A 576,716-nucleotide genomic window follows, 5' to 3' on the forward strand; every position below is an offset into this window, starting at 1 on the left:
ATTTTTTGAACAAACATTCCTTCAACAGGTCTGCGGTTCAAGCCACAAAACAATTAAAACGTGGTACAATTAAAAGTCTTTTGAATAGCGTCGCTCAGACCCGTGCGTAAATATTAGGATATGGATAATTATTGTTAAATAATGATCTGTTAACAAGGGCTTTGGCCACAGCGGTCTGTCAGTTTATTGTTTGCCGATTGAATTCATTATTGAAAAGAAACACTGCCGTAACTGCAAACGCAGCCAAACAAAACGACAGGCTTCTGTACGTTTATACAAATGAACCGCTGCCGAATAAAAGGGGAGAATACGGTGACTTTTTATGTTTGGTGGTGTTTGAATGAGCAAATATAAAATCCGAGAAAAAGAAAACCCGTCAGATCAAGGAGTTAGTCATTGTCGCAGTTAAAACAACCGCTAAAACTCAAGAAGAGTGAAAATACGAGAGGAATGTTTAATTGTTGTGAGAAAGATTTAAAAAAATAAAAATAAAAAATGACATACAAATTGTGTGTTTAAACAAAAACGGTTTAAAATATTTTTCTGTCAAAATTAAGAAAAATGTATCATTATGAATTAATAAATAACACCAATAATTTTATATAACACATACGCGTATATTATATCACCCAACAAAAGTATTATTAAATTATTATTATTATTATTATTAATAATAATAATAATCTAAGAATGTATTATTATTATTATGCTGTCTTGTTGAGTTGAATTGTATTATAATTACATATTATACTTTCATTTTACGCTCCACCCTTACTGGCGTAAAGAAATGAAGATGAAAATAAATGTAACCATCATTACCAAAAAATAAGAGTTAAACATGTCGGGATGAACAAAAAACTGGGTTAAAGGTGAGAAGGAACATGACACCAGGTGACGATAATCATGAAAGTGTGCAATTCTGTTAAGACTTTTTTTTCTTATTATGCTGATGAAGAAGCACGGGGATGGAGAGGAGAGGTGCAGTAGGATGACGAGGGTGACAGCGGGAGGGGGGTGGAGGGGGGCGTTCGAGTGGAGGTGGAGGTGGCTGCTGGGGGGGTTTGCGGTGCGGTGACGTCAACGCGAGGCGTGCAGAAGAGCATTGCCGATGAAAACCAAGGCTGCGGCGCAGAGACAACCAAAGCGCTGATTACCGCGGACGCAGCATTTACGCGCAGACGACGCTAAAGTGGATTTACTGAGCACCTGCATGGAGAAAGTGTGAGGCTTTATTCCCCCTTTTTCCTGTCATCTGCTGGGAAACAACCGGTGAGTAAAACACGCGTAGTGCGCCTTTATCTGTCCGAGCACTGGTTTGAAGGTCGACGGCATCTCGCTCTTGTCCGTTTTAAGCTTCCAAATTTGAAAATGACTACACGCATGACTCTGTGTCCACGAAGATAAAGGAGATTCAGTGTCGACAAGTGCTATTAATGTGGGTCAGAGAGGCTGGAGTGAACATGAGGAGGACGGAGACTGAGTGAATGGAGCTTTACGCACAGCATCGATTTGTGGAGTCAAACGGGAAAATATTACAAAGCAGAGTCATTGTTATTCAATGTGTCAGAGCATTAGTGTCAGCCAGATGTAGCGAGCATCCTGTTGTGGGCTACTGCCTCCGGTGTGCTCCAGCGAATGGCTCCAACTGATGCCTTAAATGAATATAAAGTGCAGACGCACACTGAAGCACGAAGGGACAGAAGGGTGCTGAGAGAAGATTTAGTGAGGACATAAAAGCAGCAAAGGGATTCCTGTAGATAAGAGGGTCCTTGTGTGTGTGTGTGTGTGTGTGTGTGTGTGTGTGTGTGTGTGTGTTTATGGCAAAGGTTAGTGTCTGGTATTTGAAGTTAGTCAAACATCCAAAAATCCACTTGAAAGAGTTTCATAACAGAACACAATAAATAACTAAAGACAAATGAAATAAATATAAATGATTGTTTTATTGTGTGTTTTCGTTTTGGTACCATTGTCTTTAATTTGCCCCCTCTTTTATTTTTTTATTTAAATAAAAAAGAAATCAGAGAAGAGCAGCTCCAGTATGACGTTTCTTTGTGGTCTAGGAAAGTTGCAGGATTATTAGTGTATAGTGTTTTCCAACCTGTATTCAGTGTATCATTTAAATCTAAACAAAACTAAACGTATTTGCCTTCGTTTTTAAGTCTATGATTTCGAAGAAATTATTTTCTAATCAATCTTTTCCCTCTGTGTCTTTCAGGTAACTGGAATGGAACTGAATCTGTCGAAGAATGTGATTTCTTGTGGGGACCCAGGTATGACCTGATCATTGATCTCTGCTCAATTAAACACTTCAATTGCCTCTGAGATAATTCATTTTATTTTTATATAATTACTATTATTTGAAGTATTCTAATGTGTTTAAATCAAAACTGTCATGGAAATCTTTGGAAAACTGAATGATGCTGCAGGATTATTTGAAGCACAGTCAGGACTTCTAGAGACGTGTGCACAGTCTGCGTCTGGTCTTGGTGCGTTTATGTAGTGGGCTGATATGAATCGTCAGATAATACCTTGCAAATAGGACAGAGAGAACATCAAATGAAAGCAAACTGAATCATTCACAGCGAAACCTGCAGCCATTGTGTCATTTACGCACAACAATCAGCTTTATCTTTTTTATAGCTGGTTTCTTATGATGATTTCTTGCCGAGTTGTTTTGGAATAAACCAAGCCAGATGGGCAGCAAGAAACAAACAGCTTTGATTTCTGTAATATTTGCCTTATGTTCAGGAAAAAAAAAAAAACGTTTTAGCTAAAATAAAAATATGATTTTCTGGATTTAATCAGAGACAGGCCCTTGCGTAAAAGAGACACGCGGATGTTTTTGGAAATATCCAGGGTTTTAGTCAACGCAGGAGAAGAACGCGAGACGGAGACTGATTGTGTGCATTTAGTTTAATTTCCGGAAATAATCATTTACAATAATGACCTAGATTCAGCTTAAAGGTCAGGTCCCTCAGGCGCCTAAAACATGCTCGGACAGCTCAGTAGTTTTCCATTTACAGTGTAAGAACATAACGTATAATTGTGACTATTTTTGGGGAGTCAGAAACACTCGTGTGTGTTTTTACGCGTTTCGTAAAACGGCAGAAAACAGCGGCTGCACTGACAAAACTCGATGGATGCAAAACTGGCTTCAGCTCAACGACGAATGAGTCGTTTGAATTAAATCCTACCAACACTGGCAAAACATTTCTCTTATGGACGTTTCTCTGTGATGGCCATTAGAGGTTGTTTTATTTACACCTGCATTCCCTCTGTCAGGTTGTTTGTTGGTTGTCAGATTCCAGGCCAAACAGTCCTTGGACCAAGCAGGGAAACCATCACCAAGGCAATAATCAGCTCTGTCCTTCTCCTGTTACTCGCCGTGTCCAGTTACATCTCCGCTGTTGTCCCTGCCTTTCAGTCCGCTCGCCAGCTTTAATTTTCTATACGCTTTGTTTTTCGGCCTTGTGGGTAGCTTTGCTGCTCCCGCTTGATAAAACACACCAAGACTGTATTTTTGTGTGTTTGGTGTGTGATTAATGGCGTCTGCCGAGTTTATTTTCACTTCTTGGAGGAAAAATATGAGTGTTTGCATTGTCACTGGCCTTTAACCTGTCCTGCCGGATGGAAAGGCTTTTTAACTCATCCATCACACGCAAGTGCCCTCCAGAGCAGAGGAGGGGCAGGGCGCGGGCAGAGATGGAGGGTGAGGAGGCTGGTTATTTAGATTAGCCCAATCTATCAGGGTGTTATAAGGGGACAGAGGAAGGTAAAACTCACAAGAAAAACCACCTTGGCTAACACGTGCTTTATCCTATAATTCTCATGGGCCTTTGGGTTCATTTTAATTTTATTGTAATATTTTGTGCTGCTTCTGATGAATATATCTTCATTCATTTTGCCTTATGAGGGTTTCCAAAGCGGCCTTTGCTAAACGTATAGCAGGACGGCTTCAGTTGTGAACTTTAAAGTTCACCATATAAGGCCCACTGACTCTCTTCACGGACACTAACCTCCCTATACGCTTCATTCATCCTTCACAGCCTGCATAGTAAATACCACCTGCTGATGCGCAGGTCTTTGAGGTCACCTATATTTATCTACTCTTCTTCCGTTTACTTACTCGAGTGTCTTGCGGGTCTGCCCCAGTTGTATTAAATTTGTTTTCTGTGTCAAGTATCCCCTCAAAACAGTTTTACGCACACGTAGCTCTGAAACTGAGGAAAGGGGTAGCGGTTTCATACCCAAAGGAGCTTCAGTAGGCAGAGGCGGCAAACCAGTGACAGGACTGAGGCTCCAACAGGTCAAGGTGACGCAGGTTTGAGCTCAGAAGCGCAATAATGACATATGTAGCTATGTCTACTATAAACGTTCAACCCGACTGATTTGGTTCGTTATATTTCATGTACTTATGCGTAAAAACTACAGGCCATCGGAGTAGCTCCTCTCTTCTTAAAACTCTGTGTGCAGAAGCTGAACAAATATATAGATGGGGAGGGGGGGAAAGGCAACTGATTGTTGAGAGCTTGCACAATTTACTCCTGAAAGGGCCTTCGGGGGAGCTTTCCGGTTGGACTGGGATCTTGTGTCAGAAGTCACTGTCATACAATGGCCCGAAATGCTCGAGACTGGCGCCGGGGACAGACCCGAGTCTCAGACGGCGAGGCCACGAGCTGGTACGCTTTTTACCTGACACACGTAACTCACAGGCCGAGACACAACAAGGTAGCAGGTCCGTCGGTCTCATATTGCGATTGTGAGTCCCCAAAATAAATTCAATAAACCCAGAAAATTTAAATTTTAAGTTTGCCGCATTTGTGGTTCGCAGACACCCGTTTTTCTGTTTGGGCGCGATTCCGCAGACACAAAAAGAAATGTATTTACATCACCGGCAATGTAGTCACTCACAGAGATTAATAATACAGGCGGGTTTTGGTCGTTATATTTTTGACAGAATATATTCATAATTCACAAAACAAATTATGATTGATGGTATGACTGATTTTCTTTAAAGAATAAGAACGCTTCTGTGCATGTCTAAAGAGAATGACTCACAATAGCGCACAGGCCTAATGCAGCCATGAAGGGAGTTTATGTCCACAATGTGTTTTAAAAAAACAAGATTAAAGATTTGAATTGCTGCTCGTGTGGGTTGCTACGTTATGTGATAGAATCGTCTAAAAATCGACTTATTCTTCGACTGCAAGGTGTGCTGCAGTTTTTTTTTTTTTTTTTTTTTTAACTCCAATTCCGCATACGCCGAGATCAGCACGTCAGCATCTGGACGAGGCTTTGCAGTTCTGCACACGGGCACATGGACGTTCTGAGGATCACAGTCCACCTATCTGAGGCATGGCAAGCAGTGCGTGTCTGGGCTGACAGATCCAAATCCTCCAAAGAAAGAAATATCTGATTTGATCTCACATGTTTCCCCCACCTTTATGAAAATGACACCACGGGAACTGATTTGGATTCGGTTCAAAAACTGTCCGATAACTTCGGTTTGGGCCAACTTCCTTGACGTTTGGCTGCCTGAGAGAGAGACAGAGAGAGAGCAGTGTAGCAGCCGTTTGTGCGTCAGTGCCAACAAAACAGAAGGAACTCAAATGTGTCACCAAACAGGAACTGTATTCAGGTGTAGCCAGGTGTAACATTAGCAGCACAGTCAAAAAAGAGTTTTTTTATTGAAAGGATTAATCCGGGTAATAGAACCAGAGTGCACGTTGGCGTTTGAATATCATTTTTTATTAAATGTCTGAATATTTGTCTGATTGTGCAAAGTGCCGCGCAGATCCGCTGCTGTCAACAGATTATTATTCTGAGTTATTTGGGAGAAACGATATGGCCCTGGTACATAAAGCACGGTGCATGTCCAAACCACATCTTGTGAAGTGATGAGAGAGTACTGCGATGTGCCTTTTTTTTTTTTTTTTTTAGTCCTGATTGTCTTTGTGCAAATGAATCAGTGAGCTGACAGAGCAACTCTCGGCAGTTTACATTTCTCGTCATTCATACCCACAATAAACTCGATATCAACGCGCACTTTTTACGCAGAGGAAACAGTAACTGGGCTGGTCAGTGTTAGATGGTAAATGTTTATTCAGCTCAGCACATATCCGAGATACTGTACATTGTGTGGGTGAGTGTGTGTATAAGCGCACCCAGCTGCGCGGTGCTGGACAAATTTCAAACATGCCTGCACGAATAAAAGGCCCATTTTACTCCATAGGAGAAAATAGTTGCACTGCGCGCTCCCGACTGCTAGAATAAAACGAACGCTGCAAAAAGTATCCATCCTTATCACCCATTCAGTCCGACACTGAGCATTAGAAGTGCTTAAAAAGGGACCAAACTGCAAATATGGTAAACATAACTGATCAGCGCATTTAGTTAAGTGCTCAATGTTAATATTTTTACTCTACACTTACGCTCGGAGACGCTTCCTTTTGTGCGCGAAATAAACGTCAAAGTAATTAACGTCTCTTTGTTTTACCCTGACGTCAGTCCATATCTTGTCTGGGCGGATATTTTCTTGCAGCGGGTACGTTGAGTGGGAGGGACTCCTCATTTAAGGAGGTTAAACCCAGCCGATGGGTGGGTCTCAAGTGTGTGTCGCAGAGTCGGAGCTTCCTCTCGGTCATAGAAGCTTTTCCCTGCTGCGGATAGAAGGAGAGCGCACTGGGCCGTCACTGCTGCACACGAGAGGAACGGGACTGTGTGATTTGTTTTAGACCGCTACCGGGCTCGCTTTTCTTGGAAGAACAAGACTCTCGTGGAAATTCTCCCTGCATGGTTCATCCTCTCATGTCGTGGTGTGTGTCTGACAGCGGGTGGATTTTTTGTAGCGAGGCTGCTGTGGAAAGCTTTGTGCGCCCCAGGATTCACCCCGTTTCCTCTTCTTACGCATCCTTCTCTTCAAGGTGGGATGAATTTGGACAGAATCGCAGAGGCAGCGAGAGCACCGCCGCCCCGCGACGTGGCCCCCGCGTTTCATTTACAGAGAACTTCAAACAGCAGTCGAGAAACTTTAGAGAACTCAAGCAGCGAGTCTTCAGACACAGAGTTGGCAGGTACAGAGTCAGAGTGCTTTTAGCAACTCGATTCCTCCTTCTGGGTACAATAACAGTTTATTTTAAGTCTCCATGAGCACGTTTACTGCTGGCTGTCAGGGAGGCACCCCGGCACTTTTAAGGAACAGAAAAGGGAGAATATTTAGGCTAACTTGTATTATGTCCCAGTGTTTGCTTGATTTATTTCCATATATTATAGAGGACCACGCACATGGACGAGATAGACAAATATATAGAAATGTGTAGTAAAGATAGTTTGGTATCTTTCTGTTTGTTAATTCGCAGAAATACCGAGCAAGGGAAAAAGCCCAGTTTTGGTGCAGTTACACCCCATTTTTTTGTTTATTGCGCTGGCTGAACCAAACACTTGGCAAGATCCCGAGGTCTGTCAGGGAAAAATGTGCAGAACAGCCTGGCCTGCAGTCAGTGAATGCATTAAAACAAACTATAAATACTGAACCCATCCACCAATCTAAACTAAAAGCCAGAAGGTCCGTATTAACAATTCCCGGAGACGCTTTGTTCTTCATCTTTGCCACGTTTTTTTTATGAAAACAAAAGGCCCTTTTCTTTTCTCCGCCTCAGTCCACATGAGGATGAAATAGCAAATATGTGTTAAGGTCATTTTCTCGGTGGATATTATTTATGGCTTCAAGATCAACATCATGCCGTGGCTTAACGTTTTAAGATGCTTTTTAGTTTGGGCAAACGTTCAAGACACTTTTCCGTGTTTGACCTTTGCACGTGTGGCCCCTTCAGTTTAATGAGGCAATCTTGTTAGGACACAAATACAAGATAGCAGTGGGGGGATAAGAGTGAGCAGGCGTCTCGGAGAGAATAAAGAGCTATCAAAGATGAAAACAGAGGGAAATGTGGGGTTTTTTGAAAGAATCGATGTACAGCATTAATATATAACTTCTCTGATGCATAATTTTATTAAAATCATTGTAAATAATTTAGTTACTGTTTAGCGTTTTACACCGTGAAATATATAACCTCTTGATTAGTTAATCGCCCAAATTATTGCTTTATTCTTTTGAAAAATATATGCCTTATTTGTATGCCATTCGAAGTACGTGCATTTATGCCAGAACGACTTATTATCTATAGAAAAGGAGAGGAGTGCTGAGCACCGGAGCGATGACGGGAACGCGGACGACCCCAAGAAGAAGAAACAGCGGCGGCAGCGGACTCACTTCACCAGTCAGCAGCTGCAGGAGCTGGAAGCCACCTTCCAGAGGAATCGCTACCCGGACATGAGTACCAGGGAGGAGATCGCCGTGTGGACCAACCTGACCGAGGCCAGAGTGCGGGTAAGAGGCCAAGCAGTGCGTAAAGTGTGCGTAATGCGTGCGTAAAGACGATTTGATAAATGGATCCTATTAAAATAAATACGCGAAATGTTAAGCTAAATACACCAATAGCAATATACAATAATAGTAACTTAATCAGAAATTTCTACAATATTAATTAAATAAAATGAATTCATTTAAAAACACACAAAAATGAGGAAATGATGGTGTAACATTAGTCACATCAGATACAAAGGCGCGCCAGTTTCTTTCAAACTGCATCCGCTGATATTTATTATATTTCTGGTAAACCTTTGCGGAGAGCGCAGACTCATAACCCACCATTTGTATTAAATATCAGGCCACGTTATATGGTACCGAGCTGTATTTTCCCCTGAACGACCGATGCTCTTACTGAAATACAAATCCAGCTTTTTAACAGCGTCCACGAAAAATATTTGGTGACTTAAGGGCTCAGTACAAGCAATAAACTAAATCTGGGGAATAATTCCGAGACACGCTTAAGAAAAATCTGATGACATAAAACTGGGACATTTACAAAAAAAAAGTGTGTGTAGTGTTAACAGATATTAAATGGAAGTCATCCCTGACTGACAGTTACGGTGCATCCAGAGACTAAATCCTTTAGCTTGTTTAACCACGTGTGTGATTCGCCTGGTTTCTGAACTGCCGGACTCATATGGCGCGTTTTAATTAGAGATTCATATTTTATGTTGGAAATTTAAATGAAATAAATGTTGCCTTCAACTTTTTTGGCATTGTTGGACAGGACGCATCCCTTTTTAAGGGTGTATCCGAGTTTTAATGGAGCCAATAGAGGATTTGTCTTTTGGTGACATCATCACCAGTCTGGATGCTCGTTTCCCCCCATGGAGGAGACAATTTATGTCACCAAATGTAACCGTTGCAGCCGTTTAATGAATATGAGCAGCTTGCGATTATATTCATCCAGAAAATACGTCCATTTGAATCACTTTAATTTTGGCGAAATTTCCAATTTTACTCAGGTATTCATTGCTGCTGTTCCGGAAAAAAATAACAAAAAAATAGAAAAATGTGGTTTGCAAAAAAACAAAACTATTGCAGTTGGTTTTCATTTACAGCAACTGGCGCCTGACGGACAAGCAGAACATATCGTCTTAAATTGCAGACACATGCATACAGCCGTGTAAAAGGCAAGAGCGTAAAAGATTTTTTTTTTTTTTTTTTTTTTTGATGTCCCAAAACACGTTGAGAGTGATGGGGTTTCTTAAACCACGGAAAGGTGGATTTCGCACAACGTAACCCTTTATTATGGCGGAGTAAAAAGAAAACAGTGTAAAGAGCGTGGATGAAAGGAGCAGCCTGAGTATTTAATGTTCAAGTCTGACCATTTTAAAGTTTGTGGAACCGTTTTAGGATCATCAGTGTTTACGTAAAAAAAAAAAAAATTGATTGCTAACCGTGGTCAGATTCGGGTTTATTTGCCATGTCCATGATTAAGAGACGGTTTCGGACCGGATTTTGTAAAGCGTCTCGATGTGGTTTGTATTGCTATTGACGCTATAGAAATAAAACTGAATAAAATTGAATTGAGTTAGCAGTGCTCAGAAGTAGCACAAACAAACAGTGCAACCTATGTAAAAGTAAAGTTTTTTAAAAAAGGAGCATATGAATCAGCTTTAGTGCACGCTTTGTCTTGTCACACTGGAATTAAAAAGCAAATATTAATTTTCCCCCAAACATAAAACCGAAGTCTGAGGCGAGCGGTGAAATGCAGCCTGCGCATTTCCTCCACAGCTCTCTGTCACATCGCTCAAGCCTTTGTGGACAATTTGTCGGCAGCACCCTGTTCTCTGCATGACTATAAATAGCCTCCGCGGGCTCCTCCGATGAGACCACTTGTAAACTGTTTCTACTATGAATTAAAAATGACTCGCAGAGTGCCGACTAACGGATATTTTGTCAGCTTTCGATAAGGCGTGAGGATATCCAGATGCACGTTTCTGATTCATTTACAGTCATCCCCCCGTGCTGCTCGATTCGTGTTGTAAACCTGTTGGTTTTATTTTAGCCAGTCCGTCCTGCACGCTGACATGTACTGTAAACACACACACACATAGAGGCGCTAACTTGACTCGCAGGAAACACGGAAATACGCAGTAAAATCTGCACTGGGGCACAGTTCGGGCTATAATTCAGGTCAAAACACATTTCTGTTGCTGTTACTGTTTAGGTTCTGCAATCTGTAAGCAGCGTTTGAAACTACTTCGTATTAAAAAGGGGAGATTTTAAATTCTGGGAATAGAAATATTTTAAGAAGCGAAACAAATAGCGGAAAATTGGGAACAAGAATTGGGAATTAAAATAAATTTGTCTCGTTTCAAGAGCTCATTTACACACTAATAAAATAAATGTCTTTTAGTAAAAAAATAAAATAAAAAATAAATTATATATGGCACTGCACCGTTTCACATTTGTCATGTTAAAGTGTATTATTCTGTGTGTTATTTTCATACACGAGGAAAATCCAGTTTATCGAGTTTACTGGACAAAAAAGCAATAACGGCTCAAATGCAAATTTACAGTCGGGACTCTGGAACTCAAAACTGAAGATACATTTCCCCCTGGAAGAAAATATATTCTATACGTTTTCAAGACCAATTTGTTTTTCCTGAAAAAAAAAATGTGTGTCATATTTTTGATGTCTGGCTGTATCAAAAGGCAAAAAGATTTTACTGCTAATTTTAAATCACTTTCTTCCTACAATTCTAACACGTAAAGTCTTTTGATATTTAACACTGAATGATGGGCTTTTCAAGGAGTTTGAGGCTAGAGCGTAAAATTAGGAAATTTGCTGCAGGAATGTGGACTGACTGTGCGCATAAAACATTTAACCCTGGATTTTAAAGAAATTACAGTACACGTTCACCAGCCTAATTCAGATCTAAAGGGACACGGATATCTGCATTTCCTTTTTATTTTCAACATTTCCGGGGGAACTAAAGCCGGCGTTTGATGTTTGCTGCCCAAAGGCAGAGAAAATGATCGGAGATGAATCAGCTCCCGTTCATGATATTTTAAGACAGTGCAGCGTGATTTATGCTTTCTGTGTGTGTATGCTGCTAAGCCACTGTGATGATGCCCCCGTGCAATTTCGCTGTATTACTTATACAATGACAATAAAGGTATATTCTATTCTGTATTCTAATGGGATCCTGGATCTTACAACTGAATAATGCACATTTAAGATAACCCGGAGATTCGGAGTTGAGGTGGACGTGGTTATTATGGTCAAAAACCTTTGAAAGTAAGGGGGAAAAAAATAGACAATTCGGGGTCTGTCTGAACTCATCGATCCTTACTAATGCGCGTGTCTCCTGCAGGTATGGTTCAAAAACCGCCGGGCTAAGTGGAGGAAGCGGGAGCGGAACCAGCAGATGGATCTGTGCAAGAACAGCTACCTGCCGCAGTTCAGCGGCCTCATGCAGCCTTACGACGACATGTACCCGGCGTACACCTACAACAACTGGACCAACAAGGGCCTCGCCCCGGCGCCGCTGTCCACCAAGAACTTCACCTTCTTCAACTCCATGAGTCCGCTCACCTCGCAGTCCATGTTCTCTGCGCCCAACTCCATCTCCTCCATGACCATGGCCTCCGGGATGGGTCACTCCGGGGTGCCGGGCATGCCCACCCCGGGCCTCAACAACATCAGCAACCTGAACGGGATCGGGACTTCCGGCATCAACTCGGCCATGTCGTCGTCCGCGTGTCCGTACGGGCCTCCCGGCTCCCCGTACAGCGTTTACCGGGACACTTGCAACTCCAGCCTGGCCACGCTCAGACTCAAATCCAAACAGCATCCGACATTCGGATACAGCGGCCTGCAGAGCCCCGGGTCCAGCCTGAACGCGTGTCAGTACAACAGCTGACGGGCCAAAACGAGAGGGGCCTAACTTTTACAAATATAAATATATATGTGATTAACGGACTCGGTGTGAGAGCTTATGGGCTATACCTGCGGATGCATGGGGGGAAAAAAATCAAAGACAACTAAACTGGATTAGTTGCAATCATTTTTCAAAACAAAAAAGAAAAAAATGGATGATGCGGGTTACATGTGTTTACCAGTGAACTTGCACAGCAATTTAAATGTCCAGGTTTTTTGGATTTCTTTTTTTTTCTTTTTTCTTTTTTATGATGAAGACGTGTTACATTGCTGCACTGTACATATCTACGTGTAAATATATACAGGTCTAACATATGAAACAGACGATGTGATTTTTTTTTTTTTTTTTTTTTTTGGCGCTTGCTTGCTTTTGAGGACTGACTGTGTGGGCGGGGGGAGGAGGGACGGGGCAACCAATAGGATAAAGAGCAAAATAAATAAAATAAAATAAAATAAAAGTCTAGCTTATAAATGAATCCAGACTCAATGAGGGCTACAAAAAAAGAGAAGAATTCTAGCCTATACTGTACATATTTTATACTGCTTCTGTGTGCTTTCTGTTTACCGCATATGCAGGCTGCCACCGGCCCGTTTGAGTCTTTGACGCCTCCTGTTTTTAAATGTTTTTTTTTTTCTTCTCCCCCCTCCTCAATTTTGTTTGCTGAAATAGAAAAAAACCCGCATGTTTAACTTGAGTGCAACGTGTTTTGTACGATAATGTAAGACTACAGAAGTACGTTCATTAGCCTAAGCTGTATACAAAAAAAGAAAAAAAAAGGTGATTCAAAGTCCTCATGTGTTTATGGTAACTTGCTTGTTTGAATAAACTCCAGGAAAAGAGAGGTTTATTTCAAGAGCTATATGTTTTAGAGGAGTCTTTGTGCGACGGGACGAGCCGCGGTGAAGCAGCGAAAATAAATACCTTAGACAAATATCTGCAGCGCCACTCGGCTCAACACAGAGACATGTGAAGATTTTTTTTATTTTTTGAGAAATATCAACACTAACTGGTAATAATCTGATTTTTTACTGCTACCATTTTATTTTCCTTTAGTTAATTCTGGGTCTTATCCTCATAAATATTCTTTCTTTATTGCAAAATCCATTTTCCGTGTGGAGGGAATGAAATCCAGCAGGGTTTAAACACATCTTGAAATCGTCCGGAGCTCATCATTTCTGGGATTTAAAAGGATCAGTGCTTAAAGTCTTCCTTCGTGTACCAGGGTATTGTTTTGGGATACGTTTTATTTGCTAATATATATATCGATTTTTATTTTACTTGACTTTGCCCCCATCGCAGCCCCTAATGACAGTACCGGGCTCATTCAGGCTGAGGTTTGGCACAGGCGCGCATCCGACTGACATTTTTTTATTTTTTATTTATTTTTATTATTATTTTTTTTTAAGTCACCAAACAAAAATGCGTGTTACTCAGCGTCATTTCTCTCGGATGTTTCTGCTTCATTACAGGATCGGCGTGGTTTCTCTGAGCTCATCCTAAGGCGTGTACTTACAAATACGCGCACCAAAAAGGCAAATTACGCCAGTTTGATGTGGAAAGTCTGGAGTGCAAACACATTTAAAGTCCAGCTGTTAAACTTATCAAGGAAAATGTTTGCATATTGGTTGCGGAATCATTTCTAAAGAGGCATTTAATTTAACCCTTTTATTGCCGGTTTATTCATACAGATTTATCACTCAAAGCAGATCACAATTATCTTTTTTTTTAAACGAATCTGGGCTATAACTTTCTTTTTCTTTTCTTTTTTTTTTTTTTTTTTTTTTTTTTTTACACTGATCTCGGGAAGATAACAGCAGGTAATGCGAGGTGAAGCCGTTCATTTACCCAGTTTATTTCAAGTGTGGAAACAGTCCTGCGCAGCCTGGACGAGTGCGCACAAAATGAGTTCAGTCAATACCGTATCTGGTTTTCTGACACCTGCAGAAATCCCCATATCTATATTACTCACCATTAGTCTGATATTAGTGCGCTGCGCAATGGCAGAGAGCTTAAACCGATAGTGATCCGTGTTTGAAGGATATCAAGATTAGAGGAAACTATTTAATAACAAATTAAATAGAAAACACTAAGATACTATTATGCAACCTGGAAGACGTTGTTAAACCCAGACTATAAATCGTTTAACAGCGTGTAAACAATATAGTGACTTTAAACAACCAGTGTCTTTTGTAATTCGCCATTTTTAGTTCATATTAGAGTTTACAGCTCTTCGCTTCGTTTCTCCTCTTTATTTTCCTCCACTAATAATCCCACTGAAAGCTAAACTGTGTTTATATTAACCCTCATGGCATCATATGTCCTTTAATGTTCCTAAATTAAATATTTTACCATAACCTGGAGCCTGTTTACGACGCTCAAAAGTGGGTTCAATTCTTTCAGAAGTGGGTTTATTTATTTCTTCTGGTCATGCATTATTCTCCTATAAAGCAAATCGTATGTTTTTGGGAAAATGTCGCAGGCGCATCGAAGCCTGAAGTGACCTCATCTCGACATTTATGCGCTTTTCTTACTAATTAAATCCCACAGTGTAATTACCGTCACATACTTTGGCATTTGAGTTTTAAAAGCTGTTTATCCATTTCTCATAAGGGCGAATATATTTATATTTCTAGATAAAGTGTGTACCATTTTTGCTTTTTTAGTTTAGGACTTTTTCTGTCATTACATTCCTAGAATATTTTGTATTAACATTCAGTGAGTCTGTGACACCTGAAAGTGAACATGTGTAGACTTTAGATGCATTTTGGTGGTTTTATTGCCAATTAATGACATGAACCGTTTCTATTTTAGTAACTGTCACAGAGTTTAGTCGAAGCTCTTTTGTCGTTGGTAGTTTTTTTTTTTTTTTACCATTTGCAACAAGTCACGACACCAGCAGCGCGCACCGCTCCAAATTCTTTCCTTGGGCGCGCCCGCGCGTGCACGCAGGGGCTGAGCGTTTACTCAGGGCGGGCATGCGCACTGGCTTCAATTGCAGCTATCCGCTTTGATTTGGAAATGTTTGACGGGAGGACAAAGCGCGCCAGAGGCTCAAGGTGATTTGCAACAAAAACAAAGCGCGCGCGCCGTCGTAAATGTTACCCATAAATCCCTGTTTCCAGTTATAAATAAGACGTGAACGCGCGTGAACCTGGAGGGCAAAGGTTCAACGTGTCGCTTTTAAATAGCCGGTAAATATTTGAACTAGAGTTTCTCTGGGGAGGAAATCCCCACTGCCCCTGAATTAATAGAACAGAATAGAATAGAACAGAATATAAGTTTGTGTAGAGTTGTGAGCCTAAATGTTTGAAATCAAAGGTGTTACATAAGCATGGCTTGCCCTAATTGAACACAATACCTTCTCTCCCAGTGTCCCTAAAGTGTTCAGCATTTATGGTGCATTCAGGGGCCTGCACGTAGCCTGTAGTACACAAGCTAAATGGAAAACATCAACACACACTAAGGCTGTTCTCAATCCAGCAAACTGATCCACAATTAATGGAAACTCAAGCCAACTCTTCTCATAGGAATTTATATTTTTTAAGCACTGTACCTTTTTAGCTTAGCAGATGTAGTTGCATGCTCTTCCTCCTCTCATATCGACTAGACTGACTACATTGCCTGGTAAATGCTTTTGTATTCATGCAACACCTTTAATGGTACTCAAAGCATTTTGCTGTCACACCGATCTAGTCATTCACACAAATGCTGTCTACGTAGTGGGCATCAAATCGCTAACCTTCTGAACTAGAGTATTATTATTGGAAATACCATACATCACATAACGACACCAGTTTGAGTATTGAGATGGACACGATGAAGTTCGGCTCTTCCTTTCATGCACGTTACATCAGTGATGAGCGTAACCTCGGGCAAAAGGTGAAGTTGGACAAGAATTTATTAACAAATCATTGAAGATTTGCCGCTTCTGTTTTTTTTTTAGTCAAAACATGAAACTTGTATTAAACCAAAAGTGGTATTATTCCATGACTTACTGATCAAAACAGGAATTATGCAGCTAACACTTTTAACAGTCTCTGTAAATAACATTAAATCGAGGCAGGATGAAGAAGAAATGATGAGGCCGTTAGAATGTCACCAGATATCATTTCTGATGAACTTTTACACATTACAAGTTCCATAACAGTCATATTTAAAATAAACTGTTGCACACGAGCCACCAAGAATCTGCTCCTCTCACGTCACCATCCATGTACGCACGTGTCTGGCAATGGAAACGCCTCCATTTCGAAAACCTTCTCAAAGCTAAAACATTTTTACGCTCTCATGAAGTGGTTTTTACAGATCAATATAAAAATTTATCGCAAAAGTGCAATGGAAACACTTGTTTCGCATTTTCCCGTCTCCACCGTCACTGGAAATGACGCAGGGGGTCATGTGACCAGTTAATTTGAAGTCCATCTTCCTCAAAGTGAAATCTCACGAGAATTTAAGAGCATTACAGCTCATTCGCAAAACACATTTCAAGTGAGATTTCAGAAATATGGCTTTTATTTTGCGAAAAACTGTCAAGGAAATGCAGCTATTGGTAATTTGATTTATTGCAAACTTGTTTGAAAAGTTTCACCATTCAAGTGCGACTTAATAAACTAATGTTGGTCATGTCTGGGCCCTAAATCTAGCCTCAAGACTTATAAAGAAATTTTTAGTTTCAATGCAATTTTAATTTACGCAAATTACTGTAAATTAACTGATTGTAAGTTACTATTCCACAGGAGCACTGATAGGTCTGCGTCCCCTGATCAAACAATGAGGCTGTCATAGGAGGGTTACATCTACACCTACACCATAATATCTTCCCAGAGGCCCTCTAAGAGGTCACTGCCCTCAGGGAAATTAGACTGTAGTGAGCTATTATGCAAATTATTTAAATAAACAAATGCAGACATGCTTAACTGTTGAGAGAGAGGAAACACTTTCATTCTCATTTCCAAACATTAACAATTAGGGTGGAGCAACAGCCGCAACTATGTGTTTTGCCAAAGTGTTTGACGGGCACAATTTACGGCCCCGTGACATGAGGAGAGGCCAAAACTTTGAACTTGTCGCAGGAATGTCATTGCACTCCTGTGACCGACATCTCAATGGCGTCAGCGACCCCGCCCTTCTGGTGTACCCTAATTAACAAAACAAGCTGCCTTCCCTCAGCTATGACTACAATGCTGCTCGACTTCTGTTCGTCTTCCGCCGCTGCCAGTACCAGCTTGGTGCAGCAGCAGCAGCAGCAGCGGCGGCTCACGTGATCCTGAAAACCTGCACTGCAGCTGCAAAACATCCGAGTCCCAGTGTGGATCCTGGGCTGTAGTCTATTCAGGAGCATAACCAAGACCCTCCGATCAAAAAACAGCTTTTATATCCAGATCTAAGACAACTGTTGTACCTTAAAAACAAAACCACTGTTCACACAAATAATGTCAGGAAATACCAGAAAGTTGACTGATAGGTTGATAGATGTCATTTTAAAACACATTCCTCAAGGAAGGTAGGATGCATGCATTCCCTTTGGTGTATTGAGGAAAATGGCTTACACAAAATGAACTGGTATCATCTTTGAACATACTCTACTTTTACAGTAAAGTGAACCAACAGGCTGATTTGTGAACTGCTACTACGCATTTGATTGCTTCTGGATTACTGTTGCCATAAAGCTCCATCACAAACAAGACGCTGCATGTCTTTGCACACTTAACTGCATCTCCCAAGACTGCATCTTTTTTTTTTTTCGTGCGGTCTTCAAAGCATGCAGAGTTTATGTCACTGTAAAGCTTTCTCTCCCGTGTCGTTGTTGTGCGCAGCTAACCGCAGCTCAGCCAAACTGTCACAGATAATAAACTTATGGCAGCTGTGACTGTCACTTCCACCGTCGCAGGCTCTAAGTTTGAAATGCAAGCTGCATGTAATTCACTTGTGTCAGGATCCATTTCTTTCCTAATGGAATTAGACAATGTCCTTCATGTGGGATTTTAAATGCTGCTCGCGGTGAAATCTGATCCGGTTTTCTTCCAGCGCCAACACGAGTCAACATCCGTGCTCCAGTGTAATTTCGCATGGTAAATACACTCATCAGTTCATTAGGTACACCATAGATAACAAACGGGTTGTAAATCTTCGCTTCATGAAGGCTGTGGTCAACAACCACTTAAAGCTGTTGATTGTGCTGTGGTTTGTAGTACTATCAAATCGTATTGTGTTTCTATTATTTTGACAACCTTATTTTAGTAAATAGGCTAGGGTAAATAATAGAAACACTTTTAATTCAAGACAGTTCAACAACACCTTATCACCTTTCTTACACTAAAATGGTCATTTTCAGTACTGTACCTAATGTTTTGGTAAGACAGTCTACACCGATCAGGCACAACATTATGACCACTGACATGAGAAGCGAATAACATTGACCATGTGCTGACAATTCAGTATTCTGTTACTTTTGGACCCATCGTTCATTCACGTGGATGTTACTTAGACATGTAGCACCCACATGAAGAACACAAGGTGTTGACCTGGCCTCCAAATTCACTAGAACCCAAACTAATCAAATGTCTGTGGGGTGATCCACTAACAACATCATGTTCCCAGACCCCACAGAAGTCCAATGTCCCTTCTCTGATGAGTCACAACAGTTTTGGAGGCTCAAGGGAGACCTACACAATATTGGAACGGTGGTCATAATGTTATGCCTGATTGGTGTATATTGAGAAGAAAATAGCTGAAAATACTGACTCTTGGCTCCAACTAACATTACATACATTCAATGACATCTGATGCAAATGGGAGCTTCCACTTTTATGAAGAGTACGGGAGAATACCTTGTGCACAGACCAAGACAATGAATGTGGGCCAGGTATTTCCACCCCTGCGCTAATGCTAATGGGGCTCAATATAAGCAAATGCCTGCAGTCTGATTTTAGCGGCACCGTAACGCCAGCGGCTTCAAAAGGAGTTATTCAACAATCAGTCATGTTCGAGTGTTTACATAATTTGTGCAATGTATGCAATGGCGATATCATGATAGTAGACAAAGCAGTCACTTGGCTGTGATAACATGAACTCACTTAATATCGAGCCTGCACTCTATTACGGTGATAGCATATTAGCCACCAGACTCTGGATGGATGGACCTTTAAAGCCACATTCTGTTTGTATCATGATCCTGACACACAGTTTAAAGAAGAAACACTTTTCTTGAGCACGTTTGACGTTCTCAAACATCTGCTATTAATGTCAGCGATGTGTACCAGGAAAAAATAAGAGTGTACCTTTTAAGCCGTAGCAGAAGGACTCAGCATTTCCACACCATTATCCTCGTGCCCCCTTGCGTCTCTTGTGCATGATCCATGTCTGCTTCAGACGTTTTCGCTATCCGACTCCTGTGGACAGAATATTTTAGTTGGAGGTAATGTCCCATCTAAAAGGATGTTACTGTAAAAGCAATTTACAATTCTCTGACCATTCTCACACAATAGCTCTTCATCAATTAAGTACATACTTATTGTTCAAGTCTATTGTATATATCTGCTTCTGCCCTTCATTTTTTCCTCTAAATGTTTATTCTGGAAGTCTAATTTGTGCTGTGCAGTTTTTCTAATTTTTTAAAAGTTTATTCAAATGCTTGTCTTGTACCATTGAGCACAGTGACTCTATGTGCACACATACTTGGCCAATAAAGCTGATTCGACTAATCACAGGCAGATACAGGGATGAAAGTAATTTAAAATAAAATCTGCTTTATTTTGGTCAAGGATGTACACCAATAATTCTTCAACAGGGGTTGCAGGTCACAAAATCTTTGGTTGATGAGACATTGTTCATATATATATATTTTATAAATTATTTTCCCCCGGCCTATTCTGTTCCCAGGTGAAATCCTATGTTTATGTCAAGTATGTTTAGGTTTACAGCAGTTGCATGGCCACCCTACTGTTGCACATGTATATTTGAACCTGTGCATTATTCAAATAGCTTGATATCGAATCCAAAATGATAATAATAATGTATATTTACCAATAGCACTAGGCTGAGTTTAATATAGAACATATAGTAGGTAGGGGGTCCCTACTTAACCTCTCCATCAGTTGGCCTTGGCTTGAAAAACACTGAAGACCCCTGATGTACACAGAAGATATGCATGTATGCACCAAGTCATTTACGCACACAATGAGTAGTGCGCACACTCGCAGAAGTGGGCAGCTGTGCAAGCAGAGCCCGTGGAGCAGTTCCTAAGTTAGGTGCCTTCCTCAAGAGCACTTCACTGCGGGATGTAGAGGGAATTCAATTCAGTGACCATGCAGTCCACTTCTCTAACCACAGCTCATGAAAACTCTCAATTATATTTCTCTAGTGGCTCAAGAGTAGCCTGGAAGCCAGCCCGACTCCCCTTCCTCACGAAATTTTGCAGCGGAAAAAGTTGGTGAGCGACCGCTCGTTTGGGAACAAACAATGCGTTGAATCTGTATTGGTTGAAACACGCCCCGTGGTGAAACGCAAACGTGTGAATGTGTCACCAGACTTCAGGCTGGCATAAGACTTGAGTGTGTTTATGGAACTCAAGCCAACATTTTTATATTCAACAGTTTTTGTATTAAAAAAATAATTATATATAGATTGATATGTATACACACACACACACACACACCATAGTTTATATTCTAGAGTTAACAGAACTGTGATTCTATCAGAAAAGAAAAACTAAACAAAGCATATTATATCAACATGCCATGAGGGCAAAACAGTCTCAGCCTCACATCAGCCACTTGAAACCTGCTTCGTGTAAAGATGAGTTTGCATAATCTGCTCATATCACATGATGTCACACTATATGCACAGGTTAGGCAGGTATAAGCATTGCTGAGGTGACAGAAAAAAAAGGAGGGAACCAGAGGCCTGCTAATTTTTAAATCCCACCACTCCAGCAGCTGCTCTCGATTAAAACATTTCAAGGTAGCAGGTTGAGGAAACCTGTGACTGTTTTACTGCAGACAAGCTGCCGTGGAGATTTCCCTCCATTTCACGGCGTTTAAATCGAGTGTGTGCTTTAGTGTTTGTGTGACAGAGGATTCATGAGTGAGCCGTTGTTGGAAGCTGCTGCAGAAAATCAGAGCAAAGCATGAAATAAATCATCAGCATCTGGATTAGATAGCAAGCTAACAGATATCCAGACACTGTCTTACCACTGACACCTCTTACCTCTTAATTCTGGGCCACTGGCAAAAGGACCTCACCACCTTCTCAAACCTTTTTTATACTTCCTGGTTGTACCATGTTGGAAGGGGCGGCAGGGGTGTGTGGTTTTTATGAAAGGTGTGTAATGTGGTGACTGTGGAGCTGTTTAGTTTTTTTTTTTTTTTTAAATTTTTATAAAGATATGTAATTAATAAATATCTGTGTGGCCAAAATCTATGTATGTTTTCATGCTTCGCTCCCCCGCTGGTGGTTTAGTCCACTCCAATTCCTTAGTTGAGCTGGTGGGAAATTAAAGATGTATGGAGCCCCTAAAGGGACATTGATGGGTTTAAAAAAAAAAAAAAGAACTTTCGCAAAAGTTTTACACTAATATCGCATTGAAAATAAAAGTCAATAAACTTCTCCCACTCCATTTTCATGCTTGTTTTGTTTTCGTTCTGAGCATGAATGACCTGAAAGAACATTGCTACTAGTGTAAACAGTTTTTTTTCATCCCCCCTTAGCGAGATCTCGCAGACGTTTTGCGAGATCTTGCAAAAGTTCGTCTTTCTTTTTTTTTACCGTACATAAAATAAGAATAAAAACTCACTTGCCAATTCATTCTACACTAGTAGAATCAAATGCATTCTAATATGATAGACCTTGCGACTTTATGAAGGTTAGAAACAAATAAAAGAGCTGTCGATTCAACGGGTTTTCACTGTGGAGGCTGTGGTTTGTTTATTACTCTAACTCTGTTTGTTTCTTACACATATCAGCATGAGCTTGGTGACCTTTATTATCAGGAATACTTGCACTGTACTTTATTTTGAGTCAGTGCCACAAACCTCATATCCTGCTTCCTTAAATACTCACCAGAGAATTAAATTAACAAGTTTGAGTAACTTTTACTTTTTTTTTTTTTACATTGTCCAGTCTTTTAGGAATTTATTTTGTGTTTCCTAAAAACTGAATCGTATATTTATGGACTGATAGCAGCACTTTTAGCTTGGACCTGAAAGCCACAGTCAAAGAAGGATGTTTTTGCACTTTAAAGGTATTACTTTACAGAGGAATGGTAACAGTCTTTGGCCTTTTTTAAACATAAAATGACCATAAATATTAATTATTTCAAATGTGAACGGCATGACGAGTGTGTTCAGAAGCTCCAGCATGAATGATTTGTGTAACTCCAATTGAGATTCCAACAAAATATCCTTGAACAAGATACCAGTTCTGCAAGAGCATCAGCCAAATGACTCCAACAGCCCAGCAGCTGCTTATTTTACTTACTTCCTCCTCCAATATTTCACTGCACTTCCCACTTTAACACCGTATATTAACACCGTATGTTCAACATGAAACCAAAGTTAATTGGTTTTCTTCATGAATGTACCATAACTCAATCAGCACACATCCAACGCAGTGACACTAAGATCAAGTGACAAACCAAGCCAACGTCTTTGCTTTGCTGCAAGTTCCACTTTGATTTATGGAGCTGCAGATGTATTACAAAACACTGGATCACGCATTCAAAAGAGCATTTGGCCAATAAGTGCATGCTGTTGCAAGCCCAAGTACAACAGCATGAATTACTATAATTACACATGTCCCAAGAAAATGATGCTATTACCCCCAAGACTCTGTCTCTGTACGGCAGTAATTTCAACAAAGCTGACACATGACAGTCATTTTGGGATTAGTGACGGTGCTGAGTTGAGCTGCAGAGACTTCTCTGCTTTCTTTTCGTGCGTCTGTGCATGAACCTCGCTGAAAAGAGCGGTGGGTGGCTGAGTAAAGACCGGGACAGAACGTATAAAGGATCTGACTAAACATCCTTTATTTATGTTGAAGGCAACCAATTATGTGACTTCTTAACTCATCTGACTCCCTAACAGCTGAGAGCGCACAGTTACTTCCAGGATATGAATCATTAAGATCCTGAACAAAGCTGTTGCTGTCTTCGAAACGCCCACTCGCCAGAGGTATCACAGCTTAAAGGAGACAGAAAGTGACTGTAAAACAAATGTGATACAACGTCTCCTGGAATGGACTGATACGCGTAGACGTTGCATCTGATGGATGTTAATCTGCTGCTATGCAAATTTACCATATTCTGTTTTTATGCAAGAGTTTGGACTCTTTTTGTAGTGTTAATGTTGTCGTCAGCTAATATGTATCTCCTACATTAGATTAGATTTAATTTTATAGAGGTATGCAGTGACGTCACCGTCGCTTGGGGCCACGCCCCCTGAGTGTCAAAAACATGGTGAAATATATTAGTAAATACCACATACAGTCAGTGGTAAACAGCCAGACCAGGAAAAATGTGGATTATCAGATCAAATTAAGGACAATTGAAGTCGACAATGATCCATACGAACTAGTGAGGTTATTAAAAGTGGATCAATTTCAGACAGTTTCAGTTAGTTTTAGGTAAATTCAGTTATGATAAATGTAGCTAAATAAAAGATACTAACGCTAAGAGCTTTACTGGGAAGTAACGTACAATACTGTAGCCTCTGACCGGACGTTAGAAGGATGACGAGGAGTAGTCGCAAATATTCAGTTAATTGTGTTATTAATTGTTGGAACTAAAATAGTTACTGTCGGCCGTAAATACGCTGAAACGTCCACAAATTTATCTGACAGCCCTCAGAACGCAACTTAGAGGAAGAAGAAAGTAACTTCAGACTTACTTAATAAAATATATGTATATATATAAAATACAGCATAAATTTATATTACCTGATATTACATGAGAACCACATGAGATTCCAGTTGTTTCTTCTAATGCAGCGAATTCGTCCTTTCTTTGGGAGTCGGAGATATTTGTAAAAATATATCTCATTTCAAATCTGTTGGTACAGTCAGTCGAATAACGGCTCTTCACTTTTTTTTTAAATTAATTTTACAATTTAGGCGCTAGAAATGATTGAAACTAATGTCGCTAATCTCCACGTTCAACTGTCACTTTCTGCTACTTTCATGCCGTAACCACGGAGACTTGCGGTGACGTCACATGTACACATGTTGCACAGGTACATACACAACAAAATGCAGTAAGGCATTTCAAATAGCAAGTGTAATGTTAATATTAATATATAGATACTATGCAGTATGGGCAATTAGCATACCAACACATGATGTACAGTATGTACATATGTTTTGGAACATTACAAATTATGTGCATACACATACATTACCAGTTAAAAGTTTTGACACACCTTCTCATTAAATTGACTGAGAAAGTTTGTCCAAAGTTTTGACTGGTAGTGTATGTGTGTGCATCTGCATTCACCTCTAGCATAGAACATATTATACATCACCGTGCTGTACTATGGAGAAATGTTAAGGAGAGTAATCTAGTTGTGTTCTTTTCTATGTGTTTTCACGTGTTTGGTCTCATCTATCATTATGCCCATTGCATTTCCTACATTTAGTTACCCTGCCATTACTTTGCTAAAGCGTTAGCCTCTGTGGCTTCTACACCCTGCCCGGCAGTGGTGTTCTCACAACTTACAGCTGTTGTTACCACTCAAACACCAAGCTGTGTACACAACTTACCATGATGTAACCACAAGCTCACAAGCTCCATTTCAAGGCAACACGACTGTCATGTTGAACGAGGCAAGTGTCAAAAAAAAACACATGTTGTGCTGTAGCATCGATGCACATGAATGTTGTTTCCTTGATATGAAAGATAACTGGTTCTAGTTAATGATATACAGCATGATTCAGTCCAGAATCCTCATCCGGAGTATTCTGGCTAGGACAGAATATGTGCATAGTGTGTACGATATAAGAGCAAAGACTGATATTTTGATGAAAGCAGATGGACTCCATGTTTTCAGTCCAAATATAATGAAAATGAGAACAAAAGGTTTTAAAAAAAGTTTTAAAAGGACATGGTTTCTTCAGGACAGTGACATTTGTAATGGATGTCTGGGAGCCCCTGCTGCCGATACTTAGCGTGATATCCATTACGGCAATCCCTCAGCTCCGAGGCAAAATATGTTTTCCTTACTGCAAAGAAAGTAGCTAGCTCTGACAGCTTATCGTTTAAATGGAAGAAGGCAGCACGGAGCTGCCATTTATCAGCCAAACAGACAACAATATGTTTCTGTTCACGCACATGAGAACAGTCAGTGGCTGTTCGGCTGTTGCTGCCGCGCCACATGGGAAACGTGCGAACGGGGGGCACTTGATCAAATCGCAAATGGCACACAAATGTCTTCGCGAATGTCTGTGATTACTATCAGAGGTCCTTGTGCAGAGTGGGTTGCCCCGGCAGACAACGTGCAACATGCTAAACGCTGGCCTGTGCACTCTCTCCCCGGAGGCTACAAAAGCAGACTTAAGTCGAGATTGACTTTCGATGACCTTGTTATCTTTATTTGCTGGTTTCAAATTACAACTACCAGTCAACCGCCCCTTCCACCTCCACCCACCTCCCTCCCTCCCACCCCACATGGCCGGAGAGTGAAACTGCAGTTCACACACTCGAGGAGAAATATGGGCCGCTACCACGGAGAACAGCTACTTGGACACGTCCCAGGAAGCCTCTCTCCCGCTTGAGGTTTCTTTTCTCACTCACTGATGAAAAGCCCACTCCATCTCTCTCTTTCTCCTTTTGACTCTCTCAGGGGCACGAGACATTTATGCTGGGGAGAGTTATTATTTTTCCATCTCAAGGTCTGCTCAAAAAAAAAAAAAAAAAAAAAGAATCAAGGCATCCCCCACCCGCCCCGTCCCACTCATCTATTCTCGACTCTCACTTTGCCTTTTACTCCCCTCCACCTCTGCAGTCTCTTCTTTCTCTCTCATTCCTTCTCCTTCTTTTTTGTCTGTCTGACCTCTTCTAGTGTGTGTGTGTGTGTGTGTCTGCGCTCAGGTTGGACTGCTGGCTGTGCAGAATTAGTAGGTGAAACTGAAAACGGATTAAGGAGCCAGAATCCAGGGAGTTCACTAATGGGAGGGCTGGCTTGGCTGCCTGCTGCTTCTGGCCATCAGCTGAGGCCAATTATCTGAACGGGCCACATCTGGCCTGGCCTGGCCTGGCCTGGCTTGGTGCTGCTTGGCCTTGCGCTGGTTAAAAAATTAGCTGCTACACAGTTACGGTTTTGGAAATTGTTTGTTTCATATGATGCGAGGATTGGGCTAGGATTCATTTTCTCGAGTTATTCATTTCTTGCTGTGTTTTCTTGCATTGAGTGTTAATTGGAGCAGAGGCTGGAGAATGTGTTGAGCTGAATATAATTGTTTTCACCACTACTCAGACATAGAACTACACTTCCCAGAGTGCACCAGTCAGTACGTTTACATGCACTTGAAAAAAAAAAACGGAATTATTGTCTTAATCCGACTTTAACTGGACAACTTAACTGCATGTAAACATGTTACTCCGACTAAGGCAACGTGATTAATGCGAAACTGATTTTCCCTAGCATGTTTACACTTAACTGGACTTTAACCGGACAACGTGTGCGCGCATGAGCCACAACCCCTGCGTTGACGTATGACCCCAGAACAAAATCATCAAAGAAAGCCGGTTGCAGAAGAAGAAGGTAAACAGAGCCGGTAGAAGAACCACCTGAGGGATAGCGCCATCTTACCTGCACCAGAGGTAGCGCACATATTACGTACGAGATTAAAAAAGCTGAACTATTATCCATGTGGTTGTTGTTTGAAATGCCGGTATGCTGCATGAATGACGTATTAGGTCAATTGGAAAGGGGGCCGTATTAACCCACAGACAAGACACATATCGCCACATAGTGTGGAGGAGGAGGACATGTTCCCATCAGTTATTCGATTTTCTCCGTTGAATGTAAACTGGGACAAACTTCATGAAGTCGATTTTCAAGCATAGCTCAATAAAGCTGTGCATGTAAACGCACTGAGTGTCGCAAACCAGCTGCTCATTTCCTGATCAGTCACTGTCACCGATTGGAGGCACTTGAGAAAGAATGGAGCTCCTCAATCATTCCAACAAACACAGTTCACATAGTAGAAGCTCCAAGTTCACTCATTGGTTCAGTTCAAAGACACCAGTGATTTTTTTTAATTTACTTTCTTGTTGTTTGAAGTGCTGCGCTCAAGTTTAACTGCTGTGTAGATCGGGTAAGGAACACGTGGCAACATTGACTTAATTGACTTGTGATGAATGAGTTTGCACTAAGTGATATTTCATTTTGAGTTTGACAATATAAAAGTATAAAACACAAAAAAGTTAAAATTCTGTGTATGTGGTTTAAACTCAAATACAAATGCTGAAAATTCATGAAATTAAATGTTTAACGTGGGTTGATCTTTAAACCTGTGGATCAGCTATTTTTCTTTAGATTCTTCTTTATTTCATTTAAGTGGTTAATTCATTTAAAAAGTTGAATTAATTAAGATCCATTTAAAATATTAACTTTAGTTTAGTCTGTCTTTAAAGGTTTAACCTAAGTTATCGTACTGACCAATCGACTGATGAAGCCGACCAATAACAGAACAAAAGGTGCAAGAAAAATAAAGTCGATTGAGTTGAAAGGGGAGGACTCGACAGAATGTGTGGATGCATGTAGCCTATGAAAGACAAAGCTCCCGGTGGATGTTTTTTTTTTTAAAGTGACAGTGACTGTCAGTACAGCTACACGCAACAGTTTGTCCAACTGAGCCAGTATAGTAGAGAACACAGAGAAGCAATGTGGTTCGCATCACCATCATTAAAAACACTTGAATTCACTGCTATCGTTTCCAGCCTTGCAGCTGACTTCCTGTATGAAAAGCAGTTTGAAGGGTGGCTGCGCGGGTCAATTCTGTACCATCTAACACGCAACAGATGCAGCAGTTGTCGTATTTTGGTCCGAGCTCGACTTAAGTACAGGAACGGGGTACGATGCATGACATTTGTTGGGGAATGTGTTTTAATCTGCACGTGTGTGGGCCTGAACGACCTTCATGTCTGGGCAATGTGAAGATTTTACAAATTATATAATCTGATACAAATGTATAGTCCCTGAGATTCAACGTAGAGTCTGTTTGCTGTCTGTCTACATCAATGCACCAAGAAGACATGAGGACACTACTGGACCACAGTTGTTTCATGGGATATAATGATGGAGGAATGTGAAGGGACTTTTATTTTATACCTTCACTCTTCGTGTGATGGTGGTTGAAGTTTGATGATTGCATGAATTCTTTTTATGCCTCAATGCGACCAGGAAATACTAAACAATCATAATTACTCCTTGTTTATGAACCCTAATTTCACTCTGAGAGGTTCAACTCACTACCTGGATGAACCTCGAGAGGAAGAAGAGCATTACACGTTTTCTTTCACTTTGCTGGCTCCACGTACAGAGAAAGGAAAAATGGCTTTTCCCTTCGCCGATCATCTCCTGAAGGCTACCCAGTCAGGAAAACACGGCAGCCCTATCTGACTCATCCCTTACCAAATCGTAAATCAAATTAATCCCCTTCCTACTGACTTTGACCCCTTCCACATTTTGCTTCACTCTCCAGAGCCAAAACGGGAACATGTGTTCTGGTGGAGGACTGACAGGGAAAAGTATCCTCTGGATCACTGGCAGGTACTGAAAAGAGTTGTGCAGAGCAATTAGAGAAGAAAACACAAAGCGACACAAACACACACACACACACAAACGAGTAAAATCTGCATCTTCAATCTGTCTTCAAGTTAGTAAATCAATTACAGACTACAACGTTTCCTGCATTCAAAGTTTTATTCGCACAGAAAACTTGTAAAAATAAAAAACAAACAAACAAACAAACCGCATCACCGCAGATCTTCAGATTTTATTTTAGGCAAAAACAGAGGCAGGATACGGTCACATTGAGGAATCATTTTTTCACAACAACAAAAAACATCCAGACTGAAGACGAAAACGTCACATGGAGAGGACGACTTGGTCGATGAACTTGGCCATTTTGATGTCCCGTTTCGAGAGCCCCCCGCAGTCGTGTGTCGTCAGTGTGATCTGGACCTGTGAAGGCAACAAGGCATGTTGTTGTAAATATCACACAGTTCCCATTAAAATAAGGGCTCATGTCGCCAATCATAATGCAGCTGTTAAATCCAGATGGGGAAGAATCATATCCGACCAAAATAAAAGTATCAACAGGATAAAAGAAGCAGGTCAATCAATCAATCAATCAATCAATATATAGGAGAAATTCTTTGGAACCCCTTTAAAGGTGCAGCGGCTTATACAAGATTTACACAAGGATATTGCAACTGCTTCTCCTCTTGTTTTTCCAATATAAAAATAATAATAAGCTTATTATTATTTTTAGCACAGAGGCGGACGCATAATTTGACTCCATATCAGCGGATTAACTGTGTCATAACTTTGTTTTTGGATTTCTAAGATAACGTAACAGTGCATGCAGCATCTGATACGATCTGTGAGCACAGATTCCTCTGATGACAAGACATCAGGAAGCAGCACACAGAGGCTGGCTTATACTTCTAGACCAGTAGTTCTCAACCTTTTTGGAGTCCCGGATCCAACTGCATATTTTTGGATCTACCTGGAGGACCCCACCATCCCTCAGGGTAGATCAAAAATTAGCTTAGCTTAATTTCAAGTGCTAACCTGAACATGCAAATTAATGTGCTTCCCTTTTATAGAATGGAATATAATGTCCTTTATTGTCATCATACAGTATGCGACGAGATTGGAGACCTTCTCCATTTTCAGCACAAAGAAAACACAAGTATCTGATCCACACATTGGGCTTTTCAACCAGCAGAACGAGCTCGGTGTCTGTGTGCTAATGCTACTGCTAATGCTGTTTATTTTGAACCTGAAATATATTTTTATTCCCAGTGGGAACAAGACGCCAGCTGGGTCCAAACATGTATCATGCCAACTCTGATTTGTAATGGGTATGAAATAAAAGTCACCTTTGTCAATATGGACATTTTTGCAGAAGTGCCACAGAAAAGCAGAACTTCCTGATGAGTTGACAAAAGGCAGAGTTATAGCCGAGACACAGCCGTCTACTGGACAGGAATGTGGACAAATGTGTGGATTCGGTAATCCCAGAACAAAACTGGGGAACAAAAGCCCTGACGGAGCGTTGGGATATTTTCCTGTGTAGCACAAACTATGATAAATTCGGTCAGTTGGTCTCCTGCAGGCTACGTACTTAAAAAATAAGAGGTGGTGGAAGATGTCTCCACCCATGGACGTTTAACTCAACCAATGAGGTTAATCTCTGGACAGTAGGCCCAGGAAAATAAATAAATAAAGTTTGTAAATTCACATCTTAACACTGACAGCCAACTAAACAGGAGAGAACACGATTGAATTTTGTAGAATATTAGCAGCAGCTCAGTACACAGCATTTATTTTGTAGGGGCTGAACCTCACTCACTGTGGGATTTATGTGTAAGCATCTGGTGGAAAGTGCTGCGGGGGCCCAGAGACCTGTAGCACCGTTCTACAGCCACTTTAATAAAGAGTGGATTAGGAGCAGCATTCCTCTCAGAGTAGCCCGCTCCACCACACAGTAACTCAGTGGCTACAGGCTAATGCTGAGAGATTTTCAGGGACTGGGTTTGTCATATCAACCACTACTTTATTCGTGAGGCAGAGAAAATGTGTGTGTGAGAGCGCGCTGGGGGTTTGCGGAGAGATATTTTCAGAGCTTTTCGCAAGAAAAACGATGGGATTATAGTGTGAAGCTATTGGCTTCTTTCTTTCTTTCTTTCTTTTTTTTTTTGTCGCTCCAACTAAACGAACATGTTTCTGGCTTTGAGCGGAGAGCTCTCTGCACAACCAGCGATGATTACTTGACATGAAAAAAATCTGACTTTATCCAGCGCCCATTGATCTCAGTGTGTCTGTAATCTGTTACAAACCAGCCGTAGCATTGTTAACATGGCAGGAACTCAAAGATGACACTGTTTGATTCCACCAGTTGTGATTTCTGTGGTGGATACTGAGCTAATGCAGCAGTGTAATTCGACTCCTCGGCCGCTGCTGCAGAGTGTGATTTGATAACGTTGGGAAAGCAATTACCTTATTATAAACATTGAACCATTCTGGGTGGTGGTTCATCTTCTCTGCCTGTAGAGCCACTCGTGACATGAAGCCAAACGCCTGTTGGAGAAGAAACAATAAAAAAAATAATATATATATATATATGAAAAAGTGGAACTATCTTTTAAGAAAGTTAAAAATACTTTTGACATTTTATAGGTATAAGTGTAACCTGCAAGGATTATGTTTACATTTCAAATAAAGTAAAATCATCACATGACAATTAAATGTGTTTGTAGTGTGTGTGTGTGAACAAAAAGCAAGTCCAACCAACTAAGGAACTAAGGCACAGGTCTTTAACAGGGGCCCCTGGGGGGTCCGCAGAGGTACTGCAGGGGGGGTAGCAAAATCTTTGGTGGAATAGACATTTTTTATATATATATTTTTTATTTTCCCTATTCAGCCTATTCAGTTCCCATGTGAAATTCCATGTATGTACGTTATGTTTATGTCAGGTGTGTTTACAGCAGTTGCACGGCCACCCTACTGTTGCACAAAATGATGACAATAACGTATATTTATAAATAGCATTAGGCCGACTTTAATATAGAACACATACTCTACGTCAGTCTGGGGGTTCGTGGCCTGAAAAACGTCGAAGACACTAAAACAGTCGACAGGAATCAAACAACAGTCCTCCGCCATCACTCCACAGACCCCAAGAAATAAGGACGAAGTTGATCTCGACACTCAGCAGCTTTCACAAGTTCAATTTAGACAAAATCTGAATATTACAACAACATTAACCCTTTATTTGCTGGCTGCATTCATTTAAGCTTGCAGCACATCCTTTCATATTTCCCCTAATTAACTTAATTCTCTTAAGTTCTGCATGACACCGACACAAACCACGCTCTGATTTGCACATTTGACACAAAAATGTAATTTTCCACAGATCTTTCTTTAAGTCTCTTCTTAAAACTTTTTTTTATATATTTTTTACATTGATGCGTTTATTTTTATTCTAATTGCCCACTTATTCGTACTTATTTTTATTGCATACATTGCTCTTTGTTCTGAACACTGGTACACTTTGAGCTGCTGCTGTAATAAAATAATTCTGATTCTAACATACTATGATGAGGTTGGAAGCAGTGAAAGGGCACTGACAAGGATTAATTAATGTTCAGCATTTGTCAGAAAAAAATCATAAAATATTTATTTTATCTCCAGTATTTCGTAGTGTTTATTATATATTATCACAATTCCATTAAATGTCATCGGCACTATTGTTAAACTAACTGAGAGGACAGTTTTAAAGGATGTGGACAACCAATTTCTGTCATTTCATTTGCAAGAGAAGAGAGAAAACACTCATCCACTGAAAGCAGTAGTGGAAATGTCTGAAACTGAGAGGGTTATAGTAAAAACAGAATTTAGGGAAAGAAGCCAAACAGTATCCATTCATAGATACATTTAAATATTCAGTTTCAGTCACAACAAATGCAACTCTACCCAAAAATGTGTAGCATAGCATCTACTTGGCGAATAAAGCAAATTCAGTGTTGAACCACAGGAGACTGAGACACAAGAAAACACGCACGTTTCAAAAGCGAAACCAAAGATTTAAAATGTTCCCCATTAGATTAGTATAAAAGTAAAAGATGTAGTCGCGGATGGACGTACACAGCATAAGGAGCAATGCTGCCATCTGAAGCTTGGAGAGGTATATGATGGCGCGTCGGTACATCGGGTCAAACACCCTCATGTGTGCATCATGGCTGCAGGCACACACCGCGTAACATACACACTCTTCATATTTCGGGTTCGGCATGTGGCTCTCTCCAATCACGGGCCATCCAGGGAGTGATTATGGTTATTCTAATTATCTACAAAGAGGAGAGTGAAATCCCTCGTCATGTTCACCGTGCAGAGAGGAAAAAAAAAAAAAAAAAAAAATCAGGTAGACCCATTTCAGTGCAATTTCCCACTGCAATCTCAATTAAGCCTCTAAATGCTTCCTCTCTGCCTAATTAAATCAACTGAAATGCCATTGTTTACAGACCGTGGCTGTGGCCCCATCCACCACCACCTGACATGACGAAGCAGAATTACTCTCGCAGGAAATTGCGTTTAGCCTCTTTAGTGTGTTGTAACCAATTTCTGGGACGGCCTGTCCCCGTGCAGCGCAATTCGTGTAACACGACCGGCAGCTTGATCAAATTGGTTATCAAGGAAACCGTCTCCTGATCAATTTAAGTAATTGCCATATTCCTGCAACTTGACCCCGCTGGCACCAATTTGGAGAGTGAGGCGGTCTGCTTTTTCTCAGTTTTCATTGGCTCTAATGGAGATGGTTAAGCAGCTTGTCATGTCAGGTGTTGTCCAAACATGTCTCCTCTCTCTCAGGGCCGAGCCGAGGCTAATCTGCTGCCGAGGAACATTGAGTGACAGCTAAAAGGATTCTGTGTGAACACTAAAGAGCTCCTGCACATTGTCCCGTTTCAAAACCCGCCGTCCTCTTCCTGAAGCTCGACTTGCATGCTGGACTCTGTTATGGAACAAAAAAATCCATCGCATGACACCCCCCGACTGGACCGACTGTGAGCTGTGAATATGCAGTTAAGTGTTCTTACGTAAGAATCAATCGTTTCAGTGTTTTTCACTTTTTCAGCTAGCTCACTTCTCTCCATGTGAAAATGTGACTTTGGTGCTTTGGCGTCAAAAACAACCTAACATCACGAAGGCCAGAGATCAATTCTGAGAATGTTTTTAATTACTATTGTGTGCTGAGGGTGTTCCAAGTCTTATTATTTCATCCTTGAGCGAGGCGGATATTATAAAGTAATTTCCTTCTTTTTAGATCCGTCAGATATGATACATATGGACCAATATAATGTGAAATGGCTCAAGTTTGACATCGAGGCATTTCAGCTTTCTACTGTGTGTCCTCAAGACTCATTTCTTTTTTGGCTACAGTCTTACGTTTCTGTAGGAAAAGGTCTAAAAACACCAGCGTACTGTACACAGAACGCTAACCACCAAAGTTAGCTAGTTAGCAAGCCAACAAGCCAGTGAACGTAACATTTATTTGAGCCTAAAACTAGAGGTAGAAGTGAGTGAAGAATGGATTCACATTTTCCAGACGGCCACTAATTAAACTTGGAATGAATGGCATTGTTGTTGTTCCATAGATGCGGGACTTTTACCATTTTTTGTTTTATTGCCATAAAAGTTGGTGTCAGTTTCGTCAAATTAGTTTTTTGTGAAGATTCTAATCTTCAGTCCTAATGTAAATGTATCATCGAAAGTTTAGAATTAGTTACAGACAAAACGTTTTCAGTCTCCTGGCCTTGACCTGCACTTGTAATGGCTGCATCTCCATCTTTGATGAAGGGGAGGATCCCGTTTAATGTTACACGTCGGCCAACTGGGTCACAATACTTTTAAGTTTTAATCCAAAATGAACATTTTTATTCCGGCTCCTGGTGTGATTAAGTTTGCCTAAAATTAAATGCCATATTATATGTGTGTATGTGCATTTTTAATTAATTTGCAGTGCAACAACCCCAGCCATTGGTAATACCTATTATCCCAACTTGCTGTATAACAAGCATGTAGTGTTATCGTGAGCATCATCACGCTTCCTGAGAATTTCCACGTCCCCGTTGAGTCCCTACTGATGTGCAAACGAACCACTGAGCCCAGTGTTATCTGGAGGACAGAATGTGAAACGTAAGATGACAGTTGTGCAACTTAAACCCTGAGAAAAGGCAGCATGTCTCGGAAGACAAAAAATGAGGCGAGAAAAAGCAAGGAGAGCAGTAATCTCTCAGTACAAATGGATTGGAGTTGAATGTCCGAGAAAACAGAAATCCTGAAAGGGTCCTGAAAAATCGGTGTCCTACATCGGGATTCTCTCACAGGTGGTGGTCCCTCGGGGGCAGTAAGCAGAGCAGCAGGACACAATGCAGGCAAAGTGGCAGTGCTACGCCTGTCTGTCACCCGTAGGTCATCTCAACACCTTCCACTTGGGCCAAACAGAAAATAAAACCAACCCTCCGCTCCCAGCTGAGGTCTCGTGTCAGCAGAGGTCAAGGGCTCTCCCTCTCAAAGTGCTTTGTTTATCCCATTTGTATTGTATGGGCCACACTTCTCGAGCCACCGGGGTCAGCCAGCCCGTCGGCTTTCCATCCTTTCAGCCAGCCCGCCGCTCTCTCCAACTGGCCCGGACGAGCCGTGGCTGTCAAAGTCGGATAATTTGACGTGACACTACGCAGACCTCCATCTCAAATAATCAGAAACACCCGACGGCAGACCCCCGCTTTGCCCCTTCCCCCCCCCCCCTCCCGACACGTACACCCCGCTTTTGAGGAGCCATTTTGGTGCTATTACAGCATGATTGTCATACAACACTGGATGAGACAATTTGACGTCGGACCGGAGCGGTGTTTTCTCTCTCTCATTGCGGCTGTGGGCTGGAATACAGGACTCAGTTTCAAACACATGTGTCTGTTATTTACAGATCGGCTTTCCACCACCGCGCGGTCCAAGGGCTTAGGAACGCCTGCTCTGCCTTGCCAGGACTAAGTGCATGCAGATTGCGCCCACCCTTACTAGCCTCCCGACAGACACACATTCACACTAATGCATGTACAAATGTGCACATGCGAGCCTCCTCGGCATGCACGCGAGTATTTTATTTTGCCGACACATGAAGACAAGCCGCTCTCCTGCTTTACACACCGCCATGACTGGCTGATGATTACCCCGTGAGCCCCATCATCACCCACGTCAGCGTTAGCCCCCTTGGAAAACCTTCGCTTCTCCGCAGGAAAAAAAGCTGCGATTTGAACGGTGGCGGTTGAGATGATGGTGATGATGATGATGATGGCGACCACACCTCTTATGTCTTATTTATTCCCCTTTCCCAAACAGCTCTTAGCAAGCTTCCAGCTGGCCAGGCGAGGCTGCCCGCTAAGTTGACATGTAACTTAAAGCTAAATATCAAATTATTACGTGGCAAAGCTGCCAGCGCTGATTCTCTTTCATGTAGCCCAGCGAGCTCTGCTGGGCATGTGTAACATCAGCGGCATTAATCTTCTCAAATTAACCTTCTCAAAAATGAGTAACACGGGGATAAGCTTCAATGACAAAGATGATACACCGTCTACCACGCAGCGAACGCTCGTTTCGAGACCGACACCGCGTGTGTGACAACTCGACGTGAACATCGGCTCCTATTTACGCGTGTCATGTAATGCCCGAGCTCGGCGTTAAGGCCAACTTACGCTAACCCCTCATTAACTGCAGGGTTACCAGCGACCGGCTTAAAAAGACACTGGGCTCGTCAAAAGGCAGCAGACGTCAGGGCCATCTTAGCTTACCCAAGGTCTGATAGCCAGATTATCTAACCACCTCCGCTTGGGCGCCACACCTCGCCGCTTCCCTCCAGCCATTTTCACAGGCCGAGATGAATGCGGGATGCCTCCAGTTCCCAGGGAAAGCTCCATTTTGGACAGAGAGGTGGGAACTGAACACCTCTGAGCCGATTAACCGTCGTCTCACTCTGAGTAAGGGATACAGTCAAGTACGTCTACACATGTCGCGTACAGATTGTATCTGGTTGACGGTTTTGCAAATTAGGAAACGTCTCAGGATCATTTTAAACAAGTTTTTTTTTCTCCTTCAAAACATTAGCAGCTCTTTTAAAACGTGTTGACTCACTACAACCACTGTGTAGTTTAGAGACAGTAGGATATCCCAACCCTAACCCTAACCCTAAGCACTAACCCTAACCCTGAAAACGTACGAGAAAATATTCACATACATGAAAATAATGATTAATTATGCAAATACACAACAAGACAGCTTTGTAAACTGTTTGCATGTCAGATGAGGATTTACTTGATAAGTATGAAGCTCAACAAGCTAAGAGCAATGAAGTATCAGCAAAAAATGACTCTTCAGCTGACTCTTGTGTATTTATTTAGTGTTGGGGAAGCGGGAGGCAGGAGGTTGACGGCTCTGAGGGAACGGTTTACTCAGAGGATGTTTTAGTCGTAGGACAACTTATTCAACACAAGCAGACTGAGCCCCATAACGAGAGGCAGAGGCTTGGAGGAGATGTGGAGGAGAAGGAGCCCCCCGACTGAATATAAAAAAGGGATCAGCCTCCGAGAAGGAAGAGGAAGGAACACGGGGGAGCTCCTCAGAAAATCACAGCAGCGGCGGCGGCGGCGGCTTTGCCCTCAAAATTGGACCTTAAGACCAGAAGCTTTTTCCTGTGCTAGTAATACGGTTATTGTCTGTGGTAAACCACAGCTTTGGCTTTGTTGTTTGTCTCCAGTTTGTGTCAGGTTCGTTTCTTGCACAAATATGGCCAAACGTTGAGAATTTTTAAAAGATGATGTTTGCAAAAAAAATCAACTTTCTAATAGGGCCAGTCTGTAAAGAAGCTTTGTGTTGTTTTAATGCTTCATGGCGTCAGAAAAGCCACACATAACACAATGTAGCCACAAATCCTCTATGTATCCTACCAAACCAAACAAGGATAAAACTAAAGAAAAAAAATAACACTTTCTAAAAATGAGACTTGACGGACATCATCATTTGCCTGTTTAGTTAAGTAAGAGCATGTTCACTTCACAAGACACCTTGTCCTTTTTCCATCCTAAATGCACCTTTTGAATTATTGGCCGAATATTTGGCGGGGGGAAAAGATGAATGCCACCGTTGTCAACCTCAGCTAAGACGACACAACAGTTGAGCATGCACAGCACACCTTCCCCCATGCAAGCTGCATCTTAAGGCTGCTCATTTCACTTGTGTCGCATGATAGTTTCCACTCCGTCCGTCCGAAATGTATAGCAGATGGTCATCTGTAAACATGCATAACATAAAGCTTGTTGCGTAAACAGTATCAGTGACAGCTACTTAAAAACATGCACGATTCCGATCTAAATTTACAGTCTTAAAGACACACACACAGATGTTTCCACATGTGATTGCAGGGATTCTCACTGACCAAAGTGACTCCAGACAGAGGATTTCATCTCTCAAACCTGATTAGATGCACTGGACTTGACAAGGAAAATAACTGACATTTACATCTCCAACTACTGCCACTAACATCGCACTGCAGACCCGCATGCCGCAGATAAATTGCCGAGCTGGCTACAATGGCATCACAACACTTTCCACTCGCCGTAATCAAAGAAAAATAAACTTAAAAAAGCAAGTCCAGCTGTCATGTTCCTTTTAAGTTCATTTGCAGCTCTGAGTAGCTGCGTGCCTCATGTGTATGGCCCCATCACTGGGGATTCATACAGCCATGTGTACAGCTCTACCGCCCCCTAGAGGAAAGGTTTATAAACGCAGAGAGGGAATTTGTTATTCTCATTATAAACTCTCGGGGATCTGATTTCCTCAAGCCCCATCACTCGCAGATAAGTGGCGAATGGAAATCAGCCAGCACGTCGCTCCTCATCTCCATTCCCCTCCAGTAAAAGCCCTTTAAGAACAGCCATGAAAAATGAGCTGGAGAGTTTGTGAAAACGCATCAGAGAGTTGCGGGGTGTCTGGAGACAGAATAAAAAGAGAGCGGACGAAAAGGAAGGCCAGAGCGACAGGCGGACAGACTGACAGAAAGAGTTGCCAGCATGTAAAATTGGAACAACATGAGCTCATTCCCCAACAACCCGGGGCACGAAAAGAAAGGCAGAAAGGCAGAGATGGAGAGAGGAGGGTGGCAACAGGCGAGAAGGAAGAGAAAGCAAAGCACGCCCACCAGAGGGAATCATGGGGTTGTTAGTGGTTTGTGAACCAGATGAAACATTTTAACCAATTTGATTGTTTGTGAAAGAAATCATTCTGATCAAAACCCCAATTGCTGCCAACTGGACGCCTGGCATGTCTCAGGGTAATGCAGCCTGATGTGTCGGGGTAAGAGGAGAGGCTTTAGAGCCGGGAGGAGCAGATGGGGGAGGTCAGCGCTCACCCTCCGACTTCAAACGCGGGGAAGTGTAAAAACAGACTATTTTAGGGGCTAAAACAACTAACGACAGGATTAGAGGAAGTCCGCTAAGTGGCCTTGAGATGTTGCAGTTTACTTTGCTCAAAACACAGCCGAGCTAAAGGAGCAGGCTGCTTTCCAGCTATGTGCCAAGAAACATTTACATTGAACTTTTGATGTTTATCCTACCCCATGAAGTGGGGTAGCCGGTATCTACTGCTACGTAGGACAGCGCACGCAGTCATCAACATTTTAATGTTGTTAACGCATCTCCTAAACAAGTGCGATCAATCACGTCAAAATGAACCACTTGATGTTGTTTGTAGTGATACTTGAAGTAGAGAGGGGGAGCTTGAAAACTCTCTTTACGACCAAGACAAACTACAAACACCCATCAGAGGACACAAATCTGCGATAGGCTACTCCGATACCAAGGTTCACTCGCTAGCTTATTTCTGGAGCTTTTGATCGTTAAACCACCTGCTATAATATGACCAAAATAAGTACAAGAGTCACTGGCACCTGACTAGTGTCCATTTACAGAGGAAGGTCTTGGCATACGGCCAAAAAGCGCTGGAACAATACAGTGAACAAATCTTGAGTATTGAGCCTTAGGATGGAAATACTGTATTTTTTGAATCTCACACAAGTTTGCAATAACTCAAATACTCATACATGCATAATATAAAATATAATCCAAGAACATAAAGCATTACGGTTTAACATTACATGAGCACTATTCTTAGGACCCTTCTAAAAAATAAATGTTGTCATCAATGATATACAAGTGATGCACATTAAACCTGTGTGTACTGTGTAATGGCACGAACCTCTGGAACTTACTGCTGATATAAAAACCATCCAGATGTGAGGGCAACTTGCAGATGTGCAAGTTAAAATGTGCAAATACAAAACAAGTTGTAACCTGGCATTCAGTGCGCGTTTTGACTTTTATTTAATTTAGTTACTTTTTGATTAAATATTCCCCTTTAAAAGCCTGCTACCTCATTTTAATAAAAATATAAACTTAAATGTTCCGTTTTATTCCACTGTGATATTTAACATGCAGCAACATGATTTATTCCTGCTTTAAATAGAATCATATTTTCCGGATTTTCATGTCCGTCTGCCCCATTTACATCCCACTGAGTAGGAAAGGCTTCACTCATGAAAAAAAAAAAAAAGCTTTCATTAAACAACCTGGAGGTAGAAACTAAAAATACAGAGTAGGAACGAAAGAAAAAGAGAAAAGATCCTGTCCCTTCGCTGCACCTGCAACAAATCAGCGTGAACACAGACTGATGTGTGTGTTTCTGACTTGGCTGCGCGTCTGGCAGTCAGCACCCTGATTCTAGTCAAACAAACCTCCAGCCAGAGTACAACAGCCCCCTGAAGACCCACGGATTTCCACTGCTACACAAACTTCAAAAAAATTGACAGCTTCATTGCAGCCTGGAATAACAACTCGGAAAGACAGAAGCAGATGTTAACTGCGAGTTCTATTATTTTTCGTCAAAAAAAAGTAGAGAAAACATAATTATTTTGTCCGATTTATCTGAAACAATGACCTCTTTGTATGCAATCGTACAGACAGTGTGGGGGAAATTGCAAATGAGCTGCCACGCAAGGCGCTGGCCGGCATTTAAGGAGCAACCTGGGGTTCTGTGTTTTGCATAAGGGTACTCTGGCCTGCGCGCAGTAGGTGCTGGCGGATTCAACCACAAACCCTGGAATATATGTGCACGCTATGAGGAACAAGGAGCGGTAAATTTACATACACCTTTATGTAATCTGTCACAAGTGTAGGCCAAAAAAATGACAATAATAAGAAAAATCAGGTTTAAACTAGTCAGCAATAAATACACGAACCTGATTAAAGGTTTTAAAGTGAAGTTCTTTGAAGATGGCATCACGGTCCTCCACCTCCAACCAACCAGTGGCCCTGAGCTCCATCACCAGCTGATCCCGGTCTGCAGGGGAGAGCCAGTGGGCGTCTGATGACTGGAGGCAATCACAAAGTTGATATCAGCATTATAGGTAAAAAATCACATTACTGTCTGTGGTTATCAGGGTTTGCATTTTAGATTTATTCTTGCCCTTTAATCCGAAGTATGAATTCGACCTTGGCTGCCAATTTGAAACCAAATTTTATTTAGTAAATTTGTAGGTGTTTGTTGTAGATATCTCTGAGTGCTATTCGTGCTTCGGCCGACAGATGGCAGTGGAGCACCAAACACATACAGATAATGTATTTATTATTTTTTTTACGTACAACTTTTTACTTATGTTTCGCAGAATAATAAATATTATTTAAAATTATTTAATGAGAAATAAAAATACACCAAATACCTATTTAAATTGTGTGTCTCTCTGCTTTGCTTCTTATTTGCAGACTCGCCCCCTTAAAGTAATAAATATAAATAAATATAAATATAAAAACCCTCGGCCGAGTTGTTAAAACCGACTTTCGCCACTTTAATAATCCACAGTTGATGCACATACCTTCGAGTTTAAAGTGTCGAAAAATATCCCAAATGTCGAAATATACTGTAACGTTAGCCATTACTACTATCATTAAACTGACAAATCTAAAAATTACAAAATCATAATTCATGCTATAATCAAACTATTTAAGCCGAATTAAAGAATAGCGCCATACCAACTTAAGTACCCCTTTCACATTTTGATTACGTGCGTGTATATTTATAAATAGAAATGAAGCCTTATATTGAGAGTTACTACAATAAAGTTCGGCGTAAGGGGTTTTCCTCGCCTCCACTTTCTGTTTCAGATCCTGCATAACTGCACAGCCCCTGGTTTGGGTTAGGATATTACGTACTCCGACACACTTTCAAGAAATACTGCACCTCCATGTGCAATACGCTTTTAAGAGGCTTATAAATGCTCATGCTGAAAGCCTGCCAATGAAACACTCACCATTTTAGACGAGCTGTTCCGGGAGAGCGGAGGCACCCTCGGGCTGCTCAGCCGGGACAGGCGGCTGCAGGGCCATGAGCTGCTGGCCCTCAGGGTAAACATTAACCCAGACATGACTGGCGTTTTTGTCAGCCGACCTACTTCAGCTCAAACTCCTCTTCTGTCCTCTGCTCCGCTGCCCTATCACACTGTACCTTAGCTGTTTAGTTCGCTGCCTGATTAAAAATTGCACTTTTTCCCAGGGGACTCTGGCGATGGGGAAAGTGTGAGAAACAAATTGCAAATGAGAACCTCGGCTCACTGATTTTGCAAAAATCAATACGAAACCAATTATGTTATAATATCTGTATTCTTTTTGACCCTGGAGTTTATTTGACAACCGACACTGATCAGCCACAACATTAAAACCACTGAGAGGAGAAGAAAATAACATCGACTGCTTTGTGACCATATAATGTTCTGCTGAGAAACTTTTGGACCGGTCTTTCGTGTGAATGTTACTTAGATATGTACATCCAACCCATAGCACCAGCACTCCTTGATGGTAGCAGTCATCCCCAGCAGGATGCAACCTGACACAAACATACACACATAAAAACACTTCAGGAGCAACCAAAACAAGCATGAAGGTGTTGACCTGGCCTGCAAATTCACTAGATCCCAAACTGATCAAGTATCTGTGGGATGATCCACAGATCCCCTTCCCCTCAACCCAAAGGCCCCCACTAACAGCATCTTCTTGCCAGACACCACAGGACACCCTCAGAAGGTCCATGTCCATTCTCTGATACATCACATCTGTGTTGGAGGCACAAGGGAGACCTACACAATATTAGGAAGGTGGTCATAATGTTATGCCGGTTTACATTAAAAAGAAAAGTCGATAAACGGTGAACGTTCCCTTAAAGTCAACAAATCATTATATTCTTTATTATAAATCACAATATTTAAAACGCTTTCAAACACATAAAACATGAGCAAATTAACCATTTTTTATTATTTTTTTATTTTATTAAACTAAACGGTTCAAGTAATTGTTTACATCCTCGTGAATGTTTAAGTCTGTGCATTTTCAGTCCTGATGCTCGTGCTCCTGCCCCGGTATGAGCCAGCGGATGCTGTCCGTCCGCAGGATGGCGTACGTAGTGAAGCCCGTGATGAAGAGGATGGAGAAGACCAGCAGCCAGTCGATGCTCTTCATGGGGACGCTGGGGAGGGGGCCGAGGAGGTCTGCGTCCGTCACGTTTCTGTCTGGGCCGGCTTCAAACCCTGGAATAAGACAGTTACTTAGCACATATGTTCCCATTAAAACAAATCATGTGTATATATTCTATGTATGTTGAGGACTCGTTCTAATATTACACTAAGGTATAATTAGTTGTTCTTAAAAGAAAGTCATTTTGGACATTTCTGCGTTCAGTTTATGTTTTAGTCTGAAACATATCAACTGCATTTGTACCTGTCTGGTTAGCGATGAAGGAGGTGAGAGTCTCCAGGGTCCTGTCCGTGTGGTTGAAGCGAGCCATAGGTTTGGCCCCCTGGAACAGCAGGATGTTGGGCACTGCCACCGTCCCAAACCTCGTGGAGAGACTGCTGGACCCCAGAGAATAACAAAATGACACCTTTAGATATTCTGATCTGATCTGAATATAAAGAAAAACCTGTCTAAACGGCAAAAGGAAAGGAAATTTTAATTTTAAGTAATGATGCTGTTCATTATTATTAATTTTTTACACACCTACACATACACCAGTAAATAGAACAAATACATATAAACACCACTATCACAGAATAAATTATCCATTGCTGAAGATTTAAGTTCTTCAAAGTCGGGATAACTCTGTTATTATGATAACTGTCTGAGGTAAAGTCTAAGACACTTCAAGCCAGAAGTGTCATAAATGTTTATGGTTAATGGTGAAATATGTACATCGATCAGGCATAACATTATGACCACCAAAATAAAATAACCTAATCAATGGACCCTTAATCTGATCTAATCTAATCTAATCTAATCTAATCTAATCTAATCAAATTTAACTAGTTTCTAACAAACCATTAACTTATATTTTTAATTCCAGGTGATTCCCTCAATTCCAGTATAAGCTGATTTACTTATTTATTTTTTTATAGCAGTGAGGTTATATGTGAAAAACATGGCTATCCACCTGCTGTGCTGTGAGGCATCCAGTGCCAGGAAATGCATGCCAGGAAAGACCCGGGGCAGGGCGTTGAAGTGAGGTGCCAGACTCGCCGAGAACTGACACCACGCCGTGAAGAACAGCACCACGGAGCACTCTGTGCTGTTAGCGTTGAGGAACTCCATCAAGTCCTGAAATAAGACGCAAACAAGTGAGGGCTGGGTTCAGTCCTCTGGAAATGACGTGAAGAGTAAAAACAGCTCTGATTAATGCGAAGAACGCTCTTTCAGGTGTTACTGTTTGGTGCCATCATATTCATTCATTGCACACGCAGTGTTACACGTACAGAAATGTGTAGAAACGCAGGAACACCGCAGTCCTCTGCATGATAAGTGTGAGACTTTGGGAGCGGCGTGAATACCTGTGAAGCGTTGAGGACCTGCACAGTGAAGTCATTAATTCCTGTGATGTTCCTCTTATCACAGTTCACCTTGTACGTCTTGGCAGTCTCTGTGGTGTTCTGCTCCTCAGTCGCCGTGACTTCAGCGCGCACGATGTCAAGAGTGATCTGGAGGTTAAACACACAAAGAGAAGTAAAACCTTTTCACTATTTCTGAGCCTGACTAAGAATTTCATCGACAAAATCATGGTGAAGAATCATTTCAGAATACAACATTTAAACTAAGGCTGCAAATAACCAGTTAGTATGGTTTACACTACTGCACAGAATAGTTACAAATAAAATAAAAATCCCAATTCTTTTGTTGGCCCCATAGATCCAACTAGCCCAGACAATGCTTAAAGTAATTGTCTGGCATGAATTTACCCTTTGACTTTCTATCTTTTTGGACGGTAATGGCTGTAACGATGAATATAACTTTGAGATTATGTAGAGACATCAAGACTATTTATTATATTGATATATATATATTATATATATATAGACTATTTAAAGACATATTCACCAGAAATATAACACAGCACTTTGTTGTAATTTACAACATTCCTTGTGAGTTACCTGCTGTGCTGATTCTGTGTCCTCCTGCTGCACTGACGCTTCATCTACAGCTAGATCAGGCGAACCACACTGGGCGCTGTTCTCATCACAAGGCGGGGAGAAGCCTGACTGGAAGTCTTTGACATTTTTGGGGAAGAGGGACTCGATGTCAGACGGGTCGATGGGGGTCTCGGTGCCCATCACAGCGTCTGCGATCTCGGCCGTCTTGAACTGCCTCTTCGGGAGAGACTCCAGGTCGTCGGACTCCACAAACTTGGGGCTGTTCTCCAAGTCGGACATCGCGTCTTCTGACAGCACGAGCTCCAGTGACTCATCATTCTCTGAAATAAATGGATTAAAACCAACACTGAGCTAAGAGCAGTCAACATTTCTGTCTTGACTTGCCTTTTGATAGGAAACGTAACTGTGCTGACATTTAACAGCCATAAACTTTGGTCAGGAAGTTCTTCGGTTAATGTGCAATTAAGAGGTAAGAATGAATGAGTCACATTATAAGGGTAGAATGGATCAAGCCAAAAGCTAATACAGTCTAAAGCAGCATAATTTTCATTTGAACAGCTCTCAAGTTGTGTTGACTTATCTGCAATATTTTATCCAACTGGTTTGCTTTAAGTTGGTTCACGTCAAATACTACAACTTTAGTAGAAGTAGGATTAGTTGCAGGAGTCCGTTTGTTTACCTGTTCTACATAACAGGATTTTACAACAGCTGCAGGTTATTTGAATATTTTTTTTTTAGCCAGTTTGAAGTAATGAACAAATGAATTAAAATGTTAAATCTCTCTCCGTTGGGAGGTCTCAATGGCACAAAGGATTATTTTCACACTGGAGAATAATCACTTTACACTGGAAAACCCCCTAAAGCTCCACAGTGTAAACAATGGGTAAATATGAAGATACAACTGCTTCGTATGCTTTATTAGTTAAATAACAGGGATGTTAGCACAGCACCAGAAACATGGGACATATTTTTTTACTCCTCTCTGGTATTTTTTCTTTTTTATTATTTTATTTATTTTATTCAGGTATTTGTTTTTTCTTTCTAAGAACTTCCATGCCTTGTGGTATTATTTATATTTTTCATTTACGTATAAAAGTCCTCCCTGTTAACATTCAGCAGCACTGTATGATTGTCATGCGCCAAGGGAATACTCCAATCCTTAACAATGCGACGATCCTTTACTTCTATGTTTTAAACGAGAATGGATGGATGGATGTGTGACTTTCTCTCTCGGTTCTAGAGTTGAGACTTTTTCCAAAAAAATGGGATTAATGGACTGCTTTAATCAAAACAATAGAGATAGACAACAATATTATAAACAGAGAAGCCCCGTGTTGTTGTTTTTTCTTCCTCGAGAGCTTGTTGTCAATTTGTTTTTCCTTAAATTGAAAAAATACATAAAAATATAAAATATATATATATAAAAAATGTTAAATTATACATCGTCCCATTGTCTGAGACAAAAACTGTTCTGATATAAGGTGTACGTATCCAGGTATTAACCAAAATGTTCACATAAGCGAAGTGCTAGCGCTGTTTGGCTAACGGCGGATCTCTCCTACCTTCTGCTGTCACAGACGAAAGCCTCAACACATCCGAGCAATTCAACATAAGTAATAAAACAAACGGGATGTGAAGTTTAACACCCGTCATGTTTCTTTTTCTTCTAAATTAACCAGCCAGACACAAATATGAAAGGTTATCATGACATGTTGAGATGCGAGGGGATGTTGTTCGACTCGTAGGAACCAGTGTTTGCTCTAAACACATGGCGGAAGAAAATAAGGGATACACGTCCACATTCTACTTCCGGGATTGCAAACAGGAAGTTGTGTAAAGTATCTTTAACCCTTTATAAGGCACTCGTTGAAACATTCGACCCTAGTTTTGTTATTGCAGGGTATTAGAAGACTTATTATTATTATTTTTAATTTCCATGGAGGAAAACAAGATTAATAAATTTCACATAGACTTTCATGACAACTGTACAATTTAAAAATTCTATATTACTTACTTATAACAACGAATAATATTATGGATAATTAACCCTGTATAGGGCACTCATTGAAATTTAAACCCTCGAGTGTTACTGTAGGGCATAAGAATACTTTTTTACATTTCATATTTTTATTGTAGAAAATCAAAGTCACTGAAATCAACATATGGTTCATTGGCAAGTGGTAAAAAACAAAACAAAACAAAAACATTTTAGACCATTACAACATAAGTGCTGATTCAGGCACTTCTCAACTTACACATTATCACTTTAGACACCATTAGGGGACTTCTCCGTGATATCTACTAAATCAGTAAAGATTTGCGTTCATACAGAGGTGGACCTTGTAGACCACATTACACTCTGATTTGACCTAAGAATCTTTCCTTAATCATCTCTGATTGGTTGAATGAAAACCACATGCTTCTAAACTTCACTGAGAGGCAAAAGGACACAGTTTAAAATGTGTTACCATATATGGTTCCTTGCCCCATAAAGGGTTAACGCAGTTTTTTCTTTTTTTAACAAAAAGAAAGAAAGAAAGAACGAAAATGAAATAAAACACTGGACGTTTTTCTGTACTAAAAGTGAACAGAAACCATAGAGTCCGTTCTACTCTATTGTCATTATTTATGTTTGTGTACACTGCTGTAAAACGTGTGGAAGCATTAAGGTGGTATGAAAAGTTTGAAAAATATTAATTCAATTCTTCAAATTCAATTTAAATTTTTGCATCTTGGGTACTGATGATGTGATATAAATGTTCACTAACCACACCTCAGTATACATAAAGAAGTTTATTTTGACCAGGTTAAGAGTAGGAAAGGAAAAGCCCTCTTTGAACTGGTAGAAACCTAGAGTAAGAAAAGAGAAAGATGAAGGAAGACGTAGATGCCGATGGGGGTCCTTTAACCAAGGGAGTGAAATTTAGAGTGAGATAGTAAAGGGATAGAAAGAAGAGAGAGGATTGGGGTGAAGGGGTTTGAGAACTGAGTCAAATGGGTGAGGAGAGGTTAGATGCACCCATATAGGTAGGTGTGGGTAATTGGATGTTTGAGGTGTGGACTTGTTCCTGAACATGAGATATATAACTTCACAAGTGTATAACAATAGTGGTGAGAACTGGGAAGAATTTCTAGAAGAGTTTCCAATGAAGACATTAAGGAAGAATTGTGCAATACTCCAAATTTAGACTGGATAGATGACTGTGAAACCACTCCTCTTCCTGGAATGAAGCTCACCATGCCCTTCACTCTTTCCTGTTTAGAGTCCATTCATTCTCTTCCTCGTCTGATTACGTAGCAGATCATATATGGGTATGGACATCATGTGATCAGGTGTAACCATCAGTGAATAAAAATCGAGGAAATGAGCGCAAGTTTTATGGAAACAGAAACTTAAGATTCTCCCATTAAGATGAGAAATGGCACAGGCGGTGGATCGAGAAAAAATTAGCTGTTCAATCTGTCTAGATCTTCTAAAGGAAGCGGTCACTATTCCCTGTGGACACAGCTACTGCATGGTTTGCATTAAAAACTACTGGGAAGATGAGATGAAAACACAGGTCTGTCCTCAGTGCAGGGAGAGCTTCACACCAAGGCCAGCGCTGGTTAAGAACACTATGTTGGCTGAGTTAGTGGAAGAACTGAAGAATTTTGGACTTCCAGCTGCTTTACCTGATCATTTCTATGCTGGACCTGGAGACGTGGCCTGTGACTTGTGCACTGGGAGAAAGCTGAAAGCCATCAAATCCTGCTTGGTGTGTATGGTCTCTTACTGCGAGCAGCACCTCCAGCCTCACTATGATGTGGCACCGTTGAAGAAACACAAGCTGATCGAAGCCACCGCAGGGCTTCAGGACAACATCTGCCCTCGGCACAATGAGGTGATGAAGATTTTCTGCTGTACTGATCAGCACTGTATCTGTTATGACTGCTTTTTAGAGGAACATAAAAGCCATGAGACGGTTGCAGCTAAAACAGAAAGGGAAGAGAGGCAGACGGAGCTCGGGTTGACACGACAAAAGATACAACAGAGGATCCAGGACAGAGAGAAAGATTTTAAAGCGCTTGAGGAGAAGGTGGAGGCAATAAATCTGGCTGCAGATGAAGTCGCAAAGAACAGCGAGAAGACCCTCAAAGACGTGCTGGAGAAAATAATCTCTGAAGTGAATCGAACGATCAGATCCCAGCAGAATATGATGGTGAGCAGAGTTGGAGAGTTTCAGGAGAAGATTCAACAGGAGATCACGGATCTGAGGACGAAAGACACTGACCTGGAGAAGCTCTCCTCAACAGAAGATCACATCTACTTTCTGAACAAATACCGCTCGCTGTCGTGTCTGACCGAGTCTACAAATGGTCCTGGGATCGATCTTCAACCTCAGACGCATTTTGAGGATGTGTCAGTGGCTGTGTCACAGATGAGCGACAAACTGCTGACAACTCTGACGGAACAATGGGGGAAGAAGAAGACAAAGGAAGAAGTCCAAGAGCCTTCAACCAGAGCTGAGTTTTTGAAGTACGCTTGTCAAATTAAACTGGACCCAGATACCGCTAATGGACTTTTGCGTCTGTCTATGAACAACAGAAAGGTTACACTAAGGCATGTGTTACAGTTGTATTCACTTCACCCAAAACGGTTCACAGGGTGGTGGCAGGTGCTGAGTTGCAATGGTCTGACTGGACAATGCTACTGGGAGGTGAAGTGGAGCGGTAGGGTTTTAATAGCAGTGGCTTATAAAGATATCAGCAGAACAGGGAACAAGAAAGAAAGTGGATTTGGAAATAATGAGAAATCGTGGGCATTAGAGTGTCAGGGTGGTCGCGTTACTTTCATACATAACAACGTTTCTACTGCCATCAGAGGCCCGGCGTCCTCCAGAATAGGAGTGTATCTGGATCACAAGGCAGGTGTTCTGTCTTTCTACAGCGTCACTACGACCATGAATCTCCTGCACAGAGTCAAGACCAAGTTCTCTCAGCCTCTCTATCCTGGAATCTGGCTTCCACAAACTGTAGGAGACACTGCTGAGTTTTGTGACATATAGTAGACGAGAAGGAGTCATCTGTGTGTTGAGGTGGGCAATGTTGTTCCTTGGGTTTTATGTAGTTTTTCAACAGGGGGTACGAAGATTTTCTGCCGCACTGATCAGCTAGGGGCTCCGTGGAGGTACTGCAAGGGTGTCGTAAAATTTTTGGTTGTTTAGCAATTTTTCATATACATTTTTTCGCAAATTTTCTTTAAATACACATTAATATGAATCCAACATTTTTAGTAAAGGGATATGGGATAGCTTGATACTTAATGCAAAATGATAATAGTAATGTATATTTATAAATAGCACTTTTTTAAAGTTATATATTACTGTATGGTTCATCGTTATAGTTTATTCATTTATTTGTAATAATCTGGTAATGTTTTTTTCAAAATCACATTATTCTTTCGTGTAAATTTAAGTGTCTGTACAAAATCTAGCAGTGAGGAAGTTAATAAAGGAGTCACAGTGAATTTAGCCATATAAATATATATATATATAACATGTCATCACTTTGATTATTTTTGAGTTCATTCATATATCTGTTCATTTAATTTAAGATTTCTGAAGGTTGACAACCCAAACTTAAACGTTAGATAGGAAAGCAAATGATCAGTTCAGTTCTGGGCGTGACGCATTTAAGTTTTGTTAATTCAATAGAATATATAAGGAAGTATGATAAATTAATTAGCGAGAAAATGTGTTACCATTTTCTTTGTTCACATTGTGCAAAATTCTCATTAAAAAATTCTGAATCTCACAATTCTTGGTGTCTTTGAGAACCATTTTCATGTCTGAACAATAGCAGAATTACTGAGGTGTGTGTAACAAATTCCTTGAGTGCGGCAATGCGGTTCAGGGGAAAATTTCTAGCCCAAGGATTTCCAGAGAACACTTTATCCGACAGTGTTACTTTCAGATTTATTACACAACTTTTGAACATTCCACAACAATCATGCAGGAATAAAGTGGGAATTATACAAAGCTTTACAGGCTTCGCTGGTCACTCTTCAGGAATAACTGGGCTTCACGTTGTCTCAGAAAAAAAGAGATGTGACATTTTTTTTAGGGGTGTTGATTGAATGTTGAAGATGGTGATACAAAAAAAATTGAAATAAAATAAATCACAAAAACAACTGTAATGAAAAGAACAACTTACAAACTTTGTGTCAGCACAGATTGCAAAACCTAAATATTACAGATATAAATACCAGGAATGTCTATAAACTGACTTGTTTTTATTGGAAGAAAAGAAAATCAGGAAAAGAAAGGTTATTAAGATACAAGTTCAAACACCTTGTCCTTCTGTTTAGTATTTTACATAAGCTACATAGTGAAACAGAATTAAGAAATGCAAGGTGGAGAAAGCCTAAATACTCCTGGCTGAGTTCTTACGTAAATCGCAACCACATCTAATATAGTTAATAGTTGACCACTTTCATCTCTAATCCAGGTTTTGCAACTTCAAGTCTGCATTTACTTTATGTTCCATTAACACCTGTAACTTAAAGGGGTGAAACATGTTGTTGGGAGTTTCTTTTTCCATATTCTAAGCTGAAAGAATTGACTACTACTACAACTACTACTACACTGGGTACGCCAGTTAGCATTTTTGTTAGCATTTAACAATACACATTTGAAACACCACTCTGTGTGTTGCTAATCGTGCTAATCTCAAAAGCAATTCGGAGGATCTGTAAACAAGGATATCTGTACGATATTTAGGAATAGTACACATTATTTTAGGATTAAATTTCCCAGTTTTAACCCAATTAATTCTATGCCCAAGCTAGAAAGCTAGCTTAGCTAGAATCAACTTCGCTAGCTAGCAGCTAGCAGCAAACTAGCACACTGTAAAGACTCATTTGAGCTGCTGAATGTTGAGCGGGTGTATTTTGTGGTACTTTAAGACAAGATAAAATACCCAGTTAGCCTGTGGAGAAACACGTGTCAGCTTTTCATTAAGAAATCCCCATCAAGTTGCAGATGGTAGCCGAAAAGACGAAGTAGCCATTTTTAATTTTCCAACAGAAAAGATGCAGGTGTCATTCAAATGTCCTAATAAGTCTGACAGCGAGCCATCGTTCATTTTCTTATTTACACTTTCACTACTACTGTGTCCTATCGAAATGTCTGCTGTGTAAAAAGGGCTATACAGCTAACAGCGCATCCTACGAGCATCATTATCCTGTTAAAACTCCAAACAAACAATCGGACCCAAACTTCATAACCATTCTAACACAAACACCGTGGAAAACAAAAGACAAACTTTAGAAAATGAGACAACCAGGCACCATTTCAGCCATAACCTCAACACAAAAATACCAGTTATAGTATCGGCTACATAAGAATCATATATAAAAAGGACAATACTTTTAAAGCAGAGTAACAGACAGATATAAAAACGATGTGTGTAAAGAAATTTACAATGGCTTTTTTTTTTTTTTTTTTCAGTTTTAGCCATGAAGCATACTTCTGCTAGGTTTGAGTACCAGATTTAAAGGTGTTAATCCATCAGTCATACTATGTTTAAGGGGATAGTGTTTTTTTTTCCATTTACATTTTACACAGTAACTTTCATGCTATGTTTATTTTGTGAGCTGTTCCCTAAATATCTATAGTTAGATAAGATCTATTCTTTGGTAAAGGAGGCTGGAAAAGGATGTTTGTATGTGACATTTCAGTTACCTCTGTTAACACTACGCATGTAAATAAAACAAGTGCTAGAAAGGCCTTGTACATGAGTTTAGAAATACAGCAATGATAAAAAGTGATAGTATCAAAGTTTACACAGTAACAATACATACACTGTTTTATTGCACCAAATTCAACTATTTCAAATTTTGTTGTAAGAGAACAACTCAGTGAAGATTTTCTATTTCTCTACTCTCTGGATTTGAATTTCCCCATATACTGTGTGTATAATAATAATAATAATAAAAAAAAAAATTATGCTCATAATAAAGTGAGTTATATGGTTCACTCCTAATACAAAAACTTAAAAGTCAAAAACACTTATTTTGGATCTAAATCATATTTAAACATGCTGTAAAATTGTGAATTTTTAACCAATTAAGCTAAAGCATTTCTTAGTTCCTTTCTAGTGTGTGTGCACTAAATAATTCATAAAAACACCAGCTTTCCCATTTTTATGTACATAAAAGAAAAGAAAAACACATAATCGAATGGCAATGTCAAAAAAAAAACATGATCACAGCTGGTTAAAAACAGGAAAAGACGGATAAAACATATAATTTTATTCCAAAATGAATTCTTTGTGTGATGACTGTAGGAAAAACTGTCTCATATTTGTGAATAGCAGCCTTAAGGGCTCCGTATGCTTCAACGGTTGAGGTCTTTAATGATTCTTCACACTTAAAACTCACTGAAAGACACTAATGTACTCGAATTTCTCTTTTTTCTTTGGAGGAACTGCCCCCGTCTCTCTGCAGCTTTCAAATGTGACCAACAGCCTTATCAGTGAGGGTCTTATTCATTTAAAATTCAGCATTTAAATGCACTGATCTGTGAGCACGACTCCCACAAAGATATTTGACCCTTTCGTCGGGCAAATGTCTGTCACACAAGTATCACATCAAGTTAAACGTTTTAAAAGATTATTAACTACAATGTAATGACAGATAAGCCTATATTCTGGACAGCAGTATGCACACTGTCCTGGGACAAAACGTAGCATTAAAGTAAATTATATAATTGTCTACAGTTAACACAGTAATGCGACTATGTGAGATCATTTAAAGTAAAGCAGTCGACTCGTTTCTAAAAAAGAAAACAAAAAAGAAACTTGGAATTTAGAAGAGGAATTACAGTCTATGAGAAAGCAATCAAAGAAGAGCAGAAACAGTATTTTTGTAATGACTCTCGCTGCCAGAAGGGGGAGACAAATGGTCTGCATTGTACTGAAAAGAAGACAAAATTAATTCTGTGTAAAGAAAACAGAAAAAAAAAAACATGCATTATAAAACGTTTAATTTTGGTATGTGTGCTAAAATTTGTACAAGTATCAAAAATGTTCCCAACAGTACACAAGCTGGCTAAATAAGAGAGCAGAGAAACGCAGAGTACGGGACTCCCAGCAATGGTTTGAAGTATAAAGTAGCCGAGATTAATTACCATAACTTATGAGTGATCCAGCATTAAGAAGGACGCACAGGAACTGTCCATCCAAATGAAGTTTGCAACAAGTTCTCCTTGGCAACTAAACATGGCAAACAAAGTCCGTATTAGGAAGTCAGCTGCTTATTTTTTCGAGTTAAGAAGAAGAAAAACAACATCGCTCGGATAACAACAATCCTTAGGGTTGCTCTGATGACATTTGCATGCAAATAATGTGCAGACATTTATTTGAAGTGACGTTTGGTGACACATTTCGGGACGAGTGGTGATTTTAAGTATTAATTCTGGAGCGGAACGTAATTGGATTTACTGCTGGCATGGAGAAACGTGTGTACGTCAGTTTTTTGACTCCTCTCTGACTCCCGTCACAAGCAGACGCTTCCTGTTGCAAACACATTTTAGTGTGATGAACATTCAAAGCACGTGATGTCCTGGTTTTGTTGTTTCCCCCACAACTGAGGCTGTCAACAATAATCTCCTTAGTTTCTTAATAGTTTTGCTTCTATCATTTGTTGGCGTTAAAATGCTACACGCAGCACACAGAAAATTAAACTAAACACTACACTTGTTTGATAAAAACTTCTCGCTCAGTGTGTAGCGAAACCTTTCACGCGCACTATAGATCTCCAGCCGCAGCACTGAAAAAACAAACAGCAATTATATCAGGTGGCAGGCACACAAATGACACCAACACGATTAATAGAAAATCTCGTCCTCTCAGCCTCGCAGCGGACTGGGAAAGATTACAGTCACCCTCGATATGTGGCAGGAAAAAAACTGTACGTATATACTGCATGTCTCTTATTCCAGTGATGAAGGGTGATGTAAAAATAGGGTGGAGCCTTTACTCATTGGTTGTCTTCTCTTTGCAGGAAGGTTCACAGAGGATGTCTTTGTGTGGCAGCGGGTAGGGGAAAGCCGCTCCGCTGCAGGTGCTACTATAAGGCAGTTTGTTGAGGCGGGAAAGACCTTTGATGCTGCCGGGAGGCCGCCCGGGGCTGACCTTGTACCCCGCCGCCCTGGTCGTGCCGAGCGGCCTCCCCGGGCTCGTCTTGAACCCGGCGGCCCTGGTGGTGCCGAGGGGCCGCCCCGTGCTGGTTCTGTACCCGGCTAGCTTGGTGGTTCCCAGGGGTCTCCCGCGCCTGCCCGTCTTCCCCGCGCCCTTGTTCTTCTTCTTGGCGTCGTCCGGCGCCTGGTCCGCGCCTTTCATGCCCGGGATCTTCCCGGGAGCGCGGGGGTCGCCCCCGAGAACCTCTTGTCTCTGGCACACCATGGGCTTGTGGCTCTGGGCGGGCAAGGCCATGGGAGCCAGCGTCATCTGGAGGGATGACGGCGGGGGGGGCGGGTAGAACTTGTTGGCCTGCGTGGTGCACAGGTCGAAGTGGGAGGCGGGGTGGTGGCCGTCGTCCGCCAGGCACGACGGTCTGCTGTTAATGCAGAAATCGCTGCTTGTCACCTGGCGCATCATCTTCTACTGGGGGGGGGTGGAAATAATGTTTCGTTATTACACAAAGGAAAAAGACTTACACCTGGAGTCTGTACGCTGCAAAAACGAAAGAAAGAAGCAAAATATTCAATCAAATCATCTTGTATTAAGAAAAGAAAATCTGCCCGTTGTTTTTGCTTGAAAATATAAGATGCATTTCTTTGATACAAGGATTTTTCGGGGTGTAATATTGTCTGGGGAGTGACAAAAATAAAAAGACGACATGCTGAAGCTCTGCTAAACATCTGGGGAATAAATGTTAAATATATCAGTATTATCACAAAGAAAGGAAACCTGGACACTATCTCGTAGGCGCGCCGTTTACAAGCCCTCCATGTTTTATCATCCAGTGTGTGGGAGACGTCGGCCCCCACGGATGAGCTCTGGAAAACATGGGATGTTCACAGACGCTCATTTTTTTTTTTCAAACTAACTACTTCATCACTGAAGTCATTTTATTTGTAAAGAATACAACTAAAAACATGGTGAATGAAGTAAGAAAAAATAAAGTAAGTCGGTCACATCGGGATTAGCCAGAAGGAAGCAATGTGACCGAGGATGTTTCCTCTGTGGTAAACCTTCTGAGAAACTCTTTGCATCATTTGTGAATCAGCTGCATCGGTCATTCGTGACTAAAAATCAGCTAAGATTAGTTGAAAGTGATATCCGACCACATTCTATGGTCTATTGTCGAAGTCTTTGCGTTCATATGTTAAAAAACAGCCATGTGTGGTCGGCCGTGGCTGCTGACGTAATCCGTTTAACTGTTGAATGGGGGCGCACCACCAGGACAGGCAAACCAAGCAGATGACAACCATTAACCCTATTAAGGTCCTACAGCGCATCGACAGCACCCCCTCCTCACTTAATCCCCCTTCTAGCATGTACGCGTTTACCATTTTTTATATTTTTTTAATTCTCCCACACAATTTTAAATTTCTGTAAATACATATTAACAAAAAAATCAACATATTTCAGTATGTTAGCTATGGTTAAAGTTAAAATGTAAAGAAAATAACTATATATACATATATGTATACATAAAATTGACAGATAAAGAAAATAATTGACTGTCTTAACTTCAAACTGTCATAAGGGGAACCTAAAGCCTGTAATATGTAGTGTTGTGATTGGCACAGAAGTGATGGGGGGCGGGGCCTACTGTGCAAAGGAGACTTTGATTGAAATAAAAAAAAATATTTGAACATGTGTGTCATTTGAATAACTTACTACTGAATGCAAAATTATAATAATACTGTATACTTAGAAATAGCACTAGTCCGAGTTTAATATAGAGTTAATCAGTTTGGGTCCTTGGCCTGAAAAACGTTGAAGACACCGGATGTAAACATTTTATTAGTTTTTCCCCTTATAACAGAAAAGACGTTCCCACATGAACCAAAACAGGACGTTATTTAAACTCACAATTAAACTTCAAAATGAATGTCCTGACTTTATGAGGCGAAATAGCACACATTTTTATATTGACTTTATTCTCCTCAGCTTCATTTCACTAAGTTTGTCTTAACCTCCTGAGACTCAAGCGTTTGGGTGGAATACATTTTAATTTCATTAAAATAAGATTAAGATCTTTAGGTGTATTAAATCACGGACAAACGGACTGAAAAACAGTTTCTTTCCAAGAGAAATCACCACCCTGAACTCTCACATGCAACAGAGACTTGAAACTATATTGATTCTTTAGCTGCTATCATGTTTTATCCGTCTGTTGTGAAAACCCTGTGTTGTTTACACGTCTACACTTTACCACTTCTGCAATGAAAACAATATATATTTTATGTTATAATTCTTTTTGCACTGAAAAGGAATAGCTCTCCAATCCCATGGTGCACTGTATAACAACAATAAAAAATCTATTCCATTCCATTTTGCCATTAGTAGGAGCTAAGAAGTATAAAAAATAAGCACCATCTTAAAACTGCAAGTAGTTTTTGAAATAAATGATGTGGACACGAGGATTATTTCGCTGTGTGTTACAATTTAAGTCACCAACGTGAACCAAAATGTAAAAAACGTTTATTTTAATGCAAAAGCACAATTGGAAGCGATGAAATCCCAACGTCCTCAAACGTGCACTTGTGAATATGCTAAATCTGCATGTTGTGTCAAACTACAAAAGTTAATAAGCGTGAACAAACAAGTTTATTGACCCTTCGCTACTGGTACATGGCAGACAAAGGTGTCCCCATATGAGGACAACAGGTTCAAATGAAGCAGAATAAGTGGCTGCCACAAACCTAAAACAGAACGACCACATATGAGGACGCCGGGTCTCAGGAGGTGAAAACAAACAAACAAACAAACAAACAAACCAAACAAACAAACAAACCAATTTTTTTTCCCCTATCAGTGTCAAAACTAAATCTAACTGGGGATCTTTTGTTCAGACTTTTCGCAAAGCCAGTGTGCAGGTGTTATTTTCCAGGTTTCCAATAACTGAATGAATGATTTAGGCTTCAAACTGGACGAAGACACTCCCTTCGCTTCGTTAAGGAGCACAAGGGCAAACCTCGCCGGAGTGGAGCCGGAGTGGCCGAGGCACAAACCCAATAACACCCGGTGATTACGGCGAGTTCACATTTAACTGTTTACATATGTTAATTCCACAAATAAGATGCTGCCGATTATATCCCCGCCTTGCCTCTCTCTGCAGAGGAAACACAAAGCGAGGAGGCGTGGGCTTCCCCTCCACATACTCTTGTCTGTAGTAATATTCATTCATAAAAATAAATAAATAAACATATGCACATGGATCCCCGCATCTTTTGCGTCCAGACGACAAAACCCTAATGTCACTTTCACCCCCGTGGAACATTAACGCGCTGCACAAATGGCTGAATTCAGCCTCCTTCCGGCCTGAATAGCGGGTTTGTTAGAATAAATATTTAACAACATGGCAGAAAAAGTGCGCAGACGTGTTACTTAAGTGTTTCTACGCGTAGATACGTCTTTTTTTTTAGCATATGCAATTAACACGAATACGCCAGCGTTAAGGTTACTGTACCTCGATTGTTCGCGGATGTCGGAGCAGAAAGGGTTAAGGAGAAAAATGATCTTTCATCCCTCAAAGCGTGAGTCGATCCATTTCCCCTCGAATATTTTCGCTCCACGGGACCGCAGCTCGGTAGCGAACAGTCGCCGAAAACGGGTTGAGCTCGTCGGCGCCGACAATGGAAACGCGCGCGTGTGTGTTTCGGCTACGCGAGCTTTTTTTTTTATTTCCCAGCTCCAGCGGTTTGGAGAAGAAACGCAGCCATTTTCCATTAAAAATTAATAAGACGGGAGCGCGTTCTGAGCATGCGCAGCGGAGGATGAGAAGAGGTCGTTCTCCTTCCCCTCCTTCATCCACTTTCACATCCAAGCGCTGTTTTTCGCTTTTTTAAAATCTAGAAAAAAAATCTCCAACATTTGCGTCAAACGAGCAGCTTTTAATGCCGCAAAAAAAAAAATATAAATAAATAACCTGTGTTATTTTTCGTGTTATTGTCCCGAAAACCGAACCCCCGGTCCAGTTTTAATATGCCAAACAACACTTCCCCGCTACTGATGAATAATATACAAACGAAAGGCTTGTGAATAATTAACAGTGGCAGTCCGTGCGAGCGCACAGCATCCCAACAGACATGTTAATCCACACACATCCACAGTTATTTCCTTAGCAACGCATTGTTTTATTAGGAGGAAAAGTAAAAGCATCTTTCATTTAAGCCCCTCTTCATAAAAGACAATGGCTGGTATGTTGCTTGTACATAACCCCCCCTCCAAAATAATAAACAACAACAAAACAACAACAACTTAACATTAAAGAAAAAGGGTCTTATATCTAAAGACATATTGCAGACAGCTCGTTGTAGATTTGTGCACGTCTGATGACTCCGGGGGTCTTGGAGGCCGTTTATTTATTTTTTTTTTTTGTGGTTTGCGGATTATAAAATCACCAGAAGGACAAATAAACGAAGGAGACAAAAAAAAAAATATAGCCTAAAATATGCTTGGGCCACTCCGTAAGTGAAAGCGCAGAGACGGCGTCTGTTGACGGATGGAAACCGCCTCCGGTGACGCCCGGCTGCTCCTCTACAACACCTTGTACCGGCCTTTGCTCGTCGGCTGGTATGAGTTTTGCTGCAGAGAGAGGAAAAAGTAAAGTGTTACGCGTTAGTGGTATTTGCTTAATAATCACCTGTGATGTATGCGAGAAAAAAAAACAAGAAACTCACTAATCTAATGAGCTCTTCCTTGATTAGCCGTGTAATCTCCGTTTTGGCTTTCTGCACAGCCAGTTCATTTGCACCTACGGAAAAAAAAAAAAAAAACAAAAAAAAAAACAAAAGCACAACATTAATATTCAGCTGTATTAAACCCTCAGAAAACAGGACACTTCATTAGGCATTACTTCATTTCCCTGAGGTGATTAAAAGAATGATAAAAGAAAGAGTGGAGTTGTATTTTGCAAAGCGTAACAAGAGGCACTTATTGCCTTACAGTATGTCCCGCCACAATCTCCGTGACATTTCTCCCTCATTAAAATATAATTTCCCCCACAGTTTTGAGACCAGCGCCATTCACTGCATAATTTAAAAAAAAAAAGGGGCTAAAAAAGAAGCATTTAATACGTTATCAAGCGGCTGAATTCCCAATAAAGCTGCTCTCATTCGTATACTTTTTCTAAGAGTCACTGAAACGACTCCAAGACTAAATGTTGACCAGGAGCCTGATCCTGCCACCGCCATGCCGTACGACAAAATACTCACAAGGACCCAAAACGTGCATATTCACTTGTAACGCGGTGGAAGTCAGAAGGCATGTCTTTATTTTTGTCGTCTGGCAGAGCTCTCAGGGCTGAGGCCATGCAAGGATCTTTCCAAATTAGAGAGCGTTAAGGTTTATTTTTAGTATAAATTTCATGACGCACAAAAAGTCTTACAGGCCGGGGCTCAATGTGAGCGTTGACCTCGCGAGGCTCAGAATGATTTCAAACTGTGGATTAAGTATTGAGCCATTTTGTGTTTATCTGGGCACAGTCGTCCTATGATTTTAGGTTACAGTTCATGCACTAGTCCTGCAACATGAACATTTTCGTAGCAGGCTGTGAAGTTCACGTCTCGTTTTTGACTCGCCATCCTGAAGAGGATGTGTCTACAGGGTCCAAACATGTCTGATAACAACTACACTAGTTCTGAATATATAAATTCCTAAATAAGAGGGAAAAAAAAAAAGAATTTCGCGGAGACATACTCTCAATAGCCAGATAGATCTTGCGCTCTCCTTCCTTTGGCTCTTTGCCAGGAGGGAAGTAGGTTCCTCGGATGGTGATGGCGGCTTCAGAGTATTCACCGATCCTCTGCAAAGCTTCTTTAGACGTCACCTTCCACCTGGCCGTCTGTGGAGGAGCAAAATATGGAACATCTTATAAGATTTTTTTTTTTTATTCTTGGTTTACATTTTCTACCAATGGATGAAGACAGTCGAAATTGTGCCCCCCAAAAAAATACATTTCAAAATTATGCTCAGTACAGAAGAAGAACCTGCTAAATATTCTAGCTCATAGGTCTGTGACCCCTAGGGCGTCTGTGGAGGTACTGCAGGCGAGTTGCAAAATTTTTGGTTGATTAGACATTTTTTATAAATATATTTTTAAAATTCTAACCCACAATTTAAATATCTTTAAATACACGTCAACTTAAATCCAACGTATTTTAGTGAAAGGGATAAATGGAGGCATAAGACGTCATCTTTCAGTTCGCACTTCACTCATTCAGCGATGCAGGAGCTCCTGCACACCTCCTTTACACTGTAGGACCTGCCCCCTATCCTGCTCTGCCAATCACAAGGACACATACTACACGCTAACTCTGTCAGGTTCCTCGCAATGGGCCGTCGGCCAACTACTGAGGCCCAAGTGGATTGCTTTTGTTTGCTAGAACAAAAAAGTCCACAAGCACAGGAGTGAAACCCTACACCTCACAAACCACAAAACAAAATGCCGGCGGCGAAGAACCACCTGCTGCTGATATAGTAGCTGATAAGCCAGGTAAGTGAAAACAAATAAAACAAATTATTATCTGAAGTTTGGATTCACTTTTAAGAAGACAGATAGCATTGAATATCTAATGTCACCGTCCCTACTAAATGTAGCTATGTTTAAAGCTGAAGCTTGATCTGTCAATTATATATACACAAACTTACTGTTGCACATGTTTGAAATAAAAAATATTACTTGAAAAGCTTAATACTGAATACAAAATGATGATAATAATAATGTATATTTACAAACAGGACTAGGCTGAGTTGAATATAGAACACATAAAGTGGGTAGGGGATCCTTGGCCTGAAAAACATTAAAGTCCTCTGTTCTAGTCGATATTATTGCTCCGCTAACCTGAGGAAAGTCATTGATCTCCAGCTCCTCTTCGTATCTCTTAACGGTCTCGGCCTGTTCCGCCGCCTGCCGCTCCTCCTCCAGCTTCTCCACGGGGGTGTAGTTCAGTTTGGCATTGATCTTCTCCGCCAGCTGCTCGGCGATGGTCTTGGCCGACACGGACGGCGTCATGATGGTGCCGCCGCGCAGGATGGCGTTGGTGGCCTGCTGCATCACGTCCTGCGCACGGAGGAAAGGGACAGTATTTTAAAAAAAACAAGTTAAAACACATGTGAAAAATAACTCTTTACGAACTGAACCAGATGATTTAATCTCCTCGGAGGGAAACAGATGTGTGCAAAACAGCTCGACGTACCTGTGCCTCAGCACCCAGGTTCTTCTGGGCGTTGATCTTGAGCGCCAGCCTTTTGGCCATCTCCAGCTTCTGGATGTTTCCAGCAGACGTAGGCCCGATGCCCGGCAGTCCTCCTGGGGCAGCTGCAGTAGAGGCAACAGTTCCAGCTTGACCCGCTGCCGCCCCGGGAGCAGAGAGATCCTTCACCCTCTTCTTGGAGTTGAACATGCTTTCGATTTGCTCCTCAATCTGAAGAGGGGTGGGGGAATGTTTGCACATCCAGAAATGACCAACAGTACCACTAATATGCCGACATAAATATCCGATAATCCAGTGTAATACGTATTTAAAAATATAAATATATATCTGTGTAATATAAAAAGTGAAATGAGAGGGTTACTCACGTCCAGGGCTCCATCCTCATCATCAGAGTCCTGCAGTCCCAGAGCAGCTTTCTGCAGCTTCTTCCTCTCGTTGGCCAGGGCGTGCTCGGTCTCGTCAAACTTGAAGCCTTTTCCTGAGAAGCCACTGCTGCTTTTAATGGTTTTACCTTCCTGTATGGAGAAAAAAAAGCAGATTTAATGAGCACAATACATGCAACTTTTGTTTCTTTCTCCGTGAGTCATTATTTGTAGGTAATGATGTGCAAAATATAACACCGGTGACTTCCTGTTCATTTCAGGATTGATTTTAAAGATTTTAATGTTTGTTTTTAAGATCTTAAACAGTCTGGGTCCTCGGTACGTAGCTGAATTAATCTGTATTCGCACTCCAACTAGAAAACGGAGGATTTCCACTGACGAGCTACTACTGAGAGTCCCAAAGTCCAGACTCAAGACTAAAAGAGGCCGAGCCTTTGCGGTGGTTGCTGTGAAATTATGGAACAGTTTTACCACAAAGCGTAAGATCCGCCCAGACCTTGGTGACCTTTAAGTCATTATTAAAAACACGTTTCTATTCTTGTGCTTTTAACTCATGTTGAGCGGTTTCATCTTATTTTTACAGGCGTATATGCATTGTATTCAGTTTCGAATGAATGAATGAATATACAAGGGCCCATATCCCACTGGAATCCCCCCCATGTGTGAGCACCACACCCACCTATAGCCTCCCTCCAATCCCAATAACCACCCTATAAAATAATAAATAAATTAAATGAAGAGAACAAATAAAAAAAATACTGATTGTTTTTTTTATCCTGTATTTTTTACCCTTTAATTTATTTTATTCTGTATTTTTTTCTGCTTATTTATTGCATTTGTGTAGATTTTTCTTTTATTTATTTTATTTGTGTAGTTCTGTGCCTTCTTCATTTTGCTCTTGCACTTATTCAGCACATTTGCCAACGTCTGATGTTTTAATTGCGCTACATAGATAAAAATAACCTCAGCATTATGTAAGAGTAATTTAATAACTAACTAACTGAAATAGTTTTAAACACAATAAATTAAGAAGATGATGATAAATCTGTTAAAAAGGCTGCAGCTTTATTTTACCGCTTTCTGTTGGTCTTTGAACGAAGCCCAAAGCTGCTCCAGTTCTGGTGGGACAGGCGAGCCGGACAGCTCCAGAGCCTTGATGATGTCGCCGGCGTATCGAACCTGATCCTCTGTGATGAAGGTGTAGGCGTAACCCTGAGGGGACGTCACAGAGAACAGCAGATGTCTCAAGGCTCTAACAGTGTTTCTAGTAATCACACAGGATTAAGAATAAGCACTAAAACACACACAACATAAATTCACTTCTGTGAATTTCTACTTTGCCTTTCTGTCTTTGAGCTTCCTTGTAAGTGACCCACCTTGTTGCCTGCTCTGCCCGTGCGTCCCGCCCTGTGGACGTAGTCCTCGTAGTGGTTGGGACAGTTGTAGTTGACCACCAGGATCAGCTGCTTGACGTCCAGGCCTCTGGCTGCCACAGACGTGGCCACCATCAGGCGACACGCTCCGTTCTTAAAATCGTTGATGATGCTGTCTCTGTCGTACTGATCGATCCCTAAGAGGACGACAGGACGGGAAGACGTGTAAGAACAGACAGGGGACAGATACAATACAGACAGATATTAGAAAGCCAGAACTGTTCCCTCTGAGGATCCACGTTAGTTTCCCTGTTTTCTACATTTTTTTTTTGCAGTACTACAATTGAGACAAGCTCATACAAGTTGGGTGTCCACAATTAAAAGGTGACCTGGTACCTCCGTGTAAAGACATGCAGGGGTACGAGGCTTTCATCAGGTCTTTGAGCAGCCCGTCCGCATGCTCCTGCTTGTCCACGAAAATGATAACAGATCCCTTCTCCTGGTAGTGACCCAAAATCTCCAGCAGCTTCAGGAACTTCTTGTCCTCATCGATGACGAGCTACAGAGAGAAAAATGCAAAAGGTGCAAAGCATGACTTTAGTAATCTACTGCTAGCAAGACAGAATCTTTTTTTTTTTTTAGTTAGAAAGACACAAATGATTTACCACATGCTGCTCCACGTCCGAGCAGACGACACTGCGACCTCCCACCTGGACCTCGATGGGTTTCGCCAGGATCCTACGAGCCAGAGCCTCCATGGCTCTGGGAAACGTGGCGGAGAACATGACCGTCTGGCGGTCGGGACGCACGTTGTCAACGATGCGCATCACCTTGGTGAGGAGGCAGAACGTCAGATTTTTGTCCCAAGATGAAAATCTTTGGGCTTTGGGTCCTATGGGTTGACGGGAGGGGACTCTGTGGATCATCCCAAAGATACTTTGCAATCTAGTGAATTTGGAGGCCTGGTCAACACCTTGCGCTGTTCTTCATGTCTTCTTTTTTTTGAGTTATTCCAAAACCATTTTTGTCATCATGTAGTGTCATTGCTATGGAGTGGGGGCGCCTGGTCTGCTCTGGTCTAGGTGGCTGCTACATGTCTAAGTCCACATGAATGAATGCCAGGTCCAAAAGTTTCCCAGCAGAACCTTAAATTGTCCCAAGATGGTCGATGATATTTACATCTCCTGTCACATTTACCACCGGTCATAATGTTGTGGCTGACTGGTGTATGACCCACACATTTGAATCTGTTTCCGCTTCTATTCTGAATCTGACAAACAAGTTGTCAAGAAACTGTGTGCATAATCATGTGATACGTTCTTGGGTAGCACGCACCTGTGGCTCGAAGCCCATGTCAAACATTCTGTCTGCTTCATCCAACACCACGTACGTTACTCTGCGCAGGTTCGTTACCCGACCTAAACACAGAGGAAGAGGAGCAAGAGGAAATCAGTTCACGTTCAGACCAAACCGAGCCTTAATACGCATCTTTAAAACACATGAAACTAATCTAACAAACACATAAAAGCTCATTTTAGTCACTTAACAAGGCAAAATTATTAAAGCATCCTAACTAGTGGCCAGGGTTTTATTATTATCATTATTATTATTATTATCTTAAGACTGTTTATTTCTTTGCTCGTCTCTGGTCTTGCGTACCATCTCAGGGGCATGAGGGACCTGTAAAAGTCAGAAAACAGCCTCAAGATACAATACAAGAGAGAGGGAGCCCCAGCAAGCATTATCTGGCCTTTTCACCTACAAGGGAAACATATTACAGATTACCTCGCATGTGTGGAAACAATAAAACCCTCCCACTAGACGTCACGTCTCAAGAAAAACGCATAAGCATCAGCAAAATACAACAGCCATTTTATAGACATGTTTATTCATAAGTCACAGCTCAGTAGAGGCTCAATCAGTTAGATTTATTCTACAAAACCTACAAATGAAGAGTAATTAATGTGATTAACACATCGTTAGGAAGGCATTATATGCGGAAGCTTTGAGCTTTGCCTGAAGAAGCAACAGTACAGATCCCTGGTTGAACAGGTATTCTTTAATGACAGATTCTAACCAACACACGTTACAGTTAATCAATCGCTGTGATCATTCCCGGCTTGGATGTCGAGGAACCGTGGAGGCAGCACCAGGTCCACCTACCTGCACTTGCCCCCGATCTTCAGGTAACACATCACTCACTGTCTGGTAGATATGACCGATCCCCGAGGTGGTCAAATAATGTCGACAGTTTAGTAAGTGGTACTGATTTGGTTCATGATGTACGTGATCATAGTGCAACAATAGGGCTGGGAGGTAGACGGGTTCACACTGAATACTGGTATTTTTTACCGTTACGACATGAATATTTAATATACCGTCAAAAAAAAAAGAAAAAAGGAGCCATGTCTTTTTCTTTTCGGGTGACCAGACGTCCATGATTTCTGGGGACAGCTCCCGTTTTGGATGACCTGTCCCCCCGACGTTAAAACGGTCCCTGAAAGTGTCCACAAGTTCAGCTTTTTATGAATGCGAAAAAAAAATGTTGCGCACAGACTATAATTATTACGGTAGCCGGTCACGCTGCTACTGACATTACAGACATAGCAGCTTAAATATGAATGAATATGTTAAAATGCATGAAACATATCTGTGCCTGTTTCATCATTACATCTTGAGAACGTTTATTTATTTACGTATTTTTTTTCATGTTTTTTAAATGTCCACGGATTCGCACATCAGCAGGCAGCGCTAACACGGGGCCATGCAAACCACTTTTACAACTAATGTGGGATTATTCTACAATATTTACACATCGTAACAATAAAATAGTCCATCCTTAGTCAATCTACTGCATTAATTCCTCTCTCAACCAGTAGAAAATTTTGTGAACATGTGATTATGCATGAAAAAAGAAAAAAAAAATACCGTAATATACTGTGATACCGCCAGAATTTAGAGAAATACCATAATATACATTTTGGTCATACCGCCCAACCCTACTGCAACATTTCATCCATGCAAAGTCATTGAAAAGGTGTCAAAAGCAGGGCTGAACGATTTGGGGAAAAAAAATATCTACTTTGCAATATACAAGTCAAACCTTAATTTCTTCAAATGTCTTTTTTTCCCCCTTCACGTACATCCCGTACTCAATTTGAGTTATTTTTTTTAAATGCATCCTTTGTGCCGTTCCAAAAGCGACCAGTCGTTCAGCCCCAACCGAAAAACCTCTCATCAATATTAATAAACCACTAGAATAAAGAAGAGAGGAGGTGTATGAACTCACCGCTGTTGGCCCCCAACATGTCAATCATTCTTCCCGGCGTGCACACGATGATCTCAGCTCCTCTCTTCAGCTCAGCGATCTACAACAGCAACAAACTTATCAATTATTATGTTCAATACCCATTTAATAATGTTTTTCCGCCATTTTTTTTTTTTAAAAAGTGTAAAAATAACTAGAAATTGTTAAATAATCAAAAGAAAAACAAACCAATGTATAGCACCTTTCATCACTAATTTATGAGGAACCCACATGAATAAATAAGTGTTATTTGTGCCATCTGTTATTGGTCATAATTTCATGGCTTATTAACGCATTCTTGTGCAATATTTATAGTTTGCTCTGCTACAACTCTCAATCAAACCTGTCAGGAATTGCAGTGATCAGGCAAAACGAATCCATGTTTACCTGCTCGCTGATACCCGTTCCTCCGTAAACACACACCACCCTGAGTCCCAGCGATTTAGAGAACTTCTTGCACTCCTTTGTGATCTGCAGAGCCAGCTCTCTGGTTGGAGTCATGATTACCGCTGTGACAACAAAGAATATTATTATCATCACCACCAAGTATTAGGCAAAACCACCTTCACTGATTCTCACAATGTCTTTTAAAGATCAAAGCTTGTGTGATGTGTAAACTGATTCCTTACATATGGGTCCCTCAGACTCCTCCAGGGGCCTCTGGTCCATGATGTGTCGGAACATGGGCAGAAGGAAAGCGATGGTTTTGCCGCTGCCGGTCTTAGCGATGCCGATTAGGTCCCGACCCGACATGATGGCGGGGATGGCCTGGGCCTGGATGGGCGTGGGCTTCTCGTAGCTATGCCTGAGTACATATAAAGAAAAGATTAACTGGGAGCAGGCCTTCATTGTCAATACAAATAATGGTGATCAAGGTCTGGTCAAATAAACATTGCTGATAATTACTAAACAGCCAAATATCACGCCATCAGTCAGACTCACTTCTTCATAGCGTTGAGGATCTTCATCGATACCCCGCACTGCACCCAGGTCTTGATGGGTTTGGGACAGCCCTTCCCCTTGACTATGATGCCTTCCAGCTCCAGCCTGTACGCATTCACTTCTGTGCTCATTAAACAAGACAAGAACATAAGATTTGTTAGATGGCGAAATTAGAATGACATTTAATCTGTTAGCAAACTCCTGCTTAACAATGAACTCTAATGAATGTAATGTGTTGGTAACAAGGGATAAAGTAAATAGATCTTGGTTTGGTAACTGTATCTTCTAAATAAAAATATCCAAAAGGAAAAATGTTTTCTCCGCTCTTATTTTTAGGGGTACTTGACATGTCTATGAGTACAAGCATTTTCCAGCTTCCAGCTGCATGCACTCTGTCGGTGGGGGAGGGGCAATGTATGGGCTGCACGGGACTGCAGCGTCTCAAGAAGCACGGGGCTGACTTTGGATGCGCCTGTCTGTAAATCTTGCCAGGGAAAGAAATATAGATATATATGTATATGTATCGGGTATCGGCTAATGTACCTATCCATCTCTAATTAATACATTCAAAATCGATATCGTATCGGGAGAAAAAATATCGCGATATATTGCCATATCGCAATATTTTTTCCCACCCCTCGCAGTTATTGTATTAAAAACTCTTAAACTGCGCCATGTTCACTGACCTTCTACCGTCATCCTGGCCAACTCAGGCACCTCCACATAGAAGTTTTTGCGGTACGGTTCGTACTGGATTTTCCCGTGGTCGACAGGCTCCAGGACCTTCCTCTGTTTGGTCTGGAAGCCCGTCAGAGCCGTCTGCAGATCCACCTCCTCCTCCTCTGACGAATACTGTAAAACACAACGGTCACATTTGAGCAGATGATCCCACGGGATCAAGGAGAAAGATAATGAACATGTTTCCTCCAGTATTAAAAACGTACCTCCATGGCGTCCTGGTCATTCTCCATCAGCTCACCCTTCTTCTTGTGAGTGTGAATTCCTTTTTTGGTTTTGACTACTGTCACCACTTTGGTTACTGTCATCGCTCCTTTCTGTTCAAGATGAAAAAAACATGAATATCACCGGGCAACATAAGACAAACAGTAGCCAAAATATTCATGAACCGAACAGAATTTGAAGTGATTCGCTCACCTTATCATTTCCTTTCATGGCTCCCATGTTGAATTTCTTCACCTCCTGTTTGACCTCCTCCATGTAAGCGTCCAGAGGATCCACGTCGTCTTCCTCGGCCTGCAGATCCATGGCAGCCTCCTTCTCCTCCTCCTCTTTCTTCTCTTCCTTCATATCTTTATCTTTCTTTTCCCCCTTTGCATCCCCATCTTCGTCATCGTCTCCCTCCATCAGGGCTGAACCCTCGTCGTCATCGTCTGAAATGAAGAGTCGCATATAGTTAAGGAGCGAAGGTAACATTTTTACTGCAAATAACTTGTGAGGAGAAATAATTATTGTGAGTTATTAAAGACAACAAGACGTATTTATCAAACAGTGCTTCCTCACCGTCATCATCCTCCAGACTCCATTTCTTGCCCTGCTTCATCTCCTCCAGTTCCTTCTTGATCTCGCCGATGTTTTCGATGGCTTTCTTCCTCTGCTCCTCCCTCCACTTCTCCACTCGCTCCTTCCTCTTCCTCATCTCTTCCTCCAGCTTGTTCTGGTCAAAATCTTGCTGCATTCACACAAAAGATCAAAGAAATACTGTTATCGTTCTGCCATGTGGTGAAATTCAAAACCAAGCAAAGGCAACTTCACAGTGAGATAATTTAAACCTCTTTTCAGAGGCACGGAAAGACAGAAGCGAACTTACGTCCTCAACCTTTTCATCTTCTTTCTCCTCTTTAACCTTTTTCTTCTCGGATAAAGCATCGAGAACGTCTTTCTCTTTGCTCTTTGGCCTGTAGGGAAGACAGAAAAAAATGACAAAAATGAAAGCGATCAGATCAAGTAAAGCAATAAAAGTGTTCATCTTGATTTTGATTAAATCTGCAAAGCTTTGTATTGAAACCTGCTTTTAACTATTGATCCGTTTGTACTTTTTAAAAATGAACTAAGCACCCATGCCTCTGTATAAACGTTACCCCAAGCTTGGGGAACAAAATACATTCCTGGGGTTTTTGATACCAGAGCTGTCAATTATGTACTAAAAAAATCTTACTTTTCATCTGTTTTCCTGCTCTTGCTGGGACTGGCCGATCGGGACCTCCGTGCTCGGGTTCTGCTGCCAGATCTCCTCCTGTCTCGACTTCTGGATCTCCTCCTCTCTCTGCTCCTGGTGCGCCTGTGCAGCAAAACGAACAAACCACATTTGAAGCGTAAACGGCGAGAGGGAGAAGCTCATCTCACCATCCCGACTGTAATCACATGACCAGAACCATGGATATGGCTTCTCCAATAGGTCCAGAATGCAGCAGCTCGTCTCTTAACCAGGACACATAAGAAAGAGCACGTAAACCGTGTTCTGGCCTCTCTCCACTTGCTGCCTGTGCACTTTAGGATCCATTTTAAGACTCTTTTATTTCACTTTAAATCTTTGAATGGTCTCGCCCCTCCTTACCTGTCAGAGCTTTTCCATCCCTACACTTCTGCTCGGTGTCTCAGGTCAGCTGATCAGCTGCTCCTGGAGGCACCGAGGTCCAAGCGGAAGCTCAGAGGGGACAGAGCATTTTGTGTTGCTGCTCCTAAACTGTGGAACAATCTACCACTGCACATCAGACAAGTCCCCTCACCGATGGTTCCTAAAACAAATTTTTATTCGTTGGCGTTCAATCCAGCATGAGAATCTGACCTTGTTTGGTGCTTTTAGCGCTTTTTATTATATTTTTTATTATTTTTATTGTTATATGTTTATGTTTTAATAGTTTGTTTTATGTCTTATGGTCTTATTGTACCCAAGTAGAGCATTTTGTCTCGTGGCTGTTTTGTAAAGTGATATATAAATAAAGTTTAGTTTAGTTGAGACTAAAACAACTAAAAAAACATGCAATTGCATTACTGTGATTTGCACTTTCAAGGTTGAGGGAACTGATCAGTTTGTTAAACTTAAAATTAAGGCTGAATCCACCTGAACTTAAGATAAAGCTTTAATCATCATACAGTTGGTAAAGGTAAACAGCATCCATTTAACTTTTTGCAAACACAAAACAACAACGAACACAAACCTGGCTCGCTTCCTGTCTCTGGACCGGGACCTGCGGCGGTCCCGGCTCCGTGATCTCTCTCTCCTGCTTCGGTCTCGGTCGTCTTTCTTGGATCGTTTGTCCGGGGACCGACTCTTTGATCGGCTGCCTGACCGCCCCCGAGACGCGGACCGTTTCCTGTAATGTCTGGGGGGAAAAAACGACAAAACAAGCTGACAAACCTCCCGCAGAAAAAGTTGAGTGACTGATTTTTAAAGGGTTTAAATTGTTCAATTCTTTCCCCACAACTGCACGAGCTCAACTTTTGGTTCACGCGCGTTGACATCCTCTGCAGCTAGCATGCTAACGTTAGCAATAGCAACGCAGAGAGTTTGTACATAAATGTAGCCAGTCACAGTGAAACGGCGGTAAAATAAACAACGTGGACATACCTCGACTCACGTCCCATTGTGATTTCACGACGTTAAGTTTAAATAAAAATGAAATTGGGTCACAGATTGCAACGAGTCTTGTGCGTCGTACGGTTGTTTGTGTCGTTGATCTCTGACGTAAACAACCTGCGACCGTTAAAGTCACCAACTTGTAGGCGGGGATAAGAGGCAGTGCGCCACCCCGCGGTGGGAGGTCAGAAGGGCGACTCCACAAAAAAAAAATAAGCTCAACAAAAAGGATCTTGAAGAGCGATGTTATGTACAAGAAGGGCCTGAGTACACTCATTAAAGCCTGTCTAAGTTTACTAAATCTATATTTACTTGTTACACAGCTCTCAGTTTTTTTAATGCGCTTTCATCATTTATTTATTAGCTTTTCATTTGCGAAGGTATGTGCTTCTATTCATGAAGCTATTACTATTCATCAATTATAAATAACAATAATAATACAAAAAAGGTGGGTCATAATAGTCAAAATCTATAAATTTGATATCAAACTGTTTAAAAATGTAAAATACTAATGCTAAATTATTGCAAATCCCATTCTGAGATTGTATTTCTTCCTCTTTCAAGAGATCCTTGTGGAGCCTAAGGCATACCAACACTAGAACCAGTCACCAATAAGTTATTAATGAGTAATAGTGTCAAATAATTTTTTTAGTATTTAATAAGTATGACCTGAAAATGATGTCACCAACCAACAGAGAGAAACAGAGATTTTTAACGTCACACAAGTAGTATTTATTTGGTATGATATTGTCCGATTATTCTTAGTTTGAAGCAGACATCATGTCAACACTTAATTTGTTACTGAAGTTCACGTATACAAGATACTGTAAGAGCCATTAAAAACAGTTTTTTCATTTTTACCTGTAAATGTATGTTTATCAAAAACAATCAAGTAGGTCAGACAAGTCTCGGGATAAATCACACCGATTCATGTACATGAGAACAAAAAAAAAAAAGGACATTCACATTAATAAATTAATTTGGATAACAATTAAATTATGAACCGCAGAAGAAATACAAGAAGTGTGTAGGAAGGAATGAGGCTCGAACGAAGTAAAGCGTCACCAGAATTACTCTACACAAGCGAACTCGCACACAATCTGCCTCACGAAAAAAAACGCTGCTTTCCAGAGAAAACCCAGAACATTCCCATCATGCACGAAGCTCACTGACATTTGAAGCGCTTGCAGAATGAACACACCTTCTGGTTTAAAAGTTTGTTCGTGTTGTAGGTGGACCCTTTAAAGCGCTGCTGCTGCTGCTGCTGCAAGAACACAAAACGATTCGAAAACAAGCCCGACTGTTGTTCTAGAAAGTTCGTCTGAAGGAAGCAAACGATCAGCATCTTCAAAAAGTGTTTCTCATCTTTATAATCTTAACGGAAGGCTGGAAGGCCCGAGTATGTAAACCACAGTTTACTGAAGCCCAAAAAAGAAGAAGAAGAAGAAGCTCGGTTTGAGGCAATCAATGTAAATGTGTCATTCGTCCACAGATGTGGACGCGGTGTCTGTGCAACCTTTTGTCGAAGATGTTGAGACAGTGTTCAAAGCTCTTCGTCACAGTTTTTTTTTTTTGTGTGTGTACATATTTAGCAGCCAGCATAACCACAATACTGTCCCCTTTACTATTAGACCATCAGTGGCCGACCACTCCCATAGTTACTTTCCTTCTCTCTCATCGCTCACAAAGTAATTAATAAAAGGATTTAAATCAGAAACGTGAAACCAAATGCTCCCGAGTGTTTTCAATGACGGTGACTATTTGTGGCATGGCGGCCAAGGTCCCTGTGTTGCAGTCAATCGGCGCGATGGGAGGAAAGGAAAACCACCTGTTTCTGTCACTTTCAACTCTGTGCGCTGCATAAAGTAGTCAAGCACCGTCAACCATAAGCCAACCATTTAGTAACTCATTTTAAGAAGGGTACTCTAAATGAAATGATTTCTGACGAGCAAGTTTCACCCTGAATGATCATCAGTGTTCTAATGTAAAGTTTAATTTCATGGCATGAACTGAGAATCCACCGGTCACAACACTGCTTAACACAGCCCAGGCCTGTCTAATTTTTCAGATTTGGTTTTAACAGCAGTTAAGACGGCTGCGGAGGAGCTCTGTCGTTTCTTTTTTTTTTTTTTTTACCCGTCGGCTGAGAATATGACTTTGGGCTGGGCGACGATTACTCTCATCAATGCATTTATCTTTCAGGAATTAATATCGCTTATGTCCATATGAATTATCGAGCTGGTCTGCAAACTGATTCACAACACGTAACATTTTTGATTCCACACAAACTCTGAAAATGTACATTTAAAAAAATGCGTAACAGAAGCTAAATATTTTTATTTATTTATTTATTTTGCTAACATTCCCCCTCGGGTATAGCTACAGGGGAGCAGAAATGTCTCAGAACCGCTGTATTTCAGTTAAAGAAGCCACATCGAAACATCTCCGTTTTGTTCGATCTGGCGACCCCTCTGGCGAGAAGAGGTAATTGCAGGGGTTGTTAAAACAGACGGTTGCTGTATTTTCTTCCAGAAAAATAAACTAATCAGGACGAAAACATCTCATGTAACCTCAAATTGGATCAGACATGTCTGAGAGGAGTGATGCAGTTTACATTCCTCATCTGTCCAACAGAAAAACACTCAGATCAGCCACAACATTAAAATCCCACTCGATCCCAAACTGATCTAGTATCTGTGGGATGGTGAACAGAGGCCCCTCCCCTCAACACATAGGACCCAAAGGCCCCCACTAATAACATCTTCTCATCATCTCAGAAGGCCCATGTCCGTTTTCTGATGAGTCACGACTGCTTTGCGTAACTGATCGGTGTATTAGTGACTAGCGGCCATGTAAACACTTGATCTAATTATTCGTCTCCGGGTGAAGTGAATCCATTATTTCCGCTCATGTTTGAGCAAACAGAAATATGGAAACACAACGAGGCCTTTAGAGAAGCTTTTAAAAGGATGAACGATGTCAGATGTGCTGAGAAAGTGTTTTAGTCTTCTTCTTCTTCTGTTGAAAGAAATCAATGTTGTCATTAGGGTTAAGGGGGGCGATCTTATTTTGAGAAGCGTCCGTCCGATTTGATTTAAATTTAAAGCCGAAATGTTTTAAGGCGCGTTAACACGTTTTACGTAAACAGTTAAATTAGAATCTCTTATCAAAAATGATTTCAGTCAGTCTAAAGTAATATTCACCAAGTAAACGTAGTCAGTGTTGCCTACACGCGGCATCACGTGGAACAAAAACAGTCGAGACCGTCAGTGTCTCATCACTAACAAGCGTCTCCACAGACACTCGGTCCCTTCATTCTGCCAAAGACAGAGACTTAACGGACGTTTGTTTAAAACAAAATCTTTCGAGACTGCTGCTCTCCCCCCCCCCCCCCATGAGACGTCTCAAACATGTCATGACACTGGAAGATTTACTTCCATTTGTAAAATCATGTCATTTAAAAGAAGCCATTTTGCGGGAGGAACCAAAGTCAGATGCCAGTTTCAGAGACGCCACCCGGCCCCTGAACAGACTCCAGTGTTAAATACGTCGAGAGCGACGATGACCTGGGCGCGATTAATGCCTGCACATTCGTCACACGCAAGAAAAGTAAGCATGAACCATCTTTCTGTTTGCCTGCTTCCCTTCGAAGACAACCTAGAGGCCTGCAACTACCACAGGACCGTGTGAAGCTTAGTGGGAATCCTGAGCTGCTGCATTGACGACGACGACTCGTCCGCGACCACGATCGTAAAAGGCGGCGGGGATTCGTTTTCCAGACAACAAACACGCACCGGAGGGCGCAAGAGAGCATGCCTTGTCGCTATGGGAGACAGGGGGAGGGGACATAAAGAAGAAGAAGAAGAAGGAGAAGAAGCAGGAGGAGGAGGAGGAGCCGCGCCCCCTCAGGGAGTCTCTGAGCCAACGAGCAGCAGGATCTCGTGCGACAGGATGAAGGTGAAGAAGTAGAGGCAGAGGTCGGCGAAGACGTCGCCCATCCTCCTGTAGGTGTCCATGGAGCGGTTGATGACCTCGGCGGGGATCCCGGAGAGCAGCAGGGCGGCCGTTAGCACAGTGGTCTTGGTCTTCTTCTCTACCTGGAGGCACATCACACCATCACTGGTTATAATGTTGTGGCTGATTGGGGACACACATCATTAATCATGGTCTCGTGCAACTCACCTTTGGAAAGTATTTGGACAATCCCATGTAGGCGAGCTCGAGGGTCAGAAATGGAGCGAATATTGACTAGGAAAAAAGAAAGAGAGAGTCACATCAGCTAGACATTAACACAATGTCCTGTAATTTATAGCGAGCACATGAATGACAGCAGCTCACCAGATATTTGCAGACAAAAACCCTGACAAAAACGGCGAGGAGGACGCTGCCGATGAGCCTGAAGATCCTGAAGGGGTCCAGCTCCTCCACGTCAGAGCCCCCGTCCTCGGCCGGCTTCTCGCTGGCCAGCTGGCCCCGGAGCTTCATGGCGTCGTCGAAGCGGGACAGGTACTTCTGGAGGCCTCGGCGCGGGGACCCGCCGATGTCGTCCGGCGCCCGCTCCCCGCGGGGCCTCTGCCGGAGCCCTACCCCGAGGTCGTCCTCCAGGGACGCCCCGTGGGGCTCGCTGCAGTCCGGCAGGGGCGAGCCCCTCCTCTCCGGGGTGGCGCTGTGGGAGCGGCTGCCGAGCCCAGAGGCCTCCGGCAGGAAGGGGGAGGGCCGCGGGGAGGACGCGGACGACGACCACGGCTCCGTCCTGTCGAGGTCGAGGTGGAAACGGGGTTCTGTGTTGCGGCGGGAGGCTCCTGTTGAGGAGAAGATCAGGGAAAATAGAAGTATTAGGTCATTTAAAAATGAAATCCCTTGTAGATTTTTTTTTTTAAAACTTCATTTATTCTGGATTTTGAATAAAGACACTGACTCATTCATTCATTGTGCAAAATCAGCTTGTATGGGTTGATGAAACAGGCAAACACACCAAAAAAAAGGCTTTAAGAACAACTAAAAAAACCTGAAATTCACTGGATCCCAAACTGATCAAGTGTCTGTAGGATGAGAGCCCCCTTAACCCATAATCCCCCCCACTAACTACATCCTGTTACCAGTCATCCTCAGAAGGCCCGGGTCCATTCTCTGATGAGTCACAACTGTTTTGGAGGCGCAAGGGGAAACCTGCACAACATCAGGAAGGTGGTCATAATATTATGGCTTAACAAGCGGGTGGGCTGCGCTGCATTTTTTTACCGTTATTTTCTGCGTCGGTTTTGGTGTAGCCCACGATCCTGTTCATGCGCTCCTCTGAATTCTGGAGCAGCTTTCTCCTCCGGATCTCGGCTCTCCTCTGCGCCGCCGACATGGAGCCCGTCCTCTCCTCGCCGGCCTCGTTTGACTCCATGCTGACAGAAGAAAAAAAACGCGTCTAACCGCGGCCCATAAAAAAAAAAAAAAAACTGCGATTCAACCGATTCACCGTCGACAGCACAAAGGATCCGGGCGGCTCAACTAAACTGTGTGCGTGCGTGTGTGTGTGTGTGTGTGTGGATGAGCCCTAAGAACAAACACGTTCGGCTCATGGTGATGACGTCACAGAAGGCGCTGAGGGCTTTTTCAGCCCTCGGCGTTGTCTGACAGGAAACAGCTTCAACCTGTTAGATGAGCTCACGCCTTAGATAATGAACACGTTAACCCGTTAACATTCTGCTGGGTCCTATGTGGGTCGGCAGTAGCTTTTTGAACCGATCAGAGCTCTGTACTATGCACGAGTTGTGTTTAAGTAAAAGCTGCATGTAATTATCTAATTTTCTTCTGATATCGTTAATAAAAGTCAGGATTCGACCAACACAGCTGACACAACCAACAAAACAAACAAAATTGTGTGCCAACTTTGATTAATCATAAGCAATACCACTTAGAATGAATCTGACTTTTATAATAGAATAAAATAAAATGGCCTTTATTGTCATTATACATTGCACAACGAAACTTTCAAGTACATACAATGGTGCGAAGATTCTATTATTTACAAAGATTTACAAGCCAAGGTTAAATACTAATACTCAAGAAATATTGAAAATAAACATAAAATGTGTATGGTTTTGTAGCAGCAGTGGTAAAAGTGTATTGCAGAAGTTGTTTTTCAAGAATAGCAGCATCAATATTGTTATTGCGTGTCCTATATCACGTTGATTGTTGCATGTGAGTTCAAACAAATAAAAATGAAATGCAAAAAAATGAACACTGAAAGGGAGGAGCCGTGAGCTGCTCCACACCAGCGCTGCCATCTTGGATCTTGTGATAGAAACTTAAGATTGGCCTTAAAAAGAGACTAAGACCATGCATGGGCTCCAAAATGTTCATAATCAGTTTATTGATCCTTCTAATGTCTTTTTTTGCTGGTACTACTCCACCAACAAACCACAGCAAAGTACAAGACACTCACTACAACAGACTGGTAGAAAGCATTGAAAGACCTGAGCTTCCAGAGAAAGTAGAGTCAACTCAGACCCTTCTTGTCCACAGCACCACTGTAGTCCCTCCAGTCCAGCCTGTTCTTGTTCATGTAGACTCCCAGGTACTCGTAGCGGTCCACTACTTCCACCTCCACGGTGACGATGGGCTCCACTGGTGTCCTGTTCCTCCTGAAGTCATCAAATTCTTTCACTTGTCCATTTTTTTCCAGCTTCAGCAGCTTCTGCCTCATACTTCTCCTCTCGGTGGTCATAATGTTATGGCTGTATTTTTTGTAGAGTGTGGGCTGCAAGTGTTTGATTGCAAAACTTTATGTTGTCTATAAAGTCGAATACACGTTTATATCCAACCCAAGAAAGTGATGTTATCAGGGCGTTGTCTTTTTTAATGACACATTTTCCTCTTTAGGCGAAACAAAAACTAAACTTCGCAAGTCAAAAGATTAAAATTAAGGTGTTAGATTTTTTGGGGGGATAATTTATTCCTTCTGGACCAGGAAGAAAAAAAAAATAGAAAACAAGACTATTTTTATTTTCAGGAGTTTTTTTTATGAAAGAATTTTGTGCATGAAGACCAAAACATATTCGTCTGTTCCTAAATACAATTTTTTCTTGCTTATATAATACATAGATTACAAACTGTATGAAATCAGACCAAATCAAAACAAATCTTGATTCAAACTCACTCGAGAGAAATCGTGACTGTGTTGGTCCATGTTGCGTCGAAGTCTTCGCTTTCCACACAATAAACACTGTTCACCCACCAACGCACAAACTACGTTTAAAAAGTCCCAACATTTTTATTTTCTTTCTTAGCGTCATTTCACCTTAAATGTTTCTACTAAAATCATCAGCACGTCTTAACCTTTATATAATGCAGTCTGTTCAATATACAAGTATCAATAAGCAAGATTAAAAGATCACAATGGCTTCGTTATGGTCTGTGTTAAAGAATTTCCCATATCCTATTATATTAAAATATTTCATATATATAGAGTCTGTATTTAAACAGAGGTTTAATAATAAAAGTGAGTTCCCATACAAGGCAATTATAGAATTTAATCAGATTGGGAGTCTCATAAATTAATCACGAGGAGAGAAAAAAAAAAGAAGAATGAAATGAATAGAGGTGTGTCCAGACAGAGAAAAGATGACACGAGGACAGATCCGACCAAAGAAACGACTTTTCCGCTGCCAAATCCACACATTCAAGACGGCGCGGGCGGCAAACCCGCCTCCACGCGCCGTTCAAATTCAACACAATCTACAGGTTTGTTCAACACACACTTATAATGACTGTCCAATAAAAAAAAAAAAAAAAAAAAAAAAAAAAAAAAGCACACGCTCTGTCCTTCAGTATGTTATATTATTAGAGTTGCTGTTAGAGCTCAGGTGTGTACAAATACTCCAAGTGACACCCATGAACGAACAGCCTGCGAGCGCCGACCCTTTCTCACAAACCTACAGACTCGTATTAGTAAAGACGACTGTGCTTCGTGAACGAAAAACACTTCACACACACGTATTTGCCTGTTGCGTATCTGAACGATACCCTCTCTTAGACAGCATTGTTCTATTAGAATAAACACTGATTTGTTCAATTATTGACATAATCATCGTGGATTTCTTGCCTTTCTTTTTTTTTATTATTTATTTTATTTATTTATTTTTTTTTTTCAGTTTAGTTGTTCCTTCCAGCGCGTGGCTTCAGCCGGGTAAAAAGTGCCAAATAACATCTTCGCTCTGTCCGTCACATAATTTGATTTGGCCGATGCCTCACGTCAGTTCAGCTCAGGTTTTTTCCTCGGAGATATGGTGGCGCACAGCTGGAGATGGAGCGAGAGGCGTCCTTGCTTTTTATCTCTCTCTCTCTGTCATATACTCATATACTCATACACACACACACACACACACACACACACACACGTCATATACATATATACGCACACACATACACCGATGCGCGTCCTCGCTTCGCTGCTCCGCCGTCTGAAGATTATTTAGAGATCTGCTGCTGGACGTGGAGAAGGAACTCGTAGTAGGACAGGGCCGACTCTGTTCGGTCCTCGATCATGTTCTGCATGAAGCTGGCTTTCAGCTGGCTCTCGTCCCTGAGTCACGACATGGAAAAAAAGGGAAGATTTGTTAAGTGGAGTTGCTTAAGACTTGGGTGGAAAGTCAAAAATAAGAATTTCCTTGTTCAGGGAAACACGTTTCTATAGAAGAGAGTAACCCTATGCTGCCACTACTGCTGTCACTTTGTGTACTTTTTGTACTGTACTTTTTGTTGCTTGTTGCCTGTTTAATGTTGTTTTCCTATTTAATTTCTTTAATTCTCTAATTTCTTTCTGGTCACTGTTGTGCTGCTGTAACATTTGAATTTCCCCAATGGGGACAAATAAAGTACAGTCTTATCTTATCTTATCTTATCTTATCTTATCTTATGTCACTGGCATGGCCACGCCCCCTTACCAATGAGGTCACCGGTAAGGCCACACCTCCTTATAAGTAGAAACAGCAGAAGATGACGCATTGTGTATTGTTCTTAGATAGTGATGTTCGATACCACTGATTTTCTTTCTGATTCGATACCAAGTTAAATTCAGGCCATTAAAATAAAAAAATTAAAAAAATAAATAAATAAAATGGGTGGACACAGATGGACAAAGCCGTGGGACTAAATTATGATGCTAACATTAGCTAAAGTCAGCTGTCAGAGTTGTTACTTATGACGTCAAAAATTCAAACTTCATGTTAAAAAGTCAAAGTAACAAATGTTGATACTGAACTCAAATGACAGCAGGTAATGACACAGAGGTACGTTCACAAAAGAGTTAACGTCGCAAAACTTCATGCTGTATTTATGTCAGGATTAATTAATTTAACCTTATGGAATGATTATGAATTGATGACAGATGTCATATATCACTCAGCTGTTAAGCTACATGGACATAAAGCCCCTGTTTTTCCAAGTTTTTCTATATAAGGTCACGATCATCGCTCAGCAACAACATTATTTACGTGTCTGCCTGACTAACAGAAGCCGCTTCACCCGTTTTCTGGCCGACAAATGCTACTAACACAAAATAAACACTGACTACTACTTTATATTTACTGCTAATGGTATGTTTTCACTCAAACGGATGGCGGTGGTGTCCCATTGTTTTTACATTTACACTCAATATATACAAAAAAATATGTCACTGGGCAACGCAGCTACTGAAAAAAATACTCTTATTGTTCTGTATCACAAACCACTCAAATGACTTGACAATGTTTGACAATGTAATACTGAAGAATTCATTGAGAATTAGCTGAATCATTTTTAAAGTTATTTTTAAGAACAGATGTGGAGTCAACATCAGTATTTACTTGCCAGTTCTTAAAGAATTAAAGGTTTTAGTAAAACTGACATTAAAGGTTGTTTTAGGTTCATAAATTTGTGTGATTGAATTTGTGCTCATTGGGATGAAGAGATTAAAGATTTAAAAACAGTTCAGTCATGTGTAAATAAGAAAAAGAAAAAAGAATCTGCAAACGGTAACTTTAAACATCTCCTCCTAAATAATATCACGCAACGCGTGAAAGGCTGAGATTCCTCAACTCCTGTAGCTCAGCTTCAAATAAGAGCTTCTCATCTGTTTGATTTCTGAAAGTGAATTAAGTGAAAATCCACCGGCTGGATCACACACGAGAACTTCCACGTTCTTCTGCAACACCCACCTGATGACATGCAGAGAGGGGAAGAAGGGCCTCTGATCCCTCAGCCAGCCGACGAACGCTCTGGTCCTCTGCGACTCTGCCGTGTCCAGTTCCGGGAGCAGATACTGTGAGAAGAGAGAAACGGTCGCGTTATTTTAGGATCAACAGCAACAACAACAACAACCACGGCAACGCAGCAGCAGCGATTTGTTTGCTGAGGTTTCCCACCAGGTTTTCAGGCACGGCAGCGTAGCTTGGAACTCCCAGGACTTGTGTGAGGAAGTTGGGGTGGCAGTTCCGTCCGATCCACAGATACATCACCTTTTTAGAGCAGAACATGAGTGTATTTTAAATCCGATCACAAAAACGCCCTCTTTACTGGGGAACATAAACGAAGCCTGCACTTGTGTTTTAAAGTCATGTGCCATCTGCACATTTAGGGTGTAACAGCAGGTCTGGACAAAATCAAACAAGTTCTCCCTTTATTGTGCTCTAATTACCACTGTTCAAATACAATCACCCAGAGCTGCACAGAGAATCTGTATCCGAAGCATCTTTAGGGTTTATAAATGTAGATATGACATGTCAGCTTCAAACATGGAGTTGTAATTTTAAAAACGTACGATCCCAGCGTCCATGAGGAAAGCTCCCTCCCTGCTGAGCTTCTCCACCGACAGCTGCAGCACTTTGGGCTGAGGGATAGTTCGCTCACTGATGTTCAAAGCGCCCTGGAGATGAAGCAAAGAAAAGATTCCTCAGTAACTATTTAAGTTCAAGAACATGCATTTGATCTAAAAAAATAGTCTTAAACATGCAAAAAAAATAAATAAATAAATAAACTTTCTTTTACAAAACAGTTGTTTTTTCAATAATGCGAAATACGATTAATCTTAAATCGTCCTCACCTCGTCGGTCAGATCGTCGAGACGGTACAGAGCAGGATGGATCATCAGCATGGCGTAGGAGAGCGGCTGGTACTTCAGCTGACACATGGCAAACACCCGGTCATCCAGCCTGGTGCTGGTGCCTGTCCGGAAAGCTTTCTGCAAAAACATGACACTGGATCAGTCGAGGCTAAGAGGCTTTTAATGAGTGAATCCGGAAGAAGGCTCCTTATTGGAGGCAGAAGCGGTGCGTTCCATTTGTACTCGGAAGTCAGAACTTTCTACTCGGAAGGTCGTCCTCACTGTCCCCGAGGTTGAGTTACCAAGATGGCCGCCGCTTGTGTAAACAGTAGCTAGAAGCTCCTGTAATATTCTGTTTATTAGCACTCCCGATTAGTTTTTACTGCATTAAATCAGCTGTACAAACAGGATGTTTCCACATACATTTGTTGAAATGCTGTTATAGTGTAATTTCAGTTTTTTATGTGTTATATGGGAACTACAAGCCCCTGTCACGCTAACAACGGCTAAAAATCAAAACATCATAGCAATAAATAACAACTGTGATTAATAGTGTTTTTTTTTTTTCCACAATTAAAACTTTTTAATATTTTTATGATTTTCTTCTGCATGTGGTCTTGTAGGTTTCATCTCTACAAATAATTCTAGTAAAAGACTCATAAGTTGGTTCAAGTTATCCCATCAGTTTACAATTTGTGGAACTTAAATAGCCTAAATTTAGTTCAACATTATAGCAATAATATTAGTCACTTTGCACAAAAAAAAAAAAACTGTAAATATTGAACACACCAAGTTATATTCAGACAAGTCAAGCGCTTGCAGCCATGAGCCATCGCTAAATGGGTCAGAGTGGCCTGGACTTAATGTTAAGAGACACACACTGGAAGACAGACAAAACTGTATTCATGTGCTTTGCTCATCTTTGTGGAGTGGAGACGGTGCTGTTCCCGAGGGGACAAGAAAGTCTAAAGTCTAACTCCCAGTCCCGACTTCCGACCTCTTTAAATTCATAAATTAACCACGCGAATTCACATTCAAACATTACCTGTTTGAGCAGGGCGAGGGTGTAGAGCGGGAAGAGTCTGAGGCAGGCCGGGGCCAGCAGGCCGGGCTGCTGGATGGTCAGAACAGACTGGCGGTAAGACGTCAGCGAGTCGATGGCGGCGTTGGTCATCGCGTCCCTGGCGTCGCTCAGACTGGCCGTCACCGAACGGTCCACAGCTGGAGAGAAGGAGCGGGAGGAGGGATGAGAATCAGAACGAATTCATGATTTTTATCTGACAGAATCCTAGTTTTAACTGAACGAAGATAAACGATTTACTATTATTATTAAATCTACTCATTACTACAAATTTATGTCCTTCTGTTGTATATGAGTTTGCTGAATCATGACTGGTATGACATTTAATCTGGTAACTTCTATAAAATATGTTTTAATTTGAAAGAATCCTTTGCAAACACTAGTTGGCTGTTTGTACATAGCGCAGACGGCGCCGAGGCTTAAACAGCTCTCCGGGCTGATGTTCACCACGAGATTAAAACGAACTCGTCCGTAATACATTTTGATGTCAGCGTCCATTCTCCGAGCCAGCACAGACCTCGCTGCTCAGTAAGCGACGGTTGCTCGGCAACCGCAGCTGTCGACACTCATCACCATCTGTCTGCGCTAAGGACAGCGGATGAAAACCCTCCCGAGGGTTTAGCATCGAGCCAAATAAAGAGACTATTAACTGTGGCTGCGAGGAATCGTTTCCGAGCTCTGTGCAAATTCATGTTAACTTTCACATCCCTGCTTAAAGCCGCCGCAAACGAGCCTGAAAATAAAATTTATATCATATATATTGTGCAGTTCGTACCCATGCAGGCCAGCAGTCCAGTGATAGCTTGAACATCAGCCCCGGCAAAGACGTCCGACAGAGAGTTGACCACAGGTAGACACAAAGTGTGCACACGGATCCTCCGCTCTCCTGGAAGAGAAAACTCATGTTATTTAAATAAAAACTGAAGACAGAGAGATTTTTAATATTCAAATAGAAAACAAATCAACCCTCTGTGTGTGTGTGTGTTGTGTGTGTTGTGTGTGTGTGTGTGTGTACCTTTGCTGGAGGTGTAAAGCAGCGCCGCCTGGAAAGAGACGACCTGCATGTCGTCCAGGTTTTCCTCGATGGACATCTGAACCGCGAAGCCGGCGTCCGGGTTGACGTTGGGGAGGGACAGCAGATCCGTGGAGCGCACAAAGAAGTTTCCGTGGAACGTGTGGATGGACAGACCTGCGGAGAGATGAAATGAGGGGAAAAAAGAAAAATCAATCCAACCGGAAATGCACCAAAGAGTAAAATGCAAAATAAAACTTTATTGTTCCCGGGCTTCAGAAATATTTTACGATGCTTCATAAAGACATCATTAACGTGTGCTGCACTGTCAAACAGCATTGCATGCAAATGATTAAAACAATAATTCCTGTGTAACAATTTGATGACACCTCGACAGGATATTTCAGCCTTTTTCACTTCCAGTTAATGCAGCTCTTGTAGTTCCATGATTCATGCTAACGTAGCTAACCTAGCTAACCTGTGCCATAGAAAATAAAACACCAAAACTTGAATATCCTTTAAAAGTACGGAAGCCCCAAGCGGCCATGCATTCATGCATATTGTTACCTCCATTTTCCTGTGATAACGAGTTAATTTCCTCAGTTTTCTAGAGATTTCTCGAGAGTTATTTATCTTGTTATCTCTGAAAAAACAAAGCTTAGTTTTCTTGGGATCTCCACAAAATTAATCGATATCCAGCAAATACTGAAGCACAAATCAAACAGCTCACCTTGAAGCAGACCCGTTACATTGGGATATTATTTTACTACATTATAGTGTATGCATCAGTCAGCATGACAGAATTCTCTCTCTATATATATATTATGATTTAGAGATAATTAACTCGTTGGCACAAAAAACAATATGTAAACGCATGGCCACTTAGTGTTTCCGTATTAAAGTCCAAACATCTCACTAATAAATGTTCCATCCAAAGTGAGACGCCGACACAATCCAATCCTAATGTTTATTCTTAGAACAACGCTGCAGAACTGAAATAAAGGCAAGAAGTGGAACAGTGAAAAGCCTCTGCGCTGAGACATGAGGGACTGAGTAAACCTCAGAATGCATATTTAACGTACAGCGTATTCTACACTCCACAGACCTTTGGTGCAGCGTATCCTCATGACGGCCTCAAAGCCAATCTTCCGAGTTAAGTATCTCTTCAGATCCTTCTGGAAGCGCTCCACCTGAGCCGGGTTGTGCTGGTGGTGGTAGGAGGGGTAGTAGTAAACGCTCCCTGCTGAGTATCTGGATATGCAGCCTGCAAGAGAGAAGTGACACAAGAAGATAAATAATGAAGCAAGTCAGGTAGATTGTCTCAGTTTATATATATACACATATAAACAAACTCTTTCTGTTTACCTGTGGTGTAATAAGGCTCTGTTATAAGCCTATAATAATTATCCTAATATGATTACACAGACTTAATGTTCTTTCTCATTTAATGCAACCTTAACATAATAACCAGAAATGAAATTATAAGGTAAGTTACATCAGGGGAAAACTTCCTCTATCGTGCACTAAATGTGTAAGTTCACATTTTCAACTTATTGTCCGTCTCTTGTCTCCGGTTCATTCAGTTGGAGACTCACCCAGCGAAGCCAAGTCACAGTACTGGGCGCTGAGCAGGAACAGGTCGACGGCCACCTGCTGGCCGGAGCAGTCCAGAGCCAGCTTCTTGTAGAAGTCGGTCGCTGGGGATAAGTGCTGGATGTCCTGAAAGAGAAACCACAAACCATAGGACAATGAGTACATAAATCAGAACGTAAAGCAGAGAATCATCAACGTGTACGAATGACTGCTAACGATGCAAAATGTGAATAAAACCCTGGTGGTTTAATTTCTTTTAGCTGCTCATGTAATAGTCAGTGTGTTGCATCTTAATTATAAAAAAAAAACACAAGTTCCTAATCTTTTGTAATAAACTTATAATAATAAAACAGTAAAGAAAAGCAGCATATCATCAGTAGAAAAAACAATGTTCTGTTGTATTTTCTGTAAATATTTTAAGTGGTATCTGTTGCTGCAGGATGTGCAGGATTCTCATCGACTCCCTGGAGAAACCTCATCGTCACCGGGGCTCTAACCTTGGCAGACGCCCGCTGGTTGGGGTCTTCTCTGGACTGAAGCGCCCCCACGCCGAGGTTAGGCAGCTGGGTCTGAAAGACGGACATGCGCCCCCCGGTGGGCGACAGCAGCTTGAAGGCCGCTTGCAGAGCTGAACCCAGGGCGGACTGGGTCTCCATCGTCTTCTCGAATAAAGTCGGGAGGCTCTTGAGCAGATCCTGCACGAGCTGAGAAACAAATACAGAGCGTGAACGATCAAGAAACTAATCTCTACTTTCTAGCAAGTAGGTTCACAGACAAGAATTCATGTTCTATGTGGCGTAAAGAAACAGGAAAAAATTTAAATGTGAGTTCATGATAAGTACATGGCCTTACCTCTTTGCATTCATTGAGGTTTACTAGAAGGCTGTCTGGTGTTGGTAAAAATATATCTGTGGAGCAAACACACATTCACACACTGATACTGTGGTGCACACGACCCAAGAATAATAACTAAACGGTCAAATACTGACACACGGTCAGATACGCGCTGAATGTTTTTACAGAAATTCATACAAAACAGCCACGTTCACCGACACTGAGAGTCCGTAACCTTCAGCGTTTATGTGTTTTAAGTACTCGGCGTACGTCTGCAGACGGCAGCTGGTGTCGTGCTGGTGTTAAATAACGAGAGTGCGACCTTTACTGTGGGCTGCGTCTCACCTTCGATGTCAGACACGATGAGCATCTGAGGCTGAGAAAGTCCCTCCTGGAGGTTGTAGAAGTGGATGGTGCTGTCGAAGGTGATGAAGCCTACTTTTGTCCGAGAGTCTCCAGGAAGCCTAAGACAAACGCACACATGAGTGAAGCCTGCACTCTGATGACAGGCGGTACTACTACCTACGAAACCCTAAAGCTCCCTGCACCAAGCTGGTGAGGTGAATAACATCGATCGTCTTCTTATCACGGGTCAGTGGGTTGGATGTATCAGGGAGCAAGTGAACAAAACGGACAAGTGGGAGGATTTCCAGGGCCACGCCGTGATGTTGGATGACTGTGGGGTGTTCCTCGTCTGCAGCTGTCAAAGCGGTTCAGGCCAGGGAAGGCGGTGAAGTGGTCACGGCCGAGGCTCAGTGACGGATATGGGGAGTGAAAGCTGACCAGTGTGATCTGTCTCCGCATAGAATTGGTGGCCTGGTCTCAATGTGTAATGTTTTTTTCATTTGCATCATGGTGTGGTCTCCATGTGCTGCTTATTATCTGGGGGGAAAGAAACATCACGTTGCAGCTGCCATGTTTTTTAAGTCCTTTGTTTGTCGTTAGGAGACATTCTCCCAGCTTCAGAAATTTACTCTCCATCTTGCTGAGAACAGTGACTATGATGAAAAAAATGGCAGCTTTGATGATGCCTTCATGAAAACCCGGAAATTTCAGACTTCTGATATCATAACGTTCACGTTACAGGTTAACTCGGAGGAGAAAAATAAGTTTGGTTTATTGTCACTGTTTGTTGAACATTAAATATGTGCAGAAGCTATTTTTATTTTGGAATCAGTAATTTCTTAGTCTGACAACTCAGAGCTCATTTTCCCCCCAAGTTGTCTTGAATGCAGCATCATCCCAACCAAGACACAGCCCCACCGTACTTCTGACTGGCTAGTGATGTTAGTTTGGAGAAGGAAAGCTGCGTTACTCTCATTTCATTGGTAGGTGAACTCAACTGACTGCTTGAATCTGACAATATCCCACATCAACATGTTCTAAATGTTGATTTTATTTTTAATCGCGATCGAAGGCCACATGCTGGAGATCCGGCACAGTGCCCTGCATAATGTACACATAGGAGACACGCACAATACTGATTAAAATCTGGTGAAAAAAATGAAACCCGATGGTGGGGCAGGGACCCCAGGTTGGGAACCACTGCTCCAGAGCATTTAAAAGTATCCGAGGTATCTTTTGTCTGAGAGATCTGTTAAAAACTCTCAACTGATTGTTGTACTTACGCATTGATGTTGTCCAGCAGTGACTGACAGAACACATTCAGGTAGCCCGTTTCCACTGCATTGTGGGATACGTCCAGAACAAAGAGGTAAACTGCAGGCTGTGGTGGCCTCAGCTGGACAAAATCAGGGCAAAGAAAAGTTAATTAATACAAAAAAAAACAATGCAATAACACGAAAAAGGACAACTTGTAAATGTATTCGTGTTATAACAGTTCATCACGTAAATAAAGCTGGTGAAACCCACCATGTATTCTGAAGGAGCAATGAACTCGATGGTGGCATTCTGGACCTCGGGTCTTTTGTGTGGTTCTCCGTATGATCTGCTGACTGGGTTGTACATAAACTCCTCTGGAACTGCTCACAGACACACAACATTCAGTGAGGCAGGTCACTTTACTAAGGCGTGAAGAAATAAAAATTTTAGTCATCACCCCTCTCTCACCGTCATTGACCCGATAGCATAGGTTGCACTTCCACCTCCTCTGGTCCAGGAAAGACACGAAGGGGTTAATGTAGGTTCTGCAGGATCGACACCTGACGATGGTGCTGGATGTCACCACGGGAAGCTGCTGCAATGACGAATCCACAGAACAACAACCTCTGTGAGACACGTGCCTTCGGGCAACCTTGTTTTCTTGTTTGCGGCTCATTGTAAATGCCATTCCAATAAAGGCTTTCTTGTTGCTGCCCGAGTTGTGCAACGGTCCAGCTGTTTGTGTCCTCGATTAACAGAGGAACATAGACCAAATGATTGTGACAGTTTTTCCCCAGCGGTATATTTAATGAAATCATACTCAGGGGGGAAAAAAAAGGAGAAAATGTAAGAAATATAACCCTGGATAAGGATGTAAATTAACATTTCCTTTGCATGAATGCAATCAGATAAACATAGATGTTAGGTTCTGCTTTAAAAACAAGCAGAAGTGATTAACTCCACACCCCAAAAAAAACATTCATATATATGTGTGTAAAGTAGAAAAGTTGGTGTTGTGTACGAGCATTAAATGCTAAAGTGAGGCATTACCGAGAGGTCTTTGAACGGGTGGAGCAGCAGGCCCAGAGGCATCTTGGCTTTATTGAGCAGAGACTGGGTCTGAGGGATGCTGGTCAATGTCGAACGGAAAACCCTAGAGACGAAACAAACAGGGACGACTTCAGTCAACAGCGTCGGAAACTGACCGCAAATAGCATTTCGCTTTTAACTGCAAGTACTTCCACTGTTATCTAAAAAACCCTCAGTTTGTGGAAGCATTTATCAGTGAGTCTGATGGGATAATAACACAACACTGCGGCTCACTCTGGGTGGCAGTTGACTTTCTGCAGGTCCTGGGGGAGGCAGGGCGTCGGGGCGGGCACGGGGCTCGGGGGCAGCAGGTTTCTCTCCTGGAGCAGGTTGACCACTCTCAGGGACTCTGGGGTGCTGGACTGGAGGCTCATGGCTGCCAGCGACGGGCTCAGCTGGGCCATGCCAGGGCCACCAGGCGGCTGAGAAAGAGGAAAAAAAAGCTTCTAAAAACCGATTTCTTAACCGTTCTCAAATGACATTCATTTAAAAAAAACCTGTATGTGTATATTTAAATATGTGACATAACAAATGATAAAAAAAAACACAGGTTTTGAATGTGTGTGCATGTGCATGACAAAAGCTAGAAAGCAAACGCTGCATGCAAAGCATCGGGCCTCTCACCTGCTGGTACGGCTGAGGTGCTTGAGTGTAAGGCTGCGTGGCGGCTTGCATCGCAGGGTGCATGGGGGAGGGAGCGTGGGGAGCCGAGGTGTTCTGGTACCCGGGGGGGAGGGATGGGTAGTGGCCCAAATGTCGACCAGGTGGTCCAGGTTGAGTCAGGCCGCCTGTAAATTAAAAGGGGGACGACGCGTGAGCTCAGTTGATGTGAAAAAAAGAACACGTTTAAAAGGAAGAAGCTGGTGTCATTCTATACTTTTCTTGAAGGCAACACAGTCTATCAACACTTCACAACGTCTGAGAGGCACCGTGTTCCAAGGCCTAAGGCACCCTGGTTCAGTGCAAACATTACTCAAACAGTACGAGTAAACACTTTCTTGCCAGTGGGTATTTAATGCATCCACAGAGTAAAGCCTAATTTACAGTACTGCACTGACCTACATACATTTACTCGTGCACTCGTCAGTCCTGCTCACTCTGCAACAGCACAAGTCCTTATGGGGGCTGTGTCTTTTGCTACTTGGGTTAATATTTGTCTCTACTTTTCACTTTTAACAATGGCGGCTGAAACTTTTGTAACAGATATTTGTATGATTTACGGCCAAAAATTTCACCAAACACGAGTCATGCAAATATCTGCAGCTCCAAACCTCATCAGTCAACCTGGACGATTCTTTACTGATCAAAAACAATCAATTTGTAAAATCACAGAGCTGGAGAAGATGAAGGTAAATACTACAACCAGTCGTGATTTTAGTGACTGACCGACCGTAACCGTAAAGACGTCCATTTGCCAAATAGTGAGAACTGAACAGAAACAGAAAAAGGCCTTACCCATGTTGTTGTCAACATGATTATAGTTGTTTGTCGCTTGTGGGCCATTGCCAGCCACAGCTCCTGTTGCAAAGAAAACACAGATGTGATATGAGTCGTCCACGTGATACGCTTGCCGTTTCTGACCCAGTGTGCTCACCACAGACACTGAGGATGGAATGAAATGTGCGAGATTGAGACAAGGAGGGCGCTAAACTATGACGATTCTACAACGATGACGCCAATTGTGGAAACGATCGGTGCCTTAAGGAATCGTTTGAATTTCGGCACTGATAAGACATCTATTCACCAGTTGCACAGGAGATACGATGAAGAACATGCAAACAAACTACCAACAGGAAAGTGTTGCGACAAGGGATGCACGGATACTTAAAAAAAAAAAAAAAACTCAGTCAAGCTCGAGTGACTTGACTTGTTTTCTAGTGAGGAAAAGAACTAGTGCATCCGTAGGTACGACGACAAACAGCACAGAGAGGACAGGACTGGCACCACGGCACTGATACAGCGTCTAACGGCTAATGATCTGGCCACACCTGGACATTCAATATCCCCCTCCTGGCAGTCGGACTCAGCTGGGGAAAGAGCGCTGCTAACAGCACCCCCACACTGAGCTGGCATGTAGGGGAGGGAAACAATGGCAGGTGATTAGAACAAAAAATGGTTGGTTTACAAAAGAACATACAGGACAAGCGCCTAGTGACACCACGTATCGATCAACACAGGTTGAATCTTACAATCGGCACCAATAAAATGTTCGGAACTGGCCCTTTATTTTTCTTTTGAATGATCTGTTGACCACCAACCCGAGGTCTCCTACTCTTAGCCAAGTCCTGACTTAGGCAAACAATTGCTATGGGAGAGCCCATTCTCATGCAGACTTAAAAAAGTGAAAAAGTAAAAATGTGCGGGTACAGCAGAGAACATAATCACACATAAAAAAAGGACAATTTATTCCAATGTGATGGTTTCAGCCGGGGTAACGTAAATACACTCGTACCGTCTGCTCTGGGGGGTGGAGGTGTGGCGTTGGCCATTGGGGGTCCGGTGGGAGGCGGTGTGGGTTTCATGGTTGGTGGCGGGCCTGAAGGTGGAGGACCTGTAGGCGGAGGCCCATAGCCAGGTCTGCTTGGTTGGTATGTGTGGGGAGCCACGGGATTCATCGGAGGAGGTGCAGCACCTGGTGATGAACAACAGCGTCATTCATTTTCTAAAACACACTTTAATGGCTAGAATCACTCACTATTTTCTTTCTCAAGTCAAAGTCACCGTTGAATTTCTTCTTCAACCTCTCTCGCTGTTTCAGTGGAGAGTCCCCGGCAACTCCAATAATCTAGACAGAGTTATCGCTTCTAAAATTACGTCCGAGCCACTGTGACACGTAAAACAACTCTACCCTGTTAGCACAGCGCGTACGTGAAAGATATGAGACAGCACAGAGGTGCTGTAACATTATAAGCACCGAGTAGCAGCAACAACAGCTGGTGGTGCTACTAAAGCAGCCAGCTAACGTCAGAGCACCGACTCGCCCGCGGCCTCTCTGTACACAAACAAACTCCTTGATGGACTTATGGGTCAGCGAAGGCCGCATGAAATATGGAACGATAGAAGACGCTAAACAGCACTTTGACCCTGGAAAGTGGAGTAGGAAAAAAAAGAAAAAGAAAGAAAAGACAACAGTGGACCGACAAAATATTATGCACAGTCTGCAGGAGGAGTTTTCTTTCAGCCGGAGCACTTCCAGCTTAAGATGCCACATTAATGCCAAATATCTGGAATACAAATATCTGGAGACTCCTGCAACCAGAACAGAGACTGTTCTCAGTCGCAGGCAACATCGCAAGTAAGAAACTCTCCTCTCGGACAATGTTAACAAGTTAGTTTGTGTTAGTGGCTGCTGAAAAAGGGAGGAACGGGGCCACATCAATGTGGATAAAAGTTGTTAAAGTTGTTTCATGTTTGGCTGAAACTGTAGAAGGAATTTAATAAACTTATTAAATGAGTGTATATTTCCGTTCTTTCTTTTGTCTGTTTGCTCAAGCCAAATGAAACATGATTAATATAGATTAAAAATTAATGATATTTAATTGCGATTAATTGAATGATTAATCTGATTAATATGTTTTAATCGTTTGACAGCACTAATATACATGAATAATCTATCTATAATAGCAGGGACGACCTTCAGAATAAAGTGGAGACGTATAATAAACGCTAAAATAAAGACAAAAAAATATATTTAATCCTCTACTACACAGTGTGCGTCATGGATTTTACATTTATCAAAATGTCTAATTTTCCGATACACAGGAAAAAGACCCGACACTTTTCAGTATATTAATTATATTATTTGAGCAATATTATGAAATCTGAAATGCTCACAGTGTACATATCTCCACAGTGACGTAATCTGTTCTGATTAACTCTTGCTTCCGCTGTCTTCACCGAACTGGCGAGATACAGTATGTCCTGATGGTGCAAGTTTCAAGGCAATCTGAGATATGATGGTGACAGACTCAGACAGTCATGTGACCTCTGTATGTGTTGCACTAAAAGATTTTTTTTTTTTTAAATCAGCGTGGCGAATTTGCAAAATCACAAATCAGCAACACATGATGCAACAAAGCCACTTCCTGTTAGCAAAAAAAAGTCACACTACTTCCCAACATGACACAGCCCTTTAACATCACAGCAGGAAATTAAACGTCAGCCAGAATCTGACAAAATGTCATTAATGCCCAATAGACATATATTTGGTTAATATCACCACTATAAAGGCATTTATTCAATCATAACAACTTGTACCAGAAACTGAAATTAAAAAGTATCCCACTGGAAATTGGTATTGTTGTTTTTTTTTTTTTTTTTTCATTTGAACTTTGTACAAATTCAGAGCCAATGAGTTTCTGCGCTTGGGACGGAGCCAGAGGAAGTAAACCGCCAACATGTTCAGTGCTGGAGCAGAGGGCAATGTCCAGCTCCAACATATCAGCACTGTAGATATCTGCACCACTGCGTCAGTAAAATAAGACAACGGAAAAGACGTTTTATAGAAAACGTACTGGAAGGCACCGTGATTTAAAAATACGATGCAAAAAGGTTTCAGTGATTTGGCAACTATTACCACAAATTAAACCGTCTACGTTTTGATGGTCTTAGTGAAACGTGAGGGTTCGATTAATCATTTTTATTGATCCGACCTTGGGACTGACTGAATCATTACCATCTCTGGTGTTACTGGGAACGATTTAATCACCTCTGTGTAATTCTTCCTTCATTTCATTTTTTTTTTTTACCTGGATGTTAAAACTCTTTCAGTGGGACCTTAACGTTCTTACCTGGCTGAGTGTATCCATGTAGGGAGGTGGGGGGCAACACCGGGCCTGGAGGTTGGGTGGCGCTTTGGGACATGTGGGGTGGAGGTGCAGTGCTGTAAGCTGCTGAAGATGGTGGTGGTGGTGGCACCGGTACCGCCGCTGCGCTTGCAGCTGGATTCACGTGATTTACCGGGGGGCCGCGGGGAGGCGTGACCATGGAGGCTGACGGGCCCATCGGTGGTGGGGGGGCTGTGTTGTACTGCCACGCTGGAGCCATTGGCTGCTGAGGACTTGGATAGTAGCTACTTGAGGACACAGCCGGAGGAGGAGGAGGCGTAGCCTGTGCGGGAGGCAGCCTAGGACCGGGGCTGGGGCTGGCAGATTGAGGAGGGGTATGAGATGCCAGGCCTGCCATTGGAGGCCTAGACAATGGTGACTGCCCTGGGGCTGATGGGTAGGAAGTGAGTGGTGGGCCGGGTTGATAGGAGCTAACTGGGGGAACAGGCTGGTATGGCCCAGAAGGGTACAGTCCAGGGCCGGGGGGTGCAGGAGCTTTGGCCTGCATTTGATTGTAGGTCGGTTGGTGAGTCATGTTGTAGTTGACCCCTGGATTCTGTGATGGACCTGAACACGTGAAGAAGAAACAGACGGACAATCGATATCAGACATGGACAAAAACACACATTTATCCTACACCAAATAACCCAAATCAAGCCATCCAAAGTAAACTAAAATATTCTAGGATCGTTACATTTCAACGCTGTTCTTTCTTTTCAAACTGTTCTCGAGTGCCACTACTGCAAAGAAAAGGCCTGTCGGACACCCTCTTGTGTACCAGATACCAAAATGACTACAATGATTGCAGCTCTCTCAGAAACAGTCAACAGTTATGTTCAAAGCCACAAAAGCCCAACTGCTAGATTCCCAGTCACAGGAATCACTGTTATAGATTTTGTGCCAAAAAAAAAGGGTTTTAGTTTGTGATTCATGATGTATTACAGCCAGTCATTATGTTTAAACCTGTTCAGAAAGTTCCAAAGTACAGAAGAAAACCGGTTGGCTTCGTACAGAAAGTGACAACCACTCAAATAAATAACGTTCGCGCAACCCAGGGTAAGATCTCTTTCCTTGGATTAACCCCAACATGACCTGCCTTCAGTGGAAATAAGTGTGGAGCTCTGAGCTGAGTCTGACTTTACTGTCCTGAACACAACAGTAGCAAAACACAACACTTCTGCACTGTTAAAACTAATCTAATTATATATATATACATCGTGCAGGTGTTAGACTCAAGGATTATCTTTTACTCCTTAATTTCTGTGATGCAAAACATACAAAGCAAATAAGAGCAGGTGCATGAAAATTGAAAGGCTTCTTAACGAATAGGAAAAAATAAACAGTATGTACATAAATAGGTTAATGCTTAAATTGCAGCACTATTGCACTGCTGTTTGCACCGTAAGTGATTACACAACACTAAGGGATTCACTACAATCCACTTAGTCCTCTACTATGCAAGTAGCAGCAAAGGTAAATCAGTGTAGTGAGAAGGGATTAGAAAACCACTCTTCTCAATGAGCAGAAATAGAAGAACAAAGTTAATCCGCTTCAAATATCTGTCCTTCCTCAGAGCGGGGAAACTGCCGTCCAATCAGAATCTGACCTTTCAGTCAATCACAAATCAAGCTACAATCAAAGAGGAAGAAAATAATAAAAAGATATATTTAAAGGACATGATTTCTTTTTGCATATATAAGCATGACAACAGAAACAGAGGACGTTTAAAGCCCATTTTTATCATACAATGACACTGATTGTGAGAAAGGCTGGGAAGGGGTCACCATGTGACAACGTCTTTAGATAACAATGGAATTATTTAACTCACACCGCAAAGTTGGTTCCAATTAACACAGTAGTAGTTTAATCCTGTATTGTCATTAGACCTGTTTGCTACATTCTAGGTAAACATGTTAAAATGACTCGAGCGTACGGTGCTGATAGTACTGAGCAAAAGACTTTAACCCTGGTACTGATTAGTAGCGAATGCGTTTCCAGTCCAGCCCACTTTAACATTTGCCTGCACTAGCATCAAAGGGGCGTGTGCTAAATAATAAAACGGAATGAATTATAATTCAGTCAATTCTGTCTTCACCGGTAATATATATATTTTACATTTCTTTTTATATTATAGTTTATATTTTCAGTTCTCTTGCAAAGTGTAGCTTTTGCACTATTTTGTATATAGTTTGTGTTTAAACTGAAAAGGAGAAACTCTCCAATTTCATTATACACTGTTTAATGACAATAAAGATCATTCTATTCTATTCTACAAGAGGACACCTTCAAGTGTGAGCAAATGGAAGGTTTACAGGAAATAACTACATTTGCATTCAGTGACATCCTAACGCTATACTTTGTCGTTACTGGAGAGTATGAATTGAAACGTATTGTTCTGAAACTTCACTGCACCTGCCTTCAGTTTTCATGGTTTGTCAGACACGTGGCGGTTTGAGATTGATCAGAACGCTAAGCACAGTTAACATCTTTAATGAGACGTCCGAAAGTTGAAAGGAGTTTAGAACAAGAAAAGAATTTGAGACACGTGTCCAATGCACTTGCTTGTGTCTGCACTGGACATGAAAGCTCCTTCACCTGCACATTTAAAGTTTGACTCTATTCTAAACACCTTAGAAATGTGTAAGTGATGTGAAATTGAAATATGGAATTGATTCAGGCTGGAGAAATCTCTGCTTTAATATAACTGGCTCATACCCAATATGCCACATGTACAGTGAAACGCACACGAGTCAGAGGTATTTGACAGAAATCTGCACTGCACAACGGTTAGAGAACCACTTAAAAAGTCATATGAGATCATGTTGGACTGAAATGCAAATTATGTTGGAAAATCCCTAAGGTAACATGTGGAAAAAAAAGGCAAGTTAACGCTCATTGGCCATTTTAGTAGGTCAGGAGAGTATCTGGCTAATCAACCGGCTTAAATATCAAACACATCACAGATGCTTTGTTTCTTGTGTTCAGGCGTAGGCTTAAAAGATAATATTACTACCTGACAGTTTCCTCGCAATAATAACATCTTTTAACCCCAAGTCTGAACACTGAGACGTCTATACAAACTAGAACAACATGATGAACAAGTTTGAGCTATCAAACACATTCTTACCGTTATATTATATTTAAAATGTGAGGAACACACATGGTTAATGAAGTATATTGACCATTTAGTCAACCTGTTGGGTATGCCACCTCGACAAACTAAAAGTAGCAAGCAAGTGGCTACGTTTATCTAGTTAGCAAACAAGTACACTATTTTAGTCATCCTAAATCAGTAAGGTAACAGGTCAAGATTAACCAGGGTATCCATACCTCTGTGCTACTTCACGTTACAGCATAACTAAGTTAAGCAAAACCAGTTAGCAAAGAGTCAGCAAATAGCCCCAAGATGTTTTTTTTTTGTTTGTTTTTGTACTGACTTATTTTAATTCTCTTATTTCATAACTGTACATTACTGCCGAAATGGGTAATTTTCCAGTTTGGGATGAATAAAGCATCTGTCTATCTAGGAATGATCCCTTAACACCCGCTGGTATGTTTGTTTCTTACTTTGGTTTAAGGGAGTTAACATTAGCCAACGCGAGCTACTTCGTCAACACTAATTTTAAATTACATTTAAACGAGACTCACCGTTTGCGTATGCCTGTCCCTTCCCAGTCCCATTCTGAGCGTTGAATCCCGCAGTTGACATCTTGAAACAGACACCGGGATCTAATTTAGAGGTGCTTGGTTGGCGAATAGGTAGCTGCGTCTTAAGCTAGCCAACTAGCAGTAGGTCGCGGGTAACGCTTAAAGCTGTAGGGCTGAGGCGAACAGCGCCCACTGTAACGTTTTCTAGTTTCTTCAAAAAAAAAGTTAACTGGGTGGCTTGCTGGCAATCACAGGGCCATCGCTATTTCCACAAAAAACCCGTCCAACTACCTACGGGTGAGTAGCGCTAGGCCTTGTCGGAGTAATCGTGTGAGACACTTCTCTTCTTTCACCGGAAGTTGGGATCACCCAGCAGGATCAACGTAAAAATCGTCGGGCATGCGCAGTATGTACACGTGGCATTTCCTCCAGTGCGCAGATTTCTTCCGACGTACTGGAAACAAGAGGGAAAATAAATAATGCAACGTAAACTTTATCTACAATCACTTCTTTCTTTTACAATTTTTTATCCCGAATTTGATTTACGTGACGAAACTAAGGAAATATCGACACACTTTTAAAATAAAGTCATCTTTTTCAGGTTTTTCAGAAAACACACAAAAAAATGAACAAAATAATCAATATATTATATTCATTATTAAAATAATTTTGTAAAAAAAAGACTTATTATTTTAGAAAGGTGCCAATATCCACTATTCCGAGCATATTGTTAGCTTAATAGAATAACTGCCTAAGTATTTTTTTTAAAACTGACTGTTACAATATCAACAAAAATACCAATGGTAATTGTAAATGCCCAACAAGACAATTTTATTGAAAAAAATACATTCTATGATCCAACTGTCTGGAAATAATAAGAGAAGAAGAAGAAGAAGAAGAAGAAGAAGAAGAAGAAGAGTCAGCTTTATTGGCCAAGTATGTGTGCACATACAAAGAATATGACTCCGGTCACTTTGCTCTCTTGTACAGAAAACACAGAATTTAAATAAGTGTTAAAAAAAAAAAAAAAAAAAAATGGACTTTAAGAAATAAAGAGATTGAGGAAATAAAGGACACAAAGGGAGTTGTAAAGGGAGTATGTACAATTTAAGCATGAGTTATTGATCATGTCATGTAACAATCATCAGCTATATCATGTGTGTGTGTTGTCATTAGATTCTACATGTTTGCTTAGTTGAATGTATGTATCTATCTCTACCCAGCTGGCCTTAGGCAGATGAGTCCCTCCAAATGAGCTGAAGGTTCTGTTTAAGACTCGTTCCTGTTAAAAAGGAGATTTTCTTTTGCCACTGCCATCTTCAGGCTCGCTCTGGAGGTGTTGCAAAGCCTCTTGAGAAAATTTGTGGTGTTATTGACACTATATAAATAAAACTGAATTGAATTGAATGGTCTCACACTCACATATTTAATGCAATTAATGACCATTAATATTGTTTTTTTTTTAATACCATTAATGCCTGACTCCCTCCTACTTGTCTGAGATTTTGACTATGCATGATCATGGTAAGGCCCTGTGTTCTTTGGACCAGATTCTGTTAAAAGTCCCAAAGTACAGACACCCCAGGCTGTGGAACAAACTGCCTCCGGACATTCGCACCACTACTGATCTTGGCCTTTTCAAATCAAAGCTGGAGACTCACGTTTTTTTTTTTTTTTTAGATGGATCAGTTCTGACTAGTGCAGTCTTGTTTTTAAGCATACTTATTTTTATCTATTTTATTAATCCTGGAAGCCTTGTAATACCCTGCAGCACTGTAGCACTTTCAATTCGTGTTTTTATGCATAATTTTTATGTTTTTATGAATTATTTTTATGTATTGTTGTATGACTTTGTTGTAAAGCTGTAAAGGTCCATACAAATCAAATTTGATTATTCATCGATTTATTGGCACAATTTGAACAAGTAATATGAACATTAATAAATATACTCAATGGAAAATAAACAGTAAAACGAGCAGAGGGGGTGGAATTGTAAGATTTGGTTTGTATCAGTTCTCCTGCCGGAATGAAGATGGTGAGACATAAACAGGAAGCGGCTGGGCTCTGGGCTGAGGTCTTGTTGGACAGCCATTGCAGACAGTGTCGTGGCTCAGTAACAAAACACGAAAGAGGAGAGGAAGACCTGGCATTTCGCAGGCTCTCTTGTTTTTTTTGTTGAGCGAGAGACCGATTTACATGACTGTTAGAGCGACTACAATCGGTAAATAAGTCTACGCCTGAATAACGGGTAAGTTTTTAGTTTTTTTTTTTTTAGTTTTTTCTTTTTTTTTTTGGTTTACGCTCTCACCAATAATCCGAACAGCAAATCATCCCGGCTGCTAACGTTGCTATGTTAGCATTGCTAACTCGCTTGTTATCCCCGTTCCTCGAAATACATATCTATATATATTCTTAACCTGGCGTTTACGTTCATCTAACCACAATTATTACTAGACGAAAAATGTATCGCTGTTATATAAATATCCAGTGCCTTTTATACACCGATTAACTTTGCCTCTAGATAACATTTCCCGTAACCCCCTGATGCAACGTCGCCCAATACAGAATATGACACGTAGCTAGTGGCTTCCTGCTAGCCGCTATGCTAGCCGGCCTCACCCTACCATTTTAAATTAGACTTACTCAGGGTATACAGGTCTCAGTTGTTTTCTAATTATAACGATACTCCGGCCTTTTTTGCCGTTTTTATTTTTTGGCTAACGCGGAACCTACATCCATGTAACATTAAAGGTTAGTTACCCTGCTACGTCGATAGATGGTGGTTGTGATAACTGTCTTATTTTGATAGATATATCAAACCACGTTCACTATTATGAGTAATTTTTTTTTACGAGACCCGTAGAAAAATCATAACAACTTCTTGAAATCATAGGGAGGGAAAAAAAAGCAGCCATCATACGAAATGGGGGGAAAAAAGTACCTTGTTTCGTTTTAAATTGGTGACGTTAGCTTTCTCCAAAAAAACTACTGTTGTCATGTTTACACAAGTAAGGAGACACAAACTATTAACTAGATGCTGAAATAAAAATGTACTTCAGTAAGTAGTAGATAAGTGCTTGTAATAAGGGACTACTGGCAAATTGGGTAGCATAAATTTTGACTTAATCACAATGCATGTATTCATAAATCCACCTAAAGTGTTTAACAGTTGTCATGACCTCATCTCATAAGTTTAATGTATAACGGATGCGTCAGTTACCTTTAAGCTAGTTATTATGCACAGTAAATCGTATCTATTGGGCAACTGGTGATGCTTGTTGATAAGTTTGCAGATGCCTTGATAAAAACCAAAAGAATCTGATCCTACTACCTTTAGACAAGCTTTCTCGTGTTGCATGCTGTTATTTGTTCGCTCGCTGCTTTAAACATACAGTTACGGGGTTGTTATTGGCTTCGCTGCTGCATCACCCCACACACATGGGGCTGTCAATTTGCAATGCCAGCCCCACTGTATCGATACAAGCGTGGGAGCACATGGGTCGAGAGAGTACCGGCAGCTGACACAGCTGGATCATCTGTATTTGCATGATCTTGACCTTTGTCTACCTTATACTTTAGCCCTGTAGTTGTTTGCGAGTTGCGTAAGTGAGGCTAGAGGTCGGCTCCAGCTTACCTTGTACTGATGCCTCTACTATCAGTCACGGGAGGAAAGGACATCAAGGTTTCGTGGGGCTGAAGCTGCTTCTTGGTTTAATGAGAGAACAGTCACTGACAGATTTGGTCATATGTTACTCAAAATACAAAATACAAACTCAAATCATTACGGAAGCAACAGTGTTGAGACAACATCAGAAACGAATCCCATTTTATTTTGATTAAAATTCAGTCTGACTAAATTGATCTTAAAGGGCGAAGACTAGGTTTTAGTTCCCAAATCGTTCCTGATGAGGTTTTGATACCTAAGATACTTGTGTTGCCTGTTGAGGGACAGTCAGGTGGTACACAATCAGGACTCTGTGTCTCCTGTCCTACTGTCCTACTGTCCAAAGACTTCTGCTGGAACAGACTAATCATTGGCTCAGAAAAAAAAACACCTATTGTCCTTATCTTAATTAGCTACTATCTATAAGGCTAATGCAATGAGTAGTTAGTGATCCATCACTTGATAGATGGAAGCAGTTTGCATCTCCATGAATATCACTGTTTATGGGGTTTGTGGTACGAGGCACTTATTGGGTTTTATTGCTCTCAATGCCTGTCTCCTTTTATCTGATATTGTTAAATGTGTTTGATTTGTCTCTTGATGTTTTTAGGTATTTCATTTTTTTTTTTAATTTGAGCGCAATGGAGACACAACACAAGACAACTTGTTGCTTCCCTCAGATTTGCTCACCTGCTGTGTTAGTAGATCGTATGGCTAAACTAAAAGCGTTGCTTCAGCTCTTTTGTTCCTCCTTCTGTCTGTACTTGTGTCTTATTGTCCCTGTTTTGTCCCATTTGTCCCTGTTCAGGATTCAACAGCTCCGGATATGTCATTCCTATTTGATTGGATTTATAGCGGTTTCAATAGCGTACTACAGTTTTTAGGTGAGTACTGGGGTTCACACGCACCAACACAAACTCGCAAAAAAATTGAATTCGGTTTATATTGGCAAATCTTGTTAAACAGTAAGCTGGAGAGTGGATTGCTTGAAAGAAAATTTAGTTTGAATGTGATCAAACTAACAGACCTCACGCTCTTAAATGCTAGAAAGTGTGTAGTTCTCGGTAGAGCTCTCCTGTGGATAGTCGCCCTCAGGGAATCCCCAGAACTGTGGGTTCTGAAAGAGCCTTAAGACTCGTGCACAACACTAGTCTTTGTGGCTAGAAATCCATCCCTGTTGGTGTAGAAGTTGATATGAAGAAGCAGAACATTCTTAGATACAGATCTATTGGTTCAGCGGGCCCCATGCCTCAGTTTGCTCATCCACACTGCAAAATTTTAATTATTGGTAAAGTTGTCCTCCTCAATTAAAGCCCCTGTCCTGTTCAGTTCATATTCCAAAGTTGCTGAAAGAATTATTTGTACACTTAAGTTGAATACACTTTCGTGGAATGTTAGCTGTAGTCTGCTGGGACGTTTGTGTGACAGAAGTTATTTTTTCAACACGTGTTTACACACAGATTATTGCTCTTTTAACTCACTGTAGCAGTTTTTCAGGATCATTCCAAGCTGATAGCCAGAGTCAACTTAGTTTATGCAAATTCCTGACCCACTGGAAACTCAGATACAGTGAGATACTAGTGTCTTAAAAAAGAAAAAAAAAACAGAAGAGAGATCTTAGAAAGAAGATATGGGCCTCCAGAAGTGGGGTTCACCCTTGGGAGATACCACATTCATCTGTCCAAACAATGGTTTGCAAGTATAAACACCACAGGGCCATGTAGACGTCGTACTTCTCAGGAAGGAGACATGTTCTGTCTCCTAGCAAACCCAGAACAGTAAGACAAAACAGGCACAAGCATATATATATATATATATATATATACATACTACACCTATCTAAACATAATCTGAGATGCTGCTATGCAAGGAAGTGGCTACTAAAGTTTGATCATTCTAAAGCAAACTTTTGTGTATCTGTTTTTGTGCATCATGCCCACATGAATGCAAACCAGAAATATGTCTCATAAAATCGATTCTACGTAATTATTCATTGCAAAATAAACGATTAAAATAACATTTGTTTGGTCGATGCAGCAGCCTGTACTCTTATAACACGTTTGCTGCAGTGAAAATGAAGCTCATTGAAGCTCACATAGTTTACACAGACTACTTTTTTTTATCTCAAGGTTCTGTGATTGTGCCGTCCCACTGGCCGAAATCCGAAGCATTTTGCAACCAATTGCTTTTCAGAGAGAGAGCGCAAATTACTGTCTGTGATTGAGCTGGGTTGTGAAATCCCTGCCATCATTACCACGCAGTTATAGTAACGTTTTGCTTGACCTAAATTTCCCGTCCAATCCATGGAAGTGCAGCCGTCCGGGAACATCGTGAACTTGAGTGGTTGTGCTGTTGTTTTGTTGGAGCATTTGGGCAAACAAACCTAATTCTGTAAGAAGTGTGTGAGAGTTACCCGTATAATCCAATAATATAAAAAGCATAATTCACACGCTTAATGTCAGTAAATGTGTAAAACTGGAGATGCAACATATTTGGCCAAGGTTTACTCGAACTTCGGACTTCAACTGTAGCTCGAATGTCGCTCTTAGCTATTTGATCAGAGCTCTAAAACGCTCACGCTCATGAGTTTAATTCCCATCTGGACCCCGCATGCTGTTTGTCTTCCAATATTACATGCTGTGCATACATGGAAGACACAAAGGAAACATCTCAAACATGACCTTTCGACGGAGCTTTTAAAAAAATTGTCCGTGGAGAAGTGTCTATTTGAGATCTGGTTCTGTGTAACAGCCTTTCTCCTCCCCGGAGTGCACTGTGCTAGTTTCTGTGTTCAAAGCAGTCGTTCCTGTTCTCCCTGTTTGACACACACAGTGCTGTTGTGAGTAATGATGATGTGCAGTCGCGCTGACTCAGACAGAAGTTTTACAAATCCACTGGGTATCACTTTGTTGACTCAGCGTGGTCAACACAAAGCCTTGTGATCTCGTCAAGAAAGTTGAGGAGGGAGTGGCCTCGGTGTGCTCCTTTTTTTATCCCGTAGTCAATTGTTAGGTTTATTTTTGAATAGTTTTATTTATTTATTTTTTAATAATTAATTACTTTGGGACATTTAGTTTCATCTAATAGGGACACAATCTGCAAGAGGAGCTCTGTCACCAGAGTGAAGTCGATTTATATGTGAGAATTAAATATCCTGTGCATTCCTGAGGACATGTCTGGGCTTGGATGCTCTTTTTTTTTTCCCCATGTGTCACCTACAATTTGAGATGGATATTTTTTGTGTGTAATATATGAAAATATCTTTTTTTTTTTTTTTTTTTTTTTTAAATTAATTAATTCTTATTATTTTTATTCAGGACTGTACAAGAAATCTGGCAAGTTAGTATTTCTTGGCCTGGACAATGCTGGCAAAACGACGCTACTGCACATGCTCAAAGATGACAGATTGGGACAGCATGTGCCAACTTTACACCCAAGTGAGTCGATGCCACTCTGTCGCACACACACACACACACGTCCACACATGTTCACTCTGTTGTGCGTCAAAAGATTATTTAGGCAGATTGTTCTGACATTTACATTCGTCTTCTTCTGTGAACGCTGCTGAATGGGTGTAGACTACACATAGTGTACATATGCGCCTCATATGCAAATGCGCTAAACTAACACGTGTCATGAATTTTAAGACTCGCTATCATTTTTCTCTTCTCCTCCAGCCTCAGAAGAGCTGACGATTGCTGGCATGACTTTCACCACCTTTGACCTTGGAGGCCACGCACAAGGTTTGTGTTTGTGTGACCCAATAACTTTGTTTGTTTTTTTATTGTTATTGTGCGAATAGACGAAGGAAATTCTGTCCTTCACACAGTGCGTCTAATAAACGTTGACTGATTAAACTTTGTTCACGCAGCCCGCAGAGTGTGGAAAAACTACCTCCCCGCCATTAATGGCATCGTCTTCCTTGTGGATTGTGCGGACCACCTGCGATTGGGTGAATCAAAAACAGAACTTGATGTAAGTGCTGATGACAGGAGCAAAAGATGAGCTCGCGGTTGATAAATTGGTTTCAGGATGTAGAATGAAATTAAATGCTGCCCGTCCAAGTTGTTTAGTGCCGAGAAGGAACGACATATTTTGCCATTTTCTCTGAAAGGAGCACGTTTCACCTTTTAGCACCAACGTGTAATAATTGTGCAAAAACGAATCAATTTTTAGACATGATGAAACTACGGCAGCCACAGTAGCTCATTGTTTTAATTGTAAATGACTCTCTCTGTGATACATTTCTTATTCAAATCCAGACTCAGAACCTATTACTTTGATCTGCTTTTATGCTTTTTGCATTGTACGTTATTATTATTATTACTCTTACTCTGATACAGGGACTTAATTGAATCACAGGTTGATGATGAGCTATGGTGAAGTATCAGAGCGCCGGTTTTGTTTTTGAGGTTTTAACCCCTCGTCTACCCGTGCAGGCGTTAATGACAGACGAGACCATTGGAAATGTGCCTATCCTGATCCTGGGCAACAAGATCGACAGACAGGAAGCCATCAGTGAGGAGAGGCTGAGAGAAATTTTTGGATTGTATGGACAGACGACAGGCAAGGTGAGTGGACCGAAGACTTATCTTCAGAAGTTAGACAGGTCCCTAAAGCAAACACAAGGAGGGATATGTCACTCTCAGGCAAGGCTGCAGGAAGATGAGCCCTCTGATACACAATAATGAAAAATGACCAGAGAGATTTATTGGTGCTTAAAAGGCTGATTTAAAGACGAGTAAACCTCTCGCTCTAGCGAGGGCCTTCCTTGTTTTTCTCCTTTTAACATTCCCTCTCATGCCTTGAAGGCAAGGAGTGTTCGGCTTGCAACATTTTGCAACATACCACTGGATTTTACTACATCCTATGCAGCGGTCCTTTAAAAAGTAACTAAACATCTTGTTTCATATTCAGCATTCACGACATCGGACAGAGTGGCTCTTTTTTCCTCGTTAAAGGGACCTTTTTAGTATTTAGTAGAGACGAGACGTTCGACACTGAGGCTCAGAAGCCTTTTTCAAAACACATCCCACAAGCACAATGCTCTCATGCATATATTACCTTTATTTCAACACAAAGAAGTACCTCTACAGCGTTTAATTTGAATACTTTAACACCATGTGGCACATTACAACCACGTCCTCTTAACTCTTTAAAACCGAAACCGTTAAAGCACGTGGTTTTTAATTTACCGTAACTCACAGTGGTTTTTTGCGCTGTTGATGGTGTTCAAAGTGTGGCTGAACACTGGGAAGCTGCTGTGCATCGTCGCTACTGTAATGGCAGCTTTTTTCCTTCAGAAAGCACAACTTTCCAGTGTTCAGCCACACTTACAACTCTGTCCATCGAGTAATTCAAATACTGGCTGGAAAGGTACATCATCCAAATCCAGGGACGTCCTTGTGATCGTTAACATCATAAGCAGTTTCTGATCTCACTTCACTGCAAAAATATGCGAAATGTTGACACAGCTGCTAAATAGTGACTTGACTGATGTGGGAATCATTAGGAAGTTCGTGACTGGCCACTAGATGTCGCCGGTAGGGTCCTTTTTTTTTTTTTTTTCCAGGAAGAAGCCCCAGAAGCTTCACGAGGCTTCCTCCGCTCCCGTCTCTCGTGCTCAGCGTGACGTTTTCCCGCTGCTTTTTCCCCTCAGGGCAACATTCCCATGAAGGAGCTGAACACGAGACCACTGGAGGTGTTCATGTGCAGCGTGCTGAAGAGGCAGGGCTACGGCGAGGGCTTCCGCTGGCTCTCCCAGTACATCGACTAAAAAAAAAAGCAGCAGAGCCCCCGTTAACGCACACCGACATCACCACCAACCACCAACCACCACCACCACCGCCGCCGCCACCAAGGAGGAGGAGGGGGGGGGAGGGCGTTAAATCCAACCGCTCAAGACGCCCACCGTTACCACCAGTACCATCATACTCAGCCCCATGTTTGGTTAATCGAGCCGCCACCTTCAGAGAAACCAGTACAACTTGATCCCAATAGACTTTTATTGGTCGAACATTTGGTTCCGCACTTACAGCCTCCATACCTGTACGCGCGCACACACACATTTGTTTTTTCCGTCTCTCTTTGTTTTTCTAAGAGAGTAACATATATATATAGCATTGGTTCCACAGCAAAGGGTGTTCAAATTCCAACAGATGAATCTTTTCTATATCGTGTCTGTCGTTTGCTGCCCTCTCTTCTCCCCCTCTCTCGCCTCCCCGCCATCTGTTGAGTGTGACGATAGATGCATTATAACTGTAACTCTGTACACGACTCCATTGATATATCAACGAACCCCCCCCCCCCCCCCCCCCCCCCCCCCCCCCCCCCCGGCGCCTCTTCCCCCTCTTCGTTTTGAGCTATATAAAAAAAAAAGAAAAAAGAGAGAGCGACATAGTTGTATACATTGCAGTACACTTTTTTAACAGTAAAGACTTTCATTCAACATTGTATTTAATCACAGCGTTTTTTTTTGTTTTTGTTTTTGTTTTGTTTTTTTAAAAAAAAAACCATGGGTTAAATAAATAAAAAGGTGCGGCCGCGTATACAGTCCTCGCTATAGACGTGTGGCTGTTTTTCGCCCGTTTAACGAGATGGATCCGTGCGTTTATCTTATCAGAAACTAGACCCGTTTCTTTATCTTACTGGGACGTCGCCTTTATTCCAGGCGTCTGTCCCGTAGGACTTAAAGGATCCGGGGCTCCCTTTTTTTTTTTTTTTTTTTTTTTTAAAGAGAAGCATGAGGGTGGTAGTTATAACGAATGGGAAGAGATTTTTAATAGAAAAATAATACAAGCTGGCAAGGTTTGGTGAGATCCTGTAGATAGCACAGCAGTCAGTCAGCGGATGCAAAGAGAACTATTTAAGTAAATAAAACCTTGCAATAAACAAATAGCTTGATAATAACGCGCAGCGAGAGACGACGGGAGGAATGGACGCACGGTTGTAACATCTAGTAGTCGTCAGTAGTAAGAGTCCACACTACAGGTGTGTTTTCCAGCTTTTTTTTTTCTTCCGTTTTTGTTTTTACAGGGTGAATCTAGTGACCAAGCTAAACCAGACAGACACCGTCCCATAGTGGGAACAGGTACTAGACAGGCCTGAGACGCCTCGAAGAAAGGGACCATATATGTATGAAATGTACACGAACACCGTACATGGATTTTGTATTTATGAAGTGGTATCCTTTGATCTATGTGCATTACCGGAATCTATTATGCATGCCTTGTTCTTTTTTGATTTTTAACGACCATTAACTCTAGAGAGAACAACAGGAGGGAGGAAGATGCCAAAATTTACAATAAGAGACGATCGTCTTGTTTTTTTTTTTTTTGTTTGTCTTTTTTTTTTTAAAGGAAACAATGGAGTTGTGCAGAATACACTCTTTTTCTTTCCCTGTCCCTTTGTGTCTCTTTTCATTCCCTCATTGACAACGTAATGAGCTGTTCCAACAAGGGTGGGACCTGCTGTTGTTTGCATCGTTAAAAAAAATAAATAAATAAAAAAATAAAAATGTAATAAATGTTTGCAATGAATAACAGGCTTTAACATTGATCACCAGTGCAGACTGATTTATTTTTGTTTGTTTGTTTTTTTTTGTCAGTTTTTCAGTGAGTAGTTATGGATATATTCAGATTTTACTACAATAAAAAGTACCAGTCAAACGGTTTAAAAACATTTCGTCAAACACGTCCTGGATTCAACATCTTGTTCAAAGTGGCTCCTGTGACCTGCAGGGTATGAGATTTATTAGATGGTTCACATGGTCTGGTTTTATTATACGGCACTTTTCTACTGAAGTTCAGCAGTGGCGTCATAATTAACATTCCTACCTTTAGCAATTAAAACTCCAACAAAAATGATCACAATAAAAAAATAAAAATAAAAAAAATCTCAAGTTCACGTGTCAGGTACTTTGTTTGACTACCACTTTAAATAAAACAATGCCCCACCCCACATATACATCCAGAATACCTGTCACACGACTGTGGAGAAATATGTGGAGCATCATATAATGTCGGGGAAGAGATGTACATGTTTAAGTGGCTTTATATCGTTTCTTAGTACAGATTCTTCTTATCTGTAACATTTGGTATGAAAAACTATTATCAAGATTAATAACGTATATTATGTCAGGGCCAGTGTCCGTGTCAGTGCCTCAATTAAAGTAGGGAAAGTCATTAAATAAGAAAAAGAAGAAAGAATGATGTTAATCATATAATTAGAGACGTTAAACAATGAATGGAGTCAAACTGACCCCAAAGATAAATAACAGGAGGGTTAATGGGGAAGAAAAAAATAATTAAATGGAATGGGAAGATGATGAAGATAAATATGTAAACAGACTGGGGTCTATGAATTATATATTTGGATTTGCTTGTAAATCACTGGAGAGTTTATGGGTGTTGTATTAATGTAAAATCACAATCAAAATCAGAAAATGTTTAAAGAAATTTCCACCTTTGTGTTCTCTCAATATTACAGCATTAATATTTACATTAGAAAGTTTTTGTACAGTTACATATAACAGCATGTAACTGGCTGTTTAGCTTCAATACGAGCACTGAGCACTGGAGCCACTAGGTGGCAGACATAACATAAACAAAAAAAACTACTCCTTTATGACAGGAAATATTATTTAGAATAAGGACAAATTAGTCTTTTGAACAGGGAACCAGTTTTTGCCGCTGACGGGTGAAATAAATATTATATAACATTAACCATCTTGTGACAATTCAATGTTCTGCTGGGAAACTTTTGGACCTGGCATTTATGTGGATGTTACTTAGACACGTATCAGGAACCCCCCCCCCACAAACTGAAAAAACATGAACAAGGTGTTGACCTGGCCTCCACATTCACTAGATCCCAAACTGATCAAGTATCTGTGGGATGATCCACAGAGAGAGGCCCCTCCCCTCAGCCTAAGGCTTATCGATCAACTTAACTAAACACATTTATAGAAGCGTATTGTATCTTATATACAGCAGGTAAAATAAGTATTGAGCACGAATTTTCCATAGTAAATTTATTTCTAAATGTGCTAATGACATGAAATTTTCACCAGGTGTTGGTAACAACCCAAGTAATCCATACATACAAAGAAACCAAAACAAATAAGTTCAGAAACTAAGTTATGTGTAATAATGTGAAATGACCCAGGAAAAAGGTATTGAACATATTTAAGCCTTTGTTGGTAATGAAGCTTCAAGACGCCTCCTGTATGGAGGAACTAGTCACATCATTGCTCAGGTGTGACTTTGGCTCATTCTTGCACACAATCTTTAGTTCTTTCCATAGATTTTCAATTGCATTGAAGTCAGGTGATTGGGGCCGTTCTAGCAGCTTTATTTTCTTTCTCTGAAGCCAGTTGAGAGTTTTCTTGGCTCTGTGTTTGGGATCGTCGTCATGCTGAAATGTCCACCCTCGTTTAATCGCCATCATTCTGGTAGATGGCAGCAGATTCCTCTCAACAGTGTCTCAAACATTTTTCCATTCATCCTCCCTTCAGTTATATGAAGTTTGCCAGCACCACATGCAGAAAAACAGCCCCACACCACGATGTTCCCACCTCCAAACTCCACTGTCCGTATGGTGTTTTTGGGGTGATGTGCAGTGCATGTTGTCCTCCAAACATAGTGTGTGTTGTGGCACTCAAAGAGTTCAGTTTGCTCTCATCTGACCAGACTACGTTCTCCCAGTATTTTACAGGCTTGTCCAAATGTTGTGCAGCAAACTTTAAACGAGCTTGAACGTGCTTTTTCTTCAGAAATGGAGTCTTGCGTGGTGAGCGCGCATACAGGCCACGGCCATTGAGTGCATTGCTTATTGTTTTCTTTGAAGTGGTGTTTGGTTCTTGGACAACTCTTCTGATAATTCTTTTCACTCCTCTGTCAGAAACCTCACGAGGAACACCTGGTCGTGGCCGGTTTATGGTCGAATCTTCCAGATTATGCCCCCCAACAGTGTTCACTGGAACGCTGAGAAGTTTAGAAATCCTTCTATAACCAACACCATCAGAATATTTTTGCAACAATAAGGTTGTGAAGGTTCTTTGCTTTCACCCATCATGAGATGTTCTTTGCATGGGACCTCGGTGATGACACACCTTTTTATAGGCCGTCAGTTTAGACTGAACCAGCTGATGTTCATTTGCACTGACAAGGGACAGGACGGTTTTCTGATCACTGATAGGTTTCAGCTGGTGTCTTGGCTTTCCACGCCTTTTTCCACCTCCCTTTCTGAGTGTATTCAATACTTTTTTCCAGTGTCATTTCACATAATTCCCAAACTTATTTGTTTTGGTGGAAATTTCATGTCAATGGCGCCTTTAGAAATCTATATCTATCTATATATATCTATCTATAGGTCATCCATGTCTTTCTTGTGCACATTACAGCATCCTTGAGTCACAATATCAGCCACACAGACTCCCACAGCGATGACCGGAGAGAAAACCACCAGGACGACAGCCAGCAGCAGATGTCCACACACCCAACAGTGTGCACCTTTCACCCTGTCGCCACCACCTCCTCCTCCTCCTCCTCCTCCCTCCAGGGCTGCACTCACAGTGGGCACCGAAGCTCCGGGTCTGGGCTGAGGTCCGAGACATTTGTGCTGAGAGCTGGAACGAGTCTGCGATCCCTGCGACCGTCCTGGCAGACGCGCGGTCTGCAGAGGCCTCACGCTGTCTGTGTGGCTGAGGGAAAGACTGGACGGATCCGAGGGGATCGCCAGACCGGCCTGGCCCGACCGAGATGCTGGGGGGCGGCACGGGCTCTCTGATGATCCCAGTTCGAGTGAGGACTGACTTGGCATGATGCAGGAGCACTTTAAATGACGGAAAGGAAATCCTTTAAAGCCGTTATGGGACTCAATAAAATAAATAGAAGAAGAAAAGCCAAAACAGCAGTGTTAAACTTATTTCTGTGTATTAGTTCTTACCTCACTGCACATACTGGATGAGAAGTTTCACGCCGCTCAGTGGAAGAAAGTGACACCTCCAGTTTTCCTCTCACACAGATTTTAATGACATGAGACACCGGGGGGAGGTGACTTCCCATTACTGCTGGATTTTTCTCTTGCACCTGAAGTTAACGGAAAAGGGATTAGACATTCAGATATTTTAATGCGGAAATGTTATTTGATATTGTTTAACCTCCCGAGACCTTGTTTCCTCATATGGGGACGTTAAGTTTTAGGTTTGTGGCAGCTTATTCTGCCTCATATAAACTATTATCCTCTTAGCTAGATGCTAGTTGGTACGGAAGAGTATTAGGGCCGCCCGTGAGGAAAAAGAAATAGAGGAGGTAGATTTTTTTTCATCATACACTTTGAGAAAAACGTCGAAATTTCAAGAATAAATTCAAAATTTCAAGAAAAAAGTCAAAATTTCAAGAAAAAAGTTAAAATTTCAAGGAAAAAAAAGAAAGTAGAAAGTAGAAAGGTTTGTGGCAGCTTATTCAGCCTCATATAAACTTTTATCCTCTTAGCTAGTTGCTAATTGGTATGGAAGAATATTCGGGCCACCCATGAAAAAAAAATAGAGGACGTAGATTTTTTTTCATCATGCACTTTGAGAGAAAAGTCTAAATTTCAAGAATAAAGTCAAAATTTCGAGAAAAAAAGAATGAGAGTAGAAAGTAGACCTTTAAACCAGAAGTACATGCATCTGTTCTCGGCATCAGGACTCTATGGGTGGATAGGGACACACTCCTGAGCCTTGGAGTTTAAATCCAGTTTACATCTACTTTCTCCTTTTTTTCTCATGGGTGGCCCCAATACTCTTCCATAAGTTGGTGTAAAACCATGATATCGTTCATTTCAGTGGATTTATTTTACAGCTGATAACAAACATAACAAAAGTGGACAAGAATCAAAACCTCATCAGATTTTACAGTTTAAACATTTATGTTTTTTAACTTTGCTAGTTCAACATGATGCACCAAGTCTATCAACAGTAACGAACTATAACTTCGCTAATTAGCAGGAACCCGATTGAGGACGTTGGGACTTCATTATTAGCTATTTTGCTTCAGACATGACAGTTAACACATTTATATTTTGTTACATATTTGTGATTTTATTATAATATTGAGTGTAATAATCCCTGTGTCCACACATGAGGACATATTTAAATTTTTTTCCCCAAAAAAACTACTTCCTGTTCAAAGATCCTGCTTAGTTTTTATCGTACATAAGGCCTACTTATCCCGAATAAAGAGAATGGAGGAATTAAAAATGCACAGCAAACTAAAGCTCAGGTCTCAGGAGGTTAAAAGAAAAGAAAAAAAAACATTTTCTGTCGCCAGATTTCCAGGTGTGTTTTTAATTCCGGGGTCAAACTGGACATCTAGTTGTGTTTATGAAGAAACTAGCTTATTAACTGGCCTACACAACAGTGGCTGGTAGGGTCGTGGAAGTGAAGTTACTAGTTGATCATTAATTCAAAAATGGTTTGCTGTTTGACCCACTTACTGTGTTATTCTCAACCACAACGATAGTGCGTCTGTTGAGGTCATTACTATCCCCCTTCTTTGTGATTTACTGGACACAAGTGCCTTAGGGTTACGTAAGAGGAGACACTGTCTAGGTGTTTGGCGTCACAGAGAGAGGCCTTTTCCTATTTTTGTGTGAGCACTTGTGTGACAGGAATGTGGTTTGGTTATGGTCATCTTCATGAGCATTTATGCAAAGTGGACATTTGTATTCTTAACTTTGGGAAGCCAGCAAATCGCATGACAGGCTCTGTCTTTGCTAACTCTAAACGTTTATGTGCCCAGAGTGCTATCGATCAGACAATTTCCATCACAAGGTTTTTATAATAAAATGAGAATATAAACAATTCACATTCTCATAGCTAAGAGATGAATATTTGCTAGAGAGACTGAACACTACCAGCTTTTTAATATTTAAATACTATTACTGAGAAACTGAGAACTGAGAAACTGAAAAAAAAAAGAACTGGAGATTAATATCGCACATGAAACCAAAAGCGAACAAAGACTTTTCTTACACTTCCTCCCATGGTTTACCACCACCTTCAGCATCTTTTAAGGTCACAGACACTTCTGATTGCATCTAGGTCACACATGGTTAGTACATACGCAACATTATGAAATAGGACGGGAAATATTCCGCCTCATCTCCGCAGTATGTTGACCCACGGTGAGATATTGGAGATAAGATGGGGAAATTTTCTCTTGTGCACATTTTCTCTTGTGCACATTTTCTCATGCGAACTTTGATGTCATTTTTGTATTTCTGTAAAAAAAAAAAAAAAAAAACCTGCCCCCAACCAGAAAAAAAAACACCTTTCTGGTTAATAGTTCAAATTACAGACGTGTACAAGCAAAAGATTAGAATAGATTTACAAAGTGTTGTTAAGAATAATAATACGGCAAGAAGAGATTTAAAAGTAGACAATACATTTGCTGGGCTAATATTACTAGGTAGGGCAGACGTTAGGCTTAGGCTTAGCTTAAATTAACAACGTTACGACCCCGGCTCAGAGGCCACAACGTAAAGTGAAGACATGATGGAGTAAAGGTTTATTTCATTTCACAACACAACAGCAACAGGTGTGACATGGTGAACTTCTACAGTGGCAAAGTGGTCGTATTCTGCCTCTTCAACAAGGCTCTTTATTCACATCTTCCCAGGTGTGGCTGGTTGATTTAACACAATCACTGCAAGGCTAGTGGAGGTGCAGAAAGGCGTAACAACAAATCAGTTCTCATGATTCATTCTAAAACTCACAGGTAGCCAGTATCAGGGAGAAGAGGTCCTTTATGCCCTCAGCAGTCACACTCTTTAACTTCAGCATTTCTTAGCAATGCTGTGGCTGAGCTTCTTTTCCTGTGCACATGAAGAACATAATACATCCAACATCTGTTGTCTTTATTCATGATTTTCATGAATGTCATTATGTGTATTCAGCCTCCTTACCGCTTCAACCTTCGATTAACACAAATTGTTTTATTTGTAGTTGCTGATTTTTTTGGTTTGCTACATAAACCTGATGCAATATATTTTTTGTGCCTTTACATATTTACTTTTATATAGTTTCTCTTGTCTTAACCTTATTCTATTTTTTGTATTTTGTGGTGGTGTTCCCTGAATCGTATCTTATGTTATCGTATCGTATCGGATCTTATCATATCAAGTGCACTGCAAAAAGTCCTATCGTATCGTATCGTATGAAGTGTACTGCAAAAAGTCCTATCTTATCATATTGTATCTGTCGTATTGTATTGTATCTTATCAAGTGCACTGCAAAAAATCATCTTATCTTATTGTATCTTATCATATCATATTGTATCAAGTGCAGTGCAAAAAGTCCTACTGTATCGTATCGTATTGTATCGTATCGTATCGTATCGTAGCGTAGCATAGCGTAGCGTATCGTATCGTATCGTATCGTAGCGTAGCGTAGCATAGCGTATTGTATCGTAGTAAGCAGTGCACTTGGTACAAGTGCTAAGATAGGACAAAAAGTCCTATCTTATCTTATTTTTATGAAGTGCACTGCAGTCAGTAAGTCTGTAAGACAATGTTCATAACTGTAAGATGCTGAAACTAGTCGACTGAATCATAACGACTGCACTCATGACATATCTTAGCCACCAGTGTAGTCAAAAAGTTCTTGTTCGTGATTAAGCCGATATTAGGAAGGAGCAGTTAGGTGCAGTTTGTAGATCAAATGCTACATGCAGTGGGTCATTCTTGTAAATTAAGGTTGTGCACAATTTGAGGGAAAAAAATGACTTTAGTTGAAGCATAAAATTAACTCATAGGACATTTTAGCATATTAGGCCCCCATTAGGTTCACTTTGTCAAGATTCTTGCAGCTGGAGAAATCTGAGAGAAAATCTCTCAACTTTCAACCTGAACTTTAAGCTTGGTCATTTCTAAATGACTGGTGGGGAAGTTGAGGTCTGACAATGAGCAAACAGAAACCTAAACAACCCACCAGTCATCTAGAGCCAAAGAATCCACTACAATGAGCGGCGAGTTGTCAACTGTCCACCTAACTTCGTTTTTAGATTTGTTGTTTCTTTTTGGTTTCAGGTTTCTGTTCGTTTGTTCCTGAGAAGTATGTGCGTGTTTCAGTGAAGCGTTTGCTCATTCCTCTTATTTTGAAACTCGGATAACAGTTCTTCATGTGCCAGTAACAGTCTGGGAGTCTCCCAAATATCAAATGATACCGAAAACAAACAACAACAAAAAATCTCTTGTGATCTTTATTCGAGTAATGAAGTGCACCTATTATTATGCCTTATTTTACAGTAATTTATGGGTGGCAGCAATTACAGTATGTCTGCATATCACTCAGTCTTGTTAAAGATTATAATCAGCTGCTGGCAGTTAATCACTCTGTCCCCAGGAATCCACCTGATTTGTTTCAGTCCCTTGCAAACCCGACTTATTTTTAGTCACAACTCACTCGCCGCCTTTGTCCGATTTGGAGTAAGGCCGCAGGTGTAGTCGGAGAATGGCAAATAGCCGTTAAAATTGGAAGAAGACAATGGATTTAAAATGGGGAAAGACACGCACAGGTTCTACGGTAAACCCTTTTATTGTGTGGGACCTTCTAAAAATAAAAACCTTCGGAGGAACTTCGTGAGTGTGCGAGGGATTACTAAAGAAACAAAGCTTCCTGCTTCCTTTTCACAGTGGAAATAGTCTGTTTGTGACACTAAGAACACGGTTGTACATGTAAATGATATTGAAGATTAAAACAGCAGCTATTGTAAACCGACAATCAGTGTGAGATCAAATTGTAACCCCATTGACATTCACTGTATTCCATTTGTCGGATAAGTAATAAGATTATTTTAATGGATTCTGGGAGATACACAGTATAACCCATTCCCATGAAAGCAATGTCTATGGGATTCCTTGAGGAGCATTTCTCTACTTTGGCAAACAGTGATCAGCCACAACATTATGACCACTGACAGGAGAAGTGAATAACATCGACCATCTTGTAACAATTCAGTGTTCTGCTGGGAAACTTGTGGACCTGGCATTCATTGGTGTGGATGTTACTTGGACATGTATCACCCAAGACAGACAGCACCCACCTAGATGACACACAGTAGATTAACATGAGAACACCAGTGTACTATCATTCTCTGACGAGTCACCACTGTTTTTCAGGCACAATGAAGACCTCCACACAATATCAGGAAGGTGTTCATAATGTTATACCTGGTCGGTGTGAATGTCTTTAAATAATTTTACTCAAGAATAAAGTGATTTGCCTTTTTTGGCCAAAGCCACCGAACAGTTTTTTTGGCCATCATTTCAGAACACGTGTGTTAATTGCAACATCATTTCCCACAAATCTCCAACAGCACGAAATGCAGACATTTCCACGACATACTGGATATTATGAGCCCGGACACAGATGTAAACTGCATTTTGACTAGTTGAGGCAACAGCTGCGAGGCGGTAATTCTGGTTTCGTTCTATGTGTTTTAATCTCCACAATATCTTGGAGGTCACAGAGGGCTGAATAATCTCCTCTTGTATATATTCCTCTGCTGTTTTTCAGTCACCTTCTGTCTGGTAAATATTTCTGAAAATGAGGCAAACACATGCACGCTCACACGCCACAAAAAAGAAAAAAAACAAAACACCGGAGGCTATTTATAGTAGGATCTGTAGCGGGGGGTGTACGCAGGCCATGGAGATGTGTCCTTCAGCGCCGCTGAGAACAATGCTGCGTGCCAGACTCGAACACACACACACAAACCTGATGTAGAAACCTGCACGCATGTACACAAATACACACAGGTTAGCGCACATAGTAGAGGCAGACACCAAGAAAAGGGCGAGCAAACTTTCTACGCCTCTGTGCCTGCACTTTGCAGTCTCGTTTTTCCACCAGTGACAAATACGTGAGAGGATGCTATTAACAACAGTTATCTCTGATCTGATAAAACCAGCAGTCTTTACATCAGGGGTCTTCAACGTTCATCAAACTGATGAGAGATTAAGTAAGGACCCCCTATGTTAAACTCGGCCTAGTGCTATCTTTAAAAATAAACATTATCATCATTTCGCATTGAATATTAAGCTATTTAAACAGGTTCAAATATTCTTTTTTTTTTATTATTTCAAACATGTGCAACAGTAGAGTGGCCGTGCACCTGACATAATCATACTTATCATGCACTGTTAGCTTCTCTTCTGCAAATATTGCAGCGTGCGCCTGAGATTTCACCTGGGGACTGAATATGCAGCGTGTAATATGCTTCCTCGTGATTGGCTCAGCAGCGATGGGGGTGGGGCCTACTGTGTATAGGATTCTTAGATTGACAGGTCTAGTGTGGCGCGCTGTGGAAAACGGTGCGCTGGTGAGACAGCTCCTGTATCGCGTAATGACAGAAAGATAACTTCTTGTAGCTCCGTTTATCCCTAAAATCTGTTGGACTCATGTTAATGTTTATTGAAATAAATTTACATTTTGGGGTGAAAATTGTGGGGGGAAAATATACAAAAATGTGCAATCAACCAACCCCAACCCCTTGCAGTACTTCCACGGACCCCCTAGGGGTCGCTGACCCCCTGTTGAAGACCTTTACTTTAGATTACGAGAATAAAAATATGTTGTTGAATATTCTCCACTGTTGCAACAGTGAGAATTATATTAATTTTACATGTGACCTAAATTTGCGAAAAAATGTCAAGTGCTCTTGACTAGTTTAACTAAATGAGCCTCTTTTATTTATTTATTTATTTTTTGTAGATGAAAGTTCAAATTTGCACAAATTAAGGCCAACACTTTATTTTTTACAGGTCCCTTCTAATTAATTTAGAAGCGAGCTAATATTTAACTGTAAACCGACTTTCACAGGAAACTCTATATCCATAGGAAATTAAACATCCTGGGAAATTATTTGGAAATTACAGGGTTACTACGATAAATAAGTAATTAACTGTGCATTACTAATTACTAATGCAATAATGAGTGCAGGGAATGTACCGCTGCTCACACTAATATTAGATTAGATATTATTGATCCACAAGGGAAATTGCTTGGTTACAGTAGCTCAGTTGCACAGAAAAAAAAAAAACACTCGTAAAAACAAAAATAGATGTAAGACAGTTGAAAATAAATACTTAAAAATAAAGTAAATAGAATAAAATACAAATAATAAGAAAAAAACTAATAGAATAAAGGAAATAGAATATTTTTATATCTACAGATCTACAAGAAATAGATATAAGCACATCCTGTATACATAGGAGTTATAAGTAGGTATCTGTTAAACGTCGCTGATAAAGTAAACGATGACCTAATACATATTTAAATGAACACTTATTTATATCATAGTGATATAAAGTCCAACGTCCATCGGTGGTTATTTAGTAGCATCGTAAAAAGCATTTTGGGAATCATGTTTTATGGTCCTTTAATGTTTGAACATGAAAAACATATCCTCGTTTTATGAGGGTAGTATATGCAAAGAGTCTACTTATTATATGGTTTCTGTTATGAAGAAACGCTGTGTCATTTGTCACAATACAAGAGTGAGGAAGGTGTTGTACGCCGCCTTTGCACCGGTGGCGTAATAACGTCTAGCTTTTATGGCATTTAGGAGTTGAAGTGGTTGCTAATGGCTCTGTGGTGGGAGTGTAACACAGTGTAAAGTGTCCAATCATGTCACACCACCAGGGGGCAGTACAGGCAGGCAGCTGAGAGTCTCTATCTCTTCTGATTCTATTTTCTGTGACTGAGGAAAACAAATAAATAAATAAAAAGATTCCTAAAGCTAAAAAGGAACAATTTAGAACAGTATTTACTGAGTGTAGAGTTACTTCTATGATACAGTAGATGATTTAAGTTCGCTGTTTATTACTTATATAGGAAAAATAAATCTGATCAATCCCAACAATAAACTTTTTTTTTTTTTGTCTTTATTTTTCTCAACTTGTGATAACACTATTTTACCTCAGCTGGAACAGACAGATTCTGCCTTTTTAAAATTGGGTTTACAGGGGTGGTTTAAGCCTTTTAAAAGTAGAAAGTAGAAAAAAGTAGTCTCGATCTTGATTCTTGATCTTTGGCTGGGATAAGTACATTTCTTTCAGGTCAGCTCCCCACACGAGGAGAACATCAGGGGCCACAAAAGGTTTATGGGAAGGACAAACAGGTAGAAAAGTTAAAGTTGCAGGACCATTTCTTCTCATGAATAAAAACTAGATAAAGACCTAAAAAGTAGCCACACTTGTTTCCATATAACGTTTTCTGTGTTGGACATTGCCTCTGCTCTTCATTCCTGAAGGTTCATGTATTATAATATAGTGAACTATTCTCCTCTAAAGTCTGTTCTTAACTATTTTAATGCTGGTTATTTATCAATGAAACGATCCAATATAAATATGGGGTCAAAGTAAAGTTGACCTCAGCTAATGTCATATAAATGTTGCCTGCTCTGTGAGTTCCTGGTTCTGTGCAGTGGTGTTTGCAGCTCTGCTTCTCTGTCTGGTTCATTATCTCTGCAGGCATTGATAAAATGAGGTCACAGCCCATCTAGACTTGCCTAAAATCTCCTCATGAATATTCATAGTATACCGTGCGTGCTAACGACAAAGCTAAACTGGCTAGATTTACATTTGTTCGCGGCTAATGATTCAGTTTCAGCTCATGAGATGATGGTTTCGGTTTCATATTTTCTTCTTCTTCTACTTCTTCTACTTCTTTATTGAGCTCTATACATTTATTTTGTGGGAACAGAGGCCACAGTGGAGCGATAACATTATCTCCCCAAAGCAACCAAAGATTAGGTTTTATCTTAGTTAGGATTTAGACTCTAAAGTCAACATTATGCCTGCAGGAAGAGCTATTTTATATGCATATACATCTTTTAAACTAGATTTCACTTGAATTATTTAGCAGGAGGATAGGAGCGACACGATGGATTGCAAATGAGGTTCAGTTGCACAATTTTCTGCTTTCCCTTGCTCAAATGTAACAGTATACAACAAGGCCCTTATGCAAAGAGAGGGAAAGGGCAATACCTGCAGGGTGCAACTGATTACACATAATCAGAAAGGCGAATATGAGGGTATGATTGCTTTTAAACAACACAATGGGCCTCAAACAAAGACTTTCTATGCAACCCCATTTGCATTTTTCTTTGAGGTTTTCTGCAGAATCTGTTGCAAAAAAAATAATCATAATAAAAAATACTGCCAATGTGTAAAAAGAAGACTTCCACACACTTGAATAAACAAAAGACACTATGCTTATCAGTAGTGGCGTAAGAGGACTTGAAGCAGTTACTTATTACATTGAAAAGTGCATTGATTGAACTTTTGGAGCATTTACTTCTGAAAGTGTTTCTTACTTACTACATATCATCTTAAAATGTATTTTAATTCTGGCGTCTACTTCCAAAAAACAAACAAACAAAAAAACATAAAATATATGGGCCTTTTTTTTGTTGAGACTCTGATGCAACCTGTACTTGTTGTTGTATTTTTCATTGCATTATCTCATCTCATTGTCTGTTGCTGGTTATCTGGAATCAGGTTACGGACACAGCAGTTTAGGGGAAGTCATCCCCGTGTCCTGGTCCCCGGTCATTTCCTCCAGCTCGTCCTGTGCGACTCCGAGTCGTCCCCGGGCCAGATGTGACATCTAATTACTCCAGTGTAGTCTGGGTCTGCCCCGTGAGCTCCTCAGTCATTTAGATGTGCTCAAAGTACCTCCCATGGGAAGGTGTCCAGGTGGCACCAGAGGCTCCAGCTACGTCGGCCTGTTTCAGCTCCTCTTACAGGGGTGAACTCTGTGTTTATTTGCTCTGTATTTATTTAGTGACTGTGGCTGAGGAGGAAACATGCTGGCTGAGGAGCATGCTAAAGGTAAGGCTAGCTGAGTAGTTTTAGTGGTTTCTATGGAGTTCGGTCCGGGACACAGGTGCGAGGTTGTGTGTGTGTTTTTATTTTTGGATACTCTACATGTGTGGGGCAAACCGTTTGGTAGTTTGATTTGTGTTTGGGTGTGCAGGTCAAACTTGTCCGGGATTTTGAGGGTTTTCTGAAGGTTCCTCTTTTTTTACAAACTCAAATCTGGCATTACTCCAATCTTTGTGCTAGGCTATGCTAACCAGCAGCTGGTCATGTCAATATTCATTCATTATTAATACTTTTTTTTTGTAGAAAAAGATAATTAATTGAAAAATACTAAAATTACAGTATAGATATTTCATAATTTCCATGAGCTAGGCTTTAATTTGTAGTTTAAAAACTCTTCGTCCATGATCTTCTAACAGCCATTCGTCCTTCCCTCCTCACCTCCACCCTACTTTGACTCCACTAAGTCTTTACAAGGGCTCTTGTACGTCACTTACTGTAGAGCAGACTGGACCTGGACCAAGAGCAACAAAAACAAACTATCTTTCAAGTCCGCAGGGTCCGCTGTCTTTTTTTTTTTTTCCCCTCCTTTCTTCTATACAAGCCAGGCCCTCTGGTGAGTCAATTGTTTGTTGCTTTAAGAGGAACTAGACGACTTATAATTCATCAGGAACGCACGAAGCCCTAGTGGCCTCTTGACATTTTCAGCCCGTTGTTGTACTGCGTGATTTCAGCACCTGACGTGTGAAAATACTGGTCTGCTCTGGATGTTTTTTTCTGCTGGTGGTAAATATCTGAGAGAGGAAAGGGCCTGAGTTCAAGCACTTGAGTCGGGGCTATGACCTTCTTGGGGTTTTCTGTAACGTTGTGTGTAGGACAGTACACCAGGAATAGCATCATAACCTCCTTCCTAATATTGTGTAGGGCTCCCTGGCGCATCCAAAACAGTTGTCATTCATCAGATTATGCACATGGGCCTTCTGAGAGTGTCCTATGGTGTCTGGAAACAAGATGTTGTTAGTGTGGGGCCTTTGAGGGGAAGGGGCCTATGTGGATCATCCAACAGATGCTTTTGGTGCACACTTTTTTTTTTTTTTTGTCAGGCTTCATCTTGCTGGGGGTGGAGTGTCATCGCTTTGGCGTTGGGATGCCTGGTCTGGTCTAGGTGGATTCTACATGTCTAAGTAACATCCACATGAATGAATGCCAGGTCCAAAAGTCACATGACAGAGTCACTAAAAGTAAGGGCTCATTTCATTAAAAACAGAAACAAAAAGGCGACAGGTGGGATGTGGCGAGCCTCTCCAGCCGAACAGTGGGCTCTTAGGCCTCTTCAGCAAGGCTCTTTATTAAAACTCAGGTGTGGCTGGTTAAGGTAAGAGGTGCAGAGGGGCTAACACTACCCCCCTCAAAGGAGATCAACATCATCAACACACCAAGTACTAAACATGTAGCGTAGACCTAGACAATGCAGAGAACAACAGACACAGACCAAATGGATTACTTACACCAAGCTACTACCTTACCTAACAAAGGTTAGCAATGAGTAATCCGAACATGGTGAAGTGTCCTCCTCACCACACATTACAAAACTTCATAATTTCAAATGTAAAACCATTGATGAATGAATTGAAATTGAGATTAATGTTGGGGAGAACGCATCTTCTTCCCTTAAAGTTGTAAAAGAATTTTTTTTTATAAGATCTGGAACAAATGGACTGAGTGTGTAAAACCAATCAGATCTGTTTCATGTGATGCTACTTGTCCTTTGTGTGAACCTCTTTTTTATGTCATGTTTTGATTGTATGAGGTGGTGTTCTGTTCTCTTCTGTTATTGTTTCAACCAGTGGTCCGTAAAAGAAAATCCTGGAAGGGCAGAATGGACATAACCACTCAAACTTTCTGAATCCATCCTTATGTTCTCGAATGACTAAGGCTGTAATTATTATATGGGATGAAAATTTGGTCCAACTTCCCCAAAAACACTTAAGTCTCTCTCTCTCACACACACACAAAGCCCCTGTAACTGCTAATGCTAACACATATTACCTTCCATCGTTCACCAAACATGTCCCCATCTTAACCAAGAACATTGTAAAAGCAAAGGCCAGCGAATGCCACCACATTCAAAGTTAAAATTTTCCAGAACTTGCCTGGTTTCCTCTCTACCTAACAGATTGAAATTCAAACTAACTAGACCTCAACTAGTCTTCTTTCAGGCCACACACAAAATAATAATAATAAAGCGGTGATGGTTATGCCAACACCCAGAACCTTTCTACACCAAGAAAGTTTAAAAACAGGCAAATCTACCTCATGTGGCAACATCATCTTCACCCGAAACATCCAAATGAGAAACGGCCATTTTAGCCTGCCTTCTTCTTCTTTTTTTGTTGATTGGCAGGTGGCATCTTATCAAAGAAGGTGCATTACTGCCACCTACTGTGCTGGAGTGTGGGTCAAAGTAGAAAAAAAAAATAGATTCTCCTCATCACTCCAGTTTCTCTTGAAAATTGAAACAATGCTTTATATATTTAACTTCTTCATTCCTCAATACATTTTGGAGATTAAACACTAAATCCCACTTCTCTTTAACTCAACTTACACTTTTCCCGACTTATTTTATACAACTGACAATTAAAAATCATTTTAACACTCACTTCCTCCACTCCACATTCACACAAACCTGCCCCATGTTTCCCAGCTAATTTCACTGTTCCATTTAATCCCGTATGTCCCAATCTTAATGTTAGAACTGATTATTCCCTTCTGTTTCCACCCACTGCTTTGTGTAGCTAGTTATTGCACGAGCTTGTCTGTGTTGGTTTATTGCTACAAGAAGAAAAGATTAATCAGTGACTCAACATTTTGTGCATTATGTATCTTATTTGCCGCTGGTTCTCCTCCAGCTGTTTATCATTCCACTTCTATCCACCCTATAATTTAAAACCATCCTTTAGCTTCAGATCGACCCAGCTCTCATTTGCCTGATTCACACCGCTTGGAATCAAGCCAAACAAACAGACATATTCACAATAATGGAAATCAATTTAGACGCACAAAGCAAAGGCACCTGGAGAGATTTCATGCACCTGGCTTTTCTCACAAAGCTCTCGTTCTCATTCTTTATCCTCCGGGAAGCTTTTGAGAATCATTTTGTTTTGCAATCTAAATGCTTTTGTTCCAGGCCATTACGAAGGCTTAACTAGCTCAATCTGCTCGTATGGTTATACTACTAACCCACTATCCCACAACAACCCCAGGGACCTTGAAGAGGAGCCTTGTATGAACGTGGGCCTTTGTTCTCTGCTTCTGCAGGAGGCTTCACATCTTCAGGTGGTGTTTTCAGAAACAGGAGGTTGCAGTTTCAGAGCTGAGCATGCCACAGGGGGAACATATTCACGCACCCGTCATGTTGCTTAATGTTTTTACAAGAAGCACATACTTTATTTAAGCTGCCGTAGACAATATCTTAATGTGAAAAGGGCCTCTCTATTCCCGCCAGCTGCAACACCACACTTTCTCTGTTGTCTCGAGCTCTCCCCATGCAAGTATCAGCGTGTGTTTTAGCAGCAGTTACAGAACAATGCTAACACACAATCTGTGCTAGCATTGTGCACATGCACACAGTAGCGTAGGCCATTTGAGTAGCCTACAACAATGTGCTTTCAAAACTGGAAGCATTAATAGTTTATTTTCATCAATTAACAAAATGCAGTGAATGAACAGAAGACAAATCTAAATCTTCTAGGTACTTGCACACAGTTTTTGAAGGAACTCGGCTGGTAGGTTGTTCCAAACATCTTGGAGAACTAACCACAGATCCTCTGTGAATGTAGGCTTCCTCAAATCCTTCAGTCTCTTCATGTAATCCCAGACAGAGATCAGGGCTCTGTGGGGGCCATGCCATCACTTCTTGTTCCTCTTTACGCTGAAGATTGTTCTTAATGACCTTGGCTGTATGTTTGGGATCTGTGTCCTGCTGCAGAATACATTTGGGGCCAATCATAGCCTCCCTGATGGTACTGATGATGAGTATCTGCCTGTATTTCTCAGCATTGCGGAAACCATTAATCCTGACAAAATCCCCAACTCCATTTGCAGAAATGCAGCCCCAGACTTTCAAGAAGCCTCCACCATGCTTCACTTTTGGCTGCAGACACTCATTATTGTAGCTCTCTCCAGCCCTTCGCTGAACAAACTGCCTTCTGCTACAACCAAATATTTCAAATTTTGACTCATCAGTCCAGATCACCTGCACCCAGTTCCTATGTTTTTGTGAATAGTTGAGTCTCGTGGCCTTGTTTCCATGTCAGATGGATGGATTGTTGGCGGCAACTCTTCCATGAAGACCACTCCAGACAGTAGATGGGTGTACCCGGGTCCCACTGGTTTCTGCCAGTTCTGACCTGATGTCTCTGCTGGACATCTTCCGATTTGGAAGGAAAATAAGCTTGATGTGTTTTTCATCTGCAGCACTAAGTTTCCTTGGCCGACCACTGCGTCTAAGATCCTACAAAATCCCCGGCTTTGTGCGAGTGCACCTATAAGGAATGATGCTGGTTTGAAGGCAAAGGGTAGTAACATCAAATATTGATATGATATTTTTCTTTTGTTCTTTTGTTATAAATAAATAAAATTATATTTCTGAAAGCATTCTTAGCTTACAGCATTTTTCCACACCTGCCTAAAACCTTTGCACGGTACTGTATTTTTATTTATTTATTTTAATGAATGATTTAATTACCACCAATACATTTGAATTTCGTTCATTTTCCGCTTGTCCCTCTGGAGGGTCACAGGGGGGCTGGAGCATATCCCATCTGTCATTAGCAAGTATAGTGTTGCAGTGTATTGGTAGTAGTGGTGAGTGACACAGAGAGACACACAACCATTCATATTCACACCTACAGCCTATCCAGAATCACTAATTAACCTAACGAGCATGTCTTTGGATGGTGGGAGCACCCGAAGAGAACCCTCTTCACTCACCCTTTATTATATTATATGAGTAGATCTCGAGTGGTGATATAAAATCCTAAACCCATCTGCATAATGTCACAAATGTCAACGAGTTGTAATTGAACTATACTAAAAATTATTTTTATTCATGAACTCCAGTGAAATTCTCCAGTTAGGATTAAAAATAATAATAATAATAATAAAATCCATCAACATCTGTCTGTCATCTGTCTTTGGAACATATGTGAGTTTTTTTAAATTCTAACTAACCTGTGTACACAGAAAAATTAATTTGGGGGATTATCTGAGTATCTACACAGTTTATGGGCGTCCCTCCGTCTTCGTAGCTGAGGCAGGAAAATGTTCCAATAGAGAGTAATATTGCAGGCTTATTCATTTACCCACGGGGAGCTCTCACACAGTCTGCTGACTGATCCATTATCCCCACGGTGCAGTAATCTAAGCCTGATTGACTGAAACTGCTAAAACACCAGAGAGGTCCAGTGGGATCACCGGCTGATAACTGAAGATGTTCAAAGAAGCTCTGGAGAAGTTTGGATTTAAAACTCGACCGGCTGAACTGAACATTTTTAGTTATCAAATAGTCCACAAATCACACACTCAGTTAAGTATCTGATCATAAAATATGCTACATTTTGACAGAACTGCACATCACGAAGCCTCAGAACATGGGACGAACTCTTAAAGAAGCTTTTCTTTCCTGAAGATTAGTCCAGACCTGAAGAGTCAATTAAAACGAGGAGCTAATAAACAGGAAGAGCAGGAACTGCTGAATACAGTTGAAAAAAAACAACACAGAAATTAATGAATTGACTAATTGCGTCAGTTATGTTGAGAGCTATTTGAGGCTTTTCCCTCTGAACACTGAAACCTAAGATATACCCAAGCATTTATTTGTTGTAAATTGATTTTATAAGGCAGAGGTCTTCAATGTTTTTCAGGCCAAGGATCCCAAACTGGTGCAGAGATATAGATACTATATATGTGTCCTATATTAAACTTGTCCTATTGGTATTTATAAATATAGTGCAATATATATATATATATATATGTATATATATATATATAATATATATATATATATATATGTATATATATATATATATATATATATATTGCACTATATTTATAAATACCAATAGGACAAGTATATATATATATATATAAAAGATAAAGAAAATAAAACAAAGCGATCCACTTAGGCCTTGGTAGTTGGTTGATGGGAACGAGCTGCCCTGTTAGCTTTTCTTCTGCTCCCTGTTAAATACCTAAGGTGAAAGGTAATACAATAATAAAGGTTTCACGGGTCTGTTACTTTTCTCTCCTTAAGAACAGGAACTTTCCTCCCATGCGTCAGGAAGGACTGGAAAGTATTCTAATCATCAGCTAGCTCATTAGCTTGCGACTGAAAACACACAGTCAGTGAAGAATGCTAATGAACATTTTCCTGGTCCAGAGGACGCGAGGCGGCAAGTGGTTCTTCCTCCATAATGTGACAAGTGTCTGGCAAAGAAGGAGAAACAACACGTCAAGGCATCCGTTTAACAGCTTTTGGAGCCAGTTCACCCGACGCATTGATGAAAAATCAGCAGAGTAGAAAGCTGATTGGATGAATCGTTGGCAGCTTGTGTTCAAAAAGTAACTGAAAATGAATCAAATACATCTGGATATTATTTTTAATCTGCGATGAATCACAGCTGTTTCAGAGGCACAAGGGAGACGGACACAATATTAGGAAGGTGGTCATTATGTTATGCCTGATCGGATTGAATTTACATTCAGTATATCTTCAGCTCGATTGAAATCACTCTGATTAGAAATTTCATCTTAACTGTTTAAGTGGAAGCTAAATAAAATGGCCAGATAAAATATACTGTACATGTCAGGTATCAAAATAAAACTTTATCGACAAAGTGGTTCCGACTTCATTCATGTCTTGCTCCCTCCGTGCTTCTGCCCGTCCTGGAATCGACCGACGTTCACCAGCTAGTTGCTAGTCGCTCTCGGGGGTTTGCTGCTGGGTGGGTTTTGTGCAGTAGATTTGTCAGAGATCATTCTCTGACTGGTTCTCCTCCAAAAACCGCCTCTTTAATGGACGATCATTTGAGCCTTTGTTTATATAAAGTAGCTTTAAAAGTTATTTGACTTTGAGGGGATATTTTGTCATAACTCTTCTTGGATGCATTTACGTTTTTTTTTTTTTTTGCAGACACAGCTCCGTTATAAATCCATTCCACAGATTTTCTCTGGGAATTGAGTCTAGGCTTTGAGGCCACCGAAAGGACTTTCACATTCTTGTTGTGAAGCCGCTCCAGCGTCGACTTGGCAGCGCGTTTGAATCGTGCTGGAGGAGAAATTTGCTGGCCATGCTCTCAGTCCTCTGGCAGTCGGAAACATGCTCTTCTTGAGATTTGCCTGCGTTTGGATCCATGCATTGTTCCTTTGGACCTTTGGCCAAGTCTCTGTCTGTGTCCTCACCGGCCAAGTCTGAAGCTGCACCAGGGCGCTGTGAGCTACGGGACGGTCTTAGAGGGTCGATAAGCTCAGCTCTGTTCCGACCTGCATGACGCTTTGCATTGTAGTTGAAGAATCACAGCCTTTTTTTTGGTATTTTGTTCTCAGTCCTTCACGCCGCTGCCATGTGTTCGTTGTTCAGGAAGGGCCGACTTTGCATCAGTTTCTTTTCTGGCAAGTTGTTCCAGCCTGACTATACAACACCCAAATCTCACCAGAGTCATCTTGAGGTGGTTGGCCTCCTTCCCGATCCCGATAGTCAAAGGAACATCTCAGGAGAGAATGCGAGACATCAAGAGTTTATGATTTCAAAAAATACGTTCAGTTCTTCCATGTGTTCCAGTGTCAAAAATCAAGTTTCAGACTGAAAAGTAAATCATTTGGATGTGAATGTTCTCATTCCTCTATGAAAGAAAGTTACATCTTCATGAGCTCTGGTTGAGTTTTGGAGCTTTTCTGTCATTTTTCTTTTCAAAGTAAAATTTTTTTTTCATTTGCAACCTAAGTTGAAAATGTGTCTTTACAGTTATGCATTTTGGAGATTTGGAAATTTTCATAAAAATTTAAAGAACAAAATGATCAATATTAAACATCCTCTAGTAGTGGGATCTGGCCAGGGCTGTTTCAAGACACTCTGGGGGCCCCAGGCATGAGGAACCTTGGAACCTTGCAGAGTCTATAGGATTTCCATCATTGTCATTGATATAGACCAATATCAGACGTCCCCCATGGGGCCCCCTTCCAGCTCGGGGCCCTAGGCAACTGCCGAGCTTGCGACGGCCCTGGATCTAGCTCATGTGACGCCATACGGTGGTGGTAATCACAGACTGACAGCGATGTCAGCGCTTATTATTTAATCTTTTGTTTTCTTGGTTCTCACCATTTGTGTTTCATTCATCACTTTCTTCATATCTTTGCTGCCATTTGTATAAGAAAAAAGAGCAAATCAAATAATAATGGATAGTGCGGTTTAACCTAAATTGTGCATGTGTAAAGAAAAATTCACACAGTGTATACATGCTTCAAGGTTTATAACTGGATGTAGCTGCCTCCCTCATCACTGTGAACCTTATGCTAACGCTGGCTTTCCTTCTTTGAATGGAAGACGATTCACACACTGGACGACTCTCATCTACAAGGCTCCTCTTGGTTTGGTTTCTGGCTATTTATGTTCTTTTCTTCAGAGAATTAAAAGCCATTAAGCCTTAAGATCTAATGACATTTTGCACCTGGCTGTTCCTCGTGTTCTGCCCCCTCTGCTTGTAATACCTTTCAATCTGAACAGAAAATGTCTGAACTTCTCTCATTTGAGGCCTTTCGCTCTGTTCTAAAAGACCAATAACGGGAATCCATTCAGCAGTGCCCGTGTTTTTAAATTGTTACTGAAGGCATCACTCCTGCAGTTTATCTGCTGAACAGTTTCTGAATTAATGCTCATTTCATGATTGTTCTTATTTGCGTGTTAACTGTGGATGTGTCCTGTTGCTTTTCTCGGCCAGGTCACCCTTATGAAAGAGGTCTTGATCTCAATAGGACTTTTTATCTAGTTAAATAATAATAATAAAAAACTGATAAAGTTTCTTGAAGTTTCTTGAAGTAAGTGTAAGTGTTGGTTTGGTAAGAACGGCTAAATACAATCTCAAAAACAGGTGTCTGCCATTAAAAATATATTTATGAACACGCTACATGTTAAAAGGAGAATCAGCGTTACACACTTAGAGATCTCACCGAGCTACAGTTTGTGTGTTGTACAGAGAGACACAGAGAGCGTTGTGTACACAGAAAGCACTGCTTTATTGACTGCACTGGACTGGACTGGACTGGATTGGTCTGGACTGGATCAAATGGGACCGGGACTCCATCAGATGAAGTTTAGGGAGCGGAGGAAGGTTCAGACTAGTCGGGATGGGGTGGGGAGGTCGTAGGGTGAAGGGGTGGGGGAAGGGGGGTGGTTTGGTAGAGTGGGATGCAGCCATCATTAAGGCAACACAAACAGCATGCAGATACAGTCACAGGAAACATCGTCATCATCATCATCATCGTCGTCGTCATCGTCATCATATTGCTTTTCAAAGTCTCGCTTTAACATCGAAATTGTACAAAAAGGAAGAAAATAGGTTTTTCGCACTAATGAAAAATACATTTTTTGATTTTTTTCCCTCCTACAAAGAAGATTCTAATACAAGAAAATAAATATAGCAAAAAAAGCCAAAAAATAATTTAAAATAGCTCTTCTTTTTCATATATGTTCAATAGTTCTCTTTGCTATTAACAAATGGCACAACATTCTTTGAAACAAAGAATACAGAAGGATAAACTCCTGCAACATTCATATTATTGTATTGAAGAACTGATGCAGAGTGGAGGAGAAACTGGGCAGGACAGCAGAGATCTTAACACCTCTCTAAGGACAAATAAGACAGTAGTAGGAGGAAAAGCCTGCGTCCAGCTCTGTGTTGAGTAGATGATGCTTGATTGGCATTCAAATGAGAGTTTAAATACAACCAATAAGATGCAGAATGATACCCGATCGTGTTTTTTTTTTTTGTTGTGTTTTTTTTTTGTTTTGTTAAATGTCAGGAGAGAGCAGAGAGAAGGGAGAGAAACAGCTTCGCTTAACAAACAGGGACAGACTGAGTGCTTAAATTAACCTATTATCACACACACACACACACGCACACACAAAAAGAAAATGGATATACTGAGAAGTGCTTTAAAATATTTCCGCACATTAAAACTGCTGACTTCTTATTTTGCAACGCGTTTTAAACCTGAGGGAGAGAACTTCGTCAGACGCGGGTCAGGAGCGGGAAGCGAGGATTCTTTTGATTTATTTATTTATTTTCTCTGTGATTAATGAGAGTCAGAAACTGCTTGGTCTGCACGGAAGAGAAGACAGAGAGAGGAGAGGAGGAGAGGAGAGAAGAGGAGGAGAAACTAAAACAAAAATTATCATAAAGCCACGGAGGGGAAACACAGAGGTTCACCTGTCCTACTGGTGACCAGATTTGGGCTGCGAGGCCCAATTTAGCTGCTACTGTGCGGATAGCATCTGTAATCGACGTTCCACATGTCATTAGGATGGTCACAAGAAACGGATTTAGTCTAATTTCCCTCCTCCCTCCTCTGTGTGCTTTACATGTAAGATTCACAAAGCCACAGCATGAGGAAGAATTCCACTTTCCACGTGCACAAAGCTGAGTTTTGCACAGTTTTGCGACGATTTAGCATCTAATCGCGACGACTTTTTCTAAACTTTCTGGTTTGGGCACATCTTAAGAGAAGGAGGAGGAGAAGGAGGAGGAGAGGTTAATAGAAGGACACTGGCGGAAAATACAAACATGGCTTCAATCTCGTGTGCACGCAGCACAAAGGGACCCAAACACAGGTGAATCAAAACGCCTGTTGCGTCCCTGCACATATAAAAGCTCCGATAAAGACATAATCACCTCCTCAGAGGACGAAGACAAACGCACGTGAGCGTAGGCGAGGTAAAGGACAACGGAGGGGAAATGGATGACAGGTGAAATAAGAAGGGGACAGAGGCTCTTCAGGTGGGGAGGGCCTGATTCCAACCTGCAGCATGAATCCAGATTGTGTTTCCTTTCATATTTAAAGTGATTTAAACTAAATGCTACCCGGTGGAGCTGTAATTATCAGAGACTAAATAGTTCTTCGCAGAGCGTTGGGAAAGGTTTACACCTCAGTTTGTCTGCGACAACGTCCCGTACCACGCAGCAGCCTCTCGGGAGCAGAACGCTGAGACCAGATGTAAACGGAGGCTGAATGTGTTTTTCATATTGTGGGGAAGGAAAAAAATTAAAAAGTGGATTGAATTACTGGCAAACAACCTGCATGTTTTAATCGATAATTTTAAGTACTAAAATACTTTACCTGGCTGAGAAGCTGGTGTTAAATATTATATATATATATATATATATATCTTTCTTAAATCCTGAGAAATGCTTCTTCACTTTGCTCTTAATGGTCAATATGACATTTTTTATTTTCTATTTTTTGGGCAATATGATTGATTATCTTTAAGAATGTGTTTGTCGATGGTGCTTTTGTATGAACGAAAAAAAAAGCCACAAAGAAGGTTAAAATATTCCACTTTCAGGCCGTTTAATGCAAATCTGAGCCATTTCTGCCTCTACCGATTCGATTGTTACACTTTGTGCAGAAAATATTTGGACAGAGAGAAAGAAAGAGAAAGGAGGAGAAGGAGGAGAAGGAGGAGAAGGGGGAGGTGGCGCCTGGTGTTGTTTATATCAGCCGCTTGTTAACTCGACTGTGTGGACAGGCTGCAAACAGAACGCAGGGGAAAAGAACAAGTTGTACTCTTTCTGTCTTCCGCTGGCTCCAGTTCAGTAAACGTCTCCTTCTTTCTAAACATCTCTCCTCTTCCTTCCTTCCCTCCCTCCCTCCTCTCTGCTTCTCTCTCTTCAGTCCAGAGTGGGTTTTTTTTTTTCTCCTCACACGTGTCTGTCATTATTTGTCCTTAAAGCTACACACGTCCTTTTGCGTTCTCTTGTTTTGTTTTTTTAATCGTCCTACGCCTCAAAAGGTGACCCCTAAAAACCCACGTGCCGGCCAAGGAGGCTGATCACGGGACAGGGAGGAGGAGGAGGAGGAGGAGGAGGAGGAGGTGTGGGCAGGAGGAGTGTTTTTAGGGATTGAGGATGGAGCAGGAAAGGGTGCTTTGCTGGTGTGTTAGGAGGAAGAGGAGGAGGAGGAGGAAGATGGTGGATGCAGAGTAAGGTGCGCAGTTTGTGCAGGTGGGAGATTTAGTCTATTTTTTTTTTTTTTTTTTGGAGCTGCTGTGGATGCTGCAGAATTAATCTCATCGTTTGGGTTGAAATGAATTCAAGAGCCAGAAACAGCGGAGATGTTGGATTGAAGGAGGAGCCAAAAGATCAACGGTGCACGAAAAAAAAGGCAGAGGACGAAGCTACCGGGCAACTTTTCAAAATGAAACTCTAAATGCGTCTGCTCTGAAAAAACAAAAAAAAACAACAACATTTCTTGGGGCTTTTACGAAGGCACAGACGCCATCCGAAGTTATCACAAACTTTCATCGTTGAAAGAAACTGACGAGGAATCTGATCCCAAAGGAGAACTGGTAAAACAGGAAACAATGCTAAAGAAGAGATGTGATTAACATATTAATCCTTAATAGAAAATGAGAATTAGCTGCAGAATTTGCAGACTTGTTGAAAAGGAAAAGCTGGAACGGATGCGTATTTGCATTTGAAACCAAGACCAAAACTATTTACAAAATCATCAGAAAGCTTTCTGATTCTTCGACTCACGCCGGGTTCGGATTCGACTCGACAACCGTTCCCTCCTCCTCCTCCTCCTCCTCCGCCGCCACAGCAGCTCTTTAAATTTGACTGAATCTCCGATCTGCGAAGCGTGTCTGGGTTGAGGATGCTGAGACCTTGAAGCCATAACTTTGCTGCAACGGAGAACGGAGCAAAGCGCCAGTAAAAAAAAAAAAAAAAAAACCCAAAAAATAAAACAAAAACCAGTGGAAGCAGATAATGAGTCAGCTTTCTAGATCGATACGAGCCACTGGGGCCAGCTAAGCGTTACGAAAGAAAAAAAAAAAGCAGCTTGCAAAGGCTTTTTCGACACACGGAAAATGAAAATGTTTCTAGTAGTAGTAGTAGTAGTAGTAGTAGTAGAAGTAGTTGAACAGTATTATACATTATTGTAAGTGTGTATAAGCTCCAGTGGTGGTCGGGTAGGTGGGTTGGTGGGTTTGTGCGGCGGCCGTGGGGACAGTGAAGCAAGGATTAGACAACGGTTCCAGAAACAGGAAGCACTAATGAGCAGTCACTGGGATCCATTTGGTTCAGACTTTAAATCTGGAAAATGTTTTCGAGAAATCTAAACCCAGTGCATTCCTTCTCCATGTCAGTAAATCCACCGACCTTTGCTTTAACTCAGGCCCCGTGGGAATCGGTGCGGCAAAAACGTTCATTTCCAACCAATCCTGGCTTCACCGACCCAACGACGGCCTCAAACCGGATGAGGGAGCAACCACAGAGGAACGAGGACATCGCATGACCAGCATCCTGACGCCCCTCCCGTTCCCCGAAAACCACCTCAGCGTCAGAAATTTAGAAATCTAAAGCCTGAACTTGAACGACAGAGCTTCCCCGCTAATAAAAATCCGATCTTTGCGCAAACTGAGGGGGTCTTTGAGGAACGCAGCCCTGCTGGTGCCGTGATGTCTTCCAGTGACTTTTCCAACAGAGTCAGCGCGGTAAAGAGGGCGACTGCCCGCGGGAATCGCTTCTGCTCTTTAACCAACTTCCGTAGGTGTTTTTCTCACCTGCAATCAATGCACCTGATGCCCTGCTGTCAGCTTATTTCTGCGGCGCGGCACCTCGTGCCAAACACCCAGGGGAGGTAGCGTCGCTCTCCCACGTGCAACAGCCTCAGCTGTCGCACTCTAGAGCGACGCGACCTCCGGCACCTCTTCTGTTGACTCGCGGCTAATTTTCTTAGCTTGGGATAAAGACGCAGCTCTCGTCCGGGTCTCGCACCGCGCGGACGTTTGCGTGTCTGACCGTGTTGCAAAAGTCAAAGATCATCAGAGCACACGTGGGGCTGTGAGCCAACACCCACACCAACGTACCACACAGAGGACAGCGATGCTTTGAAGTTGTATTCTAGTGGATATTGATAAAAAAAAAATAAAATAAAAGAACCTGCAAAAGACTCCAGTCTACAGTATCTACGAAGCGGAAGGAGAGGGCATTGTAGCCACACTGTAAATATAGAATAATAACCAGTTTATGTTTGCTAAGGCTGCACAGATTTGAGGAAAACTGCGATTACAATTAAAAACCTCACTTTCACCGCTCCCCGTGGAGGACGCTTTACGGCCCGTTTTCCCCGGTGGGGCCCCGTGCAGCCTTAGCATTAGCTACTACATGTTAAGGCCGTACATGTGAGGCCTCGTCTAATACCACTGTCTACGACGTCAGGCTACTCTGAACATTGAATATTGAAACCAAGATTACACTTTTCCGTCTTACGCGACACGTGAACGGTGACAACCACCAGGGGGCGGAGGACGGCGTGGGCCGCGTCCTCGCCTTCAGAGCGCAAGTTGCTGTTATTGTTGTTGTTGTTGTTGTTGTTGTTGTTGTTGCTGTTGCTGTGTGTGTGTGTGTGTTGTCATGAGCGTCGGCCTGCGATACAGCCAACGCAGAAGTCCAAGATCCTCCAGGCTGTCGTACTGAACGTGAGACAATACTTGGCACGCCTCCACGCGACAGTGCGAGTCTTCTACGGTGGCTACACCTGAAGGAGACAGAGCTGTCACCTGTGGTAATACTCTCTTGCTGTTAAGGGGCGTTTCCTGCTTCCTGATGCGTTCAGGACCAGGTTTACATATATATATATATATATATAAAAAAAACAAAACAAAAAAAAAATCGAATCATCTTGTACATTATAACCCTGTTATACCAGCTCTGGTGTTTGTATCAGTGTTTGAGAAAGAAACAGATAGAAAGAGAGCGCTGTATGTTGTGTGTTCAGTTCAGCTGCATTTGGCTTTTGTTTCTGAAGGGGGTTAATATGTGAGTCTGCGTTTCCTACGTGAACAACCCCCGTGAATGCTGGGAGAATCCAGGCAGCGGCGGCGGCGGCGGCGGAAGGATTTAAGGTTCCCACCTGTGTTAAGAGGAGTTCACGCATCAACCGGTGTCAAACTGGGCTGAGAAAAAGAAACGGGACTAAGCCGAGAGTCGCCGGCCGGACACCTTTATCTAACGATCCAGAGACAAACGTATGTTTGTGTTTGTGTCGATAAGGTGTAAATATGCTGCCTTGATGCACAGATCTCTTCTTTGGCGTGGTCACTCCAGAAGACCAGTTCGAAGGTGTCCATAGAGGAAAAACTAATAAAAAAAAAAACAAAACAAAACAACAAAAAACAGAGACAGTAGAAAGGACCTGCACCTCTGTTTAAATGTGTGTTCATCAGGCCTGGGTCATGCAGCCCTTAAGATTACGACTCACTGCGACGCTTCATTTCTCAGCTTGGGTTCAAACAGGCGGAGGCTAAGTGGCAGGACAGGCAATATCATCGGACATACCCCAACTCAACTATAAAAAAAAATGATTGTTGAGATTATCGAACCCAGGGCTGATGGTCATATATACTGAGAGAAAGAGCATGCTCAGTAGTAGTTGGAGTTCAAACAGTGAAGCTTGCCAAATAAGGAGTCTAGACATACACACACATTACTTTATATATATATATTTGTATATATATATATATGATATAAAATATGTATGTATATATACGCGTATCTGCTTCTCGCTTGCTTTTTTCCCCCATAGCTTTTTAACCTCTTCTTTTTCAAAAGTTTTTTTTTTTTTTTTTTTTTTTTAAACCCCTGAGAATACCACGAACCGCTTTAAGTACAAAATACAACTCTCCGAGAGAACAAAGTCATTTTGTGGAAAAAAACAAAACAAAAAAAACAAAAAAACAACACAAATTTAAACTCAATCCAAGAACTGAAGAGCGCGGGCCTCTGAAGCCGATTATCGTTCATGTTTCGCGCAGCAGCAGAGCCATCGTCAGAGAGAGAGCTTGGCCACGTCAGAAAAAAAAAAAAAAGGTGCTCCTGAATATGGCTACGCCGAAAATCCTCAACTGCATAGGTGAGCACGCGGGGACGATCTGAAGTGAGACTGATTTTCTTTCTTGTTGCGCCCGAAGCACCTGGTGCCGCGCACGCTGCAACAAAAAATAACTGATGTCTGACGACTTAATCATCTAGAAATTGTCCAGTGATGTGCATCAACTGCAGGATGCTCATGAAACAGGTTTTCCTTTGGGGATGCGGATTAAGAGAAAGTCGATTAGTTGACAAAACTTTTGACTGTGAGCATTTCTTAGGTGTGTTGTAGGGGTCTCGGACATGGGGCTAACCTGGCCACGCTCTGTGCACTGATGGCTCTGGACTGCTGCGATGTAGAAAAGTGGGACGGGGTTGTGGGGGGGCGCGGAACAGTTTTTGCTAACTGCTGCAGATGCTTTGTTGACAGACGGCTGCATTTACATCCTCGGTTCAGGCACTACACAATTGTTAAGGTGACGAGGAGCCCGAAGCCGGCCACGCTCCGGTAACCCGGCGCAACGGGATTTCCTTTTGGTTTGATTGTTACAAATCCGATTGAGCGACGACTCTGATTGACCTACTCGTTTGATTGTTTGGTTGATTGAGAAGTTTGGTTTAAGGGGGAGGGCGGGGCCACGGGGCAAGCGACAGAAGGCACAGAGTTTCTACGGTGATTTTTTTCTCCAAAGATTTGTGAAGAAAATTAAAAAAAAAAAAAAAAAAAAAAAAAAAAGACAAGCAAACCCAGATTTAAGAAGAATTTGCAGCCGACGAAAGTCGGGCCAAATATTTCGCTGTGATGTGAGTATTCGTTTATGGTAGTTTTGTGTGTCTGTGTGCACGTGTTTGTGTTTCTGTGTGACAATCTGAATGAGCACCAGGGTTGGGGTCGACCCGTCTGCTGCTCAGCGACTGGAAAAGCCGAAGTCTTACGCTCCGAGACAACAGGAAGAAAACTGACCCCAACTCTGAATGAGCATCTGTTATACACACACACGCACACACACAGGAGTGCTTACATTACAGCTCTTATGACTAGCTAGTTGTGCTTTTCAAGGCTGAATACATGTTGTCCCATGTCACCATCTGTACATATTCAGATCAACTCTGGTGTGAAATTGTTTTTTCCACTGAACGCATTCAAGAAAACAAGGACTCACTGGATGCATTTCAGGCCGTGTGAAGACCGAGAACGAAGCATACCCTGAAACCAGCTTGATTTAGAATAATCATAATAATAATAATAATAATGCCCCAAAGTGTTTGTTCCCACGTCTGGCAGCAGGTACCAGAGACATGAGGCCAGGACTGGGTACTTCAACGCCCAGCGACGAAATGAATCTGAAATATACAAAACAAAAAAAAGACTAAAAGGTAAGGTTTTTTTTTTTTTTCCTATTTGTTGAATGGTTTGAATCTTGTGGTGCAGACTGCGGTCCAGTGGAGAAGCTTTACTGTACTATGAGAGGCAAACAGCTACATTCAAATGCCCCCCCTCGCCCAAAAAGAAACAAACAAACGAAACAAAAAAAAAAAAAAAACGAAGCAGGTCAAGAGCTGAAGAGATTTTCCACGGATAGATGTGGCAGGGATGTGGCTGAGCAAAGCCGTCCAGCCGTGTGTTGTAGACTGAATACCGGGCACAGATGGAGAAACAATTAGCCATTAGTGGGGCTCTGCTTGGATAACTGTGTGTGTTTGTCTGTTCGAGTCTCGAGGCTTCCTTAGGATGCCAGCACGCTCCTTCTCAGCAGGTCCTCGTTCCCAGAATGCAGCTGCGGCAGGCGGAGTTTGCGTCCGCCGGCGCGTGTGTCCGAATCGCTCTGCTCGCCGTCAGAGAAGTACCCGTCAGTCTCAGCAGCATCCAGCAGGGATGTGTCCTTCCCTCTGAGCGGCACGTCCATAGACTCCAGGCCCGCGACAACCCCTCCCCTCCCTCTTGATTTGCCCTGTCGGGGCAGGCGGAGCCGCGGGGCTCCGCCGCGAAGGAACGCCCCAGTCTCCGGCATCGTCACCCCGGGGCTGGTGGCCGGAGATGAGCTTGCCGTGAACCCCGATCCGGCCTCCGACTCGAAACCGTTCCCCGTGTGGATGCCGTCCCATCGGCCCCGGTCCTCCGAGATGTGACAGGAATCCATTTTGGAGATGGGCGGCTGCGGCGGAGGGTCCCTGTGGAGGTCAGAGCTTCTGGTCTGGTGATGGTGATGGAGGTGGTGGTGGAGGGTCTTGGAGGAGCCCCGAGACCTCTCCGCCTTCCGGCCCACGTGGCTAGACTTTTCCTCTGCCACGCCGGCCCAGAGGCTCTTGGCGGTGGAAGGGCTGCTGGCGGCAGACGCAGCCGCCGAAGACGAGAGCATCTGAGGCGGGGCGGGAGCGGCGGGTTGACCACGGGCACGGGGCTTGTTGCTCCCCCGGGGTTTGCGGCCCAGCTGGGGGGTTTTCCAGGTAGACTGCATTGAGTTCTCCATCATAAGGTTGAGCAGACTCTCCTCGCCCTGCAGGAGCTGGACGAGAGGAAGAGAAGGAGGGATATCAATATGGCGATACATCACGATACAGTAACGATCTTAGTATTGATTTTAAAAGAAAAAGAAAAATACATGTTTTGGGCTGTGAACAACGTCAGCACCGCCACCACCAACTTTTTCTGTACAATCACTGAACTATGTAGAATATTGGAATATCATAATATCGCAATAATGTATCGTATCGTGATTAAAGTATCGTGATACGTATTGTATCGTGAAGTCCTTGCCAATACCCATCTCTAGAGGAAGCAGCAAAAGAATCTTTTTTTTGTACACAAAATACAATACATCATGAGTTGTTCTATACAACAGTGCATTTTTCTGTTGCTGAGGTTACTGCTCCACGCACTTGCCTGTAATAATTTGGAACAAAACCTCCCCACCCACAACCAACCACCCACGTTTCCAACCGCTCACCAATGGAGGATGGAAGCAACTGATGTCATGTTTTGTTGTTGAACAACAAAAAAAAAACTGATCTTGGAGCACTTAAGCTGTTCTAAACAGTGATTACTAACATCCTTTTAAAAAATCTGCTTATTTTTTCAGTTGTCCTTTCGCAGAACATCAGGTTTCATGTTTTATCTTCATTTTTTTTTTTGTGTTTTGTTTTGTTTTTGTTCTTTAGCACATCTACAGTCAACTGAGTTTGGAGTGGATTAATTAGCTCTGCTCTCTCTCTATCAACCGACCAATCCACAATAACATGAGGTACAAAGATGGGTTTGCTTATATTGATGCAAAGAACTGATCTAAATGTTTTGATCCAAACTGTGAACAGAGTTTCGGGAATGGAGGCTTAACTGTTTGTTGGAAAAAAAAGGAAAATTTGATGGGGTTTTTATTATCAACCACAATGAAAACCAACAAGTCAAGAAAACTGTTCCCTCCATCAAAACTGAAATTTTGGATGGCTGTCAATGGGATACAGAATAAATCCTTTTTTTATTTGGACGGAAAATAAGAAAACAATGCATCACTTGTTTGTATTCGCCTTTTCTCTGGGACAACTGCTAAAATCACGTCCTCTGGGTAAATGCACAATTGATTTTTCCCTCAACAATTTACATCTATTTCAGAATTTGAAAGCTGAAACAGGTCAAGCGATGAAAACTGGGGTTCAGCAGAAGTGTGTTGTTTCTGGGAATGTTTGGATTCAAGTTAGCATCTCCAAAGCTTTTAAAATTTGTAAAGATTCAAATCAGCTAAGATGAAAAATGAATCGCAATTCCCTCTCATTCATTACATAATTTGTGTTTTGAAGTTACATCCTACCTCAGAGATGTGATTTCTGTCTGAAAAATAATTAAAGGAAACTTTTTAAATTATGATTTGTCTGCAAGTTAATACTGTTGCTGAGCCATAGTATCGTTACATCCCTAGCTAACATGGATCCAAACATTCCTACCAACACCCAGAAGCAACAAACGTCTGCTAAACCCCTCGTTAATTTGACGTGTTGCAGACATTTCAGCCTTAAAATTGTGGAATATGAATGGAATATAACAAAATGTTAATTGTTGAGCAAAGGTGAACGATGCATTTTAGTAGGTGGCCCCTTAAATGTGCCCCGGGGGACCTCTGGATGCGGTCTGAGGATTTCAGTATGTCCTCGGGCGGATTCACACCTTCGCTTAGAGCAATAAACTTTTAATTGCATGTTCTGGGCCTCCTGCAGCTGAAGCCCTACCTGGTCGGAGAGCAGGCTGCCGCTCTTGTCCCGATGCTGGGCGCCCAGAGCCCACTGGCTCAGCATGTCGTCAGCGGTGATCTGAACCGACTGGGCGAGCCAGCTGTCGAACAAAGAGTTGTCCAACGGGAAGGACTTTGACAAACCTGAGGGAAGGGAAAGAAACGGATGACAGAGGGTTGGAGGAAGAGGGTGAGCACAGGCAGAAAAAGTGCAAGAGAAATGGGGGCGGGTTGGAAGGAATGAGAGGAAAAGGCAGAGAAGAAAAACAGAACAGACTGGTGAGGTGCTGCACATTTCTCGTCAACAGAAAAAAAATACCGCACACAAAGGGTTTCACCTAGTGTCTGTGGAGTTGGAAGTAAAAGGAAGAGATAAAGCAAGCGCACAAAGGAACTTTTAACCCTTTAAAACCGAACGCATCGCTGATGATCCGTTGAGGCTTGTGTTTTTTGAATTACCGTAACTGACAGTAGTCTGCACTGTCAACAATATTGAAAGTGTGGCTGAACACTGGGAAGTTGTGCTTTTGTCTGGAAGACTTTTGTGACATCTCAAGGGTACAACTAACTGCAAACAACTCATTACCGTAATGGCAGCTTTTTTTCACCCAGAAAGCACAACTTGAATTTTGTCTTTCCGTGAGTTACGGTAATTGAAATACTACATTTTTTATGATGTTTAGGTGTTAAAGGGTTAAACTTTCTGGGCCAAACGTCAATGCAGGTCACGAACTGCCTTAGATAAAGAGATAAACAGCCTCATTATACTCATCCACCGTCTCTGAACGTTAAACCCGAGCTACTCAACTTAGACGACTCTAAAATACTTCGTCTGAATGTACGAAAAGTAAAGCCGTCGGTTTCGAGTCGTCACTATGAACCGCAGGAACGAGACATTTTAAACGGATTCTGCATTGTGGATACTTGGGTCTTATGTTAATTATACCAACATTTCCAAATGAATGTAATCAAAAGTCTGATGCAACATCTCCGAGCTGATCTCTCGCATAATTAAATGTTATGTGTCGTATTTTAAACTCATTGTAAATGGAAACACGGAGAAAATCAGCACAACACAGTAAAGACATTTACAGAACGCTAAACCTAAACATGCGGCGTCCGGCGCTTCCTCAGAAACAAAGACATCGACCTGCTTTACAGCGGCAGTGCTCTCTCTCCTCTCTGGTACAGGACCGTGTGCAGAGTTCATATATGTGTGTGTGTGTGTGTGTGTGTGTGTGTGCGTTATGTGGGAGGCTGCAGACAATGCTCCCTGCTCTTAAGTGTTTGCATGTGTGTCTGCATAATTAGGAGATTTTCATGGCTCCTTTTTCTATCATTGTGGGCCGTGGGAAGTGCTGCCAAAGCACCGTGTGTCTTGTCTGTGGCATTTTAGTCTTTCTTACTCTGAAACACACACACACACACACACACACACACACACACACACACACACACACACACACACACACACACACACACACACACACACACACACACACACACACACACACACACACACACGATGTAGAGGAGACGGTGGGTGGGACTCGGGGAGAACAAGACGCTGCCATGTTTCAATCCTAAAGTTCCTGAGTTAAAGTCAGGCTTGTGGCTACTTTATCTAACCAGAAACTGTGAAATTGTTCAATTTTAATTGCTGAATGTTCAGCGCTGCGTAGCCCGTGCCATGTGGGAAAATCAGAATTTCACAAAAGAAAGAATGGCAAATGAAGTGACACAAATATCTCAATAATGATGTTTTGTTCCAGATTGATTGACTGGTTTGTTGTCCTAAAAACGCAGCTCACGTAGTTTTACCTTGCTGCGACACGCTTGTGAAAAAATTCACCCATAATTAGGAGGATTACTGCGAGATCAGTGTGTAGACAAAGAACAATCACTGCCATTTCTCTGGTCTAAATATACAAATGCAGTTTTATTTTCCCAATCAGAAACAATAGTTTGTGTACTGGAACAAAAATGTTTGAGCAGCAAAACATTAAAAATGATCTTGGATCCTCAAATACGTTTACCCAACCTCGCAGTTGATGTGTCGTTACGGTCTAGTTATGACACACAGGAGACGTGATGTGACACACGATGCATTAAGTGGCCGTAACTCATTTTAAAAAGGCCAATCTCCAACACAGCGTACGGCCGATGGTCGCGGCAGCTGCAGCTGCTCGGCGTGAAGTGACGGGCGAAGCTGCGTCTGAATTTACGGTTATTGTTTGAAGTTCGCCTGCTCTGCTCTGGCGCAGTCTGCGCTTCCACGCATGTGTCCAGCTCTGTGATGCTATTTAACGATGTGATGATTCTGTGACTGATACCGACATACCACAGGAGGTCAGGAACGCGGTAGCTTCAATTTAACACTCGCAACACAGTAAGTAGTCGGTGTTAGGCTCATTAAAAACAAGCGTTTCACAGGCACGATCGTAACAGCCAAATTGCAACCATCACAAACTACAGTGTGTGATGGAGCTACTCAGTTCCTATAGTATATATTTACTCCTCTTTTGATCACTTGTCCACTTGTACAAATGCTTGCTTATTCTATTCTATTCCATTCTGTGACATCACAGCAAGTGGGAGTCTCCATGGTTACGGCCACTGAGTGGTAAAAAGTGACAGTTGAGCATCGAGATTAGCAGCATTAGTTTAAATCATGACTGTCCAACAAATTAGATTATTATTTATTTATTTTTTTTTTTGATGAAGTCATACCTTAAGTTTCGTACTGTGTGGCTAACGTTACTTCTCAGTAAAGCTCTTAGCGTTAGCATCTTTTATTTAGCTACATTTATCATAACAGAAATGACCTGAAACTAACTAAAACTGAGGCTAATCCACTTTTCCAAATAAGCGGTTCCTCTAGTACAAGGTCATTGGAGCTGTGTTGTATAAAGTACCAAAAGCTCATACTTTAGAATAAGTAAAGATGGTGAGGTGTTGAAATCAAGTCCATATAAATATCAGCAGCACTGATTTCTGGCCACATGTTAATGTTTGTGGTCCACTTGTCATTTGATAGTTTGTATGGATCAATGTCGATCCCAATTGTCCTTAATTTGATTTGATAATCCATATTTTTTTTTAATTTACTGCTACATTTCACCATGTTTTTGTGTGGCCCCGGGTGGAAATGTTTTATTTTTTACACATATTTTTCTATATAGTTATAGTTTTTGCGCCGATATTTGGCAAAGGTATGTATTTTTTAACTCATTTTGATATTTCAAACACAAATCCCTTATTACTCTACTAAATAGAAATCAATGTTGTTGCTAGTCAGTGATATATCCAAACCTGTAGTAAAGAAAAAATACACTTTTCATTGAGAATACTGAAAATTTTCAAAATTATGTGTGTATTTTAAGACAGATTTCTGATGCCACCACAGATTTGGTATTTATGATTAAGACTGAAGTTGAATACAGGATTTCTGCAAAAAACTAAACAAATAATAAGTAAAAAAATAACATAAAAAGCATAAAACATATTAATATGTACAATTTTTATAGCATTTTTTGAAGAGGACACCTTGTCCCTTAAAGCTAACTACCTTAAAACAGGGTTGCCAGGTTGCTAGCTGTCCATTTTTTTTATTAGCTGTAAAGGGGCGGAGTCAGGATCTGCTCAGTGTAGCCCGTCAGGAAGGGTGCATCCATCTTTATAGGCAGCTGATGTTCACAACCAGCACCCGTCCACTACAACACACACAACACTGATTCATAATGGAGCTCAGCTTTTCTCCACGGGTCAAAGGAAATGCAGACGTTATTGCCAAGTGTCATAAAAATAGTCCAGAGAAATCCCAGCCTAGCCTTTGGAGGGCTTTGTGAGAAGGTGAATCATCCAGCGAATGCAAAAAATAACCCAATTTAGTGTTCTCATTTACCCGGGAACAGCAATTAACCTCTGAACAGGAACGCTGGAAGGCTGTCATATTCTCCGCTCACCTCGTAACAACCCACAGAGCTCGTATACAAACATATTATGAAATATACCGATAAATGAGAGGATTGTTCTTGCTCTCTCGTCCTTTCTCCACCACCTTGTAAATGGTCCCTGCCTATAATGATCTGCCAAGCAGGACAGCAGGAGGTGCTGTTAGGGTGCCTTTAACACCAACTATCCTACACACACACACACACACACACACGCACGCACACACACACACACGCACACACAGAGGCAGACACGGTTGGTTGTTTCCATGACGCAGCATGTCTCTGCAGGAATTGGGAGAGCTCTGAGGGAGGGAATAGGTGACGGAGGGGAAAAACAAGAGACAGTGAAGAAGTGTGAAGAAGACGGGGAGGGGGTGATAGAGGAAAAGAGGAAGGAGCTCAAAGAGGAAGACCTAAACATGAGACTTCATACACAGCTGCCATGTCCAAATTTTATTTCATACTACCTAGGAAGGACAGACGTCAAAGGAAAGATTTTTTACATGGATTATATAGATTTGTTGGATATCTCCATTTTTTCTCTAAATAAACAGACAAATCTTCTCCAGTTTATTCATACTGGGGAGTCTACTATATCTTTTAAACCAGATGAGAACACTGACTCCTCCTCCTCCTCCTCCTCCTCCTCCTCCTCCTCCGTGTTCGGCCACTTGATGGGATGCTATACCTGTTAGCCTTCCCTGAGCTTTTGCAAGCTAATGCTGCAGAACCGAAGCCCCCGATGTGCTTATAAGGCTGTTTCAAGTGCGGCAACACTAGCAACAGTTGGCGAAGGTCCAGTCTCGCAGTGAGCGCGAACAGTAGTTTGTCTCACAGCGACTAAAATCCCCGGGATGGGCATTACAGATCAGCTGATATTTTAACAGCGAGGAATTATTCGCTAGCCAGCGCTGCTAATGCGGTGCAGGGTAAGGAATGCACTAGCAGCAGGACAGGGCCAAGACCAGGCCCTGTGCACGAGTGTGTGTATATATATGTGTGTGTGTGTGATTGTGTGTGTGTGGTGCTAAAGCCCTCTCACTACAGTCTGGTGATTGTTCACGGATGCCAACCGTCTCCCTGGAAACTCCACAAGAAAGACAGAGATAGAAACAGAGATACTGAAACGGAGTCTGGGAGGTGCAACTGAGCGAGCGCCACCGGAGTGATGAAGGAGGGGAGTGCAGCAGGCAGGCAGAAAGAGAGCAAAATATATATATATTTATATTTATATTCAGATAAAGGAGTGAGATGACAGAACGGGACAAAACACCAGCAACTGGAATAAAGTGCTCCACAGGAACCAGAATCAACCTGCCAGTAGCTCTCAAAAAGAAAGGAGGCTGTTCTACACTATTTCCCCCCTTTCCGTGCCGTCAGCACTTTTCTACTGTGTAATTTGGCCTCATTATGTTTTTGACCTTTTGAAATTTTCTTGCGTTGCTACACTTTGACTACAAAACCTATGAAACAGTTTGAAGGAACAAAATCCACCCAAATACACTTTCAAAGAGTTAAACTTGAGAATATTGTTATTGCTTCTGCCGCGAGAGCAAGAAAAAAGTGTGTTTTGGTCGAGTAATTTATACTTCACGAGAAACTCAAGCGTCCAACTCAACTTCTAGGGATTTCCTCATAGGCCCCTCCCACTGCAGCATGAGTCACAAACGCTAAGCATTGTGGGAGATGCGGGAGACGGACGACGGGAGGCGCTTCTCTTATTATTTTTTGAATAGCATCACACTGTAAAATATTAGCATGTGGGAGCTCACGGAGCGGATGCTAGGATTTCTGCTTTTCTGCTTTAACCACGTCCACTTCCTATTTCTACCAATCACAGAATAGTAACCAGACAAGCACAAGAAAAAAGTTCTGCTGTCGAGCTCCGAGAACAAACTTATATGTAACAGCCTTACCTTCCCAAAATAACTACGTACAATTTATCGATTAGTTCATTTAACACCTATCAGCCACAACATTAAGACCACTGACAATAGAAGTCAATAATATCTCTTGGCCTCCAAATTCCAAATTCACCAGATCCCAAACTGTATTTGTGGGTTGATCCACAGAGGCCCCTCCCCCCAAGGTGGTCATAATGTTATGCCTGATCGGTGTATATGTCTTTGTAACATTTCACAAATGACAAACATATTTAACTTTCTTTTTTTTGCTGTTAATACTACACTCTGAAAACCCAAAAGGCATTTTTTTTAAAAAAACAAAAAAAAAAAGACTTTTGAGCAGACGTTTCATCCGAGTAGCTTCTTCACTTCTAAGGGAACAGTGGGAAATTGAGCTCGACTTGTTTTTTTTTTTTGTACGAACCAAAAACTGGCGCAACGCTCTGAAAATATTTCAATCTGTACTGTATATACATGCTGGGACATCACCCACTCATGTTGCAGAGAGGGAAGCTACCTCTTCCTGAAACTCTCCCTACAGTTTGACGTTATTTTTTGCAACCCTCCAACCTGCGGATGACCCTCGGTTCTAAGAGATACTTGCAGTGGATCTGAGGCTGGAGCTCCATTTCCAGGAGGGTGACGATGCGCAGAATAAACAACAGTCTCCTTTTTAGCATATCGGCCCTGCTAATCAGCAGCGTGGCCAGGGGACGGTGCATCTCGGAAAGGAGTTATGGTGCATGTCTGTCTTCTTGATCCCAGAACACGGAGAGGAAGACAAAGCCCTGAGAGTCAGGATCAGACCCGACGGAGAACAGATGGCCCGACACACGAGCGCACACACACATACTGAGACAGTGAGATATGAACACATACGACACGCAAAGACAAACACAGAGACGACACACTGAGACAGGGAGCGCTGTATATGTGTGTATATATACATATATATATATATATATATACACACACACACACCCTGACAAAGAAAAGCATACATGGACGCAGAAATGCAGACAAATAACACGGGCAGCAAACAACAGAAGGACTTGTTTGTCATGGAAACACAATTTTGAGTGATGATTTCCCAGCATGTATTCAACATCAAGTTGCAGTCCTTATGCCTCAGCAGTCAGGTGGAAAAAAAACCCGAGAAAGAGACAGAGAGGAGGAAAGATAAACAGAGAGTTTCATAACACAAGAGACAGACAGACAGAGATGGATTCGGTGTATAAAAGCAAAAAAAAAAAAAAAAAAAAAAAACAAACAACAAAAAAGAAAACAGGAAGAGATGATGAAGAAAACAGAGGGATGAATAAAACCAGGGAGATAACAGGAGGACAGGAAGCAAGCGAGGCGCAGCCAAACCACTCTCCTGCCTGGTTATTGATCATATTCAGTTGGACAGGAAAACACTGTTGGCTCTGTGACGCTCGGCTCTGGTTAAATAAGGAAATGAGAGACGGTTCTGCGTCACTGCTGATAGTCAGAGTGTGTGGGTGAAAAGCTCTAAACATACCTCTGCCAGATTGCATCTTGCACTGTTAACATGCAAATGACGACGGACATGTGGGATTCTATATATTCCATATTGGTGCAAGGACTGGCTTGACGTAATTGTAACATAAATACAACATAAGGACATTTTTTTTTTTAAAGTGGGTTTGCAATTTTTGGGGGAGTTGCATTTTTAGTCTCCTGGAGGGAATGGCAATTAAAACAAGTTTTGGAACAAGTGGGGAGGACTTCTTGAAAACAAGGTCATTGTCACCTTTTTCTAGCAATCATCAAATTCAGTGTTGCCAATAAAGATTGGGAATGACGTATCTTCTGATTGAGATCAGATTGAGAAACAACTGGAAAATCCACAGCATTCAGCCACAACATTATGACCACTGACAGAAATGGCTATACCCACTCCATGGCAATGACACTCCTAGAGCCATCCCCGGTAGGATGGAGTCTAGCACAAAAACACTGTAGGAACAACCCAGAACAGCACAAGGATAGCTGTAGGATGATGATCCACAGAGGTCCCTTAACCCAAAGGCCCCCCATTAACAACATCCTGTTGCCAGACAACATAGGACACCCTCAGAAGGCCCATGTCTATTCCCTGAGGAGACCTACACAATCTTAGGAAGGTAATGCAAACTAATGCAAGACAAGACATGCAAGACATGCAAGACATGCATTACACATTTAACAAGTAAAATTCCTTTAAAAAGAGTTTGAGGAAATACCTAATGTCACAAACAACCCTAAATTCGAATAATTTCTGATTTGATGATCATCGGTAGGAAATTTCATTGGACACGTCTACGCAGTTTTAGTGGATTCATCCCTATTTACCATTACTTCTGAGCTGTAGTTAATGGTTTACAGACGATTTTTTAGATATATTGCAAATACCTTTTGTTATTGTTATTTTTATGATTATTTTTTGTGTATTTTATTGTGTTTTTTATTTATTTTTTGGCTTTGTGATGTAATGTTGATTTGTGCGGACCCCAGGAAGAGTAGTTGTTGCCTTTGGTTGTGACTAATGGGAATCCAAATAACTAAATAAATAAATGAAAGTTACGCTGCCCGAGTCTATTTTGGTCCATGTAAACATAGCCACTAATACTTTACTATTTGGCAGAGAATCAGAACCATTCAGGTAAAGTCATGGTTGGTCTGTTTTGGTCGGCTGCAAGTCACAAAAACACGTGGTACATTATTTGATCTTCAAATGAACATGTAAGCGCTAACTGTGAAATTTAACTGAAATATGTAGGAGTAGAACCTACAGATTCCTCTTTATAGCTGCTAATTTTTATAATTCACCAAGTGACGTTATGAACACAACGGGAGAAAGGGCTCTCCAACAATGATGAACCAACAGAGGATTATCAGCAGAGCCTTCAGCTCCCTACGGCGTTATGAAGCTTTACTGGTAGGGTTCACTCTCACTCCTTTTCACAGCGTTGTTTTCAGCCACAGCGGGCAGCTGTTTCCTTGGAAAAAAAAAAAAAAAAAAAAACACAGAACAGCCAAGCGGCAGCCAGACACAGATAGAAAAATATAACAGGATAAATGTTTGGTCGTTCCGATATGTTGGCGAGCTTTAACTTTCTGTGGGATGCACATGTGTTTTCACACGGTTAAAAGCAGCTACTACCAGGTTAAGATCAAAAACATAAATAACTAAAACCTAACCTCTAACCCTAACCCTAACTCTGACCATAACCCTAACCATAACCATAACCCTAAGGAACGGGGCTGAAAAATGAAAACACAACTGCTAGTTAAGTCTCAAGTTCACCTGTCTGAACAAGCAAATCATTTGGCCTAAGAAATATGCTTTTCATGTTCCAGTGTGTAGGATTCAGGGGGAATATAGCATTTTTATTAGTGAAAAACTACAAATAGAGTCACATAACACATAAACCATGTTTCAGCATGTGGCATCCAGGGATGAGGCTGAACCATGGTTTATGTGGGACCTTTAACGGGTGGCCTTTAAGTTGTATTGACAAAGGCGGTTAATAAATTAGCAAAGCGAAGTGAAGAACCACCACAGCGCTTGCAAACAAACCGACAGACTACTGCTGCACTGCACACTCTGTTAAGACAGTGAAAATGACAAGGATCAGAGTCTGCTCAGCTTCAAAAGAATTGCATCAATACAGCATTGTGGGGAAATGGTTTGTTTCCTGGTGCAAGTGCTGCAGCAGTGAGATTACCAGGAACAGCACAATCATATCCAGAAAAATGGTTTGCAATTTTTGTTTGTTGTGGTCAGTAAACAACAAAAAAAATGTTTTTTTTGTTGCTGTCAAAAAACAAAACACATTAAAAAAAAAAGAAAAAAAAAAGATACCTGCTAGAGGAAAGCGAGTTTTTGTGGATGCAAAATGGTTTTAAGTTTTAGGAAGCAGTGGTGTGGAAAAGTTGTTGTTGTCCCTGTCACAACTAAATGTTTGTCATCCATCACATTTAAACATAGGAAAAAGACAACACAAGTAAACACAAATGTAGTTTTTAAATTTAGGTTTTCAGTACTATGAGGGGAAAAAAAAATCCAAACCTACATGGCCGTGTATGAAAAAGTGTTTGCCCCTCCTGTTAAAACATAATTGTGGTTCAATTTTTCTAGTCACACCTGTCCTGATTAATACCACACCTGTTCAATCAAGAAATTATTAAATAGGACCTGCCTGACAAAGTGAAGTAAGATGCTCAAAAGCTAGACATCATGCTGAGATCCAACAAATGAGAAAAAAGCAATCGAGATCTGTCAGTCTGGAAAAGGGTTTCAAGCCATTTCTGAAGCTTTGGGACTCCACAACCACAATGAGAACCATTATCCACAATTGGTGAAAACTTGGAACAGTGGTGAACCCTCTCAGGAGTGGCTGGCCGACCAAAATTACCCCAAGAGCGTAGCAACGACTCATCCAAAACGTCACAAAAGACCTTACATCAACATCCAAAGAAAGGTCAGTGTTCATAACTCCACCATAAGAAAGAGACCGGGCAAACATTGCCTGGTTGGCAGAGTTCCAAGACCAAAACCACTGCTGAGCAAAAAGAACATAAAGGCTCGCCTCAGATTGGCCAGAAAACATCTTGATGATCCCCGAGAGGTTTGGGAAAATACTCTGTGGACTGACAAGATGAGAAAGTGGGTGTCCCATAATATCTGACTTAAAAGTAACACAGCATTTCAGAAGAAGAACATGAAATCTAAAATCTGGTGGTGGTAGTGTGATGGTCTGTGCCTGTTTTGATGCTTCAGGACCTGGAAGACTTGCTGTGATAAATGGAACCATGAATTCTGCTGTCTACCAAAAAATCCTGAAGGAGAATCTCCGGCCACCTGTTGGTGACCTTAAGCTGAAATGAAGTTGGGTTCTCCAGCAGGACAGTTATCCAAAACACACCAGCAAGTCAATCTGAATGGCCGAAGAAAAACTAAATGGCCTAATCAAAGTCCTGACCTGAAACCTGTTGAGATGCTGTTGCATGACCTTAAAAAGGAGATTCATGCTTGAAAACCCTCCAGTGTGGCTGAATGATATCGATTCTGCAAAGATGAGTGGAACAAAATTCCTCCACAGTGCTGTAAAAGACTCAAGCTATTGAGTCTCAAACACCTGATTTCAGTCGTTGCTGCTGTGTGGGTGTTTTTTTTCCACACAGGGCCATGTAAGTTTGTATTCAGTTTTGCCTTAATAATGAAAACTTTCATCTCAAAACTGCATTTTGTGTTAACTTGTGTTATCTTCGACTAATATTTAAATTGGATTAAATTGATCTGAAACATTTGAGTGTGACAAACATGCAAAAAAAGAAAACAGGAAGGGGGGCAACAACGTTTTCACACCACTGTAATTTCTACCAAAATGTCGAAATCCTTCAAAGTCAGAGCCCATTTTGTTATCAACAGAGCAGCTTCAGGTTCCATCCTTTGTTGACAGCGTGAAGTCTTTGTTGGGTGGTTTCCGTAGCTTTCAGCGACTTTCTGTCATGTTCGTTTTCTGAGATCACAGGAGGGAACCGTGTGTACTACGTGTTGCTGTACCGCTTATTTGTCTTTTGAGGATCATGCTTTGGAGCTCATAAAAACTAAGATGAGAGGAGGATAAATGATATTAGAGTGTGCAATTAGTCATCAGAGCTAATTTTCATTTAGGCCCTCAAATATTAATCATGTACAGTAATTGTCTGTGCAGCCCACGGCGTTTTACAGAGCGCAGGAATATTCATACCTTATTAGCTCTGGATACATAAAACAAGGTTTATGTAAGACTACAGATCCACCTACTTGATGTCCCACATATAGCAGCTATTTACAGCAGAGGAGCCTGAAGATATGGAGGACTATTTCCATTTTCACCCACACAAAGATTACATCAAGATTGCAATTGTTGTGTTGAACTTTAACAAGTACTTTTTTTTAATCTTTAACTCGAGATCTTCACATCTATAGTTTAAGAGGCAACACTTTAGTTCCACCTGTTTATATGTGACATTTATAAATATGAAGGGAAATGGCTTGTCCATCTCATCTCTCCTCTTCTAGGCTGCCCTAATGCTGATCTCAGACTACAAGTCTACTGAGTTTTGGATAATTATCAAACGTCATGTTTGTTTTTTTTTTCGAAAACTTTAATCAACTTTGACTCTTTTCGTGATTTTGTGTGTATAAATATGAATATACAGCTCTCTTTTATTCCGGTTCTGTCAGTTTGACTGTTTTTTTTCCCAAGTGATGCTGTTGTGTTTCCTCATCTCCTTTAATTGTGACCTTTTTAGTTTGTAGATTTATTGATTACTTTCACCGGGGTCTCCCTCAGCGCTGCAGCTTTCATCGAACTTATTATTTCATACAGCCTTGCTTCGTTGTGCACGTCCAGAGATTCCCATTTTTTGTGCCAAACCCTGCAACCATCGTGTCATACCCAGATAACCTGGCAATGTGAGGAGTTAACGGATGTGCTCCTGATCTTTGCTATTTTTTCTATGAACATGTAGGCTGAGATCAGATCATGGGACATGTTCAAAGCACCCTAAAGGAAAAACTAGGCCACCTGGAGCACTGCGGGCAAATCGAAAGTGCAATTTGAAACTCTCTTTCAGTTTTTTGTTTGTTTCTGGACATTTTTAAACCATATAAAAACTGGAGATATAATAGCTTGAATTTGATAGCACAAAACGTCTCCAAAATCGCTGAAAACTGTCTAAGCTCCCTTAGGGTTAAACCGTGCAAACTGCTCACAGTTTTATTGGGGCCACGCCCAACGGAAAAATAAACACCCAGTTTTGACTGAGATTCCTCAGATGATCGTGTCTCATTGCAAGTCGTTGCATAGTTAAAGCAAATTGTGCAGTTTTTGTTTTGTTTAGACATTTATTCCCCACGGGTTCACGCTAGGTGGCCCATTCAACGCTCCCCGGCAACAACCCGCAGTTTATTGCTCTCTAGTCATGTAGTGTGCACTGGTTTGAGATTAGAGAGAAATGTATCTGCGATAAGTATGGCCTGCAACTTGATTTCACCATCAGATAAGATTTTAACACTCTTTAAGCCCAGCTTAAGAGGAGGCATGTGTGGAAACAGATAAAGACTGACGACACGGTAGAACACATTTAAGAAAAAATAGAACAAGTTTTCACAGAAGAAGATACTATTAAATTAAATTAGACGTCTCTCATATCTATTTACAATATATTATACATAGAGTCTCTATTAAAAGTGTGTATTTTGTTCATAAATGCTAAATTGGAAGGTGTTATGATCCTTTTAGCTACTGTTTCAGATTTGGCTGCTCATAACACAGTAATTTAAAAATGATCTAACTATATATTTTATTTTTAATTCACAGTTTCTTTCTAGCCCTAAAAAACACATCATTCATTTCACATCCAAGCTTGTCATCAGTTTCAAAGGCCTCCAAAGGTTATGCAATTTCACAGGGAAACGTTTCCAACATGAAATCGCTAATCTGAAAGCTATAACTAGGAAGCGAGAGGGAAAAAAGGAATAAGAAAGGCAGCGTTTGATCCTGACAGCGCCGAGTGGCTCTGCCACGACCGACAGCACCAGCTCTCATCAAGCTGTCACAGCTCTACTGTCCCATGAAGCAGCTGCGTCTGAAAAAACAAACTGGTGATGTTTTCGGGACGGCGGAGAGGGTGCCAACTTTCGAAACACACACACACACGAGATAATAGAACAGATGGATGAACACTCCGTTTAAAATCTGAAACTCGCGTGTTTCTGAACGGAGAGGTTTTAGTGTCTGCATCCCTGATTTCACACATCAGTCAACGCGTTTCCACGACGAACATTGGAATATTTCCTGAAGCTAGAAAGAACAGTTACTTATAGCCTCCTCCAAGCCAAACATGTCAGTTCTGCTCAGTGGGGGGAAAAAAATAAATAAGCCCCTCTTTCTGCCTAGTGATGGACAAACTGTTTCAGAGTAGAGTATCTTTTTGACTTTTGAGGATGTCAGCGCATTGAAATGTTAATTTGCGCCTCAATAGTCAGACAGGTGGCTTGTCTCGTGTTGACAACTTAAAAGCTTCAGATTCAATCACAGCAGCCGCCGGCGTGTCCGTCAAACGTCCATCAGCTGTCCTCGAGCCAGACGCCGAGCCTTTATCTGCTCCTTTCGCTTCCAGCCGCCGCCGATGCGAGCTGAGCTAAACGCCCGTGAAGTGTCAACGCCACGAACAAATATCTCCATACAAAGAAGCTGCACGCTCAATTTCCATTTAATATCTGTCTTGTGAGCATCGCGTGTAGCCGTAATGATCGCTACCGGGGACGGATCACCTTCCAAAACGACAGACAGCCATTATCATCCATCCTTATCTCAACAATGATGAGGACCGGCGGAGACAGGCCTCCGTCTCCCTTTTCCTATCGGTGTCTCTCTCCCAGTCGCTCATAATTGATAAGGATTAACACTGACAGAGCGGCTCTTTCACTCTCTTTTCACTTCCCCCATCGTTTTATATCCATTATTCCCAAAACAAACCAAAAACAAAAAAAGATTTGTGTCGTGCTGAGTGAATTCTGATTAAATTATAGATTTATGGTTGAGCTGAGGGATGGAGGAACCCCACCATAGATACTTTGAGTTTTGATTAACTAGTAAAATTTCTCTTGTACACACATCACGGTGAGATTTCATTTGTTATGGTCTGTCACAACCTATACGACAATTTGCTCTTCTTATGATGTCACTGATTGGAAATAGCTGTCACTTTTTTTTATTGGGCAAATCTAGTTCGTTTTAAGTCTGCAAAATGACAGAAAACAATAACAGCCAGTGTTATGGCAGTGCTATGGCTAATCTAGAGATAATTTTGAAAAAAATCTTAATCACACGTGCATCGGCCGTAAAGCAAACATTACACTGCAAATGACCGGCTAGACTATTCTTTGTAACACATAGGTCCTGTGATAATACTAATCCAGCATCATATTTTTCTGCCTCTTGTCACATCAATCAAAGTTTGGACAGATGTTAGGATAGAACGTCCAAATATCGCTGCCCCATTAACACATTCATACGAATGAAATCATTGAGTCAAACATTAACATGTTTCTTGACACTGGACTGAACTTAGCTGGTTACTACACATTGTTGTTTGGTTGTTGGTTGTGAATTCATTTAATTTCAGGCTGTGTGTATCAGATTAGACCTGCTGGGCCGGAGCTGCAGTTTGCTTAAGATTTGAGTGTGATCCACAGAAAATGTAGGACAACACTTTATTATATTATAGGGCAGGACGTTTAGTGAAAAGAAGCTAAAAATAAAGAAACGTTACGGAAAATACTGTGGAAAATAGCAGAATGAAGGTGGATGTGGTTGAAGGTTGCAGCGCTCCTGATGCAACAATGATTTATGTGAGTTACAACAATGAAACAATAATATTCTCAGATCAAGGGTTAATTAGAAATGCATCAAGGTGGCAAATGAACTGCAAACTTCGTTCATATGGAAACAAATACAGCAACGTGTGTTCAGTCAAAGAGGTGCACTTGATGAGTTCGGAAAGTCTGCAAACACTGCGGGGTGCACACACACACACACACACACACACACGCACACGCGCACACACACACACACACACACACACACACAATGTACCTAGCTCTTTAAGCAGGGTGCCGTTCTCTGACTTCCATCTCTCCTTTTTCTTCTCGGGACTATTCTTCCTTCTCTCCTTCCCTTTATCCTTCACTCCATTCTGCTTTCTCTTTTCTCCTTTCTGGCTTTTCTCTGCGGGGGGAGACACAGAAGACAGGCTCAGGTTAGGGTTTCTGTTGATTTATTTCCATTTAGGCTCGATTTGGCTGGAAAGTGCCACAGAGGAGCCTGGGGAGCTGCTTCTCTTCAAACTTCAACCGCAAACAGTGAATATTAAAGTTGGAAGAAAAAAAAAGAAAAAGAAAAGATGCAGACTCAGAATTTTAACAACATATTCAGTCAGCAACAGTATGAATCAATTCTGAGAAGAGTTTGAAATAATTTGTTGACCAGAACTTGGCCAAGGAATGGGACTGGATATTAGTCAGAGGACGAAATATAGTCAGAAACAAATGCTGATTGAATGTAAATGGTGATCACTTAAATGTTTGGTGAAATCAAATCAAAGTACAACAACAGTGGAACTTAGAGCTACGTTTAATAGAGAATTTTCACTCAAGGCATTGGGAGTGAACAGCTGTGTAGAAAACCACTAGTCAGTGAGGCTAACTGGGAGAAAAAAAAGGATTCAATTTGCTAGGGAGCATAAAGATTGGAGCAATGGAAGAAGGTCATGTGGTCTGATGAGTCTGGATTTACTTTGTTCCAGAGTGATGGATGCATCAGGGTGAGAAGAGAGGCAGATGAAGTGATGCCCCCATCATGCCTAGTATCTACTGTACCAGCCTGTGGGGGCAGTGCTATGTCGCTGCAGTTGCTCAGGTCTAGGTTCAACAACACTATGCCCAAAGAATGAGGTCAGCTGACTACCTGAATATACTGAATGACCAGGTTTTTACATCAATAGAGTTTTTTTTTTCCCCCTGAAGGCATAGGTGCATGATGAGAGTCCAGACCTTAACCCATTGAGAATCTTTGTGATGTAACAATAATAATGCATTGGTTTTGTATGGGACTTTTCCATTTTAGATGCTCGAAGCTCTTACAATTGAATGCATTATTCATTCGCTCACACCCGGGTGGTGGTAAACTACCTCAGTAGCCACCAAACATCACTCACTCGCAATCATACACCAGGGGTTAAGTGTCGTGGCCAAGGACACAACGGACAGACTAGGGAAAGGGTGGAACCGTGAACCTTCTGGTTATTGGACGACCGATCTCCCTCCTGAGTTACTGGTGCCCTCGGGTGTGCTGGAGAAGGCTTTACACAGTGGTCAGAATCTCCCATCATCAATACAAGATATTGGTGAAAAATTAATGCAGCACTTGTGTGAATCTTGTGACATTGCAGAAGTTTCCTATCGAAACAATGCCACAGTGAAAGCTGCTGTAATAAAAGCCAGTGTATTTGCTGGGACTCTTAGTGTTGGACTTTCAAGGGAGGAAAAAAATAGGCTAAATTATTTGGTAGACTCTAATTTTGGACAGTTTTCAGACTCCACCACCTGGAGTTGTGTTTTCCATCCGCCTGACAAATGTATTTGCTCTCTATTTACTCTGCGTCTGGGACTAGTCTAATGCATAGGAGATAAAACCGTTGCTCTTTAGCTGTAAAAGGCTCCGCTATGTTTACCACCGAGCCTCTGACTGTGCCTGTCAAAGTAGCATCCAGTGGGGTTTTCGGCTTTTGATGAAACCAGCCGCCTGGCGTGGTCAAACGCTGTGAAACAGTGAGCCAAAAGACACCACAAAGCTCTAAAGTAGAGAGAGACAGTTTATTTCACTGATAGCTCCCTCTCTGTGGTACTGATTACAGCTTATTTAAGTCTGACCAAAAATTGTGTTTGAATTGACATCATCCTGGAAGAGAAACCAGCTGAGACGACCCCAAAAAGATAGATGAGGCAACACCTAGAGCTTTAGGTAGATGTTGTGAGCCAATATGAGCTTATAGTGGTGGGAATGGAGCCTGTTCAGACATCACTGACCTGTTAAACTTACTGCCACAAACTTGAAGACTAAAGACAAAAAAAGTAAAAGCTTACTTCCAAGACTTCAGAAAGATTTATCTCCGAAGGAAAGTCACACAGATCAAGACGGAGAGCTAAAACTGGTTTTACTTCCACGCCGCCAAGGTAACATTTTTTATTTTATTCCAAGGACTGGTAAACACTGAAGAGGTTTCGGTTCATCTTCGGCAGCACATTTTTCGCTCCTGCTCTACTCAGATAAAAACCCCTGACACCTGGGATGCATGTTAATGCTGGTTGTGGAGCTCTCTTTGTATTCTAGTTAAAGCTAGAGGGTAAGTCTGTCCGTGTGGGCCCACGGGACCTTGATCAACGTTACCTCAGTTAACCTCCAAGGGTCCAAAACATCGATCAAGCATAACATTATGACCACTGACAAGAGAAGAGCATAACATTGACCGTCTCTTGATAATTCAGTGATCTGCTTGGAAATGTTTGGACCTGCCATTCATGTGGATGCTACTAAGACACGTAGCATCCATCTAGACCAGAGCAGGCGCCCCCACCCCATAGTAATGACACTCCTAGATGGCAGAAGTCATCCCCAGCAGGATGCAGCCTGACGCACACACAAAAATGTTCTAGGAACAACTCAAAAAAAGCAAAAAATAACAAAAAAACACAGCCTCCAGTAGACCCACAATAACAACATTGTGTTACCAGACACCACAGGACGCCCTCTGAAGGCCCATGTCCTTTCTCTGATGAATCACAACTGTATTGGAGGCACAAGGGAAACCTACACAATATTAGGGGGGTGGTCATAATGTTATGCCTGATCAGTGTATGTACGTGTGCTGATATTCCAGCTACTAGTCCGTATTAATATTAAACACCTTATGTCGGATGAATAAATAAAGGGCAGCTTTATTAGAGGGTCGTGTAACTGTAAACACTATATTGTTAAATAATCTGCATTAAATTAAAGTAAGTTTGATGATAAAAATTCATCTTCATGTCTGTGCACAGAGCTGCGTTGCATGCTCCTGTATCTCTGACCTCCCTTTCAAACAGACTTGAACGCAGCCCATACGCTGAATACACACATCCATAGTGTATGTATTATGTATTGCAGGTCTTGAGGCGCGCGAGCATGCCAACTGTGTGACATGTAACAGAGCCCCGCAGAGCGCCTCCCTGCAGCGAGCTGTCCTCTCGCTCCGGGAGACCTCGATCACTCCCCGCAGCTGGGAGTGTGGCAGGTAACACAACAAACACCGATAGGTACACACGGGAATAAAAACAACACCTGACAGTGTGATACAGACTAGTGTCTAACGGCACGAAGGCGGGAAGTTAAAAATGACCTCTGTGTGCATAATTAAAGTGGATTTTGATGTGCATTTACAATCTATGGGTAAGCGAAACAACTTCAATATACAGTAAAATTGTATTTTGTACTCAAATTTAAGGCGTTTGAGTGAATAGTTGTGTATCATTTAAATAAATTATGGAATTAATCGTTTGTTTTCATTATTCTGAACATATGCTGTTATGTCATCAACTAATTTCTAGAAGATTAAAACCAGGTATTATAGCTCATACAAATAAGATAAGCGCCTTAAAAAAAAAAAAAAACTTTTTAGATTTTATTATTGCTTGCTTTGTGCACCAGTCCAAAAAGATTCAACGGGAACTTATCACACCCAGATGACGGACAATGTTTTTGCTTTAAAAAAAAAAAAAAATTATCGAAAGACTAGCTGATTCATTTCCTTTCTCTTATCCAAAAAAACAACAACCTGGCCAATGATTTTAGTGTTGCTGAGATGATGCATGCGCAGCACACGTATCTGCTCACAGCATGTTAAGGGAACAGCGAAGACGCATGCAGTCGCACTCCAGCGACTCTCGCATATGCGGCGCAGTGATAATCTCTTTCATTCCATGACACGGGAAGCCCTGATCGCTGGAATGTCTTGTTGTAACAGGCTCCCGCTGCTCTCGCAAAAAACACAGAGTCCTGACTGCACGGCTCGCTAACCCTGCGTATCATGTTTACATGCATGTGTGTATGTGTGTGTGTATATACACGCATGTGTGCGCACACGCATGTGGCGGCACAGGAGGTGGCAGCTGCAGGTCCATTAGAGCCGTAGAAGGGTTTAAGGAGGTGAGTCAATAAAGAACTGAGGCTGAACTTGCTATTTGGGATATGAATGACATTAGATCATATTTACACATAAACAGTGAAAATGACCAGTTATTGTTGGTAATTATTCCAACGTGCGCTGCACATCTTTCATAAGCTCTGTTAAGAGTATCTGGTGTCCTCACAGGGAGACGACCCTGTTTGCACGGTTTACAACAGGAAATGGAGCGAACTGTGAAACAGCTTTAATTAGCTTGGTCCAATCATCTAGTTTAAATGAATATCAGATGGTTTTTTTTTCTATCTATAACAATATTATGGATATTGTAAGACTAGAGCTGTGTAGGCACGTCTGTGAGGAAGCGGACAATTTTCTGTTAGCATACCTATACTTGGTAATTAGCAATAAAAACAATCTACAGCTGCAGGTATTTGGCTATAAACAACAATATCTAAGGTTCAGTTTTGTACTATATGAATATTCTCTGTCTCTCTCTCTTTCTCTTTTTTAATATTATAACAATTTAAATTTGCCCGAGGGAGACTTTAAAGTTACAATTGTTATTACAGTTCATCCAATGGTTGCTGAGACATTTCACTGTCAGTACAAAATCATTCCATTTTAGTTGTTGAGATATTTCAATCGGTGCCAAAGTTTGACACTTAACCAAGGACCAATCCTAACCCTAAGCAATGTGATGTAAAGAACGTAATATTACATAGTAGCTGTTCTTTAGAATACAGTATAGATATCATACTAATATAGTGTGTGTGTTGGTTAGTGCAGGACAAACCTACACTGTGTGTGTTTGTGTGTGTGCAGCTGTCATAGCTAGCAGTAGGCTGTCCTCATGCTTACTTTAGCATGGAGGAGCAGGACATGCATGAATGGAGCTGAGGGGTGAGCAGAGAGAGATTTCACACTGAGGTTACCCCTGTCTGTGTGTGTGTGTGTGTTTGTGTAAAGGAGACGAGAGGTGTAGCTCGGTGCGCGAACAATGCTTAATAGAAAAGAAAATTGAGTGTTTATGTGCGTGCCTAAAAAGTTTCCATTTCTCCAGGAGGGCATTTGTGTTGTGTAAGAGCGCGACGAGTTCAATGCTGCATCGCTTTCAGGGATAAATATAAGGTGAAGTGGAAGAATAAATGATGTATGGAAACAGACAGATCAGAAAGATGATATGAGTGGGATAGCTAGACAGGGATGCAAATTACTTTAAAGTGAAGAAACAGTTTGTTTGGAAGAGTTTTGCATTTTTGTTTGAAAGGAAGTTGCTATATACCAAGGTGCTTGCAGTTAGTCATGTCAGTGAAACTCAGTTTTACGGTTGACTCCCTTTTTCATATGGAAGTCAGAGGCCGGTTCATCTACAGTTCAATTTTTTGGTCTTCTATCATATATTTGTTTCCATATTTTGGCACATTTAGCAAAAAAACAAAGCATACACGTTTTCCTTCGTTCAGTTTTCTTTACAGTATGTGGAAAACATAAACTACTCATTTTATTAGGTTGCACGTACAGGCAGGTTTTTGACTTTTTCAAGCATGTCATGGCTTATTTGGTGAGACAGTGGCATAAAATCTTTCGCAGCGACGGTGCTGGATGAGTCTCAGAGAGCCAGAGAGAAAACCTTTTTCAGGACATTTTTAAAAAGTTAATAAGTTTCTTTGCACTTTGTTTGTCTCTCTCTTTTGCTAGTGTCTACACAGCTATGCATCAATAAATCACAACAGAACGCATGGTTGATGGGGTGGTGCACAACAAGCTACGGTGTTAGGGTCTGCGTAGGGTCTCCATGTTGAATGGGGCACAGTTTGTCCTTGTCCTCTTTCCGTAATGAAGGGTCTCTAGTAATGCATTGGTTTTGTATAGCGCTTTATCACTCAAAGAAGCTTTACATTGAGTACATCATTCAGTTCGCTCACACAGCCACACCCTGATGGTGGTAAACTACCCCTGCCCCGGGGCAGACTGGCAGAAAGGTGGCTGCCAAACCACGCCTACGGCCTCTCCGACCTCCACCTAACATCACTCGCTCGTAATCATACACCAGTGGGGTTCACACTGGGAGCAAGGTGGGTTAAGTGTCTCGCCCAAGGACACAACAGACAGACTAGGGACAGGTTACAGCTCTACCTACTGAGCTACGCCCTATTATCAGAGGCTGTGAATGAAACTTCTTGAGGACAGAGGTTAAGGCCGTATTGTAAATTGATCATATCTCAATCGAGAAGATTTTCCCGAAGCTACTCCGGTAAGTGGGAAAACGTCTTCTACGTTTTTTTTTTTTTGGATATAGCAAACACAACACTATCTGGAAGGTCCCACTTTAAATGTCAAGGTAGGTGATGGATATAAGAAAACGTCAAAAAGTCACTGAACATCTCCTAAGGTGGTTGGAATTAAGTGTTAAGCGTACAATGATTCACCACTCTGTCCTGAAAGAGACATCTTTCCCAAGGTGCTCTTTCCACGGTTTCTTCCTCTTTTCCTTCTTTCTATTTTTTTTTTTTTTTTTATGGGGTAGTTCTTCTTAATCCAGATCTAAGGTTTTGAGTGGGTGTCAAATGCTGTACGCACTAGTTCCACGTGCTATAAACCCTTGAGGGCTTTTACAGACATGTGGAACTAGAGTGAAGATTGTAGGAATGTGTGAAACCCCCTTTTATATATATATATATATATATATATATATATATATATATATATATATATATATATATATATATATATATATATATATATATATATATATATATATATATATATATACATAAAGAAGATTTGTAAAAGTGCAGTAACATCTACAAGACATTTCCCCCCTTTTTTTCCAATTTATTTTATGGCTGTTGCTGAAATTGCACAGCCCATTAACACCAGGGGATCTTTGAGGGAGCTCCCAGAGGGAACGCTTCTTTACACAGCTTCTAAATTGTAATTTCTTTCCATCCTTTTTCGTTTTTTTTCTTTTTTTTTTTTTGTTTTCATGGGAGCACCGTCTTATCCTCTGATCTCCCCGGGACCATTCTTCAACATTTCCCCCCATCTCTCTTCCTAATCTGATCTTGTTCTTTTATATGTTCTACCGCTTGGAAAAGGAGGAAAACGTGTGTTCGGGTGTTCAAGGACGCCTGCGGGCTCCGCGCGAATGTGTGGAAACTTTCCCCCTGCAGGTTGTAATCTCTGCACAAATCCAACTATCAGCAGTGGAAAGATTTTTATGGTTTTTGTCAGATCTGTGCTTTTTTTTTTCTTCTCCTTCATGATTTTTTTTGTGTGTCTCTCCATCTCTGCAATATTACCCTTCCCTCTCTTGTTTAGGAGGTGCACCGGCACCGGGGGAATTTGTCTTTTTGAAGTATGTGATTAATTTTCCCTCTTTCTAGGTGCACTGAACTGCAGAGTGTGAATCTGTGCGTGTGTGTGTGTGTGTAGACACTGTGTCCCATTTCCTACCTGAGCTCATTAGTGCAATGTTAGAAAGCCCCCTCCTCCTCCTCCAACCCTCCTACCCCCACCCCACCCACTGTCTCCACCTTTTCTTCTGTCCTTTCACACTTTTTTCTCCTCGTCTCTACTGCGCCTAACTCCCCCCCTCTCTTTCCTCTCCTTCTTTCATGCCATTACCTCCTCCCTTCCCATCCTCCTCTTCCTTTCGTCCTTATTTCCTTCGTCTTCCTCAGACTGTTAACACACACACGCACTTGCTGAAAGCAGATCAGAGAGGCCAATACTAACCACTGTCAGCTTGTCACGCTTGGGTTTGAGCCAGAATATAAATGTAGTGCACTTTCTGCATAACAATAACATTGTGCGTGTCTGTGTGTGCGACAGTGTGTGTGTGTGTGTGTATGTGGATGCAGGCGCTTTCAAGAAAACGTCCTACCTGCCGTACAGACTGTAGATGAACCTGTATCTTCTCATGTGTATTAATAGGCCTCCTCTAAGGACAAACAGGCGCTCTGCTGCAGCTCTTAACACGTGTGCACATAGGGTATAGCGTATAAATAAGATTAGAGCTGGAAATGAGCCACAATTAATGCACCAGAGGACTCATCAGCACCACGCTTAACACGAACTGGGACAAAATTAACACCACAACCTAATTTATAAGAGAAAAATCCTTAAGGGCCCGAGAGGAGATTTTTTACAATATAATAAGGGTTCCCGTGGAGCTATAATCACAGAGTAGAGTCCTTTAGACAAATCAGACCAAGAAATAAAAAGTAATGTTGGTTTAACCCTTTAAAACCAAACGGATCACCAGAGAGCTGTATGTGAATTACCGTAACTCACAGTGGCGTGTGCCACTGACAATATTCAAAGTGTGTCTGAACACTGGGAAGTTGTGCTTTTGTCTGGAAGACCTTCGTGACACCTCAAGGGTATAACTAACTTAATTTTTACCAACAAGTTCCTCCAAACAGCTCTCTCCTCCTGGTTCTCCCCGGCCTTGCGTCGCTCCCCATCATTACCGTAATGGCAGCGTTTTTTATTTCCAAAAAACGCAATTTCCCATTGTTCAGCCACACTTTGAATTTTGTCCATCGGTGAGTTACGGTAATTCAAATACTGAAAACTTTTATTATGCGCGGGAGGTGCTGCAGCAAAATCTCTGGTTGATTAGACATTTCTTACATATTTTTTTATTTTTCCCCTGCAAGTTTCAAGAGAGCCTACTCAGTCCCCCAGGTGAAAACCTATTTATGTTTATGTCAGGTATGTTTATGTTTACGGCAGTTGCGCGGCCACCCTACTGTCGCACATGTCTGGAATAAAACAAAAATGAATATTTGAACCTGTGCATTATTTGAATAGCTTAATACTGTATGCAAAATGATCAGTTTGTGGGGTCCGTGGCCTGAAATGTTTAAGATTAGTGTATTAAAGGGTTAATTGTGAATTGTGCATTCCTACCATGCTGCAAAAGCCAAAGGAGTGGTGAGAACACTGAGTACTAGGGGTTGCACGACTTTTTTTCAGAATAAAAACACAGTAGAAAATAATGCTTTTGTAAAAATAAAATCTATATTCTTGATCTGAAGACATACGCCCAGAGCACACTCATGAGCTCATGTGGTACAGCCTGTATAAAAGCAGGCTGCACCTCAGCACCATCAATAGCATTTAATAGTACTCCACAGTGTGTTGTTAGATGGGATAATGTAGACTGGTTAGTAAAAATAAATCTCTGCACGTATAGCAGCTAAAGGATAAGAACTTTAGACATTGAAATCAATGTGTCATGTTGGTTTATTAACACTCGCTTTTTGACTGTGTTTTACTTATTTATGGATTACCTGCTACTAAATCATACTGGATTTACTCCTTTATTCTTTCTGCTTTACTTAGCTCCTCTGTTTGCATGTGGGGGCTGCAGGGAAATCGCCCGCCTGCCTGTCCGCCTTGCCGGAGCTCACAAAGCATGACGCGAGCAGCCCCGCAACATGACAGACAGCCAGATAAACATGACAGACAGACAGGCGGACTGGCAGACAGAGCGTGGATGACAGATGAAGTACTAGGAGAGACAGACAGGCGGACAGAGGTTAGTGGTTTTTTGTTTTAGGCGGGTTAGAGGAGAGGTGTGCGAGTTTTCCACATGGAAAGAACCCTGCGGGGGGATAAAGGGAGGGCTATTTGTGGAGGGGTGAGCTCCGGGTATCTGTAGGTCTCTGGAAAACTGATTTTACAGTTGTAAAAGCTTTCTGTGCTGCACTGAATGGATGTCAAGCCAATTTCAACAGACAAAGAAATGCAACGTTGGCAATTCAGACATTTCTGCGGAATATATCGAAGTCGACACCGTGACCTGTTATGTCATCACTGTGATTACAGATTCTACCGTAACTGTTAACAAGGAAGCTAAATAAAATGATCTGATAAGACTTGTTTTGTTTTTTTGTTTTTTTGGTTCCAGAAATAAAACAAAATGAGTTTTTGACTGATTCAAGAATAAAAAGATGACCAGGCAGAACTGAACAAATCAATTCAGACTTCCGTGTTTTGTTTCATTTGCCATGTTTCTGTCCCTCCCAGAAACTTTACCCCAAAGCTCTATTCACATGAGACATATAGTAATTTGTAATAATTGCAGAGGTTGTCTGTGATCTTACTCCCAACCAATTCGACCATGTTCGTAATTTGTATAGTAAAAATGACACCGAAGATGACCTACTCTATTTCCCCTAACACTGAGGTCCTCTAATGAAACTAATCCAGTGTGAATCTCTGTGTTTTCGGTGTCTCTTTTTTTTTAGTTTTTCCAAGACTTTTGTTTGATTTGAGATTTGAAATTAATTATTTGCTTCTTGTCAGTTAAGAAATATGAAGGATGTGTTATCAGAAAACAAATGTCAGGGTGCAAATCTGAAATGCTGCCGACCCATTCACCCACATAGACTGATGAAATCACTGAAGCATTGACGTGTTCGTCAGTAAAGGTGGGGCTGACTTAAATAGCCAGGAGGGTCAGAATTTTGGGATCAGCAGTCTCATTACATCATGTTTTATTTCTAAATATATATATATTTATTTTCAATTAGGATTTGCCAAGTAGCTAAAGCTGTCATAAAGTGTAAAATGTCCTCTGAAATGCAGTGGAGTGGAGCGGAAGTAGCAGAGACATAATGATAGATAGGAAATTTGTGGTAACTAAGTCCCATGCGAATAGGGGTTAAGTGGGTGACCTGAAAGACTCCAACCAGAAACGAATGAAAGGATCAATCATTTCCATGGAGCTTAAAGCCTCTTATTTTCCAAGTCAACTGACATCACCTGTAAATCAGAAGCCCATGTGAGTTGGCCTGACAGAATTCTACTTCCTCTTGCTGGTTTAATGTTTCCGGCTAACCGAAACTAGGCGGCTTTAAAGTTAAAATATCCTCTGAATAGAGCGTATGTTTGCTCCTACCACTTGGTTGATAAACATCTGACAGAAGTGCAACCCGATCCGGAGAATTCACTTTAAAATGATTCATTAAACATTTATAGTAAAATCAATATAATATATAATATACTCGCTTAAGCTGCACAGCAAATGCATAACCTGGCCAGTTTTTATTTTGCACAACTATCTTCTTATGTTCCTAACCTTCTGCTTTGACCTGCAGAAAGTAAATTTGTCATTCGTATTTTCGGGAAAAATCCACGTTGAGGACGTGTTTTTGGTGCCACAAAGGGTTTGAAAATGAGCTTTCATGAGAAAAAGAAAGGAGGAAAACACAAGCTATGGAGGACGCAGGCTAATGAGAGAAAGAGAGAGAAGCAGATGGAGGAGACGAATGATTAAAGAAGAGGATAAAGAGAAATGGCGAGTGGAAAATAAGGGGGGAAAGATGGTGAGGGACGCGACAAATCATTACAGCCGACAAGCTCGTGCTTCACTCTGGCTCTCGCACACACACACACACACACACACACACACACACACACACACACACACACACACACACACACACACACACACACACACACACACACACACACACACACACACACACACAGCTATCCTCTCTAATCTAACTCCTGTGGCAGTGTGAATAGGCTGTTTAGTGCCAGCAGCACAGCTCCCGGTACCTGATGGCGGCAATCTGCTGAGTCAGGAGCTCTGCACTGCATGTGTGGGTGGATGTGTGTGTGTGTGTGTGTGTGTGTGTTTGTGTGTCTTTGGGAGTGTGTTAGCAAGAAGCACAGAGGGAGTTAGAAAGAGAGCGTTCATATTTTTAGTGTGTAATGTGTGCGCAGCATTCCTCGGGAACGAAGAGCAATGCAAATCGAACACACACACATGCGCGCACACACACACACATGCACGCGCACACACACACACACACACACACAGGAGCAGACTAACAGAAGTTCACTATCATTACACTGCCAGCAAGACGTTACTGGTATTACCATGACAACAAGTCTTCACTGCCATCGCCGTGACAGCTGCAGGTCACGACTCCCTGAACTAAAAGGAGGCTCCCTATAGCAACCAAGACAAACACTTCAGCATCACCTACATAACAGCCATCATCATCATCATCATCATCATCATCATCAACAGCTGGAACTCGGGGAGCCAGCGTGAAAACGACACAAACATGTGCGTGTTATTCCGTTTAAGCCTTTGTTGCTGGGAAAGCTGTTCAGTCTCGCTCTGCTCTGCCCGACACACTGCGTGCAATCGTTTCGGATTCGTATCCGTCGCACCGGTGCCATCAGGGAGGCGTCTGATTGGTCCCAAAATTCACTCTGCAGCATGACGGCAACCGACAACAACAACAAAAACAAAAAAAGAACTATCTTCTGCAGCGAGAGCAACAGATGGTGCGGCACGCCATCGACCGTAAGATCACACGCAGAGACGGAAAACGCCGAAACACAAAACAAATGTTGCAAGAAAAAAAAACAAACGTATCTGCAGAGAACCCTGAAAGAACCGGTGTGCAGGTAAAAGAGTGAAAAATGCGGCTTAGGCCTTTTTCACAGTATTTACGATTTCCGACATGTCTTCTATCCATCTATTGATGACCTACAACGATCAGGCATAACATTATGACCACCTTCCTAATATTGTGTAGGCCTTCAAAGCTGTGTGACTCATCAGAGAATGGACATGGGCCTTCTGAGGGTGTCCTGTGGTGTCTGGGAACACAATGTTGTTAGTGGGGGGGCCTTTGAGGGGAGAGGCCTCTATGGTGGATCATCCCACAGATACTCGATCAGTTTGGGATCTAGTGAATTTGGAGGCCAGGTCAACACCTTGTGCTGTTCTTGATGTTTTGTTGAGTTGTTCCTGAACTGTTTGTGTGTGTGTGTCTGGCTGAATCCTGCTGCCATCAGGGAGTGTCACTGCTGGTGGGTGCTACAGGTGACATCCACACAAATGAACGTCAGGTCCAAAAGTTTCTCAGCAGAACACTGACTGTCAGTGGTCATAATGTTGTGGCTGATCGGCGTATTGAGCGCTTCATAATAAAAAACAATTGTCCAAATAATGAAGCTGCTGTCAAACGAACGTTCTCTGCTGAGATGTGTAGAAACGTGTTCCACACAAATAGACGTGTTTACGTAATACCACTGTGGCAGCCCTACATTTAAACTTAATGAAGCTTTTGAGGCCTCACATTCAGTTTTATGGCTCGTCATCATCTGCTGACATAATGAGCTACTGACCCCATATATATACAGTATTTAGCAGTCTGGTATCAGATACTCAGCTAGTGTTACAAGCCCCCCTTTTATAAACTAAAACCCATTCCATTAATTTATCTGTCTGTCCAGTGTTATTATTCTAATATCAGTACTATTAATGTGACCTTAGTAGTAGTTTTTGTGCTATGACTACAATTGAAACAAGCTAATTTATTACTGTTTCCAGGTGAATTAATGAAAGTGTAAACAATGTAATGAAAAAAATACTAAAATATACCAAAAACACACAATGTGTTTAACACAGCGGGCCCACAAACGTTCTAAATCGGATGTAGAGCAGACACCTGACCAACCCTGACACCATCAGCTCAACCAGCCATCTTCATCTTTCCTGCACTCCATCACGGACTGGCGGCACCGAATGCATCAAGGTCACTCATCTGTGTCGAGTGGGTAGAAAATCGGGCTCCATTTGTGTGGACGGCGCGTGTCACAATATATGGTTGAGCTATTATTCCAGTGTTCTCCGCCGCGCAGGTGTCAAGTGTGGCCTACAGTGCAAAAATGATGACAGGCCATTTCCGAAACTGTCCACCCACCACACTCAGGCAGAAAGGGGTTGGATGTAACTGTTATGCACTTGAGCTTTGCAAATTGTACTCTTTTTTTTGAGGAGGGGGGGTGGACGGAGTGTGTGTTGGCAGTTTCGGGCTGCAGCACCGGAGTGCCTTTTAGTGTATTTAGATGACTGCAGACCTTTTTTAGACTTTTTGTGTGTCTGCGCCTCTTACCTCCAGCCATGTCCTCTTCCAGTAGTTGTATCTGCAGGTCGAAGATCTTCTCCTGGAGGTCGCACAGAGTGTGTTTCATCTTCTCCCTCCGTGTCACCATGTAGCACAGGTTACGCACCTGAAACGCAAAACACCATCAGTACAAATAACAGAACATTTCTCCTGGGTGCCAGGATACAAAAACCCATGCATGCGAAGGTAATCCGTAGACACACACGCGTATTCATCTAAATCATTTCTTGAAACAAGGTTCCAGACGATTTCTAATTATTTAGTGTGATATATATATGTAAGTCTGCACATATACCTTTATATATATATATGTGTGTGTGTGTGTGTGCTATGGCTGTCAAATTGAATTAGTTCAGCATGATGTTCTGGGAGCTGCGTGTTAAAAATAAAAAAAAAATAAAGCAGAAATAAATAAAATGTGAAAATTGTGCATGTTAAAATAAAGCGCTTAACTTGGAGAAAGCTCGAATTTCCCCCTTTTTCTGTTTCACATCTTGACTCAACAGTCTCAGATAATAAATCTCAACACGTCTTAACAACTGAGAACCCGTCCGTTTCTCTCCCTCTTTGTTCCCTCCAAACGTGTCGTCATCTTTCTTTTTCTTTCTGCAGTCCTTTCATGGGTAACTTGCCTCTAACTCTCTCGTCTGTCCGTAGAGTCGCAATGTTTACCACCTGGAATGCACGGACTTGATTGGCCGACTGTTATTATGACATACACAACTGGTTTGTCCTCACCCACTAAACTACTACCGTACAGACTATAAAAGCTGAGCCCGTTAAAATAAAAGTGTACAAGGCTGAGCTGAAAAAGGGCAGAATCTTTTGAGTTATGAGTTCTTAAGAACTCATTACTGTCTGTCAACGCCTAACTAACAGAAAGTGCCGGTTTACATTTTTATGCACAGCTACAATTTAGATGACTGTTCAACAAAGCAAATACGTGAACGTTTGGACATTTAATGCTGTCATCCTTGACTGTTTTGTCTCACCCTTGGTCATCGACATCTGTCCAGCAGCAGGAGACGTCTATTTTTAGCAAGGCTCTGACAAACCAACTCTACGCTACCTGTGCAGGTTTAAACAGCAGACACATGAACCTTTAGATATGCGGACAGCAAAAGTGGATCAACCAGTGGTTAAAAAGACAAAAAGATACTTTTATCACAAATCGGTTGACACAATAGATAGTATGAAGGTGGATGGTGGAACTGCTCCTCAAAAATGAAGCTAAAGCAAACAGAGCTCCCCCTGGTGACTGGCTGCAGTATAGGTCATAAGCTCCACCCCCTCCATGTTAGTGGATGGAACTTGGGCCAAACTAAAACACTAAAATATGACTAAAAGCACTTTGTCCCAAGCGCTGTAAGTAGAAAAATGACGTAACCATGTAAGCAGATTTCACACTGATAAATAAAACGTGAGTAAATTGAGAGAAGTTAATCGGTATTTCATTATATACACTTTTGTGACATTTGTATTTGGTGGTGTGCCGTGGGATTTTTCTAATGTAAAATATGTGTTATTGCTCAAGAAAGGTTGGGAAACACTCTACCACAGCAGCCGACTCTGAAAGGCTGCAGCGAGGTGTGCAGGCTCAGCCCTCCCATTAAACGTGACATAATAATAGTACAGAAAAGACAAAGTGAAGGTGAAACAGAAGCACTTTCATTCTTTCAAATCTTCACTGTGGCCAGGTTAAGATGCTGCAGTGGCTGTTTTTCTCATAATTAGTTATGTGAGAGGTTGTTTGTATTAATTTTCAGTCTTGTATGTAAGTTTGCCTCACTGTACATTAAAATCTATTACCTGATCAGGGAAATTAAAATGGTCACAATGGAGTATAACAAACATGATCAAAAACTAATTCTAGAAAAAAAAATGTCTCGGGGTCGGCAGAAATTTGTGACATCAAAATAGGGTCTCACCCCAACCAACCAACCAACCAACCAACCAACCAACCAACCAACCATCAATCAATCAATCATCCATCTATCCATCTTTATTTAGAGAGCACTTTTCATCCATAAAGACTTTGCTTTTACATTAAAAACAAACCAACACAAAAAAAAAGGTTGGGAACCACTGCTATAGAAACAGAAACATGGTTGCCATGCCAACCATATAATCCAACATTTCCTTGTGACTCGTGGAAGTAGAATAGAGCGTAGTATTAATCAAACATTGATATTGGGGAAAATAGAGTCAGATTGACAAGGACCTGGTGTCCATATTTTTTATGCAGTCTGTGGTTGACACAATCTAGATCTGAGTTAAAGTAGATTAAAAAAAACAAAAAACACTTGAACACATCTCCAGTGAGTGATATTGTTGCTCAATGTAAACCATTATCTGTTAATATAAAGAACTTTATAAGGCAAAATGGTGGCCTTTCAGAATGCTTCTTTTTTTTCTTTCTTCTTCTGTGCAATGGAGACAAAGTTATTCCTCCTAATGTAAGATGTTTCAAATGGTGAAAAATCTCAAAGCTATAAAAAGACGACTAAATACGCCGTGTGCATCCAGTAATGAGACAGCAAGAGGTAAGAGGTGACTTCCTGTTTCCTGTCAATAAACTGGATCCCAGCCTCTTCTTCCACTCAGACCCAAGCTCCAGCTGAGCCCCCTCGCTCCTCCATACTGCCAAATTACTATCATATGGTCCTGTAAGCAGTATATGTCTGCAAATGTGTCTGGAATGAGAACATAGAGCTGGAAGATTAATGTGCGAGCGTGCATGTTTATGTTAAGCACATATGGGTGTTCAAAGAAAATCTGTGCTTGTAAAAGCATGTGTTACTGTTTTGAACTGGCAACGTCTATATGAGAGAGAGAGAGGGAGGCGAAAGGCGGACAGCGAAACGGCAGACAGACTGGGAGAGACAGGTGGGAAGAGAGACGGACACGGCAGAAGATTGAAGGAAAAAGAAATGCGCGGAGAGCTTATGTGTAGTCTCCTTTTTTTGTTGTTAAATACATTGACTGAGAAGATTGAGACCTGAGAGACGGTTCCTTTAAGTCCAGATTTGCTCTCTGTTCATTTCCGTGACTAAAAGGAGAGAGACATGTACTTCCAGTTATGGATCGTTAACTTTGTGCTCAATATGAATAAACGTTGACCTGGAAAATTGTAAAAAAACCTTCGCTGTCCAGTCAGTTTGAGTCAGACTGAAGTTTCTTTCAGAAAAATACAGAATAGAAAAATAATATAAGAGGTAGAAGATGTTCTGTCTCCTCTCAGAGCTACTCCATACAGAGTAGTTATGTAACCATGTTGTAAGAAGTAAGTGTTGACTAGACTGTCACAGAGTTGTGACTGGTTGTATATACACCGATCAGCCACAACATTAAAACCACTGACAGGAGAAGTAAATAACACTGATCATCTTGTGACAATTCAATGTTCTGCTGGGAAACTTTTGGACCTGGCCTTTGTATGGATGCGACTTTGACATGTACCACCCACCTAGACCAGAACAGACCAGACCAGACCCCCTCACCCCATAGCAATGACACTCCTTGACAGCAGCAGTCATCCCCAACACACACAAAACACTTTAGGAACAACCCAAAAATATCCCAAATTGATTAAGTATCTGTGGGACCCTCCCCCCAACCCATAGGACCCAAAGACCCCCACTAACAACACCAGACCCAGACACCACAGGACCCCCTCAGAAGGTCCATGCCCATTCTCTGATGAGCCACAACTGTTTTGGAGGCACTCATAATAATAAAGAATTGCTGCCTTCATGTGGAACTCGAGGACCCCCCCAAAAATGACAGCTGCGATGACTTAATGCAGGAAATGAGAAGTTACATTGAAAGCAAGAGGTTTTAATTTACCATGCACCTTACAGTAAACTTCCACTTATGAGATTATGAACACCACATATGGACTCTTCTCATGAACAGGCAGCATTTGAAGGCAGCAAATGATATGGGATGGCAATTACTTATTTATTTGTTTGCTTCAGATGTGCTGGTGTGTGTGTGTGTGTGTGTGTGTGTGTGTGTGTGTCTGTGTGTGTGTGTGTGTGTGTGTGTGTGTGTGCTGGCAGTCCTGCAGGCTGACTGTTTATCTGTTGGTCTTGATGGATTCGTCAGCCTGGCCTATCTGACCCATTCCATCCCCGTGTTTGAGCACTGCAGATAAAAATAGCTGCTCAACTGGGACACAATGTGCAGCGCCTGGCTTTGATTAGGAACACTATGCGTGTGTGTGTGTGTGTGTGTGTGTGTGTGTGTGTGTGTGTGTGTGTGTGTGTGTACCGTTTTCAAAAAAAACAACTACCTCTGCGTGCAAACATGACAGGAGAGCGGAGAGCAGGATGGGGGGTAAAGAAGGAGAAGAGCAATGAGGGGAGGGGAACGTGGAGTAAAATAACAAGTCAGTCGAACCTCAGTGTTATTCTTTGCCTTCTCTTCCTTTCCCGTCCTTTACCTCGCTCTCTCTTGATCTTTCAAACTCTTGAGAATCAAGGTCAACAGACCAGAGCACTGAGCTGCAAACCAGACTTCCCTTTCCCTTATTTAAATTATTATTTAAATAAGAAAAAAGACAAAATACTTCCGCAATTTCCAAATTTTGTTGTATTAAATGCAGCCAAAAATGTCGTGCAAGATCATCTTAGGCAAGTTTTGAGGCATATGAGGTATAAAAGACCATTTTCCAATGAATATATTTTATATTATTTTAAGGAATTTTCTTAAATTTCCTTTTCAAGAAATATATTGCAGAACGTATGTGTGGTAAATAATTTATGATCATACCTAACTGATACATATATATATTTTTTTATGTTAACACCCGTCTTTAAATTAAAACATTGCGTGTACTGGGGTGGTTCTATCTTGTGGAGATAAACTGACCCGATGTAATCCTCTGACCTTTTCTCATTCGTGTCTGGTCGTTAAGCTACTTTAAGCTACTGCGCTGTACTTCAGCTCCGCTGCACCTTTTCATGCTCTTGAATCGCATCTTTCTCCTTCAGATACAACAGACAGTTTCATTTTTCGACTTGTTAGTCGGAACCGAAGGCGGCAAAATTGTTCCGCGCAGATTCAATCATTACCCGAAACACATCTGAACGGTTTGTGCTTCTGTGGCAGGCAGCCAGCGAAACCATAACAGCTTTGCATCAGGGGTGGAGGAACGGATGAGATTTGATTGTTTTGCTTCTGATAAAAGAACGAAGTGATGTGGTTGCGCTTTATGTTTTTACAAGTCTAGTTATCGGGCATGACTGTTTGTCTTGGGATAAATTCCCCAGTTATACAACTATGAGCCATCGTTTTATGCTGACAGAGACAGTTTCAGGTTGTTAATATGTTTATGCACTGACAGAAAATGGTCATTATTAAGATAGTTTCTTAAACAAGCTATGCAATAAATTCGACTTTCTGAATGTGGTCCCACTTTACATGCAATGGAGAAAAACTAAAAATTGACGGGAACATGTCCTCCTCCTCCACACTAGGTGGTGATATGCGTCTTGTCATTGAGTTAAAACTATGTCAATACGGCCCCCTTACGTTTTTACAATAAACAAGAGTCGTTTATGCGGCGTTTCAAACAATCAGATGGATAATAGTTCAGCTTTTTTAATCTCGTACATAATTTGCGCGCTACTTCTGGTGCAGATGAGGTGGTGCTATCCTTGAGATGGTTCTTCTACCGGTCCTGTTTACCTTCTTCTTCTTCTGCGACCGGCTTGTCTAGTTAAAGTCCAATTAAGTCGTATACATGCTGGAGAAAATCGATTTCCAGTCGCATTCTCTGGGTGTCGGAATAATGTGTTTACGTGCACTTAAGTTGTCCAGTTAAAGTCGGATTAAGGTTAATAATTTGTTTTTTCACATGCATGTAAACATACTGACTATGTGCCCTCTCTTTGGCTCCTCTATTGTGACCCTTACCCTCCTGGACTCTCCCACCTCTGCACTGATCTACACAGAACCCCCCTCAGTCCTGAGTGAGGTGATTTGGAAAGCACAGGATCCTTCACTCCACCAGTTCCTGCCAGCACCACATGCCTCCTCCTTCCACTGTCCATCCTTCCACATCTTCTCAGTCCTTTGTTCTCTCCCTCTGTTCACTGAGGTGTAGCGCTGCCCTCCCCTGCCACACAAGGTCACTCCACTCAATAAAGATCAACAAACTGGCTCCCAGGGAGGGCCGGTGATGGTCACACACACACACACTGAAACAGCAACACACAACTGCATTAATCTCACACAATGTTGACACCAGGTGGTGTTTAACTCATGCAGACAAAAGAAAAGAAGTTGTACAATTTCCAAATGTCTTCTACTGCCCGTGTCATGTGAGACATGTTACTTGTTCAGAACCATTTGTTACATCGGAGTCAACGTTTGTGGACGTTCATTCATTCATCTGACACGTGAAAATTAAACTTGACAGTTTGTTTTTGGCAGGTGCTCTGGGGAGATGATTTAAAGCGCTAGCTGGCACACCAAATAAAAACATCGGTCCATTAGTGCGACACAGAACATTATGTAAGAGTTGCACATAAATAAACCTTTTGGACCTGTTGGATTATTTGGAAAACGGCTGAAAGCGTTGCCTCATTTTCTATCCCCGTCACCATCCATCCACTCCACTCCTTGTACTGGTTCATCCGTCCTCTCCTCCCTTAATCCCTCAACAACTAAAACCCACTCCGTTTCTTTCTCATCCATCCATGACACGACAGGCTGGAGATAATCAGCATTACAAGTGTATTAACAGAGCTGAGCACAGCCAACGCCTGCCTCATACCACACAGTCCATATCTCTCACTCCCTTTATAACCTTCACACTCTCTCATCCTGTCCCCATCCATTAGTGTGTATTATTATTCCTCGGCACTCAACGCATCTCTGTTGTCCTGGCAATTATTACACACACGCACACCTACATTACTAATCACACACAAGCTATACGTGCACACATTTCCCTTAAGCTGGCTGTCATCGACCGCTAACCCCATCGACAGGTGTCTGGCGCATGCAAGCATTTGACGCCTTTCTGTCCAAGTATTACAAACATTTCAGACGCATAACTAGGAGGTCATCAACAATGACGACAAAAAACTGTTGACTTTTTGGGAGCTGCGTTCAGATACTTCAGACAATTCTGTAGACTCACTTCTTTGGTGGAAAATGAATGAGCCAACGTTTCAATCTCTGAGCAGTTTTTATATTTATTATTACCTTGTTGCTTTTGTTTACATTGTTATATTTATATTCTTGTTACATGTTCCTTTTTCTTTTTTTCTTATTTTGCACGAATGCCTTTTTTTCTCCTAAAACAACTGTGTGTAGAACAAGGAGAATTTTTTTCATTAAATTATTTTATATTGTGATTACTTAATAGAAACACGTTTATTAGCCTAAAGTATTTGTCCTGTGTTTTATCATAATCATAATCAATGAACATTTCGTATCTGTGATACTAGCCCTGTATTTACTTGGTATCGGGTCGATACCAAAATTCAGAGTATCGCCCACCCCTGATTGACAAAATAGCCAGCCCAGCCCTCCTCTCCCAACCTCAGTTCAAACCCTGCTCCCTCAAAGAAGTAAACCTGTGAAACATGAACTAAAATAGGTTGTTTTATGAATCAAAGCTTAATTATTAAAATAGGGAAATTTATTATGCCAAGGTACGGAAATGTTGTTTGTATAACTCCAATCAATCAATCTATTTTCTCCTTTAACCTTTCATCAGGCGAGGAACCATATTTTGTAACTTCCGCACCTTTCTCAGTGAGGCTGAGAAGTTTAAAAAAGGTCTTATTTCCTACACTCTAGGGTTGGAATGTTTAATTTCCATGTGTTTCAATAAGCGCCCTATGATGGGTTAAGAAAGCGTTCTGCAGCGGCTTTACCAACTCAGCTAAATAGTTGTCAGATGCACAATACGTACAGTACCTTCCTGGGTTTCTTTCCACTGGGGGTGTTGCATAGGTGAGTTTTTGTCTGCACAAAATATAATTTAACAGCATCTCAGCGTGTCATTGCGTGTACGGCCCTGGGCAGAAAGACAGGACCTATTTAAGTCTGAACTAATTCCCAAACGGATCTCTGAGATAGAGGTAGAAACCCAGGAGGGAGAATGCACGTGTCTGTGTCTAAGTATCTGTGACTAAAAATGGATTTAATGCTAATGACTTAAGTGATACGCGATGCACACTGGGTAGATAACCGCGAATAGAGAAGACACCACGGAGCAGAAATACAGTAAAAGCAGAAAAAAAGAACGCTGTCAGAGAAGAAAAGAGTAGAGATGAGCCAACAAAACCCAGAAGATAACAGTCTCTTCCTTTTCTTTACTTCTCCGACTGACTTCCAGCTCAGATCCGTATCGATCCGACCCTCTCAGCTCCCGGTGTATTGACTAAAAACCTGTGCCGCTTACTAATGAGCATCATCGACTGCTCGCTCACCCTGAAACACACAGACACCGCTGTGAGGAAGCAGTCGGCTAAAGATCAGGATTATTGATCTTTAATTGGCCCAATATCACCCTAAACCCAATATGGAGAGCCTGGGTTAATTACTAACAAGACAATCTGGGAGCTGGAATAATTAAACCGAAGCGTGCATTTAAATGTAGACAGCTTGTTGTAGAAGACGTGATCACGGGTGCAAACAATCAATTTGTCACATGTTGCTCAAGTGTCTATTAGTCTGCTGCGATTACTGGGCTAATTTATACGCAGACAGACAGACGGAGTTGTTGCTCACTCTCTTTATTTATTTAAATTTGATCACTTCCTTGGTGACCTGCAGGTCGATGTGAAACGTGTCTAGAAACAGCAAGTGATCAAACGGAGAGATAAAAATCCAAAAAGGGGGTAACATCATGAAGTTAGACTCAATCACCAAACAAAACAAATGTGCGGACTTGCAGAGAGTCTGATTAGTTGTCTAGCCTCCAAGTTTACCACTGAAGGTTTAGAGGTTGAAATCATCACGTTTTAGCTTAAAATTTGGACCTGCTTCATTGCCAGAAACGGTAATTTAAAGGATTTCAAAAGGTAAGATAAATGTACAGTAGTTTTTTGTCCTATTTAATGTCATTTTGCTGCCTGTTTTCTGTGTCCTGTTTAATTTCTTGGGTTTTTCTTGACTTGTGCTGCTGCTCAATAAAATCCTATCTTATCTTATCTTATCTTATCTTATCTTATCTTATCTTATCTACTAACGTCACTAATCAAAGCTTGTATCTCTTTTAAAGCTCTTCCTCACACAGTCCTCACTCAGAACTATAACACCCCAGTGACCTGCAGCGCCAAAGCCAAAAAGTTGCGTGCAACATGCTGTAAATCTGTTTCATGATCCTACTGAGACATCTCAGACAACTCCCACACCCAGCGTCCTCATCTGTCAAAACATTACAAGTTTACGAGCAAAACTAAAAACCTGTCCGAAAGATGTAAATCTTGTGAATCTATTGCTGCTGCCTCTGAGGCAAAAAAAAAAAAAAAAAAAAACGTTATCTCTCGCTTTTGTCAAATATTTGCAGCTCGGAGCGTATTTGGCAACACTATGCAAATGACGTTTCACGTAGGCGGACAAGCAAGCGCCGGGGGCATGCAGAGCTGTTAGCCTGGCATTGATTCCAGATGACACAGATCTGTGGTGAAGAAATTATTAATAAGAACTATTGATCAGGCTCAGCGTGCGGAGTGCATGAGTGTCAAACCTCATCTCGCGAGTGGTTTTATTCAGAGTGATGTGGCTGATTATAATCTGGTCAAAGCACATTTTCCCTGATTGTTGAACATTTCCTTTAAAATATCACAAGCACAAAAAGATGTACATCCAACACGAGCGGATTACCAGACAGCCACGGCTCATTGACAACACGACACAGAAGCAGAATGAATTAGTCGCCACGTTTGTTAAGAAGATTGATTATGAAATATTATCAGCTGTTTATGAAGCACCCATTGGTTTTATGGCCAAATACATCTCTGATCTGTTTATGTGCCAGATCTTACAAAAGCGAGGTCAGCATTTATTGAGTAAAAAACACAGATGTATGAAGATGGTTGGCGGAACAAGTAGAGCTCCCCCTGGTGTCAGGCTGCAGTATAGGTCATAAGCTCCGCCTCCTCCATGCTAGTGGATGGGACTTGGGCCAAACAAAAACACTAAAATACACAACAAATAAAATATTTTCAAGGATGGTTTCTGTCATTTCAGGTAGTTAATATAATGTTGATACATGTTCAGGTGTTAATTTCTTGTACAAGGTTCATTTTATTGAGTTGTTTGACGCTATAGAAACAGGATGTGACATGATGCCAACTACCAGTTGCCATGCCAACCATTCTGCACGACGGAGATTACGTCTCATCTCTATGCTTCTGCTTTTAACAAATCTAAATCTACCCTACATATATTTATTTTTTTTGTAACTTTTTAGCTCTTGTTTACGTCTCTGCATCTCGTTTAAAATGCGCTGTATAAACGAGCTCGTCTTGAGTTGCTTCGCCCTGCCACAAAGTCTGGGCAAACATAAAGAGGCTTCATAAAGGACTGCGGACTGAAATAATAGCTGCCATAAAAGCTGATCTTGGCAGCAGGAACACAAACACCCATGTAGTGCGTCGTAAAGACAAGACATTCAGATAATATCAGCTATCCGGAGGATAAAGTATCTGCGCGTGGACGCCACCTTCTCACTGTAGTGCCCTTTGGAGGATCCTTAAAGAGTCTGTGGCTTCATTTCACCCTCTGAAACTATCAGGGCATAGAGCAATAACAATCCTCACAGAGGTACTCGCTGACGAGTGTGCATTATCTCGGCTCTTTACCTACTGGAGAAAAAGAGTCGTGACCAAAAATAAATACCGAATGTGTAGGGCGAGCGTGCGAAAGATAAGAGGGCCAATATCTGGACGGAACAAGCATCCTGGACGTAACCGTGATATCACATTTATAAATCAGGTTCTTGAACTGCTATAGCTTTTGTGTTTTTGATGTCCTTAGAGGAAACAGAGTTATTACCCAGGTTCTGTTTATTTCAATCCTGCTGCAGGAAACCAAACGCCTTTAAAAATGTCTTGAATGAACATGTGCAAGATTTGCAATAGAAGAATTTGAATAATGACAAGTGAAGCCTCTCCAACAAAGATATTACAAGAAGTAAGTGGAACCACTGTGGAGGGTAACGTATTAAATGCAGCTTCTGCTTGGACGCCCCTGAAACACGTATCTAACGCTGCGTTAGCTCGCGGTTAGCGTTACCATTATTATGTAACAATAATACCCTAAATGGTAAATGACAAATAATAAGTCACAATTTATTGTAACCCATAATGTTATCCAGGCTGAGAATAATCTTATCTGATATGAAGTGTGCAGTGTGCATGAGGAGTCTATACTAATCTCCACTGACTACATTAGTTCTGTGAGATCTCTTTCATAACTATGTAAAAATGTGTTCGAAATATCTCTAAACTAATTGATATCGAATTGAATCAGGACCTTGTGAATGAATATACTCATCCTTGATACATTCAGTTTGTGCACTACTCTGGGCAGCATCACGGCAGCAGAGGACCACGTTCTTATTTATCATAATTCAGAAATGAGAGCTTTTCAGTGTTTGGCATCCGCACAGAAATAGCTGATGAAAAGATTCCGAAGGACGTCTCTCCCAGAACAGGAGGACGTTTGAGGTCAATTTTGAACCAGCAGATGCACATTGCTGCCTTCAGTCAGGATCACACACTGAATACTTTATCCAGCAAATGTTTCCAAGGTATTACGGTGGTACTCACAACCTCGTTATGTGCGTAGAGGCACAGAAGCTAATGTTTCGGTGGATACTCTGTAATGTACTCCACACTGAAGCGTCCCAGGCCTCATCCTGTCATTATGACTTTTGTATTTGCTGCATTAAGGCTTGCTGGTTGCTAAAATGCCTCTGCGGCTGATTCCTAGCGTGAGCGTTCACACGAGGGTTTGCACTCTGAATGTCAAACTGTTGTCACACCAATTAGCTCAACTGGAAAGCAGCTTAAGGGCCACAACAAGGAAAACATCTTGTTGATCAGGTTAACGGCGGCCGAGCTCCAATTAGGTTCGGGGTCCAGGAAGCGGGCGCGCTGGCTGAGAGGCGAACTGAGGAAAGGCTGTTAGTAACACCTGCTCTTTCACTATAACAAGTCAAAATGTCCAAATGCTGCAGAATAAAAAAAGGTCCACGACTCTATTGCTTGCAGCGTTTACTGTCAGAGTGGATAACTTTATTGACTCTCCGTCAGTAGAGTGCAACATAACCATCAGCATTCCTAGCACCAGCACCTTTTCTTTCTTTCTTTTTTTTTTTTTTACTGGACTTGAATCTAAAGGTGAGAATCCATTTGGATGTTTTAGGTTGATAAATAAAAAAGTGGGGTTACTGTTGAATAGCACATGTGAAATGTCCACATGAGCAAAAGACAGATCAGCTGGAAGGCAGACAGGCAGGCGGGCAGGTAGCATTGGGGGAAAAAAAAAAAAAATAGAACAGAGAAAGATGGTGTGCAGGAGAAGACGAGCAGAAAAACGAAATCATGTGAAGAAAATTGAATGACATGCCGTGCTTGTTAACGGAGATATTCAGGCAGTTATAAAAGAAAAAAGAAAAGGAAAAAAAAACAGTTCCCCTATTACAACACACACACAGAGTAGGAAGGAAGGATTGAGGGCATAGAAGAATTAAAGGAAGGGAGATGAAGGATGGACAGAGGAGGGAAGGAGGGAAGCAACACAGGGCTGGGAGGAAAGAAGAAAGGATGGAGGGATGTGATGCAGGAGGAGGAGGAGGAGGAGGGAAAGTGGGTCAGACAGACAGACAGACAGACAGACAGCGGAGGCTGGAGCTCTGCAGACGTCTCACACAAGAATCAAGCGGTGGGTCTGTCACTTCCAAACGCACACAAACTACATGATTTATTAGCTCCTGCTACTCAGGCACGGGCGCCGTAGCCACGCCCTCCTGGGATCCATGGCAACATCATCCTCCAATCAGACCTCAGATGCTCAGCTTTTGGTTGCATTTGTTTTTTTTTTTTTAAATACATTCATGGGTCTTAAACTATTTGTTTTTCTCCGGTGGGAAAACTTTTCTAGTTAGTCAGTTATTTTCCTTGTGTGTAGCAGCGCGTGACTGCTCGCACACTCACAGGTATGCATCAAGAAGGACTGGAGATATATACGCGCACGCACACAATCATGGCTGCTGGAGGACTACGGGGAGGGCGTCTGGAGCTCTGCCAAAACAATAAACTCTAAATAAACCTTGTGACACAAACACTCCGCTCTTCTCCCCTCTCTTCTCTCCTCTCTGTCCTTTCATTCCTCTACAATCACGTACTCCCCCTTTTCTTTTTCCACAAGCTAATCCTCTCCCTTTCTGTTTCCTCCTCTTGCTCCTTTCACAAATCTACATCCATTTCTCTCCCGTCTCCTCCTCTCTCCTTGCTTACACTCCTTTGTCATGCTGCCTACCCCATTTTTCCATCCTCTCTTTTTTTTCATGCCCCCTCTGTCAAGTCCCCCCTTCCTCCCTCCTTCCCTCCATCCCTCCCAACAGCTCTTTTACCTTTCCGAAGTCTTTCAACTCCCTCCCTCCCTCCTCCCCCCCTCCTCCCTGCATTTCTACAGAGTCCTTGTGTAGAGATGGAGAGGGGAGAAGGGAATAAAAGCAACAAACATGCATTCACACACACAGATTTTTAATTAAAAATGAGAGGGAAAGTGTACACACAAACACACACAAACACACTCACACCATGTCTAATAGCTAATATTTAAAGATCAAATCCTGGTTACGAAAACCTTATTACTCCAAAGCCCTCGCCTCCATTGGATTGAGGTTTTATTGAACAAACTGTTTCATGTCAGCAAACAAAACAGGATTTGGGGAGGGATTAAATTGTCTCCAAAATCTCACTTGACAATGTATCCAGACAGCACGGATCGCCTGTCTTCCATGCACCATGCATAAGCCCCGACAGGATTAAAGAAGACACTGGTCTGGGCTTTAAGAAAATGTCTTGACACTGGGATCCCGCGCTGTTGTGTGCAACATAAATACGGCCTTCTGCAGCACTTTGATCACACACCACGGTGTGTGATGTAATAAATAACGTTCATGTGAATTTGCAACAGAAGGATTAGGCTATCATAATATTTCATATTGGGAGGTCTCCATGAGCACACGTTTGAACTTCTGCACATGCGTGAAGTATTAAAAAACCGACCCATTTACAGCAGTTATTAAATGAAACGTGAACCTGCCCAGACACGTGACTGAACACTGCTTGAATTACTTCAAGGCACTGGCATTGTTACACCCTTAGAGAGGCTGAGGACTCCCTAAAATATTCTTAAGCCCTCCTAAACAATTTGGTGTTGTTCTATTTATCTGTTTTTCCCGTAAAGTGCAGACATATTTAATATAAAGTGGCCAGAAATAATTACATAAATAATTACATATAATAACTTAAATATAATCATAAATCCGTTTCCCTTCACTTCTTAGTGTGAGGTACAGCGAGCCCCTTCAGTGCGTCCGTTTCCATTCCACTTATACATAGAGAGCGCACCCATCACTGAAAATCCAGTCCATGTTTTCCCTGTGAACTTTCTTATGCACTCGGCACCTGCAGCATGTGTGCACCTTTGAAGCACACGGACTTAATAAGGATGGATATAAGAAAGTTTTTTTGAGAAAGTAAGTCTGCATCACTGCTGGAAGCAACAATTAATTAGCTCCAGCCCCCAGCTAACAGCAGAAAGTCCCATGTAGTTAATGAACTGAATGATCCCCGTATTGACAAAAGTGTTAAAAGATACATCCCAGCTCTAAAGGAAACGCTGCCATTTAGCTCGCTAGTTAGTCTGAAATGCATGGTCCTGGTTGTTTATAGAGTTAATGTGCACTCTTTTGTTTCCTATCTTTGGGGTGAATTCCTTCTGGAGCATCATCTGTACAGATGCACACCATGGAGCAGGAACAGAGCTCATTCACATGACGCATGAATAAATACACTTCCAGTCTTTGTTTGCTGTTAGTGAAATTTTGTGCACACGCGCTACGTTCGCTTACATCCTGTGCACCATCCTGTGCACCTCCTGGGGGGCTAAGCCTCCCCTGTCCTTAAAATCTAGCGACGCCCCTGCTTCAAGGCTTCATTACTTGTCCACCGTGCAAACCAATAAATCAACAATCAACAATGAAACCTCTTCACATGGCTCATAAATTGTTTTTTTTTTAATCTACGTTTTAAATGTAAGACAGTCAGTTTAACAACTGAATAAATCTGTTCCTCAAATCCCAGCTCCATTATATTATCTTATAAGGCGCTGTGAAGTACATTTAAACGCTACAGACAGTGCCAATTTATACACACTGAACATATCTGCAGCGCACAGTATTGATAAAAAAGACAATAAAGAATCTATATATATATATATATACTCCAACTTAATTCTTGCTTGACATGCTAATTTGCTGATATTACATTATTGTGTTTTATTATTATTCTGAACAATGCACATTCTATAACCAACTCAGAAATGAAAACAAGAAGAAGAAAAAAATGTCATTGCACAATAACAAAAAGCAGCTATAGAAGCGATCGGAATTAATTCCCAGCATTAAGGCGAAGGCGAGAATATGTTCGGAAAATCTTTTCCTGAAAAACACAAGCCTGAAACCACAGCTGAGGCGAATGCCACATCAGGCGGTTTGATTGAGGGATCTTTCTCCACCTTTCCTGTCTCCGCCGGCCGTCAAATGAAGCAGCACTACCCAAATAACTACAGCAGATTGATGTTTGTTGCATTGACAGACATCTGCAGCCTCTCGCGGCGGTCAAAAATGAAGAGCCGAGGAAGGCGAGGCGCCGCTTCGTAATGGTGGAGACGGCACTAATGAACGGACGCAGCACTTCCTACCGGAGGAGTCTCGCACTATTTGTCAGGTGGAAGAGACACTGGTCCTCTCCGTGCACCTATTCTCGGGAGGGAGAAGTCAGGGAGGAAGTTATTCAGACTCAAATCACACTCAGCAGCAGGGGGAGGGCTTCGCGCAGCGAGGAGTAAAGCCTAATTGGCTATGTTTTATTGCCCGGCCAGCCAGGGGTAAGTGAAGCTCTGAAGAATGTGTTTGCAGATGCTACAGGGTGCACAGCAGGGCGGCTTTATTCCATAATGGGTCGAGAGGCTGGCTGAGATCAAATTATAGCATGAGGGAATGTCATCAAGTTTCAGAGCTCCGGGGTGAAACGGCGCTCGGAGGTGGAGGATTTCTGGCGCTAACAGTGTGAAGCCAGCTGACTGTAATCTTCGTAACCTCCCAATTAGCTTCAATTTATTGTACTCTGGATTTACAGACTGAGGACAAGCTTCCCTGCTGATCTGGAGCTAGCAGCTAGTTTGGTCTGCTCCGAGCATAGGGGCATGTTAAGAGGGTGATCATATTAGAAACTGCGCTGTTTAACCGCATTTAGTTCTTATTGCATCCGTTCTTGAAGCTGTTGTCAGTAAACAGCCTTGTCGGTGGAGGTGATGCAGTCAAACTGTTCTAGAGAAGCATCTAAAAACAGACATGCAGAGTTAAGAACAATGTGGCTGCAAACAGTGTCAGGGGACTAACTGTTTGCCTGACTGGTTATCATCTTTCCAGAAGCTGGTATATTAATGATGTTTTGAGTATATTTGTCCTGGCTAAAAGGTTTTTTGTGACGGCAGCCTGATGGGAGAAACAGAAATGAGTTACGGTGAACGTGCAACGAGACCATTGAGCTACCAGCTGCATATGAAACTGCCCCAGTACAGATATGTGAGAGCAGAGTGGGAGTGGGTAGAGAGAGGGACAGGAAGTCGCATCAAGATGTGAAGATGTGAACATAATATAAGTATTCTGATTACCCAAGTGATCCATCTGCATTCATTCCACAGCAGAAATACATAAAGGGCTTCCAGTTCCTTGTCATACTTGAATACACTGAAATGACCAAGTCTCTCAAGAGCGTCTTTATTATAACTGCAGTGACTCTGTGAAACTTTCACGACAATGGAACAAGCCAAAATTTAAAGAAGCCGACGGCCAGTTAAACGCGCTCTGATTCGTAACGATGCAACGGCCGCTCAGCTGTTAACCGAGGCGGCGAGCTCATCACACACACTGCGCACAGTGAGGCAGCAGAACCCAGACTCGAGGTTGTTGTCGTGACGTTGCGATGGTGTTTTTTCCCTTTTATTTCCTTCCAGTGCATGGTTTTTATTTTCAGTATCGCTGAGTCAGAGAAAGCCACAGCAAAACTCGCCCAAAAGAGGAAAAGGTCACGTTGCACGGCTCCTTTGTACGACGACAAACACAAATGAGGGCACGGGAGTAAAATGCAAACACGCAGAAATCGAGGCCACTGGAACCGCGAGTCTCGCTGAAAAACACAGTGAAAACGGCTCGTGAAACTAAAAGCCGCCCCGCCGCGCGCCCGACCTGATCCCAATCTGTCGTCTTTGGCTAACTGCAATGACGTGCTGAGAAAAAAACGGTCCCGCCATAAACACATGAAGCGGGCCTTATAAATGGTTGCATTAGCAACCTTAAAACACCTCATATTCCAGCAAATAAACGTCAGTCTCGGAGAAACGCCCGGTCAAGAGACTGTTTACCTTACAGGTCATAAAACTGCCCGGAGAGCCGCGAGAAATGCGCCCGAGGCGGCCGCGTTTAACGTCACTGAAGTTTGCTGGCAGTGAAATTCAGGCATTTAAGATGTCAAACGGATACGGTATGCAGTTAACTTTTGTGGTAAACAATAAATCTTGGCCTGTAAAAAGTTTGTTTGTATTGGTTTTCATGTGCCTTTGGTTGCGAGTCCGTCGGCGCGCATTGAGGTGGGAATTGCGTCTATGCCCAGATGCCTTCAGTCACTGGAAATTTAACTTAGGCAGAGTTGTTGCGCTGTAGTGACATTTCGTGCCATGCTGGAGACAAAAAAACCTAACAAAAAAAGCCCCCACGTGCATCAAGTGTAGAGTAACATAAGCAGATAAATCGTTATTTCTACCGGGAATCATTTTCAGACAAAAACTCCCTCTGGCTGCAGGGGACATCTTGCTTTGAGTGCGAGTCAACACACACAAATATCAAACGTGAGCTGATCTTTGCTAAACGGCAGAAGCTTTTCCTTCTTCTTCTCTGCATAAAAACTCCTCCTCGGATCCGAAGAAGGATTGTAACACTGTTCGACCGCACTACAAAATGCCTTCTTGTAATTTTAAATTAATTTGCACTAATGCATTATTAAATGCTTTGGTGTAAGAGTCAGAATATTAGCACTGAGCGGCCTGACACTTTGAGATGTGTGCCTGGCAGTGCAATTAATTAATAAATATTCATCCCTCCAGCTGTTTCCAGCTCAATAGCCAAAAGGTCCAGGTCAGGCGCTGTTGGGAACCTAATGTTCTTTCCTGTTATTATCAGCCAAGAGGGCGAAGCTTGCTCGCTGTCTTTTGTCCATGCGCATTTCCCGAAAGGCTTCATGCTTCCACACAACCTGCTGCACAGTAAATCTTACGCGTGTAGCTTTTTTTTTTTCCCTGCAAAAGTGCAACTTGTGTTGACTGCATTGACGGGCCCTCTCATCGGACGGTGTTAAATTGGACCTTAGGGGGGGGGCGGTGCTCGCCACAGAGTCCTGTGAAAGGAGATTTTTTTTTTTACGGCTGAGCTGTGGCAGCGCGTCTGCCGCCGCCGCCTGAGAGACTCTACTGTAAAATATTAAAGACCCGGGTCAAATGGGGGACCCTCATATCTACCTCATTACTTATTGACGCAGTCTCATCCGAGTGTAACGCAGCCAGCGAGCCCGTAGGAGTGACTGAGCAAAGACGGCCGACGTGAGCAAACACTCACCGGTGCGCGAAAGTACCCCGAGTTCCCGCAACAGTTACGCTCATCTCCTGTGCACGCACCGCTAGACCTCCCCGCATGTGCACTTTTATCTTTCCATGTAAGCTGACGAGGGCGTCCAAATGTGAGCATTTCATTTCAACTTCTGTACAGTGCACGTGTGTTGCAGGCACGCTTATCAGCATGTGCCAATGCGCACATTCAATTCATGGATATTCACATTTGCCCAAGTTTGTGCGTTTTCACACCCGATCACCGCGTGACGCGGCGTCTGCGTCAAACACGCGGGGACGTCTTTATTCCTACACGCGTGGGGGCGAACACTGTATGTTCCGGAGGTGCTCTGCCATGTTCCTCCCATTGTCTCATCAAAGTGATGTGGATTCAAGGTTTAACTTCCAGTGAATTATTTATCCCCTGCAGCAGCCTTGGCACCTGCACCGGGGCCAAGGGTCTGAAAACATATACCACACGCGCACGCACCTTACATGTGTGCGTGCACACGGCGCTTACAACACACTGCCGTGCAGAATTATAGAGCCGGAGCAGCTATAAATATTTATACCTCTCCCGCCTCATATTTATTTCATCCAACTGAGCTCATATCAGAGGGGCAGCGGGATGGTGAGGATATCCAGAGAGTGGAGGAGGACGCGACGGAGAGGGAGAGGGAAACAGACAGACGAGGGAGGAAGAAACAGAGAGAAAATGAGACGGGAGAAGAACGGTATTTCGCAAATACAGCTCGTACGTAAAACACGCGGAAGAATGAGGAGAGGTCACCTGAAAGTTCGTTATCGATAAAAGTCTGGCAAAAGAGTTGATCGCGTTGAAGAGAGGCTGTGGCAGGGCGAGAGTGGGTGGAAAGCCCGAAAGTCGCTCAGCGGCGTCATTGTTGCAGCTATCGAGCAGTCTAAACGGCCGCCGCTGAGGCCGGCCAACCGCGGCTCTCAGCTGGGACAAAAGGGCTCGCACGGTCTGGCCTTTCACGCTGCCCGGAAAATACAGGCCGCTGGGGTGCAGCAGCCAAGGCAGGAAATGTCAGGGAAAATATCACGGCGACTCTTAAAATAAAAAGTGGGAAAAGAGACCGAGTCGGTCAGCAGATGCTTTGTTTCCCCAAGAGTCGAAGAAAAAGTTTCGTGTTGCTCCCTGAGAGTCTTGTACTGTTACATAATGCGTATTCCAGCTATACATACAGTTGCGTGCGCCTCCGAGCAGAAGGGGTGGGCGTCAGGAACAGTGTATTTCATTTGATACGTACCTTGAAACCTAACAGTGGGCCTCTGTGACTGGCCTCACTTAGATTTTGAATCCTCTCAGTGCAGTTCGGCCAGAGCAGCTAGAGTCGAGTAGTGATGAGGGCTGGAGAGCTTTTTTTTTGTTTGTTTGTTTTTTGTTTTTTGTATTCAACCACAGAGTCGGTCCCAATCGCCATGTGATTCAATGTATCATTTCCTTCACATATGCAGTAGTCGCAAAGCCTGAAAACAGACTGTAACAGCAGATGACAGAGTTGAAGTTCAATCACTCTGAAGAATCAGCTATTTATTTACATGTTGATATAATGAATAGAATTATACATATGTCACATTTGGATATGTGTGTATATATATATACACTCCCATTGTAGCTTTACAAACTGATCAGCCACAACATTATGACCGCATAATTAAATAACATTGGCCACCTTATGACATTTCAGTGTTCTGCTGGGAAACTTTTAGACCTGGCATTCAATCGTGTGGCTGTTACATAGGCATGTAGCACCCATCTAGACATCAAGAACAGGAAAAGGTGTTGCCCTAGCCTCCACAATATTAGGAAGGTGTTATTGTCCTAATGTTATGCCTGATCAGTGCATGTTTTCCTTGCATATATCAGATGTTCGAGCCCTGTGATAGACTGGCGACCTGTCCGGAGTGTACCCCGCCTCTTGCCCGATGACAGCTCTGATAGGCTCCAGCAACCCCAGCGACCCTAGTGAGGATACGTGGTAGCACAAGACGAGACGAGATTTCAGATTTTCGTCGGATGAACCCACTTGAAGCCACTGGTTTTTCAGTGAAGTCAGAGCCACATGTAAAGTCGTAGCGGCAGTTCTCTACCAGAGCGCCCAAAGTGTACACGTAGTTGGCATAATTAAGTGTTTCTGATCTCTCTCCGCGCCCTGGAAGGCAGCACTGTGACCTTGTGGCATACCATTATCAAAGCCTCGTGCCAAAGGAGCAGCTCACTGTAAGCTTTGAAGCTGCAGGGCCGTGTTACACAGTCAGTCTTAGCATGCAGCATTTTAAGCAGCAGTGGATCTCAACAGGCAGCTTCTAGGAGAGTGAATGGAGCTCGAGGCGACCTGAAGGTGTAAAGCCTGTTCTCGCCTTCAGCTCGTGCAGAACGACGCAGCCAGACTCCTAAGCAGATCAAAGTGGGCAGAAAAGGAGCACTTTCACGTTCACAAAGAATTTTAGAATTGATTTAGAGTTTTCAGCCTATTATTTCACAGCTTGTCAACACTGGAGTGGACAAGGGAACTTTATGCAACGAGTCAACACAATGACAAACACTGTCTAGAATATTCTCCAGAATAACTTCAAAGGTGCTGCATGCGCAGAGGATATGCTGCGTCTACGATACGCGTGGCTTTGTTCTTGTCTGTTGAACCAGTTAGCAGTAGTTAGTTAGTAGTTTGTGTTTGCCATCCAGAGCGGTTCTTCTGCATTACTTCCTGATTCCCAAACTACGGGTCAGGCCAAGGGTCAAATATGCACTAATGAATCGTCTAGTCAAAAAGGTGATAAGTTTGACAACCCTACCAAAAACTAGAGATCAAACAATATGGAGTTTTTTTTTCTTAGGCAGGTGCAGATTTTTCTGAGCTGATATTTGGAGCCTTTTTCTCCTTCGATTTACATGATAGAAATGTGCCTCCAAATCAGTTGTTCTCATCAAATGGTTCAACATTGAGCTTGGACTTCATGCTCATGCTCAGGGAAAGTTTCCACTTACAGCGGAAGAACCTTTGAAAATGATCATTTACTGTCAAACTAAACATACATCTTATATACAGAGGGAAGCTCAAACATTCAGGTGACGTAACACGTGTGTTTACCACGAATCTGCTAAAATCTACTAAAATGTAAAGAGTATCTCTTGACCTTTATGCTACAGTTATACATATATATATAAAAAAACAACCTATTTGTAATTATATCTCTAAAATCACAAATAATCCATGATGCTTTAGTCTGAAATAGTTGGATTTGAAACATACCTCACATTATCAAATGTGCTAATAAAGCCCCTGGAGGTGAACAGTTGAATCAACACATTGTGACACCCCGTGCTCAGTAATTCCCCCAAAACCTTGCATCCCGATCAAAAGCCCTTTTTTGATGTGTGAGAAGTCTCTCTGGAGAATCCATCAGCGAGAACAAACACGGGCCAAAACCCTGCGGCAGAAAGATCGTAAACTACAGAAAGGACCAGACTGCTTCCCTCGAGAGTCTGCGCTACTCTGCCCGTCACTTTGGGAGCGAGCCAACGCAGACTTCCAGGTCCTTCCCAAATGTACAAATGAGACCTGGCTGGCTGGAAAAACACTTACAGCGGCCGTTGAACGTTGAGTTATAACAGTAACGGCCGCTGGTGGACAGAAAAGGCCCTTGTCTTGGACCTGCCTCAGAAACTTGAAGCATCTTGGAAACAGACTAAGAAGAAGGGATTGCGTGTAGTCTGTATTGTGCCAGTATTAGGTTTGGAGCAGAGCTGCTTGTGGGGAGCCAGGTTGATGCTGATCCAACAGGGTGGGTCTGTCTGCTGCATGACTCGGCCCGTCTGGCCTGCAGCTAGAAACAACCACCCCCCACCCCCACCCCCACCCTACAGCTATGTGTATAAAAGTGTGCAGCGGTAGCATTGTGCATATGGCTAGTGTATGTGTGCATGCCTGTTGGTATTCATGTTGGCTGAATTTGTGTGTGCCGTGTGCGAACGTGTGCGTGTGTGAAGTGAATCAGCGTCATAGTGTATATACATTAGGTGCAGTCAGTGCAAAGGGGGGAAAAAAAGGGATTCTATATCCAAGAGGGCAGCACAGAAGAGTCTGCGTCGCTCTTTCCATGTCCCTGTCCTCTCCCTGACCCTACCTAACATTACATAATACCAGAGATGGTTTCATACCAGATGCAGCTGAGCGCAAGTACGATGCATATGCATGAAATGTTTTTTTGGAGCTTTGTGCTAGGGCTGGGTGGTATACCGGTTCATACTGAATACTGTCTGTACGTTATGATATGAGTTTTTCATGTACGAGCATGCCGGTGTATTTGATTACACAGCGTTCGTAAAGCGAGACACTGTTTCAGACCAAAGGTAACGCTTCGAAACACATGGTAACGCGTCACTGTGAGGCGAAGATGGAAAGGTCCAAAAAATGTAATGAATATAATGTAATGTAATGTAAAATAATGAATGAGAAAAAAATGTTGCGCACAGACCACAATTATTACGGTAGCCGGCCATCGCTGCTGTTGACAGTTTAAATATGTTTAAATATGAATAAATATGTCAAAATAAATGAAACTGCAATTGCTGCTGTTTCTTCAGAATTTTGAAAAATACCGTGATATACGTTTTTGGTCGTACCGCCCCTACTTTCTACATGCTAAAGCATCGTCTGGATCACTTGTTGCACTTGGCAAAGACCACAGACAAAGGCCAGTTGGCACACGAGTTCTGAACTTGCATGTAATAAAATGTTTTGTATTGTCATTCAAAACTGGAAGAGCTTAAATCCGCCGAGACGCCAGGAAGCTACCAGGAGCTACAAACTTGTTGCTGATCATCTTGTAGGTCAGTTTATTCATTCTACGTGACCACGTTGCTAAAATATTTGTGGACATCAATGTTCGGATTAGAAAAAAAAAAAAAAAAAGATGGAAAACAGTCTTCACAGTTTAGTTTACTTTTGCCTGCAGACAGTTTGGTATGTGACGGTACTAAGAGTTAAGACAACTGAATTCAATCTGTTAAAGAGTCCACGAAGATCAGTTTGTGTATGTGATTGAAGAGATTACAGGAAGACAATACACCGAAACCAAGAGCTATGTTTACAACACGTGTCCATAAAAACTAGTCTACGTCCGTTAACGCCACCTGAAAAGTGTGAATTCCAAACAAAAGACAAAGAAAAATGATTTGACCCCCAAAAAATCTTCCCATCTTGAATATCTCTGCATCTGAACTTGGATTGTTTAGCCGTGTAATAAATCATGACATAAAAACAAGTTGTTATTGAAAACTGGAACATCAGAGGATAACTGGAAATCAGAAACCGCAAGTAAACTGAAAAAGAGGTCAGAGCCATAAAAACTGACAAATTACTTCAGAAATAATGTGTTCCTTGGATCAATGTGTAGAGCAGAGACGACTTAAGAAAAATAACGTCAGGAGAGGAGTCCAAGTGTTTTTGTGGTTGCCTTCGGTTGAAATCTGCAATATGGAAGATTTCATTGGTGGGTCATGTGGATCTTGGCATTCATAAAATGTGGATGTGAGTCAAGGCTGCAAAGATCGTAGTAAATCCATAGATGCTGGCTGCCCGAGATAATAAAGACAAAAGCGAGCTTCATGTGTCGAGAGATGTTTCTGTCTTTAGATTCTTGATGTAGAAAAGTTCTATTTTCTCATCCATATTTTTTAAAAAAATGCATAGTGGGTCTAAGCTAGCAAACCTCTGGCTAAAAGTTTGCATATACTGTGCATGCTGTATAGCTCCTCCTCATTCTTTACTTTGCACCCAAGCCCACTTTCTGCTCATCAAGAACAGAATGGAGCAGCAGGGTAAAGAAAAAAAAAAAAAAAAAAAGTAAGTTGCAGCCAAAGAAAACGAGCCGGTGGGGTTTCCTCACTCCTGCTGAGGCACACGGTGTACCAAACTCAGTTTATCTAACACATACCTGCAGCTCCAGGTACAAGGTGTCGCCCTCAGTTGCAAATCCCTAGTTTCTTCGACTCTCCCTTCCACCAACATACCTTCTCATCAAACACAATTCCTCCTCTCATTACCTGCGACTGCGCTTGTGAGCAGCTGCGTATGTCTCATAATCACAAATTTCCGTTGCGCTGCTTTTTTCTTAAGTGGTTGTTTCATAAGTGTTCTGCTCTGAGGCCATTCCTGGGTGTTGGACCGCTGACCCGCTGGGCCGAGTGTGCTGCCAAGTCTTCCCCCGTGAGACACAGAGAAAGAGCAGAGGGCAGGACACAGAGCGGCACTGAGCCATCAGACGCTCTGCCAGCCTTGGCTTCGGTGCCAGCGCACTGACGGGTGGGAAAAGACTAACTGCAATTGTTTGACTCAAGTAGTTGTAGATGTGAAAATACACAAGAGGAAGTAAGAAAGCTGCTTTCCCTTCATCAGCCCCAGCTCGACCGCCAATCAAGCCCCAGACCGAGTTGCTATTTATTTTTTTTTCGAATCGTCCACCTTCTTCCAGAGCTCCAGCACCGGCTCCGCTCCCGTTCCTTCCTGCCTGAAACGGCCTGAGCCTCCATCCTGCACTCCTCCTCCCCTGAAAGCTATTTGCATCCCTCAGCTCGACTTCTCCAGTCTGTGCTGGCTGAACGCCCAACGTTTTGCTGCAGGACTTAACCTCATCTTAAACACTCCTCAAAGTCAAGTCGTCTCTCCCAGCTGGCTCCTACTGTAAATCTGAAACAGTGAAAGTAAACACACTTTCCAGCAGTTTTAACAAATGAGTCAGTGGTGAGTGGTCACTTTGCAATGAGCAATGTCGGATTCTTTTTTTTTGTTGTTGTTTGTTTGTCATTGCAATACCCACATTACCAACGGTTTAGACACAATACTTTGCAAATACAAAATAAATTAAGCTTCTTCCATATACACCAATCAGCCACAACATTAAAACCACTGACAGGAGAAGTAAATATCATCGACTCTCTTGCAACAGTTCTGCTGGGAAACTTTTGGACCTGGCATTCACTCATGTGGATGTCACTTAGACATGTAGCACCCACCTAGACCAAACCAAACCAGACACCCCCCACCCCATAGAAATGACACTCTTTGATGGCAGCAGCCGCCCCGAGCAGGATGCAGCCTGACACAGACACACACAAAACGCTTTAGGCAAACAGCTCAAGGTGTTGACCTGTCCATGAAATTCACTAGATCACAAACTGATCAAGTATCTGTGGGCTGATCCACAGAGGCCCCTCCCCTCAACCCATAAGACCCAAAGGCCCCCCACTAACAACATTATGTAGCCAGACAACAGAAAGTCCATGTCCATTCTGTGGTGAGTCAAAACCGTTTCAGAGGCACAAGAGAGACCTACACATTATTAGGAAGGTGGTCATAATGTTACGTCTTATCGGTGCATCAAAATGTGAAGTTTAAACACAAACCTTCCAGCACCCGTTGCTTGACAGCTGCATCAGAAGAACAGTAGGATGCTTTGGGAGTTATGTAAGTGGATCAATATCTCGTATCTGTTGGTTTGGTGCAGATCTGGACTGAGGAGGTGTTCAACTTAACGCTGAGGAAAGATGTAGCGCATTACGTCTCATTTTGTTGCTTTAACCGATGTTTGAATAAGTTATTAGTTCGTTTTCGAAGGCTACATCAGAGGAAGCCGGCCGTCAGCTAGCATCGGTGCCCAGGCTCCTGTCTCCAACTTTTCGGGTGACTCATCACGTCTGACCCGATGCAAACGCGAGGTACACTTTCCCAACTTGTCCGGTCTAGCATCACCTCCACTGCACCTTTAACCTCACTGGAAAAAATATGCACCACTTAGCAGCTAACTCACACCATCCAATCACCGTGCCACGCATTGTTTCGACATGTTGCACAGGGATTGGGTGATGTGGGTGATGTGGGTGAAAGGGGAGGAGGGGGTGGGGGGTTTGGGCAGCACTCAGGAGAGGAGAGGAGAGGAGAGGAGAGGAGAGGAGAGGAGAGGAGAGGAGTGCAGAAATGGAGAAAGCTCACCAGTGCATTAGGGACAGCACGGTGCAATTCGTTCCATTGGCAGCACTTCAAAGAGGAAGAGGAGGAGGAGGACGAGGAGGGGGGTGGAGGGGGTGGTGGGGGGATAATCCACCCCAACATTAGCCCCCAGAATCTTCCACCAACAACACACACACACACACATTTTTATTCACAAAGGCAGCAGGCTGGAGGGTTTGGTCGAGGGGTCTGATTGGGTTGGGGTCTAGGGATGACGGGGTGGAAGGATGGAGGGGATTTTTCAATTTGCCAGCAAATCTGAGATGATTGGAATACTCCCTTGCACACACCCACCTTGACACACAAACACAATGCGATACACACAATCATCTCCGCGGACAAGACCTCACACTTGAACCCAGAGAGAAAGACAAAAAAAACAAAAAAACAAAACACAGGTAGAAAATTTGCTCAAGACGACAAAACCAGAAATATAAATGATAGGGATAAATTCTGACAGGTGGTATGAGAGAAACTGAAAAAAAAAAGATCCAGGGAAATTAAAAAGGAGAATGCAGCAGGAGGGGGGGGCGGTGCAGGAGGAAAAGCGAAGAAGACGGATGGAGTGAAAAGAGAGCTTGTATATCGACAGCCACTAGCATCAGTAGCCGTGAGCTTTCAACAGTCGTGACCAATTGGAGATCAATCCTCCTCATGGGTGACCTGCCAGCGGCCGGCGCAATCAATCCTCCTCCTCTGTCAGACCTTCGAGCAACGTTAAAGACGAACGCTGCTCGATGTGGAGAACGGCCTCAACTAATTCAGTTCAACGTGCCTCACAGCGACCACGTCACCGCCCCGCTGATGACACAAATCCCCCGGGGGACTGTTCCCTAACAGATGCCATCGTATTTTAACCTGCGGTGGCAGCTCCACTTTCAAGCTGATAAGTGCTGCTTTGAAAACGCCTCGACACAAGTGTCCGACACACGATTCCTGTGCACATCTCAACTCACCAACTAAAGAAAAAAGATGTTTCAGAACATCTTCTCAACTTTGACAACATATATTAAAGATTTAGTATAAAGCTGCAAATTACTAAGACATAGATAAATTGAGAAAGCCTCTGAGTGCCCCTGAATGCACCGTTGAGCATTTATAGCGCAACGTGATCTATTTCTCAGAACTCCAATAATTTCCAGTTGTGTGAAAGTTTATCAGCCATCACTGCGATGCGCTTGATTAATATAACATTACTCACATAAATTCATGGCTAAATCGAGCTCTGATGCACTGTGGAGTTATTTAACATCTGAAGAACAACAGTATGTTGTTACGGTTACAATTAGACAACAGATGAGTAACTCAGCTAATAAAGAAGTAAAATGTTAGGCTCATATCTAAATCAGGGGGGCCCAATACAGTGATCGCGATCTGATTAGTAGAGCAGACTGAAAAAAATGTTTTAGATGTTAGTTTATCATTCATCAAGTTTTACTGAAACATGCCTTCCATCCACAACCATGCACAACGTCAATAACAACAACTCAAGGTGCTGTGTAACTATTTTTAATGGAATAAGATAGGGCTTTTAAGTCTGTAGCAACAATTAATATGACATAGCATAGGGTATATATATAATAAATATATATATATATATATATATATATAATATATATATATATATATATATATATATATATATATATATATATAAAATATATATATATATATATATATATATATATATAATATAATATATAATATATATATTATATTATATATTTATATATATATATATATATAAATATAATATATATTTATAGGCCGCAATCCAACAAAGTGTGGGAACTACTGATCTAGACCATAGAAAGTATAAGGATGGATATGGAATTGCTCCTCAAAAGTGAAGCCAAAGCAAGTAGAGCTCCCCCTGGTGGCTGGCCGCACTATAGGTCATAAGCTCCACCCCCTCCATGCTAGTGGGCGGGACTTAGGCAAAACTGATGCATGTTAAAGTGTTGATTGTTGGATAAGTTTCGTTTTAGTTCGTTATTTGACACTACAGAAACAGGATGTGAAATCGTGTAAATAAGTACAGTATATAATCCATCATTTTTTTGTAGCGGGTAGAGGTAGAGCACACCGTAGAATTAATTAAACAAATTAATTAACACAAGTGAGTCTAGAGGAAGTGTGGCCGCATCATCAATACTGTGGCTCCACTGCAGTTCATACTGATCAGACTCTGGCTCCAAAGAAACTAACGTAAGTTTGGCCAATGCAAACAAGTAGGGATGGGACATGTTGTCCATATTTATATATAGTCTATGATCTACATGTGAGCCACCTGTGTTTTATGTTTTTTTTCTTTTGTTGGACAAAATGTTTAAGGAAGGAAAGTTTGAACCTTCATAACCACTGACAAGTCAATTATCTGAGAGTTTGATTTATACAAAGCTGAACACAACATGTGTATCAAGTTTGCTTTAAGTCGACTGTGTGTTGGAATTTTTGGCATTTTCACTTGAGGGAATTGCTTGGCCGGTACTCAGTGGTGCACGCAAGCACTTAAGTGTTCAGAATTCAATTGGGATGGAAGGGAAACATTAAGATTTTATAAGTTTCTAGTGTCTCCTGGAAAACTCGTGTCTCCACGACAATTTAGTTAAACGTGAACAATTCCTATGTTTTGGCAAAATATGAAACAGTCTACACAATCGGACTCTTTTACCTTTGTTATCGATGGCATTAACAGAGTTAACTTGAGAGACTTGAAGTGGTTTGGTTCACTCCTACATCACGCACACATCAATAATGGGCGGCCTAGAGGGAGAAGAATTATGGAGTCCATGGACACACTGGCTGGTCAGGAGGTTAGCGAGGCCTGCAACAATCAATAAACCCCAGCCACTGGAGACTACTGCGGTATGTCTACAGTTACACAAGTCTATAAGAAACAAACACCTCTATAGAGTTATGTTTCAATCACAGAAAATACTAGATATTTAGAGTAAATTGCACAGCTGCAGAACCTCAACGTCAATATATAGTCAGGTCTTTGTAATTCTGCAACATCCAAGGCCAAACTTTAATTGTTTAAATTAAGACGCACCAACTTGCTTGGTGCTAAATTATTTTTCACTCTATTATTTCAAGTTAAGAGGTGAGGAATTGTTATCTGAAAGCCAAATTAACCCTGTGGGATGCTGGACAAAGCACGCTGATCCAATGGTCTAATCATCACTGAACTTAAGTCCACTCAATTGGTCTTACCCGCCAAGGCTAAATGGGAAAACCAGGGAGCAATTAAAGAACGGCCTCCAATTATTTCCTGTGTTTGTGCTTTATTCTTTTAGTTTGGAGCAGAATGGTAGGTCATTTGGTTGATGTGCAGCCAACTAATTGCAATAAGGCTGTCCTACCGTGAGCCAAATTAGATCAACCAAGCTGAACCAAATCAATGCAAGACAAATGCCCCATAAAGTAAAGTAAATCACATGAGAAAGAAATGAAGGAAAAACGTTTTGACAGAAACCAGCACAGTACGCTGAAAGAAAATAAATTTAAAATGGCTAAGTAGGTTTGTGGGGGGAACTTTTTCAATACAGATTCTTTCTGGTAGATTTAGAATCAGAAAATAAGCAAAAACCATTTCACTTGCGGTAATGACATAAAACATTTGTCGGAAAGTAAAAAGCACTAAAGCAGCCCAGAAGCCCGTCCTCGGCAAACCAGATTTAACTGTATCTTCCTTAAACTCGGGTTGATGTTTGGCTTTGGGCAGCACACTGCAATACCAAATCTGTAGGTTAGATTGCAGGGTCAGACAGAAGTTTTGAGGTTATGAGCAGGGGGCACAACCAGGAGAAACTGAGCAGGGAAATATACATAGTGGTTAGCATGCAGCTGCCAATGTGAGCAATGATACTTGTAGGCAGAGAAGGAATAATTCACCAGGCTGACTTGAAAATGGAGCCACTACAGTTTAGATATACTAGCGGTGGGTAGTGGGTGAGAAGTAAGATTTTTCTCAATGAGTTTTTTATCCCAGATCTACAACTATATCTCCATGATGGCTTCGCTAAACCTTTCACAAGCACAGACGATGTTGTCCCTCTGGTCTGAGGAGCCTCACTTTCAGCTTCCTTCACCAATAACATCCACGAGCTGGTTCGAGAGTAGTGCATCAAAATAAAGGCAAACGTGTAAGATATAGCTATGCACGAAAACAGATTGTGCGTCAGTTTGGCCAAAGCAAGGATCCATATTTATATACAGTCTATGGTTCCCATGTCCCACTCTTACAAAATCACACCATGCATGCAGAGGTTCAGTGGGAGGCCATCTCATTTTATAAATTTGTAACAGATCTGAGAAACATCTTTGAATACAGTGCTTTTTATGGACAGGCTACCGTAGCCACAAGACCAGACAGAGTGTTCCTTCCAGTATTACCCCAGAGGTTCCATGACGGAGCTATGTCCCTAGGTAGCGCCATCTCTAAGATCCACCTACACACTCAAAGCCTTTTCTTTCCATGACGTGGTAGCTCGACCAACATTACCACCGTTTTCTCTGGGGCACAACAGAGCGTTGTTACGCAGGGGTCCATGAATATCAACAAAGGTACATAGGAGTCTCTCGGAAAAAAGTTCTTATACTTCACATACTATATACTGTAAGCATAAAAGTAACATTATATATCCCAAGGGCAGGACATTTCTTAGCTCCATGTTACTTTAAAGTGACAAAAGGCAGAAGCATGTGAGAGGAAAACGCTCCTGAGAACAAGTTTCACGTTGACTAACTAATCTTTAGCAGTGATGAATAGATGAATTTACTGGAGCGGTTGGATTTTCTCCTAAATTTGCCACACTGGGCTATCAGTCAGTCACTCATTATATCACTGAGCCATTTCATTACGCCTTCATCCTCTGAGCTATTAATTCAACATTAATATTCATGAAAGCAAAAATCAACTTCACATGACACTGGCAATGATCTTTTTAATTAACACTCGGGAAAAAATTGTAAATTACCTCTTAAACTATATCAGAAACACCAAACAGGATCAAGCACAGAGGCTGCGCACACACACACACACTCACACACACACACAAACATAGCCACAACAAATAATATCTCTGAACACCACGCTTTCACTGGCTTCGCACCAAACACAGAGGCGCATCAGAATTTCCTACTCACCCGTTCCAGGTCTTGTCGGAGGTGTGTGAAGAGTTTGAGGCGTCTGTACAGGACGTCCTGCTCCTGCTGGGCAAGGTTGTCCACCTCGTCCCTCTTTAAGGTCACCAGAGGTCGATTAAAGTTGGCCTTCCTCTTCAACTTCCAGAACTGATACAAGAAGTCCACCTTCAAAGAGAAAAGGTGAAATATCTGTAGTCTCAATAGAAGAGGACAGCACACACCCACACAACCAACACCTCATCCTACGACCATCAGGTCGGAGGTACCGGACTTTTAAATTTAGACAGGCAAGCTTGAGAAAGAGTTTAATAACCGCTGCCACAGCCACCTTAAACAATAAACCCCTGTATCTACCATGCCAACCACCATTTTCTATGTCTAATGTCATAAGTCAATGACAATTTGAGCACTTTCTTGTCTTGGCCATTTTTCTGTTGTGTTGAATACTTGTTCAGTCAAGTGGAAACAAATCTCCTTTCTGGGACAAATAAAGTCTAAAGGCTAAAGCTATGAACTGAGACTTCACAGTGAGGAAAATTTAGTTTCAGGAAGCAACAATCATGTTTTTAAAAAGCATGCAAAGTGAGTTAACACCAGATAATAACAATGTTCTAAACACATGCTTGTAACTCCTCAGACAGAGCGCCCATGAACACTTTACACAATTAACTTCAAAAGCGATTGCAGTAAACATATTTCTATTCATAGGTTTTACTGTTATGGAGGAATATTGTTCAGTGACAAGGAGTTTTAGCTTCATGTTTTTCTGGACAAACAAATCGTGTGTTTGTCGATGTGCTCCAATACCTAGCTGCTGCACTGAGCTGTTCCGGTATTTGCATACTGGCTGTCTCTTAGCATGGACAAGTGTTGCTATTCTAAACCACTCTCTCATCAGTGAGCCGTTTCATATCCGCTCAACTTGTTGACCCTGTCTGTGTCCTTTGTAATTACACTGTACTCGGAAGGAGCCATTTCTGACATATCCCAGAGTACGAAATCTTTTCTTATGATTTCCTATGACAAATCACAAGCATGTGAAAAGAAAAAAACGACTTATTGTCTTAATCTGACTTTAACCGGACAACTTCAGTGCATATAAACACGTTACTTCGACTAAAAAAAGTTATCCGATTAAGACACTCAGATAATGAGAATGGAAATGTATTTTCTCTGGCATGTATACACCTTAATTGGACTTTAACTCGACAACATGTGTGCGCATACGAAATCGAAATCATTGTCTCACCCCCTAACCCCTACTCCCTATGTAGGGTTGCCCTATACAGTGCACTATACTGTATATTGAGCTTAATCCCAACAGGTCCCATTAGGTCAACCAGACTTTGGGTCGTATTAACCCGCTGAAAAGACACATATCGCCACCTAGTGTGGAAGTTGGAGGACATGTTCTCGGCAGTTATACGATTTTCTCAGTTGCATGTAAACTGGGACAAGGACCTCATTCAGAAAGGTGAATTTCAAGCATAGAACGATTAAGCTGTGCATGTAAACGCACTGAACGTCTCAGCTCAACATACCTGGGTGACGGGCAGCTCCAGGTTTTCAGCAACCTCCCTCGGGTCCACCAGTCGGTAAAACTCGTCCTCCAGCTCCTGGAGCTTCTGTTTCCTCTGGCTCACCTTCTCTCTCTCCAGCTGGTCCCGCTCTGCTCGCTCTGACGCCGACACCGCAACCAGGTGCGACACCGACCTCTGCTCTACGTCGTGATGCTGGTCCGACCGAAGCTCCGAAGCGACGCCGGTGGTGGTGGTGGTGGTGGTGTTAGTGGACCAGTCGGGTCTGGCTGCACCGTGTGCTCCGTTGGTGGTGGAAGCGTTGGCGTGGTTCCCATTTGTCACGCCAGTCGAACTGGAGGCGTTGATTGTGGTTGTGTTACTGTTGCTGTGCTCCAGGCAGAAAGATTTGAAGCGCACCTCATCGTTCTCGGCCAGGATAGTCTTCATCTCCAGGCCGTGGTCGAAGGCGCACGTCACATGGAAGGCCACGATACAGGAGGGCATGGAGCACTGGAGGGAGAGGAAACACGATGAGGGATGGCGACACAAGCACAGAGACACTAAGTCGTCTGCAATTTCTTAGACATTTTGTCACAACAGCGGCGTTTTAAAGTGTCATTTTCGGTCCATTGATTGCCAATACATGTGCAGCAAAGCAGAAAGACAAGTCAAGTCACAACAAACAGGGTTTCCCCATTTCAGCTGACATTTTGGTAACTTGGGAGGTGTTCGTGTGTGTGTGTGTGTTTCTCAGTACTATCCATTACAGGTCATACTAAGAGGCGACCTCCCACCGAGTCCCTCCAGGCTCGGTGTCATTTTGTGTGCCTGAGCCCTTGTGAGTTAAATGAAATGTGTGTGTACTGTAGGTCTTGGCTTGCACATTTCAGAGGAGTTCAGCATTTGGCATCTCGGTGAGTATATGAGCATAGTGACAAAAACCTGACTGATCACACCGACTCCACCATCTGGAAAAACAACATGCGGTATTTCCAAACACAACCTTGTCTCTTTTATCTGGTTCAGCACTATAATAATAATAATAATAAAAAATCCTCATTCCTTTTTTTCTTGACTTATAAGAAGTTCTTAAAGTTTTAATTGGAACTACTTCCTCCCGAAGAAACAGTGATCTGTGGTGGTCCTCGAAACTTTTCCTAACGTCGTGTTTCCGATGTGACAAAAAAGTGAACGAATAATTACTTAACTTTAGAAGAATTTAAAGTTTATTTTATATCCCATTTCTGAGGTAATTACCTTGAACTTGGGCTAGTCTGTGCTGCACCAGTCCCTGTCGCAGCACCAACAATAATACAATATTTTAAGCTAAAATAGGTCAACCAGTCCATCATTACCAGCTTTCAGCCTTGAGCAGTACATGGAATCTGTGTGAGGCTGAAACCTGAGTGTTGCTGAGAGGTCGAGCTGCATTGTCTGCTGTGAGCTTTTATGCTGCCCACTTTGGTTCCCTCTTGTTTGACTTGGTATCTGTGTCTATTTGTGCATCGGGTGGATGAATAGAGATATTATGCCCCAACCAGAACAAGCATATGAATCATAAACAAGACTGCAGACAGACTAATGGGAGAACTCCAGTGTATATTATTGATGTCACCTCCGTCTGCCCAATTTGCCACGAAACTGCCGGATAAAAAAAGAAAAAATTGGATTTGTTGGGTCAGCTTTGTCTAAGCTTTGCTTTATGGATATACCATGACCTGGATGGATGTGGTCTTTAACGTTTTTCAGGCCTTAGGCCCCAAACTGATGGAGAGGTTACCTACCTATTTTATGTGTTCTATATTAAACTCAGCCTAGTGCTATTTATAAATATTAATTATTATTACTAACCCTATCCTGTATCGCTTTACTAAATTGGATTCATGTTAATGTGTATAAAAAATGTCTAATCAACCAAAGATTTTGCAGCACCTCAGCGGACCCACTAAGGGTCGCGGACCCGTTGAAGACCCACGCTTTACAGCTAAAGCTCACTGGAAGTTAGTCACAAAAAGGTTCTCTGTTATTCGGACGGTCTGATATTTTAGAGCCAATTCTTAATGACTGTCTGAAATCCATTTCCTCATCACGTCTTTCAATGACAAGAGAAGTCACCCTGCTTCTATCTGAAAACACCAGCCAGGTTAATCTGAACAACATTCTCCAGTTTCAGGTGAGTAGTGGGTCACTGAATGTTTAATCAACCAGTCAGGACTATGAGGTTGTGGTTGGCACCACCCACCAATGTGCCAGAAATAATGAACTAATCGCTCAACTAGTTATTCAGAATAAAACAGAATACAATAGAATAGAATAGAAACAGAAGTAAAATTGTAGGCTACGACATACACTGATCGGCCACAACATAAATAACATTAAACCATCTTGTGGCGATTCAGTGTTCTGCTGGGAAGCTTTTGGACCTGGCAATCAACCGTGTGGATGTTACTTAAACATGTGCCACCCACCTAGACCAGACCAGACACCCCCACCCCCATAGGAATGACACTTTGTGATGGCAGCAGCCTGGATGCCATGCCATGTCAACACACTGGAGGCCATGTCAATATCTGGCGGGCCATCACCAGCAGGCCGCTTCCTACTGCTGCCAAGGTGTTGACCTGGCCTCCAAATTCACTAGATCCCAAACTAATCAAGTATCTGTGGGATGATCCACAGAGGCCCCTCCCCTCAAAGACCACACTGGCCAAACAACCAGATCACCTTGGACACTGTTGGCCAACTACTTTCGTACATTTGTTCACAATTATGTATTAATTTTATTACACTGTTTATTTTACTAGATAATATATGTATATATATATTATTTTATTTTAATGTAATCTCATTTTATTTTATATTTCTTTTTACTTGTGGTTTTTAGAGTGTTACTTTTATGTGCAACTAAGCCACTGTGACCAAGTAATTTCCCCTGTGGATCATTAAAGTCTGTCTACTCTAAGTCTGAGACAGGAGGCCCACGTTCACTCTCTGACGAGTCACCACAAGGGAGACCTGCACAATATTAGGAAGGTGGTCATAATGTTGTGCCTGATTGGTGTAGGGCGTATCAATCTGTGGTAGGGCTGTGGGCGTGCGTCTTTAGCCGTAGTCTTGACGGCGCCTTCTCAACCAGTTCAACTTGTTGAATCCGAGATTCTCAAGAATAAAAGGAAGCGATGAAAGTTCAAACAGTGTGATCCAAGGCACACACGCAAGTATTGTTGCAAGATCATCATCTAGACGAGTATCTGTTTGTAGCTGCTCATAGCTTTCCAGTGTATCACCTGTTTTTACAATGTTAACTCATAATGTTCTGCCCGACCTGTGTTTGCATTGCACGGCCCAGTTGCAGAAGTATAAAGCAAAGGTTTAACCTTGCAATTTTTTTTTTTTTATATAGGTGAGTCATGATGATCATTTCTCACATGATGTCACCTTCAATATTAAGTGATGTTTCTCAATCTACAAAATCCCAGAGTAAGCAAAGTCAGTTACATTGGAATAGAAGGCGTGATCCAATAAAAACATATCTGGCCTGTGTAAGACACCACTATAGATATATCATCTTGTTACAACGTGGCATTACAGTCAAAAGGTCTACACCGTAGTCTCATTTTTATTACCAGCCAAATGTCACATTGAGCCCGCTGCAGCTGCTCTCACTTATTTGGTGTCAAAAGGCAAAAGGTTGAGCACAGCGTGGAGCCGGCTAGATGTGTTGTTTGGTACGAGCCAAGTCATCGCAAAAAGAAATACTCATCTGGCCTTTTCGACTGCACCTGCTCTGTTCTGGCAGAGATTCATTAATAATGTTTTTATCAGTGCCCACGCCGCCTCCCGAGTTCTTCTTCTGTTTGTCTGCGAACAGCATGTTTGTTTAATTGCAGCAATCTTGAACCTTTTGTGTAAAATAACGGCGAAAAAGCCAAATGCATTAGTCACATTATGTTTTCGTTCGTTCTCCATTCTGGTTTCTGCAAAGTCCAAAAAAGAAAGTAATTAAAATAAATAAATAAATGTACACCTACTCACTATTTAGCGAATGTTCTTTGACTTAATTTGTTATCTGAAGCAATGTGTATGATTTAGAAGATACAAATGTGCTAATTTCATTTAATTATGTAAATGTTTTCCTCTGTCTTCACTGCACTTATATTCTTCCTCCAATTTTCCCTTCTCCACCAACAATGCCCTTTTTCCTGTGCTCCACTTCTTTTTTTTTTCTTAAAAAGTCGTGTGCTACTTCCCACAAGATTTCAGACAAATACAACTTCAAAAGAGAATCAGACAAATGACGAGTGGTGTAAGACGTCTATTCATTGAGAGAAGCAATATCTGATTGATTTGGACAACAATTCTATGGGCTTTTGAAATCTAAACTTACGTGCAGTATCTCCACTTTCATTTAATTAATCTCAAGGGTGTGAATTTATCTGAATCTTAGAAGAAACACTGCATATTTCACTCCTCGGTCTCTTGGTTTTATTAGGGCTCGGTGGTATACCATATGCTGAATACTGCTATTTTTTTTCTCGTTATGATATAGATTTTTAATGTACGGTCTCACTGTGTATTTGATTACACAGACTGGACCATTTTCAATGCAGTGCTGCTAAACGCGCATGGCGTGACCGCGTCACTGTGAGGTGTGGTGAAGATGGAAATGTCCGAAAAATGGAGAAGCGACAGCCCAGCCCTAGGTTTTATTTCCCTGAATGTACTTAATACACTGAAGAGAATCATTATGTAACATTATTTATTATATCCATATAAATCCATATACTTCGAGGAAGACACTCGAAAAAGCAAAGACAGTTTCTTATGCCGGTGAGCATTTCACTCCACTGCCGGTGGTTCTTGTTCGCAGACCGACTCTCTGTGAGGGTTTTAATACAAGCTAGACTGACTGACCTTTCCGATGCACCCTACTTCAATCGAGCCCTGATTAAAAGTCTCATAAAGCTTGGAGAACTTGACAATTAATATGGAGGGTTGTTAAATATAACTATGACATCTCTGAGATACTCGACTCGTCATTATCTGCACATTAGCACAGACACGACAAGCACCAGACAAATGACTCACACTATTGTGCCTTCGTGATTAAAAGTGGTGTGGAGAACTCAGAGCTGCCTGCCCTGCCTTGAAAATGCTAGATACAAATGCGTTACCTTGACTTTAGATGGCACACTTCATATTTGATCTGCTGCTTGAGATTTCATGAAAAAAAATAAAAATAAATAATAATAATGCCACAACTTTAGCATGAAAAAATAGCTTAAAAATCAAGCCTGACGGGATTCCTCATTCGCTGCTATGGCGAAATGTTTGAAGACATATAACCGATTTGTTATTTCACACTCTTCAGAACATTACGGCCTACAAAGAACCCCCGCTGCTCGCGCTGCCATGAAGCATAAGCATCCGTGCTTTCCGTGTAAAGGCGGCAGCTGATCAGTGAGTGTGTTTGTACAGCCGCCTGCCTCTAGCTGCGGGAGAGACGCTCTCTCCCTACGGGCAAATCTACCGGATAATCTACAGCATCAATACTCCGACAGCAAAGGCCCTGCAGCACAAACAAAGAGTGTATGCAGGGTTCATATACATCCAGCGTGCACGTGTACGCACACGAATGCAGCATGGGGCCTAAGGAATGCAGTTCACTGTAGGGGAACGTATGGTGCTAAATGGTGCCCAGGCAACGAGCTGTAAAGTGGGTTAGGTTAGTGTGCCGGAGGTGGTAATATAGCTGCATGCAAGTGCTTTGCTGGCCTTAGGTGTGCATATGTTTTATCCAATCCAACGTACCTGTATGCAGGTTCCTGTGTGTTCTCGACACATACTGCAGGACAGAGCCCAGCGGCTGGCGGGGATGTGGGACACCTTGGTAATGGGCTCCATCTTCTCTGGGCAGCCTATACTCACCTACGGGAAAAACAGACGACAGACGTGAGAAAAAAGCACCATTAGCGATAAAGAAACGACTTTGTATTTAATAAAATTTTATCAAGCAGATGACGAACCAACCAGTAGGATGAAAGAAACTGTGTTTTTAATCTTAAACTGATAAAATCTCTCACGCCGCTGGGAAGACAATGCGAGATGTCTTCTCCGCGGCCAAAACAATTAATCATTTAAATTAAAACTGTTGGACGAGACGTCTTCAGATGATTCATTATTACATTACAGGTATTTCCCAGTTATCCTACATGGTTTTATTTAGCACTGCATCTGTTGTGGCTTCACATTTGATTAAATTATATGAAAAAAAAAATAAAAAATTCCATCAGACTTTCCAAAAGTAATAACTTATAGTAGCTCAAATAGTAATTGGTTCAGTGTCTTCCAATTTCAAAGCCAGTTTAAAAAAATTAAAAAATAAAAAAAATTACAAAATCGTCCTTGGACTGTGAGCAGGGACACATGTGCTCCTTGGAAGAAAACACAATTGCAAAGCCCAGTGTGACTCACTTTTCTCTGAGCGGTCCATTGAGAACGATTTTGGCCCTGAAACGCCCGACACCAAATCCAACCAAAAAGTCATTGACCCGTGCCAACTACCCGTGCAGAACAGAGCGGAGAGCACTCATCACCAATGTACCATTTCTTCCTGCCTTCCTTCCTTCCTCCACGGCCTGCTTCTTTCCAAAACCCATTTCACCCCTTTACGTCCACGCTCTCCTCGTCCTTCCTGCTCGCATTAATAAGGCGGCGACTGATTGCCCGCTTGTCCTTCAGTCTGATTTTCTTTCTTAACCTCTCATCTGCTTATCCACGGCCGCCGGCCTCCGCTCCTCCGGTCATTATCGACGCCTCTGGCGGAACACACTCCATCGGAGTTGGGGTCAATTTTCACTCCATCGAGAATGTCAATAGAGAGCGCAATCCAGACAATGATGCCACAGCCGTCACTGTCAATGTCCTCTGCTTCTTCTTCTTCTTCTGTTTTTTTCTTTTACAGTTGACGTACGAGCCAATCGATGGCGAAAGGATTTCCAGTTTTCCAACAGTGTAGTTAATTGATTGGACAGTTCTCAACCTTGATTCCCACACATAAAGCAGACAGAGGCTTGCACACACGCAGAGGTTTCACTTCAATTCTCCATCTTCTCCTCTTGGTTTATCAATATTCAGATACAGGGAAAATCAAGGATGTGTGTGTGTGTGTTTGTACTTGTACAGCTATCGTTCCGAGAACCAGATTAAGTTTTACAACCATCAGATTGAGGACATTTGTGTAAAGTGAGGACAATTTGGCCTCACTTTTTGTCTGTTTTGAAATTTAAAACTCAGTTTTAGGGTGAAGGTTACAATTAGGGTTAGGGTAGGCATTTATTCGAGATGGTTAGGATTAGGGTAAGGGGCTAGGGAATGCATTATGCCAATGAGTGTCCTCACAAAGACATAAACATGTGTGTGTGTGTAAGCACGCTCTCATTCGCCGATATTCTAGCCCCAATTACCCCGCATTTCAAAGCCGGCAGACGAAAAACGGACGAAATGTGAAATCATTTCAGAGGAAATGGTCGGAAATCACAGCGGTGAATGAAAAGGCGTCTCGAAATAGGGGCTCCGCGACTTTTCAGTCGGTTGTTGGTGGTGTGTGTGCTGAAAAAAGCCGTTTAAAGAGAGACCTGTCTCTCAAGAGGTGGGGAGGCAGAGGGCAAAAAGCAGCTAACCACACACACACAGTTCTGTGGAGGGGGGGGGCTTGTAATGTTTGAAGGCTGGATGGTGTGTTCATGCACACACATCCAACGTCTAGTGCTGAACACTCCCAGCCCTTTCCGGTACTCCATCTATTTGCAGTGCCATTACTTGTGCGTGGTAGGTAATGTTTGTGTGTTAACATGTGCACACGCCAGCTATTAGCTCATGCACGCACATACAACCTACGAGTCCACGCAAGAACATGTGCGCAGACACACAAACGCACACACAGCACAGACATGCAAATTATCTTTTTTTTTTTCTCCCCCCGCGCTCCACGGTAGGAAGAGAAAACAAAAGCGAATGGAGCAACGAAAACAATTAGCCCAATCAAGGGTGACAGAAGGCAATTAGAAGTAAAAAGGTTTGAGGTGCCAAAAGCCACTCTATTATTGAGAAATGTGCTAAAGGAGTGATTCGCTGAATAGACTGAAGACACACGGCTGCCTGTCTTCGAGGTGCGCAAAGCGTGAAGCGGGACCCTGAACCTTTGAGACGAGCGGCTCCGTTCGGAGCTTTCACATGAAAGACGACTCCAAAAGATATCATCAAGACGCGTCAAAAAAATGAGCAACTGCTTGGCTGAACGCTTGACAAAAAGAGGCTACCCGCTGGATGATTTTATTTCATCTGCGATCAGCAAAGAGTGACTGAAATAAGTGTTTTTAAGCATTTACTGTAAATAAGAAAGTCGGAGATGGGTGACAGGTGCGAATGTGTCTCAAGATTGAAGGCTACTAGAAGGAATTTCCGTTTCAATTCATGTCATGTATACGGTGGAAGTAGTGCTGCAAGCATCCCTCATCTCTGTGGGGAATGTAAAGGAATATTTCCACAAAGCAACTACACTAAAATTAATTAGGTTTAAGACGGAAAATTCAACTTGCTGACAAAGACGGCAAAATGCACAAACTACATTTTCTCCCGGCAGTGTCTTTCTTTGTACGCTGTAACGCCATAGGGCATCATTCATACAACTGTCAATCCAGCTGTACAACCCTGTACTCACCTTTCTGTAACAAATAAGTCCATGTTCTTCATGTTAATGCTCCTCCATCCATATTTTTATTTTATTTTACCCTTCTCATGTATTAATATTATACTGCTATTTGTATTTATTGTAGATTTGTACTTGCACATATTGTATTTTTTGCTTATTGTATTGTATTTTATTTCATTATTTTTATTTTCTTTCTTTATTATTTATGCTGATGACGATTATATAAAAAAAATAATGAAATAAAATACAATAGAATAAGAAAAAAATACAAGATATTTTATTAAATGTAATAAATTATTATTAGGGCGATAGTTACAAAATATAATAAATAATAATAATATATATAATATAATAAATAATACAAAATATAATAAATAAATCAAATAATTTTAACAAGTAGAATAATTATATTTGTTAAAATTATTATATTTTTTATTTTTTTATTTTTATAGCAATCACCCTGAGGATCAAGCTAACAGAACTTCATCCTGGTCACAATTTAATCAGTTAAGAATGTATTTTTCCTTCTTGATACAGTGATGCCAGTGCACATGTAGTAACAGCACTTGTGAAAATGTAGTTAGTTGCACTAACTTGGATGCAGGATGTACATCTCCATTACAACATCAGGACTCTGTGATTTCTGATGCACTCACACTCAGCCACTGATGCCTCTAAACCTCTAAACCGTCCCAACCCCCGTGTGTCTCACCTCAGGGATCCATAAGGCACAGCTGACGTGGACCCACTTGGTTCCACTGCGGGTGGGCTTGAGGGCCCCCCCTCTCTTGGGGCAGAGCAGACACTTGGGCTGAACCCCAAGAGCGCAGGTCCGACACAGCCAGTTCCCCTGGGGTACCTTCAGGATGCCGTAACACGCCTGCGACAGAAAAAAACACAGGTCATGAGTGGCGATCACGTTAAATCACAAAATCTTTTATCCACTCCCTTTTGTTTTTATTTGTTTTACCACCATCATAAAATAAAAATTAAACAAAATCATTTGCCAGCTTCTCTTCCATGCATCTTCAAACTTCCCAAGCTATCGGAAAATCAGTAATCACAAACACGCAGTAAATGTTAATTTGGTCATTTATTGCTCTTGGCAATTTGGTCGCCAACTTCAGAATTTTAGAGCACGAACATCTTTTTTTGCTCAACAGTGTTTTTTTCCCTGCAAATCTTGCTTGAGCAGTACTGAGCTGCCAAGAACATAAGAAACAAATATTTAATGTACGGTATTTTAGTCATTTTCTTTGCGTGCATAACCACTGGCAGACCCCAATCTTAGAATTTTAAAAAGTCGTCTTGATAACTTTCACATGTATTTAATATTTTGTTTTGGGAGCGCACATCTGCTTCTAGCTTTTTTAAAATTACGTGTATAGTAGTAAGAGATTGAGTCATACTGAAACAGAGGAGAGAAGCAACCATAATTTACAACAAGTTGGATTTGAACCCAGGCATAATTTTTACCAGCTACACCACGAGGCCGCCGGCCCCCATCGCCTTGATTTTAAGTTGGAAAACAGTAACTTTTCATTTCTGGTACCGACGTTCATTCATCAAAACATAATCGCGGCCTGCTTTTAATTTCCTCTGTCATATAGAGTTAGAAAAATTCTAAATAACACAAGACAAAAAACATCACTCCTTGTTACTCTTTTCCTCATCTTTTTACGTGGACTGTAAAAATGTGGATGGCGGAATTGCTTTGCACAAGGGAAGCCAGACGGAGCCGTATATTAGGGAGAGTCTGGTCAGCTAAGGAATGGACCATCTGACTTATCCTGCTATACTGGTTCTGAGCTGGTGTTTCATGGGTGCCATGTTAGATACAAGATTTATGCTTACCTCATGCTAGCTAGTTATCTCGACTAAAGGCTGAGAAAAATAGCAGCTAGTGTCATTTATACTAAACTTATATATTAAACCCATGTGTGCAGGTAATTTATGTCCATATAAATAAACAAATTTAACTGACACATAACTTTACCTTTGTTACTACTAAGTTATTATGGCTAGCATGCTAACGTTAATACTACTGATAATACTAAATAACAGTAAGACTAGTTTAATTTTCTAATTATAATTTTTCAGATTTTTCGAATTTCAAGTAGATGTCTGATATATTACTTTAATTTTCCCCCACAAATTTCAATTTCTTTAAATACACATTAACACGAATCAAACTTATTTTATAAACGGAGGCAGAAGACATTAACGTCCAGTCAACAGGAGAAATATTAGCAGAAGAGACGCTAACAGTGCAGCTAGCTCCTATCAGCCAACTACTGAACCTATGTATTATTTGAATAGATTAACACTGAATGCAAAATGATAATAATAACGTATATTTATAAACTGCACTAGGTCGAGTTTAGTATAGAATACATATAGTAGGTAGGGGGTCCCTACTTATTCTCTCCATCAGTTTGAGGTCTTTGAAAAACACTGAAATATTGGGGCATGAAACTATATGCATGCAAATGAAAAATTGCACCTTACAATAAGATTCCAGGGTTGACGTTTTGACTTTCCAAGTTTTTTCTACGGTGCCCTATAAAGGGTTAAAGGTTATGTTCACAGCCACTCTTAAACAATCCCACTTCCACGTTATTGTCCTCCCCCCAGAACGGACTTACATCAGTCCACTGTAAGGAAGCAACGCATTTTTGAAATGCCACTTAGTGTTGTTGTAAAAAAAGCACAGCAGGTTATTGTGCCATCGGAGCTCCACCCAATCCCCACTTCCGCTGCACACACAGTGGTGCCATGGAGGTTTTTCATGCCAGCATAATAGCAGGCTTACTTCTATCTGATAAGATCCGGTCCCCAGGCTCCCAAACAAAGCCCGATTTTATTTTCTGACACGATTTACTCCTTAACCGTCTGAAAGTTGCCTCAGCTGTGGAAAGTGAGTTGCTCTCACCACCTTTGTAATCGATACAACCTCCGCTATGTCAGATCCATCGAATCTAATTTCAAGTTGAATCAAACTACCAAATGAAATGTAACTCTCAAGAGGGAAGGCTACAGGATGTATTTGTTAAAATCCGTCTGAAAAGCTGTAACGCTAGCGACAGGCTGGTGTCGGAGTGACAGGGGCCCGGGAGGAAACTAAATGACACATCAAAGCCTCAGTCTTCATTAAAAGCAATTAACGCACTTTATTGATGAAAGGATTCTATTGATCAAACAGAAGAGCTCGGGTAAGCGGGGCCTGTTTTTCACCTGCTGAAGGTTAGTGAAGGCATCTTACCAGAGGAGGAGGCGGCGCTGGATGTGCTTACGCTTTAAGAGCAATTATATTACTTAATAAGCAGTTTGTTGGGTTTGTTTCATCTCAGTGTTGGAACTCTTTCTCACTGAATGAAGCCGGGGTAACAGAAGCAACTCTCTGAGATTCGTCCCACTCTGATTCAATTGTTGTAATTGTTCCTCAAATGAGGACAAGCACGTAAAGCAGAGGTGATGTGGTGCACGCTTTTCCAATTTATAGGTACGTACAGTAAACACTAAATCTAAATCAAAGAGCTACTGGCGATGAATGCCGACTGTATTTGGACAAAAAAGGTGAACTTGAACGGAGTAAATGAAGGAAATAACTCTCCCACCAGCAGGTGGCAGTAGTCTATATTCGTCACTCAAAAGGTGAGAAACTTGGGAGAGCAGCTATTAGCTGAGAAACTGTTGCTGCACTTCAGATTATACAGTTCTTTATAGATTTACAGTATACATCGATCAGGCATGATATAAGGGTTGGAGCCGAACCTGAAAACGGTATTCCAAAAGGCACAAATACGTGTCTTTTTTTCTTTTTTAACAAATATTAATTTTTGTTTCGAACAACAAGTTTTAAAATGATTTGTATTTGAGAACAAGACAAACATCCTATCAGAAAGCTGCTTTTCGTCATGTGACAACAGACTTAATTGAGCTATGCTCGAAATTCCACTTTCTGAATGAGGTCCTCGTACCAGTTTACATGCAGTGGAGAAAACCAAATAACTGACGGGAACATGTCCTCCTCCTCCACACTTGGTGGCGATATGTGTCTTTTTGGCAGGTTAATACCATGTTAATACGGTCCCCTTTAATAAACAAGAGTTGCTCATGCGGCAGACCGGCATTTAAAACAACAACCAGATGGATAATAGTTCATAGAGTTTTTAATCTTGTATGTAAGAAGAACTACGATTTTAGTCGGAGTAACGTGTTTACATGCACCTAAGTTGTCCAGTTAGAGTCCGAATAAGGGCATAATTGTTTTTTTTTTCCATTAGTTTTTTTATTTGAATACAAATGCAAATACAAGTACTGGTTGGTTTGCATTTAGTTGCAGGCGCTGCAGACACTGAGCAGCATTTGTTTCCACGGCGTTAGTGAAATTTTAAGTGACAGACAAAATTGAGTTTCGGCGTGTAGTTTGAGGAGAACAATTTCTATTCAGTGTCATAACAGCAGGTAAGCAGGGCCAGTCTAATGACAATGAAGGTGTGCTAGTGCCAACTGTGCTGACACAATAATTAATAATGTGTCAGCGTGTTAGAAACGGAGCAGAGAGATTTGTGAAACTGCTTCTTTATGCGCACTTTCATGCGTTTGACATGCATTTTCGGCTTTTCTAAACCCACTTTCTTCCTCTGCAAAGGGATGACCGACAGACGGATACAAGTCCTCCTCACCTGATGGACGCAGACATTGCACTTGTCGCAGAAGACCATCTCGTTGCCGTCCTCCCCCTCCGGTGAGCGGCAGACGTCGCACACCACGTCCTCGTCATACTCGATGCCCAGGCCTTCCTCCGTCTCGATGGCCTGCTGCATCTTCTCCTCACACACGCTCTCCAGCTCCACCAGAACGCACTCCATCGTCAGCTCGTCCAGCTCCGGTAAGGCTGGCGGGAAGAAATCGGGAGGAAGTTAACTAAAATACAGAGATTTTTATTTTTACTTTTACACACCTCGTTAATGCCTTTCCAACAAACTTAAAGAAAAAATCAGGAGCTGAGACGTGGAGGGATGAAAATGTAAGAAATGCCGTACAAAGCAATTAAAACTGAAGTCTATACTTAAAGGGTCAACACTTCAACATTCCTTCCAGTGCTTGTTGGCGACGAGGACAGCAGTAAAGGGAAACTGCTCGTATAAAAACTCAAAATGAGTCAGCCAATTTACAGATTTTTGAGTTATTTTTGGCCCCAAAACACTTTGTCTCACACTTTCAACTGGAAATGCACACAGCTTCCTCTTGCATGTTTATCTCACAAGGTCACTTTCTGTTTTCTTTGGGCAAAACGCGCTGAAAATGAGCGAAAGTAGAGCACGCATGCACACTCTACTACGAAACCCACTGCCTATCTAAGCCACAAATGACATTAGGAGCTCGTTGCCCACAGCTCAGTTCACTGCGCCGACACGTGTCGACATTAGCGCTAGCACTCCCGGTATTTGCGATACTGGGAAAGTAAACTGTGTCATTTCCAGGATGGAGGCTAACAGATGTGGATTATTATTATCTCATTACCTGCAATGAGATTACTGTGATTGTACAAAATGGGTGAGGCATTAAAATGTTTTTTTCTGGAACGGAGATGATTATTCGAGCAAAAACACTTCAAGAATGCAACGTGCAACAGATTCAGAGCAGAGTGCTGACTGTAAATGACGGCCACGCTCTAATCAAATTAGACTCTGGTGATCCTCATCGTGTCTTAACTGTAAAACTACACAAAACATTTCGAGTTAAGGTGATCATTTTTATGATAGGGGTCTCTTTTCCTCATCAAAAATATGTTACTACTTCTATCATTCTGCCTCTTCTCATCGTCCTCGCAGCGCTTAAGAAATTCTGCGGCCCTTGGAGTATGCAGCCGAGGGTTATTTATTGATTTATTTGAAGGATTCAGCGCTCAGTTGGGAGGTATTTTTAAGTGTAGTGGAGCATCCTGTGCCTCCATCTATTATTAATGTCACTCAATCTCTTCCCACCTAAAAATAAAAACTAAATAAATAACTTTATTTGCTTTTTCACGAGAACCTTAAAGCGCTGCCGGCGGAGCGAAGGCGCAGCTCCGCGCAGCGCCGCGCTCCCGCGTCCGTCTTTGGAAATGTAACTTTAATACGAAAAGGTTAACTTTTAAATCATACATTAGTCTTGTGTTTTGGCCCTGAGCGCAAACGCTGACTCGAATTAAGAACTGAGAAGGGGAGTTTGTTGTGGGTTCGGGAGCTGCTTCGGAAGCCGCTGAGAAAAGGGGAAGTGGAGTTAGATATTAACCTGCCGTGACATTTACATCCCGAACTGAACGCACTCTGGAGAGGGGGAAGCGACAGCGCTGTTCACACATGCCTGCGTGTGGAGGGTGCGCTTTTGTGTGCACGTTAACTACGTTTTCTGTATGTTCGCTGTGAGTGTTTGCACGTGACAGCTGTGCAGAAATCCATTTATTGTTGTGTAAGGTGCGGCACTTGCTTGTCTGAATGTGACGCACAAAAGATAAGAAGATCTGGATGTCCTTTTTTATTGATGCGGCAAAAGATCAATCATTTAATACGGGCGTCTTCAATGCTTTTCAGAACAAGGACCTTAAAACCGATGAGATAGAAAGGGATAATAAATAGTATATAATATACACCAAACATACAGCCAAGGTCATTAAGAATAATCTTCAGTGCAAAAAGAATAAAAAAATTTTAAAAAATCCAAAAAATTATCTAATCAACCAAAGATTTTGCGACCCCTCTGCACTACCTCTGCAGACCCCCTAGGGGTTGTGAACCCCCTGTTGAAGACCTATGATTTAATCCATCTATTAATTATTTCCTGAGCAGACAGTTACCTCGTTGGTTAACACACGACTAAATTATAACCTCTTCTTTTTAACATATTTTTAAAGCAAGATCTATGAATGGGATAAAAATTCTACTATTAATTATACTATTGATAATAGATATTATTTATGCAGCGTAGACCTGATTCAGCATCTTGCCGTTCACTATACTCAGCCGTAAATTAGCATGCGCAGCGTTGAGGATGATTTAACTTTAATGACTTGCACGCATTGTAATTGGAAATGCACATGTTTTATTTATCTGCAAACGTTTTTTTTTTTCTTTTCACAGCCACTATATCAAGCTCATATAACGAGGGTCTGTCCCCAGTACTCGCCTGAAATTAGAGGATCAGATTAACCCGAGTGGTGTCCTCACCAATTACCACTTATCCCCTGGAGGGTGCCTTTTTGCAGTGAGGTGTCAGCGCTAACCAGAACACTACTGAAACGGCGTGTTTTTTTCCGATAAGTGATTCTCTTACAACCTGTAATGGCCCAAATCTCTCTAAAAGTTAATGGAAACCCACGTTGTTTTGTTCTGTATGTCCAAATATGCATGAAAATGAAAAAAATATGCTTATAAAATGTAGAGGCAACAGATAGTAGCATTAACATGAGCTGGAGCGGGTTTTTGCTGAAGCAGTAGATGGGGTGCATGAGACGACCACCGATCAGTCAGATAAAACTATGACTGTAACAGTGACGCTTTCATTGTTTTGAGGTTGAAGCGTTTGCACCCAACGGATGAGATGTGTTGTAGAGTTTCATTTTTGCAAAGTGTGCAGGTTTCTGATAAAAGAGTTCCCACACTTCTGACAATCAGCTTGTTTTCAGCACGTTGAAATTTAGATGAAATAAATGCTACCGCGCACCGAAATGCTCTAAGTTGCCTCATCACTGTCATTCATTACACACTTAACGCAATTTTTTCCCACTTTAACCCTCTGGAGTCCAAAGAGTAATTGGCCGTTTTTGACTACGTTTGGTTTTACCTTCATATTTCATCTTAAAAACGGTTTACATTACTTTGTCAGCACAACCTCACATGTGTCATTTTACAATTATTTGGAGCTAAAACCACAGTAAAACCATAAAGTCCAAGTAGGACAAAGTTATTCTATAACTTAGAATGCAATTCAAGCAATCATCATCATGCAAAAGTTTACATTTCTAAACTTAATTTCTAATATCTAAAAGTCCCAAATCTTTGGCTTCTTGCTCTTTGGCTGCAGTCACTCCATAGACTGAATTTATCGTCACTCCATCTTCCTTAGCATCATTGACACATCATTTCCTGATTGGTTGTCGAGATGCATTTTTCGCCTTTCATTTGAAGCTGGCTTCACAATTTAAAAACTGGTCTATAGGTTGAATTGGGGCTGCTCCAGGCATTTTCTTTTTTCTTTTTTCTTTTTAAGTGTAAGTGTCTTTTGAATCGGTGTCGGGCTTCAGCCAAGCCTGATATTTTCTGTTCTAGTTGTTTGTGTTAGGTCTGCCATAAACCAAGACCACCAATCCCTGAGGCGTCAAAACGTCGTCTTCCCCTGCGTTGGCTAGCGTCAAAGTCGAAAAAGGAAGAAAAAGAAGCAAAATTGCAGCACTAAAATTGCTATGTGGAGGAACTTTACTCTTGAATATTTCCAGAGCGGGTTATAGAGTTTATGGTGTTGCATGACCAGCTCAACTGTGTCTGTTGCCGATTCTATATGTTGGCCTTGATCCAGTTTCACACCGGTAAAGGAGAATGCAAGAAAAATAAGAAGATGTTTTCTCTAGGGGAAGAAGTTCTGTTTATTTAAGATCACATCGGGACTCGGCTGATGCTAAAATGTATAAGAACCCAATGTTTTTTGTGTTGCCACTCTGAAAAAAGACGAGTTCTTCTAAGCTAAAAAAGAAAAAAAAATCACTGGACTCCATCTCTCTCTATATATATAATATTTAATGCAAATATCTGAGATAAAACTCGCTGAATCATCCCATCGTTTGTCCACAGCCTCATCCTGCAGAACCAGTCAGCCTCTGTTTGTTTGGTCCAGCCAATGAAGGTTATGAGAAACAAACAAACAAACAAAAAAGAAAAACTGCTGCAGGAAGAGCCACAGCTTGATTTAAGGAGAATGTGTAGCAGAAATAAGGCCTGAAGCCCCAGAGGGGATTCGTAAACACAATTACTACGCTTTATCTAAAAGGAGCCGACCAGATATGGAATAAAATGGTGCAGATGAGAGAGATGCTCGGGGTCAGCAGTTGTCACCACGGCAAAATGGAGGGTGAAGCAAAGCAGAAAAGTGGAAAAACAGAGGAAGGAGGTGACAATAACGCAGGGGAGGAAAGAGTAATGACAGCATGAAAAGGAAAGAAAGTCACAGTGCAATATATTTTACTCCCAGATTTTTTTTTTAGTGGAAAGACTGGAAGCTTTGTTTTATGAAATATATTTCATAAAAAGTGGGAACTAACACAAAGGACAAAACACACAGTTGCCAATCTCATTCCTCTGGGAACACTTGGTATGTAACAAAAAAAAGCTTGTAATAATAAATTATGAGCCATTATATAACTTTTTGGATTTCTTACCGAATACTGAAATCCTTAAATAAAAGTCACAGCTGGTTCTGGCATTGCGAACCCCTTTGAGACATTCAGTCATTAAAGGAGATTTTCTGAAATGAATTTAAAATAACTGGTTTACAGTATGTTAATATTGAAATATTGATGAATTCACTTAATTTAACTGAAGAATCGATGGACTGAGAGTGAACTACAGCTTTACAAACCATGCTGTGACAAACTGGGGTGAGTTATTTTAGAGGCCGAAGCCCAAACACGTCGTTCTCGGTATTTCACCACCGTGTTTTTCTGCTTGTTATTAAAATCGAATTAAGCAGCAGGTAATTTAGCGCTCACCCATCTGTCTGAACTCCTGGTTGACCAGCTGCAGCCAGGCAACATCCAGGTCATCCAGGTCATAGCAGCTGTACAGCTGAGTCCGGGGAAGCTGATGACCGCCCTCTTTCTCCTCCCCGTTGTTGAACAGACCACCTGTCGACTCCGGCAACAACCTGGAACAAAGATTAAAAATACATGCAGACGTTAGTTTTGTATTTTGTTATTTTTTTTTTTAAACATGGTCAAAATTGCTCCATGTCGTTCCCACTGTGAGCCCGAGATCATCCAGAGAACAGAGGGAAAATAAAACAAATTCTTGAGCTTGTTAATGATTAATGACGTAAGTGAATTATGCAATAAGCGGTGTGGTTGAGTATAAGCACAATGTCAACACTTATCCCGATATATCGAAGTTCCCAACTGAGATTCTGCAATTCTGAATGTTCATGTTAATGAATTAATTACGATCACTGTTCTCTTATTCTACGGATGAAATCATGAATGCATTGGAGTTCTTTCATCTCAAGAGCTGGAGAATAACTTAACATAGATGTACCTAAGTCACACCAGCAAACTGTTCATATCTATCATGTCCGTGTCAGGAACGGCACCTTCATACACTATCAGCCACAACATTATGACCACTGACAGGAGAAGTAAATAACATCTTGTGACAATTCAATTTACTGCTGGGAAACTTTTGGACCTGACATTCATCCTTACTGTAGAACCCACCTAGACCAGACCACATACCCCCACCCCATAGAAATGACTTCTTGATGGCAGCATCCACCCCCAACAGGATGCAGCCTGACAGACACACACAAAAACGCTTTAACTTAAAAAAAAAAAAAAAAACATGAATAACAGCACAAGGTGTTGACCTGGCCTCCAAATTCACTAGATCCCAACCTGATCAAGTATCTCTGGGATGATAGAGTGGGGGTGGGTATCGGCAAGGACTTCACGATACGATACTTATCACGATACTTCAGTCACGATACGATACATTATTGCGATATTATGATATATTGGAATATTCTACGTCGTTCACATACACACATTGTATATATGTACATCACACGGTGATAATTCATTTGACAAATTGAGTCAAAAAGCAGTTTTAATCCAAATCGATATTGTATTGGAAGAAAGAAATATCGCAATACATTGCCATATCGTTTTTTTTTTCTCCCCCACCCCTGCTATAAAGCGTAGCGTAGCGTTTAATCACTGAATTAAACTGGATAATTACCAGACTTAATCTTTGATTCTCACATGTGCTGTCCGTACACACTGAAGGTTCATGATATTTAATCGTCCAAATCTCAGCACACACATCTCTGCATGTTCCGTGACACACTGAACTGGTTGTGACAACAAGAATCACTGGGAATTCATTCTCATGTCTGGCTCACAGACATGTCCTGACCTCACGGCGCAGAAAGACTAACTTGGAGTTTCACGGACGACAGAAAAGAAAAAAAAAAAAAAGGAAGCTACTGAACCATTGACAAATTAAGTAGTTGTAGGCAGCAGTGACAGGAAGCTCCTCCAGGCAGTGTCTGGTCTCTGGAGCCTCGGGCCTGAATGTCTCTGTGTCAGCAGGAAATAGGGTCAGGAACTCAGCTTAACCCACTGGGAACCAATAAAGACTCAAACACACACACACACACATGTGGACCCTGAGACGGCTCGGATAGAAAACACACAAAATAAGGCACACGCAAATGTCACGGTGAGAGAAGACGCCACACCCGAACAATGAAACTAATCACTGCACCGATGACACATGCAATTTCTTCAAAACATCTTGTGTGTTTTGCATAGGGACACACATAACCTTATTAGTCACACTGTGGCCTGCCGAGACGCTTGTGTGAGAAGGTGAAGTGCGTCAACAAACGCGCTCTCCGTTCAGCTCCCCGTCCTCAACGCCTCATTATCGCACCGCTTACTTATCACCATCATCCTCCGTCACTGCCTCGCATCCAGCTCCACCGCGATCATCGTCCTCATCATTATCCTCCCCATTATCATCACCACCACCGCCGGCACCGTCGCGAAGCAGCTGCCGCGATTTAACGCGCGTTGCCAACACAGTTTAACGTGGAATGAAAATAAGATTCCAACTCCCAATTAAACCTCTTTCACAGAAAAAAAAGTTATGAATGGATAGAAACCTGTTGTGAACTGCGTGTAAATCAATTAGCTCTGGTGTAATTCTACCACCACTGTAAGAGAAACTAAAACTATTTAAAAAATGAGTATGTCTGGGGATTATACCATACAATAAATATGTTAATGGCTGTGATTACCCAGAAATAAAAGATTGTTTCTTCCTTTTCCTTCCAATTTTTCTTTAGTAAAAGCAAGCAAACCTCTCCTTTTCCTTCATGCAGACGAGAAAAACAAATGCAATATGGGAATCTGTAGATGAAGCTTTCTTTTGCACGATCTTTGCATTTCCAGATCTTTGCATCATTATGATGCGCCAATATGTGCATGAGTGATCATCTGCATTTTTAATCTGAATCTTTAAATCTAATGATATCAATGGATCATAGATCTGATAAATTCTTCTAATCTTCATCATAGACGTCAAACTTATGGTGACACATTGTCCATATTTATTTACAGTCTACGGTTGACATTCATTAGAAACCTCATGTTACCAGTCACTTCAGGCAGATTTGAGCCACTCCTTCCCAAAAATGTCCAAAAGAAAGATGGAAAACAGGAGCTCCCAAGACAGATAAGAGGCAGATTATCAATGCTGTCAGGAATGTAGGAATGGAGACAATGTGCCCGTAACAAAATAATATAACGTCGATTTCTCATGTGGCTATAATATTAAGCTTTGCTCGCTCCAGATTCCATCTTTAAGCCAAACTTAAAATTTTTCCTGTATGAAAATGGACTATATAGAAAATATTATGTATCTGGAGTCTGGCCCGCGACTTTGTCCCAGTTTTTGATTTTGTACAGTGTATTTGAGTTTGACACCCCTGATGTAGATCATAACTGCAGAATCAATGTGCCAATGTGCATAGTGCTCACTTTCTTCACCTTAACTATAACTAACTTTACTTTCAGTCTTTTCCTCAAAGCAACCAGTGCTGCTTCCGGGTGTCTACCTGAACTTTCTGCTGTGCGCTCATTGAAATCGGGACAGGAAATGAAGGAGGACTCCTCAAGTGGAAAGATAAAGCCCTGTCGTGCTGAGCGCGATTACTCGATTATTACTCTGAATTCACGTAATAAATATAAAAATGTCAATTAGATGGAGTGGATTTAAAGGAGAAGGAAAATACGGTCATAATCATAACCGCAATCACACACTTGTAGTAAAGCGATCGCCGCGAGCGGTGTGCGCCGTGTATTAATGTGAGGACAAAAAGACGGAAAACTGAACCCGGTCTTGGCCGAGTATCAGCAGATATCTGATACTGGACAAACAGGCGGGGCTATTCAAGTGAGAGACAAGACACACACTCTCTCAAAACACACACTTACACAACAGGTTACTTAGGACATAGCTGGGACACTGGGCTGTTTCTGTTGCGCAGTCTAACTTCAATTGTAGTCTCATTACATTAGTGGCTGGTAATGCTGGATTATTATAGTACAAGGCTGCTGTTGTTCAGTAGATTTTATTTTCAACCACAAATGTGTCCAACTACCTCCTACATGCATCTTTAAAAAAAAAATCATGATATAGCTTTTTTTAATTTAAAATAAGATAAAGTTATTCTTTAGTTTTTGGTAGTAAACACAATGTGATAACCTGTCAGGAGCATGACGTTATCAGCAGAGCAAGGTTTTTCAGGATTTTATGCCATTCTTTATGTTTTTATTGTTATTCTGACATGAATTTGTGATATTTCATTATTTTGTCTTCTAGTACAAAAAGTGTAAAAGGAAGAATAGAAAGAATGAAAGCGAAATGAGATGAGAATTCAACACATCGCAGCGACGCGGCAACAAACACCGCTCCGGATTCATCCAGCTGCTACCTGCATCAATTTGTGACCGTTTTCTATCTCACGGATATCAGTTCAAGAACAGTCGGAAAATAATTCAAAGAGATCATGCTGTTTTTGTTTTTTTCATTTTCCTTCCAGCATCTTGGATCTCAGATAAACATGAAGGAAATAACAAAGTTAGAGTTTCATAACTGTCTCATAATAGTGTCAAGTCATCTTATCCAACAAGAGGTGGGTCAGCGCGGGTGAGAGTACAATGTGTCCCTCCGCTGATAAGTATCATGTATCAGACAATCACATGTACAGCAACCGCACGCACCGAGTTACGTAATGTTGAGTAAACAGACGTATGTGCGCGAGTTCTCCCATTGTTCAGGTCTTATTAGGTGCAGAGTCATCTCTCAGTATTTTTCCTGTTCGGGAAATCCTGAAAAATACAGAGTTTCATTTTAAAGCTTCACCAAACAACATCAAAGATTTTACGGCAAGTGGCAGCGTCGCCTCACGTTTAACCTCGTCTGGACAAAAATGTTGAACCCACCGCAAAGACTGCATTGTTCAAAAGAGGAAAGGGGCAGAGCTATCCAGCTGAGATACTGGAAATCTACAAAAACATTCGTCTAGATGATTACGTGACAACGCCTGCGAGTTTTAATGTTCGCGGTGTAACATGAGACGGGGCCTCCCATGTGTGTGCCTTGGTTCACAATGTTTGCACTTTCATCACGTTTATTCTTGAGAATGATAATCGCAGATTCAACAAGTGGAGCTGGTCGAGAAGTCGCCAACGGTGCAGGGTACATCGTCAAAACCAGAGCTAAAGGCGCACGCCTACGGCTCGACCGCAAACTGATACACCACGCACCAATCAGGCATAACATTATGACTGTCATGCTAATATTGTGTAGGTCTCCCTTGTGGTGACTCATCAGAGAATGGAAATGGGTGAGATAACGTTGTTATTGGGGTTGTCGTCTAGTGAATCTAGTGATTCTAGTGAACTTGGAGGCCACGTCAACCTCCACAACCTGCTGCCATCAACGAGTGTCATTGCTATGGGGTGGGGTGGTGGGGGTTCTGGTCTGGACTAGGTGGGTGGTGCATGTCTAACCAGCATCCACATGAATGAATGGATGCCAGGTCCAAAAGTTTCCCAGCAGAACATTGCAACAAGATGGTCAATGTTATTTACTCCTGTTAGTGGTCATAATGTTGTGGCTGATCCGGGTATGTGTGTCAAGCTATGTGTTACATTCAAGTTGTTTTTGTTTTACTTTACTGGCATTTAGAGGGATTAAAACCTGCATACAGTTCAATCCTTGATTAAAAAGGAGAGACTTTTATCAAGTCTGACTTGTTAACATCAGAAAATTTTAATTAAAAATTGGATTATTTATTTGTAAAACAGAATGTCAGTAAGTAAAATTTTAAGCTGAAGCAAATCAAATTTTATTGTGACGGGATGTCAAGATTTTAATATTTTTCTACTTGAATACCTAAAAAAATAACAATGATAATAAAGAAACCAAGGCAATCAGTTGTGTTTACATTTGAGGAGCCCTAATGAGAAGAGCAGCAGAGGGACAGTATTCAGACGTTCCCTCCTCGGAGTCCTAACAATACGAAAGCTGATTCAGCTTTGATCTTAATGGTGTGTGCAATGAAATATTCAGGAGGAACTACACTCGGCGGGGATCTGATTCTTGAAACAATGCAAACCAAACACCTCCTACGCCCCCCTACACTTTTGTCAACCTTCTCCCCAGCCTCGGAGCCCCCGAGGCAGAAGTGTCGCTGGTTTGCTTCTACGGGGACGTGTCTCTGGGGAGCAGATGAGTGGCGACGGTAAGAGTGTATCTTGTGGCGTAGCGCTGCTGAATAGGATGTTATGTGAGATGTATGTGTTTGTGTGTGCGAGGCCGGGCTTAGTCAAACAACCGATGCAAGTAATTCCTTTGATATTGGCTGACTTACCGGAAAAACTAATCAGGCGTGCATCCTCGATCGCATTTCACTTTCTCATGCTAAAACTTTGGCAAGGTCACTGATATTATTTTAGAAGTGAGAATGATGTTCTAATGAAATAAAATACAATACTACAGATGCCCAAGTGGATTGTAACTGTGCAGATGACTTCAATTTATTCATGCAACATCCACACCCTTCAATTTCAGGTTTTTTTTTTTCATGCATCTATAAAATTACAAGACTGTGGCAAATATGCAATATCAGTCATAATTGCAGCAGCTTGCAGCCCGGAGCAAATTAACAGCAGAATATGTATATAAACAGTGACATCTACTTAAATATTAATAATGAGATACCTGATGAGTGTGATATTCTACATTTAAACCTAGGGCTGGTATACAGGTTCATACCAAATAATATTATATTCAAAGTAGCGCTTCTAAACACGCATGGTGCAACTGTGTCACTGCAAGGCATGGTGAAGATGGAAAGGTTCGAAAAAAGGTGCAGTGTTGGTTGTTTTTATTGTTGTTGTTTTTTTTTTTAGGGTGACTAGATGTCCCACATTTCTGGAGACAGTAGCCTTTTTAAATGACCTGTCCTTCAGCTAAAGCTGTTCCCAAAAATGTCCCAAAGTTTAGCTGTTTATGAATGAGTAAAATAAATGATACGCGCATACTACAATCATTACGGTAGCCAGTCGCGCTGCTATTGACGTTACAGACATAGCAGTTTAAATATGTTTAAATATGAATAAATACATGAAAATCTTTCTTCATTTCATCTTGATAACATTTCATCTTTTTTTTTTTTTTTTTATCTCTGACCTGTAAATGTCCCCAGATTTCCACATCAGCAGACAGTACTAACACAGGGCCATGTAAACCTGTTTACTACCTGTTTGTGGGATTATTCTACAATATTTACTCATCATCACAGTAAAATAGTCCATCCTTAGTCAATCTACTGCATTAATTTCTCTCTCAACCACTAGAAAATGTTGTGAACACGTAATAAAATACCGTAATATACTGTGATACCATCAGAATTTTGAAAAATACCGTGATACACGTTTTTTGGTTATACCGCCCGTCCCTTTAATTTAAACCCCAATAAATAGAATAAAATCATATCTACAATCCTCTGAATGACCATAAAGCCTCAAAAAGATTCATTCCAGGACTGTTGTTCCCTGGTTTTGGTAAAGACTGCGCTGTTTATTGCCTCGCATCGGAGTGAAACTGGCAAGGAAAAAACAAATCCTGCAAAGAAAGCAATACAGATTGATTTAAAATAAGGTGATGGATAAAACCGAAGAAAGTCTTTCCGCGCTCCCATATGTTTCTCACCACTGTGTAAATCTCACTTCCCTCTTTTTCATAAAACATCAATGGTAATCTTTTCTCAAGGAGGGATGAAGTGGACGGTGTTTACATAAGATCTTTCCAGTGTGGGCAGAGTGACAGTGGCTGAGCTCAGTTCTCAGTCTGACTCTCTGCCCACACAACAGCACACGTCTGCTTTAAACAGACATCAGCTCCTCTGGAAGAGAAGGACGTCCTTGCAAACGACACTGGAAACATATATGAGGCCGAACGGGTGGGGGGGAATATAAAGGGCAGAGATGAGTACATGGACATGAGAATAAAAGAGGCAGAAAAATATAGAAAGAAATGCATGAGGAAGGATTTGATTTAAAGCTTAACAGGAAGGAAGGAGATAGAAAAGAAAAATTAACGGAGAAACAAACTAAAGATTGGATGGATGGAAGAAATGACATAAAGAAAGAAAATCTGAATTTGAACTCACAGAAATAAAACAGTTAATAAGCTACAGCTCGTTAAAGTTGCCAGTCATATTCTGTCAGTCCAGTTGGCAGCATTGACACAAACTTTCAGCTCCAAACATTCGCAGGCAGCCTGGTTAATAATGGGAGCTATAATTAAAAAAAAAAAAAAAAGTCCAGCTCTAACAGGTTTGTTTCAGCATTTTACGCAGCGAGGAGAGCCAAGGGAAATGAATGCTTTAAATTATTACATTCTTGGTGACATGATATGAGGCTCGCTGAGCTTCAGGGGAAAAATGAGCAGCGGTGCAAAATTACACAGCGAAGACCATTTAAAACTACACCGATAACAAAACGGGATGCGCCTGAAAGTGACTGACCGATCAATCACGTCCTATTAGGCTTGGCTGGAACTAGAAGGAGCAACATGACACAAGACAAGGAAGAGGAGGATCAGTACTAGTAGCTGTAGTAGCTTTAAAAAGTGTGTAGAGTGGGTAATAGCAACGCAGACACCAAACTTTTTCATTAGCTGCAGAAAGCAATCTGTTGAAAGTACCTCATGTAACGCCTCATAGGCGTTTTAGACTTCTGCATTAAGTTGATGCAGATGGCGACAGATTCTAGCAACGTAACTGAAGTGCATCCCCCCAGAAATGGAAATACAAAGACCTTAAGAGCTGTGATTGGTCCGCTTGGTGGTAGCATGTTTCTGCTTTACTATAGACCCCTTCACAGTTTGTAAATAGTGTGATGTTTCTTGAGGGGCGGGGCTTTACTGGAGGCAAAACATCTCCAAAAATATAGTCTGTAAATACCAGTTAGCACATTTCAATGGACTGTTATGGCATGAATGGACAAGGAAAATGTATATTTTAGAGAATATACTAATACATTCACTCTCTGAGACCCTGAGTGTTATTTTAACTCACTCACTGGATGGACGATTTGACTGTAGGAGGACACAGAGGGGATGAAGTCTGGTCTGTGTTTATCAAGTGAAGCCTCTCCAACAAAGATATTACAAGAAGTAAGTGGAACCACTGTGGAGGGTAACGTAGTAAATGCAACTTCCACTTGGCTTGGACACCCATGAAACAAACAACTAATGTTGTGTTAGCTATCAGTTAGCATTAGCATTAACACATAACAAGAATCCCACAAATAATGATTAACTTAACATAATTCCCGTCTCAGTTTATTCTAACCCATAACGTTATCCAGGTTAAAACTAATGATGCATTACACAGTGGAAGTGGAAACAAAGATGAATCCGACTGGCAAAAAAGACACAGCGGCGACTAGTGTTTGGGAGGCGTTTTTTTTTACCAGAGCAAGCCAGATTGACAACAAACGCACAAGTATAAATGGTTCACACTGGCGTTGGGTATGTGTGTAATTTACACCATCCATGTCCTGCAGTACTGTGAATTAGCCTTCAAGCTGAACAGGAGATACAGATCCTGCCAATACAGGCTGCAGATCCCACTGAGTGCATCTCAACAAAACTCATATCCTGATTATTATTTCAAGGACTGCTAATACAAATAACTTATCAGCAATAAGTGGTAGCGGTGAGTAGAGGAGGAAAAACAACGTGCTAGTACTGTGCAGTGTTTCTCCTAGGTTTACTATGTAAAGACACAAATTACATGCCGTTGGGTAAACAAGATGAATAAGATAAGACTATTTAGTTTAATTAATAAAAGAAACCTGTTCTATAGGAATGGTAAGCCTGAATGACTCCTGTTGTCATCTGGCGCTTTATAGACAATTAAATTTAATAAAATTAACTTGACCTTCAAGAGGAGGCAGGGGGGGTCTCCCCTTAGTATAATGGTAGGGGAAACACTACTGTGAGACAAATCAATAAAGAAGCACAGCAAAAGAAGATGAACAACCAAGAAAGAAAGGCTGTTTTTTCCTTCAGCTTTCATTCATCGAGTTCATTGTAAACTTCAGTTAATTTTAATTAGATTTCTCTACATAAGCTGGTCTCTCCTTTCAAATCCCCACAAATGTTGGGGATGCCAATAAAAATCTGAAACAGATCAGCACTTGATACTCTGAGTACTACTTGTCCACTTGTCCAGACACACCACCCTTGTCAGATTCAAACAATCACTTCCCTGTGCGCACTTCACACTGGAGCCGAGTATGTTTGAAATAATCTCTCATTCTTGAAATACCTTGCTGTCACAGTACGGCTGAGAAAACCGGCGATTCCCTTTTCTTCCCTGTAATCCCTCTCTTTCTTCCCCTGATTTTCACACCAGACTCTGTATGTGTGTGTATGTGTGTGAAGATTTTGTGTGTGTGTGTGTGAGCAGGAAAGACAGAGACAGAGAGAGATGTGTTGTGCCAACAGCCCCTTATCCTTGGCTGACCCCTTCAAATCCCCCTACTCACACGGTCCCGTATGTGCCTGCAGACGGGAGCAGGGCAACCGGGTCAGCATCCAACATGCACGGGGTCCCCCACCCCAGGTTCTAGGGGCAACCCTGTGTACTGCTGGAGGGTGCATTTGTGTGTGTGTGTGTGTGTGTGTGTTTGTGTGGCACAAAAACAAAAACATGGTTAATGACAGGAGAAGTGAATAACATTAACCATCTAGTGACAATTCAGTGTTCTGCTGGGAAACTTTTGGACCTGGCATTAATGACACTCCATGATGGTAGCCTCCAAATTCACTAGATCCCAAACTGATCCAGCATCTTAGATAGATGCTCCTCCGCTCAATCTATAGGGCCTCCAACACTAACAACATTGTGTTGCCACACACCACAGGACATCCTCAGAAGGCCCATGTCCATTCTCTGGTGACTCACATCTATTTTGGAGGCACAAGGGGGACCTACACGTTCTGGTAGCTCTTTAAGCGCTTACTGCTTCGCAATGTTCTCAAGGTCTCGGCAAACTGCTCCTGAATGGATTTTCTGAACTGGAAAAAACACACAAGTAACCTTGCACATTATGAATGCAATGTCCAATGTTATTGTCTAATACTGCGTGGACAGTATGTTCCCCAATAAATAATTTACTAGCTTTGCTAAGTCGCCACGGCAACTAACCTCAGTACAAAACTGACAAGATCACGCGTCTGTGTGGTATCCAGAGCTCCATCTGATGCATCGCTGCTAATCAGGCGGTTTTCTGCATTACGTTTATTGTGCATGTTCACATCAGAAAGCATAAGCGTGGATTTACGTGGATTTAGTTTATTACCTCACGGTCAGGAGGAATAGTTCATCTCCTGAAGACGAGACTCCTGAGTCAATGTGGAAATTTTCTCAGTCTCTAAACACTTGATACAAAATTGATTCCAGACTCAGGCAAAGAAAACTTTCTTGGACACGAAACTATAAAAACCTTCAGTTCGTTTACTTTCGCCTTTAACTCCGACTCATTTATTTGCTCTCTGTTCTGACACATACACATACAAACACAGACAGAGATAGCAGAATCGGAGAAACTGGGTTGACATATTCATAAATCGTTGATAAGCGAACACACAAACACCTTCCCGGTTTGTTACAGCTTCGCTGTGAGTCATCTTCATGTCATATTTATATGGGAACACACACACACGCACGTACACACACACAGAGTCATCTTTGTTATATTTATGTGAAATAAATTATATAACTATATCTCAAATGCGCACGCATACACACGGAAATATTGTTATACAATGAGCCTTGAGAGCAGTGAGTCATCTCTATGTCATATTCATGTCAATGGAATCAATCATCTCACTAAACACACAAACATCATTTGCACAGTGACCTTTCAGAGATGACTCACCCCTGTGCTGCTTTCATAGCAATCAGCTACACACAAACACACACAAATCATGTAAAGCAGTCTCCACAAATTAATCACTCTTATCTTTAGAACATGATTATCCAGCTATCCAGGCATTTGCTCTTTTAAACTTGAATAAGACAAATCAGATTAGATGATGAGACAATGACAATCTATGTGGTTATGTCAAAAATCAGAGCAGAAGAAGAAGACGACTATGTACGTAGCTAAACACATACTGGCTAAAAGTTCTTGCCGCTACTACTACCTACAACAGATATTAGCTGGTACATCCAAACTATTTATATTTTTTTAAAAGAAACAAGAAGAGATGTTAGAGAGCTGCCCACACTGCGTGACTGACAACCGATCTCTGGGAGGTACAGAGTGAGGAACACCATCATAACGAGCGCTGAGCACCGAAGACGGACGGAACATTTTTAAAATGAGAATACAGGGAATTACCATTTTAAGTAGGAGCTCAGAATGGAGAATGTGCCTTCGTTATAGTCTTCGTTTCCACCGTTCTCTCACTTTTAATGACACTGCCAATCAACCAGAAATATCACAGTTTGTCTGTTAGAGCTGCACAGCGCATTTAAGAAAAAAAAAGAGAAAAACATAAAAAAGATTCTTAAAATCCCACCACCTTGTTCGGTTGTCCTCCATCTCGGTCATGCACACCTATTGATTTACATCTATTTTATGAGTGTCATTACTGTAGATTGTATAAAAACAGACTGCGAAACAGATCCTCAAAAGTGAAGCAAGAGCTAGTAGAGCTCCCCCTGGTGGTAACTGGCTGCAGCGATGTAATAGCTCGTTGCTATTGATAAAATTTGTCAAATTTGTGAGTCGTATCAAACTAGAGACGCATTAATAAATAAGTTTTAATCTTTGCTACCACTCATTGAAACAAGATAAGCTGCAACAAAACCTAAAACTTCATGCCCCCATATGAGGACGCAGGGTCTCAGGAGGTTAATTAAACGAAAACATGAGTGCAGGAAGTGCACATAACACTCTCGGACCGTACCGTTACTAAAGGGTTTTATATAAATAGAAAGAAAAGACACAAATAATTTAGGTTTGCATTTTGTTTTTTGGCGACTTGAGGGCACCACAACGAAGTTAGTTAGTGTTGTGAAAACAACACTAAGTTATTAATGGATTGGCTGATTTATTGGGAAAAGTTGCCTATGCAACCGTAAAGAAAAAACATGGTTTTTATTCCACTATTTTATTCGATAGCCTCTACTGGGGTGAGAGGGAGGGACAGCATGATGCAACAAGGGGCACAGCAAGGAATTATAGATGTGCAAAGACGATGGTTAGTTTATCCACTCTGCCAGGCTTACGACTGGGGCATCATTTAGCTCCAGTTTTTAGTGGCCACATGCCCCCCCTATGTTCACCAGCTGGCCTTTCACTGCGTCTCGCTGCTGTTACGTGCCGAGCAGACCATGCACAGTTGGATTTTAGGGCATTTTCGATGAAAACAGGTGTCCACTGTGGCAGAAAATGAGAGCAGTGTTTAGGACCGGCTCCTAAACACAGAGATGAAACTTTGCCATTGTGGTCCATTAAGCCGAGTGGAGCTGCAGAGTTGGGCGATGTCCATCCACGTCATTTGTCATTTGATACATTGTCAACATAGAAATATCAGTTATAGATGGTTTTACCAGTTTCTCACAAGCAAAATCAATAAATGTGTGTAAAAAGAGAAGATGCACATAGACGATGGGCTCTTACGCAAGACCTGGGGTATAAATTTTAAAGTCTTATCTGGACATAAATGTTTCAGTCTCAGTTGATCCTTTAACTCATGGGGCATAAGGTGGATTGTTTTTTTTGTTTAGTTTTTTTAGAGACTGTTTATACACAGGAAGCTTGTGTCACAGTGTATTTAACAGCTGCCATTTTGTTCTGTAGTTCAGATACCAGCACTGTCCGCCCGTTGTCATGGATATGACTCAGACTTATTAACACCACCACTCTAAAGCACTGCGGGCTACTGCACACACACAAGAACACACACACACACACAAGGAGAACACTACACTCACACACAGATACTGCAGAGTGCATAAACATATACACAAAGGCAAACTTAATCAAAACTTAAGGGCACATACACAATTCACACACACTTCTAAATGGACAAACACACAAATGTGCACACACACACACACACACACACACACACATCACTGTTAGTGTGTGTCTCCCTGTTTGCCTTCTCCTCTCCCCCCTCTCCAAACTCCCACAGTTCTTACACAAACAGTAAAAAAGAAGAAAAAAAAAAGAAACACCAAACGCTTCCACTCCCCCCCAACCCCCCCAACCCCCAGTCCTGTCCTCAGAAATGCGCAAACAATGTAAACAAAAGAGACAAGCCCTGTAATAACAAGAGGAAAAGAAATGTGGGCTGTGGGGAAAGAGAATGAGAGATTGTGTATTTGTGCCCGCAGCGAAGATTGGGCAAACAAGGCGGGGGAATGTTTTCATTCATATTTTCCACCCAGTTAGTTGAGAGGCAAAGGACAGTGAGAGAGTCAGAGTCGGTAACAAAAAAAAAAAAAAAAAGGAGAAGAAGAGGGAAAGAGGTGTGAAGAGACAGGAGACACCAAAGTTATTTTACCTTCCACCCACCTGGCCAAGTGAAGCATGCTGGGAAATCTGAGCTGTGCATCTAGTGTGAAATATTCTGATGTTCAGTAAGTCGGATAAGACTGAACATTAGTTGTTTACGTCTTTTGACAGATTTAAGACAAAAGATACTGTTCCTAATAGAGGGTATGCACTGAAGTCACTTCAGCTGGGGGCCACGCCCCCTGAGTGGCAAAAACATGGTAAAATGTAGCAGTAAATGCAGAAAGAAAAATGTCGATTATCAGATCAAATTAAGGACAACTGGACTCGACAATGACTCATATGAACTAGTATGGATTTGAAAAAGTGGATTAGCCTCAGCTTCATTTACCTCAAGTTAGTATTAGGTTACTTTAGTTATGAAAGATGCTAACGCTAAGAGCTTTACTGAGGAGTAACGTTATCCATACAACACTGTAGCGTTAAAAGGATGACGAGGAGTGATCACACATATTCACACAACATATTTTATTGTCATTTATTGTTGGAACTGAAATAGCTACTGTCGGCCGTAAATACGTCCAAACAACGACATGGACAAACTTATCTAACAGCCCTTCAGAACGCAACTTAAACAGTAACTTAAGGTTTGACTTCATCAAAAAATACATCATAAATTAATATTACCTGACACTAAATGCGAACCACGACACCAGGTTTCTGTGCCTGGATTCCAGTTGTTTACCCTCTATAGATGTAGTAACACAGACATGCCACAGGGGGCAGTAGCTACATTTAAAGTGCCACATGAACCCAATGTTTCAGTGGTTTTCTCTGGTCACTTTGCTCAGTGGTGCATCAAAGGAAAAGAAAAACAACACTTAAATAAGCATGAAAATAAAAACGTACAAAAAATAGAAAAACTGTTCAACATAAATAAGGCTTTCAGAATAGAATAGTATATACATCTATACATCTGTATATAATATATACAGTGAATTTGAACAGTTGTATCTACATGTAATGAGAGTTATTGAGAATAAGTGTTAAAGTGTTTATTAACCTTGTTGCTGTTGCGTGCATGGTGCTACCTGCTAAAGAGAAAAAAGAGTAGGGAGCAGAGTAAATGGTAGTAAACATACCGGTAAGTGCCAGTATGAAACAAAGGGAATTAGAAATAAAGGCCTCCTTCTAATAAAAGCCTGCCTCCAATAATGGCAGTCTATTCTGGGCGGCTGAGTAAATAAAGGCCCCGGCCACTATTAGAGGAAATACGGTAAATAACATCTTCTGGTGTGCGTTTTAATATTACTTTGAAGCCTTAGAGTGAGTTGCTTGTTAAGCGTGTGATGCAGCCCTGTCGTTTGAGTCCAGCTTCACTCACACCATTTAATGATCTACATGAACTGTCACAAATTATTCTTCCAGAAACAAGCGCATCCCATCTGATCGTTATGATTATTGTTATCACTGACCTTAGTCTGCTCTTGTCAGTTGTCAGATATACAGGTTTTTCTGTTGCTACTGGAGGCTCGTAACCACGCCCCTTCGATTGGACGGTTGTCTTGCTTATCATTATTACTTATTGCCTTTAGAGTTATTTACTTAACAAGAACTTATTCAACACCCTTTGTCAAGCCTGAGCAGAGCTGGGTTGTAACAACTATTATTACCTGTAGCCCATAGTCTGGCCCTTTCTGTTGCTGATCTTTTGCACTTCTGTTTAGACTGTATCCTTGCTTTTGGAGACACAATGCAACACACTGTCTTTATATATAACACTAATTTATGAAACCACTCAAGTTATTAAGGGTTCCAGAAAGAAAATATCAGTAAAACCTAAATTTAAATTCTCTTTCAGGAAGAAACAATAACGTTCTCAGCCTTGTTATTGGCAACAAAAAAAAAAAAAAAAAAAAAAGAGCAGCTGCCAAGCACTTGGTTACTGCACAAGCTGTTCAAGAGGAATTAGATTATCACTTTATGCCTTTTTTGGAACCAGACCCAATTCCTCTTTAATAGTTTAAGAGAAACCAGTGAAATACTTTAGCGCACAGTCATTCCCACTGCTTTGGGATGTCATTCAGGAGCAGACTGTTCCTTTAAGGGGGCTGCGAGCACTTCCAGGAAAATCAGGAACACATTACTTCACTTTAATGTCATTATGTACAAGTTAGTACAATCAGAATATCTAATGAGTGCCCACTTAAAACGCCCCCCCACGCATTGCACAAACAAGAATTCGGAGGGGAAAAAACTGTAATTAGCATTTTGTTGTGGACAACTTTGATGTGAACAAGTTTTGGCAACCAACAGATTAACAAGCTTTCCACAGCCGTCCTGTCCTCAAGGCAGGGGAGGAATGTCACCCAACTGAGCCACAATGTTCCCTATGTTCCTTTTAGGAGGAAACACTAATACCTCTTTATATAAATGATTACACAACGCTCGGCCAGTTCACAAGAAGAGGCACCGTGTGTGTGTGTGTGTGTGCGCGCCCTAGGATGGGGGGTGGGGGGGTGGTAGCTGGCCGAGGCACACACAGACCAACTGACACACACACACACACACACACACACACACACACACACACACACACACACACACACACACACACACACTCATTCACACAGAAAAATACATGAGAGGGGAGAAAAACAAACACAGACAACCACACACAGAAACAAACAGATGCAGAAAAATATAGAGACGCAAGTAAACACAAACTGGCAGTTACAGTCTGTACGTACAAACATGCACAGACACAATGAATGGGACGGACACACTGGTGGGAAACGCCTTCATTGTGCAGCTATGTCAACAGAAACTCCTCCCTCATTCAGCTCGCTGCAGAGCGGACACACGGACTAATTTAAAGTCCCAACTTAGAAATATTACTGTCCACGCTAACGTTGATACAAACGCTGGGTTTCATCCGTCCAAATAAAAAATAAAAAAAGATCCGGTCAAATATGTCAAGTTTGAAGAGCAGATTAAACTACAATGACCAGCCACAACATTAAAACCACTGACAGGAGAAGTAATTAACATTTCTTGGTAATTCAGTTTTCTGCTGGGAAACGTTTGGACCTGGTATTCATTCATCTGGATGTCACTTAGACATGTAGCACCTACCTAGACCTAACAAGCCACCCCCAGGACCCCAGGAAGGTGGTCATAACAGGGTTTCCCCTATCATTATATTGGATCTTCTCCATTTTATGATGGATGGAGCTCTGCACCGACGTACACACAAACAAATAAGTGAACACACACCTACAGCCAGAATAAATGAGACTAACAGGGCTAACATGTTGGTTACTATACGGTGGAGACAGGAGCTAAACCTAGTAGTCAATGAGGTAACCATGGGGCTAAGTTGGCATGTTGAGGCCAGGTTAAACATGCTACTGTTTGGCTGATGGTCTCTTTCAGTGTGGCTGTATGTTAGTGTATATGTGTTAACCGACTAGTGTTTAGCTGTAGTGGTGATGTCATTTATATTTTAGTTTAGTTTTCTGTTTGCCATGTGAACAGTAGGCTAACCAATTAGCCTGCTGTCTGCTAACTGGTACAGCATTACTACGTCTTTGTGTAAGAATCTCAGTTAACATATTTTAGTATCTAGTGCTCTAATGCTCGTGGTTTGAGATCGGTTAACCGTATAGACTGATGGAGCTTCAGAGGCTGCTCTACTCTACAAATACGATGAACAGTGGCCGTGTCAACCATGAGACTGTAGTAAATGTAGCAAAGTAATCAACCAGTCATATGTATCGCTTGATGTGACATTGTTGGACTACGTGCCCATTTCCTTGAGTAACCCAATGCTGTTTTCTTTCTGTTTGTTTGTCGTTTCTACACTAGCACACCTACTGCGCTAATTTGCTGTTTTTCTTTTCATGTTGTGCACCAACATTTGTGCATATATAACTATTTTCTGAACACTGTTTGAGTGCCGTTTGAACCGGTTGGATTAGCAAGTTAGCGTCTGATGCGACAAGAATTTAACTCATGCATAAAAGCATCTCTCCAGGAAATGTGTTTGTGTCCATCCAGCACCATAGACCTGAAACCAATAATCCCCCATGACTATTAAAGAGCCAGTTAAAATGCGCCACTTAAGACAAAAAGCTTGATATCGGCCTTCGCTTCATAGCTGACAGTCGGTGGCGAGTGAATGCTCCAGGGTCCGGTCGCCTCGGCGACCGTGTTATGTATTTCCCACCCCAAATATTTTCTAGGCTGAAGTAGAGAAACATAAAAAGTGAATGGACAGAGCATGCTGTTCTTTGTTACCGCATGGAATCAACAACGTTCGTGGTAGGAACCAAAGTCATGGATGGAATTTGCAACACATGGTTACCGCCTCAAGTCCATCACCTTAAAGTTGAAATTAGTTCGACTCTTCACGTTGTCATTGAAAAATAAATCATCTTCTAGTCACCTCCTGAGTTTCTGGTACTTTGAGTCAAGTTATTGAGAAACAGGGCATCTAAGACACTCTTATAACCAGTGCTGTCTAATATTTTGAAATCATTATTATTGTTATCATGTCTTATTCTAACTTCTAAACTTGTTGAGATATTTTGAATGGAAATAAATCTCCATAAACCCTTTAAGGAGATCATTACCCACGACTGAAGCTACACATCTGTTAGATATAAAAACAAAAAAGATGTTTTACAGCTGGGTAGCACATTTAAAAACATAAAATTTACTGTCACATGCTATTTGAAGACGCGTTAAAGACTCAAGATTAAGGTGAGAATGATTAAGACGCGAAGACTTCTGCGCCACATTCTGACAGCTTTACTTGGCCTTTGGTTGACTCTGATGCAGTGGCCTGGGGTTTTAAACCTCATCCTCATTCAGATCCAATAAAAAGAAAAGCTGCAGAAAAAATAGTGGGGAAAATAAAAGGTGTTGTGGGAAAGCATGTTGACAGGCTAATAGCTGGCCTCAGCTACTCTCTGTTGCATCTATTATAGCAGCATTTTTGATTGTGATGTTGTCACTACTCACGCAAGTTTCTCTGAAAGCGAAATGCGCCTGAAATGTGGGTCTTTGTGCATATATGGCACCTAAATTACATTCATGAGGCAAATTTGCAAAAAGCATGTGTGCATGTGTTTTCTGTGCTGTTTTTTCTGAGACAGATCAGAGTGAGCATGTGGTAGTCGTTTTAAAAAGCTCCCTTAAAAGATAAGAGACCAGCGAGAAGGGTGGGGGCAAACAGAGTGCATTAAAAGAAAAGAAAAAAAAGAAGGGAAGTCAGAGAAAAGGTAGTAATTTCACTCCTTACATGCCGTCCTGCATTCGGTGTCATCATGAGACTTACTGGACGTGCTCTGTGTCAACATGTGCAAATTGCTTTTCACCTGCTGCGGGATCAGGATGACTCACTTTTCTCCAGGAATAAATGCAACGTGTTGCGGTGTGTATGCACACACACGCACACGTGCACATGGTGAGTAAGCTCCCCGCTACACCGACTTGATAGCGAGGATTACATTTCTATGAGGTTTCAATAAAAACACACACACAGACGGACAGAGCCATGTTTTCTGCTTTGCCTCACAGCCCATCAGTTACACTCTCACACCTGAGACCTCCCCAATATACAACGAGGCTGGGGTTCAATAGCTTTTTATTGCATCTGAATACGGCATCGAATCAAATTACCGAGTTCCAAAAAAATCCAAAATCCAAACTTGGATCTGTAACCAGCTGTGGTCAACTCTGTAACTTGCCGGCAAACCTTTGACTACAACCAGGGATTGTGATGAGGAAGCAAGAAGTATTAAAATGTTGAATGAAATATGAATTTGACACGATAATTTTAAACAACACATGACTACATTGTACTCGTTAAAGTGGCAGCAGCAATAAAATAAACTTTCTTTCTTTTAACAAAAGGAAGTGTCAGACAAAATGACAGCATTACTCTCTAAACTGTCATGATCCTTCACACAAATAATAAATTGTTAACTTGGCTTAACGTCAAGTCAATTCTGTCTACACCATAGACTCTGTATAAATATGTACAACGTGTTCCCACTTCCTTGCATTGGCCAAACTGACGCTATTTTCGAGTTTGGAGCCAGAGTCTGATCAGTCCTCCAGACTCACTCACATTTTCATTTAATTAGTATTACACTCTGCTCTATCTCCACCAGTTACATGGAAATCTTTGATTACACATGGTCCCACATCACTGGTTTACAGAACAGTTGTAGTGACAACTGGTAGTCACTGTCAAATCCAAAAAAAATAACACTTGATTATGCATTAGTATTATATTAACTACCTAAAATTACAGAAACCATCCTTTAAAAAAAAAAAAATATTTGACATGTATTTTAGTGTTTTAATTTGGCCCAAGTCCCATCCACTAACATGGAGGGGGTGGAGCTTATGATATATACTGCCATCAGCGACCAGGGGGAGCTATACTTGCACATCTAGTAACAGGCTAGCTACTACTACGGGAGCTAATTATTTTACTGAGGCGCTTCTGAATCTTCCAAATCTTTCCTCTTCAAAAGGTCATGTATAGCTGAGGTGACCCCACGATGTCAGCTTACAAATCTTGCATGTGACAGTTTTCTTGGTTGTTTGAAGTTGTTTCCCAAACTCTGGACCTTTTGTTTTATTTTGTTTTTAGCATCGCTTCAGCCGCTTCCATGTCGCTGCTGCTTCCAGCTTCTATTCCTGGTCAATCATGCACATGTGCTGTCAGTGCGTCAACAAGTTGGGAGAATTAGGCATTTAGTCAGTGACTAATTCAGTAGTCATTGCACACCTAACCCGCGTTAAAACTGCCAGTACATATTTGCTTAGAGGTTTAATTGGGTGATTCCAAATATAGGAACTCACATGGTAAGTTTAACTACATTAGCCAGTATATCAGTTTGTAGACAGCACCAGACAACGTGCACAAGTCTTATTTTTGGCCTTTTGGCAAATCACTCAAGGCATTAATATTAATCAGCTATGGCTTATACAATCTGCTGGCGGCGTTTTTTCTGGCTGTCATTTAGCCGGCAAACGCGACTGTCAGTGCTGCCTAAAATGAGAGGCCTGAAGCATCCTTGTGGCCTGGTGGTTAAAATGTATGCCACTTGGCTACAATGTCCCTAGTTTAATTCTGGCAGAGTTCTTCTCTCTTCACTCTTCTCACGGTTCTTGTCTCTAGTTCTGCTCTCACTGTCAGCAAATGAAAGCAAAATCTTTAAGAAGAAAAAAAAAAAAGAGAGGCGAAAGATGTGGGTTTTCACATGGTCACAATCCTCCATTTGCACTCTTTTCATTTGCATGCTTTTATTTTTGTTTTTTATTCCCGCTGCAGGCTGCTATCTGCACAAGCAGTGACCCGATTTCCCCACAGGGATGATTCAATCACACTTAATCTAATCAGACGTAATCTAATTTAATCTGTGATTTATAATACCACTATCTCCTATTTCAAAAGAACATCCAGAAGACTCTCCTAACTCAGTCATTCTCCCTATCAAAGCCCGGCGTGATGTCCTGAATACAGAGAAGCAGATAGGAAAAGGGGGGGCATAAATACAGAATGAAGAATTGTTGCTCCCTTGGCATCTTAAACGCCACACGCAAAGCAAAAGAAAATTAGGGGAGCAGACAGTCAAGTGTTTTGAGATCTGTGAAACATATACAGGTCATGAATATTAACGCAAACCAGTTGGTGGCTGAGCGGGAGAGTGAAATGTGGTTTCGATGTCATGTCGTGTGTGTGAGAGAGAAAGAATGAGATCGTTTCGGGGGAAGGGATATACCACATATTAGCTTCAATAAACTGTTCTCGACTGGTTTGTTGTAGACAGTCTTAACAATTGGAACAAGTGGAAGAATCGTGAGCCAATCACTACATGATTTTAAGGCCTTAAATAAATATAAAGTCAATGGCCAACTAGCACAAACATTTTGCGCTTGTGTCAGAGCACTTCTCTTCATGCCAGCAGGTGGCAGTAGTCTGTATTTGTTATTTGAAAAGTGAAAGAACTCCGGTTTTATGCACTGAAGGTGTCCAGTTAAAGTCGGATTAAGGCGATAATTTGTTTTTTTCATGTGTATGTAAACGTACTGATTGACACATCAACCGACACAACTTTTTTCTCACATGGTGTCTAGTTACTAATATTTGCAGCATGTCCACTAATTTCACTTGGATGGGTGCATGCTGAATGAACGTGCACTGGTCTGGAAAGCTAGAACAACCAAACTGAGTGATTTCATTGTCAATCAAACAGAAAGTCGTAGACAGAGATCGGACAAGTGCCAAAGCTGAGCAAAAAATAATCCCATAGATGTAATGCGAAAGGTAGACATTATCTAACAACCGGCTATTGCCTCGGTTTAACACGGCCCTTAGACTTGACTTTCAACACAACAGATGAAAATGGACACAGTGAAGGACACAAGATTCCCTCTGTCTATAAAAGCTTGTCTAAGAGGAGTGAGTAAAAAGGTTAAAAACACTGTGAGCAGGAAACCATGTCTCACCAGAAGCTAACATCACGGAATAGCAGTCTAGTCTAGTATATGTCCAAAAAGGTCTCTGGACACCAGTGATGTCCAAATACTTTTGTGTGCTTTTTGATCTGCGTCTTTGTTCCACAGCAAACAGTGTTTCAGACAATAGTGTTCTTCCAACATTGTGGCAACAGTTCAGGGGAAGGTCCTTTCCTGTTTCAGCATGACAATGCCTCCGAGCACAAAGCAAGCTCCATAAAGAAATGGCTTTTCACTGTTTGGTCTGGCCTGCGCAGAGCCCTGACCTCAATCTCACAGAAGACTTGTGGGATGAATGGAAATGCCGACTGTGGGCCAGCATCACTTATAGCCCAACATCAGTGGGCAACCTTGTTAACGCGCTTGTGGCTGGATGTAAGCAGCCAGTTTTCCAAAAACGATGGTGAAAGCCTCCCCGGGAGTGTGTAGGATGGTACAGCAACAAATTCATTCTGGAATTAAATGTTTAATTATTGTATTTCGAATACAATGACCATGGGAGATGCCTGTAGATAGCAGAACCATTTTAACATGGCCCTCTGTGAAACTCGACCACATGATATTTTTTTTGAAAGAAGTCAGCTACAGCCAGATAAATGTGTGCCAAACTTAACAGCTCTTGAAAAATTAAAAACAGCACAGATAAATTTCTCCAGACAGAGTTGTGGTGACAGACACTGCTGAAGCACTGACACACTTGGCAGCGTCGAGCGCATTTGATACGGATAGGTCTGGCTCAAGATGTGGTTGTAGCACTTCAAAACAGCATGGCACCAACATGTCGCAGCGTGGCGGTGACAAGGTCACAGCCAAATTCATCCTCACAAGCTGACTCCGGCTCACATTGGATCTAACCTGGATCGGCTTCATCTGTTAGCCGCGGCTAACTAATCCCGCGGAAAAGCCAAACTCCAGGTGGCGAGAGAAAAGAAAGATGGAGAGAGTGTGAAATTATAAAGGAAAGAGGGAGGAATGATTAAAACCGACAGAAAGTGAGAGCACTTACTCCCACCTCTCCATGTCTGCTCTTCTGTGTCACTCCGAGACAAGAGTTAATAGGCCCGCTTTCTGCCTGTGCTCCTTCAGCAGCCCGACACCGAGAGCTGCTTCACTGCAGAGCCTCCAGCAACACTGCCGGCAATTTGTCTTTTTGCCAACGCAAGGGTTCCCTCCTCCCTCCCCCCTCTTCATCCACTTTTTTTTTTCCCTCATTTTGCTAAATCAACATTTCTCAAGCAAATACAGCACCATCTTGCAATCTGCTATACTCAAGGTGCTAAGTGTGGTGTTTTTTTTTTTTTTTTTTTACATCAGTAATTCATTAGCATATTCATTTTTTTTTAGGCTATTAGGCTAATTACCATAAACAAACCAGGCGTTCGGCAAGATGTACAGTGGCTTGTGCCAACCCCTACAATGCTCCCACTCATGGCACAAGGGTGGTAAGGTTGTGGTAACGAATGTGGGTTGCCGCTGAAATCATGACTTATGACGCACTAGTTACACCTCAGAATTGCTCAGTGATTAATATAGAGCTGTTGTAGGGGCACAAGTAACGTCAACTATGAAGCTCTTTTTAGGCGAGGTTAAAAATGGGAACGTCACCTTTGCGTACAGTCGGCAAGTTTCTCAGAAATATCTACAAACAACAAAAACAAGCTTCAAGTTGTGGGTCATGAACTGCAACATTTTTTTCCACGTTTCTTCATAACTCAACATCTTCTGATATAAGAAACATATATACTACACACCGATCAGCCATAACATTAAAACCAGGAGAAGCAAATAACATCGGTCATGTTGAGATAATACAAAATGTTCTGTTTGGAAACCTTTGAACCTGGCTTCATGTGGATGTTACTTAGACATGTAGCACCCATCTAGACCAGACCAGGCGACCCCCACCCCGTAGCGATGACGCTACTTGATGGCAGCAGCACACAAACTCTTTCTTCACAAACACGAAGAACAGCACAAGGCGTTGACCTGGCCTCCAAATTCATTAGATCCCACAGTGAGATGACCCACAGAGGCTCCTTCCCTCAACCCATACGACCCAAGGGCCCCCACCAATAACATTGTGGTACCAGGACCCCCTCAGAAGACCCATGTCCATTCTCTGATGAGTCACAACTGTTCTGGAGGCGCAAGGGAGACCTACACAATATTACTGTGCAATAAGTAACAATACAATACAACGATATGTTTTCGCTAATGAGGACAACGCTATTGCCCGTTGCCCAAAAGATCAGTTTAAAAGCCATAGGTGGCTTTTCTTAGTCGTTTCATTTAGAATCTTTTATTATGTCAGCCCCTCATTAACCTTCTTCCCATGTTAATTACAAAACAGACCACAATGGAGTCGCAGCCAGATGTGTGCAAGAGGTGCCACACCTCTTTCTCTGCAGCACAAACACACACACACACACACACACACACACACACACACACACACACACACACACACACACACACACACACACACACACACACACCTGGCCTGCAGTTGAGGGATAAGAGGGGGGTTGATGAAACATGCTGTACAATGCGGGGCGCATGCAGTAAAGTTTGGAGGTTTGCTAGATGGAGCCTAAAACACAAATCACAAATCATCAACAAAAAGGACAAGGATTTCTCCAGCACCAGCCGGAAATGTTTCCTCTATAAAAAAATAAATAAATATGAACTCTTGCAATGACTTGCACCAAAATCAGATCAGGATTTTGACACATGATTTTACTGATACTAAGTAAGACCACTTTCAACAGAGCGGTGTTCACCAGAACGTTGGGGACCACAAAACTGCAGGAGAGTGTGCAAGAGCCGGCAGGAAAGTCCTTTCAGCAGTGTCTCTACAGAACAATAACTGGGTTCCTAGAAAAACTCATGAGACTAGACCAGGCTGTGGAAAGAAGAGGAACAATCTGCTAATAATCTGCAGCAGCTATGACTCTTTTGATCCCGCAACTGTTGTGATGCTTTTCAAGGAAGCTGATCCAGATGTGAACCGCAGGTTAACCTTTACTTGGGAATATTAACACATCACTCCTCATTTTAGTCTTTAGCTTAAGATGTTTACACACCAAGCATGATATCAGTTTGTTAATGTGCGTGTGACTGATTTACTCCGTAGGGACAGCGACGAAGACTCTTAATTGATTTGCTGTTGTCGTGGGAAAGCTCACGTTTCATGATTTTTACATACATTTTAACATGGGAACCTGCTGTCTTTATATACTGGGGACATAGCTTTGTGTGGGTATGACACCCACAACTTCAACACAATTTTTATTACCAGAGACACTGTGGGAATCCCCCCGTGGGCTTTGAAATTGAGACAGTGGTGGTGGTGGTGGTTGGGGGGGGGGATTAATGGGTTGAAGCATTGAAGCATGTACGCACACATTGACAAACACGTCCAAACACACATATGTACACGTAAAGAGAGAGGGGCAACACTGTCTCAACTGATCTCTCTCTCTCACACTCACACACACATGTACACACACATGCACACACATGCACACACATGCACACACAGACCCCCACCCTCTTCCTGCATTCCTCTCCCGTCTAACACACTTCCAGTAAGCCCACCAGCACTTCAAAAACAGCCCACCACCAACAGCCCTCCAGACGACAGCGCCTGCTAAAAACGTGCTCAGCTCCGTCGCGCACACAAGACGAAAAACACCACAGGCCACAGGTGCAACCAAATCCGTGGCCGGATTTGTGTCAATCTTAACAGCCACTTTGAGATCGGAATTACCCGTATAAAGATCTGCTTGTAAAAGTATAAAAGTGAGGAGTGAAGTGGCTGTAATTCTCACTCAGTTCCTTAAACGTTACAGCTGACATCATCAGTTAGTCAACTGAAACTTAACAACCACCCGTTTTGGAAATACGCCAATCAGGCATAACATTATGACCACCTTAATAATATTCTGTAGGTTGTGACTCATCAAAGAATAGACATGGGTCTTCTGAGGGCGTTCTTCGCTGTCTGGAAACAGGATGCTTTGGGTCCTATGGGTTGAGGGGATGGGCATCTGTGGATGATCCCACAGGTACTTGATAAGTTTGGGATCTAGTGAATTTAACAATAACAAATCAGAATGCATTGGTTTCATATAGCGCTCAAAGTGCTTACAATTAGATGCATTACTCATTCACACCCTACCTCAGCAGTCACAGCTGCCCTGGAGAAGACTGACAGAAATGTGGCTGCCAATCCACGCCTACAACCTCTCCGACCACCACCAAACTCCATTCAACTGCAATCATACACCAGCGGAGTTCACAATTGAACCGCCAACATTTAAGTTATGGGACACCGCTACCTACCTCCTGAGCTACCACCGCGAATTTGGAGGCTGTGCCAAAACCTTGTGCTGTTCTTCATGGTTTCTAGCTTGTGTGTGTGTGTGTGTCTGTGTCAGACTGTGCTGGGGATGGCTGCTGTCTTCAAGGATGACAAAATGTCTAAGTATATCGACATGAACGCCAGGTCCAAAAGTTTACCAGCAGAACACTGAATTGAACACGTCTCCTGGCAGTGGTCATAATGTTGTGGCGGATTATTGTACGTCCAAGTCACAGTCACCTCTAGGATTTATTTTTTTGCTATGCTATGGCTGTTCACTAATTTAGTGACTTTTTTTTTTTTTTTTTTACCACATAAACAACCAGACAGAACACGGTTCCACCGCTTCATTTTCTATTAACTCGGCGTATTCTCAGATGATGGTGATGATAGCGGAGCTTTAAACATCCACCCTGCCTGCTGCCGGGGCCTTTCTGATGAGCTTTGTTTCGCGGGGGTACGCTGCTGCTGCTTCAAGTCTGCTCCTCTGAGATACATTCCCACTTACTTTTAATTCTGTGCCTGAAAGCTTCGATTAAACCCACATAAACAGAAAAAGAGCGGACGGGCAGCGCCAGGGAGAGGACGGGGATACGGCTGTTATTTGCTAAAGCAACTCTACAGCGGCTCTGTTGTGTGTCCGTCTCTTTCTCCCCTCTTTGTTATTCCCAGCAGATCTGCAGCCGTCGTACCGCTCCACTCAACCGCCTCATCTACCTGTTTGTTTACTTATTCCCTCAGTTCCTGCACCATCAACATCACCCCTCCCTGCAGGATCTGTATCCCTCATTCTACGGATGATTCACTCCGCCCTCCAACTCTATCCCTTCAATTTTTTTTTTTTTGTCTCTTCTTTTGTCCCCCATTCATCTTTTATCGCCGTCCTCCAGCCTCTCCACTATTTCCTCTTCCACTCTCTTCTCCTCTTTGTTTATTGCCGGTGAAAAGGCAGCGAGAGGCGGCAGGGAAGGTCACTGTTTTAATCTAATCTAAACCTTAAAACAACCGTTCAAGCTTCCCCTCCCGCCTGTGTCTTTTTGCTGAATTGTCAAGACGCAGGAGGAGCATTAATGTGCTGTTTAAAATCCGCTGTCTGGGGAAGTTGTGGTCAGAGAAGTTGCCACATCACACATCCGACTAACCACTTTCGCCGCATCTGTTCCCTTTTCGAACGGGAGTGAGGAGTCATTCTCCCAAATTCAAAATACAGACGTTGCAGATTATTCTGACTAGACCTGCCGCAGTCCCTTCTTTGTGCCATTGTGACGAATCAGAAGATCACCAGCCAATTACAGACGAAATTTGTAGGTTTACTTCTCAACTTTGGAGCTACAGTAAAGGGGGAAAAAAAGGGGCCTAACTGCATGTGAACAACATTTATCAGAATATCACCCACAAACCTTTCATGCTGTGTTTCTGCTGACAACAAATCTGATTGAGTTCACTTGAGTCGGCATTATTTAGATAAAGGAATGGAAGTAGTGCTATCTTATAGAGCTTCATCTTACTGTCTAAAACAGAGAAAATAGAATCAATCAATCTCAATAAAAATGCTTTTATGTGAGTTCTGAGCTCTGTCTGCAGAAAAAGGCAACAGTGTTTACACTCCTGGAGGCGGTTGGATTTAAAAGGCCAGCCAGGGTGCAGCGGGCAGCCAGGGCGGTATGCTGGTTAATACCGAATACCGGTATTTTTTTCCATTATGATATAAATTTTTAACATACCATTTTTAATGTAGACGCGTATGGTATGACTGCGGCGCTGCAAGGTGTGGTGAAGATGGAAATGTCCGAAACATGAAGCAGCTGTTTTTTTTTTAGGGTGACATCCCCAATTTCTGGGGACAGTCCCTGTTTTGGATGACCTGTCCCCTGGCTAAGGCTGTCCCCAATAAAGTCCCCAATTTTAGCTTTTTAAGAATAAGAAGCAAAAATGTTGCACGCAGACTACAGTTATTACGGTAGTCGATCACGCTGCTATTGACACTACAGACATAGTAGTTTAAATATGTTTAAATATGAATAAATATGTAAAAATAAATGAAACTTTAGTTGTTTCTTCATTTCATCTAGAAATGGTGAGAACAGGTGATTATGAATGAAAACAAAATACAGTGATACCGTTTTGGGTCATACCACCCAGCCCCATCCTGATGTGAGCGTTACAGTCTCACCTTGACAATCTGGTGCTGGGACATAGAGGTTAAAGAGAGGCACGTTTATAATGAACAGATTCCTTTTTGGGGAAGACAGACATAATGCTTCCAAGAAGACGTGCACATACAAGGAAAAAAAGGACATTAACTGTGACAGGGACAGTAAAACTGCGAGTGCAAACACATGAGGAGAAAAAAAAAAACGAAAACTAATTATCTCTTTGCATCATCTCTATGGTGTCTCACTCTCTTCCCCTCTCTTTCTTTAACCACACACCATCCGTCAAGTGAAGCTGGCAGATGGGAGATTGGTAAAAGGCGAACAGCGTGGTCCAGATGTTGCTGAACCCACGGTGCAGAAGGCAAAGGGCTTTGATCTGCCTTAGAACTACTGGAACTGGATAGAGCTGCAGTCCTTCCTTTAAAGAAACAGAGTTAAGCGTGTGTGTGTGTGTGTGTGTGTGTGTGTGCCTGAGAAAGAGTTAGTGTAGCACAGCGTGCGAGGAGGTGGATGATATTCCCATGTGAGATGCATCAGTGTTTATGAGAAAATACCCACGGGATAACTCACATGTATTATGCACGTACATAAACACACGCACAGAAACTGTGCATCCACAAATTCGGTCCAGGCTCCCACACATGCCTCTTAGGGTTACTCACATGGCACATGACATCCATGTGGGAAACAACAAAGGCACGTGCATACACACACACACACTCATCAAGTGCGCACAAAATCTTACCCACACTCAGCCTGAGGGAGGCCCACAGTAAACACAAGACACACATGTTGGGTTGTGAACTGGGGAATTGCTTTAATACACACAAACGCACAGAGAAATGTTTTTCTCCCAGTGTAATTTAAGAAAAGCTGCACCCATTTATCGACCGATTCTCCTCTTCACTCTCGTTCCCCCCTGTTCAAGCATCAGCAAGTTATTGCCTTCGGTCAAGCCTCCAAATTAATTTTTTTTGTCAATGGTGCTTAATAACAGCACCACGGTTAAATGAAGGTTAAATTAATCAAAAACGGCTAAATTAATCTCTAGGTGGGGATTGTGGAGGAGGCACATGCCAGCATGTTTAGATTTTGGAAGGCTGCTTTATCAGCTCCAAAACACACACACACAAACACACACATACATACACCTCAGCAAGTCAAACCTATTGTTTGGAAGCGAAATGTTAAAATTTCCCAAGTTCCAGTCCCCAGACTGAAGACAATCTTCGCCCCTAGGCCGCCAAGAGGTGAATGAGTTTAGCTGGAGACTGACTCACCCGCTGGAACCAGAAAATCAACTCGGCTCTGGCCAATGATCGCTTACTGCGGTCAGAGAGTCAGCCTGCCAACCAAGGCAGGCAACCAGTCATTCATTTCGGAGAGGTCGGCCAACAAGTCAGCCAATGCATTCAAGTGCAAAATGCTCAAAGATGGGACCGTGTCATTATGCTTTTTTGGTTGGATGCTCGCCAAAAGCACGAAACGGAAATTCTGCCAGACTGCCAGATATTAGTCAGCAAACAAGGCTGATTGTCTGATGTGTGATTAACAAAGCACCACCAAGAGAACCAGTCACACAGTTTGGTCTTGTATCCATGCAATCACCACCATTGACCTTTTACTCATGCATCCAGTCAGTTAAGGAAGTGGCTGCTCTGAGAGTGCACTTGAAGAGCAAGCCAACCAGGCAAGTGGGCGTCGGGGCTTGAAATGTGGTGATTGACAACTCCACTGACCCGGCCAAGTGGTGAGGGGGCTGAAAAGTTGTGCCCGGACAATGACAAAGACATTTCGGGATAAAAATATATAAAAAACGAAGGTTTAATCCCAGTGGCAATAAGATAGAAATCCGCCCAGTTAATAAACCTGTCAGTCAGTGACCTGGTCAGTCAGTCAGTCAATCAGTCAAAGACTCAATCAACTGGGCAGACGTTCAGTCAGAGGAGCTGTCTCCATTAACTGTGGTGAAAGATGTACCCAGTGACTCGATGAACTCCTCCAAAAATGAGCATGTGCTATTATGTTGCTTTACTCGCCATTATGGTTACCCTCCAGCCTCTGTGGGAAGTTTATTAAACCCCTTCCCCGAGGAAAGAGGTCGAAAGCTATTTCTCACTATAACATGTTATTAGTTTTGTCATGGAGACCCACCAGATACAGACACGAGGGTCCAATTTGGCTCCGTAAGCCTATACTTACGGAAATACAGTTCTCATATTCACTCACCCATCCAGCCAAAAGCAACCAAATCAGCCTGTGGTCAGAAATACACCAGTTGACCCCTCATAGCAATGTGGTGATGAGTTAATGCGGGCGAATTTTGTTGTCCATCAAAGTGATCTGCCCGAGTCATCGTTCTGGTTGGCGAGCCATCAATTCGTCGTCAATGATCCAGTTTGTAGTCATAAAGACGTGAAGTCAATGGATGCATTAGTCAGGCAGTTAGCAAATCATTCACACTTTACCCTCCGCCTCGGCCAGTTTGGCCGTCCGTAATGTCTCCTTGTTTACTAAACAGCGCACTATTATTTACTTTCCAGCATTTTATTTGAGTGTTTCCTGCCCCTGTTGTGCATGTAGGTGCCCAATTATACAGCGAGCCAAACACACCAGCAATTGGAAGCTTTTAACCACGCTTGACGAACAAATGCAACAATTGGGTAGAACCGTAAACATGTCTGGCAACGCGAGGTTCCACTTTGTAGCTACCTTGTCACTGCAGCAACGGTTCATCGAGTGTCAGGTTTGTGTTCACAACGCCGTTCTTAAAACAGCATGAGTTCTATGTATTTTGGGAATGTATTTACTGCATGATCAGACTTTACCTTTATTGATGTGCACCATTTTTTCTTCAGTTTACCTTTAGGTGTACATTGTTACCAGACCAAAAGATGGGCTTAGTTTAAGGGTCGAGAAGATTTGCAAGAGTCACAACTTTGGTGCACGTTACTTTGAAGAAAAAAAAACTCAAAATACCTGATAATTATAGTAAAAATGTCTTCTGATAAGTTACTCTTTATATATAATAATATCATGTTTATTTTGATGCAAAGTAAACCAAAGAAACTATATGTACAAATTTGACGTTGTTTCCAAACCTTTGACCTGTGGTGTAAGTTAGTCCTGAAATACAATGAAGCTGCTACTGCAATGCACACTCATCTGAAAAGACATTTGCTAACGCTAACAGAGGAACGGTACAAATCCCCTGGACAGCACTCAGTTAACAACTTCACCAAACATCCTGAGGTAACAGAGAGAAGGAGGCTGCACATCAAACATTTACTGGTGAATTTCATTGTCTGAAGTTATTAGACTGTAGCTGCAGAACACGGATGTGATGTGATGGTGCAGGTGCAGGTGTGAGTTGCAGCCTGTTGATATAGACGTCTGCAGCTCACAGTCAGTAGCACATGAGCTGTCTCTTCTCAGCATAATTGTTCAGGTCAAGACTATAGATTTCATTGTTGCAAAGCATTACTTCCTACTGTGTTTTTATCGGTGACGTCATCAGACAGTAGTTGGTGTCGACTTTAACAACATTCATAAATATTCAAAAAGTCGTGCAACCTCTGCCTTACACAGTTCAGGTCATTATCTTGATGTAGGATGAAGCCCTGACCAAATATACCAAGGATAACCTTTGACTGGTAGCGTATATATGATCTACAGTGAGCTTTTCTAGTTTCAGGAACCATAAGTATATTGCAAACTGCATTACAGGCGTCACCCATCACATATCTGATCAGTCTGCAGATCATCCGTGTAGGCAGCAGCTCCCACAGCTACAGGTTCAACACACACATACGTACAAACCAGCCTGTTAGTTGCTCATTCATCCGTCTAAATGCTGTCAGACATCAGGAGTATCACAGTACAATGGTCGACCCACAGACATCAGTAGCGTGTGTGTGTGTCTGTGTGTGTGTTGAAGCTATTAGTTCATGTGCACCCACTGACCCGGTACATGATGAGGCTGATGATGCTACTCTTAGTCATCTTATTATCTGATGTAGAGCTGTTTTGGAAAGAGCAGAGGGTGTCCTGGGGGAGTAGCCAGATGTTACTGTCGGGACGTGGTGACACATACAAACAGATGAAATGTGTGTACATACAATCAACGCTCAGGAGCTTGTGCGCTCATGAAAGCGAACATTCACATTGTTGGCTGCAGCTGGGCCAGGCAGTTCAAATCCCCCAAGGGCTTTCCAGGCATCTAACCACCACTTGTTTTTTCATCTCCTTCTCTTCCTGCTTTCCTTTTGTTTTATGCTCGTCATTAATGTACTTGCATCCGTGCGTCTGTCATGACCTCTAGCTGGCCGTTTTTCACCGCCGGCTACACCGGAGAGGAAAAACAAATGTCGCACATTTATCCCGGGAGTTCCTAAATTCTCATTTTTCCAGACAGGAAGAGTTAAATTTGGATCAGTTCTCTGAGGAAGTAAAAAAACAATATCAGATGTGTTTCCAACCGGGTTGACGGTTGCCTGCCTGCACGTCCACGGCTTGACATCGACTATATTAGTCTGACTGGTCGCAGAAATTCTTCTCCAAACAAATAATAAAAAATAAGATGAGATTCTGTCCTCAGCATTCCTCACTGAAACCACACAGCGCGGTAACAAGCTAACTTGTGACTGGGTCCCATGATTTGAATGAAAAATCGGAACAATTCCAAATAAGAAAACTTTGTTAAACTCGCTCTATGACTAGAGCCTCAGTGGAGGAAGACACATCAATGGCAATGAATAACAGCAAATGTCAAGGTCCACCTTTTAAGCTTTAAATATAGCTGAAGCTTGGCGATACATGACATTTAGACCGTCCACCATCTCCACTATCCAGCCATTTGTCCTTCACTGCATCTCGCTATCTTTCTTACTGCCCTCAAGCTGTCTTCAATCCATTATGTGTGTGTGTGTGTGTGTGTGATGGTCACTGAGTTATTAGTAGCCGATTAGCCCTTTTGACCCACTGCTGCACTGCATGACTTACCCAGTGTAATGGTGTGCCTTCGTGTTTCAGATGTACGGCGATATATAAATACATCTAATCAATCAAACAACCCGTGTTTTTTATTAACTGTATGACGATCCTTTGGAATTCATCTGTTTATTTCCTGTTGGCTGCCTGTTTCTCCTGTATCCCCACCTGAGCACTGAAGCTTGGCATCAATCGGTGTGACTGGGGAAAATCCAGAGCAATTAAGAGTCTTTATCCAGCCTGAACATGCCTTTTAAAACTTTTATCCAAAATGTACAAAAATAATCTTGGCAAATTACCGAATCAAAGCAATACTAAGTCAGATCTGACATCACTGCTAACTCAATTATGTGCTCATTTTTTGGCAACTGCTGTCAAATTGTTAGAACACATGGAGGCTAATAGCTGAAATTGGACTTTTCTTCAGTCTGCACCAGGCATGGCGGTAAAATCTAAAGGTGTCTGGTGCCAGCGGTATGCCTGGACAAATTGCTGGGATGTAGACTAATACGGCATAACATTATGACCACCGGCAGAACAAGTAGGCTGAAGGGGGTGGTCATAATGTTACGCCTCGTCAGTGTAAACCATCAAATGGTAGACGGTTTTACGGGTGCATGGCTTCATCACCGAATACATCCAAACCGGTCCCACCACTCCCTTTTTAAGAGTTTGCCCGAGAAGTTCCCTAAAAGCAACTGGTTATACATAAAAAAAACAGAAACAACCATTTACAAATTCCAATAACTATGCTAACTATAATTAGCATCTTATCAGGAGACAGTATCTACATCTTCACATCGGTGTTCATACGGCCCATCCCCTCTGGGCAAAACCTCAAAGCCTTGAAGGTTTTACATCGATTCGATCACAGCTGCAAGAAACCCGACCTGCAGATATTCCATCTCTGGAGACTACGACGTGCATCTCATTATCCTGTCGTGTCAACTTAACGCAAGCGTCTCATGATTCCATCTCGTCAACCAATCAATGGCTTTAAAATAAAGTCAGTACAACGTACGTGGGTCAGTCGAGCACCGTGAGGGATGTTCCAGAGTCGGGACCCAGTAATCGAACCCAAAAATCTATTAAACCATAGGGCTTAAACAGGGGGTCTGCAGAGGTACTTCAGGTGGATCGCAAAGTCTTTGGTTGATTAGACCTTTTTATATATTTTTTAAAATTTTCCAACACAAAATTAAATTTCTTTAAATGCATATTGACAGGAACCAACATATTTTAGTAAAGGGATAAAGGGAGGCAGACGATGTTATCTTTCAGTTCACAATATAAAAGATCTTAATTGTATTGATTTGGATTCAACTTTTAAGTTATAAACAATATTTGATGCGTTCAGTTGACTCAATATTTTTGGTACTAAGGTCAACTTAATGTTGTGTGCAGTCTATGTTCGATGTTTCTGCCTCACTTGGCATTGAAGTGGTTGCAAGTGTTGGAAACTTAATAAAATTGAGCTGATGACTCAGTATTTTAATTCATCAAGTCTCAGTGCCACTCTAAATAACAAGAAATCTCTTGGCTCTACAATTTCCATTAGCCTTTTTGAGTTCGGACAACTTCTCATGCAATTACTTTTAGCCACGGATATTATTATCTTTTCTTCTGCAATCAACAGGGTTTTTAATTAAGAATCAGTCAAGATGGACAACTCAGGCCAGTCCACTGCACTAGGCTGAGTTTAATACAGAACACATATCGCAGGTAGGGGGTCCCTACTTAGTCTGTCTATCAGTTTGGGGGTCCTTAGTCTGAAAAACGTTTTGTCTTGCAGTACATGAATGGCTTGTGGTGAGGAGCCTCTGCGTGTGATGCTCTCTGTTCCATGAGCCCGCATGTTTAGCCAAACCACAAACAACGGGTTCACCAGCTCGGCCTCCAAGTCGGAGGAGGAAAAAATGAAGTAATAAATAATATAACCACTATCCCATTTCTTTTTTCATTTTGTGAGAAGGCGCGGATCTTCTCATGTGTATGTGTAATTATTTCCCTCTCTGTTTCGGCGTTGTCACTGGGGACCCGGGCTGTCGAGTCTGTGCCAAAGCCCCATTCACTGTCTGCACATAGCCAGTGTTACGCAACGGCTAATTACTTCCACTCGGCCCCGACCAAAAAAACCACGGAGAGTGAGACAGAGAAGAGAGAAGGAGGGGCAGGGGAAAGATAAAATAAAAGACGGAGAGAGAACAGGGGAGGAGGGGAGGGGGCAAACACGAGGAAAGTCAGAGGGGAAAAGGGAGTTTATTAACGGAGATGAAGGGCAGAGGGTGGAGAAAGAATAGGAGGGTAGAAAAGACAGGACAAGAGAGACAGATAGCCAAGTGTCTTCATCTTTCTTCTCCTCCACCGTCTCTCTCGCAGTGTTTTGTTAAGGAGAGGTCCAAAAAAAACAACATCAAGTCGTAATGACCTCTTCACCATCCGCCGCTACGGTTTTTACCGAAAATAACGCCGCAGCAACCAAATATGGTCCAAGCTCAGAGAGACGGAGCAGGAGGGAGAAATGTGGAAGACAAGTGCAGTTGAAGCCAGACGGGGCCCGCAGCTCTTTTCCTCTCTCACAATTTTTGGAGATGATGTCATTATTCATAAAAAAAAAAAAAAAATAGAAAAAGAAAAATGTGTCTGCGCCTCCGGCTCGTCTAGAGCGAAGGAAGGTGGGAGTGGAAGGAGGGAAGGCAGGGAGGCAGGGAGAGATAGAGATGAAGACATCGAAGGTAAAAGAAAGAACAGACAGACGAGACAGGGACAGGAATCCGAATTAATACTTCTGCTGCAAAAACCTCTTCAATATATCATAAAACAAGTTCAAATATTTGATCTATGAGGTAGAGAAGGTGCTGCTAGACAGAGTCTGTTAGCATTTGACGAAGCAAGACTGGATGTGTCTCACTGCTACTGGTATGTATGCTAAGCTAAGCTAAGATCCTAAAAGAAACTAGGAGTGGAAAAAAAGAAGTGAAAAAAAGTGTCTAGAAATTCCTACAACTAAAAAAAACTTTATCCTTTCCCTGTTTATGAGCATATTTACTTCTATTTCTCTTTCTTATAGACCCCTTCACAGTTTGTAAACAGTGTGACGTTTTTTGAGGGGCGGAGCTTAATTGGAGGCAAAACATCTCTAACACTATAACCTGTAAATGCTGGTTAGCACATTTCAACGGACTGTTTTGGCTGGAATAGACGAGGAAAACGAATATTTTAGAAAATATACTAATACACTCACTCTCTGAGACCGTGAGTGTTATTTTAAAGTTGACTGATGGGATTATGTTCACCGACCCCTACACTCTCACTCACTGGATGGACAATTTGATTATAGAAGAAAACACAGAGGGGATGAAGTCTGGTCTGTCTTTATTAAGTGAAGCCTCTCTCACAAAGATATTACAAGAAGTAAGTGGAACCACTGTGGAGGGAAACGTAGTAAATGTAACTTCTGCTTGGACACCCCTGAAACATACAACTAACATTGTGTTAGCTAGCAGTTAGCATTAGCATTAACCTGTAACAAGAATCCCCCAAACAATTAATTTAACGTAATTTCAGTTACAATTTAATCCCACCGATAACGTCATCCAGGCTGAAATTGATGATGCATTACATAATAATCTCATCTAATATGGAGTGTGCCCGTTTATGATGATTGTTTCACTCCAATTCTTTCTTTTAATCACCAAAGCCAAACCAAAATTGTCTACAACTGGCAGTGACTGGCATGTGATAAAACTTTTGATTTTTCAGTTTTGGCTGAAAAATCAGATGACATTTTCATGGTTGACAGTGACAGTGTTCGCCTCCAGCTTCCCTCTGTTTTGCCTCCAGCTAACATCATGATGTCACAGTGACGTAGACCATGAATGGGGTCTATAGTTCAGCCAAACACTGAGCTACTGTGACCAAGCAATTTCCCTCGTGGATCAATTTAAGTCTATCCAAGTTAAAAGTTCAGCCAAGCAATAAACTTCACAGCACTAATATCAAGCCAATCACAAACCGACACAAACTCACAATAAATCAGAGAGGAATCCTTTCATTGCTTGGCATTCTCATTTCTTGCGTGTTGACCTTTCACCTCAAAATGCCCAAGAATCATTCAAACATCATCGACGTCTGGAAATACATTTTCCTGCCTCTCACCAAGGGGGCTCAAAACTGAGGAAGTAACACGGCATGAGCGCTGGTTAGAGCCTGAACATGTAGTGAGAAGAAGAAGTGAGCGCAGAGAGGAAAAGAAAGAAGGAGGAGGGAAGGAAAGGGAAGAGGAGGGGGGTGAACAAACCACTGTCAGAGCCCCTGACTGAAACCATCAGCTCAGTCACACATAAACTCAATCCTCCACTCATCCGTCTCACCGTCTTATTCATCATTGCTCCATTTGGGCATCACTGTAAATCACTTCATCATTCTATCACGTACCGGATAATAGATAAGCCCCCGTCATCCATCTGTTCTTAACTATCTCTATATGCATCTTTCCTTTTCTCTCTCAATATGCTCATCTATCTCTTTGGCTTCAGGCTCTACTCATATGTTAGAGAGAATAAGAGCGACACATTTCAAATCAGAAACCAGATTTCCTTTTTCCATTTCCTTTGCTATAATTATGGTTCAGGTCTTAATTGCCACTCTTTTTTTTAAATAAAACTGTTTACGCGAGCATTTTCACACACAGGTCAAAGATTAATCCCAGGTACTGTTTGCACCTTTCTCAAGGGTTTTCATAAGCAAACTTAGGTTATTTGCTTTGCATTTTGCATGGAGTAATGGATATGATTCTCCCATAGATGTACATATAGATTTCCTATCAAGGCAGATTTTTAGCTTCCCTATAAGCATGTCTTGTCTTGTGTAAAGCTACGTTCCGGTAGAACGGCAAATGGCTGCATTTATGTACAACTTTAAATCGTGCCTTTCATTCACCCACTCGCACGCTCACTGCAGCGAGCCGCGACGCAGGAGCAATTTGGGGATTAGGGTCACGCCAAAGGACACTCGGATGTGCAGAGCAGAGAAAGCTGCGGGATCAAACCGCCAAACCCTGCGATTTAGGAAATACCCCCGTTACTACCCTTCTCTGGGCCGCAGCCGCCCCAAACTTGCAGCAACACGGCAACTTTTTCCAATCTTGTCAAAACATAAAACAGCGGAACAAATGCTTTCAACTCCAGAAAGGAAAAGATCACACACTTTCACTAATACAATGCAATTACAGGGCTTTTTCCTTTCTTTCTTCCTTTTTGTTTTCAGCCGATCGTGTTCAGAGGCTTCTCGGCTTCAAACTATGAAATCTACCAAAGCTTTCATCTTTATTTTGCTGTCAGAGTGAGTTTCCCCTGCAACTGGTTTCTCGGAGGGAGGTACAGAGAGACACTTGTGGAAGCAGAGCATTTGACCGAATCTCTCATGGCTGGATAATTTATTTATCCATGCGTCTCCCAAAGATACCGAGCGCTTGTGTGTGTTTGTGTGTGTGGCCTCCCAGTGTGACATGTCTGTGTAAGAGGCATTACCATGCAGTCTGAGCATTTTCATTAGTTCCTAGAACGGCAAACAAACCACATGGGTATGTGAAGCAGCTGCAGTAGTACTAGAGAGGTGGAGAGGGGGGAGGGAGGAGGGGAGGGGGGGAGCCAGCCGAGGCTAATCTACAGTATGGGAGTGAATTTAAGTGGGTCGAAGTGCAAGGCTTCACACATCTGCCAACCAGCTTTGTGCGTGCGTGTGTGTTTCACAGCCCGCGTGTGCATTGCATCCAAACCTGCTTCCTCTGGTGTTTGTGCATGAATGACTTTGAGAGGAGAAAAAGTCTCATGTCCTTGCAGACTTCTGTGCGCAGGAGAGTGCGCGTATGTTTTCCATTACAAATATATTTTGCTAATTAGTATAATTACATGCAGCATACCTTTGTAAAAGGGATCCCACATGTAGCACTACAAATGTTTTTTTTTTTTCCCTACAACGTTTGCTCTTTGTTTGTTGTTTGGAATCATCTCGGAAACCGGTTCGATGTCTCGTACAACGTTGTAGCAAGAAGCGACGTTTTTACTGTTACTTACTGGCAAACTGGACATTTGCCAAAATAACCATTACTCAAAGCAAACAAAAGATCAAGTCCCATAACTTTTCCTAGATCTCTGCGGCTGCGAGCACCTTCAGTGTCCGTGCACACGCGTGGCCGCCAGTAACACACCAGCGAACACTATTCTGCCTGGAATCGATGACTCTCTCAACCCACACCCCTGTCACTTTACTCTGTATCAAAGTGTTTTTTTTTGTGTGTGTGTATGCATGCGTAACCGGTGCGTGTCCTACCTGACCACGGGCTCTGGTATGGCCTCCAGGTTAGCGGGAACCTGCACCCCTTTCTCCCACTCTTGTCTCCAAGGGTCCGACAGCACGTAGAAGTCGTCTGTGCCGAGCTGGGCCGAGTCCGGCAGCTTCATGGCCGTGATGAAGTCGGTACGAAAGACCTGTGAGGGGGGGAGAGTAGGAAAAGCGAGAAGAAACGTTGTTATCATGTCATGTTTCTTTTGGTGGGGAAAGAGACTGAGCTAATGGGGACTTTAGGAAAGAAAACAGGAGTCAACAAGTTCTCCAAGACACAAAGACAAATAGAGCAGTCATTCACAACATTAAAATCACCATCTTGTGACAATTCAATGTTCTGTTGGCAAACTCTCGGACCTGGCATTCATTCATTTCGTGGATGTACAGATGTACCACCCACCTAGACCAGACCAGTCACCCTCGCCTCATAGCAATGACGCTGCTTAATAGCAGCGGCCACCCCCCCGGCAGATCAAACCCTCCCTCAGGCCTGCATCATCACGAAACATCCCGAAACATCCTCACAGCCTCACAAAGCTGTGCATATTTTGCGTTCCTCTCTCGGCTGCTGCTCAACACTAAACACTTGTGTGACCTTACAGCAGGCAGCACAACATCGGGAACAGATGTGTGAAAGTATTTATAAGGATTTGTCTGGTTCAGTATTAATCCCTGAATTTATAGCGTCGACTACATCCGCACAAACACAGTAGGTGCTTCCGATTGTCATCGACCTAATTCCACATGCGAATAATGAATTAGCGGGTTTAATTATGCACGGGGCACAAACGGACTGGTTCGTTGACAAAATGAAACCTGGTTTATTTGGAGAGAACAACCCGAATGAAAGTAAAAAAAAAAAAAAAGCAGCAGAAGCAAACTGATGTTACTTTAGATGATGCTGTGAGGGAAGGAAGGATGTCTCATTTAATTAAAAACACATTTCCTCATATATTTTCGTTGCATCTCCCAGTAGGTGGTTTTCATTTATTTGAAATGTGTCTTATCTTTTCGTTACATCTCTTCCTCATGTGTTACAAATGGTCTAATGGTCTAATGGTCATGGAAATAAGGAGACGTTTAAGACAAATGAAAACCACGGACAGAGAATGGGAGAGGGAAGAAGAAGAAGCATGGCTATGATCACAGGAGATCTTTAACACAAGAGACAGTGGATGTATTTACAGTCCATATATATATAAAATCATGTCAGCGTTGGAGGATTCGGTGAAAACAAACGAGGTGCGTTTGACCTGAGCGTGTGTATCCAAGCAAGAATAATCACTCACACACACACATTAAGTCTCTGTTTGGCCGAAGATGATATTACCAGTCATACAGTCAAGGACATCAGTCAGGAACAAACACTCATAAACACCCGAACACCAATGGAAGGGGAAAAAAATGAATAAATAATTAAGTTCTAAGCCTCCTTATTATGGTTTTATTGGCTCCTCCATGCTACTCCCTCACGCCCCCCCTCTACATCTCCATTAACATCTCCATCTTCTTCCCTTCCTCCTTCCATCCCTCATCCACCTCCCACTTGCACACTTTTTTTCATCATTTTGGTTTTTACTTAAGACACAAAAAAGAAAAACTGACTTGCGAGAAGAAAGAGCGACGAGGGGCAGTAGGAGTAAGGAGGGAGTGGGTGAAACAAGAACGGATATCGTTCTTTTTTCGCCCTCCCAAACTCAATCCTGATTCCTCATTCAGTATCTGATCATAGTCCCCATCTTAAATGAACACAATTTCCTCCTCTGGAGACCAGGGGTGGGTGTTGGCAAGGACTTCATACGATACGTATCACGATACTTGAGTCACGATACGATACATTATTATGATATTGCGATATTCTAAATAGTTCACTGATAAATTTTAAGTACACATCGCATAAATGTACATCAGATGACAGCGACATTTCACTAGACAAATCAAGTCTAAAAATATTAATTCAAATTGTCTATTTCCAATTTATTGCAAAGTATTATATATATATAAAAAAACAGATTAAGTTTCTTACCACTTAAATGTCAAAACACAGTTTGCAAACTGCACACTCTTTATTATCCACCTTATTAGTTCCTTCTTCCATTTGAAAGCCAAAGTGCGTCCAAACCTCCCAACCTTTCCGCCACTGCAGGAAACTTCACACTGCAGCAACATCTTGCAGAGCGGACGTGTGGAGGTTGTGCACGATTGACCCAAAACATGACTTTTCCGTTTTTCTTCCAGCTGTCATGGAGCGATAGGTGTGGTAGCTTCTGAACAGGTCTCCAGTGTATCTCAGGGCTAACACAGAGAGACACACCTATGGCCAATTTAGAATCACCTATGAACCTAACGAGCATGTCTTTGGACGGTGGGAGGAAGTTGGAGGAAAAACCCACGCAGACACGACACAGGGAGAACATGGGAGAACCAAAGTCTACGCCGATGGATTTAAACCCAGAACGTTCCTGCTGAGGAATCAGGAGGGCTGATTCAGTCCAATGAATATCACTGTCAAAGCTGTGTTCTCTGTTTCAGAAATGTTCTGGTCATCCATTGACTCCCTAACCCTCTCTGGAATATTTTTCTCCTTGACGCTGCCTCGAGGACACTTTTCTTTTGTTTGGGTGCAGCATTTGTCTGAGTGGACTCGACATATTCCATTTTGTGATTTCTTTTATGTTTTTTTTTTTTTTTTTGTTTCCAAATCAAGTTTGTAGCACTGAATGACACATCTCCAAACATTCACGTTGCACAATTTACAAATTGCTCCCTGACTGGCGTCGCTAAAGTACTTCAAGAGTAAGACTTTCACATGGCATACAATGTTTAGATTTAGTTTCTTCTTCTATTTGGCAGCTTTGACAGTAACCAACTGCCATTAAACAGAAGAAGAAGAAGAAGAAGACAGTTTGACGCTGCAGGAACGTGGTTTTGGTTTACGGCTGAGACTTAAAATAAATAACCACAAAACATCAGCTTTGGCAGCCACACGATCCGATCAGATTCGGTCATTTGGAGAAAAAAAAAGTAGTACACCGATCAGCCACAATATTATGACCACCGACAGGAGAAGTAAAAAATATCGACAATTTAATGTTCTGCTGGGAAATTTTTGGACCTGGAATTCATTCATGTGGATGTTACTTAGACATGTAGCACCCACCTAGACCAGACCAGACACCCCCTTCCCCACCCCATAGCAATGACAATGATGCAGCCTGACACCCCTCCACCCATAGTAGCCAAAGTAGACCTGCATATTATTAGGAAGGTGGTTATAATGTCATAACATACCATTCAGCATAACATTCACCACTATCTAGTAAACTTCTGAGGTTGCAGCTACTTGGTCATCTACCATAAATATTAAGTTACAATTGGCTTAATGTTGGCACAGAGTCATTCATCATTCATTCATTCATCCAGAGGAAGACGTCAACGTACCGTCACACATTTCAACCTTATGGCGGAGGAAAGGAGAGGACAGCGATGCAGGAAGAGGACAAACAGAGACAAGGAAAAGGAGCGATACGCTTTGGTGAGCGGAGGAGAAAGGCAGATATTCAAGCATGAAAGCGATGACAGAGTTAGAGGAAGAGAGAGGAAGGGAGGAAAGGCAGTGGTATTCATTTAAGAGGAAAGCAAGAGATGAAAGACAAGGACAGACCAGGAGGAGGCTGGAGCGTGTTTGTGTGTGTGTGTGTGTGTGTGTGTGTGTGTGTGTGTGTGTGTGTGTGTGTCACCGAGCAGTATATGAAAAGGCCATATGTAAAAAGCAGCACCATCGCTTCTGCTGCTTGGCTGCTCCTACTGTCTGCCAGCCAGCACAAATAAATAATGCAATGGAGCAAGAGGATGTGTGTGTGTGAGTGTGTGTGTGTGTGTCCAAATGTGTGTGTTTAACTGGGTGTTTGCGTATTTGCCGAACACATTGTCAGTGTCCATGAGTGTGTTCAAGTTTTGCGATTGTGCGCCTTTTCTGTGGGTGGGAATGTGAGTGTGTGCATTTTCCTGTGCATGAGAATAACTGTTTAAAAATGTGTGCGTGTGCGCGCGCGTGTGTGTGTGTGTGTGTGTGTGTGTGTGTGTGTGTGTGTGTGTGTGTGTGTGTGTGTGTGTGTGTGTGCTAGACAGAGCCAAGGCCATGATGAATTTTGCCTTCCCCATCAGCAACACGAGAGGAGGACAGACAGAGACCGAGGGCGATACGATACTTGTTCTCGCTCTATTTTTCATATTCCTCACTAGTACGGAGAGGAAAAGAAGGACGGGAGGAAAGGGGGAGGAAAGGGGGAGAGAGAGAGAGAGAGAGGAAAAAGAGGAGTGCAACAGGAGAGATAGAAGAAGAGGAGAAGAACGAAGGGGAGAGGAAGTTAGAGAAGAGATGAGGAAGGAAGTGTAGAAGAGAAAATGAAGGAAGAGAGAGAGGGTGGACGAGAAAGAAGAGAAGGAAGGAAGGAAGGAAGGAAGGAAGGAAGGAAGGAAGGAAGGAAGGAAGGAAGGAAAAGAGAAGGAAGTGGAGGAAAGAAAGGGGAAGGAAGGAAAGAAGGAAGAAAGTGGATGAGAGAGAAGAAAGGGGAAGGAAGTGCATGAGTAAAAAGAGAATAAAGGAAGGAAGGAAAGATGCAAAGAAAGAATTAATAGCAGCGGATGGGGGGGCAACAAAAGTGAATAGCGAGCAGAAGAAAAAAGGGGGCATGGTAAGAAATAAGAAGTGAGGAGGCAGTAAGGAAGAGGTGAGGAAAGAATATGAGAGAAGAAAGGGAGTGATGGATTAATAGCTGAGGATAGAAAATAAATAAAAGACAGGTGAGGGGACGTAGATGCAAATGGGCGTGAGGGAAAAAAAAAAGGGGGGGTGAGGAAAGCAGAGGAGGGAGGATGTCAGTATATCAGTTTTATTAGCATGTGTTTGTACAGGAGTGAGTGCAGCTAATTAATGTCCAGGAAACACTATTACAAGCTCCCGCAGTTTTATGTTCTGCCTTGTTTCTCTCTGCCTCTCATCAGCATCCTTCTCTTCTTCTGCCCCTCCCTCACCCCCCCCACCTCCACCCCTCCATCTTTTTATTCATTTTGTGACCGACAGCCAGGAGTCACCTCGCCTCAGTGGTGACGGCTTGACTGATGGACGGAGAAGGAGCTCTGTGAAGAGTTGGAAAGGTAGAGCCAGCTCGAAATCTAAAACACAAATGAGCTTCTCTTTATCTTATCATCCTTCGCAGCCACAAAACAAATCCAGGAAAACGGCGCCTTCACGAGCAGATTACATCCGTGACACCCCCGCAACTGGTGAAGGTACACATGTCGTCCCTGGCTGCCGCCGGCAGACGCACACCGTTGTGCAACGAGCCCCGGAGCGGCGATGGAAACTCCCGTTCCTGTTTCCATTCCTCTCGTGATTTATTTGTAGCTGGAAAGATTTTCCACATTGATCAGCCGTAATGACTTCGTTCTGAGGACGCCGTGATTGAATTCCGTGCATTTCCACTGAACTTTTCCAAATTTGACAAATCCGGATGCCTGGCTCCTCGCAACAAGAAGAAGGAGGAGGAATGACACAGGGAATTTGCAGCTTCAGAAAAAAAAAAAACAAAACAAAACAAAAAAAAATCCCCGTTCTAACCGCGCAATTAATTCGCGTGTCATCTTTGCATTTGCTCGTCAAATTTGTTCACACGTTTTCTTTGTATGTTCCGAACCGTGGGTGAGAAACCTAATTATTTTGAAAAGGCGATACACAAGTCTCCTCTTCCTACGACTAGCAACACCGAAAAAAAAACATCTGCTCCTCTTTTCCTGTACGTCTGAGAAGCTGAATCATTCAGTTTGTCCTAAACCGGCACAATCAGACACATTGTCAGGCTGCTAACGTGTCCCACTCAGCTGCACAACAATACGTTCAACATCGGTTCAGTTTACTGGTTCGGTTTTGCACAACACAACACCCTACACGGACACCGAAAAAAAAAAAAAAAAAAAAAAAAAACAAGCATGCACAGGCTACCTCCCCTCCCCTCCCCTCCCCTCCCCTCCCCTCCCATCCCCTTCCCTGTCAGTCAGTAGGTCAGTATGCTTTGTTGAGTTATGAGCTGTAAGCATGCAGGAGCCTCATTAAGTCCAATCTAGATCTGAACCGATGACATGAGCGAGGGCCGTGCAGAGAGTGTTTGAGTGTGTGAGTGTGCACCGCAGGGTGTGCACGCAGTTGAAGCACCGCATTTAAGAAGTCCGCTGGTTATGGATCTATCAGCGGCGGTGGTGGTGGTGGAGGTGGTGGTGAAGCATTTGTCAGACGCGGCCGCTAATGGACGACGCTGCAACGCAAACCCACGTCATGTCTTCTGTCAGAGGCTCTTTGAATTCAATTTAGCACAAAAAAAAAAAAAAAAAAAGATTCATGTCGCAATGAATCAAGTAATAAAACGGTGAAGGTAAAACCCAAGTAACCCGCAATTAAGGATGAAATGTGCTACGTGACACCAATCAGCCACAATATTATGACCACTGACAGGACAAGTGAGTCACATGTCCTGTCCTTGTCCATCTCGTGACAGTTCTGCTGGGAAACTTTTTGACCTGGAAACCATTCGTGTGGACGTTACTTTGACATGTAGCACCCACCTAAACCAGATTAAGCACCCCCACCCCATAACAATACATAGCCTGACACAGACACAGAAAAAAAGACGTTTTAGGAACAACTCAAAAACATGAAAAACAGCACAAGGTGTTGACCTGGTCTCCAAATTCACTAGATCCCAAACTGATCAGGTATCTGGGGGATCAACCCCTCAACCCATTGGACCCAAAGACGCCCCCACTAACAACATCCTGTTACCAGTCATCCCCAGAAGTCCCATGTCCATTCTCTGATGAGTCACAACTGTTTTGGAGGCACAAGGTAGACCTGCACGATATCAGGAAGGCGGTCATAATGTTATGCCTGATCGGTATACATCATTATAGAAGATTATTGATTCAAAAACAAAAAATATGTCTAAATACAGAAATGGAAAAAAAAAATAAAGAAAAAAAACATGAAACGTTTCCAAAGTGGTCGGAGGATTGAAACCCTCTGCAATCTTTCGGCAACAATCCTCACCTCTGTTTTATAAACTATGAGCCCCTGCCAGCTCGGATTCGGCTTGTTTTGTATTCCGTATGAGGCAGTCAGCTTGTCTGTCTTATTTTGTGGACTGACTTGTATCTCTGACCATCTGCGGCGCAGTGATAGATTAGCACTGTCTGCTTCCTCCTGAGCCGAACAGAAAAGAAACCACAGAGGATGAGTGTTGAAAGCTGACATTTCAAACCAGGAAACACACGCGCACGCTCAGGCAGATAGGGATCACAGAGTGTATAAATATGGATGGCCGAACTGTTTCTCTGAAGTACAGGCCTTCAACAGGAGGCCTGCGTCCCTTTGGGGGTCCACAGACGTACTGCAAGGGGGGTGGGGGTCGTAAAATCTTCGGTTGATTAGACATTTTTTATATATCTTTTAATTTTAAATTTAAATTTGTTTAAATACAAATTAACAGGAATTGGTTTATTTAGTCCCCAGACACACGCTTCAGTATTATGGCCCCGTTACTATTGCAAATGTTTGAAATAAAAAAAATGAATACTTGAACCTGTGCGTTATTCGAATAGCTTAATATTGAATGCAAAACGATAATAATAATAACAATAATGATAATAATAAGCCGAATTTAATATAGAACACATGTGCGGGTACTTGGCCTGAAAAACATTTAAAGAGCTCTAAAGTGAAGTCGAAGCAAGTAGAGCTCCCCCTGGTGACTGGCTGGAGTATAGGTTATAAACACCACCTCCTGCATGTTAGTGGATGGGAGTTGGTATTAAGAAATAGTAATATTTCTTAAACTAAACACGAATGAGTCTGGACGAAGTGGTCAGGTCATCGATATCGTGGCTCCAAACCTGCAAGATGGCGCCGCCCGTATCACTGGGAAAACAGCATCCATATTTATATACAGTCTGTGATAGTTAACACCAACGCAGAAACTCACGCTTGTGCACATCGATGCATTTAGTGGACACGACTAAATACACCTCTAACATAACCGCATACACATGGACGCGTGCGTGGACGTGCACAGACACACTTCAGAAGCGCGCAGGTGCAAAGCCAGCCTCCACCCACACAGCGGACCTTGTTATTACGGACGTTGCTGAGCCAGTTTCCTTGAAGCACAATGACAAAGTGCTTTAAGTGCTTTTAAAGGCCAGCTGACACAACACACTATCGTTTGACTCCCTGGTTATCTTGAAAAACAATCAGCCTTGTTGGTGCATGACTTTGAAAGGGACGCGAGCGCCGACAGAAAGAGAAAGAGGATGCTATGCCCTTCACTTCTCATCCGGCTGTTATTAATAGACTGCTAAACTCTGGCAGGGCTTCCTTTACTGTGAGTACAGTGTCGTTATCAGCACCCCATAAGGTGCAAAGGAGCCAGAAGGGCAGCAGTGAGTCAATCAAACCCCCACCACCACCACCACCAAAAAAAAGTATCAAATCACAGCGAGCATCAGATAAATTAAACATCACGCATCCAGTGTTACATAGCTATGGCTCGTCAATGATTCCAAATGAGTTTGCAAGTGCATTCATCTAACGGCGATTAACATTTGAATAGGGAACGGAGAGGACTGTGTGTTCGGAGGAAAACGTGAAATGTCAAATTTTGAGTTCTAATCGCTGATGGTTTGAATCACAGCTCCTGCAAAGCCTCATCTGATATCTGACAAAAAGAGAGACCAGAATGTTTCATCCAGCGTGGCCAGAATTTGGACAATTTCTGGGGGGGGAATGAAAGCAATAAGCAATCACACAGACGCAGGAGAAGGAGAAGACAGAAAATAGTTTGGGTTTTTTTTCTCCCCCTTCTCTGTCTTTCTTCTGGGCATCATGGCTACCTGGCTCTCCACAGTGCGTCATGGCAGATGTCGACTCACAGAGAGAGGAGGATAATTTTAGCAGCCACATCACAGCACGGGCTCTAATGATTGGCTGTTTGGAAGGTCCACGGGACTCAGGAAGGAGTGTGCGCGTGCACGCGTGTGTTTGAGTGTTGAGTGGGTGATTAAGAGTGAGAAAAAGACAGAAAAGGAGAGAAAGGGGTTGATGAGAGAGTGGCAGGATGGCAGAGAGGAGGAGAGAGCTTCTGTGTGTGTGTGTGTGTGTGTGTGTGTGTGATCAGTGCATTAGCACAGTGACTCAGTGATTCCAGCAAAGCTCCGAACACACTCACTCAAACACAGCGTCTAACCTGCATCCAAGAGAGGACTCTGTCTCAGCAGCCGCACACTGGAATGAATTCAACAAATTACGAGCCCCTTATCATTTAGGTGCACATGTAACCGTTCCGGTCCGATGCACGCCTGCATTGTGTGTCTGTGTGCGCGGAAACAAGGACCAGTAGTCTCTGGCAAAAGCATGATGGACAAAATAAAATGTCAACAGTTCAGAGATTTTACATAAGCTGCAGGCACACCGCTCCCCACCAATAGACTGTTTGACTTATCACAGCATGAAGAACACGGGCGACATTAATGAAGGCTCAGTGCCACTGAGTGCCAGCATTTTTTTTTTCCCATTAATTTCCACTTAATTAAATATTAAAATGTTTGTCATGCATCAAAAATTGGTTTTAAACCAATGTGATATTACTTGAAATGCTCAAAATAAAACATAACTCCTCACAATAAGAAGGTTCTGGGGTCTAACCTGATCGTTGCAAGTTCTCCCAGGGCAAATGCCAGCCTCTTAGGTGATGGTTACAAATGATCAGCCACAACATTATGACCACTGACAGATGTAAATAACATCGACCATCTTTTGACAATTCAGTGTTGAGCTGGGAAACCACTGGGCATTGGTGCGGGTGTTATGTAGACATGTAACACCCACCAAATATCTGTGGAATGGTCCACAGAGCCCACTCTTATCAACCCAGACACCCCCCCACTAACAACATCCTGTTTCCATGTAACCATGTGGATGTTACTTAGACATGTACCACCCATGCAGACCAGACCAGGCAGCCCCGCCTCATAACAATGACGACAGGCTGGTGGTTCGATTCTGCTCTATCCCTAGTCTGTCTGTTGTTGGCCTTGGGCAAGACACTTAATCCACCCTGCCCCCAGGTGTATGCTCCCTGGTGTATGATTGCAAGTGAACGATGGTGGCGGTGATGGTGAGAGAAGCCGTAGGCACAGATTGGCAGCCACGTTTCCTTGAGTCCGCCCCAGGGCAGCTGTGACTACTTAGGTAGTTTACCACCACCAGGGTGTGACTGTGACAACGACTGAATGAATAATGCATCCAATTCTAAGCGCTTTGAGCATCTGAAATGGAAAAAGCGCAATATAAAACCAATACTTGATGGCAGCAGCCATCCTCAACAGGATGCAGCCTGGCACACACACAAAAACAGTTAAGGAACAACTCAAAAAAACTAGCACCAGGTGTTGATCTGGCCTCCAAATTCACTGGATCCCAAACTGATCAAGTATCTGTGGGATGATCCACAGCCTCAGAAGGCCCACGTCCATTCTCTGATGAGTCACAACTGTTTTGGAGGCACAAGGGAGACCTACACAATATTAGGAAGGTGGTCATAATGTTATGCCTGATCGGTGTATGTGCAATAAATAATAATAAAACTGATATGTTTTTCCTAATGAGGGCAACATTATTGTCCACTGTCCAAAAGATGTGTTCAGGTGGCATTTCTTAGTCGATTCACTTTCACGGCGTATTTATATTAGCAAGTGGTCATAATGTTATGCCTGATCTGTGCAGTTGTGCGTTGTGAAAAACACTGATATGCTAACATGCAACAATAGAACACAAAAGGAGCTGGCCTCAAAGTTGAAGCAAAGACGCACAGGGATATCGAGCTGCCCGAGGAACCACCTGTGGTTTAAGATCAGTAAACCAGTTATGTTACAAAAAGCCAAAGAAAATAAAGACTCTAGACCAACACATTTTATGTCCTGGTGAAGTAAGATTAGGAAAATATTCCACTGGTAGTGACATGGCACAAAGGTCATGTTAACAAAGTGAACCTAAGCTGTACAGGGATAAATATAAATACAGGCAGCAACCATCCCACACTTTCAAATCTCCTCGCTGAACTTTACCAGAGCCGCCATGTTTTCCCTGGAAAACCTCTGACAAATGTCCTCGGTCATCAAGAGAGACAGAAAAGTCAGATATATATTTAACAGACGGGCAGGATGAAATGGGACAAAAACACAGAGAGGAGCAGCGACAACATTTGGCTCGTCTGACACCTCTTCAGCAGTAACAAAGAGAACAGGCAGAGAGAAGGAGAAAGGAGGAGGAAGAGGATGGTAATAGTGCAAATTCGACTTGAATCTGTTTCTGATGTTCTTCTAGCAGCAGCCTTTCACGTTGGACCTTGCATTTCTACATTTTCTAAACTTTCATTTTTCTTTTCCGACTTTTTTTTTATTGGCATAAGGAGGCAGAGTTTTGATCAGTGCAGAAGGTGAGAGGGAACAAAACTAGAAAAATAGAAAATAAGTGAAGGGAGAATGGCATGAAGTAAACAGTTATGCTGGAAATATTATCTAGGCTGTTTCCAACACTAAATATCTATGTGATCTGCATCCCTTCCAAAAGTAAATGAACATACACCGATCAGGCATAACATTATGACCACTCTCCTAGTATTGTGTAGGCGCATGTCTACATAACATCCATATGAATGAATTCCAGGTCTAAAAGTTTCCCAACATAATACTGAATTATCACAAGATGTTCAATGTTGTTTAATTCTCCTATAGGTAGTTTTAATGTTGTGGCTTATTGCTGTATGACGAGTTCATGAAAAAATCTACAATTACTGTTGCAAACATTTGTTGCCACATTGAATTTAGGTGAGAGAAACCACTTTTCTGCTGAATGACGGGAATTTTAGTGATTTTTTTTTTTTTTACTTTCAATGACTCCAGCAAAGAAAATCAGATTCTAAAGCATTCAAAGTCCGGTGCATGTCAACATAAAGAGCAGACACAACAACAGGGCGTCACATTTACAGCACAAATCGCCGCCACCAATGGTTAAACTGCATATATGCAAACGCTTTGCTAACCCACCTGCGATTTTCACAGCCGAGCCCTGAGGTGCCATTGGAAGAAATCTTTATTTTCACTTTCTCCATATTTATGGCGTCAGGCATAGCTCAGATGGCAGCTTGTCCTTTGTGCGAGCGCTGCAGAGTTGGCACCACGCAGGGCGCAGAGAGCACAGGCCTGAAGAAACCTTTCAGCGCGCCTGCTTCACTCGGATTCAGCTCAGGACGGATGAGGAGCATGGAAAGGAGGCGCAAAGCGACACCGAAGGGAGTCGCCGGTATTATGCGTGAGCATCTCTCACCAACATGAATCCCTCGCATCGGCAGCCTCGACGGGCTTTACACTTTTTTCAAATAACACATAAAGGACTTGATAGGAACGTGAAAAGGGTTTCCTCTTGCTCTTTCTAAAGACCCCCTCTCCCCTCTTAGATCAGAAATGTCACATCCGTCGCTATTAGCCCGGAGTCGTACTGCTGGGCTCTGAAAAGACACTCAGCCTACGATTTGTGGCCCTCATTAGCGTGAGACGAGACAGCGAACAAGTCCTTTTGAGATTTCTGTGAACACCGGCTCCTCATCACGAGCCCCTGGCCTGAATGATGCGTGGGGCGGCGGCGCTCCCCTCCACGCCAAGGGCAGGCTGATTGCCAAGGCTTCACTCAAAGGTCATGCAATTAAGCTTTGTTCCCGCTTCAAGAAGGCTTTGACTGACTGACTGCGCTCCTCCGTTGGAACAGATGTGATTTTTGGCCTCGAGCGAGCTCAAATTCTGCCCTCACGTTTACACTCACGAGCGTTTTCTTCAAAGAAATGAGCCGAGGCAGATGAACCCTCCAGAAAAATCAAAGAACGCGTCCAAAAATGGAAATTTAAATATCCTTCTTGTCAGGGTTGCGGCATCTTAGAGGTTAAGTGAGTTCAAGTCGGAGCCAGGAGCTGCTTGGGCTCCAGTCTGATCTGGGAAATTCTCCCTGAATGTCCTTGGGCAAGGCACTTAACCTCCAAAGATACTAAACGGCCACATGTCAACGATTGACTGTGACTGTCGTGAGCAGCTTGTATCCGCTAAATCATGTGAGAGCAGTACAATTAATGATAGGCAGCGTATAATTCATCCATTATAAAAGCCTTTGAAAGGGAGCACCCACAGTCTAATTTTCATACAACTGACTGAAACAAGACACGAAGACCCCGAAGACCCTCCAGTGGATCTTCCCTGTGGAGCGAGTGCTTGTACTCTGCAGTGTCCACATACGAAGCGAGATGGTAAACATGCCCGGAAAAACTCTCCCTTGATAAATAAAAGGTTAAAAAATTGGGTCACTGATGAGAAAGAAAGAGGGAAGGAGACTTAAGAGATTTCTCTCCATGGAGCCCAGCGCAAATATCATTCTTGGTTATGGCGGCTGAGGCAGACGTTCTGGTGAGCGAAGGCTGGGGGGAGATGTGACCTAGTTTGGGAGATGTGTGGCTGAAAGCAACCAAAACAACTACATGATTAATGCCATGCTTTGCATGTCTGCATCCATTTCAACTTGAGAGGGTTGTCATTCTCTTTAAGCGGCAGAATTTACAAACAGGGATGATTAATTGACAACTGACACTGTAGCAGATTTACCTAAAATACAACGCTCTGAAACAAACACAAAGAAAAAATGAGACCCACATTTATACTCTTGGTTCCCTCTTGGGTCTTGCCAAATTACTGGCATCTTCCATAGAGAAAATGATATTCTTATGGTCGCCTCAAGGTGTTACTCAGTCTGCTTCTCATGTCTCCCAGGTTCATGCATTCCTGACGAACTTTCTGTCCTTTCTGGACGTTCTAACTAATCTGATCCCACGGTTGAAATAGCACATGATGTCATTTCTGCACCAACTACTGCTGTTCCCATCTACCAGTCTGTTCCCATCTACCAGACTCGTTACAGCCTCTTTATTTGAGAGGGTCCACATAATGAGATCCGAGTCATTATGACCACCTCCGTAATACTTTGTAGGTCTCCCTTGTCCCTCCAAAACAGTCATCAGAGAGTGGACATGGGCCTTCTGAGGGTGTCCTGTGGTGTCTGGTAACAGGATGTTGTTAGTGGGGGCCTTGATGTCCATGTGGATCATCCCACAGATTCTTGATCAGTTTGGGATCTAATGAACTTGGAGGCCAGGTCAACACCTTGCGTGAGTAATGATTATTTACTTCTCCTGTCAGTGGTTTTCATGTTACGACTGATTGTGTGTTTTGGAAATCTTTTCAACTATGATAGGTGACTTCTTTTATGCTGAACATGTTTGATTCTCTAGTTACTCTCTCCACTGGAGATTTTCTTCTACCTGAATATGTGAGAGACACAACATGGCTCACAGATGGATTTTTCCTGAGGTTTTTCTTCAAGGTTTGATTGTTCTATTGTTGAATGTCAGCGCAGGACAGAAAGGGGTCCAGAAAGAAGCTTGCACTCTTTGATTCTGAGGGATGGACATCAAGGCCTGACATTTAGCACTGATTTCAGAATGTTTGCTGAGCGGTCGGTTGTCCGTGGGAATGAGAAGATCGGCATGGCTACTTTGTTTCTTCAATTCATTTTAGTGGAAATTAAAATCTTCCTCACTGCGTCCAAAGACACGCATGTTATCTGGTCAGTTTAAAGAGAATGATTGATTGTCTCTCTATGCAAGTCCTATGATGGACTGGTGACCCGTCCAGGGCGTACCCCACCCCTCACCCAGTGCCAGCTGGGACGGGCCAGCACTGGGATAAGCGGATAAGCAGCTACAGACAGATGGATGCATGGAGGATATTAGCCACCTACACCATCTAAGATTTCTGAGAACTTCCAAAATTTGTGTACCTGAACGCGTGGACGCAGACGCAAAAGAGCACGAATCAACCGACATCCTTTCATAAAATCCAAACACTACTTCATTACTCGCTTGTCAGCCTCATTTCTCCCTCTTTAGATGTTGCTTCAGCCGAACCAGGTACAGTCTCCGGTCGTCTGATGTGCTGCCACGAAATCCTCACACATGACTGAAAGCAGAAATATGGCCCATTTTACCCACGCAAGGCAGACACACAAACACAAACTGGTGTGACTAGAAATGACAGAAGACAAATGGATCGTGCTAAATCGAGGAAATCGCTCGCGGGTGCATAAATGCTAAGCTCCCTCTCCAGACTAAATACATGCCATCTGATTATTTCTTGTATTTCTGGAGGAGCAAGTTTCACATCCAAAAACCAAAATACTGTCACATAAAAGATGATTTTTTTTTACATTACATTCCTCAGCCGGTCGTCAACACTCATTGAATCATGATCCATTCTTTCATGCATGGTCCAACTGATGGACCCATCACTACACTGTATCTCTTGCCTCCTACTTACCTAACCCTTACACCTATCATTACATTCTTTTATTTCTACCCATTTCTACACCTAATTTATCTTTCCATTATTCTGCATACCTTTCTTTGCACTCTTTGAACTTCGCTGTCATGCACTCGTGGAAGCACACAATGTGCTTTAGTTTTGATTTCGCTTTTAAGATTTAAGCACCTGGCAGGTGAGCAATACTGGCAGTTTAATACGACGGCCGGAGGCTATGTTGACTGTGTGTGTGTGTGTGTGTGTGTGTGTGTGTGTGTGTGTGTGTGTGTGTGTGTGTGTGTGTGTGTGTGTTTGCCCACATGTGTTTATTTGCAGTCATCTCCCCGGCTGGTATGTGTCGACACGCAAAGCTCTCCACCACCATCCATCCAGGCTGCTCATCCGTTCACTAGACTTGGCACACGGAGCGTGTGTGTGTGTGTGTGTGTGTGTGAGTGTGTGTGTGTGTGTGTGAAAGTGTGTGAATAAGAGATAGAGACTGTAACATCAACTCTGAGCTGTTTGCATTAGGTTGCCATGGAGTTTCCCAGCTGTTTCTAGCAGACCCTAATGAGCTTCAGCAGCTGCTAGCTTTGTAGGTCACACAAACACACAAACATGTATGCTTACAGTACACACTTGGACGTCTACGCACGATTACGTAGCCATTTACACTCACTTAACCGTTTTAACCACACGGCTTTCCAGAGGATTTGGACTCCTCGCGATTTCTTGCAATGACAATGATCGGTCTTCACAACGGAGAAGCATCACCGCTCGCGATCCAACTACAACATCTGCACATCTAGATGCGTATATACAGCTGCCTTGGAGTAAAACCCCAGTCTTAACAGTCATGGTTAAATAAACTTGAGAATGGTTCCCACAACTTGTCAATACCCTGAGAAAATGCTCCGATGTCCAAATTTTAAATAACAGCATTACTTCTATAAGCAGCAAAGATAAAAAGATGTTTTCCACCACTTGGCAGCTGGTTTGAATTTCTGAGTATCTCCGAAAAAATGTGTTTACTTTCTTTCTTACAATTACTGATCATTGTTAGTTCCAACAACAAATACATGTTGACAACCGATTTTTCTCAATTATTCTCAAATAGTTGCAGTACATGTTGCCAGGAGCACTGCGTGACAACAGCCTCCTGATGGATGATGACGTTCTGCACAAAAAAACATCATTTAGCCAAAATTATGGTGGCAGCTCGCCCATTTAGGAATGTACACCCAACAATAGATTTACGTGGGTACAATGGGGTTGAGGAAGATTGAATAAACAGTTGCCAAGAAAAAAATAAGACCCAATGTTCAGCCTTACGTGCACTTGGCCTGCTGCAGCAAACTAGAATTGTAACATATTGAAACCTTTACACAAACTGGTGTCAAATTGATGACTCAGAACATGAATTTGGAAAAAAAAAAAAATGTCTCACCAACCACGCAGACAAGTTAACCTACTATTTTTAGATTATATACAGTTCTGATGAGCTCTGACATGGAAACAGAATTTACACTCAACTTTTCGGTCAATAGTAAATGATTAATCAAACCACCATGTAAATAGAGCCATGTTTGTTGACCATGGTGCAAATGTCATAAAATGCCACAGCCATTGCTTTAACACTAAATATTTTCATGATAAACAAAGTGGATTGTGATGAACTGCTTTAAGTGGTTCTAACTTTAGACTTTCACAACAACCACTTCCTTCCTCAAATTAAAAGTGGCTCTTAACATGATATCATGTCCTACAGCCTATTCTAGCAATAAAAATGTGTGTAAAGTCAACCTCACATCATCCTCCTACCACCATGACATCAGCCTGGATGCAGCTAAGAAAGCAAACACAACATGAAAGGAGGTAAATGGAGCAACACCTACTTGCTCACCTTGCAACCTACGAATATGCGTTATTTTCTACTTATTAACTGTTTCACTGATTGCAAGTCACAGCTTTCTGCTCAATGCCAAGCTGCAAAACGTGAACCGCGCAACCACACAAATTAGTGCTGAATCTGCAATGTACCTCATTGAGATACGTCGGATGATTAGACGTCTATTTTCCACATCGATACAGATTTTTCACAGCCCATTTGCGCGCTGCACTGACATCATCAAAAGAGATTCAGCGACTGGTTTCTCCTGACTATTGGACTGACTTAAAGACTAAAGAAAACAGATTATGAAGCAGAAAAATATTCAAATGAAACAGGGAATTTGAATAAAGACATTTTCCCGTGTGTGTGTGTGTGTGTGGTACGAAATTTCAATACCGCAAGCCTAAGAAAACCCCCTGAAGTACAAACTGTGTGTGTGTTCATGTTTCTATCTTGATCTTGTGTGGTGAACACCCTCCAACAAATGTGTGTGTGTGTGTTTGTGTGTGTCCTCTACCCATCTTGCAGTGTTTTGACAAGTGTCACCTAATCCTCAGGGGGAGCACAAGGGGAACTTTTCTACGAAGAAGGGGAGCTTTGCTTTCATGACAAGAGACGAGACCAAGAGTTGCTTAAGAGAGAGTCCTAACTGAGTGCAGCGGTATTGCATGAGGGTACGTTTTTAAAAAGTAAACGTCTTATTCTACACAGGGTGCTCGTAAGTAGCATGCACAGATGAAGACGGTCTTTCTTTCCTTTTTTTTTGTGCTTTCAACTCATGCCCCAAAACCATTAACCGCAAGACCAAATATGTACTTTCAGAGTGTATACTGTATGTCATAATGACTTCCTGTTTGTCTACGAAATTTTCAAAATCCTCAATGTGTACCCTCATTTAAAAAGGAGATAAAAAAGAGCTAAAGAAAAAAGGAAGCATTTGACTGTGTCGTCCTTCCGCCAAGTAAAACCCTCTAAAACCACTTCTAAGAAAAGCCGGAGCAAATAGGCGCAAATAGAGACGGCTCATTTTTAGAAACGGCCTACATTGTCATTACGTGCACAGTGTTTACCATTCGCCACACCTCCCTTAACCATCATGCGAGCATCATCCCGTAAACTTTGCCACATTGTGAGCCGCCGTTACAATTTTCTTTGCAGTGGGGGGTGCAGTTAAAAAGAAATATCACTGTTTCTTGGTGATTCTTGACTTTTTGGTTGATAATTTTAACATTTGGCTTCCATGAAATCAGTGTGTTAATGAGGATAAAGGATTAATAGGCAAGTGAGGGCGAAAACACTGCAATCCGGACCATCTACAGCTAAAAAAAACCATGATGAAATTCTGATAGCGCACTAACAAGCGTCGTCGCCTACAAGGCTACATCATCCAAGGAAATATTTCAACATCAAATGCCACATGTAAATGTGACATTTGATATGAATAGATGTTTCTCTGATCTTTACTGGCAGAATTTATCTACAGCTTAAATGCATATGATCACCTCCTCATCCTTTTTGATTCATCAGGTCAAATAAAGTGCGACAGTCGCTCCTTCTAAAAAAAGCCCAAAGCTTCTAAGCCAAACCCTTCCAGAGTGTCTGTTTTCGGTTTGTGTCCTGGCTGCTGCCCACTGTCTTTAAAACACAAGAAAGAAAGCTGCACTTATGTGGTTGGATGCAGACACTTAGCAGGTGAGTTAAGGAAGTAACAATCCTGAAGCTAAAAAAAAAAAAAAGTTCAAAGTCAACTCTGACTTATGTATCATGAGTAAAAGAGGGATGCGGTTTCGTCAGGGTCGGGACCTTCCACCTGCTACTGTTGCCCGAGGACACTTTAACACTGACAGCAGTTAAACTGAAGTGCTGACATGCAACCAGTCATTGTTGATTTGACTAATGAAGCTTGAGGACTTTGTCGCTTCATTAACTTACTATCAAAACACAGGCAGCCATGACATGAGCTCTCATTGCACTTGACAAGCCATTTCTTGAGGAAGATGACCATAGGTTTCAGTAGGATTCAAATGAACTACCGGTGTTTCCCCTACCATTAGATTAGGGATTAATTAATTTCATTTTCGCCACAATATCTTATTTATCTTATTTACATAATTGTACATATTGTATTGTACTGTATTATCAATGGCAGAGTTTAAACACCAAACCTCTCCTGTTCAAAGTCGCAAGCCTTTAGGTAACACTGACTACCTCATACAAAAATTACATGTTTTGGATGGCAATAACCAAAGTGCCCTTTTTCCCCCCTTTTTTGTCTCCAACCATCTATTTCCTGAGTTTCTTATCTTTTCAGTTTAAATGCAATGGATGTTATGAAATGTGACAAAAGCTGTTTGGAATGAAAGCAAGAGAGCTTGATTAAGGAGTTCAGGTCATGCCAGCTTTAACACCTGGTCAATCACTGTGCAAACTGTGTGGGATCTTAGTACTCATTGTTGGAGAAAATAGGTGTAAATATTGGTCAGGCGCTGTTTGACAATCCAAGAGCAAATTCAACAAATGTGTTGACTTCTATGCAGGAGTGTAAGTTTGATTGAAATGCCTTCTTACCTAGGTCCCATGGGTTAGGGTTAGTGTTAGTGTTAGGGTTATGGGTTAGGGTTAGGGTTAGCCACAAAGAGGGCAAGCAGATAAAAACTAAGAACCAGGAACAATATGGTCTGTAAGAATCTCTCCAGGGACACAAAACAAGTGCTGCCACATTTTTTTCTTTCAATTCAATACGTTAAGCGTTTCTGACATCAGTTTCAGATGCACTTGCAACTCTTGACTTCAAAACTTTTCACTGAACCGTAGCCACATGTCACCCGCCCTTTTTGTTTGTTCAACCTTTCCCGTCACTTGAGGCTTCCGAAAAGACTGCAAAACATCATCATCCTCCATGAAAGAGCGGTGTGTGTCCGGGAGCGAGGAGGAAGCATTATGAAAGGGAACGTGGCCCCTGGCTTTTCAGTGGAGGCCCGGGTCAGAGCAGAGAGCTACAGTAGTAATTACTGAGAGACTGATTGCTGACAGGACCTTCCAACAGCCTGTGGTTAACTGGATGGAGCTGAGGGGGTGGAAGCTTCAAATGCACAGGCCTGACAGATGCTCTGCTGATGACTTCTACTTCAGGGAGGTTTGGGGGCATGCATGCCATTTTGCTTTATTCATTCTTTTCTATATATATAAAAAAAAATGCAAAAGATAACAAAGCAATTGAGCTCTTTCTGGAAGACGAATAGGCAGAAATAATCAAAAATGGAATTAATTTATACTGTGAAAGATTCTGTCACTAAACATCCTCACAAGTGTAAGTGTCATAAGTGACTGTTGCCTCCTCTACTTTAAATCCCCCCCTGCTAATTTTTAAGAGTAGATGCAATTTGTTCCAAACGGCAGATTATTTTTGGAGTGAAACTCTTCAAACAGCAAGAGACGAGTTCCCCTTAAACAGATTTGAACCCACTTCACTGACAGAGTGGGAGGAATGTGTGATTGTGGCAGGCAATGCCTTGCCACAACTGGTACAGTGAACCATTTTCCAACTGGATTATGCCAGTTTCTTCCTCAGGGTGGTCATTTGAGAATCCGTGTGATCATTCATCATACCCATATGCATGTTCAAACCCGGTAATTAAGCCAACCAGTTTGTGCCATCCATGAGCCTGGTTGATTTAGCTGTGGTGACGGAGACGGCTGTATTTAAATGGGACCTAAGTGTTTATTTACAATGATGTATAACTACAATCTAAAATATAAAAAAAAAAATAAAAACAGGTGGCTTTTGGTCTGGACTTGTCTAATTTACCCTTTAAGTGATATTTTTTTCTTTTTTGTTTTCGACATTTGTGCAAGATCAGTGCCAAACTCATTTTCACAAGCTGTGTCTGAAATAGACCTTTAACAGGGCACAGTGTCCTTAACCTCTGGTATCATTTCATCAGCACGTGTTTTGTTAAAGCCACTGTGACATCTAATCAATTCATCCTCGAGTTCAAGAGAGTGCTTGTGCCAAGTTTTAAGGAATTCCCTTCAGGTGTTCCTGAGATATCATATTTTATAAATGAGATACTACGCTCACAAGTTTTATGGAGGAGCAGTGACCTCGTCCTTTAAATTTGTTTACTTGGGGAAATTTAAATTTAAGTGTTCCTGAAATGTCATGGCATGCAGAAGTTAACGAGTTCACCTTACCACATCACTGGTTAGCAAAATAACGGAGTGAGTTTATAAATAACATATAAAATGTCTCTAATGTTTGAGGAAAATTAGGGAATCTTTACGAATAGCTCCGTAATCATAAAAAATTATAATAATGGAACTAGGGACTTGAATTTCGGTCCACCCATTCACTATGATTATCCAGTTCAGCTATTTAAATATCATCGAGTGGTAATTTCCAACAGGGATCATTTGGTCAAAAACATTTTTATAGTCAGCTCATCATTTTTACCCACTCATTTTTTTTTTTTTTTTTTATCTTGCCCATGGTTGTCAGTGATGTCTTCACTGAACAAGGTGGACTGAATTTCAAGTTCCTAGCTCCATCATTAATCATTTTGAGGAGCTATTCTTTAAGATTCCCTAGTTTTTTGCAAATTTTAGAGCTATTTCATGTACATACACTACCGGTCAAATGTTTTAGAACTGCACTCAGTATCCTCTGGTATACAGTAGCTGGTCAGAGCTTCATCCTACAGCAAGAAAATTATCCAAAACTTTAGTCCAAGCTCTACCAGAACTACCTCAGGATAAAAACTAGATGGAAAGCTTGAAAACATGGAGTGGACCATGGCCCAGTCTGTAGACTTTAACCCCATGGAGCTGGTTTGTGATGAACTGGACCAGAAGAGTGAAAGCAAAGCTCCCTACAAGTGACACACGTTTGAGGGGAAAAAAATGTGAAAAATATATGATTTCCATTTTGGAAAGAAAGAATGTCTTTCACAAGAAGTGTGTTCACATCTTAAGATGGTTACTTTGATGAATGGAAGGTTACCAATCCCTTGGGTGAAAATCAGAGGTTCCTGAGATACATTCTTCTGCAGGAAGCTCTGACATCTCACTACTGACTTCTAATTAGTTCATCTTGAAATCTAAATGAGCACCTATGCCAAATATAAAAATCAAAATCCACAAGGCGTTCCTGGAATACGATGTTCACAAGTCAAAAAACAAGTTTTATGAGAGTACAGTGAACTTGGTGTTTGACCTTTAGCCACCAAATTGTAATGATGTTCGTGTCAACAACAACAACAGGATGGATGTGCAGGCGACTCACAATGCCTTCAGCCACAGCTGTTCGCCATGGTGGAGGCATTAAAAGGGACCATAAAAAGGTGCAAATGGTTCTTGTGTTCAGCAACTTGGACAACCAGAAAAAAAAAAACGTTGACCATTTTGACGAAGCCACAACAAATAAGTTCAACGGGCGGCAGTGAAGTGGAAAGAAGCAGTGAGCTTGCAGTGGTCTGACGGAGTCTGTGTTTCATTAAAACACATTTTTGTGTATTGTATACGCCTGAGTCACTGAACCAAGCTGCCACTTTAGCTTACCTCTGATGGTTTCTTGTGCTGGTGGCGGACCCATGTGCTGCTGGTGCCCGTATTCTTGGATGACCTGAACCACGACGTCACTTGACCTGAAGCAATAAAAAAGAAAAACATCGTCAGTGTGATTGAGACCGAAGATAATCTTTGGTTATAAATACTAGAGCTTGTAACATACTCCGCGAAAAGTGAGAAATCTGTTCTCGAGCAAGAACAAGAAAAAAGTTGGTCCTGCGCAGGTCATTTCTACAGCACGAGAAAGTCAAGTGCTGGACTCTGGGAGGTCGAGAGGCCCTTTTTCAACCGTGTCCGTCATATCACACCATTCATTCACCATGCACTCACACACACTACGACGATTCCTACCCAGGAGAGATTAGCGGTCACACTGTGAATATTAGCAGCTCGTAGCTTCCCATTTCTGACCAATCATCAAATAGTTACCAGACAGCACATGAGAAAAAAGTTCTGCCTGGTTAAAGTGTCGAGAATAAGTTGAGAAACCATCCAAACAAGGGCAGCCAGAACAAATTTCTCACTTCATTTGAGCAGCCTTAACCTTCTGAGACCCAAGCATTTGATTGGAGTGCATCTTAATTTCTTTACGAGAAGATTTTTAGGTATTCGAGATTAGTAGGACCTTAGTGTTTTTTGAAAAAATACATGTGGACACAGGGATTATTTCACTGTATATTACAATTTAAGTCATCAAAAACTATAAAACTCTGAAACGCAAAAGCAAAATTGGAAACGATGAAACCCTAGTGTCCTCAAACATGTACTTGTGAATTTGTTAAATTTGCACATCATTTCAAACTAGAAAAGATAATAAGCATGAATAAACAAGTTTATTGACCCTTTGTCACCAGTAAATGGCAGACAAAAGTGTCTCGTTATGACAACACGTCTAAATGAAGCAAAATAAATTCCCACAAACCTAAAACGTAATGTCTCCTACGAGGACACCGGGTCTCAGGAAGCTAAGTGAAGTGTCGTTTTGACGACCAGAATATTTTTCTGGCGAGAAAATGAACTCATCGTAAGAAAAAGTATCTTCATTCCTGTGGCGATTTGAATCTGTGTTTTATTAGTTAAGCATGTTTATTGAGTATGAGTATTGATTTAAGGGCTGTTCAGACCCAAGATCCGATCCAAATCTGATCCCAGTTTCATCTCAGTCTGATCCCAGTTTGGCTCTCTGTATGCAAATAAACCCCAACATCATCTGGAATATTTTAACAGCTGATGTCTCTAGTGGATTTCCACCGATGTGTGTGACTCATTGATCTGCACAAAACTCAGATTATAACTCTATAAACCCGTAAATTTCAACATGCACCGTCATCTGTGGTAGTAAAGGTAAATGAAGACATCAGAGTTTGAGGAAATACGTTGCACTTCTCAAACAAAAACACGGCCGCACCAATAATTAACACAGAATGGCATTAAATACTTTCATTATTTCATTGTAAACTCTTACTTAGATTTATTTTATTTTTTTTATACAGATACAAGGAGAGAATACTTTAAAAGGCTCTCATTACTAATGAAGAGACATCAGACCACCTGCAAATGTGGTCAGAGATCAGATCTCCCCTGGGGGTGTTTTACGTGATCGGATCGAGATCAGATCTTAATACAAAGTGCGAACAGACCCTTAAAATAGGGAAAAATGAAGAACTGGTCTCTGGCTGTGGATCTGATTTCAGGTAAGCAGTATGCACTCAAATTCACTCCAAAAAAAAAAAAAAAAGCTTTATTGTCCCAGTGGCGAAATCTGTTGTTTATTGAGAGGGTTTACAACACAAACACAGTAAAATCACTGTGGCCATTGTGAACCGGCAGGGAACCAGTTAGCTAAAAACGCCTCTTAAATGAGGCCGAGATGAGGTTCAAGACTTTTGTAATTTACACTGACGGAGGTGATTCGAGTGCTTCTCCAACGCCCATGGCGGTACCACCGCTCTGAGTCAGACCTTTAATTCATGGAGACTGATGATGATAAATAGCATAAATGAAAGGCATGAATAGCATCTTGTTAAGCTGTTTGTCCACTGCAGTCCTTTACAACCTCATTAATACACAACTTAATTACAATTAACCAAAATCTTAGGAACCAAAATCCTACCCACTAACGCAATCAACACCACTGCCTGCACACTTGTGTTGAGTTTGTTTTATATTTTCTGGTATTAAATGTGTCTGCAACGTATTTTAACATGTTCACATATCTGTTCTTGTTAATTAATAAGTGTGTAGCATTGTTCTACCATTGTTTTTGGATCTTTTTTCTACATTTTCTGCAAGCGATGGCAAATCACCAAAGGACCTCTTTTGCATTAGTGCATTTGTGTGTGTTTGTGTGTGTGTGTGTGTGTAACCACACAGAAGAGAGGGAATGCTTGTGTACAATGTGATTTTGAAAATCACAAAACTACCATAACCGATATATCCAAAAGTTTATTCTCATGAGTGCGCCGTGAAGAGGTCCGTCATTTGCAAAACTTTGCAAAAAATTTGCATTAACTTTGCGATTAAATCTTATTACAGCGGCACAATGGAAAAATGCAAATTCACCAGTGGTGTATATAATAAAGTGCACTGTGACTGTGACTGCATGCGAGTGCGAGTGCGTGTGTGCGTGCCTGCCTCCCACTCAACATATTTCCCTTCCCCACCGCGCTAATTTTACCTGTGACGTCTGAACGACCAACAGCACCGAGGGCAGAGCTGCTATCAGACAGAATTACTGACTCACTTTATCTCACACACACTATAACATGCAGGAGTGTACACAGAGCCATTAACACTTCCCTGTATTTACCACATTTGCGAGCACAGCCACCCACACTTTTGTCCTTCACTGTCTGCCGATCAGCCACAACATTATGACCACCTTCCTAATATTGTGTAGGTCTCCCTTGTGCCTCCAAAACAGTCGTGACTCATCAGAGAATGGACATGGGCCTTCTGAGGGGGGTCCTGTGGTGTCTGGAAACAGGGTGTTGTTATTGGGGGGGTTAGTTGTTCCTTAGGCTACATCAAGTGTCATTTCTATGGGCTGCGGGGGTGCCCGGTCTGGTCAAGGTGGGTGGTACGTGTCTAAGTTGCATCCACACCAATGAACGCCAGGTCCCACAGTTTCCCAGCAGAACAACGAACTGTCACGAGATGATCAATGTTGTTTATTCTCCTGTCAGTGGTTTTAATCGGTGTATATTTTCCTCTTGGTCAACATTTCAGTCCCATCTGAGTTTTACATATTTATTATCACGCAAGCATACTTTCAGTGTGAACTGACAGACACGAGAAGGCTTTGCGAAACATATTTCAGTTGTGGGGAGTGGTGTCAAAATGTACTATCTTGCAGGCAGCGGTGACGCAACGTGTGCTGTATCAGTATGTGCGTTTGTGCATGTGTGTCCCAGTCGCAGCAGTCAGGACTGAACAATGAAATCAACAACAACAAAAAAAAAAGTACAGAAGCTCGAATCCGATTCCAAAAGGGAGTCGATCCCCATAGACCACCACGTTAGAGCTACCACAAGTTACACATGTAAAATCATTAACGTTATGCATAATTAAGCTGGGTGGAGTCGGTGAATTAGTTAAGATTCAGGTGGTGGAAAAAGGTGGTGAAAGACGGCCAGTCCCCGCCACACCGAGCTTCAAAACCTCACTTCAAGAAACTCCAGTGACGTCACCTCAATCCATTTATCTTCTGCCTTCATCCGCTGTCAGACGAAAGACGGACTCTGGTTTGTCCGAGAACAAACAGGAAAACCACAAGAAAAAATGGCACAGTATAACGAGGTGCACATTATTGTCGATTACCACATTAATACCTGTGGGAGATTTTGGGATGTTTGACTGCGTCACTCGCCACCACCGACATCAAAACACCAAACAGATGTGGAGAATCTGGGGTAAGGGGCAGTTAGTTGAGCCGTTCTAGATGCTCAACGTTGAGCAACATCTCGCTAAGACACTGTTGTTTTTCTTAGTATTCGTGTGAAAACTGCTCGTGTGCATGTGTGTGTGTGGTAGATAAATATATTTAGTGAGACTCTGTACTAATCTGACATTTTTGACTCATGCATGTGCATTCCATTGTGTCAGTGTGTGTGTGTGTGTAGGTTATAGCCGCACGGCCCACATGCACAGCTGCACAGCTCCATCACCGCAGCCAGATAACCAAACGGGCCACAGCGCAGTCGGAGGTTACCATCATGGCCGCGTGTTAATTAAAAGCCACGCTTGGTGCACAGCAGCCAAAATTATCATGGGCATCCTTCAATTAGAAACCTGATAACCTCCAGCGAACAGATGCAGCTGGAGCCCTCGCTGCACTGGCCTGGGGGTGTTGGGGAGGGGGGGGGGGTGGACTAATGGCTAAAGGCTGATTATAAAACAGACAGTATGGCCTTCAGCACAGGGTGGCTCGGTCAGGTCTGGAAAAACACTCTGTTAAAGCGGTTGTAAAATACGTTATACGTGCGGACCTGTGACCACGTAGCAGTTAAACCTACCAGAGGTCACGTTGACCTGTGGTGTCAACAGCCGGATTTCAAGTTTCAGTGGCTAACATTACGAAAAAAAAAAAAAAAAAAAAAAAGATTTGAGATTTTTTTTTTTTTTTTTTTTTTGGCTTTGTAAAGCAACATTAGTTGAGTATTTATGGGGAATTTGCTCCGCTTCGGATTCTCATTTTTCCTACCACAGGAGAGCCATCTTATTGATTTATTCAACTCTAATAGGGAATCCAATTAACACACACACACACACACACACACACACACACACACACTACAGTGCCAAAGCATTTTATAATAACGCAGACAAGAGAACTGAGAGTACTTAATTTTTCGTGTCGCTAAACTAGCTGAAACTAGTTTAGTCAAGTATAAAATGAATATCTGAAAACCTCCTCATTTGCAAACCAAACCAAACAGGAGGTCCTGTCTGTTCTCTCCTGCCGTTTTGCCGTGGTAATTTGCAAACAAACGCATTCGCCTCTTAACGCGAACACGTAACGCCGAGAGTCGCTCGCAAGTCGCGAAAAAAGCCAAGAAGAATGACATTTAGAGACAAATTAACGTCGCTAGCCGTCTCCCAGGGGCTAGATCTTTATTTTCTGAGCATCGGCCGCGAGAGCCAAACACGCTTGTGTAACTCTGTTTGTTATTCAAAGATTTGTTATCAGATGAATTTCCAACAGAAGCTGCCAGTGATGGCAATTTGCTAGCGGGGCCAGATGTTTCCAGCATCACGCAGCTTATCTCTTCGTGGCTATCCGAGTGGTTGTTTGAGTCTGTGTCTTGGCAAGAACATGCCAATCCGTCAAACTACGCATCCATCACATCACACGGCATCCATTTATCACTCATCCCATTAACTGCACGCTGCATATGCTTGACATTACCTCCAAAGCACATAAGGCCAGACTTACTAAGTCATTTACACCACAAATGTGAGATGTGGGTTTTATTGACTTGGCCGCCGCAATCTGTGCGTCTTAAGTGTCTGAGATAGTGAGACAGAAAGTCAAACAGCTGTTGGACCGCGCCTGGGACTGACATCCATTCTGCCAAGATCATCAAGCTCAGATAATAACAGAAGCTTTTACTACAGTTTAACCTTCATGGGTGATAATCCGGGGGTGTAATGGGATGCAGAAATAAACCTGAGCGAGCGGCAGGTACAGCAACTCGTGCTTCAGTAGTTGGAGACGGAGCGAGCGGATTGAGGAACACTATAAACGTCTTATCAAAAGAAAGAGGAGCGCAGTTGCAGCAGCGCGTGGTGAAGTCTCACACACGGTTCAGCAAGTTCGAGTTTGCTCAACACGAACCACAACCCCTTCCTGCTTTACTTTGTTTTTGTGTTTTTTTGTTTTTTTTGCTTCTGTTCAGGTTTACGCTCAGGCATCGCAGAGGTTTTATCCGCTCCTGTCCCGTCAGACCTCAGGAAAGTGATAGCGCAGGAAAAACACGGCTACAAGCGTATCACAGGGGAGCTACCGAGCACCGTGTACAGACAGATTTGAATTCCACTGAACTGCAGGAGGAAGGAAGGTTTGAAACAGTCAGCACATGCACCTTCAAAACTTTTGAATTTTGCACAGAAGAATGGGGGTGGGGGAAAAAAAAAATTCAGCCGATGTCAGAATTGTAGAAGTAAGAACTTATTTCTGCAAAAGGAAGCAAATGCACTTTTTCTACCAAATAACATAAACATTTTTGAAATTTTTGGACAATAAATAACTGTAAACTGTAAATAAATTCTCCTGGAAGTGCAACAACTCAATGTAATACATCGTGTCTATTCCATTTTCTATAGAGCGCTAAATCACAACCATAGACTGTATTTAAATATGGACAATGTGACCACACTTCCTTGCATTGGCTATTTTCCCAGGGGATACGAGCCAAAGATTCACTCGCACTTTCATCTAGAAAGATTGGAAATATTGGAATAGTCACTGCATTTATTTTTAAAAACTGTCTGTACACCACTCACCTAAGAACCGCCTTACGGAGCAGCTGGCATCACATCATGTTTCTATCACAGACTAACTAAAACTTTAGTGTTTTAATTTTAGGTCTAACTCCCATCCATTAACAGGAAGGGGGTGGAGCTTATGACCCATACTGCAGCCAGACACCAGGGGGAGCTCTACTTGCTTCACTTTTGAGGAGCGGTTCCGCCATCCGTCTTTACGCAATCCATGATCACAATATTAGTCATTTCAGGTTATCTCCTAGGTTATTTCCTATAAGGTCTGTAACCTGCTCATTTATTAAACTCACTGAATGACTTTATGCCATTTCTGTCTCTACATGACTGTGCACTTACTCCTCTGCTCTCTGTATTGCACCGTATCTCTGAGGCCCAGTAAGTTGCCTGCTTCGCAAAAATTGAAACCAAACAGTGTAGGATAGTCGCTATGTGTTAAGTTGTGCTACGACTTAACAAAGACTCCCTGGAGTCGATGCCGACGGCTAATATCGCAATGCTGCTTTCCAGTGCATTTACGAGTAGTTTGAGGTTTCGTGCATATTGACCTACAATCTGACTTACAAATCTAACTGTCATAGGTCTCCTTTAAGATTACACTCTGAGCGGGTCTAAGCAACCTTTTGCAGATGCAATGCATTTCCAATTAAAATCTGCATTTAAATGAAATCAGACTCAACACTTTCAGTGTTTCCTGATCACACCAACACTGCATAAATCATCATTACAGTGTAAAACATATTCTTCATTCATAGATATCATGTTAAAATATGTAATTACACTTGAGTCTACTCAATACGATCGTGAGATTTTTGACTTTATTGTCAAATTATTTTTTACTTTACTTATTTATTATTTTTCACATATTTCTACTGTATTTAATACCTTTTCAATAAGCAGAGGATGGACAGCGGTGAGACAGGAAATACAGTGAATATGGAGTGTGGATATGAGAAATACCCTCCAGGAGTCGACTAAACTCAGGTGCAGTAGCAGTAGAGGAACTCACTTCTCTCACACTTCCAGGTTCCCTGCTCCCACACTCGCAGACAAACACACATATTCACTTTTATTTTTCTCTACCCCCTGAATCTCTCACTCTTCAACTTACTGTCAGTGGTGTCTGAGTCATTGCTGCTCGTGGAGTATTTTCTCCTCTTCTTTTCGCTCTCCATCTGTCAGGGGGGTGGAAGGCAGGCAGGCAGGCAGAGAGGGAGGGAGGGAGGGAAGGAGGGGAGGGGAGGGAGGAAGGGGGGAAAGATAGAGAGAAAAATGATGAGTGAGAAGATGTTCACCATGAAAACACACAAGTGTTAATGAAATAATGCGCTGATGGCACCAATCTGTCAGAGTCTTCGGGCGGCAGCCTGCCAGAAAACAAAAAAAAAAAAAAAACTTGATCACCGTTACACATTAGCGCTTCGGACTCTCTGGGAACTCCAGCAATCATACAGTTGTTCTGTTTCTTCAATTACAGCGAGAGTCCCCGCACAAGTCGACCGTGAATACATCCTGCTTTCGTCCTGCATTCGCAGTGAGCTATCGTACAGGCCGCTCTAATACAGGAGGGACTGCTTTCTTCATTACAGCGAACCCAAATCGACTCACAGTCACGGAAAAACACAAGCTCCTCTCAGCCAGATGAGAATCTAGGACGCAGCATCACAAGCGCGTCTCCTTTTAGTGGCATCGTTTTGTCCATTTGTCACCTCATCTTTTTCTGATAACTAAAGCAAAATCTTGATCCGTGAGGAATTCAAGCTCCGTGCACTAGACTATGCACAAAAAAAAAAAAAAAAATGCATCCAACGACACTGTGCAGAGGCAATGATTCACTGTGTTCCATAAACTGAACAGCTAAGCTGGGTTCATGCTCATGTGAGGGATCCGTGCAGGGTCGATGCCACAGGTGTCAAACATATGGCCTACGGGCAAAAAAAGCTGCCGGCCAGAGGGTCTAGTCTGGTCTTCCGCATTGACATAGAAGACTGCAATTTTTCAATGAAAATAACTGCTATTCCTACTTCGTCCACTGTTTTGGAAACAGAAAAGGACAGAACACGACACTGAGACCCAGGACTTAACAACAAACAGCAATGCACCCAAAATACACTGATTTTTGGTAAGAATTTCCTTTTTATTTTTAAGGGATAGTTTGCTAAATGGAAACATTCTCCTGATTTACTTGTTGTACTTTGTACTATTTTGTACAATTGTACTATTTAATTCCTTTTTTTTTTTTTTTGGTCACTTGTGCTGCTGTAGCATTTGAATTTTCCCAACAGGGATCAATAAAGTATTATAGTATCTTATCTCATCTTATCTCATCTTGCCTTATTTATCAAAACAAACGAGAAAAGTCTGGAGTTATTGTTACTTAAAGGTTATGATTCTGTTGTTTTAATTGGGCTGTGTGTGGCCCCCGAACAAAAAAGGAGTTTGACACCCTTGGGCTATGTCCAACAAGGCATTTTCAGTGTTTGTCCAGAGCGTGGACAATAGATATGACCAACGCATCTCCACTTCCTCTCACTGGTAAAACTGGGATAGGGATAGGGATACTAGCAGTAGGAAAGAGATCCCCAACGATTCACTTCCCCTCTTTCCTAAACAGTTGGATTATACACATTATATTTGTTTATTTACTTTTTCCAACTCTCAAGGCGCAGTTGGCAGTCGTCACGATGTCACATCCTTTTTTTAGTCAAATAACTACCCTGAAAAAAACTTGTAAGAGAAATTGACACTAAGGATATGAACAACCTAGAAACCATCCTTGAAAATTTTGGCTTTCAACACAAAGCCCGTCTGCTAACACGGAGAGGGTGGAGCTTATGACCTATGCTGCAGCCGGCCACCAGGGGGAGCTCTACTTGCTTTAGCATTTCCGTCCGGCCACTGACACACACGGATACGCATTTCGGACCAATTGCAGCAAAGGCCGTCTGCGTTGCTGTGACATCTACTTCTGTGGAGGTGCATAGTTTGCCATAGCGATCCAACACAGAACCATGAAACATGCTTTAAACAAGAAACAAATAAATAAAAAACAAAAAGTGCATGGAAAGAAAAATAGTTTTATAAGTTAGACAGTGCACTCAACGTGTTTATGAGACTTAAAGATCAGACACAACCCACCGTGGTAAGAAAACACTAATTGTTTATTCACAAGTAAACTCCACGGGGAACCGTTAACTGATAACATGCGAACTGCCACAAATTTAACCCAACAACAAAAGGATTACACAATGTTCCAGTCACAAAGCATTCTCTCATCTGATATGAATGAGCCTCAGTTGGGGATCAGCATACTTAACGCAGCAGGTGCAGCCACAGCACCAGGAGGATATTCGGAGTTAAGAAGGGATGCCTGAACTTAACTGTTGTGCCTTTTTGTGGTTAACTGAGTGCCACTTGCTACTTGCTTGTTCTGTTTTTTTTTGTGCGTGTGTTTTTTTGTTATGAAAAGCGAAAAAGGAAGAACTGAAATGAGAAGGACGAAGCAAAAATTCGGAAGGACTTTTTATGAGGACATATTTAGACTCAATAAAAAAAAAAGGAGGAAACTAGATACAAGAACTTAAAATACAAGGCTGAGGTGTAACGGAGAAACGTGATATAAAGAGGACAGACAAAGGGAAACGGGGGCATTTATAAGATATGTATTTATTTGAGAGTGTACAATTTATATTATCTAACCACACTCTCTCCAAAATACACTGATCAACCACAACATTATGACTACTGACATGTAAATAACATTGACCATCTTGTGACAATTCAATATCGAGAAACGTGTTGAGACATGTAGCACCAACCTAGACCAGACCAGGCACCCCCACCCCATAGCAATGACACTCCTTGATGGCAGGATGAGTCACAATTGTTTTGGAGGCAGAAGAGAGACCTACGCAATATTAGGTCAGGTGCAAAACTATAGGTAAAAGGGGGAATAAATAAGTGCAGAAATATGACAAATGGTTTCATGAGTGTGGTTTAAATCAAATGCTGGGACCTTCACAGCCACCAGATCTGCACCCAACTAAAGACCAAAGGGGAAGTTTGGATTTGAGCAACATCATTCATACACCAACTGAGAGAATATCTTTTCAAAAGAACCCCTGTGACAAGAATGACTACTATGACTATTCTGCAACACCTCAAGGCCGAACAGGCAAGAAAATGAACCAGAAGCACTGGAAACCATCTGATGGGCACCACGTTTATGTGCTGTTAACTAAAACTTCACAATCTGAGGGTGTTGTTGCGAATGACCAAGAAGTGACTCAGTACGAAATTCGACTTTCTGAATACGGTCCCGGTTTACAATAAAACCGAATAACTGGCAGGAACACGTCCTCCTCCTCCACACTAGTTGGCGATATGTTTCTTGTCTCTGGGTTAATACGGCTTTCAACCTTTCCGGTTGACCTACTACGTCATATAATAAACAAGAGTCGTTCATGCGGCACACCGGCATTTCAAACAACCAGATGGATAATAGTTCAGCTTTTTTAATCTCGTACGTAATGTGTTCAATGGTGTAGATAAGATGGCGCTATCCCTCAGGCGGTTCTTCTACCGACTCTGTTTACCTTCTTCTTCTGCAACTTCTTAAATGTTTTTGTAATGGGGTCATATATCAGCGCAGCAGTTGTTGCACATGCGCACACATGTTGTCCAGTTAAAGTCTTATTAAGCGTATACATGCTTGAGAAAATCAATTTCCAGTCACATTATCTGGGTGATTTTAATAATTTGCATGCACTTAAGTTGTCCAGTTAAAGTCGGATTAAGGCAATAATTCATTTTTTTCATGTGCATGTAAACGTACTGAGTAAAAAGTGAAAAAAACAAGATTAAGGAACTGTTTGCTCGAGGGTCAAACAAAGACGGTACAGGTCAAGGAAAATTGGAAGAAATAAAAATGAAGCAAAAGAGACCAGAAATCAAAAAGAGTTTTTTTTTTTTTTTTACCGCCGGAGCGAGGCAGGAAAGCCGAACGAGGAGGCGCGTCACAACCTTCCGTGTGTGGAGGAGAGATTTATGTGGCAGTAAAACTGGGCTATTCCCTCTTATATGGGGCTCTTCCTGTATCCCGGCCTCCCCGCCTGCCCTGCACACACTTAACTACTCTGACATTTACGCTGACAAAAAAACACAGTGCTTCTTTGCTGCCTCTGACTACTTCCAGAGTCATTTCACTCTCTCCCCTTCCCCGTCTTCCTTCCCTTACAATAACAGGGACACAGGGAGCCTGTGGACTAAGGTTAAGTACATTATTGACTTCCTCAGCCCCTCTCTTTCCCTCTCTCTCCATCTTCCCACCTCTTTCCATCTGTCGAGCTCTACCTCGTCTTCCTGCCTTTGAGGAGAGTGGTTAAGTACATCGCTGACTTCCTCCAGCTACGTCTGTCTGACATCAAGTCTGCACATTTGGATCCATCTCAGGGTTTCCCCTCGCCTATTAAACTCTCAGACGAGCCACTTAAATCACACTCAGGCTACCAACTGTTTTTATTTTTTTTAAGGGAGGATCAGTTAACGTTTTTTTTTTTTGTTGTTTTTTTTTTGTTTGTTTTTTGACCAGTGAAAAGCAAATGGGGAATTTGTTACATCAACCTGCCGAATGAATGAGTCATTTTAGGAGGAGAATTTTAAAACAACATGGATATTTTTGCGGTAATAAAAGGGGTGGACTTAAACAAACAAGGAGGATTAAAAATTTTGGTTTGAGGTTTTAGCAGCCGGTCGACTGGCTGAAGAATAAGAGAATAAATGGAAATATTTTCTCAGGTGTCCTACATTTCCAGTACCAGTCAGTGTTTTTTGTGCAGCCCACAGCGTACGAGCCCTCCTAGTATCTCCTGTCTCAGCTGACTAATAACACACACTCATGTAATCATGTCTCTCAACGGCTAGACCAAAGATCAACAGTCGGAGCAGGTGATGACAAGAAAGAGGCAGCAATCCCGAACTATACAGCCCTCCACAGTTTCAGCCGACTGTTTTTGGCAAGAATGAACGAGGAAAACGCATATTTTTAGAGAATATACTAATACACTCACACCCCAAGACTGTGAGTGTTATTTTAAAGAGTTGACTCTGACTGACCAGACTATATTAACCGACCACTACTCTCTCACTCAGTGGATGGACGATTTGACCAAAGGAGGACACAGAGGGGACGAAGTCTGGTCTGTCTTCATCAAGTGAAGCCTCTCCAACAAAGATATCACAAGAAGTAAGTGGAACCACTGTGAAGGGAGACGTAGTAAATGCAACTTCTGCTTGAACATCCCTGAAACATACAACTAATGTTGTGTTAGCTTGCAGTTAGCATTAGCATGCATCAAGAATCCTCCAAATAATGACTAACTTAACTTAATTTCAGTCACAGTTTAGTCTAACTCATAACATTATCCATCCGAACAAAGTTGTCTACAACTGGCAGTGGCTGGTATGTGATAAAAGTTCAAGTCTGTGTTTTTGATTTTGGGGTTTTAGCACCAAAAAAAAAGAAAAAAAGGCAACATTTTCATGGTTGAAAGTGACAGTATTCGCCTCCAGCTTCCCTCTGTTTTGCCTCCAGCTAACGCTGTGACGTCACAGTGACTTAGACCATGAAGGGGTCTTTATTTTATTTTATTTATTTTTAAATGGGAGAGGGTTAAAACTCTGAATTTTTTTTTTTTTACATGTGCCGGATTAAAAGGGAGAAAATAAAAACAGGAGTCAAGAGAGACACAAGGAATACTATACTGCTGGCTCTCACAAGATTTTATAGAGCAACGGTTAATTATCATTTTAACCTTTTAACAACAAAAAAAAAACGCCTATTTAGGACATACCCAAAGTAAACTTAATGCTGTTCATGAACATTTTGGAGCTCATGCATGGTCTTGGTCTCTTTTGAAAGCCAAGACTCTGCAGTTTCTATCACAAAAGTCACTTTAAGTGGTATTGTTATTAAATAATCAAAGCTGTCACACAGTAAAAAAAAAAATAAGAAGTTGCTGGGCTTTGCCTGAAGTTTTTTGTTTTGAAAAAATAATGTGTTGTGTGGTCGAATCCTATGATGGCTTTTTTCAGAAGAAAATGACATATTGCATTCAGCATTTACTCAAACACGACTCGTATACATCCCATACACCACCCAGCGTAGTATTAAAGGGTTAAGGTCTTTTTTTATTTAATTATCTTATTTTTTTAAGCAAAGATATTTTGGAAAAAAAAAATCAAAAATTGGCTGGATTCCATTCAGTTTCAGGGCCTTGGTGTTGTTTATGTGCACTGTCACGGCTTACTGGTGCACTGGAACAGAACGGAGCCGTCGTTAACGTAATTATTACCACATGTGCTTTTTGCTACTATAAGAAGTCAGAAATGCTGTGAAACAATTCGCCTAAATGTTGAGTTATTTTTAAGGGTTTTTCCTATTCTCTTGCACAGAACATGCCGGGGTGACTTTGATTGCACTATAATGCTTGGGTAACATAAATCCGTTTGCACTAACCTCCGCATACACAGGCTTTCAAAGTCTCCAGAGTCGCAGGTAGGGCAGATCTAACCGTGAAATGCAAATACATTTTCCTTTAAATACCTGCTTTCGGGAGGAATGAAAAGAGCGTTTATTTTCAAACCACCACTCTGGGCAGAAATAATTACCTTAAGTGAATCGTTCGGCATCTCTTTCCTACTGACCGAGGCCTCAAGGCAGCAGCTGCTACTTGAAAACAGCATAACTGCAAATCATGTTTTCATACCAATTATTGCACAACAGTCTTTTGCATTTAACAGATGGTTGACACTTGAGTTTGGAATTAGGACTAGCAGTCAATCAGCCAGACTAGAAGCGGGAAATGTTTTTCCCACTAACGTACAGTAAAGTGCGCTTGTGGCTAGCTTCTGACACATGGGTTTCATTTGGTTTGGTGGCGAGGCTGACAAGCCGTTACTTGGCCAAGTGCAGAAATCTAAATATTCTGTGTATAACGTTTTGTTACAGTTGCGTTTAGAGATGATGTGGACTGATTTTGATACCCATCTGTCGCGGGTTTGGTTCCAGTTTCCACTGATTCTGTTTAGCCAGAGAGAGGAAAACTGGATCAGGTTATGAAAAAAAAAATCTCAGTTTTTTTAAATATGTCTCGTAAACTGGACCAGAATGAAAAACATGCGGAGCCAGACGCTGATTTTGGCTGTTTATATTAGCCGACACTTTCGCAAAGACAGAAAACGACTTAAATGCTCCATTCTCCTCCAATGCATTAATCTGCTCCAGTCAGCCACAACATTACGACCACTGAAAGCAGAAGTAAATAACATCAAATAACACCATCTTGTGACAGTTCATCGTTTCTGCTGGGAATGTTTTGGACCTTGCATTCATGTGGATGTTACTTTACTAGACATGTATCACCCATGTAGACCAGACCAGGCACCCCCACCCAGTAACACTCCTTGATGGCAGCAGGATGCAGCATGACACACACACACACACACACACACAAAAACGCTTTAAGAACAACTAAAAAAAAAACAAAAAAAAAACATGAAGAACAGCACAAGGTGTTGACCTGGCCTAGATCCCAAAATGATTGGAACAATCCACAGATCCAGCACTAACAACATCCTGTTTCCAGACACCACAGGACGCCCTCAGAAGGCCCACGTCCATTCTCCGATGAGTCACAACTGTTTTGGAGACAATATTACGAAGGTGGTCATAATGTTATGGCTGGTCCGGTCTACGTGGGCAGTACATGTCTAAGTACCTTCCACAGGAATGAATGCCAGGTGCAAAAGTGTCCTAGCAGAACACTGTAATTTCACAAGATGGTTTTAATGTGATTTACTTCTCCTGTCAGTGGTCGTAATGTTATGGCTGATCGGTGTATGTGGGCTAATTAATGACAGAACGCGGTAAACAACATGTTTCCAAACTAGATTTACGTTTGAAGTGATTTCTCCATTGATAAATGGTAGACGTTGTGATTGTTATTGAACCAAAAGGATTAAACTGCTCAGAAATGGATGAGGAGATGAATCATGTGCAGAAGTCCCTAACTCAGAGGCACTGTGACATTGGGCTGAACCTGGGATTAAAATGATAAGAGAACAGTCTCTTTAACTTCTTGTCCTCGTGGCAGCCCAGTATTTCCGAACGCATGCGTAAGGAGGGAACCCATTAGAGCGAAAGATCTGAGAGTAATTGGAACTGTCACTATCTCCTGAAAAATCCTGTCCCTCCCAGGACCACAAGGCAAACTATCAGCTATGAAACTGGCAAGTGCAGCCTCTCAAGTCCTACTCTGGCCGGCCTTTCTTCCCGTCCACGTCTGCTATACATCTTCCCGTCTTCCCCTTTTCCCCTCACGAAGTCCACGCAACCCTCCTCATCTCCAATCAGCGAAGCAGAGCGCAGCCCAGACTGCAGATTGAGATATTTCCTGCGCTCTCCGGAGAGATGGAGCGGGTGAAGGAGGAGAGTGAGATGGAAAAAAGTCTCACAAATGTACGACTTCCATCTTAATCAGTGACTCTTGAACCGGTCCCTAGGTCGGCACTGAGCTACTCCCTGAACCGAAAAATAAAAAATAAAATAAAAAAACAAGAAAAAGGAGACAAAAAGAGAGAAACGGAGTATGTGACAGTCCGCTGCTATCTTGCCAAACGACTACAACAGATGGTACGGCATACTTTTATCTCCAGAGCCAGACTTCTTCCTTTTCTTTTCTCTTTTTTTTTCATAATTGAATCCATTTTTAAATTGACTTTTGACTTTGATTTTTTTGCTACTTTCTAAGAGTGCTGACTAAAATGGCAATTCCACATGAAAGCGGATTATTAAATCTTTTACATTTGCAGTTCAAAATGCTAAGTGACAGGTGGGTCTGTCTCGGGAGAAGAATCCTCATAATGCACGGGAGCAGAGTACGGAGAGGTTTCCTCGCTCAGACAATAAAACGTCTGTCACAGCAACAGGTTTCAACCTTTCAATCAATGTTATTATATTTGCAAACACCGGCTGTAGCTATGATGCAATAGGTTACAGGTTACTGCGCCATATAATGATTCAGCGCCACTGTCTGCATTTACATGGGTTTATTTCATCAACCGACTGAAATCATTTATAGAGTTTCAGTGCAATAACCTCAAGTGCAATTACACACTGTGCACTTTCTTTATATACTTTAAAAACAGTGTGTATTTAGTATTTCCTCTTCTCTGCTGCTATTTAAAACCTTCATTTTATGTTTATTTTTTTTATTTTTTAATATAAAAAGGTTGACTTGCGGACCTTCACACAAGCATTTTAATGTACCTGTACTTTTTTTGTACCTGTGCAAATGGCATTAAAGTCTATTCTGTTTCTAATTCTAGAATAAATAATCTGTATGCGCGCTAACATGCCCCTACTTTTTCGACATGTTCAGAGTGGTTCGACCCACTGTCGAGGTGTGAATCTGCTGATATATAATAGAAAAAGAAGAAGGGCCTTTTTGTAACTATACCGACAACAATGAATGCATTCAGCAGAAGAAGATGACCAATTCTGGCTTCATTCGTCTTTCAGATACTTATTTGGACTTCTTTTCCCTGTTGGAAACTCGTCACCTGATGTTCACCCCACTGAGGCAATTGTGGCGCAGAAGGAAAGATAGAGATTGTTATTGTCCAGTTTTGCCTTGATTTGTGCAGTTTCCCCCGACTTGAAAGCAACAGATAAGTCTATGCAGAGTTAAACTGGATTCCAGTTTTTTTCTTTCTATAATCCATTTATTTTCAGTTGCAATGGTTTAACAGACGTGATCGTGAAGCAGGTGAAAACCTTCAAACAAACCCACAAACTGCAAACTCTTATATTAACCTTACTCTCAACAGCAGAAAAAAACAAATCCACGGTGCATAACTTCTCCAAAGGCTGCTAAAATTAAAATTTTATGGTGCAACTAAAGTGAACTGTGTATGATCAAGTGTAGCAGACAAGGTAACCAGCAAATATTGGTATTAATCATGATTACAAATTGCACTGTATTAAGATGCTGTATATGGTTATTAAATATGTGCATTTTAAGTTTTTAATCCCACTTTCTTAAAACATAGCTTACTTTAGATGCATGAAATGTTTTAAAGTGTGTACTTTTATGTACTTTTACAACGTATGATATTTTAATTATGTTGTTTAACTCAAATTAAATGAAATAATGAGGAGCTAAAGTCTTCATTTGCACTGGTATATCAAAATTGGAAATTTAAAACAATGAATTCTAGCCCTGTACACTAATAGTAATTAGGATTTTTTGTTGTGATATTAGGTTCACGTGAACTTTGCCCCTTCGACATTTTACTGAAGTACTGAAGTTATTTCATCCTTTGAGGATCTAATGTAATCTAAAATAATATAATACTGCAGTTTAGAGCTGAAACAATAAATCAATTCATTGACAAGAGCTAACGCTGATAAAAATGTATTAATATAATTTTTTTTAAGCCAAAACGAAAAAAATAATAATAATAATACTAATAAACTTGTTTAATCTTTAACTCTGGTATTTGAAAGATCTGGAGATATATAATTATTATTTTATTTTTTCCAATATTTCATGGACCAAGTCACGTATGTATATTGAGTGTGCAGTATTGTGTATTGTGTGTGTTTGTATTATACCGCTTCATCAGTTAGTTTGTGTTGCATTGCAGTCCAATACTGTAACAGCCCTGTCTAAACCTGCACTCTATCAGAGCTGAAGCCGCACAGTCGCTGGAGGCAACCAGATGTCAGAAGCAATGAAACCATGTTGTACGAGGAAGACAACGCCATCACAAAGAGTGAGATGTAACTACGTCCTGAACTAATCTCAAATTGGTGTGGCCAAACACTTCTGACAAGAAAATAATTGCTTCTTGTACCAAAACGAAGTTGGGAAAGGAGCAGATACGAGGGAGGAGCAATCAGAAATCTGTGAGAACACAAGAATCATCAGGGCAAAGGAATAGGAGCCATATCCCAAAAGAAAGAAAGAACAGACGGATGAAAGTCAAACTGGAAATGAAGCATCTAAATCAGAGAAAGACGATGAGGAAGAATGTGAATCAACTCAAACAGAATTACCTTTAAAAACACGAAGATACAAAATATATGCAAGTATTTAATCACAAATTGGAAATAAGCAACTTATGCTCAACAAACACTTAAAATGCCCTTGAACTTTAAGCTCACTATCCAACTGTAATCACCATATAATAAACAGATGGAGCTCTGCTAATGAGCTCATTCATTTAAGATAATAAAGCGTGAACGTGTGACGATGAACTCTGAGCAACAAAAGCAACAAAAAAACACGTTTTCTTGCTTCTAGAGATTTAATATAGATTTAATAGAGGCACAAGTATTAAGTTTGTGTATCGTTTTCTGTATAAACCATAGACTGTTTAAAGAGCCAAAGCAAGCAGAGCTCCCCCTGGTGACGAGGAGTGATCACAAATATTCTGTTTATTGTTTTACTGTTATTTATTGTTGGAACTGAAATAGTTACTGTCATCTGTAAACAGCAACATCCACAAACTTGCTTGACAGCCCTTCAGGACGTAACTTAAGAAGGTCATAAGCGCCACCTCCTCCATGTTAGTGGAAGGGACTTGGGCCAAACTAAAACACCGAAGTACACTCAAATAATTTAATCAAGGATGGTTTTTGTCATTTTAGGTAGTAAATATAATGTTGATGCATGTTCAAATGACAGTTGTTTGGATAAGTTTCGTTTTAGTTCGTTATTTGACGTTAAAGAAACAGGATGTGACATAATAGCGACTAACGGTTGCCTTGCTAACTGTTCCGTGAAGCATCCCACAGGGCCGTGAGAGTTGCGAAAAAAATAATCACAGTGTATAATCCAACATTTCCTTTCCTTATTATATTGTTTATTATTAATTAAACAAAAAACTCTGGCCCATATCCCCAGGAAAATAGCATCAATTTAGCCAATGCTAGGAAGTGGCGATATTTATAGTGTCCAGCTTTATATACAGTCTATGCTGTAACTGCACAGACAACAGTACTGTGTTTGAATCAATCTACTTAGTCATATGTGACTGTGATTGTGGTGGGGTTGAGAAAAAAAGGAAAAACAAGTATGCATGTGTTAATAAAAACATACACGAACACCATATTCCACGGATACACAATGTAATTGTTGGCATGCTCTGCCCTCCGGTCAAGATACATTACAGCAAATAGATGTGGGTCCCGACATCAGCCAGGGGGCAATGAATGGCAGTCAGACAACTCACAACAGACACACACACACACACACACACACACACACACACACACACACACACACACACACACACACACACACACATACCAACAATACAAGAGGAATGCTGCAATTGATCCAAAGCTAATCATCACTCTTCTGAACCGCAGCTCCCGTCAGCGTCCAAAGACCTGTCTGGTCTGCTTAAATCCAGATTAATCCAGATTAGCTGTCATTTGTAATCTAGTCTGGTCTAGATTACTCTAGCATGACGTTGTTTTCAATCACTCTGGCTGATCAGCTCGCTGGAGCTTTGTTGGCTGAAAGGTTCAAACCAGAGTGGAAAACTGTAGCTGGAACTGGAGAGTCAAGGGAGTCATGTCTATCAAACCAAGTCCTCCTTACATAACCAAAAAAAGTCCTGAGAAGAAGTAGAATCAGACAACTTAACTTAAACACCTGCTCACTAGTGTAATAGGCGTAATCATCTGCATAACGTCTAATAATTTTGTGTTAATGAGGTCTGAATTTTTCCATCAAATCAAACTGTAACTTTCCTATATCATGGTCAAATGCATACAAAGACTAGCCTGATATAACAAACCAGATTTTGAGCGTCACTAAGTAGGTTTACATGCACGTGAAAAAAAATTATATATATATATATATATATATATATAGATATTGCCTTAATCCAACTTTAACTGGACAAATTCCGTGCATATGAACACTTTACTCCGACTAAAATCTGATTAAGACACCCAGATAATGTGATTGAGCAACACATGTGTGCATGTTCCACAATCACTGCGCTGGCGTATGACCCCAGAACAAAAACATCCAAAAAAGCTGATTGCAGAAGAAGAAGGTAAAAAGAGTCGGTAGAAGAACCACCTGAGGGATAACGCCAGCGCCATCTTATCTGCACATTATGTATGAGATTAAAAAAACTGAATTATTATCTATCTTGTTGTTGGTCGGTCTGACGCATGAAACAACTCTTGTTTATTCTATGACGCAGTAGGTCAACCACTGAGAAGACTCATATCTCATCTCAAGCATATCTCAATTAAGCTTTGCATGTAAACGCGCTGAGTGGTCATGTTACCTCAAGCATCTTAATCAGTCAGTAACGAGAGAAATATCCCATTGACGTCACTTTCAGTCAACACAAAGGGCATGCCAAGAGATATGTTAGCAAGGCTTCGACAAAGTTAAGTGAGAAATCTGAATATTCCAGTTTAAGATACTCCCAACCTACAATTAATTGGCCATTTACGTCAATATTATTCATGCCTGTTTCCATTTTTGTACAATCTTTAAAAATCTCTGATTGGATTCACCGGTTTCTGTCACAGCCGTCAGTGGGCACAACACAGTCCCGACCTGAAAAATCTAAACAAATTGGAGAAAACGAGAAGGCTCGAAGCAAGCTAAAGAAAAAACCCGCACCAGATATACAGTGTTTATTCCTGTGGGTTTAGACAGCCACCTCTGGCTCTCATTTGAATGGTTATCAGCTGGTGTAAGCCACATTTTCTGTGCATAGTTTTGTGTCAGCCCGAAACATTTACAGCGAGAAGATTTACTGATGCATGCTGGGAAGGCCAAGTCGCCTGGGGAGCTAATTAATTGGCTGACTATGACACTCTGACTAGAAGTTTAAAGGGGCCCGTCCTCTGAAAATATGCAACAGATAAGGCCTGAGAAAAACAGCTGTACGTGGACAGCAAACTGCAGGTGAAAGAAAATCGCGTGTCAGCTATTTTACCAGGCGCTGCAACACAGTCTCATGCTAAGAAAGTAGGGTATGCTTCAGAAAGCAAGTATGCATGCTGGAGGAGAAAGTCAGGTGAGAGCGGCTGTTAACTGTTTGCAGACGATTCTTGATACATGACTGTTTCTGGGTGTGCTCACACTCGCAGCAAGTTTATAGCAGCTAATTCACACCTGGGAGCTTTTTGCCCTCATTTCAGTTTTGCTCATTTGTGCAGGTGAGAACAATGTCAGTCAAGCTAAGTGGCAAGGCGTGTGAAAATGTGCGGGAGGAGTTCGAGTCAAATGTGATGTGATTGAATGTTGTAATAATGTGATCCAGTCTTCTGGTGAAAACTTGATCTTAAAAATTTCTATAAATAGAACAAGTAAATCAAAGTTACAACTAGCAGGTGAGAATGTTACTATTTCAACTATAGAGGGTATGCACAGGAAAATTCCATATTTTTCCTTGTTGCGCTGTATTTACTGATACATTTCACCATTTTTTTGCCACTCGGTGGGCGTGGCCCCAGGTGGCAGTGGCGTCACTGCATACCCTCCATAGATTAACACAACTGCACAAATAGCATGAATTAATTAGATTTGAATTCTCTTTAGAAGTCCGTCTACCTGTGAAACAGTGCGCATCTCCAAAAACAACGTGGCCCTATTCAGACCTGGTACCGACATGTGTCCTGTGTGATCAGATCAAGTGCACAGGTGTGAAGATGCATTGAGCGTGAGGCAACGGCATGTGGTTAATTAGCCATGTGTTCCTGTTGATGTATGCAAAGTGTCCATGTGGAGTTCCTCTATTTACCGTTGCTGCATTTGTGTGCATCCATACGCACATAAATGTCACTGCTTTCAGAGTTCAAGTCTCTAAAGTAACCACCGTCAGGGCTAAATGAATGGGAACTTAACAGGTGTGCTTTGGATGAGTCTGACAGAGTTCACTGCTCATTATGTTCCACATTTTCCATCACGTCGGCATGCAACCAACAGCGCTGTTTAAGGTTACCTTAAATATACCTTAAACTCTTTAAACCTCTCAGATGGTTAAGACATGAAGTTTTAGATCCTAGAAGCTGCAGATATTGATCCTTCATGTGAAATAAAGCACTATATAAAATAATAACAATAAATATGTTTTCTTGACAACCCTGACAAGAAACATTACAGATGTTTAGACAATGCCTAGAATAAAAAGTTATTTGATACTAAAAGAAGTATCATCTATTAAGACAGTTCTTCGTTATCATTGGAAAACAGACCTGTTGTGTATGGAACGGCATTAGTCTTTGCGCCAAACAACTTTACAGTTATAATTTATGAATAAATTGCCATCATATATACTAATCTGCACATCCGTTATAGACGAGAAGAAGAAGTTAGGTAAGAAGTTACCTACCAGCAAAAGTCCTAGACAATAAGAACTCAACATTTATGAAGTCAAAACTGTTTGTTTCTTCGGGAAAATCAGGAAAGCAAAAGATGCATTAATAGTCAGAGAGTTTACAAAATCTTTCTTTGACCAAGTCCCGACTTTAGTCCAATAGAAATGTTGTGGAAGATATGGAAGCCCTAAGCAGCCATGCATTCATATACAGTATATTATTTTCCTCTGTTTTCCCAAGATCTCGCGTTCTTCATCTCATTATCTCAGGAAAACACAGGACATCTATTTCTAGCAAACATTAAAGCAAAAATCAAACGGCTCACCTTACAGCTGACCTATTACATTAGGCTATTATTTTACTATATTTTAGTGTTAAGGGCATCCATCAGTCAGCATGACGGAACTCCCTCGAATTAAATATATCATGATCTCAAGAAAACTGGAGAAATTAATTAATTATCACAGGAAATCATGGGAAAACGGAATAAAATAATATGTGAACACATGGCCGCTCAGGGCTTCTGTAGGAAGGACCTGAAGTAGGAAGTTAATTGGAGGAAAACCACCAACATCTCAGAACCAAAGCGATTCTTTCACTAAAGAATGGACTAAAATACGTCCAATTAGAACAGAAAAGCAGAAAATGCTGGAAAAGAACTTGGGATTTTAAGCAGTTTCGCCTTCATTGAAGTTAACACTTTGCTCTATTCTGAATCCAGGACGTTTGCCGGACTTCATACGTCTCTCTGTCCTCTAGCTTCCAGATCCGTCGGACTGGCTGTGTCCCATTTGTCATTGTGTCCTTCCGTCTGTCTGCTGGTAAGCCTGCCATCTGTCTTTCTGTCTGTCTGACTGCTTGACTCTTTGCCTTTCTGCCCGTCTACCCATTTGCCTGCCATCTGTTTGTCTGTCTGCAAGTATGTCACTCCTCTGCTTGACTGTCTGTCCTCTCCCTCAGCCGGCCCCGTAGATGACGGTGCATTTACTTCAGTGAAAAAAAAAGACTGGTGAGGGCTGGTCTGGTGTCTCTTTTAGCACTTTGCAGCACTTAAGGTCAGCACAATAGCCATTACCACGATGCTGATCCATTATTAAGAGACTGAAGCTGTGAAAACACAACGGGCAGCACACACACACACACACACACACACACACACACACACACACACACGTACGTATACACACATGTTCATGCACAGTCCTCTCTTGAGATGAGTAGGCAATGTGACATGAAGCATCTCCTGGAACATCTGGACACACACCAACAATGGCAAATAACAGGCAGACACGCCCCACCCTCAAGCCCCGCCCCCTTGAAGCAGAGCATCGTATAAACAGGGTTTAAACAGAGCGGATGATGACTGGTGTTTCTCTAGCTGCAGTGCATGTGTGTACACAAAACAATGACACACTGAAGTGACACATCATCAACAACAACAACAACAACAACAACAACAATCTCTGGCTTGCCAATCAGAGATACACACACACACACACACACACAATCGCACACAGCTGGCCGGTGCTCGGCGCTCCTCGAGGTGCCAGAGGTCAGTCAGTTTGATAAAGAATCCTTGCATATAAATTGCTTTATAACAAGCTGTCTCTCTGAGGCGGAGCTGTGGAGCGTGTGGAGATATTTGTGTGTGTCCAGGGGGGAGATTTGTGCATTTAATATATATGTGTGTGTATGTGTGTATGTGTCTTCCTTCCTTCCTCTATGATCCTAATGTTGTGCGTGGGCTGATTGAACAGAGTGAGACCTGCCCCGACCGGAGAACAAAAAAAAAAAAAAAAAGCCTTTGGCAGGAAAAGAAAGCAAACCAGAAAAAATGCAAAGCTGCTCTCCATTCATTACCTCTATCTCTTCCATCACACCATACTTCATCATCTCCCCCAATCACAGCCCTTTAGATCAGGGGTCTTCAACGTTCCAGACTGATGAAGATATTAAGTAGGGACCTTTTACCTACTGTATGTGTTCTATATTAAACTAGGCTTAGTGCTATTTCTATACTATTCTATATATATATATATTCTATATAGGCAGGTTCAAAAATTAATTTCAGTCGAGTGGCCGTGCAACTGCCGTAATTATAAACATACCTAACTGGTTCTTATATGCACCTACAAATATTTTACCTGGGGACTGGATAAGTTGGCAGAGTCAGCGTGTAATATGCGGCCTCGTGATTGGCTCCGCAGCGATAGGGGCGTGGCCTACTGTGTACAGGAGGCTTAGATTGACAGGTCAGATTGACAGGCTTTATGACAGCTTCTGTATTATATGAGTGAAGTGCTGACTGAAAGATGACGTCTTCTGCCTCCGTTTATCCCTTTACTAAAATACGTTGGATTCATGTTCATGTTTATTTGAAAAAACATTAAATTTATGGGGGAAAATCATGTAAAAAATATATAAAAAATGTCTAATCAACCAAACGTTTTGCGACCCTATCAAAAGTTAATATTTTCGTGGTGGTGCGGTGGACGAGAATCGGCGGATGAATAGGATAAGCAAGCCAGAAACAGCTAGAGGACACGCAGGGATGACCACAACACACACTCACAAGGCTATTTTTGGACAGTCACTAGAGAGAGGGTAGGCAAAAGAGACGAGTTTTGACAGGTATGGAGAGGTAGAGCTCCAATAGAAAAGAATCGCACAGATTTAGAAAGTGAGGTTGAGAGATCAGGGATGGGAAAAGACAGAGGCAGGGGGATGGAAAGACGAGAGGAAGAGAAGAGGCAGAGATAAACAAATAGGGCAACTGTTATGAATGAGCTGAAAGAATCAAAATGTCAGAGTGTGTGTGCGTGAATGCGTGGTGTTGGGTATCAGGTATTTACCTCAACATCAAACACACACACACACACACACACACAAGTAAAGACTCTGCATGAAAAAACACATTTGACACACAACACACACATCAAACACCCTCATCACGGGCCACGCTAACAGGTGTGCAAGGAAAGAAGACAGCAGCCCACTCACACATTCAAACATGAAAGCAAGAGACACACACTGAAAATATAGCCGACGATTTCACCCCCAACACAGTGGAACTGCTGATAACATGAAGCAGTGTCACAGTATTTTTTTTTTGCAAGACGTTATCTCGACGAGTTTGCATAGAAAGTTTTACCGACGATTCTTGCGACATAAAAACGACGATAAGCAAACATGGAATCTTGAACCCCAAACTTTCATGATCGTAAACCATAGGCTGTATATAAATATGGACAATGTGTCATTAATCCGGTATTTTTTATCCGTTATATGAATTTTTAATATACCGGCATACCGTGTAATTGATTACGCCTGTCCCCGAAAATGGCTCATTTGAGCTTTTTATGAATGAGAGTGTTGCACACAGACTACAAGTATTACGGTAGCCGCTCGCGCTGCTATTGACGTTACAGACATAGGAGTTTAAATATGAATAAATATGTTAAAATATATGAAACTAACCCTGTTTCCTCCTTTCATCTTGACAACATTTAACGTTTGATGTGTATATTAGTGTTTAAATTTGACCAATCAACTAACATGCAGGAGGCGGAGCTTATACGACCTACACTGCAGCCAGTCACCAGGGGGAGCTCTACTTGCTTTGGCTTCACTGTAGAGAAGCAGTTCCTCGTCCATCTTTATACAGCATTTGTCCGAAACACACATTCATGCATTTTTTTTAATCTAGTGCCATTATCATGTCAATATATTTAATTGTCCTATTTGTACCATGTACAATATATTGCACAAACGCTTAAAGCTGTACGCGCAACCCAGCCTCCCAGGACCGGTAGCATGGCTGCACCCCCAGCGTGTTTTTCATTCACCCATCTCACACACGTTTGATGGAACAGATATCCTTCTACTCTAATCGATGCGGCCGTCTGCGCGGGCAGAGTAACGGCTCGCGCTCCACTGGCTTTGGTGACCTAAACTCAATGATGTGACCCAACACATCACGTTGAGCTTAGATCCAGATAGTCGCCTTGTCTCACAGGTGTTTTTGACGTCCACGCCTCACTCCCGCTGTTTGTTTAAGCGTGTGAACGATGTGTGTGTGTGTGTTTTTTTTTTTCCAGGTTTTTCTTAACGGTGGTAAGGAGGTCATGTGGCTGACGGTCTGTAACTGGATGATATCGGCATGTCCTAGAATAAGAAACACCCCATATTTTCATCAATTTAATGATGTTTGGAGAGTTTTCCTAATTCAAATGATGGACGTCAGAATAGAGGGTGTTGCATGGAGGACATACAGCGATCAGGCATAACATTATGACCAGTTGCTGTAGTAACTTTAGGTCCCAGCATTTGATTCACTCTGCTACAGTTTTGTACCTGTGTGGATCTTTTCTAAGGCGTGTCATTCCTATGGGGTGGGGGGCTCCTGGTCTGGTCTAGGTGGGTGCTACATGTCTAAGTAACATCCACATGAATGAATGCCAGGTCCAACAGTTTCCCAGCAGAACACTGAGCCGTCAGAAGATGATCAATGTTATTTACTTCTCCCGTCAGTGGTTTTAATGTTGTGGCTGATCGGTGTCAAATGAAGGTAAACATGCCGCCCTTCCTGCTGATACGGAGCTTCCACGATTCCTAATGCGCACAAGAACCGCCGACAAAGGGAGAGTGTCAACACAAACGTGGAGAACCATAAATAATCCCGAAGTAAAACTAGAGTTTACAGCTGCGTTTAATTCCTCCGCCAGGAACGTTAGCGCTCACGACCTCGCTCGCCAACACACACACACGCATGCACACACGCACGCGCACACACACACACACACACACACACACACACACACATACACACACACATCTCCTGACTGACGGCTCGGCTGGAAGGCTGGAAGCCACTTAAGAGCAGTCATGAGTCACTCTCTGATGCCGATATCACCATCACCATTCCCATCAGCCCCATCCCCTGTGGCACCACCACCACCGCCCTAGCCCCCCTCCCCACCCCCTGCCCGCTGAATACTCCGTGGGGATCAGCCGGATGGAAGGAAGCTCACTCCTCATGTCAAATACAGAAGACTGTTCCCTCTGTAAAGTGAATTAGTTTTTTTTTTTTTTTTTTTTTTTGGTGTAGCTCTCAGGGGAGTAAAGCTTCCCTAAGTGAAGTGTAAAATGACACACAGAAATAAATGCAGCCCCCACCACCACCACCACCACCTCCTCATACCAGCTGCAGCGTGGTTTAAATGAGGGGAAGTCAATGATACTAAGAACACAGATTGGTCCTTTAAGGAAATATATATGATGTATGTACACAACCCAGCCAGAGAGGTCGTACAAACAAGCCACAGAAATCAAATAAGATTTCCTTTATCACCTTTCTGGCTCCAGCCACCAGAACATTAACACAATATTTATTGATGCTGCCACTGCTCCTCCTGCTGCTGCTGCTGCATTACGGGAGTAGGAATGAATTAGTGGAAAACAGAAAGATAGGAGAGAAAGAGGCTGAGGTCCAAATAATTTTCTCACTAAGCCTCCCGCTCTATCTGCCGAAAATCTGCTGACAAACACTGAAGGAGGTGAGTGGAAACCGGGGAGGATGGGTCCCTGGCAGAGTTAACAAAAAAAAAAAGCAAAAAAGAGGAGGACAGGTGGGAGCTGGGAGGGAGGGATTGACGACTGATCCACAGCACCCATCACCACCGCCATCAGGAGTTCATTAGGAGGGAGTGAGGGATGGAAGAAAAGGACAGAGACGGAGGGTGGACACGCTTCCCTTCACCCCCCGTTAGCCCAACTACCTCCTCCCTGTTTATGTACCTGCACCTCCCTCCCACCCCCACCCCTCCTGTTTTGGGTGACCCGTCCTTTCATCTTGCCCTCCTTTTAGGGGCGGGTGTTGGCAAAGGACTTTACGATGCTTTAGTCACGATACGATACATGATTGCGATATTATGATATTGCAATATATTGCAATATTCTACGTGGTTAATTGAGAAATTTTAAATGCAGCTTAAAATACACATAAATATGTACATTGGAAAGTGTGTCAAAAAACAATATTAATTCAAACCCCTTTCAAAAGCCAAAGCCTCCAAACGTCAGCTTCAGTGCTTAAAGTCGTTCACCATTGACCCAAAACATGACTTTTTCTTTTAAAATCGATATCGTATCGGGGGGAAAAAAAAGATATATCGCAATATATATCGTCATATCGATATTTTTTCCTTTGCTTTCTCCCTCTTTCTCTCACCCTTCTGCACCGTCTGCATCATCACCGCCGTTCCAAGCTAAACAAGATGTTCCGTAATACTCCCCTGGATATACCATATATCAAACACTGAAGGATGACACAGTGAATAAAAGGCGTATTCCACTCTGGGATCACACGCTGTTCAAATAGCAAAGAAAGGTCTGGCATACTGTTTGTGTCTGTTGTTTACTCTCCACACAAACACACACACACACACATGCCTCCTGAAACTCATCCCATCAGGAGCTCAGGCAGCATCCATCAGCCTGTCTAAACTGTCCAATGTGCTTACCACCTTAGGACTATTTTCTTTTCCTGGAAATAAGAGTAGGAGTAACCCTGCAAAGAAAGAGCGGTCCAGTGGTGGGAAAGGAAAGGATGGTCTAGGTGTGAGGAGCTACTTCCTTAGGAATCTGCTGGCTGCAGCTTTTTAGTCCAGGCGATAGACTAAAAAAAAAAAAAAAAAGTGGACGCCATGACAGCTCCTCAAAACTGGTAGCTGGCTGCAGTTCGTGAGCTCCACCCCAACCATGTTAGTGGCTATGACTAAAATTAAACACTAGACGTCAAATAAGTCACTTAAGATATTTAATACGCTGATCAGCCACAACATTAAAACCACTAAGAGGAGAGGTACATAACATTGGCCATCTTGTGACAGTTCAACGTTCAAACTTTTGGACCTGGCATTCATTTGTGTGGGTGTTACTGAGACATGTAGAACCCACCTAGACCAGACCAGACACCCCCCAACCCCATAGCAGTGACACTCCTTGATGGCAGCCGACATCCCCAGCAGGATGCAGCCTGACACAGACACACACACACACAAAAATGCTTTAGGAACAACTTTAAAAGACATGAAGAACAGCACAAGGTGTTGACCTGGCCTCCAAATTCACTAGATCCCAAACTGATCAAGCGTCTGTGGGATGATCCACAGAGGCCCCTCCCCTCAAAGGCCCCCACTAACAACATTTAATTTCCAGGTACCACAGGACGCCCTCAGAAGACCCATGTCCATTCACTTAAGAGTCACAACTGTTTTAGAGGCACAAGGGAGACCTACACAACATTAGGAAGGTGGTTATAATGTTATGCCTGATCGATGTATAATGCTGATGTTTGCTTTAGTTATTTGATGGTATAAAAACATGATGCAATCTCGTGACGACTGACAGTTGCCGTTGACAACCGCTGCACAGTACTGCCTCCAAAAACACCTCCCAATAGGAGGACATGGGGGACACTTAGTTTTTCTACAGAGAAGAAACATTGATTCTCTGTCTGGTACATACATTTTAATTTGTGCGTATGAGTCAACTCTACACCAAACTACACCAACAAAAAAAAACACACCACAAGTTAAAAAGACAAGTTCTGAATATGTGAAAGGCTTCGAAAACGCATCAAGTAAGAAAAAAGAAAATGAATGAGAAATGAAACGCGACCTTGGCGAGACGCACTCCAACAATATCACTGTCGAACTCTGCAGAAACAACAGAACTCACTGTAATCTACGACAAAAACCGGATCATTAATTTTATCTGGAAAAACCATCTGCTGCACCAGAACTTCCACTGCTCTCATTCAGTCAGCAGGGGACAGGTTTTGCAGGGCAAACACTTATGAGGCATACTCCAATTACTCCCGGAAAAAAAAAAAAGAAAAGAAAGAAACAATAAAAATATGAAACACGCAAAGCATTTTTCTTCCTCGCCAGCGTTGTGTGCAGGTGTGCGGACTTTGCAATTACCCCTCCGCTAACAAGGCTGAGTCGGAGTGACACAGGGGAAGAAACTCAAGAAACGAAAACAGCCCTTCGCCCCTTGAAGCCATCTACATCCTCTCTTGGCCACTGAACAGCAGGTTAGCAAGAGGCCGCTAATGAGGTTCTAGGCCACAGCAAGGGTCAGGCGCTGGGAGCAGGCGCTGACAAAACTCATCGGGGTGATGCATGAAAAATACGCCCGCACAGCTGAACCCTTCGCATCGGCTGCAAAAACTTGGGAGACGTGACAGGACATGCAAAAAAAACTAAATTTTGCAACTGACAGCCAATATTTGATGAATGAGTGAAACCAATCTGAAGTTGTTTAACAGCCTTCAAATGCATCATTTTATATATCTATAAAAATCCATGCTCTATTGCAGGAGAAGTTACCATAACAAGATGATCACTCCCTTTATTGGCTCAAAGAAAAGAAATGTCTGAAAGGACAGTGGAGACACTATTTAACAGATAAAACCCTCCTCCGTTAGCTGGGACACTCTTGCGGCGAACATGCTGATTAGTTAGTCGGTTAGTAAGCAAAATGTAGCGGAGAGAAGAGGACATGACAGCTAGCCAACATGCCTGCAGGCAGCTACACACACACATACACAAACACACACACACAGCTAAGCTGAGTCCCATCCCTCTTACATGACACATATCTCTGAATCACATAACCACACGTTGTCTTCAGAATCTGAATTATTTCATTAATCCCAGGGGGAAATTACTTTTCGTTACAGCAGCTTCTACTCAGAGTGAACCCAGGAGAAAGAGCAATGTATGCAATAAGAATATGTAAAATAAGTAGGTAATTAGAATAAGAACACACACATCAATGCAAAAACATAAAAGATGTGCACAAGTGTAAGTGATAGTAGCGTTGAATAGGGGGTGTCGCACAGCAGGAAGTTTGGAGTCTTCTTTATCAATGTGTGTGTGTGTGTGTGTGTGTGTGTGTGTGAGAGGGACTGAATGTACAGTTTACATGACGTCAGTGCTCCATTCATGAACAACACCACCCCTCCTCCTCCTCCTCCTCCTCCCCCTCCTCACTACGTAGCTGCTAATGCGATACAACGCACCACGTGCGGGTCCTTACCCCCTTTTTCAGCCAATCGGAGCTCAGCGCTTAACTCAGCGGACTCAAGTGCACACACACGCTAAGCTACGCCCCTGCCCGCCAGACACACACACACACACACACACACACACACACGTGCGCGTGTGGACACATGCGAGGCTTAAAAGGTGAGCATGCTCGAGTTTCACATGACATACTGTACAGAGGGGGGTGGGTGGGGGGTGGAGCGGGGGCGCGTCCCCTCCCTCCGCCCCCCACCCCTTCCCTGTTACCAGCCTCGTAAATCTGGTGTCAGGAGAAATCACAGGTGATGGGAAAGATGGAGGGGCGGATGGATGAAAGGAAAACAGAAAAAGCTTAGGGAGGGAGACACGTACGTGGGGGGGGGCAGCGGGTGAGGAGGCGAGGGCTGAAATGTAGATGATTGGCTGGAGGGCTGTCATCAGGAAAAATGGATGCAAAATAAAAACAGCTCTCATCCCTGTTCACTTGCTTTGTAAACAACCGCTGTCTCTAGGCGAGAGGAGAGAGACCCAGGGGAGGGGAGGGGAGGGTGAGGAAGGAGGGGGAGGAGGAAGGAGGAAAACAAGACAGCACTGCATCAGGAAACATATGAAAGACTGAGAGAGGGGATAGAGGGATAGAAAGAGAGTTGTTATGCCCCTACACACCATGACTCATCTCCGGTTTCATACCCAGCAGGAGGAGGGGGTGTGTGTGTGTGTGTGTGGGTGTGTGTGTGTGGGTGGGTGTGTGTGTGTGTGTGTGTGTGTGTGTGTGTGACCGTTTGCAGAGACGGTGAACATGCATCTGAACTTGAACATGTATTTCAGAGTTACGCCGGGATTTGTTTATTTATCTGTCTGTTAGTGTGCACGAGTCATGCCTGTACGCGGTGACGACGACGGGGATGATGATGATGATGTGTGTGGGGTCGGAGGAGGAGGAGGAGGAGGAGGGGATGTGTGGGGCTGCTGTCACAACTGGGAACATTTAACAAGTCCCCAGACGATTGGAGCTTAATTGATTCAATGCTGGAGCCACTTCAGCCTCATATGTGCCATCTTTAACTCAAAAAAAAAAAATCTGGATAAACTGCTCCGTCTGTTGATGATCAACGCTAATAGGCGAGCGCAATATTCTTTAGAGGTTCTCCGGGCAATTAAGAAGAATATAGGTGGCCACAGAGCACCGCTGAAAGGCACACAGGAGGCAAATGCCCCACTTACACCCCATTAATCCTGCTGACATCTGATTCCTAGCATCACCATCTGCATCCACATGTCAAGTCCCGATTCTGTTGAGGGTTTAGTTTAGTTTTTTGTTTTTTTTTTTCCTCCCAGGTATGGATGCAACACTCATTTAACTCTGGCACACAGATAGAGCTCTGACTTTGAGGAGGTAAACAACAGCCACTCCCCCCTCCACCTCACCCCCTCCCCTCTTCTAAAGCCAGCTAGGTCTGCACAGCACGAAGCAGCAGCAGCAGCAGCAGGAGGAGGAGGAGGAGGAGGAGGAGAGGGTGAAGGAGGCAGAGAGGAGTTGCTCTAATTCCTGATGCGTGCTCAGCCTTCCTAAAAAAAAAAAAAAAATCTGCTTCCCCTTTTGCCCCTTCCCCGAGGAATGAGGAAACATACGCGTTTGTAGGGAGTGTGAATATTTTTGGTGCCACCACCACCACCCCCCTCCAGCGGGAGCCTCCTGCTCTCCGCACAACTTCACCTCGCATCCCCACCTATGCGCCCGCACGTGTGCGCGAGCCTTCGTCCGCGCACGCAAGTTCAAAACTCACATTCCTCGCCACACTGCTGCACGATCGGCCCATTTGTTGCAATTTAAGAATAAATAATTAAATAAATAAAAAATAAACCCCAACTCGGACTCTCTCCAGCAACCAGCTCGCAGACTCCATTCCCACCGGGGCTCAGCCGTTCACGTTGCGTTTAAAGTCAAGTTTACCCGGCTCATTTCATTTCCCCGCGTGCACGAGCTATGCTTTAAAAAAAAAATAATAAAACAACAACAACAAAAAAAAAATGCATTTGCATTCTCTTTACTGCAGCGTGTTAAAACGCACACCCGTCCCCGCATGCACGGCTCGGTCGGGCCGACGCTGTGCGCGCCCCTACCCGCGGACTGTGACTGACAAGCCCGCTGCAAAAGTGCGTACGGAGCCGCTGCCCTGCTGCTGGCCTAGCGCTGGTACACAGCACTAGCAGCAGCAGCAGCAGCAGCAGCAGCACCGCCACCAGCAAAGCGGACTTCAGGCAGAGGTCCTGGCTGCAACACTTGGACTTTTTCACATTTTCATCCGTAAATCAGCAGTGTTTATTTACCTCGATTGCAGTCAGCTTCGGGTACGGAGACGTCCTCAGTCCTGGACGGCGTGCGATTCCCAGAGATTAGGAGATCATTGGGAGCCAGGCACATGTAGTTTTAACAGCGCAAGGGTTTAGGACTGATTCGGTTTGCCCACTCTGCGCCCTGGCAGGCTGCAGCTAAACAGCTCCGACTCTCGGTCCACGTTGGGTGACAGGACTGTCCCTCTTCCCCTGGCTTCTCTCCCCCCCTCCCCTCCCCTCTCCCCTTCCCTCGCGGTGCGCGTTGACAGCGCGTCAGCTCCGCAAAAGAACGACGAGTCCAAACGTGAAATAAAATCCAAAAGTGGCAGCCGCACGGGGATTAGGGCTCTGCGAGTGAAAAAACAAACACAGCGGTGCCTCCTCTGCTCCTGCTACCGTTCACTGCGTAGCGGGCTGCGAGGTGCGCACCACATACCGCTCACGGGAAAGCATGTCGCATTTTGCAAAAGCAGCCCAAACGTGGTGTCAAAATCCGACTGTTTTCCTTCCCAGTGCCAGCGGTACGGGGAGGACCGAGAGGCAGCAGCGGCAGAACGAGGAGGAGGAGGGGTTAAAAGAAAAGGAGAAAAAGGGTGCTTTAATTCCAAACGATGAGTCAGAAAAGATTGCGAGCCTGTTTCGCAACGTCCCTCCTTCTAAAATAAAACCCAGCGCTCTCCTCGTCTTCACTTGCTCCGCTTCCACTCCTCTGACCGGGGTGCGCGCACACTCTCTGCACAAACGCACAGGCGGGTCTCGTCTTGCAATCTCTCCTCCCCACCTCCGGGTTGGGAAAAAAATAAAAATAAAGACAAGACAGAGGGAAATTCGGCTCTTATCGTCAGCTTGAAAACTCTTTTGGCGCCATATTTATGGCGTACTTTCAATTCACTGTTACCGCAAACTGCACTTCCTTCTCCGACAAACGCAAGATGACTGCGCCTCGGAGAGGAGAGGACGGGGATTGAACCTTCACCTGCCAATTCTCTGCCAGTGATAGCAGGCTCAGTTTGAGTCAACAAATAAATAAATAAATAAATCAACGTTGAAATGGACAAAAAATAAAAAATGCTGCATCTGTGGAGAATAATATTATATTCTAGGGGAATATTTATAAATGGAGGACTTCATCATTCAGTGCACAATACATGTGTTAAGCAGCAAATTAAGATTTATTTGCACTGAGAATAAATTCACTTAAATACAAATGAACGCTGCAAATTGTTCCAAAATGTGACACGGTGTGCCTCCCTTAAACCCTCTAATAATAAGCTCATTTTGGAAAAGCAAATTACCTAAGTCATCTTCTGTTTCCTGTGACTGACGTGAATTTGGATGGACTTGAAAATAATAGTACTTTTCCCTAATTTCCAAGGGCTTAATTCTCACCATCACCATTAAACTGCTGTCAAAATAAGTGTTAAGCCGGGGCTTCATTTTAAAGTGAGGCGCCCGTGGCTGCACTTTACAGTAAGTGATAATATCTCTCCACCAGTGATTGATTTGCACACAGCAATCCGAAGGGAACGGCTGGCAAGTAAATTACCTTCCTTCACATTTTCTCTAAAATCTATATTTAAAGGGGAAGAGGGTGTTTGATCAATGCGTAATCTACTACCGTCCACAGTTTAAATCACTGTCTGGTGTCGAGCAGGCCTGCATCTTCTCGCTCTCTCTTTAAAAGTCAGGAGTTATCACAAAACAGATCGTTCATTTATGAAAAGCTTAATTAAGTGTGTGCCCCCCACCCCCCCTCCCTCCCTGCGGCGACAGACAGTGGATCCCCTCAGCTGTAATTTCTCTTGACTCAGATTCTGGATCTGAAATGTCTGGTCAATACACGCAGAAGCGGAGCCAGGAGGCACCGTGAAATTAAGGTCATTCAGATGAACAAATGGGGCAATTCCACTTTTTATGAAACGCCCGCGAGGTCGCGTGCACGCGCAGCGTACGTACAGGCAAGAAAGTCAGGTGCAAAAATGCAAATTCAAGCTGTATCCGGTGTCACTCCGAAAGAGGAGACACGAGAGGAGGGGGGGAGAGACCGGGATGCTGTTTTGCACAAAGTGAAACGAGGCGGTGAAGGACACAGAGGAGGGATTTCTCTGGCACGCATTCAAATGCAACACCAGCATCCCACAATTTCTTTTTCTTTTTTTTTTATCTGCAGGTAGGTAGCTGCTGTTAGCGTCCCCCCAGAGGAAACAGCCTGTGGCCCTCCTCTTCACAGTTGTTTTAATGTGCACTAATGTAATTTCCTGGCTGATGAGATGCACGTTGTTTATTCAGGGAGCAGATCCGTGCAGATCTAGGTCAGATGGTAGTTGTAGTTTGGTTAATCTGCAGGGCTGCTCCGCATGGGAGGGGTTTACAGCTGCAGAGGCTTTACCTAATTTACAGTTAGGTAATACTAAGCCCTCGCATTTTGGGAGGTTGGTGTTAGTTGCTAATGAGACAGTTTGGGCCTCAGAAAGTTAAGATCAAGTCAGGTTAAAGGTCAGGATCAGATATATTCAAGTTCATTGTGTATATCTGACCCTGACCTTTATTCTTCCTCTAAATTATTTTAATCTGGAAGTCGAATTTATGTTGTTTTTTTTTTCGTGCTTTGTCGTCTTGTACCACTGAGCATTGAGTCAAATTCCTTGTATGCGCACACACACTTGGCCAATAAAGCTGATTCTGATACTTTGGAGTAAATTCATGGTTCTTATTTTGACAACATGTGGACAATATTACCAGGGAGGCATTAAAAAAAAAAAATCATCCTGCAGTACTAAAAGTCTCAGAGAGCTATATTCAGCGTCAACAAGAACAAGGAGTCCTGCACCAGATGGTATGGCCCCCACAGACTGAGACATCGAGTCAGCCTGGGATTACAAAAGAGACACCTGCTATCTACCTCAAAAAAAAAAAAACTCTGCACCAGTTGGAACGTTCTCCGGATGATCCCTTTTGATGCTTTTACTGACACACAACGTGCAGGACTTACCAGTTTTGGATTAAAGTATTGATACTGAAGGATTCTCCAGTGACCCAACGTGAACATAACAAGACTCTATATTGTGATTTTCACTCTGACTACAGTTGTGCAGATATTCATATGTAGCACACCATACCTAAACATCTAAGTCAATCATGTGCTACTTATAAAGAGACTAATATCCTGCAGGGGAAGATGTGCTGTGATGCTTTATTTATAACGTGCTAAATGCGTAATGGCAGGAAAAAAAAAAAACAAGCAACAACTCTTGTTTGTTTCTTCTTAATCAATTAAAGACACAAAGATTCCCATTTCTCATATTTAATTGTTTTCATCACCTCTGGGACTCTGGGTTTCATTTGGCATGAATTACACCCGTCAAGTTAATTAGTTTCAAAAGTTTTGTCTTCTTTTCTTCTTCTGTTACTCATGACTCATGTACACAAAACTTACACACGCTGTTCAGCATCAACCAACATTATACACATTTTTTTCTTTTTCCGTGACATAAATTGCATTCGATTTTATTCCAGGAAATAAGATAAGTGTGGATACGGGGGTGACATTATTCCGCCCCGAAAAGCGGAGATGGACTCAGATACTGTGGAGCTGCCCTGTATCGTGGCCCCGGTATTAATGTCAGCTGCAATTAGGTCAAAAGATGAGTATATATCTTCTTTTTTTAAAAAAAAAAAAAACACTGGGTCAGGATTTAGGACCTGAAATAGCTAGCAGGGCCCTACTGTTCCAGCATCACTACATGTCAAGAGCACTAGTTTTTAATTAGTCTGGGTCCCAGGGTGACGGGCTACATTTATCACTCGGGTCCCAAGCCTAAAATGTTGAAGCACCCCTCCTTTGTGGGGAGCTAAAGTCAACGCAATGTCAAGCGTAGCCTAAATCTCACAGCCCTGCCCCAAAGTACCAGGCATGTTTTTACTGATATATGGATTCATATAGACTGAAAATCCTCAATATTCTAAAAATTAATTTGCACGGAATTACAGAAGGAGCCAAAAGGTCAATCTAAAAACACGTTTATTTACTTCTGCATTTTTAGATCTAGACAGGACTCTCGCACTTGTAGCGTCGAGAAGGAGATCCTTTTCAAAATGAGGGACGAATGTGCATTCATCTGCCACAAGTATGGGTGCGAACAGGAAATAACACTAACAGGAAGTACACAAAGTACAGAACAAGAAGAATCGAGATGCGATCTGCGTTATGTAATGTCATTTGTATAAGTATGTAGCTGAAGCTAGAGGAGGCGGTTTTTTTGTCTGGGGGACAGGGCGAGAGACATCATGCTTGCATGAAGGTTCAGGCTGTAGCTGCATGTCCCCAGTCAGTCAGTCAGTCAGTCAGACAGTCAGTCAGTCATGTTGCTGCAACATTACTCTGCCTTTCCTAGGTTCGATTTTCTATTTGATTTTTAGTCATGCCTCATTTACGACTGCATACATCGCCTCGACGCTCACATTGTGCTGTCTACTGTAAGGTTTATTAGAATTAGAGTGTCCGCCCCGTCCATCCACCGGCCACTGAAAGTTACTGTCTTCTCTTCCAGGACTTAAACTAACCAGCTCATTAGGAAACTAACTAACACTTCCTCAAATAACAGAGAGAGCTATTAGGTCAACCTTGTTTTCATTTTTGAGGCTGTGGTTTGTGTTCTCATGACGCACGTTTCTATTATTTTGGCAGCCACATTTCAGCCAGTGGTCTAAGCTAGGGCATAGGTCTTCAACAGGGGGGTACGCGACACCTAGGGGGTCCGTGGAGGTACTGCAGGGAGGTCGCACCATCTTTGGTTGACTTTTTTTTTTTTTGACATTTTCACCCGCAAATTTAAATTTCTAGTTTTTTTATTTACGAATTTTTAGTAAAGGGATAAACGGAGGCAGAAGACGTCATCTTTCACTCATTCACTCATTCAATGACACACCTTCACACTGAGCGCCACATCAGCCCTGTCAATCAGCGGCTCCTGTCCACAGTAGGCCCCGCCCCTATTGCTGCTGAGCCAATCACGAGGCCACATATTACACGATGACTCTGTCAGAGTGTAATATCATATTCAGTCCCCAATATTAGCAGAAGGGAAGCTAACAGTGCAGCTAGCTCCCATCAGCCAACTACTGAGGCAAAAATTGCTCGGTGATTCAGTAGCCATGTTTACATGGAGACGTTTTTCTTATTCCTATTGAAAGTTTCAGGTCAGATGTTTACATGTGAAGTGATCTATTCTGATCTGATGTTTACATGTAGCTCTACTTCAGACACGGGCAGATCGATGAAAACATCACGTGACTGATCTCTTGGCTAATCAGCAGTAGCTGCTATTCTTTTCACACTTTTATTATTAAAGCAACAGCTTGATTCGTAATGTTTGTGGGGTCATATCCTCTGTAGCTGTTGAAGCTATTTGCTATCGTGTTAGCAGCCGGTCTTCAAAGTTTCCAGGGGTTCTGAATTTGTTCCACGCTTCGGCCCATCCCATCTCCTCTCCAATTCATTTTTGATGGACCTTTTCAAACAGTTCAATATTTCTATTTTTTCTGCCATCTAAGCTTGCGATAATAGTTCTTTCAGAGTTTCAGTTGAGGAAACGTCACTCAAACGTCACTGCACATTTACGTCCAGACAGAGCATGCTCAGACAGAACAGAGCCTGACTTCTTTCCGATTCAACGTTTACGTGATTTCAGATCGGTTTGGGAAAAGGAATGTTCTACCCCTGTGAAGCTGTTTATTCCAGCTGAGGTGTTTATATGGAGCATTTTCATTCGGTTTGGGCTTCTAAACTGTTTGTAAATGGAATATATGGCTCCGTGTGAACCCAGCTACTGTCCCTATTACATTTAGTTATGTTTAAAGTAATCAAATCTGCCAATTATTTTCTTTATCTCTCAGACTACTCTTGCACATAAAAAAAAAAATAAAAAATGAAAAATAACATCCTGCATGCACATCCTTCAAATTGAACATTATCCATGAAAAGGAGGACTCAATACAGGATTGTTACATTTGAATGTATAGCTCTCACTAGTGTACCTATTGTTTTTACAAGTTTGGGAGTCATGAAATAAATTAAAAGTATTTGAAATGAGGCCATCTGGTGTGTTCACTGCCCACTGTGTAAACCCCATTATTGATAACTCATCTGCAAGTGTTTTTTTCCTTCACTCTGGCTGTTTTAGCCACGAAGCTCCTGTTAAATGGTTATAATAATAATAATATAATAAATCAGCACAAGGTCTGGTTAATAGTTGAGTAGAAATCGTAATCAAGTGGTTAAAATACTCACAGCTACAGCGATGCCGCTTTCCCACCTCCTCACAGACAAAAGTATTAATGCCTACATTTGCAGATGTCATTTGTTGCTGCCACCACTGCGGCTTCTCTCGGTCTAAAACGCGGACGCACGGGGAGAAAAACGAGCAAAGGAGGCTGACTCCGAGTCGGAAACCAGTTGCAGAGTAAAGTGAGCTATCCCCGAGTTAAAGCGTGAAAGTGAATGAATATTTAATGTCCTACTTATGATTAATTTCTGAGCCGAGTGCAACATTTGAAGGTTGACTCAACGAATACCCCGATGAACACATATTATCCTGCACTGTTTGCATATGCGAATAATAATCGAGCAAACGTCTTTCCTCGGGGTGTGTTAATTCTATCTCACTGGGGCACCCGCCCCCCCTCGTCTCCTCCCGCCCTCCCTCCTTCTCCCTCTGAACGGTGACTGAAAGAGCTACCTGTTGTCTGCCTGCTTCCCACTCCTAGTTTTCTCCTGAGTAAGCATACATTAGGTGACTCATCAGGAACGGCTGTCTGCCAGAGCTCCCTGGAACAGAGTGTATTATTTCAGCATCAGTGTATATTTCAGGCTGAGAAGGGAGGGAATGGTGGATGGGGGGGGGTGGAGGAGGAGGGTGCGAGGCCATAAACCTAATGGGTTAGTTCACTCAATAAAGCAGCGACTTGTATGACTTGGAAACTGCCCAAACTAAAACATGCCCAGGAGCGAAGCCGGTGGTTTTTCTGTGGGAATTTGAGACGAGGAGGAAAAAAAAAAAGAAAAGAAAAAAAGAAAAACTGGGGCCACACGCTTTGACTTGGTTACAAGTCACGGATCTACTGTGGTCGTTTGATTTACGCGCACACGCCGATCAGCCACAACATTATGACCACCGACAGGTGAAGGGAAAACATTTAAACCGTCTTGCGACAATTCAGTGATCTGCCGGGAAACTTCTGGACCTGGCATCTATTCATGTCGATGTTACTTAGACATGTAGCCCCCACCTAGACTACACCAGACACCCCCCACCCCATAGCAATGACACTCCTTGACAGCAAGATGCAGCAAGACACAGGCGCACACACTGCACTCTAAAAAGTGTTTATACTACTACTTTTCTTATTCAAGTCAAAGTGTGTGAGTTTGGTTTCTTTAGGTTTTGTGCACCTGACGTTTATTCAGATTTTTTGAGCTTTGAGCCGTTAAACCGCCATTTTCTCTTATCGTTGCACGGCAGACTTCAAGGCTCGCAGTAGCAACACACTATGATCACACCTACCACCAGAAGACCACATCGGGGGCCACTCCTTAGTTTCCTAAGAACAGGAAACTGAGACTGCAGTTCACACAGGTTCACCAACACTTGTCTGCCACAGCCTACCTGAGTATTGTTGCTGACCATGTCCATCCCTTTATGACCACAGTGAACCATCTTCTGACGGCTACTTCCAGCAGGATAATGCACCATGTCACAAAGCTCATATCATCTGGAACATGACAATGAGTTCACTGTACTCCAGTGGCCTCCACAGTCACCAGATCTCAATCCAATATTTCACCTTTGGGATGTGGTGGAACGGGAGATTGGCATCTTAGATGTGCAGCCGATAAATCTGCAGCAACTGTGTGATGCTATCATGTCAATATGGAGCAAAATCTCTGAGGAATGTTTCCAACAACTTGTTGAAAGTATGACACCAAGAATTAAGGCAGTAAGGAAGGCAAAGGGGGATCAACTCGTTTACTAGCAAGGTGTACCTAATAAAGTGGCTGGCGAGTGTATATCTCTGAGTTTCTGAGGTGTTTTGATTTTTCTGGGTGTTAATAGCTTTTCATTTCTTGATTTCTTGTTGAACGTGAAGCACTTTGTTGCAAATGCCTTTATGGTGCTACTTAAATCAAATGGACTTGGTCATAATGATACCGCTAATACGCACACCTCGCATGTGTTTGTTCATTTAAAAAAAAAACTCACCGAGATGTTTTGTGGATCCATGTGGGCGCATATCTGCAGGGAGAAGATCCACGCTTTGTTCTGTCGCGTCGGAGCGTGAAACGCTCCACTCGGAGCACCGGGAGAACGCGGCCTGTCGAGAACAAGCTTCGTAACCACTCACAGTAAACTGACACGGCGTGGAAATAGAATTACAGCGTTCAGAGGTCCGCGTAAAACGGCATGAAGACAAAACGCGTGGAGAAAAAAAAACGAGGCAAAGAGGGAGAGAGTGTCAAGAAGCATTTGTCAGCTTAGTTACTGAGAGGATAAAGCCAACAGAAACAGTGGAGGCTGCAGCTTGACTCATTCATCATTAGCTTTTATTTTATTGGTTGAACAGATGTTGAAATTTTGGTTAACCCAAGAAACCCAGTAGAACAGTTTACTTGGAGCAAACGGGCCGTTTAAATCTGCCACGAGGAACATGAGACACGCTGCTTCCATTTCAGGTTATTGATTTAAAGTTAACAGAGGCATCGCGCAAAGTCTTTATGAAAGTCAAGTCCTGGTGGGTTCACTGCTCACCTCATTAGTGGATCTCTGAAGGCAGGACGGTCCTTCTGTCGGCTCTCGACATTATTTCATCTTTGCACGCTGCGAAATGAATTTCAGATGTCTGGACAACCGGGTGATTATTTGCAAGAGTCTGGACTCACCATGTGCAATAATTTCCCGCTGTGCAACACCCCATATTCAGTGTTTTTATAGAGCAACAACTCAGAACACAGGTTCACTTATACATATATATATTTCTTATATTTTGTATTGCCTATAATTGCCTACTTACTCTTGCTTATTCTTATTGCCCACATTGTTCTTTGTTCTGAACATTGGTACACTTTATGTCAATAAAGTCTGATTCTGATTCTCATGCTTTTGCATTTTATTTTCAGCCTATCTAAAAAAATAAATGTCTTAAAAGTATATTTCTTGAACCATTCTTCTCAGTAAATTGCACATGTAAAGTTTTCATTTAGCTTATCTTCTGCCAGGTTACATAGATCCATGCAGAGCTAGTAGTTTATGTAAAAGCAGCCTATGTTCATTCATTTCCTTTTACTATTTAAAGCTTTTTATATTATTATTTTTTACAAGAATGAGCCCTTTATTCTGTTCCTTTTACACGTGCCTGTAATCATCTGTTTCTCCGGTGAAACTAAATCAGTGACAGATCAGTGAGCTGGTCCCTCTCCTTCCCCGTCTGTCTCTCTGTGCCCCTCTGACTTCACGTTGTGTTGCCTTCCTCCAGAATCCCTCTGCATATCAATGACTACATGTCAAAACAAGCCCCAAATCCTCCAGCGTGTGTGTGTGTGTGTGTGTGAGCGAGAGTGAGAAGGGATGGGAGAAGAATCTTTGCAGGGCACATATCAGTGGAAAGAGGAGAAAGGGAGCCTGCATGACTGCCCATAAGCCTCTTTTACACAGACTGCAGGTTAAAAGTCCAGTGTTTCTCTCTGATCGTTCCTGGCAGGCTGGTCAAGTGTAAAAAAAAAAAAAAAAGGAGAGATTTCACTCATGAAATAGGAAGAAGGAGAAGGCAGAAACATTACACCGCACACTTCCAGATCTGTGAATTTTACATCCTCTGGCAGAGAACGATAACAGGAGAGAAGCTGTTTGAAGGAGAAGAAGAAGCCCGAGATGCTTGAAGCTGAGTTGGCCGACCTGGAATGCACAGCAACCGAACGTGGTTATATTTGAGGCCTACTTGACATAGACAGTAGGACAAGAGCAGGTGTAGCTGACATTAAAGATGGCCGCAGTTCCTTTGGACCCTGGTGTCAGTGCCGGGTGCTTTTACAAGTCAAAATCTCTGCTGTGAGACACATACGTTCATGCTTTTATGCATCACCTCAACATGCAGCGGTGGAAAAGTGTTATCAGACCCCTTAAACTTTTACACAATCTCAGATATTATCATGAAATATTAGTGGTTCAAAAGGTGTGGCTGCATTAGACGGACACAAACAAATACAAATTATATTTATTATGACAGCTTCACTATGTCAGTTCTCGACATCGTCGGTATCAAAGCCAACAAAAAACAGAGAATGTGTTGGAAAACTGAACAAAAAATAAATAAACCATCACATCATCTAGTTAATATTTAGTGCTCCTGCCATTAGCACGCAGCAGAGCTGTAATCCTGGCTGGCGTGTTCCGTGTCTTTCGCGGTGTCGAGGGCTAATCTTGTCCCATTCTTCTTGAATTACTGCTTTTTATTCTTCTAAATTCTTTGGTTTGCGCTTTGAAACAGACCTTTCGATGATCCACCACAGATTTTTAATGTCAGGATGTGGATACTGTGCTCCTGCAGCCAGGTTCTACTGGCCCTGGATGACCAACACCAGCAGCACTCATGCATCCACAAACCATGATACTGCCTCCACCATTTTTGACAGTAGGTTACTGTACATGCTGGAGATATTCTGCGTATCCTCACATTAGCAGGAGGACGATAGAGTTGTAAACTGGACTCATCTGACCACAGAGTCTTCTTCCAGTTCCTCTCATTGATCAGGAGCTTCTTAACAGCCTTGTGGGACCTTGACCCATGACCTAAAAGTCAACCAAGTGGAACACTGGACACCAGTTGGATTTGACCGCTGCTGTTCCTGTTCCTGTTCCTGTGTCATTTGGTGGTTTTCCCTGCACATGCTGATCAGGATGAGGTCATTTCTTGCTGAAGAAACTCTTGGACTCCCAGATCTTGGTTTGGCTTCCGAGCTGTTGGTTCGTCCTGTATTTCTGCAGAGTGGATCCAACTGCTGAAGGAATGCATCTGCACTTCCTGGTGATCTGGCTGCAGCTGTACCCTTCCTGGCTGAGAATCTGTATCTTCAGGCTTGTTTCCTGCGTTAGGTTCCTTGTTTTAGCCATTTTTTTTGTCTGAAGATCTTTCAAATGTACTGATTTTATATAGACACGAAGCACAGAGACAGAAAAAATGTGTCTTTAAATCAAAAGCACGGCCCTCGTTAGTGGATCGCTGGAACCAAAATGACCCATTATTCTATAACAATTATGGAAACAATCAATTTTAAATTTATAGAAGAGTGCAATAATAATGCAATATTTCACAAATGCAGCGTGTTATTGTTCAATTTACACAGACTATGCACAAAACATTTAGTCGAAAAATCATATTTTCATCTGTAAACACCTGGATGTAGTCTTACAGGAGACAGCCTTCGTTATTTGCATTGCACCCACATATGACGTAGAAATGTTAGATTCCTTCCCTGTGTTGTACGAGGTCAAACAAAAAAGAGGAAATAATATATGTGGCAGGTTTGGTTAAAGTTGATTCTAAGTTATAACCAGAAAACAGCTTCTATCCACAGGTCATCAGGCTACGAAATCACTGAATGACTGCATGTAAAGAAAATATCATCTCATTCACACATTTTGGTGACAGTGTGACATTTGCACATATATTATTTGCACATTCCGAATGTCCCACCACTATAATTGCCCATCGTATATTGACTGCACGCTACCCTTTACTTCCTTTATTTAAGTTTATTTTAGTTGTGTGAAGGGAACCCGCAAAGTATGAATGTCATTGTATAGCTTTGCTGTATACATGGCAACAAACTTCTTGAATATTGAATAGTTAATATAATGTCACCATACGCAAATGACACATTTATCAACAGATTTGTTCTGCAGCGGATCACAAGACAAAAGTGCACAAGGTAGAAAACCTGATCAAACTTTAAGGTTGTAGTTTACTAATTTATGCTTACCAACTTCTCTAGTTTGATATGACACGAAGATTGAACAAATTCTATCAGTAGTAACAAGCTACGACGTCACTAATTAGCAAGTAGTCGATTGAAAACATTGGGATTTCATTGTTTGCAGTCCTGTTTTTGCATTTATATTTTGTTACACACTGGCGACTTGATTGTAACATACAGTAAAATAATCTGTGTCCATAAATGAGAAAATAAAAATAAAAAAAGAAACTTCTTCCTGTTCAAAGATGATGCTTAGTTTTTCTTAGGTCCAACTAATCCCAAACATCTTAGAGGAAAATAAAAAAATGCATTGCAAACAAAAGCTCTGGTCTCTGGAGGATATAATTTGAGGCGCCACTAGGTGTCGCTCTTGGCCGAAGAACTCTTTTCAAGACCAGCTTGGAAGACAGGACGGAAGTTACCTTTGTTGCCTCTACCACAAGGAAGCAAGATGTCTGCCCTGGACGTGGACGATTTTCTTCAACAAAACAGAGCCGTGGCTGACCAGGTGGAGGCTTATCGAGGTTACTGGGAGAGTGACAAACACTGGGAGCCGAGGAGGGAGTTCATCCTGCGGAACATGAACGAATTCGAGGACGAGCAGCTGGACCAACTTCTGTCCCTGTCCATGGTCTGGGCCAACAACGTCTTCCTCGGCTGTCGGTATGTAAACACAGCGTGTTTTCATTCCTCTAGTGCAAAACGAGTCCGTTTTGTTGGACTGGTTTTAAAATGCACTCCCTCCTAAATAGGCTTTAAAAAAAAAATCCAGTTTATGGTCTAATGCTACCTTTCTTTAGCATGTAGCTTTGCCGTAACAAATCGTTATGCATTTGCCAAATTCATCAATAAATCCACACAACGTACGTATTTAGTCTAATATTCACTCGGAAATCGTTAGATATTAAATTAAAAATGTATAAATCCCAATTCTGTGGAACTTCCACACGCTTTCGTGATTGATGTCTTCTTCATTTTTTGTTCAGCTGCGTAAATGACTCACTGCTGCCCCCTGTGTCCGCCAAGAGGCCGACAACAGAATTACCCTAAAGATCTATGATGAGGTTTTTCATTATTAGTGTTATTATTATTATTATTATTATTATTAGTATTATTAGTATAAGTGTGCCTTAAAAACAGTAGTTGGACACCCATAATAAACACTGCTGTTAGAATATTTTTTCATTTTTTTCTTATTACATGGACACTACAGGCCAAAAGTTTGGAAGCAACTTCAAATCTCTGTTTACAATGCCTTTCTTAAAAACAAACAAACAAAAAAAACAACATGAGATGTATTTTGGGATGTACTTACTGCATGGTCAGACTCTCACCATTTCCCTCAATTTACCTTTATCCATGTCACCAGAATACTGCAGAATAAATGTCGGCAAAAGAAAAGAAGGGCTTAGTTTTAGGGTCGAAAAGATTTGCAAGAGTCACAGCTTTAATGCACAAGTAAAAAAACAAAAACTGTTTGCATTATTTACTTCAACTTTTTTGACTTTTGAGAGTCTACATACAAATATCCCTTGTGGAACAAATGCCTCACATATGCCATGTTGTGTATATATATATATATATATATATATATATATATCAACACAAATGGCAATATATTTAAGTTCAGCTAATTAAGAGTTTAGACGTGAAAGGACAGTTCAAACTAAAATAAAAAAAAGTGCAGAGGTATAAAATGTGCTCTGACATGTAGTGGAGTGAAGCTGAAAAATAACCATGGATAGTAAATTAGAGTCTTAATTTGGACGTCTTTCTTGATTCGTGGCAGGTATAGCACAGAGCTCCTGGAAAAGGTGAAAGAAATGGCTGAAGGCATCGTGGTGGAAGACGCACCGGTCTTCAAAACGAGAGACGAGATTATGAAGAGCCAACAGGTACGATGAGTGACGACGCTCGGATACAGATGTTTGTGTGGTGACTGAGATTATTCATGTGTGTGTGTTTTTGTTCTGTCGCAGAATCGATGACCAGAACAGTCTCACTCGGATTACGGACTCAGCTGTTACTCCAAATCAGGATCTGCTTTTAAGAACTTTTCTATGGTTTTTAATGGATTTGGAAGGAACACAAACATCAAAAAGTGTTTAGTTTTTTTATGATAAGTAGGAAGTTTTAAAGTGTATAGAGATTCATACATTTCTTACCATCATTTTTACGTGTACTTGTTTTTATTGTGTAAATTTAGATACAAGATGTGTCTGTCTGAAGCAGAATAAACGACTTGTGTTTTCTTCGTGTGGGGTTGCATTATGTGTTTTTTTCCCATGAGTAGAATATATTTATATACGAGTATGGATTGTAGCATAAAACCGTCTTTGAAAACGACTTTCCTGCCATGTTTATGGTTTCTATCTCGCATTTATATACCTAAGCTCATTAGTGGCCTAAACTAACAGGCTGAAAAATGTCCTCGCATTAATCAATGTCATCGTTTCACCCACCACGGGAGCCTATTATTGGCTAGATTGAGCAGTAGTGTGTGTTACTGTGTGTGTTAATGAAGGAATATAAAAAAAAAATATAACAAGTAGGATGATATACTGGAGGAAAGAATTCACACACAGCCACAATAAACCCATGTCAAAGTCTGAAAAATGTGTTTTATTATGTTTATACAGCATATTGTAATAAGTATACATTTGTTTTAATTCACAAAATTTTTTTATAACACATCCCTTCTGCTTCATTAGGTGAAATAAGTCACGAGCCACGATATGACCTTTACCGTCTAAGAAAAGAGGAATCCTGCTTCATGATGACTGATTAGTTAGTTGGAGGCAGGGCAGAGTTTAGTCGTGATTTATGGTTTCGTTTTAACTGGATGTTTTTAAATTGATCGGAGGATCCAGGACAAATAAAAGTAGGGAGACGTACGCAGGCATGGAAACAACTTGAGTCTTCGGGAAATCAACTGTCACACTGCACAGGTGTTGTTATTAACTTCCCCCCCTCCGGTTTAGCGCAAAAAGAAAAAGGCGTTTTATCCTGTGCTTGTTAATTTGTATGTGACGCGCGTCACGGGCAACAAAGCATTCGAGAGCCAAAGACGTTCTGTGGCGAGAGGAAAAAACATGTGGGCACAAGAGAAAAGGAGAAAGACAATTCATTTTCCTTCCATTATTACACAACCACTGAAGGTTTATTCTAGGAAACGAGCAGCCGAGGAGAACGTGATGTAGAAGTGCAGTCCGGTCTGTTTTTGTCATTTTTATTACACCTACTCGAATAATGAAAACGATCCACGAGTCCCCCTTCCATCACATTTCACACAACTTTCATTACATTTAATAATAGGGAACGGCCGGTGTTTTCTGTTTAGTTTCTCACAGCGTCATCTTCCACCTTCTTCTAAAATTACAAAGTTTGGAGAGAGACAGCGAGCCAGAGGAGTCGTGATTCATCGGCGCAGGAGAGACTTGGCACTGCTGCAGCCCGTGACGTCTGCCAGCACGAACCTACAGCGAGGCTTAAAATAAACAGAGGTATGCAGGAACAGACCGGGGGATTGTTCTTTTTTTCCTCCTTTATCAGCTATATCTGCGGCCGACGTGAAGAATAACGATGCCGCAGACGACCGGAGGCCATTTTCAGGGGCTCTTTCAAAATATTTGGTCATCAGTGTGCCCTTTTCCCAAACAGCCAAGTTGTGTGCGCACCAGCTGACGATACAACAACAACGACAAGAAGAAGAAGAAGAAGGGGGGAAAAAAAAAAAAAAATAAAAGAAAAGGAATAAGGGTCTGGAAAACTCAAACACTAACAGCATCAATCCAACCCAATAACAAAGATATATTACAAATTCTGTTAGCAATAACTTATTTCACATCATGCAATAAAAAAAAGTAAAATTAAAGGACAAGAAACACAAATATAAGATTGATTTTCTTTTCTTGCCCCTCTCTCGTTTTCCTAAAATGTGTTGGCAAGCAAGTTATAATGTCCATTCTGGTTTGGTTGGTTGTCTTTTTTTTTTTTTTCAGGGTGGCACTTGAGTTCTTCTGATATAGTTGCTGGTTTTTTTTTGTTTGTTTTGTTTTTTTTTAATTCTTGATGACGTAAAAATGAAAGACTGAAGTACTCAGAATGACGAAGAGAGGTGGGTGGGGAGAAGAGCGGTGGGAGTTTTTTTTAGACGTCCACCCAGCTCTGCTCCACGATGGCCGTCACCCTCTTCTCGTACTCCCGCTTGTTTTCCTGATAGAGCTGTGCGGCCTGGCTGTTGGCTGGGCTGTTGGGATTTGGCTCGTCCAGCAACGACTGCGGAGGGTGGAAAAGAAAAGTGTTTAGGAGCCGGGATTTAAACGAGATCCATCGTACTTTAATTGGAAAAAGAACTGAAACTAAACAGACCTGGATGGAGGTGAGTATGGACGACACATCATATGTGGGGCTCCAGCGATTCTGAAGGATGTCTAAACATATACTGCCATCAGCGTAAACTGGTAAACACACAGAAAACAAGGCGGCTTGTTACCTCTATGTGCATGTAAATGAATGAAGCAGTTTTAAGCTAAAGCGCGAATTCGCTTCGTTGCCATAACAACAGTCGATCAAACAAACTCGCAACAAAACTTGTAGGATAATAATTGACAACAATAATAACAATAAATAGATTAACTGCAGCTCCGCATTAACGTACCAAATTAATTTAGCTATGGACTGGAAGAGGAGAGCACTAACGAGGAACCTAAGAATGACCTGCATATTTAGTTCATGAGAGATGGTTTATTTATTCCACGTATGGGAAATATTCTCGTCACAGTAGCGTGGAATTAGACAAGAATATATCCAAAAAATAAATAAAAATACAAGGAAAATAGAAATATAGAGATATTCTGTATATACAGTGGGGAAAGGTAGTTAAAAATGGTAAATATAATATAATCGCTAATAATAAAATGTAGACAGTCAGGTAGTAGTTTGGTGACTAAACTCTAATTATATAACAAAAAAATATTAATAATAATTTTTACAATGTATTAGCCAATTTTAATGAATGCTTTTTAAACGTTACACCTCAACAGGGCCTTGGTCACCTTCTTCTAAGTTTGCTATATAAAAAAAATAAATGTTTTATATTAAAAAAAAAAATACACATACACTATAAATCTAACTAATCATTAAATGTGGCTGCTGGACGTGGTTCTTACCATTTGGGTGAAACATTCTGGACACAAATCGAACTGTGGGAGGCTTGTTTGGATACTCCTCTGAAAACTCTATCAGAAGCTTAAATGTTCCTGCAGAGACGAGAGAGGGAGGGAAGGAGGGAGGGAAGGAGGGAGGGAGGGAGGTGAACACAAGGGATTTTGTAAGGAGAATACAGATGTGAGTGATCGAGGAGGTCGGGGAAAGTGAAAGAAACTATTACGCTGCTGAACGTGTCATGGTTCGACTGGAAAGAAAAGCGAGCAGAGAGAAGCCCGACGACTAACGAGAGGAAACAACGAACCCTGAATCAGCAGTTCTCACATCTGGCCTAATTAAGAGCACGAAAAGGTGTGTGCACATGTTCACAGAGTATAAACAAATCAATAAACAGTTTAAAGCCGCTACTCTGACATCAACTTACTGCCTGCATATATCAGCTCTGCGTTGTGTATTTATTTGTTTCTTTTTTTGCATTAATGTTTTAAATATGCAGCACTGATTATAGATTTTTAATCAAGATCTAAAGAGCTGCTTTAAGAAATTAGCTTTGGCTATAAGCACATCTACCACCCATCATTTCTTATAGTGTAACACCAAGAAAACTGTTATAACTTATGTCAACTTTGCATGTTTAAATGCAGCATTTTTCAGTAGACGTCACAGTTTATTTTGGGTTATTTTAAGGGAAGTCTAATTAGAATGGAGAAGTTGAACCTGCATCGACTTTTTTTTAAAGATGCTATCAACCCAGCAAAGCAAGCCAGAATTCTGCACCATCGCCACGTGATTGGTGCAGGAAAAATCTAAAACGATCCCCCGTCGCCGTCCAAGACAAAAGTCAAATTAAATCCAGAGCCTGGATAAACACGAGGCTGCATGTGTTTAAAATAAATCAGAACTTACCATCTTCAAATGGCGTTCCCACCGGCCTGCAGAGAGGGAGGGAGAGAGAAATCAGATTATTACCACGTTCCAAAATAAAAAAAACAACCTTTTCTTGTCCAGAGTATAACCATTACAACGTAACCCTCAAGGACGACGCAGAGTTTTTATTTACTCTGTAACTTCACATCCACGCAGTCTAAGAGGTAAGGGGCCAATTAAAACAGCTGCCTTGACTTTTTCTGGCAGCTTTCCCTCTGGATTAGGCGAGGATCTATTATCAAGTCTATTTTTATAAACACGAGCATTTCTCTGGTTTGTTCTTGTTACACTTTTCTTGCTCTTAGTTGAGTTTTCAGAGACTTTTCACTGCGCTTTCTCCTTTTAAGTATGCAAAAAGTACATTTGTGTGAGTCGCTATCTTTACTCTCTTAATTACACTTCCTCGTCCCATCAGCTGTAGCTTCATCTTCCAGCTCGCTCCTCCATCAGCCTCCCGCCGTGACCCTACATGCTCATTTTCCAGACTCCTCTGTGCAACATCCAGGGCTGCAATCATTTTTTTTTTTTGTTCCTTAAAACAGGAGGACGCGGAGAACGAGAACACGACGGGGTGGGTTGCAGGATCCGTGCATCACAATCACGGCGGCACAGTAAAGACGACGGGGCGGAGTTGGATTTAGTTGGATTTAGCATGACTCACCCAAAAATAACAGCGTTCCAAAGCATGATGTTGTTCTCCGACGGCGCTCCGCTCACACCGGTAGGGGGATCTTCTTGAAGTCTGGGCACAGAGAGGGAAAGGAGATATTAGGACAAGAAAAAAAATAAATAAATAAAAGACAAAAGACGAGCAGATGACAGCTGCAAGAAAGGGGCAGTGAAGACAGAAACAAGAAGAGTACAGAGGAAGGCAGAGGAACAAAGGAAAGTGAGAGGAGGGACAGGAGCAGATGAAAAAGCATAAAGAAAAAGAAAGGGAAGCCTGAGACTGAGAGACGAGGACGGGTAAGAGTGCGAGGATTTTTAATTAACACCTTGACTGCAGGATAATTATCAGTCAAAACACAAACCACTGGATCAACGTGACTTTAAATAGACAGCCGGGCTCTCGGGGATCAACGACGCACTGTGCATCCTGCTGTCACCTGTCAGTTAGAATCAGAAGTACTTCTGTACTTCTGTAAGTCTGAAGCTCACACATACCCACTGGTGGCGCTTTCCACTGTGGACACGGGTCAGTGTGGCTGGTCTGGAGCTGTTTAGCCCCCCGTTTAAAATAAACACCGATGCACCGCGACACCTTTTTATCAGAACGAGCGGTAACTTTTTGAGCGGTCGGCGCTACATTGACTCATCCGTTGGATCAGTCCACACCTTCTGCTCAGCCTTCACTCCACACGTCTCACGTCTCTCAAATCCTTCCACCTGTCCGATTCTGAGCTTCCCTCTGCCTCCAGATACGGAGCATTCACCGAGTAAATAACAGGTAATAAACAGCCTGGTTTATAAAGGAAAAAGTACCATAGATGCTGCTGCAGCGACATTTGAATAAAAAGATCTGTAGGCAGAAGTGGTAACACACACAGGGAGAAATGTCACCTCTTTTTCTTTTTTTTGGGACTGACGTCCACTGACAAATTTATGAATCACCGCTTTAATAACTGTTAACATCGTTTGGCAGGTTAGAAATCCAGACATGTTGGTTTCCCCGCTGTGACGATTAAATGCTTAAAAATAGGGCCGATACTCGGCTCCGTAATGACACCAGTGCTGACGTAAACGATAGTAACCAGAAAGAAAAGTAACGCAGGTTTTCGGTGCCGCTGAATGTTTAATTAGCGTCCCCTTGGCTCTATTTCTGCACCGACGCTACACGTGACGTCGGTTTTTCACCTGCACGGATGGAGGTGAACCTCCAGGACGCCTCAGGCCACGCGTTTGTCAAAAAGTTTGGCTGCACTTCACCTCAAAAGACGCAGACTCTGCAACATGCAACAAGTGCTCCAAGGCGATATTGTGCAAGGGAGGCAACACCTGGAATTATCTGATGACACATAGCTTTTTATTTTATTTTTTTTAAAGCAGAGAAATGTACTGTTTTTGAAAGCCTGCGAGACCCCGAAAAGTTTAAAGTTGCTATGTGTTAAAAATGGAAAGTTGATTGAAAGTACTGTGAAATATTATGATTTTTTTTGGGCGTGTTCTCCATGTTCTGTATTGCTGCTGGTTTTGATACACTGCTGCTTTTATTACGATAGTTATGACAGTTTGTTGTGAATCTTATTTATATTGGTTAATTTATTTTTGTTATTTAAATTAATATTCTGTTCAACTTGCACGTCACAAAATGCCTTAAAATAATAATGATAGATGTTTCCCATCCTTTAAGTATCGGATAAAACCTTTTTCATCAATTCATCTGTTTGACAATTACCTACTTAGGAAGTAATGAAACCAGTTCACCAGTTTCTTTCACATTTAAGATAGATTGTTGTAATTTTACATGATGATTGGCGTCTACTTTTAAATACATTTTTTAGATTAATTTAGAAGAATCGTCCTAATGTTTTTATTTTTTTCCCCACTAAGTGATTCATCAGACAAACACAAAAATAAATAAATAAATAAATAATCACAACTTGATTAAATCAGAGCTGAAAATAATGATTAGGTGAGGTTTGCACGAAGAAAACTCCCCAGAGCCGTTTGACAGAAACGATCCCTGCGAAGCGCAGTACAATGGTGTCGTGGAAACAGCTGCCTAGCAACAAAGGCGTCAACAAATCAAAACACACCTTTCCAGTTTATTAAACTGACGATCAATTGATACGCAACCACAATAAAAAAAAGCAGGGCGTCGAAAATGAGGCGAGCTTCCTGGAATTTACCCTGTCGCATTCAAGGTCTCGCGTCAGATCACCACCAAACGCATGTAGGCCAAGTCCAGGAATCACCACAGACTATTTAGGCCTACAATCCTATGCCTAGTGGAAAAGCTGGTTTAATAAGAGCTTACAGCTATAAAACAAGGTAGGCTGATTTGTGTGCGTGTGCAGATCCACGTTCATGTCCCTCGCCGCAGACGGACCCTCTGCAATTAACCTCATTTGCGGTAATCTGCCCGAGCTCCGCGTTATTGGACGGATGCTCCGTTCAACTCGTCTGGTAGTTATTTCGTTTTACTTGGGAACTGGGGACTGCTAACTGAGGAGAGAAAGTTACGTGTACGGCAATAAGGAAATAAAGTTGCGTGTCATGGAAAGTACCAAACATGCTGTGGTGCTTACTTACATAATGTGAGGATTGCAGTTTTACACGAACAGAAACTGAGTCTTGAATATCTCGATTTGGGATTCTTGACCGAACAAAACAAGAAATCTTAATGTAATAAGTATTTTCTGTAATTTAGCAAATAAATATCATCATCTTGGACCAAGAATAACTTCTGTTACTAATAACCAATAATAACCTTTAGCCAAGGAAAGCCTTCAGGTCAACTCCCTGTACATGCAGGTATGCCAAAACAAAAGCCATTGAGCTCCATTTAAGAGGCTTCACCTTGCATTCAAATGGTTTTCTTTTTTGTTCTAATTAACTGCTGGAGAGTTTGGGTTTCTATTTTGGTCTAATTGCCTTTGTTTAAGATATACTTGACCTAATCAAGACGCACGGCATGCAACTTACTTGCCTACTGTGTGCTAGATGAGATCTAACTCGATAACAAAGCCGAAACAGAATATTCTGAGAAGCGATAAGGCTGAATAATGAAGGTATTTACGTGTAAAGATGACGGATTTTGGTTTCACACTGCAAACCACTTCTGAAAATATCTTTGAAGAAGAAGGCGTGGGGCTTTATTTGAGATATTATGACGAAATTCTTCACCAAATAATAATAATAATAATAATTTAGGCTGCAAGAAATACTAGTGTCACAGTTATATTACAGATCCAAAACGCTTCAGCTTCAAGGGTTGACTTGCAACTGATTTTAAGAAATAACCACACATGACCGAATCCAATCGGCAAAACCTAGATGTGGATACACATGTCGATTCAAAGCATTGTGCCTTTTTTTCCTTGGCTCAGTGTCACAGTTTACCACCTGGGGACTGACACAGCAGAGTAGAGTTACAGTGACACCTTATCTGCCCTGCTTTAACGGCTGTTCTTAGTAGAATAGCTTAGCATCTTTTTTTTTTTCCACTGACAGGTGTGTGTGTGTGTGTGTGTGTGAATAACACACAGGCACATACATAGTATGGGGTGCCATATGGAGCAAGGTAACAGATTGTGGATGGCAGGTATTACCAGCAGGCCCGTGGCCAGGTGTGATCCACCCAGGAAGCCAGGACGTTATTCTTTGCGTTTCTATCACCATTTGCACAAGAAAAAAAGATGCAGAGTTCAATGTAAACAACGCCTGAAATAAAGGCGAAATGAAAAGGTGACAGGGACATGTCTGTGTGTGCTAAAAGATGGGGCAACACCTGACCCCAAACCCCCTCTTAGTTGTGCAACACCTGCAAGCCACGTTGCTGCCAAAGGGGATTTGAGAAGAGCATGCTGGGGTGGTTGTTTGAATTATTCTGCCTATTTAACAGCGCCATTTAAACCCGGAGCATGCAGACTGTGCGGTATAATAAAAGGGGGAAATCCTGTCACATTTAGCTTCTAATCTGGTTCCAGTTAAGCCAAGACAAATGGGTGTTTTGTCCCGTCCAACACGGCTTTATATCTGGGCAGATTTCGCATACCACTGTGAAGCTCAGATTAATTAAGCCAGCGTTCCCTCCAGCAAACAAACAAACAAGCAAACAAACTGGTCAGGAAGAACAGGAGAAAAAATAAACGACAAGCGTTATTCACTGGGTCCAAAAACACTGCATAACACAAGACTACCTTCTTCTGAGAGCCAAAAAATAACAATCAAAGGATCCGTTTGAGGTTTTGTTGACATATGAGACGAGGGCTGTCGAGAAAAACGTCCCTATGTGTTACTTTCTTCACAATAACTCCTGTCTGGCTCAATATTACACACACAGTATTGTTAGCACCAAGCGGCTAACGCTAAGCTAACGTTAGCCGCATACACACACACACACACACAGAGAGAGAGAAGAAGAAATGACTGCGGTACCTTTTAAAATCTCTCATAAGCCGTCTCCTCGCCGGGGTCGACATATTGAAAATGTGTATTTATATATAGATATATATATATACAAACAAAAAAAAAAAACCTAAACCAGGACCATAAGCCGAAAACTATCCGAAACCAAATCCGGTGTTTCTTCCGCTTGAAGCTCTTTTCTTCTTCTCCCAAAACAACTGGCTAGCTAGCTATTTATGGTGACGTAGAGGCCAACAGAGGTACAACCCCTTTTATGTCAGTCGATGTCGAGGTAGAAATGTTTATTGTAAAAACTGCATTTCTACTGCTTTATGCTAAGGGACACACCCAATTGTGCTTTATATCGCACTGTAACTGAAAACTATAATGCTAACAAACCTGCAGAGAGGCACTGGAAAACAAATTCCTGGATATTTAGTCTCAGTGATTTCTGACATGTACACTACATTGCAGTAATACTGTGTTATATATTATTAAATCCATTTATTGTGTGCATTTTTAAATTAACACACATTTTAACCACATTTTTGCTAATGTCTTCAAAGCAGGACTTCCTAGTGTAACTGGGAAAAGTCCCATTGAGACTAGAAATCTTTTTTTTTTTCAAGACAGATGTGCATTCCTAAACACAAAGTTCCTGACAGAGAAACAAAAAAAAGGTGATACAACACAAAAACATACATACTACAAGACTAAAGTTTACACACAAGTCACTTGATGATTAAGCTAAAAGGAAAAACACTGGTTAAAACATAGAACAGACAGTTAAATTAACCTCTAAGACCTTCAACATGGATTTAAAAACGTCAAACGAGACCCGCTCCTCGTGTTATAGATCATTTTGCAACATATTCCAGGCAGCGGGAGCTGAATAACTGAAATTCATTTTACCATTTTTTGTTCTAACCTTAGGAACAGATGACAGTAAGATGTGTTGCGACCTCAAAGAATAGTTTCCAGTGCTTTTTTGCAAAATACAGATATAAGAAAGATATAGTTAACACATTGCAAACCAGCAGAGGAACTGATAAACATATTCCTGTATATTTAGTCATGTTTCCTGTATGTTCCTGTCATGTGCTGTCAGTTGATAAAACCACAGTTTTGCTTATGTCTTTCAGAGCAGTCTACTCTACTATCATTTTCACAAGAAACATATCGTTGTGAAGAGATGGAAAGAGCCTAAAATTGCAGTGTAACCATTTTCCCCACTACCTTCCTGCTGCATAAATCTACATTTAAGATAAGACATTTTAAAGTAGCAGAAATTACATAAGAGACAGTGACCGGAAATATAGGAATCTGTATACATGATCATTATGTAGACTCGAATGGCATCCATGTGACAGATTTTACTCTTGTGTGTTAGTCGGCCAAGTTGGAGCACGTCGAGGTTGAATAAGAGAGGTCCTGAATTTGAGCCTTGAGGAACCCCACGCACCTGTTTTGCAGATAAGACACCGCCAGAGTTTGGTCTGGTTGTGTTGAATGGTTTACATGATCAATACACAGTAACAAAATCCAGTAACGCTACAACTGAAATTGCTTATTGTTGAAATTTCAAACACTGTTGCTGTTGCTTTATTGTGATGAGAAGGAAGTGAGGTAGGTAAGAATCAGCCAGAAAATAGAAAACACCTACAAAATAATAGATTATTATCGAGACACACCAAGATAATTTAAATATGTATAGGCAGCCTATGATTCTCAAAAGCTGAGTTTCCATTGATGATGACATGATATAATATATGTATGTAATTGTGAATCTCCGTATCTAGGCATCTATCAATGCATTGCACATAAGGATCAGAATTGTCTGTTGTCATGGTAACAGCGTAATTCATCCTCCAACTTTAAGAATAGTTACACAGCGAGGTGCAGGCCACTCTGAGCTCCAGCTTTAATCATCTTACCAAATGTTTGCAGCTGTCTCTTCTACCTTTTGTTACCCGCGTTAGTGTTGCCCCGATGAGAGAAAAAACTAGCCAGAAGCAACACTGGGTGAGATGAATGAATCACAGTTTACTGGAAAGGAGTTGTGCATGTGTGTGTTATATTATGAATGTGATCCGTTTTTTAAAATACTTTTTATATGGAAAGAGACAGGCCCCTGTCTGTAGCTAATGCACTCTGGCTGCATGTTACGTTTACACAGTCATTCCATATTTTCAGTAAATTAACAGGTTTGCTAGTTTTGCGACTAGTTGCTACTACTGTTGCTGTACTGCTCTGCACAGCTACATGCAACCAACTCTCAAAGTGTTTATACAGTAAAACACACAATGTTTGTGACAAAAATCCAAAATAGAATATCTACTGTAAATTTATTGTGCATAATTTAATGTGTAGGTGGGTGCTTGTGTTGAATATTATTATTATGTTGATTGAAACATTTAAATTAAGTTTGACCATTGTGTGTTAAGTAATGAGAAATTATTGCAGAAAATTTCTGTGACAGTCACTTTAAAAAGAACAGAATTGTAGTGTTTTATTGTTAAAAGCAGCACCAAATACAAATCTAAATATCACATTACACTGAAACAGAAGACTCAGATGTTGTTATGCCTTGCTCTGGCTGACTTGCTGATGTGTGATCACAAACTTTGTGTGTTTGCACAGCAGTCGACCATGAAAATTATGAACAACATGAGATAACATTAACCGCCTTTGCTTTCATGCCTGCACACTTCATGGATTAGGACAATTAAACAAAAACTCAAGCAGGGAAAAAGAAAGAAACACATCTTTCTGCCATTGTTATATCTTCATTATGTGTTTGTAATTTGTTGTCGATGTTCTTGCTTTTGTTGTTATTCATGCGAGAGAATTATTAGAGTTTTAATATGCGCTCTGTTTGCCTTCCCCCATCTTATTAAACCCTACCTAGTAATTATATCCTATCTTGTTTCATCTTTTGCCTCTTACCTTTCGTTCCTTTTGGTTTGTTTAATTTTTTATTTCCTGTTTACAGATCGTCTCGTCTCTTGTTCTCTTATTTACTGGCTTGTCTGGACATTTTAATTCACTTACCTGGAGGGTTAATTACACAGTCATAAGCCAGTAACAACACAGCGACTACTCTACTGGCACTCGCACTCATTATATGAATGGAAATTACTGAGGTTTCTAGAGCAGAAACGAAATGAATAGATGTTATAATTATATGATAATATAATGTTAATTGTACATTTCTGACATTGTCTTCTGAGATTTACAAAAAAAATCAATAAATGAATAAGAATAATTTATGCTGGGGGTGGGTATTGGCAAGGACTTCACAATATTATACGTATCACGATGCTTAAGTCACGATACGACACATTATTGCAATATTATGATATTGCGATATATTGCAATATTCTACATCACAGATCTTCAACTGGAGGTTCACGATCCTTAGGGTGTCTGCAGAGGTACTGCAGGACCCCCCACAAAATTTTAATTTCTTTATACATATTAACATGAATCTGACATATTTTAGTAAAGTGATAAATGGAGGTAGAAGAAGTTATCTTTCAACCTGTGAATTATTTTTACAGCTTAATATTGAATGCAAAATTAAAATAATAATGTATATTTATAAATAGCATTAGGCCGAGTTTAATATTGACATATAATAGGGAGGGGTCCCTACTTAATCTTATCCCATCAGTTTGAGGGTCCTTGGCCTTAAAAAATGTTGAATACCACTTTTCTACGTAGTTCACTGAGAAAATTTTAAATGCAGCTTAAAATACAAGTTGTATATATGTGCATCAGATGACAGTGATAATTCACTGGACAAACTGAGTCAAAAAACAATATTAACTTTTAACTTGTTCTCTTTCTTTTAAAATCGATATTTGCGATATATTGCCGTATCGACACTGATTTATATCGTAATACATTGAGGTCCTTACTTTTGATTTTTTTAATGACCTTGATGCTCAAAGCTGAAAAATATGGGAGTGAGATCATTCACACTGTTGTCTTAATTGGCTCTTCTTTGTCTCTTCTCCTTATAGAAAAAAACAACAACAGTATTTGCTGCAGAAAACTACTGCAAAACCTGACAAATACCAGGGTCACATGACGTAGATCAATACTCTAAGTCACACACTGAATTAGTCAGAGCACCAGGCCCATGGTAGGGCCTCAGGGAAATCCTCCTAGAAACTCCAGCAAATATTAGTCTATTTAATCTAGCTTAATCATTCTATTGACCATTTCCCTGAAATTAACCAAACCACTGTTTGCCCGTTTCACTATTGTAAGGATGTGGGCCACGCTTACAGACAAAGGGGCTTGGCCGTAGTTTCCCCCAAAAGCTGAGAATGTAACGCAGCACAAAACACATTTACATCATGTGTGGCTATCTGGGCTCTTGGGGGGAAGGAAACTGATTCGTACGTGGGGTTTAATCAGGAGAAGAAAAGTCTTTGCGATGAAATGAGGGCTCTGAAGCTGATTGTAATCAACCTTTTTCACGGGGTACTATTCTTGACGGGGCGACGGTTTGTTTTCCAGCTCTCTGTCTGGCTGCTGAACAGAAGTCTGGATCCAGCCAAACTAGGCAGGACGGGAGTATCAGTGCTGAGCTCAGGTGCTTTTAATAGAAAGGGCAAAGAAACAACGCATTGCTTTCTCGCTCTATCTGAGACACACGGAGAGGCAGCAGCGTTTCTGTTTATCTTTACGTCTTATAACAGCGCACTTGTTTAAGAAGGGTTTTCACGTCGTATGACGTGATTCTGAAAGTCATGGATACACAAAGAAAGCTAAGAAATTCATCTTCTTTAAGCTTCTTTAACAAGACACATAAAACAATTGAAGTGTTTATCAGTAATCCTAGACAGAAGCAGCGTGCATTTGTAACATTTTGTTGGTTGAACGTCATTGTGCTTTAATGCACGGTCCCCTCCCTTCCTCCACCTCGTGTTCAGCACACGGAGAAGTCACTCAGGCCTTTTTACATCACGCATCAGTCTCTCTGTCTCTCTAATGATCCATTAGTCTCCACAGAAACCTGCTGGTGGCGGCTGGAAGACTCCAGTCTGAGTGTTAGGGCCGGGCTACGGATGGAGCCATCAACATGTGCAGCAGTCATCAGCGCTAATGAGAAGCAAAGCTTCAGGACGGTACAAGCTAATTGTCTCATTAGGGCTTCGATGTCTCGATGCATCTGCATGGGCGATGGTGGTAATTAAATTACACAGCTGGCTGGGTGAGAGTCGGGACGGTCGGTCATGCCCACGAACCGCCAAAGCGTCACGGCCGGGTTTCAGGGTCTGTGAAGGGCACGGACGCTTTCCACTTGATTCGATGAGGACAAAATTAAATCGAAGATACGTTTTTGGTGCTTTACCGTCAGGATGGAAATATGATTTTAATTTGATTACTCTGAAGTTGACATTTTTATGTTCAAGTGTGCCAGGCATTCGCCTTTAGCATCGGTTCATTTTTGGTGCTAGCTGACAAATATTGCTATTCATTCATTTTCTGTAACCACTTGCACTCTGAGTGTCTTGGGGGGGCTATAGCAGCTGTACACCCTGGCCTGGACAGATCTCCAGTCTATCACACGGCTAACACAGAGAGGCAGACAACCATTCACACACACACCTACGGTCAATTTAGAATCACCGATGAACAAAGCATATGGGAGGAAGCCGGAGAGAACACATGAAGACCCCAAAGATCCAAAACCTTCTTCTTGTGAGACATCAGTGCTAAACACACTGATCACTGCTGAATACTATCATAAAATAGCACAACTTTGTTTGACTTTTTTATTATATTACTTTGTTCAATAACAGGGTGGAACAGTGCACAGGGGTGTAGTGGTTAGCACTGATGCTAATGGTTTTTCCCTCACCAGGATCCTCAGTGCCATGTCATGTTACTGGACCTTCTAACATGCTGTGGGGTTACATGTGTGTGTGCATTTTGTGGCTGTGAGTGCGTGGATCTATATGTGAGGTTGGTTTTTATTATTTGTTGTAATATTTTATGTTTCGAACGAAGCACTTTGCAATGCATTTTGTATGAAAAGTGCTATATAAATAAAGTTTGATTTGATTGATGCCTCACAGCAGGAAGGTTCTGGGTTCATGCTAACGTAGGAATGCTAAAAAAAAAAGAGAGTGGAGTCTCACACTCGTAGGTGCAAGAACAAAACACAGTAAAGTGGGCGTATCCGAGTTCTGAACTCCTTAAGCTGGACACAGACAAGAAATAAAGATGCAAAATATCAATATATTGAAAAATGTTAATGTCAAAGTCACGATATAACGTCAAACATCTTTCATAATGCAAAATGAAACAACATGTGGACCCATGTGGGAGAAGAAACGTACAATAGGTGTGCAGTAAAATATACAGGCCTACAAGAATAGTAAAACAAAACATGGGCACGCTGACCACGCATGGTCATTAAACCATGTTGACAGCACCACTTTACTTAAATGCAGTGTCATGGAAACACTATTGTGACTGTTGTTGACCAGGATGATTATGGTCTCCTTGTCACCAAATAAAACATGCGTAATAATGCACACACACCCGTTTAAAATAAGCAGAGTAGAAGGAGAGAAACCACTTTGGATGGTGACAATCCACCAGCTTTAGACCTTTCCTCGAGGGCTAGCTGACATGTCCCTCCGGTCCCTCCGGTAGCTGCATGCTGAAATGGCGAAAGGGATTAAGCACAACAGAGGAAATTCTCTTCATCTCTACTCTAGTGTTTCGGGTGCGTGCAGGAGTCCAAGCATTCGAGAGTGACATCTACGCACGAAGATCACTATGTGAATTTCATATTTCTGCATAATTCGAGTTTCCTGATCCGTTAAAACAGCCCATTAGCTGACACAGGTAACAGAGCACTCCTGTATTTATGTCAACGCTGCTATAATAGGGGGCATGTATACATTTGAGGAAGTACAATAGAAATCTACCAGCGTGGATTACTACGAGTTACAGCTCATTACTCATTACTGATGCAACAATAGGGCTTTTTGTAGCAATAGGCACGAAAAAACAATGGAGCTGTGCCCCAAACCTCGGGTGGCGTCAGAGGTATCAGAGGCAGAGAATAATATTACGTGAACGCATGTGTGCACAACACAAGTTCATTGTTGATCTCTGAATGTTACTTTGATTAAATAATCTTTTGTTTTTCACTTGCTGATAAAAAAAATAAAGGTCGAGAGAGGCTGTCGAAAGAGTCGGGAAAACCTAATGAGCAGGTCACTGTGAAATACATTAAATACACTGAGTCATCTTTATGTAATTATCTGATTAACAGTAACATTTGCATACAATACTGTATTGAATGTAAATGAGGATGAAGTCTTTCCTCACTGTAAGTGACGGAGGGGACTTCCTCGTTGTCACCAGCAGAGGGAGCTCCAGATCTGGAACAGTTCCCCTCTGTTGTCATGGTTTCATGTCTCCTGGAGACACAATACTGGATGCTAATTGGTGGGATGAAGAGAAGGGGAAGGAGGTGGTGGTTGCTGCTCCCCTCTATTGCTTTGTGTTTTATAGCTGCATCTCTATATTTAGTCGCACATGCTAAAGAGCATCTACTCCAAAATAAATGTAAATGTAAATAAATGTTATTTCCTAAAAGGAATTAGTAAAATATCCCATTTGCTTTTAATAAACTGTCAGCATCTTCTCTATTCAGTTTAAATCTGTCTCTGACTCATCCAGTCTCTGTTTTTCTGTATTTAGATTTCGTCATTCATACGATGGTGGCCACGTGACCTCACAATGCACCACTGATGTAATGTTATGTGTGTGCCAAAAAAGAGCTAATGTTACGCAACCGGTGGCTGATTTTCCACGTACCTGTCCCACTTTCTTCCCGGGTCATGACTGATCCCCCCCTCCTCCTCTCCTCCTCTGATATTGCAAACAGTATCATGACACCAACCTTCCAAAACGACCCGTTTATCATCATCACTTCATCTGCCACATCACACACACGTCCCATATCTTTGTTTACTACAGGGTTCGGCCACTTCATCCCACTTCAACATGACATCTGCATCTGCTCGCCGGGAATTAAAAGGGCTTCCGTCCAAAACCTCCCTGTCAAAACAATTTAAATTTAGATGTTGAGGAGCAGCAGTAGCAGCAGGTACCCCACTGGCGTTCATATCCAAACAACAACAGAGATTATAATGCCTGCTGTTTTCTTTTTTTTTTTTTCTTTCTTTTAATTGGTGGCGTTGAAAGAATGGCGTGTCCTGGTGTATCTTTCATGCCGTGTTAGAGCTCCCCGTGGCTCCGTCCCGCTGGAGCGCAGCCGAGAGCTGCGTTACTTCGGATTAGGCTCTTGTATTGTGTTGCCTGCCGTTTTGTCTCTCGTCTCTTTGTGTGGCCAACATGTCATCACCTCTATATCTAGGGACAAACTTTTGGAACAGTCTGTCACCACATGGAGACATGCGGGTAAAGATCAACCAGCGTTTGTAAAGTAGTAGCTGCAAAAGCTTTTCCGTAGTGATACGCTACCAAGAAGAATCTTTAAAAAAAAAAAAAATCTTAAACTATTCGCTGATGAACAAACTCGTTTTTTGTTTTAGTTGCGAGGCCGACCGCTCACACTAGGAGGGTGAAGGGGCCGCTGCGCTGTGCCAGTTTGGAAATGCGCCCAGTCAGCAGGTTGGCGATACGAGGGCCACAACAATCAGGGCGGCCGGGATGAGCCTGCTCATGAGTGATCGACGAAACGTTAATGTGGAAACCAGTGGTCCGCAGGAGGATGCTTATCATGATCTAAAATAAGGCCGCAGGGTCACCGCTGAAGAGATTTGAAACTCGACGACGGATGGAACAGCTGTATCATGACACAAACATGAATAATCAGAGTATTAAACTGGTTCCTGTTGACAAACAGTAACTGCTTGGAGGTTTAGTTGTTGTCGAGGATGCAGTCAGTGTTTTGTAAGTTACATAAGTAACCTCAGGTGAGGTGTCAGCGGCGGAGCATCCCTCTTTCATCCTGTCTGTTGTCTTGTCTGTTTCCATCGTCGTTACAAAGGATCCTAACAGGCTTAATTCACGACGCAGTAATCGTTAATTGATGCGACACCAGTGCTTCAGCGGGCCGCCCTGAAAGGAAGAGCAAATTCATCCTTTGATCGCCGTTATTGTTTGATGTTTTTGGTGTCTCTTTGTAGCGGAGGCCGAGGTTAGCATTTTAAACGATGAGGCAAATGGACCGTGACACGTCACTTGCACCTGGACCGATGATTGCTATGATTGTTTTTGAGTGCGTGTCTGTGTCAGGCTGCATCCTGCTGGGGGTGGCTGCTACTGTCAAGGAGCGCCTTTACTATGGGCTGGTCTAGGTGGGTGCTACATGTCTAAGTAACATCCACTCGAATGAATTCCAGGTCCAAAAGTTTCCCAGCAGAAGATTTTATCGTCGCAAGATGTTCAATGTTGTTATTTACTTCTCCTGTCAGTGGTCATAATGTTATGCCTGATCAGTGTATTATGATGTCTCTGCAGAAAATGGACTGATGACGGCACATCTCATGTCATTTCTAACCTTTTGAAGAAGAAGCTAAGTTAGTTAGCTTCACAGAAACACTATAAACATCAGGTAGCATTGCAACGCATTCCTTGTTTTTTGTGTTACATAGTTGCCAATCTCTTTGATTCCAGTTAAGATGCTAATGGTCTTAATAATGAGCTATATGTGACTATATATAATATGATTTATGTCCAGTGATTTTTGTATGTTAAGTAATAGAACTCGTGGTCATTAAATAAAGTGGTGCAATCCTGCGGTAACATTCAGCAACAATCAGTGTGAAATGTTCACTTGAGACTTGACTCCCGGTACAAAGAATAGAAACTTGTAGAGGCGGCACGCAGGCGTGTTTTGACCACAGCTCACTGACGTTTTCTCCAAAGTACAGGCTGTACCTGTGATACTCCCTTTTCCAGCCTCAGCCGTGTACTGTGCTCTATTATGTAGCCAGGGCAACAGGAAATTACTGCGTCGGGTATTTAATGAAAGAAATGGTTATCAGAGAATTACAATCTGAGGGTAAATATTTTTCACTGTGAAAGTAAAGGAAACTGCTGACGGAAAGGGCCGTGCGCTGCCCCACACAGAGGTTATATCATCCTAAAAGATTTCAAGTTTCCTGGATGGTGGATTGTTGTTCATATGAAAGTGGTCCCCTGACCTCTATCAGCCTCTGGTACAAGTTTCAAAAGTCAAAGTGTCAAAGATGTAGTGGCCTTTTAGGATGACGTCTCTACAGGAAGAACCCTACCGATTAATTAAAGGCAACAAAATGATACAACAATAACATGTCTTTTATTTGACTTGATAGAGTGGTAGGCAGCCTTTAAGGTTGTAAAATGAAGCGCAGTTCCTCAAATGGCCTCTTGGGGCTGTCTTCAAAAGCACATCAGTTCATTTTTATAAGTAGCAAGAGGACAGATGACAGTAGCAAATTAGGCCACATGCCCGTTTGGGTAAAAACAAACCACTTACAGTAAATACAAATCGCCCTATAGTCAGTGTTTTCTTTTGTTTTCACCCATAAAGGGGCGTGGCCTTTTCTGTGAGGCGGGGTCACTCCCTTCTATGGGAGGAGTTGGTCACTGCCTAGATGGCAATGTCTGGTGTCAAAAATGTTTTCTTTGCAGGTAATGATACACTAATAATGTCTCTTTTTCTTTTCTGGTTTGATAACGTAGACAAATGAATGGTGAACGTGTCTCAAACGGCAACTCCAACGCTAGCCAAGAACTGCAATTCCTTAAATGGCCACTTGAGGCTGGTTCCAAAGGCGAGTCGATCTCCATAGACGTCCATGTTAAAATGTGCGAGAGCTCTAGTGTCTTGAATTCTCAATTGTACTACATGTAGGGGCTGCTAAATATTTGTGGAAGAACCTGCTTTGGAATATTTCTAAAGGTCTTTTCTACAAAGTAAATGAAGAACCTTATAGAACAAATGAGAAAATGAATGTATATTAGAGTAGAGACATTAATTCACAAAATTCAGGAAAAAACAGATATAGACAAATTCCCCAAAAACGAGTTTCTTTTCACTCTGTCATTAATATTTGGTCAAATGTAGCCACTATTGGCTGTTGAAGGCAAACGAAAATGTAGGAAAAAGTCACTGATGTGCAAAAACTTCTGCAGCTCAAACATTTCAAACCTAGAAATCTCTGTTGTACCGAACAAAATCCTTTAGCAGTGGAGAGGTAGCGGTGGTTAAAAGACGACTCCATTGAACCACAAGGGAAATTGCTTGGTCACAGTAGCTCAGTTACACATTAAAGCTCAGTTGCACATGAAAACCACTAGTGAAAAGAAAAATAGCTGTAAGATAGTTAGAAAAGTAACATAAAAATAAATGAAATATATAAAATACAACAGTTTAAGCAATAAAGAAATAGAAGATTTGCATCTGCACAAATCTACAAGAAATAGAAGATTTGCATCTGCACAAATCTACAAGAAATAGAAGTAAATATATATTATACACACAGGAAGAATAAATGATAAGATGTAACAATAAAGATGGGAAAACATAGCTGGATAACTTAGCTGCATGTGAGGCTTAGGAATAAATCACTGAACGTTTTGATTATTAACATCAAAGGCTGAAAACATGACGTGAACATAAAGATATTACTAGGTGACCTTTATTCTGTTTACTTACTGGGGCCTACGTGTGGAAGCAGAAACAGTGACATCATAGCCACACCAAAAAAAAAAAAAAAAAAAAAAAAAAAATCACAACGTGCTTTCTGGGAGCGATGATGTATTCTCTCTCTCTTTGTGCTGTGTGTGTGTGTGTGTGTTGGTAACTTCTCAAATAAACGGGGAGCCAATAGAACTGCAGAGGAAGCAGAGCGGCGGACCAATGCCTGGTGTCTGAGTTGCAGTCATTGGTCTCTGGCTGCTATTTGTGTCTGATGTGAGGCAAGCTGGACACAATCAACACGGAAGGAGGCGACTCTGGCAGGGAGGGGCGTTTTACAGCCAAAACACATGAATGGTTTTAAAGTCGACTCACAACTAATCTGTTTTATTAGTTTTTTATTGGTTTCCCTGTTCCCAATTGATGAAATTAATCCAGTAATACCCAGAATTAAGTAATTTGGGGGGAAAAATACTCTTCGACAGTCGGCAAAGAGAAAGAAAGACACATTTCAATTTTATGCTATGCTATTAATTTAGTGACTGGCTCAGTTTGTTTTGTTGAATGAAAATGGTGTGAAGGTGTGAAATAAAAGTGAAAAAATAAAAGTAGGCTATACAGACTTTGTAACGGAACCATGCGGAAACATAAAACTACTTTAAACTTGTAGTGAGCATTTTTATTTATGTAGTTATTTATTTTTTCATGGCTACATTTGCTCTGCTCTGTTTTTCTTTGACTTCCACAGGAGAAAAGGATTGTATTGATCCCCATTTAGATGTTAAAACAACACGGCGAGACAGTGCAAAAATACCGGTTAGATACATACATAACATAGTATAAGGTAAAAGAATATCTATATACAGTGGTGTGAAAAACTCCCACACCCCTGTGACGCCCCAAAAAGGAAAGCTGACAAATGTAAACAAATATCTCCTAAAACAGATCAAACCACATAGGTTTGATCAGGCCGGACCAGTAACACAATAACACAACAACCTGAGTAATGACAACTCCTCTTTTTTTAGTGCAAAAAAATAACAAGTAAAGTAGGAGAATGCTTAAAAAAATATATATATTTGTCATTGCTGTCCACTTTCTTTTGTGTAATTTTCACACTTTTCTGCAGTACAGATTCTTTTATTGGCCGCTTTGTTTGATAAAATGACAAAAGAAATCAGTACAATAGTCGAAAGTCTTTAAGTTTATTTTGCACTCATTGTTCCTTCTCATTTAAATGCAATTAACCAAATGATAGCTCGGTGACACAGTAGTTTGACATTAAAGCACCCTTAAGGTCCCGTATGTTTGACACCTGTGTCCCAAACACTTGTTGTATGTGCTTTTATTTCGAAGGGTAAAACCGGATGTGCGGTGTTCCACGGAGGGCGGCTCGACCACAGCTGGTTTCCAGGGTGGATCTCCACCAGCTGACACCTCCCTCCCTCCCTCCCTCCTCACTTTCAGTTCAGTCAAATCATAGTGACCTGGCAGCCGGCGGTACATGCGTCTTTTTTTTTTTTTTTTTTTTTCTTAAGAGGAGAGGAGCGAGCCTCTGCTACTCCAGATAAGACGAGAAGCCCCGGAGGAGAGACGACGTCTCCTTGGCCAAGTTAACGAACCCCCTCCCACTCCCTTCAGTCAAAACCCCAGAAAAATAATAACACACAGAGGGGGAAAAAAAAGAAACATGGACGAAAAGGCGTTCACGAAAGAACTCGACCAGTGGATCGAGCAGCTGAACGAATGCAAGCAGCTGTCCGAGGGGCAAGTGAAGACGCTGTGTGAAAAGGTGAGATATTTGAAATGTCTCTGTTCTCCTCCAGACATTCTTAAAATGGCGTCTGTACACTTAACTGCGTGTGTTTCTATCTATCTATCTATCTATCTATCTATCTATCTATCTATCTATCTATCTATCTATCTATCTATCGTTGTGTTTTTCCTAAATGCTGAGCCATTCATTTGCACAAATTATAGCAGGGTATTAATTTACCTTTAACAACTCCCCACACTGTATCACCTGGAAAAACTTAAATGTGAAATATAATTTGAAAGTATTTGTTTTTTTTGTTTTTTGTTGTTGTTGTTGTTGTTGTTTTTTAGTTTCATGTTCACTACAGGTAACTTAACTCCAACTTTCTGTGTATATGTGCGACATAGATATTCACCAAAAAGTTTTGGAAAATATTAATTTGTCATGAGAATTTGTCAGGCGAAACAGTACTTTTTTTTTTCTTTGTTATGATGCTGAGGGTGATGTCTTAAAATAGTCTTTTTTCTTGCTTCCCCCATAGTTGTATGACTAATATTTACGTCAGGAACATGTCCCAGAAACTAGCTTTCTAGTTACTAGTTGACCAGTTTGTCCGAGATCCAAGATCTCATTTCTGGTGCATAACATTTTAAAACATTTATTTATTTATTTATTTTAACTTTGCCCCTTTGGGTATCTGGGGGTTTGAGGGGCAGAGAGGATAAAACCATGCTGTGAATTCAAGTCACATACTTTCATTTACAGCCTGTCAGGAGTCCCTGCAGCGTCTCTGTTAGCCAGCTGTAAAAACTCACATTACTGACTGACTGCTTAACGACACTGTTACTTTCAATGAAGTCTAATTAAAAAAAAGAGGCTCCAGTTAATGTGAGACCAGCTCTACTGTAAACAAACGTCTCATCCTGTCAGAAAGCGTCTTTTTAACCCATCTCTCTCCTTTTAAATTCCTTCACACTCACTTGGCTGTTTATTAGCTTCATTGTTTCACGTTGTATTGTTGGATTTTATTGTAACAATGCTGTTTTTTTTTTTGTCCACGAGTTCTGGACTAGTGGTTAGAAAAGTTGGACTAAAATCACTGCAGGCTCAGGCCAATTCCCTCTGTGTTAATTGCTTAACTGCCCTTGAGCCCTGTGTGTAGAAATTTTGTATTATTTTGTCTGTAATGACATAAACACCTCTTTTATTACCTCTTCCACACACAAACCGGAGTAAGCACTTTCTGAACCCAGAAAAGAAAGATTTACAGGTGCACTTTTGTGTTTATTTAGGCCGGTCACATGGATCTCACATGGGCTTTATTTGCATTACTCACAGTTGGTGGAAGAGAGTCACCGTTTAATGTTCAAACCCCCTGAGCCTCATCTAGCATTCACTTCAGCAGTCAATAAGTAGTGAGGAGTCCCTGTTTACAAGGCGATAAAGTGTCTATTTAAGCTCAAACATGATCTAACGGGTCAAAAATACATCAGGTGAGTTGTAAATTGCTCTTGTTGTTGAGCAGTTTCCCCCGTCCGCGTGGGTCTGCTGTGGCTTTTGGCCAGATGATTGTGATTCTGTGGCCTGAGCTGCAGCTTAACCCCAATCCGTCTTCAGCGACCATCTCCAGCTCTGCATGTCCGAGGCCAAAGGACAGTTCACCCCTAGATTCTTTAAACACAATTCGTCAACGTCAAGAATTCGTAGGAATGTTTTAAAACTACGCATTTTTAAAAAAGAAAAATCAGTTAATGATTGATGTTTTCTGGAAAGTATGCTCTCGCTGTGACATGTCATGGTCCATTTTTATCCCTCCACTGTTGGAGAAACTGACACCACTGACTGTCTCTGACTGTGGGACACTCACCTGTTACGTTGATTCTTTGAATTCAGTTCTCGTTTTGAGGCTAAAGTTGGACAATTTATTTTTTTAATTTCCTTTTAACATATCTGATTTTATTCTATAGCACAGCTCTGTCCCTCTCTGCTCTTAAAAGGCAAGAAAAACTAGGCCCACTACCATGTTTGGAGCACTGAAGGCTAAGCCCACGATGGTCTCAAGAGGCTCGTTAATTCAAGAATTCGTCCTCTTCTGCTTTTTAATATTGTCAGTTCAAGTAGTTTTGTGAGGAACTTGTTGTGCTCTCTTCTCGCTTAGATAGTAGTTGACCTGTTTTTGATTTGACACACTTGTGCACACATCTTTAAGACAGACGGATGGATTGGTGAGACCGTGGGAACAGTTGGTAGACATCTGTTCAAGGAACATGCAGGATGTAGGAACTTGCTGCGTTCCTCCTTCCTGTTTCCTTCCCTAAAGATGCCATAAACGTGGCTGCTGAGGGGTTAAAGGAAAGCTACAGTTTCCTCGGCCTGCACCAGCTGTTCAGAGCTCGGTGCCTCCGAATTCCTGTCGACTTATCTTCATCTATCCATCCATGACTTTAGGAAACCAGCAAGAATCCATCCACATGACGTCCCTACCGGATTAAAAATAGCAGAGTGTATGATTGATTGTGAGTTGCATCACCGTCACCGTCGAAGGCTTCGTTGCTAAGAGGATCGGGGTGTGTGTGTGTGTGTGTGTGTGTGTGTGTGTGTGTGTGTGACTCAGGATAACCAGGTCCTCCATGACTCAGACAGCGGCTGTCTCTGTTTTGGGACGTGTGGGAGTGCGGAGGAATGAGACGCGCTGTGTGATCCGCGCTCGGGCTTTTACGTTTCTGCTCTCCAGCCATCGCGGGGAGGGAAATAACGGCTGCGCATACCAGAGGCCGGAGTGTCTGTCTGGCGCACGCCGCGCAGGAAGGAGGGAAGGCTCGAAGGCTCGGCCTCGTTTACCGGCGCCGATTGCAGATAGTTAGCGCTGCAGTTGTCTCCCCTCTTCACAAGTGTTCTTTCTCTCATTTAATACGGTTTTAATGCAGCTTACGTAACGGCAGGCCGAGGCTCTGCTCGCCGGGGCCTGGTTTTATGTTCCTGGCGATTATACAGAGAAAACGTAATTAGATGCAGAGCATGTGTCTCAGACAAAGAGCCTTACCCGTTCGGTGACCTTTAGTTTCTTTCTTCTCTTCGAAAATAAACCACTCGGGCATCGTTTTTGTTTTCGGAGGTCATGTCCGAACTATTCGGTCACAAACTGAATTGGGCAAAATATTTAAAATGAAGGAATGTAGCCAGACATGTGAGATGAATGCTAACACAAATATACAATTAAATTAAACACATAGGTGTGGTGTTTGTGTTGGGTGGCAAAATAAGCTAGTATTTTTCAGTCCAAACAGGGCTAAGTCAATGTTTTTCACGGTTGATTTTACGTTTTAGGGTTTAAACGGACGTATTTGTGACTATTTATTGCACTACTACTCGCTGCATTGTGGGCAGACTGTTGCCTGGCTCCAGGGGTTTTATTTCCCGGGCTGAAACGCAGCATCTGAAATCTTGTGAAACTCGTTGCGTCACTTTAGCTCAGTTCACAGGCTGGGCCGCTAATTGAGTCGCCCTGCCCTGTGTTGTTTACACCGTGGCTCATTCATCTCCTTTATGAGGCCCTATCGGCCCGTCGGTCACGTGAATGACGCGCCCCCCCGCGAGTATAAACAAACGTGAGCGGACGACATGGGAGGTTTAACTGACAGAAAACAGAAGAGATACGAGCAGATACCGAGACAAAGTCAGCAAAGACGCCAGGGACAGGTATTCGGTGACGTTGGTCATTATAAAAATATCGATTCCGTTTGACCTGAGGGCAAACAGCTGGAGCTCTGATGCAAAACTGCTCTTCCAACTATCTGGTGTATGGAATAAATGCTTATGCTCTCGAGGCGAAGCTCATAGACACTGATCCAATGCCTGGGTGTTGTCATTTCAACCTGAGGTGAAAACAAGTCTGTCTTGACTGTGTCATAAACCAGAGAACAAGGGCTACAAAAGTTGATGCTGATCATGTGTCATCATGTGATGATACGGCATCATTTTCAGTTTACACTACTGTCATATATAGTTTGATTTGATATAAACACACTGGTGGCTTATCAGTGTGTTAAAGAACAGTAGTCCATCACACTGGAGTTACGTAAAATGTCATATAAACTCTTTATAGTTTTTTTGTAGTTGTATACAAAACCAAATAGTTCACATCTCTAGCAGCTAGCTAACACCATCATCAACTTTTTTTACCGTTTGAATAACTATTCCATCCTTTCACGCAACCACGCTTTGCCATCAAAATGGTTTAAATGACCCAAAATGCACTGCGAGTGTGACGTCACCTTACAAAGACCTTAATTTTAACGTTAACCGTACAGGTTTGGTGCCATTCTTCACATCGATGCTAGCAAGGATGTGGTGACAAACGACCATGAAATGTACCTTTAGTGACGTAAAGTAGGCGGGAAGCACGTTGGAGTGATCTCAACCTTGAGGTGACGACCAATGGGAGTTTCCTGAGTATTTACGACAGAGAAACAACGTTTCATCATATCACCAAATCCACCAGGCTCATAACGGGCTTAAAGACGGAGTGTCCTTGTTGTTGCTGACTGTGTTTGTCCTGGCAAACCCTAGAAAGTGCTTCATGGACACAGCAAATGTTGCAAAGGAAAGCGATGTTATTGCTGCGTTAATGGAAAGTATGCTAACGAAAGACGGGGAAAATCAAACATTTCATATCATCTGAACTCACTCACCCTGTGTCAGAATGAGGTAACAGTGAGGCCATGTGGTGGAAGTCCACTTTGATTAAACCAGCAGCAGATAAAGCTGCCAGCTGAGGTCAACGTTTTACTCAGACTAATGAGTCAGAAAGACCGTTTTTAGAGGATTGTTTGTTTTTACTGTAACGCGAAAATGTAATCTTATAAAAGCAACAGGGATGCCTTAACACCGAGGCGGCGTGAGCGATTCTGTCTCGGCAAAATTCAGAAATGCTGACAAAATCCCAGTCTGCCGTCTCTTAGCTACCGCTGCCGCTGCTGGTGTTGATTTCTGCCGTGGTGATTATCGTGGCGTCTGTCAGCAGGATGCTTAACTTTACATACACATCTTGAGTGAGATCATTGTTTGTGGTGGTGGTTTTTGCGCCGTCGTCAAGCTGAATTGGCACTGGGCTATCTGCAGGGGAACCTTTGACTGTGTTTAACTCGCTTTAATGGGATTATATTGCGGCACTCTGGGAAAGCGCTGACATCATCGGGCTGACCAGTTTGACTGGGTGGTGTCTGACATATTGGGCATGGCTGTAATTTAGGCCAAGGTCCCCTCCCTGTGACAGGTGTGGCTCCTACGTTTATGTAACGTCTGGCATCATCCTTTTTTTTTTATTATTATTCACATCTCTAGGATAAACACTGGGTGTAGTTATCGTGGTGAGAGCATCAGCAGGTCACATTGTTCTCGTCTGCTTCCTCCTGCTTTATGTAATATTTGACCAGATAGAACATAATCCATTTTATGTGTGGTGGTTTCTGGAATGCCCTCGTTAGATAATCACACATTAGTGCCATTTTTATTTCTTTTTGAGGATTAATAAATAACCAGACTAAAAAGATAATAATAATTTAGTTTGCTTTTAAGCTGCATGAGATGTTTAAATTAAAAGGCTGAGTCCAGAGACAGAGAATAGTAAACAGGGTCCCAGACAGGCTGACCTGGTCTACTTAAAACCAAGTGGCTTATTTTACCCGCTCAGCTTTGTGCATTCCCCTAATGTACACGCTGCTGCTGCTGTTCCACTTTAATGCATGCACCTAGCATATTCTCCACGGCTTAGCCGCTAAATTGCCCTGGTCAATCTGTCGTCCACCGAGTGAAAGGCGTCCAGACACATGGTGGTGTGGACACGTGGCCGGTGTTTAATGTAGGTCAGCGTTGTGCAGCGTTGCAGTCCTGCCCTGTCCTGGTTCCTCTGGGGTCGTCTCTTGTCTTTCTCTCTGGCCCATCTGTTGATGAAAGGCCAGCTTTTTCAGAATGTTCTTCCCAGTTTTGTTGCAGAAGTTTCCATGGCTCCATGGGGTTAAATCTAGAGACTGGGACACGGTCCACTCCATGTTTCAAGCTTTCCATCTTATTTTTATCTGAGGTAGTTCTGGTATAGCTTGGACTAAAGTTTTAGGTCATTATCTTGCTGTAGGATGAATCAACTATACCAGAGGATACTGGAGCTTTTAACTGGTAGTGTATCATTTGCCTTTTTGCAGATGTTGCTCTCTGGCATCTTCAGCCTGAGGATTTGTTGTCTCAAATCTCCTTAGAACGTCTCAGTCATCTGACCGAGCCCTCAGTCTGACCAGCCTGCCAAGCTACACCGACTTCAGGAATAGGTCTTGTTGAGGGGTCTCCAGATTTAGAACGTGTTCTGTTTAAAGCTCCACACTATTTTTAGCTAACTCCCGGTAAAGGGTTGCATAATAATTGAGAGCACCCAACACGACCGCCCACAAACCTTTTTTTAAACCCTCAAATGTAAACAGAAGTCTGCTAAGCTTACACTTCGGCTGACTTTCTGCATATTTTGTGTGTTTAAATCTTCTGTCTGTGACTTTGTCTTGCTTACGTTGAACGAAGCCACATTTAGCGAAACCAATGGCAACGGGTGACGTAGTGGAGCAAGACGCTTCTTGCGCACACAATTCTTCTGGCTCATCGCAGTAATTGATTTTAGGAAACGGTGCACGGAGATGCCCTTCAAAGCGCTGCTAGGGAGACGCACACAGAGGCCCGCACACATACGTGCTGTTGTATCCGTGGAGATATTATTATGGTGATGGTGTCGGGGGTTGTGTTGTAATCACAGCTTGCCGTCTTAACGTGGAGCGCACGGAGGGCTGTTGTGGGAATGGTGCTTCATGGGTGGCAGGAAGTGGTTTGTTCCTGGAGGGAGGACAAAGAAAATGGAGAAAATTACAGCATGCAGAGCGCGTGATTATAGGATCATGTCATGTTTCCCAGCGTCTGAATGAGCTGAACAATCGCAGGATGAAAACTAGAAAAGTAATCGACTGCACTGTTTCATAATGGGTCATTTTAAGTTTAGAGTTTTTTTTTTTTAGTTTCTTGTGTGTTACCTCTGATCTTGGCAGAGGGGAGAGATGTTGGTTGAAGTGCAGTCGCATGTCCCATCATTTCGTACCTACTGCTGCTGGCTAGGCTAATTAGCTGGTGTTTTCTAGTGTTTTACTTCCGTGGCTAGGCTAATTAGCTGGTGTCTGTTAGTGTTTTATTTCTGATCCTAGCAGCAGGGAGAGATGTTTGTTGAAGTGTAGTCGCATGTCCCACCACCTCTATTACCTACTGCTGCTGGCTAGGCTAGGCTAGGCTAGCTAGTAGCTGACTGCTGGTTGGTTTTCTAATTGGACTGGGCTTCTTAATGAGTTTTGCCTCAGATCATGGCACAAGGGATTGTAACATCTCGTCCTGTGTATTAGTGAATTGCATGTTTGCGTTTCTTTATTTTTCACTCCATAAACCACATTCATTTCATTTTAGGCAAAGGAGATCCTGACAAAGGAGTCAAACGTCCAGGAGGTGAGATGTCCGGTGACGGTGTGCGGCGACGTGCACGGTCAGTTCCACGACCTCATGGAGCTGTTCAAGATCGGAGGGAAATCTCCGGACACAAACTACTTGTTCATGGGGGACTACGTGGACAGAGGGTACTACTCCGTAGAAACCGTCACTTTACTAGTAGCACTCAAGGTAGGCGGTCAATCCCACACAATCTTTTTAAAGCGCAAGTTTAACGTGGCATTTATAAAAATAAAAACTGTTGTCTGCTTCAGGTACGCTTCAGGGAGCGCATCACGATCCTCAGAGGGAACCACGAGAGCAGACAGATCACACAAGTCTACGGCTTCTACGACGAGTGCCTCAGGAAATACGGAAACGCCAACGTTTGGAAGTACTTCACAGACCTGTTCGATTACCTCCCACTCACCGCCCTGGTAGACTCTCAGGTGAGAACGCACTTCATGATGTTACAGCAGATTAACATTACGATGTTTCGGTACGGTACTAATATTTCCTGTCCTCCCTCCAGATTTTCTGTCTCCACGGAGGCCTGTCACCGTCCATAGACACGTTGGATCACATTAGGGCGCTGGACCGTTTGCAGGAAGTGCCACATGAGGTAAAACACGATAGCGATTTAGTAGCGAATGTGACAGAAAAGCCCGTTAAAATAAGACGGTGGCTAACCTGCCTTGTCGTCCCCTTCAGGGTCCCATGTGCGACCTGCTGTGGTCGGACCCCGACGACCGCGGAGGCTGGGGCATCTCCCCTCGAGGAGCTGGCTACACATTCGGTCAGGACATCTCCGAGACGTTCAACCACGCCAACCGCCTCACTCTGGTGTCCCGGGCCCACCAGCTGGTTATGGAGGTTTGTGTCTTACCGCTACAGAAAAACAATAATGCGAGCCGTTATATGAGCATCTAACACGATTCCGGTTCACTTTAGATGTGCATTTATATGAGCACTGAATTAAACGTCATGCATCTTGGTGAATAATGCATCTGCTTCCCTCAGGGTTATAACTGGTGCCACGAGAGGAACGTGGTGACAATATTCAGCGCACCCAACTACTGCTACCGCTGTGGCAACCAGGCAGCTATTATGGAATTAGACGACACTCTCAAATACTCCTTGTAAGTACATAAGTGCTGTAGGCTTTTCTAAACTCGCATCATATAACATATTTAAGAAATTAGAAACTAATTGTGGCAAAATCTTGTCTCTTCCTCAGCTTGCAGTTTGATCCCGCACCTCGTAGAGGGGAGCCGCATGTCACTCGCCGAACCCCAGACTACTTCCTGTAAAGTCTGACCTTTGACCCTTGTACAGTCAAGTCAAGTATTGCCATGATATACGACTTTAAACTGATAATAACGTGAATGAAGAACGGGAGGGTGGGGGACTTGGGTGTGGACGCGGGGAGGACATGGGGAGGGGGAGGGCAACACAGCAGTGCACATTGTATATCCACACAAAGACGTATTTAAGCATTTAGCAAAAACAATGTCTGTGTTTATGGATGGACCAAAAAAAGGTGTGTGCCATAATCATTACAATATTCATTGCTGAGGACTTGTAAACGAAAACCTCCTCCATTATTTAAGAACAACAGCGATGGTTAAATATCCTGTACCCGCGTAGCTGGACTGATGGCACTGACGTCCACTGACAAAATATACGCTACTTAAAAACTGCGGCTGTTTGACTCCCACATGCCATGGCTTGTATTGAGATGTGAAAATGATCTGTTTGCACTTTTGTAAATTTAAAGAAATGTAACATATGTCAAAAGATAAAAAAACGTATTTCTCACTACTTTTTTCTTTCTTTTTTTTTTCATTTTTGATTTTTTTTTTTTTTTTAATTACAAATAAAGCCCCCATCAGACAAGTTTTACACAAGATTTCTTTGGAAAAAACCCTTCTTATGCAGTCACTCAGCTTGGTATGATACAGATGATGGAGCGTTCATCCACCTCACCTCACTGACTCCCTCTGAACTACAGAGTCTGTACTAACTACATTTGAATAATAAAGACGAAGGTGGCTTCTTGATCTGAACATGCCTTTTTCTTTCTTTCTTTCTTTCTTTCTTTTGTGTGCTGCTGAAAACTTTCACTTGGAAGACTGTTGTCCAGTGACTGCAACTGCTATCCCTAATTTTATCCTTGGTTTTAGTCAGAGAAGTGGACAGAACACAACACTGAGATCCAGGACTAAAATAAATGGACTTGAAGTTCTTGTTACTTATAAGTTATGATGCTGTTATCTTACTGGCCCAGCCTGCTTGAGGTCAAATTGGGTTGTATGTGGCCCCCAAACTAAAATGAGTTTGACACATTAACGGAAGGCTTCCAGGCGGACATGAACGCACCATGGAATCAGCTAGAATGGGGTCCGTGTTAAACTAAAACGCGCCACCCCGCGGTAATTAAAATTACTGCAACAAAAAACCAATGGAGGATCATCACCCACATGCGAGTAAAGCTTACTTTGCAAAGTAATATCTTGTCAAATAAAATAGAAAATAGTGTACGCAAAAAAATGCACAGAATTAGAATATGATGACCAAATGTACAAAAAACAGACGGAAAAATATACAACACATAATAATAATTAGATACAACATTGTCCATTAACACGGATAATATGGCGTTAACTGTTACAGAACATAATGTTTTAATTGCGGTAAAACACATCTCTATTACTATTAATATGGTAATAATAATAATATATGTAGATATTTTGGGAGATTTATAAACAGGAATAGCAAGCCGTCATGCAGCAACCCCTTGTTTCTTTCAGCGTCTGACAAAGCGACCATCAGTGTGTTGATACCGCTAGAATTGGTATCGTTCCGATACCAAGTAGATACAGGGTCAGTATTCCTGATACCAATATCGATAGTTTATTTTTTAAATAATCAAGGCGGACTCATCATCACTTTGAATTTGAATGAATTGTCATTTTGCCTTTTGGATTGTTAATTAATTAATCTTCAGCACAGAATTTGGGAACAAGGTTAAGACAGACCAGACTTCATCTCCTCTGTGTTCTTATATGGTCAAATCGTCCATCGTCAGTGAGTGAGAGTGTTGGGGTTGCTGAATATAGTCCCATTAGTCAGAGTCAACTTTTTAAAATAACACTCACGGTATTAGGGTGAGTATATTGAGTATATTCTCTAAAACATCCAGCCAAAACAGTCTTTTGAAATATGGTACAGGCTAGAGTATTAAAAATGTGCCTCCAGCTAAGCCCCGCCCTGCAAAAAAGTGTTGCATTGTTTACAATCTGTGTGGGGGAGAGGGGGCACTTTGTTATCACGGTAAAAGTTTTGTCGAGTAAACAGCACAAAATTATTACTTGACAACAAATTAAAATGAGTTATATTTTAGGCAGAATGCTCAGAAACTGCAATACAATTATAAAACTAAATCCCTCCGTTTATTCCACTTCTTTCTCTCTTTTTTTTTTAAATAAAGTGTACAAAATTAGCACTTCAGTTGTACAAGACAGAAACTGAAACCTACATTGATATCGATCGAGATCAGGGATGGTATCGATATTATCGATATTTGGATCGATCCGCCCACCAGTAGTCAGTAGTACCTTCTCGTCTCTCAGGCCCTGCTGCTGTTGACTACAGGGGGAAAGAAAATCACCTCTGGATTAACGTTCAAACATTTACGGTACGTAGCTTCAGTAAAACGAGTGTGTCTGGCTTTCTGTATTTTTAATCATCCACAGAAGGTGCAGTCGAATACACGACGTTGTTTACTTCTTTATTTGATTAGCTTCGACGTGGTTGCTAGCGTAGCGTGTAGCTAAGATGCTAGCATTGTGCACAGTAATGCTAGCGCACCCGGGCACCGAGCTATTTAGCCAAACGTATTTTGTGTTTCGGTGGCAACGGGTAAATACACGAGACGTCTTTTTTTTAAAAGTAGGAACGGGAGATTCAGACATTAATACTCAGTCGTTTCAGTCGGTTATCCGATAACAAGTTAGCTTCTTGGCTAGCGCTGCCATCGGTGCAGCTAGCTGTAGCATTGGTTAGCTTGGAGGCAACGTAAGCGCAGTTTGTTCATAACAGCGCAGTTAACGTTAATTTACGTTTACATTTGTAACAGGTTAACGGTTAATACTTAGCATTAATAAACAGAATAACGTTATTAGCGGTAAGCTACGGAAATAACCGTTAGGACGTTCAAAATATTACAAACGTTACCAAGAAACTTGATCAAAACAGTGTAGTTAACGTTAATTTGTGATTTGTGTCGGTTAAACGGCCATTGTCGTAAAATACCGTTAATAACGTGAACTTAACCGACAAGTCGTTAATTAGCCTTTACGTCAATATACAAAAGGCGTTTTAAAAAAATAAACTCACAAGGGAAGAGGAGGACAGAGTTTTCAATTTAAAGCTCAAATTCCCACCATTCCCTTTTATTTAAAGAAGCTACTCGGATGAAACGTCTTCTCAAAAGTCTACAAGTCCAGTCGTTGTTTTTTCTTAAATGCTTTTAGGATCTGCCGTGACCTAGATGACTGAGAACCTTCACAGTCAGCCTGTACGTCAGTGTTAGCTCAGGTTAGCTCAGCTAGCTGTTGTTTTTTTTTTTTTACCCAGTGGAGCAGGAAAAAGTATCTGCTGCAAACGTGAGGTTCATTTGTGAGTTGATTGTTCCGTGTTCATATGTGTTCACATCTGCTCGCTCATGTTTTAATGATATGCGTGTTTTATCCTGCAGATAATGCCCACAATAAAACTACAAAGCTCGGATGGGGAGATCTTCGAGGTGGATGTGGAGATCGCCAAACAGTCTGTCACCATCAAGACCATGTTAGAAGGTAGGATTTTTAAGATCGCTGCAAACTTTCCAGTTCGTTGTGTGACTTCGGATCAGATGTGTTTTATTGTGTTTTTCCCCCTTTTCCGTCAAATTTTGGGATTTCGCTCTGACGTGTGATATGTTTTGACAGATTTGGGGATGGATGATGAAGGAGATGATGACCCGGTTCCTCTCCCTAATGTGAATGCTGCCATTCTGAAGAAGGTATTCAAAAACAACACACACAGACACACACGCACAGCGGCGCGCACTGTACCACAAATGTGCACGCGCTAAAACAAAGGTATCAGTTTCGTTAATGTGTGGTGAACGCAGGATTCACGTGTGCTGTCGTAGACTTTGGTCGACTTCCTGCTCGTTGAAAGGCAGATTTTTTTGTTGCAGCAGTAGTAAACGCACGTCTGACACATAAACCTTATCTCTCATCTCCATAAATCACACAGAAGATCACACACATCCAAGTCTGGGTTATGGATTGTTGAGATTTTATTGTGAATATAATTGATGGGTTGATCAAATATAATAAATGCACCCAGGGAATTTGTGTCCATGTTGTACCGAGATTGTACATAATTAATTTTATATTTGAAACTAGTGGTCATGTATATAAATAGAATTCAAATTAAAAGTGTTTTTTTTTTTGCCCCTGCTACACCAACTTGACAAGTCCAGTTGCCTCTTTTTAAATGGCTTTTGGAAAATTGTGAACATGTTTGTTTAATCTTTCTTTCACACGTCTGCGGCGACTGTCCTGCACTTATACACTGTTTAAAATGCAGAGCGGCTGGATTCCGTACATATTTAGTTACCATGGCCCCTGCTGTCTGTGTTGTCTGTGTTTTTTTTCCCCCCCAGGTGATTCAGTGGTGCACTCATCACAAAGATGACCCCCCTCCTCCCGAGGACGACGAGAACAAGGAGAAGAGGACAGATGACATTCCTGTGTGGGACCAGGAGTTCCTCAAAGTGGACCAAGGCACCTTGTTTGAACTTATTCTGGTAAATGCATTTTACATTGTGTCACATGTACTTTGCGTCAGCATATGCATTGTTGACATTAACCTTAACCACGGCTGTCATGTGCCAAACCTCCATCTCGTACCTAGACTAAGTAAAAGCCAACCTAAAGAACCTACAGAAAGAAATGTTTATGCTCACTTTAATTGACTTGTGAGAAACTAATTTCCTAATTTCCAAACACACAAGTTTAATTAACGAGTCCCTGAGCCTTGAGTGGTGTGATTCAGGATTATAGTGTCCAGCCATCGTGCAGCTATGAGACCAAATCCTTTTTGATACATGTGACAAATGTTCACATATCTGTATATTGAAGGATTCGTTCAGGTGGCCACACAAAAACCCCTCTGATGCATTACTTTTCTCTCAAAGTTGAACCACGAGTTGTTGACCGTGAACAGAAACATGAGGAGTGGATAGGTTCTGTATCATCACTGCAATTATTTTGGAATACTATAATTAGGTTTCAGACTACATTTGATCCTCCCTGCTAGAGCTCGGTGGGTATTTCCCCTGTTATTCTGCTTCTCCTTTCCTGTGGTCGGCCTTTTTTTCCCCCCAGTTCAGTGGTTTTATTGAGAGCACAAATGCTGCTTAGCAACAACCACTGAATGGTGGTTTGAGTTTTGTTGTAACGGAGGCAGAAAAGTTGAGCATAATGGGTTATCTATCTATTATCCATCTATCTATCCATTCCTTCCTTCCTTCCTTCCTTCCTTTCTTTCCAGAGATTGGGAAACAGGTGTTGGTACACGTGTTGACTTCCAGGATGTGAAACTTAAGTCGTAGCGGCAGTAACTTGAGTTGATGACCCCCCCTCTGACGGGTTGAGTGTTTACGAGCAAAAAGCTAGAAGCTGATAGAAAGTCAGGTTATAGAGAAGCTTCGCTTTGCTCCTGTGCATTATCAAAATGAATGTTTGTCTTTGACCTAGGACTTCACCAAAGAGCCACAGAAATGTGATCGATTTAATACGTGAGCGTCGAATTACTGATGTGTTACTTTCCTTTAACCTGTTATTCCCTCATAGCCCTGCATGAAAAACGCTGCACCAGTAGTACACACATGATAAATACATTAGCACAGTTTGCTTTCCAGTCAAATTAAAGCAAGTGTAACATTCCTGGTTTACACTGATCAGCCATAACATAATGACCACCACCCTGTATTGTGTAGGTCAGTTGTGACTGACAGTTGGGACTCATCAGAGAATAGACATGGGCCTTCTGAGGGTGTCCGTAAACGCAATGTTGTTAGTGGTGGGTCTTTGAGGGAGGGGCCTCTGTGGATCAAACCTCAGATACTTGATCAGATTGGGATCTAGTGAATTTGGAGGCCAGGTCAAACCTTGTGCTGTTTTTCATGTGTTTTGAGTTGTTCCTAAAGCAAAATTTCCCAACATAACACTGAATTGTCACAAGATTGTTAATTACTTTATGTTTATTGATTTTAAACTTCATCTTATTATATATTAGTCTCTTTTATTCATTTATATTTGTCTGTAAAATGCCTGTTTGGTTGCTGGTTTTGCTGATTGTGTGCGTCTGTCTCCTCTGTCTCCTCATCACGTCTCTGTGGTGATCAGGCCGCCAACTACCTGGACATCAAAGGCCTATTAGACGTCACCTGCAAGACGGTGGCCAACATGATCAAAGGCAAAACCCCCGAGGAGATCAGGAAGACCTTCAACATCAAAAATGACTTCACAGAGGAGGAGGAAGCCCAGGTACTTCGTCCGTCTTTCTGTCAGGAATGATGCTAAAGGAAACGAGCCTGGTTCAGAAACTCACCTGTGGCTCCTTTTCTTCGTTCACAGGTACGCAAAGAGAACCAGTGGTGTGAAGAGAAGTAACCTGGGAAGGTCCTGCCAACACTACCACACTGAATAGGATTGTCCCCGCTAACAGGCTGCACTGGCATTGTTCATACTTGTTAATATTTACATTTAGTATATTTAGAGCCACACCACCCCCCCACCCCACCCCTGCCCCTCCATTGCCCCTTAATTTCTGTACTCCAATAATAGCATGACTTGCCTGTATGCTGTCATTTATTTAAAGCTAAAGATCTCTTTTCTGTTTCCACCCCATGTTGCCCATAAATAAATGGTCCTGGTTTCAAGGCTTCCATCACGCTCCTTTTCAGACGTCCCCGGTTATTAATCGCTCTGGTTGTCTTTTTTACTGGACATGTTCTTTTAGGTTGAATTAAAATGTTTTTTTTGACAATTGAATTGCAAGGGTGAATATTTTATTTTTTTGCCTTGTAAATGCATCTGTTTTTGTGAAATCATGTTCAAAGAGACGGTGTTTAAAAAGGAAAAGTTTGAGGTGAAAAAGATGTCGTTTTGTTTTGCATAATGTCCCTTGGACTCGAAGTACTTGTGTGTTTTCGCACAGTGTAGGGTAACTCATTCCTAATTCATGTTGTATTGAATTGGAAACTTTTCCAGATGAGCTTGGATGCTGGTTTTTGGGATGATGAATCGTGCTGAAGGAGTAAATAAAACATATTAAATGGAAGGAGTCTCTTTTTTTTTATGCTGGATTTTAAACCCTTAGTCTGGTCTTAAAACTGCAACAGGCACAGGCGAGATATTGAAAACACTTTTATTACATCAAACAAAAAACACAAGGGATACATCGGAGGCGTTTTTTAAAAAAAAAAAAAAAAAAAAGAAAAGGAAAACATACGAAAGACGTCTAAGAGGTGTTTCCGCTGCTGACCTGAACACCCTCGAAATAAAACAAGCTATTTGTAGCAGGAGAGCGCTCTCTGCTGGAGGAAAACGGAACTAGCTGTACAGAAGCTCAGAGTAATGAGCCGCGTTAGAAGCTGCCAACAGAAACGAAAGAAAATTAAGGCCTTTTTTTTTTTTTTACTCAAAATGTCTCGTTACATTAAAAGTTGGAACATGCACAGGTTGAGAACACAAGATATAGTTTGAAACGCTGCCTCAGTAACATTTGACCCCCCCAAAAAAGTAAAGCTATGCACAAGAGGACAAACACAGAATGTATTGCTTTTAAGAAATGGTAGAAACTAAAAAGATCTTTTTTTTTCCCTTAGTTATATCGCCTTTTTTTTTTCCTTCTTACATAAAAACATATAAAAGTTTAATTATAATATAAAACTTTACAACACAATGCAATATAATAGTACCCATTTGGTCTCAGATTAGTTTGCGGAGCTGCGAAGTTCACTCAGTCGAAGGGGAAACACAAATAGAAACATCTGACCTCAAATATCACACGAGATTCGTAGGAAAATACCAGAAATGGTGGAAACACAATAAAAAACAGCCAAAAAAAAAAAAGACTGACAGCCTGAAAGTGCCAAGGAGAAGGATGTAACTCAATGTTGGGGATTGTGTTTTGTATTTTTATTTGCTGGTCTGTTATCATGATGAAAAAGCTTTAAAAAAAATAAAAATAAAAAATGGAAGTCAGGCAGTTTGTCAGATGGCAGCTAAACAGAAGTAAACTGATCCCTCTTTAATACGGAGGCTGTGGGGGGGTGACTCATGGATAATATCTTACAGTAACAGCTGTGACGTGGAAAGGAGAAGGAAAATGTGGCATTTTTTTGTTTGTTTTTGTTTTTTTTTTTTTTTAAATCTAAACAGTTTGAAGGCCTGCGAATGGTTGAAAAAAAAAAAAAGAGTCTGGAGGTGCGACAGTGGGATGCGTTCAACTCTTCTTTAAAAGCAAAGAGTGAGGGTGACGGCGGGTGATCTTTATGGCTCTGGAGAAGCTGAGGTGAGCGGGGTCGGTTTCGGTTCGGTTCGGTTCGGTTCGGTTCGGTTCTGGAGACGCGCTCACTGAGTCTCTGTCAGCACTTTGAGTGACAGTCCTGCGGCCCTGGCGGCCGAGCCCAGCGCGTGCTTGCCGGACAGTTCCAGGTGTGCGTGTTTGGCCGCGGGCTGACGGAGGAGGACGACGCCGCTGACGCCGCTGACGCCGCCGCCGCCGCCGCGCTGCTCCGGGGGCGGGCGGGCGTGGCCGTGGGGGCGCGGGTGCGTCGGCGGAGAAGACAGGGGGAAGCGCGGTGGCGGGGGGGAGGCGGGCGGAGGTGGCGGGGGGGAGCAGCCCGGGGACGGGGGGCGCTGGTGGTGGTGGTGCTGGTAGAGCCGGTGGCGGGCGGGAGAAGGGGAGGGGGGAGAGTCTATAGCACTTAAATCTGAAGAAGTTGGGCTGGGGCAGCCTCCTCCTTGAAGGTAGCGAATGCACTTCTTTTTCCTCCTAAGGACAGTCAGAGAGAGTTATCTGTGAATAAAGTGTGGATGGGGAAACGTCAGCAGGCTGCAGTGGAGATGATCGTTCACAATGATGACAATGAACATGGACACGGATGGTCACGGTGGACAGAAAAGGTGTTAGTGTCACTCTGCTCTGCTGAACTGGGTTAAAGGGTTGTTTTGTTTTTGTTTTTTGTTTTTTTGTCCCCTCTGCACCTTTTGTTTACATGAGAACGAGTGGAAACTAACGAGTTCATTTCACTGAGCGCTTTTAAATCCAACCCCACCGCATTTGAAACCACTTGTTTTTTTTGTTTTTCATCTGCGTGTAAATGTCATATTTTTCTTTTGTTTGTGCGGTAACTGTGGAATTCTCATCTTAACCAGCACTCCTCCTTGAAAAATAAAGGTTGAATAAAGGTTAAATAAAACTATCCATACAATAATAGCCTCCCAATGAACTTGGTTCCATTTTTTTCCCTTAATAGTTTCATAAAAAATATTTCACTTCATTTAAATCAAACCCTCTGAAGAATGAATCCAGGTGTGCAGATCGATACTGAAATATCGATACTTCCGATACCAGGTCTTTATGCTTTACAATCATTCTCATATCAAAATATCGAGGTATCATTTGAGGTAATGTAGGGACACGGGGGAAAGAGACAAATTATTTTACTTATTTCTTTTTTAGTGTCTGAAACAATATTTTCTATGATTGTGTCTCTGGTTTTTCTGTTGTCGTACTTCCAAGTTTAAAATAAATTCCACTGATGTCTTGGATTCTTTATGAAGCTATGATTTTAAACACAATAGTTTTTTTTTTTTTTTTTTTTTTTAGGTTTACCAGACACATTATTACACAAAGTATCGACTTGGTATCGCCGATATCAGCCTGAATTTTACTCGGTATCGGACCGGAAAGGAAATCGGTGGCATCGAACGTCACCACCAGATGCTAAGCTAAGCTAATAGCCTCCTGGCTGTTTATTTTTTTGTCCAACTCAAAATAAACAGTTCCAGAAATGTTAAAAATGTTTAAATGTGTTGAAAATTAGTTTTAAATCAAACACTCTTTACATACAGTAAATAAAGGATTCTTTTTGAGGGAATACCACTCATCGTCATAACCGAAGGTCTCATGGAGTCGACAGTGAGCACCGCTAAAGTAGCTCCTGTGAACCGTTTTTATTTTGGAGCGTTTCCTTTTCCACGTCCCTGTGCTCGTGCCAGACGCCGCATCCGTCTATACCTGCATCTCTCTGGGAGGTGTGATACTTAAAGGCTGACGTGTGTACGGCTGAGCGCAGCATCAAAGCAGCTAGCAGGATCCCATGATCATTACCAGAACATGATATGAGTCACCGGGTTTAACCGCGAGGAAAGGCGCTAGGCCATATTCAGAGAGGGGGAGCGGGAGGAAGAGTGCAATAGAAAGTGATTTCTAAATGTCAGAGTTCACCATCAAAAGGCGCCTGTTACCGCAGTGCATGAATGGAGAAAGTTGAAAGCAGATGGACATGAGAATGCCGTCAAAATGCAAAGCTGCAGGGAGTGTGTGTGTGTGTGTGTGTGTGTGTGTGAGTGCTGAGCTGTGGTGATAAGGATTTGCTCTAACCACAATCAGCCCCCTTTGTTCTCTCAAACCGAAACACACACTCAGATTTCCATGACGTGGTGGCAGGGAGGACGGCGGGGTTGCTACGGTGCTGGAAGATTTTTTTTTTTTTTTAAACTTTTTTTCCTGCACAACCGCACGGATTCCTGACTCCTGCAGCGAAGCCGCCGTCTACAGTAAATCCTGCTGCGAGTGGGAAACGGGGGCCGGTCTGAGGTGGCGACAGGTCGCAGAGAAGGAGGGGGGATGTTGTAATTTTGGGGGAAAAGTGGAAGGAAAAACACCGGGAGCTGAGACGTTAAGATCAAACGTCCCGGTGACGCCATCGTCTCAGACCGACCCCGTCCTCAAAGCAGGAAAGCAGCGACGCCGACACAATCCAATTATTTAAATTGGGCCCATTTTGACTGAATCGGTGTTAATCTCGTAAGATTACGCACTAAATGCAATCCAGCAGGTTGCAAGTTTGCACAAAGTCGTCGCAATCTGTAAGAACATGCACGATCGGGAGTGTGTGTGCTATCGATTATAGAGAGATTAGAGATGCTTTACTGCAGCCTTTTGATATCATCCTGACTATCTGGGTTTTTACTGAGTGGTATTCCCCTAAACTAACACCTGCTCACAGCATGGAGAGCAACCTCCGATCTTTACCACCAAATATGAGCCCAGAACAAGTGGTAAATTAAAAAAAAAAAGAAGTGTAGATTGACTTTCCGATTAAAAGTAAATAACAGTTTTCTGTAGCTTTGTATCTGGAGATTTACGCTCATTGAGTGTGGATTTGTGGAGCAGCGGGTTAGTGACACACAGCATGCAGAGTTTAAGGCTGGGGTTTTCAAACATTCATCGGAGGCGGAGCTTAAGCAGGTCAAATCCGAGTGGGCGGAGCTTGTAAGCTGAGGTGAAAAGCTTTCGAGGGAAGAATTTGATCAGACTGAGGTCGTTTTATCGACCTGCAGGGCGGCTCAGCCTCGGAGAAATGCCTGACGACGATGATAACAACAGAGGGCATCGTGGTGAACAGGTGGTTTGATTGGGGAGGGGGAGGAAGAGGAGGAGGAGGAGGAGGATGGGGGAGGATGGGGGGGTGGTGGTGGCTCGGTACACACCTGCAGGGGCCGCACCAGTCCGTTTGTTGGTTGAGGCCGAAGCGAGCCCGGCATTTCTTAGGAGAGCCCGGGTCTGAGCACAACGCACGGCATGCACAAAACAAAGCAGCAGCAGGAGGAGGAGGAGGAGAAGAAGAAGAAGAAGAAGTTGTGAGGGTGAGGACACAAACAGAAGAAGAAGAAGAGGAGAAACGTGAGCTTGTTGGTGCAGGAAAATGCAACAGTGGGGCTGCTTCAGAGAAAGACGTCAGGTCAAAAATGTTAGTAGGCAACGCAACAACCAGCTGATTTAGTGGAACAAGTTAGAGCGGCACTCTGTTAGTAAAGACATTTAAAAGAGCTCTTCTCCCTAAATCCAGAAATAATCTCCAGCTCCTCTTCTCCAGAGAGAGGCTCACATTTCGGATTAAGAACAGGTTGTCGGTTTTTACAGGCTGCGTTTTCTACCAGACGATGCATTTGGTTTCATTACTTAATGGGTATAAAAGTGTTTTTTTATTGCCTCGGTCCAGAGCAGGAGGAGAATTTCTAACTTCTTCCTCAATGTCTCACGTTTTGAGCACATGCTGTCGTGCGCACACTGGGATCAAGAAATGTTTATGGTTCGGGTTACATGGAAAGCAGAGTGGGTGGGTGGTTTGACGTTAGAGACACATCCTGCCTCAAAGACACAGAGGAGCTGTGCTAAAGAGCGCCAACGCAAGCTCGACTGAACTCTCTGAGAGGCAGGAGACTTTGACGGGGCTGGCCGGTTTTCCCACAGCGAAGCCGTCACACGAGAGTCGAGGGGACACACTGAGGCGCTCACCTGTGTTGGAGTCCTGCTGCTTCTCCCTTTTTCTTCTCTTCTTCTTGCCCTGTGGGAAAAATAAAACAAAACAAACCCCCACCCTAATGAAATGAGTCTGGTTCAGCTGAAATGACTACGCGGCTGTCGGGCTAGCACAGGTGCTGGAAATGATAGTCAGAATTGCGACTGTCTGCGTCTGATGCATCCAGTTAAAGGGATGGTTTGGTTTCTTTGAAGCGGGCTCGTATGAGGTACTTTTCATAGTCAAGGTTTTTTTTTTTTTTTTTTTTCATTTTTCATTTTCGGCACGTCACCAGTCGATGAACTGCTGCAGCTAATAATAAGCTATTTAAAGCCGCCTAAAGAAAAATCTCCACCTGTGTAAGAGGTTTTTTTTTTTACAGTTCCTTTCGCCTTTTCCACCAGACTCCATTGACAAAAATGGTAATTTTACCTCACAGAAAACAGGAGTTGCTGCTCTACCGCTGTGTGTCTTAGGCGTCTTAAAGGCATTAAAGTGGATCAGAACAAAAGAGTTTATGAGCTGAAATGATACTCAATAACAAACAAACTAACCAAACAAAGCAGCGGTACACCGGCAACTCCTCTTTCCAGCGAGGTAAAATTACAGTTTTTGTCAATGGAGTCTGGCACTTTTTCATTTTTCTTTTTAGGCGAATAAAACACGCTTTTCTGTTACACTGCGTTCGTACCTCATACAACTCCACTTAAAAACAACCTTTGATGATTTGTCTCGTCATCGTTTATAAAGGCTCTTGCAGATGAGAGTGCATGTGTTCTCTTACATTTATCAATCTTTAGCTCCTGATGAAACTGAATCTCCTTCAACCAACAGAAATTTGCACTATGTGAAAAAATAAAGCCCTGATCCATTTTTTAAAAACAATTTTAAATAAATATGTTAAAAACAACCAGCAACCAGGAAAGAAAAAAAAAGCAAGAAATAAGCAAGAAGGCAAAAAAACAAGAAAATATGTTGCGTTACTAAAATCATTGTTAACTCTATTCATGCAAAACGTCCCCAAATAGAAAGTTGAAGAGTGGATCTTACAAAAAAAAAGAAAAAAGAAAAAGAGAGAGAGATTTTTTGGTTCGCGTCAGGTGCGCTTCTTGTTGTACTTTGTTATTTGTTCACATCTCAGTGGCTGACTCTTAATGTGTGACTGACTGTTGAGGTAAACATCAGAGTTGTTCACACAGATCCGGTGATGGTGAAGTGAGGCCTCATATTTGGGTGCGATGAAGGATGTGGGTACAGAAATCTACCGCCTACGCTTCGATGTCTGCCCTCCTCGTCTCGCTGTCAGCATTGTCTATGTGGTTACTCCTCTTTGCAACTGCACCTTTGTGAAGCCTTTTTTCTTCGGTCCGTGGGCGTGTGTGTGTGTGTACGTGTGTGTGTGTGTATGTGCGCTCATCTACATGCAGGCTTTTTTTTTTGAGGAGAAACCCTCCACAGGTGCGGGGGCGACGCGTGGAGCTTCTCTTCCTGTTTTGCTCGTGGGTCCAGTGACAGTTTTATTTTTAAAGTCGGGAGGAGAGGCAGAGCGGCGGGGGTGATGAGGTGAGGGGGTTTCTTGAAAATGTGGCAAACTATATGTTGAAGGCGATGAACGCAGGGATATGTCATCATCGCGCGCGACGTTTTGGATGCTGCTGAACTTTTGCAGAAACGTCGCGATGATCGATTAAGCGCGACGGCCCTGTGTGGAGCCTCCTGAGACCCAAAGCGTTTGTTTGGAACGCAACTTAATTTATTTAAAATGAGATTAAACCGGAAATGATGAAATCCCAATGTTTTCAGATGAGTAATTGTTCATTTCTTAAATGTGCACGTTATATCAAACTAGTAAAATTAATAAGCAGATATAAACAAGTGCACTGACCCTTCGCTAACAAGACAAAAGTGTCTCCTTATGAAAACAACAAGCAGAATAAACTGCCACAAACCTAAATCACAAAGTCCCCATATGAGGACGCCGGGTCTCAGGAGGGTATAAAAAAAAAATATGTGGGAAATGTATTCACTTCATACAGTAGAGTTACCCTACCAATATCCCACCAAATTAAATGCTGTAAACTCCAACTAGAGCTTCACAAGTACGACATTTGAATACGAGCCATTAAAACAACAGGAGCGACGGTGTCATGTCTTAGAAAAGGCTTCAAAGCTCCATGCAAAACAGCAATAGCTCCAACACCTATGATCACAATTTACTAGAGCTCTGGTTTATAACATATCCAGGCAGCGGGCTCAGGAAACTTTGCGCACTTCGGGTACGGTTGGGAGTTTTATTTTTGAAATATCTGGTCAGTTACTGCGTTTCCATTACTCCTAAAAAATGCGCAAAACCTAAATATTGCAATAAAAAACTGGGGAAAAAAACTCTCAAATATCTAAAGCATAGGCCTTCAACAAGGGGTCAGTGACCCCTAGGGGGTACGTGGAGGTACTGCAGGGAGGTAGCAAAATCTTTGGTTGATTAGACATTTTTTATATATATTAATTTCCAATTTCCAACATATATTAGTAAAAGGATAAGGGATAGCTTAATATTCAATGCAAAATTATGATAATAATGTATATTTATAAATAGCACTAGAACACATATAGTAGGTAGGGGGTCCCTACTTAAACTCACCAACATTTTGAGGTCCTTGGCCTGAAAAACGTTGAAGATCGAAAGCTAAAACTTTTTCACGCTCTGAGGAGGTGGTGTTTCGTATCAAAAGTGCAATGGAAACACTTTTTTCGCCTTTTCCCGTCACTGGAGATGACGCGGGGGGGGGGTCATGTGACCAGTTTGGGACAAGAATTTACGAGAATTAGGGGGCATCGCGTAAACAAGAGTTGCAGCCCATTTGCAAAACATGTACAAAGCGCCACTGCACTTTATCGAGATTTCAGAAATATCGCTTTTATTTTTAAACGAAGGTCGTCGATGCACTCGTGACGAATGTGTTCGAGGTGTTATAAACCACAGTCCGAATAAATTATCACCACAATCTGATTGTCGCTACAACCAAAGCCTGATCAGGATGATTGTTCCTCTTGCTATACTAAAAAAAAAAAAAATAAAAAAATAAAAATAAAAATAAAGGGATGCCCATTAAACAGATAAATAAATGAATACGCTAAGGCAGGGAGGCCAGCCATGCGGCCCTGCTCTCTGTTAGTTGAGCAAAGTGGTCAGATTTATACCTCTGTGTGATTTACAGGTTAAAGCTTAGTAAAAAATGCATCCACAGGTGACCTAATCAGACCCGCTGCTGCTCACGTGTTGTTGCTTGCGTTGTGAGGCCGATGTGTGTGTGAGTCACCAAGACTGGCGGCAGGTGCATGCAGACCTTGCACAGGAATACCCACAAACCCCTCTCCTCATGCAGCTTGTCACATTTCTTTCTCCCCCTCCCCACCCCACCCCCACCCCCCCCACCACAGAGGTATAAATCCACCGTAAGACGTGTCCCTACCCAATCAGCTTTACTCTTTTCCCCTGCGACCCCGCTAAGGCCCGCCTCCTGCAAGAGTTCAACAGCAAACTGAGAAGTCAGAGGCACACAGCAGCCCGGATCAGGCACATCCCCACAACATTAAACTAAAACGCATGCACGTCTATTTGCTGTAATTAATGTTTTATCTTTCATTTCTGAATTTATTAACTGCTTAGAGACAAGCTAACGTTGTAAATGTAGCCTAAGTCACTCATCTCTATCTCTTGCTTTGAAGGAAAACCAGTGAAAATTAAAAAAAAAGATTAAAAAAATCTGATTTGATAATATATGAGTGAGTCTTGTAGATAATATTATTTCGAGAAAGAGAGTAGTTTCTTCTAAATTTCCTTTCCTTCTGAGAATTTTGGAGCTCACCACAAGAAAACCTGTGAATCAGCCTAAGCGGAAAATGACGCTTGTTCGCATCCCCACACATGTACCTATGTTCAAGTGACTAATATAAAAACACAGTCTGTGGCAAATAATCATTCTAATACACTAAAATATCACATCTTAAACTTTTTTTTTCTGCTGCACCAAGCTCAATGTAACCATAGCAACCAAATGACTTATTTTACTCAAGCAACAGTTCCCACTACAGCCCAAATATCACATTCATGTCTTTTTTTTTTTCACATCTTTGGATAAGAAAGTGGGAAAGGAGTTTACATTTACCTGCTTACGACATTGAATATGCTCAAACAGTACCAGGGGGTAAATGGGGACACAGTCAATGTGGAGGAAGAGGAGAAAAGAGGAGAAAAGAGGAGGAGGAGGAGGAGCACGTAGAAAATGTCCTTACGTAGTTGTCTCTAGCAGACCAGGTCGGGTAGAGCTGCATGTGCAGTTGTCTTTCCTTTCTGGCCAACTCGTAGTACTTGGCCTGCTCCTCCCGGGTCAGCGCGTGCCACTGGACACAAACACAAGAGCGGTTAACATTTCCACCGATGCACTGACTCAGGTTTTCTCAAAGGAGATAAACAACAAGCGCGTGTTTTTAGCCACAGGCTGGTTTACGAGTCAGTCGGTTTGTATAATCTGAGAAGCAGCAGTGGAGTTCATGAAGCCAACGCTCCTCTCATGTTCCTCATGTGTGAAATTACAGACTGACCTGGAAACAGGATTAGCTCGTACATGTGTGTGTGTGTGCGTCGCTCACCCTTCGTCCCAGGATCTGATTGATGGCGGCGCTCTCCTTTAACGTGCACTCGGCGATGACCTTCGCCCTCATCTCCTTCATGTAGAGCATGAAGGCGTTCAGGGGCTTCTTGATGACCGGCTTCTTGGGCTCCTTCTCGCGCTTGGCCTCCACTTGCGGCTTCCTGCGGGAGGAGGAAGAAGAGGAGTTGGGAGAACGTGAGCATGACATCGGTCTAATATTTAAAACTAAACAACCTGTCCTTTTACAGTTAAAGGTGTGAGGTGAGGTCGTTTCCTGTTTTCAGGCTTTAAGATAAGCTAATTTAGCATTCCCATAGCTGTAGTCTTAAAATAAAATGAACACATACACAGAAATATTTTACAGAATGCTGAAGAAGCAATAAAATAAAAATGTCTGTCTCAACCTCCTGAGGCCTGAGCTTTGGTTTGATTTGCATTTTTAATTTCTTCACTTCTCTTCATTTGGGATTAGTAAAACCTAAGAATTATAAAAACTAAGCATTGTTTTTGAACAGGAAGTTGTTTTTGGAAAGAAAAATCATGTCCTCACATGTGGACACGGGAATTATTTCACTCAATATTTCAATAAGGCCACCAATAATATCAAAACTGTCTTTAATTGAGTTCTTGCTAATTAGCGAAGTTATAGCTTGTTGCTATTGATAGAATTTGCAAGTAATATTAAACTAGTAAAGTTAATAAGCATAAAATAAACAAGTTTCAGCTGTAAAATTTGATGAGGTTTTGAACCTTGTTTAACTGGAGAATGAACACTATCATGTTTTTACACCAACTAGTATCTAGTTATGAGTTTAAATAAATAAAAGTTCTAAAAGTTTAAATGAAGCATAATAAAAAGCTGCCACAAACTTAAAACTTACTTATGAGGAGTCTCAGGAGGTTAATTAATATTAATGTCAGTGTCCTAAGGTCATTAAACCTTGAGCCAAGTTAAGATATAGATACAGAAACAAATGATAGAAATAATGAAGTGAAAGATGGTGAACTGATTACTCCGACGTGTGGCCAATACTTACACATACATCCTGTCATACTGGTCGTGTTCCTGTTTGCCTGAAGGGGGCACTATGGCCGGGTGGGGGATCCCTGTAGGATGCATGCCAGACGGGCCCAGCATCAGAGAGTGAGGGAACCTGGTGGAGGCAGAAGAAAAGGGGGGAAAAAAGAAAGGTGGGAAAAGGTCACAACGAAGTAGAAGTTTTACAGAGATGTGGGGAATCGGGGACGGGGAGGACAGGGAGGACGGGGATGATGGGGAGGACGGGGAGGACGGGGAGGACAAAGCGATAGCGAGAGCTTTGGGCAAGCAGCGCGTCTAAAAGCATTGAAAGCCTTTTTTTCAGAACTTAAATCGTCTCTAATGTGTGTTTTTCACCTTATGGCAACATAAAAATCAACAAGCGTTAGAAAATTAAACTTTAATCCTCAATGTGACCGATAAAATGTAAACTGTGTGGACAAATAGGAAGAGAAACATGAGGTCGGTGGTGGCTCACTACAAGCACTTTTTAATGACGCAGCGGTCACCACTAGAGGGCGCCCAAGCATTACTGAGAGAAAGGTTGGGGGGCTGAGTAAAATCCTTTTTTTAACATCTCATAACATTTGTTTGCAACCTGAATTCATACACTTCCTAATACCAGTCTATTCATGTAAGTACGTCTCCTCAGATAAAAGGAGAACGGATGCTCAAGCTTTCAGCGCTTTCACAGAAGACGGTCGGACTTATATGAACGTTCCCAACGAACAGTCTTAGAGTGAACCACATTTAAGTTTACAATTCAAGCAGATATGCATAAATTAACTTAATGATGCATTTTAAAGATCATATGACTCATGGTCACGAGAAAAATGTTCTCATCTAACACGAAGAACAGTAAACGAATGAGGTCGTGGGTTCACGTCTGCGGCCCATCAAAGAGAAAGCATTTGTGTGCTGCAAGCAAAGATGACATTTCATGTTTGAAATTAGGCTAATTTAGCAAGTTAAAGCAAAAGGCACAAAAGACACTGTAGCTCCCTCAAAGCCACGCTGGGCTCTAAAGGGTCACGCCTGTGTCCCTGATCGTTTACAGCGTCGCCTCATCAGTGGACGGACAAAAAAAAAAAAAAAAAAACAGCAAGATAAAAGCGATAAAAAGAAAAGCAGTTGTCCTAACGCTAGAGTTTTGTTTCTGAATGCGTGTGCGCACCACATATAGCCTGTCCTGCAGCAGCGATTAGCCGGGCTCGCCCTGAGCCGAGCCTCGGCTCAGCTTGTTTTGGCGCAAAAACACCGACTGGACCCGTCCTGTTTACAGCACACTGCCTCCAATAGGACTTTTTTTTTTTTTTTTTTACAGCAGCTGCCCAATGAAATCTGGCTGAACACGAGTTTGCCGCGGTGAATGGAAAACTCCTGCTCAGGCATTTTGAATGTGCTATAAACAGGAGTTGATGATGCAGAGCTTTTTTTTTTTTTTTTTTTTTTTGCCTTGCCTTGGCTCTGCCTGGCTTTGTCTGGCCAGTTGGGCCACGGCTACGGTACCTGGAGTAGGACGAGGCGCTGGGGAGATTGGAGGAGTAGGTCTGCCTGAATCCACAGGGGGACAGGCCAGGGTAGACTGGCTGGCTCTGCCTGCCACAGCACAGCAGAGGGGGGAGAAATCTGGTTTTTAGCCTAATCTTGACTTTTAAAACAAAAAAAAAATAAGAATGCATTGCTTCCCCGCTTTGTGACTGTTTCACATCCATTTCGCATGTTTTCGAGAGATGTTCGAAACTTCTTGGTTTATTCTCTTTCCGTGTGCCGTGCATGTTGTTAAAAAAACCTGGGCCCACTGCACTCATTCGCACATAGAGGCTTAAATCCTATGGCGGCTGCTGCGATGCACGGTCGATGCCCCCAGTGGAAGGTCTGGATCATCGCCGTTGACAGCTGTGTGTCAATACTCGGCTTAGTGGGAGCGCAAACACACACTCGCCCGCACACACACCGTGGGAGGTCGAGGGTGGGGACGGGGTGTAAGAAAGAAAGCCTTTGATATGTAGAAAACCACACTTCTACCTCCTGAGAGTCTATGCAACCATCCCCCCCCCTCCACCCTCTCTCTCTTTCTCTCTCTAGACTGATTCATCCCCGTGTTTCAACACACACTCCAATCCACATCTCACTCACACCGCCCTTTACAATTATCATCACACATACTTCCACTTCTCATCTCCTCCTCTTGTGTACGACTGCATCCAGTCTTTAGCCCCCGGGGGAGGAGGAACGCATTCAGCGAAGCCCAAAAAGCAAGACACCCTTAGCCAGGAAGAGATCCGCAGATTACTGGGCTCAGCTCCTGGAGGAGCGTTTACACTGTAATCCTGTTTTCAGCTGAGGTCACGCCGCGACAACAGGCCGAGTGTTGTTCAGATTAAAGTGGTTTTCGGCTCCTGAGACGCGGCACACACACTTCAAAAAAAAAAAAAAAGGCCTGGCTGGACAGAGGTATGCTGGGAATTAAAAGCTAGACGACGCGCTCCTAGCACCTTGTTGTCGCTTGTAGCCACAGAGGAGACGCACCCATGTCGCTAAGTGGTAGCTTCAGTTAAAGACGCGAGTTTAAGAAATGTCAAGTGGATGATGGCAACAGCTTTCACGCTTTCGTATCCAACAGGAAGTGTTCCGAGCATTTTAACAAAGGAGCAGTTTGTAGTTTTAGTTCTTTTATCTAAATATAGGGAAAAAAATGCACTATTAATCACAGTTTTCCACAATGGTGTTTGGCTCTGTTTTAGTTTACCAGGCTATTGTTTTTAGCCATTGTTAGCGTAACATTGGTTCCCATATAACATGTGAAAAACTTAAATTACACTGTATCAGTACTTCAACATATGCATGTGGTAAAATACTGTCTGTACGACCGATTTAATGCAACAAAAAGTAATCAGAAGTGGAATATTCCACTAGCTTCCAACTTCTGTTTACACGCGGGGGCGGCCATCTTGCTAACTCAACTCAGGTGCAGTGAGGATTCTACGACGTCATGAGTAGAAAGTTCGACTTTGGGACGTTCCAGATGAAAAATCCAACTCAGAACTCAGAAATTCAAAAGGAACGCACCAATACTATCAGTGCTCCTCAATCTGGGCTCACCAAACGCCCCAAGGCCGCCCTCAGCATGAATCTGGAGGCAGGAACCAACGGCGTGGACGGCGTTTCCTTCCCTCTTAAACACTGGAGATCTCATTTCGGAGCCCATCTTTGCTACAACTCCATGAATTGTCACCACATTGCGTCTCGTCTCTTCGTCACATCATTAGAAACAACAAACAAAATGTTTCCTGACAACCTCCTGGTCTGAAGCCACTACAACCGACCAACCAAATAAGCCGCGGGGCCACACGGAGGAGGAGGAGGAGGTGGTCGTAGAGGGACAGGAGCCGAGACCATCGCTGAAAATCAGCACAACAGAAAAACAACAGTTTGACATTTAACGTCTCATTCTCGCTGTTCCCTCCTCCTCCAATAAAGAAGAGCCCTGGAAGGGGCCAGAACAAGCAGATAATCTGGGTTAAAGGAGATTAGCAGTTAATAATACTTGTGAAAATCCATAGTGAAGTGTCCTCCTCTGAAAAAGATAAAACGTCCGTAAATCACGGACTTGAGAGACGTTCGGGGACGGACATAAACACACACAAACTTTTGAAGCTTTCATCCCAAATCTCCATGACATTTGATGTAAGCCTTTAAATATTCCTGGAGGGGATTTGTCCAGGCGAAAGATACTGTAGGTTGTAATAAATGGATTTGCGTTGATCCATAAATCAATGGAAGTCTGACATTATAAGTTCACAATCACCCAGCGTGACACTGCGAGCGCACAATCAAACCCCCGGGATTGACGCAAACCTGAACCGAAATGACTGGATATGTGGAACAGATGTGCTTCTAACTGATGCAATCCCTCAAGAAACTATTGGGGAAAAAATCAAAACACAAACTTCTATCGCTCACACTGGATAAAATGTTTGAGAGGGATAGAAGCTCGAGGCGAAAAGCTAAAATTTCCCAGCATCCACTTCGTGACTCGCGCTCGGCGCTGATGTCTTCTTGGCAACGTCGTCCGAGCCTCTTTAGCGATAATCAGAACATTACTCTCAGTCAGCTTTCTCCTGATTATTCTTGTTGACGTTTTAAAATTCTTTTCAGTGCTTTTGTTTTGTCCAGAGGCGACGGAGACTTGTGAGGACGGGGCACGGGGGCATCTCCTCTGACACCAGGTGATGTATGTACCATTGACCCCGGTCACAGCGTGTACGTTTGTTGTGAAACGATGATAATGATGGTGTTTAGGAAGGTTAGTAGGCAACTTTTTTGGGAGAATTGCAGCTTTTCTTTAATGAGCCAGAAGAGGAATTATTCCTGGGTTAGGGGTTAATGGTTAGAAAAACAGCTGAAGCCTATTTGTAGGGATGCAACGAGCAATTCTTTTCATTATCGATTATCCTGACGAGACGGTTACACTTTAAAGCAGCGGTCTTCAAAGTTTCCCTGTGTATTTTTATTCCTCTTTAGGCATGTAAAAAAGGATGCAATTGAATTTAGGAAACTTTTAACAGTTCTATTAATTCTTAGATATATTCATTGGTGCCCTGCTATGAAGTATTTGCACAAAATTCCAGAGGCATTTCTGTCTCTCTGTCGGCCATGTTGATTTTGATTTAAAAAATATATTTAAAAAATTGCACTTCCACCGACTGGCCAATTGGAGGAAGTGTATGGAGTGACACCAAAACCCATATATATACAAAAAAAACTGCTTTTGAACAGCCAATAGTCCAATATAGTGACCTCTATGCATGAAAGGGTTAAACTCTATCTAGTCCTATTTATAAATATACATTATTATTATCATTTTGCATTGAGTATTAAGCTATTTCTTACTAAAATATGTTGGATTCATGTTCATGTGTGTAAAAAGATTTTTTTAAATATATATATATATATAAAAAATGTCTAATCAACCAAAGACTTTGCCCCTCCCTCACAGTACCTCCCACTGATGAAGACCTATGCTTTAAAGTAACAAATGTAGAAAAGTACCCATGATTTTGAACAGTAACCTTTTGTTTAACAAGATTAAGACAGAACTATAAAATAAGTAAGTAATTAAAAGATTGGGTTTCAAATAAAATGTTGAGATGTTACTAACGTGGAACTGGAAGAGTTAATTGTTTTCCCCCTTTACTTCTGATTAATCATTTTTGTGTGCGAGACTCACCAGCTCATGGAGGGAGTGATCTGGCCGACGCCGCCCGGAGGGAGGGAGTAATACCCCGAGAGGTCCTGGGACTGGTGCCTGTGAACGCCTGCAGGACACACACACACACACACACACACACACACACACACACATCGACAGCATTAAAATCCCCATGTTTCTCGTTTGCCTAATGCTCCTTCGGACGTTATAAAACCACAAACTGTTAATAAACGTTTGTGTAGTTTCAACACAGTCGTCCGTTGTTGGGGCAGCGTCCGAGGACCCCTTGGCCCCAGGTCTGATGAGCTATTAGCCACCATTAGCAGCCTGGGAACCTGCTATTAACTGCAGAGGAGGCCTTAACCCTGGTCTCACACACGCCTGGTCCACCCCGAGTGTCTGCGTGGGACCCTCCGCTGGGAACCAGTCGGTTTATTCAGCCTAAGTTCTGGTTTAAAAAAATGACACACACAGGGCAACAGTCTCCATCTCTACTTATAGGCAAATTGTTTTCCGACAAAAGAAACAGACGGCTCGACTCTCTGCCCTCGCACAGTAAATATCCCGTCTCTCCCCGACTGTCTCTCCTCTTTGTGCCCTTCAAAGGAAGTCATTTGTCAACAGGCAGCACCTAGCACTTAGCGCGGCCCGGCTGCTAACCTGTGTTTGCAGCAGAGGAATGCTCTAGATGACTGTAATTTGGCCGCGGCTCCGGGGCCTGTTTCAGGACCCCGAGCTGCTATAAATCTGGATGACAGGAATGCGACTGAGTCAGTCGACCTGTCTCACCGCCCCGATCCGTCCTCCCATCCCTCCCTTCTGTCCCGCCACACCCTCTCTCCCGCTTCTCGCCGCCCCTTCCCCCCCGTCCCGCCCCCCGCCCCCAAAGGTCCAGACTCTAGTGCTCATCGGTCCTGCCCTCTTTTTACCTTCCTTCATTAGTTTTTTTTTTCCTCTTTGTCTGTTCCCAGGATGCATCCGCATTATCCTGCCATTTATTCTGACTGTCTTAATCCTGGTGCGTTTACTGCATCACCACAAGTTGTAATTCAAACACATACAAAGTAGTTTTTTTTATTAACGGTGTGTATTACACTGCCCATGTCAACAAACTTTACAGATTTAGTACTTTTTTATCTTTCTGCTGCAGCGCCTTCACATCATGCGCCACGGTTACATCATGGAGGATTCGGCGGAGTTTGTCTCATCAAACTCAGAAACAGAGTCGAACATGTAGATTTTCTCGTGTCAGGGAAAATCCCATTTATTGGAAACACAAGGCTGCGTTCAGACTGACAATCAACACTGAACAATAACACACACGACCAAAAAAAACAAAAAAAAAACAGAGGGGCTTTTGATGATGTGGCGAAATGCTACAGCTTTTATGACTTTAAATCCAACGCGACTTGTTTTTTGAGGCCTTCTGTGGGACGTTTACGGGACAAATAACAAATAAAAGATCATCCGGGTCACGATGCATCTACAAAAAAACGTACTTCGCGTCTTATATTGGCACGGATCCTTGTATGCTAATGTTATTTCAGGGTTTGATGCACGATGTGCAAACACTGCACACATTAGTCATGATCAGAACTGGACTCTCATGATTACATCTGCGGCTTCTACTGTTCTACTTACTGTTCTACTGTAGCGAATGACTGGAATCGAACTGGAACTTTTTTTTTTTCTCTCTCTCTCTCTCTTTCAGTGGGGGTCCTAGGGTGGGTGGGGTTTCTCATGGTTTCGCCTGTTGCATGTTATAAGTTCGTGCTTCTTGTATAGTGAATTTACAAATACAAATCTAAAACTCCAAAATAAGAGCGACTCGGCTTGATGGAGTTTCTAACTGAAGATGTGTTACAACCCACTGAAGGGCAAAAAGTCTAATTAGTTACTGCATCTTTGCTTAGAAGTCTGTGAATATAAATGATTTCAGATGCAACTTTATCAAGATTCTACATTAAAAAGTATCAACGTTTTATTCTGAAGTGCACTTCTGCACCAGTAGTAGAGGATCATGGGTATTGTAGTAGCTGGTGCAGCCTGAAACAAAGCTGAAATAACACAAATGATTACGTGCAAACTTCTATAAGATATTCACATCTACACTTTACTCCAGAGAACTTGGCCTGCAGCCTCGAGCCACTTTGAGCTGAACTAAAGGTGAAAAACATTTGCTCAAATTAGAACTTGTTCGAGTTAAAATATAGAAGCTTCGCCCTTTAAACGTCTTTCAACCCAACATGTTGTCGTATCGCGGCGTCAGTCAGAAATCGGCCCTCGAGCGAGTATAAATATTGTATAAGATTAAAATTGACTGACACATTTCTTGTAATTATATCTGCATCTAGCACACTGATGAATAACAGCGCTGATAGCAATGGAACACCAAAAGCTGTGGTCACATCGAGAGCTTGACATCCTTTTTCGAAATCACCCATATTCCCTAAAATGACTGTGCGGCAAGCATCAAAACAGGAATCCTGAACAGAAGGCGCACAAGTTTTGGTTTAGCGCTTAATCGTGACGAAAACACAACGCCGGTTTCTGTAAGTCACGTTTTTGTTTTTTTTTCTGGTGCCTCTGCTGTGACACTATCAGCTCTGTCTGCTGTTGGGAAACCTGAAGGGGAAAATTAGTGGCAGTAATGGGGCAGTTTTCGTTGGAATGCCCCCTTTTTTTTTTTTTTTTTTTTTAAAGCCGCCGCCGTCTAATAACAAGTACAGCAACTATCTCACGGTCTCCATGTCAGCGTCTCGGGAAACACTTCAAAGAGAAACCATTTGAGTCAAAGTGGCACTGCGTGAGCTCGGTATCAGAACGTGTGCGTGTTAAACTGAGAGTCGAGGAGCTGAAAATAGTATTCCAGCACTGATAAAGTGCTGTGGTGGTTCTAACCACTGAGAGTGAAAGCGCTGCAGCATCTGAGCATTTAAATGACTTGACAATCAGCCTGTGTGGTGTACATAAAAGGGCCCAAGACCAGAAGAAACTTTGTAGTGTTTTGTTACAGTAAGGGCCGTAATGAGTGATGACAAATTTTACTCAAGCCCTGGAGGAGTAAATTTTTTTTTTTTTTTTTTTTTTTTTTAAAGAGCAAACTTCAAAAAAGTCACGAGTAATAGTAAAAGTCGTTTTCTTACAGTATAAAACTACAGATTGAACGAGTTGTGTCTAATATGACTATTTTAAATTCATCCCGTTATTAATCGCAACACGTTTCCAATACATAATTTCCATTTCTCGTGGTGTTTTTAAGCAGAGTGACTCAGACTCTCACTACCAGTGCAACAATGCAAACGGTAACGGCGCCGTTTTTCCCCGACACTTTATATTGTTGAAAAATGAATTTTTGATTTGAAGTTATTTAAATGCAAGTTCTGTTGAAAACGCATGCAAATTAATGCGTATTTGCCGGTTCCATAACATTTCAGAAAACTTAGAAGAAATTGTCTTAATGTATGAGATCATCTACTTAGTGTCACGTGTGCATGAGTTAAACATTTTTCCCTGAAAGCCTGATTTATTTCCGTGGCTGCTGACTGATTTTCTAATTTACGGTGGAATAAAAACAGCGGATCGCTGCTGTTGCTGCGCTCGTATGTCCACAGAAATTATATTTGTTTTTTGGTTTTACTTAAAAGTTCATAAATATATTTGTGCAGGAAATGCTATGCTAATGATTTAACCAGATTGCACCTCATTTGCATATTTAAATGTGTGACGCACACACAAAAAAAATAATTTAAGCACAAACTGAAACTATATGCAAAAAAGTAAGACATAAGAAAAATAACATCTTCTTTGTGATCGTTATATATTGATAACAAATCAAATGAAAGAAGCTGCATGAACGACTGAATATGTAAAAAAAAAAAGAAAAAAAAAAGTCCCGCTAAAAAGTTTTAGCGGGAAAACTTTCCTGAAACAAATTGCTACTTTAGTTTTTAGTAAATTTTAAGCTAAAAAGCATAAAAAAATGTTTTTGTTTCGTATTTCCGGCATGAATTTGTACATACTTGGTGCTTTTCTGAGACTTTATTGTGGTCAGGTATTCTCCTGGGTTTTTTTTTATCATCATAAAAATAACGAACATCACCAGACTTACTGTATTCTTCAATTAATACCTTAAAAATAGCCGGTGGCTTTCTGCTGAGGTAACCGAAGCGTTCAATACGCAACCAGTCACACTCCTTCACTTCTGTTCACATGTACAGTAATACCGCAAGACATACAATACCGAGTGTCGGTCTCGCAGATGACAGAGTGACAGTGAGCAGACATGTTTCACTTCCGCTTTTTCGCCGCGTATTTTCTGAGCCATTGTCCGAGCCAACAGTCATATCTGAAACGCAGGCAAAACAACGGGGGCCCGTGCTCGGTGGACTGAAAACGCAGCGGCTCGACTTTTGAATCACCCGTGGCCACGAGTCACGGTTGACCAGCTGGATCGCACAGCGTCGAGAGCGACCCCGCGGTGAGGTCACCGACATTTTTAGATGAATGACGCGCGGCCGTTTCTGCTTCTTTCCCCTTCACGGTGCGATGCGTTTATCGGCAGATAACGGTTAATTCTTTATATTAAATTAATTAAAAACAGACGTGTAACAGAATCATTTTGGCCATGAGAACATTTCCAAATAAAAAAAAAACAACATATATATATATATATATATATAGTCTAAAATTTTCTTTAAAAAAAAGCTAGAGGACACAAACGTTACTCTGGTTACCTAGGAAACCGGTATCCTTTCATTCATTGTCTTTCCTGCAGGTCTCTAATTTTAAGTCGTCTTCTCTGCATCAGCATGAGGTGATGACGTAATATATATATAAAAATAAATTTATTATCTTTTTGTGTCACTAAAAACCTATGCAGATATTTGACATTTTCTCTGGACCAGGTTTGTTTTATGTTGCTTGTTTCCAATGACAGTAGACGTTTTCAGCCCAATAAACGAGCTACTAAACAGGTACGACCGACACAAGACACGTGAGAGGAAAGTAAAAGGTATATCAATGCAAACGCAAAGTTTTTTTAAAATTTCACCTGATGTTTTATGCAGCAGTGGAGACAGACAGTGGTGCACGCCGCTGATGGAAACAACACAGGAAGTAAACTGTGCAGTGACAATAAGTGAGAGCTGTGAACCGAGCGTCAATTTGGAGCAGAATTAGAACTTTCTGTGTCGACGCTGAAACACGTTCACGTGAACATCCTGTCGGCTGCAACCGACATGATGTCAAGAAGAAGAAGGAGGAGGAGGAGGAGGAAGAACAGGTTCAGGGAACTGTCACACATGGCTGATGTGTGGTGATTCACAAAAAAATAAAGGAGAGACATGGCAATCACACCTCTCCGTGTAACAGAGAGACAGAGAGAAAAATAGTTGGAAAAAAAAAACAAAAAAGAGTCGCAATAAACCAGTAATTCATCCTCCTGTGCACATCCTGTGCTGTAATTGCCACAGACTTTATTAACCTTAGTTTTATAGTGCAAATATCCTGCTGCAATATCTATACATATCCTGTGGTCAATAGTCACTGTGTACACTGGAACATTGTCTATTGTTTTTATTTGTTTTAAATCAACATGTATGTCTGTACATACGTACACACTCTGCACTTGGTTCGGCGCTAGCGGCCGTGTTCTCAAACGTGTGCGATGACCATAAAGTTGACTCTTATTTGACCTGAATGGCACATTCTGAAAACCCTATACGGTATACGTTCAGGAAACAGAAACTCCAAATGATGCTCGACTGCTTCACAAAACCATATGAAAGATGAAAGGTTTGTTTGCGGATATTTTGCCACATCAGATAATGATGTAAAGTTTCAGTTACTGGATAGCCGACGCTGACTGCCTGCACGTCTAATACCGTGTTATATATGCAGAGTTTAGAGTAAAACCAAAATAAATATATTGAGTCTCATCTCTTTTTATCTGGGGTTCAAGCAAATTAGTTTCAATTTATACAAAAACAACTAGTTAGATCATAAACTTAACATTTAAAAATAGTAAAATAATAATGATAACTAATATTAAGTCCTTCTCTTAGCTTCGTAAATTTACCCTCCATCTTTCCTACAACTGCTTGGATGATGCCTTCATGAAAACTCGGAAATTCTATATTCCAGAGAAAAAAGAAGTTTGGTATATTCGGTGTTGGTATTTGGTATATTCGGTGTTGGTATATTCGGTCATCGCTTGCTGAACATTAAAATATGTGCAATATGTGGTAGGTGAACACAACTGACTCCTTGAACCTGACAATATCCCACATTAACAAGTTTTTTTGTTTTGTTTTGTTTTATTTTGTTTTAAATTGTGTTTAAACACCACAGAATACTTTAAGCCCTCCGTATATTACCAGACTTCCACCTTCTCTTACTAATGCTATTACTTGTTGATTTTGTTGTTATATTATGTTGATGTCTGTGCAGGTTTGTGTACAAGCTAGTGGACACTCGAATTTCAGAAGATGAATGAATTCTATTCTATTCCATTCTTTTCACCATATGATTTGTGGACCTGTGAGTCTATCACATGTTGAGAAACTGATACGGAAAAAGTTTTCGTTATTTCTATTAGTGGGAGTCTGAACCAAGCAAGTGAATTGCGTCTGATGAGCCCCCGCCGGCAGGCGCAGACACGCACAGGGTGATGAGTGAATGTAGAACCGATCGTCTAAACACTCATTTTGACGAAACATCACACATATATATGAAAACTGTTACTGTTTTCGGTCTTGTATTTTCAGTTCCCCCCTGCAGCAGACATCCTGCGCTCAAGAGCCGTCGTTTCAAACCCTCAGATCGCCTCTCCGCAAATTAAGCTCTAATCCCCCCGAAACTCCGTCAACAGGTTTAGAAACGTATTGATCCGCGGTGAACTCAACAGAAGAAGAAGAAAAAAATAAAACATGACATCACAGGTGAGATAGCTCATTCCTGGGAGCAGCTGATGAATGATTTGAGAAGTGAGGTAAGGAGGTGTGTGTCTGTGTGTGCGCACAGCGTGAATGGAGGCAGTGATAACTCTGAGAAAGCTTGCACGAAGCAGCCAGGTGTGTGTTAGTGTGTGTGTTGGTGTGTGTAAGTTAGAAGCAGGTGGCTCAGTCTGTCATTATGAGCTGAGTCACTGCGTTAGCGTCAGCCGTGGACGCGCACACACACTCACACAAACACACACACACACACACAGTCTAGACCCAGACAAGGAGAGTGTGTTTGTAGGAAAAGGGGGATTTCCAGACGGAGACTGCCTCAGGTTAGACTGACTGTAATATCTAATCAGACCTGATAAAAGACTTTTGTTCATCTCTCGTTTCTTTTTTTTTTTTTCTTTCTTCCACCCCTCCTCTCTATTGTCTCGCTCCCAACCTCGTTTCTCTCTCTTCTCCTCGTCGGGACCTGAGAGAGACTTTAAACGCGGCAGCTCCTGAGGAAAATCCGGCGAAGTTAACGCGCTCGTATCTGGACGACGGGTTCCGCGGATTAAACCGCGACTCCTCCGACGGCAGAAGATAACCGCCGCTCAGTTTCTCCCCGCGACTCTTTTATTTTTTCTTCTGGCCGCACGTTTTTGTTGTGTTTAATGTTTTTTTTTACAAACAAAGTCTTAATGAGCTGGATGAAATCATCATGATGATGCTTAAATCAGAGTCATTTGAAGCAACTGATTTCACGTAAACAGACCAAAGCAGATCTGCAGCATTAAGAAGCAAAAAAAAAAAACAGCACACGGTTCTTTTAATTTTCGTGACAATAATAACCACTGAATGCGAGTCGGACCTGTTGGCAGCCCGTGTGGTTGCAGCCGTTTGCCGCCTGCCTTCATATATTTACTAAGAAACCGCAGGATTCTGTTCAGTAGTTACTCAATAAAAAAGTGATCTCTTGGTTTCATTTCTCTGCAAGTCAACAAACCTCCAAATCAATCGCTTGCGCCTGTGTTTCTGTTTCCCTCCTCTTTCCTTTGTCGCGCCGGCGTCTCTCGTGCTCCTGTCTTTTTGCAGAACGAGCAGTTTGCCGCCGAGAGCAGGGATGTGTGGGATGTTCGGCGTCACGGCCTGTGATGGAGCCTGTGACGTTCTCCCGAAATCAAACTCTCCTTCTACTTCAATCACTGGTCATATAAACCATCTACTCATCTTCTCTCTTTCAGTGCGATGCAGTGATTTCAGTAACTCTTGTTCCTTATTTATTAACCAACATCCGCTCGGTTCCAGTCACCGCTGCTTTAGAAGTGCACGGAGAAACTCAACACACAAGTATCAAGGCTACAACCTGGGCTCTGAATTAATCAACCTGTGTAAATGAAACTTAAGCGTGATTACATTTAAGTTAATCGGGAGGGATGCGCTACAAGAGAGGTTAATCCTCATAGGAGCATGAATGTAATGGCAAAAGTTAAGGGACTCAACATAAAAAAGGCCAAATAAATGATCAACACTGGTAAAGAAACTCCTTCTTAACCTGAAATAACCAGACCAAGTTAAGACGCCGCGTCACTGAATCTCCGTTTAAGTTGTGTTGATAGACCAAGTAAAACTAGATTTATTATAAATAATTATAAATAATTTATGACACACTTTTTCCTGAATATTGCCGTCATGTTGGCACGGGCGAAAAGCAAAACGCTAGCGAGCGGAGATCAGTAGCCAGCTTCAAATGTTCAAAAAAAATAAATAAATAAAAATGGATCCCATCAACCAATCAGGAAATGATGTGTCAACGGTTGCTAAGGAAGAGGGAAGTACGACAGAGTTATAACTAATGGAAATAGATAAAAATAGCTTTGTTGTTTGCAAAAATTTGCACATAACTTTTTTAAATTTACACTTTAGATTTGCATCTAAGTGTTAATCAAGTGTTAAAAATAGTTCATTAAACGTGTTTGTGGTTTTCACAGTGAAAATGTAACTTTCTCCTACTCGTACTTTATGGTTTTAGTGTGGTTTTAGCGCCAGTGTGTTAATACAGTTTGTCAAAAATAAAAAAAAATATATAATTGTGAGGTTATGTTCAAAAGAGTGACACCAAACGAGGTAATGAAAACCGTTTTTTAAGATGAAACACAACCAAAAGTAGCGAAAAATGTCCGATTCTACTCAGGACTCCAGAGGGTTAAAAACATGGACGTGGACTTATTGGGACATTTCTTGGGAGAATTTGTTTTGAGTCCAAATCATGATAAATCAGCCTCTGGGAATTATGAATACATCCGAGATTAAAATGAGTAATTGCGCCGGAGCAAAATGTGAGACAGACCCGGTAACTGTGCCACCCCGTCAAGCTCCTGCCCCGAGCACGGCAAAAACTCCGATAGTGTTTAAATGTCAGGGTGTGTTTGTTTGGGACTTTCAAACAGAGCGCTGTGTGTGTTTGTGTGCGCAGTGCTCGCTAAGGAGAACCTCGTGTGCGCCGCTGCGATGGTTTTGCGCGATTGTCACCCTAATTGTTTCCATCTTTGTGTGTGTGTTAGTGTGCCTGTGTGTGGCTGGCGGTCCCTTCAGAAGGCCAGGCCACTTCAGAGCGGCAGTGGGACCGCCACAGGCTTACGGAGTCGGTGCTCCCACTTCACACACTGTGTGCGTGCCTGAGTGTATGCGTGTGTGTCCATGTGTGAGGCGAGGGGGGATCAACAAATGCTGTGTGTGTATATGAAAGAGACAGAGAGGTGGTGGTGGCGGTGGTGGAAGGGGATACGAATATATTACATTTGTTATATTTCATTACGTGCGTGTGTGTCGCCGGGCGAAACGATAGCGTTCATGTGTGTGTGTGTGTGTGTGCGCGTGCGGACGTGATGGACGACGTGTCGACGCGGATCGTGCTTTGCGCGGATGAGGATTCCAGCGACGATTCGGCAGCCGTCTGGAGGCTGGGTTTACTGCTGGATGTAGATGTGAGTCTGCGAGGAACCTCTTAAATCTAACTAACAAGATTTCAAGTCGTCGTCCAGGTTCTGGTAAATATAAAACCAGGTTAATCTGCCTCTAAACGCCGGACCGGGGCGATACCGGGAACTTTATCGATCCGATACCAGGTAAACATGGGGCTAGTATCGCCGATAACGACGACGGTCGTTGAATAACTTGGTTAATTTTCCCTTTAGTTAGTCGATTATGATAAAATACGGGACGAATGTTTAGGCCCCGGCTGTCAAACATAAGGCCGGAGGCTCCAATCTGGCCCGTGGGATGGATTTGCAAAAATTACACAGAAGATATTAGCTGAAAAAATTGCAATAAAATAAGAAATTGCACTTGCACCTCACACTTCTCAAGAAATTTGCAGTTGTTCATAACGTGTAGCTGTGCTTTTCTGCATTATAGCAAAGAGAAACGTTTGGAGTTAAATTAATAAGCTATTGTGAACTAAAATGAGTTTTACACCCCCGATTTAGGGAAATAACCTGTTTGTTTTTTTTAAACTAAATACAATATAAAACAATTAAAAAATCCCCTTTTACGACACACAATTGCTTTAGAGAAAAAAGTGCAAAATAAGAAAAAGGTAAAAATGTAAACAACACAACAACAACGGGGGAATAAAGTTGGTAATGTAATAATAAATATAAAAATTGCTCAGAGAGGAAAGTACCAACAGAATTCAATAACACCGTCAGTTCCAGCTGCTGCTGTGATGCTACGATTTAAGGGTCAAACTCTGTTCATATCCACCTTTTACTACAGGTGTAGATGGAGAAGACACACACTTGAAGAGAAGCTGCACTAACATTAATTAATTAACTGAACGTATAGAAGAGAAACTGTATCTCATCACGATAGTATTGAGCCTTGGTATCGATACTATTGATATTTAGATCGATATCCCCGGCCCTAATAAATGCATGTGGTCGTGTGAGCTTCAGCTGGACACCACCCACAGATTAAGACCCAAACGGGCTCAGAGCCGAAGGAGCCACGCGTGGCAGAAAGAAAGGGAGGACTGTGCACGCTCCGCCTCGCGCCGACATAAAAACTAACATCACTCGTGTTTGATCAGGTGTGTTTGCGCTCCCACCTGTCTTCTGGCTCATGTCTGTGGGCAGGTGCGGAGGACTCGGGCTGAAGTGGTCGTTGCTGTACGGCAGGAGGGACGTCAGCGGGTGCATCCCGTGAGACTGCTGCACCACCGAGACTTTGTTGGACTGCGGAGAGGACACAAAACAAGACAAATTCATTCATGAGGCCGTGATTATTTTTTTTTTCTTTTTTTTTTTGGTGAGAAATGAGGCGAGTTTGAGGAGAATTCTAAACACGAGGCCTCACAGTTAATCTTGAAGTTAACACCCGCTCATTATCATTTGTGTAAACTTACAAGAATAAATATGAAGTAGCATGCTTCCTGTAAATCTTGTCAAGATTTACAGCTTAACACTGTTGGCTGACACAGCGAGAGTTATGAGAGACTTAAATAATGGCTCTGAAAACAACAATCGGTCGAGACAATGCACAACGTTTTATATTCTGGTGGAATAAACTGATTAAACCGCGAGGAGACGATTTCGTGATTCCAGACTCCATCATAATTTGATCACAAACTCAAGACATTTCTAAATCTCCATCATTGTAATTTCCACTAATGTTCGCTTTGAAAGGCGGTTAAGATTCAGGATCACGCATTCAGGCGAGCGCGATCAAAGAGCATCACGATTATGCGCGTTTTCCCTTCATTCATTCGCTTGTAAAAAAGAAACAAGACGTGAAAAGATTGAGGGAAATCTGTTCTCTCCTCCGAACTGATGCGCTGACGGCGGATTGCACCGACGCGCAAAGACGCAAACGTACGCGTCTCAGAATTTAGCGTCTACCTTACGCTAGCGGGGACATTAGCATGTGCTCACACACACACACACATGCAGGACTGAAAGAAAGGAAAAAAGCTGGACATTTTATACATGGTTTGGTACAAAACAGATGGGCAGTACTTTGCTCCCGTTGGTTTTCAGAGGAGCAGGGAGGAGGAGGAGGAGGAGGAGGAGGAGGACGAGGAGGAGGACCATTTGATCGATAAGCCTTTGATGATCAAGTGAGGCTGCGTGCAAGCTTGTTTGCTTTCATGTTTCTGTTTACAAATGGCTTTCAATAAGTTACGTGAAATCCAGTTATTGCTAATGCTCGCAGCATGTCGGCTGACATACGATACGCCACAGCGGTTTGCGAAGTTGGAGGCAGTGTACGTTTGAACCAGGCCATGTTTGTGTGTGTGTGTGTGTGTGTGTGAGGACCGGGCCCAGTAATTGTTTCTGTGGGAACATAAATATGCATCTTTTCTGTGCAAGTGTAAAAGCGTGTTTGTATACGGACGGATACGTGTCTCTGCGCATTAAATCTCTGCAAGCCTGCCAGAGATGCAGATTCTTTTTTAGAAAAGTTTTTTGAGCAATTTTTTATTTAGTACGAGACGGACGCCTGTGTGTGTCCGTGTGTGTCCGCGTGAGTGTGCGTGTGTGCGCGCGGGCCGATTTGCATGAATGTCTGCGTGCGTGAAGTGTGTAACATCAGCACTACAGAGAGACTCGCTGGGCCTCCCGCTGAGTTATAAAGTGAATACCTTATCACTTAAAGGCAGAGCTTCCACACGCCACACTCCGCATTAACACATGCACGTTCACGCACTTTCAACAGCTTCTTTCCTATCCATCAGCATCTTAAACTCTTACTTACCCAAAACACACACACACACACACAGAGAGAAATGGGCCCTCTTGTGCATGCTACACAGCTAGCTGCGGCGCCAAGATCAAACTGCTTTTAATGTGGAGACACGTGAAAACAAAACGGGGCTGCCTCTGCACTGAAGGGCCGACGGGCTGGGAGGTGTGAGGAGTATTGTGTGTGTGTGTGTGTCTGTGTGTGTGTGTGTGGGGGGGGGAGACGTGGCGACGGCGGCGACGATGGAGCAGCGTGGAGGAGGCTTTTTCGAAAAAGGTGGACTGCATCTGTAATGAGGCGAAGAGGCACTCACGGGATGTGGAAGAAGCTCTGTGGTTGAAAGGTGATGCAAATATCACGACAGAATGGGGCGTACGTGACCTTAGGGGAGCAAGTGAAACTAAACGAGCATCTCACGAGACAGTAAGTAGGGTTAAAGGCGATGAACCGCGGCTTTATCCATGGAAACAGGTGCAGGAGTTGCGTGGAGTTAAGGTCTACTGTTAGGGGGGTTTGCATCATCGCAAAACTGCACAGACAACAAGTTCTTCTCTCCACATTTCCATATTTGAAAGTTGGCCAGGGATGCACCTCCAGCAACACAAGGCATCTATTTTTATTTAACAGGAGCAAGTCACATGTATCGGCTGAACTAAAAATGACCAATGAGTTCACGTAGAGTCAAATCCGCTCCTTTAAAGATCCTCCACCTCCTCCCAACTCAGGTCAACGGCCTTTCTTTCTGAGCGTTCCACCGAATTTGTACAACACGGAAAAGGTATTTCATTCATTTGTCTAAAGTTACACGGACGTGCAACTCTATCCAGGGAAATGGGAAATGATGCAACTGATCATTTTCAGCCGTAACGCTGACATTTTGTTGGCGGAGCTCCCAAAACTGCGCGGGCTCAGCATCGTCGGCGAGCACGATCAGAATGCAAGCGCATGAAGGTTTGCGTGACATTAAAAATCGGTGCCTCGAGGGCGAGAGTTAAAAACCGCCATTAAAGAATGTGCGTGACTGCAAATATTCACGCAAAAAAAAAAGGACGTCAAATATCAGGAAGAGCAGTTTTCAAGTCACATCTTTACATCTTATTCCACATAGATCGGAGACTTTTTTTTTTTTTTTGTTAGCTACACAAACACATAACTGGACACGCGTGAAAACACAGCACACACACACAGAACGCAGACGAGGCTGAATTGCTGCACACAAATCACGCTCGCACGCAGCACGCGTTGGAAAAAATTCTGCTTCTCGACAGTTTTCTGCACATATGGACGCGGGCGCACACGCGGGCGAACGCACGCACGCACGCACATCTGCGCCGGGGCTTCGAGGAGCCTTCAGAAGTAGCTGCGGCTCCGTTTCACGTGCTGAGGTTGATTTAGTCGTTTTGCTGTAACATTATAGCCGCAAAATCGTCCATTTATGTTTCCTCTCTTCCTCGGGGTAATTAGCCAGCCTTGAAGTGGCTTTTGCTGTGCCTTCCTTTTTTTACACACACTCAGGGAGGCTGACTGAGAGCACTCATTTAACCCATAATTATCAACCCCTCTGTGTTTAAAAAAAATCCCCCCCACCACCACCGCCGCCACCCCCCCTCTCTCTCTGACACACACACACACACATAAGTTACACATAATTACCTCTGCCTTACCAGACGAGTGCATACATGCACATGTAGGACACACACACATACACACACACACAAAGATTGAATAACACTCACGGCTACTTTGAATCGGAAACTTGCAGCCAGAAGAGTTACACACATGTTCAGGTGCAAACACACACACAAACACACAAATAAAGAGATGAGGTAAAAGTTCGCTCACCCTTTAATTTACACGAGTTAAGTTACCCACCCTGGATGGCCGACATAAATCAGTGGGGTATAAATTCATGGTACACATCTATAGTAAATATAGGGGGTTTAAACTTGACTTATTTCTCCGTGAAGGCAAATAACATGACACTGAGGAAACACTGCTTATGACTGTGCTGGGTCAGTCTGAAGTGGTAGAAAGCGTCTTTTCTGGGACGCAGACGGACGGTCTGCGTCCATGGCCACGCCCACTGTCTGCCGTGATTGGCCAAGCAGTCGCACCTGGAAATGGGCGGAGCTCCGAGCTCTCCTCTCCGCATTCCTTCGTGCTGCTGCTGCTGCTGCTGCTCGAGCTACTGTCTGAATTGTATGTGGTTTGCACCGATGTGGTATTAAGGTTGCGCGAGGTGTTTCTCAGCCGTAGTCGATGCGGCAGAAGTGGATGCTTCGGCTCTCAAGGGCCGACGCTAACCGCGTCTAATCGCGCGGCGACGCCTTCACTGACACTCCGGATTTGTTTTGGAACATTTTACGAAAACGCTCCAGCTGTGCGGTGTTCGTGCTCTGATTGAATCGGTGAGCAATTTAGACGGAGCTGCTCCTGCGCATCAGTCATGACAGCAGCCAGTGGTAACACCTCTGAATAATGAAGCTCTTATGTGTTGATTACATCAAAGATGTAATTACTTCAAAGAGGCGATTACTTTATAAATTACAATTAGATGTCTGCACCTTTTAAAGTGCGTCAGGAAATCGTAAATGTAGACCTCAGTGTCTCTGTAGTCTCATTTCACTTGAAAGGCCTTTGATTCATCATCGCACCGTTGCTGCCTTTTATCTCCACTCTATTTGAACAGAAATCTGCTGCTGAATACAAGAGTTAATGGGATCTCAGACATCACTTGCTTGTAATGACGGCCCTCCACCTTGACCCTGGCGCACACATGCGCGCGTGCACACGCGCTTCACGCGCGCGCGATGAAAACGCGGTCGCCTGCCTACGAGTGCACACACACGCACACTTTCTTTTAGAGGACCTTACGCTGATAAAACAACTCTAATGTATTCTTTGGTTTTCAGATGACACGTTAAGTAGGTCCATCTCTTTTTATATCCGAAGCGGAAATTAAAGCGTCCCCTCTTTCGCCACCCTTTTCAGAGCGCTATTGAGCGTAATGTCTTTAATCTCACGTTTCACGGAGACGACACATTCGCGGCTTCTTCCACAATTATCCTTTCACCTGAGTGAAAGGCGGAAATTAAAAAAAAAAAAAAGAGAGAGAAAAAAGAAATAAATAAACAAAGGTATGGACACTTGCTGGGAACTAATGGTTAATTCACCTTTGCTTTCAGCGGCCCTTTCAAGTGGCTGCCGTGTTTTGTCACCAGATGAATCAAGATTGCTCTTAATAAACCTTGAGTCAAAGACGAGTGAAAACAGCCATTATGTCTGTGAACCAAACCGGATCCGCGAATTAACTAAAACAAGAAAGGAGAACTCCATACTCATATTTTGCTTTTAGCGTCAGCGCTACTTTCTGATGCTATATCCAGACGCGTGCGCTGCAGTAATACGAATCCATATTAATAAACTCTTCATTCTGCTGTGATCGTCTAAGAAACAAATAACATCCAAATGCACTAATGGAAAATAAATTACCAGTGCATAGTATTGGCGACACGAATGACACATTCAGAAGAGCTAATGTGACATCACAACATGCACAGAGTATGCATGATGAAATCTGGGCTTCCAGCAACAAATCAAGTTGCAGTTTACATCTATGTTTGTCCAGAAGTGTCTCTGCACATAATACGGGCGTAACAGCCTCCCCTTTGACCAACAACTTCATCCAAATTTGAAGAAATTCAGTAAAATCATCTCTAAAATATGGCGTCACAGGGATTGGACGGGACGAGAGTTCAGAGAGATCGTTGACCGCCAAATTCTAATCACTGCATCTTTGAGTCCAAGTCCAAGTTTGTGCCAAATTTGAAGAATTACCCTTGAGACATTCCTGAGATATCCAATTTATAAATAACAAACCAAACCGGTGCACAGACAACCTGAAAACAGAGCTGTACCTGTGTCCAGTTGACGTAACTGAAGTCAGTAATAAATCAGGGTGAAGCTTAAGACTTTTCTTTTGTTAAATAAGAGACAAACTCCTTTCGCGTTTTCTCTGTGTGCAGTTTTTCAAACAACACGCACATTCTAGTCTCCACGTTCTCCGAAAAAGGTTTTGCGAGTAGGTTTCTCGACTCTTCGTAAATGATGAAAAACCACACGCACGCTTGTCGGCTTGGCGTGTACACAGGGCTTCATGTTGGCTTCATGGGTGAACAGGAGGGGGGGAAAAACGTTAGGTGTAAAAGCGCGGGAAAATTCCCCACACCTGCATGCAAAGAGAAAGTGCAAAAGAGAAAACCAATGCAAGAAGCATAGAAAGAGAGAGAGAAAGAGAGAGAGAGAGAGAGAGAGAGAGAGAGAGAGAGAGAGAGAGAGAGAGAGAGAGAGAGAGAGAGAGGTTAGCAAGAAGGAAAATATGAGGTGGCAGATCCTGTGCCGGCTTCATCCAACGCAAAGTCCTGTTCTGGAGCACGCTGATGTGCGGTGCACGGTTCTTATCCGAGCTGATAGAACAAACTTTCAACAAAGACATTAAGGTATATAAGATGAAAGGCACAGCTGTATGAAATACCTGAACTGCTTGAGATTGGGTCGAACAATTCTGAAACTGTCTCGGATGACTAAGATTATACCGCTATGAATAATCCGGTTTTGAAAAGAAAAGACTTTGCTGAGAGGAAACAGACATTTGATTTGTGAGGAAAGCTGTTTGTAGACACATAAAAATACAAAACACTAACTGTAGAATGTCTAAAAATATGAGTCAACTATTTCTCTACGGTTCAGTTATTGTCACATATCGGTGCATGTTTTTAGCATAATTTCTCTGATTTTCTCCACTGTTGCTCTTCTGAGCTTCAGTTTAAGACACAACATCTTTCATATAGTCATAACTTTCAGAAACTGTAGATAATCTTCAAAAAAAAATGGAACGCTGCCAGGATATTTTTACCTTTTTTTTTCCTGTTTTTTTAAATCTGTACATTCACATTTGCATCCAAGATGAGCACAAGCGTTGCAGCCTCTGTCCTGTACCAATCGGGGTGACCCTCTCCCTCCTCCCGCCTTCGTGACCCCCCCCCCCCACCCCCCACCACCCGTCCCACCCCAGCGCTCGGTCTCGAGCAGCGAGTAAGGTCCCCCAATCTGGAAGTCATTGCCTTCTCCAGAGTCAGGAGCCGAAAATGAGAGCCTCTTAGTTGGAGGTTTGGGCAACATCAAAGCCCGGGCAACCATAACAACGCAGCTATGTTTAAAAAAAGGACCAAACACCCCCCCCCCCACCCCACCCCACCTCACCCCACCTCACCCCCCCAAAAAAACGAGCCCGCCCACCACCTCCAATTACACACAAACACACACACAAACGCTCGTATACATGCATGAGCGCATGTATGCGAGGACACGCCCAGCGGCGTGCATGCCAGTACACACTGAGGCTCACATCGTCCGCTGCTGCCACACACCGCTGGAACATCTGGGCCACGGCCATGATGAATCAGTAACCGCGGCTCGTAACCGGCAGTCAGAAAATCTCTCTGTGTGTACGTATTATACCATGCAAACTACACCGAAACGCGATGTTCGCAGGGGCTGATGAGTCCACTGTTTATCCAGTCTGTTTGAAGAGTTAAGGGCGATCAAAGCTGCATTTTTTTTTTTTTTTTGATGAGGAAAACATTCATTTGAATAAGGATAGGAAAAAAAAAAAACGCACGTCAATCGGATCTCCATTCACAACCAGCAAACTCATGTTCACAAGTCACATAGTTTTTTGTTTTTTTTTTAATTATTATTTGCTGTTTCTACCACTTGTGTTACTTTTACCAAGGCTGCAGCCATCACTGAGGCTATTCTGGTTCTTGAAATCTGCAAATTTGAACAACATAGCAACCGGGTTTACTTTCTACAATTATATAGTTACACTTTATGGTTGTTTATAGGCGAATTCCTGTGTTTTTGTGTGTCACTGTCTCGAAATTTGACTATTTTTGAGGCAGCAATAAAGAAATTAACAAGGAATTCTGCGCTTTCCTAGTGCCGTTAAGACAGCTTTGGAAAAAAATGTTTGAATAGTAACCCTAGTCCTAAACCTAGTCCTAACCCTAACCCTGACCCTAACCCTAACCCTAACCCTAGCTCATGAGATGTCAAAGATGTCAGCAGCAGATGCAAGATCATTATTATTTAACCTTTTTACTTAATGATTCCTGTAACTTCTAGGTGTTAGTACAAACCTCCAACTTCCCATTTAACATACACAGGTCATCCTTCATGCATATATGCAACATGTTCGCATAGAGCATCGTTTTTAATCGTTCCATTTACCGACATGCCCTAAGCGCTACGAGGACAGGGAGAAATTGTGGGAGTAGCAGGAAGTTAAGTCAGAGATTTGACCGAACAAGACAGAGAGCAGGAAGAAAACGCAGAGCTGTCCCCTCCACTAAATCTGACATCAATACTCACACCCGACGTTCTGAGAAAACGTCTGACAAACAACTCGGCTGCAGATCGCTCCGCGCCATGGATATGACAGGGTGCAAAAATCAAACCCGGCGCGATGGCATTTAAAGATGAGTTATCGCTCACTTAATGAGCGGACGGAGACAGACTAGCAGGCAGCGCTCTCCCCTAGACGGCGGCGACAGCTTTCGCTCCCGCAAAGATGACCTCTAATGATTGGTCCTAAAGGGAGCTAATTAATGGTGTACTTGTTTATTTCCATCCCGAACGTTCCACAATTAACAACTTGTTTTTGACATTTGGGCAATCGTCTGCAGCGAAAATATTGACACATGGAGTCAGCAGGAAATGAAGCGACCGCACAGGACATAAATCCTCTTTGAGATACACTTCCTCCAGGGTTTTGGTTACTCAAACAATAGATACTAGAGCCACTTCGGGGCCGCAGCCATATTTGTCAGCCTTGTGGGAGCCTGTTAGCAGAAGCCAAAAAAATGCAGCGGTTTGATAACGGCATTGTCAGAAAGGCACCAATGGCGGAAAAAGGCGTCTGTGTTTGCGTTTATTCTCGGTGAAGCCAGCCAGGATTGCTTCCGGTGCAAAGCGTCAAACTTGCGTAGACGTGTTTATCCGACCTGATTTATCTGGTGATTGTGGTCGACGGGGGAAGAAAAAAAAAGAAAAGAAAAATTAAAAGTGACCTTTTGGTGAATCTCTCTCTCTCTACTGTACCGTTTGTGGGAAGGACACGCCAGACCTTTTGGTTTTTTTTTTTTTTGTGTCTTCCGCTGAAAGAACCCCCAGTGCAAGTGTGATCCTGTCCACAGGTTATGTGGTCCCGTCCTCTGCAGAGATGACTGAGCACGTCTGCCTCTCACTCATTGTGAAACCTTTCCTCTATGGCTGCTGAGCACAGCTTTCACTTACCAGATCAGCCTAAATACCAGACCATGTGCCCAAATGGGAAATGCCGCCACACATTGACAAAAAAACCCCGCAGTGACGTGTTTCCTGTGTGCCAGTACCTATTTATTACACAAATACGGCCACAAAACACCACATTAAAGGGAGCGCGCGAGTCATAGTGAAAACATCATTTTGTCTTCTTTTTACATGAATGCATAGATACACAGATTCTGATAAATCAAACAGTCTGTTTCGGTTCTGAAACAAAAGAAAAAAAGTGAAGATATCCCAACCGGTTCATCTAAACCAAATTATCTGAAAGTAAAAGTGGCAAATATGCGCTGATCCCAGTTTTACATCATTCTGGACAAAAGAAGATTTCTTAAAATTTATTTTTCGCCTCTAAAAGTTGGACATTTTCCCCCGTTTAGTGAACTTTCCAAACACCTGATTTTCTTAACAAATAATTAATCAATTATTTATCATGTAAGTCCTAAACATGAATTGTCTGGAGCATCTCGAAACAAAAGAACGAAACCCTCCTTTAATTTTGACGCATTTCCAAACGTCACGGTTCAGTCAAATCTATATAAATAAAAACTTAACATGTGATTTTTTGTTCCTAAATCTTCTGCACAAACGGTGGAGAACGTCTTTTTTTTTTTTTTTTTTCCACCCGCACATGTGACTCTCATGTTTGTGGCCGTCAGGGCGTTGACGAGGCGGTCGTACATGGCTGCCTCCACATACAGAGGACGACTGTTGTCGAGTCAAGTTTTTTGGGGAAGCAGACGACTCAATTAGCTTACATGCTTTCTGCCCTCTGGGTCACCGGTTCAACTTCACGTGTGCGCGGCGCTTCCTGTCTGATCCGCCGCTTTGATGTTTGTATCAAAATAATCTCATCCCTGGGCGTTCGTGTTATGGAAGCATTGAAGGGCATGCGAAGGAAATAACTCCGGGGCAGAACGCGCTGAATGGCCTTAACTTCGCCAAACAGGAATGTTTCCTGGATTCTTTATTTTTTTTTTTAATATATTTTTTTTTTTTATTTGCATGCACCCATACCATCCGTGGCGCTCCGACAAATATGAAAGGATATTTTAAAAGTGAGATGCACAAATTTACATTCAACCTGTTCAATTTGCATCACTTTTTGGGGAGAAAACATATCTATAAATATATATAACTGTTCTCTCCGACTTTCAGCTACTTTCAATTTGCATCATTGCTCGAGAAAATCTAAAATACAAGTCAGTAACTTGGGATACGTAACAAAAATTTTGCGAAGGCCTAACAGATGGTAAGATAACGTAACTCAATACTTTTACTTGGAAACCGCTGTTGTGTAAACTTTACTTGTCACGAGTGACCTCTCGCTCTGTGCTGAGAAAGTACAAGAAACGCGCTGTCCTGTCTTTGCTCGACACGTCTCATCCCGCTTCATTTCAGCCAGAGACACATGTAACAAATGATTATTTCTATTGTCAGCTGATCTGCAATGATCTTAATTATAAACCAATTTAAAGGCTGATAGGACTCACATCTTTCTCTTAATTCCTTAGGTTAAATTATAACTAGTAAAGCAAATGGGTAGAAAAGCAAAGTCCACAAAAAAAAATGAGAATGTTTGAGAGCTCAAGTCAGAAAATACATTACGAAGCTGGTGGTGATTATTTCTCTGATCGTCACCAATTTGCTTTTTTTTTTACTCTGTATAAATTATTTGACTCTACAAAACAACGGAGGGAAGAAGAAGGAGGAGGAGGCAGGGACACTGGAAACAAACCGAAAGACAAACATGAACCTCGGTGGCCGAGCGACGTCGGGGGCAAGCGGAGCCCCGAGGCCGCCGTCCAATCAGCGCGCCCCCCTTTCATCGTCTCTCGGAAAGATCAAGCAGTCCGACCGAGGACCATTTAAAGAACCATCTTTCACCGAAGATTACAGCCGTCGCAACAAACACTTCTGAGAACCGCTTATTTATCAGGGCTGGTGACCGGCGTCGAGGCCGAGGAGCGACGGCGAAGGAGCTTTGAAGCGTCTTCCCTGTTCTGACTCTCGAGGCCAGTAAAGTGGAGACCTTTGACACGTAGAGACAAAAAAAACAAACTCAGGATGGTTTTCTGATGCACCGGTTCCATCTCTTCTACGTGAGGAAAGTTGACAATCATTTGTAGAGTGGAAACGTTGATAGAGCAGGAAATCAGGGCGCAGAGAAAAGCCGCCGCGATCAGCCGATGCGTTTCTGAATCACACGTCGCCCTTAATGTCCGACAGCAGCAACAGTCGAGTGCTGCCTGAGCACATCGTGTTTTTTCCTGCCGATAACGCACATTTGAAATTCAGTTCATTTCAAAGATGAAAGAAGGATTCTAGTTGGCTCACATGTAACGATTAGTTGGAGTCATTATGAGAACTATACGTAATGATTGGCTCGGTGTTTCCTTGACTCAAGAGCAAAAAGGAGACGAGAGGAAGACACAGATGGATGCATTAAAATAAAAAGAAGAAGTCATAAGAAAGGACTGAGTGATCGGGAGATGGATGGAAGTGTAAAAGGAAGGGTGGATATTGCTCTGTCTCTCCTCCCCTCTCTCCTTTCATGTCCTAATTTATTCCGTCTGATTAATTCCTTTTACCCCAGCGGCTGGACCGATTCCTCTGGATGCACCTCCCCAGCTTCCTCTCCTCTCTCCTCTCTGTCTGTCTTTTCTAACTGTTAAAGTCTTTTCCTCTCTCTCTCTCGAGCCCACCTGCTGGGCCGGTCCCCTTCTCCACACGCCACGCAGCAGCGAGGAAACATGGGAGGAGGCAGCATGCTGCAACCATGGCAACCGTAACAGCGCTTCAAACACGGGCGGCATTTAGCAAAGATTTAGGGCTGCGCGATTATGGACAAAACGACAATCACGATTATTAATCGTGTTCGGGAAAACATCTGTATTTTTTCAGTGCAGTTTTCAGGATTGAAACTTAAAATTGGAATAAATGCTTATTAATAATATTAATAATTTACTGAAATGGTTGTCTGGGCTGCTGATGACAGTGTGTTTTGTGTGAGGAGTGTGATGTGATTGGTTGTGTTACCCTGCAGGACAGACACGCTCATTCTGCTGAATTCTTTGCACACAACTTCACACAACTTTCACGTCACTCGTCCTAAATCCGAAACAAGTCCAAGATGACTTGCTCTCGTTAGCACACCGGTTAGGTTAAGTTGAGGCTAACGCTCCAAGGTGCGCTCGCTTGTTTTTTAGGCAGCTTTACGAAGCCTTAACCGTGCGTTCGCCCCCTGGTGGTCGGCTGACTACTGGCTGAGAAACTGCTTGATTAGATATGCAGCAGAACCCGCAATTTAAATGTAAATATAATACAAAAATAATACAAAAACTATCATCTTCCACTTTTATATATGTAGCTTCGACAGTAAGTTAAAGAGGGGTTGAAATGACCCTTTAATACAGACTTTTTTTACTCACAAGCGATTCATTTTGACATCTGACCCATCACTCAAGGCCTTTCTAAGCCTAATTATTCTCTCAAGTGAGAAAACTGGCTGCTTTTCGTCAAGACGAGAGCTCCCTGACAATGTGCCCCACACACAGCCCGTGAACGTCACGCAGAATTTACTCAACGAAAAAAAATAAATAAGAAGAAATGGCTTTCTCGCTCCAGCGAGCATGTGCAGTCATGTCGTTTTTGAACAGCTTAACCATTTTTTTTTTTTTTGGGAAACTACCAAGCCTCCTCTCACTAGAAGTGAAACAGTTCCAGCCAAAAGAAAAAAAGAATATCAGATGGACTTGAAAAATATACTGTGGAGTTTCTTCCAAACACCTGGAAAAACAGCTTTGGTTTTCCTCTCCACTCTCATTTATCGTTATAAGTTGTTGTTACCACAAGTGGTTTTGGCTCGGTCTCAGGGGGGGATACGATGCTTTTCTGTATGATGGATAACGCCTGCAGTCAGTTACTGTTACACAGCTGCAGTGGTGTCCTTGAGCAGGATACAAGAAGAGGCCTGATGTAAAAAGAAATTGAATCTCTTCCTCTTATAAAAAGCTTTTCTCTTTATCGTCGTAATGAATTAAATTCCGACTTGGCTCGGTCGTCCTCTCGGTCATTTTAAAGTCTGTAAATGTGGAACATCTCAGAAGAAACCTGCTCTGATATACAATACTTTCAATGAATTTCACCCTTTAACTTACATCGTGCAGTCTTTAGTTTTTACTTTCTGTGTTTTCAATGCAAACAAAGTGGCCCTCAAACACAACTGCAAATCGCCGGGACGTTCTCTGTGTATCAAGTCCAAGCCGTGATGGTGAAACCTTATTCCACTCTCCCTCTCTCTGTGTGCGATGCGGAGAGATGCACTTCATGTGTTTGGCAAACATCCTCGCTGCAGTTTGACTGGCTTGAATTATAGATAGGAGACGCGAGCCACCCGCTGCTTGTTTGTTTGCTCAAGTCTTTGAGTAAGCAGAGGCAACGCGGGAGGAACGAGAGATGAAATGGGACAGAGAGAGCGCGGGGGGAGACAGAAGTTAGGAGGAATAAAAAAGGGGATGATGAAGGTAGATAGTGAAGGGGGGAAAGGGGAGGGAGGGATAAAAAGAAAAAAAAAATGGACACTGCACAACATCAGAAAGGAGTTTGGCTCCTGCAGAAGTCATTCATATAAAAACCAAGGAAATGTTTAGACACTGAACGCATCACACGGACAATGAGCATCAGCTGCGTTCATCCCCTGCTAAATAATTTAACACGTTCCCGATGTTATTCATGAGGACGTTTCGCGTACAAGTCGAACGATAAAGATTAATGAAAAAAAAAAGAACACGTGTGAAGGACACACACACACACACACACACACACACACACACACGGAGGCAACGTAACAAAAGTCACCATCATCCCTGCGCCGTCTTACATCATCGACCGCCCGTCCCCAGAGCTGCACCTCAGCGGCGGTTCTTCTGAATCCAAAAAAGAGGGGAACCCTGCTCCTCTGCCCATCCAGATCACATTACACATGGCTCAGGGCTCTGATGTGGCTTCAGATAGAGAGCGCACAAACCCCGGCCCACAACCACACAGACCAGCTCAGCGCAGGCCCCATCCTGTGGTCTCCTCGCTATGAAAGAATATTTTTGAATGCCTTGTACATTCCCTAACTATATTCCCCGTGCAACATGCTGCTCTCATTTAGATGGGCCTTTTTTTTTTAATAGGGGGAGAAGACATCATCCATGCACGTCCATGGAGCTACACAACACGAAGACAACTTCTGGTCTAAATACTCCAAACACTACAAAGCTTCAGCGCAGTTTCCCCCCCAAAATAAACGATCCGTCGTTTGAAAAAAAGCGCGGCTCTAACACCACCAGGAGCCATCGCCGACAACCCGAGACAGAAATCCTCGAGATCTTAATCAAATAAATCACCGAACAACAATAAACCAGCGCACATCATCGTCACGTCACACGGCCAGCGCGCCCAGCGAAGCCGGCGGTAAGTGTTCACAGACGTGCACGTGTCTGCATATCACTGTAAGGGTGTTAATGCAGCTCAGCGGCCCCCGGAGCTGGATCCAGTATAATGGATCAAACGGGAGAACGTGTAAAGCAGATGAACGGAATAATGAAAGCAAGGAGGGCCACCGAGCAAGAACCGCGGTGAAAGCCAAAAAAAAACTACTACAAAAGAGAGCGGAGGAGCACGCAGACAGGAGGACACAAACATTAATGTACACATGCACATTCACAAGCATCGCGCTGAATGCATATCGAAAAAAGAAAGGGACAAATAACGGGAGACGCGCGAATAAAAGGAAACAACTGATTACAAAAGGAACCTTGACGCACGAAAAAAAACCCATTACAGCATTGTCAGCGTCAAGCTTTTCATCCGTCCCTCTTCTCTACACATCAATTAAACCTGTGTCCGTTGGCCGGGGTCTTGTACTATATTAGCGCCCCGCCGCTCCTCGCTGCCTCTGAGTGAGTTTCTCTTTAATCTTCAGGAGATGCTGCCATTGATGGGGCTATTGATTTGATGTTGCACCAGCTGCTTTTATCTCCAGGAACTCAAAGGGGTGCTAGAGAGGAGAGCTGCACTCCCCCCCGCCACGTCTGACCGTGCAACCCTGGTTTTTTTTTGGTTTTTTTGGTGGTTGTTGTTGTTGTTGTTAACCTGAGGTGGTCCTTTTCTGAGACTGGTGGAGAGATCATCTGCTAAAACCGTTAATTACTAAATATACAATCAATCAACTCAAAAAAAACAAGACACTATAGTTTTCCCAGCTTCTGGGCGACCTCTAGGGTGACACCGCCCAGGCCTAGAAGATGGAAAGGTGCAAATTTGTGTCTGCTGTCCAGGTTTTTTTTTTTTTTTTTTTTTTTTTTTTTTAGGGTGACCAGACGTCCCCAGATTTCTGGGGACAGTCCCCGTTTTTGGATGACCTGTCCCCCGGTTAAAGCTGTCCCCAAAAATGTCCCTAATTTTAGCTTTTTTATGAATGACAAAAAAAAAAAAGTGTTGCGCACAGACTACAGTTATTACGGTAGTCGGTCACGCTGCTATTGACGTTACAGACGTCGCAGCTTAAATGTGTTTCAATATGAATAAATATCTCAAAATAATTGTCCATTTCATCTTGATGACATTTTATTTTTTTTTTGTGTTTCCCACCATCAGCAGTCACAGGGCCACGACAACGTCGTTTACACTTAGTGTGGGATTATTCTACAATATTTACTCATCACCACAGTAAAATAGTCCATCCTTAGTCATTCTACTGCATTAATTAATCTCTCAACCAGTAGAAAATGCTGTGAACATCACGCACGAAAAAAAAAATACCATGAACCAACAAGCATTTTTGTAACCTTCGAGCGAAACTGCTCGCACCTAAATCCCTTCGAACCAAAGAGAAAGAGAAAGGAGTTTTCTCTCAGTTCAGTCCCGTAAACTGTGTCGAGGATTTCGACATTGCGCCGCTCCACGGGAGTCGTTTGTGTATGTTGGGAGAGTGGAGCGAGGGCGCTGCCATCCAGCTGACCACACGTGGAGACGGTCCAGAAGAGCCCTGGCGAGAGCCAGCGCTGGTGCGTGTCACCGCATAGCTGCATGCACAGGCCCGGGGGGCCTCGGTGCACAGCAGCAGCAGCAGCATCACAGAGACCGCCCGCCTGCCAGTACTCGCCATCTCCAGGGGCACAACGTGCATAATGTATTTATGTTCATGTGTGCATCTTATTTCTTCTATGTGCTTGTCTATGTTTTCGCCAGTATGTGTGTATCAGGGTCCCCCTCGAGTGCGTGGCAGGCCTGTGTTTAAACGTGGTGCCTGCCAAGCTGCCCCGCTGGCTAACAGGGCCGGGGTTGATATTCCGCTATCGATCATCTGTACAAATAACATGGTGACTTACCCAGCGTGTAATTATCACCCCAAAATAAAGTGGCTGGCTCTGCTTATGGACCTCTGCCTTTAAATCAGCTTTCGGTCATCTGCTCACTCCTGCCCCCCGTTTTCTCCTCCTCCTCCTCCTCCTCCTCCTAGCGCTCCTCGTGTCAACAAGAGTTCACTCTCGTTGCACCTTTTAAAGTGTGGATCCTCACACAAGTTTTCCCCGTGGGCGTCACACGGGGGAAACTGAGGCCGCGGGACGGGTTTTTGTGTCAGACGCTCTGGCAGTTTTCCACCTAGGGAAGATTCTTCCACAGCTGTTGCGAGAAGTGGCGCGAGGGCTCTGCAGTGCCGACAGTGAAAACGCATCCAAAACCACAACGCCTTGAGGAGGGAGGCGAGTGACTGACAAAAACCATTTTACCTGGATCGTTTAAGTCACCGCTTGTTCCGTGTGAGAGGAGAGGCAGAGCGTGTTCCGCGTCTTTACCTTCACACGTCAAGCCTTTTTGTCTGCGTTGACGGGTTCTTCTTCTGACTTTTGCACTGAATGAAGGGTCTGGGTTCAAAATATGCTAAGAAACCCTGGCGTCGTCCTTTAAGAGGACTCGTCACCCGCTCGTCCATAAATCCGTCGCTCCCCTGTTTTCGTGCCCTCGTCCCTGCATTCTTCCGCCCCGTCCCTCCGTCGTTCCCATCCCGCCTGTAAAGTCGTCTGATGTTTGCGTCTGTGGTCGGCTGAATTGTTTAGTCGAGATTTGTAATGTAAATATGTGGTCGCGTATGAGAGCATCTCTCCCTCTTGATGCCCTCCCCTGTACGTGCACACACACACACACACACACACAAACACACACTGCATATTCGGAGAACAACCAGCAGCTGCCTGGCTCAGCTCCGTTACTCCTACTAAGCCATAATTGTTACCGGGCCTCTCCTCTCCTCTCTCCTCTCTCAGTGCCGGTCCAACCCCAGCCAAGCGGCTAACCATCAGCAGCCCTCATGGCTTGCCCGGGCCTCCAGGCCTCCGGGCCTCCGACCGCCCTTCGATGGAGCCGATAGTCTCCACATGACACACACACACAGCACACGGGACGGACGGCGCACGGCCGCTCCACTTATACATAGCTCGTTTATGGAGCGGAGGACTTGCTGTCGAAGTAGCGTGGTTGTGAACAGCTGTAAATGTTTTCAAATGAACAACTTGACTGTTGCGCTTCTTATTAGGGCTGGGCGGTGCAGCGATTCATGCCGAATACTGGTGTATGTTTTTTATTATGATACGAATTTTTTTAATAAGACCGGACCATTTTTAAGGTAGCGCTTCTAAACACGCGTGGTGGGACTGTGTCGATACGAGGCGTAATGAAGATGGAAAGGTCCGAAAAATGAAAAAGCAGCAGAACAAGAAGACTTTTAGGATGACCTGCCCCCCGGTTAAAATGTTAGCTTTTTATGAATGAGTAAAAAAAAATGTTGCGCACACACTACAGTTATTACGGTAGCCAGTCGTGCTGCTATTAACCTTACAGACATAGCAGTTTAAACATGTCTACATATGAGTAAATATGTCATCAAGTAGTACTACACTACTAGTGTGGGACTATTCTACAATATTTACTCATCACCACAGTAAAATAGTCCGTCCTTAGTCATTAATTCTTCTCTCAACCAGTAGGAAATGTTGTGAACACGTGATTACGCATGAAAAAAACATGACCATGATATACATTTTTGGTCATACCACTCAGCTCTACTTCTTATTTCCCTTCTGTTAATATTATTTATTATTCATATTACCTGTACAAAGCTGCTCACATGTCCTCCCCAACAGCCCTAGGGGACAAATAAAGTTTTCTGAATCTGAATGTAAAGTCTTCAAATATAAGATCCTAAGAGTTTCCTAAAGCCCAAATACACTATTAGTCAAAAGTTTGGACCAACATTCTCATTGAACCGAATGAGAAGGTGGGTCCAAACATTTGACTGGTACTGTACATCTTCAAACTCTATATTTATTTACTGCAAAATCCCAATTAGTAATCATGAAACTGGGGGGAAAAGTTGCACCACTTAATGGCAGGAGGCAATTTTCTGTTGATTGTCTCATTCAATGATCAACAAACAGTCGACAGGAGCATCCTTTCACTTCCTCAGAATGTTTTGCTTTGCCAGACACCCACTAAATTCGACTCCTTAACGTTCGCTTTACACAACTGCTCAAACATCTGGACCGGTGCCAGAGCGGCCTCATGTCACAAATGCAAACTACTCTCTTTCCATATCTGTCAAACAGGGCGGGGTGGTGGATCCACAGATGTGTTGTAGATTAGAAGTTCAACTAGATGTTAATAAATCTTAAATCACAGCACCAGAAAGTCATTTAAAAAAACATTCAAGCCTCCAGTGGCGGAAAGTGATATAAAAATAATGATTTAAAATATATTGGCAAGGACTTCATGACACGTATCACGATACTTGAGGTCACGATACGATACATTATTGCGATATTATGATATAATTCATTGGGCAAACTGAGACAAAAAACTATATTAATCCAAATGATCCACTTTCAATTCATTGCACTTGTACAGTAAAAGTGGTGGTGGAGGTGCAGAAGTTGTTTGGCCCAAAACTTTTTCTTTTAAAATCGATACTGTATCGTAAGAAAAAATATCGCGATACATTGCCATATTGATAGAGTTATTCTAACCATTACACAGGACGATAGCCCTACGTTAGTGAGTCAGCTTTTATTCTCCTTGGAGGATTAATTACAAAAAATAAGGTGAGGGAACTCTGTCAGCACTACAAGCTCTGCCTCTCGTCGCCACATCTCCTTCACTCGTGTGATGAGTCTCCCTCTGTGTCTATTTATCTGTTTCTGAGTCTTAAAGTCTCTTCCTATGTCTCGCGTTTAATCTCGGTCCAAAAGAAACATGGTGGGGAACCAAAGAAACCAAGCAGCTCGGCGGAGGCCAAACCAGAGATCGCTGCTCCCATCCTGGACTCCTTCCCTCCTTCCCTCCTTTCCTCCCCCCGGCTACCGAATGTGTGACGCTGCTGTTGCAAAGCACCAACAGACTTTTCAACCACTTAAAGTTATGATCAAACTCCACTTTTTTTTTTCTTTTTTTTTTATGAAGAAGAAGAAGAAACACCTCAGCCAGAGCCAACGTGTTTCAAGATAATTTCATGTCGTGCAACAGGGTTTTTAATTTCCAAGACTTCTAATTTGCCCTTCTTGTGTTCTTTCATGCAACACCTGGAAACTGTGACCTTAAACTTGAAATCTTTCCATGACGAGCGGCGACAAATCTACTGATTTTCCACTTTTTGTTGTCTGATTGATAAGTAAAAAAAAAAAAAAAACACACCTCCCATTGAGACTTTACGAGATTGCTACATGCTGGTTTAGACTGGAATGATAATCTCTCTAAAAATATCTAAACCACATTTTACAACTTCTTCTTTTATGAAAGGATTTTCCATTTTGCAGGTTCAGATGTCTTTGCAGATAGCGACTTCTCCTCATTTTAAGGTGGTAACAGGAAAAAAGGAGATGCAGTTGAGCAAGTGAACCTTTAAAATTTTCCACCAACAACACAAGAGCAGAACACAGTTAGGGAGGAGCCGCAGTGTGTGTTTGTGTTTGTGTGTGTGTGTGTCTCTGTGTGTGTGCAGTTCAGGTGACAATGAGACTCGAGGCCTTTATTTTCCATGGTAAACCACAACAGGCTTAACCTCACTTAACTGTACACAACAAACGCAGGCATGCTCACGCACAGACACAAACATATAAGAAGACTAAGATGCTCTTGCATGCACACACACACACACACACATTATTGCCAAAACTTTAGTAGTAAAACTTTGCCCTGAGTTGAGTTTTATTGCACATGTAAAATGGAGGTCTCCCTCCTCTCACCGCGCTTCAAATAACACTGTTCGGCTCCACCGAGTTTGATAATACTGTTTCTGTTTTTGCAAGTATAAATATCCAGGTTTTATTTCATGCAACGGCATCCGACATGCATCCAGGCAGTGTTTTAAGGCACTAAATAAGCTTTGTCCACCCCTGAAAAACAGGCTACGCCGTGGAAAAGACAACCGTCATTTGAGAAATGTCCTGTAAAACCTTTATTTTCTTTTTTTTAAAATACTATAAGTGCATATATTAAATATGGAACAAGGGAGTTGGAAAACGTTGAAGGGGGGGCCGGCGCAAACACAGTGAAACGAATACAGAAAACTAGAAACGTGTCTATAAGCGTGCATATTCAATACGTCTGTATTTGCATGTTTATTTTCGTGTTGGATATTTCTTCTGACTCATTTGTATTTTCTAGAATCAAATGTCATACGGTTTTTAAGCAGCGAGCTTTCACAGACAGAGGATGCCACAACACAGCCAACGTAATGAACACGAAGTGATCGGTTACTACTTATAATGCTAACAATTGCTCATTATTATTATTATTATTATTATCATTTTAATCTTGGAATCAAACTCCTCGGAACGAAGAGGCAGCGGGGGTTCCTCCGAGGTCATTCTGGGACCTTCCTCTGCCTGTGGTGAAATCGGGCGAAAGAAAAATAAATAAATAAATAAATCAACAGTTCTTCTTTCCCTGATTTGTCTAATCAGAACTGCATACCACGGGCTTGATGCTTCCTTAATGGACGCTTAATTGAAACCAGCATTTTGCCTCGACTGGCCTGGGATTAATGCGACTCTGCGGGGGAGCGACTGGAGCCTGCGCGGCGTTCAAGCTGCGCTGCTCGTTTGAAACAGTGTCAGAGTTATGGCTGTCTTTAATTGGCGGCATTAAGACCTCGGGCCCTTTTTAAAAAGAAAAACAGAAGGGAAATTAGAGCATGAGATGGGGTTGTAGGGGAGAGAGGGAGAGAGAGACGAGGGGCAGAATCAGGAAGAACTTATGGTCGACTCGCTGCGAGGCTCAGTAGGGGAGCCAACGAGCCCTCTGGGGTCCTGACAATGGGTTGACTGTGACTGCGCCCGCTGTAAATCTGCTTCTGTCTGGAGCTTGATTCAACGAGGGGACCATAAAAACATCATTTATGGAGTCTGTTTGTCTGACAGCGTGTCTGTCTGTCAAAACAGAGAATCCCGAGAAGCAGCGGAGCCTATTCCACAAGAATGACTGCAGCTTGAAGATGGCGATGATGGATGAGCAGTCACATCCAAACATTTTTTCTCCCCCCCCCCCCCACCCCCACCCCACCCCCACCCCACGTCATATTTATCGTTTGTTTCTGCGTACGTAACTTTTATCGGATTTCTTAAGAGTTCATTTGGCCACAAGAGACGAAAAAACGTTGCAAACACTGACATACGAGATGTGGGTTTTCTTTCCTTTTTCCAAAACATCACACCCCTTTTCTAGGTCAGATCTAACTGTTGATAGACTTTGTAGGCTTTTTTAATTGAGGCGTCTCAACGAGCCGTTTTTTTGCATATTGTACTTTCTCCTAATTTCTAGAAACGGGAGAGAAAAGGGACAAGCACTGAGTAAAACCCTTCACCTATATAGAATGAAAACCTAAGGATTTTATCCGTATGACTGGCGCTGATGAACTGAAATTGAAAGTTGATACAATCACCGTCTCTAAATTTGTTCAGTCTTTCCTTTTGAATCGGGGCGCTTTAAAAAAAAGTGCGCAAATCAAATACCATCTGCGTGACACCAACGATTAAATATTTGCTTGGAAACGTGGCGAGATGCGTCGCGAGTCACGAGCGCCGAACAGAAAGTCCCTGACCGAGCAAACGCCGAAGCTCAGAGCCGCCCTGTCAGCCCAGACTTGAAGAAATAAAAACAAATAAATAGATCAGCGATAGCGAAAATGATTCATTCTGGCTGTGGCAACTCTGCCGCTCTGTTTGGTTTCTTCAAACAGGTCCACTTCCTATTGTTGAAAGTAAAAACTGACTTTCGAGAGTCAAATTAGCCCTGGATTTACGTTCTGTTTTCCTTGAGTGCGGTGGTGAAACGGTTAAAGGTGTTCTTAAGGTGTCAGAGTCTGTTTCAACTGGGGCTGTGGTTTTGTTTCACCAGGTGCACAACGCGGTTACCGTCTTCTCATTGTTTACTGCTAACTCCCTTCCGCTACTGCAGTTATCTTCTTCCTTCTTGCTCTTGATTGGCCTCCCTACCTCTTTCAATTTGTTTTTTTTTTTTTCTCAGATTCACTTCTTCAGCCACTTTGCCCCCTCTGCCTTTCCCTCCATCATCCTTCCTCCTCCATCTGATCGACCCAATCTGTACCCATCTGATAAATCAGATGTCTTTCTTTTGTTGTTCACTTCCTGCCCACCCACCTCTTCCCTTTCATCTGTCCTTGGTGTGCATACAGTGTTTCCCACATACATGTCCTGTACTATGTGCAACACCTACACCGTCACGCACGCCCCCACCCTGTCGCACACACAGACACACACACACACACACACACACGCTCACACACAGACCAACCACAGTGCGCTGCATATCTCAGTTGCTCTAGTTTTTGTTTGGCCCTGAAAAACGTTCACACAAGCTGATTTACCACAACACCTCACACACCTACACACACTCATAACACTGAATAAAAAACGCTTTATGAACTCAGTTAACTTCCTGACACATACTTAGCTGTCGGTGACATCAACATCTTTGTTGTCATTAAAGCTTTTTGTTTGTATTTTTTGCGCGTCCTCCCTTTTCAGAATCTCACTCCTCCCTTTCGAGGCGGCGAGTCGCTCGCTCGAGGCTTTTCCAATCGGCTCCCCGAATCACGATTAGAATCGCGGCGTTTCCATGCTCTCATCGCGTGCCCGTTCGTGTGTGTGTGCGTGTGTGTGTGTGCGCTACGTCTCCGAGAAGCCTTTAAGTTTTCTGCAGACGAACACAAAAGGGTTCCCATGCCCCCAAAACGTGGGGATGGGTGTCGCTCTATAGTTTGCAAAACACGGGCGAAACAAAGGTAGGAAATCAATTTGACGCATGGCTGGGCTCCTTTTGAGGAAACCTGTTGAAGAGGGAATTCCTCCCCTTTCTGGCCTTAAAAAAAAAAATGACATTAACAGATGGGACTCCGCGCCAAAAAAACATATGTGCTTACACAAACTGAAGAAATGCGCTTAAGATGTTGGCTGCGCTGAGGGGGGGGCGGTTGAGACAATTGACAACAGGACAGGTGGGAATAGCTGTAATAAGCTATGGGAAGGTCTGGAAATGTTAACAGCAGAATTAGTCACATCGGCCGGAGTGATACGTAACACTGTCTGCTGTTACAGCATGTGAGCTTAATGTTTGTTTCGGTGGTTGATCTCTACCAGTAGAAGTAAAATATGCATCCCAGTAGCTCTACTAAAGGACACAGACACTAGATTTGTTTTTGTTTTTTGCCAGATTTTTCCAATGACTCCCAGTTGCATAATGTTCGCACCAGTCTGCAGTGCAACCAGTCAGTGTGACCTGACTTCTGATCAAACTCGCCAAAAGACGACGGGGACTAGCAGGAATATCAAATATCGATACCTGGACCCAGAACTGGAGGACAGATTCGTCTTTAGCTGCGTCACCACTGTCTTTATAATGTTGGTTATAGACACATCTGTTAAACATGTCGTCCCTTAGTTTGTTAGCGTGTCCTCTGCTTTAGTTACAGGACAACAAGAGTCACCGACGACTGGGACGGGCTTTGCTGTGGCGGCAAGAGGTGCGTGGATATGCCGAATATTGATGCGTCTGCATTCATGTCAAGGTTCGGTGTTGAAAATGAGACTCGTTACAGTTTCTCTGGAGGAACGCCCAACAAAATAGGACGATTTGTAAAGTGGCCCACGACTGCAGCAACGAACGCGAGGGCGTCTTCGAGAGTGGAGATCCACCAGCACGCAAACAGAGCATCAGCTCTTGGTTGGTGGTCTGTGGCTTAGGTTTGCAGATGTGTCCTTATCTGTTGTGTTTAAGAGAAGAACAAAACATGCACACTCCCTAAAGCCGATGCTACCGTCTAGCACGGCGACTGCTGCTTTCCAGTGCACTGGATTCTAAGTTGTAAGCGGTTTGGTTTTTTCGCTCACACCTATGACACCGAACGACGTTCGTCTTCATCGAGCTTACGCGCCAAGTGTAAGCAACTCTTTAAAGTTCGTAATGACGCTGCTGAATGGTCGTTTACAATAGTCATTAGTTAGTGAAGGAAATAACTCAGCACTGATCTTTAGTAAACAATGATTCAGGCCTTTTAAGGAAAGGTGGCGACAAATAAAGTTTTACACTCAATGAATCCGCAATATCACGAGGTAAAAGTCTGAAACGGTTCCTTCATTCAGAGGAAACTTTCATTCAACTGCAGCTGCATTGTGTGTATGTGTGTGTGCACGTGTGTGTTCGTGATGTATGTTAGTGTGTCAGTGTAAATAATAGAGAAGGAAGTGAAGACGTACAGTAGAGCCTGTACTACGAGTTCATACGAGTATGTTTGAAAGTACTAGTGGTCTGGTGCATTTTACTGTGTGTGTGAGTACAGTGTAAGTGTCATGGGTATAAATATATATATATTGTGTGTGTGTGTGTGTGTATGAATAGCATATGAAGGTGGTGGCTGCTTCCTTTCCACAGAGTATCATATGAGGGAAGATAGACTTCTGCTTGTGTGTGTGTGTGTGTGCGCACGTGTGTGTGTGTGTGTGTGTGTGTGCGTGCGTGCGTTTAAGATCACAGCCATGTGTGCTGGGCTGCTTCATGCGGCTGTGGAGGCTCCAGCTGGTCTGGGCAGAGCCACGGGCACCGGGTGGAGAGGGGTGGTGGTGGTGGTGGTGGTGGTGGTGGAGGAGGAGGAGGGGGGGGGTGGGGGGGGCATGGGGTTAAGGTTTCATTTAGTCGACTATTTTTACGAACACTATTTTAATGAACGTGCATATTAAAATGATGCTAAAGGTCAGCACGCGGAGGTTGAGGTCTGGAAGGTGAAACGAGTGGGAGAAGGTAAAGTCATCACAGGACGTTATCTGCCACTGACATCGGCACACCAAATATGGCTGCTTCTTTCTTCTAGAACTTAACATTTTGCACATAACCCCTGCGTTTAACGACAATTTCTAGAGCTGCCTATTACTCAGTCATGGCAATTGATCCCTTGACTGACAGCTGCATTGATAAGAGATCACTTATTCAGCCATTCTCTCACAAATGTCAAGCGTTTGTGCAGATTTTCCTGACCTTCTTTGACATTCAAACCTATGTCTTTAGATCTTTGTGTGGGAATCGCAGTCGGTGTGAGTACGTCACATTGGCTGGAAAACTTTTGTGACATTTCAGCAATCAATCGGGAAACGTTTGCTGCTTAAATAGAGCGACGATCACGGCTCGTTTCCCGGCGAGCGGTACGTCGGCGCGGGGTCACGTAGCGGCTCTTCTCGGGAGAAGACGGTTTTAATTATTAAAAACAAGGCAGAGGGAGAAAGAGACGATTAGAAGGTTTTAAGGTTCGATCGATCTCGAAAGGCAGAGGAAGATATCCGTTGGCGAAGCCCCGTCCTGTACATACATCCACACTCAAAACAGGATTGTGTCGTTAGCTACGCTCACTCTGGAAATACACACAACGACTCGGCGTCTCAGACCGTAAACAGGTTGTAAATTTCCGCGCAGAGGACATGGTAAATATGTGTATGGCCGTCACACTGTCTGCTGTTTGCAAACAGACAAAGGGCCAACACGGAGGCAAACTACACAAGTGAAGGAAACTGACTAACACCTACACAAGCTGATGAATATTTCCAGTTTGCATGAGACAAGCTGCTCTTAACCGTCTTTCTCTGCGCTGCTTCAGGAAGCTGTAACGTTACACACCAGGCAGGCTCATCTGGATTGTTTAACTAATTTATATTAACCTAAAACCACGTGACGGCGCATCAAGGTGGATCCATGATTACTAAACATCCCAAAATAAATAAAGATTAATCTGCTGCTGGACATGATTTGGTTTCTTTACTTTTCTTTTTTTTTTTTTTTTTTTTTTTTTTGGAAAGTACGAGATGAATGTGAGCGCGCTGCTGTGCGTGGTGGAGGGTAATTCTAGTCTCGAGCGATAGCGGCTCTGCTTTGTGAAACTGCTTGATTATTGACAGTAATGGAGAGGAAATGAAACAAGACTTTAATTCCCATAGGTCACATGATTCAAAAAAAAAAAGAAAAAAAAAACACTCTCACTCACACATAGACAGAAACCAAGTGTAAGAGCGTAATCACCTGAGCATCACTCGAGCACATGTCACTTTTGCACAACAACAAGTGTATAAAAATACGACATGTATGTTTCATTATCTCACTGGTTTTGCTTTCGTCAAACCAAGAAATAGTTTCTTATGGCAGGAGTAAAACCTCAGTTGGAAGTAAACTTTACATTTTACATGCAAAGTAGTGGCATGTGTTCATTAATGTGTTAACGTATGTGCACATACAATAGCTGCTGGAGTCTATTTATCCATTTATTTGTTTCATTTTCTACATATGGCGACACCGGCTGAGGCTGAAAGGTGGATGCCTGACTCTGTGGTTTACTGGGACATTTTCCACTGACCAAGGTCACACCGGGGAGGAGGGGTTCAGCCTCTGACTGTGGCCCACTGACCTACAAACTTTGTGATGTGGTTGTGCGTGCGCGCTGAATCCTTTAATGTCCACGCAGGGCGGCCCACACGCTGATCCTATTAATAACCTTCCCACCACTGCTGGTCCCAGTTAGACTCTGCCGATTACCGCGCGCAGAAAACACGCTTAAGTGGCAAAGAACGAGCCGCCGCGCTTTTAAGCGAGTCTTTGTTAAATTAAATTAAAAATGTCCATTCTCCGCGCTTCAGTCTGGTAATGTTTAAGTTCAGTTGTTTATTTGTTCATTAAGTTCATTCTGTGTAATTACAAACATGGAGGCATTTGGCTGTAGCGGCGAAGCGAAGCTTGCCCGCTCTTTCTACCATAAAGTCTAAACCTGGCGACGCGAAACGTTAGAATCTGCAGGCGGACGGTGACACACGCCTGCAGATTCTCGTCGCATGTACGGGACCATTTTAACTGGGAGACCGCCGCCGTCACTCATTAACTACGAGCCGAGCGCATGCATCTGGGAGGTCCGGGGCGGCTCACTCTGTAAACTTTGCGTGGCTTCGCTCCGCAGGGCAATGACTCACCTGGGGCGCAACACCCGACAACACGCGAAGATCACGAAAGGGCCCCCGCGGACAAACAGAGAGAGGCCCAGACCAAGGGCTGATTTTAGACGCGTGACCTCTCGTCTCTGTTCGAAATCGTCTTCCTCTCTCGGTCCCGCTGAAGCGTGACCGCCGCCTCGGCGTTTGCAGCTCGCTGCAGCGCTCGACTGTCCCACTTTCTCCCCCTTTCATTCTCATTTTCAAACTCTCGAACAATGCGCGACATTACTGTACATGAACCTAACCTCAATTCTCCACATGACACTTATCTCTCCTGCGACACCTCCGACACCAGAAGAAAAGGGCAAACTTCAAGACTGAGAGCGAGTGATCGGTGAATTGGAAGAGAAAAACTTTCCCGAGCTAGCCGCTCCGCAAAAACAACGCACCCGAGCACATCCGAACGTCTAGCAACAGGGTGGCAACGGGGACGAAGCTAATGGCTGAAGGTGGCAAAAGCGAAAGGCAGATGGAAAGAAACAATTCTTCAACATGTTTGACCTCTAGCATCTTCTCGTGACAGGAAGCGTGGGAGGAATTATGGGAAATGTGGTCTTCATTTAAAGAAACAGTGAGCGCCAGCGACGCCGCATGAGGTTTGCGATCTGTCAAAACCTCTCGTGCTCGTTTTTGTTTCTCTCCGGGCTTTAAATTGACGTTCACCCCTGACACGGTTAAACGACGCAGCGAGCGACACGTCGAAGAGCACGGACGCGTGACAGAGAGAACAAAAAAAAAAATGGAGTTTATAATAATCAAACAAAGCCACAATTCCTTTGCCAACACCTGTCTTTTACTGCTGTGCCGCACCCCCCCCCAGCCGCCCCCCCGCCCATCCTCCCCGCCACCCGCCCCACCTTCCCTCAACGCCGGAAAGAAATAAGTGGATGAATAATTACAGGTATAAACACCTCGGGGCCATCCAAAGGGGTTTTTTTTTTCTTCTTCTTCTTCTGATATTCTTTTAAACATTTCCGCCTCTTGAAATACTCTTCTGAACTGTTTCTCTTCAGGTGCCTTCACAGGCCGCTACTTCAAAGCCGGCGGGGCGATGAGGAGGCTCTTATGGTCATTTGTATTTTAATCTTAACCCCCCTCCTCCTCCTCTACCTCCTCCTCCTCCTCCCCTCCCTCCATAATGCTTTACCCCTTTACCTCTACAGCACTCCCTCCTCTTTAAAACCCTATTTATCATCTGTTTTGATCTTCTGCCCATATTTCCTGTCTGAGAAGCGGCGGGCCCTTTCGTCTACCTGGGGCTGACTGAACATGGCAACCTGTGACAAACAAGTCCACCCACAGACTGGGTTATTTAGACGTCGTGTGCATCTGTGATGTTCCTCACCGCAGGGGTACAAGTCCTCAACCTGCATTGATCTGTACTAGAAATTTCATTTAGTGACCAATTTGCACAACATTTGGAGAATTAAATATTCTTATTTTGCACTATTTGCCAATATTGCTGCCATGAACCCATGAAAATGAGCCGCTAATTACTAGCTGCACGCTCCAAATAGACTTCTCAATAGGCTGAATGATTAATGGTGCTGGGACCAATATAATCTGATAAATGTCCGTCCTCATTCCTGATCTCATCGAGTCATGAAGTCACTTATTCTTCTCCTTGTCCCAAAGATAAAACATAGCAAAAGGTGAATGGGAGCCCTGCGCGATTCACCATTACATTGTATAACTTCTGCAGCTCATACATTAGCTTGTTTATGGTTTCTAACAATACATTTATTTAGTTATTAATAGAGATGCAAATGAGGAAACTGGTCTCGCTATGAAGCGAGGGGGATTTCTGCGTGTTCGTCTGGAGCCGTAATGAAGCTTTGCCGTCTTATCGTTTACCCTCGTTTCACCGACTACAACTGTAATCTCGCACTTACATACATCACAACAATGGCCAATTAAGCCGCTGCCAGATCCTCAGCCCGGCGACGCTCCTCCTCGTTTCGGAGCGGCGGATATTTCTTAAAATCTCAGATGGGACGCGACGTCGATGCGACGTCAAATGAAAGGTTTCGGTTAATGCCGAAGGAGAATAAAGCAGCATTCTGGTGGAAGCTGCGTTTCTTCTAGGCCTCTTAAATCCGCGTGAGTGGGGTCCTTATCGTAGCGAGTCAGAAGCAGGGAGCCCCCCCCCGCCCCCCCTTCCCAGCTCCGCTCATCCCAGTCCTTGGGTCTGCATGAAGGAGGGATTAGGGAGGCCTCAGCCTGTGTTGCTGCCATTGTTTACCAAGGGACTAAGGGAAAGCTGAACAACCCCCCTGTCAACACCGAAACACAATGGGAAACAAGGAAGTGGCAAGATCCTAGAGACTTGCACACACACATGCCATTCCCTTGATCTTGGAGGATCGACCTCGTATTATTTAAGAGATACGAGGAGGAGGAGGAAGAGGAGGAGGAGGAGGAGGAGGAGGAGGAGGAGGAGGAGGTGGTGGAGGAAAAGGGGGGGGGCAGACGCTTTCTGAACAGACACGAGGAAGACGAGGAGAAAAAGTTTATAAGACGCGAAACTTCGACGCAAAGCAAACACAAACAAGGCGACTGTTGAAGTGGGCAGACACAATCAAACTGATATTTCCATGCATGACTTGGAGATTCTAGTTTCAGTTCAGAGAAAGCCACAAAAGGGACATTTTCGAGGGCCAAAACGTTCAAAACACGCACTCCAGCTGAGCCGTTACAGTCCTAGAAATGACGATGCTTCACCCCTACCTTTCCCAAACATGCGTTTTTTTTCTCTGGTTGGTGAAATGAAACGTCAACTGCGCAGGAAATTCCCCCCTCCGCCAGAAACAAGAGCACACTGAGCTGTTAAACGCACATTTGTAAATTCCTCTGACTGGCCTGGCAACGTCAACCCCGGCATCTAAATCAAACATTTACCGTTATCCCGAAGAAGCCGGTTAATATAGTGATGCGTTTACAGTCAGTGTCCAGGTGCACAGAGCGGGAAAGTGTTTCACAGCGGCGTGTTGTCTTCGGAGCTTGTTGACGTCTTCGTGTGACCACAGCTTCCACATCACAGGGAGTTTCACAGCCTCTCTGACAGCGATGAAAACTGCATGCAGCCAAATATCAGATATCAGGTTCAACTGCCTCAAAATTTTTCAGATGATGACCCCGCGAGTAAAACAAGGCAACCGTCTCTGAGCCTGCACACAAGGTTTCTGTAACAACTGAGTAAAAGAGAAAACTTCATCGGGCTCTCATTAAAACTCATTTTGACTGGAACATGTAAAAACTCAAATCCAAACTAAACAATAAACGCACCAAACGCGCCGAGCCCCTTTGATGCCTATTCTTTTTTTCCCTTTCTTTTTTTTTTTTTGATTAAAATCTCGGCTTGTTAACATGTAACCGCTAACCATCGATCTCTCCTTGAGCGTTAGTCACTGGCCACTTCACAAAATGTACAGCCCCCGTTTTTTTGTTTTAGTGGGCAGGTCAAAACAAAAAAAAAAAAAAAAAAAAAACACCACCATCCCACCTCCACGAACCACCAGACAGAATTAGATCTTCTGCTGCTTTATTTGACAGAGAAGCTGCCCCTTCACAGCGCTACTGGTGCCCACCTAGTTATTAATGTCGTCCTTCTACCGGGGACGTCGATGGGCTTTTACTGCGAAGCCTTTTCAGGAAGTGCAGCTTGAGTCACAGAAGCCACCTGACAACTTTTTGATTGATTTAACAAGGGTCCAGCGGAAGACACGGACATTTTTCTGCAAAATAAAGCACTTTAAAATATTATAAACCTATTATTGCCTGAACTCTGTCCTTCAAAAAACCGTTGCACCTCCTCCTTGTCAATTAACCTCTTATCATTCAAGCCATTTTGCAAAAAAACTAAAGTAAATTGATGCACATTTTGGAGCTCGTGCAAGGTCTTGGTCTCTTCTGAAAGGCACGACTCTGAAGTTTCTATCATAAAAGTCATAATCCACATTTCTATGTGGTATTGTTCTTGAGTGATCAAAGTTGGCACACACCTTTTACTCAAACACAACTCTGATTGGTTCAAAAAGCTACTGCGGTTCCATATACCACCCAACACTGCCCACTAATACCAGAATTATTAGGGGAAATTCTGCTCTTATTAGTCAGCCGTGCAGGTGTGCGATAAATGGTCATGTGATTAATAGTAACCACAGCATTTTTTTCTATTCGTTCTCTCTTTGCTTCCTCTGACAATCCCTGAGGAAACTCCAATCAAGCGTCGATCAACACCTGCACTGTAGGGATAAACATGGTTGTTTTCAGCTACTCAGAAAACCCTCCCAGCTCCCAAGCTCCCAAATAAACCAGGTTCTGTGCTTTCCAACAACAAGGCTGAATGTCTGATACCTTTAACTCAGAGCTAATGGAGCTTTATCGCGTCTCCAAGTTTTCCATTTTATAGTTCGCATGTGCCGTAAAAAGACACAGAGACGTCGACAGATGCTCGTAAAAAAGATGGTGAAGACAAGAAAAGAAAAGGCAAACGGGACAGAGAGTCTGGAGAAAGACGGACGAGAGAAGCGGTGGAGTCTCCCCTTCAAAAAAAAAAAAAAGGCTCACGATCCCTTCAAAAACACCGTCTGCTGGTAATCCACAACGTTACACACGTCCACACAGCTGGGGGAAGAAGGTCCCGCGCACGTGCTGCGCTCGCGCAACACACGGCAAACATTAGCACACAAAACACACCGTGAACCCCCGGATACAAACACAAGCTCGAGGCAACAGAACTCGAGGAGAAAACATGCAAATGAACGCAAAAAAAAAAAAAAAAACATGGCAAAACCTTAGATACATACAAAATACTTAAACAACAACCATGCACACACACACACACACACACACAAATACAAACACTGTCTTACACACTCCAGATAAAGCTTTATCCAGAGACAACAAGCCGAGGGAGTTTAGTCATATCTCCGAATCCCCGCAAATCTCCTTCTTTGGCCACTTCCCCCCGAAACGACGGCCGATATCTCCATTAATGTAACAACAGTGAAATGTTCCATGAAATGCTATAATACAGAGCATTATCGCTGAGTGGGATAAGGAAAGCCTTCGTCGAGGCAGGCTCTCTAGCGTGCAGACACTTTGTAAAAAAATGACATCAACGGAGATTAGGAGCTTGTTTTTATACAAGATGTTAATATTAATACCAAGATAATGTGAAAGCCATTTATCCATCTTTGTGTCAATTCCAGATTTTTTTTTGTTTTTTGTTTCTTTGGTTTGGGGAATAAAATCTTTTTGCGACGGTGCGACAAGGGGTCGTGCTTTCGGATGGGGTCTGCATCCAAACTTTGCTTGTGTCGGGCAGCGACGCATCAGTTGCCCACAAATGCATATTCAAAGAGAGACCAATAAGCTCATATAAGAACTAGACGAGGCGTGCAGAATGAAACATATACCCACACGCTTTACCCAGAGATGGGGAGCCAAAGACTCAGACAGACAAATATTACAATTAATTTCTGACTTTCAGCCATTCAGACGACGCTCTCGCAATGAGCTCAGCAGTTTTACAGGAACACACAAAGCTTGTGAGAAACTGTTGTTGTGTGTTCGGCTTAGCCAGTAAGTGACAACAAGGCGACGACACGGCCTGTGGATGATGTCTCTGAAAGGTTAATGGCTCCAAAAGGCTTTGAGCTCTAAAAGATGTTCAGTTTACAAGGGTGAGACACGACAGTGAGTGCTGTGGGTCTGCGGACGAATTATCCGTCGATCGATTTCACGGTTTAACGCAGATTCTTTTGCATTTATCGCCTAAAGAGGTTAAAAGTATCTCTGCAGAGGCCGAACACATCGCTTCAGATCTGAACCAGCACCAAAGCCGATCGATCGAATCCAATAATGTGCAGAAAAAAAGAAATCTGCATTTAGAGATTTAGAGTCTGCCCTCTTATCACCGAGTTGACCAAGAAAGCCACATAAAACCAGCTATTGACCGAAAGCGCATCAATTATTCTGATAAATCTGCCTTCATCTCCTTAAATCTGAGCGGCCGCCGCTTATTGCGCCTCATGAATATTCTCCGGGCGGGCGCTGCTCGTCCCACTCCCAAATCTCAACGTCCACTATCTGGACAATGAGAAGAAAAAGGGTTTGCTCAGAAAACACAGCAGCTGAAGGGAGACTTCCTTAAAGCGTGAGAAGAAACGAGCGGAAGGACGCGAAGCCGCTGCGCGAACGACGCAGCGCGGTGCGCGTGACCCCGACACCGTGCGCGCAGTCGTGATCCATCTCTTTCAATCCATAATCACCCCCCCACCACCACACACACACACACACACACACACACACACACACACACACACACACACACACACACACACACACACACACACACACCCCCGAACACATCCCACATGCAAAACCACTACTCTCAGCCTTTTCAAGTGGCAGGTAGACGAGGTCCGATGCGCCGCTACAGCCTCACAACGAGCGGGCTAATTACAAGGGAAGCAGCAACAAGTGAGCATTGTGTGGAGTCTCGAAGAAACACGGGGGGAAAGAAAGTGCTCTTTATCCCCCACACACCCCCCTCCTCCTCGCTCCTCACCTCACTCCACCCCACCCCAACCCTCCCCCCCTCCTCCTCCACCCTCCACCTCCCATCCCACCCTCGACAAGAGCAAATCTTCTGAGAGGCGCCTTTTGCGGCGCTGCCACTCCACGGCCGTAACGAAGAGAAGAGGTCGAGGCGAAGTGGAGACGCGCCAGCGAAGCGACGCATACCATCACACTTTGCTCACCGTGCTTGTCTGACACGATGCCGGATGTGCCGCGTTATGCAACGACGAGCTAAAACGACGTCTAAGGAAGCGACCGCGCTCTCTTGCTCGCACCAGGATTCATTCAATTATATTCTCGACCGCGGGGTAGAATACCAGACATGTACATGCTCTTCCACCGTTAAATAAACAAACACCTGAGCTGTTTTTTATTTCTAAAAGCAACTCAAACTGAATCTTTGGATGACGACGACAACAATTAAGTGACAAAAGCGCATGTGGAGCAAAAGAAAAAAAAAAAAAGAAAACTACTTTCACAGACGCTACAAGACTTATTGAAAATAAAATTTAACTGGCCCGCAACAACTGTCAGCTTTTCGTTGACCCTCCGCTGACCTCCTTCAAATCTTCCATGACCAGCCGCTGACAGCGTCGTAAAACACTCTCAAAAACTTCAAAGTGTCATTAAAAAAAGGACAGAAAATAAATAAATAAATCACGTTTTCTGGCCGTCGAGCAGATTTTTGTGATACAGCAGAATCCTCCTCGACTGCGCCTCATATTAAATCAGCCTGCAGCACATGTGATCTCACAAACAGGCGTCTATGCTGTTTAGCAACGTCTTGTCTGCTCGAGCGGGGGGGGTTAATTCAGGCAACAGGATTACACAGCATGTGAAAAATGAATTAGGCACAACTCCTCATGTTTGGTGCAATTAGTCAGCCTATCCACGGTTATTGGCTCTTATGGGTGACTTGAAGGGATTTTGCGATTAATTTTTCAGGCCCGTCTGGCTGGATGAGTGATAGTGCATACTTGAAACCCTTCCACGAGTCTTTCTGATGTTTCTTTTAGCGGTTTAACACTCAGACGTGCTACTAAGGCCGCTGTAAACCTCCCGTCACCATTCGGCACGAACGGATGGAAAACGTCATGTGAAACGGTTCGCGATGACGACATCAATCACATTTCGGTGTAAACAAAAACAAGTTCCTTTTTTTTTTTTTTTCTGCCTCGTGAGGCTGCGGCGCTTTGATTTCATTTCCACCGCTTTAAATGCAGCTTTATTTTACGAGGCAGTTAGTGTTCAAAGCCAACGCAGAGCACATGTGAAGTTTGTGACCGACTTTGCAGCGATGCGACAGCCTCCCGAGCCTCGCAGGGGCCTCCTCTGCACCTACACCGTCCTTCGCCCCGCCAGTGCGGGCATGTTTCAGCACCGTGCCGAAGCAAATTGACTGTTTGTGCTTTGTAATTTGAAGGGCCGAAGCATTTCTCGGACCTCAGCGACAGATGAGCGCCTCACGCAAGGCGTCACATAACCGAGGAGCTCAAATAAAAATCAATATTTGCTAAAGACGTCGTTGTTCGAGACCACTTCAAAGGGAGGGGGGCCATTAAAAATTCTCTGTAATGTTATAAAAAATGTTTAGTCGAGGCCCCAGTCTGCTGATCGAAGCAAAAAAGGTTCAAACTGAGTTTTTTTTCTTGTTTTTGCCTGATGTAAGGACGAATTTCCTTTTTTTTTTTGCACAAAATCCACCAAAAAAAGACCAAAACAATCCCACCACTTCATCATTAACGTCCATGTGTGTTGCCTCTGCAAACATGCAAAACACATCCATCCAACTAGTGTGTGTTTCTCTTATACTTCTTGTTTTCTGTGGCAAAAAGCAGCCCCACCAACACTGACAAATGCAGACTTGTGAAGCACCGCGCCACCAACACTAAAGTCCAAAGTTGGGACATGAAGTGACCAGATAAGTCTGCCCTCAGCTACTGACACAAACCAAAAAATAAAGAATAAAAAACATTAAGAGAAAAGCAGTGACCAGTGCACTGCAGCCAGCAGGAGAAAACGTAAGTGGACTTACAGATGGAGAAACGGAGCTGTTGGGTAGGTAGGGGTCTGGCAGCATCAGGAACGGATAGCCAGGGTACGTCGGTGACTTGTACATGCCTCCATCTTGTTGCTTCGACACTGAGGTCAAAAAGAAAAAGAAAAAAGAAAAGAAAAAACAATTAGAAACTCTCAAAACAAACCTTTATAAGGCCACACTTGCACATTTGTTTATTAATTTTCCCTAACCAGGCTCTTTTCTTTTTTTTAGTTTGAGCATCAATGTGGTATTTCTTAAAGCTGAATTCAGAAATGTTTAGTTAGGTGAATTATACTTACTCCCACAATGCTGGTTTAAGCACAAGAAAAAGTAGGACCAGACACCCCAAGACAAATGTGCATACAAAGCAGGTCAGCTATTTACAAGTGTTCTCGTCACTACATGTTATATCCTTGTATGAGCACAGGCTACAGTGCTGGAGACAAAAGTGTTACAACCGTCACCTAGCCCGAGAGGCGTGAACTACTGTAGCCTATGTGTTAATTTATTTCCTACCACCGCCCATATTAGGCATCAGAGGCCCCTCTCTGTGTGTGTGGGTCAGCTATAACTAGCTTATACCTGCTCGCCTCGAGAGACAAACATAGCCACTCGCGACGCTGCAGAGCATCTCCAGCAGGTGACCAAACTTTGAACGTGGCCAGAGCCGGAGTGACACAACGTGAGACAACGCAATCGCGCTTAAAATATAAAGTGATGCCTGCGGGTTTCGGTTTTTCCCCCCCACTCCGAGACCCCCGGCAGAAACCGCAGAACGGCGTCTTATTATGAGGATTTCGAACGTTTATGTCCCCTTTCTTTTTTTTTTTTATGAGGTGATTGTTACACAAACGAGTACACGGCCCGGGGTGATGCTTATGATTAAAGCTGCCATGTATACATTTATGTGGAGGGGGTATTAGGGTGGTAGGACTACAGAAAAGAAACCTCTCAACGCCCCTGGCTGACCTCTCCTTTTGGTAAACCATTGGCAACAAGTTACACTCTAAAAAATAAAATTAAAAAATGGCTCAAATCACGCTAAAGATCTAAAAAAGTACGTCGTAGACACACAAACACGTAAGGCTCCTACGTATGATTTTGCTTTTTTTGGTGAAAGAGATTCCAAACAGAGGAAATCTTTTCATCAGGTGACTCATCTGAGAGATAAAAGCCGAGGAGGAGGCGCTGGACATTTTTTACAGTGTACACCTGAAAACAACTCTTTGAAGTTAACGCAGCAGCAGCAGCAGCAGCACGTGTACTCGTGACCAAAATACTTGTTACTTTGACACAGTGGGTGTATTTTTTTTTTCTTTCTTACAATACGGCTATAGTGTCCCCTGAAATACAAGTCCGCTCGGAACGGATGCGAGCCAGTGCGTGGGTGTTTTCTGAGTGTTTTTCTTCTTACCACCGTCGAGATGCTCCCGGTGTTTGTCCGGGAAGCCCCTCTGCTCGCCCTGCTGTCCCCGTCTGACCGCCTGGAAGACACGGCGAAAGTTACTCCAAACAACAACAACAAAACACAACAGCAGCTGCAGCAGCAACATATAAATAAAGAGGTTCTACGTAAACAAAAAAAAAAAAAAAGGCAACGAGCACGGCCGTGGGACTGCGAGTTTTGTAGTCACACTTCATGGTTCACTTCTGATATCCTGTAGTAAAACCTGCATTTTACTACTGGGACGCGAAGGTAACTCGCTGCGCGTTTTCATTCAACGCTTGTCAGCAGCGCGTAAAATACAACAAGCTTTCACGCACACGCTGTCTATATATATAAATATCTGTAGACAATCACAAACGCTCCGTGGCACCTACCGCCGCGTTCGGACTCTGATTTATTTCCGACTCGTTCACCAGGGAGGACTTGAGGTCGGCCAGGTCTCTCTCCGTGAACGCGTTTTCTTGGATTTTCTCCTCTTGCTCCCCTTCGTCTTTGAACGATATCATCTCATCATTCGCTCCCAGGTCGTCCCCGCCGCCGCTGCTGAGCTGAGGCATGTCTACTTCCCTCCCCTGCGACGGACGTTTATACCACCACTTTACTTTCTTCACAAAACAAAAAGTAAAAAAAAAAAAAAAAAAAAAAAAAAAAAGTATCACAACAAAAAAAAAAAAGTATAAATAAAGAAGGGGAAATGTCCTCAGTCTGGGGCGCCTCCAAAAGCCCCTGTGCGTACAGTTACAAAAAAAAAAAAAAAAAAAAGTTGAGATGTGGCGTCCTCCGGCTGCTTGGTTGGTAGAAGACTAATGTTTCCCTACAACAGCAAACAGCTCATTTGAGCCCAAGACAAGGCGAGGAGTCCCGACATCAAAGGGCGCCGACCGGATGATTGACAGGTCCGATGACTTGTTGGGGGGTTGTACGATTGTTTCTACGGAGGGTTGAGTCTCTTAAAGAGACATCACCTCCCTGAGCTCAGCCAACAGGCCTTATTCATGACTTCCAGGGGCGTGTCCACACCATCCACGGTCCCCTGGCGCATACCTAAAAACTTAAGGCTGCATCATCATCATTATTTTTTATTATGCGTTTTGATTTTAGCACCTTTTATATATGTATATGCATATATTATAATTTCCAGTGGTAAAAAATGGAATTGAAAGAGTGCTTTTTTCACAGAATGAGGAAATAGCATGGGTGCAACAAACAAGAAATGTGCTCTATTTCTTTTATTTCCCCCTGCTTTTAAGAAACATAAAACAAATTATTATTATTGCTATTTATGAGGCGACAAATAACAGAGGGAATGGTTTAGCGGACCCCTGATACATATTTATTTTCAAATTAAAGCATTTTATTAATATTAATAATAATAAAAAAATAATAATAAAAATTTCTTTAGTGAGAGATGGACATGCGGTTCAAAGATGACAAAACATATTTGAATTATAGTGTTAAATCATATCATTAGCCCAATAGCATAACTATCACATAAGTCATTGTTTAACTGACTTGCTAAAAAAAAAAGTGTTTTTTGAAAATGTTCAAATGTGACATAGGCAATCTTGCTAATAGGCTAGCAATACAGAGATGTAATGTTGAATGAACTGGGAAACAAAATAGTTATTTACTAAGAAAATTTATCTAGATGTTTTGCATTGTGAAGCTCCTGTTAAATTGTAGTGTTCCCCAGAGAAAATCCAGTTTTCCTCTATGCTCCCATCTGAATCAAAAGTTTTCCCAAACAGTTTGGCTCTTAATCTCTTAAGCTAATGCAAATTCTGTCAGCAATTATTTAACTAGCTCTATTTTATTGGCCCTGCATATATTTTAATGCCTTCTCGTTGAGTTGTCTTACGTGCACTTTGTCGTCTGAAGCTGCGTGTCCATCTCTCCTGAACACCCAGCACCATCCTGCTGACCAACAAGATGCTTTTAGCGTCACTATAACGTGAATGTGTCTGAGATTAATCCTGCAGTCACGACTAATCAGACATGAACTCGCCGTTTAAGCACTCGGAGGGGCGAATATGTGACACGTCATGTGTGCAGCATCCATTTTGTTTACGCAAGAAGACGACAAAGTCGAAAAATTAATTCCCAACTCGAGAAGTGAGATCGCCGTCGGGGCACATGTATGCACTGCTACAAGTACGGATCACTCTGCCGCTTTATTTCTCTGAAAACTATAGTTATTTAAACAATTTTTTTATCATAAAACATTTCACAAAGTTTTAAAATATGATGCACTGTTAAAGGTTATTTTAAATTGACTCAATTAACCTCCAACCACAATAACAACTTTACTTTTAAGTTTGTTGTAATACTTCCTGTAACTAAAACTTACAAATAAAACCCTTTTGGTGTTTATTTATTTTACTCGATTTCCTATTTATAATACTGAAACGAGAACTCGAAATAGAACTGACTCACTACTTCGGAGACATAATCCCAAAGTAAACAGAGCACAGAACTGAAGACTGTTTACCTTCGTATTATCCCTAAAACGGTTTATTTGTAGCTTCCTTGAATTCTGTTGCTTTGGCCACATTAGTGCAGTAAGACTCAGAACAAGCAGGAACGCTACCGTAAGGTCCTTCATCCCATCTGCCATCAGGCTGTACGACACCGGTCACCAGAGCTAACAATAACACACACCTGAGACATGTCTTTGAGACCCGTTTTGTCCTTTCTTTTACAGCGATTCTTCTTTTTGCACAATAATCTGTTTTTAGTTTGCACTACCTACCTCACTGTCCACATTTAATATTCCAGAAATGATATTATATTCCAATTTCTTAGAATTTCTTTAATTCCCAGCCCATACTATATGTACTAAATTCTGTTATACTCGTGGTTATTTTTTCAAATTTGATATTGTCTTTTTTATACATATATTTCTTACCTAAGAATACGTATACGTAATCCCTTATGTGTTAAGATTACAAAATCAACTGTGGAACCATGACATGCGAATATATGTTTTCTCTGTTTGAAGAGGATTCAGACTGTAATGGTTTGGTGTGTAGCACTGGCCGAATAAAGATAAACATCAGAGCTGAGTGCATTTATTTCACGCTTACCATACATTGGCTTTGGAATATTATCAGTGCCCACGTATTAAATATTAAACATATCGATAAACAGAACCCGTGGGGTGCATTTGCTTATGCCGTACACTTGCATCATATGTTTTCGGCTGCTGACCACATGCAGCATCTTGTTTTTCTTATGAAACTGATTCTGATTAGCACACAACACAAAACATAACTGTTTGTGAACGCTGCCTTTAGCTTAAAAACAGGTGACACGCTGAAGCTCCGCCTTCTCTTTCCTCTGATTGGTTGATGTAAACATCTACAACTAGCAAATACATTTCACATAATTTCACTACTGAGGATATTGTCGCTAAATCTTACAACTGGTGCGACATGCTGCTACGACACGGGTTTTATTGTTATGATCGAGTTAGTTAATAAGTTTGGTAATTATGCACTGTGACTTTTACCCCCTATCTCAGCAGTCTTTTTGTAGCAACTGCTGTCACAGTGTTCATTTGGTTAGGTTTCACATTTCGGAACAAAACTCCTCATTTGCATCGACAGAAAAGTGGCAGCTCAGGCAAGAAGCAGCGAAATGTAGGACGCCCTGTGAAAAAACATCAGAAGGCACGGCGTGCTCATCAATAACAGAGGCACAGCGTGTTTTTGGCTGGTCCTTACATCCCCCAGATTTTGTAACAGTCTCCAAAACAGCAAAAAAAAAAAAAAAAAGTGCTAGCTATTGCAACTACTTGATTGGGGGAAGGAACGAAGAAGAAGAAAAAAAAAACAACACAGTTCAAAGATGTAGACTTGAAGTTCTGATGTCTTATCAAACTCGTAACTTGCCTTCCCCTATTTTCCTCCCAGTGCCAATGCATTTTTAATGCTGATACAGTAGCATAGCTGGTCTTCAGAGTTTTTAATTGAGAAATATTTATACACTCCCATGCTGTGGCTTAATATTTGACTTAATCTGAGTCGGTTGCCTTGAATGAAAATGATGATCCACAGCTGGGAAACAGAATTAAATACAAACAGAAAATGGGCCTGGTATTTGCATAAAACTGCATATTTATACAATATCGTTGATGCATATTAATAAAAAGATTAAAATGAGCAGTTTTAATGTATGCAAATCTAAATTATAAATGAGTTGTTTAAACTCCTTGTTTATTCGCCTTGATTAAATATAGACAGCTGTTTTTCCAGAGAGACAGCACCTCTCCTTCGTGGGCCCGGCCGCCTCGCGAGCCCGCCGCGCTCTGATCTTCACGCGATCGTCGGCACCGGCAGTCGACGCACATTCATCGCATGGGTTCACGGGTTCACCCAAGGCTATAGGCCATAGTCAGTCAAACTGATACAAAACAGAAACCTAGAGATGAGCGCGCCCGCTCTGCGAGCTGTCACTCTTGAAATACTCCGAGAGAGGCTCACAAACACCTTTTCTTCCTTTTATGTCTCTGTCTGCCTCTGTTTTTTCGCCACTCTGAGCTGTTTGATTATTCTCGTCAGATCATTCGTCATATTTTTAAGTTCGCGCCGCCCTGCCTTTATCAGTCCAAAGGTCTGTGGCTCGTGCACCTTTCGCGTCGTCTTTTATCTCAAAACTCTAATGAGTGTCGCCTGTGACATCAGACAATAACTGCTGGCAGGAAAGGCCAAAAAAGGAAACGTGAGCAAGATAGAGGCGATAAGCAGCCCACGCAGAAAACAAAAAGATGCGTCGGTGCTGTGACCCCACGAGGCGAGCTTTTCACACACACACGCGAAAAAGATACAGTTACGCGTTCTATATCTGAACCAGGCCGTGGTTGTTGAGATAAAGGAAAAGTGTCAGATGAAAAGATGTGTATATTTAGCTAAGGCTAGTGGAGCAAAAAAAAAAAAACGACACTGTGCGCTGAGGCTAATATTTAAACAGCTAAACTACATCACTTTATTTTATTGGGATGAAAACATTCTCCGTTTCCTTCCATTTCTCCACAATCAGTCTGCTCAAGTGTCAGTAAACTAAAGCCAGTTAACTTGTAGATTTTGCCTCCGCTTAAGAGATTAGGAGCCAAACAACTGAGAAACCTTGCTGATACTAAGAAACACAAAGGACAACACCACGTTTTAAGAGGAATTTAGCGCTACAAATGTACACAAGTACGCAAAGAACCCCATTCGCTGCGAGAGGATCATGTCACTGAGTCCTATTTTTTCCACTGCTTAATCATCGGTGGTGGAAACGTTCTTTCTTTAACGTGATTTTTTTTTTTTTTTTTTTGTCCTTCACAGATGAATCACAGTTGGTTCAAAAAAAGATTATACACTGCGCTTTCTAAAGAAACATCAGGCGCATTAAAGCTGCAGAGTAATTAAATCATGTCCTTTCATTGGGGTTAAGCCACATCCAAGCGAACGGCTCTTAACTGGAACCACTTGTGTGCTTTTTTATTGGGAGTTTTCCTACAATCAAAACCATGTCCTTGAAGGCAGCATCCAGCAGCCGGCAGTGTGGAACCCCAACAAATCTTTTCAACACTTTTGTCCCCTGTTTAGGTTATCTGCCGACGCGGATATTCGACAATAACGTGGTTTAAGAGGGATCGCAGAGGACGACTGATTTACGTGCGATTGTTTTTAAGTAATAGGCGGGACAGGAAGTGGTAATCTGCATGGAGAAAGACGTAATGATCAAATTAACCGCATGTGCTTAGACCTACGTGTCTTCTTATTTTAAACACTCTGAGATGTGTCGACAGAGGCTATTTTTGAAAAGAGGAAACTCCGCTCCAAATTTGTGCATTTGTGTTTTCCTCATTTGAATAAAGATGCTGAATTAAGTGGTATCAAAGGGAGGGGAGTGATATCTGCAGGAGGCTGAAAAATCTCAGAGGCAGGTAAAAGTAAAGGGTTACAGAAGCTGTCGCTGTGGAACAGGTATTTTACTCAACCTGAAGTCAACCTGCAACCCGTCTCGTGAAAGTTTTCTCTGACCAGGAGGAGTCAGCTCCCAGAAAGAACAAAAAAAAAAGTAAAACAAGCACAAATTATGTGGAAGATAATGAGGCTTGTTGGAGTGTTGTCGCTGATTTGAACGGGGTCCATCTCTTTTGATTTAGCAGAGTGCAGTCCCTTTACCTCTTCGTTAGCTCCTCATCAAACATGTATGAGTTGATCTCTCGCGGAGCTTCGGAGAGCTTTTTTTTGAGGAGGGGTGAACTCAGCAAACATAAACAGTGCGGAGAAAAAGAGCTTTTGAAAACACTTCGCCGGCCTCCGGTAGAAGATCAGTGGACCACGACGCAAACGCTTCATTTGTGAAGATCTAAGAAGCAGTGAATGTGCGATTAATTTAACAGAAGAGTGGAAGAACACATAAAAATGTAACAATGATAATGCATCTTTTATGTCATTTCAAGAGGAGATAGACCCCCTTTTTTTTATTTTTATTTTATTTTATCTCTGTTTGGAGCAAAAGTCTTGAAATGCCTGAAATGCTTGCTTTCTTCTCCTCTGGTTTCAGCTCCATCTTCAGTCGGGCCTGCTTCAGTTCATCAACTTTTTGAAGACGTGCGTTAACAAATCATGCCCTGGCTTGTGGAAAAAAAAATAAAAAAAAACAGGGGGAGGGGCTGATAGCGACTTCGTGTCACCGCACACGAGAAGCATCGGGGTTTGTCTCGGTGTGGTGAGGAGAAGCGTGAGGCGTCAGGTCTGGAGATTAGGAGGTTATTTCTGACTGGTTGAGTTTTACGAGAAGATGCCCATCTTTTTTTAAAGCGTGTAGAACGGTAACTTTTACAGGAGTGTCAACACACCTCTGTCTTTTAGTCTTTAACGTGGCTCCTCCTGAATAAGAAACGTATTCATCAATGCGCCTGTTTTCTTCCATCTATTTATTTTGAGGAAACTTTTTTTTCACTTTGTGAAGTTGTGGAACAAAGCTTTGCCAAAAACCAGGCAAACATTTAAAGAGACAACATAACTTGTGAGAAACATATATGAGAAATTTTCAAAAAGTCAGGTGACAATTGTGCAACAAAAAGTGTTTTCACAGTTTTAAATGTAAGAGGTTCACTGTAAAAAATGAGCCTAATTCAGCAGCCTTGGATCAACTTGGTTTTGGTTACATTAGATGAAGAAAATGAGGAGGAGGAGGAGGAGGAGGAGGAGGATCAGACCTTGGCCTTTGGTCGACAGGTTACTGTGCCCTCACACACATAGGCAGGCATATGCACACACACACACACACACACACACACACACACACACACACACACTGGCAGCACGGGGAGAGAGACGTGCTGTAATCTGGGAGGCAGGAAACAAAGGGCCTCGTTAATGCAGAGACTCGCAGGGGCCTTTGATGTGGAGCCAAGCCATTCACTCCTCGCTCCTCACACACTCACACTCACACACACACACACTTAGAAAATGACAGAAACACACACACACGTACGGACGTGCACACGAGCCTTTTTACCACAGAACGAAAGAAAATGCTGCAAAAGAGAGCGATCTGCCCGAGCTGAGGCAGCGCGTCTAGCTATTTAAAGCTCGACATTTTAGATTGGAATCAGTCGACACTAAACACACTCACACAACACTGATGAACCACAAAGCTGCAGCTTGGCCCGATGGAAACAAACTTTTTTTTTTTTTTAACACATTTTCACCCCATGTTGTGATATCAGTTCCCACCATTGCGATTTTATTTTAGTAATTATGAGAGTGGTAAGTCATTTCAGCTTGTAAAATCAGTCAAAAAGGTCTCAGGGGGAAGTTTTGTAAAGGTGTAGGTGTGCCCCAAAAACTTGATGCATGTGCACTGATATACACAAAGCTGTACAGGTAGCAGTAGTTTTGTAAGTGTGATCAAAGTGCTGGGGCTTAGTAGTTGGTTGGTAGAAGTTCTGTGGGGTCGATGAGATGTGAGGTAGCAGTAGGGAAATGTTGAAACCTATGTATACATGTCTTAGTAGGACTCTAGCAATTAGTTTGTGACCACACCTTGTGGTTGACGTTGGTTTTCTGTGACTACCTTAGTAACCACGGGGCGGATTGCAGTAAAGTTCCAGATATCACTAATGCTGTGTTCAAACGACAAGCTTTCAAAAGCTGCAGTTGTGTTGCTCAATCGCTCCTTAACGTCGCTAATGTCGTCCGTCACGTATAAAATATAAACTAGGGCAACGAACACAAATACGTCACGGGAACTTTGAAGCTCACTCGACTGAAATGCAATGAATGTAAATTTAATCGTATCCCGAGCAACTGAAAACAACAAGTCCGGCAATAAAATCCGACTTAAAATAAGAGCTCATTTCCCAGTTCATTTTTTAGAAAGAGGTGTGTCTATAGCTGAAATTTGCTACGTCCACACTACGGGAAACACTTTTACATGCGCGGCTTAATCGAGCTATGCTCAAAGTTTGACTTTCTGGATGTGGTGCTTGTCCCAGTTTACATGCAATGGAGAAAATCAAATAACTGAATGGAACATGTACTCCTCTACGCTAGGGGGCGATATGTATCTTTTCATCGGGTTAATATGGCCCCCTTTTCCAGTTGACCTAATACAACATATGGTAAACATGAGTTGTTGTAGGTGTAGGTACCAGATCGGCTCGGGGAGAATCCGGCGCTTTCCAATGACGTCAACTATATGTTTAGCTCCATTTGGCTCGGTTCATCATTAGACAACACAAGTTTAATTTTTTTTTTCCCCACAATATGTTTGGAAGGGGCAGCGCGGTAAAGTTTTTTATTTATTTATTTATTTATCTTTAAATATTTTCCCCAAAGCAGAAAATACAACGAAAGCACACTAAGAAAATAATTTGAGTTTAACCCATTCATACGTATAGTAAAAGAAGTTTCATCCTGAAAAAGATTAAACAGAAATACAGCTTTTACCAATGTATCCAAAGAAAAAAAGGACAAAACAAAACCACTAAGTTGCTAATTAAATAACAACTGCTAACCGTTAAAACTGCTAACCCTAAGCCTAGAAAGCTTGACTCAGTGTCACCTCAGCATTACCTTCTGGTCACACGCATTCACAAACAAATGATATATACGCTAGTGCAAAAATGATCCCTCGTGTTCTCTACGCTCTGTTTCTTCTTCTTCTGCAACCGGCTTTCTTGGACGTTTTTGTTCTGGGGGTCATAAACCAGCACATGTGCACACATGTTGTCCAGTTAAAGTTCAATTAAGGCGTATACATGCTGGAGAAAATCAATTTCCAATTGCATTATCCGGGTGTCTCAGATTAACGTGTTTACTTTCATTCAAGTTGTCCAGTAAAGTCGGATTAAGGCAATAATTAATTTTTGTCACATGCATGTAAACATACTTAATGTGGACGCCAGCACAGCTTGAGTGGTGTTGGGTACTAGTTTGTAGTCATATTGGTGGAATCTATTATAAATTAATGTGTATATTGTTGCTTTCTTACAGTAGCTTTTAGCATCAGGTCAATATTTGCATCTTTGCCATTAGGTGTATTAGTCCTTAGTCATAATAAGCACATGTTAGCATAGTAAGATGGGGAACATTATAAACGTTATCTGCTAAATACCAGCATGAGAACATTGGGCCTCATGCATTGTCCTTGTTAGCACAATGATGCTAGCATTTAGCTTAACGAGCTTAACTATGCTTAATATCTATATAAACAGTGTACAACCTTTCCACGTGCATCCAGCAGCTCGAATGCAGTCATCTTAGTGTAGTTATGATAATTTCTTGTACTATTGCGATTAGTTGTTGTTGTTGTTGTTGTTGTTGTTATGCTGGTCGAGTGGCTAATCCCTCCTCCAGGATATTGTGATGCAGAAAGCTGCAGCTGTCTGGTTAGTGTGGCCTTGCTGTTGTTCTCCTCTGCCGAACCAACCTGATATTAGTGGTTAGCGTTCTCGCCACAGCCAGAGAGGCCTGACTCTCTCTGATGAAGGTTTCTGCCCAAAGGTTCATCAGAGTGCGGGCCGCCGCATGGGACAGGACGTTAATGGTCTCATTAAGTCACTCGTTCGTCTTTTGACCTTATTCTTATTTGAGCTTCTACTTGGCTGCACAGCTTTTGTTTTATCTGTATATGTTTTTGCCTTGTTGGTTTTGATCTCTGCTGAATTTTGGAATAAGAGCACAGGATCATCTGCTTTCAATAGTAATTTACATGTTCAAGTTTACATCATGGCTGCTCTTTTCTTTTAATCTTTTTAGCTTTAACGTAAAGCAAGAGCAGGCTCTTTAGGGTAGAAGAAAAGAAACGACTACGCTGCAGACATGAAATATAATTTCTGCTAAATGTCAGCTGCTTTTTGCTGCAAAGGCCTTCGAAAAATCTTCGTTGGGTACCTTTGAAGAGCTGAAAAGTTGCATCAGAGCAAACTCGGAGCAGGCTTCAGACTCATTCCTCGTTCGTAGCCTCCCATGAAAACCATGTTGTTTAAAACCGTCACTGAACCGAATCTCAACATTTATCTTAGCCGCGTCCACCTTTACATACTGGTCGACTGAGCTGCCAAGAGACTGGAAAATGGTAAAATAAAATAAAAAAAATCACTTTGTATCTGGCACACGGAGGAACTTGCGGTAATGCTAATGAGTTAGCCATACACAGTCCCCAGATGGCCCATGATGTGGACTTTGAAATAAATGGTAGAGCGGGGCAGAGAGTGTGGGTGGCCATGTTCATGCTGAAGAAGTGGGCAGCTCAAGGGTGGTAGTAAATTATGACCGCACGCTAACACGCGCACACACTGGATCCATGATATAGACACGACTGCGCGCCCCTAACGCTGATTTCCAGAAAAAAAAAAAAAAAAAAAGAAAAATCCACAGACTTGTAAGTCAGTGTTTGCCAGTGGCCTGTTCTAATGGCTGCATGTGTTCAGCGGAAAGAGAGGGAGACCTACATGAAAGCAGACACACAAAAAACGCCGCAGAGGCACACACCGCACTCCAACCTCGATGACAGCCGCGACATGCCAGACGATTCACCTACAATGACAAGCGACAAAACTAAAACTAAAATCACAATTATAGCCTCAACAAATCCACCATTGTGTTTGCGCTCCTTGGGGTTTTTCAAAAGAAGGGGGAAAAAAAAGAAAGAAGAAGAGGAGCGTCACAAATCCAGAGAGAGATCAGAGCGCTCTGGAACTGAGCCTCCATTTACTCTGATGGCAGGCCTATTAAATGCGTGCGTCCACAGTGGTCTCTTTCTAGTGGTGAGTGGGCGGCTCGGAGTCCTGCAGTTGACAGTTAGCAGCCGATTCTGGGATCAGTTTTTCCGCAGCAAAGGGACTGATGTGGCCCAGCGGAGGATGTGGATTTCTGTGATGGATCATTGTTTAGGTTTGGGGAGTGGGTGTGTGAGCCTATGAGTGTGTGTGTGTGTGTGTGTGTGTGTGTGTGTGTGTGTGAGTGAGTGTTTCCATGCCACTTCATGCAGTAGGAGATCAAGGATTCTGGATCGGCACCACTGTGCATGCATGCATGTGTGCAAACAAACATCTGCCTGGAAGCAGCAAACACGTGTAGGACTAGCAGTGTGCAGACTACACTTATGTGCATGTAAGTGCATCTACACAAATAAATCTTACAAAAGAGCCGGATATGTAACCAGTGAAAGAAAAGTGGAAGAAGCACAAAGTGAATAATTCAACTCCAGCCAGTTAACAGCACGGCAACAATCTCCATATTTAGTGGTGTTTTCGGATCAGCTGAAATATTAAAGTTCCAAACGAGGCTGTTGCTAATATTTGAAAAGTCCGTGCCTGCTTTTCATTTAATATGATTTCTCACATTGGTGTGTTGCAACGAAAGGCACGGTAACATGTGCATTTGCGGTCGAATTTGTATTAACAGTTAACGGGAAACTAAGATGGCCTTAATTGTCTGGGATGAAAAATGAGACAGACGCTGCCATTATGTAAAACTGGGCTTTTGCTTAGAAAGTTATTTCTGGAAACATTTTTTGCCTCTTTCATGTGCACTTTTAAGCTGGCTCCTGAGCTGTGGAGTCGTAGGAGTTCCACTTAAATGTTGCTATTTTTATTAGGTTAACCTCCCGAGACCCTGCGTCCACATGTGGGGACATTTCAGCAGATTTGTTCAACAGAGAAAATTCAATTTTACAGTTGAAGCTTGTTTATTTATGCTTACTAACTTTTGTATTTTGACACTCAAATTTAACAAATTCTCTCAATAGCAACGAACTACAACTTATTAGCTCGTTAGTTAGCTTAAGTAATCATGTGAGGGACCTCACTGTTTGCAATTCTGCTTTTGCTCAGGTATTAAAATAAACAGTTTTTTTTTTTTATTTTGCTACACATTAGTGAGTTTGTTATAATATACCATGAAATAATCCCCATGTTTGTGTGTTTTGTTTTGTTTTGTTTTTTTAAATGGATTTCCTGTTCAAAGATGGTGTCTTACTAATTCCAAATACCATAGCAAACAAAAGCTGTGCAACTGAAAAACTTGATTACGAGATTAAAAAGTAAAAACTTTTATGCTTATGTTTGGTCATATCCTATATATATATATATATATATATATATATATATATATATAAAGAAAAAGTTATAATGCATGTCAGGCTAACAACAAAGTTTATTAAACAATTGCTACAACAAAAACACTGGCAGCCTTCTTTTTTTAGAAGTCCTTCAACATGCAGAAAAGATTTCCTGAATAGAGGGGAACATCAGTGCATTTGTTCTCCTTCCAGAGTTTGGGAATGCTAAGGATTGGCTGTAATTAAGAGATATAACTCTTACTAGTTTGTGGAGTGTCGGACAAAGATGAAGAAACAAATCAGGAGAAGCCGGGACAGTTTTTACTCTAATTTAAATGAGGCTTCAAAAGTAGAAAATAAAGAGAAAGTTTTTTTATTCATTGTGAGTTTTCTTGGATATGATAGGTGTGGTTTTATAGGTCTGATTATCCCCTGTGTTTTCTGACGACGTATGTCTGCTTTAATAGTGGAAATATTTATTTGCCTAAAAGCCTCATTTGTTTTACCTGCTGATGGATATAAAGAGGATGCGGTCGGAATTTCCTGAGCTAAGCTGCGGCTACAGGCGGTTTTCTGAGGAATCGGCATAAAAGGTTTTTATTTCATTTTGTTTAAAGTCCATTGCCTGCGAGGATGTTACCTCGGCATCACAGAGAGCGTTTACAGCCTCATCCAAGGCCAAGGTCAAACGTAGGGAGTGCCGCACAGGACAGAGAAAACATCCTGGCAAGTTCTTTCCCTCCACTGAACTGGCAGCGGCCGTGGAAACGAGCGGGAATGCTCAGAGAGGAAGACTGGCCGGTCTGTCTTAAGGAGATTCCATTTTATTTTTTATTTTTTTAATTATTTTTTTCAACTTTAGCTTGACCCGAGGATCTGTGAGTGATATTATGAAATTGTTTAACCACATTTCCCAGAATCCCTGCATGGAATGGGTCAAACGTTTGGATGAAGCATAACCAAGCAGCTTTTTATTAATTCATTAATTGTCATGTGTGTCAGTATTTTTTTTTTTATTATAATTATTATTTTTTATTTAATTGGATCGTTTTCAAAACCTATTTGTACTGTTGATGTCTTCAGCTGTTGAAAAGGGGAAAGATATGCATTAAATGAAATTGGTAAATTATCGTGAATATAAGAAAAACATAATTTCTCGTTATGTAATTAAAGCACGTTATAGTTTTTCTTTTTTAAATTCTGTGTACATTTAATATCATTTTTTTATGGAATAAATTTTTACCACTGCTGTTGTCTGTCTTTACCAGTAAAATATATATTTTTTTTACGTTTCTTTTTATATATTATATTTTATATTTTCAGTTCTCTTGTAAATAGTACCATTTGCACTATTTTGTATATACTTTGTGTCTGCACTGAAAAGGAAAAGCTCTCCTATCTCATCATACACTGTATAATAAAAGGCATTCTATTCTATTCTATTCTATTCTATTCTATTCTATTCTATTCTATTCTATTCTATTCTATTCTATTCTATTCTATTCTTCTGTGTTCTGTGGAGGCCCAGGATTTGTGTACCTCAGGTTCCACGGTGTCTAAGTGGAAATCAGACGGTTTGCAACTTCTTCTGATGAGCCCCTGTGTGAAATGCTCTTACATTACAGTTTAGCTGACTCTGCACTGTTCATCTAACACTGTGCGTGTTACGGTGTTTCCAAAGGCAACCTTCTGTCTCATCTTGATACAGACTCCGTGATTTTGGTCTTCGTCACAAAGGGTTTCGGGTTTCTGATTGCTTTTTTGACAGCTGGTTTCGTAAGATTCACTGTTGGTCATCAGTTCAGGTGGCCAGGTGCTGCTGCTGCTGCTGCTGCTGCTGCTGTCTCTGCAGTTTCTGCTGCTGGCACAGGGAGTTAGGCTGACCTCTTGAGGTATATGATGGAATGGAGGCCCTTTGGTAAAAGGTGAGAAGTCTACGTCAGAGCAGAGGAGGAGAGGAAGCAGCTGAAGCTCTTATATTAAAGTTCTTTTATTTAGACAATTTTAACTGCACCCTGGAAATAAAACACATTATTAGTCACCAAAGTAACTTTAAATCTTATGACATAAAGTTTATTTTTAATCTTTTAAGGTGTTGATATCATGATTTCTAAAAGGTAAAATTGCTTTTCTTTGTATGAACGCTTGGTAAAATGCCCAAGAAATACCATAACCCTGTCATTATTCTAACTGATGCAGAATCAGAAAACATGTTATTCACCCAGGCCAGACTTTGAAAAAAAAAAAAAAAAAAAAAAAAGGTTCGGTCCCCCATCTGGGACTGATCACCAAATCCTCACTTCAATACTTTTCAGATTTTATTTTATTTTTTTCCTCTTCCTCGGCACATAAAGGGAGGTGTAGCGTATGAAACATAAAACCCTTAAGGATTTATGGGAAATTTTACTACGGCTGGAACACTAATGTATCACATACTTACACATCATTTTTACTGTGACTTCTGTCATATGAAAAATTATTGACGCCAGAAGAGTTATGATTCTGGGCAGCACGGAGAGGCCGACGGGTCGGTTTGTGCAAACCCGGTTAATGCTTTGAATTAAGTTTTATGCGGAGAATTATTGACTGAATTAGTTTTTATGATCTAAGCCGAAAGACCTTTAATACCTCCTTTAAACACACTGCGTGGTTTCATAATTTGCTTTAGCAGCAAAGTCAGTACGGGGGGATGATATTGAATAGTTTTATATTAAGAAATTTAAGAGTTTCACAGGACTCAACACTTGTTTATGTTGCTCACATCTAAACAGGAGAAATAACAACCTCTTTATTAAACATGTGTGAAATCTGCATCACGGTTAAACATATCTGTAAACATTTGCTCGTACATGTGCTTTTAAAAGTGATTGATACTCGTTGTGTAATTGTATCTGAGGTAAGAACGGCTTCCATTCTGTTTTATCGCCAAGTCTTTAAATTCTAATCAATGTCGCAGACAAAGAAACAACACAGGAAGTAGGTGTGCACATGCACAACAGGCTCGAGAGTGACTAAAAAGCCCACACATTACACACACACACGCACATTGCACAAGGGCTGTAAAGCGTTTGCCGATGTGTTTCGTGAGAACTGTCAGAGAGCGATTTACATGTCAGGCCGAAGGAAAATATAATCCCACTGATATGAAACCTCCGAGCCACTGTGCTGGGTCGGCCCGGGCTGCATGTATGAGAAGCAGAGGTCTTGTAATCTTTTCACTGTGGCTCGCTTCTTCTGCGCGACACCGGGGAAGGGGGGGTTAATTACATTAATCCAAAACAAATAAATGTTTGGCAGCCCTTGAAAGGCAGCGGGAAATGGTTGGAGATTGAACCGACTTTCGGGTCCCCAAACCTCAAGCTTTGATGGTTTTCTCTTGACTCAGAGACTGAGAACCCAGATTGGAAATCCAACTGGAGCTGAGCTGGCCCTCTCTGGTTCTCGTTCAGCCCCTGCCTGCGTCTGTCTGTCCCCTCTCTCTTTCTCAGCCCGTGGCTTTGTCTCTTTGTGCTGTTTTGTTTTTCACTTTTTTGTCTCGCTCAGATCAGTGAAATGAATTCTCTTCTTTGTCGTAATTTATCTACTCCACTAAGCGCTGGCTCTTCTTCTCGCTGCGCTATTTAACAGCTGATTGGAAACAGCAGGGCATGCGAATATAACTTTGTTCTGAACTGTCCAGATTATGCTCTTTCGGTGCGTTCCATTTGCGTTCCAGCCATGTAGTTTTCTGTAAGTCCAAGTCCGAAGTCGGATTTTCTAATCAGAAAGTCGTAGAATCCTCACGACCCCCGAGCTGTTACCAAGATGGCCGCCCCGTGTGTTAACAGTCATCAGAAGCTCCTGTAATATTCCATTTATTAGCACTTCTGATTAGTTTTTGTTGCAGTAAATCAGTCGTACAGACAGGATTTTTCCACATACACATGTTGAAATAATGTTAAACTGTAATTTAATTAGTTTTTCATGTGTTATATGGGAACTACAAGCCCATGTCGCACCAACAACGGCTAAAAACAATAACCTGGTAAAACCAAAACAGCGCGAAACACCATCGTGGCAAACTGTGATTGACAGTTTTTTCTACATTTAAATTAAACAATTGAAACTTTTGAATGTTTTTATAAATTTCCGACTGAATGTCTGTTTGATTTATAATTTGTGTAGCTTAAATAGCCCTCAATTTAGTTTAACATTATAGCAATAATATGAGTTAATATCAAGGTTTAAAAAACAAACAAGCAAACAAAAAACTTTAATTTCACTCTGCACTCAAAAAATGTAATTATTGAACACACCAAGTTATATTCAGACAAGACGAGAGCTTTCATGGACCCAGCCATGTAGTTTTCGACTTCTGTAACCGCCCACATGGCAAATGGAGATCAGAGTTATTTATTTATTTATTTTAAACTCGGAAGTATGTTGAGGTAGGGGCCTCATTTACTATATAGCAGAGCTATAGAACAGAAAAAAACAAACAAACAGAGGACACAATCATACAAAATTAAATAATAGTTAAATACTATATAATTACTATATAGTTACTATATAATGAATCCTTGCATCTTATTTGTGACTCTGTTCTCTCCTCTTCTGTCCTCTTCATCATAAATGCCTCGTATTCTGTGTTGTGGTTCAACCTGAGGTGTTTCACAAGGTTTGTTGTGTTGCCGCAACTCAATAATTTCGTTACTTTCCACTGTGTTCCTATATTACCTCAAATGACTGAAGTACCGAAAGTATCGTTATTCTGATTTGAGAACATAAAGACCTGGTATTGGAAGTGTCGATATTTCAGTGTCGACCTGCTCATAGCTATTGAATACCAAGAGAAGAAGTTGCTAGTTTAGGATAACGATGGTTAGCAATTTGCTAGAGTCCTTAGTTGGCGTGTGAGGCACCGTTCAGCCAGTTGCGGGACATAGATGAATATGACAAAAGTAAGCAAAGGATAAAGTCAAGCGGAAAGCCCTTCTCGTTTTACTTATTCAATTCACCTCAGAATTCCAGTACACAAATATTTATAGAAGCACAACGGCTTCCCATGGAATTACTCAATAAACCGTAGACCGGCTCCCTGGCACGACTCAGAAGAGGCCAAAATAAAATGGAAACCTCGACAAAACTAGTTGCATTCGTTCTTTAATCTGAGCTGTCATGTCTATTTAGCGCCGCACAGCAAAGCGAGCTCACAGAGCAGAGGGCACGGCGGTGGAGTCTTTATCTCGCTAATCCTCCGAGAAGGCCTTACAAAAATAAAAGCAGAACATGGTTGTCGTGTTGTTTACGACCCTCATTGTCAGACCCCCATTTTTTAAAATGTTTTTTTTTTTTTTTTTTATAGTACATCTCCATGCATTCATAGTGACAGTAAACAAACACACTGACTTTCCTGTTGCTTGTTCACAGCCGACGAACCCTGTAATGAAAAAAGGATGCGGGCCAAACCCAAACCCTGCAGATCCCGTAAACCTATGGTTGGGAAATACTTTCACTCCACCATACAATAAGAGTGTGAGAAATACATGTGAATGGCACTCTTCTCACAGTATATCACCCAACACTTGCGGGCCAACCTTGGGAACAAACATTATCCTCCCAGGCCCTGTTGTTTCACAGCGCACTCGTATGTTTGGGGTCACGGTGGTGATTTACGACGATGGCACTCGAGAAGAACTGCACAACCTAATTTGTTCTGGTTTTCCTGACTGGGGAGATTACAGGGCCCTTCGCTGAGATGGCGACAAATGTGTCACCGCACATGTCTCCGCATCGCCTCTGTCTCCCGGTCGTCACACACAGAAAACAATTGGAGTCGCTCCGCGATGCGCGACTTCTGGCGGGGGCTCATCCGATTTGAGCGATAATTTGAACGCTGCGGTAGATAGAGCTGTCGAGGGCCGCAACATTTTGTCTGTCAAACAAAACCTTTATTTGGGGTTTTGGTGTGTAGCGGGGCCTTGTTTTTGTGAATGACAAAATGTATTTGTCTGGGAAGAATAACTGAGGTTTGAGGGTGCATCATCAGAAAAGCAGAGCCTTTTCTCATTCACTTAACCGAAAAGATAATAAAGTTTTACATCCCATCTAACAAAGCCTGACTGAATAGATTGGTGACTGTGTGAATTACAATTATCACAACATGTAATTAAAGGAACATTTCGTTAACTTCTTAAATGTTAGCCCTGGGAAAACGTTAGGAGTAATAATACATTCCTACATTGTTTCTTTGTAAACTTTTTTTTTTTTTTTAATCTGCTTTTTTATACACTTTTTTTAGCTTCTTTGAACAACATGCTGTACACATAAATGATTTCTCAATACATTTGCCTTAAGGAGGATTATTCGTGGGTGCAGTTAAGGGAATAAACACGACGGAGTGGTTTAGACAGGCTACAAACCGCCAGACGTCTTTGTTCTGCAGGTCAAATTACCTGATTGATAATAAGAAGTTACAGCAGATAACCAAAAACCATAAGTCCTGGATCGGGGTCATTTGCTACAATGAAAACTGTCACGAAGATTTCAGTGCATGGCTAAAACCCTACTGAGATCAGGGGTTTCCGTTCGTATTTATTTAGGTTTGATGAAAGATGTGGGAATACAGGCTTTCCATGACTGTATTTTAAAATATTTGATATGTTATAAGTGGAAACTAATAGGTTTGCTCTGTGTTACATTACCCGGAACGGTAAGACTGAGCTGCATGCCATACCAGAGCTCCACTGGTTGAATGCTGAAGAGGACGAGGAGGAGAGAGCACAGATAACTTAATGGCTTTGTGACATGAACCGGGAGTGACCCTTATGTTGTAGTTACCGGACAAAAACCTTTGAGGAGGTAAGTTTTAGTTTTTATGCTTGGAAAGGCTTCCTCCACATCCTTCATCCACTGTGAGCTGGTTTCTGCGAATCTTGGTTTCATAGGTTTCTTTTTGTATTACTCTAATCAGCCGTGTTCTCATTGTCCCTTAGCTGCAGTTTATTAAACTCCTGAGACCCGAACTTTTGTTTGATATGCATTTTTAATTTATCCAAGGTATTTGCGATCAGTAGGATCTAAGACGTATGAAAACTAAGCATGATTTTTCAACAGGAAGTAGAAGTTTTTGAAAAAAAAATGTATGCCCTCATATGTGGACACTGGGATTATTTCATTATCTATATTATAATAATGTCACCAATGTGACAAAATATAAAACTGTTTATTTTAATACCTGAGCATGGCTGAGCAAAACCAGAATTGCAAACAATGAATTCCTAACGTTCTCAATCGAGTTCTCGCTAATTAACGAGGCTGTAGCTCGTTGCTATTCATAAAATTTGTTCAATTTGCGGGTCATATCAAAGTATTAAGAAGCATAAATATATAAGTTTTAACTGTAGAATTTAATGAGGTTTTGTTCCTCGTACAATTTTGTCCTTTGACCGTCTGTAGAATGACTCTGATGAAACATCCGCTATCGTGTTTTTACCGACTATTGTATTGACTATTGTATTTGCTTCCACTAAATGGCAGACTAATGTGTCCACTAATGAGGACAATGGGTTTAAATGAAGCAGAATAATCTGCAATAAAACCTAAAACTTAATGTCCCCCAAAGAGGACCCAGGGTCTCAGGAGGTGTATTCACCTAATTATTTCTGAGACACGTGTTAGTAAAGATATGAAGGTTGTTGTCATTGTTAAAAAATCCAAACCTACAAGATGTAGTTTTACTGGTCCATTTGTTTCTGCAATTTCCGTATTGCGGGACAAATAGAGGATATGCACTGACGTCACTGCCGCTTGACGCCACGCCCCCCTGAGTGTCAAAAACATGGTGTAATGTATCGGTAAATACAGCGAGACCGGGGAAAATGTGGATTATCAGATCAAATTAAGGACACCTGGATTCGACAGTGATCCATACGAACAGGTATGGATTTGGAAAAATGGATTAGCCGCAGTTTCAGGTAGTTTAAGTTAGTTTAAGGCCATTTCAGCTGTGATAAATTTAGCTAAATAAAAGATGCTAACGCTAAGAGCTTTACTGAGAAGTAACGTTCGCCATACAATACTGTCGCGTTAAAAGGATGGCGGGGAGTTATCGCAAATATTCCGTTTATTATTTTATTGGTATTTATTGTTGAAACTGAAATAGTTACTGTCGGACTTAACTATGCTAAAACAAAAACATCCACAAACCTATCTGACAGCTTTCCAGGACTTTAAAAGGTAACTTAAGGTTTGACTTCATCAAAAAAAGTCGCAAAACAGCTCTTCACCTTTTTTTAAAATTAATTTTACAATTTAGACGCTATTAAATCCTACGATTCAACCTAACGCTGCTAATCTCCATGCTCAACTGTCACTTTTGTAACCATGGAGACGTCGCTTGCTGTGACGTCACGAGAGATCCAGGAGTGATAGAAAAGATATACTGAGAAAAATAAAGGAAACTGTACACTTTTTTAATTTCCTTCTACAGTGTTCACATGTATTTGTGCACCTGCTATGTTTTTATATACAACATGTCTATATATGTGCATCGTCCTCTTCCTTTATGGTTTACAGCCAAATCTAGAAAACTCGGGCACATGTACTGTATAGCCACTGTTTTACAGCTATAGCACAGTTTACTATTGTTATTGCACTTATACAGTATATTGCGTATCCATTTCTATTGTATAGAGACATTGGACATGCTTGTATTTATTAAGATCGCATATAGATATGTATAAAATAATTTTTCAGTTTTCTTACAAGGTGTAATTGGAAAGTTTCCTTTATCTCTCTTAGTACATATTTTCTAACATTCCTGTGTGTTTTCTTTTAATTCGAACAAGGACCAACAACAGTAAATCCTATTTTTTTGTACAAACATTTCAACTGACTATAGGCCACATCTTTTCCTATGATGACATCTTTCACATTTAAAATTTAGATTTTCCAAACATGTGTGTGTGCAGAACCAAAAATATGTACATCCAGTGGACCGTTGCAGGGCTGAGATGTTACTTTTGTGTTGCCTCAATCACTTTGAATGTCTAACATAATGTAACAAGTGAACAAGGGGACGCATATGAACTAAAAATGCTTGAGAAACTTCACGCACACTAAAAGGGGTACAGTAGTCAAAGAGTACGTGCGTCTGTGCCTCTGTGTACATGTGGCTTACTCAAGGGTGGGGGGGTGGTGGTGGTGGTGGTGGGGGGGAGCGATTGTATTCATGTGTGGTTGCCTGTACGTTACCTTGAGGTGCGCCTGGCATTTAGATTTAACCGTCAGCATTTCGACAAACAGCGTATTTACGCCCAGACAACAGTTCTGTCTGATTTCCCCACACCTCCTTTAGTTGAAAGGGCTCATCACAGCTACAGTACATGATCTACGAGGGCACGGAGGCACGCTTCTCGAGGACACAACGCGCTACACAACCACTGAGAGATCTGATCAGACGCCCCTATTGGAAAATTCTTTGTACGAGTTCATTATAGCAAACTGTAACCTCGTCTGGGTTGCACTCGGGGTGAATGGAATCGACTTTGAGGTTGAATTTTCAACATTTCAACATCGGCCTCTCATGTCGGTAACGTGCAGGCAATTGTGTAAGATCAGTGTCAAAGTTCTCATGGGGCTTTGTCTTTTATAAAATAACTCTGGTGTTGACCAAAGCTCAGCTACAGCGGATGAAAAGTGTTCAGAAGGTGACAAGGAGACATACTGTACGTGCAACAACAAAAAAGTTCAAAATGTTAAATTATCCATGAAAACAAAAGGCTCCAGTTCAAGACACAGAAACAAAAGCATTTTAAGATTCTCTGCGTGTGCTTTTAAAGTATTAGTCTTCATAAGAAGTCAAATAAAATGTTGATTTGGTGCGAAACTATAAGCGTGAAAGGAATAAAACCAAGAAACAACTCTGTAAAAATAAAACAAAAAGAATCAGAATACAGTTCATAAAAAGGGAAGATTAGTTCAGAGCATGTTCTGCGTTAGACATTAGAGTAAGTCATTTGAAACTAAATCCAATCCAGTCGGCCAACCAGGGAAACATCTGCGTGCGCATTTGCAGTTTATTTAGTGTTTTCCAGAAAATAAAAGTCTGCTGGCGATAAAAGCCTCTCAGTATCTGGCTGCACTCCTGAGGAGATAAAAGCCAATTTTGTTGATTTTTATGATGTGAAATTCAAGTCGGGATCAAAAAGCGCACCAAGGTTAGTAGCTCGGGGCTCGGGGGCCGTTCGGTGCCAGGGATTTTCGGTTGATGCGCGGCGTTTCATTCGCCCTCTCTTTCTCTGGGCCTTCGATGCGCAAATTAACCGCAGCAACTTTTAATGTTCGGGCGACGGGTCCGATTGAAACCGAGATCATTCAGTGGGAACGACACCAGTCACACAAAACCCGGATATAATGAAATCCAAATTATTCCGTGTTCATATAAACTCCATAGCGTGGAGCTGTTGATCTGATTCAGCTGCAGGACAAACTGTTTTTGTATGAATGAAATGAGCCGTTATTAGGATAAGGATCACATGCTAAAAAAAAGTGTTTCAGATTCAGGGGAAATACTGTGGAGAAAGCAATAATTAATGAGTGTGTTTAACCCTTAGATCAGGTGTCTTCAACGTTTCTCAAGCCAAGAACCCCAAACTGATGGAGAGATTAAGTAGGGACCTACTATATGTGTTCTGTATTAATCTCGTCCTAGTGCAATTTATAAATATACCTTATTATTGTCATAATTTTTCTTTTTCTATTGAGCTATCCATTTATCCCTTTACTAAAATGTGTTGGAATCATGTTAATGTGTATTTAAAGAAATTTAAATTTGTGGGAGGAAATAAAAAAATAAAATAAAATATATATATAAAAAATGTCTAATCAACCAAAAAAAATTTTGCGACCACCTTGCAGTAGCTCCGAGGGCCCCCTAGGGGTTGCGTACCCCCTGTTGAAGACCCGTGCCTTAGAGATGCATAAGTGGGGAATATCTTATCATCTTATCTTATAATAAATTGTATTTAACATGAGGCCATTTGGATTTGTATGTAATTGCATTTTATTTCTTAATCAGTCGCACGTCTTTCCACACATGGGGTCAAAAAGTATCAAAGGTTAACCCAGGGAATAACTGAGGTAGTTTACCACCACCACCACCACCAGGGTGTGACTATTGGGAGATGAAATCATTCTTTCTTTCTTTTTTTACCACAATATAATAAATAAAAAAACATCATCTTTAACCAAAGTGTTACCAAAAGTTTACAGCATAAAACAAACTGACTGACTTGTGGAAAGGTGTAGTAGGTCATGCGTCTAAGAACAAGGACCCACAAACTGATGGAGAGATTAAATAAGGACCCTCCACCTACTATATGTTCTCTATGTTAAACTCGGCCTAATGCTGTTTATATACATTATCATTATCATTTACATTCAGTATTAAGCTATCCCTTACTAAAAGATCCCTTTACTAAAACGTGTTGGATTCATGATAATGCGTGTTTAAAGAATTGAAATAAATAAATAAATAAAATTATATAAAAAACCAAAGGTTTTGCGACCCCCCCTGCAATGTCTCCGCGGACCTCCTAGGGGATGCAGACCTCCTGTTGAAGACCTTTGATCTAAGGGTTAAGAACATCTTGTTGGAAGCTTTTGGACATTGTGACTTAATTTTCACGAAATCGCACAAAAATACCCAGTTTTAGCAGTTTCTGCTTCAGTCTCCTCAGATGTTTCCTCTGACTTTTTGATGAATGCCGATGGTTTGACCTACTCATCTTTTCCCCCGACCACGGGATGTGTCTTTCCACATGGCCGTTTAAACTTAGACAGAGTTTAATGATCCACAAGTGAAATTGCTTGGTCACAGTAGCTCGGTTGCACAAAAAAGAGACACACTTAAAAACACCACAAATAAAAAGAAATCTAAAACAAATTAAGATAAAAAAAAATAACATATAAGTATTGTTATAGTAAAATTAAATACTACTAATACTACTCGTTGCATCACTTGTTGCCAGCTGAAAGTTGATTGCCCACGTAGTAATTATCCAACAGGAGGCTCATCCTAATAACTTAAACCAAGTAGTGGCTTTTTTTTTTTTTAATTGAAGTTTAATTGAACCTTTTTCCGTTCTTGTGAATAATTCATACTGAAGCTTGGTTAAATTATGTGATGAACTTTTATTAACTTCTTACAACAAAGTGTATTTCAATGCGTCTGTAAAACCTAAAGTATTTCTTTCAAAAGCACCATTCACTTTTTATTTTCTTTAAAAATCTCTGCACGTCTTTTACTTTTCTTCATCTCCTTTTTTTTAAATTTTTTTTTTTTTTTTTGCCCTCACCAAGTCTAATTGAGCGAAACCTCGGTACCTTTCCACCTCTGCTGTGAACCGAATGGTTAAAAAACTTGGATCTCTGGCACGAGGATTCCCCCTATCAGATCTTGCGGGTTTTTTTTTTTTTTTTTCTTTCGAGAGGCGCTCGGTGTGATCAGCTCGTGAAAAAACCAGGTGCACAGGCAGGCAGGCAGGCAGGCAGGCAGGCAGAGCCCTACAAAAAAAAAAAACAAAAAAACACCCCGAACCACAGCCCTACCTGCCAGGTAGCAACGTGGCAGTCGTGCAAAATTTGAATTTCCTCGGCTGCTCTCCGCCTGTGTCTCGGGGCTCGGAGCCGGGGCTGTTTCATACAGTGGAAGGCACAGGCACACAGAGATACCACGCCATCCTTTACCTCCTTTGATGTCAGCGAAGGCACCTGAGGGGCCGAATATGGAGAAGGTGTTGATTACAGAATCCAGTATTCAGTACGCGCATCGATGCTGGGTGCAGTGTGTGTGTCTGTGTGTGTGTGTGTGTGTGTGTGAATAGCGAGGGGGGGCTCGAAGTGGCAGTTTTGATAGATTGTGGTAAAAAGTGCTGGCAGGGGAAGAGCTCTCCTCGCCCTGCCAAGTCTGTGGTTTCATATTGTGATTATCAGCGGCAGATGTGAATCAGAATATAGGCTACATAAACTCCTCTTGATCACTGTGGCCAAAAAAAAAAGAAAAAAAAAAAAGAAGAAGGCTTCATTTTGATCTGCTTGGATTATCGTGCGTCAGTTTTGTGCGACGCCTGCATCAGAAGTGTTTGCTCGGGTGCTGGTGGTGGTGGTGGTGGTGGTGGTGGTGGTGGCTCAGTTTTCGCGCAGAGCTCCTGTCACTGCTGGAGGTGTGCCTCGTTTTTAAAGGCAGGACCCATTTAGCCCCGGAGTTGTCACGGTTCGCACCTTTTTTCAGGTTTCTAAGAAGGTCATCTTACTTTTTAAAAGACTTCTGTAGTCGCTGTTAAAACCAGATGAAGGAGCGAACGTTTTGTGAAAGTCAACCGGATTCATAAAGTTATGTAGCTACTCTTTTAAACTGTGGCGATTACACACGCGCTCGTACGTGTCTTTTTAACTTTAAAGTCATAGGTCTTCAACAGGGGGTGCGAGGACCCTAGGGGGGCCGCTTAGGCACTGGAAGGGGACGCAAAATCTTTAGTTGATTAGACATTTTTATTTATTTTTTTTGTAAACATATTTTAGTAAAGGGATAAGGGAATCTACTGAATCTCTCCATCAGTTTGGGGGGTCCTTGGCCTGAAAAAACGTTGAAGACGTCTGATTTAACCGATATAAAAGTGAAAGCATCTTGTTTATCAATTAGCTGCAGCGGCCTCGCCCCTCGGTGCAGCCCTGTCGGGGCAGCACGGCTCAACGCAGAGCAACCGCGCAACATTTAAAAAATCAGTGGAGCAGCGCGGCGACGCGACGAGCGCCATTGGGCAACGCTGGCATTACCTCGGTTTCCACAGAACAAGGCGGCAGGTGGCTGCTCGAGCGACAGCAGCAGTGATTATCAGCACATCTCTGCCAGGCAGATACCGAGAAAATGACTGTTGAGCAGCTTACGCTACATTTCCTTGGACGCCATGAATGGGAGATAAAGATCGCTGCATCTGCTGCGCGCAGAGCGCCACAAGCACTACATCGCCCCGTCACGCACGAACGCGAGCCCGCGCCGAGAATGAGTCACTGCTCCACTGCAAGCGCCCTGACCACAGTTGAGCCTTGACATTTTCTCATGTCTCCGACGCAGAGAGTTCAGACAGGAAGGACGCCTCTCTCGGTTTTTTTTTTTTTTTTTTTTTTTGTCGTACCCACTTATCAACAGTGATGCTGATCAAAAGAGAAACAAAAACAAAAAAAAAAAAAAGTGAAGTTTTACGTCAATTATTCCACACTTTCGTAATCGAGTTATCTCCGTTTACCTCCCGTTAACTCCGCATCATCAGCAGAACTCTAAACGGCGGCTTTCGTTCGTTTTTTAGATTGTCGCAAGAGAACAGTGAAGAAGAAACACTTCTTTACTGTTTTAGCAACTAACTCTTCTGGTCTTTGGTTCGTAGACGTTACGTCAGCGTCCCAGGACAAGTTGATTTATTTGCTCTGCGCAAAGAGGGATTATTATTATTATTATTATCAGCAATCAAACGACTAACATCTAATAGAATTAATTTAATAAACTAAAGCCTAATATGCCAACAGGGATCTATTTGTGTGTTACTCCCGGTCTAATGTCTGAATCAACTCGTTCCAAGGCTTTTTTTTTTACGTAAAATTGCGTAAGAATAATTGAAAGATATTTGGTTTTTTTGTGAGGCAATAAAAGGCTTCATTGTGATACGTTTTGGACGGTGCCCAGCGGTTTTTTATTGATCCACTTGGACCTTCGCTGTCCCCGTCTGACGGCAGGAGTCTGTCCCAACTCGCAGGATTTGAAAGCCATTACGTCTTATAAAAAATAATAAAAATAAATAAAAAATAAAAACTTTCAAGTGAGCTGAACGGAAGCCAAGGTAAAAAAGGTTGCAGCTGACTTTGGTCCATTTAAATGCAGGGACACGTGCAAAGTGATTTACACCCCGGTATTAACCAGAGCCTCGGTTCGGTTATGGACTTCCACTCGGAGCTGGAAAAACGCAGCAGCAGGAGCAGGAGCAGCCGAGCGAGGCTCACGAGGGAGGGTTTGGGAAATGGATTGGGATGGAGGTAGAGGGATTTGGACTCTGCGTGAACCACTGAACTAAAAAAAATAAGAAGAAAGATGACATGCTGCCTTATTCATCCATATGCTGCAAATTATGGCATCTGTTTACGATTTATTTTATTTACTTTGGTGATGCTCGGCGCGGGTTGATTAACATTTTCTGCAGTGTTTGTTGTCTTCTGGAGCGGGGTTTGACTGGCAACTCGGCGACGGCTGTTTGAAGTGAGCACAGCTCCGGCTTTGAAGCTTGAGGGATGAAAGCAGAGCATCCAGATATGACTCGGGGATAATCTAGAAATGAATTTTTGGCTGCCTCTGAAGGCGACCGACAGGCGACAAACACGTTACTAGCTGTTGATTAAATGTTACTTGGGATTCGGTGATGCAAGCACATAAAACAGAGTTGGAGGCTCCTAAGTACACACCAGGAAATAAGTTAAATATGTTTGTTTAATGGCAACAAGCTGTGGGACGGTGGCGGGCGCGGGAAGAGCGGGCCATCTCCTCTCATGCGCCCCGCTTTTTATTTATGAGCCATGACTTTAATTAATGGTATTAATCACTGTTTCCCATCAGGAGGGCCGGGGCCTTGAAAACATTTAAATCACCGAAACAATTTTAATGACGTTGCATCAAAAATGTGTGAAAAACCGCAGCGCTATTAGAAAAAAAAAAAGAAAGATATAAAGCAAAAAAACAAAACAAAACAAAACAACAGCTGGCAACATTTGAAGAAAGAAAATTAAAAGTTTAAAAGCAGGTAAGGGATTAGTTTAGTGACAGGAAAGATAATCTATATTCAGTCTTCAGCGATATTCAGTGTAAAATCCTCCTGGCAAAGTGATGACATGTGTCTGGCTCTCTGAATTAATCTTGCACGGTACTCCTTTCCCATAAAGGATCACATGAACGCTGGCTTTTCGACAAATGCGTGCATCTGCAGGACATTTAACTTGTCGTCGAGTCCTTGACTAAATAAATCCCCCCAAAGTGGAAGCGAGTAAAGCAAAAACTAGTCAAATATTAACAGGTTAGTGAGTGTTTGCTCAATAAGAAGATGGAAAAACTGAATTTTAGTCAGTGATAATATATTTTGTTATATATATAAAGTTTTGCTGTGAACAGATTAAAGTTATAGATTTATAAAAGAAAGAAACAAACAAAGAAATCATGTAATTTTGCAAATGATTAGTCCACGTTTCAATGGAGAATATAAGTAAAAGTTGAAGAAATATATTTAAAATGTTGTGGAAACTATGACTAGATTAGACTAAAGGTTTGACTTTTTAAACAGTCACAGAACATTCCTCTAAAACGCAGCGAGTTAAAGTTTTCCAGATTGTTACCAACACTGACATCTACTGGCCACGGGGTTAACTACAAGCAGCCTGATGCAGCCTCGGCTTTGTGTCTCGGGTTCAGAAGGCAGAGAGGATGCCACGACGGGTTTTACCCCTCAAACCTTTGACACAAGTAGAGGCCCACAGCCACAGTCACACTCATAAAAAGTTCGGTCGGTGGCTATATGTAATTTCCCGATCACTTGACAAAGTCCTCGACTTTTTTTTTTCATATCAGGGGATTTCAGTGACCTCTCTTAAAACCAAACAGGGGAAGTTTTGTTTTATTTATCTGTGCTTTCAGTCATGTTGCAGGAGAAACGTGCTCACGTCTGGAGACACAAATGAAATCATTAAAATTAGATGAGAGGTGAACGAGTGCACGAGAAAGTTTTTTTTTTTCTTTCTTTCTTTTTTTTTTTTGTGCCAGCTGTACTCGCTGCAAAGGAAGCACCTTCAGGTTTTGGCAATGTTCCCTTAGCTCAACCACACCGCTGCGTTTCTGTGAAATCTTGCTTACAGAACTTAAACTTAAAATTGCAAAACCTTGCGCAGTCCCGCTCTGCAAACACAAACCAGGTAAGGCAATAAAAAGCTCCAGTGAGAGCTGTTTTATTGTACGCGTCATAAATTAGTGCTGAGATAAATGTTTCTCCTGAACGTTTATATCTTTGTCACGGATCGTGGTCGTAGACAAAGATGCATTTCGAGGCATAAAGTGAAGTAATCCTCGTGAAGAGAATTCAACCAAATCACTATAATTCCTTCAGAGTGACCTTCATACTGGTCTGACATCATTAGAGATTTTATTTTTTATTTAAAGGGCAGCTGAGTAGTTTTGTCATGTTTAATAAATCTGGGAAGATTCTCTTTCATCCAAGTCATGGAATGTCCCAAGAAAACTAAATAAATCAGTAAATAAATTAATAACAATAAAAATAACAAGCTGAAACTAATCCCTATTTAATATAGCTTGTGTACAAATGAGATAGTGGAAATATTCAGATATTTAAATTAAACAAAAGTCTTTAAAAGTACTGACATTAAAAAAATGTACCCAAGCAAACAGGTAGCTGTTATATCATATAAAAACATGCATTGCTGCTATAAATTATAATATAATATACATTAATATTATAGGAAATAAAGAAACTAGCTTTTAAAAACTGAATAAATGTAAATATATATATAGATATATTTAGTGCTACAGTACTTGAGTAAATGTACTTAATTACACAAGCTAATGTTTGCTTGACTGTGGCTATCCTAAAGACTAAATGAAGACCAATTAATGAGTAATGGAAGTTAAAAATGATTTGACGAAAGTGTAAGGGAAACTGTGTAATCACATGACCTCTAAAAGCGCATCCTGACCTTCTGTTTTGTAGCCCACAGATGTGACGTAACATTACAGATGTCGGGAAGTCTCCTCTGTCCTTTGTGTAACCGACATATATGTACAGGGATGACATTTGGAGCGAAAGCGACAGAAATGTTATCTCCAGTCAGCTGTTGAAAGGAGTTTGTTGCACTGATGCTGCGGGAGTTGCGTGCCGCGGGGAGAAAACTGCGCATGCGTCAAAATATTAACAGGAAGATTTCAGAGAGTTTGTTGCAGAGCGAGATGACGCCCCGTCCCTGCTATTTCTGTTTTGTCATATCGTTAGCCTAATAGCATAATTGCCTTAACCAGAGATGTGGGTGGATGGATGGATGGATGGATGGATGGATGGATGGATGGATGGATGCTTTATTTGTTTATTTAGCCTGTCAACTTAGGGTGGTAGCCCGGTTTAAATTCTCTCGGATTGAAATAAATATTAATCAAATGACACAAGCTCATTAGCGTTTGTTTAAAAATAATATTCTTTTGAGTACCTGAAAAGTAACTAGGACTAATGCTGTAGCAGTGAGTCAAAAATCACAAATTAGAGTAAAAAAAAAAATAAAAAAATACAAAGAAAGAAAGAAAGAAAGAAAGAAAGAATAGTATGTCTTATTGGCATTGTACATGTACAACAAAATTAAGCTGACCTAAGGCCCCTTACGCAGAAGCACAGGAATAAAATAAATGCATAAATAAAAATAAAGGAAATGAAAAAAAAATAGAATAAAAACAATATATACAATTAACTTATTTAATATATATATTAAAAAAATATATATAAAAAAACACTAACATGATCCCATTCACACATAGTAAGAGTCACTGTTATCTGTCAAATGAAAATATTGCACTTGTTTGTGTTGCACATTGTTGTGTAGAGTAAAACTAATTAAAAAGACAAATGGGACGTGTCTAGTCGTGTCCTGCTAAAATTCTGCAGGGTCTGCAAGGTCTTTATTGACATTCATGTCTTTAAGTTGCACTCATTGTTCCTAACCTCATCTTCTCATTTAAATGCAGTTCTTTTATTTATTTTTAACCAAAATGATTAAGCTTTGTGACACAGTAGTTTGATATTAACATTGTAATTCTTGATTACGCGCGTTTCCTCAGTTCACTGCGTTAATTTAAAGAAAACGCGAAGGTAGGAGGAGACTGTTTCGGAACTTCCGTACTGGCGTGAACTATCTTGCCGTTCGGCTGAATGTTGTATCTTTGACTGTGACAAGGTGATGCTGCTGGTGGTTACGTGACGCCGCCTCCTTCCTCTTTCCTCTCTCCTCTCTCCTCCCTTTGTGCGGTGGTGCACGAGCTCCTTCTCGGCTAGGACTGGAACAAACACACACACACAGAGGTATGTTTTGTATCCTTACACTGAAACACAACTACCGTTGACAGTTTTACGTACGGCTCGGCTCCGTGTCAATTAGCCACTGTAGTGCTTCGTGCGTCAGTTTTAACAACCGGAGCTAGCTAGGTGTAAGTCGGCCTGCTGCTTTTCTACGAGTCCACTGCTGTTAGCTCGGTGGCTAATGTCTTAGCGTCGCGGTTGTTTGACAGTGAAGGGACGAAGCTGTCAGTAGTTATACAGGTAGCGAGTTATAAAAACGTCAAACCTAACTAACTAACTTACTAACTGTGTCCCTGTTTCCTTGTCAACGCTCACCGGAGGACACATGTCCACCTTGATAGCGAGCTAATGCTAACCTGTTAGCAGGCGAGGGCATTCGTGAAGATGCTGCATTTTTTTTAACCACCTTGTCTTAGTCGAGTGGTCCTTGCTGTTTTTCTTTTCCTAATATATATTCTGATAGGGATTATAACTTTTAAAATAATTCAATTTTGACTCACTTTTATATATATTTTTTTGTGTATGAACTAGGCTAAAACTAAGGTTGTGCTGAAGGGCAGTGCATGGATGATGCACGTCATGCTTACATTGCATCACATTTACTGGTGTGTGTATACATAATAATAATAATAATAATGATAATAATAATCAATTTTATTTATAAAGAATTATTCATGGAAAAGCTCAAAGTGCTACAGAGTACAGTAAAAGCACTAGGAACTACGAAATAAATTAAGAACAATTTTGGAAAGGCATGTCTGACCAGGAAAGACTCGGGGCCTATTTTTTTTTTTTTTTAAAGAACATCCTCAGAGCTGTAATTAGGATGTCTAAATTATTAACTTAAAGTCAGTGTGTTTTCTAAAAGGTAACTCTTTGCAGGCTGTCATATATGCAAAACTAGCCCCTACTCCCATGTCCTCTAGGGCCTCTGACATTTCTGCCTCAAGTCAAGTGTGAAGGCCATAAAACTGCCCTTGCACAGTTGGTGCACGGGCAAACTATGTGTTTAACGTTTTAAAAGCAGGGTGTGGATGTGTATGAGGGCAAGTTATTTGTGTGTCCAAGTGTTGGTGCTGCAGCTTTGTGACATTAGTCCACTTCCTGTCCCAAGTGTTTCTTTATGACCTTAGGAATACACATGGGGTTTGTGGATGGGGGTTTCTTCGTGTTACTATGGTGACAGCTGGACACGGGCTTCAGAAGATGTCAGAGGTCAAATTTTGCAGTGCAACTGGGAGAGGAAGCCAGGAGTTGTGAAGATCATGATGTTAATGTTTTTTGAGGGGCCAGATTTCACCAGGATTATTCTCAGATAGTTTAACAGATTGTAGGTGAGAGGTGTAGATTTTGTGCATTTCTTTTTCTTTTCTTTTTCTTTTTTTTAGATATTGCAATACTGTTGAATCGTTCTTGCAGCTGAAGGAATTGCATGGCCTAAGTTTGCTCTTCACCTTTCGTAAACTGTTGAAATTCCCGCTCTTATCTTCTACCAATATTCTCTATTCTCTATGCATGTTATCGATACACCTGCGCAACTGCAGCGCCGTGCTAACTGTTAAGCTATCGAAAATGGTAGCCGCGTCTGTTCCAGTGGCGAAATAGACATCCTGTCTTTCACAACCGGCTGTTGAGGAGAATGAAGGACAAAAGAGTCCTCACACACACGAGAGCAGCCAATCCAGAGGGTTGTTAAAGGGTCTGCTTTGTGCCTCTGTGTGAGGCCTTCTTTGTCCTCCTCTAAAGTTGGCGTCTTAGGTTATGAAACATCAGATTTGATTTAGGAAAATTATTACGGTGTCTTGTTGACCTCGAAGTTTCCCTGCACTGTGCAGTAATTTGAAACCGAGAGCCTAAAGGTTTTGACTGTAATTATTGAAAAGTCGAGCTGCCTGGCCGCCGTTTCGAAGGAGAGTGAGTGTGCAAGTGTTGATGTGTGTGCCTCATGTAAGCCAATAACTTCCAGCAGATTTGTACCTTTCCTATCCATCAGTGACCTCCAGTTGCTCCTGCCCTCCTCTGCTGGCACCACTGCTGATCTCTCTCTCTATCTCTCCATCTATCGCTCTATCTCTCTCTCTCTGGACACATCACATCTGATCCGTCAGTCTATTCCTCTGCTGCTTTGTGATGTCCTCTCTTTGTGTTGTTTTGAGCGCTGGCTCTGGTTGTGAAGCTGTTACATGGAGGAACAGTCGGTCAGACATTTTGCCTCTTTCTCCTTTCAGATAATGGCTGTACCTCCCACCTACGTTGACCTTGGAAAGTCTGCCAAGGATGTTTTTACCAAGGGATACGGTAAGCACCAAGTAGCAGCAGTATGATTTAAAGGAAAACTGTTTGAGACACAAACTCTGTCATGATGAATTGCGTCATCGATGGTTTTTATCACACTTTTGGACGTGAAATATGAAGTACTGAGGCCATGATGGAGCTTTTTCTGCATGGAATAGCATAATTATTAATTAATAATTAGTTTGTTTTGTGCAATGTACGAACCCAATCAGCCACAACATTTTGACCACTGACAGGAGAAGTGTTCTACTGGGACTCTCCTTGATTGCAGCAGCCTTCCCCAGCAGGATGCAGCTTTACACATACACAAAATGCTTTAGGAACAACTCAAAAAAACATGAAGAACAGCACAAGGTGTTGACCTGGCCTCCAAATTCACTAGATCCCAAACTGATCAAGTATCTGTGGGATGATCCACAGAGGCACCTCCCTTCAGAAGGCCCATGTCCATTCTCTGATGATTCACATCTGTTTTGGAGGCTCAAGGGAGACCTGCACAATATTAGGAAAGAGGTCATAATGTTTTGCCTGATGGTGTATGTTGAGGTCAGAGCCTGCAGCTAGTGAGTGGATACTGGATGATGTCTCGTGTGTAGGGAGTTCCCAGTTCTTGCACTGGACCTATTTGACTGAATCAAGACTGAATCACTGCAAGTTAAGATTAGTTACTGTGGGTTTAAACGTTGCTCACATGAATAACCAACATTTTGTGGCTTTAAGTGCAGACAGAGTCATAATGTGAATACTCAGGCCAAAACTTCCTCTTTCACAGTCCGACTAGCAACTGGAGACTTGATTTGGAGTTGAGGGGAACACTGTGCACAGGTCTAGTTTTAGAGTTTCCCACATGTTTCTGCACTGAGAACCCGATGTGGCCCTTTAGAATATGCCAGGTGACCGAGTTTGTCTTGCACCATAATTGTGGAAGGAATTCAAACTTTGAGAACGAAGTGGTGAAATATGTTTGAGCAAAACAAATAAAGAGACTGAGGAAAATTATGCAATACATTTGATGTATTAGTCATGTTATAATTGGAGTGAAAGGGTGGAGCTGTTTGAGGTTTTTATAAGATCGACTGAACATGCTTGAAGGAAAGAACTGGATAGGAATGTAGAAAGAAGTAGACAAAGCCTTGGCTAGGACTTTAAGGTTCACAAGCATTTTAATAAAGAGGCATGTGTGAATTTATGGTGTTATTGAATACAAGTGTAGTTTTTGTGTATACGTGCAGATATGCACAGATGTAATGGAGGAACTTAAAAGCACTGCAGGCCTGAGTCTCTTTGGGTCTTTAAACCATTTTGTAGATGGTGAACTGCAGTTTTGGATGAAGATGATCAGTAATGAGTGAATCTGCAGGAATTTTAATAAAGGTTGGTGCGTGTGGAGCGTAGCTGCAAGAGTCAATGCATGGCTGTGATGCTGACCCTGAAAACGAGGTCAGGGTCTGTTTGACCGACCTTCTAGCTGTTATTCATAACTGACAGCCCTAATGCTCTCACTAGAGCTGCATCAAATCAATGCACGCGTCAAGTCTGTGCCATATAAATAACTTCAAATGTGCTCTGGAGAATGATAAATGAGACACTAATCAATGGCTTTTTCAATGTGTTTTGAAGTGAACATTTTGCTTGGTTAGGGGTATCGACATTCAAGTGGTTCTTACTTTATTTAAAAAAAAAAAATAGCTGGTGCTTGCATATAGGAGTGTTAAGAAGCTTGTCTTTGATTAAATGCGTGTGTAGTTCTCATTTTATTTGACATCATTCTGATCTTTTGTTAAATATTGTCGCTTCCAGGCTTCGGGCTCATCAAGCTGGACTTGAAAACAAAGTCTGAGAATGGACTGGTAAGTCGTCGACAGTCCTTATAAGATTATCTGAGCTGCCAGCCCAGACTCAAGCAGCCCTATCATAGCTTAAGATGCTCCTGGCTGATAATTAGGTGGCTCGTTATCTGCTCTCTAAGACCTTATTAGGATGTCTTGACCTTGTAAATGCAACCTCAGGATTTTCAGTCTGGTTTCTCTACTGATAAATATCTTCTGATAAATATTAGTGGTATATCTCTGTCTATGTAAACACCGAATTGGAAGCACATTCAAAGCACAAAGACGTTACCAAACATGTCTGCACGACTCTTATTTTCTGCTCGACTCTGTCCAGGAGTTCACCAGCACAGGCTCCGCCAACACCGAGACCAGCAAGGTGGCCGGGTCACTGGAGACCAAGTACAAGTGGGCAGAGCACGGACTCACCTTCACGGAGAAGTGGAACACTGACAACACCCTCGGGACCGAGATCACCCTTGAGGACCAGGTGATGTGGAAAAAGTATTTTGGGGAATTATATGATCGAGATATTTAAGTTAAAATCTCATAAAAGTCTATGTTTCTAATACTTGATCGATTTATTACTGTTTCCACAGTTGGCTAAGGGACTGAAGCTTACATTTGATTCATCCTTCTCACCAAACACTGGGTAAGGACAGTTAAAAACTAATAATGAGTGGGGTTTCAAATCCAGGTTTTTATGCCTTGGGTGTCTGTCCCGTGGTTTATCCTGGTCTCTGCCAATGTGAATGTGCCTGCTTCTGTTAGAGGTGGATTAAGAGAAGAGATAACTGGAGGTTATAGAGAAAAAAAAATAATAATTACTGATCCGGTAATGGGGATCTCTGTTAAAATAAATGCAGCAGTGGCCCACAAAAGTTAGGGTTAGGGTTAGGGTTAGGGTTAGGGTTAACGATCTCACATTAGACTTGTTTAAGTTGCATCATTGCAGCTGGTGAGTCTGTCTCACAAATGATGAATAAATACAGGACGAATAGCAAAGAGCATTGACCTAGACCTCAGAGCGTGATGGTCTCATGCTAGTTTACTCTGTAGCAATTTGATGCTCCTTTATTGTCGGATGACATTAACAACCTGCTCCTTCATTCCCAACATGCCACCAGCAAGAAGGGCGGCAAGCTGAAGACGGGCTACAAGTGCGACCACATCAACCTCGGCTGCGACGTCCACTATGACATCAACGGCACAGCCGTCCACGGCGCCGCGGTGGTGGGCTACGAGGGCTGGCTGGCCGGCTACCAGATGACCTTTGAGGCCGGCAGGAACAGGATCACTCAGAGCAACTTCGCAGTTGGATACAAGACCGATGAGTTCCAACTCCACACAAATGTGTAAGACTGCAATGAATAGTGTGCTAGCACGGTTACTTCCATTTAGAGATGGGCAGCAGTAAGATTTTATTGATATTGATGCTGTTATCGATCCAATTCTTTACCGATTCCATCAATTTCTAAACAAGATATAAGAGCTTGTGTTAGAAACCAAATAGGAAACTGGTTCTGCTGATACTTATTGACCAGATTGTCTAAGACGCGACAGATGCTTCATCATGTTGGTGGTGTTGCTGCCCTTTGCATTGCATGTTGTGCTGTTACAGTCCCTTCTGGTGAAGTGAACCCACACTTTCGATTGTCATCACGTGATGTGAACGAAATGCTTCCACGTAAAGATTCTTCTTTCATTTTATGGCGGCCGGCAAATAACTTTTAGGTGCCAACAGCTGGACTGGGATGTAAAGATAGGGCACGAAATGTATCTGTAAGGGGAGTCGATAATAAGCATGAAGGCTAATGATATCAGTATTTTAAAAGAACCGGTTATCGATGCACATTAAAATCGCCCTTTATATTGTAAATTTGTAAAGAACTGGGAAACAAATGCGACTTCTCCTCATCTATATTCAGCGTTGGTTGCGCTGTGGCGTCAGTGTAAATCCAAACTGAAGGTAGTTAGGAGGATCACATTCAACCTCTTAGGAATTCTTTTTTTTTCCTGCCCTCGTCTGGCCAACTAACGTCTGGCTGACTAACTTGTTGACTGTTTGGCCCTTTGCCGACCACCCAGGTGACTCGTCAGCTATTTTTATACCCAGGTGATGGGATTTAGTATATTGCGGGTGAGATGGAGTGAGTGTTGGCGGTCCTCGGTGAAAAAGGAAGCGTGAGGTGGCGTCAGACGGAGACAGACAGAGACGGAGCACAGTGTTAGTCTTGTTTCCTGCTGTGCCCCTGGCCAAGCCTGTCTGAGGTCACACCAAGTGTCATGTAGGCTTTACATCAGCGAGGAAGGCTTTAACAGACATGCACGGCTCTGTTTACAAAACACAATAACACCGTTTATCCCTTTCAGCTACAAATATCACATTTAATCATTTAGAATTTGTGCTCCAGTAACAATAAACATGTTGTACGCTAATGTTTTCCCCTCAGAAATGATGGCACAGAGTTCGGTGGTTCCATCTACCAGAAGGTCAATGACCAGCTGGAGACGGCCGTCAACCTGGCTTGGACCGCGGGAAACAGCAACACCCGCTTCGGCATCGCTGCCAAGTATCAGATTGATCCCGACGCATCCTTCTCTGTGAGTAGTGTGAGACCTGAAGTGCCGGTTTAGTGCGATCTCTGATAATCTACTTCCTGAATTCAAATTCAGGTTTAGATGATACAAATTTGTCCCGTGAATCATCTGTGAGGTGTCACGTAGTGTAGATCATATCTTTGCTGCGTGTCCTGACCAACTTGGAAAGCTGGTTTCAGTTCCATGTGAATCCATCACGTTTTGCTGGGTCTGAGAGAAACTCATCCAAGTCAGAGCTGCCAAATGGAGGAGTGTGTTTGCCACAGAAAGGCCGGGGCTAATTTAGTCTGCCACAAAGTCCTTCAATCCCATTTGCAGCAGAGCCAATTAGTGTGATCGGTTGTTGGTGTGATTATATGCAATTTCTAGTAAACCCTCATTAACAAGTTAACTGTGTGGCCAATATTCTGAAAAGCATCTGTTTTTGGGGTAATTTTGGTGTAACTGTCACTCAGTTGCACAATTTGCTTGGAGCGGCTGATAAATAACCCAACACTGGCGTGGTCAGTTTATCAGGATGCATTTGTCTGTGTATGATTTTAATCTGTGGTTTTCACACAGGCCAAGGTGAACAACTCCAGCCTCGTGGGCCTGGGCTACACTCAGACTCTGAAGCCAGGTGAGTGTAGTAATGAGTGCAACTTGGACACAGAGATAACAATATTTATATATATATATAAAAAAAAACATTTAATGATTGAAATGTCTCACTCTGAGCAGTGGAAATTAGATGTGAACTATATATATATACACACATATATGCAAGCCAAACATTTCTGTTTCTGTTGCCTTTCTTAAAAACCAGCATGAGTTTTATATGTATTTTGTTATGCATTTACTGCATGATCAGATTTTACTTTACTTTATTTGCTTTTATTGACATGCACCAGCTCATTGCTGAATAAATGTCAGCAAAAGAAAAGAAGGGCTCAGCTTTAGGGTGGAGAAGATTTGCAAGAGTCACAGCTTTGGTGCAAAAGTAAAAAGACAAAAAAAAACAAATCACAGTTTCCATTATTCACTTTAACTCTTTGATTTTTGAGAGTCTGCAAACAAATTATCTCTTGTGGAGCGAATATCTCGTATATGTCATGCTGTTGTTACTCTGAAGAAAGAGAAACTCAAATACCCAATAATTCTAGTAAAAATGTCTTCTGATAAGTTACTCTTTATATAATAATCATGTTTATTTGGTGCAAAGTAAACCAATGAATACATGATCTTTTTTGTACAAAGTTAATCTTGCTTCCAAACATTTGGCCTGTACTGTGTCTAGAACTATACACATTCACTCACCTTCCTGACGTGTGTCTCTGCAGGAATCAAGCTGACACTTTCTGCTCTCCTCGATGGCAAAAACATCAACGCCGGTGGCCACAAGCTCGGACTCGGTCTCGAGTTCCAGGCGTAGGAGGACGTCGCCTTCCAGTCGTCCCATCACCCCACCAAAAAGTTTAAAATCTAAATCCTCTATCGACTATCTCTCCCTCACACAACCCCCTTTCCCCCCCACCCTATATTTGTTACATTTGGAAGCGAGACAGCTTAAAGGTCAAATTGTGATGCTCCGTCGCTAAAAAAGGGGGCAATTTGCAAAATTCTTGGTTTTAAAAAGTTACAAAGTTTAAAAATGTTCTAATATTAACTACAGAATGTGTTGAAACATCAACTACGACGACGTCTATGCATTGTGTTACAGATATTTAACAGTTCACATCTTGTAGTACCGCTTCGTACCACAAGGTGGGACCGTGTGTACTCGATTACTCCTCGTTCTGCTTCTACACTGGCTGTAGGACCCTTTCAGTCTGTGTTCAGTTACACATCATAGCACAGCACATCATGATGGAAGTGGCTTCAGTATCTCAGGGCTGTTTCACTGTAACTAAAGTGACCCTCTCTGAACTAAGGTCCTATTACTTTTTTTGACAAACCATTTTACAAATTGCTCCTTCGAGAGAACACTATTTTGAAGGAAATAAATAAATAAATAAATGAGCCCACCTTAGAACAAAACTACAACAGTTCAGCTGAAAGTTTGATCTTGGAATTGTGTAGCTCATAAGGGAAAAGTAGCCTTGGGTACATATTGGTTTTCACTCTTCATTTCACTAGATTCGTACACAGTTCTTTAATTTGTGTCTCCCTGCTTTCCAATGCAGTGAAAAGGGAAGTAAAAAAAGAAAAGAAAAAGAAAAGATCAGCCCATGATGCAAAAGGGCTCACTGCGTCTAGAGTACAGTTGAGTAGTTACGCCACCAGATGGTGCTGTTGCAGAGCACTCCGCACTCAAAAAAGGTGTTACGGTGAAATAGCAATTTTATTTGAACACGTCTGCACTTGGAAGCTCTTGATATATATTAAAATGGGAAGGGTTAGTTGTCCCTGATATAAGCAGCTGTCCGTAGCTCTAAGAGACACTACACCCCAACGTGTACATTCTGTGTTTTTGTCTCACTCGTCTTTTGTGTCCGTGCATTTGGTGTGAACGATGTCTTTTGTTACATATAGCAAAACAGATTATTATTATTTTATTGATGGTCTTGCGTAGTTTAAATCCACCTAAGAAGTCTTACAGAGGCAACGACCGGTCGGTTCCTCCTGGCCGAGCAAACAAAAGGAAACAAAACGGAAACCTATCATGCACCAGGCTGAACTCCCCTGGGTGAGAGCTGCTGCTGCTGAAGCTCTTCGGAGGGTGAAAACGATGAATACAGTGGCCATGATATGGTAGTCTTCCAAAGCTGGTTATGGGAATCATGCTTAGTGTACTTGAGAGTATTGTCATTCCTTGAACTAAATAAAGAACATCTTGAACCGGTTTCTACTTGTGTTTTATTCTGATTGACTCGTGTCTCGTGATTGTGATATGAACCCAAATTTGTCCGAAAGTTTGTGGAAAACACAAGCAGATGAATTTGACAACGTAAAGACAGTTACACACACCGATCAGCCACAACATTATGACTACCGACGGGGTCGTAATAGGCATCTGTGGGATGATCCACAGAGGCACCACCCTCAGAAGATCCATGTCCATTCTCTGATGAGTCACAACTGTTTTGGAGGCTCAGGGGAGACCTACACAATATTAGGAAAGAGGTCATAATGTTATGCCTGATCGTGTATGTTGAGGTTTAGGTCAGAGTCTGCAGCTAGTGAGTGGATACTGGATGATGTCTCGTGTGTAGGGAGTGTGTAGGGGACCTATTTGACTGAATCACTGCAAGTTAAGATTAGTTACTGTGGGTTTAAACGTCGCTCACATGAATAACCAACATTTTGTGGCTTTCAGTGCAGACAGAGTCATAATATGAATACTCAGGCCAAAACTTCCTCTTTCACAGTCCGACTAGCAACTGGAGACTTGATTTGGAGTTGAGGGCACATCGTGCACAGGTCTAGTTTTAGAGTTTCCCACATGTTTCTGCACTGAGACGGTTATAATGTCTCTGATTTATTAGTTCAGTTAAAAGTATTTATGGAGGGTAGTTTCAGTGACAGATTTCCTCAAAATATACAAGAATATACAGCGCTCTGACAGCCAGTATGTACAGCGTGGGTAAGGAATTTTAAAAAATATGGAATATAATATAAAATCCAGGGTCAGTGAACGAGGACATTGAGGTAATTAGTGGTAAGATAGGCAGTGCAAAAATATCGTTCAAAAATATCTGTAAAAAGGACAAATCAGGTCCCAATTGTGAGTTATTGTTAACTCCAACTGGTGTTGTACAGCCAGTCTAATTGTTTAGTTCCCATTTACTCAACCAGAAACTTCTAAATGTGCTGATTTGAGAAAAAAAATAAAAAAACCTGTGTAAATATGTATAGATCTCACTCTTGCTTAACTTATCCACCTCTCTCATCAAGACTCTTCATGGTCAAATATGAAGATTGTGGCTCGTTCTAGAGGTGTTGTTCCATTTTTCTACCATCAAGTCCTTCTTCCTCTGGGCTCCTGGGAACACATCCCAGTAATAATTTGATCAAAAAGGATGCACCGGACCGTGCTTCTGCAGGGAGAAGGTGTTTCGACCATGACATGAAGGCAAGACCAGAAGCTATTGGGTTTATTTCTATAAATCAATAAAATGAAATATACAAACAACAAAAAAATAAAATTGTGATCTTCTATAGCACAAGAGAGATGACTTCTGCAGACCTTTTGTAGATCTCTTTCATCCACACATCCTATGAAGATAATCAAGCTCATGCACCACTCAAAGCCACTTGCACTGAGATTGCAAAGCCAGGAGAGATTGTGCAGGAGCTTTGATCATTTATTTTTTTTTTTGCAGGGCTCCTGGTGGAACCTTTTTGAAGAGGCAATGGTCCACACACACCACTGGCTTTGCAACGTCAGTTTTCTATATCGTTAGCCTTATAGCATAATTGCCTAAGTCATATTTGAATGTATTTTGGAAAGCAAGAAACATTTTTTTTTTTTTTTTTTAGCAATTTTTATTGATAATTTAACAGTCAGGCAAAAATTGACTTAGGCAATTGTGCTATTAGGCTACGATATGGCTTTTTTGATTCGTAAGAAAAAAAAAATCTGTTTCAGATATGCAACATTTTTTTTATTTATTAATTTGTTTGTTATTAGGGTTTATTGTAAAGAGAATGGTAAAAAAAAAAAAAAAAAAAAAGGAACCAAGGTGCAAACATAAGTCACATGTTTGCATGACTGCATTTGTTTGCATGTGAATGAGTCACTTTTAAATGTAGGCAACAAACCCATTCAGTGTGGCTTTTATGTCATAGCCTTACAGTTTTTCTGTTTTATTACTTTTTATTTTTATTCTGAGTGTTCCTATGTTTTATTCTATATTTTTATCTTTTATTTTATTTCGCTCTACTACGTCGTTTCTGTATTTATTATTGTTAAAATGAATTGATGTTTTCAATCTTTATTTATTTTCTGATATTCATCTTTCATTACTATAACTAATCCTTTTCTGTATGATGGATGCATTGGTCTCCATGTCCCTTTTCTTGTTTCACTTTTGATATGTGTATTTGTCAAAATGTAAAGCAGTTTGAATGTCACTGATTTATTTTGAAAGGTGCTATATAAATAAAAAAAATAATAATTCTGAATTTTATTGGATCGTGTGTGAATGTCTTTTATTCTTTTAAACTGGATTATCGCTTCTTGACCAGTCCCTCTGACGTCCCTAAAGCTCTGTCCGGTGTTGACGTGTTGACGTGCCAAGGCCACGCCCTCTTCACATACGCATCAACATGGCGACGTGCGGAAATATGGGGCGAAGCAGGAGAATTATTTCTGCATTTTCTGCCTTTTTTCTGGTTATTTTCCTCCAGCTGTTAGTCACCGGCTGCTTGTCAGCCCCGCTAGCCGAGGCGCCGGACGGTAGGTCACACGTTTGTGTAATATATCCGACATTATAACTGTTTCCTTTGCTTGTAGCTAGCTGGTTAGCACGTATCCGCATCCATGGGTTAGCTAGAGGGGGGAGAGACCAGGTGAGTTGGATGTTTCCAGGATTTGTTTTTGGTTGGAAAAGTCCATACAACATTATTCTTTTAATTCTCGGGTCCGTATCAGAGAAATGTAGCGCAGTTCACTAAAGTAGTTTCTCAAATCAAGTCTTAACAAGTGAGTTGGAACGTGGCGTTAGCTATTTATTTTAGCATAAAATTTACATAAAGTCATAACAAACACAGCTCGAAACAATCAATGAGGAAGTCGTGCTCTCTTAACCTTTATACTCTCGATAACCCCACGACTCTGACAGCCGTATTGTGTACAAAATATTTATTTAGCCCCAGTGACATTACTTTAAAATTTGTCTAATGCTAAATGTCTTCCAGGAACTAATTGAAATCCCCTCATGCCACAGTGAGTTGTTGTGGTTATATTACTTGGAAGTGACTTGTTCCAGATGCCCATCATATATCTGCTCGATTAATAATACCCTGTCAGTGAGTCATTTACAGAAAAGCCTTTTGTCGTTTGCATCAATATGCTGGGACGGGTCATTAAAAGGCTGTAAAACAGTGAACGGCTTGTTTTGACTGTGCAGGGGTCATAGTTTATTTACTGGCTTAAATCTGCTCGGATAAGACTAAAGATGTGTTTATTGAATGACGACGATTACTGCCACGTTCCTTTTACTATAGTCTAAATAGTTTAAAATTACATTGACTCTAAAGTTTGGTTTTGTTTCATGACATTTGCTTCAGCTATCCTTAAATAAATAGAGGTGCATTTATGGTTCAGTTGTCATCCACAACCAGGATAAGGATCATATGAGTGTTTGCCCAGGGAGAGGATGACCTTATCTTAATCAACAACTTACCTGCCAAGTGACATGTCCAAAGTGACAGCTGTTGACAAATGGGTTTAATGTAGCTGAGTGAAAATTAAGCAGGAATTGAAGCTGATGTAAATAACTGATGTTTTGACCCGAAGGTCTTCATTGAAATACGCCTTCAACATCAAAACTCTGAGTGTGCAACTTCACATACAATATATATATATACAACAACTTCACCTTTTTGTTGTTCCTTTTTTTCCGGTTCTGCTTTTTTTTTGTTTTCACCACTTATTAATGAATTTTTTTATATATAAACAAACTTTGTCATAACTATTAAGACATTTATCAATTGGAAACCAGGTGCTATAACGCTCATTTTCCAACACGCTGTTTTGTGCAGCAAAACGTGTCGTCACAAAGATCTCCTGTTCAGGGATTATTTATCCTGGCGAGGGCCTATGTGTATGAATAGACCCATTCTTCTCTTGGGAGTTTCTTACTCTGCGCTTCAAGTCCCTAGTGTTCTCCTCCTTTCCCGTGCTTGGCAACGCCTCCCGGTCCCAGAGGATGAAATAATGTTGACACTTGTTGGGTTGAATGGCGTCATTGATTCGTGATGGTTGGCCAAATGCGGACACCTCACTTCGTTTAAAGACACAGTCAGTGTCTCTTACGCTGAAACCTTTAAAAAAAAAAAGACTTAAAATTCAAAAACAAATATGGATGTATGGATGTAAACATCTGCCAGTATAAGAGTAAACTCTGAATAACAACAAGTATATAGTGGGGAGATAGAGGCTTTATAAGTAATTTCTAAACACAACCTATTGTTGACATGTAAGGGTCACGGGGTAAGTAGGTATGTTTCTATGCAATTACACACAAACAAGCTGCTGTTAAATTGTTTCTGTGGCATCTGGGCTGTTAACCTTCCACCCTTCACAGCATTTTCTCAGTACAATGCCTCATTTCTTGGCTATAGCTGCTTGTGTGGGTGTGAATATCTGTAACAAGAGCACAAACTTCCTTCAAGTAATGTAAACGTCAGGCCTGGGCGGTGTGACCAAAATTCATGGTATTTTTATTTATTTTTTTTTAAATTCTGACTAAGGATGGACTGTTTTTCTGTCATGATGAGTAAATATTGTAGAATAATCCCACACTAGTAGCAAAACAGGTTTGGGTGGCCCTGCGTTAGCACTGCACCGCTGACAGACATTTAGAGCTAAAGAGATAAAATAAATAAATAAATGTTACCAAGATGAAATGAAGAAACAGGGACAATTACGGTTTAATTTATTTTAACATATTTAAACATATTTTTAACTGCTATGTCTGTGATGTCAATAGCAGCGTGGCCGGCTACCGTAATATTGGTAGTCTGTGCGCAACATTTTTTTTTCTTTTCTCATTCATAAAAAGCTAAAATTGGGGACGTTTTTCGGGGACAGCTTTAGCCGGGGGACAGGTCATCCAGAACGGAGACTGTCCCCAGAAAAACAAGGACATTTGGTCACACTAAAAAACTCTAAAAAACCCTAAAAAACTCTAAAAAACCCTAAAAAACCCCAAACAACCGACACAGCACTTTTTTTGTGTGTGTTGCAGTCGCACCATGTGTGTTTAGAAGTGCTACACTGAAAACAGTGTCTACAACGTCCCAAACTCACCCACTGATTTTGGTATAAAAGAAAAAGTAACCATTTTAGCAACAGTTCCATGTTTAAGTGGTTTAGAAGGACTTTGTCAGACATATTTGTGAAAACAAACGTCTAACATCTTGCTTTGTTTTTTTTTTTGTTTTTTTTAATATCTCATGATCAGAAACTGACAGCAAGACAACAGAAAAACCCACTTTGACTTCTCAGAAACCTGATCCAACTGTGTCAAGTTCAGCCACCACAACTTCCAAGGTCGACACTGTCGCAACTTCCACGGTCACAGATGCCGTTGCAACCACTGTCGGTGCAACCTCTGGTGTTCCCACAACAACAAAACCTGAACCAAAGGAATCTACAAATAAAGACGAAAAGTCTTCAGTTAGTGTCATCGGTAGCTCTGCTGACCAACTTCAGCAGAGTATTAATGACACTTTGGATGCAGGAACAAAGGACAACAAAACCCAAGACGCAGAGGAGCTGCCACAGAAACCTCAAACCCCAATGAATGATACTCCCGAAGCTCCCGCCACCCCTTCCAAATCCGACGCACCGACAAGCCCTGAAGCGGACAAGTCCGAAGCTCCTCAGACCGACCTCAAAGAGCCCGACTTAACGGACCCATTCGCGGGGTCGGACCTCGACTCCGACTTGGGGTTGGACACCACTGATAATGAACCGGGAACTCGCAACAGTTTGACAGACTTTGGAGGAGAAGAAGAAGAAGAAGATGACGAAGACGGTTACAAGGAGGACAGCTACGCGGACGCCGACGACAGCCCGTACGACGAGAAGGTGGAAAACGTTGAAAACAAGCTGCAGCCGGCCACGGAGATGGAGGTGCCCTCTTACAAGGGACCGGACAGCTACAACACCGAAGACGAGGACTCCCACTTCTTCTTTCATCTCGTCATCCTGGCCTTCCTGGTGGCCATCGTCTACATCACCTACCACAACAAGAGGAAGGTGAGTGTCGGCACGGTAACGGCCCGAGGACGCTGATGCTGCACGCTCAGTAAATTGCGATGGCGGTGATTACATTTTTCAATTAGTTCACTTCGTTTCTGTAAACGGATGCAATAAACCAGTGTTACGGTGATTAATTATTTGATAAAATAGAAAATTAATCCACATTAATTATGATAACACAGTCTCAGATATGAGGTCCTGCTGGTTTCCTTTGTTGTTATTGTGTAAAAAAAATTAAACGTTTGTGTACTTTCCAAATCGTTTTGACGCATTATAGACTAAACAACAGTTTAACTGATAAAAGGACAATAAAACAGTTTTCTTTGAGGCAGAACTTAGAAAAAGAACAATTAAAAGAGTTTGCTGTTGTAAAATATATCATGCTCACGTATGATCAACAGGGGTTCTGTAGTATTAGTAGTATTTTATTATACTATATATTTATTTTATCTTTCTTTTTACTTGTGGTTTTTAAGAGTGTTTTTTTTTTTTATGTGCAGCCAAGCTACTGTGACCAAGCAATTTCCCTTGTGGATCATTAAAGTCTGTCATCAACCATGTGGAAAGGCACATCCCGCGGTCAGGGGAAAAAGATGTTAGTCTTTTTGAGAAGGGTCAAAGTGTTGGCATGCGTCAGGCAGACAAAACAAAGCAAAACAAAGGAGATTGAAGCGGAAGCTACTAGAATTGGATATTTTAGTGTATTTTTTGTGAAAATTAAGACGCATGTTTTCACAATGTCCAAAAGCTTCCAACAAGAAGCTATGTCTTCAACAGTAGGTCTGTGGAAGCACTTGCAGGTGGGGGGGAGGGGGTGGGGGGGGGTGAGGGCGGGGCTGCAAAATCCTTGGTTGATTAGACATTTTTCATACGTATATATTTTTTTTCACACCCATTAACATGAATCTAACAGGGATAAGGAAATAGCTTAATACTGAATGCAAAATGATAATAATAATGTATATTTATAAGTAGCATTAGGTAGAGTTTAACACATATAGTAGGGAGGGGGTCCTTACTTATTCTCTCCATCCTTTGGCCGGTCCTTTACCTGAAAATTGACCCCTGGTATATACTGTAGTTATTTATAGACCCTGATTGGGTTCTTTTTCAGTTTTACATTTTAGCACTCTCCTCAGATTTCTTTTTCCCTGACAAACTCATCTTAGATTAACCCTCTTTCTTTCCAGATCTTCCTCCTGGTGCAGAGCCGCCGCTGGAAGGACGGTCTGTGCTCCCGCAACTCGGTGGAGTACCGCCGCCTGGACCAGAACGTGGCCGAGGCCATGCCGTCCCTCAAGATGACCCGAGACTATATTTTTTGATGCGGGGGGAACAGTACGTCCAGACTTAAACACAGCTAGTCGGACTTCGTGCCTCTCCATTCATTGTTGAGCTGCTGTGCTTTGTTGTGGAGCTTGGTCGATGCTTTCTTCTTGCTTTTACAGGCCCGTTGGAGAGCAAGCAGCGCGATGTCTTACAGATAGACTATTCTCTCGTCTGAGATTGTTTCTCTTTATCTTTTATTTGTTGTATTATTTTTTGCTAAATTAATAACTTCTTGGGGTTTTTTTTTTTTTTGATTAACTAGGGGATATAAATTTTATTTTGGGAACATTTTACTGCACACATGGTTGTTTTCCTTCTTGCACACTGCTGAATATTTTTCAAACAGAAAATTAAGAGGGTTAGACTTTATTGTAATGTAAATGTCGTAGTTTAATCATACGAGTTGATCGTTTACCCCAGGAGCTCTCTCCTCTTAATTGACACAAAATGCTGCTTTTCACTGCAGTTATCAGACCGTGCATACTTAAAGATTGTGAAGTTGTAAGTGTGTCGCAGATAGAAGCCCTGTTTAAGGTGTTTTGTGTTTCTGAATCCAACCGTTTCACCGTCACATGTGATTTTGACGACACTTTTACAGAAAATGCAGGGTAGCCTTTTCGTTTTGATTTAACTTTTCATTCTGTCACATTAATATCCACTTTAAGCATTAAGCCAAGGAAGGTGAGGGGAGGGTAGCATTATGTCGGGAAAGCCATTTAAATGAAGGCGGATGCTGTTAGAATGTACTAATATGATGTATGTAAGCAGGTGGACCTTTTTTTACATATATATATATATATATATTTACTTCATCACTTTATATTGAACTTGTTACATACCTCTTCTACTGCTCAGATTTTGCTGTGCAGGAATCGCGGAGCTGGCCCTGTTTGTTTTATGACTTCGGTGAAGTCTCTGTTCCTCTTCAATGTGGCGTTCCCTCCTTCTCACACAAAGCTTTTATTTTTAGTCACCCCCCCCCCCTGGTCAGGGTAGATCGGTGGACTATTACCTCTGTTTGTCTGACTTTTTGCACCCTGTGTGTATTGTAAAACAAAAAAAAAATTTTTGGGCCTTCCCATTTCATCACAGCCACGTGTTGTTTTTTCTTTCTGTTGCCACTTCATGCCTTCTGTCAGTTTGCCACACAAGTTACTCGTTATCTTTTCGCCACCTGCCAGTTTGGTTCAGTTGTCGTGTCTATAGAAAAGGCACACAGTTAGAAGGATTTGCACTGTCCTGTTCAGTACGAGGGGTGGGGTGGGGGGGGGGGGGTATGCCCTGCGTAAATGTGACGGATCGACACTACCCTTGCAATCAACAGTAGAAACTGTACAATCTTTTTTTTTTGTTATTAAAGCACAATTTGTTCGCTTTGCAATTTCTTGGAGAAATGCTTTATTAGACAGGGCAAGTGGTGAATTGAGAATAATCTTCACATTGTTATTGTAATGAATTCCGCTGAAACTTTTTTTATGTTCTAACAACTGAATTTCCCTTGGAGTAAATAAAGAATCTATATAATCTAATCGAATACTTTGATTTGAATCAGATCGAAGGTTGTAACAGTTAAAATGTAAGAAGTTTTTCCACGTGCACCGAGCATTGAGATTTTAAATCTTGAAGTTCCTGCAAAAAAACAAAAAAAAAACATTTCAGTTTTCATTATTCGTGAATTGTGCAACAAGTTCGAAACACAATAATCTCTTAATTTCTCGTGAATAAATTGCTGTTAAATAGCAGACTCCACCACCGACTGCATTGGAGCAAACTTTACCACAAGGAGGCGGCATTCACACACAAATCGGCAGCTCGAGTGACGCCTCCGTTCTCCACACTGTAAGAAAGGAGGCGACAAAGCCTCCGTAAATGCCTGTAACTGGCTGCAGATCAAAATGTTGCCCGAGCAAATAAGACTAGTGTGACACAAGTAAAGTATAAGAGGAGCGAGGAGTTGAGCTAGAAACCTTCCAACGCTCCGATTTTCTCCTTTGTGTGGCGGGAACCATCTGCACCGTGATCACCACCAAAGGGAGAAAAACTGAGCAGCATCTCTAATGTAACACATTGAGTATTTTCAGGACAATGATAAATTTCATTCTGTCTTTTAAAGTTAATAAATGGCAGACTGGGATGGGATCAAATAAAAGACAGCGAAGAGAAAGACAAAGTGGTGCATCCAGCTCTGATAAGTGGCTGTAGCAGAATTAGTCTTAAGTTCCCACAAAGCCTCTTAAATAGTCCAGCTGCAGCATTTTAAACCGCAGCACAGCATAAAGGAGCACAGGGACAGTATTTAAGAAATGTGCATGGATTAAATTACAGTCCACAAACAGTTTTCAATCCCAGCTACCAGTTATTTAGTCAGTGCACAATTTCCCAAAGAGGGGATAATGTTATATTGAATGAAGTGATACGCTACTAAAGCTCGGGAGATGTTTCACTGCAGAGCAACATGCTTGATTCCTGCTGTTATACGCTGCAGAAATTGAACAAATCCTTATTCCTTTGCACATTTAAATAAGTCATTATAACTTAAGTTTAAGGACAAGGCCTTGCCTCCTGTCGTTCTTTTTCCCATATCTTTTGCAGTCTTATTGTGCAGAAACAAAACTCATTCGATTTTTTATTAAATGATTTTTCGGTAACACTTTCTATGATATTTATTAATATTATTATCCGTCCCCAGCTCCTCCCACTGTCGTAAAGCATTGACTGTATGTACTACTTCGTAAAGCGGCTTTTCTGCCCTTTCTCCGCTGAGCCCTCTCCAGGACAGGTAGGAAATGTCTCTGTCCTGCTAGTGTTTTGTGAGCTAATGCCTTAGTTTGCTTACACAAAGCACACAGTTTTACGTATGAAAGCAATGATTTTGAATGGTTTCAATCATTAAACGCAAGAATATGAAAACGATCTAATTTGTGAGGGAAAACTAGACGTGTCTTTCGTCGAGCTATCTTAAGCCACCTACGGGTAATCTGCGCTGCCTGCATGATATGCGGTAACATAATGTCTCATTAGGCTGCTTTAAACAAAAAAACGTGATCTGTTTATGTGTTTTCAATCAAACCTTTCTCCATAAAAACAAACGCAGCTAGAGCACTAAAGATTTGCCTCTGTTCTTCTTGTAGTTGCTGTCAAACCATCCCCTGACCTCTGACCCCTTATAAAACATTATGAGTGCATTCATAGGGCATTATAAATACAACTATCATAGAAAGTGTTGCCGATTTTTCTTTTGCACATTTAGTGACATCATTACTCAGAGCTTTACTTTACTTTCCGCTTACCTGTAAAGGTGTGTCTAACCCTGTTCTCTGTTCGTCTCACTTCTCAGCCGTCAGCCCTCCCAATCATTTTCTCTTCTTTGCTACATCTTACCTCAAAACAATCACAGGGACAAGGAGCAAAATACTTCCTGAGACAGGCCCCCAATGTACCCTCAGTCTTGTTCCTGGGCTTGAAGACCATCTGCCATCTCCAAATTCGACCCCTTCCGTCCCATCCCTTCCTCCTCATCATCCCTCGATCCGTTTCCGTCAAATCTTGTCGATCTGCATAAGATTCTACAAAAAATGCACTGCTCTTTCTGCATAGCCACAAAAGTGGTTGAAAGGTCACAGGTTTGACTTCCTCGTGTCCTATCAAAACTTCCTTTCTTTTTATTATGCTGAGCTAATGCATATTTTAGTCAACGCGAGCTTCGCTGCGTGAAAGCACATTCAGTCAAGTGCCTGAAATGCAAAAAAAAACAAAAAAAACTTGTAGATAACAACAACAACAAAGGGACGTGATGGCTGCTGGGTGCGTGTCATCAGCAGATAAGATAAGCAGGCTTTGTGGATATTTGTACAACGTTATGTTGGAGGCGAATCTATCAGAGAGACGGCGGCAAATGAAATCCACCCAGCAGAAAATCTCACAGCTGCCTTGGATCACTGAGCGGTGGTTCTTGACAATGGCTCATCCAGAGGCTTTTGAGATGGATTTTCTAACTTTCATATGAAATTTCTTCAGCTGAGGTTCCTAAGATTATTGAGGGCAAAACTCATCTTTTTTTTTTTTTTTTTTTTTTCTTTTTTTTATCATTTCCTTCAGGTATGAACTCGCTTTTAGGATGCAGTCTAGCTAGCAATTGCTCAAATGTAATTCTGTAAGACACCTGGTGGACTCCCTGACAAATGACGGCGATGATGAAATAAACCCTTCTCTCATTATCATGTTAGAGACCCTGCCACTGTGGTTTAAAGACGAATTATTCAAATTCAAATCTTTTTCTCGTGTCGAGGGGATGATTATACATCTAAATACGCTCAGTTGCAGATAATCTCATGTTAACGGGCATGACAAAACCTCATGTTTAGTTTCAATTAATTGTAGCAATCTTCAAATTGTTCTTCCTTGTGACATTAATGCAAGAAAATGCTAAATGCAGGAGCATAACCAATCAACCCACAAGCTCAGCAATAGCTTAAGGAGGATCAGATTTACTCACTTACTTCTTCCCAAGGTTAATAATTTTTTTTTCAAAAAAGCCAGCAAAGCAATCAAAGCAAACTAAAACATCGCTAGCAAAGTATCGCTAGCTTTATGGGAATAATTCACACAGCTGGAAAAACGTCTCTGACCAATCAGATTGCTCATGTGAATCTATCCATCAAGGACAATTCTGATGAATATTGACCCAGATCTGGCTCCTCTGTAATCATTTCTGTATTTTCAGCATTGGCCGGATTAGGTCGGTCCTCTTTTCATAACCCCGGTTGCAGCAAGTATCCGTTTTTTTTGTTTTTTTTTTCACACGGGCGTCAATATATCGAGCGGCGGGAGACCCGGAGGTGTAGCAGATAAAGCTGTTGGGTTAAAGCCAGAGCTTATCAAAGCACATGCTGTTGTGATCAGATCATGTGGTCGGGCCTCCTCAACGGAAGAGGTCAAGGGAAACACTAACACTGATGCGCCCTGCTTGACAGAGAGGGGCTTTTGTAGCTTTGTATTAAAATAGCAACCCTCTGCTAGCCATTTACTGTGTGTAGGAGTGTCTGGCATGTGAGATTCTTTTTTTTTTTTTACAGGGTTGTGGAAGCTGAAAAGGTATCCAGCAAACAACAAAGTTATGAAACAATACAATTAAGTCGGCTTAATAACTGGACACCCATAAAAAGTTTATTGTAGCTGGTCTTGTACGAGGTATTGTGCTGTCACTGCAGCACCTAATGTTACATTTGAAAGAACTTTTATGATACAACAGCATTTTATTGGGACTCTGGGAAATTATTTTTAGGGAAGGAGAGTAAATTAGCTCACATCAGGACGCCCTTGACCCCCAACTGATCCCATTTAAGCGGTCAGCAGTTGTCTGGTAATACATAGGATATCGCTGTGTGTGCGGGGTGGGAAGGTACAAGGAGAATGAGACGCACAAATGTAAGCCTGTGTGATTATTTACTAAATGTAGCCCACAAATGCATCTACGAGGGTCTAGTTCTCTGTGTAGCCTTTTCAACCCCTCTTAGTGTGTGTTTCTTTTTTACATTACCTTGCGGGGACCAAACACTGAGTACCTACATTATGGAGACATTTTTTTCTAGGCCCCACAACACATACGGTTGAAAACTGTTAAGACCACTGGCTGTATACACAATGGACAAACCCATTGTGGCGTCATGCATTGGATTTTGAACCTCGAAAATAAAGCCCAAAGGGGGTGGAGCCCGCGGTATTCATCCCCCGTACAGTTGTCATGAATAGTGAAATAAACTATTGAGACCAAAACCATTTTTTTTGTACCAGGCTGCAAACGTGTTTATTATTGCTGTAAAGCTGGGCTTTTTAACCTGGGGGGTCTATGGGGGATTTGCTCCCTTTTGGAGCCTCAAGTGGCCACTTGATGAACTGCATTTTTTTGCACCGCGGCATAGACCATCACTCAGATCAGGGGGTTGATGGTTGGTTAAGACTTGGATTTAGGGTTAAGCATTTACTCAAGGTAATAAGGGGTAAGGGAATGCATTATATCAGAAACAGAAGTTTGTGTTTATAAAGTAGTTTTGTGTAAAAATAAATAAATTAAAAAAATACTGCAAATAATGTAATGATAAATTTAAATATCTGGAATCTTTCATATTATTTGCATTTGCTGATATTCTTAAGCCGTCTGAACACTGTAACCTGATAATCTCCTTACTACTCATGTCATTTAAAAATAATAATAAAAAAAAGTATATATATATATATATATAGTCTTTTTACATAGAGAGTGTTGGCTCCAGTTCACCTGCCTTCAAGGTGCATGTAGAGGGGAAGCAGTGTCGAAGGATCCAGGTTCATCAACACTTAAAGTAATTATGCACTCACGCGTTCCAGCCACACCTGTCTGAAAAGTGTCTCATATTAAAGTTGCTCTTATTGCTGAAGGTGATGCTGGTATTTTATTCTCGCAATTTCTAGTGTTATAATCATAGGCTGAAGAAAATAAATAAATAAAAAAACAGATGATGCATCTCCACTTCTTCTCATTGAGTACATTATTAGAATCTGTGAGTTTGGAGACAGAGTTTAACCAGTACTGTCCAAGAGTGGTGCTCTGCTCTACCTCCAGCAGATACAAAGAAATGTTGAATTTATACACCTCATTTTATTTTTAAAGCATTTTTAAACAGCATTACGGATTTAGAATTAGTAAATTCTAGCTACTAAGTACTAAGTTTAGTTTCCACTAACATGGAGAGGGTGGGAATTATGACTCATATTGCAGCCAGCCACCATGGCGTCCTATTGTTTTTTATGGTCTACAGCCATGTTCTAATGATCTAAATACATGTTTAGATTTGTTTACTACTCAAGGGCAAGAAACTATACATGCTGCCATCATTGATCTTGATTTACTGCATGAAAAACAAAAATTTTCAGTGGAAAAAAAAGTGAAAAAGTCTTCTTATGCCCTGCAATAATAACTCTAAGGCTGAAGTTTATAATTTCCGACTAATTCAATGTGTTCCCTATGGAGGGTTAATGAAGTAGTGTCATTTTCTTCTTCTTCATAACCTGAAGGCTTATGTTATTCTTAATTTCCTTTCTAGAATGGTGCATTATATCTACAGTGCAAGCTTTTTGTTTGCCCCATTCTGTTTTATCTCTCAGTGTCTCGTGTCTGTGTTGACAAAGCTTAAACCATTCTCGTTCGTTATTGTCTGCTTGGCTGGCAATAATCAAGAGTGAAGCCTCTTGTGTAATTGCTCTGCTCGGATGAAAATACCCTCTTTATGGTTATAGATGGGAGAACTCGGTGGGGTAGAGAGAGGCAGAAACAGAAAAGAGCTTTTCGGATATAATAATTAGAAAAAATAAAAAAACACGCACACATTGTGCAGCACATATGCGATGCCCTCCCACTTCTTGGAGGCTGTCCTGGCCAACCTGGGTAGGTAATTGGTTGAGTGGTGGGGGTCATCAGCTAATGCAGTTCACCTGGATCTTCCATCTGTAGAAGCTGACTCGTGTGCTCAGACTGGACTCTTCTCATTGTTCCATTTTGCAACACGTCGTCTCCTCTGTCGAAGTGTTGCACCATCTCATTTACTAAGATGCAACCGGGGGAGAAAGGAGGCTCACCACGGGATCTTTGAGAGAGGACGCGCAGATGTATCCTTTGTGGAAGTCTAAAAGAGGCGTGACACGCAGCTGGGATATTATGGCACACTGTGAATTGAATTAAAAGCCAATATATAAGCTGTCATGAACACTGCTATGCTCATCTGACAGAGATCATAACATACACTGGCAGGCTATAACAAAAGCAATGGACAGATGATGCAGCTGGGCCACACGTCATGAATTAAAATGACAGCTCAGATACGAGGATGTCTTATTTAGTTAAATGGCTGTTGCCTCAATTTCTCTCTCTTTGCGTCTCTTTCCCATCCCCTCTGCTTGCATCTGAGGTCGGAGGGGCCAAGAAAAGAGGAGAGGAGGTCAAGAAAGTATGAGTCTCCTCATTCATCTCCTTCCATTGACCCTATGTCAATCTTTGCATTTGCATCTTAATTGTCCTGTGTTTTGTGCCCAGTTGACTCAGAGCTAGAACAGAAAAACGTTGCACTTTGGTGGCTATGTGTTAAAATAAAAATGGTGTAGCCTTTCCTTCGTTATTAAGAGGCTACGTCATTGCAACACGAGTGGTCTACGCCTTATATACTTAATTCTGTACTTATGCTGCCAAAGTGCTACTTTTCAGTGCAATTTCTGCACATCTGTCTGCCTACTTCAGACAACAGCATTTGGAAGTGAGCAGATTGGGTTGGAGTTGTGATTGTGAACAGCTACTTCACTGAAATCACTGCACACACACACAAAACAGAACAGACAGACAGCGGTGGTGTGTATGACCCTATACACCCACTCTATCCGGTCTTTACCCTGCTCCCATCTGGTTGCAGATACAGATCCCCGGCCTGGAAATGGGCACATTATGGTAGGAGTTCTTTCCCCTCTTCCTTAAAGCGTAGTATGTATATAAGTATGCATACGTGGATGCGCTCTGTATATTTGTATTCATGTGAGACACTGCACAGACTGCGACAACAAATTTCCTTATAGGACAATAAAGAATCTATCTATGTATGACCAAGGCAGCAGGAAGATGATTTTCTGTGCTTGTTCGGACATAGAGACACATGGATGATGAATCAGTCACAGTCACTTCAGTCTCAGTCGCCCCAAAACTGTAGCATTTCTGGGGTAAAATACAGACCTAGGAAGTGTATGTTGAGGATCTGACACAGGAGCATCAGTTTTGCTTCATAAAAAAAAGAGAGGTTGAATTTATGCAGTGGCTCATATAGCAACTGTCACTGCATGACAGTTTGTTTGTGGATGCGTGCAGCTCAAAGCAAAAAAATAAAAAGGAATCTATCACTTTTCAGAAGCAAAGAAAGAAGAAACAATCAAGATATGTGTGGATGTGATTGGATATGAAATGTACAAACCAATCCATGGGGCATCAGACAACAAATCAAACAAATAAATAGCCTAAATAAGTCATTATAACTTTAGTTCAGGAACTTATTATCCATTTCCTGCATTTACCAATAAAAGTGGATCCTAACTCTGTCTCTGTGTGTTTGTCTAAGTCTTTTCTTTTCTTCCATCTTCAACTAACTGGGTTCCTCTACCTTCATCTGTCTACCCATTACCCCCTCTTCATGTCTTCCCCTTTTCATCCCACCTGCTCCGACTCTTTTCATTCCATCCCCTTTGACTCCTTTTCATCCCATCCTCGACTCATTTTCATCCCTTTTCATTCCAGGCCCTTCAACACCTCTTCATCCCTTTTTCATCCCACCTGCTCTGACACTTTTCAATCCATCCCCTTAATCTGGTTTTCATCCCTTTTCATCCCACCCCCTCCAACCCTTTTCATTCCATCCCCTTCAACTCCTCTTCATCCCATCCTCGACTCATTTTCATCCCTGTTCATTCCATCCCCTCACTGTTTTCATCCCACCCCCTCCAACCCCTTTCATTCCATGCCCTTCAACACCTCTTCATCCCTTTTCATCCCACCCCCTCCAACCCTTTTCATTCCTTCCCTTTCAACACTTCTTCATACCATCCTTGGCTCATTTTCATCACTTTTCATCCCACCACCTCTAACCCTTTTCACTCCATCCCCTTTCAACTCCTTTTCATCACATCCTTGACTCCTTTTCATCCCTTTTCATCCCAGACCCTGCGACCCTTCAACCCTTTTGCATCCCTCATCCAATTCTCACAACCTGTCTACCAATAAACATATTTGCATCGATAAAGGCATGGTCTGTTTTAGTGAAACTAACCATTTGAAACGGGTCAGCTACTAAAAGAAACACATTTCTTCTGCAGCTAAATCCTTTGATATCCAAACATACTGATTGCTTGCTTGGAACTGTTGGATGAGGCAGAAGATTATTTTTAATATTTCAATCTCGAAAACAAACATTTGAAGTGAACCTGTCACTTCCATCAATGAACTCAAACCTGCAGGTGAAAGCGCTGACGTCTCAGTTTGTTTCTTCCCACGTTCAGTCTTTCAATCATACTGTTTTAAGTCCCCTTCAAAGTTCTTGAAGTCACGGTTCTTCCTCACATTGTCCCATTTTACTGCCTCTGCAGTCCCAAAATTTTATCAGCATGTCACTGGCCTTTCTGTTTAATCTGTGTCCTTTTTCCGCTAAAGGCAGTTTTCCTTTTCGTCAAAACCTGATCCAAAAAAAATTACTTTTAAATATTTGACTGTGTGCCTTCCTTTCAGATGGTTTCTTTTCTATCTCAGTTTGCCTCCATGTCTCTTTTTCTTATCATTCTCATTATTTTGACTCTCCTGGACACTTCATCCTCCTTTGCCTGTCTCCTTTGCATCATGCATGGTACGTCTCAATCTCGTAGACTCTCTCCCTCTCCCCGTGCTCTTCGGTTGCCGCTTTGATCTTCCTCTCCCAGCCTCTGATAAACAGCCTGTTCGGTGCAAATGTAAGTGTGTATTTTTAGGTATGTCTCCTTTGCATTAATTGGCCCTCCTGTATGTGTGTAGCTTGCTCTCCACAGCATTTCTCGAGTTCGGAGGAAACATTCTCATCCTCTTATCCTCTGACTATAAAAGACTTCTGCCTGGGGGCCTTTATAGCATAGATCACAGTTTTTTTCTTTTGACAGAGAGATGGAGGAATAGTTGGAGGCTGAGGAAAGTTCTGCAGAAGATGTGATTTTAGATAATTAGCAAAATAGTTCTATAATTCAGTGTAATTTATGCATATTAGCTTAGATATTGATGTGGACTTTGGCGTGGAATCTGGTTAATTTGGATCTTCTTCTTTCTTTCTTTCTTTTTTATCCATAAATATGTAGAAATATTTAAATGATGCGATCACCTGGAATAAGCAATGTGCCCTAGCATCCAGTCAGTGTCAGCGTCTGTGTGGCGTAGAGATATGTTAACACTTCTGCCAACATTCAGTCCATTGTCTCTGCAAAGAAACATTCTGCAGATACACATTGCACCATGAAAGCCTTTGTTATAGCACACACCAGTGAGTTTGAAAGCTGAGTGACCTCTTGGTTTGCATGAAATCTCTCAGTTCATGTTTGTTACGTGCTGCCATTGTCAAGCCAGCTTGCCTGTTAACTTGTTTCATTTTTAAAGGAGGCAATCTGGTGAGGAATGCCAGCTCTGTAGTGGTAATGTGATGGGACTGGACAGTCTGGAGGCAACTCCTCTCATCGTCAACACATTCAGGCACAGACTCATACAGCCTCAAACATTCAGGGGGATCTTTTTTTGCCAACAGCCATGAGACACCTCTTGTAGTCAAACTGCTGTTGGATGCATGGTGTATGTACAAATGACATATGGTTACGTACTGATGGGATGCAGCATGGTCTCATACATGGACTAATTATATCTGTATGTAGCCAAAGGATTACTGGACATACACTGATCAGCCACAACATTAAAACCACATTGAACATCTTGAGACAATACAATGTTTTGCTTTGGACCTGGCATTCATTCATTCATTCATGTGGATTCACCCACTTAGACCAGACCAGGAACACTTCTTGACGGCAGCATCCATCCCCAGCAGGATGCAGCCTGACACACACACAAAAAACGGTTCAGGAACAAATAAAAATCTGAAAAAACAGCACAAGGCGTTGACCTGGCCTCCAAATTTACTAGATCCCAAACTGATCAAGTATTTGTGGGATGATCCACCGTATCTTAGTTTACATGGAGGCTTTTTTCTCATTCCGATTGAAGGTTTCACGCTGTTTATATGTGAGGTAAAACTACTTTTAATTGAAACGGTCATTTTACAGACGTGTGACATGCGCAGATCGATGAAAACATCCCAGGTGATTCAGCATACATGTTTTATTCACTTGAGAAAACATAAATGTCATGACAAACAAAAAGGCAAGACAGGTGAGACATAGCGGGCAGCATCTGCAGCTGAAAAGTGGTCCTCAGGCCTCTTCAGCGAGGCTCTTTATTCACATCTTCTCAGGTGTGGTGGGTTGAGGGAACAAGCCAAAGACACATGCACAGCCACTGCGAAGGCCAAAGCAGGAGACGTTCAAGCCACCACTAACACACAACTCACTGAGAATCGGTGGCATTAATGTACTGAGATGTGCAGCCGTGTGCCAGCAAAAGGCCTTTTGGCTTTTTAAGGAGAAGATTATTAGCTTGAAAATGTTCCCAGAGCAGCTTCCAAGAGGCCTTATGGTAGCGCAACGACACTAATTGCTCTGTTCCTTTTGCCCTGCACACTCTTTTGTTCTACTTAACTAAACCTACAACTTACTCTCAAAAACAGACAAAACTGTCCTACATAGGAAAGAGTTAAGTTTAGATTAGACATCAGAAAGACATTGATCATCCACACAATGTTCATACAGACCCTTGTTTTACTGTAAAAACTTTTGTTTTTGTTTTTAATCTCGCTGTGTTCGCTTTGGCTTGAGTTAATTGTCTTTGAAAGATGAGATTACGTTGTCGCTTAGGTGTTCATTTTCTCCTCTCAGGCCTGCCGTCGTTTCAGCCTGCCCTCGCTGTTTATTTACACCTTTCATGGAACTTGAAAGCGAAGATAAATCTGAGGGGGTTTAATTAGAAGGGCCGACGCTGCAGCCTGTGAAAAATGAAAACATGAAACGTTAATATGCATCGGCGAGACACTACGCGGACATCAAGGATCAACTGCGAACAACAACAAGAAACACCTCTCAAAATACAACTCAAGGAAGATTCTGCTCACACCAGCACGTCTAATATATTCCTTTCATTCAATCCATCACCTTAAGTATTATAGTAAATTATATTAAGAGTATAATCGGAGGCTCTGAAGTGTCTTAATGTTGATAAATCACATCAGTTTTATGTGTGTAATTCATTACCAAACGTCACAGCTTTCTATTCTTGTACTTTTTTCCCCCCTCTGCGTTGCTCTTCACATTTATTGCCTTGCATGTTTTTTTTTATTTATTGTGCTGCAGGTTGTTCTAGCTTGTGAGGCACTTAGTAACTTGGTTGAGAACAGCGCGGCCTGCGTGAAGCTTATGATTATAAATGAGGCCGACTGAGTGAAATAAACAAGGTATCCTCAATCAGCCATCCTCGCTGGCGTCAGGATGAAAACCGCACGCGTGCACGCGCGCATGTACACGTCGCGTGGCAGCGTCTGTTCTTTGTGGCGCACGCTGAACCCTCTCCTCGCCCTTTAGCTTCACTTTGATGAGGGCACCGTCGCTGCACAATAGAACAGAAGGTACAGAGGATAAAGCTTTTTTTTTTTTTTTTGCTTTTTTTTTCTGAGAGAACAAGAAGCCAAAATGAGGCGCAGCAAAGAGGAGAGGAAGAACTACTGTTGTTCACTTTGCAAACTTGATGTTTTTGTGCTTTAAAACTTGGGAAAAATCGGCTGTATTACCGGTTAAAAGGAAACTGAGGTAGACAGAAGTAGGTCACTTCAGCTGCATCATCCTGAGATTAGTTCAACTCGCCCACTTCATGTCACGTTGTCATGTTTTTTTTTTTTTTTTTTTTTGCCCAACGTTACAACTGGCTGTTGCCATCACTTTGCTGCTAGTCTTCAAAAATGGATTTTAGTGGCAGTAATAATCTGTCCAGGTTTAAATGTGTCTGAGCTTCGTTACAATGTTAAAAAAAATATGAAACACACACGTTCCTGCCTATATAAATAAGCAATTACTGATTATAATATGAGACATTATTTGGATTTGGGCTTTCAGTCGCCATTCGTACCATACTCAATCCAACTGTACAACAGCTCACCTTTTGGGAACAGGTTGCTCCATCCACCATCTTACACCAATTTTTTCCTTTTTACTAGTGGTTTTCAAGAATGTCTTTTTTCCCATTGTGGATCAGTAAAATCTGTCTAAAGCCCCTTTCACGCTGCACGAAAATCCTGCGTCGTCCCGGGTCATCACGGGTCTTTTTGGCATCGTGGTGAAAGGGTTGCTGCAAATTACCCTTCGAACGACCCGGGAATTTAGTGGCTCGGCTCGGTGATCTCCCCGAGACCGATCTCTGAAGGGATGTGAAAGATGTTTCTGCATTTTATTTATTTTTTTTACGAATGTTTAGCTTCATGATTGTTAATGGAAGCTCATACATGAACTAGCCGTACGTCACGGTGGGGAAATCCCACTGCATGCATGACTGTGTGGCACAACTTTTTTATTTGATCATGGCAGCACTCTGACATTTTCCATTCTACACCAAGTTTGTGTACTTTGCAAAATTGCAATGCATGAAACAACAACGCTAACATTGTGTCAAGGTTCTATGTCTGTCTTTTATTTTGTGATCTCGTTTTGAAGTTTCCTGTTTTATTTTGTTAAGTTGCTGGGTTTCCTGTCTGTGTTCCTTGTTTGTCTCTTGATTGGTTATTGGTCTCACCTGCGTTGATTGCCCTCATGTGTTTCACCTGTGTCTTGTCATCCCTCAGACCTCGTGTGTGTCGTTCATGTTAGCTCCATGTCCTTCATGCCATGTTTCCTTGTCCTTGTTCCACGTCATGTTCCATGTTACCTTGCCGTGTTTGATGGTTCTTTTGTATTTTTGTATGTTTGGTTTTCCTGCCGTGCGCAGCGCTTTTTGTTAATTATTAAATACCTTTTTGTTTTGGAGATCCTGCCTCATCAATAGTCCTGCACCTGGGTCCCCACCTACAACCTCCCCCTCCCCTTCCTGAGACATTGGACTCGCTGACATCCATGCTGTCATTGTTGTCACTGTTCCCGCGCACTTAAATGTGTATTGATGACGTTGTTAAAGCGACGACGTATGAGAGGGAGGAAGTTGTGAAAGCACACCAAGGCGGGTCGAACCTGGTCAGAAAATCCGGTGGCAACGCGATATTTTCAGTGTCAAAGCAAAGCGGTATAAGTCTTGGTGATGCTTTCTAAGTTTTTGTCTCTTTGAAAAAATATGGGTAAATAAAACTAAATGATTAGTATGCATCATCTGGGGAATATGAATGGGGTTATGAATGTTGCTGAGATGTTCAACCTCAGATAGTCGCTATCACCACAGCTCCCATGTGCTGTATATGAAACTTGATTCTGCAGGACTTTACTACGTGTTCTGTCATTGCATGTATTTGTATATTCGTGTCTAGAACTTATCAAATTTAAAAAAAAAAAAAATCCTTTCTGCTACTTTAATTTACTTAATTTTTCCTGTATTTCCCTGTTGAAGGCCTGTGCCTTAAGCCGTGCTAATGGTGGACGTTGTCTTTATTATCTCGCCTCCACAAGGAGCTACATATTCACCGCGTGTGTCAGCGTGCATGCATGCATTAACACTAACTTGCACACACCCTGTGGTTAATATTGTCTTTCATATTCCTGAACAAGAATCCCTTAATTGAAATGCACCAAGCCGTTTGGCACGAGAGCGACAGGTCTATTAGATAAAGCTCTCTGTCAGTCGGGGTTAGCCAGCGATGCTTTTATTGCCCGGCCCTGCTCTGGTCAAGGAAACCATTTCATCACGAGACGGCAGCCGTATAGCAGGAGGAATTATGAGAGAGGAGGCAGTACACGGAGGAGGAGGTGGAGGAGACTGGGGTGGTGGGGGTGTAATTTTCATAATGGAGGGAACACGATGCAGAACACGCCGCAGAAGCAGAACGAGGGTCGAGTCGTTCTGATGAAGCTACAATGCCAAGAGAATCCTTTTTTTTTTTTTAAAGACCAAAATGAGGTTTTCATTATTGAGCTGCCTTTGCTAAAATCTGGAGTCTAAAGTTATTACCCCTTAACTACCCTCGCTTTCAAATTAGTATCATAATAAGAATTCCAGTCAGGCAGTAATGACTGTATGTGAATGAAGATATTTATTCTCTCAGAATCATATCATGATCCAATTTGCCGTTCAGGGGTTTGTACAGTATTTCCTCCAAAAAAAACAACTTTGGCTTTAAATAAAACAAGATATTTAAATCGCATAAATCTACAAAATAAACTTGTAATACACTAATAGCTGCCATGTATGTCTGTTATTGTGTTCGGGTTCTTTTCACCCACCAAAAGACTTATTCATTCATTCTGTTCTAGTAACGTTGTTTTAGTTTATTTGCATTTCCTCACTTTTATTTTTTTATTTTTTTATTTTTTTCATGTATTCCGGGCAACCATACAAATATCCATATATATACATTAGCGTTACTTTTTAGAGTTACTAATACTAATAGTACTCAAATGTAAAAGGTTAGATGAGTTTAAAACCAAAACAAGCAGGAATAGATAATGGAAACACGAAATACTTAAGTTGGAAAGTGCACTTATAGGCACAGACTGATATATAGACAATATATTTAATAAAGACAAAATCAGAATCAGGACATGGTCTTGGGGTGAACTTTAGTTTATTTCTTTTTTGGCTGTGTTTTAAGGTGAGTTGTGACATTGGGTAGTAAAAAGTTTTTTGCCCATTTTCAATTAAGTTCAATTCAATTTTATTTCTATAGCGTCAAATGGTCTCAAGACACTTAACATTTTTTTTTTTTGTCTTCTGACTTCTTGTTTCACTCTCGTTTCAGGTCACTTGTCCTTCCCTCATGTGTCACCTGCCTGTTTTCCCTGATTTCTGATTGTTGCCACCTGTTCCCCATTAGCCTCGTGTGTATATATAGTCTGTGTCGCCTCATGTCGTGTTTTGTTCTGCTGTACACCCCGTACACACAGCTGTGGCTTTAAATACCGACTTGGAAGAATTCAGTCCCAGTCTGATGTTAATACTCTGTGACAGTATAGAGAGTATGCATTAACTGAGGCCTGAGGCCACGCCCCCCCGTGTGGCAAAAAAGGGAGACTGGGGAAAATGTGAATTATCAGATCAAATTAAGGACAAATGGACTCAACAATGAACCATATTAACTAGTATGGATTTGGAAAAGTGGATTAGCCTCAGTTTCAGTGAGTTTTCGTTAATTTCAGTTAAATGTAACAAAATAAAAGGTGCTTACGCTAAGAGCTTTACTGAGAATTAACTTAAGAAGTAACTTAAGGTATGACTTCATCAAAAAATACAGCATAAATTAATATTATCTGACACTAAATGTGAACCACAACACCAGGTTTCTGTGCCTGAATTCCAGTTCTAATGCAGCGATACATTTACTTCTCTTTTGTTTGGCAGATATCTGTAAAAATATATCTCTGTCTGCTTTTCAAATGTGTTGGTTCAGTCAATCACACAACAGCTCTTCTTCTTTTTAAAAACAATATATTTACAATTTAGACGCGATTAAATCCTATGATTCAAACTAATGCTGCTAATCTCCATGTTCAACTGTCACTTTCTGCCGCTCGGTGGCCGTAACCATGGAGACTTCGCTCGCTGTGACGTTGCGTGTATGTCTGGGAAGAAGCTGTTGTGAAGACGGGAGACTTTGTGCCTTCCTCTTGTTTCCCTTGGAAATATTTGGGAAGGTCCTTAGCGACCGCCTGTCAGGTGCAATGAGTGAATCCTGATTGATACATGGTCAGAGCTTTACCTTGTGTGTCTGTTGGGAGAGCGGCATACTCTAGGTTGGTTTAATTTTAGCCTTCCTGGAAAAGTTAGCGGCCTCCAGGGGTTGTCACCGTCCACGTCCACACACACTGATCTGTTAATATAAAAGCACTGATGAGAATTAAAGTGTCACGTCATGGATTTTTATCCAGGCCTGTTGCTATTTTGTTCCTTATTTATGTTTACGGCTGCAGCTTTTATGCATGCGGTCAATTTTCCGGCTGAATCCAAGCCACCCCCCACCCCTGAAACTACCTGGGCCCCACATAAAAATTGAAACGTAATAAACAACAATATTGACATAGACATAATGGGGTGAAAACCGCTGGACATGGCCCAGTGACTCTCAGTGGCTCGATGTTCGCACTGATCAGTTAAAAGCCCCCTCCTTCCCCCCCGTGCATGAACGCAATTTATCAACTTCCCTTCATTCATTCCCAAGGGGAAACATTTAGTAAGAGTCTGTGATGTGTGAGGAGGTGAAGAGGAAGCAGGGATAGATAAATCCATAATCACCCAAAGCAGTGGTTAGCCAACTCTATCGGAAAAACGATAGTGTGGCCAATTGGTTTTCTGTGCCTTAATGAACCTCTGTCTTCTGCTTTGTTTTTATTTCTGGCCTTCGCTTTGTAGGGAAGAAATACAGCCAATAAACAAACTCCTCTAAATGACACAGAGAACATTACGTTTCACTGCTTTTAACCATGTTATTTTTTCTGTCGAGCAGAACTTTGGGTTCCAAACAATTTGAAATAAATCTATTAAAGTGTAATGTCCAGATCTGGAGTCATTTAATGCAAGTCTGAGCAGAGTCGCTCTTACTGTTTTATTTATTTATGTGTTTTTATGAAACTATATGTGGTTTACCAAGTTCAAGACTTTTGTGACCAAAATCCAACTGTTTCCACTGAGAATCAAATGAAGAGAAGTGAAGTTGTCTTTGATCCTCCATGTTCACAGCTACACACCTGTTGCAGGCCTCCACTGGAACTTTTTGGAGGCGTGGTAACAAAATGGTAATTGCCAAGTCAAAGTCCTGACCTCAATCCAATAGAAATGTTAAAGGACCTGAAGCATCAGTTCATGTGAGAGACAGTAGCAGTTCTGCGCTGAGGAATGGACTAAAATTCCAATTTCCATACGCTGTTCACGATCTGGGAGCTTCATCTTCCCCTTTTTTTGCCCAGTTGGAAGATGGAGGACCGAGGATGGGAAGAAGCATTAATTATAAGGATGGAGGACATCGTTAGAATTCATGTTGTGTGGCTCGGGGATATCCATACGATATTTCACGAGGTTCCATCCGATATTTCAGTAGTGAACTTACTATGAAACATCCATGGAGCCAAGTCTTTATCTACAGTGGTTACAAATCAAGGGAATTAATTGTTTGTTGTATCGGTGCACATTTTTAAGGCTGACACTCAAAAACCACCGAGATTAAGAAATACTGTTGTGTTTACAAAAGTGCATTGATGCGCTTTATGACTGATGTACTTAGAACTCCCAAAAAAAATGTGCTGAGGTTGTCACAGACAGAAAATATCGAAAGTTAATGAGGTCTATCTCCAAGTAAATAGGGAGTTAAAAAACAGAAGTCGCTAAGAATGAAAAGACTGTGAGTCCTAGCGTAGAGTGTGTCTCTGCTTTCATCTGATTTAGGTGTAACTCATCACATTAATGGTTGCGTTCAGGTGTCCTTGTTGCAGATTTGTCCTTCTTTAAAGAATGCGATGTAAGTCAAAGACAACAACATTTAAAGTTTTGCCTTTGAAACAGTTGTGACATGGGCCTTCCTTTTATCTGTGTCAGCCACGCTCAGATGGACAAAAAATGGCAAACTATTTTAACTAATAAAGTTTTCAGTCTGCAGTCCATATGCAGCCATCTTCTAGAAATCGTGTTTTTGTCCTACTATTCTTTAATAAACAGGATGAGATGTTACGATCCCTTGTTCCATGATCTGAGGCAAAACTCCTTCAGAAGCCCAGTCCAACTGGAGAACCGACCAGCAGACCAGCAGTCAGCTACTAACTAGCCTAGCCTAGCCTAGTAACTAGCCTAGCCTAGCCAGCAGCAGTAGGTAATAGAGATGATGGGACATGCGACTACACTTCGACCAAACATCTCTCCCCTCTGCCAATATCAGAAATAAGATAAAACCAGACACCAGCTACACAGCCTAGTCCACAGCAGGAGGTAATATACTAATATATCTTTACATTTACATTTTGGACAAGATGTTGCGTTTAATTATGAATTAGCAGCGTTCACGGTACAGATGGCCCAGAGGTAAGGGCTGTTTTTAAGTCTATTGGTCCTGATGAAGTCCACTGTCCACTTTTTGATAATAGACAGTAGAACAGTAGAATTACAATTTTTACAAGACATTTACTCCAATTTAGAGCTATTTTATAAAACAGGGTTACTATACTGTACTGTGTCACTAAAAGTGTGCCTCATTTCATATAGCCTTGACATTGATAATTTTATCCTTTGTCTTTGAATAAATCCAACTAATGAAAACTACATTAAACGACTTCCTTGCTTTGTACTAGGGTGTGCAAAGCATCCAGCATTTGAAGTTGTAGTTGCTGAGGGAAAAGTGTATTCTTTGAATGACATTTAAAATGGAAAAATCCATTTTTGTAAAAATAAGTATTCTTTAATTAGTCATTATAATAATTATGGACGTATATGCAGTATTGGACAAAAGGCAGCTTTTTGATAGGATGTTTGTCTTCTTCTTGAATACAAATAATTTGAAAACTTTTTTTTTTTAGCTAATCTCTGATTCTCTGTGGATATCACAGGGTCACACAGTGCAGAGTGTGTCAGCGTGTTGTGTTAGGCATCAAAAGAGCATCACTAAAGTCTAGTAATGCTGCGGGGGGGTTCAAGGAATCTCGGTCACACAGGGTCTCTGCGAATAAAACATGAGGAGTCACTACCTGACGTGTCGATGCGGTTGATAAAAGACCAAAGCACCGCAGCACCACAACACAGAGCGGCACATTTGCATGAAGTACAACCAGAACCAGCCCTCTGTTCTGACTTGACTGCTGCGCACACTTAGGCCGAGCATCCTATCTATCTTTGCATCCTTAATTACTGCATATCAGAGTATACATCAGAATTCAGTTGAGGCAATTCACTTGTGCGCCATAGCAGATTGCGCTGATTGTATATGTGACTGCAGACTTAATCACCATGTGTTCTAACTTGTGCTGCAAGATAAATTGCCTCTGGAAATAAGTTAATGTTTCTGTAATCTGCTCCCAGGCCCAGACAGCCCCATGTAATTTTGAATTATTATTGTCATTATATCACTGTCACTAATCTCACATACAGATCTTTTCCTTTCCTTATAACCTTTTGCAGTATTTAACAAGTAATTATCTGTTTCTTTAAAAAGACCTGACTGAGGTTTTGCAATGACTATAATTTTTTTTTAATAATTGAGATTATTCCTTCTCATTGTAATTACTTACTCCCTGACCTGAGCGCAGAGCAGAGCAGCACGCCTCGAACATCGCTGTTATTATTCAGTCCAGATTGCTCATTTTTCCCACAGCCCAAAAGGAGAAGTGCCTGGCTCATAAAGTTTCCTGTTTCGATCTCAAGAAGTGGTGAGTTCCTCAAGAGCATCTTAATGGTACTTTATCTGTACACATTATTAGTACACATAGTCAGCTAACAATATTTGCCGGAAGGTTCAAGATTAAATTTCACCCATCTAATTGGTTTTATCCAAAAATGAGCAGTTGGGAAGAAATAACCGGTTCCTACCGGACAGTAATGTCCAAGCTGATTCATTTACTTCTGCATCTTATTTTTTTTTTGTACAAATGGAGAATTATGTGCAGAAGCTTTCGTCCTTGTAGGTGTTTTTTTTTTTTTTTTTGTCCCATGAAGTCTTTGTTCAGGATCGTGTTAGCGTATGAAAACTTATCTGCAAAGACCTGGTCATACCAGCCTTTACATTTTTATTTGCATGACATTTTTTTTTGTGTGCGTGCAAATTGTGAAGAAGTTATTGTAAGAACTTGGTGTTAACTAAAATTGTGTATAATTGGTGTCACTCAATACCATTAGAGAGAAAATGTCCCAGAGCAGAGGCTTAATAACGCTAGCATGGTTTGACTAGCTTGTAGACAGCTCGGTTCTTTCTGACTAACCCTGGAAATGGTTCCACTAAGGTTTGCTGATCTGGCTTTTGTGTTCAGTGGAAAAGAATGAAATTTGCATTCGTTCACATGATGTAGTAATCGCAGGAATTAAAAAAAAAAAAAAAAGTGTAGTACTTTGATGCATGACGCCCCTGGCCGTAACGTCTGTCATGTCAGTTTGAATGTAACCTAAAAACATTATAATGTGCCTCCATGCCACATTATACTGTTTACTAATCCTGTTTTCCTGCGGCTTTCCTTTTAGAAAGACTTAAGATGTCTCAAATACGAGCATATTTTGTAGGTCTTAAATTGCATTGAGTCAAGTCTTAAAGGTCCCACATTATACATGTTTTTCAAGATTTCATATAAGTGTCAGAGGTCCAACCTGCACATAACCTGCATGAGTTTGTGGCCTCACTAGAGTCGTGGTCTGTGCTTTAGTTTGAGTTTTAATTCTTTCTCCTAGGCGGTGACGCCTATGTCACCAAGACGTAGGCAAAACTTGACCAGGTAACTTTCTGATGTGACAAACCAACCACGGTGCACACAGAAGTCTGTTGCACTGAACTGAGCCTTTGAGGCATTGACTCCCTTTTAAACAATCGCAAATCAGTGTGGCAGGAGGCAGGAGTGTGTTATTTAGCAGAGAAAAACTATCCAGTGTGATTTATTTATTTTTTTTCAATCGTTGGAGCAGTAGTTCAGTCATCAGACTTGAAGTGATGATTATGTAGAAAGTTCACTCTCTACTGAAGGATTAATCAATGAGTCTGATGGACTAATTCACACCAGCCTGAAACAGTTAATTAAAAGATTTTTTCTGCCTTGATGGTAATCATCATCTAGCAAGAAATGAAGTCATCATAGGTGAAGTTCAGGAACAAGACCAAACCCCCCCGTCATGATCTTGTGTTCTTTGTGTTGTCATCTTGTTTGGTTTCTTTGTGTTTTCTTTCTTTTTTTCTTCTTTTTTTCCCCCTAGTGTTTTCCCCCCATGATTGTTTGATTGATTCTTCTTCTTCTATTAACTGGCGGTTAGTAAACAGCTTTCAGGTGCATTACCACCACCTACTGAAATGTGGAGTGTGGATCTGATAATCCAAGTCCTATAAAATAATCCTGTCATTTTCGAAAAATAAAAAAAACATTTTAATACAGATTTCTCTAGAGTTTCTTTGTAAATAGGTCAGATATGAGTTAGTTACAGAAGGAGAAGATTGTACTGAAAATAAGATATGCTCTGTGCTGTTGATATAATGGACAATTTTCTAAACCATGCTCGATAGTTTCTTGACTAAAGCCTCCCTCACATCAACCATTATTATACTTATTCATTATAACTAATGTACTGTTCAGTCCTGTATCTCATTCCTGTAAAAATGTCTTCTTCTCGCCTGTTTCTACTTGTAGCCGCTGCTCCAACCAACACGTTTTTGAATTTTTTAAAACCATCTCCCTGTTCTCTCATTATCCCACATGTATTTCTTCCTTAGACTGTAGTTTGACTATACTTTGGAATTTGAATTGGTTTCTCCTCATGTGTCCATTAGTTTCACCTGTGTCTCACCAGCTCCTCCATCCGTGTATGTGCATATATAGTCCTTCCTTTTCCCTTCCCTGGGTTCTTGTCTTGGATTTGTTTTCATTTATTTGGATTTTCCTGCCATCACTGCAGAGCCTTTTGTTCTTGTTATTCTTTTCATTCAAGTTCAAACTTCCAGTTTTCTTTAAATTTACTTTAAGTTGCTCAACCTGCCTCTCAGGGCTGCGCATCTTTCACTCCTCCCTTCTTTGCTACATATGACTATGACAACCCCATGTCACTCTATTTCACAGGCGTGTCTTAAACCTCTCCCTCTTCGTTCGTCTCACTTCTGGACCACCACCCTCCCCATCCCACTATTTTCCTTTATTTGCCATCAGTCTTTTATAACAAGTAGGGGACAAAGAGCTGAATCTTCCTGAGACGTGTCCCCATCCTGAGTCTCACTCTCAATCTACTCATTTGGACCTTCTCATCCTTTCCCTTCGGCCCAGGTGCACAAAGTATAGACATATAGATTCCTTCATAGCCTACGTCACTGTGATGTCACAATGTTAGCTAGAGACAAAACAGGGGGAAGCTTGAGGTGAACACTGTCACTGTCCACCATGAAAATGTCATCTTGCTGTATTTTTTTGGTGCCAAAACCGCAGAAAGTTTTATCACATACTAGTCACTGCCAGTTGTAGACAACTTTGGTTTAGCGATTGGAATATTGGAGTGGGGCAGTCAACAACGCGCACACTTCTTATTAGATTACTGTTACACGTCAATGCTAATGCTAACCAGGAGCTAATGCAACGTTAGTTGTATGTTTCAGGGGAATCCAAGCAGAAGTTGCATGCTACGTTATCCTCCACAGTGGTTCCACTTAATTCTTGTAATATCTTTGGAGAGGCTTCACTTGATAAAGACAGACCGGACTTTGTCCCCTCTGTGTCCTCCTTTGGTCAAATCGTCCATCCAGTGAGTGAGAGTGTAGGGGTCGGTGAATATAGTCCCATCAGTAAGAGTCAACTTTTTATTAGTATATTTTCTAAAACATGCAGTTTCATCGTCCTTTCTTGCCAAAACGTCACATCACATCCATTGAAGTATGTTAACTGCTGTTTACAAGCTGTAGTGGTTGAGATGTTTGGCATCCAGTTAAGCCCCGCCCCTCAAAAAACAGCACATTCTATAACAAAAAATCCTGATTAGCTGTATATCAATGCCCTGCTTGGAAATAAAAACGGGGTTGCTGATATATTTATATTTTTAAAGTTTGAAAACTGAAACAAAGCTTCTTTTTTTCCCCCCAACTTCTTTTCACTGCTCTTTATGAGTTCAGTCTTCTTTATGAGTGCAGCTGGTATTGTGTTCACTGTGTAATTATGTTCTCTGAGATAAACTGAACTGTAAAGTTTTGTGAACTGTATCCTCTTGTTGCAGACAGTTCAACTTTTTTGATGCATTACAAACACATCTCAGAAGTAATAATCAGTTTGGATTTTTGGGGGTGGATTTTGTCAGCTCGGCTTCCATGTGAACAGGAATGCCACGTCAAACCGCTAATTTACACGATGACAATGATGCCTGTCACATTCTGATTTTGTCACTGGACGGCCTGTCAGACTGTGTCATTGTAGAAGCTCCAGGGCTGCAAGCAGCTCAAAAACAGAGCAAAGTTTTGGTCTACTCCCAAAAGAGACCAATCTCTGAAGAGCAGAGATTTTTGTCCATTTTTTCAATCAAAGAAATCAAATGTGTTGTTACACCATTGTTAATGGAAGCACATAGGTGGATTGGCCCTACGTCATGTTCGGGAAATTGCACTGATCGGGGAATGCATGTGCGACTGTGTTTATACACAGCTTGTATTGCGATTTGCTACACTTTTTTTTTTTTATCAATCGTGGCAGCGCACTGGCAAGACCATGAGATCCGGGAGCTGCTCTACATCTGAGGAGAAGAGGAGATTTGGCGGCAGATATCGGACAGTGATTTATTTGAATATCTTCAGCCTTTTGAAAGAGCGAGGGTCTGACCAGTCCATTCTGCAGGTCGTCAACAAACTGAAAGCATTAAACCATTGCTGCCCATTGTTTACCCCGTGGTGTAGAGTACTTAAATGTGTAATGACGACATTGTAGGGACTTCTGGAGTTGTGAAAGCACACCAAAGGCAGGTCTAAAAATCTTGCGTTGACCTGGTATTTTTGATGTGAATTGGGGGGAAAAAGTCTCACTTGTTTGATTGCCAGCTGAGGGGCTCATGCAATAAATGAATAAATCTGAAGAGAAATCCAGCCGCTACCCGCCTGCAGTGATTTGTTTTTGAGACATCTTCGGGCACTTCATCACAGTGAGCTTCTGATCCCTGAGGTGCCTCTAAAAGCCACTCTAGTGAAGTTGATGTCAGATAGAGGGCATACCTGACCCCCCTCATGAGACTATACTAGTTTCCACTTGGCAGCTGCTGCGGTGGCATCACGCGCGGCTTCAGCGTCTCTTTCGACCGCAGACCAACAGATGCTCGTAAAGAAAATGAACGGCGGGATAGAGGAGTCGACATGTTCAGGGCTTTGTGAAGGCAGTCACCTGAGGCGGGTCAGAGGCGGGAACAGAGCCAGGCATTAGCTTAATGAGGACAGGTATATTAGAGGCAGCCAGGCAAAGTGGCAGCCTGTAAATGCATCCAGACAGTGGGTTAACATTGAGCCATTAATGCGATATTGCTTATTAGAGCCGCCATGTGTTTGGGCCTCAGGGACAGGGGCTCACATGGATCCTTGTGGTTGTGTTTACACTGTCAACTGTTTTTATATGTTATATGAGGGTGATTTAAAAAAAAAAAAAACAGATCTAAACGTTAACTCTGTTGTTTGAAATATAACAGTACTGGTCATAAATAGCACAATTAGGCTCATAGTAAAGACTGAGATTTACCATAGTTGGTTGTAATTTGAATATAATAATAACACTTATATGTTAATTCATCTCAATTAAATACCAGATATCATAAACTCTCATCAGATCAGATTCGTTCAGACATAAATAAAATGAATAATAATAATAATAAAAAAGAAGGCACTCTAGTACCCAGAAACTTTCAAAGTAATTAGGCAGAATGTGTATAATTAAATGTGCTCTGAGAGTCTGGGATTAGTTTTCATTAATAATGCCGGCGTGGGCGTTTGTTCTTAACCATCTATCTCTCTTGTCAGACTATTTTGATCTGGCTGTGTGGAGAAGGTGAAGCAAAGCACTCATTTGTTTTTCTCTTTGTGAACTTTGTGCTCATCAAATCTGCCTGCAGGAGAACAACGTGAGAACAGCGTTTAAAAGAAAATCCAGATTTTATTAACAGGAACAAGCTAAAGACCTGAGTGATTAGGATGGCAACAAGAGACTGTTACTGAAGATAAACAACTGAAAAATACTTTAAAATAACCTCACACGCTGATGCTGTTTCATCAACACCTGAAACTCTAGTTTCACAGTTTGGTGGAAGGCAAATTTGTGGCTTTTATTTAATTTGCGCAAACAATTGTGATCCTAGTCTCTGAAGGCTGACGGCATGTGAAGGTGACCCCAGTGGGTGCAGTTCAGTGGTGGGATTTTACAGTATTTAAGTCCTACCAGCTCGTGAGACATGATTATGTAGTTAATGAAGTAAAAACTTTTTACACAATCAACTCCACATGAGAACAACTGTGCAGAAAATATATGATAGCAAGGCAAATATCAGATATAGTACCGCTGTTAGAATTCTCAGACTTTAATGAACCACAGGGGAAATTAATTGCTCATAGTAGCTTAGTTGCTACAAAATAGAGTTTGGTATAAAGGAAGTTCTGTAGCGTTCACTATGGGAGTGGAGCTCAATCAGTCTACTGGAGAATGAGCTCCTCTGTCCCTCTAGTGTTTGGTGTAGTGGATGGGATGGATTGTCCATGATGGAGAGTAGTTTATCCAGTGTCCTCCTGTCCCTCACTGAGACAAACATCTCCAACTCCCTACCGATCACATGTCCAGCCTTTTGCATTAATTTATTGATCCTACTAATGTCTTTTTTTGCTGGTACTACTTCCCCCAACAAACCACAGCAAAGTACAGGGCACTCACTACAACAGTTATGCTACTAATAGACCGGTAGAAAGACTCTAGTAACTAACTGCACACATTGAAAGACCTGAGAACCTGAGTAGGAACCGTCTTCTACACAGCGTCACTGTTGTCCCTCCAGTCTAGCCTGTTGTTCATGTAGACGCCCAGGTACTTGTAGCGGTCCACTACTTCCACCTCCAGGCCCTGGATGGTGATGGTGGGCTCCACTGGTGTCCTCATGACCAGCTCCTTGGTCTTGTCCACGTTCAGGAGCAGGTGGTTTGTCTGGGACCACTCCACAAAGTCTGCGATCAGTGTCCCATACTCCACCTCCTCTCCTATCTTTGATACACCCAATCACTGCAGAGTCATCAGAGAACTTCTACAGGTGGCGGGAACCAGAACTGTATTGGAAATCAGAAGAGTTAACAGAGCATGAAGCATTTAAAAAAGCTGTAGCTTCTTCAGTTCTAAGGGACTGGTGGGAAGTAGAGGTTTAAATGAGTACATTTTTTTTATCGTACACTTGTGGATTAAATGTAAGGTTCCCACGTTTGAGTCAACAATCCCACACAGCGCTGACAACAAGCTGTTTGGCGACGTTTTACATGCGTGGCACAGCAGCTTTAATGGTGCAGTACATAGAGGTAGCAAATGATACAAAGAGGAGAGCAGGTTGCAAGAGATTCACGAAATTACAACAGATGTCCAACATCTGGCTTTCATCCTCCTGTACGTAACATTTTATGAGCCCAGTTGGAATTGTAAATAGTAAACATTTTAACTTGTCACAGTAGGAAATGGCTCAAGTGTCTTAATCACCGTATACATGTAAAGTGATTTGTCCATCCCTTTGTAGTGGAGAGTTGGCTGCTAAAGGACGTTTCCCTCCCTGGTTGCAGAGATAATCCTTCTGTATATCTTCCACGCTGAATACTTGCTAGCGCGTTGAGAAAGCTGGATCTTCTTGCCGTCACTGTTATTTATTTGCACAGAACCTGCTGCTTCATCTGGTTCACATAACACTACCATTGACTGTTTATACTATGGACAAACCCATCGTGATGTCACCCATTGGATTCTGAACCTGGAAAAAGAAGCTTTTAGTGGACGGAGCCCACGATTGCCATGTTGGATGAGCGTTACTCCGCCCACACTTGGATACTCCAAATATGGACATGGGGGGGTCATGTTGGGGCGGAGCTTAAGCAGCCTGGACGTTAAGACCACTACCTGTTAGCTCAGGCTACCACCTGTCACTCAAAGCGGGAACGCCCTTAATTATGCAGAATTTTAAACCTTAATAAAAAAAAATAAACAAATGAAGCCCCCGTAGAGTTGTCATGAAGACTGAAATAAACTATTGAGACCAAAATTGTTTTATGTACCAAGCTGTGAACAGCTGTAGCCAAGTTGGGCTACTACAAGCCTGTTATCAGCACGGTGAATCTGGTGTTATAGAAACGATCCCCTTTGGGGTTTGGAGAACTTGCATTGAGGAATTTGCATGTGACACATATACAAATCAGTTGTATCAGAAGTTCCCATTGGTCATTGGTTCAAAATTGATTAGCCAACCTTAGTGTCTGTGAAGTTTTTCAGTCATCCAGGTCATGGTATGTCCAAAAACCACAGCTGGTCCTATGTTTTTTGAGAAGACATTTTCTTTTTCAGTTGTAAGGGACTGGTAGGAATTTGAAGTTTAAATAGGAAACTCTGTGGCAGTTTCTAAAGGGTTATACTCACAGACCTTTCTATCCATCACGACTTAACGGGACACTAGAAATGGACAAGCGAAGCGTGGCCAGACACACTGTCAAGAAGTCACTGTTTAGAAGTCGCTAAGGAACTCCTTGACGTTCTTGGTGAGCTCATTCGTTTTCGTAAGCCACATTTTCACAAATTAAATTTTTGTGTGAAACCGCATAGGTCTTGCACCTTGGAGCAAGGTGTATATATACTGGAATTTTTAAACTGAAATACACGTTTCACGTGTGCGAGAAAGTATCTGAAACAGGAAATGAAGAAGTAAAATTTTGCAGAAAGTAAATAGTGACAAGTTATGTCTTTTACATTTGTTTACCTGGATTGTTTTCAGTTTGTTACTTTAACGAAAACGTGTTGCATGAATAAGCACGTTTAAGCTGTAAGAAAAAGTTAAAGCCTATAAGTTCGAATGAACAGAAGTAGGATGTATGCAAATCACATACAGGACATTGTGTTTTCACATCATTAAGTTGATGTTCCTGTTTGATATCACACTTTAACCAAGCCATTAGTGGAATAACAGCTCCAGACAAACATACGTGTAATAAATGGGCTGATTAAACGTTCAGAGCACCTCGTTGCATAAAATCGCACATTAAGACAAACACAATATTCTTTAAATCACTATAATGTTTAGATATAAATACACAAACGCATGGGCACGGAATATTTGCTAATTGGTGCATTATTTCGCTTAATTAATGACCTCATTAAGATAACTGGTTATATTTAAATGTGGCTGTGGCGGCACATTAGTCAGTTCGATTGTATCTCGTTAATGGTTATGAAATGAACCTACAAGAAGATTAAAGACAAATACTTTAATATTCCATCTTCTACAGGTTTTCTGATTTCTGTGTTTGGGCACACAAAATATTTTGACTCATGACATGTGACATTAGCGCCGTAGTATTGATAGTAGCTACACTGACACCACAAGGGCCTGAAAAAGTATTTCACTAGGCCACAAGTGAAGCAAAAATCAAACCGATGATATATCCCACTGCTTCTGACAAACCACACTCCAGGTACCAAGCATGACTTTCTGTCCACTTGCAACACAGATATGGAAGGAATCACAAAGCAGCGTTTGGCTGAGGTAGTCAAGAAGAACAAGGGTGGAAGGAGACGGAGAGGAACAGGACGAGAGTGGCGAAGGGGGAGAGGAGGGAGAGCCAGCGAGAGACTGTCAGGAATACATAAAGATGTAACTGAGGAGAAAAATGGGCGAGAGAAATGGCCAAAAGGAAGCTGAGAGGGGGGGGAAAGAAAAAAGAAGATGGTATTGGATGAAGGAGAGTGTATGTGTGTGTATATATATATATGTGTATGTGTGTGTGATAGTTGAAGCACCAGGAAACTTGGATTTTCCACTCTACCGTTGTCAGAACCTGCTGGGCCTGCAGGGAGAGAAGCAGCTGTACAGTTGCAGTGAATATATGTGTAGACTTATGTGTAGATGTTCGTGCATCGTGTCTCCTGCAGGGATTTCTCTCAGAAATTACCTTCCCATATGATCTAACTTTACAAAGTATTTGGAAGGAAACGTATTCATAATTCAGCATTGTTCACCAACAAATTACTGTGTTTGTTCTCTTATTATATCTGTCATAATTCATTCATGGTGTGTATGTGTAGGGAGGGGTGGGGGAATCAATCTGGGACAAACAGTTGTTTGCGCTGATAGGAACAATACACGTGTGTATACATGTGTTTCAGACACGTCTGAATATCTCCAGGTGTCTCGGGGCGTTTGTTTCATCCCTCTGTGTGTTTATGGGACAGACAGAGGCTGAGTAGAGGGATTTCTGTCCCTTTAGTGGCTCTTTCAAGCAGATCTGACTATCCAGGTGTCGACAGTTGTCCCCGCTGTCTCCTCCACACTGTCTGCCAGCCGTCCTGACTGTTCAATAACATTTGCTCTATTTCGCTCGTGCTCTTATTCTCTGATTTTCTTGCGGCTTTCCTACATTTTTCAAATTCTACCTTCCATCCATGTTGCGGTTCCTAAATAGCAGCTTCCTTCCTCCTTCCCTGCTAACTCGTGTTTCTCTTCTTGTTCCTTTTGCCTCCTTTTCATTCGTCTCCTCATGTCATACACAGATTCTACTGGGTACATTTTAATTATGAACCTCGTTCTTTCATGTTTTACGAAGGAAAATCGAGAACGGAGATAAAAGTTTCAGAAATGACACGGTGAAAAGTGACAGGGAGAGGTAAGTCTAGCGGCAATATGCAAAATTAAGACGTACACTGATCAGCCACAACATTAAAACCACTGACAGGGGGTTCGTGTGGATGTGACTTAGACATGTAGCACAAACCTAGACCAGACCAGACACTCCACCCTATAGCAATAACACTCCATGATGGCAGCAGCCATGCCCTGCCTGACAAGGACAAACACACATAAATGGTTTAAAAAGGAACAAAACTGTTTTCTATTTGTACATCTACTCAGAATTATCTCGTCTGCATGCTGTCTCCATCTCTTGTGGAGCCATAAATCTAAAATACACAGCTCTGGGATCAAATAGTCTGCTCCTATTTCATGTCTCCTGACCTGACCTGATTTCAAACACAAGTTAGAAATCACATAAATGTACTAAAAAAAAAAAAACACAAGGTGTTGATCTGGCCTCCAAACTGATCTAGTATCAGTGGGATCCACAGAGGCCCCTCCCCTCAACCCATAGGACCCAAAGAACCCCAATAACAACATCCTGTTGCCAGACACCAGAGGACCAGCTCAGAAGGTCCATGTCCATTCTCTGATGAGTCCCAACTGTTTTGGATGCACAAGGGAGACCTATACAATAGTAGGTCATATTGGTCGTAATGTTATGGCTGATCGACGCAAAAATACATTTCTGATCGCATTCCATCAGTGGTGCGCCAAAGCAAAATTTACGACACTCCAATTCCTTCACAATCAGGTCACTGATTTAGTCCGTCCTTGCACCATTTGTGATTTTTTGAGAAATATAAAAGGCACGTAGTTTAACAAGCATCCTTTTCACAAAACTTTTCCTTTCAGAAAAACCCTGCCTTTTGATTCCGGTCACACGCTCTCTCCGTCTGCAGTCCCAGCGAGCACAAACAATCAGGAAAGCTTTGCGTGACACTGAGCAGTATCTGGCAGCCCATTGGCTCATTTCCTCTGCAAACTTATCATCTGAAGGCCCCACACTGCTAAACTGTGTGCACAGCCAAGGCAAGCAAGTGCACCAACAATAGCTGGCAGGTGTAGGCTCGCCGAGGAAGGAGCCAATTGTTAAAAGTACGCCGGCTTAGCGAGAAGGGAAGCTGCACGGTCACCTGCAAGCACGCGCAGTCCTTTAGGTTTTTTGTGCTCAGTACATGTGCAGGTGCTTGTTAGGCGGAGAAAATACGTGCAAAACTAAAACTAATCAACCGAAACAGACTGTGCAAATAGAAAAGAAACAAAACAAATCACCTTCATTATATCTGTGAACCAGTTCGCAGCAGTGCTTCCTGAACTGAATGGGAATAGAATCTTCTATGATGGAAAGAGCGTACCAGCATCCCTGCTAACTACATGGTTTCATCATCATCAGCGCTCACTTCAGATGCTGATCCCACCTCTAACACTCTTATACTTTTTAATCCAGTGGTTGGCATTCAACTGCTGCCTCCCATTTGAATTCTTTCAGTGCGTCATGAGGGCTCTCACTTCTGCTTAAGTACTCACCCCAGAGTAGTTAACTGAGAAGCATAATGAAGTGTACACACAGCAGGCCGAGAGCTAATATGGGGAAATTTTCAATCACGGGACTGTCATTGACTGTCCTTCCCTTTACGTTCTGTTGCGATGGTGATGAAAACGATATAATAATAGTAATAACATAAGTGAACAGGTGTTGCTCACATACCTCATGCTGCAAGATAGTACACAAGTCATTTTAATAAGTGTAATATGACAATGTCGAATGCGACTAGTCCCTGATGACAGCTGCTTACTGTGTGCTGCAGATATGTATAGCCTGTATGAAAACAGGCTGCAACTCAGCACCGTCAACCGTATTTAATAATACTCCACAATTATTCACCATGTCTGTATTTAGCTACCGTATATAACAGTTCCTTAGAATAAATATTCTCCTACTGAAAAGACAAAATCCTTTTAACAATCTTAGCAGATGGACAAACCATTTCACGACCAATCTTTCTTCAAAATCTAATTTGTGTGTGGTAGTGAGGTTTTCACTAAATTTCATTTAAATAAACCAATAACTAATGCCGAAGACTGATCAGAGAGAAGAGATCCAAATCGTAGACAGTACAAAGATGAATGTCGGAAATGCTTCTCAGAATGGTTTTGATGCATGTTCGAGTGTCATATGTATGTGATATGTCGTATTTAGTTTATTTCACGCTGTGGAAACAGAATCTGACAAAATGGTTGCCATGCCAACTGCTCCGTAAAGTGGTCCCGTGGGGCAGTGAGAGTTGTAATAATAATAATGCATTGGTTTTATATAGTACCTGATCACTCATCTTAGACATTCAAAGTGCTGTACAATTGTATGCATTATATCACTACTGTATACAGAGCTACCTCTCGTAGTCACGGAAACATGGCTGCCGAACCACGCCTACGCTCTCTCTGACCACCACCATCACTCATTCACTCACGTTCAATCTCGTGAGCTACCGCCACCCCAAAGAAAAGTATTAACAAAAACAGGAACAGGAAGTGTGGTCGGGGCATCAATATCACGCCTCTCCATGGCTCCACAGACTCCGGCTCTAAACTCGCAAGATGGCGGTGTCCGTATCCCTGGGAGAATAGCATCAGTTAAGCCAATGCAAGGAAGCGGCGACATATTTATATACAGTCTATGCTCTTAACGGACACATCATTCAACTGTCCTCTTCTAGTATCAAAAGCACAACTAGTGCAAAATTGTGGCAACGTGCATTATTTGTGATGACACACGCTCGTTTCTGTTTACTATGAATTCTGAGGATGAGATTTCTGCTTTGGCAAAAAAAAACCCCACTCCGCTAATACGCTCTGGATTCGAGCCAAGCTCCGTACGCTATCTGCCGTTCCTGTCATGATGAACACGGTGCTCAATGTTTCCTGACCCTTTTCCTGCACAGACTGAAACATGCCCCCCCTCCCACTCCCCCCAACGCGTCGCAGATTTATGACCGCCTCAATACTTTAGGGCCATGTGCTCGAGCTCCGCCGCCTGTGATAAATGGCTGCCTCTCGACGTCCTGGAGTTCGGTAGGAGGCGAGCAGAAATCACGGGCTGGAAAGGACACTCGAGAGGAGAGTTTGTCATATGTTTCTGTGCGAGAGTCGTGTCGGCAAGGTGAGGGCAAAGATGGAAAGAAAGATGACGACTGATACTGGATACTCTGGAGCAGGAGTGGATGGAGACTAAAAAGAAGCAGAACTTATAAAGGAACATATGAAATGGTTGAAATGAAAGGGTAGATACTGAAGCTGAGATGAGAGCATGGAGGGTAAGGAGGAGCACTGGTGCAGAGGAGGAAATGAACAAAAGAAGAGGTGGACTGTAGAAGAGACCCAATAGTGGACAAACACAGAAGATAGATTAGATTATTCACCGCCCGTAAACCATCCACACGAAGGCAATGGTCACGACTTAGGTTTGGGATTCTGCCTGTAGGAATCTAAATGCAAATGTAGGAAACAGGAGTCTATATCGTCACTGAATAATAGAAATGCAGAGCAAAGGGAAGCACACAAAGACACACCATGAAGATTATCCAAGCATTCCCACCCTCTGAGCAACTCTATCTACACGCCTTTTTTTTTTTATTTAAGGGAGAAAATTCACTTTACCCTTGGATACAGTCTACTTGAAAGAGTCACAGATGTATTATTTTTCTCTCTCCTCTCTTCTTTAAAAGAAATCCTCTGTCAGAATAAGCTTCCTGGAAGTGACATTTCCACTGCAGTTGCGACATGAGATTAAGTTAATCTGCGGCGTGTTGAGGCGGGCGGCTGTGCGGCGGTGTTGATGTAAACAGCATTACGACTCGCCTCTTCCCCCATTTGGAGCGCTCCATGGCTGTCTGGGTAATTTCATCTTCTCGGGGCAAACGGCACGGGGTACCTGCCACGGACGAGCCTGTGAGCTTAACGCGGGGCCGCGTGCAGATAGTGCGCCGCAGCACGGCGCCCACGCGGTGCAGGAAATTATCTGTTTCACCGGCCAAGAAGTTCAGAAAGCTGAAGGTGTCAGACGGACAGGGGAGAAAAGAACATGTAAAACAAGGCACACGGTACACGACTGTGAGATAATGTCAATACACAGAGCTGCAAGAGCAGTATTAGAATGCAGTGTGTTCGTACACTGAGCATTTTATTTTACCAGGCCGAATCTAGGCCTGTGTGGAGTTTGCATCCGGACCAGGCAGAGAACTTTGGAGGGGCAACTGCTCAAAGTCAAACGTCGGCACATGGAGCATTTGAAGCACCGTACAGAGACATACCTTACAATATCATTTCACAATATAAATTTCAAACCTTTCTCAAGAATTTGTTCCATTGTGCTGATTCATAATCTGCCATTTATTATTCTTAATGCCAATAATAATGTAAAAATAATAATTCAATTATACAAATGTTATTAAACAAGTACTGATCTGTTTAACGAGAGGTTGAGGAAATCACATTTATTGTCGTTATCTTTATACTGCAATAGTCCAAATGTATGTGAATATGCGTGTGCATTGCATATTTTTGTTGAGACAACCTACGCCTCACCGCCTTGCGACTTACTTTCTGACAGTAAAATGACACATCCCTCTAATGCACTTTCCCACGACAAAAGAAATATGGAAACAAAAGGAAGCCTGAGATACATTTTCCCCTCAAAACGCTGTGTGCGCACAAGAAGGATGCTCATTTCACATTGTCAGTCACCCTGCAAGAGTACACCGTGCACAAACGAATACCGCTGCAAAACGTAGTCACCGGGACATCAGGTTTTTTTTTTTCTTGCTGGAGGCAAGCCTGAGCACGTCAGGGCAGTGGCCAGTGGTGTCACATCTATGTGGATTGCATAACCACTTACAAAAAAACCCCCCCAACACTTTTATCAAAGGGCACTTGGGGCAGAAGTGCATGTTCTCCCTGTGTCTGCACGGGTTCTCTCCGGGTTCGTCCTCCCACCATCCAAAGACGTGCTCGCTGAATTAGCCGTAGGTGTAAGTTCTGAATGGTTGTCTGTCGCTCTGTGTCAGCCGTGGATAGGCTTCACCCAGACTTAACTAAGCAAACGGGCCTCCCATTAGATAATTACTGCATGGGAGATTTTCTTTACAAGTTGTTTAACCCCAACTCATTTCTTGAACCACCATGTGGAAAGACACATGTGGTCGTGGAAAAGATGTTTCAAGCAGAAACTACTAAAACTGGGCTAAGAACTGTCCAACGTTGCATTATTAAAAACTGGAAGGATTGTAGGGAACCACTGCCTTCCAGGAATAAATGTGATCAGTAGGACAGATGAAGCGATGCCTCCATCAAGCCTAGTGTCTACTGTACCAGCCTGTAGGGGCAGTGCTATGATCAGGGGTGGCTGCAGTTGCTCAGGTCCAGGTTTAGCATCATTCTGCCCAAAGAATGAGGTCAGCTGACTACCTGAATATACTGAATGACCAGGTTATTCCACCAATGGATTTTTTTTTCTTCACTCGTGACCTGGGCATATTCAGAGATGACAATACTAGGATTCATGGGGCTCAAATTGTGAAAGAGTGGTTCAAGGAGCATGAGACATATTTTCACACATGGATTCGTCTCCACAGAGTCCAGATCTGAACCCATTGAGAAACTTTAGGATGTGCTGCAGAAGACTTTGTGCACTGGTCAGACTCTAACATCATCAAGTAAAGATCTTGGTGAAAAATGAGAACGATTGGAACATCTGCACAGGAGCAAGACATCATGCATTAGTCAGATTTTTATTCTCCCGACTAAAAGCATGTCCACTTCTAGAATGAGGTGCATTCTTTTCTTTCTTTCTTATTTTTTTTTGTTAAGATATATGTGTCATCAGAGATGTAGTGGGTTGTTTAGCCTGCGACAGAAGGTGGACTGAGACTGTTCAACTATAGCGAAGAGCACAGGTTGAGATTAGGCTCCGGAGGCAGAGGAGAGCAGTGGATAGGTGTCGTGTTTGACAAGCAGACGTTCATTTATAGTCGCCTATTCATATAAATTCAGTTCAAAAGGCTTTTCAGGCGAAAAAATGGCTTTGCTTTAGACGTTTTGTCACGGAGGACGCATTGACGTGAATGCCGTTTGCTAATAATGTTAGTGATGGCGTTCACCCATGCACCTGAACAGAACTGACTCACTGTTAATGCCATTAGTCACAGCTCTGCTTTTCACAACATGTGAACGTAACGTCCTCAGATGTTGACGTTTCATTTTCACGGTGGGAAAATCTTACTGTTCCTAAAAGAAGGAATCAATCAGCCACGGTTAACGAGAGTATTTATTAAAACTGAGAGGATTTAAACCTTTGCGTACACACACACACACACATGCGAATAAAAGGTGCACGGACATGTAGATTAAAAACGCACCTTTTCAGTGGCAGAGAATAATGTGCATTCGCTGTCAATCCTCCAACAAGCTGAAGAACTGCAGAGGATGAGGGGAAAAGAATGACTCAAAGTGAAAATGAAGAAGGGCAAAAGCAGTTTGCAGGTGCTAATTTTCAGTGACTCACCAATAACACAACATTATGTTATTGTTAATGTACAGGAGGGAACATGCAGCAGACATGTAATCTCTTATTGAGAGTCTGCCACCACAGCTTAAAGTCTTAAGCGATGTGAAAGAGAAAATCCTCCAACGCTCAGTATTTCTTTTAATCAACTTTTCTTCTAATGTTTTTTTTTTTTTTTAAGTCTATTATTACTACTATTATTTTTGGTCTCGCCCTGAACGACCCCTTTCTGATAATCTACCGACGCGAAACTTCCCGTGGCTAAAAGAAGCTCATTACGGGCTGAGTCAGGAGAAACTTCTGAGTCGAGCCTATCTTTGGGACTCCTAAAAATGATGATTAAAAGCTTCAGTTTGAGGGACTTGAGAAGCAGACCTGAGGACTTTTAAGTTATGCAGCTGCAGCCGGTGAGGCACCTTGTCGAGACAAAGATTATATAATGATCGTTTAATCATCACTTGAAATGGATTTGGTCTTATTAAGGCCCCAGATAGAGTTTTAACGAATCTGACAGTGCTGACTCCAGCAGAATGTCTCACAGGGAGGGGTGGGGGTTCAATCTAAGTAGCAATACCACCAGTAACCACTAGGTGGAAACATGACACAAGTATGTCTCCTCAATCTGCAAAAAATACTGTTTATTACAGTATTACATTATTATATTATTTATTATAGCATTAAATGTATTTATCATGGACAAACCCATCATGATGTCACCTATTGGATTGTTAACCTCGAAAATGAAGCTTGAAGTTGGCGTAGCATGCGATCGTAATGTTGGATGATGTTAGAAAAAAATTCACTCCTGTACAGTTGTCATAAATAGTGAAATAAATTACTGAAATCAAACTTGTTTTTTGTACCAGGCTGTGAACATGTTTAATATTGTTGTAAAGTTGGTCTTTTTAACATTTGGGTCTATGGGGATTTGCTCCCTTTTGGAGCCTCTAGTGGCCACTCGATGAACTGCAGCATTTGACTCTATAACGACATTCCTGTCATGGGTATGTGTCTCTTTTATGTTTTGTGTTTCCTGTTTTATGTTGTCGAGTGTCTTATTTTCCTGTCTGTCTGACCCCTTGTTGATTTGTCATGTCTGTCTGTGTCATGTTGTGTTTCCTGTTTTATTTTGTTAAGTTCTGTGTTTCCTGTCTGTGTTCCTCGCGTGTCCCTTGATTATTAATTGGTTTCTCCTGGTGTCTATTTCCCTGATCCGTCTCACCTGTGTCTCGTCATCCCTGAGCCCTTATAGCCCTGCCTTCCCTTTGTTCCTTGTCTCGTCATTGATGATGTTACCTACTTGATGTTATTTCCCATGTTCATGATCCCACGTCCTTGTCTCGATGATTTTTTTCTCCATGCCATGTTCATTATTCTTTCAATTTTTATATTTTCCTGCCATGCCTGCAGCGTCTTTTGGTCCTATTTGTTTTCATTAAATACCTTTTGTTTCAAATTCCCTGCCTGCTTCATCAGTTGTCCTACAGTCGGGTCCTCACCTCTACCCCCCTGACGATTCCAGAGTGAACATCTTTCTTTCAAGCGCCTCTGGAACTGCTAATGAAAGATGAATTGACTCTGTAAAGCACAGCGTCGTTGCACTTGGGGGTGATAAAGTGCAATGAATTAAAAACGTGTACAACTCAACCTTTTTTTTATTTGCTTATTATAGCCTACAGTATGTAGGTTTTGTTTGTCTCTCTTTCAAAGCAGCAAAATGATCAGTAAGCCCCTCTTTCATATCAGACATGCTACGAACTCCCTCCTCTCTATGGGAGGCATGGCCTGATTGCGAGCTAACTGGCTGCCACAGTTTTTTAGAGACAAGGGTTAGAAATTACCAAATTGCCAAAAAGGGTCCAGAATTAGCATCCAGCTAGCCACCGTGAAACCTTCTAATCGCTAATGGTAGCTAGTCAACATTAACTGTGCAGGCGCCAATGGATTAGGCGTAGGCTTAAAATTTTTCCAAAATGGCGGCAGTAACTTAACCTACATAAGCCACTCAGAACACAATCCTGGCAGCAATCTGTCCAGGGAAAGCAAGTTTCCTCAAAGTGACAGAATCGTGCCATCCGTCCCTGACTGGTAAAACAAGCCCAACCACGAGCACAGCTTGAATATATATTGCATGTTGGGCATCTCTTTGTATGATGCATGTATGGCAGATTGACAGATACATGAGGTTATCAGCCCTCAACTTGAAAAATTCCTTCAGGAAAAATGCCCATTTTAAAAAAAAATGTGATTAATAAATCTTGATGTCATGAGGAAAACGGAGACAGTGGCAGATTTTTGGTGTTCCCATGAGTATACTCTTAAAGTTGCCTCATTTTACTCCCATTTCCCCCGAAACTGAAGCTATGGCCCTCTTTGATGTTCCTATGTTAAATATTGAATGTGCATCCATATTTCACTAGCTGAGCCGGGAACAAGACTGAGGGTAGGATAATAAACATTGCCCGGGAATTTCACTTCTCTAATTGCCCCCAGTTAATCTCTATTTCCCAGCATGGGGCCTTGACCTGTTTTAATGGAGCTATTGGAGTCCCACGGTAAATATAAATAGTTGGAAAGGAGGGAGGCGGAGAGTGGAGGGTGGTCAGATGTATGGAGTCGGGTTTACTTTCCAGCTACATCATCTCAAAACGGCTTTCAGCGTCAGTTCATTTGCCCGGAGAAAGATGAAAAAGTATTTGGAAATCTGAAACTTTCAGACCACACGAATACGTTTTCATTATAGATCAGGAGTTTTACTCAAGATCCTTAAAACACTGACTGATGATCCCACTTTATTCTAACAGTGCGTCGTTTCCCCGATTCTTATCGGTCTCTTTAAGTCCTTCCCTGATTCGTTATGCCCCTACCCAATGCCCAATAATAAATTATGGCTGCGGCTGACCTCGTTGTTTATGGTACCAGCTGTTGTGGCGATAAACTCTGTGGCTTTTTATTTTATTTAGTGTGTGCACTGCCAAGAAGCTCAGGAAGCAAGCTTTTATATGAGTGATTTTGACAATTCCAGCGTGGAGCTGGAGCTCGGATGGATGCGTATTCTGTGTGGAGTGTAGTATAGCCGGAGACTGGTGCAGAAATAGTCCTAAAAAGTTAGTCTGGATGCCAAACAAAGACAAAATGCATCAAATCGGACTTTTTCAAAACAGTATTAACATTTTAAAAACACACAGCTGCACAAGATGCTCAGATGGAGGCCCAGAACATATGATGGTTCAGCAGGCTTGTTCGGTAACAGGAAAAAAAAAAAAATAAGAGGCTTCTCCGCAGAGGCTTTCTGAACTGGACACGCAATCGTCTCTCCTCCAGTCACTGCCCACACCACACAGGAAGCCGAAAAACAAAAGGAGAAAAACAGCAACCCCTGCATAACAAAGCGGACATGTTAAGTATTAATGCACCGATGCACCAAACAGAGATCAACTAAGTAACAAATGTTGACTGTGAGATCTCTTCGCATCGCTTGTGTCTGGATCAAAAAGTTGCACTTGAACATACTGCAAAGACTCCAACCCACAGACTATTTATTAATACTACGCTCTGCTCTACCTCCACCAGTTACAAAGATTATGTTGGATTATACACTGTTCTTATCTATTTATTTTTTTTCAACTCTCACGGTCCTGTAGAACCGCTTAACAGAGTGGTTGGCATGGCAACTTGTAGTCGTCATAATGCCACATCCTGTTTCTATAGCGCCAACTAAAACGAAACATAAAAAAGGACATTTGAATATGCATCAGTATTATATTAACTACCTAAAATGACAGAAACCATCCTTGGAAAATATTATTTGTCGCGTGCTGACGTGTTTTTGTCCCATCCAGTAATATGGAGGGGGTGGAGCTTATGACCTATACTGCAACCAGTCACCAGGGGGAGCTCTACTCGCTTTGGCTTCACTTTCGAGGACCCGTTCTGCTATCCATCTTTACACAATCTATGCCTCAATCAAAAACGAAATGGTACTAATGTTCATGAAAGAAAATAATATAATAATATACCAGCAGGTGGCAGTAGTTTGGATTCACCACTCAAAAAGAAAACCACAAAAAGAGCTACTAGTGACTAGGAGGCTGGCGTGATCTGTATTTATACTATCTGTTTATTCTAGATCATTTGTTTTTTGCATATTCTCATATCCAGGTACGATGAATATGAATAATGATCAGAGTCTTCTGTCTGTGCCCACTTAAATTCGTCATTTGCTAATTTTCTAGTCAGCTAGTCAGCTAGTCAGATTTTTTTTTATTGTCCGACTCATGGTGCTACCAATTAAACATGCTGAACTGACTTAAAAACTGCTGGTAGGGGTTCTGACTAGTGGAGCCACTGAACAAACCTAAGGTCACTGCTCCTGGTAACCATGAGATCGGTTCATCTCTGTTGAAGATCTCTTCAAAGTAAAAGACATTATGTATTCTTCGGGGCCAAGCTCATCATTATGAAGGAACAACCATCACCAAAGCCTTTTGGGATGTGTTGACAATTCTAAAATGTGTATGCAAAAAAAAAAAAAAAAGAAAAGAAAAAAATGTCCGGCCACATCCTTTTATCTTCTTACATGAAAAAGATGAAATGTTGAAGCATCACTCATCCCCATTATTCTATTAGACAGTAAAACAGTGGGAGGGAAGCTAAACACATAAAGGGAGGAAAAAAGAGAATTATTAAACAGCGAGTAAAGGGATATCTTCGGGGGCTGACTGCAGATATTTGTCTAACTTCACTGGATGCCAGGAGGCAAATCTTTTTGTTTAAACACCTCCGGGCCTAATGATGTTTGCATCATTAAAAATATGAAGTGGGACCTGTGACAGTGGGAGAAGAAGCCTACACTCCAAAAAAAAATAATAAAAAAAAAAAAAGCATAACCTACATAACCGTTATGTCACGCATGGTGCATCTTTCCTATAGAATGGTTACAAATGCTGCGCTGCAGGCGTTTTGCTTCAATTAATCCGTTACTACAGAGCAAACATACAACCCACCAGGAGCTTCATGACGTTTCAAATTAATTTCCTTTTAAGTTCGCAAAGCCTGCAGGTCAGTCTTGGCAGAGCTTTTAAAATTGCTTTAAAGTACAGTAAGTACCAGTAAATTAGTTGTCAAGATGATATTTATTTATTGTTTAACTTTTTATTCATTTATTTATTTATTTATTTAGCAGTGCACTGCATCCCTGTCAGGGCTGCCAGCAATTGACTGCAGTTTCACAGGGGTCTCTTCATCTATATTCATCTAAAAGCTTTAAAGATTTAAAATGATGAATAATATCCCTTTGAATAATAATAACTAGGCCCCTCGCTGCTGCTCCGCTCACTTTGAAAAAAAGATGAGGAAAGACTTAATGTACTGTCCAATATCATGTTTTAGCTTATTAGATTAATTACTGACACATTTTGATGAGCCCCCACCGCCCCCACCGCCCCCGCCCCCACCACCCAACAGACAGACCAAGGACGCATAAATATTCACTTCTTTTCTGGTGCCGAAATATTCTCGAGTTGTTTTTTATGTTTAAATCATGACCGCGGAGGAGAGGGAAAAATACGAGTGAATTCGGTCTTTGGAGGTCTCTGTCGTCCGTCCCCGCGGCGCGCTCAGAGGTCAGTTGTTGATGCACTTTGAAGGCTTTGCGTCTGAAAGGATCACTGCGAATTTGAATAGCGGTGATTGTAGTAGCAGAGAATGAGTGTTATCTCGGTGCGTGTTTTGTCTCTCCCCCCTCCTCCTCCTCGCAGACGTCAGGTTCAAAATGAATGCATGCAGCCTAAGTGACACTGCGTGAGTTCATTTTATATCATTTGTCTTCTTGTGTATTTCAGAAGAATGCTTAATAAGGGATGGGACGCACGAAGACGCCTTTCTTTCCCTGCTGACGAAAAGAGAAGCAAATCTACGCCCCTGCATTACCAACAGCCCCATCACGGGGAGCTTTGTCATTGATTATTGATTAAATGAAGTCAAATGAGGTTTTTCTGATTCTTGCGGATAAACTGGGTCACAGTAATCACAAAGTAGTTAGAAATAGAAATATTGAAAAACAGTTTAAATCCATGCTGGGTGAATCCATGAACAGATCCCATTCTGTTAACCCTCTATTAACACTCATATATTACTTGGACTATAGAGAGAGAAAACCAAGATTAATGAATTTAACATGTATAGTTCCTTGCCCTTAAGTGATTAACATGTAAAGCAGTTACACTACAGCGTTCATGAAGAGGTGGACCTATCAGACCACATTTGAGCTGAGAAGGTTTGATCTTCTCTGATTAACTGAATGAAAACCTTCACATCAGTGAGAGGCACAGGGATGCAATTTACCTGTTCATACTATGGACAAACCCATCGTGACGTCACCCATTGGATTCTGAACCTCAAAAATGAGGCCAAAAGTGGGCGGAGACTGCGGTTGCCATGTTGGATGAGCTTTACTCCGCCCTTAATTATGCAGAATTTTAAACCTTAATAAAAAAACAATCACTCCCCGTACTTGTCATGAATAGTGAAATAAACTATTGACACTGAAATCGTTTTTTTTGCATAAGGCTGTAAACATGTTTAATAATTCTGTAAAGTTGTTCTTTTTAACATGGGGGTCTATGTCTACTTTTGGAGCCTCAAGTGGCCACTCGATGAACTGCAGTTTTTTGCACTTCCGCATGGGCTTCATCGCTCAGACCTGGAGGTTGGTGTGCCAAAGTTACCATATATGGTTCCTTGCCCCATAAAGAATTAAATCAGCCTGTGTTTAATATGACAGCGGCGCAGGCCACTATTTCAGATATTGAACGGAGGCCTTTAAATGGCAGCCGCATGTGCGGCTTTGTGACTCTGGCAGTGATGAGATTCTGCTGCCAGGCTTCTTTTTACGAGTGCAGCCAGCAGGCCTGCAGTGACTCCCGGCTCTCTGTCAACGCTGTCCACAGCTTTATGGGACAGAGGCAGATACGGAAGCATGAGCGGCTCATCCAGAGGTTGTTACGGGCGTCAGAGAGTCCCTGTCCCCGGAGGGGATAAAGTGAACGTGGAGGAAAATGTGTGTGTGTGTGTGTATGACAGAAGGGAAGAGACTCTGCTTCTGAGACAGAGTAGGAAGTAACGCTCGCCGGGTTACCTGAGGGCTGAACCCCTGTGCACAAGCGTGTATGTGTGTTCCTGCCCTGAAGCCAAAACCTTTTATCCTGACAGATGTCTCTGTCTGAAATGCGTCAGCGTGATGTCATCATCCAGAGACAGTCTTTCTGTGGCCTCTCTGGGGTGAGCGGAGACGTCAAGGAAAGGTGTGTCGGGAAGACAGATGTCTGGCGAGGCGGCAAAAAAGAGACACATGACAGACGTGAGCAGCTTGTCAGGAATCATCGTCTCATGCGGTTGATGGTGAATGGGAGTCGTTCGCGTTTCAGGTGCAGACGTCCGCCTGCGTGCGCGATGTGTGCTCCGTACGAGCGTCAGTTCACACAGTGAGGGGGAGATATTTCAGCTAAAGAGTGCACGACACATCTCTGAACTCAGCCCTAAAGCACAACACTCACAGTCAGTGCACATGTAAAATCATTAAGCTTCAAATATATGTTGCCTGTAGCAATATTAATATAGATTAATGTCTATCTATCGAAGGATGTGTCTTTCCCATGTAATGGCGAACACACGCCGATCAGCCACAACATTAAAACCACCGTCAGGATCCTCCCAAGAACACCACAGTGTGGTAAATAGTCTGATAGATCATGTCCAGCAGCTTCTGGCAGATATTAAACAACCTTAACCTCCTGAGGAAATGACTCTGACCTTTTTTGTATACTGAGTCTATATTAGCAGGCCAGTCCAGTTTGTGATCCAGCTGTAGATTCAGGTACTTATAGGTCTGAACCACCTCTACACGCTCCCCGTTGATGGTTACATCCACTACCACCACCTTGGTTTTAGCTCTATTGATCGTACTCCTCCTGCTCTCGTTCATCCCTGATACACCCCACAGGTGCTGTGTCATCTGAGACCTTGACATGCAGGTGACATGACTCTGTGTTGTACTTGACCTCTGAGGTCCAACAAATAATAGCCCAGAGGCCGGCCGTCACACGAGACTCCGCCCTCAAAAGGATTTATTTGTCCCATGAGTTTGCTGTTTCTGTCAGCCTTTTGTAAATCAGCTGAATCACCACCAGATCTCTGCAGATTACAGCCTCATCTCTCTCTGCCAGCCCTGAACAAAACCGAACTTCGCCTCTCACTCCGTTCACTTTTCATCCTTGTCTCGAATCTATCTTTAGCTGCGCACGGAGGAAAGAGAGAAGAAGATGTCTTTCAGTGTTAGAATGCCCCCCTCCCCCCCGGTCAGCTTCTCTGTGACAGTCCCTCTCTGTCAGTGCCTCTGTTACTTGGGGACTCAGCAGGATGGAGGCCAGTTTGCAGCTGACAGCTGCTTGCGCTGCCGTTCACCTCCAGCTGGATGGATTTGCACGGCTTAGACTGTAAGTTAGTTTGATGGAGACCCTGAAGGAGCGTGCATGAGCCCGCCTGCAGCACTCAGACGCAGCCAATAAAGTAAACTCATCTTTTCTTCGGGAGGGTGAAAGGGGATAGAGATACTTTCTGCTGTCACCTGTGGGGACAGGAATAATGCAGGAGCAGGGTGGCGCAGGATCCGCACGCACAATGAAATAGTGAAACAGCAACAGAGCTTCAGAGGGGACGGGTCTTCAATCGAAGATCAGTCGAACAGAAATAGATTCCTCTTGTCAGTTATGGAAGCGTCGCAGCATGATGAGACTATTACGTGAAATTAAAAAATATATATATTTATACAACTCGCTGCTTCAGTTTACTGTATTTCTATGCACTGAACTGCAGGGTGGTAATGAAAAAGCCTGTGTTGATTCAGGTGCTGACAGAGAGACAAATCCACAATTTATCTGTTTATCTGCATATTAAAAAGAAATCCTTTTAAATATCTGTACCATTAGGGAGCAGTTTGCTGTGCTCTGGCATGTTGACAGCGGCTTACTCGTAGTCTCTTCTGATTTCGGTCTTCCTGCACATATTTTATTCTGGGCTTGAGGACTCAGTGAGAAAGTACCAAAGGAGCAGATTTAGCGTATTGGCCGGCAGCTGTTTCGAGGAGGTGGAGTCACCTCCGGGCGCCGAGCTTATATGTCCATAAAATACCAAAGCCTTAAAAGTCGTAGAGTTTAACTGTAAATTTCCTGCTAATTTTTTAAAAATATTAAATGCTGCAGGGTAACCTTTGGAAAAATGCTGATGGTGAATTGGCCATAGATCACAGCTGGTGTAAATTGTTTTAGCATTACAAGGGGAAGACTTCCTCTCATACTCTGATATCCTCTGATACAGTATTCCTCCTGTTTTCACGGCAGCATAATGACCATAACTGACTGCTACTGTAATTGTAATTTCTTGACCCTTAAATTCACTCTTCCCAGCTGCGTGTTTCACATTGGGGGCCATGCACCGAGCATACGATGCGCAGATGGAAGGAGACGTGCAAACAGGAGGGAGGCGCATTCAAATGAAACAGCACACAGCAATTTGATGTCGGTGTTTTGAAAAAGGCTTCGGCTTTGAGCTGAAACACAGACATCTGTTTCTGGCACAACGTCCGTCACTTGACAGTGATGAAACCAGGCTTATCCAGGAGACACATTTTAAATCTGTTAAAAAAAATTTAACTAATATTGGTAATAACATTCATAGGCCTGTTGATTTGAGTTGGCCATGCTCTCTCTCCATCTTTACACTGTCTATGGTCTGTACCATGAAGTCTACTCACTAAGGTGTCCTCTCGGATTCAAACTGCCTTCTTACTTGTACCTTTTTGTTTGCAAAACTAGCTTTGACCGACATCCCTAATGGCCATCTCAGATAATATTGATATAACACCTGCGTGGTAATCATTACATCACCGTCCTGGGATTACTAAATCGCCTGTCACTTGTCTTCACTTTGCAACCTTAAACAGAAGTGTCACTTTATTGACATAATTTATGTGGATAAAGAGCCCCTTGTAGTTGTCTCCTGGCCAGAGTGAATCAGCTAATCGCACACACACACACGCGCAGTCTCACCTCTAATTTCCCATTATCATCCTGCAACGCGTTTGAATTATGCATGGAATGCCCTCGCTGTGGGCAGACGGTGAAGATAGGTGGAAAAAAATGGAAATTAAGTGGAAGAGGAAGAGAGACGGAGAGAGAGAGAGAAAATTAAAGGTGATAAAAACAGTGGAAACAAAGAATTGATTAAAAAAAACTTCAGACAGGCATAAACAGGCAAGAGGAAATAGAGAGAAAATTAAGCTGGTGGCGTCAGGGGAGATGGAGGGGTCTCATGAAGAGAGGACAGTCGTAGAGTAAATGGGAGTTGATAGGGAGAAGGGGCCACAGTTAAGGGAAAAAGACCAGTTTCCTCCACACAAAACAGGTAGATCAGATGTCCCTGGGAGTGGATGAATAAATTGTTCCAAATTAGCAGAGCCTTCATTTAACATATGCCCGCTTAAACTGAAAAAGAAAGGATGGAGCGCTAGGGAACAGGGGGTACAAAGATTTATTTCTTTTTTTTTTTTCGCCTCCTGTCCCGCTGGTCCACACGATCATCTCCACCAACTGTAAGCAAGCCTGAGGACTTCTCCCTCTAAACTGAGTCCTGTCTGAATATTCATTGGCTTCATTTGCATAGCTCGCAGATGGCGAAAACAGATGCTCGTTACGGCAAGTGTCAATTTTCAAAAATTTGCTTTCCTGACAAAACAAATAAAGCTATACAGGAGGATGGAGCGACTCAAAGCCTCCTGGCAGAGCTGCCAAGTGTGTGTTGTGGTTGTGTGTGTGTGAGAGACAGTTGTTGCAAGAGAAACTTTGAAGGGTTTGAGTGTTGTACACAATCCATATCTTTAATAGAGTAGAGTGTGCACATGTTTGCACCGATTGACAGGTTGATATTCGTCTCTCATTATAGCTCTTCATCTAGACCAAATCGATTGCTAGTGACTTCTTAAACAAAGATATTGTAGGTAATTTTTGAATGCAAGTGTCCAGGTATGTGAGACAGTTTAAAGAGCGATGTCCACATTCAGAGGAGGACGAGTAGACTGTGATGTTAGCCAGCGGTTGAACTTAAAGCCAAAAGACTTTGCATCCTGTGTCCTTCTTCAAGTAGCTGACATGTGGATACCTGCTTTTGTTTGGGTTCAGATCTCAAAACTACTTGGTTTAGGCCACGTTACACGAAACCAATTTTTGGGTGAAACTGCATGTTTCTGCCGGCCGTCCATGACGGATCCAGATCTTTCAGTTGCTGGAACCGCACCTTTTTGAATCCAGGTACCAGGGTGAAAAAGACCCTCGACCCTCTAGCCTGCGACGCCTCATAAAAAACAACAACATCAAATGGTGGACTACAGCCTTGTGATGGTGCTGCATCAGATATTGACCAATATATACTGTTACTTCACCACTATGATGAGCTAAAAAGGATTCCGGACTGTATGTTTGTGTACAGCATGCAAGGTTGATGCACACGCTCCACCTCTTCTTGTTCTTGTTCTTCTTCTTCTTCTTCTTCTTCTTTCTGAGTGAGTTCTGTATCAGAAACAGTATAGGCCTGGGATATGTACTACAACCTTTCTACAACTAGATGCGGTTTTGCAGTGGATCCACCTTTACAGAGAAGTTCTCAACATGACGCCAAGCAAAACTGGAGAAAAAAGTATAATTTTGCTCCATGTGAACATGGTATTAGTTTGGGTTAAACCAACCAGATTTGGGTTGAGATACCTTTGTGCAACTTTAAATCATTCTACAATGCAAACTCAGAATCCAGTCTTTTATTGTGTGCAGGAAGTTGGTGTAGATCTCCACCAGCTCCCTGCTCACATTAAGAGTATCAAAGTATTGGAAGAGCAAGACAAATTCCCTTGTTTTTGTTGTTCAGCTTTTACTTCCTGGTATTTATATCTAGATGTGTTGAACAATTTAGGATACATCACCGTTTATATTTCACCGCACCATTTTTACCACCACCATTTTTGATAGCCATCCTTATTCAGGAGTGTGTGAAACTGGGCTACTATGACCAAGCAATTTCTATGTCTAAGTCTAAACTTCTCTGATTTACAATGAGATTTTACTAACCCTTCATTCACATGTCCGCAGGAGAGAGCATGGCTACGCAAACTAGTTTAAATCTCATCATAAATTTCAACTGTTGTCGTTTTTCTGGTGAGGATGGGCTGTGACATCCCCTGCTCGAGGGTATCCACTGTATATCTTGAGCTGTAGATGGTTCTGTGCCTTCTTTAAATTTGATCTGGAAACAGGGAACAAAAGGCAGACACGAACAAACTCAAGGACCATTTCACTATTTAATCATCAGCAGTCTGGTTAAAGGCCTGAAGGCACACAGAGACGAGGCAAAGCAGGAAGACGCACTGCAGCAGTAAACACTTGTTTTGTGCTTGTGCATTTTCATCAGGCCTTCATTGATTTAAGTTTGTTTTTAGAAAATGTAATTAACTCGCTTGTGTTTCTGTGGCGCAAGCACTGCAGAATGAAGAGAATGAAGCCCATCAGCAGGACCGGCCACAGTGTGTGAAGCATAATGAGGCTTCTTTCTTTCTTTGTGATGTTTCTCTTGACTCTCACCTGATGAGGCAGTCTCACCAACACAAAACCATGCCTGTGGCTTGACAGCTGCAAAAGTCGATGTCAACTAGTTGCCGATAACGTCACTCATTAAAGCAAAAGTAATAAGTAAATAAAGTAATCCTTTTTTGCAAGGTAACTGAAGCATGAACAGGGGCTACTGGTGGCTGTAGCTCATGTCAACATCATGAACATCATCAGTCTAACACAAAGCAGCAAACTGTCAGCTCTCCCATACTTTCCATGTCTTGCGTTCAAGATTCAAGATTCAAGATCAGTTTATTGATCCCAGCAGGGAAATTATTTTGTCCATAAAGTCACAAGATAAGATATATGAACAGGAATAGCAATAAGAATAAGAATAAGGTAGAAGTAAAATTTACGATAATAATATACAGAGAATAAAACATTTGGCTAAAGTACCTCAGCATACAATTAACTAAAGTTTCTTGCACATGGTGCATTCACTGACATCAAGGACAAGAAAGCATGCTCTACGATCACAGCAACAATATCAACTAATAAACACAACAGAACTGAATGTAAACATATGAACTTATTAATGCTGCATTCTGCAGACCATATACAGCCAATATAAACTGGCACCATCAATAGCATTGAATGGTAGGTTCACAGGACATGTAAGATTTGATAATGTAGTCATGATAAAAAACAAAAAAACAAAGCTGTATGAACCCTTTTTGTGTATAGCAGCTAAAGGTTTCACCAACAAATTGCTGATGGGCAGCCTCCTTCTCTCTGTTACAACAGGACGTGGTGAAGTTGTTAACTGACTACTGTCTAGAGGATTTCATTCCTCTGCTAGCGTAAGCAGATGCCTTTCCAGATGAATGTGCATTGCTTTATTACTTTTGTTGTATCTCAGGGCTGACATGTCAGGGTAGTGTTTATTGTATATTTAGTGAAGTATTTACTTGATGCTCTTCTCAGAGGTGTGCATGTTGTTATTGTTGTAATTGTTTTTTTGTTTTGTTTTTTTACTCTTGGGGATAGTTGTTTTTTTTTTTTCATTTGAATAAACTTGACACTTTGTGTAGGTGATGTGGAGTTGAAATACAAGGTCCCAGTTCACAATCAATCTGTTTACATGCACAGCTTAATCGAGCTATACAATTATATGTAACAGAAAATATCGGATAACTGACGGGAACATCCCCTCCTCCTCCACACTAGGTGGTGATATGTGTCTTTTCAGTAGGTTAATACAGCGCCCTTTCCGGTTGACCTTTATGTCATATAATAAACAAGAGTGGTTCATGTGACAGGCCGGTATTTCAAACACGATGGAGAATAGTTCAGTTTTTTTTATTCTCGTACATAATGTGTGCGCCAATTATGGTGCAGATAAGATGGTGCTATCCCTCAGGTGGTTCTTCTTCTACCAGCTCTGTTTACCTTCTTCTTCTACCAGCTTTCTTGAATATTTTTGTTCTGGGGTCATATGCCAGCGTAGTGGTTGTGGCGCATATGCACACGCATGCCGGACAAAATCGGTTTCCAATCACATTATCTAGGTGTGTCAATCGGATGAGGAGAACATGCACTTAAGTTGTCCAGTTAAAGTCTGATTAAGGCGATAATTTGTTTCACGGTGTTGATACTGATTACACTCTTAATTTAGAGTATTGAGTTTAACTCAATTCACAAAGTATAGCTCCGAAAAATTACATTTGGAAATAAAATAAGATATTGGAACTAAAAAAATACATACTTGATTCAGTGAAGCTTTTGGAGACTACAATGGTCTCAGTTCTGGATAAGACAACTGCAGTGTGTGGTACTGTATCCACTTGTTCCACTGCCAAAGCTGTATGGTTGTATATAAAGAATATAACAGCCCTTCAGTATAAAACTGGGTTTATATTATGAGGTTTATATACTCTAAAACTCCAATCATGTTTAGCCGGGAGTATAATTTCTATATTCCCTCCATATTCATCCCAGTGCAGTCTATAATATAACAGCATTTGGTAAAATCTTAAATCCTGTGTGTTTTGAATATTTTTCATGCATATTTGCTAACATATCTACTCACATGCACATAGAAAAACAACCAGCTGTTCCAACTCCCCTCCAGTATCTTTGTGCTGCATCCATACAAACCAAAATGTTTCCTGCAGAACAATTTATTTGCCACACAGGAAAATTTCTGCTGCTGCACTGCTGGCCATGAGTGATTTTACACACTTTCTCCTCTTTTCTTTTTATTTCCTCCCTTCTCTTTTTCTTTGCAATTGAACCTCTCCGCTTCCTTTTTTTCCCCGTTCCCCTTGTTGCTCCCTTTACTCTCTCCCCTGCATGCTTTTAGTAGTTTCTTCATTTTGCTGAAGGCAGAAATTCCCACCAGGGGAAATGTTTTGACATTTAAGTCAAAATTCCTAGAAGAAAAATCGATGTTATGGTATCTCTAAACTGTGGCCAATCTCAAATGGTAACAGGATACTGTTCAGTATTTTTTTCCTTCAGGAACTAAGCGTGAACAAACTAGAGCTTCAAGTAAGAGAGAATATTAGATGTATTGGATGTCTAGAATCTCAAAATGATTTTTCTTTTTCCAGTAAACGCATAAATAGAAACAGTTGACTTACAAGTTCTCTGTTTAAACTTCAGTGTAGATCTTTATTACTTTTGCATTATTATCAAGGACTTAATCTTTTCAGTACATTAATCTAGATTTAGTTCCTTCATGGTGGCTCACTCTTAATACTGATGTAACTGTTGTAGGCATAATAAGTTAAGCAACTCTGTGTCTCATGCTATACTCAAGAGCTAACCTCCAGGGCTGAAAAATGAAAGCCGAGGCGTCAATACCAAAACCTGCAGTTTGTTGAATGCCCACTCCAGACTGGCTCCAATAGTGAGTACACTTCCATGGTCTGGTACAAAAGCTGCTTTGGTCTCTGTGGCTTCCATGACAACTGTGCAATTCAATATTATGCATAATTAACCCTGTATAGGGCACTCAACCCTAGAGTGTTATTGTAGGTGATAAGAATGCTTTTGCTCGCTTTATTTTCATGAGATTAGATTAGAAAATCAGTCAGTGATGATTCAGGCACTTGTCAGCTTGCACATTATCAACAGTAGGCCACTTCTTGCAGACCTTGCAGAGCCTGTTTTACCTGAGAATGTGGCCTTGATCTTCTCTGATTTGCTGAATGAAAACCACATGCTTCTCGACCTCACTAGCTGCGCAAAATAAAAGTGATATTCCTGAAATTTTGATGAAGTGCAGTTACGCTTTGTGCATGCTTCCACTGAAAGGTCCCGTAAAGTCTCGTCTGGCGATATCCCATAATTCTCTTAAATTGTCCTCATGAGAGACGTCACTTGAGGAAGATGGAGTTCAAATGATCTGGTCACATGACCGCCTGCGTCATCACCGATGACACCCGGGAATTGCACTTTAGTAATAAGCTTTTGTATCCATATGTCTTAGAAACCACCTCATGAGAGCAAAAAAGTATTAAAGCTTTAGATATTTGAGAGGTTTTTCGAAATGTAGGTGTTTGCATTACCAGTTTTTTTTTAATTCCGATAGTTAGGTTTTGCCCTGGGACGTAATTTAAAATGTCTGCCTAAGTTACTAAATATGGTTCCTTGCCCTGTAAAGGGTTAAGCAGGTAGCTGCTTCGAGTGACAGTGAGAGTCAGTACGTGCCTGGGATTCACCCCTCGCCGCTATTTTTGAATTATCACTACCTAGATGGCGACGACCAGAAACCACACACCTTGAAGAGAAAGGTGAAATTATTCTTCAGGAATCTTATGAGTAACGTCCTGTAGGCCTCATCAGACTTTATATAAAGTCATTACTAGAAATTAGTCCTAAGAGGTTAGAGTTACGACCTACAGCAATTTCTGACTCGCCTCTGAGCACAGTATGAATCTCTGTCCACTCTTTCCTCTGTCTGGCGTATGACTTAAAATACCCCTCTCACTTTTCACTTTCCTCTTTCTTTTGCCTTTTTTTTCTTTTTCTTTTTCTTTTTCTTTTTTTTACTCCCTCCCCTGTTGCTCCAGCAGACTGGCCCATCCTGCAACGCTACCATGCGTAGCTGCCTTTGAATATTAATTAAACACCCTTATGTGCCATCAACCCCTCTAGTGAGCAGCTTGCTCTTTAATTAGACCTGACAAACGCCAGGGAGAAAGACACACACCTCACCGGTTTGAGTACAGCCGCACAGGTGTGCAGGAGGCCAAGGAGGTATTTAAGTGTCTCTCAGTGTTTTGCTTTAGAGAGTATCAGGAAATCATTTTCTTGTATAAAAAACCCTATCGTGTATCTGGAGTGTGTCTGTGTGTGTGCGTGGTTTTAAATTTTAATTGTATTTTTCTGTGTTCCAGTTTTTGGAGGTGTTGTTCGTTTGCACGTGCAGTTGCATGCGTTTGTCATTATGCCTTTCAGGAATATTCTAATTGTGGCCTTGGGATTCAGCGAACATCAACACAATTGTAATAATTGCTGTTGGCAGGAAAGATGAAACTCGACAATGACTGCGAAACTAGCACCTATAATGAGTCTAAAATCGCAAAGTTTAATGCGTGAGCTGATTCCAGTCCTGCAGAAGTGTTATACACCGATCCAGCATTAAATTATGACCACCTTCCTAATATTGTGTAGGTCTCCTTTGTTTCTCCAAAACAGTTGTGACTCATTGGAGAATGAAAAATCAACCCTTTGAGGGTGTCCTCTGGTGTCCATTAACAACAGGATATTGTTAATGGGGGGCTTTGGGTCCTATAGGTTGAGGGGAGGCGCCTCTGTGGATCATCCCACAGATACTTGATCAGTTCGGGATCTAGTAAATTTGGCGGCCAGGTCAACACCTTAAGCTGTTTTTCATGTTTTGTTTCTTTTAGTTGTTCCTAAAGTTTTTGTGTGTCTGTGTCAGGCTGCATCCTGCTACCGTCAAAGAGTGTCTAAGTAACATCCACACGAATGTCAGGTCAAAGAGTTTCCCAGGAGAACGTTGAATTTACTTCTCCTGTCAGTGGTTTTAATGTTGAGGCTGATCTGTGTATATATTCTGAGTAAAGCTGTTTATCACGTACAGTATGGAATGGCACATGTGTAGTTTCCCCTCAAGAGCTGATGAGCATCAAATGATGCAAAGCTCAAGGTGTTATAGACGTTGGAGGCATCTTGGCAGGAGCTACTACTCAACTGTCCCATCTGTTCACTTCAAACAGGCTATATATCTAAAAATATATCGTAGCACAAGTGACTTCATATCCCCATTAAGAGGTGAAATCACGACATAAATACAACCTCTTAAAATAACAGCAGAACTTATCGGTACGGAGAGGTCGGCTGTGACAATTTCTAAAAACATATGACCACATTAATTTTATGAATGTTAAACTGATGCCTGATATAGGAATTGTGATGTTTCATTTATTAGAGTTTTGAAGTTTAATCGTTGCATTTTAATTAGCCGTAATTCAAACTAACATTACTCGTTGACACTTCTTGCAGTGCGCCGCAGTTAGATGGACATATTTGTTCTGGGTTAGGGGATTTGGCTGTCCTTCCTTTCACATCAGCCAACTTAGCTCCAGAGAAGAGGCAGCAGCATGAAGCCCAGAGTACAACTTTTGCCAAATTTCCTCCACCACCAAGCTCTGCTTTCCCCCCCATGCAGCCTCCTCTCATTTCCTATGCTGTCCTGCACCAGGGCCCTGCCAACGTTTTGGGCACATATTTCTATCTTTTCCTGAATGCACTGCAGTATTGGACTGATGTCAGAACTGTTGGAGGTTCGACTAACTTTCCTGTGAGTTTGTTATTTACTAGTCTGTCACCAACTGCAGACACAAAGAGAGTACTTAAGCTGTCGAGACTTATCCACCAGGGCTGGCGCTAGGACATGCTGAAGTGTTCTCCATTGCTGATTTGAGAAAAGAAGGTTTTTCACTTGTGCTCTCACTCTTTGAGAATAAACACCTCCTCTTTTAGGGGTCCAAATAGTAGATAGTAGAATGAATACATACAAATAAACCAAAATAAAGTGCATAATATTCCGTGTAGGTGAGGTAAGAAAAATAATCTGTGTCTGCTTAAGTTCCCAAAATAACAAGGAGACTCACCGGTCAGATGGATGACATTTTCATTTGGATTCTGTCCCGTCTATAGCACCTGTTTGTGAAAAAACAGGCCCTTTGCACTTTGCTTTGCTGTCACACTTTACTTAATCCACAGCGTCTTTGAAGATCACTGAAAAGTGTCATAATCTCTAATGTGAGCCAAGCATTTGTTTGGAATGCATTTTAACTTCTTTAAAATAAGATTAAAATCTTTAGGTATTTGGGATTAGTAGGACCTAAGAAGTATAAAAAATAAGCAACATCTTTGAACTGGAAGTAGTTTTTTTAAATAAATTATTCACTCTATGTTATAATTAAAGTGCCCAATGTGTACCAATATATATATTTATATATATACATATAAAATGTTCTCCAAAACCCAAAGAAAAGAGAAGTAAATGGATCGCTGCACTAAGGAAGAAACAACTGGAATCCAGGGCACAGAAACCTGGTGTTAGCGTTCTGGAGGGCTGTCAGATAAGTTTGTGGATGTTACTATTTCAGTTTCAACAATAAATACCAATAAAACAATAAACAGAATCTTCATCCTTTTAACGCTACAGTATTGTATGTCTAACGTTACTTCACAGTAAAGCTCATAGCGTTAGCATCTTTTATTTAGCTAAATTTATCATAACTGAAATGAACTAAACCTGACTGAAACTACCTGAAACTGAGGCTAATCCACTTTTCCAAACCCATACTAGTTCATATGGAACACTGTCGACTCCAGTTGTCCTTAATTTGATCTGATAATCTTGCTGTATTTACTGACACATTTCACTGTGTTCTTGCCACTCGGGGGCGTGGCCTCAGGTGGCAGTGTATATTCTCTATAAAGGGAATTCTATTCTATTCTATTCTATTCTATTCTATTCTATGTACCCACGCATTTATTGTTTCCTCTGCTTTTTGTTTTATTTGGTTGACTCACTGTGTGTGCAAAAGCTGCAAATGAATTGACCGGTTGGGATGAATAAAGCTCTCTGAATCTGAATCATTCATTCTGTAACCACTTGTCCTCTGGAGGATTGCTGCCGGGGGGCTGGTGCCTATCCCAGCTGTCATTGGGCAAGAGACATGGTACACACTGGACAGGCCACTGGTCTATTGCAGACTAAACATATTTTTGAACATTAAAAGTTGCAAGAAACCTGTAGTGAGCGCAGTATTGTATAAAAGTAGCCCAGAACACCAGAACATTAATAGCACCTTGTTATCAATAGAAACAAAAAAATAAAAATGGGAATATTCTATTAGACTGCTTGCAGCCAGAGTTGCATCAGTTAGTTTCAATATGCACAGCAGAACAAATTATCCAGTGTCATGTCGTGGGTGTTGAGGTTTCATTAACAGCATTTTTTTTCAGTAGCGATTGTGTGGAGATGACAAGTGTGGATCAGAGTGTTGTTTGAAATGGCTCCATAGTTTTCATGAGTTTTCATTTGATGAGATGGGTGTGAACGTACATGAATGTTGACACGGTGTTGACTTTAGAGCTTTCGAGACTGAATTAACACTGGCGATTCTGCAAAATGCAAAAAAAAAAAAAGGAGACAGATGCAACAGAAAGTGTTAATGCGATAAACGCTGACGTGGAGAGCCCAAGACGTGCAATAGTATTTTTGTAGCCCATATTTTTGTACTCTGTTTTTTCCATTTTTCCATCATACGTGTCACTAATATCTCTCATGACGTGACAATCCCATGAAACTTCTTTGTCCAAACAAACTTCTAACTTCTCGCTCGGTACAAACTTTGATGGAAAAAAGTGAAAAAGTGTTTCTGTCCGTCTGCAGTGTCAGCAGCACATCTGGCAGAACAGGAGACGACATGTCACCTCCACTGCCTCAGCTCACCCTGACAGTCAGGGGCTAATGACCTGGAAGGATGCACAGTCCCACTACATATGGGCCTGACTGCCTATGTGAGCCCCGTGCATCGGTGTGTGCACTCGTACACATTTGACTATCAACAAAATACCAACTTCTTGGTTTCTGTGCACGCTGCCAGGTGTTTGTGTGCGTTTAAAGAATCCTGTTTTTGTGTCGCTTTGTGGAGAAAGCACCCTGGGACCTTTTCTCCTGCACTTGGGGAGAGTCCCGGTGCATCTGGGCCTCCTTGCTAGCCGGGTAATTAGGACAGGACATGCTGACCAGTAAAACCCTCAGTTGAGACCACTGACAGAACAAGGACAGATGAAATTATACACCTGGATGCTTCACAGGACTTTTTTTTTTTCTCTCTGCGTGGTTTGGTGATCTAAGACCCAAAGTTGCTTTTTGACCTATTTAAAGGACGAAATTAATGTCACCTCATGTCACAACTGACCATAGCGGAAGGTTTCTTGTTCTCTCTTGTCGGAGTGCTCTTTCTAAAAGGGCACAATGAATAACTCAGTATGGAAAAAGAGCAGGGTATCACAAAGATTTGCATATGGTGTGTGGGGGGGAGTCTGTAGCGCGTGCAGCGGCAGGTTGTTCAATGTCAATGCATAAACGGTGCGTGGACGGAAACCTGTGTTACTGTGACTATATCGTTATTTTAGTGGCGCTGGTGTGGACCTGTATTACATCAAGCTGAAAAGGCTCCGAAAAACCTTGTGAAATGAATGAAGTGGACTAGCAGTGCAAATGTTTTGCCCCCGCATGTCAAATTATTGTGGAGTGAAATCCAGTCACACTCGCGTTTGAGGACACTGGACAAATAGTTCTACGAGAAGAGTTTATCATGTGCACACTGTAAAAACTTGCTTCCCCATACAGCGAAATCATCCACCCAAATGCCTAAGAATATAAAAATAACACTTTCAAAACACTCTTGAAAAAGCTTCTGATGCTGAACCATTACTGTATAACACATAGGTCTTCAAAAGGTGTTCGGTTAGCTCTATGGGGTCCATGGAAGTACCGCAGGGTCCCAAAATCTTTGGTTGATTAGACATTTTTTTGTATATATATATATTTTTAAATTTCCCCCACAAGACTTGCAGAGCTTCATCCAAGTAGCTTCTTTAGTTCTATGGGGCTGGTGGGAGGTTTAAATTGTGTTGAAGGAGGATCATTTTCTCTCCTTCAGCCCAGGATCTTTATACTTTTTGGAAAGAATAGTGCATCTATGCACAAATCACGTGACAGTTTCTCATGTTTATGTTATTTATTTGGTACACAGAAAATAGATATTGTTTCAGCACTGAGACTTAAGCCTATCGACCTTAAGGGTAGAAAAAATCAAAGCCCTCATCCAAGCAGACACAGTGACCTTGTTCTACCTAGGCTCCACCTTTACAGAAGGGAAGAGCGCTGCCTCTCATGTGTCAGTGAATTTCCATGTGTAGTCGATTGGCTTTATCTGGTTTCCAGCATGTGGAATATTGCAGTGTGAAGTATCCTAGTCTGTGATCAATCTGCAGCAAAGCGGAAAACAACTCCTTATATGTTGAGATAACAGAAGTAACATTCATCCTGATTTTTCCCAGTGTTATACACAGACTGAAAGCCTTACTTAACCCCTTAAAACCCAAACTCAAATTTGTTTTCTGGTGGGTTATATTTAGTTTTCCAAGCAGAACATTGAATTATCACAAGATGATCAATATTATTTACTTCTCCTGTCAGTGGTTTTAATGTTGTGGCTGATTGATGTACATGCCTTTTTTTGTTATCTTAATACTTGCCTGCTGTTAACCAGATGTTTCTGGGTATTTTGACCCTGTCAGCTGGTGGTGTCAGACAAACTCAACCTAAGAAGTTGTTCAGGCCCCAAGTAGGTGTAGTGAACAAAACCAGAATATGTATATGTTTAGAAGATCGTCTACTCCAGCAGTACATATACAGCGGAAACTCAAACTCCGTTTTTATTCCATCCTGTAACATTACTCATGTATATGGTGACATAAATGTTTCATGTACCTTTTGTTTATACTGTATTGCAGTTGGGAATGCAATAAATATCCACTTCTGTAAATCAAGCATAAACCAATTAAGGCGTGTGACACAGAAAGCACCCTCTTCTGTCCCGGGCTCGTGGGGGTTTGCGTCCTCGGGCCCCCGCCCACCCCCACCACCACCACCACTCCTGGCGGAGAGATGCGACTCGGGAGGCATTATCTCAGTGTTTTGTCATTGATTCCCATGATTGATTCTTGCCCCCGCTGGGCAGCAGGCTCTTCCTCTTGATTTAAAACCAATTATATGATGATGATCTTGCGCAGGAGGCTGCGAGTGTGATGTGTTTGGTTGGGAGAGTGGTGGGAACAGAATAAATCACAAAACAGAGAGTTGGAGGTAACACGCTCTGCAGTCTCTTTTTATCTACGTCTTCCCTCCCATTCTTCTTGCCTTTTATTTCTTTTCCATCATTTCTGCGTAAACTAAAAGTCTTTTTGGATTCTTTATGAACAAATTTCACTGTCAGAACCTGTCAAGACTAATATTAGGATTCAGTCTTGTAGAAACACATCTGTATGACAGGCAGGTGCTTCAATAATCATGAATGCTGAGCAACACAAGCAAAGAAACTGAGCCAGAGACTTGTTACATGAGCCTCATATTGTGTGTGGTGAATCTCAAGTGAGTACTTTATTATTTTATCTCCCCAGAATGAAATCTCCCTCCTTGATCTAATATTCATGAGAATTAATCTTGGATTAACACAAAGTCAGTTTATTACTTCACTGCCTTATTGAATGCCAAATAAGTAATTGCACACAACCAACACAGAATTCCCCCGACAGCCACCAACCGCCAGAGACCCCCGCTGATTAACAACAAACATGTTGTTGTGTGTTGGCCGAAATTATGAGAAGTTATTATTTCTTCGCTGCATTTCCGTAATAAGGAGACTTGTTTAGAGTTGGCCTATTTTCGTCTCCCGCGTCATCTGTTTGATAGCCTGCCGAGAGACCTCTCACCTCATTTTCAACTTGGGGTTGAGTGGTAACAAGGAGCGATCGAGTTGACATTTACATCTGCAGCTTCATCGGTCCGTAGGGGCTTTCAACATTAATGCCAATTAGGGTATAGGAAAGGAAATGTTTGACCCTACAAAAAAAAGAGAGAAGGGAATGAAAATTGATTCTTTGATGGGATTTTTTTGCTGCTTAACAATGAGCAACAATAAGTTGACAGTAATATGGAGACGATTGTCAAAAGGAAAAAAAAAAGGGTGAATCTGGGCTTCTCCTTTTTCAGAGATAAATTGTAGTGCTTCTTTTCTAAGTTCAACTCAAGTGACGCTTGTGTTATGTTTATGCTCTGAAAAGACGACCTATGGAATCCTCACACATGTTCATGCAAATGTTCCCATACACATGTACAAACCATAGTAAGTAGTAGTAGTAAGAAAGTAGAGCTCCCCCTGGTGGGTGGCTGCAGTATGGAAGAGAGTTAACCCATGTCACTGAAAAGGTCACGCCCTCTCATAGGTGAAAACAAAGGAGACTTCAGGTATGACTGACAGGTGTGTGTGCATGTGTGTGGCAAACACACTTTTAACTATTATGCTAATGTTAGCTAACGTCAGTCGTCTGAGTCATTCATGTAAAATTCATGTTAAAAGGTCAAAGTGTTGAATGTTGATGCTGAACTGAGTTACGTTACTGTCAAGCGTTTTGTTTTTTAATAAAAGATTTAACATTGGCTAAGCAACGCTGTATTTATGTCATGATTCATTAATTTAACATTATGGAATGATTATGAATTAATAACAGATGTTACACGTTACCGGGCGATTCAATGAGGTAAGTCCAGGTATGACACCTGCGTCCACAGTTGTTCACCCATTTCTCGGTCGGTAGGCAGGCCTCTAGTTTTTCATGTCTTTCTATGTAACATTACTGATCGTTGCTCGGCAACAACATTATATATGTGTCTGACTAATCTGACTAATGTTAGACATTTCACCTGCTTTCCCGCCAATAAATGATAGCATCACAAAATAAACACTGATTAAAGGGGGGATTATGTTTACTGCCTAATTGGCCTAATTTGTTACTGTCTTCTGCAGGTCATAAGCTCCACCCCCTCCATGTTAGTGGATGGGACAAACTAAAACATTAAAATACAAGTCTTTATTTTTTTTTTTTCCAAGGATGGTTTCTGTCACTATAATGCTGATGCATGTTCAAGTGTCTGTTCTTCTGATACATTTTGATAAGTTAGTTATCTGATGCTTTATAGTAACAGCAAGTTGCCATGCCAACCACTCTGGGAAGCAGCCCCATGGGACTGTGAGTGTTGAAAAAAAATAATAATAATAAGAACAGTGTACTATACAAGCATTAATTTAATGAAAATGTGAGTGAGTCTAAAGGACATGTGGTCGGGTCATTGATATCGCTGCTTCGTGTGGCTCCACTCTTGGGTTGTACCAATGCATTAAGTGGGGACTTGTTGTCAACACTTGTATATAGGCAAATATACAGTGCAGACGCACGTGCATAGGCATTTTTTTGAGTTACGTATAGTGCTGTGATATGCAGGCAGCTATGAGTCTTTAAACTCTCTGCTCTCTCTGACACACACCCACACACACTTAAAATCCCCTCAAATTGAGTCCTGACGCTCTCCATATCACTCCAGAAAAGTTAGCGCTCACCGCAGATCCTTTCTCTTATGGAGGGGCTGCCATAAGGGGTCAATTACAGAGCGCACCATCAGGTATTAAAGCATTCCCTTTCATCAGTCGAAGTACGTTTCACCGTTTCCATGTTAGCTCGACTTTAAGCTCTCGACTTCCCCTTAGTCTTATGTTTCTGACAGATGTAGTTAACCCCTGTTCTCTTGAGGAGCAAGGTGCTAATTTTCTTGTGTGCCGTTTACGGATGGAAAAGCCTCACATGGTGACAAAGTTATGCTGCTGGAAACATAGGCTCCTCCAGTAAATAGCTAACGAAAGCAGAAGGTAACCGATAATTGTTTTTTATTGTAAAGCACACCAATCAGCCACAACATTAAAACCACTGACAGGAGAAGTAAATAACAATTAAACCCTCTTGTGACAATTCAGTGTTCTGCTGGCAAACTTTGCATGTAACTTAGACATGTAGCCCCAACCACATAGTAAGGACACTCTTTGATGATAGCAGACTTCCCCAGCAGGATGCAGCCCGACACAGACACACACATAAAAACTGTTTAGGAACAGCAACAACAACAACAACAACAAACTTGAAGAATAGCACAATGTGTTGACCTGGACTTCAAATTTACTAGAACCTAAACTGATCAAGTATCTATGGGATGATCCACAGAGGCCCCTCCCCTTAAACACATAGGACCCAAAGACTCCCACTAACAACATCCTGCTCCCAGACACCACAGGACGCCCTCAGAAAGCTAGGAAGGTGGTCAGCACCTGCAGATGGGACGGCAGCCAAGTTTCCATGACGCACATAACGGCAGATGAACAGAAGCCCCCCCAACCCACATCCCAGTTGCCGAGGCTCAACCCGTTACTCGGTGGAAGCACATTAAATTGAAATATTGCATTACCGCCTCATTCTGTGTTCCTCTACCTCTCCAAAATATTCACTGGTTCCGCAGACGAGGAAATCAAAGTGGAAAATAAATCTGCAGGTGTTGCTTTCCCCCGATGCTCTCCTCTGGGGAAGGACCTCCTTTTATTGTAGCAAAACACAGTATTTACAGTGAAATTCAGACTTAAACACAGTTTGCATTTACAGTTCATATATGGATTGTCCTCACTGAGAAAAAAGAGCCACATTACTTATGTTTTTCTGTAGTTTTGCGCAAAACACTGTAGCATGATAATTACAGTTCAAATCCTTGGATTATGGAGGAGTCTTTTAGCAAACACATGACTCCAACAGCTTTAAGAAAAGGTGACGTGTGCAGCTCATTTAAGTCAACGCAGTTATATTTTTTTCGTTCATTTTGTTAAGGTCAACCATAGACACACAAAAGCTTTCAATTATATTTCTAGTTAAGTCTGTGAGCTCAACACTGCTGGTTGTCTGAATCTTACTGCGCTGCATGCAGAAAGCCACACAACAGCCTGCAGTCAGACGCTCTGACGGAAAATCTGTTGTTTGCACAGTCACAAGCGCCATCAAACAAATCAAATGCCTTATAAAACACCACATGACAGGTTGTGCTCCGCAGCAGGCGCTATGCTATTATCACATTTAGTGGGCCATACCGGACAGCGATGCTCACTGGATCGAGCTCCCGACTAAATGAACACGGGCTCACACTGCTGGCGCTAAACTCTGACATGAATTATGAATTATTATTGCCAATTTTAGTTTTTGAGTCAAACAACCAATGAATAATTGAAAGAAATATCAGAGTTTTGGCTGCAAAGTGATCCATCCCGACATACCTGACATAAACTTTATTATTCCGGTGCAATTAAAAATGTTTACTTACACGAGAAAGATTCAGTCTGACTATCTTACCTCCAGTCCGGAGTTAATAGTTTAGGGCTCTGTCAAACTTAACTGTATGAGCTCAAAATGTCTGGACTTTTCTCTTGGTCAAATCTCCACTGGACCAAAGTTAGGACACAAGCCAAACCTCTGTCCAACGGAAAGACGTAGTTTTAATGCAAATGAAAACTAAACTGATTTGTTTCTATTGTGAAAGCATTTTTTGGATGAACTTGTTGACAAATTAGAGGAAATCAGGAAAGACTAGCAAAAAAAATTAACTAAGCCATTATAGCTCACAGTACAACATTTTTAGTATTTAGTTAAGCTTTAAAAAGTGTTGGACCCACAGAAGTACTCTGGGGATTCATACCTTTTAGGGTGACACATGGGAGCACGTTGCCAGATGGGAAATGAAGAAATATTGTACTGTCACTTTAAAATTATCCTATTTTGATCCAAACTATCATATGCATAGACCATCGGTCTTCCACAGGAGGTGCTGCAGGTTGATTAGAAATTTCTTATATAGTTTTTTTAGATTTTCCTCCACAACTTTAAATTTCTTTTAATACACATTAACATGAATCCAACACGTTTTAGTCACACTAGCCCTGTCAAAATTGCAAGATGGCGCCACTGATATCACAGAGAAAATAGTGTGAGTTTACTCACTTTTTTAAGGCAGTAGGTGAACTTTTTGTTGTTTCCCAAAGAGGTTAAATCAGTGTCTCAACAGGTTGGATAATAACGTTAAGACACAAAAATAACGCAAATAATGACAAAAATAAGAAACACAATCATATAAATTAGAAGGATGAAGCTTGTTCGACACTTGCTAGTGACACCAACCAACGCTCTTCAGTCTGTTTGGTCCCTGGGGTGAATCTGACCCAGACTCAACACCAGACGTCTCATTGTCTTAATGATCCAACGGAAAGCTCATTTGACTCCGGAGAAAGAAATAAGGAGAAATTAAATGAATAATTTACTGTAATAACCGAAAAGAAATGGACCTTCATTTTATTTTATTGCTGCACCTTTTGGAGAATAGAAAAAGACACTTCATTATGCTACTGTTTAATAGGCACATCCATCTAAAACATGCATGCAGCTTAATGGCGGCACACTATTATTTATATTCGATAAGGAGCTTTTTAAATCCCCAGAGTCAGTGTTGGAAATCAAATGCTCGCCGCTCTATCTGCTATTTAGTTGGGATTATTAAAATTTAATCATCGGTGCTGCCAAGAGTTCCTTTTCATCTGACAGCAAAAGAAATAGTCAGATATGAGGAGATATTCCTTGCCAATGGTCATGAGAAAGAAATGTGTGTGTGTGTGGGCGTCTGGGTTCAAGCATTTGGACTTTGACAGACTTTCACTCGGTTATTGCCAAATCATTCTCCTTCCTCATATGTCTTTTAATAGAATTATGTCAATGATGTTATGTTGGAAATGTGCACGTATAGTTATTATTATTATTCTGCTTCAGAAGCCACCTATTGGCACATCTCAACAATAGCTGTCATATTGAAAGTGAGTGCTATTTCTGTTTAAAAGTGAAATGAAATTCGTATCATCACATCACATTGTGTGATAGAGTTAATAAATACTAACCAAATGAACAGCAAGCTGGAGACAGTTCCAGACAGTCCATTTTTTTTTCACCAGATGCTGTGAAACCACTGATGGTCCATGAAGATGGATAAACATCACCAATAAAAGTGTTTTGAAGCTGGAAGTTGCGTCATTGCTATGGGGTTACATGTCTTAGAAGTAACATACACACAAATGAATGCCAGGTTTCTGAGCAGAACATTGTCACAAGATGATCAGTGATATATACTTCTGTCAGTGGTCATAATCTTGTGGCTGATCGGTGTATGAAGATGCTTTTTTTTATGTTTTTTTCCCCCCACAATCCTGTAAACCTGCATTCCTGCTGTAACATCGTCCATTTTAATATGGAGGTTTATGGGGGTTAACTTGTTTTTGAAGCCAGACATCGAAGTCGGCATTCAACAAATCACATTTGAAAAACTTTCCAGCCTCGATGGTTGCCGCTTGTGCATAACACGATTTCTCCAATTTTGCCCACAAACTCTCCTGTCTGTCCATGATTTACGGCAACACACAAGAAAAATGATCTTAGGTTGATCTTCATCAGGCCTGACCCGATATTGATCCGGTTTGAATCCAGTATTTTTCAGTGTTATCTCAAAACGTACACAAAGACCGGCGCGTACTAATAAGGGCAAAGTATTGATTCACAGTCAACGGGCAGCAACACAGTCTGCAGCACTGCAGCAGCGTCTTTTATGTCCATATCTTTACATCTGTGAAAATGGGTAAAGAAACATGAAAAGTCACTGATGTTTTGTGCATCAGCCAAAGCATTTCAAACAAGTGTAGTCATTCAGTTTAAAGGATTTAAACTACTTCCCTAAACACATGGAACATTAACACAGCTTTACAACTACCACTGATCAGCCTTAACATTATGACCAACTGGTAACTGATCATCTTGTTACCCCAGGTGGGATAAATTAGACAGAAAGTGAACACCCTGGACAGGTCTCCCTATCGCAGGGCTAACTCAGAGACAAACAACCATTCACACTCACACTCACACCTGGGGTCCATTTAGAGTCACCAATTAACTTAACGAGCATGTCTTTGGAGATGGGAGGAAACCGGTGTACCTCGAGAGAACCCACACAGACACAAACTCCACCCAGAAAGGGCCGAGCTGGACTCAAGCCCAGACCTTCTCGCTGGGAGGCATCAGTGCTAACCAGAGATCTGCTGTGCAGAAAGTGTCCTCGAAGTTTACGTGTTAGAAACAGGAAAATGGCAACTTTTTGATGACTGGAGCTTCTCCAAACTATACAGTGCTAGTTGGGTGTTCCTGTTCATCAGTGATCAGTACCGATATCAAAACTGATCCAAGGATGGAAAAGTGTTGACTTGGTGATATATGGACAGGCAAACTAGGCAATTGTCTAGAGCCCCGAGCTGAAAGGGGGCAACTGGGACGACTTATATTGGTTCATACCAGTGACGATGATGGAACTCCTACAGACGCTGCAACGATAACACGTCGGGAGCCCCCTCTAATCTAGCGACTACTTTGAGTTGGTAATCAAAACTTGACAAAACTTGAAACCCCCTTAGACACTGCTACAACGACAGAGTCTCCCGAACCTACCCTTCAGGACAAAAAGAAATAAAAAAAATAAGAGGAGGAAGTGGTATGAATGTGTGTTACATCATTGCCACGTGTCACTTTGTCTGTTTGTCTGTTTAATGCGCAACAACAGCTAACGCTACTTAGACAGTGGACCAGCTTGAAGCTTTTCAACTCTTGAGATACATCTGTTTCAATTAGTTTGAGAGGTGTATTATAAAATGATGATATCCGTTTTGTTGTCAGTGGTTGTTTACACAGAACACCGTGTCTGCAATAAGTAAGTACTGCCAACGATGAAACCATCATCAGTTCTGCTGTCAGTACATAACCTTATTCTGTCCAAACTGTCACTATTTTGTATTTAGTAGAGGAAGAAATTATATATGTTCATGAATTTTCTAATATAAATGCCACATTAAACAAAAATCTTAAGCGTCGAAGTTGTCACTGCTGTTCATTAATTATTTCACAGAGATCTTAAATGTTGATTGTTTGTCAAGCACACACAGTTCTGTACTTGCATGAAAATATTAAAGGAAACAAGGAGCTTCTTGCCTGGGGCCCCCAGGGTGTGTTGAAACAGCCCCGTCTGGGGAACACTTGGCAAGGGAACACCTCCTTACCTTTACTCGTGAAAGTCTTCAAAATAATGTCTAGATAAACACCAGGACTGAGGTTTCCCAAAAGAACATTACATCATAATGAGAGCACCAAAGGTCTTCACTTCACCGTTTGGTGGTTTTAATGTTGCAGCTGATCAGTGTTTAAACTCATCTGTTTTATGCTTATTTTGCAAGACTCAGGACACAAATCTGCTTTTCCTGTCGGCTGTTCCCTTCTGGGGTCACTACAGTGATTCATCTGCTTCCATCTCGCTCTATCCATCGTATTCTCTTCTCTCACACCAACTACCTTCATGTCCTCCTTCACTACATCTATGAAGCTCCGCTAGACCTCCTGTCTGGCAGCTCTAACCTCAGCATCCTTTGATAATATATTCCCTATCCCTCGTCTGTGTCCAAACCATCTCAACCTGGGCTTTATCTCGGAAACAGCTCGCATGATCAGTCACTCTAATGTACTCCTGTTCACGCCCAAAGAAGACCTCAACATCTTCAGGTTCTGATCTTCAAGAAAATTTAAATTTGTGCTATTTCTGCTAGAACATTGATACTTTGCTTTGTTCTCCTGAGGCTCGTTCTTTAAGTTCATTGCATTTTTTTCACTCTGTCTTTCGTGCCATCTGTCATGCAGCCCCCTCATCTCCACGTCCTCCTGATTGTCCAGAACATCTCATCCCATATGTTGTTTCTTAGCAGGGTGCAAAAGAAACCTACGCATTCAATGTTAATGTCAAAATAATTAAAAACTGAGCCTGCAAATTAAATGCTACTTCACAAGCTCTAAAAACAGTCATCTCTCTCTCTCTGTTTGCAAGGAAAAGAAAAAGAAAACAGATGAAAAGAGTTGTTTCACCGCTGTCAAATCTTTGATTCGTAAATCTGCCACGTGTGAGCCGAACATGCAGTGTGACAGACCGCTCGACAGTATCTTTACTCCTTCTCCTGTTGTTCTTCTGAGTCATTTGATTTTCTTTGTCACTTCCTAATTACCACTGCAAGTGCTAACAATTATCTTGTTAAGAGTTATAATTGGAAATAAAAAAAAAAACAACAACAAGTAAATGTGAGAACAGCCGTAATTGCTGTTATTCCTTGCCTTCAAATTGTTGCAGACTGCAAACAGTACTTTGGCTCACTTGACCAATATTTCATAAATAAATGCAGGCCATAACAGACACCTTTTAAATTCTTTATTTGTGTTATGTTTGAGGAAATAGACTGGTAGCAAGTGGTCATGCAGTTTTAATCTACATCCAACTGAGACACTTTTTTTTTTCCACAGTGAAGAGGCTGATACGAATCAGGATAAAAAATATTGAAGAAAATGTCTAATATCTAACACACACATAAGCACTGTGTTTACCCCGACTTTTATTTTGATCCCATTTGTCCAATTAACCAACTAACCCACTTGAGCTGGCAGTAATTAGCTCCAGTAATCGGATGTGATGGGGGGTAAATTTATTCCACAATGAATCTGTTTATTCGCCACAGCAGCGCACGATAAGCGATCAGAGCTTATTTGTCTGAACGCCATTAAAAAAACAAATGCCAGAGTGGAGCCGACTCCTCATTATGTGCTCTGTAATATTACAGCACATCCTGTACCTGAATGTGGACGACGCTCTGAGGCAAATTTAATGCTCCGGAGGTTGAGGTTCAGGACATGGACGTGAATACGAAAGCTGAGGAGAGAGGTAATTATGCTAAAATGTACACTCTGGTGGATATATGATGGAAAAAGTTGATTTATTTATTTTTTTTATGTTTGTCAGCTCTCTGGCCATTGTCACCGTTGCTTTGCAGAGTTTCAGTTTCCTCAGCACGTGCTTTGGCTCTAAATCTATATCCTTTTTCTGGCTCATCTCTTGTTTTGTTTGCATTTTGTACAACCTTGCACTTTTAAAAAGCAAACCGCACTTTCTGCTTTAACCATCTTGCCCTCTTTTTTTTTGTAATTTTGGCTTCTCAGATTGAACTCCGACTCTCTCTTTCTCCATCTCCTTTGATAGAAAGACCCACTTTTGATTCTGCACTGCAGACAGAAAGATTCCTAGGTATTCACAGGTAGAACTGGCCCCTGGGGGAATCAGCCGAGGTGTGCCTCACCAGCGCCTGAACGCACCACTCAGCTACTTCTCTCTTTTCTCTCAGCAGGACGTCTATGGCTCATTCACCTTGTTGGGAGCTCAGGGCACGGACAGAAATGGAAGAGAGAAATATAATTTGCAGAGGGAACCAAAAAAATAGAAGGCAGAAAAAAAATGGAGCGTATAAAGAAAAGGTGGAGGCAATTTGTGCAAAGACAAAGAAATTAATCTGAGATATTAACTTTCTGTTAATGGGGCTGGTGACCAGACTGGTCACTGCCAATCATTGCCTGTAAATCCAACCTGAAGCGTTCGTGCCACCTTTTTCCCGCTTCCTCCTTCGTCGACAGATGGTCAACAGAACCAATTAACCTTTTCTCCCCTCTCATCTGCACCGCCGGTTCAGTCCTCCATTCGGGCTGCCCCCGATGGGGAAAGAGGCTGGCACAACCTTTTCATCAAGAAAAGACAAGCACCCAACCGGATGGTGAGGGTGAATTACAGATGCGAGCCAAGTCGCACTGTCCTCTGGAGTTATAGGAATCCTCGAGAAAGATAACAGCTAAACACTCGGGTCAAAATCAGCGGCTCTTACTTGCAGTTTAAAATAACATTCTCTGCAGTGTTTGCATTGTCCTCGAGAGTGTTTTAAAGGAAGGAAATGGATAGTTATCTTTAGAGAGCAGTGTAAGGAAACAATGCTAAACTGAACTCAGATATTCTTCTGCAATAAAACATTGAAGAATATCTGGCTGGCTTGCTGTAGATTAGTTAAATAAACCATGACGGATAAAACCACAAGCAGTGAGCATGGAAAGCATATTTGCTCATGCAACTGCACACTGAAGACATCTCTGGGAAGATGTGGGGTATTATTACTTGGGTGGCTGCACTCTTAATTGAATTGCCCCCATTTCATTCCACTTTTGTTCAACACACTGGCTCCTTCTTTTTTTTTAGAGATGTTTGCGACTTCCTAGCTTCTTGAGATCATCTCTTACACGTAGATGCTGTGATTTTGTGTTTATAGTTGGTCCGTAAACTTGCGGACACTCAGTGAGTTACACTTGAAAATCTGCTTTAAAGATTCGCTTCACAAGATGTGGAAAATTACGACTGCGATGTAGTAAAAGACTTCAGTTGTGCCTTTTAGGTGCAGCTATTTCTGGTACCTCTGATGCCAGTTTCTTTACCTTCCCTTTTTTCTTTTGTGCTGTTTGAATTCTAGCAGCTTGTAGAACCTCAAAAGACGACCGACGATGAAGAGAATGTTTTTCTTTTGTTGCAATTCTTATGGGGTTTATAACAGCAAATCAAACATGTGCACAGTCTCAACATGACAAGGAATTCAAGGTTAATAATTACAGCAAAACAAAATAAAAAATATTCAGCCTCGCCAGTCAAGGTTGCTGAGGTAATTTACACAAGTCTCCACAAATGACTGATTTAAATCATGCGACTGACTTCAAATGATTGTTGCATTTCCTCTAGGGAATAGATTTTAGTCCTTATGTCAGTACATTATGCTAGTTTCAAACTAATTGCAAAGACCAGGTAGGCTGATATGACCTTCTGATATCCATAGTGACATATATATACATATTTGATATCCATAGTGCTGAGAGAACCTAAAAACAAGCTGGTCAAATCCTTCACTAAACCAGTGAAATATTTCAATGCATCAATAATGTTATGACTGTGAGTCATGTATGTGTGTGCTGTGCTTCCTCCCTGCCTGCAGGGGTTGCTGTTTTTCAGATCTTTTATTTCAGCTTCCTGTAGACTGGACAGTGATTGGAGGAGACCTGAGGAAGTTCAGTTTAAAAAGACCTTTGATTGAAGAACCAGGTGCTCTCCTTGTTTTCCTGTGACCAACGGCTGAACCACTCCATGTACTGAACAGCAGTGATGTTCGATATCACCGATTTCCTTTCCAATCCGATGCTGAGTAAAATTCAGGTGATACCGGTCCAATACAGTGGCCTCATTTACTATATAGCTGAGCTCATACGACAACTGAAAAACCAAACAGGACACAATCATACAAAATGAAAACATCTTAATCGTGACTGTTCTCTCCCCTTCTGTCCTCCTCATCATAAATGCCTCACATTCTGTGTTGTTGAGTTGCCACAACTCAATAGTTTAGTCACTTTCCACTGTGTCCCTACATTACCACCAATGACTGAAAGTATCGATATTTTGATTTGAGAATCAATTTTAGAGCATAAAGACCTGGTATTGGAAGTATCGATATTTCATTATCAATCTGCACATCACTGTACACCCATGGGTTTGAATGTTTACCGTCACAGTCCTGCCAATTAGGGGTGAAAAGTCAGTTTTGTTTCCTTGGTTTTCCCCTGTTTTTGGTTGGGGAGTTGGGGAATAATTGTGTTTTATTTTGGGTTTGTTTGGTAGTGAAGTTAGAAATCATACTGGTTAATTGGTTTGGCAAATAAAGATTGTTTTTGGACGGCAAGTTCGTAGAGCGCTGGTTCTTTTGGGAGCAGGGAAATGGGAGCGTCATCTTTTGTGTTGTGTATTTTTCCCTAGGCTAGTCATAACTAGGGGCGGGGAAAAATATCAATATGGCAGATATCACAATACTTTTTCTTCCAATATTGCACTTTTTCTGTTGAAGTGCAGTAAATTGGGAATGTGTCATTTGAATTAACATTGTTTTTTTAATTTGTCCAATGAATTATCACTGTCTGATGCACATATATACAACTTATATTTTCAGGCGCATTTAAAATTTTCATTCAACTACGTAGAATATTACAATATATCGCAATATCATAATATCACAATAATGTATCGTATCGTGGCTCAAGTATCGTGATGAACATGAATAAAGCATGGCGTGACTTGTGCGGTGCAGTTTTCAGATTTCTTTTTGTCTGGGTGTGTCCAGCATTTAGTCCAAATTAGCAAATGCCAGCACACTAGGATCCATAATTGCTCATCATGGCCAAAATAAAAACATTTTCTTTTTCATGTTAGTGTTTCTCTGTTGGATGGTTATTTTATTTTCAAGGTCGCCAAGGCTCCAAGATGACAGTGTTTCTTTCTACTGCTCAAATTTCAATGCACATTAGTGTGCTGGTATTAAGCTGCTTTATTTACAGATTACATACCTGTTGTTTTTATATTTTTTTTGTCGTCTGTCTGGATGGTGCAGCAGTCGGTGCACGGAATTTGTCCCGGTTAATTGGTGCTGACGCAGTACGAGACGGTTACACAATACATGGCTGACACAATAAATGTGGGACAAGATCTAACAGGTGCAACAGTGTTGACATTTGAGAATTGAAAATTGCGCTGAAAATCTTCCCGGATGAAATGTCATGGCATGTTTGAGACCCGTGTTTGAGTCTGTGGCGGAGCGCACAGAGAGCCCCATGTCTCATTGTTCTTCTCTTCCTCTGTCTCCTTCTCTCACTTTGTGCTGAGATGAAGGAGCAGCCATGAGCGATGGCGACTGGCACAGGTGGGTATTGTTTGCTAGCAGAGGAAGGAAGTTGAGAGGGGAGATGACAGCGTCAGCCTAATATGTCTGTCTCTCCCTGTCAGTCACAGACACCGGTGTGCACACAAGTATGAGATGAGGCCATCTCCCAACACACACACATATACAGTGACACCCACATCTTTTTTTTTTTTCTTTTTTTTGTACGCATGCATGCACACAGAGTGTAAATGAAAGGATACTAATAGTATAGCACCTGTCTGCAGCTGATAAAAGGACGCAACGGGTTACTGAGTGTCAACGTCAAGGGTAAGTCTGCAGTTAGGTCATGTGTAAAAATTGCAAAGGACACAAGCAGAGTTCATACATATAACATGACCTTGAGCTCGGTTCAAGTGATTGTCATGTTTTCACAATAAAACCAAGTCTTGGCGACTAAACCTTCTCTTCTTAGTTCGGTGTGTCCAGGTTTCCTTTGTCCTCGCCTGTCCTTGAAGTGATCTTAAACTATCAAACTTTAGTGTAATAAAGGTAACAAAGGTAAAAAATAAATAAATAAATAAGAAAAGAGAGAGAGAGCATCACAGTATAACAATAATAATGGAGTTTGGGTCAAGGTAAGGATTAAGTCTGGTCCGCACGCAGAGGAGATGTCCTTTATTCACCCTGTTCTTAAAGTGATGAATAATTGGATACACACATACTATATTTAGTATATACGTGCTGGTAAGGAGGGTAACAACACAAAAAAAAGATGAAAAAAGGAGAAGGTGCCTTGTCATTGACCTTATTTGAGTCAGTTTACAGATCTGAGTTGCTTAATATATCGAGCTTTAGGCCTCACAGTGGTGACTGAGCACGATGAAAATATTATTAGTAGCTATATATCTTTACATGGATGTCTGTCCAAGAAAGAAATACTACGTCACTGCTATTTTAATCCCTACGAACGCGTGCATCAAACGCAAGTAATGATATTGAATTGATATTAAAAGCATATTAAAATACATTTACCAGGCAAAACACAACTTTTATTTTTTGAAGTAGTCGCAGCAAATGCAACGTGCCCAAAGCACAAGACGATGACCCTTTTCAGAGAAATGATCACAGATGTTGAACAAAAAGGAGCAGCAACAATGAGCTGTTAGATGAAGAGCTGCAAGCAACAAGCTGCAAACCTGCGGTTATATTCAATGTTCTGTGCTGCTTGATGACTCACGCTGTGGGTGGCATACTACGAGATCACAGAATGACAGAAATACATTGTCTGACTACTTTATTAAAACATTTTAGTAGGTTGTTTTGTTGATCTGAGGATTCGTTGTATTAAACCACATTTTTTGTGATAGAATTATCTGAGACTGACAATGGGCCACTTACCAAAAGATGTGTAGAAATGTTATTTCATATACACAGTTTATACTCATTTTATTGTACTTTATTTGTTTTACACCCTACACCTATTTTTATTTTACTCGTGGTCTTAAAGAGTAATTCTTTTATGTGCAACTCAGCTACTGTGACCAAGTAATTTCCCCCGATGGATGAATGAAATCTATTCGAGTCATCTACTATTGTTTCCACATGTCAGCACAGTTACACGTGTCTAAATTGGAAAGTGTGGATTTGGGAAACTGATACAGTGCTGGTGGTCTTCAAACAGCACAAATTTAGTTCACAGCCAAACCACCCTGACTGCCCTCTGGGAATAACACTTAACCTCCAGCTGTTACCTATGATCAGTCAGTTGAAATCTGTAAAAGTACTTGGCAGCCATCTGGTATGAATGCCTTAGCTGGGGAGACCTTTTAAAGTGCACTCTTTTCATCAAACCTTCCCACGGTAAATACCCTAATACATAAAATCTGGTTTCAGTGATGTGCAGTCAACTCTTCAATTCACAACATCTAAAACCCACAAATTATGGAAAATGATATTTGGACATAAACCCATTCCGGCAGATTATTTTGAGATGATGAGAAAGTAATTCCGTGTGAAATGTCGCAATATATGCTTCATTTCACTCCCTTTGATGGATAAATGTTTGTTTTTGTCTCCAGGAAGAGGTGTGACTGCAGAGGGATATAATGCATTGCCAGTGTTCTTATGTTGTTTGGCAAAATGAGATGTTTCTTTTTGTTTTTTTTTTTGTTTTTTTTTCAGCGATCGACAGCTGTTCCAACAGCTATTTGGTGTCATATCACACACACACATACAAACACAGAGGCAGGGAAGCCAAATGACTGAACACATCAATTCGGATGACAAACACAACTCTCTGTCTTACACACAGGTAAACACACACACACACACACACACAGGTGCGCACAGACACACAAGTCTGCCGCTATCAGACACTGTGTCACAGTTTCTCTGCAGGGAAACACAGAGGAATCATTTGATGGAGTTTCAGACAATGTGCAGTGTCTGCTTCTCCATTCTTTTTCCATTACTAGGCAATATGCTCGCTCAACCTTGGCAGCAGCCAACAGCTTTTCTTTGGCAGACCTGGATCTGAGAATAGGGCTGCCTATCTCCTTTCCCCTCTCTGGCTTCCTGGAATAGCTTGATTGATAGGTCTCTGTGAGCATGTGTGTGTGTAACATGTGTGCATCAGTGGAGATACAGAACAAACATATTGTTTGGTACGTCTGCCAAAGAGATTTTGTTTTCTGCTCTGCGTGATTGTTCATCTGTTACATAGCTGGATACCATAGAAACCACTTAACATAGTTTAGTCGCATATTCCAACGACTTAATAGTTCAGCCATAAGCAGAATGAGAAGTGAATAGTTTTAGTTGTGCTCATAGCTCCGAAAACATTAAATGTAGTTCAAGAAAAATTTTGTATTTCCGCCGTATTCTTTTGTTCAACCTGTGCCGGCCGATGCAGGCCAAGACGATTTCTGCCAAACTGCATAGCACGTTGTTCGCAACCATCTGAGCTCCAAAATCTGACCCATATAGCCATGTGGGTGTGATATCCTGCAGGGATTGAATGATTTGCGATTTTTTAAAGTCCACTAATATGTGGTGAAAGTTCAATGTCGACTAGTTGATGGTGTCATACATAAACAAAAAGCTTTGCAAGACTGAAATCTATGTTCTTGACCTTAAATTGCATTGTAGCGTCTCACACAAAAGAAGCTGCGAGATAACTGATGCTTGTATACGGGGCTACTGACGGCCGTAGCCCACGCCAACACCATAAACACCTCTCACTCTGTGAACTCTCAGCTCTACAATGACTACTGTCTCTTGCGTGGTGCATTCACTGACATCAAGGACAAAAAACACTCTCTAAAGCCACGGCAATAACTAACAGAACACAACTTTAGACAACAAAATTCACTGGCAAACTGTTGATGTGCAACTTCCTTCTGTCTGTTACCAAGGGTGAAATTGTTACTTGACTGTAATAGTAGTTAATTCAAATACTGCAAGCTTTTTTAATGCGCAGGTGGACCAAATAAAATACAGCATGTATGACGCACAATAGAGATGAGGAAAGACTAGCAACTCATGACTGAATCAAAATCAATTTATTTGTTAATTTATTTATTATTTATTTTTTACAACTCTCACAATTCTACAGAGCCACTTCACAGAGCAGTTGTCATGGAAACTGGTAGTCTCAGTTATGTCACATCCTGTTTCTATAGCGTCAAATATCCAATTAAAACAAAACTTATCCTAAAATTTGACACTTGAACATGCATCAACATATATACAAATAATGATTAGAAAAAATAAAAGTTCTAGTTCGGCCCAAGTCAAGTCCCAGCCACTACCACGGAGGAGGTGGAGCTTATGACCTATACTGCATTTATCCACCAGGGGGAGCTCTTCTTGCTTCGACCTCACCTTAAAGAGTCATATATATATATATGACAACGTTGTTTGTCACGAATACCCCTTTCTCTGAGTTGGCTGTGTGGTTTTGGGCATGTTATTGTGTGTTATGGAGAGAGAGGAACAGAGACAGTCAAACCCTAAATGAGGTATGGCACATAAAAACTTGCATTAGTGCGCAATCTCAACATTTCCAAGGTGAAATCTCAAATGGGAGGAGACGCTTCCAGAGCAGAGGGGAGAGAGCAAAACAATATATCCTGCCTGAGTAGTGAGGAGGAAAATCTATAAATTCAGCTGGATAGAAATTTTACCCGAAACATCAAGTGAAGTGCCACCCATAAATGAGGCTGTAGGTGTGTATGGTGCTTGTGAATCATGTCAGGTATTGAAAAGAGCATTTGCATTTCCAAATATACAACACATGATCACCTGAAAATGGTGGAAATATGGAGACTTTGCTATATAGAAAGATTTTTGGCTTAACATATGATCTGTGTTTTAGACCGCATCAAACAATAAACAGGTATTTATCCTGTATTTCTGATTTATGAATAATTTAATAAAATTGTGTTTAATATGCTTGTCTTTGTTATTTCTTCTTTTTTCTTTTTAGTTAAAGAATTTTCTAGTTTTATTTTCTAAGTGTGGTTTCAGTCCCTGATAGCCTCATTGCCTCATTGTTCCCTTTCTCTTCAGTCTCTTTGCTTCTGTCCCATTTTGCCTTTGTTCTTCATGTCAGAAACACTCTAATCTTTTCTTAGTGTGCTTTGTACTCTTTTGTTTCCTTGTAGTTATTTTTTTTTGGACTTTCTCCTTGCCTGCTTTTGAAGTAAAGACTTTCTATCCACCACCTGAGTCGTGCACTTGAGCCCTCCTCTAACCAGTTCCTTATTAACATTTGCTGCGTTTCCATTCCCCCCAGAAATGCACAAAACCTAAATATCGCAATAAAAACTGGTAATGGAAATGCCTACATTTTGAAAAACCTCTCAAATAACTAAAGCTAAAACACTTTTATGCTCTCATGAGGTGGTTTTTCAGACGTATCGATATAAAAATGTACCACAAAGGTGCAATGGAAACACTTTTTTCGCATTTTCCCACCACCTTGCTACAGCTAAGCTTTCACAATCTGACTAATCATCTCATTATTTGTATTTCTGCTCTGTAAAAGAAGGGAATATTTAGTGGTGTTATCAAGAGGGTTTGATGGGTGATTTGAATTTGAATACTGTTTGAAATCAACCTGAACCTTGCATTGTGGCCAATGCTCACATGGAGTCAAGTGTTTGGGACTCTGCTACGTCATGAAATTTAAATAAAAATGAATGTCGACACTGTCTAATCAGAGGAGGGCAGCCCTCTCCTCCACTTACCTTGCATCAGCTCTAATATTTCTGCAAGATGACAGCAGCTAAGTGCTGCGTGAACGAAAACAAAAATAGAAACACTTCGCTTCTGACGGTCTCTGACTAATTTACATCGTAAATCACAGCAGGACTTCTGCAGCACAGATAAGCTGCTCTGAAGAGACAGCAGAAACAAAACAAATATTAGAATGACAGCAGCTTTACTGGCAATTCAGATGCCTTAACATTGCAGTGTATGTGTGGATGTGGTGAGCAGGGAGGAAACAAACAGATGTAAAGGGCCGTGACCGTTTGACTCTTCCACCGTCTTCCACCAGCTCCTCACCCCTTCAAGCAGTGACTGGGAGCTGCTCTCGAAGTCAAGTCACACTCTAGCCTGAACTTAACTGTTTTTTCAAGAATGAAAAATAGAACCTTTTTAGACATTTATTTCCTCCTATCAACTGTGAAATGTGAGACAGTAAAATCAAAAGTTAATCTGCAAACATTTGTCTGGTCCTCCTTATATGCAAATACATTTTTTTTGTCCTTAGCTTTACCCTTTTCTTAGTCTGTCAATCTCAAAATATTACCTGACTACACCTCTTCAGCTGCTTTAATGGCTAGACTAGTGGAAACGTTGTAATTTTCAAAACATATTGAAAGTTTCAAGCAGTCTTTTGGAATCAATAGCCTGATTTAGTCCTGTCGTGCCAATAAAGCCCCAACAAAATGAAAAAAAAAAAAAAAACATCTTGGAAAATGCCAACAAAACGCACAATCAATCCAACCTGCCATTTAAGAGAATGTCACGTTGTCAGGCAAGATTAGCCTGGTTTGCTTAAAATAACATCAGACTATTTTGTTGTTCCATTCACGATGAAATATCACTAATCCATTCACATGAAGAAAGCGACCACGCACAGCTCTAATATCCCGTCACAGATGTTTGCACAGTCTGTGTCTTGGCAAAGGACTATTTATCCTCCTGTAGTTTTTGCTTTATGGTGCATATTTCTGTTTGTGTTTATGCTGCTTCCAGCGGGCCTGGAGGGCAGCACAGTAGGTGGCTAGCACTTACAATGGCGTGAAAAAACAAAATCGTTGCCTTAATCCGACTTTAACAAAGCTTTGTTTTTCACGAGTTAATGACATAATTAACTCGTTACCACGGGTAAATGGAGGAATGCATGGCCGCTTAGGGCTTCCGTAGAATTTTACAAAACCTGTCACTTATTCTGATTTGTTCACATTGTGTTTTTTTCTTGTGTGTTTGCAAAGATCTTGCAATCGGATCAGCTGGACGTTTTTTTCCCTGCTTCACCCAGGCTCATTGAAAAACTACTGTCTCATTAAATAAAATACTCTTACACCTTGCTTTGGAAAGGTATTAAAATGAGGCAAACCAGATGCCCAGAGCGAAAGCAAAAAAAGTTTTTGTGAACTCATCTCAGGTAAGACTCAGTATTCCTTCAGCTTCCACAACGTGTGCCGGAGATGAGTCTTAACAGCGCTCATAAATTCTTCAGGGAACACAATCCACTCACTGACCTTTTCCTCCTCCTTGCATCCCTCTGTCTTCCTTTTATCCCCTCACACGTTCACTCTGCTTTACTCGCTCATTAATTCTCCAGTTTTATCACGCAGCCCCGAATCTCTCGCTTTCCCCCTCACACACCTTCGGCATTGTCTCTTGTACCAATCTCAACCTTTTAGCTCTGACACACACACAAATGGACACTTTTCTCTCTCTAGCCTTTCTCCCAGCACTACCTCCATTCTTATATCGCTGATATTTACCTCCCTCACTGTTGTACTGGTACAGCAGCCAGTGTGACTGCCACTTGGTTGTAGTGCTCATCTGAACAACTATTTGTCTCAAGTGACCTCTAAAAAAATACTCTCTATGGGGCCAATTTAGCTCCTCACCACCAGATTCACCCTTACTGGGTGGTTGGCTGCTGGAGGCAGGTGTATATATGTGTGTGTGTGTGTGCGTGCGATCATCAATATCACCCAAGCAGTAAAACCAGAACTGACCACATACTCTAGCTGCTGGTAAATTGAAGCTGAAACCAGCACATGCCCACTGTTCAGACAGGATGCCCCACGGCTTGCCCACGGATTTTGGCATCTTGTCCATCTTGTGAAACAAGAAAACACATCTGTGATCTGGCTTGAAACAAGTTTTCTGCTAAATTATGATATATGCTTCATGTATTTTCTAGCCCCTCTGCCAAATGAAGTGAGTATGTAAACAGCATGCTGTTTTTTGTGGGGCGGGGCCTGGAGGCAAACGATCTCTAACACTAAAGCCTAGTATATTTCAACAGACTGTTTTGGCAAGAATGGACGAGGGAACCGCATATTTTAGAGAATGAAGTAATACACTCACTCCCTGAGACCGTGAGTGTTATTTTAAAAAGTTGACTCTGACTGATGGGACTATATTCATTGACCCCTACACTCTCACTCACTGGATGGACAATTTGACCAAAGGAGGAAACAGAGAGGACGAAGTCTGGTCCAACGAAGATATTACAAGAAGTAATTGGAAGCACTGTGGAGAGTAACGTAGTAAAATGCAACTTCTGCTTGGACACCCCTGAAACAGCAACATTGTGCTAGCTCACGGTTAGCATTAGCATTAACATGTATCAAGAATCCTCCAAATAATGACTAACTCAACTTAATTTCAGTCACGATTTAGTCTAACTCGTAATGTTATCCCAGCTGAAACGGATGATGTTGCGTTATTAATCGTATCGAACCAAAGTTGTCTACGCCTCCAGCTAACACCGGGATGTCACTGTGACATAGGGCCTTGAAGGGCTCTTTACACATAAATTCTTCATCATTAGTAGGTCTGCAGTATGCGTGTCCATGCTGGATTCAATGTATTAAATCATCAGTGCATAGCATTTACCAAAAGAGTTCCACATACCAGAAAGTTGAAGCTAAGGTATGATTTACCATAAATTACATCCTGTACAAATAGTACAAATTGAATCAAAGCCACAACAGCCACAAAAAGCCACAACAATCAGGATGCAATAACCAGTTCCTATGAAGCCCGAGTTCTGTAATGAACTGAGTGGAAATGCTTAGTTTGCATGTTTTAAATTCTTACATTCCTTCTGGGCTTTAAAAGTCTGCTTCATAAATTTATAGTGATGAGAATATAAGAATAATCCATATTAATATTTCAGATATTATTTTTCTCTTTAGTGACGGTATCTTGCAGTTGCCAAAGCATTTGCTCTCCTGTCTCCTCCGAAGTTACCTTCAAGCACATTTACAGCACTGGATATCAAACATCAGTCACCGAGTTAAATGGCAAATCCACACGTTGCTAAGTGAGTTGTCTGTTTCTGTCAGTTTCACTCCGACAGGCTGCCACTCACACTGTGTTTGCCATACACACTCAGGCATACTGATGTACAGCATGTGTGGATTTTAGAGAAATTTGTCCTTGCAGTTACAGGACCTCTGCTCATAACCACAATTGTACACCTGAGGAGATTTCTGCTGTGTGTAAAAACTACAGCAGATGCAAAAAAAAAAAAAAAAAAAAAAAGAGAAAAGACATAATTAGGAAGGGAAAATTGTAGGAGGATAAAAACAGTGCAGCTCGCACTGGCCCATCGAGTCATGAACCTTGGCCTCGAAAAGAGCAGCAGTGCAAGGAAACAAGCTCCCTTGTTATAGAGAGATTCACAACGACTGTCTCTGAGATTGTGTTTCTACGCGTTACAGCCCTCTGACCTTTGCCGTCTCTTGCAGAAAGCTCCATTTTCCCAGACATGCCAACGCACAAGCAAACTGCTCTCTGTCTCTTTCTCACACATACACAAACATCCCCGCTCACATGTTCCTTTTCCTTGCGTTCAGTAATATGCTGCTATCTGTCATCAGCACCACCTTCCATTGCAATCCACTCCACTGTACTTGAGCATGACTTCTGAAGTACAGTATAGGAGGCAGAGCCAGTGATAGAAAACAGCATCATATTATTGGGACAAGTGGCATCTTTGCATTAGGGACCGGCCGGCATGGCCCCACCAGATGGCTCTGCTGTGCAGGGGAGGATTATACGTTTATAAGTTTTTGGTGTAAGTTAATAATAAATTCAACTTTGCCCCAAATTAATTGTCCACAGTTTTCATTTGATGAACGTAATTCCCTCTGTTGACGCTTTTTATAGTGTAGTTTTGTTAGAATAATGATCCGCTGTGCCCGATGCTACTTCTTTGGTGGGGCCAAGATCGCCCTGGCCTGCAGTGTTGTGGACTGGTGAACTGCTTTGCGTTAATGCGCATGTACAGCGCATACTTTAGTTTGGGAAGTGGGGCCTGAAGTCCAGGGCCTCAGAGCGCTTTTCATTGGTTGATTTAAAGCAAGGGGCGGAGACTGCAAGTCTTAGCTTGGCTAAAATTATTGAATGTGGCTAAAGGGAGCTAACTCACGTTTTATCCATTCGTGATAAATCAAGTTGACTACCTGGCAAGTCTGCGATTTACGAGTTTACCACCTGAGCAGAAGTTGGAGATAAAAGGTTTGTGACCACATCGACCAGAGGATTTACAAAACTAGGTCAATCAACCAGGAGTGATTTAAGCAGACAAGCTGGTTAAAAAGGGCTTGGTGAGAAATTCTCTTTTCACAAGTCATTAAAAAGACAAAAGGTTAGATATTAGATTAGGTGAGAAAAAGTGTCTTTTTGGACTTGATTGCTTTTCACAGACATGTCTGGTTTGACACAAGTTTTTGACACAAGGTTTGACAGTGTTTTGCAAAATAAAAGCGATATCTCTGTAATTTTGTTAAAGTACAATCATGCTTTGTACGTATTTCCACTGAAAGGTGTTTTGTGAATGAGCTGTGACTCTTGTAGAGAGAGTGTAAAAGTATTTTAACGATATTTGAGAGGTTTTTCAAAATGTAGGTGTCTCCATTACTAATTTTTTATTGCAATATTCAGGTTTTACACATTGAAAATGAAAACGCAGCAACTGACAAGGAATTCATTCTCTGTCAGATCTGCCTTTCACTCCTCTCCATCTCTGTCCTCTTGTCCAAATGCATCAGTCTCCACTAAAACCAAGACGGTGACAGCGAAGTTCCAAACTCAACCAGTGGGTAAAGCCTGTGGTGTAAATACAATTTGTAATGTGAAATAATATTATTCCCCTTTTTGTGAAAAGATATTATTCTCTGGAAGATTTCGGACAATTTAATGATGGAATCCTTGAAGAATGTAATCAAAACCCAATTTTCAAAAGATTTATGCCCATATATGTTTTTCAACCATAGCAATAGGATTCAGATTATGTACTTATCTCTCAGTAGTGTTTGGACTCTTCTCTCTGCAGAATTGAAGATGCCTATATATGCGTTAGGGATTAATGGGAAACGAGGCATGCATTCAATACCCGTTAAAGAGTGTTTGCTTTAGTATTAAAACATACTTCTTCTGTATTATGGCAACCGCTTTTGTGTGCAAATCAGCTATTTGGCTTCAACTTGTTGAAAACCCAGAATCAGTCATTGGATAAACACAGAAAATGAGTGTGAGGATTAATCGACCCGCTTGTTCAAGATATTGAATTAGTCAATTAATTTAATAGCATTAAACCTACAAAGTTTGACTTCTGCATGTAAACTGGCTCACAGATGTGTTATTGCTGCAAAAACACAGGTGGAGAGTAATTGTGTTAATTTTCTGTATATTAAAGGCACAGATTTGATTTTTGATTTTTTTTTTTTTGGAAACAATGTTCAGCAGCACAGAAAAAAACAAGCAACAGCAGGGAGTCTGGAATGAAGTGACACATTTTAATTGAGAATAAACAGCAGGGCGGCACAGAGTGATTTAATATTAATTCACTAAATGAATCAGAGAAAAACATTTCCGTGCACGTATTATCATAGTCTCCTTGCTCAAGAACATATTCACAGAAGTATGATTGTGTTGAACTTGCAGTCACTCACTAAACTCCAGTGGAAATTTTAAAGGGAGATTTCCCATGTGGAACAGGACCTGGACGAGCCGGGAGGAGCTGGTTCAGCTGCAGGTTCACACACTGAAAGGCAGAGTGAAGAAAAGCTGCAATTATCAACAAGAGAGCTGCCAATAAGATTTATGGCACGGTGCTTGTTGTTAAGAGTTAAGATTTAAACTTTTAGACTGCGAACTACCTTAAAGACAGAAACACAGGACATATCCAGCACCATGCATACAGTACATAGCTCACTTCCAATTAACAATAACATTACATGCATATCAACACGACACCACAATATAAGTAAACTAGTGTGGACTCAAAATTCTCTTTTTGTGATACTTCTCCACCCAAAGAACACAGCCGTGGCTCACAAGGAAACCAGCTTGTACACGTCTGGATATTTTTAAACCTTAGCAATGAGCTGCTTCTCATAAACTGTGACAGCTACAAGACCACAGGAGAAAATCACCTGACAGGAAAATAAGTCCTGTGGTCAAGATGAGTCAAGCAGGGGACTGAAAAAGGATTTTGTGGACAGGCAGACCGGGAAAGATGGTGAAAAGGGATGCATATTGTGTCATGCTGTGTTGTTCACCATTTGAAATGAATGATGTATTGTGAGTCATTACGCATCCGAAATGTTACTCAGCTTTACGCTGACTATAAAGGTCTTAACCCAAAGATAAATGCTTAATCTGTGCTGACTGAAGAACAGAGCCAATATTGAATCAATAACACCATCATTTGTTTCCTGCTTTAAACTCACCGGATCACTAATTAGAGGGAGAAAGGTATCACAGTCTATAAAGTGGTTGATATTACAGTTCATTTTGACCACAGGTGTACAAAAGTCATGTTGTTCAGCAAAACCTTATTGATCAAAAGTCACTTTAAATATTTATTCAAGTCTGCACAGTTCCCAGAAATAAAAATCTAATGTATTGCGAAATATATGATAAATACTAGTATCCCAGGTACCTGTACGTACCTCAGGAGGCAGAGCATTGGTTGATCAAGGAAAGCAAGTGTCAGCAGGACCCTGAAGTGGTTCACTTCTTTAGTTTGGATGTTTGGCCAGAATGTAATTTTTCTTTTCCACCGTGACTGGACTGCCTTGTTGCCACCATTTCTGTTTGTGTTACATCACT

The 576,716-nt window shown here is 41.8% G+C and overlaps 17 protein-coding genes and 2 long non-coding RNA genes across 31 annotated transcripts; 8 read left to right on the forward strand and 11 right to left on the reverse strand.

Moving 5' to 3' along the window:
• The first annotated feature begins 1,133 nt into the window (after nt 1–1,133).
• Nucleotides 1,134–13,175, forward strand: pitx1 (paired-like homeodomain 1). Of its 3 annotated transcripts, XM_047608035.1 has the most exons (5): nt 1,134–1,269; nt 2,216–2,270; nt 6,924–7,073; nt 8,184–8,386; nt 11,752–13,175. In XM_047608035.1, the coding sequence occupies exons 2-5, from the start codon at nt 2,225–2,227 to the stop codon at nt 12,298–12,300; spliced, it is 948 nt and encodes a 315-aa protein (XP_047463991.1). In that variant the 5' UTR covers nt 1,134–1,269; nt 2,216–2,224; the 3' UTR covers nt 12,301–13,175. The 3 variants fall into 3 exon arrangements, with proteins under 3 accessions (XP_047463991.1, XP_047463993.1, XP_047463992.1); XM_047608037.1 differs by lacking the exon at nt 6,924–7,073; XM_047608036.1 differs by lacking the exons at nt 1,134–1,269; nt 2,216–2,270 and adding an exon at nt 6,556–6,815.
• Nucleotides 4,924–24,385, reverse strand: LOC125021817. Of its 2 annotated transcripts, none has more exons than XR_007114371.1 (3): nt 24,250–24,385; nt 19,599–19,709; nt 4,924–5,535 (listed from the first exon to the last, which is right to left on the reverse strand). It is a non-coding gene; the product is annotated as an uncharacterized LOC125021817 (long non-coding RNA). The 2 variants fall into 2 exon arrangements; XR_007114370.1 differs by lacking the exon at nt 24,250–24,385 and adding an exon at nt 21,526–21,553.
• A 4,830-nt stretch (nt 24,386–29,215) lies between these two features.
• On the reverse strand, nt 29,216–42,652 carry LOC125021216 (pterin-4-alpha-carbinolamine dehydratase 2-like). Its single transcript, XM_047607184.1, has 4 exons — nt 42,451–42,652; nt 41,383–41,514; nt 31,539–31,619; nt 29,216–29,495 (listed from the first exon to the last, which is right to left on the reverse strand). Exons 1-4 carry the CDS (start codon nt 42,562–42,564, stop codon nt 29,400–29,402), a joined length of 423 nt encoding a protein of 140 aa, XP_047463140.1. The 5' UTR covers nt 42,565–42,652; the 3' UTR covers nt 29,216–29,399.
• A 695-nt stretch (nt 42,653–43,347) lies between these two features.
• Nucleotides 43,348–47,377, reverse strand: txndc15 (thioredoxin domain containing 15). 2 transcript variants are annotated; one of them, XM_047607023.1, is made up of 6 exons: nt 47,172–47,377; nt 45,610–45,929; nt 45,013–45,159; nt 44,619–44,782; nt 43,910–44,040; nt 43,348–43,719 (listed from the first exon to the last, which is right to left on the reverse strand). In XM_047607023.1, exons 1-6 carry the CDS (start codon nt 47,260–47,262, stop codon nt 43,523–43,525), a joined length of 1,050 nt encoding a protein of 349 aa, XP_047462979.1. In that variant the 5' UTR covers nt 47,263–47,377; the 3' UTR covers nt 43,348–43,522. The 2 variants fall into 2 exon arrangements, with proteins under 2 accessions (XP_047462979.1, XP_047462978.1); XM_047607022.1 differs by having other exon boundaries at nt 43,910–44,043.
• Nucleotides 47,378–48,990: 1,613 nt separating this feature from the next.
• Nucleotides 48,991–51,402, forward strand: LOC125021301 (tripartite motif-containing protein 16-like). Its single transcript, XM_047607305.1, has one exon. The coding sequence runs from the start codon at nt 49,029–49,031 to the stop codon at nt 50,652–50,654; it is 1,626 nt and encodes a 541-aa protein (XP_047463261.1). The 5' UTR covers nt 48,991–49,028; the 3' UTR covers nt 50,655–51,402.
• A 142-nt stretch (nt 51,403–51,544) lies between these two features.
• Nucleotides 51,545–59,787, reverse strand: c15h5orf24 (chromosome 15 C5orf24 homolog). 2 transcript variants are annotated; one of them, XM_047606655.1, is made up of 2 exons: nt 59,291–59,787; nt 51,545–56,250 (listed from the first exon to the last, which is right to left on the reverse strand). In XM_047606655.1, the coding sequence occupies exon 2, from the start codon at nt 56,245–56,247 to the stop codon at nt 55,624–55,626; it is 624 nt and encodes a 207-aa protein (XP_047462611.1). In that variant the 5' UTR covers nt 56,248–56,250; nt 59,291–59,787; the 3' UTR covers nt 51,545–55,623. The 2 variants fall into 2 exon arrangements, with proteins under 2 accessions (XP_047462611.1, XP_047462612.1); XM_047606656.1 differs by having other exon boundaries at nt 51,545–56,253.
• A 149-nt stretch (nt 59,788–59,936) lies between these two features.
• On the reverse strand, nt 59,937–72,759 carry ddx46 (DEAD (Asp-Glu-Ala-Asp) box polypeptide 46). The gene is made up of 23 exons (XM_047606654.1): nt 72,633–72,759; nt 72,223–72,387; nt 71,220–71,342; nt 70,872–70,959; nt 70,565–70,733; nt 70,199–70,434; nt 69,988–70,098; nt 69,730–69,895; nt 69,044–69,164; nt 68,731–68,906; nt 68,489–68,610; nt 68,084–68,162; nt 66,130–66,212; nt 65,460–65,624; nt 65,191–65,353; nt 64,798–64,991; nt 64,496–64,633; nt 63,404–63,553; nt 63,021–63,248; nt 62,666–62,884; nt 61,522–61,666; nt 60,504–60,577; nt 59,937–60,408 (listed from the first exon to the last, which is right to left on the reverse strand). Exons 1-23 carry the CDS (start codon nt 72,647–72,649, stop codon nt 60,361–60,363), a joined length of 3,180 nt encoding a protein of 1,059 aa, XP_047462610.1. The 5' UTR covers nt 72,650–72,759; the 3' UTR covers nt 59,937–60,360.
• Nucleotides 72,760–73,349: 590 nt separating this feature from the next.
• Nucleotides 73,350–78,191, reverse strand: camlg (calcium modulating ligand). The gene is made up of 4 exons (XM_047607470.1): nt 77,883–78,191; nt 76,980–77,443; nt 76,824–76,889; nt 73,350–76,738 (listed from the first exon to the last, which is right to left on the reverse strand). The coding sequence occupies exons 1-4, from the start codon at nt 78,031–78,033 to the stop codon at nt 76,547–76,549; spliced, it is 873 nt and encodes a 290-aa protein (XP_047463426.1). The 5' UTR covers nt 78,034–78,191; the 3' UTR covers nt 73,350–76,546.
• A 1,440-nt stretch (nt 78,192–79,631) lies between these two features.
• Nucleotides 79,632–99,765, reverse strand: sec24a (SEC24 homolog A, COPII coat complex component). Of its 3 annotated transcripts, none has more exons than XM_047607055.1 (24): nt 99,398–99,765; nt 95,714–96,316; nt 93,376–93,555; nt 92,912–92,989; nt 92,379–92,441; nt 91,548–91,711; nt 91,158–91,345; nt 90,885–90,987; nt 90,303–90,426; nt 90,105–90,214; nt 89,861–89,973; nt 88,578–88,696; nt 88,251–88,306; nt 87,896–88,102; nt 87,401–87,524; nt 86,911–87,069; nt 85,809–85,982; nt 85,569–85,679; nt 84,758–84,933; nt 83,713–83,850; nt 83,431–83,535; nt 83,036–83,128; nt 82,829–82,932; nt 79,632–81,216 (listed from the first exon to the last, which is right to left on the reverse strand). In XM_047607055.1, exons 1-24 carry the CDS (start codon nt 99,456–99,458, stop codon nt 81,102–81,104), a joined length of 3,468 nt encoding a protein of 1,155 aa, XP_047463011.1. In that variant the 5' UTR covers nt 99,459–99,765; the 3' UTR covers nt 79,632–81,101. The 3 variants fall into 3 exon arrangements, with proteins under 3 accessions (XP_047463011.1, XP_047463010.1, XP_047463012.1); XM_047607054.1 differs by having other exon boundaries at nt 90,303–90,429; XM_047607056.1 differs by lacking the exon at nt 92,912–92,989 and having other exon boundaries at nt 90,303–90,429; nt 99,398–99,764.
• A 1,690-nt stretch (nt 99,766–101,455) lies between these two features.
• Nucleotides 101,456–109,364, forward strand: sar1b (secretion associated, Ras related GTPase 1B). The gene is made up of 7 exons (XM_047606987.1): nt 101,456–101,645; nt 103,870–103,945; nt 106,379–106,498; nt 106,739–106,804; nt 106,933–107,036; nt 107,501–107,632; nt 108,721–109,364. Exons 2-7 carry the CDS (start codon nt 103,888–103,890, stop codon nt 108,835–108,837), a joined length of 597 nt encoding a protein of 198 aa, XP_047462943.1. The 5' UTR covers nt 101,456–101,645; nt 103,870–103,887; the 3' UTR covers nt 108,838–109,364.
• Nucleotides 109,365–133,202: 23,838 nt separating this feature from the next.
• Nucleotides 133,203–324,726, reverse strand: jade2 (jade family PHD finger 2). The gene is made up of 14 exons (XM_047606951.1): nt 323,801–324,726; nt 297,069–297,132; nt 289,448–289,533; nt 266,485–266,642; nt 225,988–226,142; nt 220,928–221,139; nt 216,952–217,119; nt 213,338–213,454; nt 207,548–208,036; nt 206,007–206,171; nt 173,881–173,998; nt 159,817–159,948; nt 144,299–144,444; nt 133,203–142,584 (listed from the first exon to the last, which is right to left on the reverse strand). Exons 2-14 carry the CDS (start codon nt 297,130–297,132, stop codon nt 141,805–141,807), a joined length of 2,790 nt encoding a protein of 929 aa, XP_047462907.1. The 5' UTR covers nt 323,801–324,726; the 3' UTR covers nt 133,203–141,804.
• Nucleotides 324,727–336,246: 11,520 nt separating this feature from the next.
• cdkn2aipnl (CDKN2A interacting protein N-terminal like) lies at nt 336,247–338,089 on the forward strand. The gene is made up of 3 exons (XM_047607083.1): nt 336,247–336,494; nt 337,621–337,726; nt 337,811–338,089. Exons 1-3 carry the CDS (start codon nt 336,283–336,285, stop codon nt 337,817–337,819), a joined length of 327 nt encoding a protein of 108 aa, XP_047463039.1. The 5' UTR covers nt 336,247–336,282; the 3' UTR covers nt 337,820–338,089.
• A 1,777-nt stretch (nt 338,090–339,866) lies between these two features.
• On the reverse strand, nt 339,867–347,226 carry ube2b (ubiquitin-conjugating enzyme E2B (RAD6 homolog)). Its single transcript, XM_047607082.1, has 6 exons — nt 347,028–347,226; nt 342,589–342,669; nt 341,907–341,932; nt 341,003–341,092; nt 340,203–340,291; nt 339,867–340,109 (listed from the first exon to the last, which is right to left on the reverse strand). Exons 1-6 carry the CDS (start codon nt 347,069–347,071, stop codon nt 339,981–339,983), a joined length of 459 nt encoding a protein of 152 aa, XP_047463038.1. The 5' UTR covers nt 347,072–347,226; the 3' UTR covers nt 339,867–339,980.
• A 12,983-nt stretch (nt 347,227–360,209) lies between these two features.
• ppp2cab (protein phosphatase 2 catalytic subunit alpha b) lies at nt 360,210–370,011 on the forward strand. Its single transcript, XM_047607751.1, has 7 exons — nt 360,210–360,475; nt 367,928–368,137; nt 368,221–368,394; nt 368,478–368,567; nt 368,657–368,818; nt 368,966–369,084; nt 369,183–370,011. The coding sequence occupies exons 1-7, from the start codon at nt 360,374–360,376 to the stop codon at nt 369,253–369,255; spliced, it is 930 nt and encodes a 309-aa protein (XP_047463707.1). The 5' UTR covers nt 360,210–360,373; the 3' UTR covers nt 369,256–370,011.
• LOC125021630 lies at nt 365,952–368,760 on the reverse strand. The gene is made up of 2 exons (XR_007114358.1): nt 368,636–368,760; nt 365,952–367,312 (listed from the first exon to the last, which is right to left on the reverse strand). It is a non-coding gene; the product is annotated as an uncharacterized LOC125021630 (long non-coding RNA).
• A 1,477-nt stretch (nt 370,012–371,488) lies between the features above and the next one.
• On the forward strand, nt 371,489–376,345 carry skp1 (S-phase kinase-associated protein 1). Its single transcript, XM_047606618.1, has 6 exons — nt 371,489–371,642; nt 372,705–372,804; nt 372,937–373,010; nt 373,662–373,805; nt 375,409–375,549; nt 375,640–376,345. Exons 2-6 carry the CDS (start codon nt 372,708–372,710, stop codon nt 375,673–375,675), a joined length of 492 nt encoding a protein of 163 aa, XP_047462574.1. The 5' UTR covers nt 371,489–371,642; nt 372,705–372,707; the 3' UTR covers nt 375,676–376,345.
• On the reverse strand, nt 376,055–442,138 carry tcf7 (transcription factor 7). 6 transcript variants are annotated; one of them, XM_047606611.1, is made up of 13 exons: nt 441,600–442,138; nt 441,193–441,262; nt 439,773–439,879; nt 403,549–403,675; nt 392,530–392,617; nt 388,806–388,895; nt 387,295–387,411; nt 386,256–386,418; nt 385,899–386,006; nt 385,076–385,123; nt 381,599–381,647; nt 380,791–380,863; nt 376,055–378,064 (listed from the first exon to the last, which is right to left on the reverse strand). In XM_047606611.1, the coding sequence occupies exons 1-13, from the start codon at nt 441,780–441,782 to the stop codon at nt 377,641–377,643; spliced, it is 1,647 nt and encodes a 548-aa protein (XP_047462567.1). In that variant the 5' UTR covers nt 441,783–442,138; the 3' UTR covers nt 376,055–377,640. The 6 variants fall into 6 exon arrangements, with proteins under 6 accessions (XP_047462567.1, XP_047462570.1, XP_047462568.1 ...); XM_047606614.1 differs by lacking the exon at nt 388,806–388,895 and having other exon boundaries at nt 441,600–442,136; XM_047606612.1 differs by lacking the exon at nt 385,076–385,123 and having other exon boundaries at nt 441,600–442,133.
• A 30,667-nt stretch (nt 442,139–472,805) lies between these two features.
• vdac1 (voltage-dependent anion channel 1) lies at nt 472,806–482,483 on the forward strand. The gene is made up of 9 exons (XM_047606852.1): nt 472,806–472,940; nt 475,166–475,235; nt 477,033–477,082; nt 477,399–477,551; nt 477,661–477,713; nt 478,189–478,416; nt 479,515–479,665; nt 480,224–480,281; nt 480,982–482,483. Exons 2-9 carry the CDS (start codon nt 475,169–475,171, stop codon nt 481,071–481,073), a joined length of 852 nt encoding a protein of 283 aa, XP_047462808.1. The 5' UTR covers nt 472,806–472,940; nt 475,166–475,168; the 3' UTR covers nt 481,074–482,483.
• Nucleotides 482,484–484,886: 2,403 nt separating this feature from the next.
• On the forward strand, nt 484,887–491,431 carry c15h5orf15 (chromosome 15 C5orf15 homolog). The gene is made up of 3 exons (XM_047607445.1): nt 484,887–485,039; nt 487,771–488,570; nt 489,764–491,431. The coding sequence occupies exons 1-3, from the start codon at nt 484,910–484,912 to the stop codon at nt 489,896–489,898; spliced, it is 1,065 nt and encodes a 354-aa protein (XP_047463401.1). The 5' UTR covers nt 484,887–484,909; the 3' UTR covers nt 489,899–491,431.
• The last annotated feature ends 85,285 nt before the right edge of the window (nt 491,432–576,716 follow it).

The sequence above is a fragment of the Mugil cephalus genome, chromosome 15 (assembly GCF_022458985.1).
Source record: "Mugil cephalus isolate CIBA_MC_2020 chromosome 15, CIBA_Mcephalus_1.1, whole genome shotgun sequence".
NCBI lineage: Eukaryota > Metazoa > Chordata > Actinopteri > Mugiliformes > Mugilidae > Mugil > Mugil cephalus.

Coding starts and splice junctions, on each gene's coding strand:
- pitx1 (XM_047608035.1), top strand. CDS start 2,225: ATGGAACTGAATCTGTCGAAGAATGTGATTTCTTGTGGGGACCCAG. Junction 2,271..6,923: donor GATTTCTTGTGGGGACCCAG/GTATGACCTGAT, acceptor CTTCTCTTCAAG/GTGGGATGAATTTGGACAGA. Junction 8,387..11,751: donor TGACCGAGGCCAGAGTGCGG/GTAAGAGGCCAA, acceptor TGTCTCCTGCAG/GTATGGTTCAAAAACCGCCG.
- LOC125021216 (XM_047607184.1), bottom strand. CDS start 42,564: ATGTCTGGGTTAATGTTTACCCTGAGGGCCAGCAGCTCATGGCCCTGC. Junction 41,515..42,450: donor GGAACAGCTCGTCTAAAATG/GTGAGTGTTTCA, acceptor GATTGCCTCCAG/TCATCAGACGCCCACTGGCT. Junction 31,620..41,382: donor ACTTTAAAACCTTTAATCAG/GTTCGTGTATTT, acceptor CTTCTCCAACAG/GCGTTTGGCTTCATGTCACG.
- txndc15 (XM_047607022.1), bottom strand. CDS start 47,262: ATGACGGGTGTTAAACTTCACATCCCGTTTGTTTTATTACTTATGTTG. Junction 44,044..44,618: donor GATGCCTCACAGCACAGCAG/GTGGATAGCCAT, acceptor TCTGGGGTCCAG/CAGTCTCTCCACGAGGTTTG. Junction 43,720..43,909: donor CTTCATCGCTAACCAGACAG/GTACAAATGCAG, acceptor GTCTTATTCCAG/GGTTTGAAGCCGGCCCAGAC.
- LOC125021301 (XM_047607305.1), top strand. CDS start 49,029: ATGGCACAGGCGGTGGATCGAGAAAAAATTAGCTGTTCAATCTGTCTA.
- c15h5orf24 (XM_047606655.1), bottom strand. CDS start 56,247: ATGATGCGCCAGGTGACAAGCAGCGATTTCTGCATTAACAGCAGACCG.
- ddx46 (XM_047606654.1), bottom strand. Junction 68,611..68,730: donor GGAGTCTGAGGGACCCATAT/GTAAGGAATCAG, acceptor TTGTTGTCACAG/CGGTAATCATGACTCCAACC. Junction 63,554..64,495: donor TCAAAGACCAACAGAAAGCG/GTAAAATAAAGC, acceptor TTCTCCATACAG/GAAGGTAAAACCATTAAAAG.
- camlg (XM_047607470.1), bottom strand. CDS start 78,033: ATGGAGTCAAACGAGGCCGGCGAGGAGAGGACGGGCTCCATGTCGGCG. Junction 76,890..76,979: donor TTTTTGTCTGCAAATATCTG/GTGAGCTGCTGT, acceptor CTTTTTTCCTAG/TCAATATTCGCTCCATTTCT. Junction 76,739..76,823: donor TGTCCAAATACTTTCCAAAG/GTGAGTTGCACG, acceptor ATGTGCCTCCAG/GTAGAGAAGAAGACCAAGAC.
- sec24a (XM_047607054.1), bottom strand. CDS start 99,458: ATGTCAACTGCGGGATTCAACGCTCAGAATGGGACTGGGAAGGGACAG. Junction 96,317..99,397: donor GGGACAGGCATACGCAAACG/GTGAGTCTCGTT, acceptor TCACGTGTTCAG/GTCCATCACAGAATCCAGGG. Junction 91,346..91,547: donor CACCTCAGCCGTACCAGCAG/GTGAGAGGCCCG, acceptor CCTCTTTCTCAG/CCGCCTGGTGGCCCTGGCAT.
- sar1b (XM_047606987.1), top strand. CDS start 103,888: ATGTCATTCCTATTTGATTGGATTTATAGCGGTTTCAATAGCGTACTA. Junction 107,037..107,500: donor AATCAAAAACAGAACTTGAT/GTAAGTGCTGAT, acceptor CTACCCGTGCAG/GCGTTAATGACAGACGAGAC. Junction 107,633..108,720: donor ATGGACAGACGACAGGCAAG/GTGAGTGGACCG, acceptor TTTTCCCCTCAG/GGCAACATTCCCATGAAGGA.
- jade2 (XM_047606951.1), bottom strand. CDS start 297,132: ATGGAGAGCGAAAAGAAGAGGAGAAAATACTCCACGAGCAGCAATGAC. Junction 217,120..220,927: donor GCAATGTCTGCGTCCATCAG/GTGAGGAGGACT, acceptor TTTCTGTCGCAG/GCGTGTTACGGCATCCTGAA. Junction 144,445..159,816: donor CACCCTGCTTAAAGAGCTAG/GTACATTGTGTG, acceptor CCCTTCCCTCAG/GTTTGTCAAAGTCCTTCCCG.
- cdkn2aipnl (XM_047607083.1), top strand. CDS start 336,283: ATGTCTGCCCTGGACGTGGACGATTTTCTTCAACAAAACAGAGCCGTG. Junction 336,495..337,620: donor AACGTCTTCCTCGGCTGTCG/GTATGTAAACAC, acceptor GATTCGTGGCAG/GTATAGCACAGAGCTCCTGG.
- ube2b (XM_047607082.1), bottom strand. CDS start 347,071: ATGTCGACCCCGGCGAGGAGACGGCTTATGAGAGATTTTAAAAG. Junction 341,933..342,588: donor TGGAACGCTGTTATTTTTGG/GTGAGTCATGCT, acceptor CCCTCTCTGCAG/GCCGGTGGGAACGCCATTTG. Junction 340,292..341,002: donor CAGAATGTTTCACCCAAATG/GTAAGAACCACG, acceptor TGTGTTTACCAG/TTTACGCTGATGGCAGTATA.
- ppp2cab (XM_047607751.1), top strand. CDS start 360,374: ATGGACGAAAAGGCGTTCACGAAAGAACTCGACCAGTGGATCGAGCAG. Junction 360,476..367,927: donor TGAAGACGCTGTGTGAAAAG/GTGAGATATTTG, acceptor ATTTCATTTTAG/GCAAAGGAGATCCTGACAAA. Junction 368,819..368,965: donor CCCACCAGCTGGTTATGGAG/GTTTGTGTCTTA, acceptor TGCTTCCCTCAG/GGTTATAACTGGTGCCACGA.
- skp1 (XM_047606618.1), top strand. CDS start 372,708: ATGCCCACAATAAAACTACAAAGCTCGGATGGGGAGATCTTCGAGGTG. Junction 372,805..372,936: donor CATCAAGACCATGTTAGAAG/GTAGGATTTTTA, acceptor ATGTTTTGACAG/ATTTGGGGATGGATGATGAA. Junction 373,806..375,408: donor CCTTGTTTGAACTTATTCTG/GTAAATGCATTT, acceptor TGTGGTGATCAG/GCCGCCAACTACCTGGACAT.
- tcf7 (XM_047606611.1), bottom strand. CDS start 441,782: ATGCCTCAGCTCAGCAGCGGCGGCGGGGACGACCTGGGAGCGAATGAT. Junction 392,618..403,548: donor AGACATGAGCCAGAAGACAG/GTGGGAGCGCAA, acceptor TGTGTCCTGCAG/GCGTTCACAGGCACCAGTCC. Junction 378,065..380,790: donor GACTGGTGCGGCCCCTGCAG/GTGTGTACCGAG, acceptor GACTGTCCTTAG/GAGGAAAAAGAAGTGCATTC.
- vdac1 (XM_047606852.1), top strand. CDS start 475,169: ATGGCTGTACCTCCCACCTACGTTGACCTTGGAAAGTCTGCCAAGGAT. Junction 478,417..479,514: donor TTCCAACTCCACACAAATGT/GTAAGACTGCAA, acceptor TTTTCCCCTCAG/AAATGATGGCACAGAGTTCG. Junction 480,282..480,981: donor CACTCAGACTCTGAAGCCAG/GTGAGTGTAGTA, acceptor GTGTCTCTGCAG/GAATCAAGCTGACACTTTCT.
- c15h5orf15 (XM_047607445.1), top strand. CDS start 484,910: ATGGCGACGTGCGGAAATATGGGGCGAAGCAGGAGAATTATTTCTGCA. Junction 485,040..487,770: donor GCTAGCCGAGGCGCCGGACG/GTAGGTCACACG, acceptor TCTCATGATCAG/AAACTGACAGCAAGACAACA. Junction 488,571..489,763: donor CCTACCACAACAAGAGGAAG/GTGAGTGTCGGC, acceptor CTTTCTTTCCAG/ATCTTCCTCCTGGTGCAGAG.